General features: G+C 34.8%; 38 protein-coding genes and 6 long non-coding RNA genes across 58 annotated transcripts; 15 read left to right on the top strand and 29 right to left on the bottom strand.

Annotated features, from left to right (window-relative positions):
• The first annotated feature begins 54,674 nt into the window (after positions 1-54,674).
• On the top strand, positions 54,675-62,916 carry LOC135838954 (uncharacterized). The gene is made up of 3 exons (XM_065354786.1): positions 54,675-54,807; positions 61,588-61,715; positions 61,867-62,916. Exons 1-3 carry the CDS (start codon positions 54,735-54,737, stop codon positions 62,413-62,415), a joined length of 750 nt encoding a protein of 249 aa, XP_065210858.1. The 5' UTR covers positions 54,675-54,734; the 3' UTR covers positions 62,416-62,916.
• A 3,114-nt stretch (positions 62,917-66,030) lies between these two features.
• LOC135838947 (uncharacterized) lies at positions 66,031-70,797 on the bottom strand. The gene is made up of 3 exons (XR_010557501.1): positions 70,594-70,797; positions 70,361-70,464; positions 66,031-66,955 (listed from the first exon to the last, which is right to left on the bottom strand). It is a non-coding gene; the product is annotated as an uncharacterized LOC135838947 (long non-coding RNA).
• Positions 70,798-73,666: 2,869 nt separating this feature from the next.
• Positions 73,667-75,412, top strand: LOC135838941 (uncharacterized). Its single transcript, XR_010557500.1, has 3 exons — positions 73,667-73,819; positions 73,924-74,051; positions 74,203-75,412. It is a non-coding gene; the product is annotated as an uncharacterized LOC135838941 (long non-coding RNA).
• A 3,244-nt stretch (positions 75,413-78,656) lies between these two features.
• LOC135838934 (uncharacterized) lies at positions 78,657-80,600 on the bottom strand. The gene is made up of 3 exons (XR_010557498.1): positions 80,320-80,600; positions 80,072-80,175; positions 78,657-79,753 (listed from the first exon to the last, which is right to left on the bottom strand). It is a non-coding gene; the product is annotated as an uncharacterized LOC135838934 (long non-coding RNA).
• A 4,391-nt stretch (positions 80,601-84,991) lies between these two features.
• Positions 84,992-93,706, top strand: LOC135838926 (uncharacterized). Its single transcript, XM_065354754.1, has 3 exons — positions 84,992-85,153; positions 85,398-85,444; positions 92,942-93,706. Exons 1-3 carry the CDS (start codon positions 85,099-85,101, stop codon positions 93,473-93,475), a joined length of 636 nt encoding a protein of 211 aa, XP_065210826.1. The 5' UTR covers positions 84,992-85,098; the 3' UTR covers positions 93,476-93,706.
• Positions 93,707-93,762: 56 nt separating this feature from the next.
• Positions 93,763-99,712, bottom strand: LOC135836938 (uncharacterized). Its single transcript, XM_065352025.1, has 4 exons — positions 98,965-99,712; positions 98,395-98,923; positions 94,190-94,479; positions 93,763-93,776 (listed from the first exon to the last, which is right to left on the bottom strand). The coding sequence occupies exons 1-4, from the start codon at positions 99,641-99,643 to the stop codon at positions 93,763-93,765; spliced, it is 1,512 nt and encodes a 503-aa protein (XP_065208097.1). The 5' UTR covers positions 99,644-99,712.
• Positions 99,713-103,207: 3,495 nt separating this feature from the next.
• Etfb (Electron transfer flavoprotein beta subunit) lies at positions 103,208-105,065 on the bottom strand. Its single transcript, XM_065354742.1, has 7 exons — positions 104,867-105,065; positions 104,637-104,795; positions 104,397-104,555; positions 104,235-104,315; positions 104,022-104,162; positions 103,743-103,929; positions 103,208-103,656 (listed from the first exon to the last, which is right to left on the bottom strand). Exons 1-6 carry the CDS (start codon positions 104,915-104,917, stop codon positions 103,759-103,761), a joined length of 762 nt encoding a protein of 253 aa, XP_065210814.1. The 5' UTR covers positions 104,918-105,065; the 3' UTR covers positions 103,208-103,656; positions 103,743-103,758.
• Positions 105,066-106,142: 1,077 nt separating this feature from the next.
• On the bottom strand, positions 106,143-107,219 carry LOC135838905 (uncharacterized). The gene is made up of 4 exons (XM_065354732.1): positions 106,945-107,219; positions 106,667-106,857; positions 106,522-106,594; positions 106,143-106,449 (listed from the first exon to the last, which is right to left on the bottom strand). The coding sequence occupies exons 2-4, from the start codon at positions 106,838-106,840 to the stop codon at positions 106,277-106,279; spliced, it is 420 nt and encodes a 139-aa protein (XP_065210804.1). The 5' UTR covers positions 106,841-106,857; positions 106,945-107,219; the 3' UTR covers positions 106,143-106,276.
• Positions 107,220-112,705: 5,486 nt separating this feature from the next.
• uex (metal transporter uex) lies at positions 112,706-218,023 on the top strand. Of its 2 annotated transcripts, XM_065354698.1 has the most exons (13): positions 112,706-113,408; positions 120,442-120,688; positions 139,466-140,143; positions 166,185-166,356; positions 180,601-180,792; positions 186,056-186,202; positions 192,574-192,714; positions 198,999-199,135; positions 199,452-199,587; positions 199,669-199,904; positions 205,914-206,000; positions 206,626-206,719; positions 212,895-213,031. In XM_065354698.1, the coding sequence occupies exons 1-12, from the start codon at positions 112,858-112,860 to the stop codon at positions 206,713-206,715; spliced, it is 2,814 nt and encodes a 937-aa protein (XP_065210770.1). In that variant the 5' UTR covers positions 112,706-112,857; the 3' UTR covers positions 206,716-206,719; positions 212,895-213,031. The 2 variants fall into 2 exon arrangements, with proteins under 2 accessions (XP_065210770.1, XP_065210762.1); XM_065354690.1 differs by lacking the exon at positions 206,626-206,719 and having other exon boundaries at positions 112,707-113,408; positions 212,895-218,023.
• LOC135838890 (uncharacterized) lies at positions 124,763-132,908 on the bottom strand. The gene is made up of 2 exons (XM_065354713.1): positions 132,015-132,908; positions 124,763-126,154 (listed from the first exon to the last, which is right to left on the bottom strand). The coding sequence occupies exons 1-2, from the start codon at positions 132,166-132,168 to the stop codon at positions 125,268-125,270; spliced, it is 1,041 nt and encodes a 346-aa protein (XP_065210785.1). The 5' UTR covers positions 132,169-132,908; the 3' UTR covers positions 124,763-125,267.
• Positions 204,448-205,863, bottom strand: LOC135838898 (uncharacterized). The gene is made up of 2 exons (XR_010557492.1): positions 205,129-205,863; positions 204,448-204,748 (listed from the first exon to the last, which is right to left on the bottom strand). It is a non-coding gene; the product is annotated as an uncharacterized LOC135838898 (long non-coding RNA).
• Positions 218,024-228,189: 10,166 nt separating the features above from the next.
• Positions 228,190-394,604, top strand: LOC135838864 (uncharacterized). Its single transcript, XR_010557487.1, has 6 exons — positions 228,190-228,806; positions 326,120-326,280; positions 390,151-390,297; positions 392,450-393,010; positions 393,158-393,260; positions 394,372-394,604. It is a non-coding gene; the product is annotated as an uncharacterized LOC135838864 (long non-coding RNA).
• On the bottom strand, positions 237,632-239,970 carry LOC135838798 (serine protease inhibitor dipetalogastin-like). Its single transcript, XM_065354563.1, has 7 exons — positions 239,689-239,970; positions 239,396-239,575; positions 239,014-239,193; positions 238,740-238,922; positions 238,387-238,569; positions 238,077-238,259; positions 237,632-237,994 (listed from the first exon to the last, which is right to left on the bottom strand). Exons 1-7 carry the CDS (start codon positions 239,714-239,716, stop codon positions 237,960-237,962), a joined length of 972 nt encoding a protein of 323 aa, XP_065210635.1. The 5' UTR covers positions 239,717-239,970; the 3' UTR covers positions 237,632-237,959.
• Positions 243,272-248,064, bottom strand: LOC135838790 (uncharacterized). The gene is made up of 3 exons (XM_065354551.1): positions 247,888-248,064; positions 247,571-247,762; positions 243,272-243,492 (listed from the first exon to the last, which is right to left on the bottom strand). The coding sequence occupies exons 1-3, from the start codon at positions 247,910-247,912 to the stop codon at positions 243,386-243,388; spliced, it is 324 nt and encodes a 107-aa protein (XP_065210623.1). The 5' UTR covers positions 247,913-248,064; the 3' UTR covers positions 243,272-243,385.
• Positions 251,273-252,399, bottom strand: LOC135838805 (turripeptide Ici9.1-like). The gene is made up of 3 exons (XM_065354577.1): positions 252,238-252,399; positions 251,893-252,075; positions 251,273-251,528 (listed from the first exon to the last, which is right to left on the bottom strand). Exons 1-3 carry the CDS (start codon positions 252,260-252,262, stop codon positions 251,491-251,493), a joined length of 246 nt encoding a protein of 81 aa, XP_065210649.1. The 5' UTR covers positions 252,263-252,399; the 3' UTR covers positions 251,273-251,490.
• LOC135842853 (serine protease inhibitor dipetalogastin-like) lies at positions 253,499-255,188 on the bottom strand. 2 transcript variants are annotated; one of them, XR_010558204.1, is made up of 5 exons: positions 255,033-255,188; positions 254,491-254,673; positions 254,065-254,346; positions 253,895-253,997; positions 253,499-253,760 (listed from the first exon to the last, which is right to left on the bottom strand). XR_010558204.1 is itself a non-coding variant. In XM_065360519.1 (4 exons), exons 1-4 carry the CDS (start codon positions 255,055-255,057, stop codon positions 253,948-253,950), a joined length of 540 nt encoding a protein of 179 aa, XP_065216591.1. In that variant the 5' UTR covers positions 255,058-255,188; the 3' UTR covers positions 253,894-253,947. The 2 variants fall into 2 exon arrangements, 1 of the variants encoding a protein (XP_065216591.1); XM_065360519.1 differs by lacking the exon at positions 253,499-253,760 and having other exon boundaries at positions 253,894-253,997.
• Positions 259,288-262,232, bottom strand: LOC135842845 (serine protease inhibitor dipetalogastin-like). Its single transcript, XM_065360506.1, has 5 exons — positions 262,075-262,232; positions 260,964-261,146; positions 260,584-260,814; positions 259,659-259,761; positions 259,288-259,554 (listed from the first exon to the last, which is right to left on the bottom strand). Exons 1-4 carry the CDS (start codon positions 262,217-262,219, stop codon positions 259,712-259,714), a joined length of 609 nt encoding a protein of 202 aa, XP_065216578.1. The 5' UTR covers positions 262,220-262,232; the 3' UTR covers positions 259,288-259,554; positions 259,659-259,711.
• On the bottom strand, positions 267,861-272,068 carry LOC135838781 (putative uncharacterized protein DDB_G0283051). Its single transcript, XM_065354541.1, has 3 exons — positions 271,806-272,068; positions 271,180-271,659; positions 267,861-268,068 (listed from the first exon to the last, which is right to left on the bottom strand). Exons 1-3 carry the CDS (start codon positions 271,831-271,833, stop codon positions 267,998-268,000), a joined length of 579 nt encoding a protein of 192 aa, XP_065210613.1. The 5' UTR covers positions 271,834-272,068; the 3' UTR covers positions 267,861-267,997.
• Positions 284,027-285,262, top strand: LOC135838771 (uncharacterized). Its single transcript, XM_065354531.1, has 3 exons — positions 284,027-284,185; positions 284,321-284,848; positions 284,936-285,262. Exons 1-3 carry the CDS (start codon positions 284,173-284,175, stop codon positions 284,995-284,997), a joined length of 603 nt encoding a protein of 200 aa, XP_065210603.1. The 5' UTR covers positions 284,027-284,172; the 3' UTR covers positions 284,998-285,262.
• On the top strand, positions 291,522-294,721 carry LOC135838764 (uncharacterized). Its single transcript, XR_010557475.1, has 3 exons — positions 291,522-291,747; positions 291,864-294,290; positions 294,400-294,721. It is a non-coding gene; the product is annotated as an uncharacterized LOC135838764 (long non-coding RNA).
• On the top strand, positions 307,190-312,618 carry LOC135838745 (uncharacterized). The gene is made up of 2 exons (XM_065354500.1): positions 307,190-307,836; positions 312,350-312,618. Exons 1-2 carry the CDS (start codon positions 307,518-307,520, stop codon positions 312,412-312,414), a joined length of 384 nt encoding a protein of 127 aa, XP_065210572.1. The 5' UTR covers positions 307,190-307,517; the 3' UTR covers positions 312,415-312,618.
• Positions 312,751-317,310, top strand: LOC135838753 (uncharacterized). The gene is made up of 3 exons (XM_065354512.1): positions 312,751-313,044; positions 313,176-313,469; positions 316,983-317,310. Exons 1-3 carry the CDS (start codon positions 313,020-313,022, stop codon positions 317,039-317,041), a joined length of 378 nt encoding a protein of 125 aa, XP_065210584.1. The 5' UTR covers positions 312,751-313,019; the 3' UTR covers positions 317,042-317,310.
• LOC135838730 (probable WRKY transcription factor protein 1) lies at positions 317,814-321,444 on the top strand. 2 transcript variants are annotated; one of them, XM_065354489.1, is made up of 4 exons: positions 317,814-318,146; positions 318,284-318,496; positions 320,640-320,972; positions 321,075-321,444. In XM_065354489.1, exons 1-4 carry the CDS (start codon positions 318,134-318,136, stop codon positions 321,125-321,127), a joined length of 612 nt encoding a protein of 203 aa, XP_065210561.1. In that variant the 5' UTR covers positions 317,814-318,133; the 3' UTR covers positions 321,128-321,444. The 2 variants fall into 2 exon arrangements, with proteins under 2 accessions (XP_065210561.1, XP_065210553.1); XM_065354481.1 differs by having other exon boundaries at positions 317,817-318,146; positions 318,284-318,538.
• LOC135838834 (uncharacterized) lies at positions 326,550-331,892 on the top strand. 2 transcript variants are annotated; one of them, XM_065354634.1, is made up of 3 exons: positions 326,550-326,876; positions 327,040-327,345; positions 331,569-331,892. In XM_065354634.1, exons 1-3 carry the CDS (start codon positions 326,852-326,854, stop codon positions 331,658-331,660), a joined length of 423 nt encoding a protein of 140 aa, XP_065210706.1. In that variant the 5' UTR covers positions 326,550-326,851; the 3' UTR covers positions 331,661-331,892. The 2 variants fall into 2 exon arrangements, with proteins under 2 accessions (XP_065210706.1, XP_065210698.1); XM_065354626.1 differs by having other exon boundaries at positions 326,563-326,876; positions 327,001-327,345.
• Positions 332,092-350,401, top strand: LOC135838821 (uncharacterized). The gene is made up of 7 exons (XM_065354601.1): positions 332,092-332,377; positions 332,535-332,792; positions 337,045-337,098; positions 337,224-337,454; positions 337,562-337,651; positions 349,774-349,947; positions 350,095-350,401. Exons 1-7 carry the CDS (start codon positions 332,305-332,307, stop codon positions 350,139-350,141), a joined length of 927 nt encoding a protein of 308 aa, XP_065210673.1. The 5' UTR covers positions 332,092-332,304; the 3' UTR covers positions 350,142-350,401.
• Positions 350,930-352,118, top strand: peg (pegasus). Its single transcript, XM_065354658.1, has 3 exons — positions 350,930-351,093; positions 351,202-351,393; positions 351,947-352,118. The coding sequence occupies exons 1-3, from the start codon at positions 351,066-351,068 to the stop codon at positions 352,003-352,005; spliced, it is 279 nt and encodes a 92-aa protein (XP_065210730.1). The 5' UTR covers positions 350,930-351,065; the 3' UTR covers positions 352,006-352,118.
• RpS20 (ribosomal protein S20) lies at positions 359,167-359,967 on the bottom strand. The gene is made up of 3 exons (XM_065354646.1): positions 359,820-359,967; positions 359,537-359,630; positions 359,167-359,452 (listed from the first exon to the last, which is right to left on the bottom strand). Exons 1-3 carry the CDS (start codon positions 359,820-359,822, stop codon positions 359,196-359,198), a joined length of 354 nt encoding a protein of 117 aa, XP_065210718.1. The 5' UTR covers positions 359,823-359,967; the 3' UTR covers positions 359,167-359,195.
• Positions 360,139-361,871, top strand: Enoph (Enolase-phosphatase). Its single transcript, XM_065354614.1, has 6 exons — positions 360,139-360,505; positions 360,588-360,689; positions 360,798-360,982; positions 361,068-361,200; positions 361,287-361,410; positions 361,495-361,871. Exons 1-6 carry the CDS (start codon positions 360,422-360,424, stop codon positions 361,623-361,625), a joined length of 759 nt encoding a protein of 252 aa, XP_065210686.1. The 5' UTR covers positions 360,139-360,421; the 3' UTR covers positions 361,626-361,871.
• LOC135842837 (uncharacterized) lies at positions 366,254-367,554 on the bottom strand. The gene is made up of 4 exons (XM_065360495.1): positions 367,414-367,554; positions 367,124-367,322; positions 366,747-367,016; positions 366,254-366,633 (listed from the first exon to the last, which is right to left on the bottom strand). The coding sequence occupies exons 1-4, from the start codon at positions 367,474-367,476 to the stop codon at positions 366,542-366,544; spliced, it is 624 nt and encodes a 207-aa protein (XP_065216567.1). The 5' UTR covers positions 367,477-367,554; the 3' UTR covers positions 366,254-366,541.
• LOC135842829 (uncharacterized) lies at positions 373,098-374,235 on the bottom strand. The gene is made up of 4 exons (XM_065360485.1): positions 374,113-374,235; positions 373,817-374,018; positions 373,420-373,704; positions 373,098-373,294 (listed from the first exon to the last, which is right to left on the bottom strand). The coding sequence occupies exons 1-4, from the start codon at positions 374,173-374,175 to the stop codon at positions 373,203-373,205; spliced, it is 642 nt and encodes a 213-aa protein (XP_065216557.1). The 5' UTR covers positions 374,176-374,235; the 3' UTR covers positions 373,098-373,202.
• Positions 379,045-389,019, top strand: LOC135838811 (exocyst complex component 3-like). The gene is made up of 2 exons (XM_065354587.1): positions 379,045-381,230; positions 388,418-389,019. The coding sequence occupies exons 1-2, from the start codon at positions 379,227-379,229 to the stop codon at positions 388,883-388,885; spliced, it is 2,472 nt and encodes an 823-aa protein (XP_065210659.1). The 5' UTR covers positions 379,045-379,226; the 3' UTR covers positions 388,886-389,019.
• A 5,768-nt stretch (positions 394,605-400,372) lies between the features above and the next one.
• LOC135838709 (phosphoglycerate mutase 1-like) lies at positions 400,373-481,878 on the bottom strand. 2 transcript variants are annotated; one of them, XM_065354462.1, is made up of 7 exons: positions 481,853-481,878; positions 481,674-481,769; positions 408,517-408,588; positions 408,185-408,290; positions 401,284-401,522; positions 400,946-401,210; positions 400,373-400,862 (listed from the first exon to the last, which is right to left on the bottom strand). In XM_065354462.1, the coding sequence occupies exons 2-7, from the start codon at positions 481,746-481,748 to the stop codon at positions 400,624-400,626; spliced, it is 996 nt and encodes a 331-aa protein (XP_065210534.1). In that variant the 5' UTR covers positions 481,749-481,769; positions 481,853-481,878; the 3' UTR covers positions 400,373-400,623. The 2 variants fall into 2 exon arrangements, with proteins under 2 accessions (XP_065210534.1, XP_065210524.1); XM_065354452.1 differs by lacking the exons at positions 481,674-481,769; positions 481,853-481,878 and adding an exon at positions 408,964-409,177.
• Positions 428,492-448,010, bottom strand: LOC135838721 (aminoacyl tRNA synthase complex-interacting multifunctional protein 1-like). Its single transcript, XM_065354472.1, has 3 exons — positions 447,664-448,010; positions 447,427-447,593; positions 428,492-447,303 (listed from the first exon to the last, which is right to left on the bottom strand). The coding sequence occupies exons 1-3, from the start codon at positions 447,725-447,727 to the stop codon at positions 446,815-446,817; spliced, it is 720 nt and encodes a 239-aa protein (XP_065210544.1). The 5' UTR covers positions 447,728-448,010; the 3' UTR covers positions 428,492-446,814.
• Positions 464,737-492,342, bottom strand: LOC135838675 (heterogeneous nuclear ribonucleoprotein 87F-like). Of its 3 annotated transcripts, XR_010557464.1 has the most exons (11): positions 492,136-492,342; positions 491,606-491,742; positions 491,395-491,515; positions 491,091-491,301; positions 490,740-490,979; positions 485,489-485,716; positions 485,257-485,407; positions 481,853-481,960; positions 481,674-481,769; positions 465,047-465,223; positions 464,737-464,961 (listed from the first exon to the last, which is right to left on the bottom strand). XR_010557464.1 is itself a non-coding variant. In XM_065354410.1 (8 exons), the coding sequence occupies exons 1-7, from the start codon at positions 492,154-492,156 to the stop codon at positions 485,304-485,306; spliced, it is 1,062 nt and encodes a 353-aa protein (XP_065210482.1). In that variant the 5' UTR covers positions 492,157-492,342; the 3' UTR covers positions 482,802-483,623; positions 485,257-485,303. The 3 variants fall into 3 exon arrangements, 2 of the variants coding, with proteins under 2 accessions (XP_065210482.1, XP_065210492.1); XM_065354410.1 differs by lacking the exons at positions 464,737-464,961; positions 465,047-465,223; positions 481,674-481,769; positions 481,853-481,960 and adding an exon at positions 482,802-483,623; XM_065354420.1 differs by lacking the exons at positions 464,737-464,961; positions 465,047-465,223; positions 481,674-481,769; positions 481,853-481,960 and adding an exon at positions 482,802-483,623 and having other exon boundaries at positions 492,154-492,342.
• A 450-nt stretch (positions 492,343-492,792) lies between these two features.
• On the bottom strand, positions 492,793-495,800 carry LOC135838695 (heterogeneous nuclear ribonucleoprotein A1, A2/B1 homolog). Of its 2 annotated transcripts, none has more exons than XM_065354440.1 (8): positions 495,520-495,800; positions 495,236-495,372; positions 495,036-495,156; positions 494,744-494,954; positions 494,533-494,664; positions 494,213-494,464; positions 493,968-494,121; positions 492,793-493,215 (listed from the first exon to the last, which is right to left on the bottom strand). In XM_065354440.1, exons 1-7 carry the CDS (start codon positions 495,562-495,564, stop codon positions 493,997-493,999), a joined length of 1,023 nt encoding a protein of 340 aa, XP_065210512.1. In that variant the 5' UTR covers positions 495,565-495,800; the 3' UTR covers positions 492,793-493,215; positions 493,968-493,996. The 2 variants fall into 2 exon arrangements, with proteins under 2 accessions (XP_065210512.1, XP_065210502.1); XM_065354430.1 differs by lacking the exon at positions 492,793-493,215 and adding an exon at positions 493,261-493,627.
• A 401-nt stretch (positions 495,801-496,201) lies between these two features.
• On the bottom strand, positions 496,202-520,485 carry raptor. 4 transcript variants are annotated; one of them, XM_065354375.1, is made up of 25 exons: positions 520,316-520,485; positions 520,062-520,219; positions 519,870-519,972; positions 519,498-519,739; positions 519,104-519,250; positions 518,855-519,018; positions 514,992-515,051; positions 514,806-514,906; positions 508,920-509,242; positions 508,607-508,801; positions 508,436-508,510; positions 504,507-504,764; positions 504,281-504,427; positions 504,106-504,208; positions 503,191-503,418; positions 502,789-502,925; positions 502,545-502,613; positions 500,019-500,116; positions 499,686-499,797; positions 499,457-499,605; positions 499,189-499,359; positions 498,153-498,565; positions 497,891-498,053; positions 497,692-497,808; positions 496,202-497,592 (listed from the first exon to the last, which is right to left on the bottom strand). In XM_065354375.1, the coding sequence occupies exons 2-25, from the start codon at positions 520,209-520,211 to the stop codon at positions 497,376-497,378; spliced, it is 3,942 nt and encodes a 1,313-aa protein (XP_065210447.1). In that variant the 5' UTR covers positions 520,212-520,219; positions 520,316-520,485; the 3' UTR covers positions 496,202-497,375. The 4 variants fall into 4 exon arrangements, with proteins under 4 accessions (XP_065210447.1, XP_065210456.1, XP_065210471.1 ...); XM_065354384.1 differs by having other exon boundaries at positions 503,224-503,418; positions 520,062-520,485; XM_065354399.1 differs by lacking the exon at positions 503,191-503,418 and having other exon boundaries at positions 520,062-520,485.
• A 4,703-nt stretch (positions 520,486-525,188) lies between these two features.
• On the bottom strand, positions 525,189-526,589 carry LOC135838644 (histone H2A.V-like). The gene is made up of 5 exons (XM_065354365.1): positions 526,428-526,589; positions 526,236-526,313; positions 525,886-525,999; positions 525,672-525,801; positions 525,189-525,579 (listed from the first exon to the last, which is right to left on the bottom strand). Exons 1-5 carry the CDS (start codon positions 526,428-526,430, stop codon positions 525,518-525,520), a joined length of 387 nt encoding a protein of 128 aa, XP_065210437.1. The 5' UTR covers positions 526,431-526,589; the 3' UTR covers positions 525,189-525,517.
• A 134-nt stretch (positions 526,590-526,723) lies between these two features.
• Positions 526,724-529,723, bottom strand: LOC135838639 (uncharacterized). The gene is made up of 3 exons (XM_065354355.1): positions 529,476-529,723; positions 529,273-529,378; positions 526,724-529,157 (listed from the first exon to the last, which is right to left on the bottom strand). The coding sequence occupies exon 3, from the start codon at positions 529,104-529,106 to the stop codon at positions 527,184-527,186; it is 1,923 nt and encodes a 640-aa protein (XP_065210427.1). The 5' UTR covers positions 529,107-529,157; positions 529,273-529,378; positions 529,476-529,723; the 3' UTR covers positions 526,724-527,183.
• A 7,968-nt stretch (positions 529,724-537,691) lies between these two features.
• Positions 537,692-540,382, bottom strand: LOC135838626 (uncharacterized). Of its 2 annotated transcripts, XM_065354342.1 has the most exons (3): positions 540,083-540,382; positions 538,757-539,983; positions 538,574-538,680 (listed from the first exon to the last, which is right to left on the bottom strand). In XM_065354342.1, the coding sequence occupies exons 2-3, from the start codon at positions 539,923-539,925 to the stop codon at positions 538,665-538,667; spliced, it is 1,185 nt and encodes a 394-aa protein (XP_065210414.1). In that variant the 5' UTR covers positions 539,926-539,983; positions 540,083-540,382; the 3' UTR covers positions 538,574-538,664. The 2 variants fall into 2 exon arrangements, with proteins under 2 accessions (XP_065210406.1, XP_065210414.1); XM_065354334.1 differs by having other exon boundaries at positions 537,692-539,983; positions 540,083-540,373.
• Positions 540,383-547,196: 6,814 nt separating this feature from the next.
• On the bottom strand, positions 547,197-549,713 carry LOC135838620 (uncharacterized). The gene is made up of 3 exons (XM_065354320.1): positions 549,391-549,713; positions 549,181-549,287; positions 547,197-549,089 (listed from the first exon to the last, which is right to left on the bottom strand). Exon 3 carries the CDS (start codon positions 549,026-549,028, stop codon positions 547,397-547,399), a length of 1,632 nt encoding a protein of 543 aa, XP_065210392.1. The 5' UTR covers positions 549,029-549,089; positions 549,181-549,287; positions 549,391-549,713; the 3' UTR covers positions 547,197-547,396.
• Positions 549,714-550,457: 744 nt separating this feature from the next.
• Positions 550,458-553,143, bottom strand: LOC135838611 (uncharacterized). The gene is made up of 2 exons (XM_065354310.1): positions 552,788-553,143; positions 550,458-552,628 (listed from the first exon to the last, which is right to left on the bottom strand). Exon 2 carries the CDS (start codon positions 552,571-552,573, stop codon positions 550,654-550,656), a length of 1,920 nt encoding a protein of 639 aa, XP_065210382.1. The 5' UTR covers positions 552,574-552,628; positions 552,788-553,143; the 3' UTR covers positions 550,458-550,653.
• A 2,533-nt stretch (positions 553,144-555,676) lies between these two features.
• On the bottom strand, positions 555,677-559,299 carry LOC135838588 (uncharacterized). The gene is made up of 2 exons (XM_065354279.1): positions 558,072-559,299; positions 555,677-557,989 (listed from the first exon to the last, which is right to left on the bottom strand). The coding sequence occupies exon 2, from the start codon at positions 557,938-557,940 to the stop codon at positions 555,919-555,921; it is 2,022 nt and encodes a 673-aa protein (XP_065210351.1). The 5' UTR covers positions 557,941-557,989; positions 558,072-559,299; the 3' UTR covers positions 555,677-555,918.
• LOC135838598 (uncharacterized) lies at positions 558,126-563,595 on the bottom strand. 2 transcript variants are annotated; one of them, XM_065354299.1, is made up of 4 exons: positions 563,368-563,595; positions 563,158-563,272; positions 561,692-563,062; positions 561,422-561,560 (listed from the first exon to the last, which is right to left on the bottom strand). In XM_065354299.1, exons 3-4 carry the CDS (start codon positions 563,001-563,003, stop codon positions 561,532-561,534), a joined length of 1,341 nt encoding a protein of 446 aa, XP_065210371.1. In that variant the 5' UTR covers positions 563,004-563,062; positions 563,158-563,272; positions 563,368-563,595; the 3' UTR covers positions 561,422-561,531. The 2 variants fall into 2 exon arrangements, with proteins under 2 accessions (XP_065210361.1, XP_065210371.1); XM_065354289.1 differs by having other exon boundaries at positions 558,126-563,062.
• A 2,997-nt stretch (positions 563,596-566,592) lies between these two features.
• LOC135838575 (uncharacterized) lies at positions 566,593-569,055 on the bottom strand. 2 transcript variants are annotated; one of them, XM_065354266.1, is made up of 2 exons: positions 568,771-569,055; positions 566,593-568,706 (listed from the first exon to the last, which is right to left on the bottom strand). In XM_065354266.1, exon 2 carries the CDS (start codon positions 567,950-567,952, stop codon positions 566,969-566,971), a length of 984 nt encoding a protein of 327 aa, XP_065210338.1. In that variant the 5' UTR covers positions 567,953-568,706; positions 568,771-569,055; the 3' UTR covers positions 566,593-566,968. The 2 variants fall into 2 exon arrangements, with proteins under 2 accessions (XP_065210338.1, XP_065210330.1); XM_065354258.1 differs by having other exon boundaries at positions 568,803-569,055.
• Between the last annotated feature and the right edge of the window lie 7,661 nt (positions 569,056-576,716).

The following is a 576,716-nucleotide window of genomic DNA, read 5'->3' as shown; positions in this document are numbered from 1 at the left end:
CTGTTTCTTACAAAAAATGTGGCAGAAACGTAGTCAGAAATTTGGTTTATAGGAATTCAATCAGTAGCTATATTTTTTTCAGTGGAAGAGTTCATATTTTTATCCATTTAATGGCATACCTATGCAGTATGCACTAATTTGATACCAAGTTGTGGAAATAGTTTTGATCAGAGGTTTCTTGCTGTTGGTCACATGCATGATGCAACGCAAATTTTCCTTTTAAAACTAAAAATCACGTACATAGAATATGAAAGCTGCTTTCAAATATCACTTGAGAATTACTCACTTGAAGAACCACGAATTCGAACACTTCATCAAGAACTTTTCTACATGAATAAGACCATTTTAGAAATGATTCGTAGACCCATTACTATAAAAAAATGCTAAAGATAAGATCATTGAGAATGCAGACGTTTGAAAGACTTCTCAAAAATACTTCTACTCTAAGCAAAGTCGTGATAACAGAAGTAAGGAACTAGACCCAAGGTCTGGAAATACACCATTTTTAGTTGTAATATAGGAAGGAATTTTATAGGACTACATTTATTAATAATACCACCAATTTACTCTACATACGTATTTTTTTTACCTCATACTTATCTTAATACGTAAAGTGAACATATTCACACGAATCTTTTGAATTCCACCTCATTATAAGACTGAAATGAAAAAATCACATCACCGTCAAAACTACAAAATCTGTAACCAAAAGTGGCGTATTTCTATACCGGGGTCTAGTTCCATAACAGAAGATATGGCAAATAATGGGTAGGTAATCGACCCTCGCAAAAGCGTATTTTCAACATTATTGAAGTAGGAATAGGTACCATAATATCGCCGGCAGTTAGGCACCTTCTCGTATATTTCATGTTCTTCATACATACCATTTTCCGCTGATAATGTTTCGAGAAATAAAAAACTCGTTTTTTTTCAAAATTTAGATTTACATAGATTTTAAGAAACAGGAAGGAGGGAAGGAGGAGGAAGCTTTGGGGTCAAACTTTGTAGACGAAGGATAGTGATCATTATTTCATAGCTACGAGTACCTATCTTGCTATGAAAAATTTCAGTATATGGAAGAAAGTTAAAACCATTGAAAATACAACCAAAAATGGGTACCAAATTTTGAAGAGATGGAAGGGAGGGGATGAAACAGGGGTACAAAGGATGCGGTAAGTGGTTTTTTTACATTGCAAGTTCAACTTGAAGGTTAGCAGTGAAAACCGCATAAAAATACCTGAATTACAGCCAAAGTTGTGTGTTCCTAATTATTTGAGTAAATAGTTGAGACGTGAGTGTGAGGCGAGGGTGAGTGGAAAAAATGTTTCTTAAATTCCAGGCATTAATTGCTACCTAACAAAAAAAATTGCACTCAAATAAGTGCATTACGTTAGGAAATATACGTATTTCAAATTTTGAGGGGGGTGGACCCTCTTCAAGGGTGGGGGAGGGAGGGGGTATTGATTGTTTTTCAACTATAACAATACGACAATACATATTAAACTCAAAAATTACAAAAATACACACCACAAGACGGGGTTTCACACCCCCTCTAGGGGGGTGGTACCTCACCCCACGGCCGGAGGGGTGGGAACATTTTCTTTTTTTAATCAGTGGTATATGCCCTTTTCAAAAATACAATGTTCCTATAGTCCCCGAAAAGTACTTACGGGCCACTTTTAGGAGCCCCCCAAGGGGAGAGCCACCGACTTAAGGTTGGGAACATTGCATTTTTGGAACGAGGGTGGTCGTAAGTACCCATAAAATATAAAACTTTTCAGTCCCCAAGTGGTTTAAAAAAAAGTCGAGTTCTAGAGCACTTTTTCGGGTATAGAATATAGACTATAAGTATATGAATGTAATATATATATTACTTTAGTAGTATATTTAAAACGTCCAATTTCACGGTATAACTTTTCAACTGTTCTGATTTTATTGATGATTCGTTCGTTCGCGAACGATCGTCATTTTTTGAACGAATCGTTCGCAAACGAATAATTCACAAATTTAATAATTGCGTTGGCAGGTTTATAAACAACAACAAATGAATTTTTCATTTACCTGGCTTAATTTCCAAATTATTCAGTCGTTCACGAATGATTCATAATTTCTAAGCGAATCGTTCGCGAACGAATTATCTTCTCCTTTATTGGCGGATTTCAACTTTCAAGTTTTACGGTATCTATAACGACTATAACTTTTGATTTGTTCTGATTTATTAGCGATTCATTCGTTCACGATCGATCAGCCTTTTTGGAATGAATCGTTCACGAACGAATCATTCAACATTTTAAATTCTGAATTTTAGAGTGTTTCAGTTTTAGTTTTGTTTCATGTTCTCGTGCGTTAGGTACATGACTTTATTTCCAAATGATTCAGTTTTCAGTTGTTCGCGAATGATTCGAAATTTCGGAACGAATCGTTCGCAAACGAAACATTTTCAATTTTTGTTGATTAATTTTCAATTTCGAGTTGCAAGTTAGGTGCATGTAATGTTTCATTGCTTATAATCAATTGATGGTGATTCATTCGTTCGCGAACGAGTTTTCTTTTTCGAGCGAATCGTTCGCGAACGAATTACTCACGATTCTTATTGATTTAATGTTTCGCCAAGAATAATTCATTTTGTCTTGGCGTGCCTTATGTGGTTAGATTTCCAAATGATTCAGTCGTTCGCGAATGATTCGAAATTTCTGAACGAATCGTTCGCAAACGAATCATTTTTCATTTTTGTTGGTAGATTTTTAATTTCGCGTTTCATTTAAGGTACTTTACCCGTAATCTTTCATTTCTTCTAATTAATTCGCGATTCATTCGTTCGCGAACGAGTTTTCTTTTTCGAGCGAATCGTTCGCGAACGAATTACTCGCGATTCTTATTTCTTTGATGTTTCGCCAAAAATGTTTCATTTTGTCTTGATGTGCCTTACGTGGTTTGATTTCCAAATGATTCAGTCGTTCATGAATGATTCGTAATTGTTGAGCTAATTCGTTCGCAAATCAATCGTCCGTCACTTCTTTAAATTATCGATATGTTCTGGCTTTGTTGGTGATTCTTTTGTTCGTAAACGATTTTCCTTGTTTGAGCAAATCGTTCGCGAACGATGCGCAAATTTAGTTGATCTTTAATTTTTTGGAATTTTTGGCATGTATCATAATGATAAGGTACCAATGTTATACACGTAGGCGTAGTAATGTTATAAGTACAATTTTGACTATATTTTATCAACTCTCTTTTACTGTGATATACAATTATACATATTCCTTTAACCTATTACCTACCAGTTTTTGTTATTTTGATGATTGATCATGATGAATTCGGTCACTTACTCACATTTTCTTCAATTTTCAACCTTTCCCAACATTTTTTAGTTTGGTGGACAGTTTCAAGTGAGAATCTATGACGAATAATGAGCGAACACATTGTCTAAAATTGATTCAAATAAGTACATACTTATAACGTGAACAAAACGCTTTCCCTATAATTTTCTATAGATATAGCCCACGCGTAAATCAGATTGCTCGTAATTCGCACTCTGTAGTGACAAAATAGCAGATTTTAGACAGATACATTTTTTCTACACTCGCTCATTCAATGTTACAGGTACAAATTGTAACGATGTAGACATTAGGTAGGTAGTTCATATTTTTTGTACCTGACAGCGACAGATCGAAATGCAGCGGGTCGCGTTGATATTCATATTGATTATTCTGAGTATCAGACATAGTTGTGAACGGCGATCAAATGTATCCATGGCGGTAAGATATTGTTGAGTAAAAAGTAAATTTATTTATCAATATGCATTACAACTTACCTATTAAAACAAATTGTATTTATTGTTGAATGCTTTAATAGGAAACCAATTACGTTGTGAGAGTGTTCAATTTCTCCACCGTGGATTTCACCGGACAACCATATGTGACCAATTTGAAATGGACGGTACGGGATATGAAGCAATGCCTTTCTTTAGATGCAATAGCGAAGAGAACTTACGTGATGCGTAGGGTACGTTGTTCCTTGTTACACCTTCCAATATTTTTGCAATAGCATCTTCGTGCATTAAGATGGTTCGCGAAAAAAAATTTCAAAGGATTTTGATCCAATTCATTGAAGGACTTCATTTTGGGTTGGTTAGTCATTCAGAAAAATTGTATCCACGGAGGTAACCCTGGAAGGAATCACGTATTTTAGGGAAAATTCTTGTTTTGAAATTATTATTTTTTCTAGCCTACCAATTTTAAAACACCGAAAAAATTGAAAGTTTAGGCCATTTTTCTCGATTGTATGAGATATGTAATAAAGGTCTCCACAGAATTCAAGATCAGCAATCTGGTGTGTTACGATTAAAAAATGTAATTAATTTTGGACACAAGGTTGTCAGCTTCAATTCCGAGCAAGTATCAAAAGTTGGTAGGTAAGAAAATAGGTATTATAAGGAGAATTTCTACACAGGTAGGTGGGATCCATTTACGTAGGAAAATATATCTAAATGATAAACCCCAACACACCACACACATAAGCTTCTCGATAATAGCAAAATTCATTCTCGAATAAGAAACTAGAAACATTCTTCTCCTTAAGATAATTTAGAGTAAAGCCAAGAAGGGGATGAGATAGAAGATCTCATCTAAATAAATTTGTTCACAAAATCAAATATTCAAACTCAAAAGAAAAACGAATTTATCTCAGACAAACCAATCATATTGGTAATTCGAAGATAGGTAAAAGGTAAAATCTCATATGAGTACCTTAGAGACAAACCCAGCATTCTCCAAATTTTTCAAAAATGAGGTTATGATCGTTTTGAGTACAGTTAGTAGGTACGCATTGATTGCCATTCTCCGTTTTTACCTATCTGACATAATGACGCAGTCAGGGGGAGTCCAAAGTACTGGGTTCGAGTCAAACTCTAAAAAAAGTTCAACATTTTCAACAATGAAATTATGGTCGTTTTGGGTACAGTTAGTAGGTACGCATCAGTTGCCATTCTACATTTTACTCCATTCGATACCATGATGGTTAGGGGGTCCAAAAAGTACAGGGTTTGAGTCAAACTTTGAAAAAAATACTTCAAACATTTTTTTTTTCATTCTAGTCAATTGTAAACAACCTTGAGATACTTTCAACAGACTTGACTCTAGAATTACACCTCATTTTATGATGTATTTTTGGTGATTTTCAACATTTTTTACGGACTTGGAGTCTTTTTTTTTTTTTTTTTTTTTTTGGCATTCCTATCATACTGCACTTTAAAACTGCTCATTTCTCCTAAACACCAACCTCACCTACCGCTCAGACCACCTCGCGCTTACTCCACCCTACATGGCCGAAAAGTCCCAAGCCCAAAAACCTGAAACCCACAACTCACGCAGGACAACTCACACAAGGGATCCATGGCCCCGGAAGAAGGTGCCAAGAATTTTCATTTATTATTATTTGTTTATTTTAATTCTGTCTAGACATGTGCGCCGCCGATTTCACGCTGGCGCGCCGCCGCCAATAATTCGAATTTTGACGCGCCGAAGTCTTATCGGCGTGAAACGGCGCGGAAAATGGTCTTTAAAAATGATCTTGGAGCCCTTGAAACCCCACATTTTGGTACTAATGTCGAATTTTTAAAAAATTTTCAATTCTCTCCTTTTAGGTTTTTAGATTTTTGGTCAAATAGTGATCAAAAGCTTCAAAGTTGAAAGTGGGGCCCTCAAAAACCTCCTTTACCAAATTTTTTCTTTTTTCTGGGAAAAACTAAAACTATGGTGTACGCCGTACGCCATGTTCACGCCGCCGCGCTGATAAAAATTGACCTCACGCCGCCGCCGTGCAATTTCCTAACGGCGCACATGTCTAATTCTGTCCCTTGGTAGAGGCACCCAGCAGCGGGCCAAACTCTGTGGCTACTGACAAACAGTGTCTTGCCTCCGGATAGCAAGGTTTGCAGCAGAGTGTGGTTCTATCTGGAACAGTTTAGCAGCAGATCACATATCATTAAGTACATATCACATAGAACATAACGCATAAACATATATAAAAACGACAAGAGACTTCGTACATGGGAAAGCTTCCCTAGGGCACCGGACTGTGCCTTGGACAGTGACTACTCCCACTGCACAGATGACCCCTGTCACAGATCAGCATGCCGGAATAGGAACGCAGGAAAAGCAACACAAAACCCGAAATTGGACCCAAGGCCCACTAACTGCTGCGAAGACTTGACCAACGTGACCCCAAACAGCCAAGGGCTCCATCACTGTAGGTCATTGACTGGACCAATAACAAGAGAATGAAAGGGAAGCCCTGCCAACTGGAGTAAATGGACTGTCACGTGCCTAGCCAAGGACCACTGACCAAGAGTGACTCCACTACAGAGATCTCTTCCCGGTCTCCCCCTCAGGATAAAAAGAACGCGTATTCTTTTGTGCAACGATCCAAGGCGCCAACCCGCAAGATGACTGGATGATAAATCACACTGGGGAAAAAAGTAAGGAACTCAGGAGAAACCACAGGCGACACACGTGGCCAGACCTACAAGGGGGTTTACTCGTCATTACTGGCAATGAGGCGGAGGCGAGCTTTGTACTGCATGTTGAATCGTTTTAGCCATTCAATCAGCTCCTTGGCAAACGTGTCAAATTCTTTGCTGATGGCTATCTTCCTATTTGTACGGTCAATGAAATCGTACTTAGAAGTGATGAACAAGGATTCCAGACAGTCGTACACGATGTGTTCATTTTTCTGTTCTAGACCCCCACATGGACATTCTCTACTGAATGTGCGATTAATGGTGTGTAGATAATACCTAAACTCGCCATGCCCTGTCAGGATTTGGGAGGACCAATAGTGAATGCAACGTCTGGTGCTTGTAGCCTATCCGAGATATTAGGAAACATAGTCTTCATAAAAGCGTTGTATTTGTCCCAGTCCTTCTGCCACAACCTAATTGTATGCTTTCTCAGCCTGTCCTTAACCTACCTATATGTAAGCCTCACCATTGGTGACATGACATATGTATACTTCTTTGGCTCTACCTTATATAACTCCGGATAGTTGAATGGATACTTCCTAGTCTGGATACCTTTCTTAGCAAAGTATGTTACACCATTTTCTATGACTTCCAAGTAGAGCGGAGGAATACCTGCGACAACCAAGACTTTGTCGGTAGCAGCAGTGCAATAGGCCCTAGCTATCCTGAGCACCAAACCCCTTTGAGCCGAAAGTAGTTTCTTTTGGGTACCTTTCTGAGCAATTTTTTTCAGATAAACAGAAGCACAATAACTGAAGAAGACCACAACCAGTCCCCTGTACATTATGCGCCTCAGTGTATTTGAATACCCTTAGACATTTCTCATAATAACCTCAAGAGAATTAGACACTGCTTTTGCTTTTGACACCATGTTGTCAATATGGGAATCCCAACTCAATTTATCATCTATAATTACACCTAAATATTTAATCTGCTTGGAAACCACCAAGTGAGTCCCTTGGTGTGTAAAGAAGTGGTCAAGACTTGGGTCTGCTTTTTTGTAGAAAACCATAATCTGTGTCTAGGCAGCATTCAGCTTGACAAAACCCTCTCCAAGCATTGTTGCTATCTCTTCCATTACCTCGCTCACTCTGCTATCCAACTCTACCTGGGAGTTTGCACCCACAATATAGACTGTGTCATCAGCAAATGCTTGTATATAGAGATACTCCCTCGCTATAGTAAGTATCAGGTTGTAAAAAAGTAACCAAATAGTTGGCCCAGAGATAGAGCCCTGGGGACACCCCAGCAACCCCAGCATTACCAATAGATCCTCCAAAGCTCCCTCTAAACCAGCCTTGACTACCCTATCTTGACAACAACTATGGAACAGATTGATAATTACCAGGGGAAAACCAAGCACTCTAATATAGACATGGTACCTGTGCCCTCCGGGTAAGACGCCAAACTGCAGGCAACGGGGAAAAGGGATAGTAGTAAAATCTTGTGTCATGCCAATTTCTCCCACTGGGTGATTTTAGCTGCACTGTACGCCAGTTTGCAGGCACCAGGAAGAGGGATGGTAGTGATGCTCTTGGCTGCGCGCGCTGTACTTCGCAGTTCGCATGGTACTTCGTTCAAGAATTCGACACCAGCGCAGCCAAAAGCACCCAGCAGGATAAATTGGCATGACACACATAATTTAGCCAATATGGCAGCTAGTTCGTTGTCTTCCCCCAGGTACAGTGTCTATACACTCTAAAAACCATCATTGTCATTGGCCACCAGACTGTGTCAAATGCTGCCTGGACGTCTAACGAAACAATCGCAACAAAGGGAAACCTGTTCCTCAGCACTGCCAAGTTATGTAAAAGAGCATGGATTGCATCCTCACATGATTTACCCTTGCGAAAGCCAAATTGAAACTCGCTTATCAAGCCTTTTTGTTCAATTGTCTCCCAGTATTGGTAGTTGATTACCTTCTCAAACACTTTCCCCAGAATAGGAAGCAAGGTTATGGGTCTGTACCCATCGGCCTCATTCCTTAGCTTACTATGCTTCAGAATGAACACCACTTTACCCACTTTCCACGCCTTCGGAAAGTACTGACGAGAAATACAACAATCAAACAACCGCATAAGAAGTAACGAGTGATTATAGAAGAGTAACCTGACGGTAGTTGTAGTAATTCCATCTACTCCCGCTGCTTTTTTCCTTTTCAACTTACGAATTATACCATTTAACGAATCATAGGTAACATACTCGTTATACTCCACTGGTGTCCTAATATGGTTTACAAATTCTTCATAGAGCCTGTTCTGATCTTCCATAATTCGACCTGGTTCATTAGGAAACTTTGGTTCGAGGAGATGTTTGTATTTTAAACTACCAGAGTACGTGTTTCCTAAGCTATCAACTAATTGGGGGATCTCAGAAGAAGAACGCCTTGCTCGGGCCCAGTTATACACTGGTCCCCACAGGTGGGTTGGACTACAAAAGTTCCTCCAAGAATTTTCCCTAGTCTTGTCAAGAGTATAGCGGTAGTGCTTATTCAAACATTTATACAGAACCAAAATGACTTGCTTGGTATCCCTGTTACGTTTTCGACAGAGTATGCTGCGCAGATTGCCCAGAGCTGTCCTCATTTTTTCCTTTCATAGCAGTAATTCACAATACCAATACCAGAATTCTCCAAAATGGTATTGTGAATTACTGCTATGAAAAGACGAAACATTTTTTTCTTTTGTCAATTTGATTGCTACCTGAAGCACTATATATAGGCAAGATCAGAAACCTGCTACTACTGATACCCACCTTCTATCAGTTTTTTGCATTTTTCTCAAAACGGTGAAAAGTGGAGAATTCTGGGTTTGACTCTTAAGGTATTCATATGTTGAGATACATCAATAAGTAAATTTAGGTAAAATAAACTCGATTCGTAATTGAACCACTTCAATTTATGCAATTAAAAAGCTAGTGTCAAGTTGTATTTGACTATATTATACTGGTACAAAATATACATTAAAACAATATAATCATGGTACATCTTAAGGGATGTTTGTTTGCTCACCTACTAGGTCATCGCAGATCCATGCCTACACCAGCACCCTCGGTGCAACGACTTAGGCCTCCATAGTTAGCCTGATGAACACTTGGAATAATATTTAAAAATCACAAAACTCCGAACACAATTAATATTCGCGATTCAAATCGTAATAGTTTACTTCTTTTCAAAACACAACATAAAAAACATTACAAAATAGGAAAAATTCAAACACATATAAAAACACACGTCTGTCTCGAAACATGGTCAAAATACAAGTTATCGACAGCATAGAAGTTTTTCTTGAACACTACATATTTCTCCCTTTATCTTCTCATTTTATCTCATCCAAAGAAAATAATCTTCTATCAGTAAAATACGAAATTACGAGGTAATACGCATTTCACGACAGCAAGCTCATAAACACTCATTTTCAGCTTGTGATTCGCTTCGAAAGATGCCGTGATTTGGAAATTGCTTGCGAAGATTTTCAAACTTGGAGTGCGAGCAAAGAAATTTGTTCATTTTTCAAAATGAAAAACCAAGTCTGGAGTATATTACACAATACCATGAACTTACATCGTTTTCCAGAAACCTGTCCTCGAATTGAGAAAGTAACTGATGAAAATTTTTATGGATACTTTTAATTGTACTTGTTCAGGTCCCATGCGAGTATTAATTATACCTACTTACTTATACTTACCGGTGTTGATAAAGTTATTTTAATATTTGAATAACTTTCATTTTTTGCAGGGAATTTATGAAATGAGAAATTTGTGTTTAGATGATGCCATCAACTGGATGTTGCTGTTTTATAACGAAATACCTAAATATTATTGGAAAGTACATTCGTACTTTTATGATCAGAAAAATGAACTAGAATACGAGAATCATATGCATTTTCGTATTTTATCGTACACTAAACGCAAACGAACTGCAATTTCACTTCCTTGATGGAATAATTTCTCATCATGTACCTACCTACTTACTTGCATTCCTGTTTCTGAAATAATATTTTACCTATAAAATTACAGTACGTACCTACTTGATCAGTTTATTTATTTATTAATTTTTGGCATTTCAATCGCCTGATTTGCTTTAGAATAATAGAAAAGTCGGGCTAGTATTTCGCTTAACCCTTAAACACCCAGGCTGATCCTGAGATGTTGTGTGAAAATGCTTTCAATTTCCTGAATTAGATCATCACAAGCATCACTTTAACCCACAGTTCACCCTTTACCTACTGACAACCACTTTTTGTTATTTTGATGATTAATCAATGAATTTGGTCATCTTTATCACATTTTTCTCAATTTTCAACCTTTCCCAACATTTTTAATTGGTGGGCAGTTTCAAGTACCTATTAAGAATCTATGACGAATAATGAGCGACTATATTGTCTAAAATTGATTCAAATAAGTACTTATAGGTATCGTGAACAAAACGACTTCCCCGTAATTTTCTACAGATACATGCGTCAATCAAATTGCTCGTACCTAATTTGCACTCTGTAGTGACAAAATCGCAGATTTTAGACAGATAAATTTTTCCTACACTCGCTCATTCAATGTTAATAGGTACAAATTGTAACGATGTAAAAGTTAGATAGGTACCTAGTTCATATTTTTTTTTGTACCTGACAGCGACAGATTGAAATGCAGCACGTTACGTTGATATTCGTGTTGATTATTCTGAGTATCAAACATAGTTGTGAACGGCGATTAAATGTACCTAAGGCGGTAAGCATTGAATAAAATAGATTTATTTATCAATAGGTATTCATAACCATTTTTATATGCACCTAAATGATTACATTATTATAAAAAATGTACCAAAGTAATTACTATTAAATGCTTTAACAGGAAACTAATTACGTTGTAAGAGTGCTCAATTTTACTACTCTGGATTACACGGGACAACCTTACATGGTCAACATAAAATGGACGGGACAGGATAATATGAAGCAATGTCTTTCTTTAGATGCGATAACAAGGAGAACTTACGTGATGCATAGGGTATAGTCAGGTCTCAATTGGTAATCCGCTCGCTAATTCTGTCGAAAGCAATTTTATGATTGATTATTGTTCTTTAGGTCAATACAAACAAATTTAGCCCAGATGCCCTTTTTTTTTCCTCCCCCTCTTCCGAGGGTCCACCCCCCTAACTTTAAAATTTGTCTATCTCTTCACCTATTGGTCGTACGAAAAAAAAGTTGGAATGAAAATTGTTCCTTGAAGTCTCCTCTACAACGTGGTCATCTTTAATTTTCGTTCGGAACAACCGTTGAGCTTAAAAGCTCAAAAAAGCGTTGTCAAAATCAGTTTTTTTGATTTTCTGCAAAAATTTACAAAGATATTCAAAATGTGTAATAACGAAAAGTGTTCAGAATTAAAATTCCTGTCAAATGTCCCGTATCACATTCAATTCCTTCAGCTCCCCCTCGATTTCATGGGGTCCACCCCCCTCTTCCCAAGTTTCCGGTATTTGATTTCTGGTAAAATTAAAAATACCCTTGACAAAAATTGTTTGTTTTAATTCAGTAATGCTGAAATGCGCAATTTTCTCACCTCCCCTTCAATTTCACGTGGGGTAGGATCCCCCCCCCCCCATTGCTATATCTACAACTTGAATTTTTTTCTCTATAAAATGACATTTTATGTTTTCTAATGTTCACCACACGACCAATTTCTTCACACTTTATAATGTGCATCAAACGATCAGAACTGATGAAGTAGTATCATAAGTCGACGTCATGACGTCATGAGACAAGTTGCAACCTGCAAGAAAAGCGCACATGACACGAGATACCCCCGACGCGATGTTTCGTATCATTTTCACATGAGTTACGTTTGTTGTGCGTAAATGCGAATGACAAGAGACTTTTTGACGTGATTTTTCGCAAATTTTGTCTAATTTTGTGGTGTTGTGTCATTGAATGTGAAATTTTTGACGTTATTTGTTCTTATTATCGTTATGGCAAAAAATTGTGTGCTTTGCTTAAAGGAGTTATCGTTATCGCGAAAAAAAGACTGTGTATATTCTTTGAATTCTAAAAGGTATGACTGCATAGTTCAAAATGTGGTCGAAAGATCCAAGTACGGCGAAGTTTACCACGATCTAGTGTCATCAAATTCGATCACTGATTTATCTGAATATGGGTACCATAAATCGTGTTATTTTAACCTGGTAAGTGAAGATAAAATACGTAAATTGAAGCATAAATTTGAAAATTTGAATTCCTCTTGCGATGCAAAAAGAAGAAAAGGACGTTCTTCATCATCCTCTTCTCTAGCTGATGCAAACGAAGGCAGTAAAACTAAGCGAAAAGGCAATTTTGATGATTTAAAATGTGTAATTTGTCAAAATGACCGAGATGAAAATGTTCACGAAGTCCAAACCAAAACTATGGGCAAACGATTACGTGATATTGCTTTAAAAACCACTGAGGCTGCTTTAAAGGTTCGTTTAACTGACCTTATTGCCTCCGAAGATTATCTGACAGCACAAGCCCTAGATATGAAGTATCATCGAAATTGTGTAGTTGAGGTTGAAAGAGAAATTTTTAAAGAGTCGTCTCAGAATGACAATCAGCAGTTCCTTTTCAAAATTTCAGAAATGGAATTAATCGAAACAGTTCGTCAAAGTTTGCTAGCTGAGGGTAGTGTTTTAACGATGAATGAAATTAATGATGCTTTTTTATCGATTTTGAACAAAAATGATTATAATTTATCAGCGATTACCGATCATAAGAAACATTTGAAAGAAGCATTGTTGAAAAATGTTCCTGATATTCAGTTTCATAAGAACATGTGTACCAATAAACCGGAGCTTGTGACATCTAAACATACGAAAGATGTTGCAATGAACCAATTTGTTGATTTTTCCCAGAAATCTGAAGATTATTTGATACTTCAAAAAGCATCAACAATTTTACGTAGTGCCATTTGTAACAGTTCCTGCATGCAGTGGTCCTTTGATGGAAATTTTGCCAACTACGAAATTCCTTTTTTTCTACAAAAATTTTGCGAACTCTTGATTTATGGGTTTCAACAAATTGACCATGAAAAATCTGATTCAGTAGATAATCATTTGATTTCTGTTTTAAGCCAATATATTATCAGATGCGTTAAAAAAGATCGCCAGGTTCAAAGACCTCAGTGTAGTGATTCTCCGAGAGGTTTTTATAACAGAGAAACACCTGTGTCTGTTGGTTTAGCATTAAAAATACACGCAGAAACTCGCTCGAAGAAAATATTAGACGATTTGAATGATATTAATTTAACATCAAATTACCAAAAAGTGTTAAAAATTGAGACTCAGCTAGCTAATGCGATCAAACAACGAAGTGTTGAAACTGACGGCGTTTGCATACCAACTTGTATTCAGAAAGACGAATTTGTCTGGTTTGCTGCAGACAACATTGATTTTCAAGAAAATACGCCTAGTGGATCTGGTACTTTGCATGGAACAGTTCTCGCAGCATTTCAAAACCAAAAAGACATGTTATCTACTCCTGAAATCATACCTATACCTAGAGAATGTAAAACTTACTCAACAGATACTACCCTTAAAATCGATATATTAAATTGTGATAAGCCTAATCCAGCGCGAATTAAAACACCACTAATTGTTGATAATTTGAAAGCTGAGGAGCAAGTTAGAAAATCCATCCAAATTGATTTGCTGTGGGCATTATCGTTATCTAAAGATAAAATGACATTTGGTACCTGGTCAGCTTTTCATTCAATACTGAGTTTTCCCAATGCACTCACAAATGTTTCGTTGATTGCGCCAATTTTGAGATACCCACCAACGAATTATGATATTTTATTCACAGCTATGATGCGTGCAAAAACTGTAACTCAAGTGATAAATTCTGGTAGCCTGACGGTAATGTCTTTTGATATGCAGTTATATGATATGGCGATGCGTTTATGGGTGGCTAGAGAAGATATTAGAACTGATTTTTTTTTCAGACCAGGAGAATTACACATCGTATTTTGGGCTCTTTCAGCTCTAGGTAGTTACATTGAATGTAGTGGCATTGACCAAGCCTGGAAAGAAGCAGGTTTATATTCTTCTCGAGTTGTTGATCAAATACTAGATGGGAAGAATATGTATCGTAGTTTGGAAGCCCATTTCATCACTTTTATAACCTTCTATAGGTTGTTCATAGAAAGTATTCCAACAAATTTAGTGAAACTTGTATCCGATTTAACTGCTAAAATGAACTCGTATTTATTGAAAACTGATGTAGAAGGAAAAGAATGTTTCCGAAATTTTATTGAGAATGAGTCCAAGTTACTGGATAATCTTTTCGACGAAATGTTTTCATCCAATTTAGAAAGTAAAAAACCTGCAATTCAGCGTTTCATTTTCAATTATATGAAGCAGTTTTTAATTTTGTTGCAATTTATTAAATCTACTCGAACAAACAACTTTTTGTTGCATTTAACCACAACAGAATTGCTGTGCAAGTACTTTTTTGCACATGACCATTTAAATTACAGTCGATTACTACCGCTATATCTTTCAACTATTAAAGAACTCGAAACGAAAAATCCATCTTTGTGGAATGCTTTTCTAAATGGAAAATTTGCAGTCACTAAAAATCCGGTTCCATTCACAACAATAGGTTGCGATCATGCCCTTGAACATGAAAACCGAAAACTGAAGGTGCAAGGTGGCATAGTAGGCATCACCCAAGATGTGAAAGCACTGGATCGATTTTTTTTGATAGCTCCTGAAATGCTGAATATCATTGAAAGGTTTGACAGTTTCTTTGGTATAGAGAATAATCAAACAGCTGAGTCAATTCATCATGAGAAAAGTGGTGGAAAAATGGTACGAATTTTGAAACAAACTTCCAATTTGTATGATGCTTTGAAAATGCACGGTAATCCTTTCAAAACTTATCAATCGGATGAAATTTTGTACAACTTAATTACTAATGAAGTTATGCCAAACGAGATTCAAATTGATATGATCCAAAGAGATGTTATTGGGCAAGAACTTTTCGAAAATTTTGTCAAAGAACGCTTGAATGAAGGCACACTGTCAATTTGGGATCCTATTAAAAAATGTAAATTGAACACATTTTCCAAGAAAAATGTTTCACAAAAAGTTGCTGTCAATGATACCATCGTAAAGATTAAGGAAGAAAGAAACCTCCTTCAAAAGTTTATTGTAGCAGCCAGAAGTCGTCCTGAACTAGATATAAAAGAGGCTATAATGCATCATGAGTTCAGTGTCATACCTCGATCTTTATTTGCTAGCGATGGATCCTTACTTTTAGCTTCTGACAAATCTAAAATGGTGCATAAACTCGAAGAAGTAATGAAGAAAAAACAAACTGAAACACCTACTCAAGATTCTGTGACTGTTGAATGTACCCCTAAAAGAGTCATTATAATCGATGGTATGGCCTTGGTTCATACTATTACAAAATCCGACGACATGACAACAGTGGAGCATTTTTTATCTGCTTTTCTAAAAAAATTTATCAGAATCACAGAAAATTTTGACGAAGTGAGGCTTGTTTTTGATAAATATATTCCGAATTCATTAAAAAACCTCACAAGAAAAAAACGATCTGGCGGAACTTCCACGTATTTCAACTTAACACCAGCAACTAGCATCAAAAATACCTCTTTAAAAGATTTATTCAGTCATTTTAAAACAAAAAAAGAACTTGTACAGTTGATTGCTTCTCATGTGATGGAGCACGCAAAGAGTATTTTGTCCGAGGAGTTTTCAAAAAAAATAATGGTTACTTATGAAGATGAGACTCAAGCAAATTGTGAAATGCCTGAAAAACTGAGAACACATGGTCATGAAGAAGCGGACACCCTCATCGTTCTCCATGCATCCACCATTGAAAAAGACTCGAGCCTTACCATCATGTCACCAGATACTGATGTTTTGATATTACTGATTCATTTTTACGCGAACTACCTGCCTAAAAATACGTTCTTATTGTTTGGTTCTGGGAAATATCAAAGAACCATTTCTTTGAATTTGGCATGTGAAAGCCTAGGCCAGATTCGATGCCAAACTTTGCTGGCTTTCCATGCCTTTACTGGGACTGACGTGAATGGGAAATTTTCTGGAAAAACTAAAGAGTGGTGTTTTAATTTTTTTCTGCATATCGACGATTCTGAATTATCCTGTTTAAACGAACTGTACAACGCACCTTTAAAACCCAGTTCTTATGTTGACTTTCAAAAATTGGTGTGTCGCATCTATAAAAATCAAAAACTTGACACAGTGGCACAGCTAAGGTGGTTTCTCTATTCAAATAAGGGCCACAAAGCCGACGATTTGCCACCTACTCCCAGCGCATTAAAACAACATCTTCAACGAGCAAATTACATGTCGTACCTGTGGAGCCACTCGATTGACAGTTTTGTATCCTTGGACCCAAACGAGTATGGTTGGAGTTCAGATTCTACTGGGTATAATGCAATAATGACAACTGAAAACCCCGCGCCAGTTTCCATCATTGAACTAATTAAATGTGGTTGCAAGAAACAGTGTTCCGGGAGGTGCGGGTGTTTCAAAAATGGCATAAATTGCTCGGAATTATGCACTTGCAATGCAGAATGCGAAAACATGAATAATGAAAGAGAAGACGAATACGAAATCGACGAACCTGAAGAATCTCATGATGACGAATCCGAAATCCAGGAATTTTAGGGGTAAGTGTGATATATTTTGTTAATAAACTTTTCATTGTCACAGAATCGACTATTTTTATGCCTTAAGGTATAAGTACGTACATATAATTATGAATCAAAAACTGCGCATTTCAGCATTACTGAATTAAAACAAACAATTTTTGTCAAGGGTATTTTTAATTTTACCAGAAATCAGATACCGGAAACTTGGGAAGGGGGGTGAACCCCATGGAATCGAGGGGGAGGTGAAGGAATTGAATGTGATACGGGACATCTGACAGGAATTTTAATTCTGAGCACTTTTCGTTATTACACATTTTGAATATCTTTGTAAATTTTTGCAGAAAATCAAAAAAACTGATTTTGACAACGCTTTTTTGAGCTTTTAAGCTCAACGGTTGTTCCGAACGAAAATTAAAGATGACCACGTTGTAGAGGAGACTTCAAGGAACAATTTTCATTCCAACTTTTTTTTCGTACGACCAATAGGTGAAGAGATAGACGAATTTTAAAGTTAGGGGGGTGGACCCTCGGAAGAGGGGGAGGAAAAAAAAAGGGCATCTGGGCTAAATTTGTTTGTATTGACCTAAAGAACAATAATCAATCATAAAATTGCTTTCGACAGAATACGCGAGCGGACGGCGTTTTTTGTCAAATTGAGACCTGACTAGTCAGGTCTCAATTGGTAATCCGCTCGCTAATTCTGTCGAAAGCAATTTTATGATTGATTATTGTTCTTTAGGTCAATACAAACAAATTTAGCCCAGATGCCCTTTTTTTTTCCTCCCCCTCTTCCGAGGGTCCACCCCCCTAACTTTAAAATTTGTCTATCTCTTCACCTATTGGTCGTACGAAAAAAAAGTTGGAATGAAAATTGTTCCTTGAAGTCTCCTCTACAACGTGGTCATCTTTAATTTTCGTTCGGAACAACCGTTGAGCTTAAAAGCTCAAAAAAGCGTTGTCAAAATCAGTTTTTTTGATTTTCTGCAAAAATTTACAAAGATATTCAAAATGTGTAATAACGAAAAGTGTTCAGAATTAAAATTCCTGTCAAATGTCCCGTATCACATTCAATTCCTTCAGCTCCCCCTCGATTTCATGGGGTCCACCCCCCTCTTCCCAAGTTTCCGGTATTTGATTTCTGGTAAAATTAAAAATACCCTTGACAAAAATTGTTTGTTTTAATTCAGTAATGCTGAAATGCGCAATTTTCTCACCTCCCCTTCAATTTCACGTGGGGTAGGATCCCCCCCCCCATTGCTATATCTACAACTTGAATTTTTTTCTCTATAAAATGACATTTTATGTTTTCTAATGTTCACCACACGACCAATTTCTTCACACTTTATAATGTGCATCAAACGATCAGAACTGATGAAGTAGTATCATAAGTCGACGTCATGACGTCATGAGACAAGTTGCAACCTGCAAGAAAAGCGCACATGACACGAGATACCCCCGACGCGATGTTTCGTATCATTTTCACATGAGTTACGTTTGTTGTGCGTAAATGCGAATGACAAGAGACTTTTTGACGTGATTTTTCGCAAATTTTGTCTAATTTTGTGGTGTTGTGTCATTGAATGTGAAATTTTTGACGTTATTTGTTCTTATTATCGTTATGGCAAAAAATTGTGTGCTTTGCTTAAAGGAGTTATCGTTATCGCGAAAAAAAGACTGTGTATATTCTTTGAATTCTAAAAGGTATGACTGCATAGTTCAAAATGTGGTCGAAAGATCCAAGTACGGCGAAGTTTACCACGATCTAGTGTCATCAAATTCGATCACTGATTTATCTGAATATGGGTACCATAAATCGTGTTATTTTAACCTGGTAAGTGAAGATAAAATACGTAAATTGAAGCATAAATTTGAAAATTTGAATTCCTCTTGCGATGCAAAAAGAAGAAAAGGACGTTCTTCATCATCCTCTTCTCTAGCTGATGCAAACGAAGGCAGTAAAACTAAGCGAAAAGGCAATTTTGATGATTTAAAATGTGTAATTTGTCAAAATGACCGAGATGAAAATGTTCACGAAGTCCAAACCAAAACTATGGGCAAACGATTACGTGATATTGCTTTAAAAACCACTGAGGCTGCTTTAAAGGTTCGTTTAACTGACCTTATTGCCTCCGAAGATTATCTGACAGCACAAGCCCTAGATATGAAGTATCATCGAAATTGTGTAGTTGAGGTTGAAAGAGAAATTTTTAAAGAGTCGTCTCAGAATGACAATCAGCAGTTCCTTTTCAAAATTTCAGAAATGGAATTAATCGAAACAGTTCGTCAAAGTTTGCTAGCTGAGGGTAGTGTTTTAACGATGAATGAAATTAATGATGCTTTTTTATCGATTTTGAACAAAAATGATTATAATTTATCAGCGATTACCGATCATAAGAAACATTTGAAAGAAGCATTGTTGAAAAATGTTCCTGATATTCAGTTTCATAAGAACATGTGTACCAATAAACCGGAGCTTGTGACATCTAAACATACGAAAGATGTTGCAATGAACCAATTTGTTGATTTTTCCCAGAAATCTGAAGATTATTTGATACTTCAAAAAGCATCAACAATTTTACGTAGTGCCATTTGTAACAGTTCCTGCATGCAGTGGTCCTTTGATGGAAATTTTGCCAACTACGAAATTCCTTTTTTTCTACAAAAATTTTGCGAACTCTTGATTTATGGGTTTCAACAAATTGACCATGAAAAATCTGATTCAGTAGATAATCATTTGATTTCTGTTTTAAGCCAATATATTATCAGATGCGTTAAAAAAGATCGCCAGGTTCAAAGACCTCAGTGTAGTGATTCTCCGAGAGGTTTTTATAACAGAGAAACACCTGTGTCTGTTGGTTTAGCATTAAAAATACACGCAGAAACTCGCTCGAAGAAAATATTAGACGATTTGAATGATATTAATTTAACATCAAATTACCAAAAAGTGTTAAAAATTGAGACTCAGCTAGCTAATGCGATCAAACAACGAAGTGTTGAAACTGACGGCGTTTGCATACCAACTTGTATTCAGAAAGACGAATTTGTCTGGTTTGCTGCAGACAACATTGATTTTCAAGAAAATACGCCTAGTGGATCTGGTACTTTGCATGGAACAGTTCTCGCAGCATTTCAAAACCAAAAAGACATGTTATCTACTCCTGAAATCATACCTATACCTAGAGAATGTAAAACTTACTCAACAGATACTACCCTTAAAATCGATATATTAAATTGTGATAAGCCTAATCCAGCGCGAATTAAAACACCACTAATTGTTGATAATTTGAAAGCTGAGGAGCAAGTTAGAAAATCCATCCAAATTGATTTGCTGTGGGCATTATCGTTATCTAAAGATAAAATGACATTTGGTACCTGGTCAGCTTTTCATTCAATACTGAGTTTTCCCAATGCACTCACAAATGTTTCGTTGATTGCGCCAATTTTGAGATACCCACCAACGAATTATGATATTTTATTCACAGCTATGATGCGTGCAAAAACTGTAACTCAAGTGATAAATTCTGGTAGCCTGACGGTAATGTCTTTTGATATGCAGTTATATGATATGGCGATGCGTTTATGGGTGGCTAGAGAAGATATTAGAACTGATTTTTTTTTCAGACCAGGAGAATTACACATCGTATTTTGGGCTCTTTCAGCTCTAGGTAGTTACATTGAATGTAGTGGCATTGACCAAGCCTGGAAAGAAGCAGGTTTATATTCTTCTCGAGTTGTTGATCAAATACTAGATGGGAAGAATATGTATCGTAGTTTGGAAGCCCATTTCATCACTTTTATAACCTTCTATAGGTTGTTCATAGAAAGTATTCCAACAAATTTAGTGAAACTTGTATCCGATTTAACTGCTAAAATGAACTCGTATTTATTGAAAACTGATGTAGAAGGAAAAGAATGTTTCCGAAATTTTATTGAGAATGAGTCCAAGTTACTGGATAATCTTTTCGACGAAATGTTTTCATCCAATTTAGAAAGTAAAAAACCTGCAATTCAGCGTTTCATTTTCAATTATATGAAGCAGTTTTTAATTTTGTTGCAATTTATTAAATCTACTCGAACAAACAACTTTTTGTTGCATTTAACCACAACAGAATTGCTGTGCAAGTACTTTTTTGCACATGACCATTTAAATTACAGTCGATTACTACCGCTATATCTTTCAACTATTAAAGAACTCGAAACGAAAAATCCATCTTTGTGGAATGCTTTTCTAAATGGAAAATTTGCAGTCACTAAAAATCCGGTTCCATTCACAACAATAGGTTGCGATCATGCCCTTGAACATGAAAACCGAAAACTGAAGGTGCAAGGTGGCATAGTAGGCATCACCCAAGATGTGAAAGCACTGGATCGATTTTTTTTGATAGCTCCTGAAATGCTGAATATCATTGAAAGGTTTGACAGTTTCTTTGGTATAGAGAATAATCAAACAGCTGAGTCAATTCATCATGAGAAAAGTGGTGGAAAAATGGTACGAATTTTGAAACAAACTTCCAATTTGTATGATGCTTTGAAAATGCACGGTAATCCTTTCAAAACTTATCAATCGGATGAAATTTTGTACAACTTAATTACTAATGAAGTTATGCCAAACGAGATTCAAATTGATATGATCCAAAGAGATGTTATTGGGCAAGAACTTTTCGAAAATTTTGTCAAAGAACGCTTGAATGAAGGCACACTGTCAATTTGGGATCCTATTAAAAAATGTAAATTGAACACATTTTCCAAGAAAAATGTTTCACAAAAAGTTGCTGTCAATGATACCATCGTAAAGATTAAGGAAGAAAGAAACCTCCTTCAAAAGTTTATTGTAGCAGCCAGAAGTCGTCCTGAACTAGATATAAAAGAGGCTATAATGCATCATGAGTTCAGTGTCATACCTCGATCTTTATTTGCTAGCGATGGATCCTTACTTTTAGCTTCTGACAAATCTAAAATGGTGCATAAACTCGAAGAAGTAATGAAGAAAAAACAAACTGAAACACCTACTCAAGATTCTGTGACTGTTGAATGTACCCCTAAAAGAGTCATTATAATCGATGGTATGGCCTTGGTTCATACTATTACAAAATCCGACGACATGACAACAGTGGAGCATTTTTTATCTGCTTTTCTAAAAAAATTTATCAGAATCACAGAAAATTTTGACGAAGTGAGGCTTGTTTTTGATAAATATATTCCGAATTCATTAAAAAACCTCACAAGAAAAAAACGATCTGGCGGAACTTCCACGTATTTCAACTTAACACCAGCAACTAGCATCAAAAATACCTCTTTAAAAGATTTATTCAGTCATTTTAAAACAAAAAAAGAACTTGTACAGTTGATTGCTTCTCATGTGATGGAGCACGCAAAGAGTATTTTGTCCGAGGAGTTTTCAAAAAAAATAATGGTTACTTATGAAGATGAGACTCAAGCAAATTGTGAAATGCCTGAAAAACTGAGAACACATGGTCATGAAGAAGCGGACACCCTCATCGTTCTCCATGCATCCACCATTGAAAAAGACTCGAGCCTTACCATCATGTCACCAGATACTGATGTTTTGATATTACTGATTCATTTTTACGCGAACTACCTGCCTAAAAATACGTTCTTATTGTTTGGTTCTGGGAAATATCAAAGAACCATTTCTTTGAATTTGGCATGTGAAAGCCTAGGCCAGATTCGATGCCAAACTTTGCTGGCTTTCCATGCCTTTACTGGGACTGACGTGAATGGGAAATTTTCTGGAAAAACTAAAGAGTGGTGTTTTAATTTTTTTCTGCATATCGACGATTCTGAATTATCCTGTTTAAACGAACTGTACAACGCACCTTTAAAACCCAGTTCTTATGTTGACTTTCAAAAATTGGTGTGTCGCATCTATAAAAATCAAAAACTTGACACAGTGGCACAGCTAAGGTGGTTTCTCTATTCAAATAAGGGCCACAAAGCCGACGATTTGCCACCTACTCCCAGCGCATTAAAACAACATCTTCAACGAGCAAATTACATGTCGTACCTGTGGAGCCACTCGATTGACAGTTTTGTATCCTTGGACCCAAACGAGTATGGTTGGAGTTCAGATTCTACTGGGTATAATGCAATAATGACAACTGAAAACCCCGCGCCAGTTTCCATCATTGAACTAATTAAATGTGGTTGCAAGAAACAGTGTTCCGGGAGGTGCGGGTGTTTCAAAAATGGCATAAATTGCTCGGAATTATGCACTTGCAATGCAGAATGCGAAAACATGAATAATGAAAGAGAAGACGAATACGAAATCGACGAACCTGAAGAATCTCATGATGACGAATCCGAAATCCAGGAATTTTAGGGGTAAGTGTGATATATTTTGTTAATAAACTTTTCATTGTCACAGAATCGACTATTTTTATGCCTTAAGGTATAAGTACGTACATATAATTATGAATCAAAAACTGCGCATTTCAGCATTACTGAATTAAAACAAACAATTTTTGTCAAGGGTATTTTTAATTTTACCAGAAATCAGATACCGGAAACTTGGGAAGGGGGGTGAACCCCATGGAATCGAGGGGGAGGTGAAGGAATTGAATGTGATACGGGACATCTGACAGGAATTTTAATTCTGAGCACTTTTCGTTATTACACATTTTGAATATCTTTGTAAATTTTTGCAGAAAATCAAAAAAACTGATTTTGACAACGCTTTTTTGAGCTTTTAAGCTCAACGGTTGTTCCGAACGAAAATTAAAGATGACCACGTTGTAGAGGAGACTTCAAGGAACAATTTTCATTCCAACTTTTTTTTCGTACGACCAATAGGTGAAGAGATAGACGAATTTTAAAGTTAGGGGGGTGGACCCTCGGAAGAGGGGGAGGAAAAAAAGAGGGCATCTGGGCTAAATTTGTTTGTATTGACCTAAAGAACAATAATCAATCATAAAATTGCTTTCGACAGAATACGCGAGCGGACGGCGTTTTTTGTCAAATTGAGACCTGACTAGTAGGTATTAGGTACGTTGTGCATATATTTTTGCTATTGGCTGTTTTTCTTACGTTAAGGTATGATCGCGAAAAAGAAAAGGTCGGAACTGTCGGAAGATTTTGACCATATTCATTGGGAGCCTTCACTTCGAGTTGAAAGTCACTCGGAAAAAATTTTATCTACGGAGGAACCCCTTGAGGTGAGATATTAGTCGCCAAATTGTGGAAATTTTTGAAAAAAAAATCGTGATTCATTCGCACTAGCTTGTACCCAACCTGTTTTGGGAAAAACGGATTATTTTTAAAAGATACGTAAGTACCTATTTGTTGAGGGACGATTATCATCAAGTTCCAAACCCCCTGTTACTATATAAGTAGTGCCAATTTTTTGTTTATAAATTGGCGCGGGCGATTTCAGAAATGCAAAAAAAATTGGAAGTTCTGGCCATTTTTCTTGATTGTTTTAGATGAGGACTTCCACTGAATTCAGGTTTTGCACGCTCATGAACTCATTTTCAGATTTTTGTTCGCTTTGAAAGATGCCGTGATTTGGAAATTGCTTGCGAAGATTTTCAAACTTGGCATGCGAGCAAAGAAATTTGTTTGTTTTTCAAAATGAGAAATCAAGTCTGGAGCGAATTGCCCAATGTCATGAACTTACATCGTTTTCCACAAACCTGTCCTGTAGTTGAAAAAGTAAATAATGAAAATTTTATACGGATGCTTTTAATTTATTGTACCTACTTGCCTGTTCATGTTCGCATGTGAGCATTAAGCATGTTAATGAAGAGATTTTACATGCTTATGAATAACATTTTATTTGTTTATTCCTTGCAGGGAATTTACGAATTGAGAAATTTGTGTTTTAATAATTACATCAACTGGGCGTTGCTGTTTTATAACGAAACGCCTAAATATTATTGGAAACTACATACGTACCATTATAACCAGAAAAATGAACTAGAATATGAGTATCATGGACATGCTCATGTTTTATCTTACATTAAACGAAACAGAACTTCAATACCGCTTCCTTGATGGAATAATTTATTATTATGTATAGGTACTTGCATTCCTGTTTCTAGAATATTCTACAGATAAAAGTACATACTTATCTATCTATTGAATTCATTTGTTTGTTAATTTTTGACATTTCAATCGCCTGATTTCGTTTAGAACAAAAGGAATGCTGGGCTATTTCGCTTCATCAATATTCCAAGAGTCTTAGAGTCGATTCGCTGTGTCAAAAATAGAGCATAAATTGAATTTCAACTTCATAACTTTATATTAATGAATGATAAAAGGTCAAAGTTTGACGAGTCCCTTTCAACTTGATTCAATTTCAGTCAAGTACCTAGTGATTCATTCGTTCTCGAATGATCTGTTTTTTTGAGTGAATTGTTGGCGAACGAATTACGTCCAGTTTTTGATCATCGGATTGAAACTGTCAACTTTCGTAATCTCATAATTATATTTTTAGTGATTTGAATTTTCAGTGATTCATTCGTTCGCGAACGATTTTCTCTACTGAGCAAATCGTTCGCATACGATTTGTTTTATATTTTTATTGGTAGATTATAGAATGTTTCATTCTGTCATTCGATTTATAATCTGAATTTGCTTTCAAGTGATTCAGTCGTTCACCAATGATTCATAATTTCTGAGTAAATCGTTCGCAAATGAATCATTTTATGTGTTTGATGGTAGCCAGCTTGAAGAAGAAACTCCCTCGAGTTATATTTAATTAATACCACATATACATAGATATTAGATACCTATGCAATTGTACTGTAATCGTGAATAGTGCCAATGGTCGAAGGGGAAAAGTTGATGGTTGAAAGTTGTTGGGGATTTGACGTAGAACAAAAAAGTACTCAGCTATTTTCGACGTAAAATCAACCCCTGAGGAAGGAACTGTAAAAACCCCATTTTGGAGAGTTGAGCCCCCCTCCCATAAAAAAATTAACCAGAGGGGTATGGGGTGATAACTCTCAGGAATTATTCAGGGGGTCACCCTCAACAATTTCCCGCAAAAAATCTTTGCTAAATAAAAAATATATACAGTATGTAGGTTGTAGGTACCTATTTTTTTTGTGATTTTTCACCAAATTTGCCTATGTACGACCCCTATTTGAGATGATATTTTGAGGAACCTCAACTCGAAGGGGAAGGGGGGTTGCAGCGATATGAGTTGAAGCACAAACAAGCACACACGAAATACAAACGATTTCATCAATTTCTTCCCCTTAATTTCCATTTCTAATCCATTTTCCAAAAACAATTTCTCCAGCCCCCCCCACAAGTTATCCTCATTTTCTTGGGAAGGGGTGAAGCACAAACGCAGGAATTTAAGCACAAACAATTGACAACATTTTCAATCCGATTTGCAGTGGTGGGAGGGCTCACGTTTCTCCAGCCCCCCGACAAACTTTTCTCAATAAGTATATCCGAAAGGGTTAAAGCACAAACGACCAGACTAGAAGCTCAATCAAAGCACAAACGAACGACCTTACTTAGACCCTTATTGGCGATGGAGGGGGGCCCTGGGGGCCGGAGAAATGCACCTATTTCATACTGTCTTGGCGTGCCTTACCTGGTTTGATTATCAAAATGATTCATTCGTTCACGAATGATTCATAATTACTGAGCAAACTGTTCGTAAAAGAATCATTTTCAATTCCTCTTAAATTTTGATGGCTTTTTCATTTCAAGTTTTAAGGACGCTATAATGTTTCATTTCATTTAATTTATTGCTGATTCATTCGTTCATGAACGAGTTTCCTTTTTTGAGCGAATCGTTCGCGAACGAATTACTCGCGATTCTTATTGATTTGACGATTTGCAAAAAATGTTTCATTTTATTGTCTTAGTGTGCCTTACATGAGTTGATTTCCAAATGATTCAATCTTTCACAAATGATTCATAATTTCTAAGCAAAATCATTTGCAAACCAATCACATAGGTACATGTTATGATTCTATTGGTGATTCTTTCGCTCGTAAACTAGTTTTCTTGTACGAGGAAATCATTTGCAAACAATTTCTAATAGGTAGATATCCTTACCCATGTGTAATTGTTTAAAATTATGTATGTATGTCTTATTCTTCTTCTTCTCGTGTCCGGGACATTTGGATCTCTTTAAATTCTCCCCTTCCATCTCTGCACCAGGCCTTCTGTGCAATTGTTCATTTCTCTCCCCCCCAGCTCCTCTCTAGTGTATGCAGTGCCTGTGCCACATACAAGGAGGTGGTCATCAGTCTGTTTTTGGTCCGCAATCTGAACACTTCACATCATCCTGAATGCCCCATCTGGTAAGGTTTACTGCTGTCCAGGCGCATCCGGTTCAGTGTGAGGCACTCGACATATGGCAGTTTGTGTCCATTTGCCAGGTTCTTGTTACATCGCATCTCGGGAGTAATAAGGTTACATCATCTGATGATCAAGCAGTACTAGCTGAAACAGAAGATGACCTACAGAGATCAATGTATAATTTAACAAAGACATCAGAAAAGTATGATATGAGAATATCATCAGAGAAAAACAAAAACAATGGCCTTCAAAGGAAAGGAGCCAGTAAGAAGCAAGATTGTAATAAATGGAAAAATCATCGAACAGGTCAATAATTTCAAATACCTGGGAAACACGATATCATACCAGGGAGAAGTAGATGTTGGTGGAAAGATTGCAAAGTTCCTGAGAGTCACAGGACTGATAAATAGGACCCTGAGAAGCAGTAAGGTGCGAAAAGAAACAAGATTGAAGGTGTACAATACCCTAGCAATACCAATGATGACTTATGGAAGCGAGGTTTGGGCACTGAAGAAATCTGATAAAAGAAGAATAACGGCAGCAGAGATGAAGTTCATGAGGAGAACGGCAGGGGTGACTCTCAGAGACAGAGTCCCATCTGAGAAAATAACAGCAGATCTCGGAGTGAAGCCAGTCATGAAGAAGATAAAACAGTATAGGAAAGATTGGAGAAATCATGTCAAAAGGATGGAGGAAACAAGATCTCCAAAACAGGTCCTCCAATATACACCAATGGGGAAGAGAAGCAGAGGGAGACCAAGGAGGAAACTCACGGATACCTCAGGCTCATCCTCAACAGGTTCCACACTGCAGCAGACAGGCCAACAGGCCTTACTGCTTATAAGGAAACGACGACGACGACTCAAAAAAAATTGATTTTGACGTTTTTGCATTTTTGGGGTTTGTATGACCTCCCTCAACCAAAAATAACACTTTGAGTTGGGTTCATTATCTAGATCTTGTAAAGAACACGAATGGCATAACTCAAAATCCCAACAACATTGCAAGTTGTTTGGAGTTATAAGGGTACATCTCAAAAAACTCCACCTTTTTTGAGCAAATTTTGTACATACAAAGTGTTAACAAACAGTTTTGATGGTTTTGAATGTTTGTCAGTTAGAAATAGTCACAAGGAGTGCATTTTTCATTGGTTTGTACCAAATGGAAAATTTTTTTTAATTGACCACTTTTTGAGCAAATTTTGTACATACAAAGTGTTAACAAACAGTTTTGATTGTTTTGAATGTTTGTCAGTTGGAAATAGTCACAAAGAGTGCATTTTTTATTGGTTTGTACCAAATGGAAAATTTTTTTTAATTGACCACTTTTTGAGCAAATTTTGTACATACAAAGTGTTAACAAACAGTTTTGATTGTTTTGAATGTTTGTCAGTTAGAAATAGTCACAAGGAGTGCATTTTTTTATTGGTTTGTACCAAATGGAAAATTTTTTTTAAATTGACCACTTTTCAGAAAAATGAATTTGCACTTAATAAAATTTCAGTTTATTGAGAAAAACTCAAAAACTAAGCACTCTAGAAAAAAACTAATGACATTATGTCGATTGGAAATTCAATTCTCTACAACTTTATTGACATGAAATTTTTTTGGACGCTTCCTTTCGCCTCCAAGTCAACCTTAATGAAAGGTTATAACTCAAAATGTTTTCCAAACATTGAAATATTTCCTCTTTAAGATTTTACTAGATGACCCGTTTTTCGCGCATACTGCGCTCCTGTTCTAGACGTGAATTGTTCATTTTGAAAATTTTGAAAGTATCTTTTTTCGCCTATAATTCCCAAAAAGTCTTGCTTTTTGCTAACATTGTTATTGTTGCTTTTTGTCGGAAATTGTGAAAGTTTATGGCTGTTTTAATAATTGACAGAAAAAAAATTGTTTCAAAGCAAAAATTCCAATAATTGTTACTTTTTCATCAAAAATAACCCAAAGCGTAAATTGTTCTCTAAAATATTCTGAAAACCATCACTCTGTCATCGCTTTATCATTCATTAAAATAATGTCCTACTTTTCTACAAAAATTGAAAAAAAGTATCAGCTTTCTTATAACAATTGCCTGAAAAGTCATGGTTTCATGTAAAGTTGGCAAAAATTTCAAGTTTTAGGCAAAATTGCGAATTAGGCTACCGACTTATCACTTTTTTAGCAGAAGTTGCTGAAAAATTCCAAAAATACTTGTTTTTTTTTTCCTACAGTTGAAATGAAACTAACACATCGGATTGGATCTAATACTACATAACTGAAAATTTCAAAGTTTCACTTAACTTTGACCTGGAACTTTTTGAAGCTTTCTTCAAAACTGTGAATGTGTCAAAATGTATTTTATGGCAAGCTTTTTCTAAGAAAACTATGAGTACTCTAAATATTGGTTCGGTACTGGAGAATACTTCAATAAAATACTTACTTGACACAATTTTAGAAATATTCCAAGATTTCCAAGTCAAAAATGCAATTAGGAATTTCCTTAAAACGTGATTCTAATTTTGTCAAGGACTCACAAAAAAAATTCAACCCCTCAGTTGAAAAATCTAAACTCCTACATATAACAGTAGAGATTTTCCCAAATAGTCTGAAACTTGCATAAGTTGATGAAAAAGTGAGATGCTACGTAGATATATCCACTCTAGAACTCAAAAAAATGAAACCATGGTTCCAGGATTAATTTTGATACCCAATGTGCTAAAAATAGCACTTTTTCATGTGTACATCAACACCGTTGTTTTTCTGTTTTGAGCTATTTAAAAACTTTTTAAAGATCCCTTCAGAAACTTTTCAACTTTTGATAAAAACCATCACAACTAAAGTTTAAAAGCTATTTTCAAATTAAAATATTATTGAGTAGTAGAGAATACTGATTGTATGAAGCTTTTTCATGTTTTTTAAGCTTTAGGATTTCATTTAAGCTTTCTTCAAAACTGCGAATGTGTCAAAATGTATTTTATGGCAAGCTTTTTCTAAGTAGACTATGAGTACTCTAAATTGGTTCGGTACTGGAGAATACTAATTTTTTATGTCATATCTGAAGCTTTCTAAAAAATTTTTAGCTTTAAGCTTTCTTCAAAATTTTACGAATATGGTCAAAAAGTATTTTTTGGCAAGCTCGATATAGGTAGACTATACATACTTTAAAATATTCATTGGGCACTGGAGTATTCTAATTTTTACATTATATCTGAAGCTTTTTGAACTTTTTTCAGCTTTAAGCTTCCTTCAGAATTTTGCGAATATGGTCAAAAAGTATTTTTTGGGGAGCTCTTTTTAGGGAGACTATACATACTTAAAATATTCATTGGACACGGGAGAATTTTAATTGTTCTTATGAAGTATGACGCTTTTTGAACTTTTTAAAGCTATAAGCTCCTCCATTACTCACCCCACAACCTCACCAAAAAAATGACTCCAGTTTCTAACTCTACGACCTCGAAAACATATCAATCGACATATCACACGATAATATAAGGAACATTTGACATTTGAGCTTTTTTGAACTTTAAGCTTTTTTCAAAACTTTACGAATATGGTCAAAAAGTATTTTTGGCAAGCACATTCTAGGTAGACCATACATACATTAAAATAGTTATTCGGTACAGAAAAATTCTAATTGTTTATGTCATGTATAACGTTTTGAACTTTTTCGAGCTTTGAACTTTTTCCAAAATTTTACAAATATGGTCAAAAAACATTTTTTGGCAAGCACTTTCTAGGTAGACTATACGTACTCGCGCGTATACATCGACACAGTCATTTATACTGCATTGAACTTTTTGAGCTTTTTAAAGCTTTTCAAAGCTTTAATCAGAACTTTCCGAAGTTTTGATACCAAAACCACACCAAAAAAAATGACTCCAGATTCGAACTGTACGACCTCGAAAACATATCAATCGACATATTTCACAATAATATAAGGAAAATTTGACATTTGAGCTTTTTTGAGCTTTTAGCTTTTTTCAAAACTTTACGAATATGGCCAAAAAATATTTTTTGGCAAGCACTTTCTAAGGTAATTTGAAATGTTTATGGGATATTGAAGAATTCTAATTGTTTATGTCATGTACAAAGCTTTTTCAACTTTTTCGAGCTTTAGGCTTTCTATAAAACTTAACAAAATATGGTCAAAAAGTATTTTTTGGCAAGCTCTATCTAGGTGGACCTTAAGTACTTTCGCGTATACATCGTCACGCTTGTTTATACTGTATCAATTTTTGAGCTTTTTGAAGCTTTTGAAAGCTTTTTTCAAAACTTTTTGGACTTTTGACCAAAACCTGCACATCTACGGGTCAAAAGCTTTTTTTTTGAGACATCGTCGAACAAAATCGGTTCGGCGGTTCTTCCAAACGAACGATCACAAAAAAAACACCTTGCTATTAATATACAGTAAGTCCCGCTTATTAGAATCGCGGATAATAGAATAATTCGGTTAATGGAATGGAATGTACTGGGACAGAACATTTGTATCTTCTTACATACAAAATTTTCCGTTTATTGGAATAAAAAGAGCATTTCATTCGGTTAATAGAATTGAAAAATCTTCAAAAATGGGAAAAAATCATGAATTTTGGCAAAATTTAACAAAAATCAAATAAAATCATGTGAAAATGGCATAAAAATGCGAAAATAAATATTTTAAATTTGTGAAAATTGGTAGAAGATGATAGAATTTTTTTTTAACTTTATAAAAATCGTACAAAAAAGTGTTCAAAACATATTAAAAGGCTAAATGTAACTAGAAAACTGAAAAAGTATTAGAATTAACTGCAAAAAACATCAAAAAATGATAAAATCTCAACATAATTTGGAATTTTGCAATTTTTATGCTTCCGCTTTATGGAATACTTCGGTTTATAGAATCAAACATACCTGGTCCCAAATCAATTCTAATAAGCGGGACTTACTGTATAGATTATTGAGCTTTTTTGAGCTTTAAGGCATACTTTTTTGTAAACTTTTTTTTGACATTGGACTTCTTTCAATGCTCTTTCAAGGTACATATAATAGACGCACTTCTCTGTATTTATGTCAAATGCTGTATGTATAGGCTAAAATCAATGGTTAAAATCAATTATTGAGCTTTTTTGAGCTTTAAGGCACAACTTTTTTGTAAACTTATTTCTTCGACATTAGACTTCTTTCGATGCTCTTTCAAGGTATAATATACGTACTTCTCTGTATACATTAAATGCGCTAGATACAGGCTAAAATTAATTATTGAGCTTTTTTCAGCTTTAAGGCGCAACTTTTTGTAAACTTTTTTCTTCGACATTAGACTTCTTTCGATGCTCTTTCAAGGTATAATATACGTACTACTATGTATACGTCGAATGCGCTACGTAAAAGCTAAAATCAATTAATGAGCTTTTTTGAGCTTTCCGGCGCAACTTTTCGAACTTTCAATGAAAACCTGCACATGTACGGGTCAAAAGCTTTTTTTTTGAGACATCACCCAGCGAAATCGGTTCAGACGTTCTTGAGATCTCAGAGTCAAAAGAATTATTGAGCTTTTTTGAGCTTTAAGGCGCAGCTTTTTTGTAAACTTTTTTCTTCGACATTAGACTTCTTTCGATGCTCTTTCAAGGTATAATATACGTACTACTATGTATACGTCAAATGCGCTACGTAAAGGCTAAAATCAATTATTGAGCTTTTTTGAGCTTTTCGGCGAAACTTTTCGAACTTTCAATGAAAACCTGCACATCTACGGGTCAAAAGCTTTTTTTTGAGACATCACCCAGCAAAATCGGTTCAGCCGTTCCTGAGATCTCAGAGTCAAAAGAATCTGGTCATAATTTTAATATATAGATTTTTCAAAGTGTTCTTATGCTAAATGAAGGTAGGATACCAGATCATTAAAATGAGATGCTATTCATTCCTCACAATTGATTAAAAGTCGATAAAAATAATGAATCAAATTTAAAAGAAAAAAAAATAGCTCTCCTGTTAAATTTCACTTTTTTGAGATGTAACCTTATTACTCCCTAGGTGCGACATGTGGCCTTTTCCAGATCCAACCATCTTTTCTCTCTCCTCTAGTGGATCCACTTTCATCACATGGGTCTCCTTCATAAAACTCCTCCTGGACTTCAGCCTTAGGGTCACCTCCTTTTGGTTGAACATAACATGGTGGGGATCTTGTTCTTTTTTTGTTCTCTCTACATCCACCGCCACACACCGTCTTATCCCAGGGCGTGCTATGCCGCATATTCTTGGTAGGAGTTTAACACTGGTTGGTCTTAGGCAGCCAGACACAATTCTCATGGTGTTGTTTAGAGCAACATCAATCTTCATAACATGTGCTGATCACCCCCAGGTGGCACATCCATATTCTGATGTAGAGTAGCACAGAGTGATGGCTGTTGTCCTCAGTGTCTTTGGCTTTGCTCCCCATCTAGTTGATACCAGTTTCCGCAGTAAGTGGTTTCTTGCTTCCACGTTCATTTTTGTGTTCTCACAGTGTCTCTTATATGTGAGGGTTCAATCTAGTGTGATTCCTAGTACTTGGGATTTTCACAGTTCTCCAGCTACACTCCTCCCCACACCAGCCTCAATGTGTATTTCACCATTGCATTCTTCAGGTGGAAGCTGCACACCTGAGTTTTGGATGGATTTGGTCTGAGGGCATTATCCACAATCCGCATAGTAGGTCTGTAGTCTGTTCAGGGTTTCCTGCAACATTTCTTGTACCTCTATGTGTGTATCCCTCTAAGCTGTTGCTGCTAGGTCATCTGCATACAGGAAGTGTCTGGTCTGGTCTCCGATTGGCTGGTCATTTGTGTATATATTGAACAGAATTGGGGCAAGAACACTCCCCAGTGGCAGTCCATTTTTTTGCCTTCTCCATCTACTGGACTTTCCCATATGGGTTACATAGAACATCCTATTACTGAGCATAGGTTTAATGATGTGGTGAAATTGTGATGCTGGGTGACTTCATATATTTTCTTGCACAGTAGGTAATGGTTCACAGTATCATATGTATGCAGCAGTTAGATCAACAAACACTGCACCTGTGATTTTCTTCTTCTCAAAACCATCTCCAATGTGTTGTATGAGCTTGGTGGCCTGGCTTGTACAGCTTTTCCCCTAGCAGAAACCAGCTTGTTTAGACGATTTCTAGTGAGTGTCCAACTATCCATCTATTTCCGTGTGTATAGATGTTTTACAATTTTGAATGTCATTTTAAATTTAAATTCAAGTATATTTCTGTGCCCATTCTTCTTTACTTAATTTTTTGGAATTTTTTGCATGCATCATGTGATATGGTGCCTATGTTATATAAGTACAATTTTGACCATATTTTATCATTTCTCTTTAACTGTAGGTACTATACATACATATATGTACCTTTACCTACTGACAACCAGTTTTTGTTATTTTGATGATTAATCAATGAATTTAGTCACTTTATCACATTTTTCTCAATTTTCAACCTTTCCCAACATTTTTTAATTGTTGGACAGTTTCAAGTATACCTAAGAATCTATGACGAATAATGAACGACCACATTGTCTAAAATTGATTCAAATAAGTAGGTACTTATAGCGTGAACAAAACGCCTTCCCCGTAATTTTCTATAGATACACTCGTCAATCAGATTGCTCGTACCTAATTTGCACTCTGTAGTGACAAAATGCAGATTTTAGACAGATAAATTTTTAAGTACAAATTGTAACGATGTAAAAGTTAGATAGGTACCAGGTACCTAGTTCAAATTTTTTGTACCTGACAGCGACAGATTGAAATGCAGCACGTTACATTGATATTCGTGTTGATTATTCTGAGTATCAAACATAGTTGTGAACGGCGATTAAATGTACCTAAGGCGGTAAGCATTGAATCAAGTAGATTTATTTATCAATAGGTATTCATAACCATTTTTATATGCACCTAAATGATTACATTATTACAAAAAATGTACCAAAGTAATTATTATTAAATGCTTCAATAGGAAACTAATTACGTTGCAAGAGTGCTGAATCTCACTACTCGGGATTACACGGGACAACCTTTCATGGTCAACATAAAATGGACGGTACAGGATAATATGAAGCAATGTCTTTCTTTAGATGCAATAACAAGGAGAACTTTCGTGATGCACAGGGTACGTTGTGCGTATATTTTTGCTATTGGCTGTTCTTCTTACATCGCGAAAGAGAAAAGGTCGGAGGATTTTGACCAAATTCATTGGGAGCCTTCACTTCGAGTTGAAAGTCACTCGGAAAAAATTGTATCTACGGAGGAACCCCTATTAGTCGCCAAATTGGGGAAATTTTTGAAAAAAATTGTGATTCATTTGCTCTAGCTTGTACCCAAACCTGTTTTGGGAAAAACGTTTAATTTTTAAAAGATAAGTACCTATTTGTTGAAGGACGATTATCATCAATTTTTTGTTTATAAATTGGTGTGGGCGATTTCAGAAATGCAAAAAAATTCCAAGTTTTGGCCATTTTTCTCGATTGTTTTAGATGAGGACTTCCACTGAATTCAGGTTTTGCACGCTCATGAACTCATTTTCAGATTTTTATTCGCTTCGAAAGATGCCGTGATTTGGAAATTGCTTGCGAAGATTTTCAAACTTGGAAAGCGAGCCAAGAAATTTGTTTCTTTTTCAAAATGAAAAATCAACCCTGGAGTATATTACACAATTCCCTGAACTTACATCGTTTTCCACAAACCTGTCCTGTAGTTGAAAAAGTAACTAATGAAAATTTTTACATGGATGCTTTAAATTTATTGTACCTACTTGCCTGTTCATGTCGCATGTGAGCATTAAGCATGTTAATGAAGAGATTTTACATGCCTATGAATAACATTTCTTTATTTATGTATTTCTTGCAGGGAATTTATGAATTGAGAAATTTGTGTCTTAATAATTATATCAATTGGTTGTTGCTGTTTTATATCGAAGCACCTAAATATTATTGGAAACTACATACGTACCAGTATAACCAGAAAAATGAACTAGAATATGAGTATCATGTGCATTTTTATATTTTATCTTACATTAAACGCAACAGAACTTCAATCCCGCTTCCTTGATGGAATAATTTATTCTTATGTACTTGCATTCCCGTTTGTGGAATAATATTCTACTGATAAAAGTACTTACCTATTCAATTTATTTATTTGTTAATTTTTGACAATTCAATCGCCTGATTTTGTTTAGAACAAAAAGAAAGCTGGGATATTTCGCTTCATCAATATTCCAGGGGTCCTGGAGTCGATTCGCTGCGTCAAAAGTAGAGCATAAATTGAATTTCATCTTCATATCAATGAATGAGAAAAGGTCAAAGTTCAACGAGTTCCTTGAAGTTTAAACTTGGCTCAATTTCAGTCAAGTGTTTTTTTTTTAAAAAAAAAAAAAAGGGTTTATTTTGAATATTATTTACATCTTATAATTACTTATCCCTGCGGCGAGGGCCCCTTCCGCAGGAATAATACCAGTACAATCTTAAGTTTAAGGGGAGGGTGATGTAGATTCTAATACTAAATGACAAACTTAATACTAAAATTTAGCTATAACAACTACGAGTATGTACAACTTAAACTAAGCCAAGATTGAGAGTGTTTCAATTTTGCTTAAAACTAGGAGGGGGAGGGGACGGTTCGGCCACCCAGTGGTCCTGGAGCCGCGGTGAATGGGGGCCCCCAGTTTTGGTTGGGGCTGCTGACCCCTGCCCGCACCGGGCCAAAGGTCCGCAGCTCCTAGGCAGTATCCCACAATCGCTCCCACCACTTCAGGGTTGAGGGAGTGGTCACCCTAGGATGTACCCCATTCCCCCCTTCCGCGGATTTGGAGCAACCCCCGACCCATCTCCCATTTAGGGATAGGCCTAGGAGGTCTCCGGGCACCACTGTACCCTTAATTACCTCAGAAAGAGATCGCCTAGAGTAGGATTGTCCAAAAGGATAATATTATTTCTTATGTGTGAAAGTGGGAACACTCGGTCCCACCTTACATAGTGGATAAAGTTGCAGTAATTTTGAATGCTGAGGATGGACACATACCATAGGTTTCTTCCATCCTTCAGCTTAGGGTAAGGCTACAATGTACATACATTGTACTACATAGATTAAATTAAAGAAGTTATATTTGGGGAGAATATTTGCTAATTTATTACACTGTTATATGGTCTATTTAGAAGTTTGTTTTAGAGTGGGTGTTGGGGGAGGTCCAGTTACATACCTTGATGTTGATAGGTATCTCCCTGAACTCTCTTACAATGATTGGCCATACCTGGCCCCAGTCAAGCTGGTCCAGCCCACATCCAATCCGTGGGATAGCGAGTTTTTTTATTGTTCTTCTAGTACATTCCCTGGCAAGATTTTGGATGCCAAAGGAGAAGTCCTTATATGTTGGTTTGTCGTAGTAATGGATTTTTGTGATGATGCAGAATATCGCACCTTGGGAGTAATAAGGTCACATCTCAAAAAAGTGAAATTTTACAGGAGAGTGATTTTCTTTTTTTTAAAAAACTTGATTCATTATTTTTATCAACTTATAATTAATATTTAATTGTGAGGAATGAATAGCACCTCATTTTAAAGACCTGGTATCCTACCTTCATTTAGCATAAGAACACTTTGAAAAATAAAATCTTAAAGAGGAAATATTTCAATGTTTGGAAAACATTTTGAGTTAAAACCTTTCATTAAAGTTGATGTGGAGATGGAAGGAAGCGTCCAAAAAAAATTTCATGTTTCCAAAGTTGTAGAGAATTAAATTTCCAATCGACATAATGTTGTTAGTTTTTTTCTAGAGTGCTTAGTTTTTGAGTTTTTCTCAAAAAACTAAAATTTCATGATAAGTATGTGAAAATTCATTTTTCTGAAAAGTGATCGATTTAAAATTTTTTTCCATTTGGTACAACCCAATAAAAAATGCACTCCTTGTGACTATTTCTAACTGACAAACATTCAAAACAATCAAAACTGTTTGTTAACACTTTGTAAGTACGAAATTTGCTCAAAAAAGGTGGAGGTTTTTGAGATGTCACCTTATAACTCCGAACAACTTGCAATGTTGTTGGGATTTTGAGTTAGGCCATTTGGGTTTTTTACATGATCTAGATAATGTACCCAACTCAAAGTGTTATTTTTAGTTGAGGGGGGTCATACAAGCTCCAAAAATGCAAAAACATCAAAATCAATTTTTTTTAGATGTCACCTTATTACTCCCGAGGTGCGATATTATATAGTGACCCTGGCTCACTATTCCTTTGATTTTACGCTTTAGAGTTGCCATTTCCCCCACATTGTGTGGTTGGGTCAGCACCATCTCTCTACCTCCAAAGTGGCAGATGAAGTCCCTCGCTATCCCTGGAGACATTCTGAGGTCTTGGCTGACACAGTGTGTCAGTGCAAAGGAGGGTCCTTGTAGAAATATGTCTTTGTTGGCTTCCTCCAGCGTGAGTAGGCCATTGGACTTGACCGCTGTTAAAGCCATATTTCCCAAGATTCTTCTCCTCATTACTTCTGCAGCAGAGGCAATGAGTCTGGTTTCAACATCACGAGGTGTTGGTTTGTGGATTTCAAGATATTGTTTGTATGGGAGAAGATCCCCCACACTGGCAGCACTGACTGGGGCATAGAAGCGCTCATGGATTCCTCGAAGCACCAGGTATTGCATAGCAGGTATGTAGACATGGTCACTGAATATCAGGGAGTATGGATGATCCAGGCCTCCTTGAGTGAGCAACTGTCTCTGGGCTGTTGAGATTATCCTCCTGGGTTCAGCCTCCTTTGAGGCCTCTTCCCAATGCTGGTATGCCACAGAAGTGGAGAGCTCAGTACTACTCTTTCTGGGAGTTGGGGGGAAGGTGGTCCTTAGGAATATTATTCGTCGGTTCACATCCTCCAAGATGTGTGTTTACATATGGTCCCATTGGTATGTAGTTTGATAGAGGTTTTTTGATGCCCAGCTTCTCCCCAATCAAGAAGGTTGAATGATCTTGTTTTGGTGTTTCCTCAGCTACAGAGCTTGGAGTCACACCTCCATGGATGAACTGTATTCTGTTTTTGTGACTCTCGAAGGCGTCTGCTACCTGCTTAGCTTTCAGCGATGTTTTATTAAAGTTGATTGGTGGATACACCTTGCTGATAGGTAGTCAAGTAGTGATTCACTCGTTCTCGAATGATGTGTTGAGTTCGAGCGAATCGTTCGCGAACGAATCACATCTAGTTTTTGATCATAAGATTGAAGCTGTCAACTTTTGTAATGTCGCATACACACCTAATTTGAATAATTTGATGTCTCAGTGATTCATTCGTTCGCGAATGATTCATTTCAAATTTTTATTGGTAGGTTAATGAATGCTTCGTTATGTCGATCTTTTGATATATGATTCCAAGTGATCCAGTCGTTTAGGTATAGGTACCAATGATTCATAATTTCTGAGTGAATCTTTAGCGAACTAATCTCATCCAGTTTTCGGTCATAAGATTAAAATAAAACTGTCGCTGTCAATTTTCGTAATGTCGCATATGCGAGGGCGCATATGGAAAGGGTCCATTCGACCAAAAAAAAGTTCTCTGAAATTGCTGTAGGAACTCTGTAAAGGGTTCCTACGACAATTTCAGAGAACCTTTTTTTTTTTTTTTTTTTTGGTCATAAGGACCCTTTCCGTATGCGCCCTCACATATACATACATATCTCCATAATTTAATTTTTCAGTGATTCATTCGTTCGCGAACGATTCATTTCAAATGTTTATTGGTAGATCAATGAATGCTTCGTTTGTCAATCTTTGGAATTTTGATATACAATCTGATTTAATTTCCAAGTGACTCAGTCGTTCGTATCACCAATGATTCATATTTTCTGGGCGAGTCATTCTCAAATGAATCATTTCATGTGTTTAATTAAGGGTAGCTTTGTAATGCCAAGTTTCACGGTTCACGGTATAATTTTTCATCTGTACAGATTTATTAGTGATTCATTCGTTCGCGAACGACTATTATTTTTTGAGCGAATCGTTCGCGAACGAATCATGTTCTTTTTTCATTAATGGATTCAAAGAACGTTCAATTTTGTTGCGCCCAACTTCAATGTATCTAGGTATATTATTTAGCTGAGATTCAGTTATTCTGGTTCAGTGGTTCTGGAATGATTAGTTGATTCTATTCTGAGCGAATCGTTCGCGAACGATTCTTCTTCTGTGAACGACTCCTTCGCGAACGATTCTTCTTCTGTGAACGACTCCTTCGCGAACGAATCAGGTGATCCATTCGTTCGCGAACGATCTTGTTCTGTGAACGAATCGTTCGCAAACGAATCATTCACAATTTTTAATTGACGTTGGCGAGTAAGAATTTTTCATTTTGTACAGACTTCATTTTCAACTTTCAAGTGATTCAGTCGTTCACAAATGATTCATAAATTTATCAAACGAATCATTTCATGTTTTATTGGTGGATTTGTAATGTCAAGTTTCGCGGTTCAATTTTTAATCTGCTCCGATCTGTTGGTGATTCATTTCGTTGGTGAACGACCATTGTATTTTGAGCAAATCGTTCGCGAACGAATAATTCACGATTCCAATTGGCGTTGGCGGCCGGTTTGAGAATTTTTCATTTACCTACCTGACTTGATTTCCATGAGATTTTTAGTTTCTGAACGAATCGTTCGCAAAGGAATCATTTCATGTTTTTAATGATAGATTAATTTGTAATTCCAAGTTTCACGGTATAAGTTTTCATTTGTTCAGATTTATCGGTGATTCATTCGTTCGCGAATGATAATCATTTTTTGAACGAATCATTCACAATTCTTATTGATGTATCACAAAAAATGTTATCGTTGATTCGTCTGTTCGTGAACGATTTTTATTGTTTGAGCAAATCGTTCGCGAACGATTTCTAGTGAGCATCTAAGTATGAGTCTATGAGTTGACTGGATGAGGAGGTTTCAAGCCTTCGATCTAGCTTGTACTAGGCTATACCATAAAATTTTGTATAATTCCCATGGACAGGAGTGAATATAAAACATGAACTACCTACTTAGCAATCCTATCAGATCCGTCCTTGCTTTTAATAATTTTGGTGAATGAAATTGTATTTTGCTATAGCCATATACATAAATCAGATGCCTCGTAATTCGCACTCTGTTGCGATAAAATTGCAGATTTTAGGTAGATAAATTTTTCCTACACTCGCAATAGAGTAATAGGAAGTACAAATTGGAATCCTTCATTCGATGTAGGCTAATAATTATAACGATGTACAAATTTGTTCATATTTGTACCCGACGGCGACAGATTGGAAAATGCATCACGTTGTGTTGATATTCGTAGGCCTGTTGATTGCTCTGAGTATCAGACATAGTTGTGAACGGCGAATAAATGTGCCGACGGGGCCGGGGGTAAGAAATAATTGAGTACCTATTTTAAAATAAATTTATTTATCATTATCAATATCCATTAGGTATCATTAGACAAAAAAAATGTAATTATATCAATTGTTAATAATGCTCTAATAGGAAACTACATACCATGTAAGAGTGCTTAATTACACCAATATGGACTTCACAGGGCAATCTAACTTTGTGAACGTGAAATGGACGGTACAGGACATGAAGCAATGTCTTTCTGTAGATGTAATAGCAAGGAGAACTTACGTGATGCGTAGAGTACGTTGTTATATGTACTTACGTAACTTATGCCGATATTTTAGGTTTAGTAGCTCGTTAGCTCATTTTCAGATTTTTGTTCGCTTCGAAAGATGCCGTGATTTTGAAATTGCTTGCGAAGATTTTCAAACTTGGAATGCAAGCAAAGAAATTTGTTTGTTTCTCAAAATGGAAAATCAAATCTGGAGTCTAGTACACGATGCCATGAACTTACATCGCATTCCAGTAACATGTCCTCGAGTTGAGAAAGTAACTGATAAAGATTCTTTACGGATGCTTCGCTTTCAATATTGCATACCTACATGTTCATGTACCATGAGCATTGAAGTATGTTAATGAAGTGATTTTACACATATTTTTGAAAAATTTTAATTTTTTGCAGAGAGTTTATGAAGTGAGAAATTTGTGTTTTGATGATAGCGTCAACTGGGTGCTGCTGTTTTATAACGAGGCGCCTAAATATTATTGGAAAGTACACTCGTACTTTTATAATCAGAATAATGAAATAGAAATCGAGAATTATGCGCATGCTCGTATTATATCGTACACTAAACGCAACAGAACTTCAATACTGCTTCCTTGATGGAATGATTTTTTATTATTATGTTTATGTACCTAATTTCATTCCTATTTCTAGAATAATTGTGTCAAAAAATAGCATTGCTTGAATTTCAACTTCATTTTAACTTTGATTTAAATCATGTATGTAGTGATTCAGTCGTTCTCGAATGATTTGGTTTTTTGAGCGAATCGTTCGTGAACGAATCACGTCCTGAATTTCATTTATGCGTATATTGATTTGATTTTTCAGTGATACATTCGTTCGCGAACGATTTTCTCCTCTGACCAAATCGTTTGCAAACGAGTTATTGTAAATTTATATTGGTAGATTAAAGATTGCTTCGTTTTGTCTTTTGATGTACAATCTTTATTTTTCTTTGAGTGATTCAGACGTTCACCAACGATTTATAATTTCTGAGCGAATCGTTCGCAAACGAATCATTTCATGTGTTTAATAGTAAATTTGTAATGCTGATTTATTAGTGATTCATTCGTTCGCGAACGACTATTTGAAGAAAGTTCAATTTTTTTGCTTCCAACTTTAATGTAGATATTTTATTTAGCAGAGATTCAGTCGTTCTGGAATGATTTGTTGATTATACCTATTGTGAGCGAATCGTTCGCGAACGAATCGAGCCCAATTTTGTTGATTAGATTATAACTGTCATCATTAGTTGTGTCATCCACTCCTGGTTAGATTTTTTAGTGATTCGGTCGTTCGCGAACGATTCTTGTTCTGTGAACGAATCGTTCGCGAACGAATTATTCACGATTTTAATTGGAGTTGGCGAAATTGAGAATTTTTCATTTTGTACTGACTTGATTTCCAAGTAATTCAACTGATTTTACGGTGATTCATTCGGTCGCGAACGATTCTTCTTCTGTGAACGAATCGTTCGCGAACGAAATCATTCACAATGTTAATTGAAGTCGGCGAGTAAGAATTTTTCATTTTGTACAGACTTCAATTTCAAGCGATTCAGTCGTTCGCGAACGATTCTTGTTCTGTGAACGGATCATTCACAATTTTAATAAGAGTTTGCAAAATTAAGAATTTTTCATTTTGTACTGACTTGATTTCCAAGTGATTCATTTGATTTTACAGTGATTCACTCGTTCGCGAACGATTCTTCTTCTGTGAACGAATCGTTCGCAAACGAATCATTCACAATTTTTAATTGACGTTGGCGAGTAAGAATTTTTCATTTTGTACAGATTTCATTTTCAACTTTCAAGTGATTCAGTCGTTCACAAATGATTCATAAATTTATCAAACAAATTATTTCACGTTTTATAGATGGATTTTGTAATGTCAAGTTTCACGGTTCAATTTTTCAACTGCTCTGACGTTACCTTAATGCCAAATCCGAGTATGTCCGTCCAAAAAAACATCGTCGTTTTGCGTCACTGATAAGGCTCTGGGAAGCCCTGAATTGAAAAATTTGCATCGGAGTACAGTTAAAATGCACCACCGAAGATGCACGAAGCTGACCGATGTTCAATCAGAACTCAACGAACCCTTCCGAGCATATCCGAGCCTTATCAGTGATGCGTAAAATCGTACTTTTTTTGTATGGACATACTCGGATTTGGCATTAAGGTAACGCTGATCTGTTGGTGATTCATTTCGTTCGTGATGAACGACTATTGTTTTTTGAGCAAATCGTTCGCGAACGAATAATTCACGATTCTAATTGGCGTTGGCAGTTTGAGAATTTTTCATTTACCTGGCTTGATTTCCATGAGATTTTTAGTTTCTGAACGAATCGTTCGCAAAGGAATCATTCGAATTGTCCACGATTTTTATTGATGTATCGCAGTACGTGAGTTTCATTTTGTCTTGGTTTTGGCATGCCTTAAGAGCTTGGTTTGATTTCCGAGTGATTCAGTCGTTCACGAATGATTCATAATTTCTGAGGGAATTAATTGTATCATCTCTATTTTTTGTGATTAAGGTAGATTTTCAATTTCACCTTTCAAGGTACCTTACCTACCTACGTATAATGTTTCATTTCTTCTAATTAATTGGCGATTCATTCGTTCGCGAACGAGTTCTCTTTTTTGAGCAAATCGTTCACGAACGAATTACTCACAATTCTTATTGATGTATCACAATATCACAAAAAATGTTATCGTTGATTCTTTTGTTCGTAAACGATTTTTCTTGTATGAGCAAATCATTCGCGAACGATTTATAGTGAGTATCTATGTGTACCTATCTTTTTACAATTTTGAATTCTAATTTTTTTCCTAATTTTTTTCAGTTCTAGTTTTTGATAATTTTTTGGTGTGAATTTAGGTTGATCTTTGATTTTTTGAATTTTTTTATCAATATTGTCTTCTTTCGCTGCACTAAGTAACTAACACCTACCTAAGTACCAATTTTTATAATTTCGTTGATTTTTTGTACCTATCACTTATGTCAGTTTATCACAATTTTCTCGATCTTCAATCTTTTCCAACATTTTTTAGTGGGTAGGGGAGTTTCAAGAAAGAATCTACGACAGATAATGAGTGATCATGAACCTATAACAACGAGAAGTACTCAAATCCAATTTCAGTTGAGAGAATTTTGTGTAAAATTGATTCAAATTAGTAGGTAGGTATAGGTACCTGCATGTACGTAGGGCCTACTTTCCCTATATAATTTACTGTAGATGAATCAGATGGGTGTCTCATTATATTTTGCACTTTACTGTATTTTGCTATAGATAAATCAGATGGCTCGTAATTCGCACTCTGTCGTGATAAAATTGCAGATTTTAGGCTGATAAATTTGTCCTGCACTCGCAACAGAGCTTAATAGGAAGTATATATTTACAAATGGGAATCCCTCATTTATTGTACCTATACCTAATAATTATAACGATGTAGGTATGAATTTGTTCATATTTGTACCCGACAGCGACAGATTGAAATGCAACACGTTGTGTTGATATTCGTAGGCCTGTTGATTGTTCTAAGTATCAGACGTAGTTGTGAACGGAGGTTATATGTACCTGTGGCGGTAAGATATCATTGAGTAAAGTATATTGATTTATCAGTATCCATTACCACCTTTATAATAAATGATTACCTACATTATTAGAAAAAAATGTTATTACCTATTTTTAAATGCTTTAATAGGAAACTAAATACCATATAAGAGTGCTTAATTTCTCCACTATGGACTTCACTGGGCAACCTTACATGGTGAACATGAAATGGACGGTACAGGATATGAAGCAATGCCTTTCCTTAAATTCAATAGCAAGGAGAACTCACATAATGCGTAGAGTACGTTGTCATATATAACTTAGGTATACCTATATTTTTGCAATTTAATGCCCATAGTGCCCTACTATCAAATATGTATTTTGGGAAACAGTGGTGCCAATTTTTTGTTTGTAATTGAAGATTTCAAAAAATCCAAAAAATTGCGAGTTCTGGCCATCTTTTCTGATTGTTTTAGATGAGGGCTTCCACTGATTTTACCTACGGTTAGCAAACTTATCAGCTCATTTTCAGATTTTTATTCGCTTCGAAAGATGTCGTGATTTGGAAATCGCTTGCGAAGATTTTCAAACTTGGAGTGCAATGAGCAAAGAAATCTGTTTATTTTTCAAAATGAGAAATCAAGTCTGGAGTGGACTATTACACGATGCCATGAACTTACAGCGAGTTGCAGAAACCTGTCCTCGAGTTGATAAAGTAATTGATAAAAATGTCTTATACTTATGGATGCTTCTAATTGTAGATATCTGTTCATGTACCATGTGAGCATTAAGTACATTTATGTAAATGTTAATGAAGTGATTTTACTGATTTTACATATTATGTGCCATAAATATTTTGAAGAACTTTTATTTTTTGCAGGGAATTTATGAAGTGAGGGACTTGTGTTTTGATGACAGCGTCAACTGGCTGCTGCTATTTTATAACGAAGTGCCTAAATATTATTGGAAAGTACATACGTACTTTTATAATCACAAAAATGAAATAGAATTCGAGAATCATGTGCATGCTCGTCTGTTAACTTACACTAAACGCAACAAAACTTCAATACCGCTTCCTTGATGGTGATGGAATAATTGTTTATTACATACGTACTTGCATTCTTATTTCTGGAATAATAATATTCTACAGATTAAAGCACATACCTACTTACTAATTCAGTTTATTTATTTGTCAATTTTTGAGATTTCAATCGTCTGGTTTTGGTTTAGGGGTCTTGAAGTGGACTCGATGGGTCAAAAATAGGACACAAAATTGAATGTCAACTAAATATCGACGAATGAGAAATTGAGAAAAAATCAAAGTTCGCCGAGTCTTTTTCAACATGATTCAATTTCAACCAAGTAAGGATTCAGTCGTTCTCGATCTCGAATGATGTGTTGATTTTGAGGGAATCGTTCGCGAACGAATCACGTCAAGTTTTTGATAATAAAATGGAAGCTGTTATCTTTCGTAATGTCGTATAGGTATACATACATAAATAACTAATTTGATTTTTCAGTGATTCATTCGTTCGCGAACGATTTATTTCAAATTTTTATTGGTAGATTTAAAAATGCTTCGTTTTTTTTTTGTCATTTGATACACAATCTGATTTTATTTCCAAACTTTTCAAGTGATTCAGTCGTTCACCAACGGTTCATAATTTCTTAGCGAATCGTTCGCGAACGAACCACATCCAGTTTTTGATCATCAGATTGTAGCTGTCGCTGTCAATTTTCGTAATGTCGCCATCGATATTACACTAAATGGATACCCAGCAAGTCCATTTACCCCGCGTCAACGAACAACGACGAAGCTTAGGGGCTTATTTGGTTATTGATGCGACTTTTTTCTGCGCATGGTATCTGATTGGTTAATTTTGATTTTGAATTCAAATTTGGTGGCCGCGTAGATCCGCGTAAATTTGAAGTTGATCGCCTCTTCCCCCTTGCAAAACGTTTCGATGGGCATCACTTGCGCCGAACGGATGCGCCTCAATAACCTCACCTTTCCCCTGTGAACTTCGTGAGCACTGCATTTCCCACCCGCCTCTCTATATGCTGTGTATCCATTTAGTGTAATATCGATGAATGTCGCATACATAGCTAATTCGATTATTCAATGATTCATTCGTTCGCGAACGATTTGCTCAGAGGAGTAAATCGTTCGCGAACGATTCATTTCAAATTTTTATTGATAGATAAATGAATGCTTCGTTATGTCGATCTATTGATATACAATCTGATTTCATGTCCAAGTGATTCAGTCGTTCACCAATGATTCATAATTTCTGAGCAAATTTTTTATCCATCACCTACACTGGGAGAAATTTACATACGAAAAGTTCAGTCACCTTAATGGGAGAAAATTTTCCTGTCTCCTAATTGGGAGGAGAATTCTCATTCACCATAGCAACAAAATATTTTTCTACCCCCTAAGCGACAGATTTTCGATCATTTTAGTGACCAATTATGACGTCAGTGACCAAGCCGCGACAATTTAAACTTCCTACTCAGTGGTGGTGGCGCTTACTTCCAATTATAATCAAGAAATTATCCAACATAGCCGATTATACTCGATTACATCATCGTTTTTTAGGTGGTGGCGCCAAGCTGTCCACCACTCTCGCGATAATAACAAATAGAAAACCAGTTCAACACGAATATCGCCGAGTATAATCGAACATGACATAATTCTAGCGCCAGCTGCGAAAGATAGCGCCGCTAGAAGCGTTGAGCGCGTGCGCCACTGACTGCATACGTTCCCCCGCTCGATTTCTCGTAAAAAGCGCAGTTATAAAAGCTCTGATCCGAGACAATTTAGGTAGGACTGTAGACATTGACAACGCCAAGTATAGTTCCAACTTTACTTCCATCTCCACGAATGGGCTGGAGCCCATTTGCCAGAAGAGACCAATAAATCCATCTTTAACTCAATATTTCCAACTGTAGTTCCTACTGTTTCCAGCTTTAGCTACCTTCAGTTCGTGATTTATTGGACTTTGATGAATTTTGGCATCTGCAGCCTCAGACTTTGTCATCATCTGCGATGACATCGTTTCTCAAGTTAAGTCCCTATGGGTCAATTAGTGAATCTTCAGCTGTCTCGGATCACTCTTTGAAATGCACAGAGATATGTTTTAATAACAAGTTGCCTTGGTTCACATTCCAACTTTAGATTAAAGTTTCAAGACCTTGGCTCGCATTGTCTTTCTTTATTTTCTTTTTTGTTTGAAAATGACGTATAGCTCAGGACGTGCATTTTAGTTTTAAGTTCACACACATCGCTCAAGGTGTCTTCCTTTCGTTTTTCTTTTTTTAATATTTATTTTCCTTTTTGTTGCTCCTAGTTTAAGTATTCCCAAAATTCACCAGGGTTGCGATCCTTATTTTTATTTGTCTTTGTTTTATCCCTCAAGTATAAGAATAAATGTCATAAATGTGAATTTGTCTTGGACTTTTATTCAACTTTTGTGACTTTGAGAATTCAATGAATATTTCCAACTTTACCAATATATTATTCCGTCGAAAGTTCAATCACATCTTAGCTCAAGCTTCAATTAATCCAACTTTAACCCCACGTATTATAAATATGTAAATATTGGGGAGGGAACCCATTTTACATCTGCGATTCGTCTGATCCTAAGATCTCAATGAGCTAGTTATAGAATCGCGAGAGATATCATTTTGACATCACCAATATTTCCATCACTATTTTTCCAACAGAACGAGAGTGCATGAATCAGATATCCAGATGGCCAAAGAGGATTTGAATTAGGCTATATTTTCTTATCTTCAAAGAAATCAAGATTCAAAAATTTCCATTTTTGAACTCTTGGTGAAAAATCAAAAACTTCAAAATCAAAAATTTATTTTTTTATTTTATGGTGGTTTTTGGGTTTTTCCAAATATTTCTCCCTCCAAATAGTGAGGTTGGAAATTATCATTATAAGTGGGAATGAACTTTACTCGTAATGACTCCTAAAATGTTTTTATTATCGATTAGTTACATTTAAGAAGGTATGTATAAGTCGTAAGGTGCATAACAAATTACACAATTGATCATTATTCAAATGGTCAGGCGAATTACCTGCCACTGTGCCTTCAATTATTTACAAATTAACTTGGTAGGTGTCATCGATGTAATTATCCTACTTCAGCTAACTCCATTAATTAAACTAAAACTATAATTCATTGGGTAGACAACTAGGCCCAAATAAGTATTTCTTAATACTTACCAAAGACACTGTACACTTTACCTATCCTTTCTGTAGTACTCACTCAAACTAGGTACGATGATAGGTACGTAATACATAAAGTCCGATATATTTGTGAGAAATGCTTTTGATGCCCGGGTTGATCAAATTGCATCCAATCAAACCATGATGATGAAGCAGAATTAATCATCATGTTGAAGGAAACACAAATCACCACGCTAAAAGTGGATTAAATACGAAAAGAAGGACATTGACTTTAAGGCCAATATTGTGCTTATACATTTTCTTGTGCCAAAATAGTTAACACATCTACATTTTGACTTCGCCCCAGAGAGCTCAAGATTCCGATGCTAAGTGAAAAGCTTAGCTTGTGGTCTTTTGGTCGATGCCTTTAGATCCACAAGCAGAAAATCCCCCACATTACCATACTTTCAGTAGAAGGAGACAGAGCGATGAACTTTAATAAGAGCAAGTAACAAAGCTTCTCTCTAGAATAGATCAAATAATATTTCGTATAAGGGGAGCTACAATAGTAACTTCTAGGCGGTTAAAGCCATCTTGCTACTCACATTATAATTTATTGAGAGGAATAAATAGCACCTAATTTTAAAGATCTGGTATCCTACCTTCATTTAGCATTAGAACACTTGAAAAAATAAAATCTTAAAGGGGAAATATTTCAATGTTTAGAAAACATTTTGAGTTATAACCTTTCACTAAAATTAATCTGGAGGAGAAAGGAAGCCTCCAAAAGAAATTTCATGCCAACAAAGTTGTAGAGAATTAAATTTCCAATTGACCTAATGTTGTTAGTTTTTTTCTAGAGTGCTTAGTTTTTGAGTTTTTCTAAAAAAAAAAAACTAAAATTCATTGTATGTGCAAATTCATTTTTCTGAAAAGTGATCAATTAAAATTTTTTTTCCATTTGGTGCAAACCAATAAAAAATGCATCGGAGTCGGACACCTCAAGAGGTTCCCTTGTAGGTTTCTTGACCAATTTTTTTTTTTTTGCTAGTTGGGAATTTGCCATTTATTTGGAATACCTTAACTCTCTTATGATTGAACATAAACCTTGAACTAGTAGTCCTACCTTGTCTGTCGTTGCTTTTAATAATATTTCAGTACAGAAAATTTCGACTGAAATTGATTGAAATAAGTACCCACCTATCCATACAGAAAACAAAACCCTCCCTGTAATTTGCAATAAGTACGTAGATAAATCAGATGGCTCGTAATTTGCACTTTGTCGTGATATAAATTGCAGATTTTGGGTAGATAAAATATGTTTCCTACAATATTGCAACACGGTATAAAAAGTGCAAATTAGAGTCCCTCATCCGATGTAATAATTATAACGATGTACAAATTTGTTCATTTGTACCTGGACAGCGACACATTGAAATGCAACACATTGTGTTGATATTCGTGTTGATTGTTCTGAGTATCAGACATAGTTGTGAACGGCGATTAAATGTATCCATGATGGTAAGATATTATTGAGTAAAGTAACTTTAATTAATAATTATCAATAGGTATCCATTACCTACCACCTTTATTGTACGTAGGTATAAATGATTGCATTAACTATTAGAAAAAATGTATTTATTGTTGAATGCTTTATAGGAGACTAATAGTAATAACGTTATTAGAGTGTTCAATTACACTACCGTGGATTTCACAGGACAACCTTATGTGACCAATTTGAAATGGAAGGTGCGGGATATGAATCAATGCATTTCTGTAGATTTAATAGCAAGGAGAACTTACGTGATGCGTAGAGTACGTTGTTATACCTACTTACTTATATTTTTGCAATTACCTATTCGTACATAAGGATGGGATCGCGAAAAAAAAGGTCAAAGGATTTTGATCGAATTCATTGAAGACCTTAATTTTGAGTTGAAGTACCTTACCTAATCAATTTTCGAAAAAATATTGATTCTTTCGCTCTAGCCTGTACCCAACCTGTTTTGGTAAAGATTGCTCATTTCCAAAAGATATGCATTGTTTAAGATTCTCCGTCAATTTGGACCATGCCATCAAAATCTAAAACCCTTTTCAGGATTCTACTGAGCGATCGAAAATTCGCAAGTCACGTAGGTACATATTTTAGGGTAAATTCTTGTTTTGAAATTACAATTTTCTGCCAATTTCAAAACACCGAAAAAATTGAAAGTTCGGGCCATTTTTCTCGATCATTCGAGATAAAAGTCTACATATAATTAATTTAGGTTCAGCAAGTTCATATTAAACTCTTTTTCAGGCCTTGATTCGCTTCGAAAGATGTCGTGATTTGGAAATTGGCTGCGAAGATTTTCAAACTTGGAATGTGAGCAAAGAAATTTGTTCGTTTTTCAAAATGAAAAATCAACCCTGGAGTATATTACACGATACCATGAACTTACATCGTTTTCTAGAAACCTGTCCTCGAGTAGAGAAAGTAGGTAACTGATAAAAATTTTGATGAGTGCTTTTAATATTGTACCTACCTGTTCATGTCCCATGAGAGCATTAATGTACCTGTTTGATAAAGTTATTGTAAGTATATTGAATAACTTTTATTGTTTGCAGGGAATTTATGAAGTTAGAGATTTGTGTTTTGATGATGCCATCAAATGGTTGTTGCTGTTTTATAACGAAGTGCCTAAATATTATTGGAAAGTGCACTCGTACTTTTATAATCAGAAAAATGAACTAGAATACGAGAATCATGTGCATGGTCGTATTTTATCGTACACTAAACGCAACCGAACTCCTATTTCGCTTCCTTGAGGCTTGATGGAATAATTGTTGATTATGTATACGTACCTACTTACTTACTTACGTTCCTGTTCCTGGAATAATATTTTACCTATATAATTACTTACCTACCTATTCAGTTTATCTAATTGTTAATTTTTGACATTTCATTCGCTTGATTTCTTTTCAAAACAAAAGAAAAGCCGGGCAATTTAGTTTATTCCGGAGTTTTGGAGTCGATTTGATGTGTCGAGGAAAATGGAGCATAAAATTGAATTTCAATTTCGTATCGATGAAGGAGAAAAGGTCAAAGTTTGCCGAGTCCTTTTCAATCTGTTTCGATTCAGCAGTGATTCAGTCGTTCTCGAATGATCTGTTGATTTTGAGCGAATCGTTCGCAAACGAATCACGTTAACATTTTGATCATAACATTGAAACTGTCAACTTTCGTAATATCATAGTATAAATACCTGATATGATTTTTAAGTGATTCATTCGTTCGCGAACAATTTTCTCCTCTGGGCAAGTCAACTCGTTCGCAAACAAATCACGTGCAATTTTTGATAACGAGATTGAAATGTAATGTCTTTTATACATATTATGTAGGTATACCTAATTTGATTTTTCGATGATCCATTCGTTCGCGAACGATTTTCTCTTCAGAGCAAATCGTTCGCGAACGAATTACTTATTTACAAATTTTGTATTGGTGGATTAAAGAATGTTTCGTTATATTTTTTAGTGTATGTGCAATCTGATTTTATTTCGAAGTGATTCGGTCGTATTCGAACGATTCAACAGTTCTGAGCGAATCGTTCGCGAACGAATCAATTCCAAGTTTTGTGGATACAAAATACAAATAGATTTTGTAAGTAGGTAATCAAACGTGTAATGTTTTTGTCTGGTTCGAGTTTTGGGCGGTTCATTCATTCGGGAGTCATGTATCGCTTGTTACCAAGTCGTTCGCGAACGAATCATCTTCAATTTTTATCAATGGATTTGGAAAAAGTTCTATTTTTCTACGTTCAACTTCAATATGGATTTTATTTAGAAGAGATTCAGTCGTTCTGGAATAATTTGTTGATTCTGAGCGAATCGTTCGCGAACGAATCGAGCCAAGTTTTTTATGATTGAATTACAACTGTCCACTGTAGTCGTGTCATCCACACCTTATTTAATTTTTCAGTGATTCATTCGTTCACGAACGATTTCTATTCTGTTAGCGAATCGTTCGTGAACGAATCATTCACAAAGTACATTGATGAGTATGATACAATTTTCATGTGACTGAGTCGTACTCGAATGATTAATCGTCCTTTTGAACGAATCTTTCGCAAACGAATCATTTTCAATTTTTAGCAATAGATTCGAAAAAAGTCTGATCTTTATTCTTTGCTCGTCAAACACTAGAACTGGTTGTAGGATTCACGATTCAGTTCAGTAGCGATTGAATGGTTTTCGAATGTTTTGATTCCGAGCTTAATCGTTCTCGAACGAATTGAGTCTAGTTTTTGATGCAGGTATAAAGTATTATGCGAGATTTGGATTTTTTCAGTGATTCATTCGTTCGCGAATGATTTTTCTTCTGTGAGCGAATCGTTCGCGAACGAATTAATCGCACTTTACGTTGATACATTGAAGAATATTGTTTCGCTTTATGTTCTAGTGTGAAATTTGATTTCGTTCTGGAATGATTCATCGTATTTGAACGAATCGTTCGCAAACGAATCTACTCTAATCTTTGTTGATATTATGTAGAAAAATATTTGTGAATCAATCTTTACTTACTCAATATTTTGTTACTAGGTAATGAGTTTTTAATGTTTCATCTGGTTCAATTAACTAAGTAGTGATGTTGTCGATTCATTCATAGAATTTCGAATCTACAGTAATATGTATTTATCATGATGAAAGTCAATAAATAAATACGCTTATAAATAGATATAAAACTGCAATCTAGGTTGGTAGGCTACCAATACCATGTATATACTGAGTACTTCTCGGTATAGATTACCACACTATCAGATTCTACGATAGCAATATTAATTTCTTTATGAGATACTTATCAACAGTTTCAAAGATTCAAAACACGTGTTAAGAAATCTGTTCGGTAGGTACCTAGTTAATGAGATAACGTAAAAGATGGAAATTATGCTGCGTCTCATGTTCGTTTTGATGTTTTTAGCTATGAATTCTCTGCTCTTCAAACTGCATGGTAATTATCTTTGAATCTACGTAGGTATTTTATTTGTAAGTCATCGTCGTCGTTTCCTTATAAGCGGTAGGCCTATTGGCCTGTCTGCTGTGGTGTGGAACTTGTTGAGGATGATCCTGAGGTATCAGTGAGTTTCCTCCTTGGTCTCCCTCTGCTTCTTTTCCCTGTTGGTGTATATTGGAGGACCTGTTTTGGTGATCTTGTTTCCTCCATCCTTTTGACATGATTTCTCCAATCTTTCCTATTCTTTTTTATCTTTTTCATGACTGGCATCACTCCGAGATCTGCTGTTATTTTCTCAGATGGGACTCTGTCTCTGAGAGTCACCCCTGCCGTTTTCCTCATGAACTTCATCTCAGCTGCCGTTATTCTTCTTTTATCAGATTTCTTCAGTGCCCAAACCTTGCTTCCATAAGTCATCATTGGTATTGCTAGGGTATTGTACACCTTCAATCTTGTTTCTTTTCGCACCTTACTGCTTCTCAGGGTCCTATTTATTAGTCCTGTGACTCTCAGGAACTTTGCAATCTTTCCACCAACATCTACTTCTCCCTGGTATGATATCAAGTTTCCCAAGTATTTGAAATTATTGACCTGTTCAATGATTTTTCCATTTATTACAATCTTGCTTCTTACTGGTTCATTTCCTTTGAAGGCCATTGTTTTTGTTTTCTCTGATGATATTCTCATATCATACTTTTCTGATGTCTTTGTTAGATTGTACATTGATCTCTGTAGGTCATCTTCTGTTTCGGCTAGTACTGCTTGATCATCTGCGAAAAGTACTGTTGATATTTCCTGCCTTCTGTCTGTCTTGATTCCTTTTGGTTTCATTTTCTGCCATTCATTCACCATGTGATCCATGTACATGTTGAATAAAACACAAGACAGTGGGCATCCCTGGCAAACTCCCCTGTTTATTTCTGCTTGTTCTGAGAGTTTATTTCCAATTCGTACTCTTATTCTGGTGTTCTTATAATGCTGTTTATTACCTTTCACATTTTATATGTTATCTCTTCATCTTTTAGCACTTCAAACAGTTTTTTTCTATTAACCCTATCATATGCTTTTTCCAGGTCTATAAAGCACATGTGTGTTTCTAGGTTGTATTCGATCCTTTTTTCCATCAGTAGTTTTACTGTAAAACTTGCATTAGTGCATGATCTTCCTTTTCTGAATCCGTTTTGACTTTCTGACATCTTTTCTTCTGCATGGTCTGCCAGTTGTTTTGCCAGTATTTTTGCATATACAGTGGCGTCGCGATAAATGAAAATTCAAGGGAAGAAAATTTTTGTTTCACTTATCGAGTTTTTCACATACAAAGGTTTCAGATAGAGAGTTTTTTTTTGGTCAATTTTCACTTATCGAAGTTCAGATAAAAAAACGAAAAACATGAATTGAACAATAAAATTTTCTGATTTTCATTGATCACTTTCGAATTTAGTTTGATCAGCCAGTCTTAAAACAGCTCACAGGTCATCCATGCCTTCTTGTTCAACACATAATCCAATGGAAACGATTTGACTTTAGCAAAACATCGAGGCTCTGTTTCACTTATACAGGCTGAATGAGTCAGTACCTTTCAGTTAAAGAGGTATTTTCACTTATTGAGGTAAAACGCAGACAACATTTCACTTATAGAGGTAAACACGATAATTTTGGGATAAATCCTAGTTTCAGTTAACGAGTTAGCCTTTTTTCACTTATTGAGGTTGATTTACACGTAAAATTGGTCCAAGGTGAAGGGAAGGAGGTTTTTATTTCACTTATTGACTTTTTTCACATATCGAGGTTTCACTTATCGCGACGCCACTGTATCTTGTAGCAGGTATTGAGTAGACTTATTCCTTGGTAGTTTTTCAGGGTTGACATATCACCTTTCTTGAACAGTGGTATTACAATTGCTGTTTTGAATTCTTCAGGTACCTTTTCTTCTTGGTACATCCTATTTAGGAATTCCAGCAGTCTTCTTTTGAATTCACCACTTGCGTATTTGTACAATTCTGTTGGTATGCCATCTTCTCCTGGAGCTTTTGCATTTTTTGCTGTTTTCAAAGCCTCTTGTAGCTCTCTAAATGAAATTCTGTCTTCTGGTTCTCCAATTTCTTCTTCTATCTTTATGTCTTGTGCGTTTTCATCACTCCAGAGTTCTTCAAAATATTCCTTTGCATCATTGATTTTTATTTTTGGCAAACCTACTCTTTCACCCTATGGGCATTTAGTAGTCCGTTTTTTAAAACGCCTGTAAACGGATGACTATCTGGCAGTATAAAATTGGGTGCTGACGGCAGTAAAATTTTGACGCTAATCTGGCCGCTTTAGCGTCAAAATTTTACGGCCGTCAGCACGCAATTTTATACTGCCAGATAGTCGTCCGTTTACGGCAGTGTTGTCATAACGAAATTTTTTTTTCGTTACGTTATATCGTTTCGTTTCAGATTTGTGAAATTTTTTGTTACGTTATTTTTCCGTTATTTCGTTGCACAGATAATTCTGTTACGTTATGTTTTTCGTTTAACGTTATTACATCATTTTGTTTTTCCGTTATTTCGTTATTTCATTTTGTTTTTCGTTATAGCACAAAAATGCCCAAATTGGGGGTTTCTCTGAAAAAAAAAACTGAAAAAAGTACAAGGTTGGTCAGTATACCTAAAGTGTACCTTCATTTCTCAGTAACTTTATGCAATTTCATTCCAACTTTTAAGCACTTTTCTCTATTTTTGTAACATTTTTTTAATAGGTGAACTTTTATGTCAATTGAGCCACTTTATGCAAAGTCAAAAATGAGCCCTTTCTGTCCCCTTTTCTACAAAGTTTGTTCAAAATTCCGTTAAAAGGAGGAAAAATTTAAAAATTTGAAAAAAAGTCTTACCTATAAAAAAAAAAGTAGGAGTTCAATAGGAGAATAGGACTAATGGGGCCAGTATAGGACCTGTTAGACACCTTGATTTTTCGATACATGTGTATATTTCTGCTCATAAATTTTTACATCAATTTCATTTTCAAGTACAGTATTTTTCAATTTTCAAACCAACTTTTTCAATTTTTTATTGATTAATCATTTTTTAATCATTTTTCTGATTTTTCCCAAAAAATTGAAGAAAAAAGCGAAAAAAAAACGGAAAAAAAACGAAAAAATAACGGAATTTTTTTCGTTTTCCGTTTCATTATAGCATTAAGATTTTTTGTAACGTTATAATTTTGTTACGGTTTCTTCTGCAACAAATTTCGTTTTCGTTTATTGTTACATTATTATAACGGAAAAAATTCCGTTTTTTTCCGTTTTTTCGTTACGTTATGAATAACGTTATGACAACACTGGTTTACGGGCATTTACTGTAAACGCGCAGTCTGCCGTTCACTTTCAATACGTTTGACGGTTGAAATTTGAATTGTTTGAAGTGTGATGAGTTCAGTGATAGAGCTCAGTGAATTTGATTTTCATCTTCTCAGTATTTGAAATTTACTGGTTGAAGATGAAAATTAACTTCACCACCAGTTTTCTTATCACACAACACACATCACATCTCAAATAATTCAATTTCACCGGACATAACGAGTTGAAAGCGAGACCAAACAATAGGTAATTTTGGGTGAACTGCAATAGTTTTGTCTGAAACATAATAAGAGCAAACTCACAAACTGCACACTTCACACAGTGTGTAACTTGAGCAACTTACCTATGCAGTTCACCCAAAATCAGTAAAAGAACACTTGAATAAACAGGCACTACATAGAAACACATTACATTTGAATGATTTGAACTAAAAAACAACAACAATACATTATGCCAAATGAATTTCCGAACCCAAGCACTATACTTGTACTTTGCACTTTGAATAATTCGCGAATTACGCAATTTTTGAACTAAAAACACCAAAAGATTACGCGGGAAACAAATCTCTGAACGTAACATGTGACGATCAACAAAAAAAGCGTTCATAAAAATTGAATCATAAGACATTTTAAAAAATCTACTATCTACTCATAGCAGTACTTATATTAGCAGTAAAAAAACATCACCATTAAACAAATGATAGAAACGAACTGACCAAAAAAAACCATTGACGAAAACTTATCATGTAAACCAGACGCAAATCTCCACATTAAGAGTGTGCTTTATCTGTAGATAACTGAGGAGCTGGATATCAAAACGCCGTAAGTCCATTTTGCAAAATTTTCAGAAATGAGGAAAAACTGTGGGGGGGTCGGGGGGAGTCGAAGGGGGTCAAATGTAGTATCAGAGGAAAGGGGAAGTCACCATGACCTCAAAACATGAAAGTGCCCAAATTTTTGAGAACCGGGGGGAACGTGGGAAGGGGGAGAAAAAAAGTTACTGCATTTTGATCTGAAAAAAGACAGTTACTGCGTTTTGATCTGAAACTTGCAACAAAAATCACGCACATTTTATATCAAAACGCAGTAAATACACCGGCACTCTCTTACTGAAATAAAAACACATGGGTAGAGAACCATTTTAATGATTATTATCTATTAAATAGTAAAAAAAATATTCAAAATTAAAGCGCCATTTGCCATAGTGACTGAGTCATGACACAAGATTTTGTTTTTTATGTTCAGGCCAAGTGTGATTATGATTGAACAATATGTTGGAAATTTTTTAAAAGTCTGTAGTTTCATTACCAACAGTAACCACCTTCTGAAATCAATGTTTACCAACCTTAAAACACAAAAAACGCTAAAAATAGTGTAGTTACTGCGTTTTGAAGTAAAATTGCTGGTTTTTACTGCGTTTTGAAGTAAATCTCAACTTTGAGTGGGATTTTCGAGGTGAAGCATGGCAGATGGATTTACGACGATAGCTGCAATCGATTCCCCGTTGAATTTTACATAGGAAAACACTCTTATCTCAATTTTCATAAAAATGGACTTACGGCGTTTTGATATCCAGCTCCTCAACTACTGACTAGCTTCATTCCTGGAAATCACATGGTATACATGCAGATTGTTATATTGATAAGTTTTGAACAGCGGTATACCCGTAGAAGAGTTTCCAAGAAATTTGATACTACAGACGTCTTTATCAGAAACGCCAAACAAATATGCGGCATTGCGGCTGATAATTGCAAAGACGGCAGTTTTTTAGAAATCAGTTGTAGGAGCGCAACATTATGAGACCGCTTTTTCAATTGAACTGCCGCGTTGACGTTTTCGTCCATGATGCCACATAATTTGTTGGCGCTTCTGAAATAACGGCCTTATATCCGATTTATTTTGCCCATAGGGCATTAAAATTTGTGTCAATTCTCCTTATGATCTTATACACCTTTGGCTGTAACTTGTATGTGTCATGCTCCAGGAATGTGATGAAATTTTCCCAGCTCTCTCTCTGTAATTTCCTGGACTTTCTCTTGACTTTTGCCGACTGTTTTCGATATTCTTCACAATCAACCTCACTTTTTGAGCTCATGAATTTTCTAAATGCCTGTCTTTTCTTTTGAATGAGTTCTTGGATTTCGTTGTCCCAATTCTTTATTCGCTTTGCCCAGATTCTGCATAGAACCATTCCTAAGCTTTCTTTTGCCGCTTTTGTCACAATGGATTTGATATTTTTCCATTCTTCTTCTATGTCCTGGCTTTTTGGTATTTCTTCACTTATGATGTTCATCAGTCTCTGGTACAGCCATTGGTTGGTTGGGTCATCCAGGGCTCTTGTGTTGATTTTCTTTTCATTTTTCCTGGCTGGTATTTTTGTTGTTTCCATTCTCATTACTCCTTGAACAAAATGATGGTCAGTGCCTATTTCTAGACCCCTGTATGTTCTTACATCCAAGAATTTCTTAGCGGCGTTTTCATTGGCTATAAAATGGTCAATCATTGAGCTTTGTCCTCTTGTATTGCTCCATGTCATCTTGTGATCTTTTTTGTGTTGGTAGAATGTATTCATGATTCTCAGTCCGTTGAAAGTGCAAAAATCTATCAGTCTCTTCCCATTTGTATTCATTCCTTCTGTTCCATACATACCAGTTACTGTCTTTACCCGCTTATCTCCTACCTGAGCATTCAAGTCTCCTGCTGTTATCAATTTATCTTCTGGATTTACTGCTTGTACTGCCTTCTGTAGTTGCTTGTAGAACTCTTCGCTTTGTTCCTCTCTTCCCTCTTCTGGTGCATATACTCCGATTATTGTAAGAAAGTCTTTTTTCAATCTCATCCTTGCTGATACAATTCTTTCATGTCATATGTTGTATGAGTCGATGTTTTCGCGGTGTTTATTATGTATGTGTAACATCACTCCGCCTGCAGCTCTGGTTTTCTTATCAACTCTACTGTAGATAATGATGTAATTTCCAGATTCGATTGTTCCACTTCCTTTCTTCTTTGTTTCAGACATCACCGCAAAGTCTATATTTCTGCTGCTTAGAATTTCGTTTATTTCTGCTTCCTTGGCTGCATATCCTCTTACATTCCAGTTTCCGAGTTTGTATTTTTTTTCATTTGCGGGTGTTTTTATTTTAACCAGGGGTTCACCTCCGCCTGGGATCCCATAGTTCCATCCGTTTCTTGTTGTTTGTGTATTTTGAGTAAGGTTAATTTTCGTCTGACTTGGTTACCAGCCATGCCAGATATATCACGGTGATAGGGCTGCTATCTAGGCCTCCGTGCTTGCCTGGTCCTCTTTTAGTCGCCTTTAACGACAGGCAGAGGGTACCATAAGGATATTCTTAACCCGTCCCTACACGGAGTTTTATTTGTAAGTGCCTACATTAAATTATTTTTTGTTACAATCCATTCTTAATTGCCTCGGCTTGATTTTAGGGAGCAATATGTATGTGGCAGGAGTTTCAAATGATGTCACTACTAAAGATTATCTATCCATAGAATATGATCAAATGTTGAAAGAAGACTCTCTCAAAAACTACTTGAAAGATTCCTTGCGTGTACATGTAAGTACCTATTTCAAAAAAGAAGAAAAAACACTAATAATAAACCCAAGCCTATTTTTTAGGTGTACTAGTTAGTTGGGAATTATAAATAAAAATTATACATCCTATGCTGTCAAAATAACGCTAACATAACTTGAAATATTTTTTACAGCAAATTTCAGACTTTATTTGCGCATGCGGTTTTATACGAGATATGTACATGGAACGTCACGACTCGGCCAAGTGTTTTTTCAGACAAACATTTGGTTTTCTGAAACCATGTCGAGAAGTATGGAAATTTTACGCCAACACGACCAAAGAAGATTTCGGTTTGATGCTTAGAGGACACGTCGATTACCCGGAATACACCACAATTCTGCAACCAGACGAGTACAATGATTTTGCTCATGCAGTCTGTAAATCGTATAGGATGTGTACCTATCATATCTACAACAATCCCAGAACAGTTCAAGTTATTGAAAAATTACAAAATGGTACTCCACTTACAATTATTCAAATGCTTCGACGTGAAAAAAGAAATTTTCTATTTACTACTGCTCAAATGAACCATATTAATAGTTTTATGATCGCATCGGGGTTTGGATCTTTTCCATTTTTGACGTTTATCAGGAATGATGTGGAATACGCAGTTCCTCAGTTGCAGAATGCTACCGATCGGTTAATGTGTCTCATTCGTGAAAAGAAAACAACGAGAGTCTAAATCTAAAAATAAACTATACGCTGCAATGACTACACCAGTTTCTCCAAAAAAACTACCAGGTTCTTTTGATAGGAGTGGAAGTCGGTCATATTCGTGGCAATTATTTCAACACTTTCTTACGCAGACCCTCGATGTATCAAATTTTACGATTGTGGTCCTCAGCGAAATTGCGTAACATTTTTCACAGCATGCTCACGCAGAGTTGACTGGTCAATATGCCAAGAATCGTTCTTTACAAATCATTTGTGTGCATAGAGTGAATATTCCGATGACGATAATTTCCTTCAAGTATACCTAAATGCGTAGATACCTATAATTATTCAAACTGAATTGATTAGATACACACTGATGAGTGTAGGTTATTTTTCTCTAAGAGATACTCGATTTCGTATAGGTAAGTATGTAATTATTTTACGAGTATTGATAATTCCAAACCTTTTTTTACGTTCTTGCATGTGGAATAAAATGCAAATAAAATTATTCGATGTGGTGTTCATTCTATTTTTGACATTTTATTTTCAAGGTCAAGCTACAAGATTACATATAAATAGTAATCGTGGTACTGATCTGGTAAGTAGGTATATACCTACAGGGTGGCCAGAAATATCGGGTACCCCTAAGAAAGTTTTTCATTAAAAATATAGGTTGGCAACGTGAAATAGATGCATATGATTGGTGGAATGTTATCTCTCCAGTCCAACAACCAATCATGTGTTATCATTATTATCATTCACTGTGACCAACCGAATGATTTAGTCAGAAAACTTTTTTAGGGGTACCCGATATTTCTGGCCACCCTGTACTTACCAGATAGGAACATGGGTATTTTCACTCATTTTTTTCATTTTATTACAACAAGGTACGTGAGTACCTAAGCTACAGTATGATCATCTGAAATCGATTGCGAATGATTCACTAAAAATTATTCGATTCGTTCGCGAACGAATCACTTATACAAATCAATTCATGAGTGAGTGATTCATCAAAAATTGATTAAATGAATCGATTCGTTGGCGAACGAGTCATACATATAAAAAATAATCAATTCGTACGTGAATGATTCATCAGAAATTGAATAAATGAATCAATTCGTTCGTGAACGAGTCACTTATACGAATCAATTCGTTCCCGAATGAGTCACTTATGCGAATCGATTTGATCACGAATGATTCACCAAAAATATTCCAATTCGTCGTGAATGATTCATCAAAAATTGAGTGAATGAATCGATTCGTTCGGAAACGAATCACTTATAAGAATCAATTCGTTCGCGAATGATTCATCGAAAATATTTCAATTCGTTCGTGAATGATTCACCAAAAATTGAGTAAATGAATCAATTCGTTCGTGAATGATTCACTGAACATTGAGTGACTGAATCGATTCGTTCGCGAACGATTCACATATACGAATCAATTCGTGAACGAGTCACTTATACGAATCAATTCGTTCGCGAAAGAGTCACTTATACGAATCAATTTGTTCGCGAATGATTCACTAAAAATTGAGTAAATGAATCGATTCGTCCGCAAACGAGTCACTTACAAATCAATTTGTTCACGAATGATTCACCAAAAATTGAGCAAAAGAATCAATTCGTTCGCGAATGATTCATCAAAGATATTTCGAACCGTTCGTGAATGATTCACCGAAATTTGAGTAAATGAATCGATTCGTTCGCAAACGAGTCACTTACAGGACTCAATTATTCAATTCGTTCGTAAATAATTCATCAAAGATATTTCGAATCGTTCGAGAATGATTCACCGAAATTTGAGTAAATGAATCGATTCGTTCGCGAACGATTCACATATACAAATCAATTCGCTTGTGAATAATTCACCAAAAATTGAGTAAATGAATCGATTCGTCCGCAAACGAGTCACTTACAATTACAAATCAATTTGTTCACGAATGATTCACCAAAAGTTGAGTAAATGAATCAATTCGTTCCCGAATGATTCATCAAAGATACTTCGAATCGTCCGGGAATGATTCACCCAAAATTTGAGTAAATGAATCGATTCGTTCGCAAACGAGTCACATACAGGAATAAATTATTCAATTCGTTCGCGAATGGTTCATCAAAGATATTTCGAATCGTTCGTGAATGATTCACTGAAAATTGAGTAAATGAATTGATTCGTTCGCAAACGATTCACTTATACGAATCGGTTCGTTTGCGAATGAGTCACTTGAACGAATCGATTTGTTAACGAATGATTCATCAAAGATATCTCGAACTATTCGTGAATGATTCACCAAAATTTGAGTAAATGAATCGATTCGTTCGCAAACGAGTCACTTATACGAATCAATTCGTTCGCGAATGATTCATCAAAGATATTTCGAATCGTTCGTGAATGATTCACTGAAAATTGAGTAAATGAATCGATTCGTTCGCAAACGAATTGATTCGTATTTCAATTCGTTCGCGAATGATTCACCAAAAATTGATTAAATGAATCAATTTGTTCGCGAATGATTCATCAAAGATATTTCGAATCGTTCGTGAATGATTCACCGAAATTTGAGTAAATGAATCGATTCGTTCGCAAACGAGTCACTGATAGGAATCAATTATTCAATTCGTTCGCGAATGAGTAACTTATCCGAATCAATTCGTTTGTGAATGATTCATCAAAAGTATTTTAATTCGTTCGTGAATGATTCATCGAAAATTGAGCAAATGAATCAATTCGCTCGTGAACGAGTCACTTATACGAATCAATTCTTTCGCGAATGATACACCAAAAATTGAGTGGTTGAATCAATTCGTTTGTGAATGATTCATCGAAGATATTTCGAATCGTTCGCGAATGATTCACCCAAAATTTTAGTAAATGAATCGATTCGTTCGCAAACAAGTCACATATAGGAATGAATTATTCAACTCGTTCACGAATGAATCACCAAAAATATTTCAATTCATTCGTGAATGATTCGTCAAAAATTGAGCAAATGAATCGATTCGTTCGTGAACGAGTAATTATACAAATCAATTCATTCGCGAATGGTTCACCAAAAATTGAGTAAATGAATCGATTCGTACGCAAACCAGTCACTTATAGGAATCAATTATCAATTCGTTCGCGAACGATTCACTCATACGAATCGATTCGTTCGCGAACGAGTCACTTGAACGAATCGATTTGTTCGCGAATGATTCGCCAAAAATTGAGAAAATGAATTGTTTCGTTCGCGAACGTGTCACTTACATGAATCGATTCGTTCGCGAACGAGTCACTTATACAAATGATATCGTTCTCGAACAAGTCACTTGTACGAAACCATTCGTTGACGAATGATTCAGTAACTATTGAATAATCTTTTCGCGAATGATTCATCTACAAATCAATCAATTTGTTCAATCGCCAATCGGTTGTCAATGATTCGATTCCATTCGATTCATTTCGCTTGTAAACAAATCAATTCCTATACAATATACTTAGTTTCAAAAAAAAAAACGACTGAATTGTGAATTAATTGATCCATTCGCGAATGATTCACCAACAAATCAATCAATTTATTTAATCACCAATTGTTCGTAAATGATTCCGTTGTTAACAGGACAATTGCTGTACAAATGTTTCACAATAAATGAATCAATTCATTCGTAAAAGATTTTTATTTGAAGAAAGGTACTTCCTAAAAAATAAATACTCAAAACATCATTCAAATTCTAAAATTTTAGAATCCGAAAAATAAACTCCCATAAGAAACGTCGTTCTTATGCTTCTCGTAATACGTACGATTTTTCAAAAAATTTTGCCATCAATTCGTTGTTTGTTTTAAAATGTTGAAAATCATATTTGAGACCTCCAAAAATCCAAAAATGAGAATAAGAATTTTTACACTTATAGTCCGGCATATGGCATACATGGATTAATTGCACCCCCCCCCCTCCCTCCCTCCCGATCATCCGAGTCCAGATGAAAAATTCAAAACTATGTAGGTAGCTAGGTACCTCGATTTCTAACTTTCATAAGTTTGCCCAGAATCCGGACATGCATACTGTAAAATTAGGCCGCTTGAAGTACTTCGGACATTGCAACCGATCAGAAAAATTTCGTACTTGTGGAATCGCATATTCTTTGTCAAATTTAACAAACTTTAGAAATGGGAACGGTGCAATTCCAGAAGCATTTAGAAATATGTTAACATATCTCATGTCATCAACGGTGATTACAAACCCTAGCTTTCGAAATATTTCAGTGATTGTCAATGGTGTTCCATCTTTCAACTGTTTAAGAACTTGCACAGTTTTGGAGTCGGAATGTATATGTTTAGAGCATTTGTCATAGGAACCGCAAAGAGCTGAAGCGAACCGTGGATACTCCGTAAATTGCAATAGTCCGGGCATATCAGCATCCCGTCCTCGAAGATTAAAACATGTTGGATTTTTATGATTTTCAACGTAGTACTCAAATGCATCCAAACAACGACCAGCACGACGGAGATCAAAATTCGAAGCTATTTGGTAATGCACATTGATCGTCTGTCTGATAAGCGCGCAGGAACAAATAAATCCTGTAATTTGCTGTAAAAATATTGAAACTAGCATTACTTCGCAGCAATGAATACCATCTGTATAGGTACATACCTTCTTACAAGGTCTAGATAAAAGTGTCATGGACCCAATGTTGGATTGTACCGGGTGTCCAGGAATGAGGGAGTTTAATGTTATCAAAAAGGAGAGAATCCCTGCTTGCAAATTAGAAAATTGAATAATCACGTAAAAATGGGCGTTTCAGTGATTGTTTCAATGAAACACGAAAGAATTTTCCATTTTGCATCGAAACAAAAATTCAAAAGCACATTTTTTTTATGGTTATTATATTTTTCAATTTTTACTTGGGGAAATTTTTTTTCCTGTTTTGGCTGATAAAATTCCTTATTCTTGGACACCCGGGAAGTCCCTGTTTGTATCTAATAGGTAGGTACATTCTCTGAATTACAAGGATGTGTGATAAAACTCAAAACGCTATTGTAAGAGTTACGTTTTTTTTTTCGAACAATCCACCAGTTTTTGTTTTATTATAAGTCGATGCTGATATACTTTTCAAATTACCTATACAGTATACACCTATAGATGCGTACAGAGAAATTGCAGGAATGATAGAGAAGCTTACCTGAGGAACAGATGTTGTGAGGAAATTCAAGAACATGCTGACCACAACGAATCAAGTGTAGGTACTATTTAAGAAGATTAAAACAGATCACCAGAGATTTTAAACCACAATCACATGAAATCACAGCCAAGGATGGCACAGTCGCATGGGACTCTAATAAGATTCTAGAGAGCTGGAGATTGTATTGTAGCAAGCTACATATATTGGAGTGAACCACAGAACCCAAACAACAATGAAGTGCTAGGAATTGAAGTAGGTGATGGTATTGAGGCTGAGATTGTAGCAAGCTACATATATTGGAGTGAACCACAGAACCCAAACAACAATGAAGTGCTAGGAATTGAAGTAGGTGATGGTATTGAGGCTGAGATACTACAGTCCATGAGTAAGAAAGCAGAGAACATGATCTGGAAGATATGCAACAACATAGGGCACAAAAGAGAATGGCCAGAAGATTGGTGCAAATCAGTGTTGATCCCGCTATGCAAGAGAGGTGATACGAAAAATTGTGCCAACTATCCCACAATAGCCATAATTCCACATGCCAGTAAAGTGATGCTCCAAATAATCAACAACAGAGTCAAGGCATACTTACATAGGCAGATTCCACCTGAACAGGCAGGTTTTATGCCTGGAAGAGGTATAAGAGAGCAGATCTGGAACATCAAACAAATAATTGAAAAGTTCCGCAAATTCAACATCCCTGTGGGCTGTGGTCAGGTTTGGTTCTCTACGCATAGACTATCTTTGTCTACATAGTCTACATTTGTCGTGTAATCTATGTAAACTTCATGTAAAGTAGACTTCCTGTAGACTATGTGTAATGTATGTCAACTTTGAAGTTGTGTATTCCCAAATAATCTCCCTTCTTGCTAAAAATTGTCGTTTATTTTGTAAAAATTTACCCTCACTTATTACGTGAAAAATTGAAGAAAAAAATCTTGTATTTTCGACAAAGATTGTGAAAAAGTATAATTTTCTCACTAATAATTGACGATATCTACTTCTGCTAGAATTGTCAGTTTTGCTTTTTTCAAGTTTTTTCCCTTCCAAAATTTGTCAAAAATAAAGTACTCGCTTTTTTTTCAAAAATTGATGAAAATTTCAATTTTTTCAGCCAAATTGCTGAAAATTTTCATTTTTTGCAAACACATTAAAAAGCCTTTTTTTTCTACAAATTCTTCAAAAGTTTCATTTTTTTACCCAAGAAATGCAAAAAATCTCATTTTTTGAGAAAAAAATTGGAAAAATGCTGTGTTTTGCTAAAATTGTCAAATTCTCGCTTTTCAGCTTGACAATATTGCTAAACATTATCACTTTTTTTCAAGAATTAGATGGGCTAAAAATTGCCAAAAATGAAAAGTATAGGTAGCTTTTTTGCCAAGTAAGTATGTCTTGTTTTTGAACACTTTTTGGATTTTAATCACAAATTTTTAAAATCTTCTGCCAAAATCCATGTAACAAAGGCTTTATTCTGAAACATAAAACAGTTTTACTTTGTAGTTTACATAGTTCACATAGTCTATAATGCCTACATGTAAGCTATCGTTGTCTATAGTAACGTTGTTTACACCTAGACAAAGCGTGTAAAGTAGACTATAGAGTCTACTTGCCAACCCTGGCTGTGGTACTATGCTTTATTCATTATGCAAAGACCTTTGACTATGTCAACTGGATAAAGCTACATGAGATACTACGCAAGATGCGAGTTCCAGAGCACCTAATTGAGCTGATCAAATCGCTGTATGACAAGAACAAGATGATGGTGAGAGTAGGTGGAGAAGAGTCAAACCCATTTCAGTCAGAACGAGAAGTACCTAAGGCAGGGCCGCATACTCTTGCCTCTGCTGTTCAACATCTATGGCGAGTACATCATGCGGAAAGCCATGGAGAACTGGGAAGGCGGCATCAAGATAGGAAGAAGAAGAATCTCCAATCTCTGTTACACTGATGATACCACCTTAATAGCCGCAATTGAAGAGGAACTGGCAGAAGTGATCAAGCTAGTCAGGATGGTCAGTGAGGCATGGGACTCCTCATAAATGTGGGGAAAACCAAGGTCATGGTAGTTGATAGAGCTGGACATTTACCAGAATCTGAATCCTTGAATGAATTTGAAAAAGTGAACTCATTTATTTACTTGGGTTCACTGGTGGATGGATGCTGATGGAGGATCAGCCAAGGAAGTTGAAAGAGAAATAGCTCTTGAGAGAGCAGCGATGTCTCAGTCGGTTGAGAAAAGTCACCACCAACCAGAAAATCTCCATAAAAACAAGGAAGAGACTAATCAGGACGCTAGTTTTCCCAGTTTTCTTGTATGGAGTGGAGACCTGAACATTGAAGCAAGATGATTGAAGAAGAACTGATGCTTTTGAAATGTGGGTATGGCGCAGGATGTTGATATCATACACTGCGCACCAAACAAATGCATCAATTGTGGAACAACTGTAAGAACCAACCAGGCCAAATAAAGTATGTGAAACCAGAATAATTAGTTATTTTAGACACATAGCCAGAAGAGGATGGGAAAACATAGAAAAAGGAATTCTCTTTGGCAAGGTCCCCGGAACATGATGGAGAGGAAGATCTCCAACGTGGTGGACTGATATAGGTAGTCCGGAAAATAGTTGGTTCAGTTGCGAATGCGACCACGCTAGCTCAAGACAGAGAGGAGTGGCGGTTGTTGTTGGGGGCACATGACGTTGATGATGATGATGATGATGATGATGATGATGATGACACACCTATAGATATACCTACCTAACTGTAAAATATTTGTTAGTAAGTACATAATGACTAATATCATTACTTACGTCAACACGTTTCATATATTTGAAATAATTTTTGAACAGACTCCGATTTAACATATAACGATACTCTGCAGATGAAAATGACGAATCCTCAGCGTTCCCGCTACCTGAATTTCGTATAATGTACATGAGTATATTAGATCCCTATTTTTTTACATCAATCCTACATATTCATTTAATCGCCCACTAATTACATAAAATACTCAAGTATACTCTAAACTAAGTAGCCTACTCACCATGTCCTCTTGAAAGCATGAAAATCACAGATAACAATGCTAACACAAATCTAATGAATAATTCCATTTCGTTCAGTTCGCAATAGATACCTACCAAATCACTTTACCGAGTCTAAATGTTTCATTTTTTCTCAGAAAAAAATTTGACATCCAATAAACACGTGTTATCATAGAAGCTCATAGATTATAGTGAGCTGATACTACTTAGAAAGTAGGATTGTAGATTATGGTGATTAGTAGTAGGAACGATTTTATTTGAAAATATCCACTCTGCACGTGAAGTTCTGGCACACAATCTCGGCAAAATTTCGGATAAGGGTCTGATGTGAAACACAAATTTTCAAAAGCATCTGCCCTCGCTTAACTCCAGCTTGTTTTCTTTACTTTTTCAGTGCCAAGAAGTCCAAGATGAACATTTTTATGAAAAAATCAAGTTTTAAAAACAAAAAATAAACTTCTAAAAAAAAATTCGTTTTCATTCCTCACCGAAATACAAATTTTTAAGAGGTTGTGCCCTCGTTTGGGCCTGTTCTGGCTGTTCTGTTTTCTTTTTCAAAATCAATTTCCTTCAAAAAAACCTTCATTCAAATTCTAATTTTAAAAGCCAATAAATAATGAACTCTTCGTCTTCACAATAAAAAAACATCGTTTTTACGCCTCTCAAAAATAAACTCCTCGCATTAAAACAACTATCGTTTTTAGGAATTTCAAAATAACATTTCGCGGAAGCTCTCGCCCTCGCTTCGCTCGAGCAAATTGTTTCTTGTTTTAAAACAGACAAATTTCACATAATATGAGGCCTCCAAAAATCCCCCCTCCCCCCAAAATAAATAATAATAATAAAAATTTTTCATTAGTCATAAATGAGAAAAGGTCAAAGTTCGCCAAGTCCTTCCTAACTTCATTCAATTCAATGGTGATTCAGACGTTCTTGAATGTTGAATGATTTGTTGATTTTGAACCCTACGCTCGCCGTTCGCGAACGAACTACCGTCCAGTTTTTGATCGCAAAAATTAGAAACTGTCAACTCTGTCAGCTCTCGTACTGTCATGTCATATTATGTACCTAGCTAATTTGATTTTTCAGTGATTCATTCGTTCGCGAACGATTTTTTCCACTGAGCTAGTTGTTCGAGAATAAATCACATGCAGTTTTTGATCAGGAGGCTGAAATGTTTGCCATTTATACCTAATTTGATGTTTTGGTGATTCATTCGTTCGCAAATGATTTTCTCTTCCAAGCCAATCATTCGCGAATGAATTATTCACAATTTTTATTAATGGATTAAGGAATGTTTTGTTTTGTCTTTTCGAGTAAATGCAATCTGATTTTATTTCCAAGCGGTTCAGTCGTTCTCGAACGATTCATAATTTTTGAGCGAATCGTCCGCGAACGGTTCAATTTTAATTTTTGTTGATACAAAATACAAAATATATAGATTTTGCAAGTAGGTAATCAAAGGTAATGTTTTGTCTGGTTCGAGTTTTGGGCGGTTCATTCAATCTGGATTAATTTTTCGCTTTTGACCAAATCGATCGCGAACGAATCATCTTGAATTTGTATTATTGGACTTGGAAAAAGTTCAATTTTTCTGCGTTAAATTTCAACATGGATTTTATTTAGTAGAAATTCAGTCGTTCTGGAATAATTTGTTGATTCTGAGCGAATCGTTCGCGAACGAATCAAGCCCAGTTTTTATGATTAGATTAAACCTATTAACTTTCAATTGTGCCATTCATGCTTAATTTGATTTTTTCAGTGATTCATTCGTTCGCGAACGAATCACTTATACGAATCAATTTATTCGCGAGTGATTCACCAAAAATATTTCAATTCGTTCGTGAAGGATTCACCAAAAATTGAGTAAATGAATCGATTCGTTCGCGAACGAGTCACTTATACGAATCATTTTGTTCGCGAATGATTCATCAAAAATTTAGTAAATGAATCGATTCGTTCGCGAATGATTCACCATAATTTGAGTAAATGAAGCGATTTGTTCGCGAATGAGTCACTTATACAAATTAATTCATTCGCGAACAAGTCACATATACGAATCGATTCGTTCACGAATGATTCACCAAAGATATTTCAATTCGTTCGTGAATGATTCGCCAAAAATTGAGTAAATGAATCGATTCGTTCGGAAACGAATCACTTATACGAATCGATTCGTTCGTGAAAGAGTCACTTATATGAATCAACTTGTTCGCGAACGAGTCACTAATACAAATTACTTCGTTTGCGAACGAGTCACTTATACGAATCGATTCGTTCACAAATGATTCTCCAAAAATGTTTCAATTCGTTCGTGAATGATTCACCAAAAATTGAGTAAATGTATTGATTCGTTCGCGAACGAGTCACTTACACGAATCAATTCGTTCGTCAATGATTCGCCAAAAATTGAGCAAATGAATCGATTCGTTCGCAAACGAGTCACTTATACGAAATTATCAACTCGTTGACATCGGCGATTTATGCATTCGAGTTCGATTTTTCATTTCTTAATAAAATCGTTCGCGAACGAATCATCTTCAATTGTCAATAAGTAATGAATTAGAAAATACAAAGATTCGTCGTGAGAATAGGGGAAAAAATCGCGAAAAGCTCGATTTACGTCTGATTACACGACTCTTTTTTCAACATGGTCTGAAACCGCGTTTTCATTCTTTGATTTATTATTGAAAAGTAGGTACCTACCTAATCAAATCATTCTTGAATTGGGTAAGTTTTCGTTAGTTTTACGAATTTTTGAGCCGCAGCCGCTTCAATTGTTTCCAAATCAAGCCTGAAAAACTCTTTGACGGAGGAGGGGGATTTTTCCCGCTTTCGAAAATTGATGCTTGAACTGAACCTCATACGGAAGGTTAGAATTTCGAATCTAAAGTAATAATATGTATTTATCATGATGAAAATCAATAAATAAATACGCTTATAAATAGATATAAAACTGCAATCTAGGTTGGTAGGCTTCCAATACCATGTATATATATTGAGTACTTCTTGGTACGGATTACCACACTATCAGATTCTACGATAGCAATATTAATTTCTTTATGAGATACTTATCAGGAGTTTTAAAGGTTCAAAACACGTGTTGAGAAAACTGTTCGGTAGGTAGGTACCTAGTTAATGAGATATCGTAAAAGATGGAAATTATGCTACGTCTCGTGTTCGTTTTGATGTTTTTAGCTATGAATTCTCTGCTCTTTAAACTGAATGGTAATTATCTTTGAATCTACGTAGGTACCTATTTTATTTGTAAGTGCCTACTTTAAATTATTTTTTGTTACAATCCATTCTTAATTGCCTCGATTTAATTTTAGGGAGCAATATGTATGTGGCAGGAGTTTCAAATGATGTCACTACTAAAGATTATCTATCCATAGAATATGATCAAATGTTGAAAGAAGACTCTCTCAAAAACTACTTAAAAGATTCCTTGCGTGTACATGTAAGTACCTATTTCAAAAAAGAAGAAAAAACACTAATAATAAACCCAAGCCTATTTTTTAGGTGTACTAGTTAGTTGGGAATTATAAATAAAAATTATACATCCTGTGCTGTCAAAATAACGCTAACGTGACTTGAAATATTTTTGACAGCAAATTTCAGACTTTATTTGCGCATGCGGTTTTATACGAGATATGTACCTGGAATATTACGACTTGGCCAAGTGTTTTTTCAGTCAAAAATTAGGTTTTCTCAAACCATGTCGAGAAGTATGGCAATTTTACGCCAACACGAGCAACGGAGTTTTTGGTCTGAAGCTTAGAGGACACGTCGATTACCCGGAATACACCACAATGCTGCAACCAGACGAGTACGATGATTTTGCTCATGCAGTCTGTAAATCGTATAGGATGTGTACCTATCATATCTACAACAATCCCAGAACAGTTCAAGTTGTTGAAAAATTACAAAATGGTACTCCACTTACAATTATTCAAATGCTTCGACGTGAGAAACGAAATTTTCTATTTACTACTGCTCAAATGAACCACATTAATAGTTTTATGATCGCATCGGGGTTTGGATCTTTTCCATTTTTGACGTTTGTCAGGAATGATGTGGAATACGCAGTTCCACAGTTGCAGAATGCTACCGAACGGTTAATGTGTCCCATTCGTAAAAATAAAACAAAAAAAAATTAAAGAATAAAGGCATAAGAGCGAAGACTGTGATGACCGATGAGAGACTGAATCTAAAAATAAACTATGCTGATGACTACACCTTTTTTTCCAAAAAAACAGAACATGACATCAGTTTTATACACCACTGCTCAACGCCGACGCTGATCTACTATCATCCGCACTCAGAGTTGAATGAAATAGAAGTTGAAACGAACGCAGGTACTTACCTAAAGTTCTTCTCATAGGAGTAGGAGACAGTCATACGTATTCGTGGCAATCATTTCGACACTTTCTTACGCTGACCTTCGGTAGCTCAAATTTTACAATTGTGGTCCTCACGTCAGCAAAAATGTTCCATTTTTCACACCATGCTCACGCAGAGTTGACTATTGCAATCTACGTAATAAGAAACACCATTTTACTTATGTTGAATTGAAAGGCTCTCGGCTACGGGTGATCAAAACTTTTGCCTTATTCCATGGTCAATTTGCCAAGAATCGATAATTTCCTTCAAGTATTGGAATGCGTAGGTGTATACTTATTATTCAAACAGAATTAATTACCTAGGTTCCTACTGATGAGTGCATGATATTTCTCTCTAAGAGATACTCAATTTTGTATAGGTTTTTACGTTCTTGCATGTGAAATAAGATACAAATAAAATTATTTGATGAGGTACCTATTCATTCCATTTTTGACATTTTATTTTATTCGTAAGGTCAAGCTACAAGATTACATACATAGGTAATCGTGGTACTTATAAGTACCCGTTGTTTTACCAATTTTTAAACATACAAGTAGGTCCATACTTACTAGATGTAGGAACATGCGTATTATCACTTTTTTTTCATTTTATTACATTAAGGTGAGTACACAAGCTACAGTATAATCATCTGAAATCGTTCGCAAATGATTCACCAAAAATCATTCAATTCGTTCGCGGACGAGTCAATTCGTACGTGATAGATTCATCAAAAATTGAGTAAATGAATATATTCGTTCGAGAACGAGTCACTTATACGAATTAATTCGTTCGCGAATGATTCATCAAAAGTATCTCAATTTGTTCGTGAATCATAGTGATTCAACAAAAATTGAGTAAATGAATCGATTTGTTCGCGAACGAGTCACTCATACGAATCAATTCGTTCGCAAATTATTCACCAAAAATATTTCAATTCGTTCGTGAATGGTTCACCAAAAAATTGAGTAAATGAATCGATTCGTTCGCGAACGAGTCAATTATACAAAATAATCAATTCGTTCGTGAATGATTCATCCAAAATTGAGTAAATGAACCGATTCGTTCGCGAACGAGTCACTTATACAAATCAATTGAGGAGTCGGCCTGCAAAGTGACCTAACTGCAAAAAAATGATTTTTGAGATAGCAACGCTATCTGATAGTTTAGGACATGCCCTACAAAAGGAATATATCACCTTCATCCAGTTTCACTCGTAACACCCCTTCCCCCTCCCTTGAAAATGATAAAATTAAAAGCAAGGCCTGCAAAGTGACCTTATTTTTACGATTTTCCGAAAATATGTTTCATAGGGTACTGTTTGTTGAAATCAAAATTAATTTTAACCCCTTCTGAGGAAATTTAAAAATTTTGGAGACATCGAAAATCGAACTGGAGGCTCCAGAGTGATTCGAAATGGTAAAATTGTAAGTTGAGAATAAGCCACAACTCCAGTTTTAGCTACCCAGCTTCCTGTACATAAAAAAATCTCGAATGAATGAATAAATCTTTGCTTTCATAAAAAATAACATACGCAATGAAAAACTGGAGAAAATTGCGTACATATCACTAAAAAACAAAAAAAAACGTATGTGCGGCCTGCAAAGTGACCTAACTGCAGCATTTTTCATTTTTGTTGCACCCTGTAGCGAACCCATGTTCATATTTTTCAGAAACGAAAAGGTGATTTAGTGAGTGAGGGTTGACCCTTTCGATTCCCGAAAACAAATTTCGAAAATGTGACTTCATTTTCCTAGGACACGTTTTTCTCATTTATCTCGAAATCAATTTTTTGCTGTTAGGTCACTTTGCAGGCCGACTCCTCAATTCATTCGCGAATGATTCACCAAAAATATTTCAATTCGTTCATGAATGATTAACCAAAAATTGAGTAAATGAATCGATTCGTTTGTGAACGAGTCACTCATACGAATCAATTTGTTCGCGAATAATTCATCAAAATTTAGTAAATGAATCAATTCGTTCGCGGACGAGTCACTAAGAATTATTCAATTCATTCGTGAATGATTCACCATAATTTGAGTAAATGAACCGATTCGTTCGCGAACGAATCACTTATACGAATCGATTCGTTCGTGAACGAGTCACTTATACGAATCAATTCGTTCGTGAACGAGTAACTTACACAAATTAATTCGTTCGCGAATGAGTCACTTATACGAATCGATTCGTTCACGAATGATTCACCAAAGATATTTCAATTCGTTCATGAATGATTCACCGAAAATTAGGTAAGTGAATCGATTCGTTCGCGAACGAGTCACTTATATGAATCAATTCGTTCGCGAACGAGTCATTTATATGAATTAATTTGTTCGCGAATGATTCACCAAAAATATTTCAATTCGTTCGTAAATAATTCGCCAAAAATTGAGTAAATGAATCGATTCGTTCGCAAACGAGTCACTTATACTAAATAATAAATTCGATCATGAATGATTAACCAAAAATTGAGTAAATGAATCGATTCGTTCGTGAACGAGTCACTCATACGAATCAATTTGTTCGCGAATGATTCATCAAAAATTTAGTAAATTAATCGATTCACTCGCGAACGAGTCACTTATACAAATCTAAGTGTTTCCGAATGATTCACCAAATATATTTCAATTCGTTCGTGATTGATTCATCAAAAAATGAGTAAATGAATCGATTCGTTCGCGAACGAGTCAATTATACAAAATAATCAATTCGTTCGTGAATGACTCGTCAAAAATTGAGTAAATCAATCGATTCGCTCACGAACGAGTCACTTATACAAATCAATGTGTTCCCGAATGATTCACCAAAAATATTTCAATTCGTTCATGATTGATTCATCAAAAATTGAGTAAATGAATCGATTTGTTCGCGAACGAGTCACTTATACAAAACGATTCGTTAACGACCGAGTTACTTATACGAATCAATTCGTTCGCGAATGATTTACCAAAAATATTTCAATTCGTTTGTGAATGATTCTCCAAAGTAATTGAATTGATTCGTTCGCCAACGAATCACTCATACGAATCGATTCGTTAATGACTGAGTTACTTATACGAATCAATTCGTTCGCGAATGATTTACCAATAATATTTCAATTCGTTTGTGAATGATTCACCAAAAATTGAGTAAATGAACCGATTTGTTCGCGAACGAGTCACTTATACAAATTAATTCGTTCGCGAACGAGTCACTTATACGAATCGATTCGTTCACGAATGATTCACCAAAGATATTTCAATTCATTCGTGAATGATTCTCCAAAAATTCAGTAAATGAATCGATTCGTTCGCGAACGAATCACTCATACAAAATAATCAATTAGTTCGTGAATGATTCATCAAGAATTAAGTAAATGAATCCATTCGTTCGCGAATGAGTCACTTATACGAAACAACTCGTTCGCGAATGATTCATCTAGAAATCAATCAATTTGTTCAATCGCCAATCGCTTGTGAATGATTCGATTCGTTTCGATTCACTTTCCTTGAAAACAGATCAATTCCTATACAATAGTTTCACAAAAGACTGAATCAATATTGTAAATTAATTGATCTGTTTGCGAATAATTCACCAACAAATCAATCAATTTAGTATTATCTGCATCGATCGTTCGTAAATGATTCGATTCCATTGTAAACAGATCAATTGCTGTACAAATGTTTCAAAATAAATAAATGAATTAATTTATTCGTAAAGGATTTTTATTTGAACAAAAGCGGTCTTCTCACGCTAAATCCGTGAGTGTTTTTTTTCTTTGCCGAAATTAAAATTTTAAAAAAAGTACTCGAAATGCAAATTTTTGTTAGTTTTTGCTCTCACTTCGATCGAGCCTGTTCTCTTTTCTTTTTCATTCAAAATTCATCTTCCTAAAAAAAATACCTACAACATCATTTGAATTCAAAAATTTGAAAAACCAAAAAATAAACTTGCATAAGAAACGTCGTTCGTATGCCTCTCGTAATAAGTACCTAGGATTTTTCAAAAAATTTGGCCTTCAATTCGTTGCTTGTTTTAAAATGTTAAAAATCATATTTGAGACCTCAGACCTCCAAAAATCCAAAAATGAGAATACGAATTTTTAATTATTATACATAATATAATATAGTCCGGCATATGGCATATATGGATTAATTGCACCCGCCCTCCCGGCTCCCCTCCCGATCATCCGATTCCAGATAAAAATTTCAAAACATGATCGTGTACCTCAATTTTTAACTTCCATATGGCTACTCAGAATCCGTACATGTATACTGTAAAATTAGGACGCTTGAAGTACTTCGGACATTGTAACCGATCGGAAAAATTTCGTACTTGTGGAATCGCAAATTCTTTGTCAAATTTAACAAACTTGAGAAATGGGAATGGTGCAATTCCAGAAGCATTTAGAAATATGTTAACATATCTCATTTCATCAACGGTGATTAAATACCTTTCCCTTCGAAGTATTTCAGTGATTGTCAATGGTGTTCCATCTCTCAACTGTTTAAGAACTTGCACGGTTTTGGAATCGGAATGTATATGTTTAGAGCATACGTCATAGGAACCGCAAAGAGCTGAAACGAACCGTAGATATTCCGTTGATTGCAATAGTCCAGGCATATTACCACCCCGTCCTCGAAGATTAAAACATGTTGGATTTTTATCATTTTCAACATAGTACTCAAATGCACGTTCACAGTCAGTAGTTCCATGGAGATCGAAATTGAAAGATTTTTGGTAATGTATATTGATCGTTTGTCTGATGAGCGCGCAGGAACAAATATATCCTGTAATTTCCTATAAAAATATATAAAATTGCATTAGCTCGCAGCAATGATTACGATCTGTCATGGACCCCGACGTTGGGTGGTGGGTAAGTCTAAGTCGCTGTTTATCGTACCTATACATTTTCTTAATTGTATGTATTACGAGGAGATGATGAAACTTAAAACGCCATTGTAAGGGTGACGGATTTTGTTTGTGAACCATCGCCAAGTTTTTGCTCTATTATAAATCGGTGCCTAACATATATGTACTTTTCAAAATACCTAGGTAGGTACTAGGTACCTAACTGTAAAATATTTGTACGTACCATACCTAATAATAATTACTTACATCAATACGTTTCATATATTTGAAATAATTTTTGAACAGACTCCGATTCAACGTATTATGATACTCCGCAGATGAAAATGATGAATCCTCAGCGTTCCCGCCACCTGAATTTCGTACAATACGAGTAATTAGATACCTGCCTTGTCATATCAATCCCACATATGTACTTACTGATGATCATTGATTATTGATCACGTATCCACTAATTATAATACTCAAGTATAAGGTAGGTACTCTAAACTACTCACCATATTCTATTGAAAGCATGAAAATCACAGATAACAATGCTAAAATGAATCTAATGAATAATTCCATTTCCTCAGTTCACAAATAGATAGGTTTATCTAATGACTCTACCAGTCTAAATGTTTCATTTTTTCTGCGAAAAAAATTTGAAATCCCATACAGACGTGTTATCATACTCGTAGAAGCTCATAGAGCATGGTGGGCTGATATCAAGATGTAGGATTGTAGATTATGGTGATTGGTAGTAGGTATGATTTTATTTCAGAATTTTCACTTGCACATAAAGTTTCGACACACACGCGAGCTTTTATCAAATGTATATTGCCCATTTTACATCCGATTACAAAAGAATGAGCAATTCGTTCGCGAACGAATTATTTACTAATTTTTCTTTTAATATAATTATATTAAATAAATTAAATAAGTATATTATAATAATTATAATAATAATTATATTTACAATTATTTAAATAAATATATCTATAATCTTTTTAAACAAATTTAAAAAATAAAATACCTATTAATTGAAAATAATTTAATTGAAATTATTTGAACATTCCATGCCAAATCAGCGAATTTTTTCACGAGGGGTCTTCGATTTTTTTCAAAATCAGATCATGAGTAGAGGTCATCGAACGATGGCGAATGACGCAAACCGGACATTGTGGTATGGGGTTTCCGCAAGTTCTCCAAAATGACCGAAAACAGAAAATTTCAGTTTCAAATCGCTCCTTGTACGTGCATGGTATAGAATTTTGAACTTTTTTTCAAATTTATTGTAGTATGTACTTTGAGAGGGTTTATTGTTATTCCGTCGCAATCTAGGGAAGGCAACAACACAAAGTCTACCTTATCGGTCTACCCAGGAGAAAAATGTCGCCTACTACAAAAACCGGTATTTTCACGGCCTGTACTATTTGTATTTCTTTTCAACGCGTAATTTTGCGAGGAGGTGCCGAATAATTTCAAGATTCAAAGTAGAGAATTGCAGAAATTTGAGTTTTACTCGAAATCAGTCTCGAGGAGCCCTTAATTTTATTATACCATTTTAAAGCAATTTTTATCCTCTTTTCAACGGTATAATTTTTTTCGAAATCCTCAAACGCGATCGTGCTTAAAAACGTGAAAAACTGCCTAATTTTGAGAAAAAAAAGTGGTTTGAGATTAATTAAACAATTTTTTCTCAAAATTCACCTCGACGAGCCCAACATTTCTTTGTACCATATTAAAGCAATTTTTATTCTCTTTCCAATGGTTTAATTTTTTTTAACATCCATGACAGTGAACTCGCTTAAAAAAGCGAACTTGGAGCAGAAAACTGCTTAGGAGAAAAATGTCACCAATCCAGTAGACCACAGGTAGACACAGAAATAGATTTGAGTTTAACTCGAAATCCATCTCGAAAAGACCGCAATTTTTTTACGTCATATTAAAGCAATTTTTCTCCTCTTTCCAGTGGTATCATTTTTTTCAAAATCCTCACAATTTTTCATCGAGTAAATTGCATATTTACGAGAAGAAAAAGGATGAAAAGAGGCCAAATGGCCATTATTTTGAATAAAATTCACCAAAATTCATTTTTGAGCATAAGGGTGGTAGAAAAAATTCAGCACCACACAACGATACCAAAATAATAAAAATCCACGGAATGATTCGTTGAAAACTGCAATATTCCTACTTGAGCTCTTCAATTTCTAGCTAAAACCTTTTACATCTCGAAAAATTGCAAATTTCTCGATGAAAAATTTCGAGGATTTTAAAAACTTTTATATCATTGGAAAGCTGATAAAATTCTGCACAAAATGGCGTCATAAAACAAGGGGGTCGTCCATCTGGTTCAAAAGTTCTGACGAGTCGAAGTATAAAGTTGATAAAAAGTGACCTAAAGTAAGCTACCTATTTCAAGTTGAATTTTTTCATGGAAAATGCAGCGCTCAGATAGAAAAATTGCAGTTTTGAGCGAACTATTTGGTGGATTTTTTTCATCTTGATACCATTGCGTGGTGCTAAAAATTTCCTACCAAGCAGTACCCTTAAAAATGAATTTTGGTGAATTTTATTCAAAATAATGGCCAGTTGGCCTCTTTTCATCCTTTTTCATCTCGTAAATATGCAATTTACTCGATGAAAAATTGTGAGGATTTTGAAAAAAATGATATCACTGGAAAGAGGAGAAAAAATGCTTTAATATGACGTAAAAAATTGAGGGCTCCTCGAGATGGTTTTCGAATAAAACTCAAATCTATTCTCAGTCTACCTATTATTGGTCTACCGGATTGGTGACATTTTTCTCCTAAGCAGTTTTCTGTCGTCGAGGTGAATTTTGAGAAAAAATTGTTTAATTAATCTCAAACCACTTTTTTTTCTCAAAATTAGGCAGTTTTTCGCGTTTTTAAGCACGATCGCGTTTGAGGATTTCGAAAAAAATTATACCGTTGAAAAGAGGATAAAAATTGCTTTAAAATGGTATAATAAAATTAAGGGCTCCTCGAGACTGATTTCGAGTAAAACTCAAATTTCTGCAATTCTCTACTTTGAATCTTGAAATTATTCGGCACCTCCTCGCAAAATTACGCATTGAAAAGAAATACAAATAGTACAGGCCGTGAAAATACCGGTTTTTGTAGTAGGCGACATTTTTCTCCTGGGTAGACCGATAAGGTAGACTTTGTGTTGTTGCCTTCCCTAGATTGCGACGGAATAACAATTAAACCTCTCAAAGTACTACAATAAATTTGAAAAAAAGTTCAAAATTCTATACCATGCACGTACAAGGAGCGATTTGAAACTGAAATTTTTTGTTTTCGGTCATTTTAAAGAACTTTGAAGCCTCCAAAAAAATCGAAAAAATGTCCGGTTTGGGTCATTCGCCATCGTTTGATGACCTCTACACATGACCTGATTTTGAAAAAAATCGAAAACCCCTCGCCCCTCGTGCAAAAATCCGCCGATTTGGCATGGAATGACTAAGTACAATTTTTATTGGTAGGTAGGAAGATTAAAGAATGTTTCATTGTTTCGTTTTGTCTTCTTGTGTGCGATCTGATTCTAATTCTAAAAGTGATTCAGTCCTTCTTGAACGATTCATCGTTTCCGAGCGAATCGTTCGTGAACGAATCAACTCCAGTTCTTGTCGATACAAAATGCATACAAATATATTTTGTGCCTAAGTTGGTAATTAAACGTAATGTTTTGTCTGGGCTGATTTTCTGGCTGGTAATTTCATTCTGGATTTATTTAAAATCAAAAATTGGCGAAAGTTGTTTACTTAAGAAAGTGCGTAGAATCCAAAAATGACCTTGTTTTTTTTTTTTGAAAAACAATACTGATGTCGGTATACAAACTCGTGAAGTAGGGCAAAAACAGTCATTTTTTGCAACTTAGACAGTCTCTTGCTGACCACATAAACAACTCAAATTGAAAAACCCCACTCTGTTTTTTGTTTTAGGGTCTAGAGTATCGATTAAGCCCATTTTCAACGCAAACAGAAAAAAAAGGTCAAAAAAAGTTGCCTAGTGTTATCAAACTAAGCTTTAATGCTACACTTATCTAGTCCTCTTCGGCGCCTCAGTACTTCACCTCAATTACCTCTACTTTTTTTTTTTAGCCAGCTCGAAAATATTATAAAGGTGAAATCTAGCCCCGGAAGAGGAAGCCGTCGAATTAGCGTCAGATAAATATTCTTAAAAAAAAAGAAATTGCGAAATGGGAACGCAGTTTTAGTGAGAGTATAGGTGCGTGCACTGTGCAGCACCTCATTCAATGTCATATAAGAATGGGGGGGGGGGTCAAAGTAGTCTTAATGCTTTGAACAAAACCGTCACTAATTCTACATACATACTGTTTATTTATGATCACTAGTTCATTGATACTCAGGTATACTGTAAACTACTCACCACCTTCTCTTGAAAACACAAAAATCACAGATAACAATGATAAAATTAATTGAATGAATAATTCCATTTTTTAAGTTCACAATATTGATAGGTAGTTAGGCACCTAATCACTCTATCAGTCTGAATGTTTCATTTTTTTCTCAGAAAAAATAAAAAGAAATCCAATAAACACCTGTTATCATAGAAGCGCGCAGATTACGGCGAACTGATACTCAAAAGTAGGATCGTAGTTATGGTGATTAGTAAGATAGGAACAATTATGAAAATATCCATTCTGCACGTGAAGTTTCGGCACATGAGCTTTTATCAGATTATGATATTAATACCCATCTCTATTTGACTTACGATTACAAAGGAACGAGCATAATAAATTGCATTGCTTAAGCGATGATTGAACCAGTGGCGGATTTATCATACGGCCAGTGGGCAGTAGCCTCCTGAGCCCCAAGCGGAAATGGGACCCAAAGGTACATTTGTACCTCAGAAGATGAATTTTAATCATAGTTTTTGATTTGCTAATTTAATAAAACAGAAATGATCCAATAAGTACATGTATTCTTTCATGTGATAGATAAAGATCTGCAAGTATGTAGAATAAGTCCAATTTATTTATATCGTGGTACCTATACCAAAGTGAGTCTCACTGCTTTTCAAGGACGAAGGTGGGTGGGGGAGCTTGGGGTCCATCACTCCATAATTATGATTTTTTTTCAAGTTTTTCCCAGAATCCCTTGTATCGTACCCTCTTATCTGTAATACCTATCATTAGGATTAAATCAGTTATCGATTTCGTTTGAATCTGAGATCGTTGCTAATGTGGAAGTTGTTTTGATATAGTCGTACCATTCTACCATTGTGAATCGTTTTTATAAGTACTATTGTAAGATGTTCGTGTTAGGAATTCTTTTTTTTATGATTGTGCCCATTTTGGGAAAAGATGGTGAGTTATTTTTATACTTAGTTACCTACCTACCTAATTATCAAGGACAAATTGTTTGGAAAAATTAAATTTTTAGTAATAACACACGTAGAAAGACACGGAAATGACAATTTTCCATTTTTAAGCCTTACACGTAATTGCACATTTCTAGAAAAAATTCGATTTTAATTCCATTTTTAAGCCTTACACGTAATAATTGCAAATTTTTAGAAAAATTTCGATTTTAATTTTTGACAATCCACAGATGACAAATCCCTGACAATGCACGTAAGGAACGCCATAAATACCATCGTAAGTATTCACATCGCACTAATAATATATCTTAACAGAGGGAGCTACGGGAGTCTAAAGTGTACCAAATGAACAAAAAATGAAGGTGCATGACCGCGCCCCCCCACCCCACCGATTGACATCAAACACATGCCATTTTGCCCAGCTGCTCCTGAAGGTTTGAGCTTGAGCAGATGACTCGATTTTTTCGACCTCAAAATTCAAATTTAGTACCCCCAAATGAACCCCCCCCCCCCATTGTTTCGACATCCCACCAGGTTCACATTAAAGAACCCTTCTATTTAAACCTCGAGGGATGCTCCTCGTACCAATTTTCAGACTTTTTGCACAATTTTTTGAAATTTTGTACTTGCTCAAATATAGTCTAAAATCTCTCCAACTCAGAATCGATTTTTTTGAAAATTTGAAAAAACCTAAATTTGATCTACGCATCCTAGAGGGCTGAAATTTTGCACCGCTGTTCTTGAGGGTCTGAGCAGACAACTCAATTTTTTTCCATCTCAAAGTTAAAATTCAGCACCTCCAAATGGACCCCCCCCCCATTGCTTCGGACCCCCTACAGGTACCTTACTAATGCCCCCCTCCAGGTTCACATTAAAGATCCCTTCTATCTAAACCTCAAGGGACACTTCCTCGTACCAATTTTCAGATTTGTTGCACAATTTTTTGAAATTTTGTACTTGGTCAAATATAGTCTGAAATCTCTCCAACTCAGAATCGATTTTTTTGAAAATTTGAAAAAACCTAAATTTGATCTACGTATCCTAGAGGGCAGAAACTTTGCACCGCTGTTCTTGAGGGTCTGAGCAGACGACTCGATTTTTTTCGACCTCAAAATTAAAATTTAGCACCCCCAAATGGACCCCCCCATTGTTTCGGACCCCCTACAGGTATCTTACTAATGCCCTCCCCCCCCAGGTTCACATTAAAGATCCCATCTATCTAAACCTCGAGGGACACTTCCTCGTACCAATTTTCAGATTTTTTGCACAATTTTTTGAAATTTTGTACTTGGTCAAATATAGTCTGAGAAAATTTGAAAAAACCTAAAGGCTATAGGTGGATAAGTATGGCGAATTTGCCCCCGAGAGCTTCAAGGTTGATATTTGCATGGAAGGTGGGTACCCTTGAGCACCTTCCGTCACGAAAGTTTCAGACCCCCAGACCCCCCCCCCCCGTTTTTGAGAAACCCCCCCCCTTTTATGAAATTACAATAGAAATTTTTTTCTCAGTCCCATGTGAACCGATTTTTTTGATTTTTTGGTATGTTGTAAACATTCATAAGAAGTATCTCCACAAAAATTTTCACCCCCCTCCCCCCATATTTACCCCCCCCCCAAATGACGTTTTTTAGCTTTATTTGCCCGTTTTAGCAATGATCATGATTCTGCACAAAAATGGGAATAGCATTTTTAAATGTGTTTTCGACCCCCAAAAAACATAAATATTTTTTTCAAAAAAAAATTTTTGGTGGGTCGTGGTCAAAAATTGAAAAAACCAACAGAGGGGGTAAAAATGAATTCTGGTGTAAATTATTGTTTTTGGTAAATGAGGTGTCGTTTCCATATGAATCGAACCCCCCTCAACACGAATATGACGTCCAATTTAATGCTACCCTCAACCACACCCCTCCAGTGCCCCTGCCCCCTCCTCAATTTTTACTATATCAAGAATTGAGCTATTTTCACAATGTTGGTGTCGTTCTCATATGAATCAAACACCCCGAACACGAATATGACGTCCAATTTAATGCTACCCTCAACCACACCCCTCCAGTGCCTCTGCCCCCACTTCAATTTATACTATTTTAAAAGTTTTGATATTTTCATAATGTTGGTGTCGTTTTCATATGAATCAAACCCTCCGAACACGAATATGACATCCAATTTTACTCTACCCTCATTCTCATCCCTCCGGTGCCTCTACCCCCCTCAATTTTTACTCTATTAAAAGTTGATCTATTTTCATAATGTTGGTGTCATTTTCATATGACTCGAATACCCCGAACACGAATATGACGTCCCATTTAATGTTAACCTCAACCACACCCCTCCAGTGCCTCTGCCCCCGCCGCAATTTGTACTATTATATTAAAAATTGAGCTGTATAATACTATTGATGTCGTTTTCATATAAATCAAACACCCCTAACATGAATTTATGAAGTCCAATTTAGGTCTACCCGCATCTATGCCCTTCCAGGCTACAGCCAGCTCCTCGAATATGTTGAAGTTTGACCCTTGCGATGTCGTTGAGTTTTCAACCTTCGTGAAACACACCTTTAATAGTAATTGATTTGATTTGAAATAATTATTGGTCGAGGATTGATCAGAGTTGGCTAAAAATTGTATTGTTTAGGTGGGGGAAGAGGCACTGTAGGGGTGTGAATGAGGGTAGAGTAAAATTGAATGTTATATTCGTGTTCGGAGGGTTTGATTTATATGAAAACGACACCAACATTATGAAAATATCAAAACTTTTAAAATAGTATAAATTGAAGTGGAGGCAGAGGCACTGGAGGGGTGTGAATGAGGGTAGCATTAAATTGGACGTCATATTCGTGTTCGGGGTGTTTGATTCATATGAGAACGACACCAACATCGTGAAAATAGCTCAATTCTTGATATGTATAAGGTGCACCGGGGGAAGTCAGAACGTTTTTTCACAATTTCAACTTTGATCATCTGTTACTCTCGTACTAATGAACCAATATGGCTGAAATTTGGTATGTAGGTTCCCATAAGGGTTCTTAACCTATGGTAAAAATTTCAGCGCGATTGTCGCAGTAGCTTTCGCACAATCGAATAAAATGTAACTTGTTCTGACTTACCCCACTTTGGGGTAAGTCAGAAAATCTACAAAATTAATTGGTATTATTAGGATTCGACCCTGATCGATGCGCAATATGTCGAATAACATGTTTTCGAGGTCGTAGAATTCAAATCTGGAGTTATTTTTTTTGTAGGAGTGGGGGGTGAGGCGTGGGGAGGGGGCAATTCCAAATTTTTCGTACATTATTGTGTAATATGTCGATTGATATGTTTTCAAGGTCGCAGAATCCGAATCTGCAGTTATTTTTTTTGTAGGAGTGGGGAGTGAGGCGTGGGGAGGGGGAAAATTTCGAATTTTTCCTACATTATTGTGTAATATGTCGAATAATATGTTTTCGAAATCGTAGAATCCGAATTTGGAGTAATTTTTTTGTAGGATTGGGGGGTGAGGTGTGGGGAAAGGGAAAATTTCAAATTTCTCCTACATTATTGTGTTATATGTCGAATAATATATTTTCCAGGTCGTAGAATTCGAATCTGGAGTTATTTTTATTGTAGGAGAGGGAAGTGAGGCGTGGGGAGAGGTAATATATCAAATTTTTCCTACACTATCGTGTAATATGTTGAATAATATGTTCTCGAGGTCGTAGAATTCGAATCTGGAGATATTTTTTCTGTAGTGGTGGGAGGTGAGTCAAGGGGAGAGAGAGTAAATTACCAATTTTGCCTATATTAATGTGTAATATGTCGATTGATATGTTTTTGAGGTCGTATAATTCGAATCTGGGGTTATTTTTCGCAGGGGTATGAGGCGAGGCAAGAGGAGAGGAGAAATTTCAAATTTTGCCTATAATATTGTGTAACATGTTGGTTGATATGCGTTCAATTCAAGGTCGCAGAATTCGAATCTTGAGCTAGTTTTCAGGGTCTAGTGCTATTCAAGTATCACCGTTTGGGGAGAGGGCCCCACCCATGCGAACCTACGACTCACTTTCCACCTTCACCATAAAAAATGACTCCGGATTCGAATTCTACGACCTCGAAAATATATTATTCGACATATAACACGATAATGTAGGAGAAATTTGAAATTTTCCCCCTCCCCACGCCTCACCACCCACTTCTACAAAAAAAAATAACTGCAGATTCGGATTCTACGACCTCGAAAACATATCAATCGACATATTACACAATAATGTACGAAAAATTTAGAATTGCCCCCTCCCCACGCCTCACCCTCCACTCCTACAAAAAAAAATAACTCAAGATTTGGATTCTACGACCTCGAAAACATATTATTCTACGTATTACACATCGATGAAGTCGAATCCTAATTATCAATGTTCACTTTTCTGACTTACCCCATAGCACTAATTTAGGGGGTAAGTCAGAAAAAGCGATATAAATAATGAACAATTGAAAATTAACAAAAATTGAATACTTGGGGTTTTACATTATTGTTTTAGGAATACTTTCACTTATAATATCACTTTTACTGATCATTTCTTCTGAGGTAAAAAGCAGTTTGAAAAATACTGATTACAATTTGAAATCAAATTCAAAACAGCAACTAAAAATGAACCAATGAAAAGCCTGTAAAATGAAACTGGGTCGCGAAATTTTTTATGCTGTGATGAAGTAGGGGTAGTACCCTCAAGTTATCCCTGGGTAGCGCTTCGGCAGATATAAGCCTCTAAGAGCTAGAGCAGTTTTTCTGACTTACCCCGAATTCGGACTTCCCCTGGTGCACCTTAGTAAAAATTGAGGAGGGGGCAGGGGCACTGGAGGGGTGTGGTTGACGGTGGCATTAAATTGAACGTCATATTCGTGTTGAGGGGGTTCGATTCATATGAGAACGACACCAACATTGTGAAAATAGCTCAATTCTTGATATAGTAAAAATTGAGGTGGGGGCAGGGGCACTGGAGGGGTGTGGTTGAGGGTAGCATTAAATTGGACGTCATATTCGTGTTGAGGGGGTTCGATTCATATGGAAACGACACCTCATTTACCAAAAACAATAATTTACACCAGAATTCATTTTTACCCCCTCTGTTAGTTTTTTCAATTTTTGACCACGACCCATCAAAAATTTTTTTTTGAAAAAATATATGTTTTTTGGGGGTCGAAAACACATTAAAAAATGCTATTCCCATTTTTGTGCAGAATCATGATCATTGCTAAAACGGGCAAATAAAGCTAAAAAACGTCATTTTGGGGGGTACATATGGGGGGAGGGGGGTGAAAATTTTTGTGGAGATAATTCTTATGAATGTTTACAACATACCAAAAAATCGAAAAAATCGGTTCACATGGGACTGAGAAAAAAATGTCTATTGTAATTTCATAAAAGGGGGGGTTTCTCAAAAACGGGGGGGTCTGAGGGTCTGAAACTTTCGTGACGGAAGGTGCTCAAGGGTACCCACCTTCCATGCAAATATCAACCCTGAAGCTCTCGGGGGCAAATTCGCCATACTTATCCACCTATAGCCTTTGATCTACGCATCCTAGAGGGCTGAAATTTTGCACCGCTGTTCTTGAGGGTCTGAGCAGACGACTCGATTTTTTTCGAACTCAAAATTAAAATTTAGCACCCCCAAATGGACCCCCCCCATTGTTTCGGACCCCCTACAGGTACCTTACTAATGCCCCCCTCAGGTTCACATTAAAGATCCCTTCTATCTAAACCTCGACGGACACTTCCTCGTACCAATTTTCAGATTTTTTGCACAATTTTTTGAAATTTTGTACTTGCTCAAATATAGTCTGAAATATCTCCAACTCAGAATCGATTTTTTTGAAAATTCGAAATAACATAAATTTGATCTACGTATCCTAGAGGGCTGAAATTTTGCACCGCTATTCTTGAGGGTCTGAGCCGACGACTCGATTTTTTTCGACCTAAAAATTCAAATTTTACCCCTCTATCAGGGATACTAAAAATTTGGACCCCCTCCTCCATTCAGGAGTCCGCTCGTGGTTGAAATTTAGCGGGGGCTAAATATGATTGAAAAATGAGCTCTGGAGAAAAAGCTAGATCGTATTAACGAATACACTAATCAATTTTCGATATTTTGTGGCATTGAGCCCTCCCCCCCCCTTCTGTTTTATGTTCGTCTCGAGTATCTCGTATTCGAAATACATTTACAATCCGAGTATTTATTTAAATTCAGTCAACAAATCCTCAAATGCAGAAGATTTTCATAATTAAAAAAAAATGAGGCACATGAACCCCTTTCCTCTAAAAAAAGGGTCACACGAGGTCAGATTTATTCTGCGGTACTCGTATCTCTTAATTATAGGGTCTAAGAAATCAATGCGATGACAAAACGTACTAAACACACAAAAAAAACGATTTTCAAAATTTTGAAGCACCTATAACACCGCTTTTTCTTCTCCCGCTCGTTAGTCTGTGATTAGTGTATTCGTTAATACGACCTTTTGTCCTCGCGCATATTTCCCGCGCATTTATTCAAAAACGGTAGGAGCATATGCTCATAGCATCACTACGGGTGGGGGAGAAGGTTGTATGCTCCCAAATTTCGAAATTGGGTGTATTCGTAATTTATGTACGACATTGACTTCATAGATCTTGTGAGTAAGAAATGCGAGAATCAAAGAACAGTTCTGACCTCCGTGGTTCCCATGTAACTCCCTATCATGGGTATCACTTAGGTCGAAATTATTCTCCAGAGCTAATTTTTCATTCATATTTTAGCCCCGCTCAATTTCAACCACGAGCGGACTCCTAGAGGGGGGAGGGGGTTCAAGGGGTAAAATTTGAATTTTGAAGTCGAAAAAAATCGAGTCGGCTGCTCAGACCCTCAAGAATAGCTGTGCGAAAATTCAGCCCTTTAGGATGCGTAGATCAAATTTAGGTTTTTTCAAATTTTCAAAAAAATCGATTCTGAGTTGGAGAGATTTCAGACTATATTTGAACAAGTACAAAATTTCAAAAAATTGTGCAAAAAATCTGAAAATTGGTACGAGGAAGTGTCCCTCGAGGTTTAAATAGAAGGGTTCTTTATTGTGAAACTGGGGGGGGGGGAATTAGTAAGGTACCAGTAGGAGGTCCGAAACAATGTGGGGGGGTCCATTTGGGGGTACTAAATTTTAATTTTGAGGTCGATAAAAATCGAGTCGTCTGCTCAAACCTTCAGGAGCAGCTGGGCAAAATTTCAGCCCTCTAGGAGGCGTAGATCAAATTTCGATTTTTTTGAAAATCTTGATAATAATTGTGAAAAGCCCTATTTCTGCGAGGGAAGGGGTTAGAGGGTTACGGGTGGCAGCACAAACCAGCACAAACGAAGCACAATAGATACATCCAATTTTCTCTTCTCAAACTTTCGTCTAACCCCTTTTTTTAAAATTCATGTCTACGGCCCCCCACGAGTAACCCCTCGACACCACAAGAAGGGGAGCAGCACAAACGAAAAGCTTTTCAGCACAAACCAGCACAAACGATTGACACCATTTTGGATCTCTTTGCTAAAAGTGGGGGGGGCTCCCGTGTCTTCGCCTCCCTCCCACAAGTTTTTTGAAATGCCTCGGGAAGGGAGGCTGCACAAACGAAAAACTTTTCAGCACAAACGTAGCACAAACGAATGGCATGTGTTTGAAGTCGATCGGTGGGGGTGGGGGGGCGGTGGACATGAACCTAAAAAATGATTTCTTCTTTCGTTTTTTTTCTAATGGGTAAATTGTAAATATTTTCTTCGTTTTTACAGAGTAAAGCGGGATTTATATGCGCTTGCGCAAAAATGCGCGAAGACAATAATCGGTATTATGTTCGTGCTACTAAATTCTACAAAGATAACCACAATGGTGAAGAGAGTAAAGTATGCGTAGAAACTTGGCATTACTACATCTTGAATAGTAAGGATGAAATTTGTGTCAAAGTGAGAGAGTTTTATAAGAACGAGCATGATGAACAGAACCATTATCTGCGATTATCAAAGGCGCTTTGCCGTTCTTACGTCAAATGTTCCGCGCACCTTCATTGCGACAAAAACACCGTAAAAGTGATAGAAAAAATCACGACTACGACTGCTGGTATCCGAGAAGTATTAAGATTTGAACAGGATAACTATCTGTTAACGTCTTCGGAACTTTCTTACATCAACTTGTTTTTATTGTTGCTTAAAGAGAAGCCCTATCGATTTAAAACATTTCGTAGAGAAGGTCATGAGTATGCTATACCGCAAATAGGAAATGTTGCGACACTCGTGGAGTCCCTAAAGAGATATCGATGTGAGACTTAGGGAAGTGAAATTCGCTTACTACTAACCATTGCATGTAAGAGTGTGTTTTCAAAGTGTGTGAAAAGGTATACCAATACCAATTACAAAGTGGGTGTAAATATTTTCCCATGTGGTACTTTTTGAAATTTTGATAAAATGTTAGTGTGTTTGTGTTTGTTTTTTAAATTACGTACTTGTGCAGATATTTTTAAAATGTTAATTTTGTAATATAAATGTTCATTTTTCTTTTAATTACGTTTTCAGTGTTTTCAGAGCAAGCATAAAAATAATATCACCGTCAGTTTAGATTATTTTGATAGTTCTATGACACAAAAAACGCATTTGTGAGTGTTTTTCGAAAAAAAACGGTATTTTTTTTAACGAAAATTCGTCAACACCCCCCCCCCCCAACAGGAGGGCACCAAAAAATGTTGAAAAATTCGTGGTCAAGAAGGGTGGGGATGGGAAAGTTTTTTGGTCCAACAATTTCACCTACTTTACCCGAGAGTACTCCTATTCAACAAATTAAAATTCGCCTTCACCATAACGTGTCAGTAGTTGCTCATTTATTTTGCAATTTCGTCGCGATTTTAAGCTTTATTTTACCTAAGTATGTAATTCGCCTTCGCTATAACGTGTCAGTAGTTGCTCATTTGCAATTTTGTCGCGATTTTAAGCTTTATTTTACCTAAGTATGTATCTCATAAACAAAGCTTAAAATCGCGATAAAATTACCAACGACCAGTATAGCGAATGCCAATTTCAGTTGTTGAAGACTTAGTGGAAATATCTCCGCAAGAGTTCTGATAATCTTGGGAGTGGAATACTTGAACCAAAAATTCGTCAAACCGGATTCAACAGCTGATGATATAATGTTATCAATCGGCTTAATGAAAGGTGATCCTTTTTTATGCAGAAATGGTGAGGCGTGTGCTTGAATAACGCATTTAGGCAGCAAGTAGATGTCATCTCGATTGCTGCCGTTCAGTTCGTTGCTGATGTAAAATTGTACGAATCTGAAATAATTAAATACAAATTTTAAAAAAAATTAACTTTACAAACTTTTTATTTTTTTATTACCATAACTCAGAGACTAATCATTCTTCAAAATTTTTGGGAACTTTTGGTTGAACGCCCCCCTCCCTCTTCACTTCCTATGGTCTACTCTCGGGTCAAAATTAGTCCTATAGAGACTCAGCTCTCGACAGCAATACCTGGATTTTTAGCAGAAAAAACCAACGTGGCAACAAACACGTCTTCAAGGTGAATGACAGATTTGCCAAAAAATGTTGAGCCATTTCAAACTCATTTCCTCCCAATATTCACCTTTGATGTTTCATGCTCCAATTGTCCCTAAATTACTCTCTCTTCAATTTGAAATTTTTTTAAATCCAAAAACTCTCAGATTAGGTGGATTTTTAGAAAAATTTGTACATCTCAACACATTGCCTCCCTCGTACCACATCTCATATTCATTTGTCCACTGTCTTTAAATCATTCACTTCAATTTTTAGCCAAAGAAATTCTCCAATTAATATTGAAATTTTGCCCATTTTTCGACTCTCTCTCCTCTTAACATCTTAAGTACAATCGATGGGGCTGTACAAACTTGAAAAGTTTTATCAGAAATTCACTTTTTATGAGTTATTCCCTTTTTTTAGAGGGCCAAGGACATAAATTCAAGATGAAAATTTGCAAAAATGATTGAAATATTGATTTTAAACATTTTTAAACCATAAAAGATTGAAGTATATACATTATGACACAAAAGTAATGCCCCGTGGCTTTTATTTCTAAGTGGAAAGAGCTATTGAGATGAATGAAGCGGTGTTGAGTAGAGAAAAGTAAAGGCTTTCAAAACCGACTTTGAAAATTTCAGACTCATAATTAAAAAACCGGTTTGGTCAAAAAATTCAAACTGGTTTTTACTAGGACAATGTATTCTACACACTAAGGTGACAAAAACGTGATATGAATTTTTTGAAACCGGTTCGTTAATTTGCAACTGGTTAACAAAAAATACCTAAAAATTGGAGACCGAGAAAAAAGCTTGCAACAAAAGTTGTAGAGCGTAAAAAATCACACAATTCTGTCCAATCACATTTTGAAACCAGTTCATTGGTTCGCATTTAGCAACCGGTTTTTGACATTCGCTCAAAAGTTGGTAATAGAGAAAAAGGCGTGAAGCAAAAGTTGTAGAGCGTGAAAAATTGAACCATATCCGCAGATCAGATTTTGAAACCGGTTCATTAATTTGCAACCAGTTATCAAAAATCACCTAAAAATTGGAGATTGAGAAAAAAGCTTAAACAAAAGTTGTGGGGCATGAAAAATTATACAATTCTGTTTAATCACATTTTGTAACCGGTTCATTGGTTTGCATTTAGCAACCAGTTTTTGATTATCCCCTAAAAATTGAAGATAGAGAAAAAAGCTTGAAACAAAAGTTGTAGAGCGTGAAAAATTCAACCTTTTTCGCTGATCGGATGTTGAAACCGGTTCATTAATTTGCAACCAGTTATCAAAAATTACCTAAAAATTGGAGATCGAGAAAACAGCTTGAAACAGAAGTTGTAGGGCATGAAAAATTATACAATTCTGTTCAATCACGTTTCGAAACCGGTTCATTGATTTGCATTTAGCAGCCAGTTTTTGACCATCACCTACAAATTGAAAATAGAAAAAACAAGCTTGAAACAAAAATTGTAGAGCGTGAAAAATTCAACCATTTTTGATGATTGAATTTTGAAATCAGTTCATTAATTCGCAGCAAGCCATCAAAAGTTACCTGGGTGCAAGTTAAGTAGTGTTGGCGGGATTGAAGACTTTCCCTCCCTGAGTTCCCTCTACGTCTTAATCTCCAACAGGCTACCACTAGAATCGGGGACTTAGGGAGGGAAAAGTCTTCAATCCACCCAACATTGGCGCCCCACGTTGGGCGCCAATGTTGGGGGGTTGACTACTTTACCCTCCCTGGGTTCCCTCTACATCTTAACCTCCAAGAGGGTACCACTAGATTCGTGGCCCCACTACAGTAGCCATTTTTAAAATACAATCAGCAAAAATGATTCAATTTTTCACGTTCAACAACTTTTGTTTCAAGCTTTTTTCTCCCTATCTTCAATTTTTAGGGTACAGTCAAAAACTGATTGCTAAATGCAAACCAATGAACCGGTTTCAAAATGTGATTACACAGAATTGTGTAATTTTTCACGTTCTACAACTTTTGCTTCAAGCTTTTTTCTCTATCTAACAAGTACAATTTCTAGGAATTTTTTTCTAACTGGTTGCAAATTAATGAACCGGTTTCAAAAAATTTATATCACGTTTTTGTCGCATTAGTGTATAGAATACATTGCACCAGTCAAAACCAGACTCGTTGATTGGATGAATTTTTAAAATTGTGGGGCAATTCACCCCCCTCCCCCGCCTCATCACCACTCTTTCTATTAACCACAGTTTCCAACCTTTTCACTTCAAATTTCTTATCAAAAGAACTATTTTTTTATTATTATTTTATTGCTTGAAAAATTTTCCTGATTTTCAAAAATTCTACGGCACATTACCCCCCCTCCCTCCCTCCACCTTCTTCTCTGTGACCAATGAGACCTTACGAATTCAAAATTATTCTCTGATGGTTCGCTTTTCACGTATTTTTTCTAGTTTATTTTTATTTTTTTTTTTTGCCAAAGACGTCAGTGTGATTTATCAACATTTTTTAAAACGTTCCTCTCCCTCCCCTTACCTTTTGTCTTTCCCCATCGCAGCATTTCGAGGCGCTCGAAGTCCAAATATTATTGAAGTAAGTAGGTAGTAGCTATTACTTTAAATTTTCAGTCAAAAATTGTTCAAATAATTTCAACCCCCTTCCTCCTTTTGAATACCCCCTCCTCGCAACTAATGGGGTCTTATGCGGTCTAAAATTGTTCGAGGATTGCTCTTTGCGTACTTTTTCTGTTTTTTGGGTCAAGGACGTCGATGACAGTATTTTCAAAATATCCGAAACATTTAACCTCTTTTTATCCAACCCTCAACCTTGCCCCCCCCCCAATGAATAGTCTGGCGTTGACTCGATTTTTCGTTCAAAAGATTCTTCAATTGGACATATTCTCAAACTTTTGAAACATTTCAACTGCCCCCTCCCCCCACCTACGAGAGATCTTTATTTTCATGTTCCGCAACTGTGTCCACAAATCGTCTCCTCAATTTTTTAGTCAAAAAATTCTTTAATTTAGGCCGAATTTTCCTGTTTTCAAAAATTTTGGAGCACATAACCTTTCTCCCTTGCGTTCTATGGGATCCTTGAGAAATCAAAATTATTCTCTAAGATTCGCTTTCCAAGGAGTTTTCTAGGTTTTGGAGCCAAAGATGCCAATCCGATGTCAAAATATGTCAAGGTCATAGTTTTTGATTTTCGTATAAATTTTCACAATATTAAAAAATTTCTGAGGCTCATGCACACCTCCCTCCGGCTTCCAAATAGACATTTTTATGAGGTCAAAATCCTCTCCTTATAATGTTCATCTCATTTAAATTTTCTAGTACTCTGGTAAAAAAATAGGCACAAAATTTATGCATAAAAGATTTTTTCTATTTTTAGCTCATTTTTGGGGGGAGGGGAGGGTAAGGTTTTCTCCTTCTGTAACTCAAAATTGAGAGCACTAGAATTTTTAGAAAATTGAAACGTGAAATTTGAGGGGCTAAATTTTTAAAATATGTACTTCAGAGACTTCAATTTTGAGAATAGTCATTCTTTTCGTGAAAAGTGAACTGGACTTGAATATTTTCAAAAATTCACCAAAAATCCAAAAATGAAATTCAGTTTTTGGAATTTTGCCCGATCGAATGTTCCTCTGATTTTTCTCGGCTTCGTTCCAAAAAATTTTCAGCCAATTGAGACATCCTACACTTATTGAAAATCAAAAAAATAAACTACTCACCTCTGAGCTCCAAAAGTAGCCGTATCCTTCTTCCGATGTATCCGCAAAACCACCGAATCGAAATGTTCGCGATGAACTTGAAAATAATTAGATAACGTCTTCAGGACGTAATTATCGGCAGAAAACCGTTGCAAGATTCGTTTGCCTTGAGGAACTCCTATAATATTATAATTCGCCGAGAGAATCTCCTGAAATGTCTTGATATTCTCACGTTGCCAAGGCACAGTTAAAAAGCTCCCCAGAGAGGACTGGTAAGCCGACGAGATGATCAACGAGTACAGTATGATGGCTGAAATCCAAATCCTTATTTTCAAGAATTTAATCTTGGGCGATGCTGAAATGCCTAGATGGAGCGAGATCACGTATAAGAATACGTAATCTATAGTCTGTAGAACCGGAGATGATACGAAGTATATCTTGATCATGAGATGGAACACGACGACTGTGCTGCTGAACACTAGCAAGATCAAAATCCAGACTACGAAGCTGAATTCATTAGTGTAATACATCCAGACTGGTATTATTCTGCCTGTTGACAAATCATAAGGCTTAATTTTGGTAATTAGGTACTTGCCTGATTAGATAGGTAAATAATTTCAAATTGATGGCAATAAAACCTACCACTATGAGCAGGAACAGCCCATCCATAACACTCGGACACAGCAATCGTGGAAAATTCCACTCTCGGATTATCGTAAATAATATGCGAATAAATCCCAAACCCTAAATCCACGGTGAAATTATTCAACAACTCGGTGATCAGCTCCGGATACCCGTAGGATATATCGTAACCATATTTATCCACCGATACGTTCAACTTGGGCACCTGGATCACTGGCGTAAAGTTGATTCGTTTTCTCACCTCTTCCATAAGCTGGCCACCTATTCCATCTAGCTCCCAGGTATTATTACCTATTTCTTTGACAATTGCATCGGGAGGCCTTGTCTTCGCGAAGCATACCAACTCGCAACCGTGTAAGTTTTTCAGCTTCTTGGTCAATGGAAATAAATCGCTGTTGAGGCGAAAGTATCGATGGGTCGAGTTCCAAGTATCCAGTAAGTCCAGGGGTCCTGGTCGATTGCAGTTTGATTCGGTGTAAGGATCGTAGGTGTAGATATCGAACGATGTGTTTGGGTTTTTCTTCAGGATGGCGATGTTCATTAATTTGAATTCCCAGAATTGGAAGACGAATGAGTGCATTCGTGATTCGTCTGGGTCATCGAGCCAGAAAATTAGGAACCTGTGCATGAAAAATATGAAAATACCACCATTAGTGTTTTTGTTTTTCCTGTCTCGGAGGGGGCCGAGGGGGAGATGTTTTAGGTCATCCCATCGATTCAAACCATATTCAAACAAGGTTTCAAAGTCATGACGTCAAACAGAATCATTTCCAGATTTCGGGTAAATCAGGTAATTTTTGGTAAATTACTGAAGATTATTGTAAAATTACTGGTAATTCTTGGTAAATTATCTGTAATTTCTGGTAAATTGCTTGTGATTTCTGGTAAATCACTTGTAATTTTTGGTAATTTACTGAAGATTTTTGTAAAATTACTGGTGATCTCTGGTAAATTAGAATCACCTGTAATTAACCAATTTCTGGTAAATTACTGGCAATTTTTGGTAAATCACCAGTAATTTCTGGTAATTTACCAAAGATTTTTGTAAAATTACTGATGAATTCTGATAAATTAGAAAATATAGAATTACCTGTAATTAAACAATTTCTGGAAAATTTTGTCTTGTAATTTTTGGAAAATTACTGGTAATTTCTGGTGAATTGTAATTTTTGCTTTCTGGTAAATTACTGGTAATTTCTATTTTCTGGTAAATTACTGGCAATTTCTATTTTCTGGTAAATTACTGGTAATTTCTATTTTCTGGTGAATTACTGGTAATTTCTGGTCAATTACTGGTAAATTTTCTGTAATTTCTGGGAAATTTTCTGTAATTTCTGGGAAATTACCTGTAATTTATCTGGGAAATTACCTGTAATTTCTGGGAAATTTTCTGTAATTTCTGGGAAATTACCTGTAATTTATCTGGGAAATTACCTGTAATTTCTGGGAAATTACCTGTAATTTCTGGGAAATTACCTGTAATTTCTGGGAAATTACTGGCAGGGCAAGAAAGTAATTTATGTCGGTAAATTACGGCGGTATTTTACCATATTTTACAGTATTTTACCAAAAGTTTATTACCATATTTTATCATAATTTGCCAAAAAGAAAAATTGAACACTTCTGGAAAATTTCTTATGATCCCAAACTGATGAAAATTTACTTCAGAGGCATGTTCGAAGTATAATTCTTCATTTATCCAAATTGGTAAAATACTGTAAACTACTGTAATCTGTAATTTACCATATTTCACTGCCGTATTTTACCAGCGAATGAATTATGGTATTTTAACAGCCCTGATCACTGGTAATTTCTGGAAAATTGAAGGTAATTACTGGTAAATTAAATTATTGGTAATTTGTTGTTTAGGTAAATTACTTGTAATTTTTGGTACATTACTGGTAATTTCTAGTAAATTGAAGGTAATTTCTAGTAATTTCTGGGAAAATAAATTATTGGCAATTTGCTGTTTTGGGTAAAATAAATTATTGGCAATTTGCTGTTTTGGGTAAATTACTGGTAATTTAGGGTCAATTGCTGGTAACTTTTGGTAATTTTTTTGTAATTTCTGGTAAATGACTGGTAAGTGGTAATTTTTAGTATATTGAAAGTAATTTCTGGTAAATTGATGGTAATTTCTAGTAAATTAAATTATTGATAATTTGCTGATTTCTGGTAAATTACAGGTAATTTTTGGGATGTAATTTCAATTTTTGGTAAATTTATAGTCAAATGGTTTTTGGTAAATTATCGGTAATTTCTGGTCTAGTAAATCACTGGTAACTTTTGATAAATTACTGATAATTTCTGGTAAATTACAGGTAATTTTTGGTAAATTACAGGTGATTTTTGGTAAATTACAGGTAACTTTTGGTAAATAACAGGTAATGTTTGGTAAATTACAGGTAATTTTTGGTAAATTACAAGTAATTTTTAATTTTTGGTAAACTGCTGGCAATTTTTAGTGAATTGATGGGTAATTTCTGGAAAGTGAAAGAACTGGTAATTTTTGGCAAATTACAAGATGCAATTAATCAATTTTTTGGTAAATTACTGGTACTGATTATTTCGGATAGATTCCTGGTAATTTTTGGTAAATTAATGGTAAATACTGGTAATTTTTTGTAAATTGCTGGTAATTTCTGGTAAATTGCTGGTAATTTCTGGTAAATTGCTGGTAATTTATGGTAAAGTACTGGTAATTTATGGTAAATTACTGATGATTTCTAGTAAATTTCTGGTAATTTTAGGATAATTATTACCTACTTACTGGTAATGTTTGGTCAATAACTCAAAAGTTTGACTATCTATTTTTTTTAAAAATTACCATCATCAGCCAATGAGCCAAATGGTGTAAATGACTAAATTTAGCAATGGTCAACTCCCAAACCGAAATTTACAGCCCCCTTCTCTTCCCTCAGAGTGTTGGAACCTCAAAATTTTTAAAAATGGAATAGGTACCTACATATAATAATTATGGGAACTATGCGTAAGTATCGAAAATTGAATTGTGCATTTTTCAGAGCAAAAACTCTGATTTTAAGATCTCAAAATTGAACTTTTTATAGCTTCAGAGAGGAGCTTGGAGCGAAAAATTTTGAAAAATCAAGTATTGCAAACAAATTTAGGTTTTTAAATGGTCTGATTAATCTGAAATCAGTTTGACTCAACGCAACAGATGAGTTTGATGCTCAAAATTTGAAAAACCATCTCGAAAATTAAAATGGAGTCTCCTGGAGGAGGGCGAGGGCCGGAAATTCCGCTAGATTCGATCAATTTTTATGTTTCTCTCGTTCCTTCCTCCGTCCTTTTCTCAATCTCCTCCATTATACGGTCAAATTATGAGAATTTCATTGAAGTCTATCGATATGGTATATTTCTAAAGGTTTTGAACTCGAATATGACCGTATTTTTTCAATCTGATACTCTTCAAGCTGCCTTCATTCCCTTTCATTCGGGTTGCCGATAAAAAAAAAATATGAAAAAATCGAACGATTCATCTAAAAGCATTTCGTGTTCAACTTTCAAAACTAAGGAAACCAGAAAATCTCTCTAGCCTTCTGATCCCATATTTTCAAGATCAAATACACAAAAAAATTATAAATTTACCTGTTATACGTAAAAGGTGTGATGTTCTTGAGAATATTCCTGTACGATTTGGCGGTGTTCTGAGGAAAAAATATGAAAAATCCGAATTGCCCGACGAACCTGTCTTCGTCGTGGATTTCAACAGTACCTGGCATATTTTTAAGGAACAGAGAAAAATTATCGATGGATTCTATTTCTTGAGAAATGAATAAAAAATTCGTGCTTTTGAAATATCGTCCGGTAATATTCGTAAACAATGGTAACGTTTCCGTCGTATTGAAAGTTGAGTTACTGAATGTTCGAGGTACTCGTAGCCCTAAAATTACACCAAAATTCACGATGAAACAAATCCGACGCATTTTCAACATGATTCTCAAGTTTTACTCGAACTAAATATTCGTTCGCTTTTGAAAATACTGAACGAAAGTTCGTATTTACTTTCGAATATTTACTTCCATCTGACAAAAAAAAAGAAATGCAACGTTGTCAACCTTACAAAGAAATTCCATTTGGGTAATTTTGTTTGATTTACCAATTGTAAACTATTTCTACGTTAGTATTTTATGCAAAGAAAAAAAAAATGATAGAAAAATAACTAAGTACATTTACGTTTCAAAAAAATGATGTATTTCAAGGAGATTAAAATATCATAAAGGTAATAAATTTACACGGAAGTAGAAAAGTACGGTACTGGCAAATAAGTATATGAAAAAAATATGTATGGATAAAGAAATATAATGTTCATAAATAATAATTGAATTCCCCCATATAACGATTAATAATTAACGATCTATTACGTATCACAGAATCATCATTTAAATGTAATTTATCATCCCAAATGCCCACCCAATCAACCAGCGAAACAGAAATAAAACTTCATGAACCATTAAAAATATTCAGAAAAAAAATACATATGTAACATTAGATTTCTGGGAAAGGATAATAATCAATACATAACAAAAAACCAATTTATCTAAACTGCTAAATACAACTTGACATCATACATGATTCCGATATTAATAATTCAGACATGGATGGCTCCAAACTAAGCTCCTGTAATCAAAAATAAACATCTTGGGTTAATTATTTCGATGAATTTTTAGAACAGGATGCATATAAGTGATCTTGAGTCAGTATACCGATTCAATTAGATGATCATATGTGTCCTTTTTCTTTCAATTTGATTAATAAAGTATCCACATCTGGGACAATGGCACCAGCTTGTCTGACAGGAGGTTCTTCGACACTGAGGATTTGAATTCTAGGCGTAGTATCAACGTTGACGTCTTTCGGAGTTAATTTTTTGATTGGTTTTTTCTTCGCTTTCTAGAATCGAATTAAAAATTGAATTAAATTCAGTAAAATAATATGTTGAAATTTACACGATCAAAAACACATTATTTAAATCAGAAACAAACCATGATATTAGGTAACGTAGCATAACGAGGTTCGTTTAGACGTAAATCAGCACTGATAACCGCCGGGAGTTTCACCTTGACTGTTTCTAAACCACCGTCGATTTCTCTAGTCACTTGTAACTCGTCGCCTGTTTTTTCAACCTGAGGAAGTGAAATAAAACGAATAAATACTCCGATAAAGTTACGAGTTGGTTATCGAAGCATTATCAATACTTTTGAGGCGAACACAGCTTGAGGCCAGTTCAATAATCCAGCTGTCATTTGAGCAGTTTGTGCGGAATCATCGTCGATAGCCTGAAAATTATTCGGTTTAAAGAAAAATCATCGATACCGAAGGAGTATTTCAATTTGTGAATCGATAGTTCACGAATATACCTGTTTGCCTAAAATAACGATATCAGCTTTTTCATCTTGGGCCAACTTGGCTAATATTTTCGATACGTGGATTGGTTGTAGAGTATCATATTCGGGTCCACTGACTTCTACGTGTATACCTCGATCAGCTCCCATAGCCAAAGCTGTTCGTAACACTTCCTATAATATTGAAAGGAAGAAATACATCGATTTTAGAATCACGTATTCGTGTAAAAGCCTGTATTTTTCAAGGTGTTTTACCTGACTTTGTGCTGGACCACAAGATACAGCTATGATTTCCGAAGCTATCTTCTTCTCTTTTAATCTGACCGCTTCTTCGACAGCAATCTCGTCGAATGGGTTCATCGAGTGTTTGACTCCATCGGTAACAACGCCTGTTTTATCAGGCTTGACTCGAATCTATGTAAGAGAATGAGAATTTTGAAGTAATAATAGAATGAAAATCCTTGAAGGAGATGAGATGTTCTTACCTTTACTGCGTAATCGATTACTCGTTTAACTCCAACTAGGACTCGGGCCATTGCTTGATCTTATTGTATAACTTATTTGAACAAAGAACACGTATTAATATTTCAGAAATTGCTTAAAATATGATCAAAATATTTACTGCAATTGAAAAAAATTGATAAAGAAGTTGATGTCATTGGTGCTCTTTGACCGGACCGTTGCCTTTGAACGTGATGCTACTTTGTAAATTTGAGAAGGTGTTTTTTCGTGGTGAGGTGCGCATCAGGTGATCGATTGCACCTCATCATGAATTTAAGGCTATACATATTTGCAAAATAGATTTTCGTGGTTTGAATTGTCGTTTCGGTTTCGGATTCTCGGAAAGATTTTTGATTTTGTTTTTTTTTTTTAAATAAATTAATATAAAATAAATTAAATTTTAATTTTTAAGCCATTAAAATTTCAAACTAAGAATTAATATTTAATAATTTAAAGCAGGTAAGTATTTTTAAATTAGATTTTCAAAGTCCAAGTGAAATGAAATGATTCATTCATGGTGAATTGAGATAGGACTTATTCAGTTGTTCACTTGTTCTTGTTCCTTACATATTTTATATGAAATATCTCGATTGAGAGATGAAAATTTGATTTTTTATTAGAGATTATTAGAGATTTACAAATTATGTAAAGAAATAGACATTCGAGATATTTATTTATTCATTTATTCATGTTCAAAGTAAATTCTGGAACTCAGAATAATACATAGATGAGATTTCATCTCATCCCTTGGCCTTTTGGCTTTACCTACTAAAACTTTGCTTAGAAGAAGGTATATTTAGTTTTTATTTTATTTTTTTTCATTTTTGTTGTGATGAAATTTGAATTAAAAATAGGTATGTGTTATCATAAGGTTTAATCTTTTCCTACAGTTATGAACCCTATCATTTTTCATCACGTTACCTATCTTCTTTATCCTACCTATTTGGAAAAATCTCCTGTGAAAATTGTCAATTGCTTGATTGCTTGCTAAAAATTCCCCAATTTTTCTTACCTAGATAACACATGGTTATCTCACTTTATGGAATTTTTGAAATTTGTTGGAGAAATACTAATTTAAAAAGATATCACACAAAAATAATAAAGAATCATTAATTTATTTTTGGCGAAAAAAAGGCAAATCACGAATTGAAAACTTGAATTGAAAAAGCTGTTATTTTCAACAAAATAAACGACTCAAACTATGAAACATACAGAAATATAACCTGAAACAATAGAACTTGAGAAATTGAGAATCACAACTTCGATATAGACAATATTGAATATAATGTTGAAAAACCACAAATTCGAATACAATATACATCAATTCAATTTACATATATCTACAGTGTTTTTAACATGTTTTGGGAAATTTTTATAAACTTTCGAAATACCTATCATAAATTCGCGAAACTATGTATAACAGATGAAACATTAGTCATAAATTCCGTAATATTTCCTCTGATTTCATCGAATCGTTTTCGGTCATTGAAATATAAACATAGCATTACACAAACGTTTATTGCGCTACATATCAAGATCAATTTCGTGATGAACTCCAAAAACAGACCTAAAAAACAACCATACATGTAAGTATAAAAAAAAGAAAAATCTAATCATTGAGAATTAATATCCTGCTTACTTTTGTTCATTAGTATATCCACAAACGTGATGTCTTCGTCTTCTTTCGGATCACGAATATCACTGCTGGACATCTACATACAAAGTAGTGAATGATAAAACACTTTTTGGAATTTATTACTTAATTATGGTGCTATTTCACTTACATTGACTTTATAATCAGCTGATTTCGACAACGAACTTTCAACTTCTCCATTATGTTGGATTCTTTCGAGTTTTTCGTTGGCCTCTTTCTTAGGAGATTTCTTGTTTATAATGTTTTCCAAGGCTTCAATTCTATCTTCTAGAGCTTTGACTTTCTTCTCGAGTTTTTTGGTCATTGTTATGATTGTGGTTTCTGCAGATAAGGTCAAAAGTTCTGTGGTAATTCAAATATTCTAGTAATATTTTAAAAAATAAAACAACAAATACTTTCAGATATTACCATCAAATGACTCTGCTGAGTTGCTGACTCAAGCAGCTTTCGAAAATGTTAATAAGAAGGACTAAAGATGCATACGATGAGGTCAGCTGGACACACAAAACTCTCCTGGAAAGTTGGAAAAAAACTTATAATGGTATTATTGTAATAAACAGGCGCAAGCAATTAAAAAGTCTATTAAAATTTTCAAAATGATGAAAATTGCGCTCAAAATTGCTCATTTGTTTACCAATCCTTGTTTTTGAAAAATATTGATAACTAATAAGTAGTGATAACTACTTTGATGCACGTGATGCTACTTTGTAAATATGAGAAGGTATTTTTTCGTGGTAAGGTGCGTTTCAGGTGATCGATTGCACCTCATCATGTATTTAAGGCTATCCATATTTGCAAAATAGATTTTTCCTGTTTCGAATTGTCCTTTCAGTTTTTGATCCTGTTTTGGATTTTCATTTCTCTGAAGGATTTTTGATTTTTTTTTTTTTTCAATAAAATAAATTGAATTATTAAAATTTTTAAACCTTTCAAATTTAAACTAAAAATAATTTAAAGCAACTATTTTTAAAATTTTTCAACGAATTCATTCTTTATTTTTTATCTCAGGTTCTTTTGTTCTTGGTTCCTCCAAGTCCAAGAAATCATGGTCTTTGATGAACTACTTCTTCCATTTGTCCCATTCTACAGTTCTGAACACTTACAAATTCCAATACCTATCTACATAAATACTGAGAGAATTTCATGCACATTCACCTTCTTCAGCTCCCAAAGGTCTTCAGTCTTTTCGGATCGAATCAAGAAGGTAACCTGAAAAAATGACAGTGATGGTAAAACTTTTACATTTTAGTTTCAATAATTTTGCTCATTTCAGTTTCAGTTTTAGTTTTTCAATTTCAGTTCCATTTTTAGGCAAATTTTTGTAAAAAATGATGGCTATTGCGGTAGGCCCAAGGCCCAAGGCCCAACTTTGGATAAAAAGGTCAGGGGTCAAAAATTTTGATAGTTCTCGACGTTTTGAACTCAAACTAGACGATTCCCGGTGTGTCAGATTTTATATATGTAGATATTTATTTAGGTATTTATTTATTTATTTATTGTTAGAAGTTTCACCAAAACTTGAATTTTTACATTTCATGACCTGGAACCTGTTCTAATTTATCAAATCAACACAAGCTTGGCAAATGGGGTTCTTTTAGCACCTAAAATTGACCCCCTATAGTTTCAAGGGTCAAAGTTGATAATTACAGAAAGGTCATTTTTTTGGAGGGGCATCATATGATCCCACATAGATGAAAAGGGTCCAACCCTCATTGTGATCAACATATTCAAATTTCAGCTTCCTACGGCATCCCCACCCCGTTTAAGGTGGGAAAAACCACATTTGACCCCGATTTTTGACTCCCCTCACCCCCAAAATTGATCTACAAGGTCCAAATTTTCAGCATACAATGGGAGGATGTCCCATGAGTGATTATTGCAAATTTCAAACTTCCAACCCTATTTGACCTCTATCCAGACTCCAGAGTCAAAAAGTGGGTTTTTGGTCTATTTTATGGGTTTTTCAATTTTTCAGACAGCCTACAGCTCTTCCAAATTAACCTAGAGGGTCCAAATTCTCACAGTACAATGAGAGGATGTACCCAATGTGCCTTTTGCATGTTTCAACCTTCCAATTCCATTTTTACAGAAAAGTCATTTTTTTGGAGGGGCATAGTCTGACTCCAAATAGATGAAAAGGGTCAAAAATCATACCATTGATCAGTACCCTCATTATGATCAACATACCCAAATTTCAGCTTCCTAGGTCATCCTCACCCTAATTAAGGTGGGAAAAACCACATTTGACCACAGTTTTTGACCCCCTCGCCCCTAAAATGGATCTAGAAGGTCCAAATTTTCAGAATACAATGGGAGGGTGCCTCATGGGTGATTTTGCGGGTTTCAACCTTCCAACCCTATTTGACCTCTCTCCAGGGTCAAAACAATGGATTTTTTTGCTATTTTATGGGTTTTTCAATTTTTCAGACGGCCTGTAGCCCCTCCAAATTGACCTAGGGTCCAAATTCACACAGTACAATGACAGGATGTACCCAAAATGCCTTTTGCTTGTTTCAACCTTCCGATTCCATTTTTACAGAAAGGCCATTTTTTTGGAGGGGCATAATATGGCCCCAAATGGATGAAAAGTGTCAAAAATCATACCATTGATCAGTACTTTTATTGTGATCAACATATCCAAATTTCAGCTTCCTAGGTTATCCCCACCCAGATTGAGGTGCGAAAAACCACATTTGACCCCAGTTTTTGACCCCCTCACCTCTAAAATGGATCTAGAAGGTCCAAATTTTCAGCACACAATGGGAGGGTGCCCCATGAGTGATTATTGTAGGTTTCATCCTTCCAACCCTATTTGACCTCTCTCCAGGGGTCAATGGGTGGATTTTTGGTCTATTTTACACGTTTTTCAATTTTTTAGACAACCTGTAGCACCTCCAAATTGACCTAGAGGGTCCAAATTTTCACAGTACAATGGGAGGATGTACACCAAAGTGCCTTTTGCATGTTTCAAACTTCCAATTCCGTTTTTACAGAAGGGTCATTTTTTTGGAGGGGCATAATATGACCCCAAATGGATGAAAAGGGTCAAAAATCATACCATTGATCAGTATCCTCATTGTGATCAACATATCCAAATTTCAGCTTCCTGGGTCATCCCCATCCTAATTAAGGTGGGAAAAACCACATTTGACTCTAGTTTTTGACCCCCTCACCTCTAAAATGGATCTAGATCTAGATGGTCCAAATTTTCAGAATACAATGGGAGGGTGTCCCATGGGTGATTATTGCAGGTTTCAACCTTCCAACCGTATTTGACCTCTCTCCAAGGTCAAAAAGTGTTTTTTTTTTTTGCTATTTTACGCATTTTCAAATGTTTTAGACAGCCTGTAGCCCCTCCAAATTCACCTAGAGGGTCCAAATTTTCGCAGTGCAATGAAAGGATGTACCTGAAGTGCCTTTTGCAGGTTTCAACCTTCCAACCCTATTTGACCTTTATCCAGGGTCAATGGGTGGATTTTTGGTCTATTTTACATGTTTTTCAATTTTTTAGACAGCCTGTAGCCCCTCCAAATTCACCTAGAGGGTCCAAATTTTCACAGTACAATGGGAGGATGTACCCAAAGTGCCTTTCCCATGTTTCAACCTTCCAATTCCGTTTTTACAGAAAGGTCATTTTTTTGGAGAGGCATAATATGACCCCAAATGGATGAAAAGGGTCAAAAATCATACCATTGATCAGTAGTTCAGTACCCTCATTGTAATCAACATATCCAAATTTCAGCTTCCTAGGTCATCCCCACCCTGATTAAGGTGGGAAAAACAACATTTGACCCCAGTTTTTGACCCCCTCATCCCCAAAATTGATCTAAAAGGTCCAAATTTTCAGCATACAATGGAAGGGTGTCCCATGAGTGATTATTGCAGGTTTCAACCTTCCAACCCTATTTGACCACTCTCCAGGGTCAAAAAGTGTATTTTTGGTCTATTTTACTGGTTTTTCAATTTTTCAGACAGCCTGTAGCCCCTCCAAATTCACCTAGCGGGTCCAAATTCTCACAGTACAATGGGAGGATGTACCCAAAGTGCCTTTTGCATTTTTCAACCTTCCAACTCTATTTTTACAGAAAGATCATTTTTTTGGAAGGGCATAATATGACTCCAAATGGATGAAAAGGGTCAAAAATCATACCATTGATCAGTACTTTCATTGTGATCAACATATCCAAATTTTAGCTTCCTAGGTCATCCCCACCCCCATTGAGGTGGGAAAAACCACATTTGACCACAGTTTTTGACCCCCCTCACCCCTAAAATTGATCTAGAAGGTCCAAATTTTCAGAATACAATGGGAGGGTGCCCCATGGGTGATAATTGCAGGTTTCAACCTTCCAACCCTATTTGACCTCTCTCCAGGGTCAAAAAAGTGGATTTTTGGTCCATTTTATGCGTTTTCAAATTTTTCAGACAGCCTGTAGCCCCTCCAAGTTGACCTAGAGGGTCCAAATTCTCACAGTACAATGGGAGGATGTACCCAAAGTGCCTTTTGCATTTTTCAACCTTCCAACCCCATTTTTACAGAAAGGTCCTTTTTTTCAAGGGGCATAATATGACCCCAAGTAAATGAAATGGGTCCAAAATTATACCATTGGTTAGTATCCCCATTGTGATCAACATATTCAAATTTCAGCGTCCTAGGTCATCCCCACCTCCATTAAGGTGGGAAGAACCACATTTGACCCCAGTTTTTGACCCCATCACCCCTAAAATGGATCTAGAAGGTCCAAATTTTCAGCATACAATGAGTGGGTGCTCCATGTGTTATTATTGTAGGTTTCAACTTTCCAACCCGATTTGACCTCTCTCCAGGGTCAAAAAAGTGGATTTTTGTTGCTGTTTTACAGGTTTTTCAATTTTTCAGACAGCCTACAGCCCCTCCAAATTGACCTAGAGGGTCCAAATTTTCACAGTACATTGGGAGGATGTACCCGAAGTGCCTTTTGCATTTTTCAACCTTCCAACTCTATTTGACCCCTTTCCATGGTCAAATCTGTTTTTCGACGTTTAGGAAAGCCTACAGCACCTCCAAATTGACCTAGAGGCTTCAAATTTCACGTTCAAGAGCCCTCAATGTTTCTCTCACAAAAATTTGGATCTTACGTAACGGCAGACTGCTACGACTTTTTTTTCAGTTTGAGTGTTAGTTCCACTTATTTTTTTTTCATCAAATTCGTAATATTTTGAACTTTTCTTTTGGAGATTTATTGAAAAATTGACTACCTACTTAAATTTCCGTTTTGCTTTTTTTAGTTTCAGTTTTGTTGTATTCAGTTCAAGTTTTACTCATTTTAGTTTCAGTTTCACTGGTTTCAGTTTTAGTTTCAATTATTTCTTCATTTCAGTTTCAGTTTCTTATCACTGAAAAATGACTCCTCCAGTAGGTACCTGTAGGCTGTATTTCCTCAATTCTGTTTTCTCTGAACTCAAAAAAGGAGCACGAATCCTTGTCCCCTTCCTGTCTTACTCTCATACTTAAAAAAATACTGCTGACTAGGTCAGTTCTTGAAACTTTTACAATTTCTGAAGAGTATACATTGAACAATGAGACTGGTAACATTATTAATATTGTATTTTTTTTTCAATTAGGCAGAAATCTGAAATTCTTGCTTCTTCCAACTTGAAAATTTTGATATTATATATTAATATTTAATATTACAAATTATGAGCTAGGTACCCATCAAGAGAAATTTCACAACTTGAGAGAACCAAAATCGTTAAAATTCGCGAAAAAATTACTCTCCGAAGCACCAAACTGTTCATCTCTTCACTCTCTTCCCACCTTTTACTCGTTGCAATAAACTTACATCATTATTATATCCGAAATCCGGTTTTCTTCCATAGTGCTGTCCTAGATACCTTGCAACGCAACGTGCAACGTGCAACCTGCAACCGAAAACAAAAGATTTTGATTTTGGTTGTGCAACTTCAGCCAATAACCGAGCGACTTCTTATCAAAAATAAGAAGTTGCGAGTTGCAAGTTGCACGTTGCAAGTTATGAAGGACTGCACATAAAAAAACCCATCATAAAATCAAACAAAAACCACTTTCGCTGAAACAGCGAAAATTTCACGCCGCGCCGTTGGCAACACTGCTTGGATTATCTTTTGTTGTTGTAGTAAGAGTAGGACGAGGAAAACACCACATTTCACATGCCTTCAGTCATATTCTTTACGCGCGGCGCGCGTGTTGCGCCGTTTTTAATCGTTGTGCTCGAGTTCGAATATAAAGTGTTTGGTGTACGTTTTTTTTTCTCTCGAAAATTGATCTGTTAATTTAAATAATAATTTTTCTATTTATTTAATATGGCATTACGTTTATGCAATAGTCACGTGTTGAAAATCGTATTACTTTGTTCGATATGGCCTTTGGTGTTTTGTAACGACGATTCGGATATCGTTGTCAAGTCAGTGCGAGTTGTAAATGAGAATTCTTCGACTACTGATAAGAATTGGACGTACGTTCGAGCTACCCTACTCGTAGATGGGGATAATTTTCCTACAAATATGAAAATCAAATTAACACCCGAAGTGGAGCAGGATGATGATGATGATGATGAGGTGAATCGTTGCAACGATCATCGACGAGATTCGGAGAGCCATATTATTCACGAATTTGCATCGTCGAATAGTACATTTTTGTCGGTTAATGTTTCGTTTTCTTCTTATAATTTCGATATCCCTGTTACGAATTTTTCGTTATGTGTGTTAATTAATTTACCAAATAGTGATAACGAATCGTATTTCGATAAATGGTTATATTCTGGTAAAAGTGTTCAGTTTAGGACTAGACGGTTACTAAGTGAGCAAGGTGTCGGTGTCGATGACTTGGATAATCATATTTTACCAGCTAAATCGTAAGTATTTAGTATTCGAGTAATATTTAATGTATTATTAGTAGTTGATTGGATGTTAAATTGGAAAGAAAATGCTTCAATATGAACGTCGTAATCGCTGAAATTTAATCACGTGTTGTACGAACGAGTATTCGTATCAGCAGGGGTTCGAAACACGTTCGAAAATACCCGAGATAATTTTCCGAAAATTAAGCATCATCGACTCATCATTCGTGGATCGGAAAATAGATCAAAAGTGTTTCAAAAGCTCAGTCAGGGGTACCAACTCACACGTTGATTAGTGTAATTTTTATTGCTTGAGAAAGGATCATCGACTCATCGTTCGTGGATGGGAAAATAGATCAGAAGTGTTTCAAAAGCTCAGTCAGGGGTGCCACCACACACATTGATTAGTGTTTTTTTAATTTAAAAAAAAAATATTCTAATGAATTATTTAGGTGTCATCGACTCATCGTTCGTGGATCGGAAAATAGATCAGAAGTGTTTCAAAAGCTCAGTCAGGGGTGCCACCACACACATTGATTATTGTTTTTTAAATTTTTTTTAATTCTCTAAAAATGAAGTACCATCGACTCATCGTTCATGGATCGGAAAATAGATCAAAAGTGTTTCAAAAGCTGTATCAGGGGTACCACCACACACGTTGATTATTGTTTTTTTTTTAAATTTTATTAATTCTCTAAAAAATAAAAATGAAGTATCATCGACTCATCGTTCATGGATCGGAAAATATATCAAAAGTGTTTCAAAAGCTGTATCAGGGGTACCACCACACACGTTGATTATTGTTTTTTTTTTAAATTTTATTAATTCTCTAAAAAATAAAAATGAAGTATCATCGACTCATCGTTCATGGATCGGAAAATATATCAAAAGTGTTTCAAAAGCTGCATCAGGGGTACCACCACACACGTTGATTACCTTTTTTTATTTTTTTTTATCAAGGTTCTATTTTCCTCGTAGAAGTTGTCGATATCTTAAATAATTACGAACACAGCACGTTGAATGATTAATGATTATGAATATGTATTGTCGAATGTCGACTACACATACTCTGTAAAAAAAAATCCATATCAACTAATTATTCTTCGGAACAATTGTCGTGTGTTCGATTTTCCCTCTTGAATGAGACCAATAATAAAGGAGTCGACGATCGATTGAGAAAAATTATTTATTAGAGTTGAACCGTGTCCATCATCGAGATCGATCACGATGATTTTCCACGAAAGAATGATTTTTTTTACTCCTCACACAACTACGAGTACATATAACGATGACCAGATTTAATTGTAATTATACTATAAAAAAGCAAACTCGTTTGGGTATTTAATTATCGATTATTGATATGGCTAATCTCGAAACGATGTGGATTGTGGATTCGCGAATCAAAACCGTCGCACCGGTTCCCCCTCCCCCTCTCGTTCTGAATGATATGCACGTGTACTCGAGACGAGTGAGTGTTAATGTCATTTTTAATTCGAACGATTTATGAATGAGGCCAATTTAAAATGATAAAATCGCGTGCGTGACGTTCGGTTACATTATTTATTAAACCGAATTGTATGTATGTCTGTGATTGTGAGTAATATTATTTCTTGGCAAGCTCTTTGGTTCGGCTCTAAATTGTTTTGATTAATTGGAGCTTTTGATTGGTTTACGCGAATATCGAGGGGTTTAACTTGCCAGATGCGAATACCACCTTGGTTGGAATGTATTAATTATAAATGGGAAGAATGTCTGGGTTGGGGACTATAGAATGAAGTGAAATAAAAGTCGAAGGCGGAGAAAATATGCTGAGTTTTCTTTTCGTTATACACTACGAGACAAGTGAGGGAAAAAATCGAAGAAGTGTACAAATTGTGCAATCAGTTCCTTGTTCTAGTGGTTGAGTATGATGAGTCCATAGGTAAAAAAAAAAGTACCTGTATTTGTGGCACCTAGTCAGAGTTTTAAAATAAAATTATGAATATTTGTTTTCGACGATGTGTAATTATTCGTGAAATTTTATCTGCGTGGTTTATGTAGTTATAATGATTCATGGTTCGTTGAGAATTTTTCTATTTGGTTATCTTAATTTCATACATGCCAATTGCCAGTGCCTTTATCAAATCAATTGCCACCTATCTATCAGTTTTATACATGTTATCTAAGTGTTCTGGGAGTTGATTTTGCTATATATTTTTTTTTCGAGAACCAAAAAAACGTGATGTCAAAACGAAGGTACCATCACCTGCCTTATTCAGAAAAGTGTAATTTCAAAATTTTTACCCTGCTGAACGGGGGAGGGGAGCGATAGACGCTCATAAATGTGATTTCAGGTACATGCTCGGAACCACAAAACCTCGACGGGGTTGGGTTGGGCCCTGGAGGACTTCATTGAAGCCCAACTACGCTAAAACGGCAAAAAAGTATCATCACAGCGCGAAGTTACTACGGTGGATAAGCTTATCAACTACACCCCCCCCCACCCACCGGGGCTCAGAATTCAGCCCTGCTTTGCTTGTCCGATGATATCGATGCGACACGCTGAACTCGAAAATTGCCATGATTTTTCATTTTTACCCCTCCCCCTCCCTTGATGGAATTTTGCCCGCCAAACCGAATCCCAAATTTTACATACTCCACATCGACATTGAAGATTCATGTGCACCTAATCCGAATATGTAATGTAATTCTCATATTCGTTCCATGAACGTGTTTTTTTTTTTTACAAAATTGTTCATCAAATCTCCCCCCCTCCCTCCCCCTTTCAAAATAACGTTAGAGCATGGATTTAAAAATTTTTTTAAAATTGAACGTGACTCATCGAAATGTTATAAAATTTCGCGCTGAGCTCGGTAATTCCAACCATTTCTTATTTTGACTCCCCCCTCCCTCCCTCCCTCCATCCTTACCTCCCAACTAAATTTAACTCTGAAATCGCGTAAATTTTCTATATTATACCTACCTACCCATCGATACTTTGGATACAATAGTCCGGCATATGATAACAGGAGTAATTACACCCCCCCCCGGCCGATCCTTCGGGACAACTTTTTTCTTAAAGGGGACATCCTAAGGAACATTTTAAAGCAAACTTGCCCAAAAAAAAGTTGACCTTACTTACAAAATGGCGGCCATTTTGATTGAAAGGTCAGCCGAAATCGCAGATTTTGCGTTTTAACATAGGACTTGCACGAACTTTTTCAAACTTTACAAAGGTAGATCGAAAGATCATGCAAAAATTTATCATCTGTCGAAATTTCAAGTGCTAAAGTGCGTTTTTCGATTTTTGGTGAATTTTTGAAAATCGAATTTAGGCCAAAAATGAGAGAAAAAATCAAAATTTTACCAAATTGACCAAGAAAGCTGAAATTTTGTATACATATACCCTATTTTCGACATGCCAAATCGATTGGAAACGGTTTCAATCCGTTTTGAGCAGTTCTGGAGCCTCCAGCAGATTTTTGAAACTCGAAATTCCCACAAAATTCCATCAAATTGGAGTTGTAAAGCTCAAATTTATTCTAAAAACTAATTTCAATACGCTACGAAGTACTGCAGGTGAATTTCAAGTCGTTTTGGATTCTCCAGCGACTTTTTGAAAATTCCTGAAGCCTCCAGCAGATTTTTGAAACTTTAAATTCTCACAACATTTCATCAAATAGGGATGGAAAGTTGAAATTTACTCTACACTCCAATTTTAACACCCTCTGAAAACAACTTCTGGTGGATTTCAAGTCATTTTAGAGCCTCCAACGACTTTTTTGAACGTTACTGGAGCCTCCAGTTGATTTTTGAAACTGGAAATTTCTCCAAAATTTTATCAAACCAAAATGGAGAGTCGAAATTCATTCTGCGAACGAATTTCAATACGCTACGAAGTTGACTGCTCGTGAATTTCAAGTCGTTTTGGAGCCTCCAGCGAATTTTTGAAAGGTTGTATGGTGTTTTTTTTGGAAAATTGAAATTTCCTAAAAGTAGCTGGAAGCTTCAAAACCATTTGAAACCACCATGTAGTCTGCGAAGTAAATTTCAGCTTGCCAACTCCATTTGATAAATTAATGTTGGGGAAATTTCAAGTTTCAAAAATCTACTGGAGGCTCCAATAATTTTCAAAAAAGTCGCTGGAGGCTTTAAAATGACTTGAACCCACCTGAAGTCGTCTTCAGAGGGTGTTAAACTTGGAGTGCAGAGTAAATTTCAGCTTTCCATCTCCATTTGATGAAATTTTGTGAAAATTTAAAGTTTCAAAAATCTGCTAGAGGCTCCAGTAATTTTCAAAAAAGTCGCTGGAGGCCCTAAAATGACTTGAACCCACCTGAAGTCGTCTTCAGATGTTGTTAACATTGGAGTGTAGAGTAAATTTCAGCTTTCCATCTCCATTTTCATGAAATTTTGTGAAAATTCAAAGTTTCAGAAATCTGCTGGAGGCTTCAGGAATTTTCAAAAAGTCGCTGGAGGCTCCAAAACGACTTGAAATTCACCTGCAGTACTTCGTAGCGTATTGAAATTAGTTTATAGAATAAATTTCAACTTTACAACTCCAATTTGATGGAATTTTGTGGGAATATTTCGAGTTTCAAAAATCTGCTCGAGGCTCCAGAACTGCTCAAAACGGGTTGAACCCGTTTCCAATCGATTTGGCATGTCGAAAATAGGGTACATCCCAAATTTCAGCTTCTTGGTCAATTTGGTAAAATTTTGATTTTTTTCTCTCATTTTTGGCCTAAATTAGATTTTCAAAAATTCACCAAAAATCGAAAAACGCACTTTAGCACTTGAAATTTTGAAAGGTGATGAATTTTTGGATGCTCTTCCGATCTACCTTTGTAAAGTTTGAAAAATGTCGTGCAAGTCCTATGTTGAAACGCAAAATCTGCGATTTCGGCTGACCTGTCAATCAAAATGGCCGCCGTTTTGTAAGTAAGGCCAACTTTTTTTTGGGCAAGTTTGCTTTAAAGTGTTCCTTAGGAGTTAGGATGTCCCCTTTAAGAAAAAAGTTGTCCCGGAGGATCGGCCGGGGGGGGGGTGCAATTACTCCTATTGTCATATGCCGGACTACAATGCTTGTTTTTTGTCAAAAAAACTTTGAAGTGAATTCAATATTTTTGAATACGTAGAACTTGGGAAAAATTTTTGATGAATTTTTTATTTTATGTCAGACTTGAAAAAACTTGAAAAAAATGTGACCAATTGGTAACAATTAAACATTATATTGTTGAATACTTATGGTGATTAAAATTGAAAATTACTTGTTTCCTAAATTTAATCCAGTTTTGGGGAACAAGATTCCACCGAGGATGGGAAGAGGGAGGGTCAAAGTGAAAAACGATTGAAATTTTTGAGAATAGCGCGAACCAGTTCGATGAGTCGCGTCCAAGTTTTCAAATCCACTTTTCAACACTTGACAGCGATTTGTAAAGTGAGTTGAGAAGAGGGGGACGAGATTAGATGGCAATTTTGATACGTGAACATGTCCAGATAACGAATATAAGAATTATTATCAAAAATCTGCGTCAATCGGACACTAAGCCCTACTAACCAGGGAGATCGCCCAAGTGGTTGAAAAATTTTCAAACCGTCCGAAGCTGAATCAAAAAAGTATGCAAGAATCGAGAGTGGTTTTTTGACCAGCTTTTTTTCATAAAATAAAAATATCCAAAAACCAAAAATTCCTCGTTTGTGAGAAAATTTTTGAAATTTGCGCGAATCGCTGTATTTTGTCATTGATTAACCACACGAGAGCAAATTTCGCCATTTCTAGCCTTTCTTGGGTCTCCCTTTAATTTTTGGATATTTTTATTATGAGAAAAGCTGGTCAAAAACCCACTCTTGAAGTGTCCCTCCCAAAATCGACTCAAATGTGGATAAACTCGTTAAACAGATCGAGTATAGCACACAACTTGATTTTTAGCTGCCCAACTTCATATTCACGCCTTCTGGAGCAAATTCAAAGTTCTGGAGAAATTGAAAAATAGCGCTGGAGGCTCCAGAATGGCTGGAAATGGCGAAATTTGGATTTGGGGGGTTAATATCAGTTTTAGGACTTATTCTGAACATTTTTACTGATCAAGTACGTACTTTTTTTAAAAAAAGCATAAATCACCAAAATAGTCAATTTTGGATTTTCAAAAATTCGCCAAAAATCGAAAAATGAACTTGGGCAGCTGAAAATTTGGATTTGGGGGTTTTAGAACATGCTCTTTTCAAAAATCGCGGTCCCGTTCAAATCGGAGGCGGACACCTCAAGAGGTTCCCTTGTAAGATAACTGATGGAAAAATGTATATATTTTTTTTCACGAGCTGAAATTCTCACATTTGAAATTTTTTTCAATTCGTTCACTTCTGCAGAGAATCGCTCGAATTCTGCCCTCTCAGTTGTGTGTGGAGGAGGAGGGGAGGTATTATTGCGAGTGGTTAGGAATTACTGAATCGATTTCGAGGGATCGAATGCAGTTGTTTTGAACAGCTGCAGCGTGTGTCGCTGATTTGTGCTCTTGAGAAGTCTTGTGTTTAGGTCGACAGGGTGCGAACTGCGAACATAATGAAATCTCTTTCTTACCCCTCGCAAATAGGTAGGTACAAAATTAATAGTCTGAAATGAACGAAATTGGTGTCAAGGGAACATAGTTTGTACTAAAGAGAGATGGGGTTAAGAGCTCGAAATGAAATAATGGGCTTTAAATACAAATTTGCATTTATTGGCCTAAATTTCTTGTGAAAAGAAAAGGTCTCGAATTACCAATACGTCATTTGGGACCATTTAGTAACCAGCTAGTAATGAGCTGCGTTAAATTTTAAGTAGCGAAATTAGTGTTCTTTTTTACATAATACTTGTCAATTTTAAAATTGAGGACCAGGTCTGTGTATCGATTACTTACTATCGTATTTATCATTCGAAGTAATGTCCTAATGTTTATGATATTTTACCACGAAATACAATCGCAAAACGATACACGTATATATTAAGATCATAACTTCATAAGAATACATTATTGTATCTACTTGTGAGCTAAACGTAAATAATAATGTATGTTTATTTGTTGCTTAGGGAACGAATTCGACGTGATGTTGACGCCAGTTCGAACGTGACGATTTATGGAGTGTTATTGGAATCTTCGACGCCGCCTGCTCTGTACGATGATGATGGAGGCGGTGAGCCAACCTTATTGGTCGGCTCTGAAGCCACTTATCGATTATTCGGATCAGGTTGGACTGAAGATACGATATTCGTTTGGACCGAACAGAAAGGCGAATATGGATCCGAGTGCGAATACATTACCGGCGATAAAACCAAGGTATGATGAGTCGATTTTGAAAATTGAACCGACAAATAATTTAGCTCTATATAATATATTAAATTTGCAAACGTTTGTGAGAACTGAACTAGTCTTGAGAAAGTGTTGCTTTGACTCATCATCTCTTTAGAATAATCAACTTTTGACCAAATTAAGGTCATGGTTTATTCAAAAAGAATGTAAAAATTGTAATTTTTCAATGAATTTTGTAAGTTTAGCACATCTATCAATTGATAGTTCGTTATTTATCTCAGGTCCTATTTTTTGGGACCATTTAGGAAATAAAAGTCCAAGGCCAATTGCCTCATTTGCCTGTTTTCTTGGGAGGGGGGGAATCTAAAAATTGCTGAAAACCTACCAAAAATATGATAAAATTTCAGTAAAATTCGACATCTTAAATAAATTTAATAAAAATACAGAAAAGCAACAAAAACTGGTGAAATTTTAGTAAAATTTGGCAATAATTGCACAAATAAAAATGTTGAAAACAAAAAAAAAAAAAAAAAAAAAAACAGTGAAATTTCAGTAACATCTGAGGTGGAATTTGATAAAACTTGCGAAAAACATTGCTAAAATTGTGTTGAAGCTATTAAAAAAACACAAAAGAAGCATTCAAGTCCCTGAAAATTATCAAAAAATGATTTAAATATTAGTGAAAAGGGACACATTGTTGCAAAAATTATGTAAGACATTGTTAATTATCCCTTTAAAGTACGAATGTAGCATTAAAATCTCTGCGATTCAACAAAACATGATGAAATTTCAATAAAATTTGACAACGTTTACCAAAAACTGCATTTTTTTTAGAAAAGTTGAAACCTCTTTAAACAGAATATTGAAGCATTAAAATACTGAAAATATCCAAAAACAGAAAAAATGTCTATCAAATTTGGCGAAAATCGCGTAGAGCTAAAAACATAGGTATCTCAAAAAGATTAAAAAAAACACGTGAAAAAATAGGGTTAATGAAAATGACCTCATTTTAAAGAAATGGACAATCGCATAAAAAAAGTTGAAAACGAGTCAAAATGATGAAAAAAACAGCCACCATAATCATTGAAAATCACCTAAAAAAAAAAAAAAAACTGTAAAAACTTCAGTCTTAAGCAGAATTTAGAGGAACTTGCATACAAATATTGTCAAAAACCTGTTGAAAGACTTTAAAACCATAAACGAAACATTGAAATCATTGAAAATCATCGACATTTGATGGAATTTCAGCAGAATTAGAGAAAATGTAGCAGAAATTGCATAAAAAGTCGTTGGAATCTGTTGAAAGCACAAAAACATTACAAATCTGAAATCACCAAAAACTTATGAAATTTCTCAAAATTTTCATTTTTGAAACAAACTTTTGAATTTTTTATGCATCTTTTTTTTCGTTCAGAATTTTAAAATTGAATTTTTCAATATTCTTGTCGCTTTTTAGAAAAACAAACCTTTTTTTGACTCAAAAAATTTTGATCCTCCTCCCCCCCCCACCCCCTTCAATGGAAAAGTCAATGATTGAAGAGATAATCTGCTGAGCGTCGTTTTCCAAAGTTATTAAAAACCCTGTTTTTTTTTTTTGATAATTTTTTGATAAAATTTCTGATTTTTTCATTCATCTTTTCCTTTGTTGTTAGAATTTCACATTTTTTTCACCTTTCATTAAAAATAATTTTGTAAAATGATCCGAAAAATGATTGACTGTGACTCCTTTTAAAAATTGAGCCCTGCACTTTGCAAAAAATTGTTAAAAAGTCATGTTATTTTTCTGTTTTTTTTTTACTCAATTTTGGAATATTTCATAAATCATGACCTCTTATTTTTTTCATATTTTGAATTATATTTTGATTCGTAAAAATTTCAACTTCCTCTCAAAATCAAGTTCTGCTTTCGACAAAAATTTCCTTGAAGTAAGTACTACTCTTTTTCACTTTTCAGTCAAACTAGGAAATTTTTCTGAGTTGTGAAATAATTTTTTGAATGTTTTTCAGCTCTTGAAAATGAACAATTACATAAGAATTTTTAATACACATTTTCTCTATTCAAAATTTTTGGAAAAATTTTCTGTTGAAATTTTGATGGCTGATTTTTTTTGTTTTTTGTTTTCAATATTCTTCCAGCTTTGTTTAAAAACAGAACTTTTTTTGATTCGAAAAATTTTGACCCCCCCCCCCCCTTCCTCCCTTCAATGGAAAAGTCGATGTTTGAAGAGATGATCTGCTGAAAGTTGTTTGCCAAAATTATTGAAAACCTTGTTGCTTTTTTTTTGGTAATTTTTTGATAACATTTCAGAATTTTTCATTCATCTTTCACTTTGTTGTTAGAATTTCACATTTTTTCACCTTTTATTAAAAATAATTTTTAAGAAACTATCCGAAAAAAATTTGACTTTGACTCTTTTTAAAAATTGAGCCCTTCATATTTTGCAAACATTTTTTTTTTTGTTGGGTGCTTTTAATTGTCAAAAGGAATGTTATTTTTCATTTTTTTTTATCCAATTTTGGAATTTTTCATTAATATGACACTTTTTTTGAAATTTTTTTTCAGATTTTCTAAAAAATTGATCAACTTTTGATCCGTAAAAATTTCAACATTCCCTCATTTCAAAAATCAAGTTCTACTTTCGACAAAAATTTCCTTGAAGTCTTACTCTTTTTCATTTTTTAGCCAAACTATGAAATTTTTCTGATTTTTAAAATGATTTTTTGAATATTTTTCAGCTCTTAAAAATGAAAAATTGAAAATTTTGAATATGCATTTTTCCTATTCAAAATTATTGAAAAAATTTTCTGTTGAAATCCTGGCGGCTGACTTTTTTGTTTTTTTTTTCAAATTTAATTTTTACCCAATTTTGGAATATTTTATTAATCATGATGACCTTTTTTTTGAATTTTTTTTTTCAGATTTTCTAAAAAATAAATCAACTTTGATCTGTAAAAATTTCAACTTCCTCTCAAATTCAAGTTCTGATTTCGACAAAAATTTCCTTGAAGCCTTACTCTTTTTCAATTTTTAGCCAGACTATGAAATTTTTCTGAGTTTTAAAATACATGTAACTTTTTTGAATCTTTTTAAGCTCTTAAAAATGAAAAAGTGAAAATTTTGAATATGCATTTTTCCTATTCAAAATTATTGAACAAATTTTCTGTTGAAATCCTGACGGCTGATTTTTTTTTGTTTTTTTTCGCATTTCATTTTTTTATTCAATTTTGGAATATTTCATTAATCATGATGACCTTTTTTTTGAATTTTTTTTTCAGATTTTCTAAAAAATAAATCAATTTTGATCTGTAAAAATTTCAACTTCCTCTAAAAATCAAGTTCTGCTTTCGACAAAAATTGCCTTGAAGTCTTACTCTTTTTCAATTTTTAGCCAAACTATGAAATTTTTCTGAGTTTTAAAAGAACTTTTTTGAATTTTTTTCAGCTCTTAAAAATTAAAAATTGAAAATTTTCTGCCTCCTTTATTTCAGAATTTTGAAATTTTTTTAAACGAATATTTTTATTTTTGGTGTAGAATAATTTTTGATTGAAAATTTTAAAAATTTTTTATCTGAAGACGTTTTCCCTTCTCTCTCTTCTCCAGAAATTGATACTTAAAAACAGATTCTGCCAAAGATAGTTTTTTTTTTTTTTTTTTTTTTTTTTTGGTCAAAATTGTTAAAGTAATGATTTTTTATTTTTCATTCAAACTTTAAAATGTTCCATTCATTATCCTCTCCCTGTCTTTGAAATTATTATTTTTTTTAAATTTACTTATTGATTCGAGATATTTTTGAGCCCACTTCCACAATCCACATTAATAATTTTCAGAAACCTTTTCTGTTTCCTGAAGATGATTTTTCGACCTGTCTTACTCTTCAAAAAATGCACTTGAGATTCAGGAGTAATCTGAACAGTTGAGAGTGTTTCTGTCCGGTGTCCAATTCGTTTTGAACAATAAATCAGGACGAAATGAACTTTTAATAATTTTTCAACTAATAATGCTGGATTTTTTTAGCCAAATTTTCAATATTATAATGTCAGTGATTTAATAAAATTGCGGTTTGCTCGCAGAATAAAAATAAAACAACGTAGAAATCAACGTACGTCAAATAAATCGTCAATTTATTGTATTATTTCTCATAAAACACATAGTAATATGTAACCCAAACGACACACTTACAATAATAATAATTAAACCTATATTTAAAGAAAAAAACTCGATAGGAAATAAACTCAAAGGTAGCGTAATGGCCACATCGTGAAAATTATCACAGAAATTTTATACCTAATTTACGAAAACAGAAAAAAAATCAATATTTACAAAACAAAAACTCGATCAATTAAAAGGAAAAAATTCTCCTTCTTCTTACATTAGTATCTTAATCTTAATCGTCAATTTGGAAAGTCGTATCACTAAAAAAAATTCATCGTTAAAATTCAACGCTACGGAATAAAGACGCGGAGAAAATTAAAGAGGTAGGAAACTTAACATATACTCGTAAAGAACTAAAAAATAAAAAAAAAAGGAAACACGAAACGATTAACTTACGTAAGTACTATAAAAAAGGAAACACAGCTCTTGCAAAGGTCATCGTCGCTTCGATTTCTAAGCGTTTAATCCGACGCTAACGTGTTCCAAAGGAATTACGGTATGATTAGAACTACACTCGGTCATAATTTCCCTCAATACCAAGTTATGAATTTCAGACCTCAAGCATAACTTTCTCGTAGCCGGTAAAGCTTTAACGTAAGGAATAAGACTCTTGAAGAAATACAGATCGTCGTCGGAATCGTCTTGAGGAGTTAATCCATTATGTATTTTTGGACTGGAAACTGTCGCAGTAGTCGATGAGATCCCGTTGTGTATCACTTTGGTGCCTTTTTTACGTAACTTGGACCGAAAACGAACCTCTTTGGCTGGTCTTTTGTTAGCTTTGGATACGCAGGGTGCCTTTTTGGATGGATTTTTCGGCGTTCTGGTATCGTCGTTATCTTGCACTTCGTTATTATTGCAAACTGGCGACGACGACGGAGATAAATGCGGTTTTTCATCGACAATTACCGAAGAAGGATGAGGATGAGGTGCAGGTGGTGGTGGTGGAGAAGATCTGGGTTCAGATTTCACCTGTTCGGATTGATCGGCTTCGTCGTCTGTGATGGATGATTCGCCCGATTCAATGGGTTCTTTGCTGTTGATGATTACGTCCATTATGTTCGCCGACGATACGAACGAATTAAAGGCTTCTTCGGTGGGTGAGATTTCTTCGTTGACGGTGTCGTCGGTAGTCCAGCCCGGGAATTGGAGAATATCGCTGTGGTTGTTGTTGTTGCTGCCCATGTACTCGCGTAGGAAATTCATCGAGCTGTAGTGTGTCCAAGATGGGTCTTTGGCGTTATCGGTGCCTCCGTTTGTGATGGCCAGGCTGCGTTGTTTTTTCAGCTCGCGACGATACGTGTCTCGTAGTCCTTTCCATTTCACTTTGACTGTTTCTTCTGTGGAAATAAAATACGAAAATTGGGTTAGTCAGGTTTTGGGAAGAGTGAAATGGAGAAATGGAAGCAAACGAGATAAGTTAAAAATTTAATTCGCTGAAAGTTGTTGATCATGCAACATCAACAGCGTCTGTTTTTAGAGGGGGGGGGGGCTTTGATCGATCAGTGGCTTCATTTATTGAAACATGAAAATTAAAAATTATGGGACTTGGATTTTTTAATGGTTGTGATGATTTAGGCTCTGAATAAGTTAAGAAATATGAATGGTAATAGCTATAGTCAAATAAGTTTTCTCGGTTGACGAGTATTTTCAAAGCAACAGAACCACTCCCAGTCATTTCAACTCGGGCTTCGGTTTCGTTTAGGTTTTTTTAATGCTGTTTAACCACCTAGAAATTTAAAAAACCACTAATTGTTGACAGCGAACTCGTAATATCGACGATTTCGTAACCATTGCGGTTTAAAATATCGAGAAAATGTATGTAGATATATGTCGTATATCAACTCGTAAAAAGTTTTTGAAGAGAATAAATTCAGGTTTTGGCCTTATTTTTTTCTACCCAACTCTGTCCTGAAATGGTTTCCTAATTCACCCCCCCCCCTCCTCCAAATGAAGGTCAACATTCTGAAAAAATAAACAATTTTCAGTGGAGAGGCGTAAGTAAAGGAAAAAAAACTCAAGATACGTGCTTGGGAAAGGTGATCAACTGATCATAATCTCGATAACAAAAAAAAAATAGAGTGTAAATATCTAAATATTTTTTTTGGGGGGCTTATCTAAATTCTCAAGTTTTCTGGTCCTCACTGCGAGTGCGAGAAGTAAATTGACAAAACTGACCACAAAATTTGTCCCTGTCTTGGAAATAAAACTCGTGGGGAACAAGGATTAGCCTTTTTAATCATTTCATTACAATACTAAACATACTCCACAAAAATATTTAGTAAGTTAAATGTTAATTTTTTTCAATTCAGTTATTTAATTTTTATTCAGTGATCAAGGAATTTGAGTGAGTAATGATTGCAATCAAGATATCAGAAAATCAGAATCGCCAGTCTTGAACGAGGAAATCAAAATTGAAAAATGAATTCATTTTTTTTTTCAACTCTGCAGAAGGAATTGTTGCTCAAAAATAGACTTTGTATAGAAAAAAGTAATAGAAGTCACGAAGTCACTACAAATATGCAATACTTAGTTATGAAAAAAAAAAAAATAATGTGGTTTGATTTTTGACTTCTGAAATTGGTTTGTTCGGCGACAAAGAGTTGTAAATATATTATGAAAAATGAAAAAAAAAAATTTACAACAGTAAATTGACTTTGAGGAAATATTAATTTCAAAATTTGTACAAAACGATAAATAACACTCAAATTTAAGAGAGAGGTTGGGGGGGGGGGAGAAATTCTAAAAAATTTCAATCAAGCTAAAAATTGAAAAAATTGTTAAGTAATCAGAAAAATTTTGCAAACTTTTTAGTACATATTTTCGATTTGGGTGGAACTCTGATTTTCAAGTTTCTCCTTATTGCTCCTCAACAGCATTGTTGGATTTCATGTAGAAATAATTTTTTCCTGATTTTCCCTAAGTCCAAAAAAGTCTTGACGGAAGACCCCCCCCCCCTCCTTCAATTATAATTTTAAAAAACTCAATTTATTCAACAATTTTCCATTTCTGTCTTAAAAAACCAAACAAGCAAACAACAACAACAAACAAAGAATGTTGGCCCTCTTATATGGAGCCTTCCTCCCAACCTGTTTAAAAAAAATTGAATCAAGTCTGCGAAGAGTTTTCCAAAAATTTTCATTTCTGGTCATGATTATTTCAAAGTAGCTAATCATCTTTTCAAGAAAAAACCTCCCTCGATAGTCCCCAAATGTTCGAACAAATTGACAAAAATCAAAAATTGAAATCTCCGAAAAACTTTAAAATTCCATAATACTTAGAGGCCCCTAAAAGTTTGAAAAAATAGAGTAACTAAATAAAAATTTGAAATTTTTAGAAAATTTTTGTAAATTTCCCATTTACTTATGTGTCAGAATTCTTCTAGGTAACCTCCCACTTTTCAATAAAAACCTCTCTCGGTCCTTGAGACAACTTTTTTGAATGTTTCATTTCCGGGAAAATCTCATTAAAAATGCTCCCCTCACTTACCCTCCCCTTCCCTCCCCTCCTCGTTCCTTCAAAAAAATCTTCACTAGACCTTCAAGAAATATCAACTCTGGGCTCCAAAAGTTCCACAAAAAAAAAGATCAAAAAAATCAGAATCTCTGAAAATTTGTCATTTTTAGTCAAAACTTTTCTGTTTTAAAAACAACATTTCTCAAGAACCTTGCTTGGTCTCTTGCAATGTTTGTACTTTTACACAAGAACCCTCAACATAAAAAAATTGAAACAAGTTGGAATCAGTAAAAAATTGGTTTAATTTTCAATTTCTATGTCAGAATTCTAAAACTCCCAATATTGTTTTCAGAAATTCAGGAGGGTTCTAGCTTCACTTTTTTATCATCAAAAGGGAAAAGGAAAACAGAACTGTTACCCACAGATTGTTGTTCTGAGGAAAATAGACCAAATTCCAGGATTAGAATTTAGAATGAAAAACAATGAAAATTTCAACTTTGTCGCATCTTCTTTTAACCGACGTTCGGTTTCAATTTTTTTTTATCATGCGTGGTGTTGGCGGTGGGGGGGGGGAGAAGGGGTATCAAAACTATTGAAAATCATTTTCTATGGTAAAAATTGGACAAATCAAGAAATTAAAATGTCAATAGGTAAAAATGTCAATTTTTCAGATTTTTTTGTTCCTTGAGAGTGTCTAAGTTGAGTATATTTTTTCAGTACATTGTGTAAGAAACGGGGGGGGGGTTAAACCTAGATACTTTAAAAGTGCTTTTCTGATGAAAATGTCCCAAATCCAACATTTTAATTTTGGAGATTCATTTTTTTGAGAATTTTTTACAGAAAGGCTTCTCGGGACGACTTGAAAAATTGAGTTGAGCTTAAATTTTTCGGAGCCTCCCCCTCCTCCTCCCCCCCCCCATAAAATTAACAACTTTAGGTGGTGCGATTTGAAAATCTGGCTGTTGATTTTGGGGCTTAGAAAACAGGTTGTCCAACAGTCATGAAAGTCGCGAATTTTGCTCGAAACACACTTTTGAAAATTTTCAAAAAATCCCATAAAATGAGAAATATAATGAAAAAATAAAAATTTTGTTCAAAAATCAGAGAAATGAAAAAAATAGAAAATTTGTTCAAAAAATCAGAAAAATGAATAAACTGAAATACCTGCTTGCCTGCAAATTAAAAAAAAATTCATCGCAGTTTCAATTTAATTTTTTCTTGGGGGGGGGGTATTTTCATGCGGTAAAAATGTGGAAATTGGGTCATGAGAAAGGTCTTGATTTTTTTGTCTGGGAGTCTGGGAGTTTTGTCAAGACACCCTGGAGAAGTGCGCTAGAGGACTGAAACAAGTACACGAAACCCTTTTTATCTCCCACCCCCCCCCCCCCGCTACGTGGACCAGTTTTCAAGTACAGAAGGAGCCAGAAATGAAAAAATGCCAGTGACTTGTTTTCATGCAAGAAAATTGACCAAAATTGAAAACCGTATGGTCAAAAGAAGCCAACCTGATACAGAGTGACAGGACTACTATTCGATTACTCGAAAAACCCTGCCTGAACATTTGAGCACCCTCGCCCTGAACCCTGTACAGCCAGGACACAATCTCACAATAATGGAAACCACCTCCTACACCTCTGATAACAAAATCACCACCAGCTGGATTTTGGGGCTCAGAAAACAGGGCGTCCAACAGTCATGAAAGTCATGAATTTTGCTCGAAACACACTTGAAAATTTTCTAAAAAGCCCATAAAATGAAAAATGAAAAATTTGTTCAAAATTCAAAGAAATGAAAAAATGGAAAATTTGTTCAAAAATCAGAAAAATGAAAAAACTGAAATATCAATTCGCCTGCAAATTAAAAGAAAATTTCCTCGCAGTTTCAAGTTGATTTTTTTTGGAAGGGGGCGGGGGGGGGGGGTAATTTTCATGCGATAAAAGTGTGAAAATAGGTCATGAAAAAGTCTTGATTTTTTTGTCTGGGAGTTTTGTTATTGTTAGAGGGTTAGACATCCTTGAGAAATGCGCTAGAGGGCTGAAACAAATACGAAACCCTTTAACACCCCTCCCTCCCTCTCATCACCACCACGTGGACCAATTTTCAACAACAGAAAGAAGAAAAATTTTGATGACTTGTTTTTATGGAAGATGATTGACCGAAATTGAAAAACGTAAGGTCAAAAAAAGTCAAACTGACACAGAGTGAAGGGACCACTGTTTGATTTCTCGGAAACCCCCGCCTGAGCAACCTCATCCTGAACCCTGCACAGCCAGATCACAATCCCACAATAGAGGAAGCCACCTCCTACATCTCTGATAGCAAAATCACCACCAGCAGGACACCGGCTGGTAACTGCTGACAAGCCAGACAAGTTGGATCATGCGAGCATATCGTTCATCGTACACACATGATACCGTAGGTATCTGTTTCTGAATGAACGCCTGGCTGCTCATTAGTGTGGCCGGATCCTCCTGCCTCCTGCCCATCTACTAACGTTGAAACATTAGGTCTTTTCGGGCGACCTGCACACGCTGCACACTCTGCAAACTGTGCAGCTGAAACCGGTTAAGCGACGCCCCTTGCACACTTCACTGCGAGAAAAACCCGCAGCAGAGTGTGCAGGTTGCTCCGATTCTGCGTTTTAGTCAAACTGTGCAGCGTGTGCAGTAGTGTGCAGGTCGCCCGAAAAGACCTATTACTGTCGACTGTCGTCACGATGACGACTGGGACTGGTGTATCGCCGCTTTCGGTGCACTTATCGTAATGTACATACATACATTTGTGGTTGTGCTGCTGTGTAGCGCATAGTATAGTACGTCTTGTACCTGACTATGTATAACTTTGTGTGTACGTAGAACCTGCCCACACGATACGATATTCCTAACGCTAACACCACGAATACACTCATATATATACGGTCATACCTAGGTAGTGGTACCTTCAGCATGCTGCGATATCAGTCAGTCAGCCACTCGTTACTTGTACGCATTAACGTCGTATAGCGAGCCCGAGCCCGAGCCGCGAGCGACGAAGCGAGCAAGCTAATAAACGTTCGTGCGTGTGCGCACGCCACGCCATCGCCAGCTACGTATACGCTACAGGCTTCGAGCGAGCAGCAATACGAATACGAATAAATGCGAGTACCTATGTCGTATGCGAGCTTTGAAATAACCAGCTGACATGGGTGACTGATAGTCGTGTTGTTGTTGTTGTGACTCCGTTTACAATACCAGCTTCACGTTGCAGATTTAAAATACCCCACCGATTTAGCCAGCGACACGATAAGGAGGAGATACGTACAGACAGATATAGCGACAGAAGATGGAAGAAAGATCAAAGATCATCGTGTAAAATCGTTGTCTGCTATACACGATGAGTCGATGAATCATGACAACGATATACATGTATAGGTACATATAGCGAAGCAAGGTTACACGTGCAGATGGGTAAACGCTGACGGTGACGCTAAACGAAGAAGAGCAAGAGCAGCCGAGCGACGTGAAATTATACAGGAAAAATCTATGCTACGTAGTATACGAAAATGAGCCATACAACATGTGGTTTTTGCGGCGCACCTCACAATCATCACACAAGCACAACCCAACGCCTGAACACTTTGGATGCGATGATAACACCACGCGGCAGATGCTAGCGCGCGCATTATTTACGCGCCGAAAAAAACACCAACAGCCAACTGTCGCATAGATAATATGGAAAAATTGTCGAATGACGTGCGATACGTACTGTTTACTTTGAGCGAATCGGCGATATCTTGCCATAGAGCGTTGACTACGATACGATTATGGTAGTTGAGGTTCCTCTGATCCCATAGCGGAGGTCTGGCTCGTACTTCTTGGATGAGACGTTCGGTGGTATTCGGATTGTTGATGGTTATCATGGTCGAAGGTGCAACAGGACACTGCACAACGAATCACACCGGAAAGATAAAGCTCGGATGGCAACTTGGGCGATGAAAATATGTATTCGTAAGCTACCACGCACAGAACAGCTATCGGTAGCTGACGAAGGATTAACGTAGTAAATGCGTTGACGAATGGCACGAAAAGCGAGTAGCGAGCACCGAGAAGCAAGCGAGACGACTGACGAATGGTTCAGTGGTTCACGCACGATACTGCGAATGCGATAGCTTTTTAGCTTGGAAGAACGTCGCTCGCACTACACACACACTGACACGTGTATATGGTCGCATACACACACACACGCGCACGCGAGGAACAATACATACACAGAACTGAGGACTCACACTATCACAACATGTAATGCGGCAGGCAGAACGCAGCGACGTAGCGACGACCACACGACGAGGACAATACACACAATAATGCTCCGAAAGTCTGTCTGTAGTACTGTACTGTGTATAGTATACCTACAACAAGTACACACTACACACCACCAAGTCGTAGTCGAGTATGTACACAGAACACGGGGCGCTGCTGCTGGTCGTACTACACGATACCACTGCGACTGTGGTACCTACAAAAGCGCTGTGTAGACTGTACCGAAGTCGAAGCTCTAGCTTCGTAGCGGCGACGACGACGACGACGAATACCGCTTGCACTCGCCGTCGCCGGTGCCGGTGCGACGGCGACGTTCAGAGAGAGAGTACGAGCGACGAGAGTCGAGATGGGACGTGTACTGTGTAATGCATCGTGATTGGTAGCCTTAGCAGCTAGTGTAGCGTTAGTTGCTCGGTTCGCTCGCTGAGCGGCGCCCCGCCGCTCCCCGTCGTCCCACCGGAACAAGTCGCGGGCTCGGTCTAATCGATCGGTGGTGTTCCACGTTGCGTGTGGTACGGCCTGGCCGCCGCCGCACCGTCGACTGTCGAGCGTCGGCGACGATATCGTGTCAGAGGGGCGCCACGCCATCGTAGTAGCTGAAAAAACGGTTAGGTTCGTCGATGCCGATGCGACGGTGCTATTGCTACCGTCGGTCGTCGCTTAACCTATAGAATACACCCTGCTCGACTCTCCGGATGCCGTGGTCCGCATACCCCCGCTGGCCGCGATGGTCATCCAGCGCTAGCAGCGTCCACCCTCGCGTAGTTCACCTTTGTTCTCCTCTTTGGTTTACGTACTCGGTACTACTGGTGCTGGTTGAGGTGACGGACTGAATGACGGCGACGGCGACGACGACGATGACTGGCTGACCAACCTACCGAGTACCGACTAGCTCGAATGTACGAGTACATTACGACGTCATATACGCCGTGTACGCGGATAGTTTCTGTTTCCGAATCAGCGCAGCGAGGATCGAGGAGAGGTGGTTGATAACGTGCTCAGCTGTGATAATGACACTGATAAGCATTCAATAGCTGTAGCGAGCGATCCATGGCATGTGCTGATAGTCGCTGGTAAAGCGAATGGCGAACTGTTTCGAAGAACTGTTCTAATATGGACTATGGTATAATGACTAACGTTAGAAATCCTCGAAATGCATTTGCCATCATGTAAATATGATAGGGGATGGGATTTCCTGTCAATACCCAGAGATATATTGTATGTACCTAGACCTTTGAGTTTAACTTCTCTATGAAATGTTCTTTTGGAACTTGATACCTAACCTATGGCCCAGTTTTGTTTGTAAAACTCACCTAATATCGTTCTTCGAGAAAGCTTTTTTGTCGAGCTTTCCATTTCCAATGAGTCATATTTGTTTAACTAATTAAGATAACGGTTCGTTACCTTATATACCTTACTTGTAGGTATAGGTATTCTGGCAACTGCGCTTGTCGAGTACTTATTTGTGTTGAGATAACGTGTATATGTAAATTTTGCTGGTATTGGTGTAGGAGAAAAAGAGCGTTGTTTAGTGCAGGTATCGTGAATTGTGATGTGATCTGATGTACAGCGAGGCTTGTGTGTAAAAATTATGCCAAACTTGTCAATAGGCACATATGTACTGTAGATAGGTAGAGCTGGTATTTTGGTTTTGAAATGGAGAACTCTTCGAGCCAGATACTTGCAAATTTCAGTTGTGTAAAGAATATTCAACCTTCCTCTCTCTTTCCTCCCTCACTTCCTGCTTTGGTTCCTTCCTTTGTAGTCCTTTCAGCCGACAATAAAGCTTACAAACAGGATGTCCATTGTGAAAATAGCCACAGTCACCATCAATCATTGTTATACAATTGGAGCTACTTGCTATCATTATGTCTGGAGGGAAAATTCTCTTCAGAAGAAGCCAACAAAGACAAACTTGAAATTCTGAATATTTTATAGTAGCCTTCCAGACTGAGTTTACCAAGCCAAGCGTGAAATATTCATTTAGCAAAGTGCAGAGTTTTGCATTTCGGCCCATGGTGTGCTCTTTGCTGAGTGAATTTTGTACGACATCTTGTTATGGTGATCGGTAAGACCCGGGAGGGGGGGAGAGATTACCCTTCTGGACCATATTCCAATAATTCACCGGTCACTCGTAGATTCGGAATTGCCGTAAAATAACTCTTAATTACTACAGTATTGATCATTCATACCTAAACCTGAGAACTACTAATGGTCTTCGGAGAATAACTTCTGATTACAAGTACATCAATTAAGTAGTACTCGTTATTTGATTACCGCAAAAAGACTCGTAAAGTCATAATTACACGAAAATTATTTGACATATTCTCTTTGCCACAAAATTACTGTTCAGTGTTATCAAAACATTGCTTGTAATTTCTGAAAGAAAACTTACTCTGATTATCTAAACTTACTCAAATTACCAAAAAAGTACCCTAAGTATCAAAAATTACCCATAATTGCCAGAAATTACCTGCAGTTCACACATATTGCTAAAAATGAAAAACTATCCAATTGCCAAAAAATATTTGTAATTACCAAAAATTAACGAAAGTTGCCCATAATTACCAGAAATTACCTGCAGTTGCGAAAAATTACCGAAAATTACACTCAATCACAGCAATTGCTAAAAATGAAAAACCATCAAATTGCCAGAAAATATTTGTAATTACCAAAAATTACCAAAAGTTACCCATAATTACCAAAAATTACCTGCAGTTGCGAAAAATTACCAAAAAATTACACTCAACCACAGTGATTGCCAAAAATGAAAAATTACCCATAATTACCATAAAATATTTGTAATTACCAAAAATAAAATTCACTCGTTATTACCAAAAGTTACCTGTAATACCAATACCAAAAATGACCAAAAGTTACCAATAATTACAAAACATTACCCATAATTATCAAAAATTACCAAAATTACTTTTAATTACCATAGTTGTCCAAAATGAAAAAATACTTGTAATTACCAAAAATTACCTGTTATTACCAAAATTTACCTGTAATACCAAAAATGACCAAAAGTTATGTATAATCACAAATCATTACCCATAATTATCAAAAATTATCAAAAGTTACCAAAAATTATCAAAAAAATGACTCTTCATCACAATAGTTGCCAAAAATTGAAAAAAAAGTAAAAAAACTCCAAATTACTAGAAAATACTAAACTTGTAATTATCAAAAATTACTCGTTATTACCAAAAGTTACCCATAATTACCAAACATTACCCATCATCATTATTGAACTTTGACTCAGTGAGCTGTTCGGCCATCTGGGAAAATGTGGAAGAATTACTCGCCGATGTATCGTCAAGTCTTTTCTTCAGTCTTCCTCTACTCCTCCTGCCAGTTGGAGTGTACTCTTTGACTTTTCGAGGGGACTGTTCATCAGGCATTCTGTCAACGTGTTTTTGCCATTTCTTTCTGTGAACGTTCACTTGGTTAATAATCATCGTTGCCACTGCCCTTTTTCTTGGTTTCCGTGATAACAACTATGTCGATGTTTCTCTGCATCCATAGTGTGGGCTCTTTTGCCTGCTGCCCAACAGGGCTCCCTGATGTTCCAGCCGGTTTCTTCTTACTTTTGTTTTCATGAGAAATTGTTTTTTTTCACTTCTATTGGTTTCTAGCCCAAGGAAGCATAGCTTGATGAGGGGGCTGCCCTTTACCCTGTCAAGGCAACTTTCCCAAAGTTTGGTTATAGCGCCGAATTCTCGCTTTTGTACAGGATTTGTGTCTAGCACTAGCAGTATATTACTTTAACTAGCAGTATTTATGACTCTTGAGTATCGGGGTTTGCAAGCTTCAGGGATATTTTCCAATTGTTTTCTCCTCTCCTCTACTTCCTGAGATGGCTTGATGTTGTAGCCCATTCAGGTTGCAGCTTTGACGCTGGGCACACGCCAAGGTGCTAGGTTTGGTCTTAGCCTCATCCTCTCAGCTTCCAGCCTGCCAAAAATGAGTTACCGGCCTCTGCGATGATGTGGACGCTCCGAACCTCTCTTAAGGTTTGTCTTCTCTACTCCTGGGACTGGCAGTTGTAGCGTAGATTGTACTTACCTCAAGCTGGTCAAAGAGGCCAACATTACCCATAATTGGCAAAAATTACCTGCAGTTAACAAAAACCAAAAGTACCAGAAATTGCCAGACATTACTCTTGATCACGGTAGTTGCCAAAAATAAAAAATTACTCTAAATTACCAAAAAATACTTGCAATTACCAAAAATTACCTGTCATTAGTCATTACCAAAAGTTGCCCGATACCCGTAATTACCAAACATTACCTATAATTACTAGAAATTACCTGCAGTTACCAAAAATGACCAAAAATTACTCTTGATTACCATAATTGCCAAAATTGCAAAATTACTCTAAATTACCAGAAAAGTACTTGTAATTACCAAACATTACCCGTAATTACCAATAACCACCCGTTATTACAAAAAATTGTCCGTAATTACTCAAAATCACTTGTATTTACCAAAAATTTACTGGTAATTACGGCAGAACTACAGTTATCAAAGAATCGCTTGTAATTACCAGAGGATTACTTGTAGGCAATTATTACCAAAAAATTACCCATAATCATCAGAAAATTACTTGTAATTACTACAGAATTACTCGTTATCACAATTTTTCATAAAATCGGGAAAACTACAGGGTGCTCAGAAATATCAAGCACCCCCAAGAAAGTTTTTCATTAAAAATATAGGTTGGCAACGTGAAATAGATGCATATGATTGGTGGAATGTTATCTCTCTAGTCCAACAACCAATCGTGTGCTATCATTATTATCATTCACTGTGACCAACCAAAGTATTTCAGTAGAAAACTTTTTTAGGGGTGCTCGATATTTCCGGGCACCCTGTACGTCTTGTGATTGCGAAACATCAAGTATAAAAATATTATCTACTATATGTACTTGCAATTGCCAATTAATTTCTCGTAAAAATTGGAAAATTACATGAATTACTGGAAAATACTACTTGTAATGACAACAGAAAGAATCACTCGTTATTGTAGTCGGATATTTTTTTGGTGGCTCGCTAATTCTCAAAAGTTGCAAAGCTCGTAATTTTTTGCACCCCCCCCCCTCATCTTTCAAAAAGAATCGATTTCCGCCTTAAGTATCTGTTTTAAAAGTCGTTTTTTGTTTCACAATTACCATTTTCTTTGCCAAACTTGCTTACCTCCTAAGGTTCTGCGTTCTGCGTGTTGTTTTTTTCTTGGCTAAATTAGTCCAAATCAAAAGGTGTCAAAAATGTCGAAAAGCGTCAACTTTTTGGCAAAATAATCAAGAATTGTCCATTTTCTGCACAATGGTCAAAAAGTGCCAATTTTCGGTTAAATTGTCAAAAATGGTCAATTTTTGCTAAAATGTTCAATTGTTCAAACAGTCATATTCTTACCAAAAGTGCACAAAAATACTGCTTTTGCCAAAAATTTTCAAAAAATTTCCTTTTTATTCAATTCAAATGGTCGTCATTTTTGCCAAAATTGCTGTGGTTTTCTGTTGCTAAACGTCCAAAATAAAAAGCATTGATTTTAGCCTTGATTGCGTAAAGAGTCCTCGTTTTGTTTCATGGTTTGCCAAAAAAAGCCCCGTTGAAAAAGAAATAATTGAAGCAACTACTAGAATAATCGAAAAGGTTACAGTTCAAACTGAAAATTCCACCTCTAAATTCAAAAAATGCTCAAATGCCTGAAATTCTTACTGATTGATTATTTTGCGGAATCTGCCTGTTAATCCAACTTACATTTTTAATGATTCAGTGTCTCATCTTTTTTTGGCATTTTTTGCATTTTTTGGCTTGTTTCTGAACTTTTTGGCCAAGTTGATAAATTAGGTACCACTATAAAAAAAATTATATCTGATCTCATTTTTACCAACATGTTCAGCTTCAAAAATTTTTTTCAAATTTTTCAATTCCCAAACTCTTTTTTCTGCTTTTTGTTGAGGTGTAAGTAACCAGCTGAAATGCTAATAAAAATTCGCATCAACGCTCCCCCCCCCCGGATTAGGAAAATACGCAACATCCCATGCAAACGCGATTCTTTCTCCTCTTCATCAATACTTCATCATCTTTAATACGTTCAAAAAATAAATGACGAATTTCCGAACGACCTGTCAAAAAAATCGATTTTAAGTGAAAAAAGAATTAGAAATTGTGACATTGGCTGTCGTCATTGTCGTTGAAAAAGAAACAGCGATTACACAGCGTATCCTTGGGTGTGGGTAATACAGTAGCACGTATGTAGACGAGAATGTCGTGTATGAGTATGACGTGTACACGGTGTGAGTGTACATGTACATATTACAATTGTACACACGATTAATTTACCCAACCCAGGTTTCTGTATGGCTTCTTTGGTTGCGGCTAATTGATCCTGAAAATATTTGAGAAATGTTTGTTCGTTTTTTTATTTTTTGTAATTCTGACTAACATACAAGTACAAGTTCATATTTGTAGGAAATTTAGGTGTGAAATTGATTTATAGATCCTTTTTCAACAAATTATAAAATGCTTGAAATTTTTTGAGCGAATTTACCAATTTTTTTATTCATTTGCAACACCAACCATTTTACGAACTCCTTTTCCAAACCCAAGAATTGGTTTGATTCTTTTTGTGATATTTTTCAGTTTGTCACAAAGTTTGTTCAAATATGAGGCTAAGAGCTAAATATTGACCACCCTCTTTTATTGATCCCAACGTTTCTTGAAACCATCGAGAAGGTGATCAAAATTTGCACCCTCCCTCCCCCCCCCCCTTGGCACTTTATCTCATGAAACATTATTTCATTAGTCTGTTTTATTACTTTAGCTTCTCGAATTCGTAAACCTGCATTTCTAATATTTTACCCCTTTGTTCTTTTTTTTTTTTTGCAGCCGATACTAGAGACCGGATCAGAGCACACAGCAACGCTGAAAATGACCGTACCGGGTCCTCAAAAAGGCAAATCAGGCGCGACGCTGTACTTTTGCTACAAAAGCTCGAACTCGTCGGATAAGAAATTCTTGCATTTAGGAGACAAGCCATTCGGTCGAATCGTGATTCGCGAACGTATCATTCCGTTATGGCTTCAAGTCATCATTATCGTGGTGTGTTTGAGTTTCTCGTGTTTATTTTCGGGTTTAAATTTAGGTCTATTGTCGTTGAATCGGACAGATTTGAAAATCATTTCGAATACGGGCACCGAAAACGAACGTAAATACGCCAAAGCCATTTACCCGGTTCGAATCCACGGCAATTATCTGCTCTGTAGTATTCTGTTGGGCAACGTGTTGGTCAACAGCATATTCACCATTTTATTAGATGATCTGTCTTCCGGAATGGTAGCCATTGTCGTTTCAACTCTGGCTATCGTGATTTGCGGCGAAATCTGCCCGCAAGCTGTATGCTCCAGACACGGATTGGCCATCGGTGCCAGGACCATTTACATCACGAAAACGGTCATGTTTTTGACCGCTCCGCTGTCTTGGCCGCTGAGCCGGCTGCTCGACTGGGTCCTAGGTGAAGAAATCGCCACTACTTATACCAGAGAACGTCTGAAGGAATTGGTCAAGGTGAGTTGAATCGTAATTTTTTTGAAATTTTTTTCTTTATCGCTAATTGAAAAGTTATGTCACGAGAGGTTCCTCTGTCCCTCCCCCCACTTTCGTGCTCTGTGGTTAGAATATGTTTATGGATCTGCGATCGTGTAGAGGTGCGTTTATGATTGTCCGTAACTCTTACGGCCTGTTACAGAAAAGTAAAAAATTTTTTACTTTTCTGTAATTTTCTTTGTTCTTTTCTGTAAAACAAAAAGTTACGGTTACGGACAACGTGAGCTACGCCATAAGAATTCTTGTACTTTACTTTTCTGTAACAGACCGTAACTTTTATTACGGTTAGTTACAGACAATCATGAACGCACCTTAGGTCTAGGTACCTGAAGTACATTGTGGTATCTGCCAAAATGCCACGTGATGTGACGTAGATGCGAGTACCTATACATGGGTATACTTTATTGAAATGAGTACATATTTGTACGTTCACTCGTATAATAGAAGGTGTAAATTAGTACCGCATTGTTCGACTAAGTATCTGGTTGCTATTGTTTTAACAATCATGCGATATACCTGTACTTGGTTTTATGAGTCGCGTCGGGTTACGCGTCGTTTAACATCGCAGACCGATTCGATGTGCGAGAAGTCCATGCTTTGTCGTATTCAAATTGTTGTGTCTAGAGTCTTTTTTACGAGTACTTACTGGTTGATTAAGATTGGCTGAGATTAGAGATTTCGGTGCCGAAGGGAAGGGTGATAGTTTTCTTTATGGAATTGGAAGTCAAATGTATCAGATTTTTATCTTTCTGCACGTCCTAGTTCCTGTCTGGGTGAGCTGAGATTTTTTCTCGAATAATTACGGAGAGCGAGGGCCATATAAGAAAGTTGTCTGCTTACTTTTGGAAAAATGTATATCCACCCCTCCCCTCTCCCCCTCCCATAATCGTGAAAACTATCATTATTTAGTCAATTGTCACTATCTTAGTACTAAACTTCAAAAGGGTCCAACATCTCCGCTATGATTATTATGTAGATGTACTAAGCTCAAAACTGCAGATTTCACCGTTCAAAAGTACGTTGAAATCTGATTCAAAAAATATTCATTCAAATTTTGAAAAGCTGAAACGCTACTGGTAATTTACCAATAACCAAAATTACGATTTGATTTACAAAAAAAAAAAAAATACCAAAGTTACCAGAAATTTACCAAAAAATAAAAATTTGTAGTAATGATTTACCAGCACTTACTAGTAATCTATAAGAATTACTGGCATTCACTAAAATCTTCCAAAATCCACAATTACCAAAGATATTGTTGATGATTCAACAAAAGTTTCTGGTTCTTAATTTCCAGAAAATTACGTTTAGGTAATTTAGCAAAAATCAACTGGTAATTTACCAAAAATTACCAAATTACATGTAATTTACCAGAAATGACCTGATTTTTTGCAATTTACCAAAAATTACCAAATCAAGTGTATTTTTCCAAAAATTTTCAAAAAAATTACCAAATTATGTGTAATTACCAAAAATTACCAAATTGAGTGTGATTTGCTTAAAATTACCCAAACATTTGTAATTTACCAAAAAATGACCAAATTAAGTGCAATTTATTACAAATTACCAGAAAACTTGTAATTTACCAAAAATTACCAAATCAAGTGTAATTTGTCAAAAATGGTCAAAAAAATTACCAAATAACGTGTAATTACCATAAATTACCAAATTGAGTGTCATTTGCTTAAAACTACCCAAACATTTGTAATTTACCAAAAAATGACCAAATTACTTTCAATTTACCAAAAATTACCAAATTATTTGTAATTTACGAAAAATTGCCAAAAAAAAATTACTAATTTACGTGCAATTTAGTCATTTACCAAATATTACCAAATTACATATAATGCACCAAAAATTACCAAATTGAGTGCAATTCACCACAAACTACCAAATTACTTGTAGTTTACCAAAAATTTCCAAATTACGGGTAATTTACCAAAAATTACGGGTAATTTACCAAAAATTACCAAATTACATGTAATTACCAAAATTTACCAAATTGAGTGTAATTTAGCTAAAGTCACAACATTATTTGTAATTTACCAAAATTTGCCAAATCTAGTGTAAAATTTCCAAATTACAGGTAATTTACCAAAGATTACCAAATCGAGTGTAATTTTTCAAGTGTGTCCAAAAAATTATTAAATTACATGTAATTACCAAAATTTACCAAATTGAGTGTAATTTAGCTAAAGCTACAACATTGCTTGTAATTTACCAAAATTTACCAAATTTAGTGTAACTTGCCTAAAATTTTCAAAACATTTGTAATTTACCAAAAATGACCAAGTTACTTGCAATTTACCAAAAATTACCAAATCACTTGTAATATACATAAAATCTTAAAATTACGAGTAATTCACCAAAAATTACTGAATTACTGGTAATTTACCAAAAATTATCAAATTGAGTGTACTTAATTCTCCAAAAATTTCCAAAAAATTGCCAAAAATTACCAAATTATTTGTAGTTTACCAACAATTTTTAAATTATGGGTAGTTTACTAAAAATTACCGAATTGAGTGTAATATAGCAAAAGTTACAAAATTACTTGTAATTTACCATAATTTACCAAATTATGTACTTACAGTTTACCAAAAGTTGCTGAAAAAAAAAATACCAATTTACGTGCAATTTAGATAATCTATCAAATACCTATCACCAAATCACCAAATTACGGGTAATTTACCAAAAATAACCAAATAGAGTGCACTTTTTCAAAAATTTCCTAAACATTATCAAATTTTGTACCTACCTATTATTACCAAAAATTACCAAATAGAGTGTAATTGACCAAAAATTACCAAATTACTTGTAATTTAATTTCCAAATTTGTGCAATTGCCAAAATTCTTGTAATTCACTAAAAATGTTCATAAAATTACCAAATTACTAGTAATTTTTCCAAAAATTACTGGTAATTTACCAAAAATTACTGGTAATTTGCCGAAAATTTCTGGTTATTTACCAAAAATTACTGGTTATTTACCAAAAATTACTGGTTATTTACCAAAAATTACTGGTTATTTACCGAAAATTACTGGTAATTTACCAAAAATTACTGGTAATTTACCAAAAATTACTGGTAATTTACCAAAAACTGCCAGTGATTTACCAAGAAAATCTCGTAATTTACCAGGAATCACCGAAGTTGCCAGTAAATACCAGAAGTTGATTATCAAAGACGGTTAGTAATTCACAAAAAATTATTGGCGATTTACCGAAAATAGCCGCTGTATTTTAGCAGAAATTTTCAACAATTTAAAATAAAATTTAATAGGTATTATTTGTTGCATTTTTTAAAAATTTAAAAAAAATTCTGTCAAGCTCTTCTACGTAATTATTTTATAGGTTCGTTTTTTTGGGGGTGTTTATAATTTAAAATTATTCATTTTGAGTAACGTTTCATGATTCTTTCCGTTTTTAAAAAGTTTCCAAATTACCTCCTTTTTTAAAAAGTCTTTCTCAGCTCTCCCCTCTCACAACGTTTTATTGATCCTCTTGTTGAAAAAATTGTCAAATATGAGCCAAAATCTGAAGTCTTAAAATATTTTGAAAATTTTTCATTCCTGTCAGAATCTTTTGAAATAAACCATTTTTCAAAAAGAACCCTCCCTTGTCCCCAAGCAATATGATCTCCTTGTATAAAGCACTCTTTTATAAGTAAAAATCTCATCAGAAGGAAAAATTTGTCAAATGAAATGTGTTGGTGGGGGGGGGGGAGGTGAAGCGTCTGCATGCAAGAAGACCAACTTTGTTTGGAGTTGGAGACCAATGAAGATTTTCTAGTGTTGAAAGAGAAGGCTATTTGAGAACATCTTAACTCACAAAATGGGAATATTTTAGTTTTTTTGTCCTGGTCATGATAAGTTGAGCTTTTGGTGTGAAATTCATATTTTGAGCTTTTCAAATTACATATTGCTAATTTGCTATTATGAAAAAAATCGAGTATTCCGCTTTTTGAGATTTAGTATATTTAGTGAAACAAAAGAATTGCTATTTTTTATTATTTTCGTTTGCACTTTGTCATTTCATTTTTCAACGATTTGAAAAATGATCATCGCTGGTGTAATTTTTGACATTTTAAAACTTGAAGAGGGGAGGAGGGGTGATGAACTGAAGAAAATAATGCAACACTGAAATTTTGTAAGACGCAGTTATATCGTTCAATTTCTCAAATCTCTTCTTTAAAATTCGCCAAGCTGTATTTTTCCTGTGATTTATGACTGCAGGCTGATAGCGAAAAACCGTTTTGTTTTTTTCTCTCGAGAGACGATTAGATAAACTTATCGAATACATAATTTTTTTTCCTTATGTGGGAGTTCATAGGAAGTGATATTGATGCTGGGTATATCCATTCGATAAAAACGATGTCGAAGAGTATAAAGTAATACTAAAACGATGGCAGTGTTTCTTCGTTAAACTAAAACCTACCCGGCTACCTTTGCATTTTTCTATCGATATAAATTGCCCATAGACGTTCTGAGCCGTTGTTTAATCAAGACTCGTCCTTGTACTGTTGAAAATTTTCTCCAAGGTTAATTCTCTCGATAACGAAAACGTTTGCCCTTAAAGAAAGAAAATTGGAAAAAAAGAAAAAGAGATACAACGACGATGACGCAGTCTACCTTTATAATTTTGAGATGTGAGAGTAAAAAAGCTTATATGAAAAACGGAACGAAGACTCTCGTAATGTAAAATGAAATATCGCTATAAAGTAAATTTTTATAAAATTCATCGTGTCGTAATTTGAGCTATAAATCTGCATGTTTGTTCCGCACTCGAAAGTTTGAAATTTTTATATGTAGGTATATTGCCAGATGGGCTCGTAAAATGTAGAGTTCTTTTTTTTCACCTCTTGGGCACTCGATACGATTGTGAAATTGTTTCAGAACTAGATTACGAGTTGAAAAAAAGAGGTACAGCTTGCACAACAGTGTTGTAGAGTCGGTGGAGAGCATTACTCGTGTTTAGAGAGAGACGACGATGATGATGATGAGGAAAAAATATTGCGATGTAATTGTCTTCTAAAACGATCGGCGTTGGAATTTTTTCAAAATGTCATTAATGTGTCTGGTGTGCATACGAAATGTCAAAATGCAACAGTGAAACGCGAGTGGGAGTATGAGTTTGGCTACAAGTTGGGTACTGCTATCGAGCTGCGAAAAGATCAGGGTCAAGAAAAAATACGAGTACACTCTGCACATACACGCGATTAGATGTTGAATATAATTTTTAAATGTCCACTTTATGACCTTATAGACTATAACTTTGTAGCGAGTTATTCACGTTGTCTGGTCGGTCTCGTTATTTCGAGTATTTATTCTCTGTTGTAGTTGGTGTACTTTTTTATTTATCTATCGCGAAGATATGAACAAATCGAATCACCGGATACGAACTGCGGAAATCTGAGAAGTGCACATAATATCTTCGAATGATTCATTTATTCTGCATCGAGCTTGAAATTACTTTCTTGTTTATTAAACTTCGGGTACTTGATTGCTGAAGAGAGAGGTTAGAGTTGTGAAATCTCAACTTCTTCTTTCTGTATGAAAAATTCACACTGTTGCGATTATTTTGGCGAAGTTTGCTAGAATGAGAAATTTGGACGTTTGAGTTGACAGTGAGCTAGGGTTTTTTTCCCCGATGTAATTTCAGTTTAAATATTGATAAAATGATAATCCGTGGACGAGATTTTCGAAATGAATTATTTTCGTTGTATAAATATTAATTTCTCAAAAATGTTGCTTCAAATTGAAATTTTTCAGGTTCCCTAGCTCCTCCCTTCCCCCCCCCACCCATTTAAGTAGGTTACAAATACGGACTGTTGAATTCAAAAATTGAAAAAATGACTTGATTTTTCTTCAAAAAAAAAAGACTCCTTGGGTAGCCTCAACAAAATTTATAGCTGTCCAATCTCAATATCAAAACCATGGATCTCACCGGGGTCCTAAAGTCACAACATTTTCATTTTTGATCAATTCCGTTAATAAAAAATGAAAAAATGTGTCTAAAATGGTAAAATAGTGATTCCTAAAATGAGGTCCACAAATTCGAAAAGTTCTCCAAAAGTAGTCGAACAATGCGATCGGACAGCTACAACTTTGAGATTTATCTTTTCTAGTGGAAAGTCGAGATTCAGACGATTTCAAACGTTTAAGTAGACCAATCGCGTTTTTTCACCATTTTTGGAAATTTTTTTGAAAATTTTGGGCCCTAAAAATACCATTTTGGATGCGTAGACTCGAAATCGCGTGCCCAAACTTCAGGAAACTCGACTTGTTACCAGAAATGATGTTTCTCAAAAGTGTAGCTGTCTAATCGCATTTTTTTATCATTTTAGGAAATTTTTTTGAAAGTTTTGGGCCCTAAAAATGCCATTTTGGATGCGTAGACTCGAAATCGGGTTCAAACTTCAGGAAACTCGACTTGCTACCGGAAATAATGTTTCTCAAAGTTGTAGCTGCCCAATCGCATTTTTTGACCATTTTTGGAAAACTTTTTGAGAATTTTGGGCCCTAAAAATACCATTTTAGATGCGTGGACTCAAAATCGCATTCATACCTCAGAAAAGTCGACTGCCTACAAGAAAAGACAATTCCGAAGGTTGTAGCAGCAAAATCGAATTTTTTGATCATTTTTGGAAAAATTTTTGAAAATTTTGGGCCCTAAAAATACCATTTTGGATGCGTATACTCGAAATCATGCCCAAACTCCAAAATACTGCACTTGTGACTGAAAAATACGATTCCCAAAGTTGTAGCTGCCCAATCGAATTTTTCGACCATTTTTGGAAAATTTTTTAAAAATTTTAGGCCCTAAAAATACCATTTTAGATGCGTGGACTCAAAATCGCGTTCAAACCTCAGAAAACTCGGAAAAGACAATTCCGAAAGTTGTAGCAGCCCAATCGCATTTTTTGACCATTTTAGGAAAATTTTTTGAAAATTTTGGGACCTAAAAATACCATTTTGGATGCCCAGATTTGAAATCGCGCCCAAATCCCAATAAACAGCTGCCTAATTGCATTTTTCGATTATTTTTGAACAATTTTTCGAATATTTGGGGCTTGAAAAATACCTCACACTCCCTGTCAAAATGTCGACCCTTTTTGGGGGCATTTGAGAGCTTTGCGTGGTTGGGTTCAAAAAATAAGGTCATATTCTTACTCAGTGATGACGTCGAAAACATACCATTCGTCACGATTTTTCAAAATTTTGGCCCCCTTTTTGGTGAACAGAGGGTAATTGAGGGACTGCACCCAAAAAATAAGATCATATTCGTTCTCAGCGATCTCGAAAACATTCCATTCGATATATCATTCGACTTTTCAGGATTTTTCAAATTTTTGACCCTTTTTTGGGGCACAGAGGGGCTTTGAAGGGTTGGACCCAGAAAATAAGTTCATATTCGTATTCAGCGATTTCGAAAACATACTATTCGATATATCGCACGTCCAGATTCGTTTTTCGAATTTATGATTCAGTTGTACGTGTTACTTGAAAAATCAAGCACCCTTCACCAACCCCCCCCCCCGGGGAGAGGGTTGAAGACCAATCAATGGTGGTTTGATGAGTAGTTGGATGTGCAGACTTTGTAAACAAAAAAATAGAGTGGAAACGAATGATATTAAGTTGTAACTACCTATATGATCAATTTATTGGACTGACCTTTCTTGAAACACCTAAACTACTCTTTCCACCCCTTTTTTTAGACACCCCCTTTGAGGGATGGATATCGAGCGTAGTATCAAATTGTTGAGAATTTGAAGGGGAACATTTTTTGTCATGGTACTTTTTAACGTAAACCTAATATTTGTGGAGTAAACCCCAAAAACGTGAATCGCAACCGGTTTAAGCCCCCTAAAAAAATTAGTTCCAAGAGAGGAGGGTCGGTTTTTTTTTGGTAGTTCAAGGGGTCCATCTGAACACATTCCAGAAGAAAAAATTTTTCATGTGCCAATTTTTTCCTTTTTAAAACTGCTATTTGTCTGCTGTTACTTACTTTCAATTTATTTCAATAGCAATATGCTATTGCTATCACTAGCGTGTTAGTTTCCATCAAAATCATTTTTTTAAACTTATTTTTATTCTTTTTTTTTTTTTTTTTTTTTTGAAGAAAAAGATTAAAACTTGGAGGATTTATTATTATTTATTTATTTTATGAGCTATAAAATAATACTAAAACTTAGGCTAGAGTCTCACTGATTCGCAGTTGTACAAAGGAGAACTAAAACTAATATAAACTACATACTTTATGAAACTTAAGATTAGGGTGCATATTCTGAATACTTGAAAATAGTGTTGTGTTACAATCAATATATGTAGTGAGGTGAGCAACTGAGCTACCTGGGTTTTAATTTTTTTTTTTTATCTACTAATTTTATGGATTGTAAAAATTTAATGACATCATCTTTCTGTACGAGTAGGGTCATCAGAAAGGAGGACCTCTACTTGGTTGGATTCGGGATTAAGGAGTATGGAGCGTTCATTTTGGTAGGAAGGAGAATCTATTAGTAAATGGGGAATGTTTAGGGGAATGTTGCATTCCGAGCATAATGGGGGAGGCTGTTTAAGGAATCTGAATTGGTGAGTGAGAAGGGGAAATTTCTAAATCCCTAAATTTCCGTGGGAATGTACGAAGAAAAAATGTTGTAAATGATGAAAAAATATTATAGTAAAAAAAAGGCTTTAATTTCTGCAAAATAAATGCATAAAATTGAAATTGTATGAATTCAAAGGGCTTCAAGTGCCAATAAGTAGTTTTCGAGTTATTCACGTTTAAAGTTTTATTTTAAAGATGGACTTGGAAGAGGGAACATCATGAGAGCACAATTTGAACTACTTAAAAGTAGATATGTATCTGGCAAATGGGTAAGTTCACTGGGTGCTGGCCTATACCAAGTAGCCAATAACTCATTTTCGACCAAGGTGGCATGGCACTTGGAGCCCTTTGAATTCTACGGTTTCGATTGTTTAAAATAACAGAAAATTTCAAAAATTTGAAAATACATAATTGGAAATTTATTATCTAGTATTATTATAAGTAACAATTTTAAAATAACGAATTAATCCAATACAAACTGATCAGGTAAGATGATCTGATCTGAAACGAAATTTTTCTTCATCAACATACCGAAACTCGGAATTGTATTCAAAACGATTACTTAGCCACTTTAGATGAGGACGGATCGTCTAGTAGTGCATAGTTTTTCCAGACTATCTATGAATGCAAATCTTTCCTCCAAAGTTATCCTACTGAATGTCTCGATGACTTTGATGAACGTGTCGCGTCCCATTACCCGATAGAACCTTCTAACCTTAGATAAATCCTCTTGTTCGCGTCGTTTTAGGATGCATTGATCGGTTGTGTCACCTCCGAGTAACTCATGCAAATGCCTAATTCTACGTAAATCCTCTTGGTCTTGTTGTGATACAGGTGGGAGTTCATGACATGAACACAAGCAGTGAAATTTCCGGGCATCATGGTTCAGTTTCGCAAACAGCCGGCTGATGCACATTTTGGCGTCGGTTCGTAGACTGGTTGAAATAATATGTATAGTCTGTAATATCACTACAACTTCACTACTTTTTTTTCCTTCTAATTTTTGATCAACTCGACTTCACTGTATTTTACAACACAACTACTGATCCCTAATTTCACCCTACGTGGAACACGATGCCCATTGATATTAGTACTAATGCATCTGTTCATCAGCTTGGCAACGAGTATCGCTTGGCAACGCAACAATCGCAACATGTTACTGGGAATGTGGAAAGTTGTAGAGGATAGAAAAATCACCAAGTGGAAGTACAAATGATCAAAAGCTAACTTATTTCAGATACTTTTACAGGGGTTCCTCAAATTCTCAAAAAGTCTGTCATACTTCATATCTGCTTGGAAGTACTATAATGATCAGTATCATGTATCGAAACTTCTCTCCGATTTTTTTCACCCAAACTAAGATCTAACAAGGGAACCTCTTGAAGTGTCCGCCTCCGATTTGAACGGGACTGCGATTTTTGGAAAGAGCATGTTCTAAAACCCCCAAATCCAAATTTTCAGCTGCCCAAGTTCATTTTTCGATTTTTGGCGAATTTTTGAAAATCCAAAATTGACTATTTTGGTGATTTATGCTTTTTTTTAAAAAGTACGTACTTGATCAGTAAAAATGTTCAAAATAAGTCCTAAAACTGATATTAACCCCCCCCTAATCCAAATTTCGCCATTTCCAGCCATTCTGGAGGCTCCAGTGCGATTTTTCAATTTCTCCAGAATCTTCAATTTGCTCCAAATGGCGAGAATATGAAGTTGGGCAGCTAGAAATCAGGTTGTGTGTTATACTCGACCTGTTTAACGAATTTATCCACATTTGAGCGGATTCTGGAGCGGACACCTGAAGAGTTGTTTTTTGACCAGCTTTTTTCATAATAAGAAATCCAAAAAAATCAAAATTTTACCGTTTGCGAGGAAATTTTTAAAATTTGCGCGAATCGCTGTATTTTGAACACAAGAAATCCCCTGAGGCCGAGTTCCGTCATTTACAGCCATTCTGGAGGCTCCAGCGCGATTGTTCAATTTCTCCAGAATTTTCAATTTGCTCCTGAAGGCGTGAAAATGAAGTTGGGCAGCTAAAAATCGAGTTGTGTGTTATACTCGACATGTTTAACGAATTTATCCACATTTGAGCCGATTCTGGAGCGGACTTCTCAACACTTGTTTTTTGACCAGTTTTTTTTCCAAATTGAAAATATTCAAAAATCAAAAATTTCCAGTTTGCGAGAAAATTTTTGAAATTTGCGCGAATCGCAGTATTTCGTCATGAACTAACCCTACGAGGGCGAATTTCGCCATTTCCAGCTATTCTGGAGGTTCCAGCGCGATTTTTCAATTTCTCCAGAATTTTCAATTTGCTCCTGAAGGCGTGAAAATGAAGTTGGGCAGCTAAAAATCGAGTTGTGTGTTGCACTCGAACTGTTCAACGAATTTATTCACATTTAAGCCGATTCTGGGGGGGACACCTCAAGAGTGGGTTTTTGACCAGCTTTTTTCATAGGTAATAAAAATATCCAAAAATTGAAGGGAGGCCCAAGAAAGGCTGGAAATGGCGAAATTCGTTCTCGTGTGGTTAATTAACGACGAAATACAGCGATTCGCGCAAATTTCGAAAATTTTCTCACAAATGAGGAATTTTTGGTTTTTGGATAGGTATATTTTCATTCTGAAAAAAAGCTGGTCAAAAAACCACTCTTGAGGTATCCCCTCCAGAATCGCCTCAAATGTGGATAAACTCGTTAAACAGATCGAGTATAACACACAACAAGATTTTTAGCTGCCCAACTTCATATTCACGCCTTCTGGAGCAAATTAAAAATTCTGGAGAAATTGAAAAATCGCGCTGGAGCCTCCAGAATAGCTGGAAATTGCAAAATTTGCCCTCGTAGGGTTAGTTCATGACAAAATACTGCAATTCGCGCAAATTTCAAAAATTTCCTCGCAAACGGTAAAATTTAGATTTACTTGGATTCTTATTAAGTATGAAAAAAGCTGGACAAAAAACCACTCTCGAGGTGTCCGCTCCAGAACCGGCTCAAATTGGATAAATTTGTTAAACAGATCGAGTATAACACACTACTCGATTTTTAGCTGCCCAACTTCATATTCACGCCTTCTGGAGCAAATTGAAAAATCTGGAAAAATTGAAAAATCGTGCTGGAGCCTCCAGAATAGCTGGAAATGGCAAAATTCGCCTTCGTGGGCTTAGTTCATGACAAAATACTGCGATTCGCGCAAATTTCTAAAAAATTTTCTTTGATTTTTGAATATTTTTATTTTGAAAAAAAGCTGGTCAAAAAACCACTCTCGAGGTGTCTCTCCAGAATCGGCTCAAATGTGAATAAATTCGTTAAACAGGTTGAGTATAACACACAACTCGATTTTTAGCTGCCCAACTTCATATTCACGCCTTCTGGAGCAAATTAAAAATTCTGGAGAAATTGAAAAATCGCGCTGGAGCCTCCATAATATCTGGAAATGGCGAAATTTGCCCTCGTAGGGTTAGTTCATGACGAAATACTGCGATTCGCAAAAAATTTCAAAAATTTCTTCGCAAACTGTAAAATTTTGATTTTTTGGATTTCTTATCAAGTAGATATGAAAAACCGGGTCAAAAAACCACTCTCGAGGTGTCCCCTCCAGAATCGCCTCAAATGTGAATAAATTCGTTAAACAGGTCGAGTTTAACACACAACTCGATTTTTAGCTGCCCAACTTCATATTCACGCCTTCTGGAGCAAATTAAAAATTCTGGAGAAATTGAAAAATCACACTGGAGCCTCCAGAAAAGCTGGAAATGGCGAACTTTTCCCTCGTAGGGTTAATTCATGACGAAATACTGCGATTCGCGCAAATTTCGAAAATTTCCTCGCAAACGGTAAAATTTAGATTTTTTTGGATTTCTTATTACGATATGAAAAAAAGGTGGTCAAAAAACCACTCTTGAGGTGTCCCCTCCAGAATCGGCTCAAATGTGAATAAATTCGTAGAACAGTTCGAGTGTAACACACAACTCGATTTTTAGCTGCCCAACTTCATATTCACACCTTCTGGAGCAAATGAAGGGTTCCTTTCCAAGTCGGCCTAAGTCCATTTTTTTCGTTTCGAGAAAAACACAAATAAGTGTTTTTCTCGCCCTTCCGCTTCAATAATAAATGATGTGATTATATGGTTGTGAAGCTTGATCTTTCTGCTTTAAAGTACCGTATTGGTATTTTTTTAATTTTGCGTATTTTCAGCTCCAGAGCGCGTCAAACAGTCAGAAAAAGTGGACTTAGGCCCATTTGGAATTATCTGATGTTAAAAATTTCGAAAAAGAGCTGAAAAACGCGTTTTTTCAAAAAAAAATTCACGAATCATTAATTTAATACATTTCTGAAACAATTTCATTCGAAGCACCTTCAAATTTCGTCTCTCGAAAATCGTTGAAAAACTTGAAAAAAAACCGGCACAACCGCACTTGTATACAAATTCTTAAAAAATGTATGATTTAGGCCACTTTGGAATAATCAGCTGTTTTTTCGAGCCGGCAAAACAGCGCTCCTGAGCGAAAAAAGTAACGCCAGGTGTTGGGACAAGGTGATAAAGGTGTTAACCGACCTGTACCAGCAGATGGCGCTGCTAACTCAAAAATGATAAAAATGGACTTAGGCCGACTTGGAAAGGAACCCTTCAAATTCAAAATTCTGGAGAAATTGAAAAATATCGTTGGAGGCTCCAGAATGGCTGGAAATGGCAAAATTTGGATTTGGGGGGGGTTAAAATCAGTTTTAGGACTTATTTTGAACATTTTTACTGATCAAGTACGTACTTTTTTTAAAAAAGCATGAATGACAAAAATAATCAATTTTGGATTTTCAAAAATTCGCTAAAAATCGAAAAATGTACTTGGGCAGCTGAAAATTTGAATTTGGGTGGTTTTAGAACATGCTCTTTCCAAAAATCGCGGTCCCGTTCAAATCGGAGGCGGACACCTCAAAAGGTTCCCTTGTAAGTAATATATGTGTGAATATCTCTAAAGTCAAAATTGTACCCAAACTTGACAAAAAAAATTCTCAAATTCGCGGACTTTCTCACAAGGGTGGAAAATTTCCAAAATCTTGAAAGAAATTTGACGCAAATTGAAACATTAAAACTTTCATTTGTATCATATGCGCATTATTATTCTAAATAAACGACCAAGTATGCCAGAAATGAAGCGCCGAAAAATCCAGAAGGAACTACGAATACGACGAAAACTGAAAAACTTTTCGCAATTGAATTTAAATTCCACAACGCGTGTCGCCATTTTTACTTTCCCGCATGTGCCGATCGTTGAACAGAAAAAAAACTCGTGGAGTTTATTTTCTCACGGATTTGCGGCGGTATAACTCAGGACCAAGGGGAGCAGAAAAGTTTTTCATTTAGTTTTCTAACGAGGAAAAAATGCTACCGGACAAGCGCGTGACGAAATAGCGACACAAAAAAAAATTCGAATGGAAAAAGAAAACTGCGTCTTACGTACATTATTTATTATTGTATAGTAGAGCTGTATACGAGTTTAATCTACCATCGGTGTAGGAAAAAAAAAAGGTGCTAAGTCCATCAGGTAAAAATACTTGTATTCGAACGACCTTTCCTGGCAACCTTTTTCGTCATCGCACCTCGGTGTCGCAGGTCGCGTCAAGTCCTATCCTGCTCTATCGTGTATACGATGATTCATCCTCATCCCTTATGAAAAGGCCACTGTAGTTTAGCCCGAATGAAACTATAGGGCAGGCAGGTACAGTTAGACAATTCGACACACAATATCACTTTACTCGCAGGTATCTTTCGGATGAATTGACATGCCCATCGGGGCACGTAGAAACGTAGGACGGAAATTAAAACTAGCGAGAAAATTAGAAAAGGGACAGGGAAGAGGGTTTTAAATTAAATGCACAACGAAATGTTTATATAAGCGATGGGCAACGAATACCAGGAAGGCACTAGAGAGATCTCGTCCTATTACAGAAATTGTGTGCCTGAAATAGGGGGGAAAATATACAATTAGGCAATAATACGTGGAATAGGGGAAAGTATGGACGGTTTAAGCGATCCTTCTCAGTTGAAAAAGCACACATTTATAATACTTTTCACACCAGGTAACTTTTTAAAACAGTCTGAATGAAACGAAGAAACCATTTTCCAACTAATCATGTTCGACAAGTTGATGATCTAGGTATTCTTTTAGTCCGGTGTAATTACAATAGGAATAATTGCACCCCCCTCCCCCAATGATCCTCTGAGGCAACTCTTGTCTTAAGGGGACATCCTAAGGAACATTTTAAAGCAAACTTACCAAAAAAAAGTTGGCCCTACTAACAAAATGGTGGCCATTTTTACTAACAAGTCAGCCGAAATCGCAGATTTAGCTTTTCGACCAGTGGCGTAAATACGGAGGGGGGACAACCCCCCTCTCCAGACACCCTGAAAAAATGAATTTTTCGCTTTCGCGTAAAAATACACCTTTTTTGTAGATATAATATCGTGTATCTTGATTTCAACCCCCCCCCCACCCCCCGAAGGAGTGTCGAGTTAGGCTACTGTTTTCGACATAGGACTCTGCGATTTTTTAAACTAGCCAAAGCTAGATCGAAAGAGCATACATTCAGCTGTTCTGGAGGCTCCAGCAGATTTTTGAAACTTGAAATTTCCACAAAATTTCATCAAATGATGTTGGAAATCCGAAATTTACGCTGCAGTTCAACTTAAATACGTTACTAAGCCTACTGCTAGAGAGTTCAAGTCATTTTAGAGCCTCCAGCGAATTTTTGAAAATTTGTGGCGGTTCCAGTAAATTTTTGAGACTTGAATTTTCAACAAAATTTCATCAATGAAGAGTGATATTCCAAAACTCGCTTTGTCCATTTTCACAACTTTTCAGGAAAGAGGAAAAACAGTTTCCCTTCAAACGGGTAAATTGACTTTTTAGGCGAGTTTAGCACTTTATTTGGGTGGATTTATGATGTAGGAGTGTAGGTATACACTTCATCCACTAAATACTGCTAAAAAAAATTTCAATAAAAATGGACAAAGCACATTTTGGAACATAATTTTTTTTTTAAATTTTAGTGAATTGGATATTTAGGTGAGTTAAACACCTCATTTTGGTAGGTTGATGATGTAGTAATGTGAGTTAATACTTGATCTACCAGGTACCGCTGAAAACCCAACTTTGATAAAAATGGACAAAGCGAGTTTTGGAATATCACTCTTCAAATGTTCTTGGAAAGCAGAAATTTTTTCTGTAAAATGATTTCAATATGCTAGGAAGTCGACTGCAGGTATATTTTGAGTCGTTTTGGAGCCTCCAGCAAATTTTTCAATGCTCAAAATTTTCATAAAATTTTACCAAATGGAGCAGGAAATTCAAAATTTACTTTCCACTCAAATTTGAACACCCTAAAAAGTTCTGCAGGCGAGTTCAAGTAATTTTGATGCCTCCAGCGACGTTTTGAAAATTCTTGGAGGCTCCATCAGATTTTGAAAACCTAAAAATTTCCATAAAATTTCATCAAATGGAGTTAAAAAACTAAAATTTACTCAACAAACTAATTTCAATACGTCATGAAGTCGTTTACAGGTAGATTTCGAGTCGTTTCGGAGCCTCCAGGCACTTTTTGGAAACTACTGGAGCCTCCAGGAAATTTTTTAATGCTCGAAATTTCCATAAAATTTGCACAACGGAGCTGGAAATCCAAATTTTACTCTGTAGTCCAAATTCAGCACCTCATCAAGTTCTGCAAGCGAATTCAAGTAATTGTGATGCCTCCAGCGACCTTTTGAAAATTCCTGGAGGCTCCAGCAAATTTTTGAAACTTAAAATTTTATCAAATTGAGTTAAAACAACAGAAATTCACTCAACAAACTAATTTCAATACGCCATGAAGTCGTTTGCAGGTAGATTTCACGTCGTTTTGGAGCCTCCAAAAAATTTCAATGCTCGAAATTTTCATAAACTTTTACCAAACGGAGCTGGAAATCCAAATTTCACTCTGTACTCCAATTTCAACACCCTATCAAGTTCTACAAGTGAGTTCAAGTAATTTTGGCGTCTCCAGCGACGTTTTGAAAATTCCTGGAGGCTCCAGCAGATTATTGAAACTTGGAATTTCATCAAATGGAGTTAAAACAACAGAATTTCACTCAACAAACTAATTTCAATGCGCCATGAAGTCGTTTGCAGATAGATTACAACTAGTTTTGGAGCCTTCAGGGACTTTTTGGAAACTGCTGGAGCCTCCAGCAAATTTTTCAATGCTTGCAATGTCCATAAAATTTTACTAAACGGAGCTGGAAATCAAATTTTTTGCTGCTTTCCAATTTCAACACTCCATCAAGTTCTGCAGGCGAGTTTAAGTAATTTTGATGCCTCCAGTACCCTTTTGAAATTTCCTTGAGGCTCCAGCAGATTTTTTAAACTTGAAATTTCATCAAAATGGAATTGAAAAAACAGAAATTCACTCAGCAAACCAATTTTAATACGCCATGAAGTCGTTTTGGAGCCTCCAGGGATCTTTTGGGAACTACTGGAGCCTCCAGAAAGTTTTTCAATGCTTTAAATGTCCATAAAATTTTACTAAACGGAGCTGTAAATTCAAAATTCACTCTGCACTCAAATTTCAACACCCTACCAAGTTCTGCAGGCGAGTTCATTCACGTAATTTTGGTGCCTCCAGGGACCTTTAGAATATTCTTGGAGGCTCCAGAAGATTTTTGAAACTTGAAATTTCCACAAAATTTCATCTAATGGCGTTGAAACACAGAAATTCACTCAGCAAACTAATTTCAATACGCCATGAAGTTGTTTGCTGGTAGATTTCAAGTCGTTTTGGAGCCCCCGGGGATTTTTTGGGAACAACTGGAGCCTCCAGAAAATTTTTCAATGCTTGAAATGCGCATAAAATTTTACTAAACGGAGCTGGAAATCTAAAATTCACTCTGCACTCCAATTTCAACACCCTACCAAGTTCTGGAAGGCAAGTTCAAGTAATTTTGATGCCTCCAGCAACCTTTTGAAAATTCCTGGAGGCTCCAGCAGATTTTTGAAACTTGGAATTTTCACAAAATTTCATCAAATGGAATTAAAAAACGGAAATTTACTCAGCAAACTAATTTCAATACGCCATGAAGTTGTTTGCAGGTAGATTTCTAGTCGTTTTGGAGCCTCCAGCAAATTTTTCAATGTTTGAAAAATGCGTGGACAATTCGGTCATGTGTACCATTTCTTTTCATCATTTGAAATGTCCATAAAATTTTACATAACGGAGCTGGAAATCCAAATTTTTCTCTACATTCCAATTTAAACACTCTATCGAGGTCTGCAGGCGAGTTCAAGTAATTTTGACGCTTCCAGCGACCTTTTGAAAATTCCTGGAGGCTCCAGAAGATTTTTGAAACCTAAAATTTCTCCAAATGGAGTTTAAAAATCAGAAATTCACTCAGCAAACTAATTTCAATACGCCATGAAGTCGTTTGCAGGTAGATTTCAAGTCATTTTGGAGCCTCCAGGGACGTTTTCGAAACTACTGGAGCCTCCAGCAAATTTTTCAATGCTTGAAATGTCTGTATAAAATTTTACTTAATGGTGCTGGAATTAAATCCAAAATTCACTCTGCATTCCAATTTCAACACCCTATCAAGTTCTGCAGGCGAGTTCATGTCATTTTGACGCTTCCAGCGACCTTTTAAAAATTCCGGGAGGCTCCAGCAGATTTTTGAAACTTTATAGCGTATTAAAATTAGTTTTCAGAGTGAATTTGGGCTTTTAACTGCATTTGATGGGGAAATTTCAAGCTTTAAAAATCTACTGGAGGCTCCAGAATTTTTCAGAAATTTGCTGGAGGCTCCAAAAAGACTTAAACTCACAAGCAGTCCACTTAATAGCGTGTTTAAGTCGACGTGCAACGTAAATTTCGGATTTTCCAACTCCATTTGATAAAATTTTCTCAATGCCAGACCTTGAGCACGACATTTTCTAAATTGTCCTCCTCCCTTCCTTCAAGAAATTTAGATATTTTTTTTAGAATTCTCCTACCTCACCACCTTTATTTTTTTTATGAATAATTTGTCTAGTCGAAAAATACATTCATTTCAAGTAATTTCACTACACTTTTCCTGCAGTTTTTTAGTTACGGTTTTCAAAATTTCAAGCTGTCCCCACCAGTTTTTCCAAACTCACTCTACTCACTCCTAATACCTGCTAAATTACTCGGAAAATGTCACTTCTTTTTAAATGACTCACTCCGCGCAGTGATTCACGAGTCTAGTTCAAGGACGATTGAAAAACCCAGCCACCTTGTACACATAAACGATAATAATTTATCCCGTTAAGGAATCTAGAAAGGCTCGTCGCGTCGATGAAAAAGCACACAAGCATAGAACTACAACACATACACATTATTATACAAGTTACATGGCAACATAGCGCACTTCATCAATGCGACAATGTCACGAACGACCTTTCACCTCCACCTCGTCTTGCCCCTTCACCCCCTCGTCCCACCTTTATCGTGGCAATCTCGCGATATATACGAGTACTACTCGTATACATCCTTGAATATGCAAAACACCTCTGCTGTGTAAACGTTCTCTATACTACAGCTACATACAGCAGAACCTTGAAAAAAAGTCAACTTAAAAAAAATCCCTTCGGAAAAAAATCCGCATTGTAACTTGTTGTCGTCGTGTATACTCGTAGTATATCGCATAATCGCGTACCAAGCAGAGATAAGTGGTTGCAAGAAAGCGAGAAAAAAAAAGGGAAAGAGTGAGACAAAAAGGAGAGAAAATATTACGCCATCGCAAAGGCTCGCGTATATAGTACTACTCGACTCGAGGTTCAAGCTCGAGGTAGGTAATCGATAACGTGTTGTAAATGATTACGAAAAAGCTTGTTTTCATGTTCATTAATCGCGCTTTTACTACGCGAATCCGCGTCTTAAGCCTTTATCTTAACTTGGTGGTGAACGTTTACGTTTTACACGGAATGGCGAATTCATCGAGTTGCATTTTTTCCCTCGCTCCTCGAACCCCGGTCTGTGGGGTTGCTTTTTTACGAGTACGTTGTGACTGTTGTAGCTGATCGACCAAATTATACCGTTCGAGAAGATGGAATTTCCGTTTTGGTGCCACGTGTACTACAGTGCGTTTTAGGAAGAGCCTTTGCAAAAGAGCAGGGAGAGAAGGAACGCGGTCGTCGCACGCATCGTACCTACAATTCGTATTTTACATGTTGTGTACCTTTATCGGAGTGTATAAAACTTGAAAGGGAAGGCGGAAAATAAAGCGAGAAATCGCGACTTTTAATATTGGTTTGCATTGTTTGCATACAACTTCAGGAATCTTATTGTATAAGAAGAAACTGAGTGTAGGAGGAGGGGGGGAGGAGCTCAAAAATTCTGTCTTAACGAGTTGATTTTCAAATTTTTTCGAAATTTGACAAAAAAGTAGGCCAAAAATTACTGTCGAATAATTTCAAAAATGCTATCAATCCTCACCTTTTTGGACAAAAATTCATCAGATGTCATAGTACAATTCCTTTCACAATTTCATTTTTTTTTTTTCAATTTTTAAAGGTTGTACAGAAACCGCAATTTGTGTATGAGAGTGCAGAGTGTTGGGGAAGTGAGTATCTTTTTTTTTGAAAAGGGGATAAGGGTATCGTTTAGAAGAATTTTTCTGCAGTATCTACCTAATTATAAAATGGAATAGGTAGATAGAAACTTTACAGAATTCTTGTCAAGTTTTCGAAAGTCTGAGCGAAAATGTCAAAGATCCAATTTCTGAAGGTCTGACAAAGAAATTTATTGATTTTTCAAAGGTACGAGTAATTTACCAAACGTTTCCAATGTTTTATCTAAAATTACCAAATTACCGGTCATTTAGGTATCTTGAATTACTTCCAATACATCACAAATTATCAATTTCACTGGAAATTTACCGGAAATTACGCATTTACAGGTAATTTACCAAAAATTACCAATAAAACCAGTAATTTACAAAAAATTACAAATTTACTAATAATTTACCAAAAAATACCAAAGTACCACTTTATTGGCGATTTAGAAAAATTTCCATAAATGAGCTGCAAATTGCCAAGAACTACTAGTAATTTACAAAAATTGAGAATAATTTTCTGAACAACCAAAAATTTACTATAAAATTTCAAAAATTACTGTAATTTACCACAAATGACTCAGAGTTTGCCCACAAGTACATACATAAACTTATAAATAATTACCAGTGTTTTACCATGAATTACCAGTGATTTACACAACTAACCGAGAATTACCAGTAATTTACCGAAAATAGCCAGTGATTTTTAAAAAATAATCAGTAATTTACCAAAAATTACCAATTTACTAAACTTAACCTGTTTACGGGTAACTGCCCAAAAAAATTGAATATTACCATAAATAATGACTGGCAAATTGCCAAAAATTACCAGTAATTTACAAAAAAAATTGGTGCTGATTTTCAAAACTACCAAAAATTTACTAGAAAATTGGAAAAGTTACTGCAGTTTACCTAAAGTGACTCAACGTTTACCAATAGTACACCAAAATTACCAGTATATTACCAAAAGCAAAAATTACCAATTTTACGGATGATTTTACCAAAAATCACCAATTGACTGATGATTTTACTAAGAATTACTTATTACTAATTCAACAATAATTTATTAAAAATTAGGTACGTATTTTTTGTTTCATGGTAACTTATCTAAAATCAACAATTTTATTAATGAGTTACCAAAATTCACCAATTTACTGGTAATTTACCTAAAATTGTCACTTTACTGATAATTTACCTTAAATTTCTAATATATTAGTAATTTTTACAAAAACTCACCAGCTTGTGAATAATTTACTTGAAAGTCAAGTAGTTTACCATAAATGACCAGTTAATTGCCAAAAATTACCATGGTCTACAAAACTATCTACAGTGGAACCTTGATAAGTCGAAATCCAAGGAGAATGGCCATTCATTCTGCTTATCCCTTAAAGGCCTGAACCAAACTGGAAGTGATCAGAAAAAATGCTTTCAATTTGTTGAATGGGACTTACATGAATATCACTTTAATGTGTAGTATGCCCCCTACCCCTCAAAACTATTTCGTAAATGAGGGGTCAATTTTTTCAAATTTTTGTAAATTACGAAAGAGCAAAATGCCTAATTGGCCCAAATTTGAGGTTATCTTATATAATCACATTCCACCCACCTAATTATTGAAAGCAAATCCTTGATGAGCCCCATCCCATTTTTGGTGGGGCATATATATGAAAAAGTTGAGGTAAAATATGGGCCAACTTCCTCCATTTTTAATTTTATGAATTTGTTAATATGCTTTCACAAAGTATAATCACAAAGGGTATACACAGTAGGGTACAGAGCGATGTTAGGTATTTTGCTCTTTCGTAATTTACAAAAATTTGAAAAAATTGGCCCCTCATTTACAAAATAGTTTTGAGGGGCAGGGGGGTATATACTACACATTAAAGTGATATTCATGTATGTCCCATTCAACAAATTGAAAGCATTTTTTCTGATCACTTCCAGTTTGGTTCAGGCATTCAAGAGTTATAGAGGTTTTGAGATAATCAGTTTCGAGTTATGCAGGTGAGATTTTGAGAGGGTTTGAGTTATAGAGGTCTTACAAAATGAATGAATTGAGAGATATGTAAGTGCATAAAAGATAGAAATATAAATTGAAATATTTGAGTTATAGAGGTAAACGCCGGACAACATACAACTTATAGAGGCTTCCTCGCTATTTTTGGCAAAATTTTAGCTTTGAGTTACAACTGGTTTGTGTAGTCAATTTTGACTTACTTGAGTAAAGTTAACATTGTGTGTTACTGTACAAGATGTTGTTGTCTGGCAGATACATCACTGTAGATCTTGTACTCGACATCAACTATCTGGTTAATATTGATGAGGAAGTTGATGTCGATTACAAGATCCATAAAGTATCTTTAGAAATTTCGAGATGTTACCAACACATTTGTCGATGTCTGAGTTGGCAACACACTAAGAAAAATTTTCCACATCCAGAATAAAATGTACCTACTGAATATTCTTTCAAGGCCTCTCTAGTCAACAGGGGCAATGGTCTAGCAGTTGGAGAATGTGACAGAAGTGAGCAGGACAGAGGCAACTCGGGTTCAATCCCTACCCAGAGCAATTTTTTTTCTTTAAAAAAAATTTTAAGGCGAAATATTTTTGAGATTAATTTTACTTGAATCAAAAAAAGAGTTTTGGGCACATTTCACACATTTTCAAACAAAATTTGCCTCTTTTACACTTGCAAAAATGGGCCGTAACTCGTTTGCGCACAGATGGGGGAAAGTGACCGCAGCGGGTAGAGGTGGTTTGCGCACAGGGTAGCTGTAGTGACCACAACTCGTTTGCGCACATGTATGCAATTGTACATAGTTCGTAGCTTTTTAGATTCATCGAATGGGTCACTACATTACATATGTAACCATGTGGAACAAGGTTAGTGCTTCGTGCCATCAGTACTTGGGAAAGACCTTGAACATTCGTACTTTCTGCGCTGATTTTGAAAAAGCTGCTCATAATGCTGTCAAGTCGTTGTTTCCGGAGTGTAAAATAAGAGCTTGTAAGTTCCATTTAGGCTAATCCTGGTTCAGGCACATTCAAAACAACCGTATATTGCTGCAGGAGTACCGAAACAAAGAATTAGAGGTTGGAAAATGGTTGAAAAATTTTTTTGGACTTTCGTATTTAAATGCTGATGAAGTATCAGATGGTTTCACCGAACTTATATCCGCAGCTCCAACAATGGAAATGGCTTTTCCCGATTACCGTTCGACAACTACATTACAGAATCATCGATTTTTCCACTTGATATTTGGGCAGCGGAACCAGACGCGTCTCCTCGATCAACAAAGTGCGGTTGAAAGTTTTCACTCCCATTTCAAAGGTCAATTCTACCACCCACATCCAAATATTCATGCTGTTACTGACGTTATTATACTGCAAGTACAGCAAGAGACTGATCTGAAAATCAATTCCATTCGACAAGGTGCTAAAGCAGACAGTCCTAAGCCTGTGAAAGTGAGAAGGAAAATATGTGCGCAAACAAGTCGTATTGTCCTTATATGTCCCTAAGTTTCCTGTGCGCAAACAAGTTCTAATTTTGTGCGCAAACGAGTTATGTTTTCCCCCCATTTGTGCGCAAACCACTTGCAGCCCAAAAATGACACCAATGTTGAGACTTTGTTGAGACAAAAATGAAGGGAGACAACAGTTGATTTTGATATCAACTTGTCAACAAGTGATGGTTTAGAAATCTCGTCTTTTCCATCGACTTTGGCATTGTTTGTGCTACATGGGTAATTTACCAGTAATTTACCAAGAGTTTCCAGTAATTTGCCAAGAATTACCAGTAATTTACCAAAAATTACCAGTAATTTCCCAAAAAATTACCAGTAATTTTCCAAAAAATTACCAGTAACCTACTGTAAAGAGTTACGCAAATTTTTCGTGATCTACCCCTCCCTCCTCGCACTAAAAACATACTTACCTCATTTTAAAAAATTACATCACTTTTTTTAAATTGTTGTTTCCAACTTTTTAGCACTTTTTTTCGAGTTTTAGGAAAAATTACAATACATAGGTATAATCCCATAAAATCCAACAATTTCAGGGGGAGAATTAAAAACCAAAATTCAAATCTAGAGATCATTTTCGATATGATTTTTTAATCATGAAAGTGAGCGTCTGTGGTTTGTTGAAGGGGTGGTGAGGTAAACATCAATTCTATCTGTACAGTACACAATTCTATTGCAATTTTGTCTCAGGTTTCCTAAAATTTCAAAGAAAATATTGAAAGTAGTCTCATCGCAGAAAATAGAAATTTTCCAATATAAAAATTTGTCATTTCATTTACTCGAATTGTTCAAAAAAGAATTTGTCAAGGAAGAAGAGACGAACAAGGAAAACAACCCGATATCTGTCGCTATCGAAATGAAAAGACGACTGGAAATTAAATTTTTAGCTGTCACTAAAGTTACACGACGACGACGAAAAATACACCGAATATAGTGAAATTCGAGTTTTCACTCCAGTTAGTTCGCGGGCGGCACAGCAATGACGTCATGGAAACTCGACGCATACTATAACCGTGTGCGGTGTGGTACATATTTGGAGTATTTTCGAAAAAAGTACACGCTTAGACTACGTAACAACGTATAGCCCAAAAGCAAGGCTTTTCTCGTTCCATATACCTATACAGTGAGGTTATTTTAGCGCAGAGTGTGTTATTGTTTGAACTGTGCGTCGCTCGTCGTCGTCGTCGCGTAAACCAGCACACTGGGTCATATAGTATGTTGATAGAGCGAAAGGGAAAGCCAGCAGGCTTTTAAAAGCGAAAGGAAAATTCACCATGAAAATGATATAGATGTTTGGCTCGAGTTCAAAGGCGCGCAGGCTGGGATGGCGGCGGGCAAAAGGCCGCGTTATAGTTTTGCGGTTAAAATTTGTCGATAATTTGTATATAGGTACCTAGAAGAGCAATTAGAATGGATGGGTTAATGCTCTATTTTCATCAGTCAAAAATTTTGGTGCATGGTGTGGGATAGGAAGCTCGTGTCTGTTAATTTTTTCTTTCTTTCTATCGCTCGATATATAAATGGTGATGTGATGTGTGCGTAAGTGTGTATGGTAATCTTGTTAATGAATGGAACAAAATACACACGAGTATACGAGCGAGCGACGTACGAATTGATTATTTATCAAGTTAAAAGGTAATTTGAACAAACACGCCCATTTTGACTTTGATTTATGGCCGATGATAAATAACTATAAGGTAAGTGAACCTGCGAGGTGGGACGAGCATCTGGTCGGGTCGGTATAGTAATTTGTAGTACTCGTAAGTCTACGTACACTACGTACGTAAATACAATGTAAACATTATGCAGGTACACGATACTGGTATAGCTCGATACACGATGGTTCGTCTTCTTTTTTCCTCCCTCATCTCACCCTTATACCTCTTTCGAACACACTTTAATGTCTGCCCTGCCAGGCTGCCATGCCATGCCACGTCGTATATACATGTATAATTTAACCCATTGGGTTTTTGGCATATTGCTAAAGGCAAAGTTCTAAAGGTACATGGTACTGTAACATTTCGTGTTCGAATTTAATCCAATTTAAAGGGTTGAAAGAAAACGAGTTTTGTAATATTCGGCGGTATGTAAATTATTATATCGTGTTTAGCGCGTGTACGTCGCAGCGCATACCCAAGGCCCTCTGCAAAAGGTTTCTTTCGTATACGATTTTGCATTTGCACAGCCTTCAGTTTTTTTTTTTGTTCGTAGGATGGTGCTGTAATATTTAGTACATAGAACAAGGTTTCGTAAATGAGATTTTACCACATTTTCGTATGTTTTCAGATTACCAACGAGTATAACGATTTGGAAAAGGATGAGGTGAACATCATCTCGGGAGCTTTGGAATTACGCAAGAAGACCGTGGGCGAGGTTATGACCAAAATCGAAGACGTCTACATGTTGTCCTACGATACGATCCTGGATTTCGAGACTGTTTCGGAGATTATGAAATCAGGTAGGATGTTGTTTTTTGATGGGTTGAGGTGGAGGTGGAGGGTTCGATTGAATGTTGATCTCGTCGTCTTACACAAAGCAACAACAACAAAGGAGGTATATGGATTAGATCCGATAATCAGGGATCGAAAAAGGTACCCAAAATGCTCCCAAGTGCCAATTTCAGCTGCTGAAATTTACGATTCGATTTTTTGGTGAATTTTTAGGAACTGAAATTTAGCTCGTTTCCCATAAAAGAAAATTGAAATTTGGTCAAATTGAGGTGAAAAGCTGAAATTTGGTTTATGTCACATTTTTGACCCCTCGAGCCCACCTGTCAAGTGCTAAAGTGTATTTTTCGATTTTTGGTGTCTTTTTTAAAAATCAAATTTTGGCCAAAAATTAGAAAAAAAATGAAAATTTTACCAAATTGACCTAGAAAGCTGAAATATGAAATATGCCCTACTTTCGATCTGCCAAATCGATTGAAAACGGTTTCAAACTATTTTGAGCAGTTCTGAAGCCTTCAGCAGATTTTTGAAATTTGAAATTTCCACAAACTTTCATCAAATGGAGTTGGAAATCCGTAATTCACGCTGCACTCCAACTAAAACACGTCGTTACGTCGACTAGTGATGAGTTTAAGTCATTTTGAAGCCTCCAGAGACTTTTTGAAAAGTCTTAGACCCTCCAGTAGATTTTTAAAGCTTGAAATTTCCACAAAATTTCATTAAATAGAGTTACAATGCAGAAATTCAATCTGAAAACTGATTTCAATGCGCTATGAAGTCGACTGCAGGTGAATTTTAAATGCTTCCAGCGACAGTTTGGAAACTACTGGAGCCTCCAGTAGATTATTACTTCAGCACGTTCTGTGTCGAGTAAATTTTGACTTTCCAACTCCATTTGATGAAATTTTGTAGTAATTCCGATTTACAAAAATCTACTGGAGGCTCCAGTAATTTCTAAAAAGTCGCTGGAGGCTCCAAAACGACTTGAAAGACTTCATAGCACATTGAAATTAATTTACAGAATAAATTTTGGCTTTCCAACTCCATTTGATGAAATTTTGTAGAAATTTCAAGTTACAAAAATTTACTGGAGGCTCCAGTAATTTCTGAAAAGTCGCTGGAGGCTCCGAAACGACTTGAAATCCACCTGCAGTTGACTTCATAGCACATTGAAATTAATTTACAGAATGAATTTTCGCTTTCCAACTACATTTGATGATATTTTATGGAAATTTCAAGTTTCAAAAATCTGCTGGAGGCTCCAGAACTGCTCAAAACGGTTTGAAACCGTTTCCAAACGACTGTGCTGATCGAAAGTAGAGTATATCTCAAATTTCAGCTTTCTAGGTCAATTTGGAAAAAAATTTGTGTTTTTTTTTCTTGAATTCGCCAAAAATCGAAAAATTCACTTCAGCACTGAGAAAGGCGTGATTTTTTAATGAGAAATGGGCCAAATTTCAGGTCTTTGAAGTTTACCAAAAATGGAGTCATGAATTTCTGCAGGATTTTTCAAATGTTCATTGGAACTGAATCAGAAGTCAGAAAGTTCTCGAGTTGTTCAATTTCGTTTTTATCCCCCCCCCTCCTTCCAAGAACCCCTTCGCGAAGTCACCAATGTCCTTCTGTGAAATCTTTCAGTGTTCACGTTTTGTTCTTTTCGGAGAAAGTCGGAAAATTCGATGCCCTCACTTTTCTCGAAATAATTTCCCAACTGTTGCGAGATCGTTGAAATATGTCATGAATTTTTTTCAGTTGGCCACCAGTCGGAGGGAACCAGAGGGGGGGGGGTACGTAAATTTTTTCAAATGAAAAGTGGTATGATTTGACTTGGTAAATTTTTTTGCAAAGGTAGTTTAAAATAATATAAAAGTTGATAAAAGTGCTAAAATTTAATAAAAATCGAAAAAAAAACATTGCAAATATTTGAAAAATAATAATTAAAATACTCGCAGAATTTTGTGGAATACTTACATAATTATTAAAAATTAAATCAATGTTCTCGATAAATTTCTGTGGAGGTTAAAAAAGGAAAAAATTGCTTTAGCTTGAACGAATTCCAGCAAAATTATAGCAAAAAAGATAACTAAGAAAAGAGTAAAAATAATAGTTAAAGTACATATATGTACATTGTCAACATTTTTTTTTTTTTTTTTTTTTTTTGAATAAGTACCCCTACCTACTTACTTGGTAAAAAACTGTCCAAAAATTTTACAAAATTTTTAAATTGATGAAAAAGTTGCAGAAATGGCAGTACCTATATTTTTGTTCAAACCGAAACAAAATTGAGGCAATGTAATCAAAATAGTGTAAAATAACGTAAAATAGGTTGGAAAATGGAAAAAAATCTACCCATAAGTAGGTAAAAAATTATTTAAATTCGTGAAAAATCTTTAAAATATTCACAAAATGGATTGAAGTTAGCAGAAAACGAGCAAAAATTACGATATTGTCAAATTATTGCAAAATCGTAGAAATATTTTGAAAATCAAAGATTTAAAGTAAAATATTAGCAACCCCTTTTATCATTTTTCCCTTCATAAAGTCGACTAATAATCTCGGATTTGCATTCGAAAACCTTTTTTGGAGAGGGGGTGGGGGGGATGCTCGTAATTGCAGTAAACTTTTTCAAAGTTCGATTTTTTTACCAGATTTGAAAAATTGCAGACTTTATTAGGGTGCAAAAAATTATAAAAGTTCAAAGGCCAAAAACTTGAAAAAAAATAAAAAAATTAGAAAAATTTCAAAGCATTTGTGCGAAGAATTTTTTTGATCGAAAAAGTCCATGGTGGAGCTGAAATACAAACGTAAAAATCTTTTTTTTTCATGTCACCTTTCCTTTCTTCGGAGTATGGTGCGATTTACTACTCTAAAATTATATTTTCCTGGAAGAGGAGACCTTACTCCTCATTTTTGAAATTTTGGGCGAATTTTTAAAAACTCAAATTTGGACTAAAATAAATTGGAAAAAAATCGAAATCCCAGCAAATTGACCAAGAAATCTGAAATTTGGCTTATACCACAAAATCACATTTTCAACTTGCCGCGTCGTCGATTGGTGACACTTTCGAACCGTTCTGGAGCCTCCAGCGGACACGCAATTTTTGAGGGGGAAAACGCTGTAAATATAGGTAGATGACAATGAGATTCAGCACCTATAAAATTGATGCACGATTATCAAAATCGTTTTGTTCCGGTTCAAATCCAAAATTTTTTTCACAGATTATTTTTGAAAAAAAAAATGCAAAAATTATCGTTTGCGAATGCGTTTACCAAAAAATCTGAAATTTGCATTGTACTCTATTTTTGCCCACCTGAGTCAATTGGTGATGGTTTCGAACCGTTGTGAAGCTTACAGCGGATTTTTATTTTTTCATTTCTTCAAAAATAATCGCTGGAGAAAATTTTTGATTTGAATCGACACAAAAAGAGTTTGATAATTCCACCAAAAGGGTCGCAAATATGGCCCACTCGAGTTCATAGGTGCTAAATATCATTTTTGGCTTATTTACTCGTACAGCGTTTTTTCGGAATCTGGAGAAACTGAAAATTCACCGAAGGCTCCAGAACGGTTTTAAATCGTCACCAATCGACTCGGAAGGTAAAAAATAGGGTCGTCGTCGTCGTTTCCTTATAAGCGGTAGGCCTGTTGGCCTGTCTGCTGCGGTGTGGAACCTGTTGAGGATGAGCCTGAGGTATCCGTGAGTTTCCTCCTTGGTCTCCCTCTGCTTCTCTTCCCCGTTGGTGTATATTGAAGGACCTGTTTTGGTGATCTTGTTTCCTCCATCCTTTTGACATGATTTCTCCAATCTTTCCTATACTGTTTTATCTTCTTCATGACTGGCTTCCCTCCGAGATCTGCTGTTATTTTCTCAGATGGGACTCTGTCTCTGAGAGTCACCCCTGCCATTCTCCTCATGAACTTCATCTCTGCTGCCGTTATTCTTCTTTTATCAGATTTCTTCAGTGCCCATACCTCGCTTCCATAAGTCATCATTGGTATTGCTAGGGTATTGTACACCTTCAATCTTGTTTCTTTTCGCACCTTACTGCTTCTCAGGGTCCTATTTATCAGTCCTGTGACTCTCAGGAACTTTGCAATCTTTCCACCAACATCTACTTCTCCCTGGTATGATATCGTGTTTCCCAGGTATTTGAAATTGTTAACCTGTTCAATGATTTTTCCATTTATTACAATCTTGCTTCTTACTGGCTCCTTTCCTTTGAAGGCCATTGTTTTTGTTTTCTCTGAAGATATTCTCATATCATACTTTTCTGATGTCTTTGTTAAATTATACATTGATCTCTGTAGGTCATCTTCTGTTTTGGCTAGTACTGCTTGATCATCTGCGAATAATACTGTTGATATTTCTTGCCTTCTGTCTGTCTTGATTCCTTTTGGCTTCATTTTCTGCCATTCTTTTACCATGTTATCCATGTACATGTTGAATAAAACACAAGACAGTGGGCATCCCTGGCGAACTCCTCTGTTTATTTCTGCTTGTTCTGAGAGTTTATTTCCAATTTGTACTCTTATTCTAGTGTTCTTATATATGCTGTTTATCACCTTTCGCATTTTATATGTTATCTCTTCATCTTTTAGGACTTCGAACAGTTTTTTTCTATTAACCCTATCATATGCTTTTTCCAGGTCTATAAAGCACATGTGTGTTTCTAGGTTGTATTCGATCCTTTTTTCCATCAGTAGTTTTACTGTATAACTTACGTCAGTGTATGATCTTCCTTTTCTAAATCCATTTTGACTTTCTGACAGATTTTCTTCTGCATGCTCTGCCAGTCGTTTTGCCAGTATTTTCGCATATATCTTGTAGCAGGTGTTGAGTAGACTTATTCCTCGGTAGTTTTTCAGGTTTGACATATCGCCTTTCTTGAACAGTGGTATTACAATTGCTGTTTTGAAATCTTCAGGTACCTTTTCTTCTTGGTACATCCTATTTAGGAATTCCAGTAGTCTTCTTTTAAATTCGCCACTTGCATATTTGTACATTTCTGTTGGTATGCCATCTTCTCCTGGAGCTTTTGCATTTTTTGCCATTTTCAAAGCTTCTTGTAGCTCTTTAAATGAAATTCTGTCCACTGTTTCTCCAATTTTATCCTCTATCTTTGTAGCTTGTGCATTTTCATCACTCCAGAGTTCTTCAAAATATTCCTTTGCATCATTGATTTTAATCTTTGGCAAACCCACTCTTTCATTAAAATTTGTGTCAATTCTCCTTATGATCTTGTACACCTTTGGCCATAACTTATATGTGTCATGCTCCAGGAATGTGATGAAATTTTCCCAGCTCTCTCTCTGTAATTTCCTGGACTTTCTCTTGACTTTTGCGGATTGTTTTCGATATTCTTCACCATCAACCTCGCTTTTTGTGCTCATGAATTTTCTAAATGCCTGTCTTTTCTTTTGTATGAGTTCTTGGATTTTGTTGTCCCAATTCTTTATTCTTTTCGCCCCAATTCTGCAAGGAACCATTCCTAAGCTTTCTTTTGCAGCCTTTGTCACGATGGATTTGATATTTTTCCATTCTTCTTCTATGTCCTGGCTTTTTGGTATCTCTTGACTAATGATGTTCATCCGTCTTTGGTACAGCCATTGGTTGGTTGGGTCATCCAGGGCTCTTGTGTTGATCTTCTTTTCATTTTTCCTGGCTGGTATTCTTGTTGTTTCCATTCTTATTACTCCTTGAACAAAATGATGGTCAGTGCCTATTTCTAGACCTCTGTATGTTCTTACATCCAAGAATTTCTTTGCGGCATTTTCATTGGCTATAAAATGGTCGATCATTGAGCTTTGTCCTCTTGTATTGCTCCATGTCATCTTGTGATCTTTCTTGTGTTGGTAGAATGTATTCATGATTCTTAGTCCGTTGAAAGTGCAAAAATCTACCAGTCTCAAAAATAGGGTAGAAACCAAATTTCAGCTTTCTAGGTCGATATGCTAAAATTTTGATTTTATCCAATTCTGACCCTTTGAATTTTCAAAAATTCGCCAAAAATGGAAAAATGAATTTCACTGCGTGGAATTTTGGCTGAAGGTGTATTTCGAGGTCCTATTCAATTCCTCTTTGTCCGGTTCAAAAATTTAGGCACCAGTTGGAATAGGTACATACATTCGTTGTGAAAAGAAATTCACTCAAAACAGAAGTTGGTAAATATTTTTTCAAATATCGTTTCAAACTGCTTAATTTTTTCGCGTCTAAATGTTTAATTAATAGCGATGACATCGTCATTGAAATACACCAAAGGTGAAATTCCTGTAGGCGACTGCGAGTGCCATTTAGTCAACGACCTGCGAATAATTTGAAATTGGCATTTGCCTACGCGTGTGACTGAGTTATTATGGTCGTATGTAGTTATGTACATTCATTTTACTCGTAAATGTCTATCAGTAACCGAAATACAAAGTTGTCGAGACAATTTGCATGTATATTATGTACACATCATAAATGTACCCAATATACACATAAACATTTTGGTGCCATTGGGTTGGTCAGCGGGGCAGGGGGGTGAGACGACCGGGGTCCCATATGGTTGCACTCGAATAAGTAGACTAATTAGCATAATTTTTCGTGGTATTACTCGTTCAGTTTGGAAAAAAATTACTATAGCGAAGAGAAGGGATCCATATTTCCATCCGGCCAAACGATCAAATCGCGTAGGAAGGTTAAAAGGCGACCGACACGATACGTCATTTTTACGTTAGAGATGAAAATTTCAATGTACGAGTGTAATAATATTTTCTCAGAGTCAGTCATATTCGTATTATATTGTCGCTCGGTTTATAACAGTGTAAAACTCGCGAAGAGAAGTTGAATCACATTAGCGATGCCAACTAGCACAGGCTTCGGTTTTTTTTTCTCATAGTAAAATGGCTGCCATCCAAGGTACATAGAGAAATTTTTACCACTACGGGAAGAAATTATAAATATCTCAATGTTATTAAAATGCCACGTATGCTAAATATTTGCTCAAGTTCGAAAATTTCCTAATATCTTTGGGCTTTACGCCTGGCTGCCTGAAATTTATGATTAATGGGCTAAAAAATATAATTTATTCGGGTATGGCAATAACCCATCGACACCTTAATGAATTGATTCGTTTCATCGCTAAAGTAATCCGTTTGTTTTTTTTTTTATATAATCAGAAGTCTCGATATCGAATGAAAATTAATTTTTAAAAAGCTACGTTAAGAGTATTAAGTGCGCGAGATGAGTAGAAAACGATTTTTGCAAAATATTCGTCCGTTTTGGCCAATTTCACGATGACCTAGATTTTACACGCGAACGTAGCTTACTAGTAGAACTCGTAGCAGTGTTTTTTGGGTAGTTTTGCTGGTTTTCACGAGTATAAGACCGACGCAGCACTACGATGATTAGAACACCGCTCTATGTGCTGCGATTCTGATTGACGCAAATGTCGCTCGTTTGAATTTTGGCACGTGCTGTTAATCGACTCTCGATTTTTTCCCTCATCGTAAGAGTATCCGATAGCTCGTCGTTCTCCTCGTTGAAATAAAATAAAAAACTCCGAAGTGGAGAATACATTGCTCATAAAAGTAAGCTCCGTATAGTTGGAAAGTACCTACCTACGTATAAAACTTCGCTTAGTTTTAACGTTGGGTCGTTTTTCATTTCGAGAATTGAAATGTGCATATTGTGTTATCAAAATTACGAAAACGAGTTCCTCTCGTGCAAAAATGTATGTGAGTTTTGAAATTCCTTATCCAAAACTTGTTTGGTCGACTGATTTTGAAAATAACCTACTACTTGAATTATAAGTAAAGAGGTTGAACTTTGAAATTTCACCCTTTTTTGGTTACTTACTTACGTTAAATTTGAAGAGCTTACAATTACCTATATCAGATTTCCTTCTTCGCAAAAAAAAATTTCTAGGTAGAAAATTATTCAATGCCATCTCAAGATTCTGCGAAAGAGTGAATAAAAACGAAATTATAAAATTCCCTATCAATATAGATTAATTTGGTTTCGTCTGGGAAGCTCAACTTTGAAGAAATTTTTATCGAATGTTCGGAAGGTCAGTCAGTCAGTCATTATCTTTTATCGCAAATACTAAAAAAAAATTAAGCTACGCAGAACCAAATAATCTAACTTTAGTGCTGAGAAATTGTAAATGTAAACTTTATAATATCGTTTATTAGAGCGAATCAAAAAAAAAACTGGTTCAAATTCCGAGTAAATTCACAGAGGTAATTTTATATTAAATTCGCGATGAAGAAGATACCAAAATTTTTAGACCCCTAGGTCAACGAGTGGAGGAGCTATGGGTCTTTAAAGTATAGTCATTTTCAACAGGGGGGAGAATACAATTTCGTGCAATTACTCCAAACCAACCCCCTCCCTTTCTTCAGACCAATCTTTCATTTTTTCAAAAATAATCGCCAGAGAAAACTTTGGATTTGAATCAGCACCAACGGATAGTCAAAATAAGTACCTACCTAATTCGATGAAGAACGCCACAAAGGCACTAAATTCCAATTCATACACGCTGAATTTTCATTTTTGAATAAATTTATGGCATTTTTCAAAAAAAAACTGGAGAATTAAAAAATCTGCGAAGTATCGTCCAGAACTCGAAACCAACACGTGATCTGGAATCGAAAGAAGTCCCAAAAATACTCCATAATGCCCATTTCACCTGCTGAAATTCACGACTCGATTTTTGGTAAACCTTTAAGAACTGAAATTCGCCCCATTTCCCATAAAAAAAAATCAAAAACCGAAAAGGTATGGAAACGTTCATCACCAGCCAAAATTTCAAGTGCCAAAGTGTATTTTTCGATTTTTGGTGAATTTGAGGAAAAAAACAAAATTGTACCAAGTTGATCTAGAAAGCTGAAATTTGAGATACACCCGAGTTTCGATCTGCAAAATCGATTGGAAACGATTTCAAACCATTTTGAGCAGTTGTGGGACCTTCAGCAGACTTTTGAAACTTGGAATTTCACAAAATATCATGAAAATGTAGTTGGAAAGCAAAAATTCATTCTGTAAACTAATTTCAATGCGATATGAAGTCGACTGCAGGTGGATTTCAAGTAGTTTTGGAGCATCCAGTAGATTTTTGAAGCTTGAAATTTCTAGAAAATTTCATCAAAAATGGAGTTGGAAACCAATATTTACTCGACACAGATCGTGCTGAAATAAAAATCTACTGGAGGCCACAGTAGTTTCCAAAAAGTAGCTGGAAGCTTTAAAACAACTTGAAATTCACCTGCAGTCGACTTCATGGCACATTGAAATTGGTTTTCAAAGAGAGAGAGAGAGGAAAAAAGTTGATTACGGATTTCTAATCTCATTTTGCATTTTTCTCTAAAATAATCACCGAAGAAAATTTCGGATTTGAACCGGAACAAAAAGATTAATTTTAAAGGTGCTGAATTTCATTGTCACCCTATTTAAAGAGTTTTTTTCCCTCAGAAATTGGAGAAACCAAAGTCCGCTGGAGAGTCATTCCAAAAGTGCGATTTTGAAAGTCATGTCTTTCGATTTCGCTCAAATTTTTTTTACAATTTGATGTGTCGCACGAAAAACCCCCATTTTGAACTTTTTCCCCATTTGGGGAGGTCCTGGGGGCCGTGGATGGGGCCCAATCAAAAATCTAACGTCATATTCATGTTCAGCGTTACCAAAAACATACAATTCAATATATCACATGCTTCAGATTTTTTTTTGAAAGTTTTGCCCAAAATTGGGGTGGGAGTGCTCCCCTTCCATCACGAGATCCCATCTCGAAACTTGAATATTTCAAAAAAGCATTAAAAGGTGCATATATGGAAATTTTTTCAGAATTTTAAATGGTAGCTTCCCCTTACGGCGCCATTTTGAAATTTAAACTTTCAATTTGAAAGTGCAACTTTCAAATTTTGAAAATTTCAAAATGCTTGAAAAGTTCAAAATTCAATACCCTTTTGTACTGTGAAATCAGTTTTGATCAAAGTATCATAGTTTTGGAGGAATGCGCTGCTGAAGTTGAGTACCTCAAGACAATTCGGACCCGACACTCACTTAGAGGGCGCTAGTGAGCTGGCAAATGTTTACATTTTTTAGACTGGGATTTTCTTATCAGCGTTTACAAAAACATTAATTTTTACGATTATTATTGCATATTAATCATGACTGAATCATATTTTCATTTTTTTTTAAACTCGTAAATCCAACGTTTTGGTAAAATATGAGAATATGACTGATAAGAGCAGGATAAGAAAAAAACCCTGTCTGAACTCTAGAACAATGGGCATGCTAGCACCATCTACGTGAGAGCATAGACTGGTCCAAATGTGAAAATAATGGAAGCCCCCCCCCCCGCCTGCTGAGGGGTCTGGGACCAAACTGATTGCGGTTTTCTTAGTTACTGGGTGGGTAGGTATTGTAAAAAAAAATTGAGCGAAATCGAAAGACATGACTCAAAAACGTTGGTCAAATTGACATGGAATGACCCTGGAGGCTCCAGAATGGTTCAAAATTGACATCAATCGACTCAGCAAGTTGAAAATGGGGTATAAACCAAATTTCAGATTTCTAGGTTAATTTGCTAGAATTTTGATTTTTTCCCAAAAATTTTTTTTTTTTTTTTAGATAGATAGCTTTTATTATTCACTTAAAAAATAACTTAAGAAAGAAAAGAGTTAGGGCTAAAAACCTAAAAGAAATTTTGAGGAAGTTTTGGTTTGAGTCTTGAAGGGTGAATTTGCCCGATATTGAAACAGCAAGTAAGGGTGTTATCAGATAATTTGTTCAGGTATTTTTCAGTTACAGTTTTCAGAAAGTCGTCGATCGTTTCAATTTTGAGTTCGCGTTGTATTTGAGTATTCCGGCAAAACCATGGAGCGTTAGTGGCGATTCGACAAAACTTATTTTGGAATATTTGAAGTTTTTTCTTGTTTGTTTTGGAGGTACCATACCACACTGGAGCCGCATATGTAAAAGTAGGATGAAGAATAGTCTTGTAGATTAGTAATGCTGTTTTGATTTTCAAATGTGAACTTCTGTTGATTAGTGGGAAAAGTGTTTTGAGTTTGAAGTAGGTAGCTTTCATTTTCTGTGAGATGTGATATGTGAAAGTGAGTCGTTTGTCAAGGAATACTCCAAGATATTTAAAGGCTTCATCACTCCATTCTATTGTAGAGTTTTCAATATTAATGTTTCTGGTAGGGTTGCAGTGGTGTCTCAGTGTGAAGATTTTTGTAACTGTTTTGTTTGGATTGAGTTCAAGTTTCCAGGATTTTAGCCAGGAGTTGGTGGTGATGATACTTTGTTCGAGATTGCCGATTGCACTGGAGAGATTATTACTTTGGGTGCATGCATAAGCAGGTATCATCTGCAAATTGAAGAATTTCAGCATTTGATGAAGTTGTGATGTCGTTGCAGTAGATGTTGAAAAGCATAGGGCTTAGAACAGCTCCTTGAGGTATGCCTCTGAAGATAGGTTTAGGATCTGAAAGTGAATCATTTATGCGAATCTGGAAGTAGCGGTCTGATAAGAACGATTTGATGATATCAAATAAGTAACAAGGTACTTGAGAATTCTCCAATTTTTGTAGCAGACTGGAATGCTATATAGAGTCGTAAGCTTGTTTAATGTCGAGAAACGCTGTGGCAGTGTATTGTTTATTTTCAAAACCGCGGTGGATAATTTCGGTAAGATGATGTAGTTGGTGTGTTGTTGCTGTATGTTTTTGAATGCCAAACTGAAACTGTGGCAATATTTTGTGTCTGTTGGTGTGATCAGTTAAGCGCTTCAAGATGATACGTTCTAGTAATTTGGAAAGTGAAGTCAATAGGCTGATTGGTCTATAGCTAGCAGGAGAAGTTGGATCAGGACTTTTTTTTGGGATTAAAACAATGATTGCTTTTTTCGATTCTTGAGGGAAATAGCCATGTTTCAGGCAAGCGTTGAAGATATCCCGGATTATTCGAATATCGCAGATTGGCCCCAAAAATTTGAGTTTTTAAAAATTTGCCAAAATTTGAAAAATTGGTGTTAAGTCTCCTCTCCTAGGAAAATATAATTTTAGAGTCTAAATTGTAGGTACCATACTCTAAAAAAAAAGGAAAGGTGACATGAAAAAAAAAAGATATTTCATTTTGTATTTCAGCTTCACCATCATCGACTTTTTTGATCAAAAAAAATCTTGGCACTAATGCTTTGAAATTTTTTTATTATTTTTTTTCAGTTTTTGGCTTTTAAACTTTGATAATTTTTTGTACCCTAATAAAGTCTGCAATTTCTAGTTGAAAAATTTAGCAAAACAATACATACGCTTCAGGAGAGAGATCTGTTTCAAAATGTTTTCAAAAATATTATCGCATCGAGTTCCAAAATCTCGTGTTTCACTTTTCTGTGTTCTTCTATGAGCTTCAATGTTTCTTCAGACATCCATGGTTGATGTTTTCTCAGTTCTTCTTTCCTATTCTTGATCACCAAATCGTGTTTCTTTTGGATTTCTGCCTTCATATTTTCCCATAAGGTATTTGGGTCCTGTTCATCCATGTGATCAATATTTATTTGGATAGCAAGTTTTTTCCTTTCTTGGTCAGTAAGGTGTATGTGATTTTTCTTTGTTGTGGTTTCTTCCCACTGCGAAGACGCAATGTAAACAACGTCACCAGCAATTGGTGATCTGATGCTACATCTGCTTCAGGATAAGTCTTGGATTGTGTTATTGCCGACTTCCACCTCTTCTGTACTAGGATGTAATTGATTTGGTTTTTGATACCACCACTGGATTTCCATGTGTACAGTCATCGATTATGATGCTGAAAGAGTGTATTTGTAATGACCATTGATGTATAAATAGGACTAATTGAAAATAACTACTCCAATTTAAAGCGTGAAAAACTCTAAATTGGCTTGGCGGGGGTGGGGGGAACCTCTTCAATTTTGCCAGTATGTATTTTTGAGGGGTTGCACATTTCTTGAGGAGTTGGAAGAAACAACGTGGCTACATAATGTTTAAAAATGAATAAAATATTAATTTTTTGAAAAATTTTGAATCCCTTTCCTGGTCCTTTGAGCTCATCGTGGTTCCAATATGACCTTAGAGCCTCCAAATTCTTCATTTCAATTTTCTATTCAAAAATGTTTTCAAATTTAGGTGATTTTTTGATATCTATTTTTAAAAAATTTAATGCTAGTAAATCCTCTCATATTGGGTCGATAGAATAATGTCGATGCCAAAATATTCAGAAAATACTGAAATAAGCCACAGATTTTCACAATTTTTGGGGTACAAACCCCTCTCCCTCCCCCTGCTCCTCCACATCACATAATATAAGTATGGTGCTGACTTCAGTTCAATTTCCATGCAACCCAAACAATTCGTAAAATGAAACATTTTCATGATCAACTGCTTAATGAAATTCTCAGCTTCGTTCACAGGGTGTTCAAAAAATTGACACCTTAATTTTTTTCTCGAGAAACGCAAATATGAGGGAACGAAATTCCGATTCAATTCTTATGCACTAAATAACAACACACTTGTTTCATCATTCAACTACGCACCTCTCCTCCCCCCTCCCCCTCCCCACATCACATAATATGATTATGGTGCTGACTTCAATTCAATTTCCAAGCCTAACAATTCCTAAAATGAAACATTTTCATGATAAACTGCTCAATGAAATTCTCAGCTCCGTTCACAGGGTGTTCAAGAAATTAGCACCTCATAATTTTTTTCTCGAGAAACGCAAATGAGGGAACGAAATTCTGATTCAATTCTTATGTACTAAATAAAAACACACTCGTTTCATTCAAACCTGTCGGCTAAAATCTTTGTGACATTTTGAGACACCCTATGAACAAAACTGAATACCCGAAAGGATCCATTCCACAGCAATATGTATTTTTTCGCGCAATATTCATTCATTCAGAAGTGATTGACACTGGTATGTGTGTAATGGTAACATGCTGTAAATACATTGTAACGACTTGTGAAATACAAAAATTGACTCGGGCGAAACGGTGGCCTGACCTTACGAATTTTTTCACATGTCTGATAATTGTGCAGCTGGCAGACGAGATGTCGAGTGGTGCCAATTTTTTATATTCCAGTTTTTTTCCTTCGATTTAATGAATTACATAGGAAAAATACTCTACGTATACTCTCGGTATACTCTCGACGACGACGTTGAAATAAAAATGTACATACTCGTAAATTATACATTATTAGCGAATATTTTGCTCGAATAATATGTTGACGCAATTTTATTTTTTATTCGCAGGATTCTCAAGAATACCAGTTTACGAAAGCACTAGAAGAAATATCGTATCTTTGCTTTATATCAAAGATTTAGCTCTCATTGATCCCGATGACTGCACACCGCTCAAAACACTGTCGCAGTTTTATCAAAATAGTTGCTATTATGTGTTCGAAGATACCACCTTGGACGTGGTGTTCAAACAATTCAAAGACGGTGAGTCTACATATACTGATGATGTGTTTATTTTGACATATCTTTAAGTCTATATTTAATTGTATTTTACGAAGTGCGAATTTTATTATACGGGTGTAGGACGTAGGTGAGCGCGAAGAAACCGTCGATAATCGATAATAACGGTGATTATACTATAACTACTTTCTCGAAGAACACCGCTTGGGTGTGTCGGTCTATCTTGGTCTCTGTATCGTTTTGAAAACGTGAGTAGGAGAGCAAAGCAGTGGGAATATTACGCACAGGAAGATGGAAATGGCATGGGCATATAGTACGTCGGTCGTCTATACGACTACCACTCTGCGTACGCGCCAAGACGCCAAGGTGTGGAAAGTGAGAGTGAGAGTACGAGACGTTTAAAGAGAATAGAGTGGGTGTTGAATGACGCGTGTGAGTGGTAGTTGGTAAAATATTGGTCGAATTGTATGGAGAGGTTAACCCTTTAACGACTCAGAATGATTCGGTGGATAGATTTGAAAAATGTTCGTGTGAGAAGTTTGACTAAAGAATTGATTGGGAAATATTTGAAAAAAGAATTGGAATTTTTTGAGCTATCACTCATCTCTTAATTCCCTGAAAACGATCAATTTGAAAATTCAGACAGAAACAGTAGTCCACGTAGATTAAAATTGGCTGTGAAGTTTCATCAGCAGAAAATTTATTCGAATTTCTTCGTCTTCAATTTTTTAGACAACTCACAAAAAATCATGAAAAAATTGAATAAAAACTGGAAATTTTTGTCATTTTTGACAATCAAGGAAACTGTAATGTTTGTGAATTTGAAAAAATTTCAATTTTGGACAAAATGAAAAATTTTGTAGATAATGTAAGTTGAAAGATTTTTGAACATTTTTGTTGAAATTTCATTTTGGAATTCGAAATGAATGTAAAAATTGATGAATTACCTGGTTTTCAAAATTAGATTCCAAAAATAATTTTTTTAAAAGCTCATTATGCCAAACAAGAAAGCCAATTTTTCTGGTGGCCATGGGAAGATTTTCCGTAAAACGGGGTTGTTTATAAAAAATTCTGACAGAGAAGTGAAAACTTTCAAAGTTCATTGGGTTCTTTCATTTTTTTATTTTTCTCAACGAGAGGAGGGGGGGGGTTATTTCTCGGCATGATCGCATTTTACAAATAGTTTGAGGGTCTGAAATTTTTTTGAAGTGTTTCAAAATAAAAATCAACACCTTCGAAAGAAGTGGGAGCAAACATAATCTTCCCTCGGATGAAATTCCTTTCTTATTGAAAAATGACCAAAGTACCTACGTATTTTTCCAAAATTGTTTTTAAAAAATGACAACTTTTCGAATGCTGTGGTCTTTTTTTTTATCCTTTACGATGTGTGATAATGATAATACAGATTCATCGAATAGCAACGTCGCATCAAAATTCTTCACCGATTATAAATATCTACATCTTATGCGTCGTTCCATTGAGGAAAAAACATCAGCAAATGTTGCTTATCTAAACACAAACAATAAATATTACGAATTAATGACTCTTCAACTTTTTATTATAGAACAAAATATTCGCTGAGTCTTGAAGTTGAAATACCGAACGTTTTTTTTTACGTCTTACCATTAATACAAAATAATATGACGACTATTGAAATACCATACCACTTTTTACGATAGCTCGAGAGTTTCGTTATGTTACTTATTTCGGTGTTTATTTTCGTTTTCGATTTCTGAAGTGATCAGATCTGATTAAATGCATTTGATCGGATCGATTTAGATGCGATTAAATTTGTTTGAAGTGTTTGATTTGATTCCTGTCGGATCAGATCTAATCAGATCCGGTACTAAAAATTAGCAAACCCAATCCAATTTGATCTTATAATCACATTTGCATGGATTGGTTTAATCGGATGATTCAGATTCCGACTTGTTTGATCAGGCCAGATCAGATTTTAACATTTGTTGCTAAATCCAATTTGATCTGGATCAGATACATTTGATCCAGTTTGATCGGATCGGATCAGATCCTAATATTGTTGTTTTATACAACTTCATCTGATCACATCCGATCAGATCCTGGCATTTGTTGCTGGATCAAATTTTACCTCAACATATCAGTTTGAACCTGCTTGATCAGATCACATCAGATCAGATCCTAACATTTGTTGTTAAATCCAATTTGACCGATCATTTCAATTTGAATCTGTTTGATCAAATCAGATCAAACCCTGACATTTGTTGTTTCATCCAATTTGATCTGATCAGAAACATTTGAATCCGTTTGATCAGATCGGACCAGATCCTGATATTGTTGATTTTATCCAACTTTATTTGATCAGAGATCTGTTTGGACCTATTTGATCAGATCCTGACATTTGTTGCTGGAACAAATTTTATCTTAACATATCAGTTTGAACTTGCTTGATCAGATCACATCAGATCAGATCCCGACCTTTGCCATTTTATCCAATTTGATCTGATCAGATTAAATTCTGACATTTGTTGTTTTTTTCAATTTGATCTGCTTGGATCAGTTTGATCTCATCATATCAAATCCTAACATTTGTTGCTGAATTCAATTTGATCTGATCATATCTGCTTGATCAGATCAGATCAGATCCTGACCTTTGTTGCTTCATCCAATTTGATCTGATCTGATCAGATCAACTGGCTTGATCAGATTACATCAGATCAGAACCTGACCTTTGCCATGTCATTCTATTGATCTGATTAGATCTGTTTATACCTACTTGGTTGGATCATATTAAATTCTGACATTTTTTGTTTCATTCAATTTGATCTGATCGGATCTGTTTTGACCAGTAAGATCTCATCAGATCAGATCAGTTTGAACCGGCTTGATCAGATTACATCAGATCAGAACCTGACCTTTGTCATTTCATCCAGTTTGATCTGATTAGATCTGTTTGTACCTACTTGGTTAGATCAGATTAAATTCTGACATTTTTTGTTTCATTCAATTTGATCTGATCGGATCTGTTTTTGACCAGTTAGATCTCATCAGATCAGCTAGATCCTAACATTTGTTGCTGAATTAAGTTTGTTCTGATCATATCTGTTTGATCAGATCACATCTGATCAGATCCTGACCTTTGTCGTTTCATCCAGTATCAGATCATCAGATCTATTTGCCTGTATTTGGACCTGATTGATCACATCACATCACATCACATCAAATCCTTACAATTGTTGCTGAATCCAATTTGACCTGATCAGATCAGATCAGTTTGAACCTGTTTGATCAGATCAGATCTTTTGGACATGTCTGATCCCATCACATTAGATCAGATCCTAATATTTGTTGCTGAAATTCAGTTTGATCAGATCACATCAGATCAGAAATTGTAACCTTTGTTGTTTCATCCAGTTTGATCTGATCTGATCTGATCTGATCTGATTTGTATGTGGCTGTTTGATCAGATAAGATCAAATCCTCACATTTGTCGTTTCATCCAAATCAGATCATCAGATCTATTTGGACCTGATTGATCAGATTACATCACATCAAATCCTTACAATTGTTGCTGAATCCAATTCGACCTGATTAGATCAGATCAGTTTGAACCTGTTTGATCAGATCAGATCTTTTTGATGAAATCCTTACAATTGTTGCTGAATCCAATTTGACCTGATCAGATCAGATCTTTTGGACATGTCTGATCCCATCACATTAGATCAGATCCTAACATTTGTTGCTGAAATTCAGTTTGATCAGATCACATCAGATCAGAAATTGTAACCTTTGTTGTTTCATCCAGTTTGATCTGATCTGATCTGATCTGATTTGTATGTGGCTGTTCGTTTCATCCAAATCAGATCATCAGATCTATTTGGACCTGATTGATCAGATTACATCACATCAAATCCTTACAATTGTTGCTGAATCCAATTCGACCTGATCAGATCAGATCACTTCAAATTCTGATAATTGTCGCTAAATCGGCTTTGACTGATTGGATCAGATCAGATCAGATCCTTTCCTTTGTTGTTTCATCCAATTTGATCTGATCAGATCAGATCTTTTTTGACCGGTTTGATCCCATCACGTTAGATCAGATCCTAACATTTGTTGCTGAATTCAATTTGATCAGATCACATCAGATCAGAGATCCAAACCTTTGTTGTTTCATCCAGTTTGATCTGATCAGATTTGTATGTACCTGTTTGATCAGATAAGATCAAATGCTGACATTTGTAACTGAATCCAACTTGACCTGATTATATCAGTTTGAACCCATTTGATCAGATCAGATCAGACCAGATCCTAATTATTTGTTGCTGAATTCAATTTGATCTCATCATATCTGTTTGATTAAATTATATATTCATTTAGACCAGTTCGATCAATTCTGATCCCACCAAATCCAATTTGATCTTATCGTATCAGTTTCAACAAATTGGATATCTTTGACTAGTGTAAAAAATACCATGGGAAGGAATTAAAATCATCACAGCAGATCGCAGGACAAAATGAGTATAAAAGTGGAACATTTATGGTCGCAGTTATGCATCATCGTGTAATTTATTTGAAAACAGATCTGCACTGCTAATTGCTATAAATTTTGATAGAACGAAGCCTTTTCTGAGTAATTCTTTAAAAATAAAAATTTTATCTACCTATGGAAGTAAAAAGTTGCTAATTGTAAGTCGGAAGAAAGAGTAAGTTTCTCGTTTCACGGGCAATTAATTACGCAAATTGGACTAGGAAGTGGTCTCGCCTGTCTATTGACATCAACATTCGCTGTGTTTGCTTTGATGTACGATAGCTTACGATTTATTCACGTAAACTTATTCTCTCAAGTTGGTGAATGAAGTTTAGGCATAAGTAATGTAAAATGTAATGTACACAGCAAAAACATGTACTCGTTTGGTACAACCACTAACCAGCCGCGAAGCCACTTGCGCGATGGCGATAATAATTTGCACAGCTCGAAATGGCATTTATTTTTAGACTCTTGTCTCAGAGTACGAGTATGTCCTTGTAAAGATGCACATCGCCGTTGTTAACCGGTTCTACAGCGAGAATAATTTTTCCCTATCCACAATCACATTGACCGGTTACCTATCTATACCTACCATATGTGTGTAATGTCATACCTTTTGTGTTACATGACGTACTGTAGTAATCGACTGCAAACGGTGACGAATTAATTGTCTAGAAATTACACTCGACTGCGGTACTTTTACGAGTACATAGAAGTACCTACTACCTATGTATATCTAATTTATGTAATAATCACGTTGTTATGTTTGGTTACTTACAGGTTGCAAAGGCCATATGGCATTTGTACACAGAGTCAATAACGAAGGCGAAGGAGATCCGTTTTACGAAACTGTTGGTATCGTTACCTTGGAAGATGTAATCGAAGAGTTGATCCAGGCTGAAATTATGGATGAAACCGATGTTTACAGTAAGTATTAATTTTTGTTCAGAGACTAGACTGTGTTTTATTGATATTGAGTAAATATTCAACTCACCAGAGCACCACTTGAGGTAACCGCCTCCTATTTGAACGGGACCGCAATTTTTGGAAAGAGCATGTTCTAAAGCGCCCAAATCCAAATTTTCAGCTGCCCAAGTTCATTTTTCGATTTTTGGCGAATTTTTGAAAATCCAAAATTGACTATTTTGGTGATTTATGCTTTTTTTAAAAAAACTACGTACTTGATCAGTAAAAATGTTCAAAATAAGTCCTAAAACTGATATTAACCCCCCCCCCCCCAATCCAAATTTCGCCATTTCCAGCCATTCTGGAGCCTCCAGCGCGATTTTTCAATTTCTCCAGAATTTTGAAATTGCTCCAGAAGGCGTGAATATGAAGTTAGGCAGCTAAAAATCGAGTTGTGTGTTATACTCGATCTGTTTAACGAGTTTATCCACATTTGAGCCGATTCTGGAGCGGAAACCTCAAGAGTGGTTTTTTGACTAGCTTTTTTTCAAAATAAAAATACTCAAAAATCAAAAATTTCCCGTTTGCGAGAAAATTTTTGAAATTTGCGCGAATTACAGTACTACGTCATGAACAAACCCCCTGAGGCCGAGTTCCGCGATTTCCAGCCATTCTGGAGCCTCCAGTGCGATTTTTCAATTTCTCCAGAATTTTCAATTTGCTCCAGAAGGCGTGAATATGAAGTTGGGCAGCTAAATATCGAGTTGTATGTTATACTCGACCTGTTTAACGAATTTATCCACATTTGAGCCGATTCTGGAGCGGACACCTCAAGAGTGGTTTTTTGACCAGCTTTTTTGCAAAATGAAAATATCCAAAAACCAAAAATTCCTCGTTTGTGAGAAAATTTTCGAAATTTGCGCGAATCGCTGTGTTTCGTCGTTAATTAACCACACGAGAACGAATTTCGCCATTTCCAGCCTTTCTTGGGCCTCCCTTTAATTTTTGGATATTTTTATTATGAAAAAAGCTGGTCAAAAAACCACTCTTGAGGTGTCCGCTCCAGAATCGGCTCAAATGTGGATAATTTCGTTAAACAGGTCGAGCATAACACACAACTCGATTTTTAGCTGCCCAACTTCATATTCACGCCTTCTGGAGCAAATTGAAAATTCTGGAGAAATTGAAAAATCGCACTGGAGGCTCCAGAATGGCTGGAAATGGCGAAATTTGAATTTGGGGGGTTAATATCAGTTTTAGGACTTATTTTGATCATTTTTACTGATCAAGTACGTAGTTTTTTTTAAAAAAGCATAAATCACCAAAATAGTTAATTTTGGATTTTCAAAAATTCGCCAAAAATCGAAAAATGAACTTGGGCAGCTGAAAATTTGGATTTGGGGGCTTTAGAACATGCCCTTTTCAAAAATCGCGGTCCCGTTCAAATCGGAGGCGGACACCTCAAGAGGTTCCCTTGTCAGCAGAGCAGCGAGCAGGGCCAGTGATGATTATTTGACAAGAGTTGCTCAAAGCTACTTTTTTTTTCAATTTCTTGAAAAAAAAACTTTTTTTCAATCCTCAATCCTTTCTATTTCTATGATGCGAAATTTTGCTCTCGAATTTTTTGGATTAGGTCCTCGGAAATTTTAGCTGAATTTTGGTAACTTGAAACAATAGCGTGTGATTTGGCAAATTCTTGTGAATTTTGGCTCAATTTAGTCTTAATTTTTTCGGCGATTTATGATTTTTTCGAAGTACAGAGTTTTCCTTTTCAATGCTCGTCATCAGTTTAGAGTAGAAGGGTGAGTGACTGAGTGTTCCTCAAAATTGGAATTACATGTATAAAATTACCTATTTTTAAGACAAAATGTTCTTTCATCCTTTGTCACTTTGTAATAGAAATGAAACTTAAACGGTTGTAAGTTAATCGTATATAACTACGTTAAACTTGGAGCCCAATACCCAAGATACCTACTGAAATGTTAACACAAATTGAATTCCACATCGTATTCCGCTCCATTAAAAACGTTTCGCGAGTACAAAAATATTCTCGTGGGAAATTCGACTCTTCTGTTCAGAACGATATTTCGACTCAGTCTGTAGGTACTTTTTTGCTCTTCGTTTCAATTTTATTCGTCAACCGTGTGAGCAAAAGAACGATCTTTCTCAAGGGTACACTGCTAGTGCTCCAGCTACATACAAAAAAAGGAAAACGTGTTGAACGTGTTGCTAGTACATTTTTTTTCTGTCATCTTTTTCGTTTTTCAAAAGAGATGTCTCTGCGGTTACCTTACCTTACCCATTTCTGGTATAAAGAATTCATTTCACTTTACCTGATAATTACTCGAATTGCGAATAAAAGACTAGAATTTTCCTCTGCCAAGAGATAACAAATTAGCTTCATTTTAGCTATGTTGATAGAGAGTGTGTGAGGAGCAGGGGCTGGCTGGCGTTACTTATTCAGCTAAGCGTAAAATTCCAAGTGGAATTTTGTCATGAGCGACTCAGCGAGTCGAGTGCTGTTCTATAGAAATGTACTTAGAGGTATTGCAAATGTGTTTATATTCGTCGTTTGTCGTTTGTCGTTGGTTTAATTAATTAAATAGTTACGTTTGGCTGCGATGGTGAAGTAAGGCAGGCTTTTGATGTGCTCGTGTAATGAACATTTTACGATTACGAGAAGCGAGAAGCGCGAGTAATACAAAAACCCTTCATGGAGCGAACGACATTTATTGTATGTATTTTGAGTACTCGTGTTTGTTTGTAGTATGTTCACTCGAGAAAATATAAACCATATGATTCGATTCGAGACTCGAGGATGAGCGAACGGATGAACGAAATTATTAATTATTTCCCTCTTATTCCGGCATATGACATTGGGAATAATTGCCCCCCACCCCGCTCATCCTCTGGGACAACTTTTTTCTCAAATGGGACATCATAAGAAACATTTTAAAGCCAACTTGCCAAAAAAAAAGTTGGCCTTACAAATAAAATGGCTGCTATATGATTGACAGGTCAGCCGAAATCGCAGTGAAATTTTTGAACTGGACAAAGCTAGATCGAAAGAGCATTCAAAAATTTATCACCAAACAAAATTTCAAGTGCTAAAGTGTATTTTTCGATTTTTGGTGAATTTTTGAAAATCAAATTCTGGCTAAAAATGAGGGGAAAAAATCAAAATTTTTCCAAATTGACCTAGAAAGCTGAAATTTAGAATATACTCTAGTTTCGACCAGTCAAATCGATTGGAAACTGTTTCAAACCGTTTTGAGTAATTCTGGAGCCTCCAGCAGATTTTTGAAACTTGAAATTTCCGCAAAATTTCATCAAATGAAGTTGGAAATCCGAAATTTACGCTGCAATCCAACTTGAATACGTTAATGGATCGACTGCTGAAGGTTTTAAGGCATTTTAGAGCCTCCAGCGACTTTTTGAAAATTTTTAGACTCTCCAGTAGATTTTCGAAATTTGAAATTTCCACAAAATTTCATCAAAATGAAGTTGGAAAGCTGAATTTTATTCTGTAAACTAATTTCAATAAGCTGAAGTCGACTGCAGATTGATTTTAATTCGTTTTGAAGCTTCCAGCTACTTTTTGGACCTTCATGACCGATCAGGTACACAGTTCAGGTACCTACTCGTTGAAAAAGTTGCTGTAGGCTCCAGAACGACTTTTGCTGAGTAAATTTTGGATTTCCAGCTCTGTTTGGTAAAATTTTATGGGAATTTCAAGCATTTAAAAATTTGCTGGAGGCTCCAGTAATTTCCGAAAAGTCGGTGGAACCTTCACAAATGACTTGAAATCGACCTGCAGTCGACTTCATAGCATATTGAAATTAGTTTACACTACATTTCAAGTTTCAAAAAACTACTGGAGGCTCCAAGTGTTTTCTAGAAGTCGCTGGAGGTTCCAGAACGACTTTTGCTGAGTAAGTTTTGGATTTCCAGTTCTGTTTGGTAAAATTTAATGGGAATTTCGAGCATTTAAAAATCTGCTGGAAGCTCCAGTAATTTTCGAAAAGTCGCTGGAACCTACAAAATGACTTGAAATCCACCTGCAGTGGACTTCATATGTAGCATATTGAAATTAGTTTACATAATATTTCAAGTTTCAAAAAACTACTGGAGGCTCCAAGTGTTTTCTAAAAGTCGCTGGAGGCTCCAGAACGACTTTTGCTGAGTAAGTTTTGGATTTCCAGTTCTGTTTGGTAAAATTTAATGGGAATTTCGAGGATTAAAAAATCTGCTGGAGGCTCCAATAATTTTCAAAAAGTCGCTGGAACCTACAAAATGACTTGAAATCCACCTGCAGTCGACTTCATGCATATTGAAATTAATTTCCACAAAATTTCAAGTTTCGTAAATCTACTGCAGCCTCTGAAAATTTTCAAAAGGTCGCTGGAGGCATCAAAATTACTTGAACTTACTTGTAAAACTTGATAGCGTGTTGAAAATTGGGGTGCTGAGTGAATTTTGGATTTCCAGCTCCGTTTAGTAAAATTTGATGCACATGTCAAGGATTGAAAAATCTGCTGGAGGCTCCAGTAGTTCCCTAAAAGTCCCTGGAGGCTCCAAAACGACTTGAAATATACCATGCATACGACTTCATGGCGTATTTAAATTCGTTAGTTGAGTGAATTTCTGTTATATAACTCAAATTGATGAAATGTTGTGGAAATTTTAGGTTTCAAAAATCTGCTGGAGCCTCCAGGGATTTTCAAAATGTGGCTGGCGGCATCAAAATTACTTGAACTCGCCTGTAGAACTTGACAGGGTGTTAAAATTGGAGTGCAGAGTAAAATTTGGATTTCCGGTTCCGTTTGGTAAAATTTTATGGAAATTTCGACCATTGAAAAATTTTCTGGAGGCTCCAAAACGACTTGAAATCTACCTGCATACGACTTCATGGCGTATTGAAATTAGTTTGTTGAGTGAATTTTTGTTACTTAACTCCATTTAATGAAATGTTGTGGAAATTATGTTTCAAAAATCTGTTGGAGCCTCCGAGAATTTTCAAAAGGTCGCTGGAGGCACCAAAATTGCTTGAACTCGTCTGCAGAACTTGATAGGGTGTTGAAATTGGAGTGCAGAGTAAAATTTGGATTTCCAGCTCCGTTTGGTAAAATTTTATGAAAATTTCGACCATTGAAAATATTTTCTGGAGGCTCCAAAACAACTTGAAATTCACCTGCAGTCGACTTCATGGCGTATTGAAATTAGTTAACAGAATAAAATTTGGCTTTTCAACTTCATTTGATAAAATTTTATGCAAATATGAAGTTTCAAAAATCTACTGGAGGCTCCAAAAATTTTCGAAAGATCGCTGGAGCCTCCAAAATGATTTAAAATTCATTTGCAGTCGACTTCATAGCATATTGAAATAAGTTAATACAAAATTTCAAGTTTCAAAAATCTACTGGAGGTTCCAAGTATTTCCAGAAAGTCGCTGGAGGCTCCAAAATGACTTGAACTCACCAAAAGTCGACTTGATAGCGTGTTCAAGTTGGAGTGCACCGTCAGTTTTGAGTTGACAACTTCGTTTGATGAAATTCTGTGGAAATTTCAAGTTTCAAAAATCTGCTGGAGGCTCCAGAACTGCCCAAAACGGGTTGAAACCGTTTCCAATCAATTTTGACAGGTCGAAAAACGAGTATATGCCCAATTTCAGCTTTCTAGGTCAATTTGGTAACATTTTGATTTTTTTTCTCTCATTCTTGGCCAAAATTTGATTTTCAAAAATTCACAAAAAATCGAAAAATACGCTTGAGCTCTTGAAATTTTGGCTGCTGCATGCTCTTTCGATCTAGCTTTGTCTAGTTAAGAAAATTTCGTACGAGTTAAATGTTGGAAACAAAAATCTTCTATTTTGGCTGACCTGTCAATCAAAGAGGCCGCCATTTTGTTTCTGGGATCAACTTTTTTTGGAAAGTTTACTTTTAAATGTTCTTTAGGATGTCCCCTTTGAAAAAAACTTGTTCCAGAGGATTGACGGGGGGGGGGGGTGCAATATTCTTATTGTCAGATGCCAGACTATCTGGTAGAAGCTGGAGAAGCATTGTTTTTTGGTACCTCCCCTTCATCACCAGTTCAATGTCAAGAAAAACGTAGTTAACTTCAGCCATGGAATAGATTTTGGAAACGAAAATAGTAAATTGAGGAATTTTATCGTCTCTTATCGTGTTATTACAATACAAAGATTAGCCTATTAAACAGATTATCACACGACTGCTCATTATGCCTCTGGCCAAACGCTTGTGGTATTTGTATATTTGGCCCTCTCTTACTATTATAGTGCTACTTATTTGTATCGCATATTTGGAGTTTTTTTCTCTCTGTGACCTTCAGCAACTAATGAAGTAATGATATGTAATCGTTTTTTAATCTTGCAGCCGATAACCGAAGCAAGCAAAGGAGATCCGAACGAATGCACCATAATGCTGATTTCTCACTATTTTCCGAAAGAAATATGAATCAACGAGTTCACATTTCGCCTCAATTGAACTACGCAGCGTTCCAGTTCTTGCATACAAGTTGGTATTTTTCGTCTGTATCTGTTTAGTTGGTAGTGGTGGATGAGATAATTAGGTTTGTAAATATGGAAATGGAAAAATAGAGAGACAAAAGAATTGAAAAAATATTTTTTCACCTTTTTTTAGGGTGGGGGGAGGGGGAGATTATTGAACTAGGAGTGCTTAAAATGAGAGAGGAAGTTGCCAAACGTGTGTAAGTTGAAAGAAAATTCATTTTGTTTGAACAATTCGGGTTTAATTATACGTTATTTGCCTCCTCCAGTAAATGTACGAGTAAGTGCGAGGAAGTGTGTAATTTGGCACGAGTATTCCAAGGTCGCGACGATTAAGGTGTTAAAATAGCGAAACAATGCGTTTTAATGGGTGTTATATACGCTGGATTGTATTAATTAGTGCAATATCTTCTACCAGCGAGACGCGACGAAGAAATGGAATATTTCCCTGTAAATTTTTTTCAAGTATGCGGTGTTTGCGAAGCGTCAACACTGATTTTTTTTACCGGAAGTGATAATTGTGATTATGATTCATATGTATGTGTTAGCGGTGTCATAAATATTATCCGAATGTCGTGTGGTGTTGAAATACGTGGATACGAGTAATTTTTTATTCACACGATTTAGCTAATTTTTGGTGCCAGATGTTGGTGAATGAGGGAATATGTTTAAATAACCTTTAATTGTAGGGAAAGCCTTTGAAAAAATTACCGGAAGGGTTGAAAGGCGAGTTGGGAAAAATAATTCGAGTGAAACATGGTCAAATGTTCAAAGGGATAGGGTTGATTTTTAAGAAATCCGATGTTGGAATTTTTGGAATTCGATTTCAATTTTAAACATTTTATAATTGTCAAAAATTTCTGTTTTTTATGGAAATTTTTTCCAAATCTTGAAATAATTTAAGAAAAATTGAAAATCAAACCTTCAAAATTGCGTTGTTTAGCAATTTTTAATTTTAGCCTCAGTAATCAACTTCGTAATCAAAAATCATTCATTATCGAATCTTGAAATCGATTCATTTTTAATTTTTTGATCGCAAATGATCGATCACGTTCGAAATAAAAACCAGTTTTGGAGTCAAAATTATTACAGTTACACCTTTTGATGGTAATCGAAAATTGAAAATCGAATAATCGAACCTTAAAATCGATATATTTGCAAGTTTTGTTCTCTTTTGGTCGATGATGTCTGGGATGAATGATCAATTGATCAATTTTAACCCTAAAAAATATACTTCTCGATCAAAAATTGATCATGATTAAAAATCAATTCATTCAGCGATTTTTGATCCCATCTAATCGATCATATGCGAGAAGGAAATAAATTTTAGTTTCAAATTTCAATGATAGATAGATGAACGTCTAAATTGAAAATCGATCATGATTAGAAATCGATTAATGAAACTTTGAAATTGATTTTTGTTTCATTTTTTTGATCCTTAATGATCGATTACAGTCTGTATAAAGAGTCAATTTCAGCATCGCAGTTCTAGACTCTCTGTCTCATGTTGAAAATCGATCATGATCGATAATCGATTTATGATTTTTTTTAATTTTAAAAGATTGATTACGCTCAAATTTAAAAATCGATTTCAACGTCCAAGTTAACCTCTAGATCAAAAATCGATAATGATCGATAATCGATTAATCGAACCTTGAAATCGATTTATGAATTTTTTCATTTTAAATGATCGACAACGCTCGAATTTAAAAATCGATTTCAACGTCCAAATCAACCTCTTGATCAAAAATCGATCATGATCGATAATCGATTAATCGAACTTTGATATCGATTTATGAATTTTTTTGATTTTGAATGATGCTCAAGTTCGGCGTCTAAATAATCCTCTGGATAAAAAAATCGATCACAAATCGATCATGATCGATAGTCGATTAATCGAAACTTGAAATCGATTTATGAATTTTTTTGATTTTAAATGATCGACCACGCTCAAATTTAAAAATCGATTTCAACGTCTAAATTAACCTCCAGGTCAAAAAATCGATCATGATCGATAATCGATTAATTGAACCTTGAAATCGATTTATGAATTTTTTTATTTTAAATAATCGACAACGCTCGAATTTAAAAATCGATTTCAACGTCTAAATTAACCGCTTGATCAAAAATCGATCATGATCGATAATCGATTAATCGAACTTTGATATCGATTCATGAATTTTTTTGACTTTGAATGAGCGATCGCGCTCAAATTTGAAAATCAAGTTCAGCGTCTAAATAAACTTGTAGATCAAAAATCGATCATGATCGATAATCGATTGATCGAACCTTGAAATCGATTCATGAATTTTTTCAATTTTACTGATCGATTACGCTCGAATTTAAAAATTGATTTCAACGTTCAAATAGACATCTAGATCAATAATCGACCATGATCGATAGTCGATTAATCGAACCTTGAAATCGATTAATGAATTTTTTCAAATTTTGAATGATCGATTACGCTTGAATTTAAAAATCAATTTCAACGTCTTAATAAACCTCTACCTCTAGATCAAAAATCGATCATGATCGATAGTGGATTAATTTTATTTCAAATGATTGACAACGCTCGAATTTAAAAATCGATTTCAACGTCTAAATTAACCGCTTGATCAAAAATCGATCATGATCGATAATCGATTAATCGAACTTTGAAATAAATTTATGATTTTTTTTGACTTTGAATCATCCATCACGCTCAAATTTGAAAATAAAGTTCAGCGTCTAAATACACTTCTAGATCAAATATCGATCATGATCGAACCTTTAAATCGATTTATGAATTTTTTTGATTTTAAATGATCGATTACGCTCGAATTTAAAAATCAATTTCAACGTCTTAATAAACCTCTCGATCAAAAATCGATCGAAATTGATAATCGATTAATCGAACCTTGAAATCGATTTATGAAAAAAGAAACATAAATTCAAGTCTTTTTAAACTTGGATTCTCGATCATAAATTCTATCATGATCGAAACTCGATTAATTAAACCTCGAAATCGATCATTTTTTTTCATAATCGATAATCAAATCATCAAACCTTAAAATCGAATCATTTGCGGTTCTTAGATCCTAATATTGAGTCGATTACGTTCGAATTCGAAGTACTTAAAGGATCAATTTTTTAGTCTTGAAAATACACAGTTTTCTTTTCTCGATCTGAAATTGATCATGGTTAAAAATTAAACCCTAAAAATTCACTCAAAAATCAATTTTACACTCAACCCCCCTCCCCTCAATCAAAAATCGATATTGAGCTTGATCTATGCTCGAAATACGATCTCAATTCCAACATTAAAAAATATTACTGATCTCCGAATCGAAAATCGCAGAATTGAATCTCAAAATCGATTTATTTTTTGATCCTATTATTTGATCGACTATATCATTTATGTCCAAATAAAAGATCAATTTTAGCCTGAAAAATACGATTTTCGATTAAAAATCGATCACGATTGCAAAAATCGAATTCCAAAATTCGATTAATTTTCGATTTTCGATCTCATTTTGATCGATTACTTTTACTTGTTGAATGAAAAATATATTCTTCATCCAAGAAAGGATCTCCTGATGAAAAAATCGATCATGATCGTAAATCGAATCATCGAACCTTAAAATCGATTTAATTTGCGATTTTTGATCTCTTTCACGACTGATTATGATTAAAAATCCAATTATTCGTGATTTCCGATCTCTTCTTGATCAATCACATTTGAAATGAAAAATCAACTTTAGTCTTAGCAGAAATTGAAAACCTGATCGAAAATCGATTCATTTGCGATTTTTCATCTCGAATGATCGATTTTGTTCAAAATCACAATTTATTTCGTATTTTATCGTTTCGTCTATGTTTTCTCAAAAAATGTGATTTTTTTTTCAAATCGATATTTTCGATGAATCGATTTTTTGATTTTTAGATTTTATTCACGAGAAGTGATCCTCTTTTTCAAATTTGTTTTTGTTTTTGTTCAAAAAAAACTGCAATTTTTTTTTTAATTTGAAAAATCGATGACTTTGGTCGACTGATTTTGAACTTCGATCACAAGGAGTGATTGATCTTTTCAAAGATCATCGTGAGATGTAGGATGTGTTCAAATTTTCTCCCTCGAGGATCATAAAAAATTAGATTCGGAGGGAATTGGATTGATTGAATATTCACGTTGAAAGATTTTCGTGATATCTTTCTGTTTTTATTTTGAATTTAAAATAATTTTTGTACCTGGGTAATTCTCAGAAAAAGGTAAAATTCGTGTACATGGCAAATTTCTCAACGGTTTTGGCATGAATTTTTTTTTTTTGTTTTTGGTCCATTCAAGAATGACCCCGCACACATTTCACACATGGTATTGAGGTTTTTAGACCCTCCTTTCATTGGTGTACATTTGATTTGATACCCCAAATGTCCTTCGACTTGGCTGTCACACACCATGTTTTTGAAAATGAATGTTATAAAGTGTCATGAACTTCATTTTTTTGGGGAAAAATTGACACATTCTCATTATCATAGAACACGAAGGTCCATTATTGTGCACATTGCAATTGGAATAAGTCCATAGGAAGCTCACATTTCACATTTGAAAACTGTCACACACTTTTTGCGCAAATTTTAGACCAATTTTCAATAATTTTTGGTAGCTTCCCAATCCAACATTTTTTTCTGGCGAGTGGCTGCACTGGTTCACTGTCCTCATAAAAATGTTACCCCGCAATGTTTTTTTCAAAACCTACACAATGGCTCGTTCTGATCGTATTTGTCTCTGAAAATATGATATTTCGCAAAATCGGTGTCCTTCGGCTTGCCTTTTTATTTACCCTGATGAACCCGCCAAAAACGATAATTGAGAAAGGGAAGTTATTCTACATGATAAGTACACATTTATTACGTGTTAAAAATCGAATAATGTCCAGTAGGTAAGGCTAGAAACGAAAAAACGTTGAGATTGTCCTTCGGCTTGTCCAGCGCCCATTTGTCCTTCGACTTGGCCAAATTTCAGATAGCTGTACTTTTATCGCGCTAGTCGGCATATTACACGATAATACAAGCAAAATTTTACATTTTCTCTCTCCCCACACTTCACCTCTACCCCTACCAAAAAAATAAGTCCAGATTCGAACTCTGCGGCCTGAAAAACATGAATCGACATATTACACGATAATATAAGCAAAATTTGACATTTTCCCCCTCCCCACGCCTCACCCTCCACCTCTACAAAAAATAACTCCAGATTCGAATTCTACGACCTTGAAAACATGTCAATCGACATATTACGCATCGATGAGGGTCGAATTCTAATTATCGCCGTTTTAGGGGGGCCGGGGTCCACAGTGGGGGGGATTGAATTGAGGCCAACACTAGAAAAGGGATCTGGGACACATATACAAATGATTCCCACTTGAAATTTTCCAAAAAAATGATTTTCGTTTTTCAAAATTATGCATATCAAAATCGACCCTTTTTCTGAGAATTACCCACCTACCTACTGTGATGACAGATTCTCCGATTAATTAAAAAAATTAAAAGTTCGAAAAGTTCATTTAAAAAAAGTATATTGTTGATGAAACACACAAAACGTTAATCGCGAACAAGTAGGTATAACTTGATACACAAACTTTGATAAAAGTAACACTAGGTAGGTACTAGTAAAGTACATAAGTCAGCAAAGAAAGAGCTGAAGTTGAACTGATGATTTGGTGAGCTGAGAGCTGAGTATTTATTGGGAAAAGGTTGCATTGAAAAATATGGAATTTTACATTTGGAAGCCACTGCACTTTTTATGAAGTGGATTTCAAAGGAGAACTTTATTGTTTGATTGTTTTTTAGTATAGGAAGGTATAGGATGGATTTAAGAAGCCACTGACGTTTTTATAGAGAACAATGGGTGTACATTTTTAACAAGCAGCTCAATAAAACTTTGCGTTATAGGGAAAGGTGAGGAAAAGGTATGGAATGGTTTTATAAGAGGCCGCTCTTTCTTATACATAGTTTAAAAGTATTGAAAAGAAGTGATAAAACCGAAACGAAGTAATACATATTTTACAGATGGGGTAAAAGTATGAAGAGGTAAATATGGACGATTTTTTCGTCATTACACTACTTAGTACTTATTACTTCTTCATCTTGATTTAAAAAAAAAAAAAAAATGAGATTGATAAAGCACGTAAATTTAATTAATTATTTTGGAATTGTAGATATTATTGTTAGTATATAATTCAAGTTTTCATTATGTAGTTTAAATATTTACACAATCAATTCATGATTTTTAACACAAATAAAAAATATTTTCAGGTGTGGACGCCTTCAAACCAGAAAACATATCGGAATCGGTGCTGTTGCGTTTATTAAAACAAGATATAATTTTCCATATCAAAGTGAAAGATAAAGAGAAAATGAAAGACGATCCTAGTTGCGTTATTTATCAGCAGGTATGTGTAATTCATAGGGCCAAACATGGCATCTGGCTGCCAATTTGACGAATATTTACAAACCCAAATAAATTAATATACCTATTCAGCTAAGACTTTGGAATTTCCTCTTTTGAAACACATGTCAAAAATGATTCATATTAATACAAATGTGTCGATTAATTATTACCTCGTACATGTTGGCTTTGTGATTTTTTTTTATGGAAACTAAATAGGTATTATTGAAATTATCAAATCTATCAATGTTTCCTGTAATTATGTACGTATTTTGATTTACTAAATGATTGAACATTTTTTTTGAATTTTATTTTCACAGGGCAAACAGACGGATTATTTTGTGCTGATTTTAGAAGGTCGTGTCGAAGTTACGGTCGGTCGTGAAAATTTAATGTTCGAAAGTGGTCCATTCACCTACTTCGGTTCGCAAGCTTTAATACCAAACATAGGAGTTGGTAAGTAATAAGTATTCCCTCAAATACGAAGCCCTCTTCTTTTTTAATGAATCACTAATTCACGTGTTTCTAATTCGACAGCCGAATCACCTACGAATACAAACGTCGCTCAGCCCTTGGGAAGCCTGCAATCGGTAAATTTGGAATCGATGCTGCGTTACACGTTTATACCGGATTATACAGTACGAGCGGTCTCCGAAGTGTTCTATTTACGTATAAAGCGTTCGTTTTACTTGGCAGCCAAAAAAGCTACGCTAATGGAGCGTTCGAAAAAAGTCTCGAATGCTGGCGAACATTTTGACGATGAAGTTGAAAAGGTAAACGTTTCAACATCTCGACTCGGACTCGGTCACACAATCGTGTATTGGCAAAATAAGTTGAGGGGATTTTGAAAACCGAGTGGAAAATTTTGAGCCAACGAAGGTAGAATTTTTTTTAGACGTGGATCTTTCATCATCGAGATCTGATGATGAAGCAGATGGAGAATGAGGATGAGGAATGCTTTTGTTTTGGTGAATAAGACGTATTAACCTTGAACCTATAGTGTAACAGTTGTCGAAATATTACGCTATTGCTGGTATTCGTTTTAGCATTTTACCATTCTTCTATGCGATGCCATGGGCCATAGGGCATACCTTATGCTCGCTTATACGGTTCGCTTTTGTCCTCGTGGCATCCGTAGCATTAGCATCGGTGCAGTTCGACAGAGACGCGCGCGCCGATAATCTATTTATAAAGTTGCTATTTTTACTAGACCCAGGCTAAATACTCGTAATCGTAATGGGAATGACTCACCTCCTGATGTGAAAAATGTGAATGTGACGATAATATTGTATCGTTATCAATACTTACCTACTCGTACTCTGTGACGTATAATGTGGAAATGAGCATTTTTTGGTACATGATTTTACTTTACGTAATTTGTAGAATAGTGCTGATAACGATTGCTAATAATGGAATCCACGTAATTGATTAAAAGAGCTTACGTTTTAGGAGTTAGGGGTTCGTAGATTTTGTAGGAGAGAATCTCGATTGTGGAAGTTGAGTAATATTTCAATTTTTTTTCAGCGATTTTACATCTCAGAATAGAAGATTGAAGTTTTAGATTATCATGGGGTCATTCCATACCAAATCGGTGGATTTTTGCACGAGGGGTCTTCGATTTTTTTCAAAATCAGATCGTGTTTAGAGGTCATCAAACGATGACGAATAAAGCAAACCGGGCATTTTTTCGATTTTTTTTGGCCGAGCTGTGTGGCTTGAAAATTTTCGAAAATGGCCGAAAATGAAAAATTTCAGTTGCAAATAACTCCGGATGTACGTGGTATAGGATTTTGAACTTTTTTTTCAAATTGTAATACTTTGAGAGGGTAATCGACGAATGATGTCAAAATCAGTGTTGCCACTTTCAAAAACCTAAAAAAATCGATTTAAAAACTTATAATTTAAATATAACCACGATCTCGGCGAGTAAAAATTCTGAAAAAATTCTCAGTTTTAGTCCTTTTCGTGTAGAATAACATATCGAAAAATTGGACTGGCAGTTTTTTATAATTTTCGAGAAAAAAAATTAAAAGTTTGGCACTTATTGCTAAAATACCATCAGAAACCTAAAAAATGAAATTTTTTGAATTTTTGAGATATTTTACCAATGTGTAGACTAACATGTGAAAAAATCCCCCTCCATCCCCTCCTCCTTTCAACGAATCGACGAGAAATGTCATTTTTCGTGCTATTATTTTAAGAGTGAAACATCTTGAAAAAATCTCGCTGCCGTTTTAAACCAAAGCAGAATCTAAAAAATTAATATTTTTGCATTTTTGAAATATTTCACCCCCCCCCCTCTCCTCCCCGATTTGGTCAATTGATCTGATTTTTTAAAAAATCGAATACCCCTCGTGCAAAAAATGTGGGTTATTATATTATCGTAATTTTCGCCTCAGCTGTCTAAAAAGTACTTTTTTTTAGAGTTTTTTCTTTTCCAATTATTGGACTCCTTAGTTTTGGTTCATCCTTTACCTTTTTAGAAATAGTCTAATGAAAGCCATTTTTTCTTGACAAAAACAACTTTTCACCTGAATTTCCTGCCAAAAAAAGAGTCCAATGTTCAACAATCGTTGCCAAAAATTCATGTTTTTTGTCAAAATTGTCGAAGAAAATCTCAGTTTTTGTCAACATTTTGAAAAGGTTTTAATTTCTGTCAAAAAGTCCTGTTTTTTCCAAAATGGCCAGAAAGGGCTGAATCCAAAATTTTCCTTGGTGATTATTTTTGAAAAAAAAAAAAAAAAATTAAAAAATAACAAAGATGACAAATTTTTGTTCATAATGTAGCTGACTTTAATCCCACCCCCCTGAAGGATCCAAAACGGTTCGAAATTATCACCTACCAAACAAATTGGGAGGTCAAAGATAAAGGTGTTAACTAAATTTCAGCCTTTGAGGCCAATTTGATCAAATTTTTATTCTGTTCCATGAGAAATGAGCCAAATTTGAATTTTTAGAAATTCTCCAAAAATCGAAAAATGAATTCTAGCTCCTGAAATTGTCGCTGTATCGGTTCGTTTTTCAATCCATTCCCCTCCCCCCCTCCGTTCCATAATGATCTCCAAGTACATGGTTTAAATGCACGAGAATTGAACATGTGGAGGAGGAGGAGGAGGAGGAGGTGGTGGAGGAGGGGTAATTTTTACTCATTTTCTGGGTACAAAAGAAATAAAAATCGGTTTCTAACCTGCCAAAAAATAAAATCAACCAAACAATTTTTAAAAAACTGCAAAATTTCTGTTTTTGTGTAATTAGTTTTTTTTTATTTTTGGCTCTTTTTTAAATTTTTGAAAGCTTGAGAGTAGTTTTTATTCATTTTAACAGTTGGAAAAAAATTGTAAAATACTCAATTGTTAGTTTTATTTTCAAGAGGTTCATTTGAGCCCATTTGATAACTTACTTATTGAAATCGTTACTCTTTCAAACATAGAAAAAAAAATTTAGAAACGAGCACCCTTAGACCATTTTTAGCGACCCATTTCTTAAAGTCTAGACTACGAGTACCGGAGAAAAAAATGGAGGAGTCAATCTAAAAAAAGACAAATTTCTATACTTGACTGATTTTTCCCAATAGAAAAAAATGACCGAAAAATGGGAGCTACGTACTACCTGGAAATGTTTCTTTTTACCAAATTTTGATGAACAAGAAAACAAATTTTGGAAAAGTTTGAGAATATTCAAAGTCCAGGCTTTTTATTTTTTGGGAGAGATGGAGAGGGGTAATAAACCTTCTTCGTAGTTCCAGCTCATGCCAATATCCTTGAATGATTTTAATTGAATGAATTCTCTCTGTTTTAAAAAATTTCTTAGCATAATGCCCCACTGTAAAATGAAAATTATTCCCACAAGGGAACCTCTCTTGAGGTGGCACACTCCGATTTGAACGGGACCGCGATTTTTGGAAAGAGCATAGTCTAAAACCCCCAAAACCAAATCTTCAGCTACCCAAGTTCATTTTTCGATTTTTGGCGAATTTTTGAAAATTCAAAATTGACTGTTTTTGGCGATTTATGCTTTTTTTTAAAAAGTACGTACTTGTCGTGCTTGATCAATAAAAATGGTCAAAATAAGTCCCAAGACTAATATTAATTACCCAAATCCACATTTCACCATTTCCAGTCATTCTGGAGCCTCCAGCGTAATTTTTCGATTTCTCCAGAATTTTGAATTTGCTCCAGAAGGCGTGAATATGAAGTTGGGAAGCTAAAAATCGAGTTCTATATTATACTCGACCTGTTTAACGAGTTTATCCACATTTGAGCCAATTTTGGGAGTGACACCTCAAGAGTGGTTTTTTGACCATCTTTTTTCAAAATTAAAAAATCAAAAAAATCAAGTTTCCTGTTTGTGTGGAAATTTTTGAAATTCACGCGAATCGCTGTATTTTGTCCAAAACTAACCCCTCAAATCCAAATTTCTTAATTTCCAGCCACTCTGGAGCCTCCAGCGCGATTTTTCAATTTTTCCAGAATTTTGAATTTGCTCCAGAAGTCGCGAATATGCAGTTGGGCAGCTAAAAATCGAGTTGTGTGTTATACTCGACCTGTTCAACGAGTTTATCTACATTTTAGCCGATTTTGGGAGTGACACCTCAAGAGTGGTTTTTTGACCAGCTTTTTTCAAAATTAAAAAATCCAAAAAATCAAAAGATAAACGTTTGTGAGGAAATTTTTGAAATTTGCGCGAATCGCTGTATTTCTTCAAGAACTAACCCCCGGAGCGCAAATTCTACCATTTCCAGCCGTTTTGGAGCTAGAGTGACACCTTTATTCACGCCTCCTGGAGCAAATTCAAAATTCTGGAGAAGTCGAAAAATTGCGCTGGAGGCTCCAGAATGGCTGGAAATGATGAAATTTGGATTTTGGTAATTAATATTAGTTTTGGGACTTATCTTGACCATTTTTATTGATCAAGTACGTACTTTTTTTTTTAAAAAGCATAAATCGCCAAAAACAGTCAATTTTGAATTTTCAAAAATTCCCCAAAAATCGAAAAATGAACTTAGGCAGCTGAAAATTTGGTTTTGGGGGTTTTGGACTATGCTCTTTCCGAAAATCGCGGTCCCGTTGGACCTCAAGAGGTTTTCTTGTCAGGTACCTATTTTTCAACTTTTGAGTCAACAAAGTCAAAGTCGACTCAATGACAAAATGTGCAAAAGTGACTGAAAATACTTATCTAGGTACCAATTGTAATTTTAAGCAGTTTGGGAAATTTAAATCCACCCCTTTTCCCCTTCCTCTCGTTCTGGTACGTCTCAAGAACACCCCCCCCCCTTCCACTCCTCTCATAATCTAAAATTACGAAGAAAAAAATGCATTATTTAGCGAAATAGATTTTATTTAAAGAAAAAATATATGTAACTTTGCCACTTCCTTTTTATAATCACAAAAAACGAACAGAAAATATACTTATGGGCCCTCCTTGAATGAAAATTGTTGATCAAGCTTTTTTTCTCTATATACTCCGCAGCAATTTAAAATTGTGCTTCTCGATAAGCATTTTCTATTATTTCCTGCTTTTTCTTTTCAATTCGTGTCGTCAAATCATTCCATTGTTGCTGCAGATTTTTCAGCGTTTCGTTTTCTATCTCTTCGCTCTGATAATCTTTTGCCAATTTCTGAAATGTACAATATCAAAAAATTAAAAAATTACATCATTTTTTTCTCTTTTCAATAATTTTATTAAAATGTTAAAAACGTAAAAGTTTGTTTTAATTTTTTTTTTAAATTTCAAGAACTGAGGATGAGAGATTTTTGGCACGATGTAATTTTTCAAATTTGAGGTTTGATGCAGGGAATTTTTTTCATGAAAACTAACAACTTTAAGGGAGGATTGGAGTGAAAAAAATTCACCCAAAAATATGCAGCAGTAGGTACGTATAAAAAAGCTACCCTAACACTCCCCCTCCTTCCCTTTACATATCATTTTACGAGAGTTGAATGAAATATTTAGTTGCTAGGTACTTATTTTATTATTGAAATTTGAAAATCAACTTACCGAATTTATATGATTACAGCAGCAAATTCCGATCTTAGAAGTATTTGAGGTGAGCGGAGACCATTCCGTATACGCGATTAAAGCCTGTTTCAGTAACAATTTGCACTTATTCATTTTCTTGCGATCACGTTTCAAATTTAAACGAATGCTTATTTACTTATTTGAAAAATATGAACCAAATTTTAATAGAAAAGTCGACATCTGTTCAGTTGCATTTGTAGATTCATACTGAACTGAACATGTGAGTAGGAGGTCTCGATGGATGTCTATTGCAAAGGACCTTTTTAGTTGCATCATTCGTCTGCTTCGTGAACGATTTGTTGTGAAGTTGGAATTCGTTTGTCACGAAATTGCTCGGTTTCTTCAATTGAGTATTGAATAATTTTTTTTCTTCAATTTTTCTTATTTTTGGGTTCAAAAATAATTCGTTGTTTGCAAAAGCAAATAATTTCATATTAACAAAAAAAAAAAAAAACTGAAATTCGAATGATTGAATGATTTTATTTAAATTGACGTATGTACTTTCGTAGGAGCGTTCTACTTTTTTTGAGATTATTTTTGGGGTATACTGTGTTCGTAAAGTGTCGTTTTCTGTCTATTTTATTTATAATTATCAACTCGTTGATAAGAAGCAAACGTACATTTTGAAGCCACTTGGCCTCATTTTGTTATATCTAATTTCTGATTAGCCAATACCGATTGTCACTTTCCTGTTTTTTTTTTTGTTTTTTTTTCTTTCAGTAATTTACTTTGCGATAACTTTATTTTTCTGTTTATATTTCCAGCTATTGCATAATTTCGGAAAAGGTGGCAGTGGAGACGACGATTCAAAAAGTCAAGAATCACGTGACGGCTCGTTCCCCAATACACAAGTATGTGATGATGACCAATTGACCAATGATCCTTCTTCCCTCTGTATTACCGATAATTTGTAAATTCTTCGAAATGCTTTATTTTCTTTTTCACCTTTTTTCATCATTCATTTCTAAATAATGTAAAATTTCATTGCGATGAACTGATGCTATTTTGCTTTATCGAGGGAAAAAATTACTTCGAGCGGGCTCGCAAATTAGAATAAGACTATATTTATCACGCTTTTTATTTTTATTCCATCTTTAAAATTGGTTCTTACTTAATTTCACTCAGTGATTTGTTGAATGGGTATTTTTTTTTTTCAAGTTGAATGTTCGTTTTTTTGTTTTGTTTTTTTGGTTCTGTTTCATCGTTAATTTGTTTTAATGACTCGTTTTGCCATTTTAAAATTATTTTTTTGCTTGTATTTAGCGAATTATTATGTTATATAGATATATATTTTTACTGCTTTTATTCTGCTTATATATCGTTGCTACTTGTATTTTGTTATTGTTAATGGAAATACTCGTAATTTTAATTAAGAATTTTTATCTACCTATAGTCGTGTTTTGCGATTTGCGTTCGTTTTAAGTATCTACTCGTATTAGTATTTATGTGCTTATAGAACTGGCGATTATTTTACAGATGAGTATGAGTAAAAAAAATGGAAGATATAAACCGAATAACTTAGAAGTAGCCCCGTTTAAAGGCTCTAGTACGGAATTATTCATTTAAAAAGGTATTATTTGGTTTGAAAAAGAGAACAAAAAAAAAATCACCGAAATAACCGTTTTGGATTTGAATCTGAATTTGCGTTACTAAAATGCCTTTTTACAACATAATTTTCCTGTACAATATTTTTTTATTTTTTTTTATTTTTTTATGCGTTGATTTTGAATGTTTTGAAATTAATCAACTTAATTCGTGTTTAGTGTGGCGATTCGTTTTTTGTTACTCATCGTAGTATCGTCGTAATTATTTTATGAGCAATATTTTAGAATTTTGTCTTGTTTTAGCCATTGTTTGTTTGTTGAGTGTATTTTGATCTAATTTTTTTTTTTTTTTTTTTTGTAAACTTGATTGATTATTTTTTGGGAAAGGTGTTGAAATGATTCGAAGAATTTATGGCCCATTTTTTATCGTTCCTGGATGTTAAGAGTCAGATTTTGGGGATTTTTTTAGTGAATTTTCATTTAGGGGCCATTTAGGTGGAAGAAGATAAAATCCTTGCGAAGTCGTTTGCTCAAAATATTAATTTTTTAAAAATTTTCTTCCTTTTTATATTCAAAGTGAGGATTTTAAGATCTGATAAGTTTTTTCTTCTTCACATTTTTTTCAAAAGTAGGTATCGAATTTCAAAAATAAACACTTGAAAAAATTCAAAACGTGTTGTCTAAAAGAAAGTGTTGCCCAATCGAACTGCTAAAATGTTTATTCGAGACCTCTTACTTGGAAAAAAAGTTCAAATTGTAATAATGTCCATCTCTTGTGGTCCAACTTGAGAAAAACCTCTCTTGAAAAGAGGGATAGGTGAGATGTTTTAAAACTTTCATGAATTCTTTTTCGAAATAATAATTTTTTTAAAACTCACAATTTTTTAAATGAACCTTGAAAGAAATAAGTTAGTTGTGATATTTCAAATTTGAATCAATTTTTGCAATCATGTTGCTTTTTTACTTGCATTTTTTTTTAAATGCGTATATTTTACAATTTTTTATGGGGGGGGGAGGGGGAGGGGGAGTCATAATAATTTCCGAATGCTCTTGCTGAATGAACCTCGCGAAAAACTTTAGGATCATAAAATTGTTCGCAAAATTTTATTGGAATCAAAGTTCATCTCCAGTGATTTGTTTTTTACTTTTTAAATCGTTATAAAATGGCTTACTTAATGCAAAATTTAACTGTCTTGAACTCAAAAATTATAATGTTTGAAAATTTGTAGAGCATTAGGTGGTTCTTATTTGTGAACATTTCTGAGTTTTTGTTCATTTTTTGCTGCCATCTTCTGAAGTTTTTGGTTTCCAATTTTGAAAAAAAATTGAAAATTTCAGCCTCCTCTGGCCTCCCCCCACCTCATTGAATCTAAGTGATGCTAAGAGTCCTCTGTACTTGTAAAAAAAAAAAAATTGAAAATGAGTGAAAAATTCTTCAAAACATAGAAAAATGAAAAAATGAAATTGAAAAAATAGGTACTCAATTTTGGTCACAGAATTTTTCCGAATAAAAGATGAAACCTCCCTGGACCCCTACCCCCTTCCCCCACAGTAATTTTGGTCCCCTCACCCCGAGAATGATAATAATTTAAAAATATAACAAATAATGAAACATTTTAATTTGAAAATCCATCAAAATAAAAATTGAATCAAACCGAAATTTATTAAAAATTCTCAATGTTTACGTTTAAATTCCTTCGAAAAGGTAACCTCTTTTTGTTAAAAAAAAAAAAAAAAAAAAAAAAACTCCAGTTTCAGTTTTTTAAGTCATTTTAATTCCTCTGTACAAAGCTACCTCCCCCCCTCGCCAACTTGATTAAAAATAAAAACAAAACCAAAAAAATTGATAAAAAATTTCTTAGTGTAAAAAAATCAAGAAAATTAATATTTAAATTACTGACATTTTTCAAAAATTCTCAATTTTTGTGTGAAAATTTCTCCAAACAACCTTTTTTATTTTTTCCTCCTGGAAAAATCCTCCTCCAGCCCTCCAAATAATTTCGGTTCCTTTGTAAAGGCACATCCTCTCCCCCCCCCTCACCCAAAAAATGAAAATAAAATTTAAAAATATACCCAATGAAAAGCTTTAATTTAAAAATCCATCAAAATTAACAAAAAAAATTCAAAAATGAATCAAAACAAAATTTATTGAAAATCCTCAGTGTAAAAAAAAACAAACTCCAGTTCCAGTTTCTCAAGTCTTTTTAATTCCTCTGTACAAAGCTACTTCCCCCCCTCGCGAACTTGATTAAAAATAAAAACGAAACCAAAAAAATTGATAAAAAATTTCTTAATGTAAAAAAATCAAAAAAAAAAAATTGAATGTTGAAATTACTGACAGTTTTTAAAACTTCTCAATTTTTGTGTGAAAATTTCTCCAAACAACCTTTGTTATTTTTTCCTCCAGGAAAAATCCTCCTCCAGTCCTCCAAATAATTTCAGTTCCTTTGTAAAGGCACATCCCCCCCCCCTCGCCCAAAAAATGAAAGTAATTAAAAAATATACCCAATGAAAAGTTTTAATTTAAAAAACCATCAAAATGAACAAAAACAATTCAGAAATGAATCAAAACGAAATTTATTGAAAATCCTCAGTGTAAAAAAAAAAAAACAAAAAAAAACTCCAGTTCCAGTTTCTTAGGTCATTTTAATTTCTCTGTACAAAGCTACCTTCCCCCCTCGCCAACTTGATTGAAAATGAAAACGAAACCAAAAAAATGTCTTAATGTAAAAAAATCAAAAAAATAAATATTGAAATGACTGACATTTTTCAAAAATTCTCAATTTTTATGTGAAAATTTCTCCAAACAACATTTTTAATTTTTTCCTTCAGGGAAAATCCTCCTCCAGTCCTCCAAATAATTTCGGTTCCTTTGTGAGGACCCGTCCGTCCTCCCCCCCCCGCCCAAAAAATGAAAATAATTAAAAAATGTACCCAACGAAAAGTTTTAATTTAAAAATCCATCAAAATGAAGAAAAAAAAATTCAAAAATGAATCAAAACGAAATTTATTGAAAATCCTCAGTGTAACAAAATAAAAAAAAAACTCCAGTTCCAGTTTCTCAAGTCATTTTAATTCCTCTGTACAAAGCTACCTCCCCCCCTCGCCAACCTGATTAAAAATAAAAACAAAACCAAAAAAATTGATGAAAAATTTCTTAATGTAAAAAAATTAAAAAAATGAATATTGAAATGACTCACATTTTTCAAAAATTCTCAATTTTTGTGCGAAAATTTCTCCAAACAACATTTTTTATTTTTTCCTCCAGGAAAATCCTCCTCTAGTCCTCCAAATAATTTCGGTTCCTTTGTAAAGGCACATCCTCCCCCCCCCCTCACCCTAAGTATGAAAATAATTGAAAAATATGCCCAATGAAAAGTTTCAATTTAAAAATCCATCAAAATGAACAAAAAAAAATTCAAAATTGAATCAAAACGAAATTTATTGAAAATCCTCAGTGTAAAAAACAAAAAAAAACTCCAGTTCCAGTTTCTCAAATCATTTTAATCCCTCTGTACAAAGCTACCTCCCCCCCTCACCAACTTGATTAAAAATAAAAACGAAACCAAAAAAATTGATGAAAAATTTCCTAATGTAAAAAAATCAAGAAAATGAATATTGAAATTACTGACATTTTTCAAAAATTCTTAATTTTTGTGTGAAAATTTCTCCAAACAACATTTTTTATTTTTTCCTCCAGGAAAAATCCTCCTCCAGTCCTCCAAATAATTTCGGTTCCTTTGTAAATGCACATCCTCCCACCCCCCTCACCCAAAAAATGAAAATAATAAAAATTATACCCAATGAAAAGTTTTAATTTAAAAATCCATCAAAATGAACAAACAAAATTCAGAAATTAATCAAAACGAAATCTATTGAAAATCCTCACTGTAAAAAAAAAAAAAAAAAAAAAAAACTCCAGTTCCAGTTTCTCAAGTCATTTTAATTCCTCTGTACAAAGCTACCTTCCCCCCTCGCTAACTTGATAAAAAAATTAGAACTAAACCAAAAAAATTGATGAAAAATTTCTTACTTAATGTAAAAAAATCAAGAAAATGAATACATATTGAAATTACTGACAGTTTTCAAAAATTCTTCAATTTTTGTGTGAAAATGTCTCCAAACAACCTTTGTTATTTTGTCCTCCAAATAATTTCGGTTCCTTTGTAAATGCACATCCTCCCCCCCCCTCACCCAAAAAATAAAAATAATAAAAATTATACTTACCCAATGAAAAGTTTTAATTTAAAAATCCATCAAGATGAACAAAAACAATTCAGAAATAAATCAAAACGAAATTTATTGAAAATCCTCTGTGTAAAGAAAAAAAAATTCCAGTTCCAGTTTCAAGTCATTTTAATTCCTCTGTACAAAGCTACCCCCCCCCCCCCCCCGCCAACTTGATTAAAAATAAAACCAAACCCAAAAAAATTGATGAAAAATTTCTTAATGTAAAAAAATCAAGAAAATGAATATTGAAATGACTGACATTTTTCAAAAATTCTCAATTTTTGTGTGAAAATTTCTCCAAACAACATTTTTTATTTTTGCCCCCAGGAAAAATCCTCCTCCAGCCCTCCAAATAATTTCGGTTCCTTTGTGAAGACCCGTCCGTCCTCCCCCCCCTCTCGCCCAAAAAATAAAAATAATTGAAAAATATACCCAACGAAAAGTTTCAATTTAAAAATCCATCAAAATGAACCAAAAATACATTCAAAAATGAATCAAAACGAAATTTATTGAAAATCCTCATTGTAAAAAAAAAAAAACTCCAGTTCCAGTTTCTCAAGTCTTTTTAGTTCCTCTGTACGAAGCCACCTTCCCCTCCTCCTCCCCCCCGCCAACTCCGTTCAAAAAAATAAAAACAAGACCAAAAAATAATGAAATAGTACTTGAATGTAAAAAAATTTTAAAATCAATATTGAAATAATTGAAATTTTTCAAAAATCCTCAATTTTTATGTGTGAATTTCTTCAAATAACCTTCTTTTTTTTCTTTTTTTTTCTTAAGTAAAAAACCTCTTCCAGTCGTTCAAATGATTCCGGTTCCTTTGTGAGTGTCCATCCCCCCCCCCCCGAATCCGACCAATATAGTAAAAATAAACAAAACTTGAAATATTTTTATTTTTACAATTTTTTTTTACAATTTTTGGGACTTTTCGTACAAGAGGATTGACGTTGTTTGAGAGGGGGAAGGATGAGGAGGAGGAGGGGGAAAATTTTTTTACTCGAAAAAATAGACTTTTGACGTAGGAATGGAAAATTTTCAAAATGCTCTACAGACTTCAATTTTTTTCTGTTTTGGCCAATTTAAGGAGGGCTCCAGGTAAAGGTTTGCAATATATTGTTTGAGAAAGTGAAGTTGAATGGCTGGTCATTTGGAACTTTGACTCAGAAATGGGAAATTTTTAATGATAACAAAAATCAGACTGATTTATTTTTTTTTCTTGATTTTTTTTCAACTTGAGGAGCTTCTATGTGAGGGGACCTTTATTTTTTGGAGTATTGAGAGATTTAAGAAAGGTTTTTTCTTGGAAAATGGCAATTAAAAATATTTTAATAAAAAATGAGAAATAGGGTTTATTTAGAAGAATTTTGATGTAAAAATTGAATCTTTTTGCATGAGTTGGATTTTTTCAACAGGGAGGGGGGAACTTTTGGCTCAAATTCTAAACTTGAGGGAGGAAAAATTTAAAAAAAAATAATTTTCTTACAAAATCCAACAATTTAATTAGCGAAATGGGGACACATAAAAGCGAAATTTTAAAATAAGAGCCACTCTTGTGATCTCTAAGACGCTCTGGTAAAAATAAAATTGAGCAAAATTAGTAACTGATCTACCTAAATGTTCCCTTACCGGAATCTAATCAAAATCTACTACGATGCCTTTGCTAACTCGAGAGTTATTGCACCTCAAAGAACTTTTTAGGACTGTATTTACGTATTTTCTAAATAGTATACTTATAGACCTACCTATTGTATTGTATTTTCACGCACATTTCGCTTTTGTTTGTATATAAATTAATCTTAGTACATATTAATCGCTTGTGGCTTGATCTTGCTCTACGATACGATTCACTGCTTTCGCTTCGAACCTCACCAAAGACCTGGGCAACTTACACATTTTCTGCAACTGCAAACGTATCACAAACCTGTTGACGTTTCGGTATTCTAGACCAAAGACGATCTAATAATGTTACAGAACCTGCAATACATCGAAGATAGTAACCGTAGCAGTCCGGTAAACCAAGACAGTCTGAACAACGGTTACATGTCCGGTACAGTTTCACCATCTCGAACTCCTCGCCATACCAGTGATCTTACAGGCGAAGAGAAGACCAACCTTTTAAGCGTGCAAGCTTCAACCAACAACGAAGACGCTCAAGGCACCTCGTAGGAATTCCAAAAAAACTAAAAAAAATTTCCAGGGCTTCTGTATACTATTTTTTTCCTTCAAATTCACACCGATCAATCGAAGCGTTCAGATATTGAGTCGACTCGTGATGATCCGGACCGGACGTTGACGAGTTTTCACGAGTACTCGCATCTTTTTACATTTTAGCACTCGAACCTCTTATGAATTATGTAAGTAAGATTTTGTCATGTTGCTTGTTTCTGTTTCATGTCCCCCCCAATATACTATTGTAGTTGGTAGTATTATGTGTACTATGTATTTGTGATTTTTTTTTCTCTTCTCCTGTTTGTTATCATTACTACGTATTATTTTATGTACCCAGTGTACTTAATTGTTATCTAGAAAAGGCATCGTTTCGAACAGATGCACGAACCTAATAAACCTATGCAGATTTCTCGACAATCTCTCCTCTTCTCCCTCCATCCATTTACCAGTTTATTTTTCCCAATATTGATGTACTTATGTAAGTACTTACCTACCTAGATCTTGTGTATCCTAATTTACCACTATATCAAAGTATTATTATGAATATTGTATGGTTTTATTATTTTGTATTATTTTAACCGAATTTTATCATGTGTCGTGTTTAGACGCGGATCTCGACTCAACGTATGTATTATTACGTTTAAAAATTACTTTCTTTATCCAGGTACCTATATCTAATCTATCCAAATCGTTGATATTTTTACAAAATTACTTACGAATCTTCGGGTTACATTTTTGCACTGTATCATTGTTGTTATTGTTTTCCCCCTCGATCCAGATCCCCGGTTTGTATTTTTCTCTCTTCTGTCTATGTTTTGTTGCGAGTTTTTAATTTTAGTATTTTTTTTTCGTTGACTTGTAAGCTTGATTCGATGGAATCGTCGAGTAATTTGATGGATTGTTTGATGAGTGGGGATTTTATCGTGATTCGGGAGGTATTTTGGTTTGAAAATTGAATAAGTTATCGATGGGATGTTGATTTTACCAAATTTGAATGTTTTCCTCGCTTCTTTTTTCAATTTTTGGGTGAATTTTTGGTTTAAAATTGGGAATAGCTTCGAAAGTTTAGAATTCCGTGTTGTTCTAGTCAACTTTATTTACGATGTTTTCAGTTTTTAGGAAATGATTTATGCAATTTTTCGTTTTTTTTTTTTTGTTTTTTCTTTTAAATACCTACTTAATTTAAATTTTGTCGATGGGTATTTTTTTCTTCTTTTCGAATTTCCCACCGGAGTCTGAGTAGAGATTGATTTTAATGATGAAAGAAAACGTGTGCAAAGCTAACTTTTATGAACTTTTTGTATTTTTTTTTTTATTTTTTTTATGGGAGCTTTTGAAATCCAACTTGAACCAAAGGTGCCAAGAGGTATCAAAATATTACCTAATTGAGCTATAAAACGCTGAAATAGTGACATTTGAAATAATAAACCAAACTTCATCACTAAAAATATCCCCTTGTCTTTCTAGATCGATTGGAAAAGGTTTCGAGCCGTTTTGAGTGGTTCTAGAGCCTCCAGAAAAATTTTTAAAATTATAATTTTCACGCTGGAATTCGTACTGGTTAATTTAGAACACTGAAACTTTGGTTGGTATCCCTGCTTTGACCTGCTGAATGAACTGAAGAGACTCCGAGACGTTCTGGAGCCTCCAGGGATATTTTGAAAATTCCAGAAATGAGTCATTCGTATCAACAGCTCGCATTTATCGACGATGGAAGTTTATTGGACAATTCTTAAAGTATTTTTTGGATAGACTGGAATTTTCGAAGTGTTCCTGGAGGCTCCAGAACAGTCTAAAACCACATTCAATTGATTCAGTATTTATTTGAATAACTTATTGAAATTTTTTCAAAGGAGACCAAATGTTCAAAGGACATGTTTGATATTTCAAGTTTTGAAATTGGCTTTTGCACACGTTTTGCTTTTTATGAAGTTGAGAATCTGAAAAAAAAACTCATAATATTTTCCGACGTAATTTTAAGAGTGTGGAAGGAGGGGAAAAGGGAGGGGTCGGAATTATTTAGGGCCATTTATGAAAAATTGTTGAGTTTTTTTTCATTTTTTGCTTCCATTGTTCCAAAGTTGTCTGTTTCAAATTTCGAAAATACCTGAAAATTTTAGCCAAAAAAAATTTAAAAAAAAACAGGAACATAAATTTTTTCAAGAATTCTCAATTTCTGTCTCAGAATTCCTCCAAATTACCTCCTTTCAAGTAAACCCCACCTCTGAACTACCCCAGCAACTTTGGTTTCTCTCCCCTCCCCTCCCCTCCCCACCAAAAACTTAAATAATGTACCTAATGAAAGTTTTTTTTATTCAAAAATCCTCCAAAATGATAAAAATTTGAAAATGAATCAATATTAAAATTTTTTTCAAATTCTCGATATTTGTATCTAATTCAGAATTCCTTTAAATAACTTCTTTTTGAGAAAAACCCTTCTCCAGTCTCTCAAGTAATTTTGATTTTTCTCCCCTCTCCTCGAAAATTGAAAACGTGTATACCTAATGAGAAGTTTTTTTTTCAAAAAATCCTCCAAAATGATGAAAATTCAAAAACAAATCAAATTGATTTTTTTTTTTTTAAATTTTCAACATTTGTGTCTAACTCTGAATTCCTTCAAATAACCCATTTTTGAGGAAAAAACCTCCTCCAGTGTCCCAGGTAATTTTTGTTGCTCCGTACAAAGCTCCTCCTTCCCCCTTCTCCCTCCAAAAAAAACAATAAAATATGAGTTATGAAAATTTTTCGTTCAAAAGTCATTTAAAATGAAAAAAAATTGTGAAACAAGAGTTTTTCAATTTCTGCCTCAGAATTCCTTCATCTGGACCCCGCTCCAGGTATTTTGTCTCTCCCCCCCTCCCCTAAAAAAAACTAAGGAAATTTACCTATAATAAAACGTTTTTTATTGAAAAATCCTTCAAAATGAAAAAAAAATCTGAAAATTAATCAAAATGAAATCTTTTAAAAATTCTCAATATTCGTATTTGACTTTGAATTTCTCCAAATTACCTCTTTTTGAAGAAGAAAAAAAAAACATGCCATCTTCCAAGTAATTTGGGTTCTTCTGTACGAACCCCTCCTCCCCCCTCCATTAAAAAAATGAAAAAACAAAAAAAATCGTTTAAAAATTAAATAAATAGGTATTGAAATACATGAAATTTTCAATTTTCTTTAAAATTCTCAGATTTCTGAGTGAGAGTCTCTCCAAATAATCTTTTTTTCAAGAAAAACCCCTCCAGTCCTCCAAATGATTCTGATTCTTGTGCGGAGCCACCTTCCTCCCTCCTACCTTACTCGACCCCTAAAAAAAATAAAAAATAAAAAACGTTAAAAAATTGAAAAATCTTTTAAAAATTTCATTTTTTTCAATTTTTTTATTTTTTTGGAGGTTTTTATACAAGAAGACTTACATTGTAGAGTGACAGAGGAAGATTTTATCTTGAAAAAGTAGGTACTTAGAATTTTAACGCAGAAATTGAAAATATTTAAAGCTCTTACAGACTTATTTTTTGTTCTCAATTTGGGTATGGGAGGAAAGGAGGGGGGAGGGGGCACAGTGGTCCCTCGGAATTTCTAGGACGCCAAAAATCTGAAAGTTGGTGTACGGGGGGTTTTCGAAGGTGCTGATTTCATTTTTGACAATATTTTGACTCCAGTCCCCAACCCCAACCCCAACCCCACCCCCTTCCAGGAAGGGGGCAAAACTCAAAATTTTGTAAATATGCGTGTGACGTGTCAAAATGTAGGTTTTTCGGGCTCCCAAATTCATTTCTGGTATCATTTTTCAAAAATTCGCAATATTGACCCCATGGGGAGGGGGGAAACTCAAAATTTTGGAAATTTTCGTGTGACATATCAAAGTGTAGGTTTTTTTGGCTCCCAAATTCATTTCTGGTATCATTTTTCAAAAATGTGCAATATTGACCTCAAGAGGAGGGGGGGGGGACTCAAAATTTTGGAAATTTTCGTGTGACGTGTCAAAGTGTAGGTTTTTTGGGCTCCCAAATTCATTTCTGGTATCATTTCTCAAAAATTCGCAATATTGACCCCCCAGAGGGAGGGGGGAAGAACTCAAAATTTTGGAAATTTTCGTGTGACGTGTCAAAGTGTAGGTTTTTTGGGCTCCCGAATTCATTTCTGGTATCATTTCTCAAAAATTCGCAATATTGAGCCCCGGGGGGGGGGGGGGGTACTGGAAACATACAATATTGTTTGAGAGACCGAGGTTGAATGGCGAATTATTTATAAAAACTTTGGTTCAGAAATGGGAAATTTACTGATTTATTACTATTTTTTTTTATATTTTTTTTTCAACTTTGAGTACCTAGTTTTTTCATAAAAAGTGAATTTTTCAGTAGAATTCTGACTCAGAAATAATTATTTCAGATGAATAAGATTTTTTTACGGGGAAGAAGGGGGGGGTGCTTTTTACACTATTTTTTTTCAATTTGGGGGAAATTCAAGTGAAGGGTAGATATTTTTTTCTCATAAAATCCAACAGCTTCAATGAACAGGAGTTCAAAAAAATCCAAACTTCAATCAGTTGAAAAATTCGTCTTTTTCTATCCCTCTCTCCCCTCCTCCGTCCTCTACAATTCGAAATTATTTTTTTCGTTTCTTCCTCTCTTCCCCCTTTAAAGTCGATCGTAATTATTTTCTGAATCCAAACGTACTTATTTTCATCAACGTCACATACGATTTGATTTTAAGAAAACCCGAATTTTTTTCACGTTTAATTTCTCGCTTCCCACCAAAAATTACCTAACTTGAGAAATTTAATCAGTTCCTCAAAAATGCAATACTAATTGATAAGTTTGCACGTTTCGAAACATACCTACTATAACTATAAGCTTCTGTAGCTAAATTGCCTGTATTTCCATCCCCGATCGTAGATCTGGTCCGAGAACTTGTACGAGTTGATTTTATTTTTTTTTTAATATTTTAACCTGTTTCAATTTTTGTTCGTTCGTGTTTTACGAATTTATTATTTTATCTGCATTCTTCTTCTTTCTGCTATCTTTCTGTTACCCTTGAAAATTGTACTATATGACCTGAAATTTTACGCTATCGTTCTTCTTATACATAGTAGTACGTAATTTCAATAATATCATGTGCCTTATCATGCATTTTAATATTAAGTGCCACTCAATCGATACAAAAAATAAAACAACAATAATATTAAATTATACGTCACAGTACATAATACAAAAATACCAATGAACACCAATACACGATGTGAATTCCTCCATATATTTGAATTTATACTACATAAATGAAAAATCCTCGAGCTGGAATACTATACATAAAATTGTACTTAAATAATGCGTTTTTGCTATACGAGAACACATCATCATTCCATTAGGATGTGAACATAAATAGTACCATCTTCGATGTATGAATTAAAAAAAAACGCATCTATGTCACTCAATTTATTAGAGAAATTGCAATCGGTCACCGCGAGCTGGCTCTAATACATTGTATATTTTTGTTTTTTGTTTACCTGTATGTTTGTTTGATTTATTATTATTATATTTTTCCTAGCATACGTATAAATGTATAAAAATGATTAAAGCATCGATTAAAAAAAGAATCTCCGACAAGAGTACACCACATGCAGTATACGTATTATTGGGAGAGATTTCAAGGTGCATTTATGTATTCGTTTATTGTATTTATTTTTTTTTTTTGTTATCGTGTACTTTAGAACACTTTCTTTTGTAGGGGAAGTGTTTCAGGACGCTTTTTTTATTCGCGTAGAAACGATTTTTAAGTTAAATGACATTGTTGTTTAGTACTTATGTAAGTTTAAATGAGTTTTATTGTGATAGAACTGTTATCTCTTATGTACTTAATAATGCTTTAATTTCGTGTATTTAATACCTAATACAGTCAAAAGAGAGAGAATTGCTTTTTGCATAATTTTTTTTTCGTTTGGTAGTAAAGGAAAAGTTGAATAAATATATGTTATATCGTTTTCTAGTGATTTATTTTTACAGGTTGGAGTACCTACGTATTTTGATCGAAGACGAGTAGTTTTTTGAAGGAATTTAGGGTGAAGATGCGAAACGATGGTGGTAATATGATAGTTGTATTGATGATCCGGTATTTAGTGTTGATAATTTGATATTTTGCTGGAGATTTTGTTCTAAATTGAAGTTCATTTTGCAGGTTTAAAGATTCGCGATTCGCGTGATTTCGAAGATTTATACGTCGGTATTTTGAGAAAAATTTGAGAAAATGAAGATGATTATTCGTAGATTTTGCTTGAATGAGTAACGTCGACGGCGCGGCGATTGACAGGTTAGAGAAGAAATTTTTTGACTGGATCGTAATCTAGGACGTAGGTGCTAAGAATGAATGAATTGGAGATTATCAGAATTGTGCAAAATTGAATCTCATTTCAGGGGGCAAAAGTTATTCTGGTTTGAAAAAGAACCGTATATTATACCTTTAGTTTACCGTTACCCCCTCCCTATATTTTTAAATGATCCACTCTTCGTCCTTACCCCCAAAAAAAAATGCCTCCAGGTCTCGGAGACATTCTTATTGATCAATTTTGCCCATTGACACGTGGAAAATATTTTCAATTATTTTTAAAATATTCATCCGACTCCCACCTCCCCTCCCTCCCTCCCTCCCTCTTTTCAATTTCAGAAATGGTCCGAGTACCTGATTCATGATTAGGTAAATTCAATTTTTGAGTTTTAGTAAAACATCAACAATGGTGTGAAATTGAATTCTTTTTAAGAAAAAAGAGCGAAAGTTCAAATAACCGTCGACTTCTGGACTTTTGGATCGAGGCAGAAAAAAATCAAAAATACTCTACGATGCAAAATTTTTGGAGTCGAGAACCAAGGAAGAAAGTGGAAACAAACCTCAAGTTGATCTTCCCTTCCAAACAGTAGGTAATATCTTTCCTTCATTTATTTAAAAAAAAAAAAAAAAAAATCGAAAAAAATAGGTTTTTGTTCTCTTATTTTGAGAAATTCCTTAAAAACGAATGAAAAGAATAAAATTTTAGAATTGAAAAAAAAATTATTTGGGGATGTTTTCGCTTATTTTTGAAACTTGCTCTCTAAATGAGGGAATAAGGATGACCAAAAAATTTCGTTCTCAAAAACACTGCTAGAAAAAAATACCTTTAGTAATTAAAACGATTCTGATTAGATCAGTGCACTTCTCTTTCTACAATTTCAAAAATAAGTTACCAACTCGAAAAGCCTTCAGATTCACTTTTGTCTGATTCTCATCAGAATTCAGAAGTACCTATTCAAAATCGATCGCTTACTGACCAATTTTCTAGTGATTTATCGCTTATGTCTAATGTACTGGGCAGATTTGTTTTAGGTGATTTTTTTACTGGTTTTTTTTTACCTGTGAATTTTCACAAATTTTTCAGTGATCAATTCACTCACTGATTTTCTGATGATTTTTACAAATTTCTCAGTGAATTTTCTAGAATTTTTTTAATGATTTTCCACTAAATTTTCCCCAATTTTCTACAGTGATTTGCATATTAATTATTTATTCAATAATTTTTCAGTGATTTTCTAGTGATTATGAATCAATTTCCCAGCGATTTTTCACAGATTTTCTAGTGCCTTTTTTCACCGATTTTCGCCGATGATTTTTTTTGGTGATTTTTCACCAATTTCTCAGTGAATTTTCTTCAATATTGTAGTGATTTTCATCATTTTTTCCACGCATTTATTACTGATTTTCTAGCGATTTCTTGCCAATTTTTTAGTGATAAATTCGCTAATTTTTTGATAATTTTGACAATTCCCTGATAATTAATTTTTAAATTTTTCATCATCTTTTTAACAATTTTCCAGTTCCAACTTCCAGCTAATTTCCCTAGCAATTTTCATTTTTATTTCAAATTTTCTACATTTTCTTTGAAAACCAATTTTTTTGTGATTTTTATCCCATGATTTTTCACTAGGTAATTTTCCAGTACTTTTTCACTACTTTTCTGGTAATGTTTCGCTTATTTTACAGTGAATTTTCACTTAACATCCAGTGATTTTTTTTTAGTGATATCTTGTCAATTTTCTAGTGATTTTATACCAATGTTTCAGTGATTTTCCAAGTGAGTTTTCACTCATTTTTGTGATTTTTCACCAATTTTCTATGTGATTTTTCACTAATTTTCCAGTCATTTGTCACCAAGTTTTCAGTGATTGTCCAAGTGATTTTTCACCAATTTTCCAGTGATTCGTCACCAAGTTTTCAGTGATCTTCACTAATTTTCTAATGATTTTATATCGATTTTTCAGTGATTCTCCAAGTGATTTTTCACACATTTTTCACCTATTTTCTTGGTGATTTTTCACTCAATTTTTTTTGTAATTTTTCACTAATTTTCTAGTGATTTGTCACCAAGTTTTCAATGATTTTCCAAGTGATTTTTCACTCATTTATATGTGATTTTTCACTACTAATTTTCCAGTAATTTGTCACCAAGTTTTCAGTGATTTTCCAAGTGATTTTTCAGCAATTTTCCAGTGATTTGTCACCAAGTTTTCAGTGATCTTCACTAATTTTCTAGTGATTTTATACCGATTTTTCAGTGATTCTCCGAGTGATTTTTCACTCTTCTTTTTGTGATTTTTCACCAATTTTCTTTGTGATTTTTCACTCAATTTTTTTTCTAATTTTTCAATAATTTTCTAGTGACTGGTCACCACGTTTTCAATGAATTTCCAAGTGATTTTTCACTCATTTATATGTGATTTTTCACTACTAATTTTCCAGTAATTTGTCACCAAGTTTTCAGTGATCTCAACTAATTTTCAAGTAATTTTATACCAATTTCTCAGTGATTTTCTGAGTGATTTTTCACTCAATTTTTTTTTGTAATTTTTCACTAATTTTCTAGTAACTTGTCACCAAGTTTTCAGTGATTTTCCTAGTGATTTTTCACTCATTTTTATGTGATTTTTCACTAATTTTCCAGTAATTTGTCACCAAGTTTTCAGTGATCTTCGCTAATTTTCTAGTGATTTTATACCAATTTCTCAGTGATTTTCTTAGTGTTTTCACCCTTTTTTTTTTGTGATTTTTCACTAATTTTCTAGTGATTTATTAACAAGTTTTCAGTGATTTTCACTAATTTTCAAGTGATATCTTGTCAATTTTCTAGTGATTTTATACCATGTTTTCAGTGATTTTTCACTCTTCTTTTTGTGGTTTTTCATCAATTTTCTAGTATTTGTCACTGAGTTTTCACTAATTTAAATTTTCTAGTGATTTTCACTAATTTTCTAGTAATTTTCACTAATTTTCTAGTAATTTCTTGCCAATTTTCTTATGATTTTTACTCATTTTTCCAGCGATTTTTCACTAATTTTCCAGTAATTTGTCACCGATCTTCACTAATTTTCTAGTGATTTCATACCAATTTTTCGGTGATTTTCTGTGTGATTTTTCACTAATTTTCACTAATTTTCTCTAGTGATTTTATAACATTTTTTCAGTGATTTTCCAAGTGATTTTCACTAATTTTCAAGTGATATCTTGTCAATTTTCTAGTGATTTTATACCCTGTTTTCAGTGATTTTTCACTGATTTTCTAGTATTTGTCACCAAGTTTTCAGTGTTTTACACTAATTTTCTGGTGATTTTTACTAATTATGTAGTGATTTTTCACTGATTTTCTACGTAGTTATTTTTTTTTACCAGGTATTCACTAATTTTCTCGTGATTTCTCATCGAGTTTCCTGTGAATGTTCATATTTTATTTTCTATACTTAGCCATTTTCAAACAAATTTTCTGCTGATTTTTCTATATTATTCATTATTTACCTGTTTTTACTGATTTTTTACAATTTTAATTTTTAAAACTGTTTTCTACGTTTTATTGATTCATTTTCAAATTCATCAAATTTTTATTAATTTTTTCGTGATTTGGGCCACCTCTGATTTTCAAGTCATTTTTTTCAAGTAGCTATCTGGTACCTACCTAGTACCTACCTACAGGGTGCCCAGAAATATCGGGTACCCCTAAGAAAGTTTTTCATTAAAAATATAGGTTGGCAACGTGAAATAGATGCATATGATTGGTGGAATGTTATCTCTCCAGTCCAACAACCAATCATGTGCTATCATTATTATCATTCACTGTGATCAACCAAAGTATTTTAGCAGAAAACTTTTTTAGGGGTACTCGATATTTCTGGGCACCCTGTACCTACCTACCTACCTATGTACCTACCAATGTTCCCCCATGATTATGGCTATTTCCCCTAAATTTTTTCATTCAAAGTACTGAAATTCTGTTGTCATTATTTCGGTAGGTACCTACTTTATATTTTGTAATGACTTTTTTTTTTTTTGGATAATAATTTTCTGGTCATTTTTTTTTGAATTGATTGTCTGCAGATTTCAAGACAATTTTTTAGTGATCTCCTTCTGTTATGTACATATACGCTAATTTCTTTCATGTATCGCTGTATTTTCAGTGACTTTTTTCAAACATTAATTTCTTATAGGTAGTCGTTTGTTTTTCTCGATCACTAATTTTCCTGTGATTTTTGAGCTAATTTCGTGGTGATCCATTTCTTTTATAATCTTTTCATGATTTAATTTATTCATCATTCACCAATTTTGTAATGATTTCTTTTCGATTTCTCGGTGATTCTGGCAAGATATCAAACAAAATACATAAGTTGATATACGTACTTACTATTTACCTATACCTACCTATCAATGATCCAAAAGTTTCCTTTCAGAGAAAATTTTGCCTGCCTTTTTGGAATTTGAGGCAGAAGGTCTTCTGAAAATGGAAGAAGAACATGAACTCGAATATTTATATGCTATTTTTTTAATTCATTTTGAAGAAATTTTTACATCCTCGGAAGAATAGGATTCTATTTTGCAAAATTTTGCTAAAAATCACAAAAAAGTGTACTTAATTTTGAAATCAGGAGGGAGGACTCGGATCGAAATTTTCCTAATGAATATGAACGCTCATCTCTTGTTCCCTATGCACTCTAATTTTCACGCTAGGTACATGATTTTTTTGATTCTAAATTTCGATTATTCTCCATTTTCACTAACATTAGGAAGTAGAGGTCATGACTGATGTCTCACCTATACACTAAAATTCGTTGCTAGGTCCCAGCTGGATGCCTGATGCAGGTAGAGGGTAGGGGATACCTGTGTAAATCAGCTTCCATTCCACGTCTATTTTTACATACTATGTTGTATGATTTCCTGTGTAAATTAAACTGGTTCCCCTTGCTACTGTGTGTGTCTATACTGTCTATGTCTTCCCCGACCTTCGAATTATCTCGTATTAATCAGTTCGGTATACTGTAGCTGTAAACAATTAACCGTGCAACTGCAAACATCTTTGTTAAAATTAAATTATCATTGTTTTCGATCAAGTTGTTAGCTATAGTGGTGTTCGATTTTGGTGCATAGACGTTAATTAACCTATTTATATAGTACAGTTATTCAATTCGTGATCATGAAATTCGCGATTTTCGTTTTATTTGGTAAGTGGATTGGATATTTTTTTGTTCATTTTTTAATTTATTATAAGTTGTAATTTGAAAAAGGTACATAAAAATGAGGTGTTTTTGTTCTAGCATTGGTAGTGATCGTTGCGAGTACGCCTATTGATAAAAAGAAAATAAATCCGGCTTTTGGTAAATGCAACTTGTGTCAAGATGATACGAATAAACCACTTTGTGCCTCCGATGGTGGTAAAGTACAGCTGAGTTTCCTCAACGATTGTGCTCTCAAGAAATATAACTGCGAACACGAACAACAAAGTGAGTAATTCAATTTCATTTTTCTGTATCTAATTAATTAGGTACTTATGCGAATAAATGGGTTGATTTCACGAATCCTATTTATTATTTGCAGTCATTTAGAGTCAATTTTGGTCCCAGAAAAAAGCTACATTTTGTGGTTGTGTGATTTGTTTTTCAATTCCTTCAAAAAAAAAAATCCGAAGTCTGAAAAAAAAGAAAAAAAATTTAAATTTAAATCAGGAAATGAAATCATTGTCATTCGAGTTGAAAAAAAATTTATGTCACTTATGTTGTGAATAATTTTAAATAAAAATCGTGCGAGTGAAGTTGTCTTCGATTCGTTAATTTCTCATTTTATTTATTTTCCAAAGATTAAGTGTTATCAATCATCAGTTTTTTATTTCGTTTAATTTTACGAATGTTCAACGTTTATTTTTCAGAATTGACCAAGAAAGCAGACAAAGAATGCCCAGGAAGTACCGGAATACGTCTATCTTGAATAAATTATGTTTCTTTTTAATCATATGCAAACGATAGGTACCTAACTTATTTCGATTTTTTTTTTAAATAAATTTTTCATTTGAAATAAACTTTTAATTTTTACTTCGTGTTGAGTTTTATTGATATATTTTGTGAGTTGGAATCAACTCGAAACCAACGATCATAGCTCTACCAAGACGAGAACACTGCTTACAGATTTATAGATAGATACACTCAAGTATTGTTAAAACGACAGGAACTCAGCATCTTTTTAAAATACCACGTTGTAGAAACAATACAGATTCGAGTGTCTTCTCGAATTTCTGAGCGATATAATTTTCCATACCTGCCTGCACAAAATATCAAGTCAAGTTGTATAAATACAATTCTTGTTTGAGCCGGTTTCTTCGTGTTTACCAATCTTTTGCTTTATTCAAATTTCCTCCTAATTTATCTCAATGACCATACCATTAAGAGTAAACATCTTTATAAAAAAATTATACCTACGTAGCATTGTTTATTCAATTGAGTCGCAGTCAGTGAATCGTTTCTTTACTAAAAATACAGTCCATTGTTGTTTAGTTTACTTTGTACCTATAAAGATGAAATTCTCAATAGTTGTTCTATTCGGTACGTAATATTTTTTATAGTTTTTTTTCACTTTTAGATTGGTTCTCTTTCTTATTGTTTCAAAGTGATGGTTTGAAAAATTAATCCGAGTGTGTATTTTTTTTGTAGCTTTAGTCGTTGTAATTACTGCCACAGATTACGAAGAAGATACGTTTGCGTTATGTAATGATCACTGTAAGGATGACTCTTATAATCCGGTATGTGCTGTCGATGATGCTGGACATCGTAAAACTTTCAATAATGATTGCCATCTAGCGCAAGTTAACTGCAAATCTGCCACTAGTGAGTACTCAGATTATTTGCAAATATATATGGTAGATACTTTAATATGTACACGTTTTTTACGATAAGCATTTTAATACTTGAATCACCTTAATAAGTTGTTTTTTTTTTTTTTTTTTTTTTAAATTAAATGTTTATTTGAGCTTTTTATCTCGATGTAACGTAACATCATAATAATAAATTAGGTACTCCTTTAATCATCTTATTCTTATATTATGACCCACTCAGAAATGTTCAAAGTACGAAATTTTTACCAACTCACTGTTATCATCTAACGTTATAACTTTTGTTTTTCAAATTTAATTTTCAGAATGGAGAAAGAAATTGGATAAAAAATGTGGATAAAGCGATCGATACCTACCTACACGAATCTTTCACCTGCGATTTCATTTTAAATTATTCCATTGTAAAAATAATCATCGAATAAATTAATTTATTGCAATTCGATCGTATTTTTATACCATTCTCGTTTTCTTATGTTTGTTTGTGTTTCGTAGAAAAGAATTGGAGAATTTTTGGCATTAAAATTTAATAATTTGGTAAGCTTTTCAAATGAGCTTGTCATGATTACATTGATTGGTAGGATGATTTTATTTCAATGACCAGAAATGTATTTGAAATGATAGGCTACCAATGGGATAAATTTGTTGATGAATGATGATTTGGGAGACTTACAGTGACTGGAAAATTATCTTTATAGTTGAATTTGAGGTACTGTACTTTAAATTAATTTGCGAAGCTTCGTAGAATTTTGGTTTCAATCGTAAAACAGTTCGGTTTATCTACGTTTGAAGTAACTCTAAACTATAATCAAATTCGATTAGGTTACTTACTGTTTGAAAGTTCGAAGCTTGTTGCCATGATTAGTACAACCTTGATCTATATTCTTGAGTTGAATTTTAGGTTAATCGTTCGGTCTTAGTTTCATTATAGGACCATAGCTATATATTTTCACATCTAGAATTGTTGTTAAGTACCTACATATTTTCATAAGTTAACTTGATTTACTTTTGCTAATCAAGTTGATTCATTTAGAACTATCTGCAATTTAAAGATGTACGAGTAGATCATGATTGTGATTTTTTCACCAATGATCAACGAAGGAGAACTTATCAGTTTGTGAAATGAATTGTCAAACTGAATGCTGCAATCTTAATTAATTACTAATTGCAGGTGATTGAATACTCGTATCTTCATAACTCAGAACGATCAATTCGATGATGTAGACTGTATACTTAGTCAACCTTTTACGATAAGTAGCTGTTTTGCTTTACCTATTGATATTGTTAACTCAGTTCTTTGAAAGTTTATAGAACTAACGACGAGTCTTAATTATTATATCTATAGTGAAGAAACTTCAATAGATGAAAATGCAATTAATAATGAGCTTCGTTGTTCATTTCAGTCTTCGGGTCTACCAAAAGGTTATTCTGGTGGTTAATCGTTCGTTGATCATTTTGGGGAACTTGATTCTGAGTTGATTCGAATTAGAATCTACCTACGTAATTAATAATACTCAATTAGTTGACCATTTTCTTTTGTAATAAAATCAAGAGCTTGACTTGATATTATTCTGATGAATGTGATGATTAGGGGTAGGGATTAGGTTTCTAATTTCAATTTACTTTTTGAATTTTGATTAGTTAATTGAAAGTTTGATCGAATCCGAGTTGTAGATTTACTGTTACGAAGAGTTCAGCTGTCTTGCTTTCTGCAGTTATAAATTTTCATGTAAAAAATGAATTTATTAAAAATAAAAATAATGATAATAATAGGTCGATGGGGGTTGAGGACTGAGGAGGGCAAAGTAGGTCAAGGTCAATCGAGCAAATTAATTGCAGATTTTTTTGTTGCTTTTACAACACCACCTGCGTCATCCCCACCGCCGAGTTCAACGTTCAACAAAGGAATAAGGAAGTATCAGCTAGTTCCGCTTCCGCACCGGTTTTGTGCCCACTTCTCGTCTATCATCTTTATAGTTTTTTTTTATCGGTTATCGGAAATGTGTTGAAAGAAGATAAATGCATTGTACTTTTGCAGACTGCAGACAAAATGAGTATGAGTATGAGTAATACATAGATAGATAGATAAGAAATTGTCAACGTTGATCAGTTGATGTCATCGGTTTGATCGGTTAGTGTTTTGTTTGTGTAATAGTTGAGCAATATTCTACTAGAATGGTGGCTTGAAATATTCGGTCTTAGATGATGTTTTATATTCTGTTGTATTCGTTCGATCGTTTACTTATTGGATTAGCTACCAACTTAGTCAACTTGAGTATATACAAAACTGTAGATGAAGTTCTGGTAATTGATGAATGGCTGAATTGTTCTGTGTTTGTAGATTTATTCATGAGTGTTCGATCGAAATTCGAATTCGCCTTCGTCCGGTGATCGTTTCAGTGTTCGTTGATGCTTTTCTTTTTTCCGGTTACTTCGGTGTTACGATTCAGTGTTCGGTTTCATTTGTGTCAAGTGTCAACTGTTTATTTCTCCAGTAAAATGTGCAGATGATTCGGCGATTGGGCGGTCACAATATTCAGAAAACAATTTTGCAGTTGGTAAGTTATACATGTACATAACTCATTGTTAGTCTATTACATAATGTACAAGTTGAATAAGTTACTTATTGTTGACGATCAATGCTGAGAAACAGCTCCAAATGTAAAATTCTTGGTTGAGTTGCCTGGTCCCTGGCTCGTCGATATACTTTATTGTAAAGTTGATATCAAATTACCAGTACATATCACAAATGGAATTTCTGCAACTGCAATAATAATACCAACTCAACGTCCAAGCAATTTTTAAAATTAATTAGAAGGGAAAAGTTTTTTGCTAAACATTTAGGCTGGCCACACTGTCACAGTGAATGATTTATGGCGCATGATTGGTTGTTGGACTGATGAGGTGATAACATTCCACCAATCATACGCATCTAGTTCACGTTTGACACGTTGCCAACGCCAACCTGAACCTATATTTTTAATTTAAAAGTAGCAGTCTGCCGCTATGTAAGAGCCTAATTTTTGTGCCAGAAACAGTGAGGGCTCTTGAACTATACTCGCACCCTCGCTTCACTCCTGTCCTTCGTCTGTGTTTGGGGGACTCCCCTACACCCCCTTGGGCTTCGTCCAACTCTCTTCTTCCTCCTTCACAAAATATGGTAACAAACCTGTCTTGACCCTGGAACAGGTCAAATAGGGTTGGAAGGTTGACTGGTTGAAACCTTCAAAAGGCAATTCGGGTTCATCCTTCCATCATACTGTGAAAATTTGAACCCTCTAGGTCAATTTAGATGGGCTGTAGGCTTTCCTAAATGTCAAAAAACATCAAATAGCTCAAAAATCCACTTCCACTTTTTGACCCCCTGGAGAGGGGTCAAATGGGGTTGAAAGGTTGAAACCTGCAAAAGGCACTTCGGGTACATCCTCCCATTGTACTGTGACAATTTGGACCTTCTGGGCCTCTAGGTCAATTTGGAGGGGCTGTAGGCTTAGCTAAACGTCAAAATTTTCAAAAAACACATAAGGTGAAGTACTAGTTTTGGATCACCTTTTTAAAAAAATTCTGTAGGGCGTAAATTTCAACAGTTTTCAAATTTTATCATCTGTGCTTTTAAAGGAAAACTTCCTCCACAAAATATTGGAAAAAAATTTTTCGTTTGAAACTGGAGTGGGGGGGCTGTTTTCACAACCCTCTGAAATAACTGTAACCGGTTTGTAAAATTGTACTCATACATCGATAAAAGGTAGCTTCCATAACAACCTATCACTGGGAAAAATTTCAATGTTTCACGGATAAAAAGTTACAGGGGAAAAATCTAAGGCCCAAAAAGTACCAATTGTGGATCAAAAATTTCCGATCCACAACCCGCGTAGCAACATGATTGTTGATTGAAAAAAGTCGGAACATTATCCACAAAGGGGTTAATCTAACTATGTTTAAGATGATTGATTAAAAATTGACACTTTTTTCAAAAACTACAATGAAAATGCTGATTGTCGTCATTGCTGTCTACATTTGTATCTACAGTCATGTGCAAGATTTCGATATATTGTAGATACCTTTGTAGACCCATGATCGATATCGAAATTCAGGTTGTCTTGTCGATCCGAAGTTGATGTCAACTATAAGATCGACAAAAGCATCTACAAAATTTTGATCTTGTATAGTTACTTTTGTCGATCTAATAATTGTCATCAACTTTGGCATCGGCAAGACGACGTGAATTTCGATATTGATTATGGGGTCTACAAAAGTATCTACAAAATGTCGTCATTGAGTAGATACTTCAGGTAGATCTTGTAATTGACATCAATCATCTGTCTAATATTGATGAGGACGTTGATGTCGATTACAAGATCTATAAAATATTTTTAGAAATTTCAAAGTGTTGCCGACTAATTTGTTGATGTCTGAGTCAACAATACAATAAGAAAAATTTTCCAAGTCCAGAATAAGATGGACTGAATATTCTTCTAATGCCTCTCCACACAACAGCAGCAATGGTCTAGTGGTTAGAGAATGTGATAGAAGTGAATGGCAACCTAGGTTTAATCCCTACCCAGGACAACTTTTTTCTTTCAAAAAAATTTTTTAGGGTGAAATACTTTTGAGAATAATTTTACTTGAATCAAAAAAGAGTTTTGGGCACATTTCGCACATTTTTCAATCAAAATTTGCTTCTTTTAGACTCAAAAAAAGGACACCAATGTCAAGACCTTGGCGAGACAAAAAATGAAGGAAGATGACATTCGATTTTGATATCAACTTCTCACTGGTCATTTATCAACATTTGTTTATCGACATTGGTGTCAACAAATGTCGTGTTGACTAGTGACAGATTTGAGATCTCGTCTTTTCCATCGACTTTGGCATCACTTGTGCTATGCGGGAAGCGGGCCCTTATAAATTAAGGATGCATTTTAATTTTTAATAGCAATTTTTTTGAAATTTTTCAAACTCTAGGTTATATTTGTCCAAACTTACATTTAGCTTCACCGATTTTTATATTCTTACCTATTGTATTTTAATTGGAATTTGAGAGAGTTGCTAAAAACTTAATGAAAAAAATGGGTACCACTTGCAAATCAAAAATTTAAGGGCCTGATTGCAGATCAAAAATTTTAGGCCCGCTTCCAGATCAAAAATGAATTTACAAAATTCCAATCAAATGCAAATGATTATCATTGCACATCATCAAACAATAAGTTATAGCCTGGGTTTGATATGCATTGACATAAATCTGGTGAATTATTCATGAATTTGATCGTGTTGGAACAAATGCCTATCAAATTGCTCACTCACATTCTCCACTCTTGAAACATCAAAATTTTCAAAGAAAGAACTGCTCAGCTCCCATTAAATTACTTTTTCAGAAAAAAATAGCACATTTTCTATTTTTTTTGAATTTTTGAAATTACACATCAAAATTTTTCATACAATTATCAATTATTATTTTTTCCGCGCCTAAATAACTTTTTTTGTTGAACTTGTTGTTTTTGTGCTGTACCTACAGATGTCACAGAAAAAGATATCACTTTGTATTTTCATTCTTCACAATTTGGAAGGACACAAAACGAAGATCCATAACTGGGTACGGGATCCGCAACTGGTACATTACCTTAAAATAGATGAAAAATCCACTTTTTTGATCCTGAAGAGAGTTCAAATGGGGTTGGAAGGTTGAAACATGCAAAAGGCACTTCGGGTACATCCTCTCATTATACTGTGAAAATTTGGACCCTCTAGGTCAATTTGGAAGGGCTGTAGGTTTGGCTGAACGTCAAAAAGCATGCAAAAACATGCTAAAATCCACTTTTTTGATCCTGGAGAAGGGTCAAATGGGGTTGGAAGGTTGAATCCTACAAAAAGCACTCAAGGGACACCCTCTCATTGTATGATAAAAATTTGGACCCCTCAGATCAATTTTAGGGGTTAAGGGATCAAAAATAAGGGTAAAATATGGGTTTTCCCATCTAAAATAAGGTGGGGATGATCTAGGAAGCTGAAATTTAGATATGTTGATCACAATGAAGATACTGACCAATGGTGTGAATTTGGACTCTTTTTGTTGATTTGGGGCCATGTTATGCCCCTCCAAAAAAATGACCTTTTTGTAATTTTCAACTTTGACCCTTGAAACTTCGGGGGTCAATTCCAGGTTCTAAATGAACCTCATTTCTCAAGTTTGAGTTGAGTTGATGAATTAGAACAGGTTCCAGGTCATAAAATGTAAAAATCACCGTCAAAATTTTTGACCCCTGACCTTTTTATCCAAAGTTGGGCCTACCGCAATAGCCATCATTTTTTACAAAAATTTGGCTAAAAAGACAGAAGGATTCAAATTGATCTATGTACCTACTTAGGTACCTTAATTTTTATTTATTATGTTTCTAAAATCGAACAGTTGACATTACATTATCATTAAATTAAACACTAGCAACAGTAGTAAGTGATGAAACGTTTCTTATTTTTCTTCGGACCAATTACTTGGTTAGTCTAGTGGAACTGGATGATTCACTGTTGGGCGTAGTAGTGTTGATTTGTTGTGACGATCTTTCAATGTGGTTGAGGTTGAAGTTGAGGTTGAGGTTGAGGTTGTTTTGTTGGTACACGGCCCATCATACTTCTTCACTATAGCTGTTTTTGCGAGAGAATAAGAAAATAATATATCAGCATTAATAAATGTTGTGATTAAGAAATTCTAAACTGGACTTGAAATTAGTTGATAGGTAGATGGGTTTGTGAGATTTCAATCACAGAATTTGAGTGTATTTTTTTCTAAATTTCTGTTACCTACTTAGGTACCTACTGTCATTTTAATTGCCAAAATTGTCTGCTGGAGAAAAAGACTAAAGTAGGTTTTGGTTCGGTTAAAGGTTTCAGTCAGGTTTCTCCATAGCCTTCAGCCTGCCTTTATGCTCAAAGATTTAGAAAAAAGTACCCCAAGTCGCCCCAAGTACTAAAAATAAATAAGTTGGCGTGTTTCTGTCTGGATTTCTGTACGTACTTGAGTTACATTTGCGAAAACAATTCACAAAATTTTGAGTGGGATACGTGAAACCATCGCTGCCGCAAAAAGGTGTCGAATCGTAGATCATGTGCGCGTTGCATTCTTGCATACATACGTGCTTACAAAATACTTCTGAGTCGTTTTTTTCAGAAGCCACATGAGCCAATATTGATATCAGTATCAGTGCTTGAATAATTTATAAATACATATTTCATTAGAAAATGCAAAGTCATACATATGTATGTATTATGTAATGATTACTCAAGTGTGTCCATCTACTCATCTACTCACCTATATTTCCTAATGTAACCTTATGATACAACTTGATGTGGATTTTTAAATCGTAGAACATCTTTTCTGGTAAGATACACCGCACGTAGCTATGTAGCAATATCTACTTAAATAAATCTGTCCATCTCAGGAATGCAAAATAAAACACAATTACCTACAGGATTTATGTCACAAGGTGTACAAATTTTGACAGTTCGTTATCTTTTGTGAGAACGAACTAAAAATGATAACCATTATTTTATTTTATTCTTAGCATAATATGATCATAAAGTAGCCATGTATTTCCACATTTCAGATCCTGCATTCGTTTTTTGCATGATCGAGGTAAAAAAAATTTGAAAATTTTTGGAATTCGAAGTGGAAAAATGGGATGTTATAAATTGAGAAATTACTTGCCAAATTTTCGAAATCAAATTCCAAAAGTAAATGTTGAAAGTGATCAAAATTGAGATTTTTTAAAAATATTTTCCATTCAAGTTCAGTAATCTAAAATGAAAATTTTTTCTGTAACGAAATTTTCAGGTCTACAGAAAAGGTATGAGTTGTTGTAGGTGTAGGTAAGTATTTCAATCAAAATTTCACTATTAAATTGTTTCAAAATTCAAAACACTTTTTGACGTTTTTTCAAAATTCAAGTATACTTATGAGTTGTTCAAATTGTCAAAAAAAAGCAGTGAATTGCTGTGTTTTGGAACGTCTTCTCAAGAACCTTCGGGAGGTTTTTGAGAACAAAACAATTTTAGCCCGTTATTTTATTTAAATCTTTGATTTTTCTCAATTTTGAGACTTCTTTATAAGAGGGCTTACAAATTACAATGCTATGAGTGCTGAGAGCAGGGTATGTATTTTTGAGAAAATTATTTTGGAAATTGAGTTTTTTGTAAAAATTGAGTTCCATAAATTTATTTTTGAAAATTTTTTACAGAAACTGAAAGCTGAAATATAAAAGTTCAGTGAATTTATAATGGGAAAGTTCGCTCTTTGAGCTCAAATTCAAATTTCATTTTGGGATTTTGAGTCTTCTTCTTCTCTAAAATTACCAAAAGTTGTCGTTCTACTTTAAAAATGCAAAAAGTCTCACTTCTCAAAAAAAATTGATAAAAAATTTAATTTCTTTATCAATAATTTCCTAAACTTACTGATTTTTCCATATACTTAATTGTCAAATTTTCGGTTCTAGAAAAAATAATCGCAATCGCTAAAGATTTTCACTTCTGTTTTCAAAAATCATCCAAATATGTAAGCCTCATTTTTTGACAAAAATTTGCCAAAAAAGTATCTTTTTTTTGCCAATGATTTCCAAATTCCAAAATTGTCTTTGCCAGAAATCGCCAAAAAAAAAAACAGAACTCTTTCTTTTGTTGTCAATTGTGAAAATGTCACTTTATTTTATCAAAATTCAAAAATTGTCTTTTTTTGTCAAAAATCTCAAAAATGTTATCTGATTATTAAATTTAGCTTTTTTGAAGGGGGGGGGGGGGAATTGAATGAAAGTATCGATTTGGAAAATGTTGAGGAAAGTCATCATCATCAATGAACTTTGGCCCAGTGAGCTGTTCAGCCCATCTGGAATACTTACTGTAGAAGAATTGCTTACTGATGTATCATCAAGTTTTTTCTTTGGTCTTGTTCTGCTCCGATATTTAAAGCTTCTGACTTGTTCCACTGGCAGTCCATTTACAACAATTTTTGCTGCGGATTGGCTCTTTCCCCTCAATGGCCTTCACCTTTGTTTTTGATGACGAGATTCTCATTCCATATTCATCTGCTACTTTCTGAAGCTTGTACATCGCTCTCTGCGAGTCATCTTCATTGTCAACAAAGTCCACCTGATCATCAGCAAATAACAGGGTATTGACATGGGTGTCACTGATGTCTAGCCCTTTTGGCTTGGTTTTCAGCCATTCTTTAATCATGTCGTCAAAGTAGATGTTGAACAGGCTACACAACATTGGGGATCTCTGTCTTACTCATTGACTTTTTATGTATGGACTGCTAGTGGTACATAAGCCAATAGTCTTGAACATAGTTCATCCGTTAGTCGAGGTTTGGCTTCTGCACATGCCAGACTCTGAGAAAAATGACGTTGTACCAGGTGACAATGTTATACCTCCCGCACCCCCGTGTAACCTTACCAGGGTGGTATAACGTCATAACAAAGCTGGCGCATGCACAGATTGCAACCCTTGACATATACTATGTTCAAGACAATGGCTGTATGTTAAGCTGATGGGCAGTGTTGCGGAGCGGAATGAATTTCATTCCAGGTTCAGGGTTCCGCTCCAGCATAAAAAATAATTCTGTTGAGGTTTCTTATATCATTCCACTCCGCTTAAAAATACTGTTCTGTTCCAGTTTAACGTTCTGTTCCGACTTTTCTTTTTTGTTTTAGAGAAATTTGCATTCAAAGTATGTCAGAATTTTTGTGTCCGGAGCAAAAATTGAAGTTTTAAATACTTATCCAAAATTTTGAAAAATGGCTGAATTCAGAGTGTTTTAATGAAATTTAAAGTCCATCTCACATAAAAGAAGCACCAAAAACACCCAATGAAATTTGGAAGGTTTTACTTGGTGTTTTGACTGTTCAGGATTTGAATTTTTATGAGCTGAAAATGGTCTATTTCATTTCATGTTAATTGTCATTTACCATGTCTTGTTATAATTTTCTGGTTTATTGAGGTAAAATTTCAGCAAAAACACGTGTTGTTCACACTACAGTATTGCAAAATGTTCATTAAAGGTCAAAAAATTTTGTGGGGTCAGAGCGTTAAAAACCCATATTTTTATTCCGGTTTGGTTCCGGTTTTGCTCCAGTTAATTTTTTGTAAGTTGCTCCAGATTCCGTTCCACTCCGCAAAAATTCTCCCAAAAGTTAAGGGGTTTAGCATTCCGGTTCGTTCCAGTTTGGTTCTGCTCTGCAACACTGCTGATGGGCCGCTAGCAGTCCTTATGTAAAAAAAATCAATGATCTTACTCCTTTTCTTATCTTCTTTGCTTCCAACATGTTTCCGGATCTCACTCTCTTATTACATTATCTGTGTATATTTCTTCAATTAAGCGTACTATTTGTTTGTTCACTTCAATTTTCCTCAGAATTTCGAACAGTTTCTCCCTTTGTACTCGATCATACACCTTCTCCAGATCAACGAAGCACATTGTGTGTTTCTAGGTTATAATCTAATCTCTTCTCTATCAGCAGCTTTGTTGTGTATTGTATGTATACCAGGCTTGTCAGACCAAACCAAAAAACTGGACCAATGACCGCAACCAGACCCAAAAATGCACACAAGACTAAGTGGACCAGACTGGACCTTAGGCCTCTAAAACAAATTTATGTAAATATTAACCGAACTGATGACCCTCTTCAGAAAAAATACCACAGACAGCCCGAGAATGAAGACCTTTCTAAAAATTCAGACCAATGACGTCAGTTTGGACCTCAGTTATGTACAATTTTTTAAATTTATAATGCTGTTTTAGATGCCTATTTCAAATGAATTTCCATTGTGATTCAAATTCTTTTGAAGTTTCAATGTTTTGAAAGTAAAAATCCCATTTTTCAACTCATCTAATGTGTTAGGAAGCTTTTTTCTTTCTGAAAAATGAAGACCAGTTTTTGGACCTGGGCTGACGCATGATTAGGATAAAAATTTCTGGTCAGGACCGGACCAGACTGACCTACAAAGACAAAAAATGTAAAACAGAATGACTATGACTGGACCGTTTGAAAGCTCCAAACAAAGACCTTGATTTTGGAGCAACCACAAAACCTGAGTGGTCCTACAAGCCTGGTGTATACTCCATCAATGCATGATCTTCTCTATCGAAACCCATTTTGGTATTCCAATATAATTGGCTCCGCATGGCTCTTCATTCTTCTCATTAGGTTAGCATCTTTGTAAGTATTTTGTTAGCAGCATTTAGTAAGCTTATTCCACGGTAGTTTTCTGGATCATTTCGGTCTCCTTTTTTAAAAATGGGTATTAACAATTGCTGTTCGAGGAAAGCGATTTTCAAAATGAGATTTCAGGGGGGAAGATGTTTGCATGATTTAACATTAAATTCTTTGAGAATGCTATAAATAATCAAGCAGAAAAAAAAACGATTTTATTTTTGTATTTAACCTGTTGATCTCTAAATTTGACTTTGGATATCCACAATACCACATACTCGTTTGAAGAATCCTCAATTTCCAATTGAACTATTCATTATAGGTATGATATTCTTTTAGGTTTTATTGCTACCTTGTAAAATATATTTAAAAGTCAATTTTTCAAATACACAATCATTTTGAAAATTAAAATAACCAACGATCAAAATTAGGAGTGAAAATTTAATAGTCTAATCCTGAACTCCACGATAAAGTGAGATTGTTGCATAAACGTAGATGAGATTGAAAACGATGTATTTAATGACATTTTCCTTCATGGGCCAACGTGATCGCTATTAAAAACAAAAAACAAATTGCAGTTACTGAATACTAATTATTGCCGAAGGGAAAAAAAGGTACTGTACTGATACTTACGTTTTTTGCAGTTGGTGAAGCAATTCAAGTAACTCTTGGTTGGGTAGTCTTGATTGTCACTTCCACAAAAAGGAGATAAATCATCCGTAATGGGACATTTCTGTACACATGGGTCTTTGAAAATTGGATTTTGTTCAATTGGAGCTGATTTTCGACATTTTCCATCATAAGCTTTTGTAATCTCTGCAAAATAGTCAATTTATTTCTTAAGTTTCATCCTGCTCAAATGATCAAAACATTTTATTTATCTATTCTTCATTCCGTATTAATCACCAAAAATAAAAAAATTAATGATAAGTAGCCTACGTACGTTTATGACATGTTTGAAAACAACCTAAGTAGCTCTTGGTAGGATATTCTTGATTATCGCTTCCACAAAAAGGAGAATAATCCTGCGTTATTGCGCAGTTCTTCACACATGGGTCGTTGAAAATTGGATTTTGTTGAACAGGAGCTGATTGCTGACATAGTCCATCATGAACCTTCGTAATCTCTGCAAAATAGTTACGTATTTTTTTTCATATACACTTCAAAAAAAAATATCCTGCTCGAATGATCCAAACACTCGAGGATATAGCATTTCAAACACATTATTAAATCATTTTCCAAGTTCTGTAATCACCGCAAAAATATGAAAAAAAAAACAATGATGAGTCTACGTACGTTTTTGACATCTTTGAAAACAACCTAGATAACTCTTGGTAGGGTAATCTTGATTATCGCTTCCGCAAAAAGGAGTAAAATCGTCTGTTATTGGACAAGTCTTTACACATTGGTCGTTGAAAATTGGATTTTCTGTGACAATAACAAGTTCTTGACATTTTCCTTCATGAGCCATTGTAATTGCTGCCAGAAAAAGGAACAAATTGCAGTTACTTTGATGAAAGGAATAGTTCACGAAAGGGAAAAAGATCAACAAATACGAGTAGGTACTTACGTTTTTTACAGTTGGTAAAACAAGTCAAGTAACCCTTGGTTGGGTAGTCTTGGTTATCACTTCCGCAAAAAGGAGTATAATCGGCAGTGATTTGGCATTTTTTTACACATGGGTCGTCGAAAATTGGGTTTTTCTGACTGGCTTTGGCTTTGCATTCTCCGTCGTAAGCTTTCGTGATTTCTGTAACAAAGGAATGAAATTGTTAGCTATTAGAATTGGGAATTTTTTTGTGGCTGGGTCTATGATGAAAAGAAAAATGGAAAAATGAAATGAAAACAATATTCTTGCTTTACGATAACGATCGAAGGGTTTACGTAAATAGATAGGTACCCTATTATAATTATAAATAGATTTCATCGTTGAAGAAAATATAATAACTTACGTATTCTGCAGTCCTGAAAACATCCTAAGATATCATTTGTAGGATAGGTTTGATTATCACTGCCACAAAAAGGGGTGTAATCTGAGGTTACGACGCACTTCTTTACACATTCGTTATTATAAATTGGATTGGATTCGGTACAAGAAGCAATGTGAACCGAAAATGCCATCATTGCCAAGGCTATTATCCATACAGAACATTAATTAAGTCAACATTTACTTATTAGGTATAAACCAAAAACTAAATTTGAAAAAATGCAGCATAAATGTTGGTAAAATTGAATTAATACTCACCAAGGACTTTTATGCTGTTGAAAACCATCTTCAATATTGAGCATATAGATGCACTAATACCTGAGGAATATTCAGTCTACGTTGAAACAAAAGAAATGAAACCAATGACGAGAGCTTATTTGAAAGGACTAATCAGTAATAAGTCATATTGAAGTTTTAAAACCGTTTTATATATGTACCTACTTGCGAGTGCTCGTTTAATTAGAGCTAGTGTAGGTAAATCATCCTAATGTCTCGAAAATTGGCAAATCTTATCCCAAAAAAAGTCAAAAAGGTTATCTCGAATCTCGAAAAAATAACTTACGAAATTGGTAAAATTTTCATGTACCAAACAACAATATCATAACTTGCACTATTAATGAAGCGTATCGTTCGTTAAAAATGATAAAAATGAAAGGGAAAAAAAATCTGAAAATTATCAACAGTGCATTAATCAGCTTCCTATTTCTGCAAGCAATCAAATAGGTACCTACCTACCGAATTCAGTGAAATCGTATATTCATTTATGTTTCAGAATCGAGCCCTCAAAGTGATCCACTCAGCCAGTCACTCTTTTAGAAATTGGAGAGGGGCCACTGACTTTTTTTGACAGGAGAGGGGGGAGGGGGATTTGCCAACAAAATGACGACCATTTCGAATTTCGATTGACAGGTCAACCGAAATCGCAGAGTTTGCTTTCCAACATTGAACTCGCACCTAATTTTTTGAATCATCTCCAGCCAAAATTTCAACTGCTAAGCTGGATTTTTCGATTTTTGGTGAATTTTTGAAAATCAAATTTAGGTAGGTAGGTCAAAAATGAAAAAAAATCAAAATTTTACCAAATTGACTGAGAACGCTGAAATTTGGGATGTACCCTTTTTTCGACCTGCCAAATTGATTGGAAATGGTTTCAAACCGTTTTGAGCGGTTCTGGAGCCTCCAGCGAATTTTTGAAACTTGGAATTTCCACAAAATTTCATCAAATGAAGTTGGAAATCCAAAATTCACACTGCACACCAACTTGAACACGTTATTAGGGTTGACTGGTGACGGGGTTATGCCATTTTGGAGCCTTCAGCAACTTTTTAAAAACTTTTGGAGCCTCTGGTAGATTTTCGAAGTTTGAAATTTCCACAAAATTTCATCAAATGCAGATGGAAGGCGTAAATTCATTCTGTAAACTGATTTTCAGGCGTTATAAAGTCGACTGCAGGTAAATTTCAAATCGTTTTGGAGGCTCCAGCGACTTTTTGGGAATTCTGGAGCCTCCAGCAGATTTTTTTAATGCTCGAAATTCCCATAAAATGTTACCAAATAAAGCTGGAAATCCGAAATTTACCCAGCAAAAGTCGTTCTGGAGCCTCCAGCAACTTTTTGAAAATATTTGGAGCCTCCAGTAGATTTTTGAAACTTGAAATTTCGTGTGAACTAATTTCAATATGCTACGAAGTCGACTACAGGTGGATTTCAAATCGTTTTGGAGCCTCCAGCAACTTTTTGGGAACTACTGGAGCCTCCAGCAGATTTTCAGTGCTAAAAATTTCCGTAAATATTTACCGAACAGTGTTGAAAATCCGAAAATCACCTTGCACTTATATTTAAACACTATCAAGTCGACTGCTGGTGAATTTCAAATCGTTTTGGAGGCTCCAGCGACTTTTGGAGAATTACTGGAGCCTCCAGCAGATTTTTTAATGCTCGAAATTTCCATAAAATGTTACCAAATAAAGCTGGAAATCCGAAATTTACCCAGCAATAGTCGTTCTGGAGCCTCCAGCGACTTTTTGAAAATATTTGGAGCCTCCAGTAGATTTTTGAAACTTGAAATTTCGTGTGAACTAATTTCAATATGCTACGAAGTCGACTACAGGTGGATTTAAAATCGTTTTGGAGCCTCCAGCTACTTTTTGGAAACTGCTGGAGCCTCCAGTGAAAATTTTCAGTGCTGGAAATTTCCGTAAAACTTTACCCAACAGAGTTGGAAATCTGAAATTCACCTTGCACTTCAATTTAAACACTCTATCAAGTCGACTGCTGATGGGTTTAGGTTATTTTGGAGCCTCCAGCGACTTTTTGGGAATTACTGGAGCCTCCAGCAGATTTTTGTAATGCTCGAAATTCCCATAAAATGTTACCAAACACAGCTGGAAATCCAGAATTTACTCAGCAAAAGTCGTCCTGGAGCCTCCAGCGACTTTTTGAAAATATTTGGAGCCTCCAGTAGATTTTTGAAACTTGAAATTATGTGTGAACTAATTTCAATGTGCTATGAAGTCGACTACAGGTGGATTTCAAGTCGTTTTGGAGCCTCCAGCTACTTTTTGGAAACTACTGGAGCCTCCAGCAGATTTTCAGTGCTAAAAATGTCTGTAAAACATTACCCAACAGAGTTGTAAATCCGAAATTCACCTTGCACTTCAATTTAAACACCCCCATCAAGTCGACTACTGCTGGTGGGTTTAGGTTACTGTGAAGCCTCCAGCGATTTTTTGAAAATTCCTATACAGCCTCCAGCAGATTTTGAGAGTTATAATTTCCACAAAATTTCATCAAATGGAGTAAGAAACCTGAAATTCATTCTGCAAATTGACGTCAATACGCTATGAAGTCGACTGCAGGCGGTTTCAAGTCGTTTTGAAGCTTCCAGCAGCTTTTTAGAAACTTCTGTTTCTCAAAAAATGCCATAAAATCTCTCCGAATTAACTTTAGTGGGTACGTACCTATTGTGCAGAGTGAATTTCTCGGCTTTCCTAACTATGAAATTTTTCATGTTTCGAAAATCTACTGCAGGCTTCGGTGGCAATTTTCAAAAATTGCTGGACACTCCAAAACGACTTGAAATCCACCTGCAATCACCTTCATAGCGAATTGAAATTAGTTTTGCAGAGTAAATTTCCGCTTTCCAACTACATTTTGATGATATTTTGAAGATTCAAAAATTTACTGTGACTTCAACCCACCAGAAAATGGGGTAATACCGTAATGAAGTTGGAGTGCAGCCTAAATTTCGGATCTCCAACTTCCTTTGATAAAATTGTGAAGAAATTTCAAGTTTCAAAAATCTGCTGGAGGCTTCAGAACTGCTCGAAACGGGTTGAAAACATTTTCAATCAATTTGGCAGGTCGAAAATAGGGCATATCCAAAATTTCAGCTTTCTTGGTCAATTTGGTAAAATTTTGATTTTTTTCCCTCAATTGTTGGCTTAGATTTGATTTTCAAAAATTCACCAAAAATCGAAAAATGCACTTTAGCACTTGAAATTTTGGCTGGTGATAAATTTTTGTACTTTGGGCGCCACCTGGAATGTGTCTGATTTTTTTCAACAATTTTTATCGCTGTGGTGGGGGTACATTCGACCAAAGTAATGAAAACCCTCCTAAAAAGCCTGTTTTTTGCAATATTTTTTTGACAAAAAGTTGCAAAATACGTGAAAATGTGTAGCACAAAAATTTTTCTACATGCAACATTTTAACCCCAGCGGGCTTAGAGGCGAAGCGAACAGGGGCGTCTTGTCCCCTATAAGCACCCCGAGAAAGTTGGCTCTCGAAAATCTTCAATTGTGGGCTGTAGACCTCGTGAAAGAATTTTAGCGTCCTAACATAGTTGTTGAAAATTTATTTACAAATATAATAAAAATGAACAATAAAGCATGTTACTGTATCAAAAAATAAAATAACCTACACGATTCAAGTGTCACGATAAACGCTCAAAATTTTATGCAACGGGAGTTTTGATTGTACTCGTAGAATCTGCTACGGGAATTCTGATTGTTGGATCGGGAGTATCCCAGCTGCATCTTCCTTCATAAGCCACCGTAATCGCTGCAAATGAAAAACAAATTGTTGCTTGTACATAGTCTCAAGAGTACTGTAAAAACTACGAGCTAGCAAAAACAATTTTTCATCGGATTAATGTGGAGTCCAACTTGCAAATAGTGGTCTGTTTGCTGGCATGTTTTCATCACGAAAAATTCGGCTGGCCTTTGGACATTTTAAAATTTATTTTCCGCTTACTCAGCCTGTTGTTAAAAATGCCAAAAAGTTTAATTTCATGTTTAAAAATGATGAAAATTATCGCGTTTTGCGAAAGAATTTCGAGTTTATTTGTCCAAAAATTAATACCAAGAAGAGTCGTTTTTCGCTAAAAATTGCCTCTAATTTTCGCTCATTTGCTAAAAATTTCCTCAAATCTCACTTTTTTCCAAAAGTTAGCCAAAAAGTCTCGCTTTTTTACCGGAATTAAATTTCACTCTCGCGTTTTCGAAAACCGCCAAAAATAGCTAAAAATCGTACCAATTTTGTCAAAACTGTCAAATAGTCTCGTTTCTTGCTGAAAAATTGTTGCCTTTGTGCCAAAAATTTCAAAAAATATTATTCGTATTTTTTTCCAAAAATTATTTTCTTTGACTTTTTTTTTATCAAAAATTGAAAATAAAGTCTCGCTGTTTCAACTAAAATTGTGAAAAAGTTTCATTTTTTTGGCAGTAGGTAATTGCCAAAAAGTCCTGCTTTCTGCTAAGGGTCATTCCATGTCAACTCAACCAAAAAAAGGCGATTTTGAAAGTCATGTCTTTCGATTTCGCTCAAATTTTTTTTACAATATGTACCCACCCAGTAAGTAAGAAAGCCGCAATCAGTCTAATCCCAGCCCCCTCAGGGGGCGGGTGGGGGGGCTTCCATTATTTGCACATTGTCTCGAGGTACTCAACTTCAGCAGCCCATTTCTCCAAAACTATGATACTTTGATCAAAACTGATTTCACAGTTCGAAAGGGCATTGAATTTTGAATTTTTTAAGTATTCTGAAATTTTCAAAAATTGAAAGTTGAACTTTCAATTTGAAAGTTCAAATTTCAAAATGGCGCTGTAAGTGGGAGCTACCATTTAAAATTTTGAAAAAATTTCCATAGATGTACATTTTAATACTTTTTCGAAATATTTAGGTTTCGAGATGGAACTCTTTGACGGAGGGGGAGCACCCCCACCCCCAATTTTGGGCGAAATTTTCGAGAGAAAATCTGGGGCATGTGATACATCAAATTCTATGTTTTTGGGGACGCTGAACACGAATATGACGTCAGATTTTTGATAGGACCCCATCCACGGCCCCCAGCACCTCCCCAAAGGGGGTAAAAGTTTAAAAAAGCGTTTTGTTTGTGTGACACATGGAATAGTATGTTTTTGGTGACGCTGAACACGAATATGACGTCAGATTTTGGATTTGACCCTTCCACGGCCCCCAGCACCTCCCCAAAGGGGATGACCCCCCCAGGAAAATGGTCACAATCGTGTGACACATGAAATAGTATGTTTTCGATATCGCTGAACACGAATATTGCCTTGGTTTTTCGAATCGACTTCACCCAGGGCCCCCAGAACCTCCACCAATAGGTAAAAGTCCAAAAAAAATGTTGGGGCCCCGTGGATGGGGTCCAATCACAAATTAAAAGAAGACTTCTGGAATTCCTAAATAGGATGTACCAAGAAGAAAGGGTACCTGAAGATTTCAAAACAGCAATTGTAATACCACTGTTCAAGAAAGGCGATATGTCAAACCTGAAAAACTACCGAGGAATAAGTCTACTCAACACCTGCTACAAGATATATGCGAAAATACTGGCAAAACGACTGGCAGAGCATGCAGAAGAAAAGCTGTCAGAAAGTCAAAACGGATTTAGAAAAGGAAGATCATGCACTGATGCAAGTTATACAGTAAAACTACTGATGGAAAAACGGATCGAATTCAACCTAGAAACACACATGTGCTTTATAGACCTGGAAAAAGCATATGATAGGGTCAATAGAAAAAAACTGTTTGAGGTCCTAAAAGATGAAGAAATAACATATAAAATGCGAAAGGTGATAAACAGCATATATACGAACACTAGAATAAGAGTACGAATCGGAAATAAACTCTCAGAACAAGCAGAAATAAACAGAGGAGTTCGCCAGGGATGCCCACTGTCTTGTGTTTTATTCAACATGTACATGGATCACATGGTAAAAGAATGGCAGAAAATGAAGCCAAAAGGAATCAAGACAGACAGAAGACAAGAAATATCAACAGTATTATTCGCAGATGATCAAGCAGTACTAGCCGAAACAGAAGATGACCTACAGAGATCAATGTATAATTTAACAAAGACATCAGAAAAGTATGATATGAGAATATCTTCAGAGAAAACAAAAACAATGGCCTTCAAAGGAAAGGAGCCAGTAAGAAGCAAGATTGTAATAAATGGAAAAATCATTGAACAGGTCAACAATTTCAAATACCTGGGAAACACGATATCATACCAGGGAGAAGTAGATGTTGGTGGAAAGATTGCAAAGTTCCTGAGAGTCACAGGACTGATAAATAGGACCCTGAGAAGCAGTAAGGTGCGAAAAGAAACAAGATTGAAGGTGTACAATACCCTAGCAATACCAATGATGACGTATGGAAGCGAGGTATGGGCACTGAAGAAATCTGATAAAAGAAGAATAACGGCAGCAGAGATGAAGTTCATGAGGAGAACGGCAGGGGTGACTCTCAGAGACAGAGTCCCATCCGAGAAAATAACAGCAGATCTCGGAGTGAAGCCAGTCATGAAGAAGATAAAACAGTATAGGAAAGATTGGAGAAATCATGTCAAAAGGATGGAGGAAACAAGATCACCAAAACAGGTCCTCCAATATACACCAACGGGGAAGAGAAGCAGAGGGAGACCAAGGAGGAAACTCACGGATACCTCAGGCTCATCCTCAACAGGTTCCACACCGCAGCAGACAGGCCAATAGGCCTACCGCTTATAAGGAAACGACGACGACGAAAATTTCAGAATGCTTAAAAAATTCAAAATTCAATGTCCTTTCGAACTGTGAAATCAGTTTTGATCAAAGTATCATAGTTTTGGAGAAATGGGCTGCTGAAGTTGAGTACCTCGAGACAATGTGCAAATAATGGAAGCCCCCCCACCCGCCCCCTGAGGGGGCTGGGACCAAACTGATTGCGGCTTTCTTACTTACTGGGTGGGTACATATTGCAAAAAAAAATTGAGCGAAATCGAAAGACATGACCCAAAAACGTTGGTTGAGTTGACATGGAATGACCCCTAAACTAAAAGCAAATTGATATAATTTTTTTGCCAACAATAATTTCCAATTCAAATATTATCCTGTTTTTTGGTGAAATTGTCAGTCTTACGTCTTTTTGCCAATAAAATGTCAAAAATTTTCGCTTTCCACCTAAGTAAATTACTAAAAATTGTCGGTTTTTTTGCTAAAAATCCAACAGTCCAACTTTTTTTCCAAAAATTGTACAAGAGTCTCACTTTTTTGCTAGAAATTGCCAAAAAGCTCTTCCTTTAATAAAAATTGCCAGTCTCGTTTTTTTGCCAGAAATTGCAAACATTTTCACTTTATTATCAAAAATGATCTCAGAAATATCGCTTTCTTATCAACAATTTTCACAATAGTTCAATTTTTTGAAATTAAAAATCAAAACTACTCAATTATTTGTAATGTTTTGGTTTTTTTCGATGATTTTATTCAATATTAAAATGTTTTGCTCACGTTTTGTCACTTTTTTGGTTACTTTTTCGAGCCCTTTTGGTTACCGCAAAGTTACATTTTTTTGTGGAAAAAGTTGAATGCGTGCATTGTGGATTTTTAAAAATTATCATTAATTTACCCTAACATTGACTCAATTTTGATTTTTTTTTCAAGAATTCCAAATATCATGACCTAATTTTGAGCTCAAAAATCTTCTAAAATTGTTCAAATAAATCATTTTCCCAAAACTACTTGTATTAGAATTTTTCGCGAAATTTTAACTCATTTTTATAGATTGCAAGGTACCGTTTCAAAAAATTCGATAATCATAATGTAATATTGAAAGAGAAAAAAACTGCAATACTCACGTATATTGCACCGTTGGTAACAGGTTAGGAGGCCATGAGTAACATGAGTTTGATTATCACTACCACAAAAAGGAGTATAATCTGCTGTTACGGGACAATTTTTCAAACACGATTCATTAGACGTTGGATGATGTGATACTGCTGGAGGAGGACAAATAACACTGCCAACGAAAAGTACCATTATCGCCAAAGCTACACATAAAATACACAATCACGATTAAATGTATAGATATTGGGAAAAAATCATTCAGAATAACTTTAAAATTAGGGTCACAAAATTAAAAAAAAAAAAAAAACAAATGAAAATTAACACTCACCAAAAACTTTCAAGTCGAGAAACATTTTTTTTATTTAATATGAGATACTGCGTATAAAAAACTACTACAAAAATATTACGAGTAGATGAAAAATATGTACTTTCTGTTCAACAAAAGGAATAAAACAAATCACAAGAGCTTCTAAAGAGTAGATAGGTCGTTTCACTTTTTCGAAAATGCACTTTGATTTATATACCTACTCGCGAGAATATGATCACTCGTGCGTCATCTCAAGGTCTCGAAAATTGGCTAATTCTTATCCAAAAAGAGTTTGAAAGGTTATCACGAAAAAATTACAGAATTGGCGAATCCCTCAGAGAAAAGCAACGATTTTCATGCACTATTAACGACATATGTAGGTATTTAAAATAATAAGATGATTTTGGGGGGGGGAGGGATACTGAAAATTATCTATACTTACTGCATTTAAATTACCCATTGAAATATACCGAAGTACATATTTTATGAAACAAAATACAAAAATATCAAATTTAAGGTAATAATGAAGATTAAATTTACGATGATTTTCTCCTCATAAATTTGATCTCTCCCCTCGAAAACTTGACGAAACAAAACATTTAAAGTGTTAGATATTCGAAAAAGTCAATTGGTTATCAACAAAAGCATTTAAAATTGATGAATTTCTAAGAAAATTCAAATTTATAAAATACGGCGCAATAATGATGCGGTCAATATTATTTTAATTGCGATTAAAACGACCAAAAATCAACGTAATTTTACATGAAAAATAAAATTGTACTTAGATTACATTTTTCTGTCATCATTACCAATTTATAAAATCCGAAAAAAACTGATGAGTTTTTGACTGCTTCTCTCAATTTTTTGAAAAAAAAAAATGATATTTCTCAACGCTTCAAACTTGAATTGGACTAAATTTTCTCTTTTTTGACCTTGAAACCATTCTAATGGATCAAATAAAGTCAAACTCGGGAATTGAGGTACTTTTGGGAGCTGGAGTTGACCCTTGGAATGGGGAGGGTCAAAGTTGAAAAATACAGAAAAAAAGTCGTTTTTTTGGAGGGGCCTAATATGACCCCAAATTAATGAAAAAGGGTCCAAAATGGTACCATGGATAAGTTAGGTACTTTTACTGTGACCAACATATTCAAATTTCAGTTTCGTAGGTCATCCCCACCTCATTTAAGATGGGATACTCCTTATTTTACCCCCAGTTTTGACCGCCTCCTACCCCTCAAATTGACCCAAGGGGCTCAAATTTTCGACATATAATGAGAGGGTGCCACTCGAGTGCCTTTTACAGGTTTCACTTTTCTAACCCCATTTGACAGATTGACACCTTTCTAAGCTCAAAAAGTGGATTTTTGGGTTATTTCACGTGTGTTTTCACTTTTAAGGAAAACCTGAAGACTTTCCAAATTGACCTAGAGGGTTTAAATTTTGACAGTACGATGGGAGGATGTACCCGAAGTGATTTTTTGCGTGTTTCCACCCTCCAACCTTATTTGACCCCTCACCAAGATTCAAAAGTCGATTTATTGGGTAATTTTTCACAGATTTTGAATAAAATAGCGAGTCTTGAAAATCGTAGTATTTTTTGGTCATTTATCGGAGCAGCATAAAGAATTTATACCTGTTTACTAAAATTTTCATTTATTTTTTAATTACACAACAATACTTATTACATCTATAGGAAAGAAATTAATGAAATGCTCAGTTAGATCAGTCCTGTTTGATTGTGATATGTATGTCTATTGTCTGGTTGTTTCATGAAATGATGAGAAAGTAGGCTGGTCTAAATATCATGGAAAGAACGGGCAAACTTTTATCTGTCTTTTATAGTCCTATAGTTGTAATTTTGGTGGTCCATTTGGTTCGCATGATCCATCATGAACTTTCGTAACCGCTGAAATGAAAAAAATCAAATTATTGTTGCCAATGATTTGAAAACGCGTATCTTGATATTATTTAGTATAGTTGAACAAAATTTAGAGAAAAGTACATGTTCTAAGATCGCCAGAATCAGTGACAGAAAGCAAAGGTTTCATGTAATACGAACTATATTGTCGAAAAAAACAAGACAATACTCATGTCAGTAGTATGTACTCACGTTTATTACACTTTTTGAAACAGGATAGCTGATCTTTGCTGGGGTAGGTGACACCATCGCTTCCACAGAAAGGAGAATCGTTTGTTATAGGAGGGCAATTATTCAAGCAGGAATCAATATTGCCTGATTGGGAACCAGCCCCAATACCAAGCAAAGATACCATCAGTACCATCACCATAAAAGCTGTGCATAAAACGTTGCATTTTAATTAAACAAATTTAATATGTCAAAAAATATGCAACTTATTTATACTTAGATCAATATTTATGGACTTCGTATCTTTTGTATGCAAACAAAAAGTGACACTAGAAATGAAAATTTGAAATAACGACAACTAAAATTGGACTCGAGTGAATTGAAATTTACACTTACCTAAAAATTTCACGTTGAGAAGCATCTTTGAAATATGTGCCTATAATATTGGATACAAATTCCTCTCTCGAAATCTCGATGCAAAGAACTAAAGAAGAGATTTTCTACGAATGAGAATTTTTTTCAATGCAAGCATTCGAAAAAGTCAAATCGTTATAATTATATCGATGAAATGAAAACATGAAAAAGTACATAATAAACTTCCAACGTAAGATAATTATAAAGTAATTACAATACGTCAATAATTAACGACGCGATCTGTATTTTTAATTATGATGAAACCGTAACACTGAAAATCGTCAAATGTTTATTATGCAGATTGTTTTGTTAGGTATTTTAATCCGGTTATTCTGGCAGGAGGGCTGAGGAGGTAATCTTTTTTACAATACTCGTAATTATCGTAAATTTAAAACAGGTTGATGTGTTAAAAATTAGTTTGCAGAGTGAATTTTAGCTTCATAACTCCATTTTTGATGAAATTTTGTGAAAATTTCAAGTTTCAAAAATCTACTGGAGGGTCCAAAAATTGTCAAAAAGTCGCTGGAGGCTCCAAAATTACTCAAACTTGCCAGCAGTCGACTTGATAGCGTGTTGAAGTTGGAGTGCAGCGTAATTTGATGAAATTTTGTGGAAATGTCCAGTTTGAAAAATCTGCTGGAGCCTCCAGAACTGCTCAAAACGGCTCGAAACCGTTCCCAATCGATTTTCCAGGTCGAAAATAGGATAAATCCCAAATTTCAGCTTTCTATGTCAATTTGGTGAAATTTTGATTTTTTTTCTCATTTCTGGCATAAATTTGATTTTTAAAAATTCACCAGAAATCAAAAAATGCACTTTGGCACTTGCAATTTTACATATCTGCAAAACTGAAAGTACAGTCACATTTCACTTGGATGTTGTTTTTTCAATTAGGTAATAATGAAATTATTGAAATTTTCATTTATTTTTTTCAATACACAACAATTTTTATAAGTTAAAATAACAGAATGATTAAAAGTAAGTAACTCTTAGGATAGAAAAAAAAACATTTAATTAACAGAATAGCTTGCAGTAAGGTACGAAAATCCAAGTGCAAGTACCACTGAGAGTGAAAAGCACGAACTTTGTCCTGTTAGTGACACATTTTGTTGAAGAATACAGCTTCACTGTTTACATTGTCCATCATAAGCCTTCGTAATCTCTGTATAAAATAAATAAATTAGGAATTGCAACTCAATTACATAAAATCACGAGAAAAAATTGTTTTTGCGGGGGAACAGATTGCGAATCTTTAATTTCAAAAATTGTATTCTCCAATGGATTTTGAAAAAAAAAATCGAGTTCGATAAGTTTAATCATACCTATCTAATGTCGAAAAAAAATGTGATTTTATAAAATGACAGATTCGATTGAAGAGAAAAGCTCTATGTAAATTGCTGAAAAATTACTGTTCAGCGTTTGAAATTGGCCTAGGTATCGTGAAGGAGTAAAAACAAGAAGAAGAAAAACTTATTTTACAGAATAGGTACAAATAGGCATTGTAGAATTTAAAAAAAAATACTCACGTTTATTACACCTTTGAAAACAACGAAGGTAACTTCTAGTAGGATAAGTTTGACCATCGCTGCCACAAAAAGGACTATAATCGTATGTCACGCTGCATCCCTTCACGCAGGGGTCATTGTAAATAGGATTGCTGGGTTCGGTACAAACGGCGACACCAATCAAAAATACCATTGCCACGAAAACTGTGCAAAAATATTAATTTAACGTGAAAAAACGTAACAAAAAATAACGTACCTAACCTATTACCTAAACTTGAAATGTTTTACGAATCCGAACGAAAAAAATAAAATTTAAAAAATAAGAAAGAGTATTTTGGACTTAGATGAAATGAAATTTACACTTACCGAAAACTTTTACGTTGAAAGACATTTTTAATGCTTGTAATATTTCGTACACTGTGGGTAAAAAATACAAACACCAGCACAATTATTAAATTTAGTGAATAAAATTAGTAACGAGAGCTTCGGAAGACTCGATAAATAGTTTTAAATTATTTAGCATGCATGCTACTTTATTTATATTATAAGCACTTGCAAGAATGTATAGGTATCGTAAATTGGCAAACATTTCCCAAAAAAATTGAATATGTATAATTAAAAACCTGTACAATTGGCAAACTTCTTGAGAGAATTAACATTTCCCCTGGATTTTTACCATCAAGTAGTGACGTATGGTTTATTTAAATATTATGGAAATGAATTAATAAAATCAGCAATATTTGCATTTAAATTACGTGAGTGAGTAAATAAAAATATTTTTACCTAAGACGAGTATTTATCCGGAAAAAATTAAGTCGATAAAAAAATAAAAATGTAAAACGGATGTACCTACCTAGTCGAGTACCTACCTAAAAATTTACAAAATTATCGGAAACATTTCCAAAGTGTTACTAAAAACATCATTTATCTCAAAATCATAATTTTTGACCTATTGCTTTTTGGAAAACCTCCCTTCAATGTATATGTAGTGCACTTGGGGAAGGAGCTCGATAGTTTGAATGCATATTTGACTTCAGGGAACCACTCCCTCCATAGGTAACCTTATTTATTTATTTTTGCCCTCATCAACTTGAGATAATGGTTTCTTTCGACCCCCAACCCTCTTCCCTCAATGTGCAACCCAGGATTTGAAAAACCATCATTTTCAGTCTTTCGCAATCCTGATAAGTAGGTACCTACATCGAAATCCGGCACAAATGTTTTGCCCCAACAAGGTACGGTATATTTGAAAAACAAATACTTCATTTGATCTATCAAAACAGAGTTGAAATTTTCACAGGGTATATCAAAAATTCCTACCAATTTTTTTTTGCACAATTTTACAAAACTTTCAGCTTAAAATTGAGTCATGACTATGGGGATTTTACTAAAGGATGTCATGTGACCTATCAAAATATGTAGGCTAGATTTTGGCAGAAAATATTTCAAAAAATTTAATCAAAACTTTTTTTTGAGTATCTTTGATTTTGAAGGGTGAGGCCAAAATTATGGGTCATGGTGTCACAAGTTTTTGAAAAAATGCCATGTGAACTAAACTGTAATTAACTGCTAAACCCCTGGATCAGAAACAGTGGAACAATGGCATACAATGCCAGTGAAAATACAAGTTAGGTGATGAACATTTCGAATGCTGAAAATGTTTATTTATTACATTTTTTCAAATACTCGCAATACAATCTTAAATGATAAACCAAATGTGTATAAACTATAATATCTATAAAAAGTGGAATATTACAACTCATTAAACTAAATAACAGTCCATTTAAGCAATCCTAAGTGACTGCAATGTATGCTTCTTTTACAAGATTGTTGAAAAAAGTGCAGGTAGTGCATGTATTGTCAAACAGTAGTAGACTATTGACTTTTTCCTTCATGAGTGATTGTGATGTTTGCAAGAAAAAATTACAAATTTCAGGTACTTGAGTTACATACTTATAACAACTACATAGGTAGGTTTAAATAATCCCCAAAGCAAAAAAAATACGCTTTTACACATACATACTTATGATAGAAGTGTCCATTGTGGCTCCTGTAGAAATGCATTTTACACGTCAATCATTGTATGGGTATGCGTTTGCATGGTCCATCATAGGCCATTGTAACAGCTGAGAAAATTATACACAAATTATGTATAACAAAAACTCATAATTGGTATAAGAGGACTATACTTACGTATATTGCACTTTTTGAAGCAGCCTAAGTAACTCCTGTTGACATAGGTGTAATTATCGCTACCACAGAAAGGACGTACATCCTTCATTTTTGAGCACATCTTTACACAAGGATGCTCTTCAAGTGGACTACGCCTATCTGATTCAGAAGCTTTATCAGCTCCAGCCGTAGTGACATCTTCATTATAGCCTTCAATGTTTTCTTCATCGTCTTCCTCGTTTTCATTTTCTTCGACATTTTCAAGTTCCTGTTCGCATGGTCCGTCATAGGCTTTGGTAACAGCTACATAAAAAAGTACAAATTATTAAATGTGGAACAATTTGTGCTAAATTTGGATATGATTGATGAAGAACTGATGCAAAAAGTTTTGGAAATGTCCAATCCTACTTATATGAAATAGTATTGATGGAAGATGATGATACTTACATACGTTACACTTTTTGAAGCAATTTAAGATACTGCTTGTGCCATACGTGTAATTATCACTGCCACAAAAAGGAATATATTCTTTTGTTGTGGGACACACCTTCATACAGGGGTTATCAAAAACTGGATTACCAGATTCAGAACCAATTGCATCTCCAACCAAGAATACTACTGCCATAGCACCTATTTATAGAAAATGAAGTACATACATGAACATTAAGAGATGTTGATATTTATTATTTCAAGTTGGAGGTTCCTGGTGTAGAATTTTGGCCCAGGATGTGTTCCTGGAGGGGAACATATTAGCTTGGTACAAAAAAAAGAAGTTTACAAAAAAGCCTTGGTTTCATTTTGGAATTTGGTTGTGCTAATATGTAGTTAGGCCAGGGAGTGATTATTCTTCACAATTTGAGGGTCTGGGACTGGGATCACAATTATGCTCATTCCTGCAAATTCAGGTTTCCTTGTACATATAAGGTTTATATTTTATATAAGTATATGAATACAGCGTATTGAAAATGTAAAATAAAATCAACACTTACCAAGAACTTTCACATTGAGAAACATCTTCACAAACTCAAAAAACACCAGTAAGATGCAAAATAGAGTGATCAAACTTGAAACAAGTGTATGTATTTCGAATAAGTTGGCTAGTTGTAGGTGGTGTAATCGTTTTATATATGCATACCACTTTATATACTTGCAATTTGCACTAGGAAATTCATTTGCGTATCATCTCTATTTACTTATCTGAAACATTTTCAAAATTTTCAGAAAAAATGCAATCGTTAGTCGTTACCTTGAATTATTAACGTATCAGTCTCTAACTTTCTGTGGAATGAGAATGAATCATTGACAATTATTTAGAAAAATTGCGGATGCATCTATAAAATAACAATTGCTAAATTAGTTATTTATCAAAAAAAAAAAAATGTTCAAAGATTGATAATGTTTTACTGAATAGTCAGCTCCAAAGATCACTTATCAAATCATTATTCATTACTTAGGTACTCATCCACAACTTTCAGTGGTTGGCCCCTGACATGGCTTTTCATGGCACTTTGTTTGCAAATTTTAGCCAAATAATGTTGCATGTATGAGTACATATTATCTCATTCATCTACACCTTTTCTCTTCTGCATTTGTTAATAAAAAATGAAAACTTCTAGAATTCAATTTGATTTTATTGAGAATAGAGGAACCAGACAGAAGGTATAATCTTCATGTTCACTTATCACTTTGTGGCCTATTACAAAACATGAGAACAAAATGGCTTAGCTCAGAGAATGAAACAAAATGGAACAAAACATTTTTGTAAGGGGTTTTTATCAAGGAATTTATTATTTTTGTCATTTTCAGCAATCTTTAAAAAACATCCCTTGATCCTTGATGAATTCCAATGTTTGATTTTCATCAGGTAGAATAGTGATTGTAGAGGAAAACATTGCATAAGAGCTCTGATGATCATAGATCCCTTCTATTTTCTGAAGAAAAATTGTAGTCATAATATATTCATCTGAAAATATAGGTGCCTAGATTTTGATATTTGTGGAGATAGATTCTGCACATTACAATATACTTTACAAGCACATCTCCATGTATAAGATCGTCACATGCGCTAGCTACCAACAAGAGGCCTAGCAGTACCTAGCTTCTGAGAGCTTCCTGGGTACCTGGCGACTTACTGCCTCGTTACCTACTTTTCTGACACTGAATGTATTTACGTATTACCACACAGACATTTACCTTAATGATATATCTTACGAAATAAGAAACATCTTCAGTTGTTATTTGTATTGTTTATTCATCAAGTACAAAGTAACAACTTGCTCAAGCTAATTATTATACTGGCCTGTACAGTATTACAAAAAGAGAGATGGCGTTTCATGCCTAAGAAAGTGCATAGCACATCACCACAGGGAATGGGAACGATACACGGATGTGGGAAGGTCCATATACATATGTCACTCTTTAAGAAGAGATTTCCAATAAGGATCAACAGTCGTTTTATGTAATAACTCCTGGACCCGAGTGCATCTGCACGACTCTTATCAGTATAACTGGAACCGAGATCATATTATGAAATAGATCTTTTGATCGCAAGCTTCACCAGTTCATATTTCGATATATGACTGGACTTGTGCTACTAATTTGACTATTAGATTTATGCAAATGTATGATGTAGGAACAAGCCTATACCATCTCCGGAACACTGATAACCAATGTTATATCACTGGGAGTCGCCAAATGACTGGTTTCTCTAGTGTAATTCTTCCAACACGAAGTTGTGAGGGAATTAATCCGCTAGATGTCATATTACGGAACTATTTCTAATGTTGACTAGAGGCAGAATGAATTTCTCTCGCTTACACGACCCAAAATGCTGTACAATCTGTCTCTACATATTCATTGATCATTTGCTTAAAATCAACAATAAACCTGTCTGGATCAAAATTACAGCAAAAACCGCGCCTAACAAATCAATTATGAAGGTCCACCATGTCTTGAATTCTCCCAGATCCATAATTTTGTGATCCAGTTAACAAGGTACCTGGTTCAAATCCAGGTACAGGGGCAAGCTTGAGCGTGTAATTGAAAAAATCCCAGGTGCACTTATCAACATTACATGTCAAGTACCTAGAGGACTGTCAGTCATTAGCCAAATTAACAGATTGTGCACACCATCTGTTAGCAGAATCAAAAAGCTAAAACTGGTTTGAGCATCTATAGAAGTCCACACTGAGGAGCTCAGGGTCTCTAAACAACCCATCTAGCTCCAAGGTATGTACTTGTGTAGATGTCATTGGTAAGCAAGCAGGAAACTACTGGTGGAAGCTTGAAAATACATTTCTATGAGATACATAATCAACGTGAAGAGGCAACACCAACATAATGGGTGTTAGCCTAAGCACCCAATTTGGCATAAAAATACGTGTTGATTTGTATGCTATACTACCTTAAAAAGTAGTACATCACAATGGTGGTACCCATACAATTATCATATGCAGTATTTAAATCATGAAGTCTGGCTGCAACAGGCCTTGATACAGTCATGGTAATATACTGCATAGCGGAGCTGAAAATGGTACTCGCTGACTGCAGGTAACTACTATACCTGTACTGTAAATTCTCGCTTCTCGCTAGTAGCTTGTAGCAAGTTGAAAAAATTTCACACCAGTTCACATTATAACTTGTAGCATGTTGAATGCATAGCCGGTGTACTGGCATGACTTCATCATTGCCATCAAGCACTGTCAAACATCAATCACATATACGAATGACAGGTGTTGAAGCATAACTCCTCCTACTTATACATTATCAAGTTTTGAGGTGCGTGTGCAGACTAAGTGCGAAAACAATCGGAGTGTGCTCGCTATACGCTACTATTACAGACACTGGACCTGTGGAATAAGACAACCAACTGCAGGCTGAGGGGAATGGAAATGGTAAAGAAAAGTTGAGTAACACCAATTTATCCCGCTGGGTGCTCTTGGCAGCGCTGTACTTCAATTTTGCAGGCAACAGGGAAAAGGGAGGGTTGTGTAGTCTGTGAGGTACTCCTGACTGCGCGCGCAGCCAGGCGAGTTCCTTCCGAATCCGGACTACACAACCCTCCCTTTTCCCTGTTGCCTGCAAAATAGAAGTACAGCACTGCCAAGAGCACCCAGCGGGATAAATTGGCGTTACTCAGGTTATTTTGCCAAGGAGAATTATGCGATGCTACGTATGGACCGTTCTGAAGTATTCCTGCGAAACATGGACCATGAGTGCAGAATGCGAGAAGAAAGTATCCGCTTTTGAGATGTGGTGCTATCGAAGGCTACTACGGATCTCATGGAAGGACTTCATTACCAACAAGGAAGTACTAGCAAGAATAGGAGAGGAGCGGAAAGTCGTAGTTGAAGACATCAAAAACAGAAAGCTAAAGTATTTAGCTCATAAAATACGAGAAAACGGTATTTTCATGCTAGTGGTACAGGGGAAAATCCAAGGAAGATCGACAAGAGGGAGGAAACGATCAGAACTGTTAACAACAAACTCACCGGCCAACTCCCCCTGCAAGACCCTGAAAGAAACAATTAGATACGCTAGATACCGGCTAATATAGATGGACATATACGCTATCTCCTGTAAAGGAGCGCGACTACGACGACGACGGCCGCGAGTTGGTTGTCTTGTATGCAGGTTCAGTGTCTATAGCTACTATCTATACCCAAATCAACTCGATACCCCCAGAGCTCAAACCAGTCCGAATACCAAATATACCCGGTCCCGGGTCAGGCAAAACTGGGACTGAGTACTACTGGGTATCCGCATTAACATAGTACAATACCATACTCGTATTAGGTTCAATTTTCACCAACCGAGTATCCTGGGTAGTGTATTACATCATGCATAAGAATGGGTGCGGGTGGTACGATGCATTCATTCATTTCTTATCATGCAAGTAACACAAACACTTTGATGACACACACAATAGCTGATGAGAAGGCGAATACATAGCGTTCCATTTCATCAAAGGCCAACCTGGGACAGGATACTACTGGTCCTGGGTGTCTTCGTCAAACCAGTAACCCGGTATACTCGGTATTCAGTTCAACCAAATATGGTAACAAGTATACCTGGGTACTACTTTGTCCCAGTTTGAGCTCTGATACCCACCACTAGTGGGTTTAGCCAGTATTTTAACCAGATACAAGTAAGGGGGTAGTGTAACTGTTTTCAGCTCTGGTAGATATGTAAGAGAACTATGTAGTTGTATTTTCATGGTTAAATAACACTGCTAAAGAAACACTATTGATGCTAATAAGATTTTTATTTATATTTTTTCAAATGCGATACAATTTTGAATGATTAACTAACTAAATACATAGGTTCATATGAACTATAAACAGTAGAATATTACTAGGTACTTATTAAACTAAATAACAGCCCATTTAAGCAATCTTAAGTGACTGTGATGTATGTTTCTTTCACAAGGTTGTGTGAAAAAGTGCAGGTAGTTCACATATTGTCAACCAATAGTGGACTATTGACAGTTTCTTTCATGAGTGATTGTAGACTCTGCAAGAAAAAATTACAAATTTAAGGTACTTTAGTTACATACATACACCAACTAGGTAGGTTTAAATAATTCCCAAAGCAAAAAAATACACTATCACACGTACGTATGAAAGAAGTGTCCATTGTGGCTCTTGTAGAAACACGCTTTACGCATCGATCATTGTTTGGGTGTACCTTTGCATGGTCCATCATAGGCCATTGTAACAGCTGAGAAAATGATAACAGAAATTAAGTATAAGAACAATTAAAAACTACAAATTTATGAACTATATTTAGGTAAATGAATGGTGCTTTTCAAGAAGGTCCTATCGACAAAAAACTGGTTTTGAGAAAAACGCATTTTTATATTTCAGTGTTTTGCCATTTTGGTTTAAAATGATATAGCGAGCTCCGGTTTTTTTTTGTTGAATAGAAGCATCTTTCCACTATTTATTTCCTGCGTAGTAATTTTTTTTCCACCACCAACATTTCCATGGGAGCGCTTTACAAAAGAGACCTCGATAGGACCTTCTTGAAACGACAGGACCTTCTTGCGGTTATTCGCCTAAAAATCGATTTTATTCCTTCTCAAACCCACCAAAAACATGAAATAGTCATTCTTGAGGAGTAATTTTCAACGCAGAATTCAAATTTTGAGTCAATTTTGCCCCTCGACCCCCAGGGGGGTGGTACCAAATGAAAATTTGGGGAAAATGTGAAAAAATCGAGTATAGTGTCAAAATCTTGATACTTTGAGTTGAAAACCACGATTTTTGAGTCAATTTCCCTCGTAGCCCCCCAGGGGGGTGGTACCAAATGAAAATTTTTGGGAAAATGTGAAAAAATCGAGTATAGTGTCGAAATCTTGATACTTTGGGTTAAAAACAACGATTTTTGAGTCAATTTCCCTCGTAGCCCTCCAGGGGGGGGTGGTACCAAATAAAAATGCGAAAAAATCGAGTATAGTGTCGAAATCTTGGTACATTTGGGCTGAAAACCCGATTTTCGAGTCAATTTTGTCCCTCGGCTTCCGGAGATGACTATACTTACATATGTTACACTTTTTGAAGCAGCCCAAGTAACTCTTGTTGCCATAGGTGTGATTATCGCTGCCACAGAAAGGACGTAAGTCCTGTGTTTTTGGACACTTCTTTACACAGGGGTGCTCTTCAAGTGAGTCATGCTTGTCTGATTCAGAAGCCTTAGCAGCCACAACTGCAGGGACGTCTGTGACGTTTTCAAGTTTCTGTTTGCAAGGTCCATCGTAGGCTTTGGTAATCGCTACAAAAAAAAATATACAAATTAACTATTAAAACTGGATCAAGCTTTGGCCAAATTTGAATGATTGAAAAATCACCTATGAGAAAAATTTTCCAAATGCACGACTCTACTTTTATAGAATGGTATTGACTGAATACGATAATACTTACATATGTTACACGATTTGAAGCAACTCAAGTAACTGGGTGTAGGATACGTGTAATTATCGCTGCCACAAAAAGGTCTATAATCAAATGTTACGTGACACTTTTTTACACACGGGTCATTGAGAGTAGGGTTAACAGATTCTGAACCAATAGCATCTCCAACCAGAAATACTACCACCAGGGCACCTAGGAATAGGAAATTAAATTACCATTAAGAGATTTTAGTATCTATTCATTATAATTATGATTATGATTGATCACAAAATGAAAATTTTGGGATATTAGCATTGTAAAAAATAAATTATCAAAAAAGCCTTGGTTTTATGTTGGAATTTGGTTGTGATAATTTTTTGATCATTTCTGCCATTCCAAAAAATTGTCCTAGTTTCACAAAAGATATCTTTCGTTGTTTTGGCATAAATTAAGAGGTACATATAATAATACATATTTGAGAAGAAAATTGTGAAACCTCGCTTCCTGTCAAATTTGCCAGAAGGTTAGTTTTTTGTCAAATTCAGAATTGTTTTTTTAAGCCACCAAAAATTCCAAAAATGATCACGTTGTTACCAAAAATTGATCAAAAGTTTCGTTTTTTTTTCTTTCTTTACAAAAGTTGCCAAAACAGCTTACTTTTAGAGACAAAAAATTGCATAAAAAAAGTCAGTTGATTTTGACCAAAAATTATAAAAATTCTCATTTTTTATAAAATTTGCTAAGAACTCTCGCATTGTCACATTTTTTTGTCAAAAACTCTCGAGAATTTTTTTTTTTGTCAAAAATTGCCAAAAAGAGTTACTTTTTTGCAAAAAAAAATCGTGAAAATGTATCACGTACGCTTTTCGCCAGTAAAATTACCCCCAAAAAGTCTTGCTTCTTGCTTAAATTGCCGAAGTCTCAATCGAGTTCTATTAACTACGAAATTTTAATTGGAATGTTTGGAAAAAATTGATTCTTTTCAATTCAAAATATAAATCCGCTCAATTTGGTCTCAATGTTCTTTTATTTTTTTTAATTTTTTTTTTTGAAATCTATTCTTGTAATAAAATAATGCAAGCAGAAAACAAAATCTTACAAATAGGGCATATTAAAAATGTAAAATAAAAGCAACACTCACCGAGAACTTTCACGTTGAGAAACATTTTCACGAACTCAAAAAACACCAGTAAGATACAAAATAAAAGGGATTCAAACTTGAAACAAATACTTCGATTGAGTCGACCAGGTATAGTCGTAGTGTTATGGTTATTTTGAAAGTGCATACCACTTTATATACTTGCAATTTGCATAGAGACAGTCATTTTTGCATCATCTCTATTTATACTTACCTGAAACATTTTCAAAATTTTCAGAAAAAAATTCAATCGTTACCTTGAATTATTAATGTATCAGCCTCAAACTTTCAATTGAATTAGAGTGAATCATTGACAATTATTTTGAAAAATTGCAGATGCATTTAAGTATAAAATAACAAGCGCTAAATTACTAATTTATATCGGAAAAAAATGTTCATAGATTGATTTAATGTTTTACTGAATAGTCAGCTCCAAAGATCACTTATTCAATCATTATTCATCATCATTACTCACCCTCAAGTTTCAGTGTATTTTGAAAGTGCATTCCACTTTATAAAATTATATAATTAAGTACTTGCATAGATATGTTCGATTGTGCATCATCCCTATTTACCTACTTATTTGAAAAATTTTCATAAAAAATGAAACAGTTTAGGTACTCGAATTATTTACGTCTTGTGTTCGAGAGATTTTGTTGATCGGAATTAAAATGATATCAGCCTCAAAATTTCAATGGAATGAGAGAGACTCATTGGCGATTTTTTCGAAAAATTACAAACGCATCTGTAAAACAATTGATCTAAATTAGTAATTCGTCGAGAAATGTTCATGAGTTGGTGATATTTTCCTGAGTAATCAGTTCCGCCGAAGAATGCTCATCTGATCGTTATTCATTACCTACTCGTTCAATCAATCTGCAATTCTTGGCAGTTGGCAAAGAGCATGAAAAATGAAAAAAATCTCCTCTGACGTGAGCAAGTAAGGGTGGGTTTTGATTTACTTTAAGTATACGATATATTTTGAAAAAACTTGTTCATACAAATGTCTGAAAAAACAATAACTGAACTAATTCGCTTCGTATTTATGTTTTTGTTTCAGGTGAGTAGGATTTCTCGGTGTAAGAATATCGTATAATAAGAATGTATAACAGGATAATGAGTAAGTTTTCTTATACTCGTATTATCAATTGGGGAATCTCATAAGAGAATATTGTAACTAAAATACCTACTTCAATTTGAGTGAAACATATACCAAGTAAGATCGAAAGGGCATGCCCTAAAATAATTTACTCTAGCCCTTGTACTACAAAAAAGTGTCCCTACCTCCAAAATGGCGGCCGTTTTGAATGACAGGTCAGCCGAAATCGCAGATTTTGCGTTCCAACATAGGACTTGCACAAAAATTTTCAAACTGTACAAAGGTAGATCGAAAGATCAAGCAAAAATTTATCACCTGTCAAAATTTCAAGCGCTGAAGGGCGTTTTTCGATTTTTGGTGAATTTTTGAAAATCGATTTTAGGCCAAAAATGAGGGAGAAAATCAAAATTTTACCAAATCGAACAAGAAAGCTGAAATTTGGAATATACTCTATTTTCGACATGCCAAATCGATTGGAAACGGTTTCAACCCGTTTTGAGCAGTTCTGGAGCCTCCAGCAGATTTTTGAAACTCGAAATTCCCACAAAATTCCATCAAATTGGAGTTGTAAAGCTAACATTTTTTCTAAAAACTAATTTCAATACGCTACGAAGTACTGCAGGTGAATTTCAAGTCGTTTTGGATCCTTCAGCGACTTTTTGAAAATTCCTAAAGCCTCCAGCAGATTTTTGAAACTTTAAATTTTCACAAAATTTCATCAAATGGAGATGGAAAGCTGAAATTTACTCTACACTCCAATTTTAACACCCTCTAAAGACGATTTCAGGTGGGTTCAAGTAATTATAGGGCCTAGAGCGACTTTTTTTGAAAATTATTGGAGCCTCCAGCAGATTTTTGAAACTTTCTATTTTCACAAAATTTCATCAAATTGAGATGGAAAGCTGAAATTTACTCTACACTCCAATCTTAACACCCTCTGAAGACGACTTCAGGTGGGTTCAAGTCATTTGAGGGCCTCCCGTGGCTTTTTTGAAAATTACTGGAGCCTCCAGCAGATTTTCGAAAGTTTAAATTTTCACAAAATTTCATCAAATTGAGATGGAAAGCTGAAATTTACTCTACACTCCAATTTTAACACCCTCTGAAGACGACTCCAGGTGGGTTCAAGTCATTTTAGGGCCTCAAGAGACTTTTTTGAAAATTACTGGAGCCTCCAGCAGATTTTTGAAACTTCAAATTTCCCTAACATTAATTTTTCAAATAGAGTTGGCAAGCTGAAATTTACTTCGCAGGCTACAAGGTAGTTTCAAATGGTTTTGAAGCTTCCAGCTACTTTTAGGAAATTTCAATTTTACAAAAAAAACGTCATACAACCTTTCAAAAAGTTGCTGGAGGCTCCCAAACGACTTGAAATTCACCAGCAGGCAACTTCGTAGCGTATTGAAATTAGTTTGCAGAATGAATTTCGACTCTCCATCTCAGTTTGATGAAATTTTGTGAGAATTTAAAGTTTCAAAAATCTGCTGGAGGCTCCAATAATTTTCAAAAAAAGTCGCTGTAGGCCCTAAAATTACTCGAACCCACCTGAAGTCGTCTTCAGAGTGTGTTAAAATTGAAGTGTAGAGTAAATTTCAGCTTTCCATCTCCATTTTGATGAAATTTTGTGAAAATTTAAAGTTTCCAAAATCTGCTAGAGGCTTCAGGAATTTTCAAAAAGTCGCTGGAAGCTCCAAAACGACTTGAAATTCACCTGCCGTACTTCGTAGCGTATTGAAATTAGTTTTTAGAATAAATTTTAGCTTTACAACTCCAATTTGATGGAATTTTGTGGGAATTTCGAGTTTCAAAAATCTGCTGGAGGCTCCAGAACTGCTCAAAACGGGTTGAAACCGTTTCCAATCGATTTGGCATGTCGAAAATAGGGTGTATCCCAAATTTCAGCTTTTTTGGTCGATTTGGTAAAATTTTGATTTTTTCCCTCATTTTTGGCCTAAATTGGATTTTCAAAAATCCACCAAAAATCGAAAAACGCACTTTAGCACTTGAAATGTTGACAGGTGATAAATTTTTGCATGATCTTTCGATCTACCTTTGTAAAGTTTGAAAAAGTTCGTACAAGTCCTATGTTAAAACGCAAAATCTGCGATTTCGGCTGACCTGTCAATCAAAATGGCCGCCATTTTGTAAGTAAGGCCAACTTTTTTGTTGGCAAGTTTGCTTTAAAATGTTTCTTAGGATGTCCCCATTTAAGAAAAAAGTTGTCCCGGAAGATCTGGGGGGGGGGGTGCAATTACTCCTATTCTCATATGCCGGACTATTAGAAAATATTTGAATTAGAATACTTCAATTTGAGTAAAAGTGTGAAACCATACCAAGTCAGATCGAAAGAGCATGTCCTAAAAGAATTTCAAAACAACGTCGGTGAAGTTATACAAAAACAATGTGAAAAGAAAAAACAATTTATTCTAGATACACAATAAAACATTGTGAACAACTTTGGATATTTTTTACTGTCGATATATGTGTAAAATTATTGTAAAATTGTCCCCATCTGTCATCTGTGACTTGTTGATGTAATGATGAATTCATCCTATGAACTGATTACCTACGTCTGATGATGATCATCTCTCTCTCTCTCTCTCTAGATAACCTTCTAGCACTGTCCATCGTGTTTCTTTTTCACCGCTGAAAAACAAAGAATGGAACACTTGTAAAATTTACAGTTATTGGTAAAAAGGAGGAGTATGAGAGGATGCGAGGAAAAGTTTTCAAGTTGAAAAAAAGTACGCAATTTTAGCTTTTCCTAAACATTTTCAAAATTCAAGAAATGGAAATGTGTTTTCAAAACTTTGAAATTTTGGTTCCTTTTACGCTTTCAAGAGCTGAAATTCCTGGAAATCGGAGAAACCGTGTGACATGTGATTTGTTATTAGATTTCGGAAACGCTGAATACGAATATAAATTTTATTCTTGAGTAGGCCTCACCTATGTCCCTCACTGAACCCCAAAATTTTCTGAAAGTTTGAGAAATTGTTTTGGAAGGGGTGGGGGGCGTGAACGCAGCGATTCGTGAATATGCAATAGAATGAACCTAGTTGAAATTTTCCACCTTAAACCCCCAAATTTGTTATCTCGGATGAGAAAATAATTCTATACCTATTTTTCATTTTCCCCCTATCTGCAAAAAAGTGGTGCCAGAGCACCCCTCCCCCTCCTCACTTGAAAAAATGAACAAAAAATTAAAGAATCAAGTTTATCAAAATTCTTTGCTTGTGCGTTAGAATTTTTCTAAACAATCTCTTTTTCAAGAAAACATTTTCCCCGGTGTTTCAAAAGATAAGTATTGGTTCCCTAAGAAAGAGCTCCCCAATGTTGAAAAAATAGAAAAAAAAAATAAAAAAATGAGAATAAGTAAATCAAAATTGGAGGAAATGAAAAAATTATAGCAATAGATTACGTACGTATTCCACATTTTTGAAAACATTCGAGTAGACCCGGATTCGAATACGTTTTATTATCGGTACCACAAAATGGTTGATAGATCATTGTGGTCACGCAATTATTCATGCATTTGTTGCTGTTGGACTGATTCTGCGGTTGTCTTTTGAACCTTGAATTCAATCGATGGATTGCCGGATCAGAAGATGAATCGTCTGGTGTTTCTGTTTCTACAGAAGCAGCAAGTACAGCAGCACACAGCAGGAGCAATGCTGATAAACGTGTATTTTCTGTAGCAATACGAGTGCCTATATAGTTATTAAATTGTCATAGCTCAAGTTGGTCTGTAGGTACAAAGTTTATGTTCAATTTTCTAAAGATCAGTGATACTGTTAATAAAGTCATTAGTCATTAGATTTGCAAAAAAGATCTATAGGTCAAAATTTTATAAAATATTTTTTTCAAAAATATGCCACTTTATCATCTGAATTCCTTTGGCAGTTTTGCGAGTCTTTTTGGTAATTTCTACGAATTTATAACTTCAAAAGGTTACATAATATTACTTAAAACTATAGGTCATGCTTGCTTTTGAAACCGTATCCAAATTCACCAATGCACCAATATTTTCTTTTTAAAAATACAAAACAAACTTACTATGCATTTTCAAATCCCAAAATAAAACAGATACCTAATAAATTGAATGAAAAATGTTAACCGAAGACTGACGAATATTTTATGTATTAACAAAACGAACTCACCGCAACACTAAAAAACTTGTCTCATCCGACACCAAAATAATTCAACACTCTTTCATCGGAAAACCCTCTATTAAAATTTGCTAATTTTAATGTGTTTAACGATGCACATCGTCCATTAAAGCGTATTTACTAACAATTACTCGTACCATCAAGGTTCGCGTTATCATTAGCGAGAATTACGGACTTGGGTTTTTTTTTCTTCGTATTTTGATGAAATTCTGCGAAATGAAAATGCGACTGCGACATTGTTGCAGCGTTAAATTGCAAGATCCTTGAGCTGGTTTTCGAGTTCATGTTTGATTTGAAAAAAGAAGACTTTTTGAATACCTTAATATAAAAATCTTCGTGAATTATTTTCATCTCGAGTGCACTTTTTACCAGATTTTGGAAGTTCATACGTAAAATTAAGCTATTAAAAAAAATCTGCACCATCATCGCAGCGTGAAAATTACAAATTACTCGTGTATGAAATGCATCGAAATTCAATGCATCAAATCACGTACGTTTGTACCGCTCTCTCAAAATTATATCAATTTATAACAATATAAACAGGTTTATTTCCAAATTGACAGTTTTTTTTATCGGAATACAACCAACATATCGACTGGACATTTTAAAAATCGACGACAGGACTACTGGAACAGAGGATTCTGGATCATGATAGGAAAACTTAGCCAGTGCTCAATGCATTAGGTGCACCTCTGGTGGTAAAGCAATCTCCGTAATGTTGAACATCGATTCCTACAAACGATTAAAAAGAATAATATTAATGAAACGAATTGAAAAATTATCAATAATGAGTGAGTGAGCCTTTTTATTTTTGGGGTGCTTTCGATTATTATAAACTGCTCATCAAAAATTAGAGAAACCCTTCCAAATCGGAACCCTTCGGTAATTTTCAAGTGAAAAGGGATTATAGTCCGGCATATGACTATAGGAATAATTGCACCCCCCCTCCCCAGTCGATCATCTGAGACAATTTTTTCTTGAAGGAGCCATCCTAAAGAACATTTTTTAAGGCCATCTTACCCAAAAAAATCGGCTTTATTTCAAAACAGCGGCCATTTTGATTGACTGGTCAGCCGAAAACGTAGAAAAGCTAGATCGAAAGAGCATGCAAAAATTTCAAGAGTCAAAGTGCATTTTTTTTGATTTTTGGTGAATTTTTAAAAATTAAATTTACGCCAAAAAATAAAAATAAAGGCAAAAAAATCAAAATTTTACCAAATTGACCTAGAAAGCTGAAATTTTACATATGTCCTATTTTCGACCTGCCAAATCGATTGAGAACGGTTTCAAACCGCTTGGAGCAGTTCTGGAGCCTCCAGCAGATTTCCATAAAATTTCATCAAATGAAGTTGAAAATCCAAAATTCACGCTGCTCTCCCGCTTAAAAACTTTATTTGTCTATTTCTGGTGAATATAAAGTCATTTTGGAGGCTCCAGCGACTTTTGATGATTCTTGGAGCCTCCATGGTACATTTTTGAACCTCGAAATTACCACAAAATTTAATCAAATGCGTATAACGCTGAAATTCACTCTGGAGCCTCAAGTAGATTTTTGAAACTTGAAATTTCCACCAAATTTCATAAAATGGGGTAAGAAAGCCAAAACTGAAAGCTTCAGCGGTTTGCAAAAAACCGATGGAGGCTTCAGAATGACTCAAAATCCATCTGCGGCCGACTCCACTGTGTATTGAAAATCGTTTGCAGAGTGAACTTCTTCTTTATAACTCCTCCATTTGATGAAATTTTGTGGAAATTCCATGTTTCAAAAATCAACTGGAGGCGCCAAGACTTTTCGAAAAGTCTCCAAAGGCTCCAAAATGACTTGAAATCCACCAGCAGTCGACTTAATAACGTGTTTAAATTGGAGTGTTCCAAAAATCAACTGGAGGGTCCGAAAATTTTCAAAGAGTCACTGCTTATTCAAGTTATCTTGGAGCCTCCAGCGGTTTTTTTTGGAAATTACTGGAACCTCTGGTGAATTTTTTAAAAAACCTAGAGTCTCTAGCGGATGGTTGAAACTTGAAATTTTCACAATATTTCAAGTTTCAAACATTTACTGGGGCCTCCAGAAATTTCCAAAAAGTTGCTGGAGGCTCCAAAACGACTTGATATCTACCTGTAGTCGACCTCACAGTGTACTGAAATTAGTTTGCGGAGTGAATTTCAGCTTTATAACACCATTTTGATGGAATTTTGTGAAAATTTCAAGTTTCATGGATCTACTGGAGGCTCCAAAAATTTTCAAAAAGTCGCTGGAGGCTCCAGACTGACTTGCGAAATCCACCAGCAGCCGACTCGGGGTATCTAACTGGCAGTGAAAGTAGTGAAAAAGTAGTGATTTTAAAAATGGATAGTGAAAGTAGTGAATTTTGTCAAAAAGGTAGTGAAAAAATGAAAAATTCATCAATGTGTTCATCTCTATTGTTTTTTCTTCATAATTTTGATTGAAAATGAAAAATACTTTCTACCAACACAATTTTTCTTCCAATTTCATTTTTTTTTTTTTTTGAAAATTTTCCAGTGAAAAATTTGACTTTGTTAATCAAGTTGCCCATTCTCCTGGAAAGCCTGGAAAGGTCAGGAGATTTTGTAATTTTCACGAAAAATCCCTGGAATTTTGAAAAAACAATCAATTGCAAATTTCGATTATGGACCTGTGATGAAAGAAACCAGTTATTTTTGACTTGTCTCGATACACAAATTTTCGAAGACTTTTGCCCTTGCTTCGTTCGGGCTTGTTTTCTTTTTCGAAATCTAGATAGAAATGTATTTAAAAAAATTTCTCAAGTCTTAAACCCAAAAAATAAACTTCTCATAAATAAACATCGTTTTTATGCCTCTCGAACTTGGGCATGTTTTGTTTTGTTTTTCAAAATCAACTTCCTTAAAAAAAAAAAAAAAAAACATTATTCCAATTCTGAAATTTTAGAAACTAAAAAATAAACTCGTTTTCAGGCATCTTGAAACATACATTTTCAAAAGCTCTCGATTCAGTTTGAAGAGAACTTGGAAAAAATATTATTCCACCCCCCCCCCCCCACCGACAAATTCTTCTTCAAATCAATGTATTGGGTTAAGTAACGTTTAGAAAAAAATTAGAATAAATGATCTGAGAAACCTGGAAACGTCATCAGGGAAAATGACTTGCCAACAATAAGGACACCCTGTTAATTTTGTGTGTGTGGAAGGGGGGGTGGAGAGATTTCCGAAAATTTGGTTAAAAAAGGTACCTAGTGAGAAAATAGTGATTTTTTTCAACAACAAAAATCCGAGCAGTGTAAATTTCGGATTTCCAACTTCATTTGATGAAAAATGTTGTGGAAATTTCAAGTTTTAAGAATTTATTGAAGCCTCCAGAACTGCTCAAAATAGCTTAGAACTGTTTTACATCGATTTAGCAGATCGAAAATAAGTCATATCCCAAATTTCAACTTTCTAGGCCAATTTGGTAAAGTTTTGATTTTTTTTCTCATTTTTTTGGGCTCAAATTTGATTTTTAAAAATTATCGAAAAATGCACTTCACCTCTTGAAATTTTGGCTGGTGATGAATTTTTGCATGCTCTTTTGATCTAGCTTTGTCCAGTTGGAAAAATTTCGTGAGAGTCCTATGTTGGAAAGCAAAATATGCGATTTCGGCTGACCTATCAATCAAAATGGCCGCCATTTTGTTGGTAAGGCCAACTTTTCTTGTGGCAAGTTTGCTTTAAAATGTTCCTTAGGATGTCTCCTTTAAGAAAAAAGTTGTCTCAGAAGATCGATGACCAGGGAGGGGGGATGCAATCATTCCTATCGACATACTATCGACTTATGCCAGACTATTAGCAAATATAACAAAGTCTTACTTCTTCCGCAATCTCTGACGCAATTGAAGTATGGCCGATTTTTATAAGACACATTGTCAGTTCCACATAAAGAAGCGAGCTGTACTCCTTGACGACAATTTCTCTGAATACAGTCGTTTACTCTTTGCGTTTCAGCGTCGGTTGTAGTCGATCCTTGATTACTATTGGTATTCGATCCTTGGTTATTGTTATTAGTATTCGTATTTTGCGATTGCGAATTTCCATTGTTTCCATTATTTCCATTATTTCCAGTTTGCCAAAAGTCTGAAGGCTGTTGACCAGATTGTTGTCCATTTTGATTTTGATTTTGATTTTGTTGGCCATTTTGGTTCTGTAAAGTTTGGACCTGTTGTCCTAGGGTGAATCCGTTTTGTTGCCTTTTAAATCTGGGATTCAGACGATGAATCAAAGTGTTCTGGTTCCCGTCGTCATCGTGGGCAGAAATACTACCGATAGCCAACGAAACGATCAGTAGAATACCTATTTATAAACAATAAAACGTAAAAGTTAACTTACAATTGGAAATGCAAATTGAACAAAATTGTATCATTCGATACCTATCTACGTTTTATTTTTTTAAATTATCTCTAGAAATCAATATACTCATTTTAAAACTGGCTACATACCAAAAGCTCCCATCGATGCAATTTTCATGCTTATAGTGTAAAATAAACCTGAATTTGGCACACAAATCGAACTGCGAGTGCAAAATTACGAGTACTAGCAAAGTTTAAAAACCACTATTCACGCCGAATAATTTATATTTGAGCAACTTTATGCGATTTACTCGTAGTTATATCGAAGAATGATGCAAAGTACAATTTTTTCAGTTGGGCATTTCTTATAAATACCAATTTAATCTCCTTATGTACAAGTAATAAGTTACCTATACATGTACATGATTAAATAAAAACAATTCGGTAGATAAAATTAATCGAAGAAAATAATATTGATGTGTTATAAAAGTTAGATGTTTTCTCACATATTTAATAATTGGCGGACTTTCCCATCTCTTAATTATCGAATTATTGTTATGTTAGAGAAGAAAATTAACATTGTACCTCATATATGGTTCGTTTACCCTATCGTGATAAGAACCTATATACTTGAATCGCATTAGACTGACAAGAAAACCTCTCAAGGTGTCCGATTTCGATTTGAACGAGAAAATGATTTCTGAAAAAAAGCATTCTCCGACCCCCCCCCCCCTCTTAATTGAAATTTCAACTGCACACATTAATTTTTCGAGTATTGATAACTCAAAATTACTGCCCATTTTTGATGATTTTGATTTTTTTTGAAAAACTATATTCTGATTCAGTAAAAGTGATAAAAATTACTCCTGACGCTGATATCATCTCCCCCGAACCAAATTTCACAATTTCTGGCCATTCTGGAGCCTCCAGCGTGATTTTCGATTTCTCCAGAGTTTCCAAATTTTTCCAGAAGGTGTGAAAATCAATTTGAGCAGCTAAAAATCGAGTTGTGGGGTATTCTCGAGCTGTTTGAAAATCGATTTTTCAATTTTTGGCAAATTTATGAAGATTTAATAAAATTGACCATTTTTAAAGATTTATAAGGTTTCTTCAAAAAAATGTGTAAGCCTACTGATTCAGTAAAAATAATGAAAATTAGTCCTGACGCTAATTTATTATCTCCTCTCGAACCAAATTCTACCATTTTTGGCCATTCTGGAGCCTCCAGCGCGATTTTCGATTTCTTCAGAGTTTTCAAATTCCTCCAGAACACGTGAAAATTAATTTTAAAGTAGCTAAAAATCGAGTTGTGGATTATTCTTGACCTTTTTAAAGAGTTTTTCCACATTCGAGACGACTTCCAGGAGGCCACTTCAAATTTGTTTTTCCTCCACCAGCTTGGGTATTTATAAGGGGGGGGGGGATCAAAAAATTGCTTTTTGAAATTTTTACGAATGACTATAGCTTGTCTAAAACTAACCAGTTGGATCCAAAATTTCACAACTTTCGAGCCATCTTGGCGTCTCCAGCGTGATTTTAGATTTCCTCCGGAGTTTTCAAATTTCTCCAGCGCAAAAGGCGTGAAAATCAATTAGGTCGGTTTGAAATCGATCTGTGGCCTGTTTTTAACCTGTTTAAAGGGATTATCCACATTTTGAGCCAATTTTCGAAAATCAAGGTGAGGCTATACCTAAAATACATAATGACTGAAGTATTCGATTTTGTGGTCGAAAAATATTCTTCGATTAACTTAGTGAATTTTTCTAGCTTTGAAATATTTTCAGGGTTATTACCCTCTCTCTATCTCAAATGCACCCTCTGAGTCAAAATTATTCTCTGAAGGTCGATTTTTATGTATTTTCTGATTAATTTAGGGCCACAAAGATTGGGGTGATTGAACCCCTTCTCATCATCGAACTCGTCTCAAAATTGGGGGAGACCTCAAGTACCTACCTACCTATTTGCTGCAATATATTTATTTCAAAGATTTTTGGAACATATAATCCCCCCCCCCCCCCCACTTGACAATAAAATTCAAGAGTTAAAAATTTGAAGAGTCCATCTGAACCAGAATTTATACATAAATATCTAGCTGTTTTTTTCCTAGTTTACTCGTATCTCATTTTTTGATTCCAGCTGTCCCTTTTACCATCCCTCTTCTCCACACAAGTAGTATAACCTTCCGTAAGGAGGACGAGAACATCGATTTTATAATGTAATTTTTTTGTTTTTTCACGTATCATTTTACATACATATTTTTGGCATTTTTTAATATCTATAATTTTTGTTAAATTTTACTAAAATTTTATTACCTACTTTTTGGCAATTTTCACTGATTTTAATGATTTTTTTTTGTAAGTTATTATAGCATTTTAACAATTTTTTTGCACTTTTTCATATAATTTTGGACAAGTTCTCATAAAACTTTTGCTAACAAAATGTTTTCAACACTTTCATACAATTTTTGTCAAATTTTACTGAAATTTCGTCAGTTCTCGGTAATTTAGATAAGTAAATTAGTACATATATAGTGTGTTTTTAATGCTTTTAGTATTTACCTATGTTCAGAATGATTTTTTATTCAATTTTTGCTAAAATTTCATATTTTTTTTCTTGACTTGTAGGAATTTTATTACTTTATTTACTTATGTTTTTAAATCATTTTAACAATGCCTTATGGCAATTTTAGCTTGTGTTTGCAAAAATTTCTACAGTTTTTGCCACATTTACGTTGATTATAATTAGGGTAGAAGAACAATATATTCTTTAGCATATTTTTTTCTGTGCCATTAGGTAGGGAATATCAAACAGATCTTTGCGAATCAAGAGATTTCAAGTCGATTGCGCCAATGTTATTTTGCATATTTTAGCATATTTCGACTAAAAATGGTCAATTTAGCATATTTTCACCTGTTTTAGCGCATATCTTGGCATATTTAGCCAATTTTCTCAGTTTGTTTACGTATTCGTAGGTATTCGTAGTATTTTTTTGTAGTTTTTCTGTTTGTTTTTAGTTGGTAGGTATTTTCCGCTATCCGGTTCTGCAGTGGTGGTATGAGATTTTACTCCCTGCAATCTGATTGGTTGAGGGTGGAAATACGTCTCTATGTGTCTAGTTTAGTTTTTAATGTACAGTATCGAATGTTTTTGTAAATGTTGTGAAATACAGTCCACTTGTAAATCTGTGTACAGAAAAGTCGTGTTGCTTTTTTCGTCTTCGTTGTCGTCGTAATTTTCGAATCAATGCGTTGAATTTTTCGTCTTACATGTATGAGAACATTTTGGTCCTCGCGAGCCGGATACATTATTCCGGCATGGATTCGTGAATTTTATGAATTTTTAATGAATTATTGCGATGTCTTTTTGAATTTTTTTATCGATTATTCGTTGTGTGCGCCTAATTTTTAGGCAAAGTGCGATGTTTTTCTCGTATTTTTTTGAAATATGATGCTGTTTCGTATTTATAAAGTTGCGCCTATCTGTTCGTAGTACCTATGTCGCCTATGATGTCTTTGTTTTCGTCTGATTATGCAATGCTTCGTTGTGTGGGAATTATCTCCCATTAAGTTTAATGATTTTCGATTTTCGTTTCGTGAATGATGTTCGTTTTCGATTTTGTATGTTAATAAATTCGTAATGGGTGAAACTTCCGAGCAACGCCTAGCGCGCGAGCAAGAGGCACGCGAGGCGAAGGCAAAGGCTGCGCGTGAAGCGCGTAAGGAAAATTTAAATCGTGATGTACGTACGTTTTCGCGTAATTGCGCTAATGATCAAGCCGCGGTGCAAGTGCTCTTAGAAAAGCATCAATCGGTGGAAAATAATCACCAAATCGCGGCCCATCTTGATTCGTGGAAAGAAGCTCTGAAAGAATTGGCGAAAGCTAATAATGGTTTAATGGACTATATTGATGCGTCGTTGGATGCTGCCATAATTGCCGAGCAGGAAAAGGAAATCGCCAAGGATCATGACGCCTCCAAAGCGATGTTCAACCGTTACACTGGTACCTATAAAATGCTTGTTGAAAGTTTGCGTCCTACTGAATCGTCTAAAAGTGGATCTAGAAATGGGCATTCGTTGGTTGATTCGTTTGATGGGCCATTATTAGATCCCTTTGTTCGTTTGAAAGATGTTCCCCTACCCATATTTGATGGCACTTTTAAAAATTTTCCGGATTGGTATAGTGAATTTTGCGGTATGGTGGATAAAAGTGCGAGATACAATACTCACCAAAAGATGTATCTACTAAAAAGAGCTATGGGCAAAGGTGCCGAGCACCTTGTTGAAGATATTGAGGATGATGAAGATGGTTGCGCCTATAAACTGACGTTGGAAAGTTTATATGATTCGTTTTTTAATCGCCGTAGAATTATTGTCGAACACTTCATAACAATAGCAGATCTTCCTACCATTAAGAATACGTCAATTCGTGAGAGTGTCCATAAGGTTAAACGCGCCCTTCGAGGTTTAAAGGTTTCGGGCATAAATGTTGAAGAAATGTCGCCATTCGTGTCGTTTTTGATTTCGAGAAAATTGCCTGATAAATTACGTGGAGATTGGGATGATAGTCATAGGGACAACAGTGTATATCCGTCATTCGAGTCATTGGCTTCGTTTTTGATCAATAAATGCTTCACCTATGAAACTGCGTCGATAAAAGGAGCTCCGTCATCTAATGAAAAGTCAAATGCGTCGGCAGCTCCAAATAAAGGCCAAGTAAAGCAGTCCAGGCAAATAATTGAGAAAAAATCACTCGTTGCTGCTACTGATACTCCGAGAACACCACAATCCTCGTCGTCCTTCCCGCTGTGCTGTGTAGTTTGTCAACAAAGCCACTACCTGGATCAATGCCCAACGTTTCTGTCCAAAACCCCGAAGCAGAGGTTCGATGTGGTAAAAAGTAATCGATTATGTATTAAATGTTTTAAAAATAATCATACTGTTTCGAAATGTACGAATAAGTATAATTGTGCTACTTGTCATGGACCTCATCATAAATTACTTCATATTAATCGTGAAGAGGTTCCCCTTACGAATACTAACAATATTAATGAGCCGCCAGTTTCGCCTGTCTTGCCAGATGTTAAAAATGTCAATTTTGTTAATGATAGTTCAAATGCTAATCGTTTTTGTGCCCTGTCTTCGCATAAAACTGTGTTTTTATCTACGGCAGTGGTTAAGGTACAAGGAAGCGCGAATACGGAACTAGGTAGAGTTTTATTTGATCAAGGGTCAGAGAGTACTTTGATTACGCGTGAATTTTGCGAAAGATTAAAGTTGAAAATGTATGAGGCCAATAACCCCACTGTGTTAGTAGGTATTAATGACAAATCAGTGGAATTGAAAAAGTTCGTTCGTTGCATTTTAAAGTCTAGGTATACTGATTTTCAAATTGCTATTGAGGCTGTTGTTATTGATCGAATCCCTTATCGAGTATGTAGAAATGAGTTGAAAGAAATTGCAACGAATTTTAATCATAATTTGGCCGAATATTTTGATTTACCTTATGATCATGTCGATCTGTTGTTGGGTAATGAATTTGTCGAATTTTGCTTGTTGGAAAAACGTTATTTTTTGGAAGGCATTTGTCTTAGGGATTCGCATTTTGGGTTTGTAATTTCAGGATCGAGAAAATCGCCATATGTAATTCAAACAACCGAATTTTGCGGTTTATCCAATCTTGAATTATCGAATCAATTTCACAAGTTTTATGCTCTCGATGATATACCCGAAAATAAGCTTGAAAAATCATTGCAGCATGAATTAATTGAAGGTCATTTCGAAAGTACTTACCATATTGATGAAAATACTGGTAAATTTGTCATTCGCCTTCCTACAAAGGAGTCTATTTTGTCTTTAAAAGGGTCGTTTGAAAAGGCGCGAGCTTTGTTGGTTAATAGTGAACGTCGTAGGTCTGAAAGGAAGCATGAATCGTATGTGAGAATTTTTGATGAATATTTAAAACTTGGTCATATGAGTGAGATTAATTCGACGCCTGATCCTTCAGCCTATTATATTCCGCATCACATCGTTTCTAAAGAGACCCCCAGTGGTCCCAGTGATCGAATAGTGTTTAATGCGTCATTTGTAGATAACTCAGGTACCTCCTTAAATGACCATTTATTAGAAGGTCCTGTTTTGCAGCCAAATTTGGCTCAAAATATCGTGAGGTTTCGCCAACATCTCGTTGCTTTTGTAGCGGACATTTATCGAATGTACCGTTGCATATTAATTGATAAAAAGGATCGCAAATATCAAAGGATTTTATTTCGATTCATTTTGAATTCCTTGATAAAAATATTTGAGCTCAATACTTTGACTAATGGTGTCGGCCCTGCATCTTATCTGGCTACAAAATGTCTTGAAATAATCGGTAAAGCGTTGTTGGTTGATGATCCAGAGGTCGCCAGGGCAATTTTAGAAGATTTCTACATGGATAACTTAATGAGCGGTGCTGCAAATATTGACGATGCGGTTCGCCTACAAAAATCAATACACGCAGCACTTGCAAAATATGGTTTTCCACTTCTAAAATACCAAAGTAATTCGTTGGAATTTTTATCGAATATTGAACCCTCGTTGATTGAACCCTTAAATAATCGTTGTTTAGGTGGTAATGAATTCGTCATGTTATTAGGGTTAATTTGGTACCCACAGTCAGACACCTTGAGTGTCAAAATTTGTCTAGATTCATTGCCAGAAGTAATAACTAAGCGAGTTGTACTTTCTGAAGTTTCAAAAATATTTGATGTCCTCGGAATGTTAGCACCTACCACAGTTATTGCTAAAATTATGCTTCAAGAACTTTGGAAAGAGGGAAGAGGCTGGGACGAACCAGTTTCAAATGAATTATCAACTTCGTTTCAAGAATATCGTAATGATTTAGTTCAATTGTCCTCGTTTTCGATTAAAAGGTGTTATTTTACCTCGAATAAGATCGCTTCTCGTCAGCTAATTGGTTATTGTGACGCCTCAACGCGCGCATATTGTGCTGTGGTATATTTGCGTTCTGTAGATTGTGATGGTAATGTGAATGTGTCGTTTATTTGTGCAAAAAATCGAATTGCGCCAATCAAAACTGTTCACATTCATAGATTAGAATTGATGTCCGCGGAGTTATTATCGCGCATGATAGCTGAATTACGTAAAGATTTAGGGATAATGGAATATTTTTGCTTTTCAGATTCGATGGTAGGCCTGAGTTGGATCAACCTCGATCCTCTCAAGCTAAAGGTATTCGTTTCAAACACAGTTACAAATATTTTAGCTGTAACATGTAAAGAAAGGTGGTTTCATATAGATGGTAAAATGAATCCCGCAGACCTCGGTACAAGAGGAATTTCTTCGAATTCTCTTTTAAAATCTGATTTATGGTTGGCTGGTCCACCCTGGCTGCAGGATAATTTTGTATCTTTTGTTTCCTCCAAGTTTAAACCCTCTATTGATGTACCCGAAATGAAAGAAGAAAGTACCGTTTTGTCTATTTTAGCAGAGACTCGAAAACCTTTCTCAGAAATTGTCTTTCGAAGCTCGTCGATTTTTAAAATGGTATCTGTTGCTGCTCTTTGTCTTCGGTTTGTAACGATTTTACGATGGCGAGTATGGATGCGTCGAGCTATTGCCGAGGGTGAGCAAGTGACAATGGAAACATTTCATTCTGTTAAACCTTGTGCAATCGTTTCATCACTGTCCATACAGGAACGTGATTATGCATACTGGTCCTTAATGCGTTTTGTACAGATGGAATTTTTTGAAAAAGAATATCTTTGTTTGTTAAAAGGACATCCGATTCCAAGAAAAAGTCGTTTGTTGTCGTTAAATGTTTTTATTGCTCATGATGGACTGATGCGCGCAGGGGGTCGTCTTGCCGCTTCTAACTTCTCCTACGATACCAAGTTTCCGGTTATAATAGCCGCCAAGTCATTATACCTAGAAAGGTTCATCGAATATACTCATCGAAAATACTACCATTGTACAAAATCGTTTATTTATAATTTTGTTCGAGCTCGTTTTTTTGTCATTGGTAACTTGGCGGCAATCATTAAGAAAGTTGTCCGTCGATGTATTGTGTGTACACGATTCGATGCGCATTTCGTTGAACAATTGATGGGTGATTTACCCAAAGAGAGAGTGACGATATCGCGGCCTTTTGCCACAGCTGGTGTGGACTTAACAGGCGCGATAAGTATTAAATGCACGAACCATCGAGTAGGTAAAGTTGTAAAGGTCTATGCTTGTTTTTTTGTATGTTTTTTGACTCGTGCGGTTCACATTGAAATCGTAGAGGATCTCACGAGCGAAGCGTTTTTAAATGCGCTTGAAAGGTTTGTAAGTCGTCGTGGATTTCCCAGCCTAATTTATTCCGATAACGGGACTAATTTTGTTGGTGCTCGGAATATTTTAATGCAAAGCAAACTTGATAAATATTTAATCGAAAATCGTGTTGTATGGAAAATGATCGCGCCTCGTAGCCCGCACCAAGGCGGACTGTGGGAGTCCGCGGTAAAGGCTGGAAAATCGTTATTAATGAAGTCCATTGGGACTCAAATACTTTCGTTGATGGAATTATCGACCATCTTATGCAAAATTGAAGCGATACTTAATTCGCGTCCGTTGTCATATAGATTGACTAATGAATTCGTTGAACCTGTTACTCCAGGTCATTTCCTAGTTGGGTCGGCATTGTTGGAAACGCCAGTGCTGGACAATGGCTCAGTCACCTTAAAGCAACGTTATATGCTGTGGCGAAGGATTGTAGATTCTTTCTGGGTGTCCTGGAGACACGATTATCTAAACCAGCTACAGCAGCGTGGTAAATGGAAAGAGCGTATGGAAAATGTGTCGAAAGGTGACATTGTGTTGGTGTCTAGTCCGAATGATAGCGTGATGAATTGGCCACTGGGTAGAATCGTTGATATTTTTCCTGATAAAAAGGGTATTGTTCGAAACGTGAGCGTGAGGTTAGGGAATGGTACAGTGCGTCGTACATCTGTACAAAAATTGGTAGCTTTGCCGGTAGATGTTTCAAAGGACGATTAGTCGTTTATTTTGACACCCTGACTTCCGTTTCGATAATGTAATTAAAATTTCTCGAATTTGTGATGTATAGTTTGTAGAATAAGTTACCTACATTTTGTTATTTTTGGGTTGTTGATTTTATTCTAGATTATTTGTACATAAATTATGAAAATTTTGCCGTGCTATTGGATGGTGATTGTTTGTGTTATTGAATAGGCCTAGAAAGTAGAATGTATGTACTTAAATTTAATTGATTATGTAATTTTTTACGTATTTTTTCGTCGATCTTCTTTGGAAGGAGGGATGTACCCTCCTTCGGGGGGAGTTTGTTTACGTATTCGTAGGTATTCGTAGTATTTTTTTGTAGTTTTTCTGTTTGTTTTTAGTTGGTAGGTATTTTCCGCTATCCGGTTCTGCAGTGGTGGTATGAGATTTTACTCCCTGCAATCTGATTGGTTGAGGGTGGAAATACGTCTCTATGTGTCTAGTTTAGTTTTTAATGTACAGTATCGAATGTTTTTGTAAATGTTGTGAAATACAGTCCACTTGTAAATCTGTGTACAGAAAAGTCGTGTTGCTTTTTTCGTCTTCGTTGTCGTCGTAATTTTCGAATCAATGCGTTGAATTTTTCGTCTTACATGTATGAGAACACAGTTTTTCCCTATTTCTAGGGAATATTTTGAAAAATCTTTAAAATCCACCTTTTTTCTAATTTTTTGAAAACAAACTTTTTAAAAACGAAATTTTTTGAACACAAATTTTTTTTTCTCGTAATTTTTTGAACACACATTTTTCTGAATGGAAAATGTCAACACTGTATAAAAAGCTGCTTCGAAATTAAAATGTTTTGTTTCTGAACTTATTATTTTCATCAATTTGAAAATTTGATATTTTTTCTCATAAAACTTTGAATTCCTTATCCTTTCCTTGCAAATATCTCCTTGAATTTTCACTTTAACAAACTATCGAGGTTACCATTGAATTCGGTTTGTTTTTCCCTGTAAAATGATACCCATATTGTGCAGAAAATGATGGGAATATTTTGGCATATTTTGACTTTTTAGGGAATTTTTTTGCATATTTTCGACAAAATTAGCGCATAAAATATGTGTATATTTTCAGTTTTTTGGAGCATATATTCTTCTACCCTAATTATAATACACTTCTTTCGTGGATTTTTATAATTTTACTTTCTGTTGCACTTTTTTTTGCAATTTTTATGAAATTTTACTAAAAGTGAATTGGGTTTTGGTGATTTCCGTTATTTTCAGTGTTTAGAAAAGAAAAGAGTACGCTTTAAATGATTTTTTTCCCCAACAATTATTGCTAAATTTTTCTAACATTTCCCTGAAATTCGATTTTTGATTTTTGGGGGTGGGCGGGCGTGGGGGGTGTGGTTTGCAGTGGTTGTAATTTGTTAGGTACCTAAGTAAGTATTCGTGTTTTTATTTGTTCGTGAACGAGTCACTTATACAAATCAATTCGTTCGCGAACGATTCACCAAGAATTATTCAATTCGTTCGTGAATGATTCATCTTGAATCGAGGAAATGAATCGACTCGTTCGGGAACGAGTCACTTATACGAATGAATTCGTTCGCGAATGATTCACCAATAATTATTTAATTCATTCGTGAATGATTCACCATAAATTGAGTAAATGAATCGATTCGTTCGTGAACGAGTCACTTATACGAGTCAATTCGTTCGCGGATAATTCATCAAAAATTGAGTGAATGGATCGGTTCGTTCGCAAATGAGACACTTGTACGAATCAATTCGTTCGCGAATGATTCACTATAAAATTCAATTCGTTTGTGAATGATTCACCTTAAGTCGAGGAAATGAATCGACTCGTTCGTGAACGAGTCACTTACACGAATAAATTCGTTCGCAAATGATTCACTGATAATTATTTAATTCGTTCGTGAATGATTCGCCATAAATTGAGTAAATGAATCGATTCGTTCGTGAACGAGTCACTTATACGAGTCAATTCGTTCGCGGATAATTCATCAAAAATTGAGTGAATGGATCGATTCGTTCGCAAATGAGTCACTTGTACGAATCAATTCGTTCGCGAATGATTCACTATAAAATTCAATTCGTTCGTGAATGATTCATCATAAATTGGGTAAATGAATCGATTCGTTCGCGAACCAGTTTGTTCGCAAATGATTCACTAAAAATTATATTCAATTCGTTCGTGAATTATGCACCTAAAATTGAGTAAATGAATCGATTCGTTCGCGAATGATTCTTCAAAAATTGAGCACATGAATCGATTCGTTCGTGAACGAGTCACTTATACAAATCACTTCTGTTCGCGAATGATTCACAAAAAATGATTTAATTCGTTCGTGAATGATTCACCAAAAATTGAGTAAATGAATCGATTCGTTCGCGAACGAGTCACTAATACGAATCAATTCGTTCGCGAATGATTCACTAAAAAATTCAATTCGTTCGCGGATGATTCATCAAAAATTGACTGAATTAATCGATTCGTTCGCGAACGAGTCACTTAAAGGAATCAATTCGTTCGCGAATGATTCAGTAACTATTGATCAACTTGTTCGCGAATGATTCACCTAGAAATCAATCAATTTGTTCAATCGCCAATCGGTTGTGAATGATTCGATTCGATTCACTTCGCTTGAAAACAGATCAATGCCACAATAATTTCACAGAAACCGAATCAATCGTAAATTAATTGACCCGTTTGCGAATGATTCGCAAAGAAATCAATCAATTTATTTAATCACCAATCGTTTGTAAATGATTCGATTCGATTGTAAACAGGTCAATGGCTGTACAGATATTTCAAAAAAAGTGAATCAATTCTTTTGTAAAAGATTTTATTTGATGAAAAGACGGTCTCCTCACACTAAAGGCGTGAGTTTTAAAAAAGAAATTATTTTAAGGATTTTCAATAGAATCAAACTTTGGTTTCAGTTCAATTTCAAATCTAGCTAAAGCTCTAAGCTATTCTTTCATTTGATTTGAATAATATGATACGAGTATATCTATATGTACATTATTTCACGGGGAAAAAATATGAATTTTGTTAGGGACACGATCAAAGTTCCTTTAGATATGATGTTTATCGTATTTAAGGATGAAGACTGGTAGTTTTTATTAAATATTTCAAAATTGATAAAATGGTAGGTACATATCTATTAAGTACTCTATGATTTCAAACCTGTGGGGAAATACACACACAACCTGATCTAAAATATCCACGCAGCTGATTCGATGACGTATTAGATACCTACACTTAATTATCATCATATCTACTGTATAAGAACTGGTTCAGGTGGGGGTAGGTGTACGTTTTTTGTTGTTTTAATGCATTATCGTATTCTGACATTTCCCCATCCTACCTCCTACTTGTCTATTTGTAGAGTTTATTGTCAAGATGTTCGCGGTTTGAATCGACTGATAATTTTTAAGTAATAAGGTAGTTCATATTATTTTTTACGTGGTAAAAATAGAAGGCTGGTATGAATATGCGTGGTAAGTCAACTTGTGGATTTCCTATCTTGTATTTACGTGTACCTATGTTAAACGATATTTTTTTCGATGTGAAATGTCTCTAGAAAATTGAAAAAATCATTGCCTATTTACGAGTTTATTGTTGATGGTTTTTAGTTATCTTCTTTCTGGTATCGTTGAGCTACGTCTTCGCACTAGAGGATGCGCCCGAATCGAATCCTTCCATTCTAGAACCTGCAGCCAATCATCTGAGAAATAAAAGACAATTTTATCCCGGCGGCTTCCCACCACCAAATCCGCCGCAAAACTTTCCACCACCACCGCAACAACAACCACCAGGTGCAGGTTTTTGGGGTGCCCAGAATCAAAACTCGAATGGTTTCGCTGGCCAGCAACTGTCTCAAAATGGCCAAGGCCAGGGTCAGGGCCAAAGTTCATCGAATCAGCTCGGTAATAATCTGCAACAGCAATCGTCCGGTAACAACCAGCAAACTGGATCGGCGTCATCTTCATCGTCATCGAATAGTAATCAACCGGTGTTATGGAACTCGAATCAAAATGATTACCAATGCGTGATAAATAATTGTAGAGGTCAGAATCTGCAGTGGAATCCAATTTGTGGGACCGATAATCTGGTGTATGATAATGTGGCGGTATTACGATGCGCTCAACAATGTGGAAGAAGTAAGAATTAAAATAGGTATATTACAAACACCCAAGAACAATTTTTTTTCAACACCTAATTCATTTCCTTTTCTGTTTAATTTGCAGGAATTTCGTTCAGCTATTCCGGAACGTGCGTCGTTACAACCACTGCAGCGTCGAGAAAATGATTCCAATTCCATATTTTTCAATTTCTTTTTTTTTCAACTTGCTACTTGCTGCCGTATAATTTGTACCTACCTTCCTAATATTATTATCATGTATCAAAAATTACATATTTCGTGTTTTTCTGGTTTTAAAAATATTGTGCGTTTTTCTGTAGTTTTTTTTCTTTTTTTTTAATGGATTCCTAATTTTTGTATAAGTACGTTTTTTTTTTGGCAAAATTTGTAAAATTGTGATAATAAAATTAAATAAACTACTAAAATAGTGAGATTTTCCGGAGTATTTCCAATTTAATTTCAAAAATAGAATAAGGGTATAAATCGACTTTCAGAAATGTGATTTTTTGAATTTTTTCACATTTAAAGTCAAATTGTTGGATATCCCACTTACCTCTTCGTGCCTTTTTTTTTTTTTTTTTGGATAATTTGTTTAATAGAGAGTGAGATGTGTAGAACTTGTGTTGATTATCGAGTGATTTATTGTGCAACAAACTTGGTATCAAGTGATTAACTATTATATGTTTTGTTTTTTGTTTCAGGTGAGTACGAATTTCCATCTCGAGAAAGTAGCATACTTCACCTGTGTAAAAGTGCGTGAGTGATTCGTTTCTTATTATTTCAATGAATACGTGGATTCAATCAGAATTCAATTCCTGTATAAAAATCGGTCTAATGTACGAGTTCATCATTCGCTGTGAATTTAATTAATGGAGCTTAAAATAGCTCACAAACGAATTCATTTGATGTGAATTCATTCTTGAACATTTTTATCTCAATATAGCTGAGAATCATTTTGAAAAAAATTCATTTCTCAGCTAGTTAGTGAGTGAATTTTTCGTCAACAGGTTAACCCTTCAACACCCGGAAGTAGTTTCAACAGATATTTGAAAAAAAGGAGAGGAATCGTGAGTCCTCACTCAAATTGGAAATTGAGGATTTATCAAAACAAGTGTATTTGAAAATTATATCGCTTCTTCAGGTGTGGACGGGGTCGATTTGGTGTCTCTGGCGAGTGCATTTATTGCCCCCCCCCCCACCCAAAATTGTATCCCTCTATCTTCAGAATCTTCCTTTTTCTGTGTTTTCTCAAATTTAGGCAGGTACTTAAATGCTAGTTGTGCAATTGATTTTTGTTTTTCCCTTTTACCGACTTTGCCGGAAACGGAAAAGTAAGGTATTGTATTTGTCATGATGGTTGAGGAATTGGGTGGGGGTGGGTTTTCTTGAGGTTTTGGAGTGTGCTGATCACGATAAGACATATGGCGCAAAACGAGATAAGTTTATATATATATTTATTTATTTATATATTTATATATAAGTTTATATATCAATTTATGTATAAATTTGTGTCACGCTGAACTCAAAAGCTCCGAACTTTAAGTGGAAACTGATGCTGGCAAAATATTGCTTTGATACTGAACTAGAGAAATTTTTAATTTGGTCGAAATCGATTCAGCCGTTTACGAGATATGAACGTTTAAGTGTGTTTCAACGTTATGGATAAGCAGAAATTTGTGTAAACCCTTATATCTCGCAAACGGCTCACCCCCAACAAACAGATGGGGTGGTTAGGGTGTGTAGGTTGCAGATTGGTACGCCGAAGGTCGGGTGTTCGAATCCCGCGCGAGTCAAGAGGAGAAAATTTTTTGTTGATTTTTTTGTTAATTTTTTTGTTAATTTTATCCGTCCAAAATTTTTTTGCCATAAAAAATCAAAATTTTTCAAAAATTTCTAGTGTAATTTTTGTTTTAACCAAAAACATTAAGTTTTTGGTAAATAGCCAGTAAATTTTGATAATTTTTTTTTTTTTTTTGTTAATTAATAGTAATTTTTAGTAAATAAAATGATTAGTTATTTTTGGTGAATTACTCGTAATTAAAGTTGGTCGAAAATTTTGGTAAATTGCTTGGGTAATTTTTGGTAAATTGGTAAAAACCTTTGACAGTAAATTACTGGGGTAATTAAAATTCGGTAAAAAATTGGTAAATTAGTGAGGAAATGTCTCGTAAATTACTGAGGTGAATGTTGGTAAATTGCTGGGGTAATTTTTGGTAAAATGGAAAATTGGTAAATTAGTGGGTAATGTCTGGTAAATTACTGAGGTAAATGTTAGTAAATTGCTGGGGTAATTTTTGGTAAATTCGTAAATTTTGGTAAAGTCGTAAATTTTGGTAAATTAATAAATTTGGGTAAATTCGTAAATTTTGGTAAATTCGTAAATTTTGGTAAATCGGTAAATTTGGGTAAATCGGTAAATTTGGGTAAATCGGCAAATTTGGGTAAATAGGTAAATTTAGGTAAATTTTGGTAAATAGGTAAATTTTGGTAAATTGGTAAATTTTAGTAAATTGGTAAATTTTGGTAAATTGATAAATTTTGGTAAATTGGTAAATTTTGGTAAAATGGTAAATTTTGGTAAAATGGTAAATTTTGGTAAATTGATCAATTTTGATAAATTCGTAAATTTTAGTGAATTGGTAAATTTTGGTAAATCGGTAAATTTTGGTAAATTGGTAAATTTTGGTAAATTGGTAAATTTTGGTAAATTGGTAAATTTTGGTAAATTGGTGAATTTTGGTAAATTGGTAAATGTTGGTAAATTGGTAAATTTCAGTAAATAGCTAAATTTCAATTCTGGATAAAAATTAAGCCATTAAAAACCTCTAAATTTTGGTAAATCGGTAAATTTAGGTAAATTGGTAAATTTAGGTAAATTGGTAAATTTTGGTAAATAGGTAAATTTTGGTAAATAGGTAAATTTTGGTAAATTGGTAAATTTTGGTAAATCGGTAAATTTTGGTAAATTGGTAAATTTTGGTAAATTGGTAAATTGGTAAATTTCGGTACATAGGTAAATTTTGGTAAATAGGTAAATTTCAGTAAATACGTAAATTTCGGTAAATAGGTAAATTGGTAAATTTTGGTAAATTGGTAAATTTTGGTAAATAGCTAAATTTCGGTAAATTGGTAAATTTCGGTAATAATTTTGTTTTTTGTCAACAATTTTCCTGATATATTATTCCACTTGTAATATGACGGTTACGTCTTCATGAGTACGCTAATTATTATTTGAAAATCAATTTCAAAAAGTGTAATATGATGGCTACTTATGATTGACTATTTTATTTTGTCGCTGTTTTCGACTTTTCGTATTCATTAAATCGGTAAATTTGGGTACTTCCGCGCATTTTGAAAAATTGGTAAATTTTTAAGTAATGTCTGGTAAATTACTGAGATAAATGTTGGTAAATTACTGGTGTATATTTAGAGCAAAGTCGGTTGATCTTGCGAACTGCGCAAGATGTTTTTTTTTAAAATTCAATTTCTCAGAAAATACGAGTCGAACTGACAGAAATAAAACTGGATTTGGGGGGAGGGGGGAGGCTGAAAGTTTGCCGATCAATATGAAAAAAAACACCAATTTTTCCGAGCAAATTGACGAGCTTCTAAAATGAAATAGGAGATGAAGTGACAATTTTACCAATTTGTTATAAAATACTCGCATTACTTAAGCCTTATTAAAAATTGTTATTTTCACTTATGAGTTTTTGGAAGTTCGAAGTCGGGGGGCCCGCATAAGGATCACCTGCACCCCCCCCCCCCCCCCGCCGATTCTCCGGGACAACTTTTTTCTTAAAGGGGAAGTCCTAAGGAACATTTCTAGCCCTTGTCCTCAAAAAAAAAGTGGCCCTACTTACAAAATGGCGGCCATTTTGATTGACAGGTCAGCCGAAATCGCAGGTTTTGCGTTCCAACATAGGACTTTCACGGAATTTTTTAAACCGTACAGAGGTAAATCGAAAGAGCAGGCAAAAATTCATCACCTGACAAAATTTCAAGTGCTAAAGTGCCTTTTTCGATTTTTGGTGAATTTTCAAAAATTAAATTTTGGCTAAAATGTGAGAAAAAAAATCAAAATTTTACCAAATTGAACTATAAATCTGAAATTTGGGATATATCCTATTTTCGACCTGCCAAATCTATTGGAAACTGTTTCAAACCGTTTTGAGTAGTTCTGGAGTCTCCAGCAGATTTTTGAAACTCGAAATCTCACAAAATTTCATCAAATGGAGTTGGAAAGCCGAAATTTATTCTGCAAACTAATTTCAATACGCTATGAAGTCGACTGCAGGTAATTTTCAAGTCGTTTTGGAGCCTCCAGCGATTTTTTGAAAATTTCTGGAGCCTCCAGCAGATTTTTGAAACTCGAAATCTCACAAAATTCATCAAATGGAGTTGGAAAACCGAAATTCATTCTGCAAACTAATTTCAATACGCTATGAAGTCGACTGCAGGTGATTTTCAAGTCGTTTTGGAGCCTACAGCGATTTTTTGAAAATTACTGGAGCCTCCAGTAAATTTTTGAAACTTGAAATTTCCCCAAAATTTCATCAAATGGGGTTAGCAAGCCGAAATTTACTCTGAAAACTAATTTTAATACAATATGAAGTCGACTGAATGGCGGTTTCAAGTGGTTTTGAAACTTCCAGCTACTTTTTCAAAATTTCAATTCTCCTAAAAACGCGATGAAACTTTTCAAAAAGTCACTGGTGGCTCCAAAATTACTTGAACTCGCCTGAAGTCGTCTTCAGAAGGTGTTAAAATTGAAGTGCAGAGTTAATTTCAGCTTGCTAACCCCATTTGATGAAATTTTGAGGAAATATCAAGTTTCAAAAATCTACTGGAGGCTCCAGTAATTTTCAAAGAATTGCCGGAGGCTCCAAAACGACTTGAAAATCACCTGCAGTCGACTTCATAGCGCATTGAAATTAGTTTTCAGAATAAATTTCGGCTTTCCAACTCCATTTGATGAAATTTTGTGAGATTTCGAGTTTCAAAAATTTGCTGGAGGCTCCAGAACTGCTCAAAACGGTTTGAAACAGTTTCCAATCGGTTTGGCAGGTCGAAAATAGGATATATCCCAAATTTCAGATTTCTAGGTCAATTTGGTAAAATTTTGATTTTTTTCTCGCATTATGGCCAAAATTTGATTTTTGAAAATTCACCAAAAATCGAAAAAGGCACTTTAGCACTTGAAATTTAGACAGGTGATGAATTTTTGCCTGCTCTTTCGATCTACCTTCGAGGGCAAAAACGTTAAAAACTTTGTATTTAAAGAGGTGAAAAACACTGTATTTTTTAAAAAATTTGTTCATTTTTTTGCCTCCAAAATTCTACGTAGGATTTGAATGCTGAGTTTATTAAAAATGTTTAGAAAAAAAATTCAAAGAAGTCTCAATTTTTTCCTAAAATTATCCAAAAGTTTCGCTTTTTGCCAAAAATGGCAAAAATTGCTGAAATTTGTTGCTTTTCAAGTATCGAAAAGTTTTGCTTTTTTAGTTAAAATTGCCAAACACATTATTATTAATCACCAGAAGTCTTCTTTTTTTCAACTAAAAATAAATGCAAAAATGAAAAACCTTGATTTTTGAAGAAAATTGCGAAAAAAATTTAATTTCTTTGCCTGCAGTAATTTTGAAAAATTGCTCTTTTTTGATAAAATTGTCCAATTTTGGATTTTGCTAATGATTTTTACTTTTTTCCTAAAATCCGAAAGTATCGCTTTTTTACCAAAAAAAAAGCAATTAAAGCACGTCTTCTTTCGGTCAAAATAAAATTGACCAAATTCTCGCTTTTTTACCAAAATGTTTCAAAATAAGTACATATGTATGTCATAAAATTGAAAACAAAAACACATTTTTCAATTTGTAACGTTAATGTTATGTTTTGTTTCCTCGGCGGTTTTTTCACTTCTTTTGAGTATTTTTCTCGCGATTTGCCTTTTTTTAAAAATGCCTTTTGGTTAATTTTTTGAGTTTTTTCTTGCTTGTGGCATTTTTTAATGCCACTTTAGAGATAGAGTCACTATTTCTTCACATAATAAGAATAACGCTTAATTCATCCTGAAATAGGTATTCCTCGTAAAAATTTTATTTCACCATTTAAAAAGTTTGTGGAAAATACCCTGCCTCTCTTTTCCAATGAACTCCTTATAGGAGTTTTCTTGTTAATCATGAATTTTTTCCATGCCTCTTGAGAAAAAAGGCATTGGCATTGAAAATTTCTCAAGTGGGTTTCAATTTTTTTTAAACTTGGAAGTAGGAGTAAGAAATTATTGAGGAATTTGTTTGAAAAAATCAAAAATGGTCAGTTTTGCATCAATTTTTTTCTAAATCGCCCCTCCCCCTACATTTTAACATCTAACCCAGTTTGACCTGATGTAAAAAATTTTCGGTTTTGGAAACCAACATAGGCCTTATCGTTTTGAGGAAATTGGGTGAATACCTATGGGCGTTGAATGCTTTATGATCACGAGGCCTATTTCTCGGTTTCAATCAGTGAAATTAAAATCTTATCGAGCGTATAATTTGCTAATATAAAATTATTTGTTATTAGAGAAATATGTATTGTGTCATAGTTTATGAACAATTGGCTTTTTAAAAACAAACTATTCGCAACACTTGAGAAAAATTTCAGGATAAACAATTGATCGTATACGTAACCTTGTTGAAATATGTATACATAAGTTATGTACTTATTAGTTACTGGTGCGAGTAATTTTTTCAATTTGCTTGAGAGATTCCAGTAGGTATACTCAGTGGCAAAGAAAGTTGTTCTGGTGAAGTGTAATTGTGACTTGCGGAGTTAAAATTTTTAATATCAAATATTCTTTAATTAATACTTATATTTTCTTTGTCGAAAAAATAATCAAAGAAATTCAACCGATAATGTTTTTCAATAATATGACGATTTTTGGTAAGTGGCATACTGTACATTTACCTACCTACTTGTTGGTGATTTAATGGAAAATTCATTTCTGTTGTAATGTATTTATGTAATTGCACAAATTCGTGTTTATCTTGTGGTATTAGGTATTGTAGGATTGTTGTTTGTTGTCACGTTGACCTTGGTTGTGGCGATGGAACAGTCAAATGATGATATACCTGCAGCTGAGTTGATCACCCACCCAGTGAATCCTCGATTCAAAAGGGATGCTAATGAGAGTACCGAGCCTCTTGCGCGAAGAAATGCTGTTAGTTTAAATACCGCTTGTACAAATTCCGGAGAACTTCACTTGGGTGTGATTTTGACCACAGCTTGGGTGATGTATCGTGCTATGGTTTAGAAAAATGCATAGCTCTATCTTGAAGCGAGAATAAACGCAGCGATAATTTAGAAATTTTACGTAGAATTCAAGTTTATAGGTCTCACATAACTTATCGTTCATGTTCTTTGGTAAAGCTTTAAACAAATTTTTTTTAATATATTTTTATTGACAGGTTTTGTTTTGTTTTGTTTTGTTTTGTGGTTTTTTTATAAGTTGATCGTACATACAATGTATTAAAATTGATACGTGCTTTTTCTCTTCATATTATTTCAAAAACTTCTATCATTTTAAGCCCAAAATCAGGTCATAATTTTTTGAATTTTTGTCATTTTTGGAATTTTTGAAAAAGTGTCATGTGACCTATCAAAATGGGTTAAAATTTCGCGAGAAATTCGAATATTTCGACGAAAATGTTTTTTGGACATTTTTAAAGAATTTTGAGGTAGGTTGATGAATTTTGAGATTTTTCAAAACATGTCGTGTGACCTATCAAAATGGATTGAAATTTCGCGAGGAAATCGAATATTTCGACGAAAATGTTTTTTGAGCATTTTTGAAGAATTTTGAGCCCAAAATAGATAGGTTGATGAATTTTGGGATTTGTCAAAACATGTCATGTGACCTATCAAAATGAGTTGAAATTTTGCGAGGAAATCGAATATTTTGACGGATATGTTTTTTGAGCATTTTTGAAGAATTTTGAGCCCAAAATAGTTAGGTTGATGAATTTTGGCTTTTTTCAAAACATGTCATGTGACCTATCTAAATGAGTTGAAATTTCGTGAGGAAATCGAATATTTCGACGGAAATGTCTTTTGAGCATTTTTGAAGAATTTTGAGTCTAAAATAGTTAGGTTGATGAATTTTGGGATTTTTCAAAACATGTCATGTGACCTATCAAAATGTATTAAAACTTTGCGAGGAATTCAAATACTTCGATAAAAATGTTTCTTAGGCATTTTTGAAGAATTTTGAGCCCAAAATAGGTTGATGAATTTTGGAATTTTTGAAAACATGTCATGTGACCTATCAAAATGAGTTGAAATTTCGCGAGGAAATCGAATACTTTGACGAAAACATTTTTTGAATATTTTTGAAGAATTTTGAGCTCAAAATAGGATGATGACTTTTGGTATTTTTCAAGATATGTCATGCGACCTATCAAGATGGGTTAGAATTTCGAGAAAAATTCCAATATTTACTTGAACGAAAATATTTTTTGAGCATTTTTTTAAAAAATATCTAAACCCCAAGTTGGCTCGTGATTTTTGACATTTTTGAAAAAATGTTTTACGCGATTTTTCAAGAAAATTGAGTTGAAATTTCCAGCAAATTTTCCTAAGCACTCAAGAATCATTTTTATGGCAAAATTTGGTCATGATTTTTGGCATGTAACCCATCGAAATGCGTTAAAATTTTGTAATAAATTCGAATATTTTCACAGGATCTATTTTGAGTGTTTGCGTTTGCCAAAAATGGAGTGGATTTTTATTGGGTGATTGTTAAATAACTTTTTTTTTAGCATTTCTGAAGAATTTCGAGCCTAAAATTACTCACGATTTTCAAAGCCAAAATTTTGTCTAAAAATTGAAAATTTCTAATAAATCTTTTTTAAAATTCATTTTTGAAGAAAAAAATGCAGGTACTCGTAGCTTACCTAGAAGGTTCGTTCATCTTGAAAATTACTCGTATATCACAACTCTATCCGAAAAATTAAGCTAATTTGGTGTCAAAATTGTTGAAAATTTTAATCGAGTTGCGTTGGTGAATTTTATTTTTACGAATTGATCGTATTGATAATGAATGAATCATTCGTCTTTACTTTTCTTTGTTCTAATTAACCTATTCTTATCGGTACGTAGGTAAGTACCTAATTTGTTCATAATCTTCTTAGCTAATTGCAAAATAAAATTGTCATGACCTATGGACTTCTTAAAATCAAATAGTTCGCAGAAACAACAAATTGATCCACCGATAACCTTACTGTACATAATGGCAATTTAGGTACGGAAATTTTTTTATGTGTTTGAAATCTCAATTAATGTTCGGTGGTCTATCAAGTTGTTTTACTGAAGTACCTATACTGTTGGAAACTTTTCATAAGGAATATTTTTACTCAAAAACTGATCCGTATTTTGAACGTTTGTGAAAAAAACCGAATCGAGAATGTTTTTCAATATGAAGATTTTTGGTAAGTGGTAAAATTTAAGTAATCGTTTTGCGGAAAATTCGCTTTTTTCCTAATGTTGTACTTGGCAAATTTGCACGAATTCGTTTTAATTTTGTGGCTTTTATTGTAGTGTTACTCTTTGTCGTTTTGCTGGCTTTCGTGGTGGCTCAAGAGCCAGAGCAGTCGAACAATACCAAAAGTGGATCCATAATAGCTAGTGCTGGTACTACGTGGTGCAATTCTAAAGAATTCAACTTCGGTGTGATTTTAACCACAGCTTGGATAATGTATCGTGCATTTGTGTAAACATACTTTCGCCTTGCTGCCTTCTAATAGATGCGAGTAAACGTATAGAGATTATTTTATAGAAATTCTAGAATTTTAGTGTTTATTGCGGTAATATTTGTGATAAAAATTGAATTGAAAATTATATTTTAGTATACCTCTACCTACCTCAGTGTGTAGTTTGTTATTTACTTACCTGCCAAAGCGCCAATACCTTTCTGTTCGTGGATCTTGAAATTGATATGCCTCTTGCCTCATCTTTTCATGATCAGCAATTCTAGCCGTGAATGAATTTTGATTTCGAAAAGTTTCGCTTTAGGCTCACAAGAGAACTAACTTTTAGCTGCTGAAGCTGATTTTTGACGAATTTTTGAAAATGGCTGAAATATTTATAGTCTTGGTATAATGATTTTTCTTCAATAAGAGCAAACATAGAAATAAAAATCTGGAACTCGGATATGCTAAAATCGACCGACCTCCAACGAAAGTTGACTTTTCTCCAGTAATTTCAAATCGTTCCAGGAAGTGTTGTAATAAACTTCGGGAGGAGATGAAAATTATTGATCGTGGTGTAAGTTCGACACTTGGAATCGATTAAGGTAGGTGAATCAATCATAAATTGGAAGTGACGAGTTGAAAAGTGTATTTTTTTTGCAAGTTGCAAAATCTCAAAGCTTCAAAAAATACCAAAATCGTGAAAAGTTGATCCATCGAATCTTTCAGCAGAATTCGTCTTTTCTCCAGAAGTTTCAAATTGCTCACAATACTTACTGACCAAAAAACGACAAGGTAATTGTATCCATTCGACGTTCATTTTTTCAATCCTGAGAAAATGTGCCCCTGAGTCATATCCTGATTACTTTTAACTTTCAAAAATTCCAAATGTGGAGAATGTGACTTTTTGTAAAAAAAACATACTCAATATTTTACTTCTTGAATTGAAAATTTTTGAAAACTTCAGCGCTTGCTTGGCTCAGGCTTGTTCGTTTTTGTTTTTCTTATTCAACCTTTATAAAAATCTATTATTCACACTGAAAAAAAATGTTTAATTGTTTAAATCTAAAAATAAACTCCTCACATGAAACCAAAAAAATCAAACTCTCACACTATTAGAAGAGATTACAGTTCTCACTTATTGAAATTTGAAATACGAATTTTCAAAAGCTTTTGCCCTCAATTTGTTCGAGTCTGTTTTTTTTTCAAACTCGAAATTTCTAAAAAAAATCATTATTCAAATTCTAAAATTTTGAAACCAAAAAAAAACAAAATATCGTTTACAAAATTAAAAATGCCATGTTTTAGGCTTCTGAAAATTGAACATGAAAACAAAATATTTTTCTCATATCAGTTGGCAAATTTTTGGTTGCACAGTTACACTACCCCCCCCCCCCCCACTACAAACAAAACGTTTAGTTTTGTACCTGCCAAAAAGTCAAGATAAAGTTTCACTTTTCTGGCAAAAATATGGAATAGATTGATATAGTTGAAATTGGATAGACTACTGAAGGGAGAGAAGGAAATAAATGATTTTGTACTCAGTGAAGATAAGAATTATTCCCTATGTGGGGAATAATTGCTCATTGCCTAGCTAGCTCAGAACGCTGTAACCTATCTATTTAACTACACACATTCAATGTTTATAGTCATAAATAAAAATGCTGTTTTACTTATACTATATATTTACACTATTTACACATATTCTTCAATATGGTATGGAACTGAATGAAACTTAGACACGTAAATGACTTAACTTTTCTGTTGAAAGAGGAAGCCTGCAGAGAAACGTATAATGTTCGAGTATTATTACTTCATCCATGCCACTCGCAGGTAGAATAGGATGTGCGAATTAGATACCTATTAGGCTATTAGACACCTGATAATATAACTAGGTATTCATCTAATTAAGGTCATAGCAGTGGACACCTTGGTTGTACATACTATGACGAAAAACTTAATAATTAAATAGCAAATGTATTTCACTACTTACAGAACACTACACGCTTTTTTCCATCTCTATCGGTGGCCACCCCAATACTAAAGGCATCGATGGAACTTAACTAAACGAGATAGCGCGTAAGACTTTGCATAATCCGATAACGCCATGGTATGATCCAAACTACCGAAACAGATACTATTTATTGATCATGGGATCAATTAATATAAAAATCGAATTAAATTACCTCACTAGAAGAAGGTACAAATAACACAGCTCGACCGTGGCCTCCCCTGGGGGTGCATCCACAGTCCATTATATTAATAGGCAACAAGGACCAGCTAACACGTATTTGCAGAACCAAGTGAGGATTTTCTGCAAGAGATCTCTATTATAAAGACGTACATAGCAGCTAAATCCCTACCCCTAAAGAGTGGTGGTATATGCGCAAATGCGTGATTGCTATGTACAAGTACAGAGCTTATTGTCGAAAAATCGACTTCAAGTGGCTGCACTGACGATCCACTTAAAATTTACCAAATTCAGAGGTGGTAAATTATGTAGTAATTACCTGTAATTTCTCCCCCTCGATTTCAGAAGGATAGTGACCTCTTTGGAAGGGTGACTCACCCTCTGAGTTGGTCAACTATTAAAATGGTCACCAAAAATCCTCTTTGGCAATGACTCAGACCCCCACAATAAACTTCTATTCCTCTTAGCTAAAACTCTGCCATTTGCCCTTTGCACATTAAACTGCTAACATTGTTCATTTTCAAGTTTGACCCCCTGTGGGTAATTTAAAGTTCAAATTATTCTAAATGTCCTCAAAATATGCCGGAAACCACTGGAGACTCTGCCATGGACTAGGAATCCCCGATAAAACCAACAGTGAGTTATTTATTTGTATTTTTAGTGAAAATGTTAGACTTGTCAGTAGTGCACATGGTGCACTCAAATTTACTCGAGGTCTTTTCCGGCTTCCTGGGTTAAGATCCCCCTTCTGACCATTTCTAGAAATTGCTTAAGACCCCCAAAAACGCTTCCACTAAATTCCTCTGCCTTTTTTAGTCTAAATTACACTCACTTAGTTTCAATGAAACTAATTGGGCCCTGTGTTCTTTTTCTGCCTGCCTCCCCTTTAGGTTCCGGATGTCGTAATTGATTTATCAATTACTACAATTATTTAGAAGAAACGATTATTATTTAGAAGAACAATTTATTATTTTTCCAGAAGAATTAATTTATTTGAACCAGAAGATCTTATTATTTGAAAAGCAGGCAGAACATATATTTATTTAAACTACAGGTAAATTACTTGGTAATTTCTAGAATACTATGTTCATATCGTGAATCAAATTTCCCTTGCTTAATTTCCTTTAAATTTCCCACACTTGTAAATAATAAAATTTACGTATCTTAAACCCTATCTTCGATCATAAATGTCATCACGAAGCGAGCCGCAAGATCATTAATTAACTGACCTGTCACAGGGGGTGGATCTCGCCACATACATTGCTATATAGATATAGAGATCTCATAAATCTGGGCATTCCATTGTCCATTGTCCTTGTCGCGAACTCTCTAATAAGGAGGGTTCGGACAATGCGAGATTTTTATACTTCTTAATAATTTCACACGTTCTCAATATTTTCAATATAAGGAGTTCATAAAATAAGCACTACCTTCAGCATCAGCAGTGGGGCCAATCTGCACTATGTCAAGATATCATTTATTTGGTCATTAATTATCAAAAAAAGTCATTTTGAGAAAGCTTATTCCAAACCACCAATAAAATTCAGATTTTGTTTGAAACACAATACTATTCAACAAGTACATCGTCTTGTTGAAAAAATTAACAACTCTCTTGAAGACAGAAAAATTTGCACTGCAGCTTTTATTGATGTAAGCCAAGCTTTCGATCACGTGTGGCATGCATAGCCTCTTAATAAAACTTGAAAAACATCTTCCAGACTCACTATACTTACAATCTTCTGACTCATTATTTGAGTGATAGAAAATTTAGAGTAAAATACAACAATGCTTTCTCCAACTTCAGAACAATCCGAGCAGGAGTACCACAAGGAAGCGTATTGCGCCCCATATTATATCATCTCTACACAGGTGACATCCCTTTGATAAGCGACATCACAATAGCAACATTTGCTGACGACACTGCAATTTGTTACCTTAATGCCAAATCCGAGTATGTCCATCCAAAAAAAAATCGTCGTTTTGCGTCACTGATAAGACTCTGGGAAGCCCTGAATTAAAAAATTTGCATCTGAGTACAGTTAAAATGCACCACCGAAGATGCACAAAGCTGACCGATGTTCAATCAGAACTCAACAAACCCTTCCGAGCATATCCCAACCTTATCAGTGTTGCGTAAAATCGTACTTTTTTAGTATGGACATACTCGGATTTGGCATTAAGGTAAATTACCACTCAAGATTTTGACCCAGATTATTAGACACTGGACCTGGGTATAAGACAACCAAATGGCAGCCACCTTGGCAAAATATCCTGAGTAATGTCAATTTGTCCACTGGGTTCTCTTGGCTGCGCGCGCTGTTGTCAAATTCTTGAACAAAATATACTACAAAATATAGCACGCCGAGTGCAGCCAAGAGCACCCAGCAAGAGAAATTGGCTCTACACAAAATATCACTACCATTCCTTTTCTCCGTTGCCTGCAGATTGAAGTACAGCTCAGCCAAGAGCACCCAGTGGGATCAATTGGCAACTGGTGTTACTCAATTTTTCTTTACCATTTCTGTTCCCCTTGGCCTGCAGTTGGTTATCTTATTCCACAGGTCCAGTGTCTATAATCCACATGTTGCAATGGACAAATTACAAAACAACTTAAACACCATAAACAAATGGTGTCTAACTTGGAGAATCAAACATCAATAGTGAAAAATCAAGCTACGTCTTTTTTACCAGAAGAAAAGCATCGACCTTTTAGTTATCTAGACAGCTACTCTAATTCAAAATTATCCCAATGCTTTTGTCACCAACTCAGTCGATTTCAAATTGGAAACAAGTGTGTGAAGTACAGTATACGCGATTTTTTCAAATTGACACTCTAATATCATTGCTGCGAGTGCGAATCATCGAAGTACTGATCTCAGATTGGTATCGATTAAAACAAATTTCATTTCTTCGCAATCTGCGGTATAGAGCAAGACAAAATGATTGCAATAGGGTATTTGCCAGTGTTCACTATTTACATGTGAAGTGTTTACACGCATCAATTCCTGAGATATGCGCAGATGTGTTTGTTTCCAATTTGAAATCAACCTAGTTGGCGACATAACCAGTGGGATAATTTCACATATGAGTAGCTGTCTATACTTATAACTAAAAGGTCGATGAAGAAAAGTTGAAACAACTTGCTCACCAATGTTTAATAATGATGAAATACTCCGAACAAACATTGTCAAATATTAGGGATTACACCTTGGTAACCATCTCACATGGAGAGACCGTGTTCTGAAGAAGAGAACTCAACTCTACAAAAAACTCAAATTGTTTCATTAGCTTCTTGGAACTAATATGCTGAACCATACAAAACAAGATCTTAATATACAAAAATGTTTATTCAAACCAATTTGGTCATATGGTATTGAACTATAGGGTTTGGCTAGTGAATCCAATAGGTATCCTGATTATCAAAAAATTCCAGAACAAAATTCTAAGAAAACTTATAAATGCGCCATGGTATGTGAAGAACAACACAATTCTTGAAGATTTGGAAATATCTAGTGTGAAATCAACAATATCCATAAGAAGTACCTAACGAAAGAATTTCTAACCACAACAATGTATTAGTAAAAAATCTTTTGAATTGAGATGAAGAAATATACTGTCTGCATAGATGTCACGTGTTGGACCTACCAGTGAGATTTCAATCTTAATTGCGTGCAAGCTAAAAATGTTACTATTTTGTAACAGATTGCTTTTCTTTTTATTCCTTCAAAATAAATAAATTTCTTATAATTTTTCAAGTTAGGCTGCTTACTTGTTGCTTTTTTGAACTTTTTTGGACTTTTCAACTCGTGTGCTCAGATTTGCCATACTCTTATACCCGTCTCAATCAATCTGAACTGTGGAAGACCAGATTGAACTTTCTGTTAAAAAATGAGCAAATTCGCGTAATTATTGTAACTGTTTATTTTCGTTGTAATTACCTGTAATTCGAGCGTTATCGAGATACATTGTATCGTTTTCGTTTCCGAGAAGTCAACAAAATCATCCGATGACTTTTGATATTTTTCTACTCGAGTATTCGTTTTTCCATTCGAGTTTATTACATTTTTCGATCGTTATTATGGCGATTTTATTTCGTTTTAATTAATGTACATATTTATTTATTATGTATTCGAGTAAATACATCTTTATCTTGAATGTGCGACTCGAATTTCATTAGGTTATGGGCCCAGCACGCTTCCACTGCGCCTATTCGAGATAAAAACGCTAATCGTGATGTATTTCGTTCGGTTCGTTATCTAGAAACGATTACGGTGGTTCGAGTGCATATTCGCGTTATCTTCAACGTTAGAAAATAGATCGCAGTCGTTAGCTGTTGATATCTAATTTCACCATGGATTATATCAAGGGTATAAAGCCTCTGTCCTGTTCCAGTGATTGGCCGTCATGGAAAGATAAAGTGCTCGACGTACTCGCCTTGTTTAATGCCGTAGACATTGTTGAAGGTAAATCAAAATGCCCAGACGAACCTAAAACGACCGATACCGCCGCCGACGCCGCCGAAACACGTAAGTCGATTGCAGCTTGGCAAAAAGCATCTCATCAAGCGAAGATAATCATTTCCCAAACGATTTCTCAAGACCTACACAGTCGCATCGCTGGTAGGCTATCCGCACGTGAAGCATGGGTAGTGCTCACGAAAGAATTCGACGATAAAGCAGAAGATCAATTGTTCCGCGAATGTCTCAATTTCTTCAGCACGGAATGGAATGATATCGAAGATGCGCCATCTGTTGTTTCGCGAATCAAAAATCAACATCGTGACTTTCGAGCAGGCTTGGAAAATCGAAAAATTGAGACAGTCGATCAGCTGTTAGAATTATTGTTCGTTTCAAAAGTTTTGCATATTCTACCGAATCGATTCGAATCTTTTAAAGCAAGTTATCTTCTTCTCAAGTCTCAGGCTAGTAAGTCGCTCAACGATCTATCCGATGCACTTATTATGCATGAGCGAAACGTCAGTCCGGTGCATAGCTCGTCAACGTCGTCATCCGAAGCTATGTTCGCTAAATCCGGCAAGAAGAATAACTCGAGATTCGTCGCTAAAACGTCCGGTGATCAACGTACTTCTGGAAATAATTCGAATAATTCTGGAAATCACCAGCAAAACGACGTCATTTGCAAGTATTGTTCAGGGAAAGGGCACTGGCTCAAAAAGTGCTCTAGGTGGATAAACGACGGTAGACCACCCTTTCCAGCTCGAGCTAACGGTACTGCAAATTATTCGCCAAAAGTCAACGCTTCCAGTAGTTCGCCGAAAGTGAACGAAACGATAGCCGATTCAGAAACGAAAAGTGCTCTACTCGCCGATTGTGAGCAGCAAATGAATACGGTTATTTCCTCGAACGATACTCAAGCTTGGTGGATCGATAACGGCGCCACCAAACATATCACACCGCATCGAGAATGGTTCCAAACGTACGAACCGTTTCCGTCAAATTACTTTGTCAAAGCTGCTGGTTGTCGAGTTGCAGCTGTTGGTCATGGATCGATCGAAGTAGCTAGCTTCGTTAATGGCCAGCTTATCAAATTCGATTTGACGGACGTGTGGCATGTACCGAGTATTTCGAAAAATCTAGTATCTGTGCTTGCCGCTCACGATAAAAAGCCAGATAGTAAATTCATCTCAAATCAAGTCTCCTGCAGTTTCGAAACAGGAGATCGCGTAATGTTCACCGGCTCGAGAAACAAACATGGTACGCTTTACAAAGCATCGTTCGACACCGTGTTACCAGAGCCGCAGGTGAATGCTGTTGAGAGCAGCGAACTAGTCCAACTCTATCACGAACGATGGGGTCACATCGATAAAAATCTTGTTCGATCCAAATTCGCAGCATTGGGGCTACAAACGAAAGCCAACGCTAATACCGATGTCTGTGAACCGTGTCAGTTTGGAAAAGCGCACCGTCAGACGTTCGGCACACGTCTACCAACCAAATCAGTTGGTGAGCTGATTTCTGGTGATGTTTGCGGACCATTCGATCGTTCCTTCAGTGGTCGCAGATATCTGATCGTTATCAAAGATCACCATTCCCATTATCGACATGTGTTTGTCGAGAAGGAGAAAACAGCAGCCGTAGTATCTCGTTGTATTCGAGAGGTACTTTCCGAAGCTCGTACTCAAGGTCATCGTGTGTTGGAATTTTTATCTGACAACGGAGGCGAGTTTGATAACGAGGCAGTACGTTCGGTGTTACGAGATGTCGGTGTTCGACAACGACTAACTGCGCCATACACGCCAGAGCAAAACGGTTCTGTTGAACGCGAAAACAGAACGATTGTTGAAATGGCTCGAACATTGAAATATTCGAATCCAGATTACGCATTTCCGGTATCAATCTGGGCCGAACTCGTTACCACCGCTGCTTATTTGCTGAATTGAGTAGGCAAATCATCGATCGACGGCTCAACTCCTTACGAATTATGGTTCGGTAAACCAGCTCGAATAAAACATCTTCGAATTGTTAGTTTGAAGTGTTACGTCCATGTACCTATCCAGCTACGCAAAAAGATGGATAAAAAGGTACTCGTCGGTTACCTCGTCGGATACGATGGTGATGAGCGATATCGAGTCTACGTTCCCGAGAAACGTGACGTTGTTTGTTCGAGAGACGTCACTTTCAACGAAAGACTTCGAGATTGCGAAGAACGTGTTACATTACCGATCAACGACGATTTGCTCGATCCAGTTGATTACGAAAGTAGCAGTGATTCTAAAACGAAGGAAACTAAAAGCACTGCAAAAAAGAGTGCACCTTCTACTCCGAAGAATTCACCGTCTACTACGAAAATTTCTCCAAAATCATCGAAATCAGCGTTCGACAACGAAGATTCGGATATCGATGATAATTTTCAAAATGCTAACGACGCGAAGCTCGTACTCAAGGTCATCGTGTGTTGGAATTTTTATCTGACAACGGAGGCGAGTTTGATAACGAGGCAGTACGTTCGGTGTTACGAGATGTCGGTGTTCGACAACGACTAACTGCGCCATACACGCCAGAGCAAAACGGTTCTGTTGAACGCGAAAACAGAACGATTGTTGAAATGGCTCGAACATTGAAATATTCGAATCCAGATTACGCATTTCCGGTATCAATCTGGGCCGAACTCGTTACCACCGCTGCTTATTTGCTGAATTGAGTAGGCAAATCATCGATCGACGGCTCAACTCCTTACGAATTATGGTTCGGTAAACCAGCTCGAATAAAACATCTTCGAATTGTTAGTTTGAAGTGTTACGTCCATGTACCTATCCAGCTACGCAAAAAGATGGATAAAAAGGTACTCGTCGGTTACCTCGTCGGATACGATGGTGATGAGCGATATCGAGTCTACGTTCCCGAGAAACGTGACGTTGTTTGTTCGAGAGACGTCACTTTCAACGAAAGACTTCGAGATTGCGAAGAACGTGTTACATTACCGATCAACGACGATTTGCTCGATCCAGTTGATTACGAAAGTAGCAGTGATTCTAAAACGAAGGAAACTAAAAGCACTGCGAAAAAGAGTGCACCTTCTACTCCGAAGAATTCACCGTCTACTACGAAAATTTCTCCAAAATCATCGAAATCAGCGTTCGACAACGAAGATTCGGATATCGATGATAATTTTCAAAATGCTAACGACGATCTAGAAGAAACCGAGCTTCTGTCTAGATGGAGAAATTTACGCGACAACAAACGTTCGAAATCTGCGATTCTCAACAATCACCCTAATTGTGTTGAAATCGAGATTTTCTTGGCCGAATTAGATTCGTTACCTACCTCGTACGACGAAGCTGTTCGAAGTCAAGAACGTTCCGAATGGAAAGCAGCGATGGACACCGAAATGCAGTCCATGGCTACTAACGACGCGTGGGATTTAGTTCCTAAACCTCCGGGAAAACCTGTATTACGCAATCGATGGGTTTTCCGCGTAAAGACGAATTCTAACGGTACTATCGAGAAATATCGCGCTCAATTAGTTGTAAAAGGTTGCAGTCAACGACCTGGAGTTGATTACGATGAAACGTTCTCACCTGTAACTCGCCTCGATACGACACGATCGTTGTTAGCAATCTCAGCGGCTGAAAATATGATTGTACATCAATTTGACGTCTCTGCAGCGTTCCTGTATGGAAAGGTCGAGGAAGAAGTCTACATGTGGCAACCTGACGGTTATAACGACGGGACGAATCGAGTTTGTCGATTGAAAAGCAGCTTGTACGGTTTAAAACAAGCACCATGGTGTTGGAATGCTCGATTCCATGCTTTCCTGCTAAAACTCGGATTCGTTCAAAGTAAAGAAGATCCCTGCGTTTACATCTTCTACGTAAAGCGAAATGGGAAAATTCGTAAACTCATTCTCGCTTTATACGTCGACGGCGGACTAGCATCATCAGATGACGAAGAACTGATGGATGCATTTATCAACGCGTTACAGTCCGAATTTAAGATCGTTTTGAGAACAGCAGACCAGTTCCTTGGTATTCGAATATCTCGATCATCGAACGGAGATATTTCCCTGGACCAATCGCTGTATATCGAAAAACTTACGAAGCGGTTCGGAATGGCTGGCTGTAAGTCAGTTGATACTCCGATAGTAAAACGATCTACGACATCAGACATCGAGAAAACGTCTGATTTTCCCTACCGATCAGCAGTTGGTGCGCTGCTGTACGTCGCCAGAGGTACTCGATTCGATATTTCATACGCAGTTGGCGTATTATCGAGATCCCTGGAAAATCCATCACCCGAAGACGTTAGCTGTTTGAAACGTGTTATTCGATACTTGAACGGTACAATAAACTTCAAGTTGGTGTACAAATCCGATCCAACTATCAAACAGCTAGAATGTTACAGTGACTCAGATTTCGCTGGCTGTCCTACAACATCTCGATCGACAACCGGCGTTCTGATCAAGTATGCTGACGCGGCGATTTCCTGGATCAGCAAACGACAGCAGTTGGTAGCTGACTCGAGTTGTGAAGCCGAATTAATCGCCGCTAACGAAGCATCGAAGGAGACTATCTGGATTTCGAGATTATTTCGAGAATTAATCGATCTGTCCGACGTTCCTGTGTTATTGGTGGATAACGAAAATGCCATTCGAATAGCTGAGAACGTCGAATTTCATAGCAGAACGAAGCATATCCAGAGAAAATACTTCTTCATCCGTGACCGAATTCGAGCAAATATGATCGATGTTCAGCATATTCGAACTGAGCAGCAATTGGCTGATATACTGACGAAGCCGTTGCCATGTCCAAGATTGTCAATCTTGCGAGAACAATCTGGATTAACATCATCGATTGTTTAGATCATTGGTTCGATAATTCTCGAATTAGGGAAAGTGTTAAAAAATGAGCAAATTCGCGTAATTATTGTAACTGTTTATTTTCGTTGTAATTACCTGTAATTCGAGCGTTATCGAGATACATTGTATCGTTTTCGTTTCCGAGAAGTCAACAAAATCATCCGATGACTTTTGATATTTTTCTACTCGAGTATTCGTTTTTCCATTCGAGTTTATTACGTTTTTCGATCGTTATTATGGCGATTTTATTTCGTTTTAATTAATGTACATATTTATTTATTATGTATTCGAGTAAATACATCTTTATCTTGAATGTGCGACTCGAATTTCATTACTTTCAACTGTCCAGTTGTTTACAACGCCTTCTGCTACCATCTGAACTTGCTGGATAAAAGTCAACTTTTGCTGGAGGCTCCAGATTGGCTGAAAAATGGTGGGAATCGATTGGGATGGTCTACTTTAGCTAGCATATAAACTGAGTTTCAGATTTTTATCTCCATGTTTGCTCTTTTTGTAGAAAATTAGATAATGTTTCAATAAGCCATTTTCACCATTTTCAAAAATTCGCTAAAAATCTGAAAAATCAATTTTGGTAGCTGAATTTGGTTCTGAGGTCTGGATGACATTCTCTTCCAGTGAGCCAAGTTTCAGCTCGTCAGAGTGGAGGAGTTGCAGAAGTTCCCGTGTAAAAAGTAGATTTAAATGACAATCGAGGGTCTCTGATTCATGTCACTTATTAAAGTTAATCAACTCGAATCGAATCGTGAAATAAAAATGTAAACCTTCTGCCTACTTAATATCTACCATTTGAGAAAGTAATGCTCAACATTAATTCTCTTGAAAGCTGGCAGCTTAACTTTACTATAGCATTTATCCAGATTAGTCGAGTATAACATCCAAGTACCCAAATATCGGCACGTATCTTTTTTTTGAAATCCGAAATTGTAAACATGATTAATTTAAATTCCAATATCCACCATTTCCAGAAAGAACTAGTTCCATGTAAACACCAGCTTATGGCAGATACTCGTACATATGAATGTAAAAGGAAGTCGAAATTTAGTCAATAATCATCGTATGTAGGCCTATACAACACATCAGTAATAAGTACATAGGAGACAGTCACCACTTGGATGGACGACGATACGTGAATACTTAATTAGACAATAAACATAGAGAGACGTCTCAATGTACTTATCTACAGATTAGGTCACCGAGTACGTACCTAGACCTACTATATAATAAATAAATTATCGAGGCGAATTTCTAACTCGATTCCGTATTGCTCGTTGCGATGGTCGTACATTGTTGTACCTACATTACGCTATAACGTAGGTAGGTCTACTCCTACAGGTGCTGAATTAAATAATTAAGCTTAACGTTTCGTACGCGATTTCGGATCTCATCTTTCGCGAATTTCAACCCATACCTACGTACGAGTAGTATTGCTGCGGTGTTTTAAAATGTACCTGGATGTTGTATGGGTGGTATTATTGATCTGTCTGTGTTCCACCGCCGTGGTACGCGTAACTGCAGATGCTGCAGACGAAGACAGAGCCGGTCCAAGTTTCCAGCAGAAATTATCGCAGAATAGGCAGTCGTTGAATGCGGGAAATTCGCTGACTCGTACCAGATCCAAGTATGCGAATCGAGATCCCATCGATAAATGCGTCTACATCAATTGCCCGATACCGATGGGTATACCGAATCCTATATGTGGTACCAATGGAAGAGTGTACTGGAGCATGGAGCATTTGCAGTGCGCCGAAAAATGTGGACGAAGTATATAATTTTGTTGATATTTTCTTGAATTTTTTTTGCTTACGTACTTATCTTTCATTCAAAGTCGAAGTCAAACCATTGCTGTCTGATCAAATTTTCGAATGTGTCTTCCCAACAGAGGTGTGATGAAGTGATGTGGAGGAGGAGGGTGAGACTAAAATTTTCTCAGTTTTTTTTCGCCATATTTTCTCAACTTTTTACCCCCAGACACCTACTCCAGGTTTTTTTAGTGGGAATTAGCCAGATGAAGTTTGAACAAATTTTAAAAGGGAGAGTTGGAATCAAAAATGTTGACAAAAAATTTGAATTTTTCTATCGCGAGGTTGGTACTGAAATCAAAAATCAAAAATAGACTATTTTTTTGTGTTTTTTTTTTTTTTAAATTTAAAAAGGGAACAGAACATTTTTGATTTTGGTTGAACGTAGCGAGGGCGAAAGCTTCAGAAAATTTACAATTTGCGAGGTACAAAAAAATAATTTCCAATCTAAGAAGTTTCAAGCCAAAATGTTGTGCTTTTTTGAATTTTTTCGTTATAATAATATTTTTAAAATATCCAGAGCGAAGGGGGGGGGCAGAAGCTTTCAAAAATTAATAACTTTTCAAATTCTTGAATTTTTGATGATGCAAAAAGTTGGTTTTCAGTAAATTATATTACATATTTTAAATCGTGTTTTTTTTGGTAGCGAGGGAGTGAGGAAGGGGGGTTGACAATTACAAGATTATTACACCCGGGGGGGGGGATAGATTTGGTTTGTGAGGTTGGTGTTTTTTATTAGGAAGATGAATTTTTGTATTTCAGGAGGTTCGTCAGGTATCATGGGGGGGGGGGGGTTCTTTTATCTTTTTGTTGTGAGTTCGTTTCTGAAAAATTGGTATGGAGGTTTTGGTTCTTTTTGGTATCGGTGGTTATGTGTTCAAATATTTGACCCGCGCGAGGTGATGGTAAAAGCTCTCGAAAATTCACGTTTTTATATCATTTTTCAAAAATAACCAAACTTGGCAAAAATAAGAAATTATGGTTTCCAAATTTTCGGTTAAAAAATAGGAAATTTTTTGATATTTGAGCAGAAGTTCAAGTTGGGACTTTCTGGTAATAGTTTTGACTGGAATGTAACGATTGGAAACACCTTTTGGGGGGAGGATTTCAAGTAAAACGACATTATTTTTGATGTGAGAAGAGAATTTTTTTGAAAATTTATAATTATTCAAGAAGTAGAAACCCTCAGTCAGTTTTTTTTTAAATTCACAACTTTTCGTCCATGAGAAAATCCCAACACCCTCCCCCTTCCATTCATCATGCCTCTGCTTCCCAAATCAGCAAAATTGAAATTGTCATTGTAGAGTCCTTTTGTAAAAAAGACTCAAATTCAAAAATATAGGTTCACTTGTCGAGATGTCAAACGCTTTATTCCAATTTTTCTTATCCCCCTCCCCCCTCGGTTGCAAGGTGTCTAACAGGTCCTACTGGTCCTATTAGTCCTACTAAAGTCCTACTTTTTCTCAAAAGTCCTTTTAGTCCTATTAAAGTCCTACTTTTCAACAATTTTATCCAAAAGTCCTACTTTTTTTCAATAAGACTTTCAAATTTTCAATTTTTCCCCTTTTTCCAAAATTTTGAATAAATGTAGAAAAAGGCTCATTTGTCGACTTATTCAGATTTTGAAATCTTTTGTCCTCGCTTCGCTCGGGCTATTTACATCTTATTTTCCCACGTGAAAAACTTTTTGTTCAAATTCAAGATATGTTCCAAGTTTGAATCAGAAAATTAAACTCCTCTCTTCGTAAATAAACTTTTTATTTTTACTTCTCAAAACATGATTAAATGTTTGAAATCTTTTAGCCTCGCTTCATTCAGGATTGTCTGCTTTTTTTTTTTAAGTTTGATTTTTTTTTTAAATACCTAATCATTTGGATTTTAAAAATTTTTGAAACAAAAATAATGAACTTCTTCATGTCATATCGTACAAGAAAACATCGTTTTCATACCCTTCAAGATACTAATTTTCGGGATTTGCCCTCGCTTCACTCGGGTTCGTTTGCTTTTATTTTTTCAATTTTGAATTTTTCAAAAAAAAATAACCCTTTAAATTTTAAAATTTTGAAACAAAAAAATAATAAACTTTTTGTATGTAACTAACTCATCACTCTAAAAAAGTTGTTTTTATACCTCTTGAAGTACTGATTTTCGATTCTAATTTCAAAATTTTGAAGCAAATAATTATACGAAATATTTACAATCGAAATAGAAGAATTCGAGTTTTTGATTTCAGTCGAACATGATGTGATATTCATCAAATTTTTAAAATCGATAAGAAGAAAATAAAACGAAAAATTGAAGCGAAACGTTATATTTTTGGCATCTACTTGTTTAAATAACATCATAAGGTGTTTAAAATCATCAAAAAAGCAAACATTTTTTTACAAATTTTGGCTAAAAACTTGAATGTACATTTTGACCCCCCCCCTCCCCACCATAAAAAATTCCATAAGTGCTCGAAAAATGACCTGCTGAAAGTCCTGCTAAAAGTCCTACGTTCAAAAAAAAATGCTGATAATTTTGAGTACTTTTCAAGTGACTTGTCAAAATATCAATACGTCCTCAAAAAATGAACGTAAGCTGAGGATAAAGTGGATATTTGTCCACTTGGTTTTATTCTCCTTTCCTTTCTCCAATCTAGTCACTCGACAGGTTTAAGCCCCTTCCTCCATTTTTTAACATTAATTTTTCTGGATTATTTCATGCCAGATCAGTTTTGGGTTTGGATCTTTCGATTTTGCCAAACAAATTTTTCTAGATTCCTCACATTGAAAAAATAGTCCTTCAACTCTCCTTGGGGCAGATTTTTTCAGCAGATGAAATTTTTTGTCAATGCTCAAAAATATGGGGTCTGATTGCTCGAGACTGCTGAAATTTGGAGAAAATCCATTTGCAGTATTTTAAAGGTGATTGAGATTAGTTTCAAAAATATTTGCAAAAAAAAATCGAGAAGTTCAAAGTTGGTTTTTTTGGAATTTCAATTCTTGAAATCTTTTGAAATTTTGGAGCTTTAAAACGGTTGGAAATTTGAAGAAAAAAAACCTAAAAAGCTCGAACGTTTTGGGATTTGCAAAATCATGGGAAGGGGAGTAGGGAGGGGATACAGAGCCCCAAAATTTTGGTCAAAATGTAGAAAAATGTGAAATATATCGTGTGACATGTCGCTTCATACGTTTTCGAGAGAGCTGAATACGAATATAGACTCGTTTTTTTGATTTGACCCTTCCAGCCCTCCATTTCTTTCCCCTCCCCATTCTTAAAAACTGAAAAAGTCGTGTGGCGTATGTTTTATCGACTTTTTTGGGAGCCCTGAATACAAACATTGACTTATTTTTTTTGATTTGTCTTCCGCAAGGCTTTCATTGGTTTCCAGAATTTTTCTGAAAATTCAAAAAATCGGGAAATGGTATTTTAGGTGGATGTGGATTTTGGATGTTCGCTTATTTGAACTGATTGAATCATAATGAGCTCAAAGAAAAAATATCTGGTCTAATTACATCTGACCAGATCCGATTAGACCTGAACTGACCTTCTAATTAGATCAGATGTTGATTTTTCAAAAAAAATTCATCAAATTTTGTGATCCAATGGGAGCGTTAGATAGTTCAAATCCAAAAAATAAGTTGATATTCGCATTCAGCACTTCCGAAAACCTAATAAATCATATATCACATGATTTTATCAATTTTCAGGAAACGGGATGGGGGCAAAGGGGGACGTTGAAGGGGTCAAATCGAAAAAATGAGTTTATATTTGTACTCAGCACTTTCGACAACGTGAGAAACGACATGTCACACGATATTTGACTTTTTTTTACATTTTGCCCAAAATTTTGGAGCTCTGAACCCCCCTCCCCATTCCCCTGCAAAGGTTTTACGAATCCCCTGGTGAAAAGTTCGTAGTTTACAAAAATTCATGCTTCCTGTTCCTGGATTTTTTCCAAATTTTTAAATCGCAGTTCTCCGAAATTTGAGGTGCTTTTGATAATTGAGCTTTCAAAAAAAGCTCGATTTTGAACTTTTGGAATTTTCGTTGAATATTTTTTGAAACTATTTTGAATTGCCTTCAGAACCAGGCGAAATGATCTTCTGAACGTTGCACCAGTCCTGAGCAGTTGACTTTAATATTGGACATAATTATGAGAAATTTCAACTGCTGACAAAAAACGATCGATCTATTTCTAGAAATGAGGAGGGGGGTTGAAGACCAATGATAGCGATTTTTCTTCTTTTTTAGTGTGAAAAGTCTGGTGGGAAAATGAGCCAAATTGAAGGACCGAAGTCCAAAATTGGGCTATTTTTTCTCACGCCCTTTCATCTCGCTATTTATATGACCTTATCCCCACTCCTCATTCAGTGTTCATTTGCTTCACTTTGAATGGCTGATCATTTTCTCTTTTTTTTCGCTTATGGTATTTTTCCATCGATTTTACGTATCTTCATTCTGATTAAATTCTGATCATTTTGATTCCACAGAAGTTCAATTCGCACATTACGGATTCTGCGCCAATAAGAACACAGTTAGACCTCTCACTGATTGATGCAATCGATGACGGAGCACCTTCGAATGCAAATGCTTCAAGCACTAAAGTCACCTCAGCAATAACGCGACGAAGCACCTTTGAAATGTGCCAATCAAACGTACTCGTCGTATTCGCTCCTGATCATTGTATCAAATGTACACGTATATTTTTCTACTATAAGAAAATCACAAATATAATTTTTAGTTTTCTTCGAGAAGCTTATTTACTATGTTCGACTTATTAATGGGAAAACATACCTACCTATCTACAATTTAGATGTCTAGTATTTTTTATTAGTTCTAGGTAAATATCTACATGTGTTGTATGTACCTAACCTATGAGTAGTTTAGAGTTGTCCTAATGGTGATAATTCTGGTTCTTCTGGTTGATTCCGTATGTAAAATGTTGTTTTCCTTCAAAATTATAGGAAAGTGTCTCTTGTTGATAACAAAATTGCCACATTTACGAGGAACTGTTCGAAATCTGGCTTGATGTTGTTGTGATTGAAAAATATTTGTACTAAACGATCACTTGGAAATTACCTTATATTATTGAAGTTTGGTTTGCTTGTGCGAGTAATTGTTGTATTTATCCGAGGAAGACGAGACGTCGAAGCATTCGAGATGATTTTTGATACGAAAATTTACGGTGAGCTTTTTCAATCTTGTATAATTATGCTATTTTTCTTAATTCAAGACTTTTTTATCAGTCAGATTGATCATTTTTGCACTCGAGAATGAGTATTTGTTTGATTAGAATTTGTGTTTTGATATTTTCAGCCATTTTATTGGTATCAATATTGGCATATGCTGCTGCATTCGAGCCCTTGATTATTGCCGATTCTGCGATTCCAGTGGCTTATCAATTGAATGCTAGATTCAAAAGGCAAGGATTGGGATTTACCACTCAGAGGCCTACTGTTAACCTCATCGCTAATCAGAATACCGTCGCCGAAGGCCCTTGTATTAATCAGTGTTCTCCTGTATCCAATTGGAGGCCTGTTTGTGGAACTGATAACATAACGTACTCGAGTATCGAAAGATTACGTTGTGCTCAACAATCCTGTGGAAGACGTAAGAATGATTTCTCATAATTATTGTTGATGAAATTTTCGAATGAGTGAAGAATTTTTCGAGTAGAATTGAATTGTAGATGTTTGAATTTTCTAATTGTTTTCAATTTGCTTTGGCTGAAAAATCGTGTAAGATTTTAAATGGACCTGAAAAATGAGATTGTGATATTTGGGGGGAAAAAATGAATTTGAGTCATCGAACTGTTTTTGGAAGTTGAGCATTTGAAAATGCAAATATTAACAAAAATGGTCAAGTTGAAGTTGGAGGAAATTAGTAACTACTAAATTTTCATCACTGACCTATCTAAAAAATCTTCCACTGTTTTCTCAATCAATTTTTTCAAGTAACACCAAAAAGAATTAGAAGTATTTCATTTCCTCTTGCGCTTTATTTTGAAAAAACATTTCGTTTCAAAATATGAGATTCAGAAAAAATGTAGTCAAAATTGAAACTTGATCATTCGTGAGAATCAGCATAATTTCACATGACGTTTTTGAATTTTGAAATTTTTTTATTTCGAATGAAATAATAATGTAGCCACTAATAAGTAGTGTGAAAATTTTGAAAATTTGTTGAAGTTTTCTCATAAAATATGAAGGTAAAAATGGCCCAAAATCTTAAAACAATTGAGAAATCAAGAGTCCAAAAAAATGTCAAAGAATGGGATTCAACTTGGAGGGGAGGGGGAATTTTTGACCCATGGGTCCAAGTTGGTTCAAGTTTTGGATTTAAGGTTGAAATACCATTTGGAAAACAAAAACATTTTTCCGAAAATTTTCTGTTGATTTTAGGACCCTATTCGCCAAATTCGGGGCCCCCTAAAATCAAAATTGGGCCTCCACCATATTTTTAGGAGCAAGTAGGTTCTTGTCTACAGCTTTCGATTTTTTTAAAAATGGCCTTCTTGAGGAAAAAAATAAAATACTCTGATGAAAAATCAAGGGTCCAAAGATCTCCAAAAATTGTGTTTTTTTTCAGGATTTTGATCCGATTTGGACCCATAGGAACAGAGACATCATGCTCCAAAAATTTTTGGGGATTTTTGGACCCTTAATTTTTTATCTATTTTATTTTTTCGCGCCAAGAAGGCCATTTTTTAAAGGCCCGATTATGATTTTAGATTTAGAGGCCCTAATTCGGCGAATAAGGTCCTAAAATCAACAGAAAATTTTTGGAAAAATGGTTTTTAATATTTTTCTTAACATTTTCTATGTTGATTTTGAGATCTCTTCGCCAAATTTGGGGCCCTTGAAATCAGAATTGGGCCTTCGTCATATTTTTAGGAGCAACTAAGCTCTCGTCTATAGCTTTCGATTAAAAAATTTGGCCTTCTTGGGTCTAAAATTTGAAACAAGTGAAAAATCAAGGGTCTCAATGTTCCAAATAAATTGGTTTTGGGGCAATTCCTGGTCCCTATGGGTCCAAATTGGTTCGAGTTTTGGATTTGAGGTTAAAATACCATTAAGAATTTGAAAAATCAAAAATTTTTTATGTTCAATTTTAGGACCCTCTTCGCCAAATTCGAGGCCCCTAAAATCAAAATCGGGCCTCCGCTATAGCTTTAGAAGCAAATGGGTTCTCGTCTAAAGCTTTCGATTAAAAAATGTGGCTTTCTTGGGGCAAAAATTTGAGACAAGTGAAAAATCAAGGGTCCAAAAATCCAAGTCAAATTTGAGGCCCTTAAAATCAGAATTGGGCCCCTGGTATTTTTTGGGGAGCAAGTAGGTTCTCGTCTAGAGCTTTCGATTTAATAATTTGGCTTTCTTGGTGCAAAAATTTGAAACTAGTGAAAAATCAAGGGTCCAAAATGTCAAAAAAATTGTTTTTTTGGAAAATATCTCGATTTCTATGGGTCCAAATTGGTTCAAGTTTTGGATTTAAAGTTGGAATACCATTTGGGAGAAAAAATGTTTCGCCAAATTTGAGACCCTAAAACTCAAAATTAGGCCTCCACTATATTTTTTGTTGCAAGTAGGTTCTCGTCTACAGCTTTCGATTAAGAAAATTGGCTTTCTTAGGGCAAACATTTGAAACAAGTGAAAAATCAATGGTCCAAAAATTCAAAAAATTGAGTTTTGGGGCATATTTCGATTTCTGTGGGTCCAAATCGGTTCCAGTTTTGGATATAAAGTTGAAATACTATTTGGAAGAAAACGATTTTTCGGTTGATTTTAGGACCCTGTTCGCCAAATTCGGGGCCCTTCAACTCAAAATTGGACTTCTGCCTCGTCTAGAGCTTTCGATTTAAAAAATTGGCTTTCTTGGGGCAAACATTTAAAACGAGTGAAAAATCAAGGGTCCAAGAATTCCAAAAAACAGGTTTTTTGGGGCATATCTCGTTCCCTATGGGTCCAAATCGGTTCAGATTTTGGATTAGAGGTTAAAATGAGATTGAGGAAAAATATTTTTCCACAAATTTCTCTGTTGATTTTAAGATTATTTTCGCCAGTTTGGGGCCCTTGAAATTAAAATCGGGCCTCTGGTATTTTTTTGGGGCAAGTAGGTTCTCGTCTAGAGCTTTCGATTTAGAAAATTGGCTTTCTTAGGGAAAACTTTTAAAACAAGTGAAAAATCAATGGTTCAAAAATTCAAAAAAATTGGGGTTTTGGGCATATCTCGATTCCTATGGGTCCAAATTGGTTCCAGTTTTGGATATAAAGTTGAAATACTGTTTGGAAGAATACGTTTTTCCGAAAATTTTCTGTTCATTTTAGGACCCTGTTCGCCAAATTCGGGGCCCTTCAACTCAAAATTGGACCTCTGCCTCGTCTAGAGCTATCGATTTAAAAAATTGGCCTTCTTGGGGCTAACATTTAAAACGAGTGAAAAATCAAGGGTCTAAAAATTCCAAAAAACATGTTTTTGGGGCATATCTCGGTCCCTATGGGTGCAAATCGGTTCAGATTTTGGATTATGTAGATGTCAATATGCAATTGAGAAAAAATATTTTTCCACAAATTTTCTGTCTATTTTAAGACTATTTTCGCCAAATTTGGGACCCTTAAAAATAAAATTGAGTCTCTGCTATATTTTATTGGGGCAAGTAGTTCTGATTAAAAAAAAAACTGGCCTTCTAGTTTAGATCCTAAATTTGGCAAGCTTTCAAAAGCTGAATTCTTCAAAAAGAGCTCAGGTTTGAATCTTACAGATTTTTGACCGATTTTTTGGAAAATATTTTCTACAAGGTGGGTACCTTCGAATCGGTGCGAAGAGATGTTTTCCAAGGACCCAAGGTTCAGTAGTCTCGTAAAATTGGACTCCAAAGTTGGGCATTTTGATTTAAAAAAATTACAACTGGTGGCGATAAACAAATCTCACTGCACCAGCTCATGAGGGGGAGAGTTGGGGGCCATTGGTCAATGCTGTTGGTTCTCCAACGATCTCAATAAATACTTGAGTCTGATAATTCTACTCGAAATTTTTTTACAAATGCGTGATAAATGTTTTTTTCTACGTAACACGTTCAATCGTTCATGATTTAATATGATGCTTTTTTGTTCGTCAATCTTACAGAGGTTCAACTTCTTCACCAAGGAACCTGTCAAACCAACCAACGTCCTCAGAGTGGATAATAATTAGTCAATGTTCTGATAATAAAAGTGCAAACTGTTTCCATATTTATCATTTCTGTGTCGTTTTCAAGCATTTCGAGTATTTCGTTCGGTTCCTGATAAAAAATTATGATATAAGAATACTTTTTTAAAAATAATATTTTGGCTTAACAAGGTACCTACTTTGTGAAAAAAAATTTCAAAATAAATAATTTTTTTAGCATAACTTATAGGTAAATAAGCTTGTACTTTAATGAAGAGTTAACAAAATATATGTCCGGATACAAGAATTCGATTTTTATTTCAATATTAATTATCTATCATTCTATAAAATAAACCAATAAACCTTAAATATTTTTGTATACTTTATTATCACAATACGTATCAAAATCATAATAAACAGCGGTAGGTATTTCTTCTAAGAAGCTTGCATATTAAACCAACAGTAATATCTCCAATCTCAGATAGTTATAACCTTGCTAAGGTGCAAACTACGACGACCACGTTCAAGTGATTAAACTATTAGAAGAGAAAAATGTATCTACCTATCTCTAAATATTGTCAACACGCTACCTAATTGGTTAACTGGTAGAATAATTTGCAAACGTTACCAAATGTAAATTTTCATCTACGTCATAGTCGTAATTTTCAAGACGAGAACTAGTTCCAGTATAGGTACCCGATGGCCGATACCTACTTGTACCTATTTAATACATTAACTCTAATTAAGAAAAAAAAAAAACAGCAGCGATTCCCCATCAAATAGAGTACCTAAAGTGTATTTTTACGAAGAAATATACACGGTAGTGTTGTTGTCTAATCTGTGTAATGTCTAACTAATCGGAATACTGAACCGGTTTGCCCTTCGTTAAAGTAATTAAGATCTATTTGCGGTGACGCGTTTAACTTGGAAGATTATGCTTATGGAGTAGGTAAAGGTATGATGGGGTATAGGTAATATTGTGGATTTTGTGTCACATGCTCAAAGTATTAAATTGTTGAAATATTATTATTTACAATCGTACAGTGTTGTTGTTGCATAGAAAAATCAATTTCGATCGTTGTTTTAATTAATTCGTTCGTGAGTCGAGAATTGAATAGAATTTCTTAGAAATGAAACTCTGCGGTGAGTGAGTAATTCATTTATTACGATCCTATATGAGAGTTTTTTTTAATCCAAATTTCCCAATAGCACCGACATGAACACGTGTATGGTTTTAATGTACTCGTAGATTGAATAATTTATTGAATGTATTCGCGTAGGTGTTTTATTTACCACTTTGTTGGCTTGTTGCGTGGCTGTGGAAAATTTCAATCCTGCGGTTCCGTTGGTTCATCGTTTGAGCTCTAGAGTAAAAAGACAGAGTAGCGGAGGCGATCCGAATCTCGAAGGGATATTTGGTGGCCAGAATAATAATAATAATAATAATGGTGGTAATAATGGACAATTTGGACAATCTTCATCGTCTGGATCTGGTACGAGTAACGAACAACCTCAATTTGGATTTGGATTTTCAGGTGTTGAATATTTTTGTCAATATCTTTATTAGGGTGCATCTTATTTTGCAAAGTTGGAATTTACCATCTTTCACCCACCAAAGTTGTTAGCTCTGGTGAGAAAATAATTCCCTTTATTTTATTTTTCCCCTGTTTACAAAAAAGGGGGCCCCTTTCGTTGGAAAAATGAAAAAAAATGTCAATTCATCGAAATTTTTTGTTTTTGAGTCAAAGTCTTCCAAGTGCCAAATCCCCTTTTTGGAGAAAATTTTTTTTCTAGCCCTTCAAACCATGGCCCTTTAGTAAGCAGTTCCTCAAAGTTTAAAAAATCAAAAAAAGTAAAAATAAATCAAAATTAGGGAAACTTGGGTTAAAAATTGGTAAAATTGCAGCAATTAGTTCTAAATATTCAATTTATCACTTTTTCGCACGCTGTTGAAAATTTAAAAAAAAAACAAAGTACAAAAACTGAAAACTAGAAATTTCAGTTTTTAGTTTTCAATTTTCAGTTATTTTCTTTTTTTTCCATTTTTTTCTTTTAGTTCATTTTGGTTCAAATGTTCAAGTTGTATTGGGTTTGAACATACCTGATGGGATTTCAGATTTGATGGCCTTTTTTAAAATGATAATTTATGAATCAATTCGTTCGCGAAGGTGTCACTTATACGAATCAATTCGCTCACAAAGGAGTCACTTATACAAATCAATTCGTTCAGTGTTGATACACCAAAAATTATTCAATTCGTTCTCAAATGATTCGCCAACAATTATTCAGTTCGTTCGTGAATGATTCAACAAAATCGCGAATTACTTACCAAAAATTATTCGATTTGTTCGCGAACGAGCCACTTCTACAAAACAATTCGTTCGCGAATGATTTACCAAAAATTATTCAATTTTTCGCGAACGAATCAATTATACAAATCAATTTGTTCGAAAATGATTCACTGAAAATTTATCAATTCGTTCGCGAATGATTCACCCAAAAATTATTCAATTCGTTCACTATTGATTCTCCAAAAATTCCAAAAATAATTCAATTCGTTCGCGAACGAATCAATCATACGAATTGGTTCATGATTCGTTCGCAAATGATTCATCCAAAAATTATACAATTCGTTCGCGAATAATTTGCCAAAAATTATTCAATTCGTTCACTAATGATTCTTTAAAATTCCAAAAATTATTCAATTCGTTCGCGAACGAATCAATCATACGAATTGGTTCATGATTCGTTTGCAAATGATTCATCCAAAAATTATACAATTCGTTCGCGAACGAATCAATTATACGAATCAAACCGTTCAAAAGTGATTCACAAAAAAATTTTCCAATCGTTCGCGAACGAATCAATTATACGAATCAATTTGTTCGCGAATGATTCGCTCAAATGTTATTCAATTCGTTCGTGAATGATTCGCCAAAAATTGATTGAATGAATCGATTCGTCGCGAATGATTCACCAACAATTATTCAATTTGTTCGTAAATGATTCAACAAAAATTAATCAATTCGTTCGTGAATGATTCATCAACAAATTTTTCATTTCGTTTGTGAATGTTTCGCCAAAAACTATTCAATTTGTTCGCGAACGAATCAACTATACAAATCAATTCGTTCGCGAATGATTCACCAAAAATTATTCAATTCGTTCGCGAACGAATCAACTATACAAATCAATTCGTTCGCGAATGATTCGCCAAAAATTATTGAATTTGTTCGCGAACGAATCTACAATTATACGAATCAATTCGTTCGCAAATGATTCATCCAAAAATTATACAGTTCGTTCGCGAATGATTTGTACAAAAATTATACGATTCGTTCATGAATGATTCACTAAAAATCAATTGAATTAATCGATTCGTTCGCGAACGAGTCACTTATATACAAATTAATTCGTTCGCGAATGATTCACTAAAAAATTATTCAATTCGTTCGCGAATGATTCACCAACAATTAATCAATTCGTTCACGAATGATTCACTAAAAATTAATTGTTCCGTTTGCGAACGATTCGCCAACCTTAATCTTCATACCTACGCCTACTTAAAGAAATAAGTACCTACGAGTAAATTATAAGCTCGAGTTAGCGGAATGTTTTAAAAAAAATATTTTATAGAACTTGGAGGAACGCAATCAAACAACAACAACAACGGTGGATTCAACAACCAAGGATCATTCGGAAATAACGGCGGCGGCGGCGGAGGCGGATTTGGTGGCAATCAAGGATCATTCGGCAGTGGTTCAAATGCTCAGAGTGTACAAAGACCTCAAACTACCCAGCGAACCCCTCTTAATCAGATCGCCTTGCAAACTACCATCAGTAGTACCGACTGTTTGAGAAACTGCAGGAATCGACTTCCTCAGCAATACGCTCCTGTTTGCGGAAGCGATAATATTTCGTACTCGAATAGACAAGTTTTTGATTGCTATACACGAGAATGTGGACAAGGTAATGCTAAAACGGATTGTAGACCTACATATTTATTTATGAATTTAGGTAGTTTGCTTTTGTTTCTGTTGGTGTTGAATGTTGATAATGTGAAATTTTCAGATGTTAGAGTTGTGTATGCTGGATCTTGCGTCACTACTCGTGCTCCTCAATAAGTATGTTTAAGATGAAAAGCACCAACTGTGGATGGTTCAGTGTTGAAATGGATGATTTTTAATTTTCGTGTACTTATCTGTTGATTTTTTTACCTGCCTCATGAAGATGATTTATTCCACATTATTATTAAGTACTTATAATGCGTACCTATACTATCGTATTTAGATCTATGTACCTACCCAACCCAAATGTACCTACTGCATCTTATTCAAGTGTAAATATTTTTTTATACTGCATTTCTAAATTTTTTCAAGTTAATAAATTTTATTACCTGAGAAAAACATATTTTGCTACAATAAATCGACTATATTTTCAATTAGTAGAACTGATGACCTTTTTTTTTTCAAACCAGAACTGAATATCCAAAATCAAAATGGTATCATTTTTAGCCAATTTGAAGCCTCCAACTTGCTTTTTGTGATCTAAAATCAACAATGAAATAATCAGAAATTCATTTATGATTTGAATTATTTCAACAAAATTGATTCTCACTAAATAGGATCTTCTAAGTTCAAAAATTTGATTATTTTTGGATTTGATCCTTTAAGTGACTAAGGACATTGAAGAATCGAATCCAAAAAATGGTGGCGCTGACTAAATATTTCTTTAAGGTAGGATTTCTTTCGCTATCTCAGAACTTTTCAATGTTCTTTGCTAAACTAGAGGGTGTTTCTCGCTTTCTTTCATCAAATCAAACTAATTAGTGAGAGTAAAATGGTTGAATTTGGAAATCCATCGGTGAATTTGGCCATTCTCAATAGGTACGCAATTTGGAGTTTTTTTGAACATTCGTAGTTTAGTGAAAAACTCCAGATGATCGATGATAATTCAAAGCCATACTGATGGGTCAATGACCTTAAAAGGCAAGACAGGTAGACAATACGCCCTTGACAGGCCATACTGACGGGTCAATGACCTTATCGAAAGACCAAACAGGCGAACAGACAACCTTGATGTCTGATTTTTTAGTCTTTTGTCTGACTTTCAAGAAATTGTAGAAAATCCATAATATTATGAATTCTCGAAATTTACAATTGTTTGAGATTCTTCGTCGTCCTCTAGGCTATTACCATCAGAATCCAATATCACATTTAAGTCTCTATTTGGCAGTGTTGCAGATTGCTCGTTTTTGAATAAATTCGTTTTTAAAAAATCTTTCTTCTCAAATAGGTACTCGTAAGTATTTCGCATTAATTAATCTAAAACATCGAAAGATATTGAGTACTTTAGAGTCAAACCCAGAATTCTCCACTTTTCACCATTTTGAGAAAAACGCAAAAAACTGATGAAAGGTGGGAATCAGTAGTAGCAGGTTTCTGATCTCGCCTATATATAGTGCTTCGGGTAACAATCGAATTGACAAAAAAAAAAAAATTTCAAGTCTTTCCATAGCAGTAATTCACGATACCATTTTGGAGAATTCTGGTTTTGACTCCAAGTCTGTAAAAAATATCGAAAATACACGAAAATGCATGATAAAATGAGGGATAATTGATTCAAGTCTGTTGAAAGTATCTCAAGGTTGTTTATAGTCGACTAGAATGAAAAAAAAAATTTTCAAAAGTATTTTTTTCAAAGTTTGACTTGAACCCGGTACTTTGGACCCCCTAACCATCATGGTATCGAATGGGGTAAAATGTTGAATGGCAATTGATGCGTACCTACTAACTGTACCCAAAACGACCATAATCTCATTTTTGAAAATTTTGGACATTTTTCGGAATTTGACTCTGACCCAGTACTTTGGACACCCCTGACTGCGTCATTGTGTCAGATAGGTAAAAACGGTGAATGGCAATCGATGCGTACCTACTAACTGTACCCAAAACGATCATAACCTCATTTTTGAAAAATTTGGAGAATTCTGGGTTTGACTTTAAAGTACTCATATTATCTTTTCGTTTTCTGAAACTGTGGAAATGTTTTGGAATAAACCGTCTTGACCTCTTGAAAGCTTTTTTGGTCGTTATTGCTAATTTCAACAAATCGAGAAGATTTCTCATCGTAGCCAAAAACTTGGCAAATTTTTTAATTTTTTTGTGACATTTCTTCAAATAAAAATCTTTTACGAACGAATTGATTCACTTTATTTGAAACATTTGTACAGCAATTGATCAGTCTGTTTACAATCGAATCGAATCATTTACGATCGAATCGAGTCATTCACAACCGATTGGTGATTGAACAAACTGATTGGTTTCTAGGTGAATCATTCGCGAACGAGTTGATCAATAGTTACTGAATCATTCGCGAACGAATTGATTCGTATAAATGACTCGTTCACGATCGAATCGACTCGTATAAATGACTCGTTCGCGAACGAATCGATTCATTTACTCAATTTTTGATGAATCATTCGCGAACGATATGATTCGTATAAGTGACTCGTTCGCGAACGAATCGATTTATTTACTAAACTTTTGAAGAATCATTCGCGAACGAAATGATTCGTATAAGTGACACATTCGCGAACGAATCGATTCATTTACTCAATTTTAGGTGAATCATCCACAAACGAATTGAATACATAATTTTTAGTGAATCATTCGCGAACGAATCGATTCATTTACTCAATTTTAGGTGAATCATCCACAAACGAATTGAATATAATTTTTAGTGAATCATTCGCGATCGAATTGATTCGTATAAATGACTCGTTTGCGAACGAATCGATTTATTTACTCAATTTTAGGTGAATCATCCACAAACGAATTGAATATAATTTTTAGTGAATCATTCGCGAACGAATCGATTCATTTACTCAATTTTAGGTGAATCATCCACAAACGAATTGAATATAATTTTTAGTGAATCATTCGCGATCGAATTGATTCGTATAAATGACTCGTTTGCGAACGAATCGATTTATTTACCAATTTTTGAAGAATCATTCGCGAACGATTTGATTCGTATAAGTGACTCGTTCACGAACAAATCAATTCATTTACTCAATTTTAGGTGAATCATTCACAAAGGAATTGAATTTGAATATAATTTTTAGTGAATCATTCGCGAACGAATTGATTCGTATAAGTGACTCGTTCGCGAATGAATCGATTCGTTTACTCAATTTTAGGTGAATCATTCACAAACGAATTGAATATAATTTTCAGTGAATCATTCGCGAACGAATTGATTCGTATAAATGACTCGTTCCACTCGTTCACGGACGAATCAATTCATCTGATCAATTTTTGATGAATCATTCGCGAACGAATTGATTCGTATAAATGACTCGTTTGTGAAAAAATCGATTCATTTACTCAATTTTGGATGAATCATTCGCGAACGAATTGATTCGTATTAGTGACTCATTCGCGAACGAATCGATGCATTTACTCAATTTTAGGTGAATCATTCGCGAACGAATTTATTATAATTTTTAGTGAATCATTCGCGAACGAATCGATTCATTTACTCAATTTTAGGTGAATCATCCACAAACGAATTGAATATAATTTTTAGTGAATCATTCGCGAACGAATCGATTCATTTACCCAATTTTAGGTGAATCATTCACAAACGAATTGAATATAATTTTTAGTGAATCATTCGCGAACGAATTGATTCGTATAAATGACTCGTTCACGAACGAATCGATTTACCTGATCAATTTTTGATGAATATCATTCGCGAACGATTTGATTCGTATAAGTGACTCGTTCGCGAACGAATCGATTCATTTACTCAATTTTAGGTGAATCATTCACAAACGAATTGAATATAATAATTAGTGAATCATTCGCGAACGAATTGATTCGTATAAGTGACTCGTTCGCGAACGAATCGATTTATTTACTCAAGTTCAGGTGAATCATTCGCTATCGAATTGATTCGTATAAGTGACTCGTTCGCAAACGAATCGATTTATTTACTCAATTTTTGATGAATCATTCATTCATTCGCGAACGATTTGATTAATTGTGTAAGTGACTCGTTCGCGAACGAATCGATTTATTTACCAATTTTTGAAGAATCATTCGCGAACGAATCGATTTATTTACTCAATTTTTCATTGGTGAATCATTCACGAACGAATTGAATCATTTTTTTTTTTTTTTTGAAGAATTCGCGATCGAATTTATTTGTATAAGTGACTCATTCGCGAACGAATCGATTCATTTACTTAATTCTTGATGAATCATTCGCGAACGAATTGATTCGCATAAATGACTCATTCGCGAACGAATCGATTTATTTTCTTACACAATTTTAGGTGAATCATTCACGAACGAATTGAGTCGTATAAGTGACTCATTCGTGGACGAATCGATTCATTTATTCAATTTTAGGTGAATAATCCACGAATGAATTGAATAATATTTTGTGAATCTTTCGCGAACGAATTGATTCATAAATGGAAGAACTGATCGATTCGTTGGCGAATGGTTCTTTCAAAAAATTGATGAATGATTCACTAGTAGGTACATACGATAGGACTTAGGTGGTGGAAAATTATTGGTTTAGGTTTTCCAAATGAAAGCCCCTTCAAATGTTGATATGATAACCATATTACGAGAGGAGAATAACGTTTCGTATACTTTCATCGTGTACAGGCGGTCGTGGTTTCATTACGATGTCTTTCTGCCTTCTCACCTCCTCCCTGCATTCAATGTCCTCAAATGTGATTACGTTTTGGTGAATTTTTAGCCACGTAGGTATCTATCTACTCCTCCAGCTTTCAAGGACTCGCATTCCAACGAAATAGTCGAAATTTCCATGAGTGGTCTTCTCACTTCCACCCTTTCCCATTCATTCAGTATTATGGATTAGAATTACCCAGCGATGTTTTATTCAAAAACAAATTTAATATGCAGATACGAAAAAAATTCTCAATCGCTTGTTTATCATCTGACTGAATTATGAGAATTAATATTTTCATTGTGTATTTTTTAAATTGATATGTAGCTATGTTAATTAACAATTAATTATGTGCCTATACGTTTTTAATGATTGATCCATTTTTCTTTTCTTTTTTTTCTCATTTTCAGTTTGCTAGATCGTTCCTAGAAATTGGTTGTATTTGCAAGCATATTTCGATAACCGCCGAGCTGAAATTGATTCGATATCGATTGGCAATACCACAATGCGAAAACTAGACAGCCATACTCACCTAACATCTATCTGGACTATCAACTCCATCAACCCACAGGTATGTTTCTTTCGTATTCGTAGAATAAGTGCGAGGGAATCTCTCGGGGGTTCCCCGTTCTTAAATATTTTCCTAGTAATTGCTATCTCGATCGTGAATCCGACTAATTGAACGTGTACCATCTCTAAAGAGTTTTAATTCCAAGAGACTAAGCGAAAAAAAAGAGAATAGAAATCATGCTCACTTTTTTTGCGAATGTTATAAGCTTGTTACTTACCTGAGGGCATAACTGACTGTTATACATATTATGGGTATAATTAGTCGTGAGAGACTCATTCTAAACTAGTTTTTGATCGACGTGATCACGTGAATTTGACGTCATTTTTCTTAAATACATAGGTACAGAGTAGTTACAAAAATCCAACGTGGGTATTCGGTAATTTCCCAACGTGTGATTAGTTATATAGTTACGATTTTTCAAATACTGTGCTTATAAATAGCAAAATTTCTCTCTTGATTGGTTCATAACTCTTTGAACGTTTCGTGAAACTAGTGAAAAAGTGGTTGATGTGATTTTTTTTCCTTTAAATTTTCAATTTTTGATTAGTGTTTGTAATATAATCTAACAGATATGTTGCAGTTGATGAAAATTTACAGTGAGTATTTTCAGCATCTATTCGTATTCATTCGTTTAAATTTTCGTAAAGATTTTAAAAATTATTTCAATATTATTCGATATAAGATATTTTTTTTTAAAAAAAAACGACTCTGATTTCGCAGGCGTTTTACTAATCGCTTTTTTGGCATTGGCCGAAGCAGTGGAAGAAGCACCAGCCCCAGCCCCAGCACGTGCCACTTTATCAGATCAATCTGCTGATTTACCGCCTTCGATTCCATTAGCATTAGCTTTAAAGATGAACGCTCGAATTAAAAGACAACCTCAGCGATTATCTTGGACTACTCAGAGACCAATTGTGAACCGTATCTCGAACCATAATTGGGCAGATGAATCCGAATGTATAAGAAATTGTCCAGCTACTAACCAGTGGAAACCTGTTTGCGGCACTGATAATTTATCGTACGCGAATATGAATAAATTGAGATGCGCTCAAATGTGCGGAAAACGTACGTATCGTGTCATTTAGAATTGCCCTAATAATTTATTTATCGTATTATAAAAATATTCGTTGGTACTTTTTATGTATGTAGTTGTAGTTCGAGTAGATGGGTATTAGAATCACGTAGGTAGGTCTGGATACACTTTTTTTAGGGTATTTTGTGCCCAGTTTTGGTGGGTTTGTGGTTTCGAGGGTGGTTCTTTTCTCAGAGTTGGGGGAGATGGGGTTTCAAAGTATTTGAAAAAGCTGTCAATGAAAAGAAGAAGTCACCACTGAAAAATTGCGGGATTTTTTTTTGCGTCAAGGTGAGTCTGGGAACCTAGAGAAGTGAAAAAATTTCACCTTTGAAGGAAAAATCAGGGAAATTTTGGGAAATTTGGCAATTTTTGATCTAAAATTGATTAGGTATATAATTTGTGAGGTATTGGAGTCTTGAAAGGGACTGGGAAAGGGGGCAGTTTAATGCCCCAAAATTTTGAAAGTAGGAATTTCCTCCATTTTCAAACATTTCGTTGCAGTGTGAATTTTTCCAAAATTTTAAAAAATTACTAAAATTTTCCTGATTCAAGAATCGTTAATTAATGAATTGAAATAACTCTGGATTTGGAACTGGTAGTTTTGGATGTCTCTTGTTTATGCTGATGAAAATTGTTTTTTGCAATTTTTACCCCCCCCCCCCTTTTGAATTTTTTTTTAATTTTTCAGGGGAAAAATCCCTGATAATATCAACTCTTTCCTCATCAACTTGAAATTGAGGGTTGCAGAGACCCTCCCTCCCCCTCATGTTATAAAATTTTAAAAGTCAAAAAAATTGAAATTTTTACATTTTTACTTTGTTTGTACCTCCTACCTAATCCTCAGATTTCGTCTTTTCTCGTCGAAAATTCTCAATGATCTTTAATCACTCAATTTGATGAAACAGTAGAATTTTGGCCACCACCAAAAAAAAAATAAGAAAGATCCAAGTGATTAAAAATGTTTACGTTGATTGTTTTCTTTCCTTGGATTTTTTGGTTCATTTTCATTAGAAAATCACTATTTATTTGGTAGTTTTTACCACTTCCCTCCACCCTTAAGTAGTGAAAAAAAATTGAATTTGAGTCCCCTCCAAAAAATAAGAGAAAAATTTAAAAAGTTGAAATATTTCCGTTCTTACATTTGGCATTTTAATCCCGGAATTATTAGGACATTTTCACCAGAAAATAATTATTCAACGGCGTGGACTCTCCCTCCCTTTCCCCCTCCCTCCCCCTTCCGAATGAACGTTGAGTCATTTAGAAAAATTTTGACGCAAAAATATTGCAATTTCGCTGGAAAAAAATCCAAATTGATTTTGTGTAAATTTTTGAATTTTTTACAACTCTGGGCTCAAAGAGGTGATCCACCTCCCCCCTCCTTCTTCCTCGAAAATCTGTCCACAAAATCGGTAAATTCTAAACAATTCATCATAATATTAAGTATTTTGTTTAAACTTGACAAATTTTACGAATTGGGTGAAATTTATAAAAAAAAATTGGAAAAATTTATCTCAAAAAATCGGTGAATTTTGAGAATAATTGTCCGAACGTTGGCGATACATTTGAGACAAAAAATTTTCAGAAGTCAGCGAATTTATGAATTTTGATATGTGAATTTGTTAATTCGGAAGTCGAGAAAAATTCGGTTAATATTTTTAAAAAAGGTATCATTTTGAAAAGTTCTGATGTAGAAATGGGAAATTTTCAAAAATTTACCTACTAAAATTTTTATACAATGAGAGGGGGAGGAGGCTTCATTACAGGAGACTAACTTTGTAGCTTTGACGCAGGGAATGGGAAATTTCCTGTTCAATTGAGTGGTTTTGTTGGGAGGGGGAGGGGAAGGGGGGGATTCCTAGCATGGCTTTTTTTGAACTCGAGAGAAAATTTTAAAAAAATAATAATAAAGAATTATTTTTTCATAGAATTCAACGTGATTGAAAATAAGATTATTTAGAAAATTGCTGACTCAGAAATATGAAATTTTCTATTGAATTGATTTTTTGGGTGGGGGGGGGGAGATGATTTCAGCCATGGCTTTTTTTGAACTTTGGAAAAAATTGAAAAAAAAGAGAATTATTTTTGTTCACAAGAATCCAAGTTCTTGAAAATTGGGGTTGTTTTTGAAAAAAACTATGGGAAATTTTCTATTGAATTGTTTTTTTTCATTGGGGGGGGGGAGGAGGGAGGAGGATTTCTGTTATAACTTTTTTAAAACTTGGGAGAAAATTTAAAAAAATTGAATTATTTTCTTACTGAATCCAACGTTCTTGAAAATGGAGTTATTTAGAAAAACTCTGAAGCAGAAATGGGAAATTTTCTATTGAATTGAATTTTGGGGGGGGGGTTCTAGCATGACCATTTTTAAACTTGGGAGAAAATCCAAAATGTATAGAATTACTTTTTCATAGAATCCAACGACTTTGGTGATGGTAAGAGGGGGGGGGGGGTGTTGGTTGACATTTGAAAGATCCAAATTGACCTGGAAATTGAAAACCATTTTTTTGAAACACTGTTCACCTGGTGATTTTCTAATTGAAATCTCAACGCTCCTGGAAGAGGCTTAAGAGTGATCAAAATTTTTTTTTAATGAAGTAAAAAAATGAAATTTTGGTTTGCATTATATTTTTGACCTCTAGAGTTGATTTAGCGATGGTTTTGAACCGTTCTGGAGCCTCCAGCGAATTTTCAAACTCTCCAGTTTCCGAAAAAATTCTGTAAAAATGGTGTGAAGATGAAATTTAGCATCAATAATGTTGGATTTCGTATTTTTGTGACTCTTTCGATCGATTTGGGCGAATATTTGCAAATTTTTTTTATTCTGGTTCAAATTAAAAATTTTCTCCAGCAATATTTTTCAAAAAAATACCTAATAAAAAATCCATGGTTTGCGAACGCGTTAACGAAAAAAGCTGAAACTCGGAATGAATCCCATTTTCGATCTCTTGAGTTGATTCGTGCTGGTTTCGAACTGTTCTGGAGCCTCCAGCAAATTTTCAAATTCTCCAGTTTTCGAATAAATTCTGAAAAAATTGTACGAAGATGAAATTCAACACCAATAATGTTGGATTTAGTATTTTTGTGACTGTTTCGATCTAATTTTGGCAAAAATTTTCAAAACCTTTTTGTTCTGGTTAAGATTAGAAGTTTTCTCCAGGGATGTTTAGAAAAAAAATCAAAAATCCATCATTCGTGAACTCGTCAACGAAAAAAGCTGAAACTTGGTGTTAATTCCATTTTCAATCTTCTGAGTTTATTCGTGATGGTTTCTAACCATTCTGGAGCCTCCAGCAAATTTTCAAATTTTCCAGTTTTCGAAAAAATTCTGTAAAAATTGTACGAAGATGAAATTCAGCACCAATAATGTTGGATTTAGTATTTTTGTGACTGTTTCGGTCTAATTTTGGCAAAAAATTTCAAAATCTTTTTGTTCTGGTTAAAATTCAAAGTTTTCTCCAGCGATGTTTAGAAAAAAAAAAAAAAAAACCAAAAAAAAATCAAAAATTCATCATTCATGAACTCGTTCACGAAAAAAGCTGAAACTCGGTGTGCATTCCATTTTCAATCTTCTGAGTTGATTCGTGATGGTTTCGAACCGTTCTGGAGCCTCCAGCAAATTTTCAAATTCTCCAGTTTTCGAAAAAATTCTGTAAAAATTGTACGAAGATGAAATTCAGCGCCAATAATGTTGGATTTAGTTTTTTTTGTGACTGTTTCAATCTGATTTTGGCAAAAATTTTCAAAATCGTTTTGTTCTGGTTCAAATTCAAAATTCTTTCCAGCAATATTTAAAAAAAAAAAAAAAAAAATGAAAAATAATTCATCGTTTACGAACGTGTTAACGAAAAAAAAGCTGCAACTTGGTATTCATCCCATTTTTAATCTCCTGAGTTGATTCCTGATGGTTTCGAACTGTTCTGGAGCCTCCAGCAAATTTTCGAATTCTCCAGTTTTCGAAAAACAATACTGTAAATAGGGTGAACATGAAATTCATCTCCTATAAATTCGGATTTACCATCTTTATGCTCCTTTCGATCGATTTAGACCCAGATTTTCAAAATCTTCTGGTTCCAGTTCAATTCCAAAACTTTTCATTTTAATTTTTTTTTTTTTTTTCAAAGAAACAAAATATTTTCGATTTTTTTATTTTATTGAAAAAAATAATATTTAATCTATTGTTTAATCATGTGACTTTTTAATTTAAATTTTACAGAGGTTGCATACGTGTACAACGGATCCTGTTACACCACCGAACCTCCTACAAATACATCACCAATTTATAGTGCGAATGGCTCGCTTCAATAGATCTATAGGTATACGTGTGAAAGAAGATGATTAATTGATGGCATTCTGTGATAAATACCTACCTATTGAATTATAGCACCGCGACATTGTTAACCTACTAAATAATACCTACCTATTTTATAATATTATTATTAGTGTTAAGTCAGTTATGTTATACCAATCAACTCGCTTGTTTGTGATTTTTTTTTTTTACTTATTAATATTAAGGACCCGATTAAAAATTTTCCTATTACACGTATCAGTTCTCTATGTCTATGTATGTCGAATCGAAGTTCTAAATTTAAAACAAATACTAGGTACCTACGATAAAGAAGTACTGGAAACCTTCAACTCGAGTTTAATCGTATCAAATGATGCCAATATATTGGTAAAATAAATTTATTGATGGTACACATACATACATACGTTGATCTAAACCAGTGTTACGGATTTTCAGATTACGGTATTTAAAACGTGACCGTAACAATGTTAAGATTTTCAAGGTAGCCTACTATTATCCTATCGCGATGAACACCGGTATAGGTACTCGTATAGGTAAGGTACAGATGGGGAAAAAAATATGCGACATTTTTGCATAAAAATTCATTACTACTCTAAACTCTATATTGTGGAGTACTTGGTGCAGTGATACCGTTCGGGAGATTATGAAGTACTTGGATTTTAATTGGACCAAGATAAACGGTCTCGTTATTTTCGTCGCCATACATTTGATCAAAAGTAAGTACCTAATACTATTATTTACACCAAGACAGTTTATGTTAAGGAAGTACATACTTACGAGTATTTGTTTGTAGGATTTACACTGAATTATTTTTGTGTGTAGTGGGGCCAAGTATCTATTATCTATTATTATATGTATTTCCTTCCCTTGTAGGTTTAAAATGCGACGAACAAGAAAGTGTAAAAAATGAGACCAAACTCGAGAAAGAAATCGGAAGTAATACCGACGACGATGGACTGACCCAAGAAATAACCACGTTTATCAATATGCTCCACGAACAGCAAAAATGTCAATGCCCTTGTAAGAATGTACCCAAGAGTTCTGTCTGCGGTAAAGCCACCAATGGCCAGCTGAAGACGTTCGATTCGCAATGCCATTTAATTTGCCATAATCAATGCGGTTCTGCTGAAAGTAATTATTATTGCGAATTTAATGCATTATTTTCGTTTTAGGTTCGAAATTGATATTGATATTCGTGTTTTTATGGTTTGAACCTGTGTAGTCAGGGTCATGAAAAATGATGAGGTCCTAAATAGTAAATCTTTTTAACTGGAACTCTCTAATGGGTGGGCACATTTCCCCGTACCCCCCCCCCCATTTTGGGAGGGGCGGTAAAAACCACCTAGAAGGATAGTGCTAGGTTAGTGCTGGTTAGTGCACGTATCGCCGACGTTAGTGCACGCCCCCTTCACCCTCATTTTTTAAAAATTTGTGGGGGGGTACAGGGAAACGTGGTACCCCCCCATTCGCGGAAGGGGGTTAAAAACCACCTAGAAGGATAGTGCTAGGTTAGTGCTGGATAGTGCACGCATTCCCGACGTTAGTGCACGCCCCCTCCAACCCAATTTTTTAAAAAATTGGTGGGGGGTACAGGGAAATGCTGTACCCCCCCCCCCATTCACGGAAGGAGGTTAAAAACCACGTAGAAGGATAGTGCTAGGTTAGTGCTGGATAGTGCACCCATCCCCAACGTTAGTGCACACTTTCTTCACCCCTTCACCCCCTTTTTTAAAAAAAATTTGTGGGGGGGTACGGAGAAATGATTTACAAAAAAGGGGAAGAACGTTGTTGAAAGGGTTAAAACCCACATAGTTCGATTCAGTTTCGTTAGTGCTGGTTAGTGCACACACTTATACAATTATTCCCCCTCCCCCTCCCTCAATATTAATTAAATGAATAATTTTACACCCTATAGTCCAGTAAAATGAGCATCGAATAGGGAAAATCAAAGTGGCAAGCTGATTTTCGGTATGTTGGTCCATTTTGATGTCCTGAAAACGAATCCGAGGTGTCCCGAACTGTACCGAGTGAGCTCCCTCCCCCCCCCCCCAAATCGGGTGTTTGGCCAAAATCTCGAATAGTACATATTGACTCTAGCGTAAAAATGGTTTTACAAAATGTTCTTCTACTTGTACGTCAAATTTTCCATCACATGAGCCATTGATCAATTTTCCAGTCCCAAGGGGGGTGGACTTACGGCGCATCGAACATAGGGGGGTTTGGGATAGCTTCATAACGTTGATAGTTAATCATCATTAAATCGATTATATTGTTGTTTTACCAGGCGAATTATTTGACTCCTGTTACGAGATGTATTTTTTAAGTGTTTCAATGACTTTTCAATCCCTCTCCAAACGGATTTTCACACACTTTTTCGCAATATGTGATTTTGTGTCTTCGCTGAAGACTCATCTCCTCCCCTCACACTTCCTCAAATTTTTCTAAAAGTCCCGATTCTGTAACATTAAACTAAAAATTCCCTTTAGTTACATTTTTTTTAAAGGCGTTCCCATAGCAGTCTTGCTAAAAAAAAAAAGAATTTTCCTCACAAACTTCTAAAAGTTTGGAGGGGAGGAGTGGGATAGGAAATCACTGTAATCCTAATCTGCACACTTCATACTTTCGGTTTTATGTGAAACAAACAAACTTTGGAGACTCTCATTTCTCAATACTTGAGTGAACTTGAACTTTGAAGCAAATCTGATTGTGGAATCTTAGAAGAATTACATAAGGGATTCCAAATCAATGATAAAATTTGAAAACTTCAACTTGAAATTGGACTTTCAGGCAAACATATTGAAGTTGAAATCTAAAACTGAAAAAAAAAAAATATTGCGAATACTTTTTTTTAGATTTTGTGAGTTTATAATTTATAATTACCTAATTTCACAGTTTTGCGCTGCCTATTACGATTGAATTGGAAATTTCATTGTGAGAACGAGAAGGTAGGTAGGTAATAGGTATTCAATGATTTAGGTTCGCCCCCCCCCGCCCCTTCAGGGGTGAGAAATATGAAGGAAGGTCCATTTTATGGCAAATTACATGAATTAGAACAGAACAATTGCACAATTTTTCCAATTTGACCCATATTAAAGAAGATGAATAGGAAAAAGTTGCAGGGGGCTTGGGACCCACAAAGGGGGAGAATTCATTACTCTACGTTAAAATGGGTGTTTGCTGTTTGAAACTGGTATTAACATTCCATTGGACATTTTTACATTTTTTCGTACATTTCAATTCACTTCACGTACGTTATATGGGCAAATACCTAACTAAATGGTGAGGGGCAGGTGGGAGGGGTGACACTGGTAGTCCGCTCTGTACCTCAAAAAAAAACCAAAGTGAATCACCATCATGCCATTTTTGAATGATTAAAAATATTACGATCAATATTAACTATCAACGTTATGAAGCTATCCCAAACCCCCCTATGTTCGATGCGCCGTAAGTCCACCCCCCTTGGGACTGGAAAATTGATCAATGGCTCATGTGATGGAAAATTTGACGTACAAGTAGAAGAACATTTTGTAAAACCATTTTTACGCTAGAGTCAATATGTACTATTCGAGATTTTGGCCAAACACCCGATTTGGGGGGGGGGGAGGGAGCTCACTCGGTACAGTTCGGGACACCTCGGATTCGTTTTCAGGACATCAAAATGGACCAACATACCGAAAATCAGCTTGCCACTTTGATTTTCCCTATTCGATGCTCATTTTACTGGACTATAGGGTGTAAAATTATTCATTTAATTAATATTGAGGGAGGGGGAGGGGGAATAATTGTATAAGTGTGTGCACTAACCAGCACTAACGAAACTGAATCGAACTATGTGGGTTTTAACCCTTTCAACAACGTTCTTCCCCTTTTTTGTAAATCATTTCTCCGTACCCCCCCACAAATTTTTTTTAAAAAAGGGGGTGAAGGGGTGAAGAAAGTGTGCACTAACGTTGGGGATGGGTGCACTATCCAGCACTAACCTAGCACTATCCTTCTACGTGGTTTTTAACCTCCTTCCGTGAATGGGGGGGTACAGCATTTCCCTGTACCCCCCCCACCAATTTTTTAAAAAATTGGGTTGGAGGGGGCGTGCACTAACGTCGGGAATGCGTGCACTATCCAGCACTAACCTAGCACTATCCTTCTAGGTGGTTTTTAACCCCCTTCCGCGAATGGAGGGGGTACCACGTTTCCCTGTACCCCCCCACAAATTTTTAAAAAATGAGGGTGAAGGGGGCGTGCACTAACGTCGGCGATACGTGCACTAACCAGCACTAACCTAGCACTATCCTTCTAGGTGGGTTTCACCGCCCCTCCCAAAATGGGGGGGGGTACGGGGAAATGTACCCCTAATGGGTGACGAAGTGATGTGTCGTAGGATAGGGGGGGGGAGACAGACTGAATTTTTTTCAATTTTTGGGCCAATTAGCCAGATGTGGTTCAAACAAATTTCGGAGAGAGGAGTTGGAAACAGAAATGTTTTATCATTTTAATTGTTCAAAATTGATGCTGGGTCATTCCATGACAAATGAGCGGATTTTTGCACGATGGGTCTTCGATTTTTTTTTTTTAAATTATTAAAGGTCATCAAAGGATGACGAATGACGCAAACCGGACATTTTTTCGATTTTTTTTGGCCGAGCTATGGGGCTTCGAAGTTTTTGAAAATGGCCGAAAATGGAAAATTTCAGTTGCAAATAACTCCGGTTGCAAGAGGTATAGAATTTTGAACTTTTTTTGCAAATTATAGTACGTTGAAAGGGTAATCGACGAATGATGTCAAAATCAGTGTTGCTACTTTCAGAAACCTAAAAAAATGGATTTCAAAACTTATAATTTAAATATAACCACGATGTCGGCGAGTAAAAATTCTGAAAAAATTCTTAGTTTTAGTCCTTTTTATGTAGAATAACATATCAAAAAATTGGACTGATATTTTTTTTCATTTTCGAAAAAAAAAATTACAAGTTTGGCACTCATTGCAAAAATACCATCAGAAATCTGAAAAATGAAAATTTTTACATTTCTGAGATATTTTACCAATGTGTAGACGAACGTGTGAAAAAAATCTCTCCGCCCCCCATTTCACCTAAATTTACAACAAAAAATAATTTAAAATGATCAAAAAAAGTTGCTAATTTTCTCATCGTTGAACAAGTTATTTTAAATCACCATTAAAAATTCAGTTGACAAAAGAAGAGTAAGACCCCCCCCCACGCACTAATTTCAATCCACTTTGGAAAGGGCAAAAATAAACTTTGGTTCCTAGAGCGTTTATTGGTCCTTATTTAGACGCCCTCTCGACTGATATAGAAAGTCACCGCAAAGTTCCTGGAATATAACCGTTTGAAAGTAGAGTAATTTGTACATTTTATACTTTCAGGATACGCCATAATCTATCATCACGAGTGTCCTATACTTCCAATGACCAACCGAAGTACGTTCGATTATTCGATAAACTTTTCCCTTCAACTTGGAAAGCTACAATTTCTTTAGTTCATTTCTATCATGTGGCTATTTGTAGTACATATTTCTTGTAGATAATTTCTTTTTGAATTCCAGAAAATGTATTTAATTACATCGACGATAATCGTCGCACAGATCACCTCTCATCGGGTGCGTATTCGTCCATAATTATACCAGTGGAATGGCAGTGCGATTGTGCCTATTGTCCTGAAACCAGATGGATTAGATTCGATTATTATCCAATTTGCGCCGAAAGAGGAGGTCAAAAGATAACCTTTGAAAGCTGGTGTCATTTCGATTGCGAAAACAAATGCGTTAAGCATACAGGTGAATTATTTACGACTAGGTAGTTAGGTACCTCTACCTATCATGTATCGTAGACTAGCATTCTGAATTCGGTGAAGTGTTGGGCTAATTCTATTTTGTTTCAATAGGGTATGCTTACATGTATTTGTATAAAGGAGCTTGTGAGCAAGATCTGCAACAGCAAGAGTACTCGTATACCGAAGAAGCCAATAAGTTTTGTAAGTATCCATTGTCTTGTTTTCTCACAGAGGAACGTTTTGAAATAGCAGACTAGACTGGCACTCTCCGATTTGAACGAAACCATGCGGCTTTCCTCGCCCTCCTTAATTTTTTTAAGACTCAGGAAAGAAAAATTTAAACACAGCATTTCGTTCCTTATTCTTTTTTTTTTTTTTTGAACTGAGATTTGGGCCAAGTAAGTATTGCTGAAGCTTTCGATTTCGAAAAAATTAATTTTGAAATTTTTGAAATTCGAAAAAAAATAATATTTTTGGAAATTTTTGGCTGAATTTAGAAAAATTGTCATTCGATTTTTTGCTATAATTGCTCACCTTTAATGCGGAAATTTGCCAAAAAGCCTTGCTGTATTCTCTCGTTTTTGACAAAAATTTGGAAAAAGTAGGTAATAAGATCTATTTTTTTGTCAGTAATTCTCGAGAAGTCCTTGTTTTACATTTTTTATAATGAAATGTTTCGGTTTTTTTTTGTACATTTTTTTCTGCATCAATTTTTTGCTCACGTCTTGTAACTTTTTTGAACTTTTTTGGTTAATTAGTTACTTTTTTTCAACAACAAAAAAAAAATTTGACTACAAGCCCTCCTCTGGGCTGAAAATTTAGGTACAAATCGCTTATTTTTGATTTGAAAAACTTATGCTTTGAAAATACGTACCTATAGGTGCATTTTCTTCTCAAAATTTTGCATCAATTATGCCAACACATCGAAGAATGTCTTTTCTGAAACTGGGAGAATATTTTGGAAAAAGGTGATACTCATTTTTTAGTCAATGTTGCCAATTTTAAAAAATCGAGAAAAATAATTGAGCTTATCAATTTTTTAGTTTTTTTTGTAATTGGCAATAATGATTAAAAAATTGGCACTACTTTACTCCAAGAGATTTCCTTAAACCCAGAAATGATATTTTTCGATATTTTGACATTTAATGCAAAGTTTTTTGCGGATGATAATATTTTCAAAACGCAAATTTCTCCAAAAATAAGATGAACATTTTTGCAATTTCTGGGGAAAAAGGTAATTTTAGGTAAAGAGCGACATTAACAATTTTACCAAAACAAAGTTTGGTTTTTATCAGTAGGTATTTGGCCACAAAGCGAGACTTTTGGACAATTTTTGGAAAAAATGAGACTTTGAAATTTTTTGCAAAAAACAACTTGTTGATTTTTCCGAAAAGCTGATTTTTTTTCAATTTTTGAAAAAGCGAGAATTGTTGGCAATTTTTAAAAAGAAGGCAAAACTTTGACAATTTTTGACAATTTATTATTGGCAAAAACGTGATATTTTTTGAATATTTCTGGCAAACACAAGACTTCTGGGTGGTTTTTGAAAAAAAAGAAACTTTTTCGCAGTTTTTCTGGAAAACTAGATTTTTTTGTTGTTAAAAAGCTAAACTTGGACAATTTTAGCTAATAGAAGCACTTATTTGTAGGCCAAAAAAAGTTGTTTTTTTGCAATTTAGGTCGAAAAAGCAAATCTTTTTATAACTTTTTATTTTTATAAAAAGAAACAAGAATTCTAGTGATTTTTTTTCAGGGAGGAGGGGGGGCGATTTTAGCTGTCCTCGTCATGGTCGTCGTTTCCTTGTAAGCGGTAGGCCTGTTGGCCTGTCTGCTACAGTGTGGAACCTGTTGAGGATGAGCCTGAGGTATCAGTGAGTTTCCTCCTTGGTCTGCCTCTGCTTCTCTTCCCTGCTGGTGTATATTGGAGGACCTGTTTTGGTGATTTCGTTTCGTCCATCCTCTTGACATGATTTCTCCAATCTTTCCTATACTGTTTTGTTTATCCTCTTCATGACTGGCTTCACTCCAAGATCTGCTGTTATTTTCTCAGATGGGACTCTGTCTCTGAGAGTCATCCCTGCCGTTCTCCTCATGAACTTCATCTCCGCTGCCGTTATTCTTCTTTTATCAGATTTCTTCAGTGCCCATACCTCGCTTCCATAAGTCATCATTGGTAATTTGTATTGCTAGGGTATTGTACACCTTCAATCTTGTTTCTTTTCGCACCTTACTGCTTCTCAGGGTCCTGTTTATCAGTCCTGTGACTCTCAGGAACTTTGCAATCTTTCCACCAACATCTACTTCTCCCTGGTATGATATCGAGTTTCCCAGGTATTTGAAATTATTGACCTGTTCAATGATTTTTCCATTAATTGAAGCATACGTTTCCAAAACGCACCAAGTCCAAAAAAATATTGATAAGAAATTCATGGTACTTAGTGCAATTCGGAAACGTAGAAATGGCACAAATTAGCTGATTTTTTGATTGGGCACAACATATCAAAAAATCAGCCATTTTGGGCCACAACTTTATGCTAGATGGCCTTGCAACCTCAGAATCCTTGAAAATGGACTTAGTGCGTTTTGGAAACGTATGCTTCAATTATAATCTTGCTTATTCTCATATCATATTTTTCTGATGTCTTTGTTAGATTGTACATTGATCTCTATTAGTCATCTTCTGTTTCAGCTAGTACTGCTTGATCATCCGCGAACAGTTATCTTCTGAATTTGCTGCTTGTACTGCCCTCTGTAGTTGCTCGTAGAACTCTTCGCTTTGTTCCTCTGTTCCCTCTTCTGGTGCATATAATCCGATTATTGTAAGGAAGTCTTTTTTCAATCTCATCCTTGCTGATACAATTGTTTCATGCCATATATGTTGTATTGTATGAGTCAATATTTTCGCAGTGTTTATTATGTATGTGTAACATCACTCCGCCTACAGCTCTAGTTTTCTTATCAACTCCGCTGTAGATAAGGATGTAACTAATTTCCAGATTTGATCGTTCCACTTCCTCTCTTCTTTGTTTCAGACATCACGACAAAGTCTATATTTCTGCTGCTTAGAATTTTGTTTATTTCTGCTTCCTTTGCTGCATATCCTCTCACATTCCAGTTTCTGATTTGTATTTTCTTTCGTTTGTGTGCGTCGGTGCGTTTTTATTTTAACCAGGGGTTCACCTCTGCCCATAGATATAAAATATATAAACAGGATCGGAAACTTGTAAAGCGAAAATTCTTCACCTCTGGAGAAATTCGACCAATCAGAGTTTTCACCTCCAGGCAACTGACCAATCAGAGCCTTCACCCCCGGAGAAACACGTGGTCTACGCGATTCGGGATTGGTTGATTTTTTTGCTTCACTTTTTCCTGTACATTTTAAATGTAAGTGTCCGATCCAGTTTAATATCCATATCTATGCCTCTGCCTGGGATCCCATTGTTCCATCCGTTTCCTGTTGTTTGTGTATTTTGAGTAAGGTAGATTTTCGTCTGACTTGGTTTTCAGCCATGCCAGATATATCACGGTGATATCAGATATGGGCTGCTATCTAGGCCTCCGCGCTTGCCTGGTCCTCTTTTAGTCGTCTTTTATGACAGGCAGAGGGTACCATGAGGATATTCTTAACCCATCCCCACACAGGGCTTAATTTTTTGTGATGAGTTTATTTCACCGAGTGAAAGGGATTCTTCGACTTTTTCAACGGATACATAAAAATAGGAGTCAAATGGGTCAACTTTACCAATGAAAAGTTTTTTCCATGTTTTAAATCAAAAAATTACATTTTTTCGCAAACTTCAAATTTTTTTAAATTGACTTTGCGACATGGTGCCATCCCAATTCCCAATTTTTTAATATAAGTATTCAGCATGAAAAGTCGTCCATAATAATATTTTTTTCAGAATTTTTGAGAGTCGGAACGATATGAAAACTACGTTTTGAAACTTTTCAGGCTCATTTTTTGTACAAAAAATAGTGGCAACACAAAACCCCTAACTATGGGAAAAGTTACATTTTAGGACTGATAAATAGGACCCTGAGAAGCAGTAAGGTGCGAAAAGAAACAAGATTGAATGGTGTACAATACCCTAGCAATACCAATGATGACTTATGGAAGCGAGGTATGGGCACTGAAGAAATCTGATAAAAGAAGAATAACGGCAGCGGAGATGAAGTTCATGAGGAGAATGGCAGGGGTGACTCTCAGAGACAGAGTCCCATCTGAGAAAATAACAGCAGATCTCGGAGTGAAGCCAGTCATGAAGAAGATGAAACAGTATAGGAAAGATTGGAGAAATCAAATCAAAAAGATGGAGGAAACAAGATCACCAAAACAGGTCCTCCAATATACACCAACAGGGAAGAGAAGCAGAGGCAGACCAAGGAGGAAACTCACTGATACCTCACGCTCATTCTCAACAGGTTCCACACTGTAGCAGACAGGCCAACAGGCCTGCCCCTTACAAGGAAAAGACGATGACAAAAAAAATCAAAATTTGAAAAAATTCAATTTTCAATTCCAAACATCAAAAAAAGTTTAAATACATTCTGTTGTCTTATTTTGACCTCTTTCTGACGTATTTCATGAAAAAGTTGATAAAAATCACACTCAAAGCAAAAAACTTAGGATTCGCTTATTTTTTGAATTTTGATTTTTTTATGATGAGTTTATTTCATCGAGTGAAAGGTTTTTTTCAACTATTTCGACGAATACGTAAAAATAGGGGTCAAATAAGTCAACTTTACCAATCAAAACTTTTTTTCATGTTTTAAATCAAAAAACTGAATTTTTTCGCAAACTTAAAATTTTTTAAATCTACTTTGCGACATAATATTACCATCCCAATTTTTAATATGTTGTTCAGCATGAAAAGTCGTCCATAATAATATTTTTTTTAGAATTTTTGAGAGTCGGAACGATATGAAAACTACGTTTTGAAACTTTTCGAGCTAATTTTTCGTATGAAAAAAAGTGGCAACACTGATTTTTATGATATCACCAAAACGCCTTTCAAAACCCTTAACTATGGGAAAAAGTTACATTTTGGTGGGTATCGCGGTTATCGAGTAGGTAATCCACAACTGAAATGGATGATATGTATTTCAGGTTCACTGAAAACTTTGACACCTCCTGGCTGCCTTTAAAAATGGACTAGAGGGCTGCGATTTGCGCCATTGGTCATCCCTTTGGAAAGTCCTTCCACAGAAAAAATTTCAAAAAAATCGCCGACTCACCCCCTCCCCTATCACTCCTTGGTCGAATTTACGTGGCATAATGACTTACCTGCAAAATTTGGCCAACATGTAGTTTTAAGATATGCTCTTTCGATATTAGTCCGGCATATGACAATAGGAGTAATTGCACCCCCACCCCACGCCGATCCTCCGGGACAACTTTATTCTTGAAGGGGACATCCTAAAGAACATTTTAAAGCAAACTTTCCAAAAAAAAGTTGGCCTTACTTACAAAATGGCGGCCATTTTGACAGGTCAGCCGAAATCGCAGATTTTGCGTTTTAACACAGGACTTGCACGAACTTTTTCAAACTTTACAAAAATAGATCGAAAGATCATGCAAAAATTTATCACCTGTCAAAATTTCAAGCGCTAAAGTGGGTTTTTCGATTTTTGGTGAATTTTTGAAAATCCAATTTAGGCCAAAAATGAGGAAAAAAAACAAAATTTTACCAAATTGACCAAGAAAGCTGAAATTTGGGATATACCCTCTTTTGGACATGCCAAATCGATTAGAAACAGTTTCAACCCGTTTTGAGCAGTTGTGGAGCCTCCAGCAGATTTTTGAAACTCGAAATTCTCACAAAATTCCATCAAATTGGAGTTGTAAAGCTGAAATTTATTCTAAAAACTAATTTAAATACGCTACAAAGTACTGCAGGTGAATTTCAAGTCGTTTTGCATCCTTCAACGACTTCTTAAAAATTCCTGAAGCCTCCAGCAGATTTTTGAAACATTAAATTTTCACAAAATTTCATCAAATGGAGATGGAAAGCTGAAATTTACGCTACATTCCAATTTTAACACCCTCTAAAAACGACTTCTGGTAGATTTCAAGTCATTTTAGAGCCTCCAACAACTTTTTTGAAAATTACTGGAGCCTCCAATAGATTTTTGAAACTTGAAATTTCCCTAAAATTTCATCAAACTAAGATGGAGAGTCGAAATTCATTCTGCAAACTAATTTCAATACGCTACGAAGTTGACTGCTGGTGAATTTCAAGTCGTTTTGGAGCCTCCAGCAACGTTTTGAAAGGTTGTATGACGTTTTTTTTGGAAAATTGAAATTTCCTAAAAGTAGCTGGAAGCTTCAAAACCATTTGAAATCACCACGTAGTCTGCGAAATAAATTTTAGCTTGCTAACTTCATTTGATAAATTAATGTTGGGGAAATTTCAAGTTTCAAAAATCTACTGGAGGCTCCAGTAATTTTCAAAAAAGTCGCTGGAGCCTCCAAAACGACTTGAAATTCACCTGCAGTACTTCGTAGCGTATTGAAATTAGTTTTTAGAATGAATTTTAGCTTTACAACTCCAATTTGATGGAATTTTGTGGGAATTTCGAGTTTCAAAAATCTGCTGCAGGCTCCAGAACTGCTCAAAACGGGTTGAAACCGTTTCCAATCGATTTGGCATGTCGAAAATAGGGTATATCCCAAATTTCAGCTTTCTTGGTCAATTTGGTAAAATTTTGATTTTTTCCCTCATTTTTGTACTAAATTCGATTTTCAAAAATTCACCAAAAATCGAAAAACGCACTTTAGCACTTGAAATTTGGACAGGTGATAAATTTTTGCATGATCCTTCGATCTACCTATGTAAAGTTTGAAAAAGTTTGTGCAAGTCCTATGTTGAAACGCCAAATCTGCGATTTCGGCTGACCTGTCAATCAAAATGGCCGCCATTTTGTAAGTAAGGCCAACTTTTTTTTGGGCAAGTTTGCTTTAAAATGTTCCTTAGAATGTCCCCTTTGAGAAAAAAGTTGTCCCGGAGGATCGGCGGGGGGGGGGTGCAATTACTCCTATTATCATATGCCGGACTATAAAATATTGGAACCACTGCGTTCCAAAATATTTCCTCAATTTAAGGAATAATATCTTTCAATATTTTGTCGTCATTAATGCGAAACATTTGCGAAGAAAAAATTTTCCAAACACCAACTAACCAAAAAGGAACCCTAAAAGTGGTCTTGGATTTTGACTTTCATTTGGGACTGGGCTATTTTCTCAAAACAAATTGGATAAGAGCTGCAGCGAAAAAAACACGATTTTTTCAAAAAATGCCTATGGCGTAAGTTTTCCCGAAAAAAAAGCGTTTTTTCACCATTGTTGGTAAGGGGGTGAGGTGGAGGAAATTTTTTCGGCTCCCAGCAGTTTCTTCAAAGGCACCCAACAATGTTTCATCAAAATTTCAAAAATCCGAGGCCAGCGGAATTTCACCTATTTTACCCGGGAATACCGCCCTTTTCGGTAGAAATTCGAAAAATCGCTTGAGACTCCAGAATGGTCAAAACGCTAATTTTTGTGGGTTGAAATTGACGGAATTATTCTCATTTAGTTTAAAAATCGTTCTTAGAACAGCTTTTTTGAATTTTTAAAATTTTCAAAAATTCGCCAAAAATTCAAAAACGAACTTCAGCGTTTGAAATTTTAGCTGCGAAGCGTTTAGGACATATCCTTTCGATCTAGCTTAGTTTCGTTCAAATCGGAGACTGCCAGTTCAAAAGATTCTCTTGGCTCTTGAGTTTTGTTAATTATAGTTACCTAATTTGTTAAACGTGAAAAGTACATAGGTAGATATATGAATTTTTTTTTTGGGGTGTTTATAATTACAAGATTATTACACCCGTAAGGGGGGGGGGGTTAGATTTGGTTTGTGAGGTTGATGTTTTTTATTAGGGAGATGAATTTTTGAATTTCTGAGGGTTCGTCAGGGATAGTAGGTGGGTTTTCTTTTATCTGTAGTGTAAGTCTGTTTTGTTTTATTTGGGGACAGTTGACAAGTATGTGTTGGATGGATGTGGGTTCGTTTCTGCAAAATTGGCATGAGGGTTTTGGTTCTTTTTGGTATAAGTGGTTGTGAGTAATTTTTGTGTGGCCTATTCTTAGTCTAGTAATCAGGATTTCTTCTTTTCTGTTCAGGTGGCCTAGATTTTTCCAGGGGAGGGTAGTTTTTTTATGTTGGAAGAGTTTGTTTGAAGTTTGTTGTGACCAAAAGTTCTGCCAGTTAGTAAATGTGTTGTGAGTGATTAGAGATTTAATGTCATCAGGAGGGAGAGAGGTAATAGGGGAGGGGGCAGCGGCTGTTTTTGCTAATCTATCAACAGTTTCGTTTCCAGTGATACCTATGTGGCTGGGAACATACATGAAGCTAATTGAGTAATCATAATATTGGAGGTTAAAAAGGGACTTATGTATGTCTTGGACTATGGGATGGTCAGAAAAAATATTTTGAATGGATAGTAGTGAACTTAGTGAGTCGCTTTGGATTAAGAATTTTTCATTTTCCGATTGAATGGAAATTATATCTATTAAGCAATGTTTTATGGCAGTGAGTTCAGCAGTAAAAATTGAGGCACAGTTGTGAATTTTGAAACTGAGAACTTTGTCATTAATTGAGTAAGCATAACCAGTATGAATGTTAGAAATTTTTGAACCATCTGTGAAGCATAAGTTATATTCAGTATAGTTTGATAACAGTTCTAAGTAATGGCTCTTGATTAATAATGGAGAGTGATCATGTTTTGGGTAGTTTCTTAAGTAAAATTCCATCTGTATAGGTTTGAGAGACCAAGGGGGATAAGATATTGGTTTATGTATATTAGGTTTTTTAGGTCAATTTGTAGGTTGTTCATATTTTTGATAAATTCTGGGATCGGACCTGAAGTATGGAGGAAATGCTGAGAGCTGTAGACATTGAGTGACCTTTGAAGAGGGTGAGATGGATTATTTGCAACAGTTGTTAAGAATTTGTTTGTCATGAGAATTTTCTTAAAATCAGGAGGAAGCTCTGCAGCTTCACAATAAATGCTATCAATTGGAGATGAATTAGTGGAGTGGCAAACAGCTGAAATACAGGAGAAAACTGCATTTGATGAAAGAAGCGTGAATTTTGGTATGATGGTATGTTTGTAATCATTGTGAGATGAAGGCAGGGGTGGCCATTTGTCAAAAATTCAACGTTTGCTTCTTGCTTGAACCAAACGCCCCCAGAGCTTCATTCACTATATTGAACACAGGTTCGCTTGCTTTCATCTCACAATGATTACAAACTCGTTGGAAAACTGATAAAATTCTCTATCGATCGAGTATAAAACAACTTCTGTAATGTAACGTTCCTCTGAAGCGCGACACAAAGTAGGAGATAGAAAATTCAAAAATTGCTTTCGAATGGACTGACAACCCAAAACTTCATATTTTGCTTTAATGGACGCAGGTTCGCTTGTTTTCATCTCACAATGATCACAAACATACCGCTGGAACAAGGGCGTATTCAGGGGGGGTGGTTTGGGGTACAATCACCTCCCAGGGCCAAAAAAATCTTTGTGTTAATATAATTTCCTACGATTTCTTGCATTGAATCACAGAAAAAAAATCATGTTGTGTTATGTTTCTATGGGAGATAATTTGCTACAAACTTCAAAATTCATTGAAAATCACATTATCTCCTTAGGTAGTTGCATAATCTATGTACTAATTATTATTTTTTTTGAATTATGAATTTCCAATGCTTTTGTTTGCTTTCCTTTTTTGAAATTGAAATTTCTGGAAGCATATTTTTTGTTATTAAGTATAAGGGAGAAAAAGTGCTCCTTTTGCTCCAGCTTACTGATCATTATTGGAATTGAATAGGTAGTTAGTTAATGGGATTTTTCTCCCTCATAACGAAAAATATGTTATCCAACTCAGGAGTAGAAATGATTTTCGACAATTTTGAATTATTTTCCTCGCGACGCTTGGGCAATAAACCTCGAAAATCGTCAAAAATCATTATCACTCCCTAGTTGAACAAACTACTAATTCAAGTCTGAGGACGTGAGGAGTGTCAAGTTAAAACCAGAAAAATCAATTTCACAATCAGAAATGTAGTATTTTTAACTCTTTGGATTGACAAATTTCCAAAATTTTGCCCTCGATTCGCTCGTGCTTATCTAAATTTCACTCGTAAACAATTTACTGGATAAATTTCAAAAACCTTGTTCTGATCAACACGTTTTTCAAGCTGAAATTCAGCATGAAAATGACTGAAATGTGCCTACTATTGAAATTTTTATACATATGAGCCCTTTGGGAATTTTGTGATTTTTGTCCCCTACTTATGTGTCATTCATCACCCCCCAGGAGGAAATCAAGGATACGGGCTTGCGCTGGAAAGCTGATAAAATTCTCTATCGATCGAGTATAAAACAACTTCTGTAATGTAACGTTCCTCTGTAGCGCGACACAAAGTAGGAGATGGAAAATTCAAAAATTGGTTTCGCATGGACCAACAACCCAAACCTTCATTCACTTTATTGGACACAGGTTCGCTTGTTTTCATCTCACAATGATCACAAACATACGGTTGAAAAGCTGATGAAATTCTCTATCCATTAAGTGTACAACGACTTCTGTAACTTTTCTATGGAGCGCGCCACAAAGCAGGAGGGGTTACTTTTTGATGAAATTTTGTATAATAGTATATAAAGGGGGAGGGGTGGGGGCGGGGTGAGAAATGTAATCGATGAAATGGACCATTATATATATTCACATGACCAGAGAAGTACATATTTACAGAATTTCAGTTCCATAAGTGGGTTTTTCATCGACTCCACATTTTAGGGGTCTGCCCCCATGAGGGGGTGGGAGGTATGCGATGATTCCGACACTTTTAGAGGAACATATCGATCAATATTGAACAGTAACTGGCGTAATATTTCAATTCTGATGGAATTTTGACCAGTAGAGTATTTTTTGCAATCAGGGGTTGATGGGGGCGCGTAAAGGGGGGAGTCATCATTTTTCGAGTTACGTACTGCTTTCAATAAATATTTCTTACCAGTTTCAAGAAGAATTAGCATTTAACTCACCGTTTCCACCATGTTTTGGCATTAAAGTGGCAATTTTGCGCGTTTTTCAAGTTTTGAGGTGCCACAGGGGGCAGAGGGGGGAGGGAGCCAAAAAACGAACCACCAAAATTATTTGTACACTTTACTTAGTATATTTTCACGTAATTACATTTCCGAGTTTCAACGTCTTCCAGATCCACAATTTGGGGGGCTGAGCCCCACGCAAGGGGGAGAGGGGGGACGATGGTTTCAATGGTGAAAATAGAAAGTTCTGATCAATATCTAACAGCAGACACCATAATATTGAATTTCTGATTGAAACTCTATCCACAGGAAAATTTTGAAAATTTCAAGCCTCACACCCCTCGAAGGGGAGGGGAGCTCGAGTGGCTCCCGGTCTTAAAAACTTCATTTTGGTTCAAAAATTCATCATACCAAAATTCACGCTTCTTTCATCAAATGCAGTTTTTTTTTCATTTGCCACTCCACTAAATAGAGAGCACCTATGCAGATGCGCAAGGAGGAATTTTGAACAGTTTTGAGAATGTTAGTAGGTAGTTTTATTTGACAGGTTTGTAAAGCATGGACTTCCATATTCAATTTTACTACGTATTAGAGCTTTGTACAAGTGAAGTAATAGTTGGCGTGATGGGTTATACTTTGGATTTTTAACAATTTTTAGTAAATTTAGACGTTTGTTAAGTTGAGCTTTTATGTTGAGAAAATGAGGTGTCCAAGTAAGTTTTTTTATCAAAAGTAAGTCCAAGGAATTTGGTAGTTGGTTTAAAAACTAAAGGATGTCCTTTGAATTCGAGGATAGGTTCTGGGTAGGTTTTATTTCTCTTGGTAAAAAGTATACAGTGAGTTTTAGATTCAGAAAATGTTAGTCCATTTGTTTCAGCCCATTTTTCGATACAATTTAGAGTTTTTTGGATCATTCCTGAGGCTAGTTTGATGTTATTTGAACGTAGTGAAATGTTTATATCATCTGCAAAAATTCTTAAGGAAAGAGGTTGAGGAATAATACTACAGATATCATCAATTAGGAGTATAAATAGTATGGTGCTAAGCACAGAGCCTTGAGGGACTCCATTTTCAATATCTAAAAGTTCAGAGTATGTATTTTCAATTCTGACTCTAAAGGTACGATTTGATAGAAAGTTTTGAATAAAGTGAGCTAAATGCCCTCGAATCCCTATAGAATGTATTTGTTGAAGTATTTTGTATTTAAATTAATCACATATCGGTTTTGCAATTTCCAGTCGTGCCTAAAGATTACACTACAGGAAATACGCCCCAATGCGACGCTTGCAGTGTTCGTTGCAAGGATTACTACGAACCGGTATGCGCGAAAAATGGTAAAAATGAGCATTTATCGTTCAAAAGCCGGTGTCATATGCGTTGTCATATTCAATGTTATCACGAAAAAAGTGACAGTAAGTTCAGTTCAGTTTAGTTTAGTTTAGTTTAGGTTAGTCAGCAAGTTTTTTTTTAAATGAAAAGTAGTTAGGTAGGTAAATTTACAGTTTTGAGTAGGTACCTATTGCCTAATTCTGTACATTTTTTTCTCTTCAAATTTCCAGGTTACGTTGAAGTATACGAAGGACATTGTCCATGGCTTTCAAGTTAGAACATAATATCAAACGTCCTGATGATACAGAAACCTACTTACTCGTACAATAAGAGTATAGTACACGATGGCAGGAGGAGAAACGAAAACAATAATGCATTTATATAACTACCTACGTGTGTTAAGCTTACGACGATGATGCTAGACTATGACACTTTAGTTTATACTACATTAACATTAAGTATACTCGTAGTACATATAATCTGTAAGCGGATATAACAATTTCACGATGAAATACACAACTCGATAAAATATATAAACCACTCTTAAATGGTTTCATGTTAGGAAGCTGCACTGTATTTCTAAGATCATCGTATATGAGCGCCCATCATCTCGCGAATCCAATTACTCCGAATTATCTGTCGAGTGTCGAGATTGTCGAGTCGCAAAACACCGACAACATTATTGAGTTACCTATTTCCTGATCCCATTTTTGAGTCGGATCTTACGAAAATCTTGCGAAAACCGGTTCGGTTTTCGTATTTTCTAGTTTCTTCCCCTATTGTTGGTCGTTTAACCGAATTTTTCCATAAATTCGACGACGTCAAGTGTCAACTCTGCTAGAGATAAACAAAATAATTAAATGTAAACTAAACCGTGTACTGTTGTATCTGTACTGTACCTACTGAGAAAACACAACGTCGAATTATACTCTGCTCGTCCCCCGTCGTACTCGTTTCCTGCTTAAAACGGTTTCCTTTTTGATTGCGAGTCTTTTCCGACCTTGAAAAATTACCTCTCATTAATATCAATATGACCACACAGAGCCTTAGTCGAGTCGCGATACCTTTATAAAGGCTGAAATGCCAGAAGCATTATTGAGTCGTCGTTTGTGCTGATCGTGTTTGCGGTTTGGTTTCGTGTGTTTGTTGCTGTTGCTGTTGTGTTGAACGAATCGTCGTCGTCGCCTATCAATCAATAATTATGAAATTCGCAATTTTCGTACTTTTCGGTATAAATTTTTGAAAATTTTTCAAATTTTTTTTTTTTTGGAATGGTTATACAAGAACGAGATGTACGTTTAATAACGAGATTTTTTTTGTTTTGTTGCGAATTCTAGCTGTATTAGCGGTCGTCGCCAGTTCTCCGGTCGAACAGAAAAAAGATACTAAAACTACTGCTTTTGGAAAATGCGCCAATATTTGCCAAGATGATTCGAATAAACCCCTGTGCGCTTCGGACGGTGGTAAATTGATGTTGAGTTTCATGAACGAATGCGCCCTCAAGAAATACAACTGCGAACAAAATAAAAGTGAGTGGTTTTTTTTTTCGAGTTTAGTTCAATTTTCGTTTTCATTTTTTCAATTTTTTAGAAGCCTCGAACGTATTGAAAAGCTTTTGAAAAGTCTTATTTTGATAAGTGAAAGAATAATATTTTTTATGGGAGGAGGTTGATTTTTTTTGGCTTGAAAATTTCAGAATTTGAATGATTTTTTTTTTAGAAATTTCAGTTCCGAAAAAGAAAGGTCAAAATGTCCGAAAGAAATGAGGGCAAAAGCCCCCCAAAATTTTGTTTTTCGAGAAATAAAAAAAAACACTTTTTTCTATGTATGTGAGAAGTTTATTTTTGGATTTAAACATTTTTTTTGAGTTTGAATTATTGATTTTTAGGAAATTTTCATTTTGAAAAATAAAAACCAAAAAAATAACCTATTACTAGTTTTTGAAATTTTTAAAATTTGAAATTATTCTCCGAATGAAATTGGTTCGTCCAACGCTGGTCGTAAGCTAGACTAATGAGATTATAGAATATTGTTTTGAATTTTACCTACTCGATATTAATCCAAATGTGACTTACGTTTCAGTCTTGACCAAGAAACACGACAAAGAATGCCCAGGAACCACCGGAATCCGTCTATCTTAAACAAGTATTGCATCTCTCTGTCTCTTTCTCTCTACCGAATAATTATTTCATCGTAAATTATTACAAACGTTGACTTATACCTGTAATAAAATAAAGTATTTATTTGAAGTTTATTTTGTGTTCTAATTTCAATTTGATATTACTATTTATTTTATATTCGTGCTTGAGAGCTAATTTGAGTATTTTTATTGAGTACTATTTGACGGAATGTGGTAGCCTGGAGACGTGTAGGTTATTTGGGTCGACTGTGATGGTTATTGTATCTTATAATTTTAGGGGAAAACGTGGTCTGAAATCACTACGCCAAAATTTCAGCTTCTCGAATTAATTTTTCAATTTTTGGTAAATTTTTGAAAATTCAAAGTTGACTGTTTTTGGCGATTTGTACTTAAAAAAAAAAAAAAAAATACCTACCTATTTACTCATGTCACTGGTCAGGAGGAGAGGGAAGAGCACGTTAAGTAGGTGAATTTGAGTTGGAAAAAACTTGAATTAAAATTTCTGAACTTCTTGCGACAAAACTTCGACCGAAGGAGCCCTTGAAATGATCTAAAAAAAACCTTTTTTTTTCTTTCTTCATTCCAAAAGGTCAATGAGCCCCTAAAAAGTTATTTAGATTTTAGATTTATTATGTAGCTGGAAAAACTTGAGGATCTGAATCGAGTTTGTCGATATATTATGTATGTTCGTGGATTTTAATGTATGAAAAAAATTGCACAACTTTTTGGTGTAGAAATGAAACACCAAAAATGCTAACAAGGGAACCTCTTGAGGTGTCCGCCTCCGATTTGAACGGGACCGCGATTTTTGGAAAGAGCATGTTCTAAACCCCACAAATCCAAATTTTCAGCTGCCCAAGTTCATTTTTCGCTTTTTGGCGAATTTTTGAAAATCCAAAATTGACTATTTTGGTGATTTATGCTTTTTTTTAAAAAAGTAGGTACATGATCAGTAAAAATGTTCAAAATAATTTCTAAAACTGATATTAATCCCCAAAATCCAAATTTCGCCATTTCCAGCCATTCTGGAGCCTCCGGCGCTATTTTTCAATTTCTCCAGAGTTTTGAATTTGCTCCAGAAGGCGTGAATATGAAGTTGGGCAGCTAAAAATCGAGTTGTGTGTTATACTCGACCTGTTTAACGAATTTATCCACATTTGAGCCGATTCTGGAGCGGACACCTCAAGAGTGGTTTTTTGACCTGCTTTTTTCATAATAAGAAATCAAAAAAATAATCAAAATTTTACCGTTTGCAAGGAAATTTTTGAAATTTGTGCGAATTGCTGTATTTTTAACACAACAAACCCTCTGAGGCCGAGTTTCGCCATTTCCAGCCATTCTGGAGCCTCCAGCGCTATTTTTCAATTTCTCCAGAATTTCCAATTTGCTTCAGAAGGCGTGAATATGAAGTTGGGCAGCTAAAAATCGAGTTGTGTATAATACTTGACCTGTTTAACGAGTTTACCTACATTTGAGCCGATTTTGAGAGTGACACCTCAAAAGTGGCTTTTTGAACAGCTTTTTTCAAAATAAAAAATCAAAAGATAACCGTTTGTGTGAAAATTTTTGAAATTTGTGCGAATCGCTGTATTTCGTCATTAATTAACCACACGAGAGCGAATTTCGCCATTTCCAGCCTATCTTGGGCCTCCCTTTATTTTTTGGATATTTTTATTAAGTATGAAAAAAGCTGGCCAATAACCCACTCTTGAGGTGTCCCCTCCAGAATCGGCTCAAATGTGGATAAATTCGTTAAACAGGTCGAGTATAACACACAACTCGATTTTTAGCTGCCCAACTTCATATTCACGCCTTCTGGAGCGAATTGAAAATTCTGGAAAAATTGAAAAATCGCGCTGGAGGCTCCAGAATAGCTGGAAATGGGGAAATTCGCCCTCGTGTGGTTAATCAATGACAAAATACAGCGATTCGTGCCAATTTCAAAAATTTTCTCACAAACAAGGAATTTTTGGTTTTTGGATATTTTTGTTTTGAAAAAAAGCTGGTCAAAAAACCACTCTTGAGGTGTCCGCTCCAGAATCGGCTCAAATGTGAATAAACTCGTTAAACAGGTCGAGTATAACACACAACTCGATTTTTAGCTGCCCAACTTCATATTCACGCCTTCTGGAGCGAATTGAAAATTCTGGAGAAATTGAAAAATCGCGCTGGAGCCTCCAGAATAGCTGGAAATGGCGGAACTCGGCCTCAGGTGGTTTGATGTGTTCGAAATACAGCGAGTCGCGCAAATTTCAAAAATTTCCTCGCAAACGGTAAAATTTTGATTTTTTTGGACTTCTTATTATGAAAAAAGCTGGTCAAAAAACCACTCTTGAGGTGTCCGCTCCAGAATCGGCTCAAATGTGGATAAATTCGTTAAACAGGTCGAGTAAGTATAAAACACAACTCGATTTTTAGCTGCCCAACTTCATATTCACGCCTTCTGGAGCAAATTCAAAATTCTGGAGAAATCGAAAAATTGCGCTGGAGGCTCCAGAATGGTTGGAAATGGGGAAATTTGGATTTTGGGGGTTAATATCAGTTTTAGGACTTATTTTGAACATTTTTACTGATCAAGTACGTACTTTTTTAAAAAAAGCATAAATCACCAAAATAGTCAATTTTGGATTTTCAAAAATTCCCCAAAAATCGAAAAATGAACTTGGACAGGTGAAAATTTGGATTTGGGGGTTTTAGAACATGCTCTTTCCAAAGTTCGTGGTCCCGTTCAAATCGGAGGCGGACACCTCAAGCGGTTCCCTTGTAAGTACGTTTACCTTGTTTTGCGATTTTTTTGCTTTTATTTATTGCAGAGGGGGAGGAGAGGGGGATGAGAAGAAGGTTACTCTAAAAAAAAAAAAAAAAGTACAAAAAAGGAGAAATATAGGTATCGAATAATGTGCATTTTAGGACGCTGATTTCAGTTTCAACGATGTTTTTTTCCAAAGACCGAAAATAACCTCGCTAAGATGGCGCAGAGGGGAGGGAGGGGTGATGAGAAATTCAAAAAATATACTATATTGGTATCGAATAATGGATTTTCGAGGACGCCGATCCCGATTTCATCAACTATTCGCCTCATTGATCAAAAATAATTTCACCGAGCGAGGTGACAAAAAAAGGGTGAGGGAGTGGGGTGGGATACGAATTTTACATTTTTTGAAAAATGCAACACTGGTACCAAATTTGAAGCAGCTGATAGAAATTTCATCGACTATTTGCCCCATTGGCCGAGAATAATTCCATTAAGGAGATGGAAGGAGGATGGAGAAGGGAGGAGGGGGATACGAAATTCAAATTTTTTGACAAACAAAATAGTCGGGGAGCTCGCTTAAGGATGTATTGCACACACCCCCCCCCCCCGGTCGATCCTTCGAGACAACTTTTTTCTTAAGGGGGGAGTCCTGAGCAACATTTCTAGCAATTGTACCAAAAAAAATGTGTCCCTACTTACAAAATGGCGGCCATTTTGATTGATAGGTCAGCCGAAATCGCAGATTTTGCGTTCCAACATAGGACTTGCACAAAATTTTTCAAACTGTACAAAGGTAGATCGAAAGATCAAGCAAAAGTTTATCACCTGTCAAAATTTCAAGTGCTAAAGTGCGTTTTTCGATTTTTGGCGAATTTTTGAAAATTAAATTTAGGCCAAAAATGAGGGAAAAAAATCAAAATTTTACCAAATTGACCAAGAATGCTTAAATTTGGGATACATCCTATTTTCTATATGCCAAATCGATTGGAAACTGTTTCAAACCGGTTTGAGCAGTTCTGGAGCCTCCAGCAGAGTTTTGAAACTCGAAATTCCCTCAAAATTTCACCAAAATAATGGAGTTGGAAAGCTGAAATTTATTCTGCAAACTACTTTCAATACGCTACGAAATCGTCTGCTGGTGGATTTCAAGTCGTTTCGGAGCATCCAGCGATTTTTTGAAAATTACTGGAGCCTCCAGTAGATTTTTGAAACTTTAAATTTCCTAAAAATTTCATCAAACGGAGATGGAAAGTCAAAATTCATTCTGCAAACTAATTTCAATACGCTACGAAGTCGTCTGCTGGTGGATTTCAAGTCGTTTTGGAGCCGCCAGCGACTTTTTGAGAGGTCGTATGATGTTTTTTGGAAAATTGAAATTTCCGAAAAGTAGCTGGAAGGCTTCAAAATCATTTAAAACCATTTGAAACCACCATGTAGTCGATTTCATATCGTATTGAAATTAGTTTGCGAAGTAAATTTCAGCTTGCCAACTGCATTTGGTAAAATGTTGCGGGAATTTCAAGTTTCAAAAATCTACTGGAGGCTCCAGTAATTTTCAAAAAGTCGCTGGAGGCTCCAAAATGATTTCAACCCACCTGAAGTCGTCTTCAGAGGATGTTAAAATTGTAGTATAGAGTAAATTTCAGCTTTCTATCTCCATTTTGACGAAATTTTGTGAAAATTTAAAGTTTCAAAAATCTGATGGAGGTTCCAGGAATTTTCAAAAAGTCGCTGGAGGCTCCAAAATGATTTCAACCCACCTGAAGTCGTCTTCAGAGGATGTTAAAATTGTAGTATAGAGTAAATTTCAGCTTTCTATCTCCATTTTGACGAAATTTTGTGAAAATTTAAAGTTTCAAAAATCTGATGGAGGTTCCAGGAATTTTCAAAAAGTCGCCGGAGGTTCCAAAACGACTTGAAATTCGCCTGCAGTACTTCGTAGCGCATTGAAATTAGTTTGCAGAATAAATTTCAGCTTTACAACTCCATATTGGTGAAATTTTGTGGGAATTTTGAGTTTCAAGAATCTGCTGGAGGCTCCAGAACTGCTCAAAACGGCTTGAAACAGTGTCCAATCGGTTTGGCATGTCGAAAATAGGGCGCATTCCAAATTTCAGCTTTCTTCGTCAATTTGGTAATTTTTTTTAAAATTTAGCTCTCGTAAAGGTATCACTTTTTTTTGAAAGAATTCGTCAAAAAACTGGAAAAAAAATCTCGCGTTTTCAACAAAACTGACACAAGGATCATATTTTATTTGTTAAAAATTTACTAAAATGCTCGTTTTACAAAATTTCTGAAAAATTTTACCTCCCACTTCCCCCCTAAAAAATTCCGGAATTTTCGTTTTTTTTTTTTACAAAAATAAAGAAGTACAGTCTCGCTTTTTTGACAAAAATTTCGAAGAAAAAAAAAACATTTTTTAGCCCATAAATACAGTTTGGCTTTTTGAAAAAAAATTTAGGTTTTCAGTATAAAACTGCGAAAAAGTCTCACTTTTTTTTCAAAACCACCAGTCTGGTTTTTTGGCAGAAATTTTCAGAAAGTACGACGTTTTTGCCCATAATTCCCAAAAAGTATTGCTTTTTGCTAAAATTGTCAAAGTATTGATTTTTTCCCCAAAAACTATCAGAAATTCTCGCTTTTTCAAAAATTAAAAAAAAATTCGCTGTTTAGAAAAATCGCTGAAATGGTAGTTTTTTGGAATAAAATTTTTAAAAATCTCACTTTTTCCAAAAATTGTCTGAAAGTTTCGCTTTGTTGCTAAAAATTACTGAAAACTGAAATTTCTTTTGGTAAAACTGTTAAAGTCTCGCTTTTTGCATAAATCGCTTTTTTTTTGCTCGAAATTTCAAAAATGTTCACTCGACTTCGTTGCACAAAAATTGTCAAAAAATTCCAACTTTTTTTCAAAAAAAAAAAAAAAAAATTGAAACGTTTCAATTTTAGGCTAATTTTTTCCTGAATGTTTTTGGTTGCTTTTTTGGCTATGAAAAGTAATTTTATTCTGAAAAAATTCTGTACGAACCCTGCAATCTTGATTTGACTTTAGTGGTGCCCCAGGCGAGTTTTTCAAATTTCGCCAAAAATTTCAATTCGCTTTAGAAGGTCTAAAAATGTACCTCATCGCACGATCTTTTCAATTTTCAGGAAATCTGGTGGAGCTAATGGAGGCGTTATAGAGACCGAATTAAAAAAATGAGTCGATATTCGAACTCAGCACTCTTGAAAATGAAAACACATGAAACGATATTTCAATTATGTAAATCTCATCGCGATGTATTATAAAAATTCATTCCTCCTGAATTGTTTTCAAGTTTCTTTAGAAACGTCAAATCGCTTCGAAAGAGTCTAAAATTAATTTTAACATCTTTACCCATAGCTTGTTAGGAAATTCGATTTTTTTCACTGTTTCTGAAGGTGCCGAAAGCTGAAGTTCATTTTTACACTTTCCACAGCGATTTGAAATTTCTGAAGTGTAATTAAGAATTCTCTGAAAGCTCCAGAATGCCCCAAAGTTATTATTTGTAGATCGGTTCGCGTTGAATTGAAGGAATTATCATAACTTCGCTTAAAAAATCCATATCTGATGATAAAGTTTGAAAATTGTGCTTAAAACAGCCTATTTGTCTTTTTAAAATTTGAATTACGAGTACAATATGACCCACGTTTCATCAATTGTATCAATAATTTGTAACTAGCTTTAGATACATATTTCGTAGGAAAAATGGTACACTCAAGAAGAACCAATCAATATGGTCTGATTTTGTTGAAGTTTCGTCTCGTCAACTTCAAAAGCAATTCTACCTTTCTACCATCTTCACATACTCTTCGAGTCTTCGATCATTTTGTCAATCTGCGTTACATGATTTAGAGTACCTTATACCGGTTCATCGTTTTCATCTGAATTCGAAGTATTAAAATACACTGTGGCGATGATGAAGATTCAACATTCGAGATGATTCGATTTATTCACATCCATGATTTTATTCGTTCGCCTTTCTTCGGTAGTGAAACTAGGTTCTTAAGTAGGTACGCAACGAATCATATCCGGTGATGATTTTCGAAAATGAAAAAATCAATGCACATCGTACGATACTTCAACATAAACTCCATTAAAATATCAATCTAAAAGCAAAATCAATTTAGAATTTTCGGTACCGAATTTCTCTCCTCAATAACGAATCGAGTTCTGTGCTGATACGTTCGTCTCAACTTTCGAAACTCTACCAATTTAGATCTCTCTCTCGAGTTAAACTCAAACTCAATTTCACCGGAACATCATACCGAACACCTCGTACGAAAGCAAAATTCCGAACTCCAAACACTCGATTTCGTTTCGCAGCACGAAACCAAACCATCGTAACTCAAAATACACCATTACTTTGGAAAAATAAAAACACAATTAAAAATAGTAATAATAAGGTTTATTCAACACATTACGAATCAGCGATAGTAACTTCAACTTCTACACCCGGTTCGATACTAATCGATGTAATCTGTCTTACAACTTCGGAAGGGCTATGTAAATCGATAACTCTCTTGTGGATTCTCATTTGGAAACGATCCCAGGTTTTCGAACCTTCACCGCAGGGTGTTTTACGGGTAGTAATTCGTAAGATTTTCGTCGGCATTCTCACCGGTCCGGAGATTTTCAGCTTCTTCTTCCTGGCACCGTCGATTAAATCCGAGCATACTGCGAAACATCACACACAGTGATTAGCGTATACCTCGCTGGGGTGATTTCGAACGTAATAAATGCTCGGTTGAGAGATCTTACCTTTTTCTAAACTCTTCATGTTCTTCGAAGTTAGAGTGATTCTGATTTTATGAATATCTGACGCTACGGCCGGTTTTTCATCTTTAAAGGTTGCCTGCGGAAATGAAACGATGTAAATTAGAGATTTACGAGTAAATAGAGTAAAAATACGAGTTATGAAGTTGATATTATGGAAATAGTTGCGAGATAAGGCCATTTACCGCGGATACGAGGTACCATTCGGTGGCATTTTTCTCCAACAGGAGAGATCTTACGATAGATTAATATGATTCGATGTACTCACCATAATGAGGTTTAGTTATTTTACAGCTCCGATTGATAAATATTATTATAACTATTTATTTTAAATGAAAAATTCAACGTACACGTTTACGACATCCCTAGTGAAAGAAATTCAGTAATCACACATTGAAACGTTTGCCCGAAAGTTGTTGGCTTTTGGCTTAGAAAATCAATCGATGGGGGCAGCTTCAAAGCAGTTTGAGCGGTTCACGTAATTTCTTGGTAATTACGGTAATTTGAGTAATGTGTTTTTTTTCGGTTTCCTTGGGGGGCCTTTGTGAACCTTTTTATGGAAACTGGCGAATTAATAATTGAAAAGTGTTGTTTTAACGTTGAATTTTAGTATTTTAGATGATTTTTAATACCGTTAATTGACCGCTTTGTCATTTAAACGATAGTATTCGTGTAACTAGAGCTGTTGAACGATGCTGTGTTACTGTAAGTCAAAGTCCAGTGGTTTTATCGCTTATATCAAATCAATTAATCGTCCATCTCTTGATACCGTCTTTGATGTCATCTCTAACATTATACAAACTACGGCTAATTTGCTGAGAATTATTGCGGTGCTGCAAGGAAGACCGATTGGTCCAAATCATTGTCCAAATGGAAACATTAACTGTTGAATTTACTCAACCGATCGTTCTACTCGACATAGAAGGAACAACAACATCCATTAGTTTTGTCAAGGTACAGTATTATTATCATCGAATCGCCATTGATAGCTTACTTCATCGATAACACTATTCAAACACGTTGTAATTAATTGCAGGATACTTTGTTCCCCTTCGCTAGAAAAAACCTCAAGGATTACATCGAACGAAATTGGTCTAAAGAAGAGCTTCAAGATGTCGTTAAATTGCTCAAGCAACAAGTAATGTTTATTTTTTCGATGGAGATACGTTCGTTTGATTGTTTTACTCAACGAACAGTGAACAGATGATGTATTGTTTGTGTATTTTCACCGGAAATGTATTTGTAGTGCGAAGAAGATAAATCGAACGAACTAACTGGACTGATTCCGATCACCGATGGCGAAGGAGAAATCCAAAGCATCGTTGAGAATGTCAACTGGCAAATGGATAATGATAGGAAAACGTTCGCTTTGAAGAAATTACAAGGATTTATTTGGAAAGATGGATATCATAGTGGTCAGTTAAAGAGTCAGTGAGTATCATTTCAACGCTACTTTTGGGATGTTTATTTTATATTCATGTGCTCAGATGAGTAATTCATTCTGTTATTTTGTTAGTTTATACGAAGACGTAGTACCGGCTCTGAAATCGTGGCAAGATAAAGGTAGAAAATTGAATATATACTCGTCCGGCAGCGTCGAAGCTCAAAAGCTCCTGTTTGGGTTTTCTATTTTTGGAAATTTATTAGACGTGAGTAATAATTCGATGAAATAGCTCATACCGGTTTCGTTTCCAATTCCAATTCGTTATTCTGTTATTTTGTTTCGTTTATTTAGTTATTTTCGAATTATTTCGATACAACCGTTGGTGCCAAAGTGAATAAAGAGAGTTATTCGAATATTGCGAACGAGCTGAATTGTAACTGCAGTGATATTTTATTCATTACTGATGTCGTGAAAGGTATGATTTGCTGGGTTTTTATTTCACTTTTGTGTGTTTGCATCTAGGTTATTTTATTCGATTTATTTTTATTGATTTTTTTAGAAGCAGATGCAGCTTCGGAAGCTGGTTGCAATGTGATTATATCCGATAGGCCAGGTAATGCTCCCCTTTCACCGGAGGATAGAAAGAAATATAAATGTGTGCGATCTTTTTCACAACTCCATCCGAAGTGATTGATGGTCGTTTCATATCCGTGTTTTAATGATTTTATGACGATCGAGTCGTGATAATTTTTGAATTTTGATTTGCTACGATTGCCATCATTGAGAATCAACGAGCCATGAGTGGAATCTGGAATCTTATGTGATAAAAGTCTAGTAAAAATGATATTCGTAATGAATGTTTTGCATAAATATAAGTTTCGTAGTTTTTATATCGACTGATTTATAAGTAATAAGAAATGTTATCGCTGAACGAGAGATGTATTTTGATTTTTTTTATCTCTGATCGAGAGATGTATTTTTTTATTTTATTTTTGATTTTTTTTGAATAATTGCATAATAAGTATTGAAACGTGAAACAACACAATATGATACATTAATAGAAGTTTTTTCTGTTCTATTTACTTGCAGATGGAGTTATATTTCTTGCAAAAATGTGTATTATACGTTCTGCAATCATGAGATTTATCAGCGAATGATGTAAGCCTTTTCTAGTCGATGTTGAGTCGCGTCGTTGGTTTTGTTGAAACTCAGTTGAAAGGTACTTTTAAAAATCATGTTTACTTATCTGTTTGATCTCAAAATGTACTCCTCGAGTGTTCGGTTCTTTTTTCTAAGCAGTCTGAACTTGGATCATTAATTCATTATGAGTAGTGACATGTGACATCCATAGCCTTCGGAGGTCTGCGAATTCGAAGCTCTTTTGTCTCTGCAAAAGGTACTTCAAGTTTACGTGAAGGTGGGGGGGCTAAATAAAATCAAGTCTCGCTTTTTTACCAAAGAATGTCAAAAATTGCCAAGAAGTCTCACTTTTTTGCTGAAAAAAAAATGCTACGAAGTTCCATTTTTTTAGCTATAGATTGTTACTGAAAACTATTGCCTTTCTTGAAAAAAAATTCCTGACACCCCTCCTTCCCCTTCCCCTTCCATTCATTTTAAAAATTGGATTCTGGGGTAAATTATGGCCAAATTTGGCAAAAAAAAATAAATGATTTTGAAGGTAATTTAACAAGAAAGCATTTTCCAGGGATTGTACTAGTAACTTATGGTTACTTTTTAATAATGTTGGTTACTAAAAGTTACTTTTTCCTAGATCTTTCACCAATTTCCTTTTTTTTTTTCAAAATTTTATTTTGATGGTTTTTCTTTTGAAATGTACCTACAGGGGGCTGGGGGGGGGTTAATTTCAACAGGTACATATTATTATTTTTGAATTTCTCGATGGTTTTTAGTAGGTTTTCTCCTGTTTTGATTGATTTTCACATCTTGAATTTTTGTGGTGATTTTTTTCTAAAATAATTTTTCCATGATTTTGCTCTGAATTTTGATGAAGATTTTCGCCTGAATTTTTCCCAATTTTATTACCTTGAATTCTCGTGATTTTTTCATAAAAATTTTCCCTCTAGATTGTGTGATTTTATTGCTCAAATAGTTGGGATTTCTCCTTATTTTGATTCTATGGTTTTTTTTGAATTTTGTGAATTTTTTTCTTCGCTGATTTGGTGAGTTTTCTTTTGAAATTTTTGTTGATTTTTCCCTATTCTAACGGGTATGATTTTTCTGAATTTTCGCGAGTTCTGTTTTTTCGAGTTTTTCAACGATTTTCTCAGAATTTCCTTTTTTTCTATTTTCAAATTTTGGCAAAGTTTCTACAGTTTTGACTCAGCTTTTCAACTTTGAATTTTCACACGATTCTGTGGTTTTTGTTCTAAATTGTGGTCATTTTTTTGCCTGAATTTTGACCGCATTTTTTTTATTTCGACAGTTTTTTTTGAGTTTCGTGCTTTAAAAAAACAAGTGATTTTTTTTGGCTCACTTTTTTGTAGAATTGTGATTTTTCTTCTTCCAAAAATCATAATTTCCTTAAAATTTTGATCTTTTTTTTCGAGAAAGGTCAACTTTGAATTTTCACACGATTCTGTGGTTTTTGTTCTAAATTGTGGTCATTTTTTTGCCTGAATTTTGACCGCATTTTTTTTATTTCGACAGTTTTTTTTGAGTTTCGTGCTTTAAAAAAACAAGTGATTTTTTTTGGCTCACTTTTTTGTAGAATTGTGATTTTTCTTCTTCCAAAAATCATAATTTCCTTAAAATTTTGATCTTTTTTTTCGAGAAAGGAGGGAAGCTTCTTCGAGATTTGATGAAATTATTATTTTTTATTTTCACCTTTTGTGGTGGATTTTTCTGTATCTTGATATGTTTCATGCGTTGATCCCTCTCTCTCTTTTCCTCTTCCCTTCCAGTTATGAGGGAAGGTCCTCCGGATTTCCTTTCTCTTTGAACAGTTTTTTGTTCAAGTTCGAATTATTTTTCTCTTCAATTTTGCTACAAAATTTTGCTCAAAAATTTATCCATTCATTTCCGAATTTACACCTAATTTTAATTCTCGCGAGTTCTCTGTTCTGAATTCTCACCTAATGATTTTTGCTGAACTGTATTTTCGAGAATTTTCTATTTCCATAATTTTTCATTATTTTGTTTTGAATTTTATGGATTCGTTTTTCTGTCCAAATTTTTGTTGGTCATTTTGGCAAAACCTTTTTTCTTGAATTTTTTAATAAAATTTTCTCCTAATTTAGCCCCAAAGTTTGGTAATTTTTTCTGCTCAAACTTTTGCGGAATTCTCCTGTTTACAGATTTTTTTCGAGTTTTTGAGAGTGTTTTGGACTTTGAGACTCGATGATTTTATTTATAATTTTTTGAGGATTTCTTGATTTTTTTTTCAAATCTTATTCTGTTGAATTCTCGTGGATTTAATTTTTCAATTTTTTGACGATTTTCCCCGAATTTCGTGTTTTTGTCTTGTGTATAAATTTTTATCCATCTTTCGCAATTTTATCGTTGAATTTCGTAAATTTTGTTTTCAATTGTTGCGATGTTTTTTCTTGAATTTTAATGCTTTTTACCCTAATTTTTTTGGTGGAGTTTTTCTACTTCTAATCGAATTTTTATTCTGGAATCGTCGTGATTTTTTTCAACTTTTTAAATTTTCACAAAACTCTGTTTTTTGGTTATTTTGAATTTCGCGATTTTGATTTATTAAGAGAAGATCACGAAGAGGTTTTTCAACGTTATTTTTCGATTAATTTTCTTTCTTTCCAGATCTCGATCTTCGCTCTGTTTCCTGTTTTGGTCATTTTCTCTCAATTTCAATAATTTTGTCACCTTTTTTCCATTTTTTTTTGAATCGTGTCAATTTTCGACAGTTTTGATGGAGTTTTTTTTCATTTTGAAAGCACGTACACTTTTTTGTATTCAAATTTTTAAAATGATTTTTTTTTTCAAATTTGGATTGCTATCTCTCCCCTCCTCTCCTCCACCGTTCCCTTTTTTCTTGTCAGTTTTAATAAGTTTCCCGATCTAAACTGATTCGCTTCTTTCTTATGGAATTTTTTTCAAAAATTATTGTCTTATTATTTCTTAACACTAGAATAATTTTTTTCCCCTCAAATCCTCGCTCATGTCAACATTTCTGCCTTTTTACGATTGGTATTTTTGTGTTTGATTTTTTGAAATGATTTTGATTAAAAGATTAAATTTCGTTCCTCCCTGTTTCGGTAGACTCCCCCCCTCTTCTTTCAATTTGTTCTGTAGTTCAACACATTTTTCGATTATGTTTCCGGAATCCAAAATTTTTCTTCTACGTTCTTTTTGTATTTTGATCTACGAGTAGTTTGCTTTCGAAATTTTGGTAAATTAGGTATCGGGTTTGAGCTTTTGCTAGTTTTTTTTTTCTTTTTCAAAAATGGTTTGTATTCGAATTTCGATATTTTTTCTGTGTTTTTTGAAAAAACTGCTATCAAAATTTTTGTTATATAGGTACGTTTTTTTTTGTTTTTTTTTTATAATCTGAAATAGAATGTAATGTTTTGTAAGGAATTGAAGTTTTTTGGTTGCCACTTTTTTTTTACATCAACATTTTTTTTTGGTTACTTTTTGGTTACTTTTTCCGGCTTTTTTGGTTACTAAAGTTACATTTTTTGAGAAAGATTTGAGTACAATTCCTGATTTTTTTGAAAAACAATTTGTCCAAAAAACTGGTCTTTTTCACAATTTTTACGAGAGAGTCTGATTTTTTGAAAATTTGGACTAAAAGAGCAAGATTTATTGATCTAGAGAATTTTTTGATTGCGAATTCGACAAAAAAAATTGTTGTCACAAAAAACCGGTCTTTCTGGAAATTTTGACTAAAAAGAATGGGTTTTAAGCAGTTTTGGCAAAAAAACATTTCTATCAATTTTCATGAATAAAACAAAACTTTTTTTTGGCAATTTTTGACCAAAAATAGCTATTTTGCAATTTTTCCAAACATGTGATATTTTTTTTGGTAGTTTTGGTACAATAATAATTTTTTTGCAGTTTTTAAAATGTTTTTTAACGCAATTTTGGCAACCAAACAAAATGTGATATTTTAGCAATTTAGATATTTTTTATAAAACAGGTTTTTTGTCAAAATGTGGGTCCACTTTTACAGTATTTACAAAAAAATTTGGATTTTCAAGATTTTGGCTAAAAGATAAGATTTTTTAATACCAAAATTTTGAAAAAAAAAACAGATTTTTTGGTAAATTTTTGACAAAACTAGAAGAACGTTCTGGTAATTTTTGATGAAAAACGAACTTTTTTTGACAATTTTGACAAAAAATTGATCCTTTTTACAAAAGTTTGCAATCTGGACAAAAAAAAAGGAAGATTTAAGGCTACCGGTACATATTTGAACGATTTTTGTTTACAATTCTGATAAATAGAAATTTTTTGCAACAAGGAAGCAAAATTTTCTTGAAATTGTGACATTTTTGATTAAAGAGAGGCGTGTTTTATCTAGGTATAATAATATTGGTTTATTGGAGGAAAAAACAATAACAACAATAGTACACATAATGAATACCTACCAGCTATCGATACACATTTCTATATTAAAGATACATTTACGCTTTAGGATTACGGTTACGGATGTAATTTTCCTCCAATTCTTGTAGTTTTTTCTTTATCGCAGCTCTCTGGTCGTCGTCGAATTTGGCTGCAAAAAATACGAAAGAGAAATTCATACGATACAATAATTGAAGTCTGTTATAATGTTCAACTTAACCACAGCTACGAGCTATAAGTATGATTCATGGTTCTCAATCTTACGGTTGTTTCCAAATAACTGGTTGTATACAGTCTCTGCCTCGGCTTTGGCTACTTCAGCATCGGCTTGGGCAAGTTTCGCATCAGCTTTGGCTCGTTCTTCATTGGCTCTGGCCACTTCTAGCTCTCTAGTCAATGAGGCAACTTTTTTTAAGATAGACTTTGTATCTGTGGAAGTATTGGATGACTGTGAAGTGCTGGAATTATCGTATTTTTTATCCAGTTCTTGTAGCGTTTTCTTTACAGCAGCTCTCTCGTCATCGTCGATTTCGTCTGCAAAAAATACGACAAAGAAGTTCATACGATACAATTAAAGTCTGTTATATTTAACTTGACCACAGCTACGAGCTATAAGTATCATTCATGCTTCTCAATCTTACCGTCGTTTCCGAAGAGCTGGTTGTATACAAAATCTGACTCGGCTTTGGCCTTTTCTGCATCGGTTTCAGTTAGTATTTCTTTCACTTTGGCTAGTATTACACCAGCTTTGATTAGTTCCGGATCGACTTTGGCCTCCAGCTGTTTAGTCAATAAGTCAACTTGACTTAGAAGAAACTTTCTATCAGCGGAATTATTGGACTGTAAAGTGTTGAAGAAACTAACATTAACATCGTAAAAACATAAATACACAAAAATGTCAAGTGGAATCAAAATAAATGCATTCACCAACCTGGAAACGAACTCGGCTGTTCAACACAGCACGTTGTATTTTCGGCACAACACATCTAAACATGATGATCAGTCAGACGATGCGAATGAAATCAGAAATGAATGCAAATACAACAGAACACCTGATGATGAAACAAACTGAGTATTTTAGTCATTCGAGCTGCAATCTGGACAAAAAAATTAGAAAAGCTACAGGGTGCCCAAAAATATCGAGTACCCCAAAGAAAGTTTTTCATTGAAAATATAGGTTGGCAAGGTGAATAATGCATATGATTGGTGGAATGTTATCTCTTCAGTCCAACAACCAATCATGTGCTATCATTATTATCATTCACTGTGACCAACAGAACTTTAATCAACCAAAGTAGCCTATTTTAGTAGAAAACTTTTTTAGGGGTACTCGATATTTCTGGGCACCCTGTATTTTAACTATTTTTGTTTACAATTTTCATAAATAGACATTTTTTGCAACAAAGAAGCAAAACTTACTGGAAATTGTGACATTAAAGAGAAGGAGTTCAGCGATTGTGACAAAAAAAAAAAATGATTTTCTAGATATTTTGATTTTTTTATTTTCAAGCCATTTATTACAGTTTGTACTGTACAAAGAAGGAACATTTTTTGTGGTTTTGATAAAATAAGATGAGATTTCTTGGTAGTTTTGGTGAAAGTTTTTTCCTTTCTTCAATTTTAACAAAGTGCTGTCTGGAAATTTTGACCATAAACAGTTTTTTCTGCAATGTTGAAAGAAAAAACTTGTTGGAAATTTAGATAAAAAATATACAGTAAGACACAAAATTAGCGCCTTGGTGGCTTTTATTTTCAAGTGTGGAATAGTGAGATGAATAAAGCAGCGTTGTGTATGGAAAAATAAAGGCTTTCAAAAGCGACATTGAAAATTTCAGGCCCATGCACAGGGTGTCCAAAAAATTGAAAAACCGGTTTGGTCAAAAAATTCAAACTGGTTTCTGTTGGCGCAATGTATTCTACACACTAAGGCGACAAAAACGTGATATGAATTTTTTGAAACCGGTTCATTGATTTGCAACCAGTTAACAAAAAATACCCAAAAATTGTAGACAGAGAAGAAAGCTTGAAACAAAAGTTGTAGAGCGTAAAAAATTGAACCATTTTCGCTGATCACATTTTGAAACCGGTTCATCAATTTGCAACCAGTTCTGTATTAAAAATTACCTAAAAATTGGAGATTTACAAAAAAGCTTGAAACAAAAGTTGTAGGGTGTGAAAAATAACACAATGAAAAACCAGTTTGGTCAAAAAATTCAAACCGGTTTTTATTGGCGCAATGTATTCTAACGTGATATGAATTTTTTTAAACCGGTTCATTAATTCACAATAAGTTGACAAAATATACCCAAAAATTGTAGATAAAGAAAAAAGCTTTAAACAAAAAGTTGTAGATGTAGTGTGTGAAAAATTACACAACTGTCAAATCACATTTTGAAACCAGTTTATTTGGTTTGCATTTAGCGACCCGTTTTTGACAATCACCTAAAAATTTAAGATAGCTGAGAAAAAAGCTTGAAACAAAAGTTGTAGTGAGTGAAAAATTTTAAAACTGGCTTATTACGAGTAATTTGTCACCAAGTAACTTTCAATGACTTGCTGTGAATTAATGAACTGGTTTCAAAATCTGATTACCTAGCAAAAATATGTAGTTCTAAGTCCAATTTTTCACGCGCTTTTTTTCTCTTTCTTCAATTTTTATGTGCCTGTCAAAAACTGGTTGCCAAGTACCTACAAACTTATGAACCGGTTTCAAAATGTGATTGAGTTGAATAGAATTGTGTTATTTTTCACACCTTACAACTTTTGTTTCAAGTTTTTTTCTGAATCTCCAATTTTTAGGTAATTTTTAATACATAACTGGTTGCAAATTGATGAACCAGTTTCAAAATCTGATCAGCGAAAATGGTTCGATTTTTCACGCTCTACAACTTTTATTCCAAACTTTTTTCTCTATCTACAATTTTTGGGTATTTTTTGTAAACTGGTTGCAAATTAGTGAACCGGTTTCAAAAAATTCATATCACGTTTTTGTCGCCTTAGTGTGTAGAATACATTGCGCCAATAAAAACCGGTTTGAATTTTTTTGACCAAACCTGTTTTTCAATTTTTGGACACCTTGTGCATTTTCCTGAAATTTTCAAGGTTGCTTTTAAAAGCCCTTATTTTTCCCTACTCAACGCCGCTTCATTCATCTCGCTAGCTTTTTCCAGTTTCCACTTAGAAACAAAAGCCACCTGGCACTATACTACTTTTGTGTCGTACTGTTGATATAGTTAATTCTAGCATAACTGTGTTAGAGAGAGAGAGAAGAATCCCTTCCTATAGTGGTTAGTTTTGTCCATTTATTCCCTAAGGATAGAATAAATGTCCTATTGCCTGGATAGCTCAATTGAAGAGGCTTTTTAGATGTTATGCTGAACTGGTAATAGGTATGCAAAGTTATCTTGTAACATAGGAAATAATTTCAAACATTACAACAAATTAAAATCATTTTATTAAAACGTAATTTACATAGACAACGTTTATTCTTATGACTAACAATACAGGTTGCCTAAGGACCGTTTTAAGGCAGAATTTAACATTTTTACATCTTAGTACAATTTCACAGCAATTGTTTTATCGTAACTATAAAAGCCAGAGAATAGTAACGATGAGTAAAATAAGTTATTTTCCAAAAGAAACAAGATGTAATTTTGCCTAACTCCATTCGAATAAATTTAAATAACATAAGTTATATTGATCAAGTCTACTGCCCTCAGAGATAGTAAACTAGACCAGTAACATTAATTAATCGCTAGGATTAGATTAATGAAAAATGACTAAGTTCATCGAACTTACTTACCAAACTGTACACTTTTTCCATCGCTTGCCTGGGCTTCACTAATACTAGAAGCTGTGATGGAACTTAACTAAATGAGGCACATTTTAATTCTTTGCATAGTCCGTACCTGACCGGTTCAGGGTGGACTACCAAAAAGACACAATTTATTGATCATCGGATCCATGATCAAATTAAAAACGAATCAACCACACGCGATGGTGGTCAGGGGTGCGGTGAAGGCATATTCTTGAGGAGCGATTCCTCGTTGACGATTTTGGGGGGGCCGATTTTTTTTTTTTTAGTTATATTGTTTTGCTAAAAAAATGTGTTTAATAGTTCTCAGAACTTTTACTCAAAATCATTGGGTATAATTATTACTTGTAACAAAAATGTAAGGCTCGCCCTAATCAAAATGAGGCCTCCATAGTCCATTTCATGCCCATCTGAATGAAACCCCCTCCACCATTTTATGAATTAGGTATATCGCTTTGAATTTTTAAAAAACTTCAACTTCAGAACTTGGAACTTTTCCTTAAAATTATTGGGTTTATTTGGTATGTATTTGCGTTAGAAGTGTAAGGCTCCATCGATCAGAATAAGACCCCCAATGAAAATAAACCCTCCACCCCTCAATTTTTTTTACATACCTACCATATTGGCAACTAGTAATATGTGAGTAAGACGAAGTGGGCCATTGCCCCCCTTGTGAGCGATTTAAAATAAAACATGCAAAAATGGACGTTTTTCTCATTTTTTGAGCCTATTTTTCGAAAATTTTCACTCTCGCTTCGCTCGAGTAGTTATATCATTTTCATTTTCATAAAATTATCACACATCACGAAAGGTTCTCAAAAAAACACCTCTAATTCCGATTTTTCATGTCTAAAAATCTGAGTTTTCCCCCTCTTTGAGAAAACCTCACTGCATCCCTGGTTATCTCTTCCATTTAGCTGAATGTTCAAGTCGCAGAAAATGATAGTCAGCAATATTTTTTTATTTGAAAAAAAAATAACTATTTTTTTAAAAAATCTATGAAATTAAAATTCTGTTGGGCAAAAATGTTGTTATAGTGAATGAGAAAAAATATGCGAGGTGGGGGGGGGGGTAACTGTACATTAGGGGGGCCGTCCAAGTGAACCCGGGGGGCGCTCCTCGTAGACGTTGGGGGTTCACCGCACCCCTGATGGTGGTGAAGCCGAAAGGGGTAGACCACAAATAAAATTATCATTTAATGAAATATTTCTGCTCGTAAGGATAGAAATATTATAATAAAAAACGCGACTGTACGGACATTGCGACGAGGTTACCATTTACTGCAGGTTCAGGAGCCAAGTGATTTTTGGCGCTAAAACGATTGTTTATATAGAAAAAGGGATGAAATAGGTACCTCCCTCGTGGTCACATGGTGTAAAAGGGATAGAAATGCTCGCAGTGTCGGCAAATCTCAAAGAGATGCCGCGACCTGTCAATAAGCGAGCATTCTTTGCAATAAATTTACATAATTAATTGCCTATTTTCCCTATTTATGATAATAAACGTCATAGGGGTAGCAGAACCCTGTCAAATAAATTATATTGAAAATAAGAAGGGTTCTTCCACCTCTGACTTCAAATGTACAAATAATCGAGGATTTGTACATTTCTAGCTCTTTAAGATAAATACACACGTTTCCATATTATAAGGCGTAAATAAAGTAGGCATCCTTCTAAGGGGTACTTAACATAAGAACCACCTTAGCAGGTGCGGGCCAACCACACTATGTCACTGTATAGACAGTTTTCGCAATTATCATTTTGACAGAAAAAAAGTAAAATTTTGTGGTTTTGATAGAATAAGAATAAGGTAAGATTTTTTGGTAGTTTCGGTAAAAACTATTTTTCCTTTCTTCAATTTTAACAAAGCACTGTTGCGCTGCCTAAAAATTTTGACAAAAACAGTTTTTTCTGCAATTTAAAAAAAAAATTCTTGGGAATTTAGATTAAAAAATAGACATTTTTCGCAATTATGATTTTGACACAAAAAAAGTAGAATAAGGTTTTTTTGGGTTTTGATAAAATAAGATTTTTATTTTTTTGTTAGTTTTGGTGAAAACTTTTTCCTTTTTTCAATTTTAACAAAGGGCTGTCTGAAAATTTTGACCAAAAACTGTTTTTTCTGCAATTTTGAAAAAAAATGTTAGAATTGATAAAAAAAATAAGACATTTTTTTCAATTATGATTTTGACACAAAAAAAGTAAAATAAACATTTTTTGTGGTTTTGATAAGATAAGATGAGATCTTTTGATAATTTTGGTAAGTGAGAAAACTTTTTCCTTTTTCCAATTTCAACAAATGGCTGCCTGGAAAGACCAAAAACAGTTTTTTCTGTAATTTTGAAGAATGAAAAAACAAAACATGTTAAGAATTTAGATAAAAATAGACATTCTTTTCAATTTTGATTTTGACAGAAAAAAAGTAAAACTTTTTGGTAATTTTGATTAGAGAACACTGATTTTTTTTTGGCAATTTTGACTGCAAAAGGGTTTTTTTGGCGACTTTGGCATAAAACAAGAGAATCTGGTAATTTTAAGAAAAAGTATGAGCTTTTTTTGGCAATCATGACAATACAGTGACTTTTTTTTACCGTTTTTATTAAAAAAGTAGAATTTTTTGCGATGTTGACAAAAAAGTAAGATTTTTTTCAATGAATAATTTTGATGAAAATAATATAAATTTTTTTTGTTTTTTTGTTTTGCAATTTTGACAAATAGAAAAACTGATTTCTTAATTCTTTGCGACAAAAAAGCAAGATTTTTTGAAAATTTGATCCAAATGAAAGTGAAAACGTGTTTTATTTATAATATTGGTTTATTGGAGGAAAAAACAACAACAACAACAATAGTGCACATAATGAAATGAATACCAGCTATCCATACACATTCTATATTGTAAGATACACTTTACGCTTTAGTATTATGGTTACGGATGTAATTTTCCTCCAAATCTTGTAGTTTTTTCTTTATCGCAGCTCTCTCGTCGTCGTCGAATTCGTCTGCGAAAAATACAAAAAATAAATTCATACAGTACCATATTGAAGTCTGTTATAAATTATAATTATAATATTCAACTTAACCACAGCTACGAGCTATAAGTAACATTCATGGTTCTCAATCTTACCGTTGTTTCCGAATAACTGGTTGTATACAGTCTCTGTCTCGGCTCTGGCTACTTTAGCATCGGCTTGGGCAAGTATCGCATCAGCTTTGGCTCGTTCTGCATAGGCTCTGGCCGCTTTTAGTTGATTAGTCAATAATTCAAGAAACTTTTTTCTATCTGGGGAAAGAAACTCTTTCCTATCTGGGGAAGTATCGGACGACTGTAGAGTGCCGGAATTATAGTATTTTTCATCCACTTCTTGTAGCATTTTCTTTACGGCAGCTCTCTCGTCGTCGTCGATTTGGTCTGCACAAAAAATACGACAAAGAAATTCATACAATACAATTGAAGTCTGTTATGATATTCAACTTGACCACAGCTACGAGCTATAATTAACATTCATGGTTCTCAATGTTACCGTTGTTTCCGAAAAGCTGGTCGTATACAAAATCTGACTCGGCTTTGGCTGCTTTAGCATCGGCTACGGTTATTATTTCTCTCACTTTGGCTAGTATTGCGCCAATTTTGGCTAGTTCCGCATTGGCTTCGGCCGCTTCTACCTGTTTAGTCAATAAGTCAATTTGACTTAAAAGAGAGTTTCTATCAGCGGAATTATTGGACTGTAAAGTGTTAAAGAAACTAACATTAACATCGTAAAAACATAAATACACAAGAATTTCAAGTGGAATCAAAATAAAAAATGCATTCACCAACCTGGAAACGAACTCGGCTGTTCAACACAGCACGTTGTATTTTCGGCACAACGCATCTAAACATGATGATCAGTCGGATGCGAATGCGATAGAAATGAATGTTTTGCAAAGGAACACCATACCAGCTGATGATGAAACAAACTGAGCATTTTAGTCATTCAAACACGTGTTATCGAATAGTAAACGTCATGCAAGAAAAAATATATTGCTCGAATTTCTACGAGCATTTTTTTTTTAAATCAAATTTTAATTTTTTTTTTAAAACTGATTTCAATTTTAATTTTGCAATTTTGACGAAACTGGAAACTGGCAGATTTTTTGCAATACAATGCCAAACTTTTTTTCGCAATAAAATAATGAGCATTGTATAGAAATGACTGAAAAACGAATTTTACTGCAATTAGGCAAAAGATATAACTTTCTGGCAATTTTTGATGTCATTTGATGTGAAACGGAGGTTTTTTTTGACAATTTGAAGAAAAATGGGTGTTTTTTACAATTTTTACAAAAAATGGATCTTTCTATAATATTCTTACAAAAAATGAGTCTTTTTACAATTCTTACAAAAAATTGGTCTTTTTAAAAATTTTTTACAAAAAAGTATGATTTTTTTGAAGATTTGGACCAAAAAAAAATAAAATTTAGGCTGTTGGCTGTCTAATTCGACTTAATTTTTGTTTGAAATTTTGACACTAATGGCAAATTTTTCTGTCACAAAAAGAGATTATTTTTGGAAATTTTGACTGAAAAAAATGTTTTTTTTTCCAGCAATTTTTGCAAGAAAAAAATATATTTGGGCAATTTTAAGAAAAAAAAACTAGTCTTTTAAGGTGTTTACAAAAAAGTAGGATTTTTTGCGATCTTGACCAAAAAAAATGATATTTTTTCGGTAATTTTGATAAAATAAAATGATTTTTTTGCAATTTTGACAATTGACAAATAGAAAAAAAAATTTTTTGGGACAAAAAGCAAGATTTTTCTGAAAAGTTGGCCTAAGGAGAGGGGAGGGGAGGGGGTGGGTCGAGTATAAGCTCTGTTCCTTCTTAAAATTGCGATGATAAAAAACTTTCCACGGATTTATAAAGGAAATTCCTGGCAACTTTCCAATTCATAAGTTTATTGTTGTAAATTTTGTGGAAAAATCGTAAGAAAACTGTTAATTTTTTGAAAATCAAAAATTTGTGAATAAAGGTAAATTTAGAAGACTAGCGTTGATAAATGACATTTTTAAAATGACAATTTTTCAAAATATATCGGGACTACCTCATATTTTGAAGAAATAGAAATTTCCAAAAACTTTCCGGAAAGTTTCCGCAAGTTTCCGAAATATAGGTACTCAAATTAATTCTGGAAATTTATCATCTCTAAAAAATTGTCGCTTGTCGATAACATTTTTTAAATGTGTTACTTTTTTCAAAAAATGGACAAAAAGTCTCGCTTTGTTACCAAAAATCTTCGGTTTTTTTTTCGGAAATTGTCAAAAACTGGCTTTTTGCCAACATTTTTACAAAAATTCGATCACTTTATTTGCAAAAAAGTTGCAAAAAAGGCACAAATTTTCTGCCCAAGCCCAAGAGTAATAATGCGTTGACAAAAATCTTGTTTTTTTTTCTAAAAATATCAAAAACTTTCAAAAAGTCTTACTGTTCTTCACTAAAAATATTACTAAAAAAAAAAATTGCCAAAAATTTTCGCTTTTAAACCCAGAATTTTGAATTTGTGAAAACCTATACTTTTGTTTACCATTTTTAGTAAAATGTTTTGACTTTTTTGTGATTTTTTTCCACAATGAAAAGCCTTGCTTGCGTCTTATTATAATCTTTTTGGTTACTTTTTTGGACTTTTTTGATTACCTACCTACTAAAATTATGAGCTATGTTTTTTCTTAAAATTGCTAAAAATTGTAACTTTTTCGCAACAAAGTTCAAATGCCTTTTTTTATTTTCAAAAATCGTCAACGAAAGTCACTTTTTCGACAAAACTTTCGCCAGTACTCAATTTCTTAAAATTACTGCTTTCTAATGTGATTTCTATCAAAACTTGAATGCTAAAAAAATGTTGATTTCTAGCTTTTTACCTAAAAATTTCCAAGAAATCTCAAATAAAGGAGTTTTTCTGCTAGTTTGGCAAAAACCACACTTTTAGACTCTTTAGATAAGAAAGAACCAATCAATTTAATAATTATTCTGACAACTAATAGATCGTTTTTGGCAAAATTTCAACATTTTTTGGTCACTTTAGAGTCGTTTTGATTTTTTTAAGCCACATTTTTGTAAAAAATAATGGCTATTGAGGTAGGCCCAACTTTGGATAAAAAGGACAGGGGTAAAAAATTATGATAGTGCTCAACGTTTTGAGCTCAAACTAGACGATTTCCGGTGTGTTAGATTCTATTTTATAAGTAATATACTATTTTATAAGTTTTAGCACAATGGTCATTTTTACATTTTATGACCTGGAATCTGCTCTAATTGATCAAATCAACTCAAACTTGGGGAATGGGGTTCTTTTAGGACCTAGAATTGACCACCGCAGTTTGAAGGGTCAAAGTTGAAAATTACAGAAAGGTCATTTTTTTGGAGGGGCATAATATGACCCCAAATTGATGAAAAGGGTCCAAAATCATACCATTGGTCAGTACCCCCATTGTGATCAACATATCCAAATTTCAGCTTCCTAGGTCATCCCCACCCCATTTAAGGTAAGAAAAACCACATTCGACCCCAATTTTTTACCCCTTTACCCTTAAAATTGATCTAAAAGGTCCATATTTTCAGCATATAATGGGAGGATGCCCCATGAGTGATTATTGCAGGTTTCAACCTTCCAACTCTATTTGACCTCTCTCCAGGGTCAATAAGTGGATTTTTGGTCTATTTTACATGTTTTTCCATTTTTCAAACAGCCTGCAGGTCTTCCAAATTGACGTAGAGGGTCCAAATTCTCACAGCACAATGGGAGGATGTACCCGAAGTGACTTTTGCCTGTTTCAACCTTTCAACCCCATTTTTACAAAAAGGTCATTTTTTTGGAGGCGCATAATATGACCCCAAATGCATGAAAAGGATCCAAAATCATACCATGGTTCAGTATCCCCATTGTGATCAACATATCCAAATTTCAGCTTCCTAGGTCATCGCCGCCCCATTTAAGATAGGAAAAACCACATTTGACCCTAGTTTTTGACCCCCTCACCCCTAAAATTGATCTAGAAGGTCCAAATTCTCAGCATACAATGGGAGTGTGCCCCATGAGTGATTATTGCAGGTTTCGACCTTCCAACTCTATTTGACCTCTCTCCAGGGTCAAAAAAGTGGATTTTTTTTGCTATTTTACGTGTTTTTCAATTTTTCAGACAGCCTGTAGCACCTCCAAATTGACGTAGAGGGTCCAAATTTTCACAGTACAATGGGGGGGAGGTGTACCCCAAGTGCCTTTTGCATGTTTCAACCTTCCAACCCCATTCGACCCCTTTTCAGTGAAAAAAAAGTTAAGTATGGCCCCTTTTTCATGAAGCCATGAAGCCCCTCAATTGCCGAAAGGGTTTACTTTTTTGCTACAAAGTCTTGTAAAAAAGTTTCATTTTTTTGGCAAGAATTGCTAAAAATTGTCGCACCTTTGAAAAAAATGTCAACTGTTCCACTATTTTTCAAAAATTGCCCAGAAATCTCACTTTTTTTCAAAAATGACCCGAGTCTCGCTTTGTTGCTAAAAATTGCCAAAAATCCTTGATTTAAAAATGGTTATAACGAAAGTCACTTTTTCTTCACATAAACATTGCCAAAAAGTTGTACTTTTTCGACAAAAGTTTCACTGAACTTTCGCCATTACTCAATTTCCAAGAATTGATGTTTTCTGATATTGTGCTTCCCATCAGAAATAAACTGCTAAAAAACGTTGCTTTTTTACCTAAAAATTTCCAAGGAATTTCAATCTTTTGCTACAGTAAATTAAATGGAAAATAGTAAAAAAGTCGCTCTTTTGTAAAAGAAATTTTCAAAAAATCTCAATAGTTTTCAAAAATGGTGTAAGATGCTCCGCTTTTTTGTAGAATTATTGTCAACGTCTTACCTTTTTGCGAGAAATCACGAAAAATTCTCACTTTTCTGATGGTAATCTGAAAATATGTACCTACATCGTTTTCACTTTTCTGCCAGTAATTGCCAAACAAGTCTTTTTCTAACATTTCTTAATGAAATATTCTGCCTTTTTTTTATTTTTTACTTTGAAGTGTTTTGCTCCAGTCTTGTAACTGGTTTGATTACTGTTTTCACCTATTTTGGTTGCCCAAAGTTGCCCTATTTTTTTTTTTTGGAAAAAGATGGATACGAGTTCTGTTTGTGAATCGAATTCGAGATTCTAATTTCATTTTCTGGTTATGATTGTGATCATTTGTTTCCATTCCACTCGAGTAGGTATTTGTTGCAGAGTTGAGCTGAATCAAGCTCGATGAATTATTATCTCGTCGGTTTGAATAATTCATCATGATTTACAGTGCAAAATGTATCGAGTTTGACTGAAGTTGAGGTAAATTTTTGGTTCGTGAATCATTTCGTATTCGTGAATTTTTTTTTTAAATATATTTTTTAAACAGTCACAATGTATTAGATACATATAAGTGACTTGGTTTGGCGTTGGCATGTTTTTATAAAAGTATTTTTTCTTTTTTCCCAACGAGTAAATTCTTCCTTCGCTCTTTACGAAAATACAAATAGTTTTGGAAACAGCTCCAAAAATGAGCAAGTTGTGTCAGAAAAAAATAAAATTAAAAAAAAAATAAAAATTTGTTGAAACACTAATGCACTGTTGCCAAGTTCATCCTTTTTCTAATTGGTCGAATCACCGACCACGACCAATCAAATAACAGAATCGAGTTTCAATTTCGTGAATTTGAAATCTGGCAACACTGCATAGAATGAAAACAAAACTTTTTATTTTTTTTTCGTTATCAATGAGTGTTCGTTTGAATTAATAATTTTTTCTCTACATTTGAATCATTTCTCGATCAACAGTCGTCTCCGATCACCGAACATGCACTCTAGTTGATCTCCAACACTGTCGAGCTCTCGTTCATGGCACAATAATCTCACACCAACTACTCAACGAACGCCGGAAATGGATACAGTAGATAGAGATGCATCGGAGAAAACGCCTCCAAAACACGACATCCTCGTCCCATCAACCACAACCAGCCAGTTGGAGAAAATGGACCAATTCAAGCACCGAACCATCTCTAATGCTGTACGAGCAGATCTAGATCGGCCAAAAAAACCCAACGAACCGGCCAGTATGAAACGTCTCGTACAAGCTCACTTGCTAAAAAAATCCGAGCTTTCTAAAACCGATCTATTATCTACATCAAATGGGACCGAAAAGCAAACCATGGACGATATGAAACGCGAAGCAGAGCTAGCTGCGATGAAACGAGCCGCTAACATGTTCCAGAAAACCGGCCATCTCGAGAAAGTCGAACAATATAAACGTAGAATAAGCAGAAAGTTCGCTTCGACCGAAGCTATGTTGAAAACAACGATGCAAGCTCAACTGGATAACGTTACAGTAGCTATAAATCAACTTCAATCTTTCCTCCAGTGCGTTCCTCAAGTTCGAACTTCTATTCGATCCATTCAAGACGAGTTATCCGAACTGCCCAAGCTGGGTAACGCTTTGCAAGAGGTTAAGAATAAGAACATGCGTCATTCGCAATACGTCACTGCTATCGAGAACCTTAAACATCTGTTCACCGTACCCGAAAGCGTAGAAAAAACCAAGCAATGGATCAGCGACGGTAAACTACTGCATGCTCATCAGTGTCTAATCGATTTGGAGAATTCTCGAGATGATTTACTCTACGAACTGCACAAGTTACCCAATCAATCGGTAGCTGATAAGATGCTGCTGAAGGCGTACTTCGAAGACGTCGAAGCTCTCAGTTCCTTACTAGAGAAACAACTCAAGCTCGTGCTCGGTCGAACTCTAACCATCGTTCGAAAAGAACCTACGGTAATCGTGACAGCATTAAGGATCATCGAACGAGAAGAGAAATCCGACGCTGTAGCTCTCCAAAGACAACGTCAGAGCGGTTTCCTTCCTCCAGGGAGGCCGAAGAAATGGCGCGAGATGGCGTTCAAAGAGCTGGAGAAATCGGTCTCTCAACGTATCGAAGGTATTCAAGTAGACGAACGATCTGGTAACAAGATGTGGCTCGTTACGTACCTGGAACTGAGCAGGCAATTCGTGCTGGAAGATTTACGAGTCGTTAAGACCTTATGCGGACCTTGTTTTCCTCCTTCGTACGATATCGTGAATAAATTCGTCCACATGTATCATCAAAGCTTATCCGCGCATTTGGAAGAAATCATCTCGAACGGATTAGAAGGTAACGAATACGTTAGCATATTATCGTGGATTAAAAACACCTACTTCGGTCCCGAACTAATGAAGCATCCTGATCTGAACATCGACATATCATCCGTCGGTCCACTTCTCAAACCTCACGTCGTCAATAAACTGCAACAAAACTATCTCGACGGAATGGAAACAAACTACAAAGAATGGATGCAAAAAACCCTCGAAACCGAGAAACAAGACTGGCATTCCGAAATACACCCCGAAGAAAGCCCCGACGGATGTTATCAAACCGCAACTCCGGTTATTATATTCCAAATGATAGATCAGAATCTCCAAGTGGCTAAAACCATCGGTCCCGATTTAGTCCAGAAAGCTTTGGTTCTAGGTATGGATCAAGTTAACTATTTCGGTAAACTGTACCGAGAAGCTATAATCAAACTGAAGAAGAAACACTTCGAAGATCGTAGCCTGATACCGTATTTTACTCATCATATGATCACCATCACAAATAACTGTCTGCAGTTCCAGCAACTAGCCGAAGAAATGAGGAAACATTACTGGAATTTGGACGGACACGTGTTGGCGATACCGAATTACGACTCGTTGTTGCAGACGTTCCAAAATCTGAGGAACGAGGCGGCTCTGTATTTATTAGAAGAGGCTTTCTTGGACTTGGATAGTCATTTTCAAGATTTGATCACCACCAAGTGGGTGTCCAGTTCGATACCGATTGATACGATATGCGTTACGTTGGAGGATTATTTTCAAGTAATTATTCTAGTCTTTTTTGAGATTGTTTTAGTACACGGTTCAGTCGGCAAAAAGAGTAAAGTTGGATTGTATTTTTAAGGTCCAAAAATGTCGCGAGAAAATCTGATATTTTTGAAAAATTTTGAGCCCAGAATTGAGTCAGATTTTTTAAATTTTTGAAAAAGTACAATTCGACCCATCAAAATAGGTTGAAATTTCACTAAAAAGTTAGATATTACACATTTTCGTTTTTAAAGCATTTTTGAAGAATTTCGAGTTCGAAACTGGATCATGATTTGAAGAATTTGGAGCTGAAAATTGGATCATGATTTTTGGGATTTTTGAAAAAGTGTAATGTGACCGATCAAACTAGTTTAAAATTTAGCAAGAAAAATAAATATTTTTGTAACTACGTTTTTCGAGAATTTTTTAAAAATGTTGAGCTCAAAACTTGGTCATGATTTTTGAGATACATATGAAGAGTGATATTCCAAAACTCGCTTTGTCCATTTTCACAACTTTTCAGGAAAGAGGAAAAACAGTTCCCCTTTAAACGGGTAAATTGGCTTTTTAGGCGAGTTTAGCACTTTATTTGGGTGGATTTATGATGTAGGAGTGTAGGTATACACTTCATCCACTAAATACTGCTGAAAAAAATTCAATAAATATGGACAAAGCGCGTTTTGGAACATTATTTTTTTTTTAATTTTTAGTGAATTGGCTATTTAGGTGAGTTTAACACCTCATTTTGGTAGGTTGATGATGTAGGAATGTGAGTTAATACCTACTTCATCTACTAGGTACTGCTGAAAACCCAACTTTGATAAAAATGGACAAAGCGAGTTTTGGAATATCACTCTTCATATTTAAAAATAATTTGATCCATCGAAGTAGGTTGAAATTTCACGAGAACGTCAGAATTTTTGAAGAATTTTGAGCCCAAAATTGGATGAGAATTTTTGGAATTTTTGAAAAAATGTAACCTACGACCCATCAAAATTGATTAAAATTTTGCGAAAAATTCAATTATTTCTACAAATGAAGAGTGATATTCCAAAACTCGCTTTGTCCATTTTTATCAAAGTTGGGTTTTCAGTGGTACCTGGTCGATGAAGTATTAACTCACATTCCTATATCATCAACCTACCAAAATGAGGTTGTAAACTCACCTAAATAGCCAATTCACTAAAAAATTAAAAAAAATAATGTTCCAAAACGCGCTTTGTCCATTTTTATTGAAATTTTTTTCAGCAGTATTTAGTGGATGAAATGTATACCTACACTCCTACATCATAAATCCACCCAAATAAAGTGCTAAACTCGCCTAAAAAGCCAATTTACCCGTTTAAAGGGAAACTATTTTTCCTCTCTCCTGAAAAGTTGTGAAAATGGACAAAGCGAGTTTTGGAATATCACTCTTCAAATATTTTTTTTGAACATTTTTGATGAATTTTAAGTAATAAATAATCGGGTCATGATTTTGTTTTTTTGGACATTTTTGAAGAATTTTTGGCTCAAAATTGGGTCGTGATTTTTTTAATTTCTGAAAAAGTATTACATTCGACCCATCAAATTCGATTAAAATTTCGCAAAGAAATCAAGTGTGGAAACAAATACGTATTTTGAGAATTTTTTTGAAAAATTTTGAGCTTGAAATTGGATTGAAATTTTGCAATAGTATATTACAATACAAGGAGCGAAAGTGAAGTATGTTTGGTCGAGTGCAATTTTACTCGCCGAGCCGAAGGCGAGGTGAGTTAAAGCACGAGACCAAACATTCTTCACGTCGCTTCTTGCATTGTAAGATATTTTTCATTATTCATGCTACGAAAATAAGTTTTACGCCTGTTTTTGGTTAAAGTGATGAGTATGACTCCTTTTTTTCATAGTAAATATATCGAATACTGAGCCTCCTAGAAAAAAACTGAAGACATTATGTCGATTGGAAATTTAATTCTCTACAATTTTCCTCGACTTCATTTTTCCGTAGAATGCTTTTTTCCGCCTCCAGAGCGCTTTAAAAGTTAAAAGATGTTCATTTTCGACCTGGGTAAACATGGAGCATTTTCGTAGCATGCACGGAGGGCGGAAAACTTATACTTTCGTAGCATGTATAATGAAAAAAATTTTAATATTTCCACAAATACATTTTTTGAGCATTTTTGAAGAATTTTGAGCTCCGAATACGGTCATGATTTTTGAAATTTTTTGAAAAAGTATTACATTCAACCGATCAAATGGGTTAAAATTTTCCCCCAAAAAATCAAATATTCCTACAAATACGTATTTTGAGAATTTTTGAGGAATTTGAGCTCAAAATTGGGTCTGAATTTCTAAGATTTTTGAAAATGTGTAGTGCGACCCATCAAAACCGATTAAAATTTCGCAAAAAAAAGCAAATATTCCCACAAATACGTATTTTGAAAATTTTTTTGAAGATTTAGAGCCCAAAATTGGGGGTGTATTTCTGAGATTTTTGAAAAAGTTTCAAATTCAACCCATCAAAATGGACTAGAATTTCACAAAAAAATCAAATATTCCCACAAATAGGTATTTTGAGAATTTTTGAAGAATTTTGAGCTCAAAATTGAGTCAGGATTTTTTGGATTTTTGAAAAAGTGTTACATTCGACTAATCAAATTGGATTGAAATTTCGCAAAGAAATCAAATTATTTCCACAAATACGTATTTTGAGAACTTTTTTGAAGAATTTTGAGCTCAAAATTGAATTGAAATTTCGCGAAAAATTTTCAAATTTCCACAAATACATTTTTTGAGCATATTTGAAAAATTTTGAGCTCAATATTGGACCGTGATTTTTCAAATTTCTTGAAAAGTATCACATTCGATCCATCTAAATGGGTTAAAATTTCCCAAAAAAATCAAATATTCCCACAAATACGTATTTTGAGAATTTTTTGAAGAATTTTGAGGTCAAAATTGGATTGAAATTTCGCGAAAAATTTTAATATGTATTTCCACAAATACATTTTTTGAGCATATTTGAAAAATTTTGAGCTCAAAATTGGGCCGTGATTTTTCAAATTTCTTGAAAAGTATTATATTCGACCCATCAAAATGGGTTAAAATTTCTCAAAAAAATCAAATATTCCCAAAAATACGTATTTGTGACGCGGCCAGCGATACCATACCATATGTCGGCAAAAATTTTTTTCGTTTTATTGTGGTTTCTGGTAGTGTTTTTCTTCCTCTTTTCAATGGTGCAAACAGATTTTCAAAATATTAAAATCTGACAAATTTTCAAAATTTCAATGTTGCGTATTTTTTGAAATTCAAAAACCAAAATTCTGAGAAAAACGTGTTTGAAAATTTGGGTTATTTTTGTAACATTTTTAATTTTTTTTTTTTTTTTTTTTTTGGACATTTTTTTATGAAAAGCACTTTTGTAAAACCGGTTTTTCACCACTAAAACGACGTGTTTGAGATCGGTGGGACACTCATTCCAAAGTATAGGCTTCATAGTATATGAATCGACAAAAAAATTTTTTTTGATATTTTCTGACTTTTTCCATGAAAACGCGATTATCTCAAAAAAAAGTTTTCCGACATATGGTATGGTATCGCTGGCCGCGTCACATTTTGAGAATTTTTGAAGAATTTTGAGCTCAAAATTGAGTCATGATTTTTGAAATTTCTGAAAAAGTAATACATTCGACCCATCAAAATGGGTTAAAATTTTCCGAAAAAATCAAATATTCCCACAAATACGTATTTTGAGAATTTTTGAAGAATTTTGAGCTCAACACTGGTTCATGATTTTTGAGATTTTTGAAAAAGTGTTACATCAACCCATCAGAATTGGTTAAAATTTCGCGAAAAATTCAAAAATTTCCACAAATACGTTTTTGAGCATTTTTGAAGAATTTTGTGCTCAAAATTGGATTATAATGTCAGAATTTTTGAAGAATTTTGAGCACAAAATTGGGTTAGGATTTTTGGGATCACCTATCAAAACTGGTTAAAATTTCGCAAAAAAATCAAATATTTCCACAAATGCATTTTTTGAACATTTTTGTAGAATTTTGAGCTCAAAATTGGGTCGTGATTTTTGAAACTTCTTAAAAACTCAGAGAAAGTACTGCATTTGATGATTTTACCCATCAAAATGTGTTGAAATTTTGGGATAAAATCAAATATTTCCACAAAATTACGTTTTTGGAGCATTTTTGAAGAATTTTGAGCTCAAATTTGGATCATGATTTTTGAAATTTCTGAAAAAGCATTACATTCAACCCATCAAAATAGGTTAGAATTTCGCGAAAAATTCAAATGTTTCCGCAAAAACGTTTTTTGAGCATTTTGAAAGAATTTTGAGCTCAAATTGGGTCATAATTTTTGAAATTTTTGAAAAAGTATTACATCAACCCATCGGAATTGGTTATAATTTCGCGAAAAATTCAAAAATTTCCACAAATGCGTTTTTGAGCATTTCTGAAAAATTTTGAGCTCAAAATTGGCTCGTGACTTTTGTTTCTGAAAAACTCAGAAAAATTACTGCATTTGATGATTTGACCCATAAAAAAGAGTTGAAATTTTGAGAAAAAATCAAACATTTCCACAAAATTACGTTTTTGGAACATTTTTGAAGAATTTTCAGCTCAAAATTGGATCATGATTTTTGCAATTTCTGAAAAAGGATTGCATTCGACCCATCAAAATAGGTTAGAATTTCGTGAAAAATTCAAATATTTCCACAAATATCTATTTTAAGAATTTTTGAAGAATTTTGAGCTCAAAATTGGGTTTGGATTTTTGAAAAAAGTATTGCACTCGACCCATCAAATTGGATTAAAATTTCGCAAAGAAGTCGAGTACTCCCACAAATACGTATTTTGAGAATTTTTGAAGAATTTACAGCCCAAAATTCGGTCCGGATTTCTGAGATTGGGTTAGAATTTTGCGAGAAAATCAAATATTTCCACAAATACCTATTTTGAGAATTTTTTGAAAAATTTCAAGCTCAAAATTGGGTCTGGATTTTTGAGATTTTTGAAAAGATGTAAAGCGAACCATCAAAACCGATTACAATTCTGCGAAAAATTCAAATATTTCCACAAATACATTTTTTGAACATTTTTGAAAAATTTTGAGCTCAAAATTGGGTCGTGATTTTTAAAATTTCTAAAAAAGTATTTCATTCGACCCATCAAATTGGATTAAAATTTCGCAAAAAAATCAAATATTTTTACAATTACCTATTTTGAGGATTTTTGAAGAATTTTGAACCCAAAATTTAGTCTGGATTTTTGAGATTTTTGAAAAGGTGTAATGCAACCTATCAAAATCGACTAAAATTTCGCTAAAAATTCAAATATTTCCACAAATACGTTTTTTGAGCAGTTTTAAAGAATTTTGAGCTCAAAATTGGGTCATGATTTTCAAAATTTCTGAAAAAGTATCTATAATTCGACCTATCAATATGGGTTAAATTTCGCAAAAAAATCAAATATTTCTACGCATTTTTGACATTTTTGAAAAATGTTGAGCTCAAAATTGGTTCACGATTTTTGAGATTTCTGAAAAAGTATAATTCAATCTATCAAAATGTGTTAAAATTTCGCGAAAGATTTTAATATTTCCGCAAATTCGTTTTTTGGGGCATTTTCAATTAATTTTGAGCTCAAAATTGGGTATTATTTTACAAATTTCTTGTAAAATTGTAATGCGACCTAACAAAGTGAGTTGAAATTTTTTTTAAAATTTAATTACTGTCGAAAAATTTTTATTGAGCATTTTTTGAACAATTTTGAGCTCAAAATAGGTTGTTGAATTTTGGAATTTTTGACAATATGCCACACGACTTACCAAAATTGGTTGAAATTTTATGAGAAATTCAAATATGTACTTTGACAAAAATGTTTTTTGGGCATTATTTGAAAAATTTCACAACCTAAAATTGACTCACGATTTTTTATGTTTTGTAAAGAAGATTTTTCAAGAAATGGGATAAAATTTCCATAAATTTTTCTCGAGCAATTTTGAATAATTTTTTGGCCAAGGTTCGGTCATAATTTTTTGGGATGCGACCAAGCAAAAAGCGTTGAAATTTCACGATGAATTTGAATATTTTGACGTATTTTTTTTAGCTCTTTTGAAGAATTTTCAGCCTCCGCGTTTGCAAAAAAGTAAGTCTTTTTTATGATGGGGGGGGGGGGGGTGAATATTAAAAAGTGCTATGCGACCATCAAAATGGGCCACACAGAGATGACGTCCATGTTGTAATCTTATAGGCAAAATTTTAACCTATTTTCATAGGTAGTAATAGTCGAAAATGATGACCAGTTTTAAGCTTGAAATTCTTTTAAAACATCTCGAAAAAAATGTTGAAGGAAATTTTTGATTTTCTGCAAAATTTTTAACCTATTTTGGTAGCCTAGGTCATGTGACACTTTTTCAAAAATCCATAAAATCATATCCCAAAATCAAAATTTAATGAAGTTCAAGTCCAAATGAGGGTCATAATTTTTGATATTTTTGAAAAAATATAATTTGACTCATCAAAATGCATTAAATTTCTGCAAAAAATATATATATATATATTTCCGCAAATGTAGTTTTTCAGCATTTTTGATGAAGTTTGAGTCCAAACTAGGATCATGATTTTTGGAATTTCTGAAAATTAAAATAGGTTAAAATTTAGCAAAAAGATCAAATCTTCTCATAAAAACGTTTTTTGAGAATTTTTGAATAATTTTAAGCCCAAAATTGAGTAATGGAAAATTGTAATACGACCCATCAATGTGGGTTGAAATTTCACGAGAAAATCAAATTTTTCTACGAAAATGTTTTTTTGATCATTTTTGAAGAATTCTGAACCAAAAATCAGATAAGAATCTGTATATTTGATTTTCTCGCGAAATTTCAGCCCATTTTGATAAGTTGAATCGATAATTTCAAAAAACATAACCCAATTTTGGGTTCAAAATTCTTCAAAAATGCTTTTAAAACGTTTTTGTAAAAATATTCAAATTTCTCGCGAAATTTCAACTCATTTTGACAGGTCTTAGATTTACAACAGTTCATTTCTATTTGATATTTGAGGGGGAGGGACCGACTTCAACCCAAATTTTTGAGTCGTAAAAATTCAAACCAAATTCAGTTTCTGAAGCACTTTTTGCCAGTTGGACTGTAGACTACTTTTTTTTTCAATTCGCGATATTAATTTATATTTTTTTTTGCGTTAGGATTACATTCATCTGAAAGGAAAGAATCTCGAATACATTATATTCGAAGCCGAAGACTTGGTAGCCAAAAGATACATAATCGCCATGTTACAGAAAAAGATCACCTTTCGTACCCTGGAAGAACGTAGACAAGCCGCCTCGAAGATTGTTCGAGAAGTAGAGCAATTGAGAGCATTTTTTGTAAAAGTCGCTCCCGATGTAACGACTCGAGTTAATTCTCCTTTAGACGCGATTACAGCTCTGGCTGAAGTATTGAAGAGCGAAGATCTGGATATTTTGTCTTTAGATCTGCATACGTTAGTCGATAAGTTCCCAGATATCACCGAAGATCATCTGTCTCGATTATTAATGTTACGCGGTGATATGTCACGTTCGGAGATAAGAGAGAAAGTGACGTTTTTAAGACAATCGAACTCGAATAGAGCTAAAGTTGCTCAGCAAAGGAGTATTTTTCAACAAATACCGTGATTTTTTTTCCTCATACTCATACGAGACTCATGTTTATACCTGAAGTATTATTTATCATGTATTATTTGTTTGTTATGAATTTTATTTATTGGTATTATGTGTTATTCGTTTATAAAGAAATTGTTTATTTTGTATTTTTTTTGTATTTTTTTTTTTCAAAATAGTAAATGAACGAACTAAATTACGAAAGCGTTCGAAATGAAGACAAACATACAGACAAAATAAATAAAAATTATGATAATTGATGATGAAGAAAAATAGTAGCTTTCTAGGTCAATTTGCTAAAATTTTGATTTTTTCCATTTTTAGCCCCACTTTGAATTTTCTAAAATTAGCAAGAAATTCGAAAAATGAATTTTTGTGCCTCATTTTGAAAATGTATACCTACATCTTAAATCTAAGATTTAATTCAAAAATATAAATTATGTCTAATTACAACCTTAATCCTATATTTTGGAGGAGGGAGAATGAGACGATTGTCCAGCATGACCCATACCCCCTAGGCAGATGTTGAAGGCCTGGCCACAGGTTCAAAGCCTCAAGGTATGTTGCTCGACACTTGCCCAAGCCCAATGTATTGCACCTATCACCTGAATAAACAAGGCCCTTAACCCGTCTCTAGGATGAGGAAGTTGGAAAGGGGAGAATTTTGTGCTTAAGCGGGGGGGGGGGGGTCTTGACCAAAGTTGTTCCCCTTGGCATTTTTACAACCCTTGACTTTTTAGATATGGACTGCTAGCGGTGCATAAGCCAATGGCTTTGAACATAGTTCATCAGTTGGTCGAGGTTTGATAAGGTCATGACTAGTGATGGGATATTATCGATATTTTGAGGTATTGATATCGTCAAAATATCAAAGGTCTCATATCGATATACCATGGAAGTTTTTGACATTCATAAAAAATAGACCATTAAACAGCTGATTTTTGATAAAAAGAGAAACTAAATCAACTCAAAGCTGTTTCTATTCCTTATTCTTTGCTTTTTCAGTATCTAGCTACCTATTTGACGCTTTAGAGTACCTAATAATGACAATGTCAACATGGCACCATTCTACAGATATGATTCATGGCTACCATGAATAGCTGTAATAATAGGTAAATATTTTACCCTAAGAGAGTCTGAAAATGCTCAAAAGGAGCAAAAAAACACTGGGTCCAATTTATTTTACAGGATTTTTGCATAATTTTCAAAAATTTTCTGAGATTCGTAGTTTGGATTGAAAATTTGAAAACTAAATGCAAATATTTTATTTTGTTTTCTAGGATGTGTTCGAGTATTGGTCCAGATTTACTATTTTGAGAGATTTGATTTGACAGCTTGAGTAGTGCAGTTGTAGTAGAGGAGTCGTTTATCTCCATCAATGATCAAAGGAAACAGTCAAATGATGTGGACATTGGATGATGCCACAGGTAAGTCTTGCTTTTTGCACTGGTTTAGCGACCTTTTTTTCTTCATTGTTCACAAGATTGCTGGAGTGCCTGATTCACTGTCTAAGGCTGTCAGCTGTATTCCTGTTTGGTTGGTCAAGGTCATTGACACTAGTCTGACTGGCCGCTGAAGCTAACCTCTCCCAATTGTCTGTTTCATTTCATACCTAGCTGACTTCTTACTATTAGATCATTGATCCCTCTGTCTAGTATCCCATGTTTGATGTTTGTTTGCCTTTCTGCCTTGAAATTTGGAACTTTTTCATGCATAACCAAAATTAGATTAGATCAGAGGATTGTTAGATAACAAGGAATAAAAATATAACTTTTAGAGGTAGACTGTATTGATTTTGAAAACATGATGATGAGATTTTACAAATACCTACATCTTATACCTACATTTTTGCCTAGAAATACAATATGTAGGTTGTATTTTACCACAAACTTGCTAACAGATTCATCGATATCTTTTCAGTTTTCGGATTCATCGGAGTTAGGTACACCTGGTGTAATGGTTTTTAACACATTCTTATTGCAGTGTATCAAGGTGTTCTGATAATGATGGCAGATTCTGCATGTAAACTTCTTGCATGACTCATTTCATTTTCATTTCTCACATACCTATGTTTTCACACAACAGGTTCTAACTTCAGGAATATGGACATTATGTATGCATAAAATGATTGGTGGTAGGGTGGTACATTTGCAATATCGGGATCGGCAGAACATTGTAGTGGACAATTGTTGCAATACAGCTGACATACTGATGCTGCTTTTTAGAATCTGTCTAGATAATTGCGGATTTGCTCGTTTGAGTGCATTTGCTTGAGTTTCCATATATTTCAAGAACTCGTTGAATGTACAGAATTTGTTTTTCAAAGACAGCTCTTTCTCCTAGTTGGTTCTTACTTCTTTCTATGTTTTTGTAAGAAATAGCAATATCATAACTTGAGAAACTGGGTCAAGTTCATTTTCTTGTACAATACTTTGGAATGCAGTGAAATTCTGTTGGAAGACTGAGATCAGTTGGCAAAGAGTAGCTTCAAGTCCCATTAAAGGTTGATTATGTAGTATTGACAAGTGAAAAGCCAATTGTTGAAACGGATCATTGTAATGCTTAGGCTGCTGACACGACATGAGTGTTGAGCATTAGCGAGAGTGTTGGTGAAAATATTAAAAACGTAATTTTAACGTTAGATGGTTTTGACAAGAATATTTCTGAGTGCTGACACTCAATGCTCCAGAAATATCAAACAATTTTGATGTTTGAGCATCAGCGAGAGAGTCAAGCCAGCTTTGAAAATTTGAAAATGCTCACGCTGACGCTCAATGCTCATGTCATGTCCATAGCCTTATTGATAATGTGCTATGCACTGAGATACAGTGGAATCTCAATAACTTGAAGCCGAAGGGAGAAAGAGTTGACTTCGAGTTATCGGAGTTTTTGAATTATCTGAGTTTGAGTTATGGAAGTTCGTTTTTGGTATATTTTGAGTTAACGAAGTTTGAATTAGATGAATGTTTTTTTTTTGCCATGGAATGAAATGAAAACACGTGTTATACCAGTGTATTTGAGTGAAACATACATTTTTCAAAAATGTTACTTCGAGTTATCGGAGGTTCTGGACTTTTTACTTTGAGTTAAAGAAGTGAATTTTACATTGAGTCTTATGGAGAGTTGAAGGGAAACAGACTTTGCTTCAAGTTAATGGAGTTTCAGTTATTGAGACTCCACTGTAGTTGTTTTCAGCTATATCAATGTTTTCTATAAGATCTTTCTCATCACCTTCAAGGTAATTGTGCAGAGAAATATTCTTCTCAAGATTGGTCAATTTTCATTTTTATAAACGATTGTCGTGAAGATGTTTTGGAAGTTAATTCATCTGCCTCATACACTGTTGAACTTTGGTAGATCAGATTGTGGAAGTTGAATCAACAAAGTCTGTTGATTTTGATTCTTTTTTAAGCAAAGTGGGATGTGTAATTAGTTGATTACAAAGATATTTGTATATTTGCAGAAATTCATTTAGTTCTTCTAGGTTAACATTGTTATCCAATTTGCAGTCAATTGATTTCACTTGGTACTTCTCTTTTAAATTCCGCAGTTCTTTCAATTCTGTGTCAATAATTTCAGGTAGTTCAGAGAGCGACTCGTCATTAGTTTTCATCTTTTTCAACCCATCAAATATTCTTATAGTGGGGCCAATTATCATCTGAACTCTTTGTCAAACTGGTATTGGCATCATCGTTGCTATTGTTGCTGAATTCATTTGCTTGGAGATGTGATCTCCATTTTCAGACTGTGGTGGTAAAGACACCAGGCCAGTATCACGATCTAAATAATTGAAATTAGTGCGCATTTCTTATTTCTATATCAGTGCATCAGCTGCATCTCTAATTTGTTTTAATGTTCATTCTGTTTAGGCAATATCACTAACGGAACATATTTTTGAGGATCCTGAATTTTGCATACTGCTGATGACTGCATGTGAATCATGAGACTCAGTGTAACAAAAATGATGGCCCGAAGCTCAAGAGTTCTTATAATAAAGCCAATAATTAATTACCAGCTCAGCATAATGTCATCCAGCATGGCATGGTGCAGATGGCTTGCAGAATACCTGTTCTGTTAGATGTGCTGAAGAATACACCACTCACACAAAAGGAGTGCCATGCAGCAGCAGCAGTTTGATGGGTGAGTGGTATTTTTACGTTTGGTAAATGCATCTACATTTAATTTTCTTAATATATAGTGTTTTGCAGTGTGCTTCTGTTGCTTATTTTCATGTATTAATTTTATACAACGTTTGCAGTGACCTAATTTTTGTGTGCTTTTTTTTAGGAATCAAGAGATTTTTTAGGCTCTGGAATATGTCCCAGGTTTAGTTAAATGATAGATGCCTTGGAAAAGAGAACTAATTACTAATTCTTCAATTCTTGATTAGGTGAGTTATTTTATTGAAAATTTTTCTATCATTACTTAAGTTAAGTGAAAGCCGCTTATTATTACATATAATGGTTAATGTTATCAAAAGTATCTCATTGCTTTATTAGAGCATCAGATAATGTTTCATCTGATTTTCATGAGTTTTTTTTTTCGTGTTTTTATATAATTTTAAAACATTTTTTTTTCAAATTATTTATTTACGGAACGATACAAGAATCAACAACCTAAAATTATCAAAGCTATTTACAACACTATTTGAAAATTATTTTTAATTCACAGTAATTTGCATAGTGCACTTAGTGGTTGATAAGGTCCAACGTGTGGAGTCTACTCAGCCTCCTTGTGTCATCACTTTGGTCTAAAAGAACTACAGCCTCACAAATCAGGTATTCATGGAGCCAGTTCACATATGCGTTTGCTTTTCGGTGTATAATTACGCCCACTGGTTCAAGCTGGAGGTCACTTTGAAGTCGCTCATTTGAGACAAACCAAGGAGCCTTAGTTATGGCTCTCATGAACTTATTTTGAAAACGCTCAATGACAAGGCGATTTGACTTTTTCATGACACCCCAAATTTCACATCCATATGACCATGCAGGAAGAAATATGGTTTTGTAAATTAACCTCTTGTTGGCTAAGCTCAATTTTGAGTGACTTCCAATCAACCATTGAAATTTTTGAAATTGTAGGTTCATATGGTCGCGTTTTTTCCTAACATGTTCTTGCCAATTCAGCTTACAATCTATTAAAACATTTTGAACATTTTTTTCATCATGTTTTTGCTTACCTAAATTTTCTGGAATTTCAAGTGTTTTCTGATACACATCATTTTAAATACTTTTCATAATTTTTGCGTCGCAGACGCTTCCTTTTGTTTAAAATTCCCGTTTTTGGCTTCAAAAATGACCATTCCCCCCCCCCCCTCGAAAAAGACCAAATTTTGCACTTCTGATTAAACTTTTTTTGACCAATTCGAGTTCGCTATACTTGTAGAAAGTCCGAATCTGTTGTCCATTTGGAGCTTGAATTGTTGCTGCAATGAGAAATTTCGACAATTCAATAAACTATGTTTTCAATAATAATATGGCTTTTGTTTTGCTTTGTTGCAGATTTTATTGCGCATTCACACATGTGAAGCTGGAAGATCCCATAATTTCAAAAATGCTCGGATACCTACAACATGCAAGCTGGAAGATTCTATGACCCTAATCAATATTCAATAATTAATGGATCGCAGTCATAAGCCTATACGCTGATTAAATTCTAAAAATAAAATCATTAAAATAATTAATAACCATTAATAAATTGTAATTTTACAACCAATAAAAACCATTTATAAACACTTGTTTTTTGTTGCTATTTTTACTGATTACTTATATACTTACTCGATAATGACCGTAAAGCAGCAAGTATGAACTTTCTCAAATTTGAGCTTTTCAGCCAAATGAAAGTCAAACAGCGTGTACGAATAGTAGATAAGTAAGAATTAAGCATCGCTGATCACGTCAGGCTCCTTACTTTCAGTCGATCGAACTTTTTTTGTACCTGAAAGTTCAACTTTTATGAAAAAAAGCTTCGTTTCAGAGGAAACTATAAGCTTTTTGCAAGAACCATCACCGGAAACGAATTCGCCGTACCCCAAAACCCCCCTATTCGTCCAGTTCGTATAGCTTAAAAAGCTCTCTAAAGCTCGCAAAATTGATCCAAAAGTTGAAGTATTAGGAGTATCGAACCTCCTAATATTCTATATTCTCCTAATAAAAGTGGTCTCATTTAGCATCTTTTATTACCAAAAATGATCAAAATTGGAAAATTTGTGTTTTTTCAAAGTTGAGCTGTTTAGTTGAATGAACGTCAGTTAGGGCGTACGAATAGTCGATTATCACTAATCGAGCATCGCTGATCACGTCAAACTCGTTAGTTTCAATCGATCGAGCTTTTTTGTACCTAAAAGTTCAACTTTTATGAAAAAAAGCTTCGTTTCGAAGGAAACTTTGAGCTTTCTGCAAGAACCAACACCGGAAACAGATTCGCATTACCAGAAAACCCCCCTATTCGTACAGTTCGTACAGCCTAAAAAGCTCTCTAAAGCTCGCAAAATCGATTCAAAAGTTCAAGTATTAGGAGTATCGAACCTCCTAATATCCCATATTCTCCTAATGAAATTAGTCTCTTTTAGCATCATTTGTACTCTAAAAGGACCAAAATTTGAAAAATTGAGCTTTTTAAAAATTGAGCTTTTCTGCCAAATTAAAGCCGAATAGACTGTACGAATAGTCGATTATTACTAATTCAACATCGCTGATCACGTCAAGCTTGTTTATTTTAGTCAATCAAGCTTTTTTTACCTAAAAGTTCAACTTTTATGAAAAAAAGCTTCATTTCAGAGGGAACTTTGAGCTTTTTGCAAGAACCAACACCGGAAACTAATTCGCCGTACCCAAAAACCCCCCTATTCGTTCAGTTCGTACAGCCTAAAAAGCTCCCTAAAGCTCACAAAATTGATTCGAAAGTTCAAGTATTAGGAGTATCGAACCTCCTAATACTCCATATTCTCCTGATGAAATTGGTCTCATTTAGCATCTTTTATTACCAGAAATGGTGAAAATTGAAAAATTTTGATTTTTTCAAAATTGAGCTTTTTGACCAAATGAACGTCAATTAAGGTGTACGAATAGTCGATTATTACTAATTGAGCATCGCTGATTACGTCAAGCACGTTAGTTTCGATCTATCGAGCTTTCTTCTAACTGAAAGTTCAACTTTAATGAAGAAAAGCTCTGTTTCAGAGTAAACTTTGAGCTATTTGCACGAACCAAGACCAGAAACGAATTCGCCGTACCCAAAAACCCCCATATTCGTACGGTTCGTATAGCCTAAAAAGCTCTCTAAAGCTCTCAAAATTGATTCATAAGTTCAAGTATTAGGAGTATCGAACCTCCTAATACTCTATATTCTCCTGATGAAATTGGTCTCATTTAGCATCTTTTATACTCGAAGATGATCAAAATTTGAAAAATTGTGTTTTTTCAAAATTGAGTTTTTCAGCCAAATGAAAGCCAAATGCCCTGTACGAATTGTCGATTATCACTAATTAAGCATCGCTGATCACGTCAAGCTCGTTAGTTTCGATCGATCGAGCTTTTTTGTACCTAAAAGTTCAACTTTTATGAAAAAAAGCTTCATTTCGAAGGTAACGTTGAGCTTTTTGGCCATACCAACACCAGAAACGAATTCGCCGTACCCAAAAACCCCCATATTCGTACGGTTCGTACAGCATAAAAAGCTCTCCAAAGTTTGTAAAATTGATTCGAAAATTCAAGTATTTGGAGTATCGAACCTCCTAATACTCTATATTCTCCTAATGAAATTGGTCTAATTTAGCATCTTTTATACTTAAAAATGATCAAAATTGGAAATTTTTCGATTTTTCAAAGTTGAGCTTTTCAACCAAATGAAAGCGAAATAGCGTGTACGAATAGTCAATTATCACCAATTCAGCATCGCTGATCACGTCAAGCTCGTTAATTTTAGTCGATCAAACTTTCTTCCACCTGAAAGCTCAACTTTTATGAAAAAAAGCTTCATTTTGGAGGAAACTTTGAGCTTTTTGCAAGAACTAACACCAGAAACGAATTCGCCGTACCCAAAAACCCCCATATTCGTGCGGTTCGTACAGCCTGAAAAGCTCTCTAAAGCTCGCAAAGTTGATTCGAAAGTTCAAGTATTAGGAGTATCGAACCTCCTAATACTCTATATTCTCCTAATGAAATTGGTCTCTTTTAGCATCTTTTATACTCAAAAATGATAAAAATTTGAAAAATTGTGCTTTTTAAAAATTGAGCTTTTTGGCCAAATGATAGTCAATTAAGGGGTACGAACAGTCGATTATTACTAATTCGACATCGCTGATCACGTCAAGCTCGTTAGATTCCGTCGATCGATCTTTTTTCCAACTGAAAGCTCCACTTTTATGAAAAAAAGCTTCATTTTGGAGGAAATATTGAGCTCTTTTACAGAACCAACACCGGAATCGGATTCTCCGAGTGCGAAAAACCCCCTATTCGTACAATTCGTACAGCCTAAAAAGCTCTCTAAAGCTCGCAAAATTTCTTTAGAAAGTTCATGTATTAGGAGTATCGAACCTCCTAATATCCCATATTCTCCTAATGAAATTGGTCTCATTTATCATCTATTATACTCAAAAATGGTCAAAATAGGAAAATTTGGGCTTTTTCTAAATTGAGCTTTTCAGCCAAATTAAAGCCAAATAGACTGTACGAATAGTCGATCATCACTAATTCAGCATCGCTGATCACGTCAAGCTAGTTTATTTTACGCGTCGAAGCTTTTTTCCACCTGAAAGTTCAGCTTTTATGAAAAAGAGCTTCATTTCGAAGGAAACTTTGAGCTTTTCGCAACAACCAACACCGGAAACGAATTCACTGACCCCAAAAACCTCCCTAGTCGTACAATTTGTACAGCCTAAAAAGCTCTCTAAAGCTCGCAAAATTGATTCAAAAGTTCAAGTATTAGGAGTATCGAACCTCCTAATACTCTATATTCTCCTAATGAAATTGGTCTCAAGTCTCATTTCGCATCTTTTATACTCCAAAATGATCAAAATTAGAAAAATTTGTGCATTTTCAAAGTTGAGCTTTTTCAGCCGAATGAAAGCCAAATAGCCTGTACGAATAGTCGATTATCACTAATTCAGCATCGCTGATCACGTCAAGCTCGTTAGTTTCGATCGATAGAGCTTTTTTCACCCGAAAGCTCAACTTTAGCGAAAAAAAGCTTCATTTCGGAGGAAACTTTGAGCTTTTTGCATGAACCAACACCGGAAACGAATTCACTGACCCCAAAAACCCCCTTATTCGTACAATTTGTACAGCCTAAAAAGCTCTCTAAAGCTCGCAAAATTGATTCAAAAGTTCAAGTATTATGAGTATCGAACCTCCTAATACTCTATATTCTCCTAATGAAATTGGTCTCATTTCGCATCTTTTATACTCCAAAATGATCAAAATTAGAAAAATTTGTGCATTTTCAAAGTTGAGCTTTTTCAGCCAAATTAAAGCCAAATAGGGTGTACGAATATTCGATTATTACTAATTGAGCATTGCTGATCACGTGAAGCTCGTTTATTTTAGTCGATCGAGCTATCTTCCAACTGAAAGCTCAACTTTTATGAAAAAAAGCTTCGTTTCCGAGGGAACTTTGAGCTTTTTGCAACAACAACACCGGAAACGAATTCGCCGTACCCAAAAACCCCCTTATTCGTATGGTTCGTACAGCCTAAAAAGCTCGCTAAATCGACTCAAAAGTTCGAGTAGGTATTAGGTGCATCGAACCTCCTAATACTCTATATTCTCCTAATGAAGTTGGTCTCTTATTACCAAAAAATACTTAATGGTCAAAATTGAAAAATTTTTATTTTTTCAAAATTGAGTTTTTTGACCAAATGAACGTCAATTAAGATGTACGATTAGTCGATTATCACTAATTTACTATCGCTGATCACGTCAAGCTCGTTTATTTTAGTCGATCGAGCTTTCTTCCAACTGAAAGCTCAACTTTTATGAAAAAAAGCTTCGTTTCCGAGGGAACTTTGAGCTTTTTGCAACAACCAACACCGGAAACGAATTCGCCGTACCCAAAACCCCCCCTTTTCATCCAGTTCGTACAACCTAAAAAGCTCTCCAAAGCTCGCAAAATCGACTCAAAAGTTGGAGTATTAGGAGCATCGAACCTCCTAATACTCTAGGTATATTCTCCTAATGAAATTGGTCTCATTTAGCATCAAATAAACTCAAAAATAATCAAAATTGGAAAATTTGTGCTTTTTCAAAGTTGAGCTTTTCAGCCGAATAAAAGCCAAATAGCCTGTACGAATAGTCGATTATCACTAATTAGTAATTAGGCATCGTCGATCACGTCAAGCTCGTTTATTTTAGTCGATTGAGCTTTTTTCTACCTGAATGTTCAATTTTTTTCAAAGAAAGCTCAATTATTCAAGATACTTTGAGCTTTTTGTAAGAATCAAAATGCTTTGTTGAACCATAAGAGTAATTTTTCTATTTTTCCAGTGGTTTTAATGATGGTCGATTGAAAAATAATTTTTTGAGCTCATTTCTTTTTATTAATTCATTCAATTCAACTCCCATTTAAAATTGTTTTGTGTTTTTTTGTTGCAGATTTCATTGTAGGTACTCATTTATTCACACAATACGTGAAGCTGGAAGTCCCCATTTCTGTCAAAGATATTTGCATACCTACCACATGCAGACTACAAGATTCTGTGCTTGATGTTGATCGTAAAAAACCACATTCAAGATGTGCCCCTTTTGAATTATTTAATGGATTATGGTAGTCATAAGCTTAAGTACACTGGTTTAATTCTAAAAAATAATACCATTTAAAAAAATTGTTAACTATTTGTGACATACCGATTATTACATTTTTGACGACGACGTAGGTACATTTCGAATTTGGCATCTATTTTTCGAATTAAGTGGGGGGCATGAGACTGGTGGTGGGAAGACTTTGAAATTCAACCAATATAGGGGTACAATACGTATCGATTGTAGTGTTTTCGATGTCGCAGATTTCGAATTTGGCATTCATCATATCGATTGGAGTGGGGGTAAGGCTTGGGGAGGGGAGGATTACAAATTTTATAATAAATCTTGTCATGTGACATATCGATTATTACATTTTTGAGCCCGTAGATTTCGAATTTGGCATCCATTTTTCGATTGGAGCGGGGGATGAAGCTTGGAGAGGGGAGGATTTTAACTTTCTTCAATATAGATGTGTGACGTATCGATTATTACATTTTGGATTCCATAGATTTCAAATTTTTTATCCATTCTTGGATTAGAGTGGGAGGTGAAGCTGATAGAGGGGCATGATTTTAAATTAAATTTTCAAAGTCTGCTGAGGTCCCAACCTCCTAACCCCCATGATGTAAATGTGCAGCTAGCAGTTGGAGCAGAAAGTAGACCCTACCCCATTCCAGGGGACATTACAATGATAGGTATACATACCTACAGCATTTTTTTTTTACAATTTACACTTTACAGCAAGGATAAGGAAAGTATCTTTAAATTTAAATGTAACATGCACAAACATAATTTATTTTTTTGAATATATGTACATGAAAGTTCAAAATTTAAATAATGATAGAATTATAAACCTTACATAAATTGTGTAATTACACTTGGAACAAATTGATTATTTACAATTTCAGCTCTTATAACTATTTATATACTTCAAGGAATAAAATAATACGTTTGAACCCCCCCCCCCCCATCAAGCCACAATATAACTTTAATTTTTTCACTTGATAAACATAGTGTTTAAAAAGCATTCACAGATTGTGGTTTTTGTACAAATATTTGGTTCTCATGTAGCGGCTCACTGATATAACTTTTCTTAGCCTTGCCTTGGGCGGCAATAGCATCCTGTTCCTTTTTAACGGTTTCTTCGTCGGCTAAGAATTTCAAAGATACGACCGTGTTCATTTCTTCGTCAAATTCGTAAACGATTGGAATACCGTTGGGTATATTTAAATCCATGATCTCGTCTTCAGGCACGTCTATAATAGTAAAAAATAAATCGAAGATAGATCAGTCAAGTTGTACAACTGCATTTTGCCCCAAAAAAAAGAGAATTACTTACTGCTCAAGTGTTTGACAAGTGCTCGTACACTGGTACCATGAGCAACGATTAATACACGTTTTCCATTTTTAATCTGCGGTACAATATTGTTATTCCAATAAGGCACGACACGTTCCATGGTCGTTTTCAGTGTTTCAACTTTAGGGAATTCGGCCGCTGATGGACCATCTTTGTAACGAGGATCTTCGACGATTTCTTTGTAATATTGGTTAGCTGGTGTTATCGCTGGAGGAGGATTGTCATAGCCACGTCTCCATTTTCGCACCTATTAAACGAATATTTCCACAGTAAAAATGATCAAGTGCTGATATGAACTTCGAACGCAACAATATTCTTACCTTCTCTTCATCATTATTATTCTCCTTTAGAACTTTTTCCTTACTTTTTCCAGTCAAGTCCCCGTAGTGACGTTCGTTTAAGCGCCAACTCACTTGAACTGGTAACCTTTCCTGATGAATTTCCTGCAAAATAGACCACAGGGTTTTCTGAGCTCTGGTCAAGACTGAAGTGTGTGCTACGTCGAATTCATATCCGGCTTGTTTTAAATTCACGCCAGCATCATGAGCTTGTTCTAAGCCTAAATCATAATAATAAAAAGCAATATTAGTTATGTGATTGGTAGATAGGTAGATAAGAATGTACAGGGTGTTTCATAGGTGACCCACCTCCTTCCACCTGGTGCATAGGCAACTTATGCTTAGCACAACTATGTACGTTTGCTGACCTTTTAGATTGAAAGGACAAACTAATGTTTGCTTAAAACTTTTTTTTTTCAACGTTGGTTAGATATTTCACACACCTGAACTACCTGATGTTACCTCCCAAGATAATCTTTACCTTCAGAAATAGGAAGGCGAACTAGCTGACAGTAAAGCAAGCTCTAACAGAGTGCCTTATTCATTATCAGAAGATAGAGATATGAGTCTGTGTCTATGTGCCATGAAGGAGCAATAGCATGATGACCCAAAACTATAACATCCAAACCCGGCCTGACAATGGAACCAAGATTGGACATCAAAAACTGCACTGGAACTAATCATAACCTGATTCATAGAAAATGGCAATTTATTTTGCCACTGACAAAAGGCGAACAAATGGCAAAAAAAACTAGTGAAATGGCAAAGATCCAGCCAACGAGCGATGAGCATTTGAAATTTGCCAACTTTTCAAATGTCTGACAGTGTCAGTGCAATGGCAACATCTTGCCACTCATTGGGAAATTCCACGAGGTAATATTTTTGCCCAGGGCTTCCAACCCATACCATACCCGTACCGAGAGCTGCTGTGGGTCAGAAACGATTTTAGGATTGGATCTTGGTTTCAGGATCACGATTTATTCATTTCGGGATTGGATTTGTTTCAGGATTCGTTCTTCTAATTTTTTCTAATTTTAATTTTGGTTTCGGGATTTGTTTTGGGATTGAAAAAATTGTTTTGGTTCCAGGATGAATCAGTTTCGGGATTTTTAAGCCCAAATTGACTAATGGATCTGCAAGGGGTCTAAAAAATGGGAGGTTCTGATGTGAAGAATCTGATGGTGTAATTAGTTTAATGTTTTAAATGCATATTTCGTTCAATTTGTCGAGTAATTTTTATTATAATCCGAATGAATGATGATAAATGATATAAAATGACAATTTATCGCAATCAAATCGGGGAAAAAATCAAAAATTTTAAATCCTGAAACCAAAATGATTTTGTTTCAGTTCTGGGATTATGTTGGGTTCAAAATACCCTATTGACAAGAAATACACATTTTAGTCTCACTTTTCAGCCATTACGCCCACGTTTTTTCAAATCTGCTGTTGCTCTGTTCTACCTGAAACTGGTTTTGTTGAAGTAGACCACGTTTTTTTTACTGCATCCCCACTGCTTTTATGCCATCTCACACTCCAGGGAGTCTTTCATAAAAGCAATTACTTACACACTGCGTTCACATGATTACACCGGGTGTAAATGCACCAAAAAATGTGGTCTCAGTTTTATGCATCTAACCACATGTTTCTTGTCAATAGGGAGGATTTGTTGAAGTAGACCATGTTTCTGTTTGTCTACTCCAAACTGTGCTTATGCCATCTCACACTCCAGGGGGTCTTTCAAAAATACAATTCCACACTGCGTTTAGGTGATTACGCCGGGTGTAAACTCACCAAAAAATGCAGTCTTATTTTTACGCGATTGACCGAGTATTTCTTGTCAATAGGGTAATATCAGTTCTGGAATTTTTTTGGCTTTGGGATCAAGAAAGAAAAATAATGATTTCATTTTTCGGATTTGAATTTGAAATCGGGATTTAATCGGTTACAGTTTTGGGATCCTTTCAGAACCACAGCTCTGCCCATACCTGAAACAATGAAACAATGAATACCTGTACCCATACCTGATACAATTATTTTGAACCCAAATACCCAATAGATTGAGTAGCAAATTTAGGTATTCCACCAATATTTTGTTCAAAATGAAAAAGAATGAAGAAAATTCAAAATAGATGGAATACCCATACCCAAAAAATTTGGAATAGCAATACCCAATATACCTGTACCTGATTCTAGGCCAAAACCCATACCCAAAAACGTTTGGGTAGAAAGCCCTGTTTTTGCCAATTATACACATTTTCAAGTGACAGTCACATTTTTAAATTTTGAATTTCATTTTTACTGTTTTTCTTCAGTTGAGTACAGGGTTGTTATCCCAGTATTACCAGATACCAAAATACCGGGGATTTGTCCCGGTATTGGGGCGGTATTCCCAATACTGTATACCTACCAGGAACAATTTGGATTTTTCCCAGTTTACCAATACCGCATACCAAGTTCTGTAATGAGTGTACCAAAAACCAAGTACCAATACCAATGCCAAAATCATAGAAACCAAATACCAAATACCAATACCAATGCCAATGCAGGGAACATGAATACCAAGTACCCAATACCACATACCAATACCAGAAACTCAATATGGGATACCCATTACCAAATACTGGTATCAGAAATTAATAAGGTACTATAACCCAGGTATGCTAGACTCCCATTTTGTTCCTCACCTTCAAAAATTATTGTTTTTCAATTCAAGGTTTTTACTATGGAATTTCTGGCATAGAATGAAAGTAATCATTGAATTAGAGCACATGCTGTGAATTTCACACAATTTCAAACTATTTTCAACCTGAAAATGAAGTACTGAAAAATGACTGAAATTCAAAAAAACTAAATGTACTTCAATTGATACATGTAGCGTACCATTGGAAAGCTCGTTCAATTCTCTTTCAAAGATGTTATTGTGAAAAAGTTGTAAAGTGCACAGTTTTGAAGATAAACACGGTTAAAGTTGACCAAAATCCCATATACTGCAATGCTAAGTTCGTCTAACCAGGAACAAAATGGCCATCTGACATACCTGGTTTGTAGTACTAGTACCCTAATATTAACTGCTGCATGCCAATACCATGTAATTTACCAGTATTATACCGGTATCTATAACATAATACTTATTCAAAAAATTTTTTTTTTGATATTTTGGAATCTGTAAAGGGTTTATGGTGTTGGTGGAGCTTGTATTTCACTGAGGAGAGGATAAAAGACAATACAAGATTTTAAGGTAGATTTTGTACCGATTATTTCATAAAAATGCAGGTAAAATTATTGCTAGAGATGGCTAGAGTGACAATTTAAAAAAAAAAATTGATTTGCAAACAAAAGATGCCTCTATTTCTATGTTTTTATTGAATTTTTGTCACCTACAGGATCCCTCCCTCAGGGATGGAAACCATACCTAAAATTTTTAACCGAAACGAATTTTAACCGCTAAAATGATGCAAAAACTGTAACTGTAACTGTAACTGTAACCATAACCAAAATAATTGATTTGAAATTTTTTAACCATAAACCATAACTTTGACAGATTTATTTTTTTGTTTTGGTTAAATACATAACAGTTATTTTTTTGAGTAAAAATCTCATTTTTTTGGTGTAAAAGATGACATTTAACCTTATTATGATTTTTGATTTAAAAAAAGGGCTCAATTTGTCTAAAATTTTCTTCAAACTCAAAAAAATGGCTGTAAAATGCGTTTTTCCATTTTTTTGGTAGCAGGCGCACTTTTTTGACATAGCAGTGCAATTAATTTTTGATAAATGAAACTTGAAAGAAAACTGTAACCTTTATTTTCAACTGTAACCTTTATTTTTTTTGGGTCATAACCATAACCCTTAACTGTAACCATAAAAAATAATTTTGAAAAAAATAACCGCTAATAAAATGACAGATATTTTTTTTTATTTTGGTTTCCATTCCTGGTTATTCCCAATAGCAGGAGATACCAGTAAAAAAATGGTTCATCTTCCCGGTTCTTCCCGGTACACCAATACTATGTACTGGGAAAAATTGGATGTTTCCCAGTGTACCAATACCACATACCAAGTTTTATAATGAGGGTACCAAATACCAAATACCAATACCAATACTGAACTTATAGATACCGAATACCAAATATGTACCAATACCACTATTTATCTATACTGATAGCATAATTATACCAATCCCCAATACCACAATTCAACAATACCAATACCATACACCGACCCTAATACCACAATTAAATTTTACCGACACCGTGTACCAATCCCATTACCACAATTTTTTTAGTATACCAGGTTACCATGGTACATACTGTGGTACGGTATAACAACCCCGGTTAAGTATAATACCTTCTAACAATTTCAAATTTTTCCTACCTTCAATATTAGTCTCTAAAATTCCCATACTTATTGGGGGGGGGGGGGGGGGGGCTCAAACCTGGGACCTTCAGACCATAACATCCTATACCTGACCCTACAGCTACCAGTACCACGTGGAGTAATGGACATAAAATGAATTCTTATAATTTGCTTGCAAGCGTATGTTGCTAATTGCTCTGATTCAGGCTGTCAAAAAAATTTACACATTGTTTTTTATTGGAAAAAATTCACTTGAGAGAATTTATTTTAATTGCAGCAAAACTATAAATTTTAAAGCTACCTACATTTAGAATGTTTAAAAATTTTTCTATATAGGTATAAATAAAAATGAAAAAAACTTGGTCGAAAAAAATTATTTCAATTAAATTGAATTTACTTAGCTTCATAATTTTAGGATTTACTGGAATTTTTAAAAAATGTATTCAAAATTTATTTACTTACTCATTGTTTTTTTTTTTTTTTTTTTTTTTTTGCCAACACAGGTTAACAGGTACACTATTTCTAAATTTCTTTATTTAACTATATTATTTTTTCAAAAGTTAATTTAATGTATATGATAAACAGTTTTAGATTCATTATTTTTTTAATGAAAATTGGTTATAAGATCAGAATAAAAAATTTAAAAAACAAAAACAAAATCGAGCTTGTTAACCGAAAAAAAATTATTCAGGTTAAGGTTATTCATTTCTTAAAATTACAGTCAAGGTTTGGGTGACAGTTATTGGTGATCATTTTTTTTTTTTGATCAGCAGTTATAAGGTTAAGGTTACTGTTTTTGGTGGAAATTTTTCCAGTTGAGGTCAGAATTTTGCTTAATAGTTGAAATCACAGTTCAAAATTTGAAAATTTCCAAAACTTTTCTCTGAGTTTGAAATTTAACAATTTTTTACTATTCTAACAATAAGATGATGCCAATTGCCAATTATATTCAAATTACACTTCAAGTTTGAAAATTGAACCACAAGTAAAATTTAAATTCAAAATTTAACAATATTTTCAAGAAACAATTCTGTATTACCTCTTATCACTAAAATATCATTCAAGATTGAGCTTTAATAGTTTAATGAGTTTTTTTTGAACTTTCTATTCACATTTTTTCATTTCATCTTTTGATCATTATTTTTTCATTAAAGTTTCAAATCACATTGAATAAAACTGTACTTTGAATTTTTTTAAAATTTCCAACCAGTTTTGTTCAAAAAAATTGTTATACTTAGTTAACATTATGGTTCATTTTGATTTCAGAAAACAATTGTTACAGTTGTTGGTGATATTTCTAAAAAAATTTTCTTGGTCAAAGTTAATTTTTTTTGTTTTTGTTGATTTACTGGTCAATTTGCAGTTATGCTGGTAATGATTAAAAACCAGTTAACAATCCTGGCATATTTTTTGAAAATATTGAATTCAAATTATTAATTGAATTAAATTTTTAGGGGTGAGATTGAAATTCAAAGAATGGCTTATAGTGATTTTTTAAAGAATTGAGAATTTTCAGATTCAGTTTCAAAATGTTTGCTTTTCAAAAGTATTCTGCTTAGATTTTTTTTTGATAATTTGGTTTGAAATATTTCAAAACACATTCCGACTACATATAACAGTTTTAAAAATTATTTTGCATGCATAAAATTTTACCTTTTTGAAATTGGAGATAACTGAGAATAATTTTTTTAGAAAGTGTGAAAATGAAGCACACCTTTTTTTTTGTTAAAAAATAGGTATTTAAAATCGTTCCTATAACTTTTATTTCTCATTGTTTTTTTTTTGTTTTTTTATAATTTGAACAATTGCGGTGAATTAGAATATTTTCAAATGAGTACCTACATATGTAAATACCTCATAAATTAAGATGTAAATAGAAGCTGTGAATTTGTTAAATACCAGTCTAAATAAACCAAAGATGTATGAATAAAATCCAAACATACCCAAGTAAATAAAAACATCCCAGATAACAAATTTTTTTACCTTAATCAAACAAAGTAGTTATATAATACTTATTGTATTCAAAACCATTGTAAGTAAACCGTATCAGCTAGCCAAATTCTTATCTCCCAATCTCTTGAATTTCTCCTACGTTTTCTCTAAACGTAAAGATAAATTACTTATTCTATACTGAAACACTATCAAAATTTGTACAATTTGCACCTAAATATTTTGGCAATGTCTCATGAACAGCCAGCCAGTGTGAAGTCCTCAGCAAGTATACTGGCCACCCCACAAAATTTAAACGTATTACCCCGTTTAGGAGACAGGTATTTTACCCCAATAATACCAGAACCCATATCAGAAAAATTTTGCAACACCCTACCACCTGAAACCCGTACTCGATTCTCTGAGGGGAAAAAAACGTTCGGTTTGGAAGCCTCAAGTTTTTTCCTTCAAATCCAAAAGGTCGACAAACATACATAGTTGTGCTCAGCATAAGTTGCCTACTTACCCAGTTGAAGGAGTGAAGCCACCTATGAAACACCCTGTATGTAAATATATGCTATATGTATGTACCTACCTTTGATACTCAGATCGGCATCGTACCATCCGCAGAATATATCGTTCCATTCGCTTTGGCCATGTCTTACTATTACCACTGTATACTTGGCTTTGTCGGAGAATCTCTTTAATAAAAGAATAATTTCAAGTGAAATATTAGTACTTTGGCTGCACTTTGAAACTAATCAATTTTTCAAATTAAAAAAAAATATTGATCCTCGCAACACAAACCCAAAATATTATGATTTTTATTTCGAGTTCAGTCGCAGGGGTGTCAAAAAATATTCAAATACACCTGACAGAAGCTGGGAATTTAATGTTATAATTATTGTCAAGTTTACAGCTACTCACCGTTTTATAAGTTTGAGGAGTCTCGTCCAATGGTATATCTTTTACTATGTTCAATGGACATTGCCAATCAACCTGAAAAAAATAAAATGTTTCGTAGGTGAAATTCGATGCCATCTTTATAAATGGCCTCAGATAATGTATTTATGGGAAAGATGCTGCATTTTTTTTCAAACCCGAATTATTTTTTTCTAATTCAACTCAGGCAATGGAATTGCATCAATCGAAAGGTATCCATGAGTACTTTGGCTAACGATAGAGGCATATTTTTTGGTTACATGATTTTTCAAAAAAAAAAAATTCTCATTGAAGAAGTGACGAGGCAAAAAATTAATTTCCCAAAAAATATAATTTTTTTTTTCAAGTTTTTAAAATGAAAATCGCAAATTTATCGATACTACATGATATATTACCCACATTGAAGAAGTATTGTGATTTATGTATACTTACAACAGCTAGTACGGTTGTTAAAAATAATAAATACGTTGAAAAATATAAAAACAACTTCGAAATTAAAGTTTTCCTCGACATTGCGTGCGTTTTTTGATTTCGCAGAAAATTCAGGTAGGTAGAGGTACACGACTTTGGGGTACCTACAATGTTAAAGAAACGTCTGTGCTTTAGAGATTCTAGATTAATACTGAAGGTACCGATACGAGCGCGAGCGTTATTTAAAATTGAAAATTAATTACTTTCGAGGTTTCGACGAATACGTCGAGTGATTTTGATATTCGAGAGCAAGCGCAAGCGTCAAACAAGCCATGTTTTCGTGAAAACCTCGAAGACGCTTGCGCTTGGGCTCATCTCATGTCCCTACCTACTTCGTTAGTCCATTTGCATGATCATCGTTACGCCCCATTTTATTCAATTGGTGAATGAGGCATAGTCGTAGATTCTACACGTGAAATATTCGATTAATTTTTCAACAAATAAAATGAAATATCTAACGAGTTTCACGATGTAATATACTACTACTTGGCAACTATGTGTTTTTTGAGTCATACTCATTAGTCCGGCATATGACAATAGGAGTAATTGCACCCCCCCCCCCGCCGATCCACCGGGACAACTTTTTTCTTAAAGGGGACACCCTAAGGAACATTTTAAAGCAAACTTGCCTAAAAAAAAGTTGGCCTTACTTACAAAATGGCGGCCATTTTGATTGTCAGGTCAGCCAAAATCGCAAATTTCGCGTTTCAACATAGGACTTGCACGAAATTTTTCAAACTTTACAAAGGTAGATCGAAAGATCATGCAAAAAGTTATCACCTGTCAAAATTTCAATTGCTAAAGTGCGTTTTTTGATTTTTAGTGAATTTTTGAAAATCAAATTTGGGCCAAGAATGAGGGAAAAAATCAAAATTTTACACAATTGACCAAGAAAGCTGAAATTTGGGATGTACCCTATTTTCGACATGCCAAATCGATTAGAAACGGTTTCAACCCGTTTTGAGCAGTTCTAGAGCCTCCAGCAGATTTTTGAAACTCGAAATTCCCACAAAATTGCATCAAACTGGAGTTGTAAAGCTGAAATTTATTCTAAAAACTAATTTCAATACGCTACGAAGTACCGCAGGTAAATTTCAAGTCGTTTTGGAGCCTCCAGCAACTTTTTTGAATTTGAAACCACCATGTAGTCTGCGAAGTAAATTTTAGCTTGCCAACTCCATTTGATGAATTAATGTTGAGATTATTCCAAGTTTCAAAAAAGTCGCTAGAGGCTCTGAATTGACTTGAACCTACCTGAACTTGTCTTCAAAGGGTGTTAAAATTGGAGTGTAGAGTAAATTTCACCTTTCCATCTCCATTTGATGAAATCTTGTGAAAATTTAAAGTTTCAAAAATCTGCTGGAGGCTCCAGCAATTTTCGAAATAGTCGCTGAAGGCTCTAAAATGACTTGAACCCACCTGAAATCGTCTTCAGAGGGTGTCAAAATTAGTTTGCAGAATGAATTTCGACTCTCCATCTCCATTTGATGAAATTTTGTGAAAATATAAAGTTTCAAAAATCTGCTGGAGACTCCAGTAATTTTCAAAACAGTTGCTGGAGGCTCTAAAATGACTTGAACCCACCTGAACTTGTCTTCAAAGAGTGTTAAAATTGGAGTGTAGAGTAAATTTTAGCTTTCCATCTCCATTTGATGAAATTTTGTGAAAATTTAAAGCTTCAAAAATCTGCTGGAGGCTCCAGCAATTTTCGAAATAGTCGCTGGAGGCTCTAAAATGACTTGAACCCACCTGAAATCGTCTTCAGAGGGTGTCAAAATTAGTTTGCAGAATGAATTTCGACTCTCGATCTCAGTTTGATGAATTTTTGGGGAAATTTCAAGTTTCAAAAATCTACTGGAGGCTCCAGTAATTTTCAAAAAAGTCGCTGGAGGCTCCAAAATGACTTGAAATCCACCAGCAGTCAACTTCGTAGCGTAATGAAATTAGTTTGCAGAATGAATTTCGACTCTCTATCTCGGTTTGATGAAATTTTGGGGAAATTTCCAGTTTCAAAAATCTACTGAAGGCTCTAAAATGACTTGAACCCACCTGATCTTGTCTTCAAAGGGTGTTAAAATTGGACTGTAGAGTAAATTTCAGCGTTCCATCTCCATTTGATGAAATTTTGTGAAAATTTAAAGTTTCAAACATCTGCTGGAGGTTTCAGGAATTTTCAAAAAGTCGCTGGAGGCTCAAAAAACGACTTGAAATTCACCTGCGGTACTTCGTAGCGTATTGAAATTAGTTTTTAGAATAAATTACAGCTTTACAACTCCAATTTGATGGAATTTTGTGGGAATTTCAAGTTTCAAAAATCTGCTGGAGGCTCCAGAACTGCTCAAAACGGGTCGAAACCGTTTCTAATCGATTTGGTATGTCGAAAATAGGGTATATCCCAAATTTCAGCTTTCTTGGTCAATTGTGTAAAATTTTGATTTTTTCCCTCATTTTTGGCCTAAATTTGATTTTCAAAAATTCACTAAAAATCGAAAAACGCACTTCAGCACTTGAAATTTTGACAGGTGATAGATTTTTGCATGATCTTTCGATCTACCTTTGTGAAGTTTGAAAAATTTCGTGCAAGTCCTATGTTGAAACGCGAAATTTGCGATTTTGGCTGACCTGTCAATCAAAATAGCCGCCATTTTGTAAGTAAGGCCAACTTTTTTTTTGGCAAGTTTGCTTTAAAATGTTCCTTAGGGTGTCCCCTTTAAGAAAAAAGTTGTCCCGGAGGATCGGCGGGGGGGGGGGGTGCAATTACTCCCATTGTCATATGCCGGACTACATAGCATCGCTAAAAAAAAAAAAAAAGAACCACTCATCACGACGAAGTATTGAAATTTTACACATGAACCATAGAAAGAAAACCGTAGAAAATGTAAAAATTCCTCAGAAAACTCATTTTGGGTCCCACGAGCACCTCCCCACCCAATTTCGGGTATGGAAAAGGTTGATAATATGGGTGTCGTTCTCGTATGAATCGAACCTCCTGGGCCCCTGAACTCGAATGCAGATTTTTCTATGCTCGAAATTTCCATAAAATTTTTGCCAACGTTGCTGGAAATACAAAAGATTTACTCTGTACACCAATATTTCAACACACTATCGAGTCAGTCGACTTAATGACGTGTTCAAGTTAGAATGCAGCGTAAATTTCGCATTTCCAACTTCGTTTTATGAAATTTTGTACAGAAATTTCAAGTTTCAAATATCTACTGGAGGCTCCAGAACTGCTCGAAAGGGTTGAAACCGTGTCTAATCGATTTTGCAGGTCGAAAATAGGTTATTTGACAAATTTCAGCATTCTATGTCAATTTGGTGAAATTTTGATTTTTTTAAAAAATAATTTGACTTGAATTTGATTTTTAAAAATTCACCAAAAATCGAAAACTGCACTTTAGCACTTGAAATTTCGGCTAGTGGTAAATTTTTTCATGCTCTTTCAATCCAGATTCGTTTTTCAAAAAATTCCGTGCGAGTCTTATGTTGGATAGCAAAATCTACGATTTCGGCTGACAGCTGTCAATCTGAAGAGCCGCCATTTTGTAAGAGCGACCTTTTTTTATTGGTGGGGGGGGGCAAGTTCGCTTTAAAATCTTCCTTAGAACGTCGCTTTTATTTTAAGAAAAAAGTTTGTCCTGGAGAATCCGGAGAGAGTAATTGAAGAGCTCTATTCCAAAGTGGGTTAAGTCATTTTTTCCACTGAAAAATGCGTTTAAAGTTTTTTTTGATGCTGAAAGGTGTCCTGTTTCCAAAGGTTGGTGCACCTTTCCTTTCTTTGGACATGAAAGAATTGCTTGTTGAAAAATTTACTTTGAAAAATTGATGACTGAACCCACTTTTGAAGTATAAATCTCCGTAAAACGGGCTTTTTTTTAAAATGACTTAACCCACTTTGGAATAGAGCTCTTCAATTACTCCATATTATGTGCCCGACTATCTGACATAATTTCGGCTGTAAAATACATTGAAATATGAAACGACATGTTTTTCGTAGCGAAGTACTTGGTAGGTAGGTAGGTAAAGTACTAGGCATCTGAAATCATTCGTGTTTACGTAATGAATCATTACGAATGATGAATACGTACTTTGGAACTAACACTGCAGCTGGGAAGTTACATTCGTATAAGCTACACGTTCTAGGGCATTGTACAAAATAAATCGAAAAATTTCGTACAAATCATTCGTCTCTATGAAGAGGTGAAGGGATTGGGATTCAACATCGCATATTTTTCGTTGAATTTCTTACGCTGTAACTTGTTTTTCGATTGAAAACACGAAAAGCCTTCGAAGATAATCATGGTCAAGTAGGTGGAGGGAGGTGTACGTACTCGTATTAGTCCGGCATATGACAATAGGAGTAATTGCATCCCGCCCCCCGCCGATCCTCCGGGACAACTTTTTTCTTGAAGGGGACATCCTAAGGAACATTTTAAAGCAAACTTGCCAAAAAAAAAAGTTGGCCTTACTTACAAAATGGCGGCCATTTTGATTGACAGGTCAGCCGAAATCGCAGATTTTGCGTTTCAACATAGGACATGCACGAAATTTTTCAAACTTTACAAAGGTAGATCGAAAGATCATGCAAAAATTTATCACCTGTCAAAATTTCAAGTGCTAAAGTGCATTTTTCGATTTTTGGTGAATTTTTGAAAATCCAATTTAGGCCAAAAATGAGGGGAAAAATCAAAATTTTACCAAATAGACCAAGAAAGCTGAAATTTTGAATATACCCTATTCTCGACATGCCACATGGATTGGAAACGGTTTCAACCCGTTTTGAGCAGTTCTGGAGCCTCCAGCAGATTTTTGGAACTCGAAATTCCCACAAAATTCCATCAAATTGGAGTTGTAAAGCTAAAATTTATTCTAAAAACTCATTTAAATACGCTACGAAGTACCGCAGGTGAATTTCAAGTCGTTTTGGATCCTCCAGCGACTTTTTGAAAATTCCTAAAGCCTCCAGCAGATTTTCGAAACTTTAAATTTTCACAAAATTTCATCAAAAATGGAGATGGAAAGCTAGGAAATTTACTCTACACTCCAATTTTAACACACTCTGAAGACGACTTCAGGTGGGTTCAAGTAATTGTAGGGCCTCCAGCGACTTTTTGTGAAAATTACTGGAGCCTCCAGCAGATTTTTGAAAGTTTAAATCTTCACAAAATTTCATCAAATGGAGATGGAAAGCTGAAATTTACTCCACACTCCAATTTTAACACCCTCTGAAGACGACTTCAGGTGGGTTCAAGTCATTTTAGGGCCTCCAGGGCTCCAGTGACTTTTTTGAAAATTACATGGTGGTTTCAAATGATTTCAAAGCTTCCAGCTACTTTTAGGACGTTTCAATTTTACAAAAAAACGTCATACAACCTTTCAAAAAGTTGCTGGAGGCTCCAAAACGACTTGAAATTCACCAGCAGTCAACTTCGTAGCGTATTGAAATTAGTTTGCAGAATAAATTTTGACTCTCCATCTTAGTTTGATGAAATTTTGGGGAAATTTCAAGTTTCAAAAATGTACTGGAGGCTCCAGTAATTTTCAAAAAAGTCGTTGGGGGCTCTAAAATGACTTGAAATCCACCAGAAGTCGTCTTCAGAGTGTGTTAAAATTGGAGTGTAGAGTAAATTTCCTAGCTTTCCATCTCCATTTGATGAAATTTTGTGAAAATTTAAAGTTTCGAAAATCTGCTGGAGGCTTCAGGAATTTTCAAAAAGTCGCTGGAGGATCCAAAACGACTTGAAATTCACCTGCAGTACTTCGTAGCATATTTAAATCAGTTTTTAGAATAAATTTTAGCTTCACAACTCCAATTTGATGGAATTTTGTGGGAATTTCGAGTTTCAAAAATCTGCTGGAGGCTCCAGGACTGCTCAAAACGGGTTGAAACCGTTTCCAATCGATGTGGCATGTCGAGAATAGGGCATATTCAAAATTTCAGCTTTCTTGGTCAATTTGGTAAAATTTTAATTTTTTCCCCCATTTTTGGCCTAAATTCGATTTTCAAAAATTCACCAAAAATCGAAAAATGCACTTTAGCACTTGAAATTTTAACAGGTGATAAATTTTTGCATGATCTTTCGATCTACCTTTGTAAAGTTTGAAAAAGTTCGTGCAAGTCCTATATTAAAACGCAAAATCTGCGATTTCGGCTGACCTGTCAATCAAAATGGCCGCCATTTTGCTTAGGATGTCCCCTTCAAGAAAAATGTTGTCCCGGAGGCTCGGCGGGGGGGGGGGTGCAATTACTCCTATTGTCATATGCCGGACTATTAAGGAAGTTTCAGGGCTTACAAGGGAACCTCTTGAGGTGTCACACACCGATTTGAACGGGACCGCGATTTTAGGAAAGAGCATTGTCTAAAACACCCAAAAACCAAATTTTCGGCTGCCCAAGTTCATTTTTCGATTTTTGGCGAATTTTTGACAATTCGAAATTGACTGTTTTTGGCGATTTATGATTTTTTTTTAAAGGTACGTACTTGATCAGTAAAAATGGTAAAAATAAGTCCCAAAGCTAATATTAATTACCCAAATCCAAATTTACCAATTTCCAGCCATTCTGGAGCCTCCAGCGCGATTTTTCAATTTCTCTAGAATTTTGAATTTGCTCCAGAAGGCGTGAATATGAAGTTGAGCAGCTAAAAATCGAGTTGTATATTACAATCGACCAGTTTAACGAGTTTATCCACATTTGAGCCGATTTTGAGAGTGACACCTCAAAAGTGGCTTTTTGACCAGCTTTTTTAAAAATTTAAAAATCCAAAAAATCAAAAGTTTCCCGTTTGTGTGGAAATTTTTGAAATTCAAGCGAATCGCTGAATTTTGTCCAAAACTAACCCCCCAAATCCAAATTTCACAATTTCCAGCCTTTCTGGAGCCTCCAGCGCGATATTCCAATTTCACCAGAATTTTGAATTTGCTCCAGAAGGCGTGAATATGCAATTGGGCAGCTAAAAATCGAGTTGTGTGTAATACTCGACCTGTTCAACGAGTTTATCTACATTTGAGCCGATTTTGAGAGTGATATCTCAAAATTGGTTTTTTGACCAGCTGTTTTCAAAATTAAAAAAATCCAAAAAATCAAACGATACCGGTTTGTGGGGAAATCTTTGAAATTTGTGTGAATCGCTGTATTTCTTCAATAACTAACCCCCGGAGCTCAAATTTTTCCATTTCCAGCCGTTTTGAAGCATGAGTGACACCGCAAAAAACCACTCTTAAAACCGGCTCCATATGTGGATAAACTCGTTAAACATGTCGAATTGTCGAGTGTATACAACTCGATTTTTAGCTGCTCAGTTTCGTATTCACGCCTTCTGGAGCCAATTCAAAATTCTGGAGAAATTGGAAAATCGCGCTGGAGGCTCTAGAATGGCTGGAAATTGTGAAATTTGGATTTGGGAGGTTAGTATTGGACAAAATTCAGCGATTCGCGTGAATTTCAAAAATTTCCACACAAACGAGAAACTTTTGATTTTTTGGATGTTTTAATTTTGAAAAAAGCTGGTCAAAAATCCACTTTTGAGGTGACACTCTCAAAATCGGCTCAAATGTGGATGAACTCGTTAGACAGGTCGAGTATTATGCACAACTCGATTTTTAGCTGCCCAATTGCATATTCACGCCTTCTGGAGCAAATTCAAAATTCTGGAGAAATTGGAAATTCACGCTGGAGGCTCCAGAAAAGCTGGAAATTGTGAAATTTGGATTTGGGGGGTTAGTTTTGGACAAAATACAGCGATTCGCGTGAATTTCAAAAATTTCCACGCAAACGGGAAACTTTTGGTTTTTTGGATTTTTTAATTTTGAAAATAGCTGGTCAAAAAGCCAGTTTTGAGGTGTCACTCTCAAAATCGGATCAAATGTTGATAAACTCGTTAAACAAGTCGAGTATAATATAGAACTCGATTTTTAGCTGCCCAACTTCATATTCGCGCCTTCTGGAGCAAATTCAAAATTCTGGAGAAATTAAAAAATCGCTCTGAAGGCTCCAGAACTGCTGGAAATTCTGAAATTTGAATTTGGGTAATTAATATTACATTTGGAACTTATTCTTACCGTTTTTACTGATCAAGTAGGTACTTAAAAAATAAGCATAAATCGCCAAAAACAGTCCATTTTGAATTTTCAAAAATTCGCCAAAAATCGAAAAATTAACTTGAGCAGCTGAAAATTTGGTTTTGGGGGTTTTAGACTATGCTCTTTCCAAAAATCGGGGTCCCCGTTCAAATCGAAGTGTTACACCTCAAGAGGTTCCCTTGTAAGCCCTAAAACTTCCTTGATCAAGATTGATCCTAATACATCATACGAGTAGGTATGTAGGTACACCTTTCTCCACCTATATACTAGATCATATCTTCGAAGACTTTTCGTGTTTTTAATCAAAAAACAAGTTACAGCGTCAGAAATCCAACGAAAAATATACGATGTTGAATCCCAATCTCTTCACCTCTTCATAGAGACGAATGATTGTACGAAATTTTTCGAGTTATATTGTACAATGCCCTAGAACGTGTAGCTTATACGATTATGTAACTTCCCAGCTGTGTTAGTTCAAAAGTACGTATTCGTCATTCGTAATGATTCATTAAGTAAACCCGAATGATTTCAGATGCTTAGTACTTTACCTATACCTACCTACCTACCCACCAAGTACTTCGCTACGAAAAACATGTCATTTCATACAATTTCAATGTATTTTACAGCCGAACTTACGTCAGATATAGTCAGGCATGGCATACCTATACATTATGGAGTAATTGCTCCCCCTCCCGATTCTCCATGGGCAAACTTTTTTCTAAAAATAAAAGCGACGTTCTAAGGAAGATTTTAAAGCGAACTTCCCCCCCCCCCACCACTAAAAAAAAGGTCGCCCTTACAAAATGGCGGCTCTTTAGATTGACAGGTCAGCCAAAATCGTAGATTTTGTCTTTCCAACATAAGACTCGCACGGAATTTTTTGAATTAAACGAATCTGAATTGAAAGAGCATGAAAAAATTTACCACCAGCCAAAATTTCAAGCGCCAAAGTGCAGTTTTCAATTTTTGGTAAATTTTTAAAAATCAAATGTAAGCCAAATTTTAAAAAAAAAAATCAAAATTTCACCAAATTGACATAGAATGCTGAAATTTGGCAAATAACCTATTTTCGACCTGCCAAATCGATTGGACACGGTTTCAACCCGTTTTGAGCAGTTCTGTAGCCTCCAGCAGATTTTTGAAACTTGAAATTTCTATGCAAAATTTCATAAAACGAAGTTGGAAGTTCCGAATTTACGCTGCATTCTAAAATGAACACGTAATCAAGTCAACTGACTCGATAGTGCGTTGAAATTGGAGTACAGAGTGAATTTCTCGGATACTCAGCAACGTTGGCAAAAATTTTATGGAAATTTCGAGCATAGAAAAATCTGTTGGAGGATCAAGTGATTTTCCAAAAAATCGTTGGAGGCTAAAGTCGCCTTTCATAGCATACTGAAATTAGGTTACAGAATAAATTTCGGCTTTCCAACTGCATTTGATTAAAGGGTACCCCCGGATAAGATAGGCAAAATGCCCTTAACCTCAGATTTCGATGAAACTCACAGGGTATGTTTAGTACCCCCAAAAAATAATGTTGGGCCCATAGCCCGCTTCCCACCCCACCCCCCTCAGCCAGGGCTGCCAAAAACCGCGTTTTTCAGGGGAAAAATTCTGTATCGGCGCTTAATTAAGATAAATTGATTCTGTAAACGAATATAGTTAGAGGATACATGGGCATACCTTCCTGAATTTTTTCAGAATTTTTCATCGCATGGGGGGAGAAGGGGGGACAAAAGAAAACTTTAAATCGACATTACTCCGGAACGAAAAAACATACCAAAACGATTTTTTCATCAAATATGTATCTTTAGGTCTACTTTCTGAAGAAGTCATCACCCGGCCATTTGGAGAGGTGGGTCAAGCTCAAAAGCTCAAAAAACTCTCAAAAAACCACGTTTTTTGCGTTTTTCTCCAAAAATATGGACAAATGGCGGAAATCGAAGAGAACCAAGTTGTTCAGCGTGAAATTTTACCTCAGAATTGTGTATTTGAAAATTCATTTACACCACGTGATCGTAAAACTACACGCGCAGAAGTATTTGTGCTTACATCAAGATAGCTGAAAGGGTATTCCTGGGTAAAATAGATGAGATGCCCCTGTCCTCGGATTTCTGAAATTTTGATGAAACATTGTTGGGTACCATCAAAAAAAATGGTCGGAGGCAAAAAATTCTCCCCCTACCCCCTCCCTTGCTCATAATAGCGAAAAAAAGGGCCTTTTTCGGGGAGAAAAAATCCATGCTTCAACGAGTTTTGAAAAAAATCTGTATTCACTCAACATACTTGAAGGAGATATGACTCTAGCAAACTTGAATTTTTTTCAAAAATTGTTGGCCCCCTTTGGGAAGAGATATTGACAAAACAAAATTTGAAACCGCCGTATCTCCGAACATAATTCAAGCACATGCAATTTTTTTTCTAAACTCGTTGAAGCATGGATTTTTTCTCCCCGAAAAAGGCCCTTTTTTCGCTATCATGAGCAAGGGAGGGGGGTAGGGGGAGAATTTTTTGCCTCCGACCATTTTTTTTTATGGTACCCAACAATGTTTCATCAAAATTTCAGAAATCCGAGGACAGGGGCATTTCACCTATTTTACCCAGGAATACCCTTTCAGCTATCTTGATGTAAGCACAAATACTTCTGCGCATATTGTTAGCCCAGTCAAATTACGATTTGACCCGAACATAATTGGGATCAAAGGTTTTTTTTGCGAATATTGTCTAGGATGGTGTAGTGAACAACATACTAAAAGCCCCCGCCCCTACCACTGGAGCTAATCCCCCCACAGTGGATCAAAGCCCCCCAAAATCCGTTTTTTTGTCAAAAAATTACTTTTGAGTAAAATGAGCACTGATTATTTAATCTCTCCTCAAATACCTATCAAATGAGCTATCAACCAACTCCCTAGCCCCAAGGGGGGCGCTACGACCCCTCAAAGTGATGTGATTTCAATTTCATGACTTCCATATTTTTGGAGAAAAACGCAAAAAACGTGGTTTTTGAGAGTTTTTTGAGCTTTTGAGCTTGACCCACCACTCCAAATGGCCGGGTGATGACTTCTATAGAAAGTAGACCTAAAGATACATATTTGACGAAAAAATCGTTTTGGTATGTTGTTTCGTTCCGGAGTAATGTCGATTTAAAGTTTTCTTTTGTCCCCCCTTCTCCCCCCATGCGATGAAAAATTCTGAAAAAATTCAGGGAGGTATGTCCATGTATCCTCTAACTATATTCGTTTACAGAATCAATTTATCTTAATTACGCGCTGATACAGAATTTTTCCCCTGAAAAACGCGGTTTTTAGCCCCCCTGGCTGAGGGGGGTGGGGTGGGGAGCGGGCTATGGGCCCAACATTATTTTTTGGGGGTACTAAACATACCCTGTGAGTTTCATCGAAATCTGGGGTTAAGGGCATTTTGCCTATCTTATCCGGGTGGTCTTTTGTGAAAATTTCAAGTTTTAAAATCTACTGAAAAAGCTTCCAGAATTCCCAAAACGCTGCTGGAGACTCCAAAATGGCTTACAATCGTCGGCAGCCATTTTAATATGGCGTGTTTAATTTGGAGTGCAGCGAGCTTTGACAGCATTTTCGGTCTTGGAGACGGTATAATTTACTTAGTAGTAGATTGTAGTCATTTTAGGAGGATTAAGTTCATGTTCAAATATTTTTTTTCACTCTGAAATTTCCAAGTTTTTTGTAAAAAATCTACGCAGAAAATCTAATTTTTTTAAATTCACTTTTCCCCTCAAACATATAGTAGGTCTAGGTACATATAATATGAACCTTGAATTCGTATTCAGCAAACTGAACTATCCTAAAATGCATTTTTTTGCGGTGATTTTCTGAACCACTGAATATATTTTTCATGAAGAATGATGAGTACCCAATAAGAAAAAAATTCAAGAAGCAGTTACTGCGTAACGAAAACGTAGGTACAGCTTACAACTTCCCAGCTGTGTTTGTTTAGAAGTACGTTTTCGTACATAAAAAACAGCGATTTTACGTGCCCATTATTTGTAAGTACATACTTCTATACTACACGTTATCTACCTTACGTACCTACGAAAAACATTCAGTTTAATACATATTTTAAGTCGTTTCACAGCTGAACTTACATTACACATACATCTACGTATACTCTGGCATACGGCATATTATATGGAATAATAAAATTGCACCTCCCTGCCGATCCTCCATGGCAATTTTTTCAAACCGTTTTGAGAAGTTCTAAAGCCTGCAGCAGATTTTTGAAAATTGCGATTTTTTCGAAATACTTGGAGGCTCTAGTAGGTTTTTAAAACTTAAAATGCAGTTGAAAAGCCGAAATTCATTCTGTAAACTGATTTCAATACGTTATGGAGGTGACTAGAGCCCCCAGCAACTTTTTAGAAATTACTGGATCCTTCTTGCCAAATTTCAGCTTTCTATGCCAATTTGGTAAAATTTTGATTTTTTTTCTCATTTTTGGCAATTTGATTTTCTAGACCAAAAAGTGGTAGAGGGGTTCGGCGATTTTTTTGAAATTTTTCCTGTGGAAAGACCTTCCGAAGGAAGACCAATGGCGCAAATCGTATCCCTCTAGCCCATTTTTAAAGGCACCCAAGGGGTGTCAAAGTTTTTAGTAATCCTAAAATATCATCCATTTCAGTAGTGGATTACTCGATAACCGAGATACCTACCAAAATAGAACGTTTTCCCATAGTTAGAGATTTTGGAAGGCTTTTTGACAATATCATAAAAATCAGTGTTGCCACTTTTTTTCGTACAAAAAATTAGCTCAAAAAGTTTCGAAACGTAGTTTTCATTATCGTTCTGACTCTCAAAAATCTTGAAAAAAATATATTACGTACAACTTTTCATGCTCAACAACATATTACAAAATTGGGATGGTAACATGTTGCAAAGTTGATTCAAAAAAAATTTAATTTTGCGAAAAAATGCTATTTTTTGATTAAAAACTTGAAAAAAAGTTTTGATAGGTGAAGTTGACCCATTTGACACCTATTTTTACGTATGTGTCGAAAAAGTTGAAAACCCCCTTTCACTCCATGAAATGAACTCTTCACAAGAAAATCAAAATTGGAAAAAATTCAATTTTCAATTTCAATCATCGAAAAAAGTTGAAATTTATTCAGTTGTCTTATTTTGACCTCTTTCTGGCGTATTTCATGAAAAAGTTGATAAAAATTACACTCGCAACAAAAAAATAAAAATTTGTTCATTTTTTGAATCTTTTCGAATTTTGATTTTTTTGTGAAGAAGTCATTTCATCGAGTGAAAGGGGGTTTTTCAACTTTTTCGACAAATACCTACGTAAAAATAGGGGTCAAATGGGTCAACTTCACCTATCAAAACTTTTTTTCAAGTTTTTAATCAAAAAATAGCATTTTTTTAGTCCGGCATATGACAATAGGAGTAATTGCATCCCACCACCGATCCCCCGGGATAACTTTTTTCTTAAAGGGGACATCCTAAGGAACATTTTAAAGCAAACTTGCCAAAAAAAAAGTCGGCCTTACATACAAAATGGCGGCCATTTTGATTGACAGGTCAGCCGAATTCGCAGATTTTGCGTTTCAACATAGGACTTGCACGAACTTTTTCAAATTTTACAAAGGTAGATCGAAAGATCATGTAAAAATTTATCACCTGTCAAAATTTCAAGTGCTAAAGTGCGTTTTTCGATTTTTGGTGAATTTTTGAAAATCGAATTTAGGCCAAAAATGAGGGAAAAAATCAAAATTTTACCAAATTGACCAAGAAAGCTGAAATTTGGGATATACCCTATTATCGACATGCCAAATCGATTGGAAACGGTTTTAACTCGTTTTGAGCAGTTCTGGAAGCCTCCAGCAGATTTTCGAAACTTGAAATTTCCGTAAAATTCCATCAAATTGGAGTTGTAAAGCTAAAATTTATTCTAAAAACTAATTTCAATACGCTACGAAGTACTGCAGGTGAATTTCAAGTCGTTTTGGAGCCTCCAGCGACTTTTTGAAAATTCCTGATGCCTCCAGCAGATTTTTGAAACTTTTAATTTTCACAAAATTTCATCAAATGGAGATGGAAAGCTGAAATTTACTCTACACTCCAATTTTAACACCCTCTGAAGACGACTTCAGGTGAGTTCAAGTCATTTTAGGGCCTCCAGTGACTTTTTTGAAAATTACTGGAGCCTCCAACAGATTTTTGAAACTTTAAATTTTCACAAAATTTCATCAAATGGAGATGGAAAGCTGAAATTTACTCTACACTCCAATTTTAACACCCTCTGAAGACGACTTCAGGTGGGTTCAAGTCATTTTAGGGCCTCCAGTGACTTTTTTGAAAAACTGGAGCCTCCAGTAGATTTTTGAAACTTGAAATTTCCCCAAAATTAATTTATCAAATGGAGTTGGCAAGCTGGAATTTACTTCGCAGACTACATGGTGGTTTCAAATGGTTTTGAAGCGTCCAGCTACTATACTTTTAGGAAATTTCAATTTTCCAAAAAAAAACGTCCTACAATCTTTCAAAAAGTTGCTGGAGGCTCCAAAACGACTTGAAATTCAGCAGCAGTCAACATCGTAGCGTATTGAAATTAGTTTGCAGAAGTAATTTCAACTCTCCATCTTGGTTTGATGAAATTTTGGGGAAATTTAAAGTTTCAAAAATCTGCTGAAGGCATCAGGAATTTTCAAAAAGTCGCTGGAGGCTCCAAAACGACTTGAAATTCACCTGCAGTACTTCGTAGCGTTTTGAAATTAGTTTTTAGAATAAATTCTAGCTTTACAACTCCAATTTGATGGAATTTTACGGGAATTTCAAGTTTCGAAAATCTGCTGGAGGCTCCAGAACTGGTCAAAACGAGTTGAAACCGTTTCCAATCGATTTGGCATGTCGAAAATAGGGTATATCCCAAATTTCAGCTTTCTAGGTCAATTTGGTAAAATTTTGATTTTTTCCCTCATTTTTGGCCTAAATTCGATTTTCAAAAATTCACCAAAAATCGAAAAACGCACTTTAGCACTTGAAATTTTGACAGGTGATAAATTTTTACATGATCTTTCGATCTACCTTTGTAAAATTTGAAAAAGTTCGTGCAAGTCCTATGTTAAAACGCAAAATCTGCGAATTCGGCTGACCTGTCAATCAAAATGGCCGCCATTTTGTAAGTAAGGCCAACTTTTTTTTGGCAAGTTTGCTTTAAAATGTTCCTTAGGATGTCCCTTTTAAGAAAAAAGTTGTCCTGGAGGATGGGGGGGGGGGATGCAATTACTCCTATTGTCATATGCCGGACTATTTCGCAAAATTAAAATTTTTTTTGAATCGACTTTACAACATGTTACCATTCCAATTTTTTAATATGTTGTTCAGCATGAAAAGTTGTACCTACGTAATATATTTTTTTCAGAATTTTTGAGAGTCGGAACGATATGAAAACTACGTTTCAAAACTTTTTGAGCTAATTTTTTGTACGAAAAAAAGTGGCAACACTGATTTTTATGATATCACCAAAAAGCCTTTCAAAACCCCTAACTATGAAAAAAAGTTCCATTTTGGTAGGTATCGCAGTTATTGAGTAATACACTGCTGAAATGTATGATATTTTAGGATCACTGAAAACTTTGACACCCCCTGGCTGCCTTTAAAAATGGACTAGAGGGCTGAGATTTGCGTCATTGGTCATCCCTTGAGACGGTCTTTCCACAGTTGAACTTTCAAAAAAATCGCCGAACCCCCCTACCACTTCTTGGTCCAATAGACGTGGAATGACCCACCTGAAATTTTGGCTAGTGGTAAATTTTTGCATGCTCTTTCGATCCAGATCTGTCCAATTCAAAAATTTCGTGCGAGACGCATGTGGGAATGCAAAATCTGTGATTTTGGCACACCTGTCAATGAAAATGGCCGTCATTTAGTCGATAATGCCAACTTTTTTATTGGTGGGAGGGGGGCGGGAGGAGTTCATTTTAAAATGTTCCATAGAATGTGATGTCACCTGTAGGAAAAAAGTTGCCTCGGGGAATTAATTACTCCATTATATGCCATATGCCTGAATACATCTAACGTAAGTTCAGCTGTAAAATGAATTGAAATATTTAGCGACATGTTTTTCGTAGCTGAGTACTCAGTATAGGTAGGTAAAGTACATACTAAGCATGAGGAATTGAGGAATCATTCGGTTTTATGTAATGATAAGAACGTATGTACCAGGTACCTATGTACTATTAAACCAACGCAGCTGGGAAGTTATATGTATAAGCTGTAACTTCTTGGGTATCGTCTCCAAGAAGAGGCGAAGGAATGAAATGTCGAATGTTTTTCGTTGGATTTATTACGCTATAACTGCTTTTTGAATTGAAAACCCATTAGATATCTACGCGTAATTTTTCGTGAAAAATATTTTCAGTGGTTCGAAAAATCACTGCAAAAAATTGCATATCGAGATAGTTCAGTTTGCTGATTAGAACGAATTCAAGGTTTAATAGGTCTAGTAGGTATGTTTGAGTGGAAAAGTGAATTTTTCAAAATTTGATTTCCTGTATAGTGTACCTAGATTTTTTACACGAACACTTTCAAAATTTCAGAGTGAAAAAAGGATACTTCAACGAGTATTGAATAAAAAATTTTGAATTCACGCAAAAAAAAAGAGACGTGGCTCTAGCAACGTGAATTTTTTCAAAAATCCCCCCTTCCCCGGGAGAGATATTGACGAAAATTTGAAACCACCGCATCCCCGAACCAAACCTAGTTCTGGTACACAAACTTTTTGTTTCTTTTTTTAAATTTATCTGCATAAGTACAATGATTGGCAAGGATTTTTTTCAAATTTTTCCCCCAGGTGGGTCATCTTCAAAAAACTCGTGTTAGGACACCACCAAAAAAAGAGATACTGCCAGTGATATAATTCTACAATTTTGCATGCGGGCCTCCCAAAACAATAGAAAACCAACCAACATGTTGGAACCCCAATTTTGGGGCCATAGACACCCTCTCACCCAATTTTGGGGCAAAACTTGATTGACAATATGGGTATCGTTAACATATGAATCGAACTCGCTGAACACGAATATGAAGTTAGATTTGCAGTTGGACCCTCTTAAAGTTCACATTAAGGGAGGGAGGGGGGGTTTCCCCAAAAATTAGATTTCAAAACATCCCCACACCAACCTTAACATCTACTTAAATGACTACAAAGCGATGGTAAAGGGTCATTCCATGTCAACTCGACCAACATTTTTGGGTCATGTCCTTCGATTTCGCTCAAATTTTTTTTACAATATCTACCCACCCAGTAAGTAAGAAAGCCGCAATCAGTTTGGTCCCAGCTCCCTCAGGGGGCGGGTGGGGGGCTTCCATTATTTTCACATGACTCGAGGTACTCAACTTCAGCAGCCCATTCCCCCAAAACTATGATACTTTGATCAAAACTGATTTCACAGTTCGAAAAGGAATTGAATTTTGAACTTTTTAAGTATTTTGAGATTTTCAAAAGTTGAGAGTTTTGAAAGTTCTGATTTCAAAATGACGCTGTAAGTGGGAGCTACCATTTAAAATTTTGAAAAAATTTCCATAGATGAACCTTTTGATGCTTTTTCGAAATATTCAAGTTTCGAGATGAGATCTCTTAATGGAGGGGGAGCACCTCCATCCCCAATTTTGGGCGAAACTTTCGGAAGAAAATCTGGGGCATGTGACATATCGAATTCTATGTTTTTGGTGACGCTGAACACGAATATGACGTCAGATTTTTGATAGGACCCCATCCATGGCCCCAGCACCTCCCCCAAAGGGGTAAAAGTTCAAAAAAGTGTTCTGTACGTGCGACACATGGAATAGTATGTTTTTGGTGACGCTAAACACGAATATGACGTCAGATTTTTGATTGGACCCGTCCACAGCTCCCAGTACCTCCCCAAAGGGGCAACCTCCCAAAAAAAGGATTACATTCGTGTGACACATGGAATAGTATGTTTTCGATATCGCTGAACACGAATATGGCCATAGTTTCCTAAATCGACCTCACCCATGAACCCCCAGAACCTCCCCCAATACGTAAAAGTCCAAAACAATTGTTGGGGGCAGTGGACGGAGTCCAATCAAAAATCTGTCGTCAAATTCGTGTTCAGCGTCACCAAAAACATACAATTCCATGTGTCGCACGAACAAAAACACTTTTTTGAACTTTTACACTCTTTAGGGAGGTGCTGGGGCCATGGATGGGGTCCTATCAAAAATCTGACGTCATATTCGTGTTCAGCGTCACCAAAAACATAGAATTCGATATGTCACATGCCCCAGATTTTCTTTCGAAAGTTTCGCCCAAAATTGGGGGTGGAGGTGCTCCCCCTCCATTAAGAGATCCCATCTCGAAACTTGAATACTTCGAAAAAGCATCAAAAGGTTCATCTATGGAAATTTTTTCAAATCTTTAAATGGTAGCTCCCACTTACAGCGCCATTTTTAAATTTGAACTTTCAATGTGAAAGTTCAACTTTCAACTTTTGAAAATTTCAAAATGCTTAATAAAAAGTTCTAAATGCAATGCTCTTTCAAACTGTGAAATCAGTGTTGATCAAAGTATCATAGTTTTGGAGGAATGGGCTGCTGAAGTTGAGTACCTCGAGACGATGTGAAAATAATGGAAGCCCTCCCCCCCCACCAACTTCCTTAGGAGGCTGGAACCAAACTGATTGCGGGGTTCTTACTCACTGGATGGGTACATATTGTAAAAAAAATTTGAGCAAAATCAAAAGACATGACTTTAAAATCGCCTTTTTTTGGTTGAGTTGACATGAAATGATCCTTGTGTCAATTCCACCGGCATTCTCACTGAAGAACAACTAAGGAATTACTGAGAATACTTCGTCAACTTATTGCAAACGACTTGTTTCGGACTATAGTTCTCTTAAGGAATTTGTATAAAAATTATTCTAGGAATCTGAGAGGGATGATTTTAGGTGAATGCAAATTCTGACCACTATATTACAGACAAAAGTTGTTTTTTGAATGAAAAAAATAATGCAAAATTCAGATTTACATGTACAGGTAGTAGACTATTAATCACATAATCACCTTTATGTATACTGCCAAAGATATAATTCTACAATTTTGCATGCCGGCCTCCCAAAACAATAGAAAACCAACCAACTTGTTGAAAACCCAATTTTGGGGCAAAAGATGACTGACAGTATGGGTGTTGTTATGATATGAATCAAACTCGCTGAACACAAATATGAAGTTAGATTTGCAGTCAGACCCTCCTCAAGTTCAAATTAGGGGAGGGAGGGAGGGAGGGAGGTTGCCCAAAAATTAGATTTCAAAGTGTCCCCACACCTACCTTAACATCTAAATGACTACAAAGCGATGGTAAAAACTTGATTGAAAAATAATACGAACAGAATCGATGACTACAAAAATTAGTGATGTTGAATAATGAATAATATGTATTTTACATTTAAAATGGATACAAACAAACATGCCAACAAGTAGATCATAATATTAAAACACAAAATAGTAGGTAGGCCTGGCTGGCACAAATTTTGCTACTACATTTACAAAAATTACATGTAAATTGCATAGGTGTATGATAAATATTACAACAGATTTATTATCATAGTAATAAGCACTACAGTTTACTAAAAATGATACATAATCCATACTCAATTTAAATTTTTAACATTATACTTTCCTCGAGTATCAAGTACAATAGCAAGAATTCAATGAAGATTTTCATTTTGACAACATAAATCAAGTACTGATTGAAGATGAAACAAAAATAGATCATCACAGCTCTTCTAAACAGAGTAATATCTTTCAGAGAGATGTCTACTCTCAATGTTTCAAATCTGAGATTGTCTAATTTTTATTTGTAGGTATTAAATAACTATAATATTATTATCTATAATAATTTTTTATTACAGGTAGTCTTACACTTGATACAGTGAAACCATTTATCATTTTATCTATAAATACATATTTTGATGAATAGTGTTATAATATTTACTTTATTTTAAAGCTTGAAGTTTCCACTTATCATTAATTATATTTATTTCATAATAATTATGTCCTAGAACTAGAAGTAGGAGTACATCAAATTTAAAAATGCGAACTTATAAGAAAAAAGTTGATCTTATATTACTTGTTTCTGAGCTATCTACCCTATTGTGTTACATATAGTCTATGTAGAGTTTCCCATGAGTAGTTTGAAGGCCCTCTCATACCCTGAGGCCTTTGTAATTTTTCCAATTTTCTGTTTTTAATGTTCGATAAGTTATTTTTCAAGAATATAATGTATCAATCAAGTTCAATAGAACTTCAAGTGTTTTAGTTCAAGATAACTTGCATTTTCTGAATGAAATATTTGAAATATGACAGTAGAGTAAAAACGGGCAACCTGGCCCAGTTCACAGCACTTCATAATAATGTATCATCAAACCAAAGGAGATGCTACACTTAGTAAGGTAATCATCAAATCTATATTCTTTAAAATAAAATAAATTCATAATCAAACTAGTTTTGTAAAATATTTGGCTTGAACCTTGTCACACCTATCTAATGGTTCAAAGTACAAGTAATTTTCAAGGTAAAAATATAATTCAGATAGGAGTTTATAAGACTTGAACATGTAGTTTATCATCAAGTATAAATAATTATGATCAATCGATTGATCTACTTTTGATGACTAGCCATAGAATGGCACAGTGGCTACAAGTACGGGAATATATCCCTCCTAAACACACATTCTGTGGTGAAATTGTTTCTTAAGTAAGTAATTTAGAAATTAAATTTGATTCATTTTTATTCCTATATTATTTCAATTATTGATCTAAAAAGCATTCTTATGCTAGGGACACATCAAATCTATATTTTTTAAAAATTGAATAAATTTATAATCAAACTAGTTTTATTAAATGTTTGGCTCGAACCTCGTCACACCTATCTAATGGTTCAAAGTACAAGTAATTTTCAATGTAAAAATATAATTCAGATAGGAGTTTATAAAACTTGAACGTGTAGTTTATCATCAAGTATAAATAATTATGATCAATCGATTGATCTACATTTGATGACTAGCCATAGAATGGCACAGTGGCTACAAGTACGGAAATATATCCCTCCTAAATAATACACGTTCTGTGGTGAAATTGCTTATTGTTTCTTAAGTAAGTAATTTAGAAATTAAATTTGATTCATTTTTATTCCTAAGTTATTTCAATTATTGATCTAAAAAGCATTCTTATACTAGGGACAAGTCCCTCTTGGTTAAAATTTTAGATCATTCACATTCCTATTTATTATAGAACAATTAAATTTCTGTTTTTGATTTAGAAAGTAATGTTTCTGAATCAAGAATTTTAAATATTAGTGGTATAGTAGGTTACCTATTTTTCCTACCTACCAACGATCCCATCCCTGTTCTCTTTTTCTATGCCTATCCATATTTCCAATCCTACCCATCTTTCTCACATCTATTTTTTCTCAAAGAGAATTGCCAATCCTTCCAAGTGAAACTCCCCACAGAAATTTATTTTTTTCCCAAACCTATACCAAAATCTGTGGTGTAAAAATGCAATCTTGTATGATCCATTTAACGCTAAATTTTCATAATAATTATTTTTGATTTTTACTAAGGTAAAGTGGGGTAATTCCGATAACAAGCCCTAGCTGTGTTGCAAAACACATTTTGGCACAAATGATGAAGAAAGTAGGTAGTTTTAGTGCTAACCTACACCCATTAATGATCAGATGGTTCATCTGCTCTGTTTTGTCAAGTCTGTGCAGTGTTCAAAATCTGAATGCCCAAATCCTTTGCCGCAAAAAACAGTGCACTTTTGAAATTCGTTTTTATCGTTCAAAACTTGTTGAAAAATTCTGTTTAGAAGCTGATATTTGATGAATACGTGTTAAAGTGTCAGTACCTCTTTTGATTTTGCTTTTATAATTATTTGTTTGGTGGCATTGAATTATTAAACATGTCGATCATTTTTCATGCTGAGGGGTAATTCCGATAGCCCCAGCAAAATTGTCCTGCAATGTTTTTTCCGCTGTTTTGATGCATTATAGTTTTAGGGGGTCGAAATTATCAAAGAAAATCCTCAAAACGGGGCATTTTTCTCTAGTTGGTCTAGTTTTCAAAAATTATGCCTCAAAAATGCATATTTGTAAAAAAAATTTAATTTTTGTTCTAATGATTCAATTTACATGAAATAAAAACCTAAATATGCAATAAATGGTATATTTCAACATTACTGGCTCGGAATTACCCTGGGAGAATTCCGTTCCTTATAAAACTCATTATCGGAATTACCCCATTTTTAGGGTAATTCTGATAACTCAACCTTCCAAAATGTTTTTTCAATTATATGTATGAAGCCTTCACACAAATCACTCTTCAATATAGTCAATGTGTAGCTGAAGGACGCAGGAATAAAGTTGTTACATCATTTTTGCCCCAAAATGTACAGGAAATCCAAAAAATGAGAAATTGCTAAAATTTTGAATTTTGCCATCGGAATTACCCCACTTTACCTTAATAAAAAGTCAATTGAATTTTTTTCAATTTTAATTAAAATTCAATTGTAAGAAAAAAACTTGGATAAGTTTCATAAACATCCATGGTTTAATATCACATGGTCATCTACAGAAATAATAATGTTGAATTCTGCTCTAATTTTCATAATTGAATAATATATGTATTTGAATGATTGTTTTTATGTGTAGGTTCAAGAATGAGTGCCCCTCTCTTCACTGCAGACAAGAGTTCGTTGCCTTAGTTGCAAAGTAGCGTATGTCCATCTGTTCACTTGATACTTCGTGTAAAAGTGCTTTCAATCTGGAGCGCCATCTATTGGGTTTTAGTGGTAGCCAATGGGTAAGTATGCTGGCGGGACATGTCTCCGACATACCTACCTATTGGCTACCACTAAAACCCAATAGATGGTGCTCCAGATTGAAAGCACTTTTACACGAAGTATCAAGTTAACAGATGGACATACGCTACTTTGCAACTAAGGCAACGAGTTTACAGATGCTCTTGAAACTGTTCCTGGACTAAATGGGGTAATTTCCTAGAGTTGAAATGCAGAGAGATGAGACTGTTATGAGATTTATATAATGTGCTTTCTGTTCCATACACATTGTATGGTTATGCTGGATATTCATGAATCCAATATTTTAAACAATAAGCCTATGTACAGATCTTTTCATAAATTAATTGTTTATTCCAGGTCTCAACTAATGAAGTGAAAATGCCTGATAATATCAAACCTAACGCATAGGATTTGATACTCCTACATCATCATTTTGTTAATTTTTTTTTATAGTTTGCACTTAATCAAATCACGTCATATTATAATCATTCTTCATCTATGTCTTTCAATTTTTCTACTTCCTAAAAAAAAATGAGTTGAATTCAATTTCAAGACAGAAGCAAAGTGCATACAAATTATTCCCATTTTTCATGTCTTTAAAGTAGATATCATGTTGGAAGGGCATGAAAAAATGTAGGATTTATCTTGTAAAAGTAGTATCCAGCAAAGTTGTTGGAAAATTTGGGATTTTGTTGTTTGCATTTTCAAGATCTTTGCTTCCCTCCCCAAATAAAAATTAGTCTGCTTTGCCCCAGGACCAAAGAAACATTAAGAGCCAATCAAATTGGAGTTTCAGTATGTCATTTAAATAGGTATATCGGACCAATCGCAGATGAGGTGCGCTATCACATCCTGTTGACAAAGACGCTAAGGAGAGAAACAGAAGTCAAAACCAATTTCGTCAGATTGTGTTACGTAAAGAAATACTGATCCAAGTTGAAGACCGATGTGAGATTAATTTGAAATTAATATCACACAACATAACACGTTGCAGTATCCATTCAAGTAAGTCGATTTAAGATTCACGTTACAAGAACCTCTATCCAGTCGCACGTTAGTTCAAGAGAATCAAGTATGGAATACTTACCTGGAAACACAATTTGGCAGTGATTAACAACAGTCAAGCCAGACCAGTGGCGGCCACAATGAAAGCGGACTTGGAGTCGAAAAGATCGACAATATTTATACCCAAGGTGACAAATCAACAACACACAGTCGTAATTACAACAAATCTAAATATGTTGATGAAGATATGTACTCCGGAGGAGAATGACAAGATAAGGGAAATACTGAAAAGAATGAAGTCAATAACGACCCAGAAAATTGGATTTAGGAAAACCCAGCAATACCCAGTTGCAATCCATAAGTATAAATACAAAAGCTCTGTTTATGTTAATAAGTATAAAGGTAAAGGATCAATAAGCATAGGCCGAAAACCTTACTACCTATACCTTACATTAAAATAAAATTTCCCCGAATTTCATGTGTATTTTACATAATTTGGGAGATTTTACTGAGAAAAATATAGAAGTGGGGATCTTGGGGATTTTTCATTGGTTTTCAAAACACTCAGAGGGGATTTCACAAATTTTGACCTGGCAGCACTGTGTACAATATATCTTTTCATAAATCAATTAATTTTTTATTCTGAGCCTCAACTAATGCTCACTATAAATAATTTTCTTTTGTTTTGCAGAATACTTGTGAAATGTGTCTTGTGATTGGACAAACCCAAATCTGCTATAAATGTAATCATATCAGCACTTTCACTATTATCAGTGAAAAAATTGTGCCCTACAGTTGGAGCAATGGTTCTGCAATCATACATGTAGCAATGTTGAATTATCACATTACTAGGGACTTTGTTCAACAAGGCAAAACAGTTTTAAAATTTGTTAGATCAATCGATCAGCCAGCTGATGCCTTAACAAGTGCTTTAGCCGCCAGCTGATTTGTAGAGCACAGAGATAAGTTGCTCAACTGTAAATAATAATAACACACGCTGCCAAGTTATGAAGAAGTTATGCAAAATAACTAATTGTAAGGATCCTGGATCAAGATTGGTTCGCTGGTGTCTAAAATTAGAAGAATATGATTATGAGATTGTATATAAACCAGGAAGAGCAAACTCCAATGCAGATGCTCTTTCTCAAATTCAAAAAGTAGCTCATATAAGTTCAAATTCTACATATAATGAATTTTTAAAAGCCAGATCTCTATTGATTGTACATTTCCTTTTCTTCAGGAAAATTAAGACCAGACAAATTACATAAGGTAATATCAGAATCAATTTACGGGTACAATACCTTGATTTTCAAGCAAAAAACGACTAGAATTATCATCTACGTGATTTTTCTATTATCTTTTGTCAACTTTTTTTTTATAGTTTGCACTTTGGTGCTTTATTCTCCAACTTTTTCGTGGCTTTATATCTGTTGGATAGATAGAGGTTGCTTGAAATCTGGAGAGTCATTGGACTCCCAGCTTCAATGTCTTTGACTTTCATACAGGTAAGGTACAAAATTCTATTGATTTTGCCTTTATGTGACCTTGAATGTTTTTCAAAAGTACTGACCAGTGTTGCAAGAGTGGAGGAGTAAGAGCAGGGAAGAGCTTAGATTCTGGAACTACAAGATGTGCAAAACTGCTGATCACAGTGGTAAAGGGGAATAATGTAAACATTGTGTAAAAAGTTACCCCAGATGGTCCCTGTAGAGGCACTGCTCATTGAATCTTGAAATGGAATGGTCAACTATTTTTTGGTGAAAGCAAGCAAGACTTTCCAATTGCTACAGTACTTAAAATGGCAGACAAGCATTTATATAGGCAATTCCGCAAACTTTATCCAAAAAATCAATGATTTTGCATCTGATTTTGAAAAAAAAAAGTTACTTAGCTCAAAAGAATTTTTTGTAAATCATGATAATTACTTTTGATAGTTTTGATTTTTGATAATAAAAAGCTGATTGACTTTTCAATTTCAATTAAAATTCAATTGTAAAAAAAAAACAACTCGATAAGTTTCATAAACATCCACGTTTTAGTATCACATGGTCATCTACAGAAATAGTGATGTTTTGATTCTGATCTAATTTTCATTATTGAATAATAGATTTGGATGATTGTTTTCATGTGTAGATTCAAGGATGAGTGTCCCTCTCTTCACTGCAGAAAAGAGTTTACAGATGCTCTTGAAACTGTTCCTGGACTGAATGAGGTAATTCTCAGAATTGAAATGCAGAGAGATGAGACTGTTATGAGAATTATATATGTACTTTCTGTTCTATACACATAGTTTGGTTATACTGGATATTAATGAACCCAATATTATAAATAACAAGGCTATGTGTACATATGTTTTCATAAATTAGTTAATTGTTTATTCAAGGTCCCAAGTGTCCCAACTAATAAGTAAAAATGCCAGATAACATTCGTTGAATTTGTTTTATAGTTTGCACTTTGGTGCTTTTATATATTACTCAATTTTTTTTTGGATTTTTATCTATTGCATCCATATTTTTGAACAGGATGAGTACCAAAGTTCATAAATTAATCAATTGTTTATTCCAGGTCCTAACTAATAAGTAATTAATCGTTTATTCAAGGTCCCAACTAATAAGTAAAAATGCCAGATAACATCAAACCTAATGAACAGGATCATGCAAATACTCCTGCATTATCATTTGTTGAATTATTTTATAGTTTGCACTTTGGTGCTTTTACATATTATTCAATTTTCTTAGGGTGCCAGGTCTGAAGTTTGTTCATTTGAGTGCATTAATTTTATATCACATATTGGCCACCACAGTGTTGGGGCCTATGGTCATATCCTCTTATCCTGTTCCTGTATCCCTAGTTTAGTTTCAGTTTGAATAATTGGTAAATTAGATAATTATATCACAGGTCAGTGTTAGTTTCCCCTAGTACTAACACAAATTTTACGTATACAATAATATATGTATTATACATGCTCTCAATTTTTGGCAATGTGTAGGTACACAGTCAACAATAAATTTATGAATGTATTTTCTTTCAACAGGAAACCAAAAATATGGTAGTGATGCTCAGAACAGCCTGCGTTACATTATGAATCAGACACACAAAAGAGCGCCCTGGCAATTGGCATGATCCCGAAAAACTCAATCTGGGAAAGATTGTATTTAGAACAACTCAATCTGGGAAAGATTGTATTCAGTATAAGTAAGGCATTTTTATTATTACTCGCGTCGCGTATCTTTTATCACCATCTAATTCAAATTATAAGAACTTAACAATCCATCTAATGTTTGCCTATCGCATTACATCATTTTTTTTTGTTTTTGTTTTTGTAGTAACTACTAAAGACATTCTCCTCTGAAATTTATAAAATTGTACATCACTGACCACCCTTCCCATAGCAAACTAATGTGCATCAAACCGTTTGTAATGTGCAATAACTGCAATTACAAACTGGGATCAATTTAATTCAAAATGTGTTTAGCCATACAAACCTATACCCTTTACCTTATGATTTTTTTCTATACTCATGTTAGTCCAGGGTTTGGTCAAATTCCAATTCATGTCTTACAAGACATAGTTCTTTTTACATTTGGCTTAAACTTTTGTGTACAGTATTCATAAAGTTGATATTTTTTTTAAATAAAATGAATTTATAATCAAACTGTCCAGTTTTATTAAATATTTGGCTCGAACCTCAGTCACACTTATCTACCTAATGGTTCAAAGTACAAGTAATTTTCAATGTAAAAATATAATACAGGTAGGAGTTTATAAAACTTGAACATGTGGTTTATCATCAAGTATAAATAATTATCATCAATCAATTGATCTACATTCGATAAAAGTATTGCTTACTGTTCTTAAGTAATTTAGAAATTAAATTTGTTTTATTTTTATTCCTATGTTATTTCAATTATTGATCTAAAGAGCATTGTTATGCTAGGGACAAGTCCCTCTTGGTTGAAATTTTAGATCATTCGCATTTTTATTTATTGTAGTCCAATTAAATTTTTGTTTCTGATTTAGAAAGTAATTTTTTTGAATCAAGAATTTTAAATATTAGTGGTATAGTAGGTTACCTATTTTTCCTACCTACCAACGATCGCATCCCTGTTCTATTTTTGTATACCTATCCATATTTCCAATCCTACCCATCTTTCTCACATCTATTTTTCCTCTACCTAAGAGAATGTCCAATCCTTCCAAGTAAGACTCCCTGTGTAAAATTCTTCTTTTTCCAAACCTAAGCTATATGAAAATCTGCCCTGTAAAAATGCAATCTTATATTATCCATTTAACGCTTAATTTTCTTAATAATTATTTTTGATTGTTACAAATAAAAAGTCAATTGAATAAAAATTTGATTGTAAAAAAAAACTTGATAAGTTTCATAAACATCCATGGTTCAGTATCACATGGTCATCTACAGAAATAGTGATGTTGAATTATTCTGCTCTAATTTTCATTATTGAATAATATATTGGAATGATTGTTTTCATGTGTAGATTTAAGAATGAGTGCCCCTCTCTTTCCTCGCAGACAAGAGTTTACAGATGCTCTTGAAACTGTTCCTGGACTGAATGGGGTAATTCCCAGAATTGAAATCAGGAGAGATGAGGCCATTATGAGAATTATATACTCTCTGTTCCATACACACAATTCAGTTATACTGGGGAAGGCTGTGTAGGTATATATCGTTTCATAAATAAATTAATTGTTTATTCCAGGTCTCAACTAATGACCTAACAAATAGGATCCTGATACTCCTATGTCATTTTGAGGAATTATTTTCATAGTTTGCACTTTGGTGCTATTATTATTCAATTTATTTATGGCTTTTTATCTAATGCATCCAGATTTCTGAACAGAATGAGTACTAAAGTTCATAAATTAATTAATTGTTTATTCTAGGTCCCAACTAGTGAGTAAAATTGCCAGATAACATGGAACCTAATGAACAGGATCGTGCAAATACTCCTGCATTATCATTTGTGGAAATTTTTTTCCTTGTATGCACATTCGTGCTATTACTCTTCAATTTTTTCGTGGCTCTGTATTTATTGCATCCATATTTCTGAACAGGCGAAGGTAAGGTACAAAATTCTATTTATTTTGCCTTGATGTGATCTTGAATGATTTCCAAGAGTATTGACCAGTGTTACAAGAGTGGTGTAGGAGTCAGAGTAAGGAGTGAGCCTTTTTGAGGAGTAATTGCTTGGAGTAGGAACAACGTATGCTAAAATGCAGAGCCATACTTCTATGGTAAGAGTATTCCCACTGCTTCAAAAAGGAGTTTGAGCGGAAGAAAATAGTCTGAAATTAAGGCATTGTGATGAAAGTTCACTACCTGGGGAAAAAGGTTCCAATTTGGCCATACATGATCATGTTTTTTTTTTCAATAAGAAAAAAAAAGAGAAAAAAAAGAAAAAAGAAAAAAAGAAAAAAGGAAAAAAGAAAAAAAAAAAAAGAAAAAAATAAGTGAGACTTTGGAATTTTGCTTTGTTTAAAAAAAAAACGACTATTTTTTGGTAGGAAGCAAGGCTATCAGACAATTTTAGAAATAAAAAAAGAAGACTTTTGACTAGTTTAGGAACTACAGGCAATTCCGCAAACGTAATCCAAAAAATCGATAATTTTGCATCATTTTGGGGGAAAAAGTAGGCTTAAAAGAATTTTTTGTAAATCATGAGCATGACAATTATTTTTGATTTTTAATAATAAAAAGTTGACTGAATTTTTAATTTCAATTAAAATTCAATTGTAAAAAAAAACCAACTCGATAGGTTCCATAAACATCCATGATTTGGTATCATATGGTCATCTACAGAAATACTAATGTTATAATTCTGATTTAATTTTCATTATCGAATAATAGATTTGAATGATTGTTTTTATGTGTAGATTTAAGAATGAGTGTCCCTCTCTTCACTGCAGAAAAGAGTTTACAGATGCTCTTGAAACTGTTCCTGGACTGAATGGGGTAATTCCCAGAATTGAAATGCAGAGAGATGAGACTGTTATGAGAATTATATATGTACTTTCTGTTCTATACACATAGTTTGGTTATACTGGATATTAATGAACCCAATATTACATATAACCAACAAGGCTATTTATGCACAAATGTTTTCAAAAATCCGGGTATTCCTTGTACTCTGATTATTTTATTAATAATTGAAATGAATTACCAATTACATCAATATCCAGTCCTAGTGCTTCATTGTCTAACTTAACTTGTAACGTAAAACGTAATATTAAAGTTAAAACTCAAAAGTAAGTAACTGAGTAGTGACAACCTATTTCTTACAGGTAAGGTACAAAATTCTACTTATTTTGCTTTGATGTGATCTTGAATGATTTCCAAAAGTATTGACCAGTGTTACAAGAGTGGCGTAGGAGTGAGACAATCACATTAACAGTGTTATTTTATTTGGCAATCCGACTTATTTGAGAATATGGAAAAACGAATTACATGTACATAGCTTCATCAACTGTCAAAGCAAAATACATTGCAATGTTTCTTGCATCTAAAGGGTTAGTTTGTTTATATGAAATGTGTAAAAGATTTATCAAATCAGATTCAATTTTTAGATTATGTACAAAGATCTCACTTTGACAATCATTAACACAAAGTCTGAAGAATCTCAATCAGCCAAACATGTAGTAACTTTGTGCAACCACTTAAAAATTGACACAATCAATCAATCAAATTTTTCTCTTATACAGGTATAAAGATGGAATTTTTCAAAAAATGTTCGGTGTCAACTTGAAACAAAAACTAACTAGAGCTAATTTTTTTTTTTTGGTTTTAGGATTTTTATATTTTTTCAGTGCAAATCAAAGTCTTCCTGCTCATGAGGACCCCTCAAACATTTTCCAAGCGTTGGTATGTTCATTCATAGATTCATAGAAGTGTAGGCAACAGCCATGCAAACGTTTTTTTAGTTTCAATGTCTTTCTACTGTTTCCAAAGAATTTTATTGAACTATTTGTGATTTTCTGACTAATGTCACCAAAAAATTTAAACAAAGAAATAGTTCACAAACAAGAAAAGGCAGAACACAAAAGTTCAACAATTATGAGAAGTTTTTCAGTGTAAGAGATTTTTTTTTTAGTCATTTTGCAATTTTTAACAAAAAAGCCAATTCAGCCAAATAAAACATGACTAGAACAACTTCAACAAGATAAGGGTATTTTTGGCAACTCCTGGCGAACAAGCAAAACTTTGCAACAAATTTTGAAAAAGCAAAACTAAGTACGTAATTTTTTGCAAAAAAAAAAAATCTGCGTTGAAAAGCAAACATTTTCAATAAGTAGGGTAAGGTTGCCGAAATCGTACCACCTACTACTTTACATAGAAGGTAGCACTCCTATAATTTTTTGGGGTATCAACTGAAATGTGTCAGTGTTGCCACCTACTATACAAAAATAATCAGCCAGATTGACTAATGGTTGTGTAACTTATCATGATTTAAAGAAGATATGTGGTTGTAATCTATATTTTTTTTGATGTATGTTAGGTATTGTGAGGTGTTGGAGCCCTGATAGGATTAATCAAGTGGAATTTTTTTCAATGGATCACATGAAACACATATTTATACTTATTGCATCGCGCACAGATGTCAGTTACAAGTATATTTTATGACAGTGCTGCCAGTTATTCCAAAAAAAATGCCCAAGTTGCCCAAATCATACCACAACCACATTGAGGTTTCCTAAATCATACCATTACATTTGTATTACATGCAATGAGTTCCCTAGATCGTACCAGGTAAAAACTACAAGAAAACTGAATAGAAAGCTTCAAGACAAACACGTAGTCCTTTTTTCATTTTACAAATCTAAATATGTGTTATAATGGATACAAATGAAAACCTTATGCTTTTTCTTGAATTTTTTTACCTCATTTCATCTATTTCCTTCAAAATAATATAACTAAAATGACTGGGTAGTATAACTTTGGGAACTGATGGTACGATTTAGGAGACTAGTTTCCCAAATTGTACCACTTGAAGACCTTCGCAGAAACTGAAATATCTCCTCTCACTGAAGAATAAATTACTCTATTGATACGTTATTCGATAGACAAGGTTTCAAGCTACAATTTAAAAAAAAAAAATCAGTAAAAAAGAATTAAAATTGGGCTCTCTAGGTCCTAAAAACCAAGCAGTGGTACGATTTAGGCAACCTTACCCTATTGGTGAAAACCAAAAATCAAGATTTTTTTAGGAATTAATGGAGAAAAAGTGTTACTGTTGGCAATTTTTTTCACCAAAAAAAAGCTCTAAGATAATTTTTTTTTTTTTGAAAAAGTGGAAACCTTTTACAATTTTGCTAAAAAATTGCGGAAACGTTTGAAAAAGCCATTTGACAATTTCAGCAAAAATCAGCATTTCTTGGGAATTAGAGTCAACATTTTTTTCAATATTCAAGTGAGACTTCATAATTTTGCTTTGTTCGAGAAAAAACTATTATTTTTTGGTGAAAACAAGCTGGTGGAGACTTTTCAAATTGCCAAGAAAAATAGCATGAATTTTCGGCACAAAGCAAGACTATCAGACAATTTTAGAAAAAAAGCAAGACTCGACAATTTTAGCAATATTGTTGGTAATTTTGCAAATTTTATCCAAAAAATCAAAAATTTTGCATCATTTTGGATAAAAAGTAGGTTTTCAAGAATTTTTTGTAAATTTCTAAACGAGGAAACATTTTTGACCAATTTTAGCAAAAAGCATGATCTTTCGTTAGGTGATTAGAAGCCAAAAAATTATACCTCGTATTTGTTTGATTTTCTTCATTGTCCAAGAAATGAGACTTTTGAACACAGAAAAACTACGAGACTTTTGGGAATTTTCTGAATAAAGACGTCAATTTTTAGCCATTTCACTACTTCTTAAGAACAATTTTATGATCATTTTTGAAAAAGGAAGAGTTTTAGTCAATTTTGAAGAGATCATACTTTTTTGCAATAATAGTTGAGAATGAGAGAATTATATTGAATTTTTTTTGGAAGGAGGGGGGACCAAAAAAGGTGACATTAATAAGGTTACATTTTTAAAAAATTAACCATGTCACAAGATAGGATGCTAGTTAAATTAGTATCATACGGAGTAATCTTTCGCACATTAGTTTATTTACATCTGTTTTAGGTTGAGTAATTCGATGTGGTATTCGTTAATATACTCTTTTCATTATTTAGGCTGCAGATGGAATCGACAAGTTGTAAAGCCTACCCATACATATAACTCACACTCACATTTGATGATTTGTGTTAATGCACCTTCTTATTTTATTTTTCCAACATGTAGGGATATATCTTCTGATTAATTTTGGAACCTACAATTCCGAAAATTCCGTACAGTGTACAATAGTCTGAGCTCACGAAACAACCAAATTTCAAACACCATCCATCCATCTGTTTCTTTTTCACCACTCTTTCGCCGTCATTTTGACCTACATTCTCAAAACATTCCCACACCAACTCGACATCCAAATAACTACAACGTGATGGTAAAAAGGCAGCAAAGGATAATGCAATACTCGCAGCAGGGTGTAGTAAACACCCAAAAGTTCAATTACGCGCACGCGATTTCCAAAAAGGAGGGGTTACCGTTAAAGACGTCCTGTCTGCTTTTCCATTGGTTATCAAAAGTTCCCAATAAGATTAGAGACATCACCCTCGCCGACAATTCGCACCAACCAAACGATACAATCACATGCGGCAATAATACATATAAAATAATACTCGATCATTTTCTCACAGCTTTCGAAAAACTTTACAGTACTTCGCGTCGCGAATCTACGAATAAATCTCGAGTGCGGAAATAGTGTCCAAAAAAAAAAAAATGTGCCATCGCTCATCATGAAAACAACAGAGAAGAAAAAACTCGACAACAACGATCCGGCGAATAAACTCTACCAAAAATCCAAGCCAGTTTCATCGCATCGCGAATTCTTCCAACGTTTGTACGGTAATTTGGAAACATCTTACGATATATCATCTCGAGAAAGTGAAACTGAAACTGCAACCGCAACCAAAACAGATGATCGACCAACCAAAGATACAAATGTCATCAAACCAATGGGAAAAGTGATCTCTACTTCGGAAAAACTCAATTTTCAACCCTTGTCGTCGGATCACTGTGAGAAGCCACACAATAATGGCAGAGGTAATAATTGCTATCCAGCTTCGTTGGAAACTGAACATACGAGTAATAAAGTGAGGAAAAATGATCCGCAAACTGAAAGGAGTCTTAGTACGTCGCCTTATTATAATTTACAATTTTGTCAGCAAACTTTGCAAGTTTCGATGAGACCTTTCTACTCGGCTATTCAAATAGATCCGATGTCGGTTGGATTTTCCGCATTTTGTGAGTATTTTTTGCTGTTCTAAGTACCTACTTATTTTAGAATCATTAGTCCTAGCATAAGTAACGTTTATTTAGAAAAAATTGATAGAATAAATAAATAGAAATGAATACAAGAGATAAAGAACTTGACTAAACAAATAATGGATATCTGAACTCAAGAACATCTTATTGTCAGCTCTAGGGTGTACCTTATTTTGCAAAGTTGGAATTTTCCACCTCCTGCCCAACAAAGTTGTAATCTCGGTTACGAAAATAATTCCTTTTTCATTTTCCTCCTATCTACAAAAAAGTAATGCCGGGAGCCCTCCTCCCAAGGTTGAAAAAATCAAAAGAATAAAAAAAATTTTATCTATCAAAATTTGTTTGTTTATGCATCAGAATTTTTCTAAACAACCCCCTTTTCAGAGAAAACTTTAACCGGTCCTTCAAATCATATTGACTCCCTAGCAAAAAATCCCTCAAAATGGAAAAAAATCACAAAAAAATGAGAAAAAATTGAAATCAGGGAATTTTTTTTTGAAAATGCTCAATTTCTACATTAGAATTTATTCTACATGACCCCCTTTTCAAAAAAAAACCTTCGTTGGACCCCCAAGTGATGTTGGATTTCTTGTACATATAAAGCCCTCCAAATTTCGAAAAAAAAAATATAAAAAAATGAAAAATTGATGCTTATAGAAATTTTTTGAAAATTTTTCAAACATAGAATCTTTCTGAATAAGCATATTTTCAAGAAAACCCGTCATTTGGTCCTCAAAATGATGTTGGTCCCTTTCTATAAAGCCCCCCAAAATTGAAAAATATCAAAACAGATGCAAAATTGATGTCTGCACTTCTGCAGGTATAAATTATCTGAAAATTTTTCATCTCTCAGCAGAATACTTTCAAACAGTTTTTTTTTCACCGGGAGGGGGGAGTGGTGTGGGCACGCTAATTCTCGAAAGTTGAAAGTCCATAATTTTTTGTACCCCCTCCTCGCCTAAAACTACCAAACAGAATTGATTTTTTCCTGGTCTTCTCTTTTTGTTCAAAAAGTGCTATTTTAGCCAACCTTGTTCAAAGGATCTGGTTTTTTGCCGCGAAATTTGACCAAGTCAAAAAAGTATCAAAAATTGTCATTTTTTGGCAAAATAATCGAGAATTGTCCCTTTCTGTCAAAATTGAATTGTCAAGAAATGTCCATTTCTGGTAAAATTGTCAAAAGGTTTAATTTTTGTCAAAATTTTCAAACAGTCTTGTTCTTACTCAAATCTCCCAAAAAACCAATGCTTTGACCAAAATTTTCAAAAAATTCCCAAAAAGAGTCAATTTTTGGCTAATTGACAAAAAGTTGTAATGCTTTTTTGTCAAAATTTTCAGGAAGTAATTTTTTGATAAAATAGTCAAATGGTCGTAATTTTTGCCAAAATTGATCAGAAATTTTTGCTTTTTTGCCAAAACATCTATAGAAAGCATTAATTTTTGCCTTACCTGCCTAAAAAGCTCTATTTTTGTTTCAAAGTTTGTCAAACAAAAGTCCTGTTTTTTTTTTCTACAAAATTGCTTTAAAATGCTTCTTACTTTCGCCAAATTTCATTCCCCCTCAATTCATCATTTTTTTCCCAGGTTTTGCTTCTATAGTTGATTCTTCTTTCGAGAACACCCCCAACAATGTTGGCGTCCAAAGTTGAAAAAAATCAAAAAAAATGAACAAATCAGGTTTTTTTTTCGAAATTCAATATCTCAGATTTCTTTTAAATGACTTTTTCAGGGTGTCCAACAAAATTTCGAAATAAAAAAGCAGGACTTTAGCAGGTTATTTTTCAAACACTTCAGATCTTTTAGAAGGGTGAGAGGAGGCGGGGGGGGGGGGGTTTGCTTCTCCAATGTCTTCAAACATCTTAAAATTTTTCTCAAGCAAGCGGATGTCGAAAATTTATACCATTTCAATTTTTGATTTTATTTTCACCTTTAAGAGGTTCTTGGAAATTTGGCGAATAAAAAACTTTTTCAACGTAATTTTTTTTTCAATGTAAAAAAAAAAATTCAATGAAAAATGTTAAGGACATTTTGAAAAATATTCGAAATAAAACGGACAGTTTTAAAGTAAAATAGGTAGGTAAAAAAAATAATGAAAATTTTTCTTGTGTAAAGAATTAAGAATTTAAGATTTATTATTTTGCATTAAAATTTTAAAATTTGAATGACTGAAAAAAAAAATTCAAAATTGAAAAAGAAAAGCAAACGAGCCTGAGTGAAGCGAGGTCAAAAGCTCTCAAAAATTCATGTTTTGAAAAGTAAAAAAAAAGTTTCTTTAGGCAAGTGGGAGTTTATTTTTCTGATTCAAACTTTGAACATTTCTTGCGAATTTGAACATAAAAGTTTTTATTTGGAAAGGAAGAGCAAAAAGAAGGGAGGGTAAATAAATACTCTCAAAAATGTGTGCTTCAAGTTGTAAAAGACAAAAGTCAGCGAAATGAGCCTTTTTCAAAAACATTTTTTTCAAAATTTCAGAAAAACATGGTGTTTAACATAATTTTTAGACAATTTTTCATGACCTATTTTTCACATTTTTACACCATGAAAATCCCCCCCCCCCAAAATATATGATTAAATAGCTTAAAACTGCGAAGAAATCGAACAGGGTTGCCATTTTTTACAGCATAAAAAATTAGGTATTTCAATTTTTTCATTTTTCTGATTTTTCATTTTTTTTTTCATTTTATGGGCTTTTTAAAAAATTTTCAAGCGTGTTTCGAGCAAAATTCTTGACCTGGCTTTCATGATTTTTATGACGACCTACCCAAATTCACGACTTTTTCGTGACTGTCAAGACTTTAATGACCATTAGATACCCTCAAAAAGTAGAAATAAATTAAAAATTTGAAGTCTGATTGAAAAAAAAAAAAAAAAAAAAAAAAAAAAAACAGGACTGTTGATCAAAAATTATAAAAAGCAGGACAACTGCAGGACTTGCAGAACCGTTAGACACCCTGCTTAATATTTCTAATGAAAATGTACCAAATTCAAAGATTCGAAGGTGAAAAAAAGGTGAAAGTTTTGATTTTTCACATATTTAGATATTATGGGGGGGGGAGGGGGGAGGAGAGAAGTTCCTGGACGTAAGCAATTATAAATTAGGGGCAAATCAAAAACATTATTTTTAAATAGTGTTTTTCTGACAAAGATAATCCAAGGATAAGAATTTAAAAAAAAAAAGTGAAAATATATTTTTTTTAATTGTTTGATGTTTGAGGATGGAGACAAGTTTTACATTTTTATCATGTAGAGTGATGAAAAATATTCATCAATATTATTTTCCAATGAAAATGGGCAAAATTCAAGGATTAGAAAGTAAAAAAAAAAAAAAAAAAAAAACGTGAAAATATCAATTTTTGTGATTTCTCATATATTTTGATGATGGGGGGGGGGGCTTCCTGGCACGACTTATTTTCACTGGGTGGGAGGGAAAAAAAATCAAGGTACACCCTACTCCGCTGAATTGGATGTTCAAATTTTTTTTTACGAAACAAAAACAACAGTACTCGTATTATTCATTTGAGGATCACTAGTAGTACTCGTATTAGCCCCTGCTGCAGTACTCAAAGTACAATTAGCAGAACTTTGCGTAGGCTTGGCTGCTTTCGACTCGAATGAAATATTCCTAAGGGTCTTGACAGTAACCACTCCTTTACCGCTGATATTCCAAGGTACATCGTGAAAAGTAACCACTCCATCGTTATCAACTCTCAAATAAGGCTCCACTTTATCGTACAGTTTTGACGCGATATTCTTCTCCGGTTTATAATCGTAACCTTGCACGAGAACCACATCGCCTGGTTCGCTGCCTTCAGGAGGTATCAGAAGTTCAACTTTTTCACCTTGGCTGACGCATAGAATCATACCTTCGGAAACAACTCCTCTTAATTTGGCTCGTTTGAAGTTCACAACGAATAGGGTTAGTTTGTTCTCCAAATCTTCGCGTTTTAAAAAATGCACCAAACTGCTGACCTGGGAAAAATAATACGTATAGACCAAGGTGGTTTTTCAAAGACTCGATGAGATAAGGTAACGAATGATGACTAAAAATCTAAATCCCTGGGTTTGGTAGGTCTAGCTAGGTACTAAACTTACAATGGTTTTGGGTTCCAATTCGCCTATATCTACTGTCTCTACGTATAAGGAATCGGCATTTGGGTGATCTTCCACTGATAGAATTTTGCCCACTCTGATATCGAGTAATCCGAAATTAGGGATCTCATCGACAGGTTTTTCGGTAGTGGTGACATTCGCATCGAGACCTTGAATAATGAGAAATTGAAAAAATACAACCGATGATTTTGATTATCAGTATATTAGAGGACTACCCACCTATAGACGAATAAATCGAACACAACAGAATCGAAAAACAACCCACGAATCTTACGAAAAACATCACTTCGAATGGGCACAAACAACTCGCATGATGAAAAATGCTTCTCTAGTGTTTTAAGGAAACCGAAAAAAAAACCAACTGCACAAAAAATGATTTTGTAACGTGTTATTTCCAAATTTCGTAACTTGAAATTAATATGATTAGTACTCTTATGAGTTATGATAAGGAAGAGGAGTAATTTTAAATCATTATCAGTTCGAACTTATCGATTCGAACACGATTACGTAATTTTTTTTATCCATTTCGATAATCACGATCAGCTGAGGATTCGTAGAAAGAAATGCTAATAATTGAAGCAGAGAAAAAATGTTGATAAAAATAGTAAGATTTTTTGGATATAAATTCTCGATGCTTTCGTCCTTGAATGTGAAAGACTAAACAATAAATAAATTGAATAAATATAATTTTTTTTTCAAAATGCATTTGCACTCCTTTTAATTGGGGGGGGGGGGCTCGCATTCTCTCACTTGATTTTAAAGGACAACAAAGTTTTCAAAAAATGACTAAACTGAAGCTAAAAATTGGTTTAGTTTTGGATTTTTTTTTCAGGTTTTATTTGCTTTGGTCCTCACTTCTTCAGCTTTGATTTATAGTTTTTAATTTAGTTTTCAGTTTTCATTTTTATTATAACCTATGGGCTCAATGTGCATCAAATGGATGTAGTTACAGCTTTTTTAAACAGTGATATTAAATCAGAAGTGTATGTAAATCAGCCTGAAGGTTTTAATGATGGAACTGGGAGAGTACTTTCGTTTGAAAAAAATCATTGTATGGTTTAAAAGAATTGCCTAGAAATTGGTATGAGTGTTTTGATGAGTATATGAGGTCAATAGGTTTTGAAAGGTGCTCAGTTGATATGTGCTTGTATAAGAGAAAAGATGGTACAATTTGCTTATTATTTGTTGATTTTTTCGAAAGATTTGAAAATATTGAATGAATTGAAAGAAAAGCTCAAAAAGAGATTTTGTATGAAGGATTTTGGAAAATTAACTACTTATTTAGGTATTGATGTGGAGTATGAAGGAAGTAAAATGGAATTGAGTCAAGAAAAGTATATTTCTCAAATTGCTAAAAAGTTTGGAGTAATTAATTCAAATGTTAAACACACACCTATGGAAGAAAGCTTGAAAATTGAGATAGGTGAAGAAAATGATGATACAAATTACAGGAGTTTGATTGGAGCTTTATTGTATATTTGTACTGCTACTAGACCTGATGTTTCATATGCTGTAGGTTACTTGAGTCGTTTTCAGAATTATTGCACAGGAGAGATTTTTAAATATGCACTTGTGTTGATTTATTTATATCACACTAGGTCAAAATAGTTGACATTTATTAGGTCTTCAGAATCGTCTTATTTGAGTGGATATGTATGTAGATGCTGATTGGGCTGCAGTTGTGAATGATTCGAAATCGACAACTGGTTATGTAATTTTTGTCAATAAATGTCCTGTAACTTGGCGAAGTGTAAAACAGAAGTGTGTTTCAAGATCTTCAACTTTTGCTGAATATTATGCTCTAGCAGATTGTGTGGATGAGGTGTTATTTGTAAATGAAATTTTAATGTTCATAGGTATGAGTAAAGGTGAAGAAATCCCTATAATTTTCGAGGATAATTCAGGAGCTATACATATAGCCCAAAAAGGTACATTTACAAAACGAAGCAGACACATTCGTGTTGCTGTGGATTATGTTAGGGATCTCATCTTAAGCAATGAACTGGTCATAAAAAAGGTAGAGTCGGCAAGGAATGTAGCCGACATTTTTACAAAGCCTTTGGGAAGGACCAAGTTCGAACTATTTCGTACTATGTTATGTTTAGTTTAACAAACATTAATTTTAATGATAATTATAACCTCGTGTCAAATGTTATGCCTAGTTGTATTTTCTTAGAAGATTTAAGAGTCATAAAAAGTAAGCTGTCATTCAGAGAGGGGTTTTGGTTTTAAAATTATTGGTAGAATTATTGCATTATTTTAGTATTTTATATTTACGCTAAGTAATTCTTTGAAATAAGAGAGGGTGTTGGAATATAGGTACCTATTCGTTGGTATTTCAAAGAAGTGCCGCCAGTGCAGTGTGTAGTTAGAAGGGACTGTGTGGTATTTGAGTGTGACGAATTGAAGTGTAATAATAATATAACACAATATGTGTAGTTTTTAAGTTTAAGATTTGGTTAGGTACATGGACAAATATTTGTACTATGAATCTCAGTATTGTAAAATATAGAGACCTGACAAGATGTAGTTGTTTTTCTCTCATTTTGCCGAACAATAATTCGTATTATAATTGAAAAATTAATTCAACGGAATAATTAGTAGATAAGCAATTTCTTATTGTAATTGAAATCAAGTTATAATGATCAACTTTAGGTATATTTGTCTGTTGTGATTTGAGATTAATTTTTTTGTCCGTTCACCCTCAACTTTTTCTCAAAATTGCATCTGATTGATGATTTAAAAAAAAAATCACAATTCAAAAATTCAGTCATTTTTGTGGAAAATAAAAGGGTCGAAAATTAATTTTCTAACCAGAGGCGCGGCGTTAGCGATCAAATTGAAATGAATACTTTCAAAATTTTAATCTTCGACTTTAAAATGTGAACACTCCCCAGGTGAAGAAATTCAGTAACAGAAAAAAATTTCGTGAGAAAAATTGATATGAGGAAATATACCTTCATCGCCTTAGCGATGATTAAATTAATCACCACCTTGTTAAGTTGCCAATACTATGTAATAGCAACTACGTACCATTAAGTTGCGTATGCATTTTAGTGCATTACTATTGATTGATACAAATGTACCAAGGTATCATCCCCTTTGTCATATAAATATAGATATGGCGAGCATATCTATACCTCTCTTGTCAATCTCCTTAATAACCACCATTTTTCTGTTTTCACATACGTTTACATTTTTTCTCTTCAAGTAAGTTAAATCGGGTACATTTTATAGGCTATAAAATGGTACAATACTTTTGATTTAACCTTTTCCTATCTCTTCTGTCCATTTTTTCTCTCCTTTCACCCCTGTACTTTTACTTCTCTCTTTACCCTTCGGATGTAATTTTTTTTACTTAAATTATTAATCAGGGGAAAGAGGAAGGTATTGTTGCCGTCTATAATTGAAGAGTGAAGGGAGACTTCACTCAAGATAACCAGAGAGAATTGTCCGATTACAGTTCATCAGTTCTCATATAACTCTTGTACATACAGTTGTCTTAAGAAAAGCTCTCCGAGCTTATTCTCTCTTATAATTTTTGTATAGTAAACTGGTGAAACTTAACATCTCTCTTTCTTCTAATATTTTAAATCTTACTAATTTTATTAAATTTATTTTCAATTAATATTAATAATAATTTTTGTGTGTTGTGCGAATCAATTTCTTATATTTTTCTTAATAATTTACATAATTTAGTAAATTCATTTTTGTAATTTTTTATATAACTTTAAATTGGTGTTGTTTCAGAAGTGAATTTAGTCGATTGTTACAATTTATCCAAGGTAAATTATTATAAATACGTAACAATAATTATTTCAATAAAGAGCTTAACTTATTCGAATCAATTTATTTTGAGAACATAACAATTCAATCAATTAAGTAAAATTAAAAATGAGTTCTAATTCGGTTCCAATTCCACCTACAAATGTGGAGATCATGAAGGATGAAAGCGTACGTAGTTCTTTAATTGAACTCGTGCATCCTATCCCAATTTTATGGGATATGTCAAGTGACTTATATGGAGCAACTAAAAGGAAAGTGAAGGATGAGAAGTGGGCTGCAATTGGTAGAGAACTTGACTGCCGAAGACAGCACCTCCACAGATTACAGTATATATTCGCAATACGCAAAAAATTTCAAAACTTTTCAGTTAAATGAAGAATTGCGGGATGATTTGGTGTGCACCACAACATTAATTCAATTAATTAAGTAAAATTAAAAATGAGTTCTAATTCGGTTCCAATTCCACCTACAAATGTGGAGATCATGAAGGATGAAAGCGTACGTAGTTCTTTAATTGAACTCGTGCATCCTATCCCAATTTTATGGGATGTGTCAAGTGACTTATATGGAGCAACTAAAAGGAAAGTGAAGGATGAGAAGTGGGCTGCAATTGGTAGAGAACTCGACTGCCGAAGACGGCACCTCCACAGATTACGGTATATATTCGCAATACGCAAACGATTTTAAAACTTTTCGGTTAAATGAAGAATTGCGGGATGATTTGGTGTGCACCACAACGTTAATTCAATTAATTAAGTGATGCTCTCAAATTAATTGATAGATACAACGTAACAGATGCAAACTACAAACGCGCCTTGGACAAACTAGATGAAGCATTTAAGAGTAAAGAAGATACCATCAGTGCTCTTTATGCAAAGTTGAAGGCACTCCCAACAGCCACCAACAGTGACGCAAGTTTACTAGCAAATTTCTATGAATTTGACAGTTTGCTCGGAGATTTAGAGGCTCATGGACAAGATCTTGACGCTTTTCCACTGTTATGTGACGAAGTACTATATTACAAATATCTGCTGTGGTTAATTCATCAAGCATGCGGGAAAGAACAATTACCAGTTTGACAGTTTCAAAAGGAAGTCGGCGAACATATGTATTAAAATACGCATGGGCATTCATGCTAACGTGCCAAAGACGTCAAATACGCCAAAAGAAAAAAATGTAGCAACGATGTCCGCTGTAACATTAACAAAAAACTGTCAAGGTATTGGTATCTACAAACCTCACTCGACATACCTACCCACTACTACTGGAAGAAATGGTTAAGAGATCTCAAATTATACTTTGCCGCGGAGAAAATCACTACAGTTACAGTAAAAAAAAAGCAAAGTTACTATTCTACTGTACATTTGTTGAAAATATTTTTAATAGTTATCTGTGTCGTATCTTCGATACTGATGAGTTAGTATCGAAATTATTGTTACATATACCGTTTTTTTTTGTCTGAAGTTGATGGAATAATTACTCGCTTCAACAATTTGCGTGCAGCCGATCAGATACCGTGGTGCATGGAACAAGTGTTGGAGAACTGTTTGTTAAACATCATAAGACATGATAGGTAAGTTTTTTTTTAGTTTTTTTCCAAATAATCATTATTTTGATCGCATTTTTTCTTTAAAATTTTTCACCTAAAAAAAAAACGTTTATTTTGATTAATTAGTCATTTTTTTAAAATTGATATTGACGATTAATTTACGATTTTTTTTTTAAGATGACGATCATGGGATCGAATTTCAGCTTAATCAAACCTCTGAAGTTTTAATGTGTCAAGAAAACCGGACAGCATCGTTAGAAAACGATCATCAATACGAAATGGGTTGATCTCTTTAATACATTCGAGCTTCCTGAATTAGATACAACAGCAAATGAGAACAAATATACTCAAGCTGTTGTTTTACTTACAAAGCACATGAACCCTACACACAATGACTTATATGAACGTTGTATGCTTTGTAAAGTGAAGCAAGATAAAAGTGAATCGTTTTCACAATTCCTCACTCGTGTGCGTACACAAAGCAAACGATGTGGCTTAGAGAATTTAACAGTTGACCACTACTTACTTGAACAGGCCATTGATGGCTGTTCCTTTGAAGAAATTTGTAAGGAACTACTTAAAAAGGGCTTACAATCTCTAGCTGAGGCAGAGAAGCTTGCGAACACCATTGAAGCTGTTAATGATCAATACTCTCAGTGTAAGGAAGACGTGAAACCTTCTACTACCACTGAACCTGATACAATTAAACGAGTACCTGATAATAAAAAGAGGCCAGAGTACAAACGCCAAGTTACAAAACATCCCATCCTCGTCGCCATTTGTAACGATCGGATAATTAAGTCATATTTTACCGAACAATAATCATTCAAACACGCACGTAGAAACGTAGTATATTAGACTAACTATACAAAATAGCGTGCTTAGGCTAAGAACAATAAGAAAATCATGAAGCCTAAACTTTATAGGCTTTATGGTGGTTCGTACTGATACCATACGTACATAACCCCTAACTTCACAGTGAGACAGTTTCATAGCCACAAACTTTTAAAAGGTAGTCAAAACTTCAAAGATTGGGATAATATGGTATGCCTGGAACTGAGAGCTGCGAACCTCTACCCTTTTATTCAATCGGAATGCGGTATGTATATCAATATATCCCCATCTAGGAGAGTAATGTGTGATGCTCAGGTCGTACAATACTTACATGCATCCATAACCTTTCCAATCAGCAAATGAATAAATCACATACCTAATGTCTTCCAAACTTACACAGAACTCAAGAAACTTTTGCTCGGAATGATTTTCACAACTACGTTGATTTGCATAACAGAATGCAATACTTGAAGTTCCAAATTAATTACAATGTAGATTGTTTCATCGCGGAGTTTGATCGTCTTATAGAAGATAATAAATAGGTCTATAGGTACTAACTTCCCTGAGAAGCATGTTTGCTCCTTGTTTCTCAGTAAGATCGAGGGATGCAAAGAGCCAAGATCTCAGTTTTTTTCGTTTTATTTGGCAATCACATCTTTACCTGCCAACACAGCTATGCTCCATTATATCAAACAAAAGTTTCAAAACACTGCTAAAACTTTAACAGCTTCCATGGCATTTAAAAACAACACAAATACAAATACAGCCAAATGTAAACAAGATGAACTGAAACCAGAGGAGAATGCAGTGACAAGATGTGTGAAAAGAGCTAAACCCATTCCAGAAAAAAACGTTATCAACAGTACTTCCAATGGCAAGCCTTCAAAACCCCTACACAAAAAATACACACAAACTCAGCTGGAGCAGCTAGCTAAAATGTTCAAGGAGGAAAAAAAGAAGGTACAGAGTAGGAAGTGCAGTGACTACTTCCACACTCACACAGAATGCCCCAATCCTGGACACTTGTGCTTCAAGTGTTGCTTTATTTTTTGATTGTTTTTGTATTTTGCTTGATTTTCAGTTTTCAATTTTCATGTTCAAAATCTCAAATTCGACCTCATACTTTGAAATTATCATTAAGTATTCCATTTAAAAAATAAAACATGAAAATATTTAATTATTAATAATTAATATATTATAGATAATTATTTTATAAATAATATTGTTATTAAAAAAATTTAAATTTGAAAATGAAAAACGTAATTTTCAGAATCAATGCTGCCTCTGTTGCTGTTCTCACTATTCCAATTCCATTTGACCAAATTTTTCATTTTTTTATTTTTCCCTCTGAATTTTTGGAAGTCAATTATGAATTTTTTCAACTTTCATACTTTTGAGTTCAAAAATCTCAAGCTTCAGTTTTTTTAAATTTCCATTTTCCAATACAATATACTAATTTTAATTACCTTATTCTACTCTAGGGATCAAAGTCATCAAATACACCTCGAAACAAAACACCCCAAGGAGTATGAAAAACGAGAAGTTGGAGATCGCCAATTTTGAAACAAAAATGTGTTGAAAACTATGAAGAGGCAAGCAAAAAAGAGGAAGACTGATCCAGAACAAAGTGAAAATCCAACGAATGCCTCAAGCTTGCCATCAACAAGTAGGATGTCTATTGTCTAACCAACAAACTGACAAAAATACTACTTCAGCTACTTCAAAACCCAGTTCATCTGAGAACCAGTCTCATAAGTTGAAATTGAATCAAAAAGCTATGATTGATTTTTATGAAAAATCAAGCAGCAATGTTTGTCTCAAGAAAGAAGATATTTAAAATGAAATAGTAGAATGGGTAACTAGAAATGGTCGTCCATTTACATTTTACACTGCTTGAAGATGCTGGGTTTAGAAATTCATGTATCCAATATTTGAAAACTTATGCATAGATGTACAGTTTACATGTGCAGTAAATGCTGGTTATGTTGTTATACATTATAGCGGAAAAATTAGTAAATAATTTTTCATTGTAATTGAAATTAAGTTTATGCCTAATTTTTTTTAATAGAAACTAACTAAGAAGTTTGCACGCCTTCTTTCAGACAAGAAACCAGAAAACATAGCCAGGTTTGAGTTCTATTCTTAAAAAAGCATACAATACATAGACATAATCCATTTCATCATCCTTGTTATGTGAACAGAGGGCAGGAAAGACTGTTCACATACATAGAATCATGCAGTTGGCCATGCCATAGCAAGCATCATCAAAACTACTCAAAGTACCTTACAGATCTGTTAGATAAAAAGTTTGACCAAAATCAACTTCCCCCATGGATAAATTTTGATAAATCATCTGTGACAATACTGTTATTTATGGATAAAATGGGCACAGTCTGGTATTATCCAAGATCATTCCCAGTCCTACTAAATTCAGATAGGGAATTACTGAAAAAAGAGGCGACAAAGATACTAGAATCAAGAAACTTGACTTGGGAAGAATTTGAGAAGTATCTTCAGAATGCATTTGGAACCATATAAGGAGTCAGTAATAGGATATTCAGCTTAAGGCCGACTTCACAGTAGCCTGAACTATGCTGAGAAGAGAATGATCATGAGAGACCTGTTAGATATGGGATCATTTTTGGGAGAAGGCCCTAATGAATTTTTCAAAAATCTTAGAAATGAATTAGCAAAAGACATTATTGATAGGTTAGTTAACCAAACAATTACCAACCTACACAGATATAGACCATATTTTGAGAAACTTACATTCTTTTTTGCCAACTTTTGGATAAATAAGAAACCTGACATATGTGGGAGATCAGGTTTTTGGACTCTCAAAAATGCATATACCACACAAGGAACAATTGAAGCATACATTTCCAAAACGCACTAAGTCCATTTTCAAAGATTCTGAGGTTGCAAAGCCATCTAGCATAAACTTGCGGCCCAAAATGGCTGATTTTTTGATATGTTGTGCCCATGGGTCTTTGCTACAACATTGTACCAAGTACCATGAATTTCTTATCAATATTTTTTTGGACTTAGTGCGTTTTGGAAACGTATGCTTCAATTATGTCATGTAGGGTATATTATATTGTACACAAGAAAAGTTGTGGTAGTTAGATTTAAAGATGATGAAATGTTAAGAGAACTAGAGTTGTCAAAAACTGAAGAAGGACATTTCACTATTATGAAATAGGGTTTCTAAAAATGCAAATCCTAAAATAGATGTATTGTAAAATATTGCATAGATTTAAGTTGAATGAATTATGAATTTGTAAGATATAATATTCCTTAAAATAGACTTTTTCATAAACAATTTGTCATGTAAAACAGTATATTAGATAAGAAATTATTTTCAGATGAAAACCCATCTCATCCTGTTAATTACATCCATAATCAAAGTCCAGGCCCAGAAAACTGAGGTCATAAATAGGAGATACTTCAAAGTTATTCCCTTAATACCTACTGTTTTACCAATACCAATCAGCAGACAGACGAAGTACCAATTTACAAAATACTGATAAATTTGTTGAAACGGTATTACTTAATACCAAAATACCAATACTGAAATAATTTTCAATGGTATTATTTTGGTACCTATTTTGAATTTTCATATTGAAAAACTTGTAATATAACTCCAAAATCGAGCCAATCAAGATGTTTAAAAATAAAAAAAATTTCAAGTCCCAAAAAATTTTTAAAAATATTGAAGTTTTTGATTTTTTTATTATTTTGTCTTGAATTTTCATCCTTAACTTCCTTAAGTATTGAACCTAGGTAGGAGATATGGTCAATTTTGGCCTAAGAACACACTTTTCAATTCGGTATTATATTGGTACAATACCAATACCAATACCAGATACCAAAAAAAAATCCAAATACCAATACCTAAATAACATTTGTATTGGAAAATACCGAAATACCAATACCATCTTGGGTACTGTATGCTAAATACCAATACCGTTCATGTTTATCCGTATACAGCCCTGGTGGAACTTATGCCAGAGTAATGGAAATATCAAGGGTGGAATGTGCCGGAAAGTGATTAATTTTTACTGGAATATTGGTAAAATTTCATTGTGTTGTTTTTTTTAATCTTTCTTGCTGGAATTATAGAAGTAAGATTTGTGTTTTGTTTTTTTTTTACTTTTTTTTTATCAAATTTTGTACATTAGAATTCAGGAATCGAAGTCATTGAATTTAAAAACACACCTCAAAACAAAACACCCCAAGGAGTATGAAAAACTCATTAACGTGGAAAATGAGAAGTTGGAGATCACCAATTTTGTGTTGAAAACTATGTAGAGGCAAACAAAGAAAGGAAGACAACTGATCCAGAACAAAGTGAAAATCCAACTTGCCATCAACAAGTAGGATGTCTAACCAACAAACTGATACAAATACTACTTCAGCTACTTCCAAATCCAGTTCACCTGAGAACCAGTCTCATAAGTTGAATCAAAAAGCTATGATTAGTAATGTTTGTCTCAAGAAAGAAGATGTAATTGAAATTAAGTTTATGCCTATGATTAATTTTAGGTATTCAATAATGATTGAAACTTTTATTTTAGGTATATTTTCATATTTTGTCTATGTCAAATTGTCAATTGAGATTAATTTTTCTGTCTGTTCCACCCAACTTGCATCTGATGATTTCAAAATTCAGTCATAGTAGGTAATTTTTGGTTAATTTTTATTGAAAATTACAAATAACTTGACAATCTCAGTCAGTATGACTACCATCCCTACCACTACAACCTCAAGCATGATATTTAACATTAACACAGTCCATTACCCATTTTCAACACATTTTACGTAAGTAGGTACTGTCAACATCATTATATTTTTCCTCCCTACATAAACGTGTTAAATTCGTTAAAATAAAACAAAACCGTATCAAAACCATTCCACTCGTAATAAGCATTAGGTTTTTACCACAACGATGATTTTCAATGTCCACAAATACATACATAGTTAGAAAATCGCAAAATAGAAATACCTTCGTACACAGATGGCACCATGATAATAAAAGACGGATAATATACACTATAAAATGGAGCCATTCGAATATTATTATTATAATATGACGGATTAAGTATTACTTCCACTCGAGCAAATTCTTTCATCGGACTATCGTTTGGGTGATAATAACAACAGTGATTCTTACCACCGAGTATGATTTCCATGCTTTTCCCCTTTCTCTATCTCATTCGTATTCGAGCTTTTCTCTCACTTTCTCTCGCGTCTTTGTTCGCAGCAGCATCGCAGCTTCTCTTTCTCGACATTTTCATCACGCTACAAATTTTCGTATACCGTGAAAACTTTAACCGTACAATTTGAATAAAAGCTGCGATGTTTTACGCTTTTGTGATTCTCAATGGCGAGATTTCACGATGAAATAATTTTCAGTATCTTTAATTTGTTAGTATTATTTATATTATTGTTGTTCCATATGCGATACCTACCTATACTTTATTATATAGTGATGGTATTTTTCCTCGTAATATTGGAATTACATAAATACACCCAATGAAACGCGATAGGTACTCTTCATCGCTTGTGTGAGAGATACGTAAGGTTAAGTAGGTACCTATCTACACAACTTGATTGTTGTACACGTTCTCGTAGTTCCTTTTTTCCGAACTTAGTCAACGAGATATTGAAAAATGAGAATTGTAATCGTAACATTAGGTATTTACAAGTGTGTGTGGAGTATTTTACATACGGATACGTGTATTGGATTTATTCTCACAGATTATTATTATGTTTTTTCTACGTGTAAGTACTATTCAAAGCACGAGAGAGCGATCTTCCCAACCCCCTTTTTTTTGGGATGCGTGTCGTCGTTGGAGAAGGATTTAACAAAACGTGCCCCCCACACCCTTTTCGTGTTTTCTCTCGTTATACATATAAAAGGGTAATCAAATTATACGATTGATTGCGTCGATAATAAACAGACATTCTCATTAAGCTTCGACGATCATTCACAACCCAGCAAGTTCCTCTCCCTTCGTCCCTGTTCTATTCGAAATTTACGCATCTATCGAGTCGGAATTACCTTCGCAGATTGAATAAGATTGAGAGCGAGGTAGGATGGAAATGAAAACGTTGGCTATATTAATTCATACAGCTCACTAGAGAACTGTACGTTTGAGAGGGAGGAAGGACGAGCTGTAAGCTACGTCTGAAAACTTCTTCAAAATTAAATATTTCAGATTTTCAATGTTACGCAGCATGATCGAGAAAATTTAGGACAAAATGTGTTGTAGCCAAACCCTCGAAAAATCATGAGAAAATGTGCTAGGTACTTTTTTTCGAAAAATGGAGATCAGATTATTATGAAACATGAAGAGGAAGGAGAGAAAATGAGTTGATGAAAAAAATCAAGTCCGAATTGGTAAATGAGCACTTTTGGAAAACAATAAAATTTCATTATTTTAACCAAAGTTTGAATAAAGCCAGTGAGAGGGAAAAGCATTGGAGAGGGTCAGATTGGGAAAAACCGGTCCAATAAGAACCTCTTCGAACAAAAATAAAAAGAATCTTCCCAAAAAGTTTCATTCATTCGCGAACGATTCGATGAATTTATTTAAATCGTTCGTGAACGAACCATTCAAGAACGACGTTCGACGTTCATAATTTTATTACAACAGTGCCATTTAGAAAAATGCCCAAGAAATGATTCATTCGTTCGTTATTGATTGATCTTGAAATCAAATCAGTCGTTCGCGAAATAATATAATTTTTACGATGATTCTAAAAAAAAAAAAAAAAAAGTAATCTAAAATGATTTGTAATTTGAACGAACTGAGATTCGAATCAGTCGTTCGCGAACGATTCGATGAATTTATGTATATCGTTCGTGAACGAATCATTCAAAAACGACGTTTACAATTTTATTATAACAGTGATATTTAGAAAAATACCTAAGAAATGATTCATTCGTTCGTTAGTGATCGATCTTGAAATCAAATCAGTCGTTCGCGAACGACTTACATAATTTTTTTGATGATTATTCTAAAAAAAAAAAACAAAAAAAAAACAGGCACATCTGAAATGATTCGTAATTTGAACGAACTAAGATTCGATTCAGTCGTTCGTGAACGCCAATATTTCTTAGAATGAATCAATCATGAACAACTTTGTGATTTCAAGAATTTTTCCCACAATAACGATAGCAAAAGAATCTTTCAAAAAAATGTATTATTCGTTCGCGAACAATTCGAGAAACTTATTTAATCGTTCGTAAACGAATCATTCAAGAACGACGTTTATACCTTAACTACAAAATTCGATGATAATTAGAAAAATTCCTAAGAAATGATTCATTCGTTCGCGAACGACTATATAATTTTTTACGATGACGATTCTAGAAAAAAATACACATAAAATGATTCGTAATTTTGAACGAATTGAGATTCAATTCAGTCGTTCATGAACGACAATTTTTCTTGGAATGAATCATTCATGAACGACTCTTTGATTCAAAGAATTTTTCCCACATGAATAATATACATATAAAAGCGAAATAATATTTTTTTAAAATGTTTCATTCGTTCGCGAACGATTCGAAGAATTTATTTACCCGTTTGTGAACGAATCATTCAAGAACGAAGTTTATAATTTACTTACTTTATTACGACGACGGTGATATTTGAAAAAATGCCGAAATGATTCATTCGTTCGTTCGTGATCGATCTTCAAATCGAATCAGTTGGATGTGAACGACTTCAAAATTTTTTTACGATAATGATTCCAAATAAAAATTCACCTAAAATGATTTGTAATAATTTAAAACGAACTGAGATTCGATTCAGTCGTTCGTGAACGAAAATAGTCCACAAAATAAATCGTTCATGAACGACTCTGTGGCTCTGAAAATTTTTCTCACAACAAAAGAATCTTTTTTAAAAAAGCTTCATTTGTTCACGAACGATTCGAGAAATTTATTCAATCGTTCGTGAACGAATCATTCAAAAATGACGCTTATACTCTTATTACAACAGTGTGGTACCTATTCAGAAAAATGCTTTAGAAATGATTCATTCGTTCGTCTGTGAACGATGTTGAAATCGAATCATTCCTCAGTCGTTCGTGAACGACTTTCATAATTTTTTTACGATGATGATTCTGAAGAAAAATACACCTAGAATGATTTGTAATTTAGAAAGAACTAAGATTCGATTCAGTCGTTCGTGAACGACAATTGTTTTTCAAAATGAATCATTTACGGACGACGTTTATAACGTTTCACTACAATTCGATGATGATTGTAAAAATGCCTAAGAAATGATTCATCATTCGTTCGTTATTGATCGATCTTAAAATCGAATGATGTACTCGTATGTATGTGAAAAACTGTTCATTCGTTCGTTTGTGAATGATCATAAAATCGAATCAGTGACTTTCTAAATTCCAGTTACGTTGATAATTCTAAAAAAAAATAAAAATCCACAAGAAATGAATCATAATCCATTCGTATTTCGTTCCATCAAGAATAAATTCGAACTGAATCACGTTCGCGAACGATGTTATCCTCAAAACGAATCGTTTGCGAACGACTTTAAGAATTTATTTCAGAACAAAGATAGTATGTATGCAGATAGTTGATTACAAACAAAATCTTCCTAAAATGCTCAAGTCGTTCGCTAAACGATTCGAGAATTCAATAATTCGTTTGTGAACGATTCCAGAATCGATTCAGTGAACAATATTCCTCACCGTCACCTTAAATCACTCGTGATCGTGAAACTTCACAATTTGTTAAACGTTGATTATTCAGAAAATATTCATCCAATCGAATCATTTCGTTCATTACTCATTAGAGAACGATTTGAGATCAGATTTTTAGAAATGCTCATGATATGATACTCGTACCTGAGAATGAATCATTCACGAACGATTTCAAAAACTCCCCTCCCTAAAACGATACGATACCCTACCCACTACTAGAGAAATCTGCCAACAAGAATTTATTCATTCGTTTGAGAACGATTTTAGATTTGAATTCAGTCGTTTGTTAATGACGTTGTTCCTTAATGTTGATGAATCATTCTCGAACAACTTTCATAATTTAAATTCAACGATCGATTCTTAAAAAAAAAAAAATGAATTAAGATTAAATTCAGTTGTTTGTGAAGTACAATATTTTTTAGAACGAATCATTCACGAACGAATCCTAAAATTTTTCCGCTACAGCAATACTACGAAAATCTGTTCAAAATAATTCATTCGTTCGTTCGCGAACGATTTGAGAATTGATTCAGTCATCTGTGAACGACTTCGTCCTCGAAAGTCGAATCTAACCTAAATCTAACCACAATTCATTTTCGAACAAACGAACGAATCATTCCAGGTGTCTTCTTCTTACTCCTAATCATGAATCGTTCACAAACGACTTTCACGATTTTTTATAAGGATAGATCGCATAGTGGGCTGTGAGCACCCTCAACACAGGCGTAATTCAAAAACTTGCAATAAACCCAAAAACAATTGTAAAATGGTATCCTCCCTTATGTTTTAGGGGTCGCAGAATACGAATTTGACAATATCTTCTTTGAAGGGGTGAGGGTGGGGAGGGGTCAGAGGGGTCAAAAATTCAAAATTTTACCATAATGACGTGTGATATGTCGAAATGTATGTTTTCGAGGGTGCAGATCACGAATCTGATAATATTTTTTTCGTAGGAGTGAATAGGGGGGGATGAAGGGGGTGAAAACTCTGAGAAATTCAAAATTCGATTTTAATGACGTGTGATATGTCGAAATGTATGTTTTCGAGGGTGTGGATCACGAATCTGATAATATTTTCTTCGTAGGGGTGAATGGTGGGGGATGAAGGGGGTGAAAAATTCAAAATTTGACCATAATAATGTGTGATATGTCGAAATGTATGTTTTCGAGGGTGTAGATCACGAATCTGATAATATTTTTTTCGTAGGGGTGAGTATTGGGTGATGAAGGGGGTGAAAACGGCGAAAAATTCGAAATTTGACCATAATGATCTTTCTCAAAAGTCAAAAGTTTCCCATAAAATCCACATACCTATTAGGCAATTTTCAAACCATCGACCTCTTCTCAAGCTGATCAATTGATACTAATTCGCCATGTTTTTTTTTGTTTTTCACTTTACAGTGGCTCGAAAACGTCGCAAAGAAGGCAAAATCCGACGACAGCGGACCACGTTCACCAATGAGCAAACACTAAACCTAGAAAACGAATTCCGTATCAACGAGTACATTTCGCGAAACCGCAGATACGAGCTGGCCGAATGTTTGAGATTGACTGAGACGCAGATCAAAATATGGTTCCAGAATAGACGTGCTAAAGATAAACGAATCGAGAAAGCTCAACTGGACCAACAATACAGGTACCTAACCTACATATAACCTCACGTCAGATTGGTTCCCAAATTCTTCCAATTTCGAATCGATTCACATTGAACTGTTTGGTTGTTTCTGTTGTTTAGGAATTTATTGCTGAATCAGCGTTATTTCACATCGCCAATTGCATATCACAATAATTCGACGTCCTGTGCCACAGAATTTACGTGAATGAACGATCTCCGAAGTTGCGAGAAGAGAAAATTTTTCGGACACTCTGTACGTGAACATCGATGGCTCGCGCCCTTATATCTATCTATTCGTATTATTGTACAAATACAATTGTATCATATTTGTTTCCATTCGCTGTTGTTATACATTTCTTCTACGAACGAAGCCAACTAAATCGCATCGTCAATTTCACGAACGTTTAGTTCGTGTACAAATTCATTAATTACGGATCGCACAATCCTCCAACTCCATCCTTTTCGAAAAACCGAATAAACAATATAAATAAAGGTACACGGTCCTATACAATGCGTGACGCTAAACGCTCCCTTTTTCATTTCTTCCAAATTACAACCGCAATTCCAATTCCCCCCTTTTTTTTCCACCCAACAACCACTATATCTCTTAATCCACTCGTAATAAGTGGTAATCACTCTCTCTCTCGCAGCAATGATGACGATGTAATCTGTGAAACGTTCCATATGTTTAAACAAAGATGAATCCGCAATGCTTTTTCTCTCTTTCCTTTCTCCACAACAACAACAACAAGTAAAAATCTTCGCGTGAATGAAATATCGTAAGTATCGTTTATTAAAGAACGAAAAATAAAGTAAGGTAGGTGTAGCGTTATCATCGTCGTCGTTAGAAATGTAATTCCAATTTAGTTGGCCAAGTAAGTATAGGTAACTCCTTCGGCGATTTGGTAGTTCCCAGGATGACGGGGGAGGTAGGCTTTAATCCCACGTTCATGGTGATTCATTACACAGTAAGCACGCTCACAAAGAATCGTTATCTACGAAACGAAAATATGATCATAAAATAAGAGCAGCGACATCGTTGATTGATTTTTATCTCGCTGTCGTCGTTCAAATACTCACATGATGCAGATTTCATTGTAGATTACAGGAGCCAGGGTGGAATGGATAAAAAAAAAGGAGTTAGAACGGTAATTAGGCAGGTAACCGTAATATCTGGTCCACAACCACAGAATGGAATGAGCAGAGAAATTCACATAAATACGAGATCGAACAACTGTTTGTCTCTGGAGGAATTTCCTAAAAATTGAAAAACGAAAAAAAATTGAAATCAAGCTTCAAGTGCAGGTAAATAATATTGCAGTGAGGGTAAAAGCAAAGCAATTTCGCGATAATGTTGAATCATTTTGTTCAGAGCATTATATCGTTCTGTTCAGGTAATGTTCAGAAAATTTGAAAATTTTTGTGTTTATCATTCTGTTCATAGTGTTCTGTTCTGTTCACCTGCCCTGGTATTTCTCACAAATTTCCTGTACCCAGTAATTTTTACTATGCATATTTATTTTTTACAGAGAGCTGCAAAAATTTTCGGGCCGTCATGCGTCTAATTCTCCGCCAGTTGCATTAGGCGTTGATAATACTAATCTGTCTCATCAAGTAAACATTGGGGTTCAACCTCCAGTAATAGGTGCAGTTCAGGAAGAAGGGGTTCAACCTTCAGTAACAATTGAAGTTCAGAAAGAAAATAATCTCGAACAAGCTCTGTTAATTTCCTCTCCATTATCAAATTTGTCAACCTCAACTCAACAACCATGCGACACAATCACAGTTGGAGATACCCTAGTCCACAGGAAAAGATGGTGTTATAATCGACAATAAACTGTGGTGGAAAACACATCTACTGCACAGCATACAGAAAGCGAAGAAGTACCTGCCAATCAAGGAGCTGCTATCAGCATAACAGAGAGTCTAAAAAGAAATTAGATGGCACGGAGATGTGCCTATCTTTGAGCGGAAAGCTATAGATATATGTACACACTATTTCCTATGTGTGGAAATTCAACTTGCTTTCCTTGTACCACCTTACCTAAATCATGTAATTCACTGAAAAGACAAGGCGATTGAGATTGAGGTCAATGGACCGCCTATAGCACCTGCATTGGACAATACCAAACCAACAAGTCCATTAGAGGATACATGGTCAGCTCCAGAGAATTCTGCATATCCAGAGCCTATACAGCAGCTTGATGGTGAGAAAGGTTGTCCAAAGTGCACTGTGCATTTTAAAGGCATCTACATACATGAGATGATAATTCTTTCATTTTTTTTTTTCATTTTAAAGATGTGTTGTTCTAGTCATTTTTTTTGTACATAATGTTTATTTTAGTCCTGTTTTATAACATTTTTTTCAACAATTTTTTTACCATTGAGTTTTTTAAAAAATTCTATTGACCCATTTAGGATATTTTATCATGTGCTAATTTATTTTGTTGAATAATTATTATTTTCTTCAACTATATGTGCAGGTACAGAGGTAGGAAAACTCCATAGGAGAACAGTTGAAGACGGTAATCCACTGGAAAAATTTTTAATAGGTCGTGGGGGACATTTTTGCATGTCTCATATCCACCAATAAAATTGTTGACTACTTATTAGACCCCCCCCCCCCCACTTTATTATGTATGCTACTGCGAAAGAAGCAGTACATATACAAGACGATATAATCAAACTGGAGACTACAGAGAAAATCTCCATTAAATACAATAAATGTCGATATATTAGTACGATTGGAGAGGAGGGTGTGCAACTCGCCCTCCAAAATGTAGGTACATGTATCAGATACAATATGTTCACATGCAATTGTGAACATTTGGTCATGTACTGGATGGAGGGAGGTCCATCCAATGCTTTTAGTAAGCAAACACGGAAATTCTCAAACTCTGAGTGTTTTCAACCTGTGCCATGCACCGGAAAAACAGATAACATAATAAAACAATTGATAAATATGTAGTAAGTGATCTTTTATTTTCTTGCGGAGTGTGTAGTTTTAAAAAACTAGCCCAGAAGCTGAAGAGGCCACAGTGGCCAGCGTGTTGAAATGTGCCCAAAAGCACATGGCTTTGCGTATGGCGGCTGGAGAAAATCTAGAGGCTGAAGGGTGCTCCCACTGGGGGAGAATAGGATAACAACCAAACCAGGAGCTGAAGGCGCCACAGCGGCCAGCGTGTTGAAATGTGCCCAAAAACACATGGCTTTGCGTATGGCGGCTGGAGAAAATCCTGAGGCTAAAGAGTGCTCTCACTCGAAGAGAACAGATTCTTGGTTGTACACACTCTGCAGGGACTATACAAAGTCACCCAAACCATCTCAAAAGCATATCTATTTAACAAACAACAATCTTGCAAAATCTCTGTACATGAAGACCATCAAAGAAATTACTGCAGAACAAACAAAAATTCTTCACAATTACGATACTTGGTGCACCAACTTCCATAAGAATCTTGGAAAAATTAGAACATTTGAGGAGAAACTTCCTCCAAATCTACTCAAGTAACTGTTTGAGCACAACCTGCGTAAATGAGGTTAGCATGGCAATGTAAACAGCAACCTAACAACTCCGCAAAAACCGATAACTCAACTAGTACCTAAAACACCGAACATTGGAAACCTAACCCTAATGGAGGATGGAATTCAGAGCACTTACAAAGATATGGCTTGGGCCTCTGCATTTGACCGAGATACCAGCCTGGAACCCAGCGGCGCCATGACAACCCCCGTGTTGAGTAGTGCCAAAAGGCATGAGGCTTTGCAACTGGTGGTCAGAGAAAATCCGTTGGAGGAAGGGAGTTCCCCCTGGGGGGGAGCAGGTTGCCGGATTAATATACATGCCACAAGGACAGTATGAAAACAATGGTATGCTGGAGGACATCAACCAAATGGTTACAGTAGTCCGCAATACGTCAAATTACATACACTTACATAATGATCATGCCAACAAATCATTTACTTCATTTTGAATTTTGTAAAGGGTCGTTTTTGGATCACTGGAAATTTGATATTATTGGTCAAAAAAGTAGAGAGATGTTGTGTCGATTGTTGTAGGTATAACTCCAAATTGGTTCAACAAAATTCATGGGTGATTTATCTATGGGCTATGTACATACCTAATGACATAATATTGATCCATTGTATTTTTTTTTGTAATTATTGATGTATTATAATTGGTAAGGTAATAAGCTGTTAATTTAATTTAATTTTGTATTTTTTTTCCTCAAATTTTTTAGAGGTTCGTTGTAGGATGACCAAGTATTCCTCTGGATGTAGCCATACCATCACATTTGGAGTATATGAGAATCACAATACAAAAGCTTTGGGAAGAAGAAAGAAGCGAGACATAGTAGGAAGATGAAACCTTGAAGGCCCCATCTCAGGGGTGAAGAAGCCTCCAAGGCTGAGGCATACCAGGGATCAAGAGGGCAGAAGAGCCCACCCCCAACTATAACACATGAAGGCCTCGTCACAGGAGTGAAGAAGCCTCCAAGGCTGGGGCACTTCCATAGACCAAGAGGGTAGAAGAGCCCACCCCCAACAATTCTCCTGATGTTCCAGAAAGGTGAGTATTGGTAGGGTGTATATATATATAACTATGAAATTACTATATTTCTGTAAGATGTGTAGTATAACTATATAATAAGATATGCATTTAGTTCTAAGTTTTATTTAGTGTTAGTTCTAATGTCTATTTGCTTAAAGTCCAGTTTATTTTGTTTTTGTGCATCTTATTTTAAAAACCTACGTGTAAAAAATTTTGATGTGATATTCGCTCAATAAACTAGCCTCACCCTGCCAGCAGGTTGGGGACTGGGGAACCCATGAAAAAAAAAAACTTCTCAATACTTAAGTAACTTCACTGTCAACAGTTATACCAAGTCCATCTTCTCAGCAGGTTCAATTGACAGTAAGTGGAAGTATGTACCTCAATGCTTACCACTCCACAAACACAGATTACTGTGCAAAGGTGAAAAATGTTTCATAAAATCATAATTCATTCAATGTTTAAGTTTAATCTATCATAAATTAAATACCGTTGCAATTCCACAGTTTGAAGAGGGGTCACAAGCAACAAGAGAAAGGGTAAATCTTGTATTGATGAAATGAACAAAATGAGAGAGATGAAGGAGAAGTATTATGAAGAGTTCTTGTTTTGCCATCACCGCGTTAACACGTGTCGTCAGCCACTCCGAGTTCTTTTCTCAGTTTATTGCGTTAAAAGCGTGATTTCTTTTACTTTCTGTTTGTATTACTATATTACAACACGAACGTGTTAGAAATAATATAACTTACAACGCGAAACGTGATATAATCGCGTAAAAAACAGTTACGTGTGATAATGTGGTCTCCGGCATGTCCGGGCCACTAGGTGAGAAACCTGTATTAATGGACTTTCAACCTTCGTTTCAACCTTCGTTTCAACCTCCGTCTACTTCTGGTAATCCGCCCATCTATACGAATCCATTCTACGATTCTGATTATAATGATAATTCCGATGACTCAGTTTTTTCAAACTCTGTAAAACGACACGCTGAATCACCAACCATCGAAGTAACATCCAAAAAACTTACCATGACCAAAGTAAGCGATCAAACGACCATACCTAAAGATCTAGCTGACACCACTGGTGTTAAAAGCATTACCGACCGAATTAGTGGTGTGCAGAAGTATATAAATGACCTCGGCCTTGCTCCGGACATCACGTCCGCTATTATCAACGAACTTTCTAGCATTGCAAATGACATCAACGAACTCGTTTTGCACCTCGATCAAAGAATAGACGAAAAAATTGAATCTATTTACGACTCCACCGCCTTTGAACTTAAAGTTGATGGATTCATTAATAAGAAAATTTTCGAAATCAAACGAAAAATGGAGTTAAAAGCAAATAATCGAATACTCAAGCAGGCCAAGCGTGGCGCTTCTTCCGCTATCACTCAACCGTTATCCCACACCTCGACCTCGAATATAGTGCAGTCTACCTCAAATGCATTCATCTTTCCGACACCTCCGTCATACTCTTCTGCAGCCCAAGGATTAATCACGGCTCCCAGACACGTACCGAAAAACCTTCACAAAGTAATCGTCACTAGTCAGGTTGATGAACACGGTGGAAATAAAATTCGACCAAGCTGGCAATTCGAAAAATTAAACCTCAACAGCACAACATTAATTACACTAATAAGTTTGTCAACAAAGATGGTTCGATCTCAATTCAATTTGCGTCAAAACAAGACATTGATAAATTCAAAACTGCTATTCAATCCGAACCTCTCGTCGTGAAAGAATTAAAACCTCTGATGCCATCGTTAATAATTGCAAACATCGACACACAAACTACCGCCGACGAACTCGAAGCTATTGTACAGGAGTACACCGGGGAGAAACCCTTACATACATACATATTTCCACCCAAAGCTCTGTCTGAAGTTACGTCCGCGTCCGTTCAATTGCATCCATGGCAATGGCGTACGCTCACCACTGCAGAAACGATCAAAGTAGGATGGAACCGCTGTTGAGTGTACGATTCGGTGCGTCCACTAAAATGCCAAAACTGCCGCCTATACTGGCACAAGGCAGCCGAATGTAAACAGCCCAAATTTGAGGAGGAGAACACTTGCAACGCCTGCGGGCACTGGAATGCGGCGAACTCAGGAAAACAGCTTCGTGACTTGGTCCATAAACACAACAATAGAAATTGTCCTTCGTTCATTGAACAAGTGGAAGCCACAAAACGAAAAATCGACTACGTTTCGCAATGACCACCGTTCTGAACTCCTGTGAAAACTACCTGATAACTGTTAAATAAATACGATAAATATTGCGAGAATCTATGGAACGTAACCTAGTCGCTTTTTAAACCTAATTACTCGTACTAAAATACCTAAAAAGTCTCTAAATATCTTCACCTATTTTATTCACATATCGAATAACTTCGATTCTCCACAAATCGTAATCTATCTCAACGAAATACTTGTGTATTTCGTAAATTTCCACGTTAAAATTTGGTTTAATCTCGTTCAAAACGGAGTATTTTCTTATCGTAAAAAATAAGCTCATCGTGAATTCAACGTCATTTTTTAAAAACCTAAGGAAATTGAAGAATCAAGACGAGAAATTGGAAATTTACAAGACTGTAATGGCTGCTCAGTTAAGAGTTGATTCAGAAATTAGGTTCCCAAGAGGCTGATCACTAATCAGTAATGCCTAATGCCCTTGCTGGGTTATTGTTTTTTGGTTTACTTTACTCGTGTATAAAATTGGAAGAAAATTCAACTGCGAAAAATCTTTCAAGTTATTCAGTTGACTAATTTACATTCTAATGAACTCAAAATGTTATCTCATAAATTAGACCAATATGATGAAATTTTACAAAAAACAATCACCCACAAAACTTTTAATGATCATTTTTCTTGGATTCACATCCTACCTATAACTTTTGATTTTATCTTTAGAATTTTAGTAATTTTTGTAATTCTTAAATATGAATCAGTTGTAATAAAAATCACTGCCTTTGTAATAGAAATCCTTTACCTATAGGTACGTGATACTACATACTATTGTTGATGAACCTAGAAATATGAATTGCTCATGTTGGAGTGTAAAACCACAGAGTTAAAAAGCAAACGTGCTGGAAATAGAGAATTGGCTCTTGAGATTGAGAAACCAAAAAACGAATTACACAACAACACTACTGTTCGGAGACAGTTTGAGATTCCTGATTCTTCCAGATCCCTTCCTAGTACCCCTAACCCTACTTACATCCGTGATTCAAGATCTCATTCAAAAAAAGTGAAGTCACATCTGAATAATAAATTTTCTTTCATAATTAATTTATATCTATCAATTTTCTTTTCATAGCACAAAATTATGTTTAGACTAAGAAACTTATCTGAAAGTTATGGAAATTACCTGAGTTACCACCTTCTTCATCCTAAAATTGAGAAAAGTGAAGTCCGGAGACAGCGAAGAGGCAATCAACGTCGGAGTCTTCAAAATTCTTACCAAAGAAGAAATCATCCACATGTATCAACATAAAGACAAATACATCCAAAATATCGATGCAAATGATGAGCATTTCATTCGTTTGGATGGTATTATATATTACGATGAAACCAAACGGGTAATAAATTATTTGTAGTTCCAAAATCGATGAGTAAATCGTTATGCATCCAATTCCACAATCAAATTGGACATTTTAGCGCAGAGAAAATACTAGTTTCCTAGAATGTGCAAATATATTTGAGTTCATGTCTGAAATTGTGTAGTGTGCATTTTAGCCAAAGATCCATCAGGCAAAGCACAAGGCCTACTATTTGAATCTAATACAAAATTTTTATAGACCAGCTTCATCACTCAAACAGAAAGTGACTAATATGATGAGAAAAGCTGCTGACAAAAACATTAAATTGAAGAATATGAGGGATAGACTGTGTCCCCATTGGGACAGAGAGAATTTTGACCAAATTTCCATTCAGCGAGTCGCTACGCTACGAGGGATGCTATGGGGTTTGAGGGGTTACAGCAGGCGGGGGAGTATAAAAATTACGCCGATCTCGTGCTGCATACCATCACAGTCAGTTTATGAGACTACAATTCCAATCAGGATTTGAACCAAATAGGTTCATAGCAGATTACGAAAATCTGATATCCAAATATGAGAAAATAAGCACAATTTTCTCAGATGAACATGTAAATAGTGTCTTTTTATCAAAAATTGATGGGGTTGATGACCCTAAATCTGTTTTCTGCTCGTTTTTCTCTACATTAATTTTGTATTTAATATGTTTAGATTCAGAAACTTAGTGCCAAAGGTGCACACCAAGTATATTGTACTACAGAGTTCAATTCCATGTAGGTGACACATAATTGGATCACCTATTCATTTATTCTACTTATAAGTATATTTATAATGCTAATGTTACATTTTTAGGGTAATTTTATGACCATTCAGTATGACCCAGATCATAAATTGACAAAGGCGTTGATGTACAATTTTTTGTGAAATTAAAAAAAAAGATGTAAGTAACCTGTTATTCTTTCAATTTAGTAGTACCTAAAGCTTAAAATGAAACATTTTATCAGTATATGTAAAAAATGAATAAAATATTCATTATCAATGTTGATTAATTTTATTTCATTTTTCTCATCACTGGAATAAAAAAGGAAGCAACTTTGAATGATTCATAGGTACAATCTGCAAGGACATGAAAAGGAGGGTAACCAGAAATCACGCCAATGTTAATTTGATTCATTTTTCATGTTTTCAGGTGTGTTTTTTTTGAAAGGAATTGTTTTGAGTGTTGCATCAACCTTATAAATAATATTGATGTCTTCTCTAATAAACTACCTGCATATATGAAATCCAAAGTAACAAAATGGCACCAACATCTAACACAAAGTGTAATGTACTGGGTTTTGGGAATTGAAATGCGCATGCGTGCCTTAGATTTCAAATTTTTATTAACTCGGGGTAGCTATTACAATTGATTGTTAAGAGGATTGGTTATTTAACACCATGGTTAATACCTAACACTGTGTTACTGTGAATTCACTATTACAAACATATTCCATGTAATTGCTAGCAAACCAGACTTTTCCGCGATTTTGCTTGTGCTGTAATCTGGTTTGTGCCTAATGTCAACAAAGTTTTTTGCGATTTGGCGGTATGTTTTTATGATGAAAAAGGAAGTTGATTAAATTTTTTTATGATTTCCATTTTGATATTACATTTGCTGGTGTTATTTGTTGAATCGTCGTTTAAATTCTCCAAAAATGAATAATAACAATAAACGTGATCGAGGATCAGATTAAATGGATAGTGAAAAGCAGAAGTTATGGGATCTAGCAATGAAGCACTGGAGTGTAATCCAGTGCAAGTAAACGGATCACGAAAATAATTTGCATGCATATAATTATTTAATTATTCATTTTAAGAATGTACCATTACACATTCTTTGTGATAATAAATGTATTCATTAGTCTGTGTTTTTCTTGCTGTTGTAGAAAGAAAGAAGAAATGTGGGAGCTAATTGAATCGGAATTCGATTCAAATCCAATACAAAATTTTTATAGACCAGCTTCATCACTCAAGCAGAAAGTGACTAATATGATGAGAAAAGCAGCCTACAAAAACATTAAATTGAAGAATATGAAGCATTATGGGGCCAGACCATTAAAAACACAAAATTTGCGTCAGAAAACCTCGCCTATAGCTAGACCCCTAATACTATCAACCACCTAGATGGAAGTGTTGAATGAGATAGTAAATGAGTACCTAGAAGCAGCTGCAGATAACAAAGTGATGTAAGTAGACTGTCTCATGTGGCGCGTAATAATTACACATTACACATCATTAGTTTTGGTTTTAAAAAATTAATAATATTGTGACCATTATATTATGTATTAAGGCAATCAATTATTTGTGATAAAAAATATAAATAAATATGTCTCATTTGACAGTGTCACCTGGAAACAGTAGTGAACAGAAACCAGCCATTAGTGGATCAAAAAACCTGAGGAGGTCTGTACAAAGCTTCCCCTGATTGTACAGTATGTCCCATTTCAAACGCAACCCAGGGTAAAAATGTTGGCATGTCGGGAAGGATCGCTCAAAGATGACTTCCCAGTAGGTCTACGTGATCGTCAGACTCTGCTCGTCACAACGCGACCGCGTTCATCTCTCCAACTCCAGTAGTTCTCATTTTGTGGTTGAATGTGCGCGTCAAGGTCGCTTACACAAAAAGTACGTTTTATACATTATCGAATTTCCGAAGTTTTTTCGGTTCTAAACTTGTTTCAAAGCCGTGTTGGCCACCCGGGAGTCCGAATATGAATCCCTGTGACTTTTTTTAGTGGGGCCACCTCAAAAATAAAATTTACGAACTCGCTGTGAGGTACTGAAGCAAATGATTACTGAAAAAAGTAACAAAATTCCGCAAAAAAAGCTGAAAAATGTATTTTTTCATCAGCCTAAAAAAATGCGCGATGTTGTACAAACCCGAATCTGGCGGTCATTTTCAACACGTTTTATGACGTAATTTTACGTACTAAAAAAAAAATTGTAGCTTTTATAATAAAAGATTTTAGAATTTTTGGGTCGCGTTTGAAAACGTACTTTTTGTATAAGCGATCTTGACGCGCACATTCGACCATAAAACGAGAACTACTGGAGTTGGAGAGATGAACGCGGTCGCGTTGTGACGAGCATAGTCTGACGATCACGTAGACCTACTGGGAAGCCATTTTTGAGCGATCCTTCCCGACATGCCAACATTTTTACCCTGGGTTGCGTTTGAAATGGGACATACTGTATTAAAGTCTGCCAAGCTACAGAACTGGTATTTAAAAAAAAACAAACACTTCATTATGAGGCCAAATTTTGCTGATTTTATTGCAAGGAAACCATATCTGAAAATTTTTCATACTGTTTTCCAGACATGCGCGTCTGTACAAAGCTTCCCCAGATTGCAATAAAGTCTGCCAAGCTACAGAACTGGTATTTAAAGAAAACAAACTCTTCATTATGAGGCCAAATGTTGCTGATTTCATTGCGAGGAAAACATTTCTGAAAATTTTTTATACTGTTTTCCAAACAAATGTGATGAATAGACAGACCAGTTCTCAACCAATATTTGAGGGACATCACAAACAGCTTGTTAAAATCATTTCAAAAATTTAAGCTAAAATTTGAAGCAATGAGGAAATGTGAACGTGAAATGAAAAAGATAAATATGTTGGCCAACAATTGACAAAATACCTGTTAACAAATAGAATCGACACATACTCAGATTCAGATTTCAAATTTGCTTTAGTTTATTTCATTATAATCAATTTAATATTCCATACCAATTGTATTTTTAATTTTGTAACTGTGAGCTGTGGATCCCTACAGATTTCCATTGAGATACTCCTACTTAAGACCCAATGGAGTTTCACTTGGGTTTTTAACCCTACAATGATCCAGAAACCATGTTTGTTGATCGTGAGTTGGGATTCAACAGCACCTGTTCATCAACTAATAAAATATGAACCATCCTATGAAGAGAGCTAATTATGGCTACCTGCCAGGTCTCTGGCAACATCAGCACTGGTATTTATTTATTATTTTTTTCTGACGTTTTTAGGGTGTTATGTTGTTTGTTTATCACAGGTTCCAAAAAAAATTGAATTAATCATTTTTCGTTTCATCTATTTTTGAGTATAATTATGGTTGAGGAAAATCTATCCTCAACTCAAGTTAAATTGTATTTATTCACAATTGTACACATAAAGGTAACATTGACATCAACCATTAATTGTTATTTCAGTCACATAAAACTGTGTAATTAAAAATGATTTTTCAATTTTTTGTTTCACCTACCAATTTGTATAAATATTTGTGAATAAATTTGTAAAATAAAATAAAAACCAACAATTTTTTTCTTGCTATTTGTGAGTGAATTCCTTTCATTTGTGTTTTAGTGAAATAATTATGGAGAAACATTTCTGTCTCCAAATAGAGATGCATTGTAATGGATGCTAAGTGTCTACAATATTTAAAAGCATCGGTTACAAAATCCATTGCTGGCAGAATGCAGGATACTATAACTGCTATTCAAAGCTATGGAATACCTATCTAACACGTTTGGAAACAATAGCTTGATAGACACAGTGTACCTACACAATTGGTTTATCAGACTACAATTCCAATCAGGATTGGAACCAAATAGGTTCATAGCAGATTATGAAAATCTGATATCCGAATAATAGAAAATAGGCACAATTTTCTCAGATGAACACGTGAATAGTGTATTTTTATCAAAAATTGACAGGGTTGATGACCCTAAATCTGTTTTCTTCTCATTTTTTTCTACATCAATTTTGTATTTAATATGTTTATGTTCAGAAACTTGGTGCCAAAGGTGTACACCAAGTACAATCTACTTCAGAGTTCAATACAATGTAGGTAACACTTAATTGGACCACCTATTTATTTATTCTACTTATAAGTATATTTATAATGCTAATGTTACATTTTTAGTGTAATTTTATGGCCATCCAGTGGCAGTGTTCCTCTCTAGAAGAGAATTTTTCCAAAGTTTATCAAAACTGCCATACCTTTATTTTGATGTGTTTGGTTATATGACGATGTTTTTGCTGCATTTCTATATATTTTAACAATACACAACCCTAATATGTTAGCTTTAAATTCGTATTTCTCCCAAAAACTTCTCAAACAACAATCAGATTTAAATTTTCTTAGAAATGGTGTTTCAACAGTATTTATTCCTTGTAATCCTGATAGAAACCACTAGATTTTGATACTGTTGGAAGTTCCAGAAAAGAAAATTTTTATTTTCGATTCGTTGAATTCCCAGCCTTACTCCTATGCCTCTAAAGAAACGAATACTTGTATTCCTCCCCAGAATAGGAATTTTCAAGTAAGTAACCTTTTATTCTTTCAACTTAGTAGTACCTAATGCTTGAATTGAAATGCACTTGCACAACTTGAAAGATTTCAAATTTTTATCAACTCACAGTATTGAATTTCCGGAGTGGCGCGTATTAATTATACATTGTTAGTTTTGGTTTTAAAAAAGTTAATAATTGTGACCATTAAGTATATTAAATCAATTAATTATTCGTGATAAAAAATGCAAATAAATGTATCTCATTTGGCGGTGTCACCTGGAAATAGTAGTGAACAGAAAGCAGCCATTAGTGGATCAAAAAACCTGAGGTCTGTACAAAGCTTCCCCAGATTGTATTAAAGCCTGCCAAGCTACAGAATTGGTATTTAAAGAAAACAAACGTTTCATTATGAGGCCAAATTTTACTGATTTTATTGTGAGGAAAACATATCTGAAAATGTTTGATACTGTTTTCCAAACATATGTGATGAATAGACACACCAGTTTTCAACCAATATTTGAGGGACATCGTCAACAGCTTGTTAAAATCATTTCAAAAATTCATGCTAAAATTCGAATCAACGAGGAAATGCAAATATGAAAAGAAAAAGATAAATATGTTCCCCAACAATTGACAAAATATATTCACTTTATTACCAAATAGAATCGACGCATATTCAAATTCAGATTTGTTTCTGTTTATTTTATTATATTCAATTCATTGACATGCCTCAAAACAGCGCTAGTATTCACACATGATTTCAATGTGTAAAATAAATATAATAGGCAAAAAAAACAAAGGATTTCTGAGTAAGTAAATCAACTTTTTCTCTCTGATTTGTTGTTGTTGTTGTTTAGTTCATAATGTTAGATTCATAATAGTATTGTGGCGATGGGAGTAGTTCTTTCAATTTTGAGTCTCTCCAATGTTTCTGAGGAGACTAGTGTGATGACATGTCAATAACTGCAATTACAAACTGGGAGCAATCTAAGTTGAAATGTTTTTTAGCCAAACAATCCTATACCCTTCATCTTATGATTTTTCCTACCAATACTCATGTGAGTCTAGGGTTTGCATTATTCCAATTTTGAATCTCAGGAATTTCCACCAGTAGACCTCATCCAGGAGGCTAAAAACACTGGACAGCCAAGTGAAGTATAATGTATTATTATTTATTATTTTTGGTTTAAAATTTTCATTTTATTTTATTTTTTTTGAAAGGATGTTTCAGGTGATGTCAGTCTTTATTTTAGTTTTGATTTTTCATAATTTTAAAATTTTTTATTCATTTTTTTTGGTTTGTGTTTAGATGAGTATGAGTGCTACAATTACTGAATTAGAAACCTCTGGAAATTGGTGGTGCCCCAGATGGAGCCCCTGGCATGACAATCAACATCAGCTGAAAATTTTGTAGTGGAACCTCAGGTGGCTGGAACTCCCATTACCAATTTTGTTGAGATAATCAAAAAAAATTTTTTTGAAGAGTTTTGAATCCAAAATTTGACCTATTTCCTGAAAATTATTGAATTTTGATGAAAAATTGTTGGAAATATCAAAATTTGGTATCTTGTGTTTTTTTGTTTACCCTTTTTTAAATTACCTATTTAGTTATTTTAATCATTCATTATTTTTTGAATTAATGTTTTCAGTCTCCCAGGTTGGACAGAGTAGTGGATCCGTGCAGATTTCCATTGAGACACTCCTACTCAAGACTAGATGGAGTTTCACTTGGGTTTTCAACCCACAATGATCCAAAAGCCAATATTGCCAATTGTGTTTTGAAGGGTGAATGGTGAATTTAAATCCCATTCCTGTACATCCAGAATTTAAAACAATATTTCTGTTCACATATTAAAATTATGTGGATATCAAACGTAATATTATAATAAAATATGCACCATCCTATGAAGAGAGCTAGTTATGGCTACCTGCTAGGTCTCTGGCAACATTAGCACTAGTATTTATTATTTTTTTAATGAAGTTTTTATGGTGTTTTTATGTTGTTTAATTTATTACAGGTTCAAAAAAAATTCAATTATTACTTTTTGTTTTATTTATAATTTACTTAATCAATTAGTTTTTGTTTATCAAGATTTGTTGTTTTTTTAATTTTTTTTTTTTTTGGTATTTTTCAGAGGCATCGATCAAGCAAGTAAATTGGAAGAATGAGCGAAAGAAACAAAAAAAAACAACAGAAATAATCTTGACAATCATGTAAAAAAAATAAAAGTATTAATTTTTTGTACAGTTTTAAATATTTAAACTAATTTTTTTTTTTTTTGTATAAGTGTAATTAAATAAACGGACCTTTCATTTTGATCATTTATTCAATTAAATTCGCGACAAAAATCACGATTACTACTTTACTCGAATACAGAATCTTAATATCTGATGAAAAGTAGTAATCGTGATTTTTGTCGCGAATTTAATTGAATAAATGATCAAAATGAAAGGTCCGTTTATTTAATTACCATTATGGTGACCCGTCCGACATGATTATAGCTTTCGCGAGTTCGTGAACGTTATTTTCTGTCATCTTAGTGTCGTTTTACACATCGCTATGTGTACCAGTAATACTCATGTATTGGGTAAACTTTTTAGTTCGTTTCGCATTCGTTATTCGTTTGTTTCGTGTTTGTAAGCATTAATTCGTTCGTTATAACCCACATTTTGGTAGTATCCATATGTTGGGTATTATTTCAGTTCTGTTTGTTTTATAGTTCGTTTCATCGTCTGTTATCAGTACCAGTAATATCCATACCATGTTGGGTAATCGTTCAATTCAGTTTGTATTCTTTTTGTATTCGTTCGTTTTCGTTTCGTGATCCTTTAGTTCGTTTGTATACTTCGTTCTCGTCAGTATCCTCAACCAGAGGGTAATCTTTCGTTCGTAATATCCTTGATCTGGAGGATAATCTTTGTAATGGCGAACCGCCGTACCATGGACCAGCTTAGAAAGCTCCGTGACAACGTTCTCATTGTATTTAATTATCATAGGTAACTAGTAAGTCATCAACATCACATATAAAATGACAGCATAGGCAGATACTCGGATGACACAACTCTGTGTTACTAAAGTAGGTAACTAGTAAGTCATCAACATACCTTACACTGGTGAGTAAATGAATTTTTTTTTTTCAAATTGAGCACATGCAACCCAAACTACACTCTACAATTAAATTTTCCTAATTTCAAATCGTTCTAGTGTTTTCACTTTTCAGGGGTATTTTAGAAAATTTCACATATCCAAAAAATATGGCACAAAACCGGTTCACTTGAACAATTACACTCAGTTTTTCCCATATTCAGTATTCTGCTGGTTCAAGACCATAATTTTTTCAATGGTCTATTATTCTCAAATATCCGAATATTATGATTTAACATCTTCAACGTTTCTGGTTATTGAAGTAAGGGCAAAAGTTGACCATAATTTCTCAATATTGTTACCCTCGAATATTAATTACCTATATTGGATCATTATAACATTAGTAGTTTTAAACTTTTGAAATAAAATTTGGTTTAGATTCAATAGAATATCTGTAGACTTTTACAAAATTCATTTTGTTTTAGTGTTGAGGAAAAGTGTTGCACACTGGCACCACTGCCACTCACTAACTTTATGGTACAGAGTTTAATCTATTACATCACCATGTAATCATTTTTGTTCGATTTTTATTCTGTTCACAATACCAGTATTCTGATTTAAAATACGAAGTTCAAATGTAATGCGACTCGAAAAGTAAGTAAGCTTATTTCGTTCTGTAAAATCCATTCAAATTACAGATAAGTATTTCTAGTCTGTTGATTTCTAAAATCAGACAGTTCGTTGGATGTTTTTTTTTTTTTTTAAATTAGACTTGAAACTCAATACAATGTACATCTCCCCTCCTCCTACCCATTACTCCTGAATACATAAAGATCAATTATCTAAAGCAACGCAGAACTTCCACTCGAAGGAAATTCAACAACTACACAAAATCAACAATGTCACATTTACAGTAAACTTACTACCCTCTCAAATCTCTAGACTCAGATAGAGCAAAATTTTCTCAACTCTCAGCAACAGGAAATTTTCATCAACGTGGTAACAACTTTATAATCGTATATCTAGTGTTCCCTCTCCAAGCATCAATTCGTTTAAACAGCTAACATTTGTGCCATCAATACACCAGGCCTGCCAATTTTCCTCGAATTATACCATCACTTTTTTCGGTAACAGAAATGGAAAAAATTCGACATTTCTTCACTGAACATAAAAATAACCGCAAACTTGAATCGACAGGAAAAAATAAGGTAAAATACTAACGAACTGCAGACGGTGAAATCCATTCGAATAAACTGCTACAAGTCCAAAAATCCATCTTCGTTTGACCAGCTGCATCAATACACCATTTCAACAACTCTGAAACAAAATTAAGCACAAAATTAGCATCATTATTATCCAATACTCCCATCATCTCTACCATCGAAACACTCGCAAATTACCTTATTCAAAGTATCCCCAACATTCCACACCATCATCCAATCAACCCCACAGGACAAGGTTTTCAACACACCCTCGAAGCATCATCGCTCGTACGCAAGCAAAATCCGCTAAAAAAAAACAACAAAATCCAAATTATACAAAAAAATCAACACCAAATTAAGACTGTGAAAGAATATAACAAAAATCATTCATAAAGAGAACATCGATGATGCAAAAAATGTAAAAAAAAAGAAAAGAAAAAAGAAAACAAGGAAAACTCAAAAAAAATGATTCGCTTTACCTGCATTTCGAACGAAGAAAAATAGACCGCCTATTCAAAAAGTGTAGATAGCAGTGTGACATATTTCTACTATATTGGAATAGTTAATTCGCTATTTTTGTGGTCATACGATACAGGCCTTCGTAAGAACTGACGCCTATAATAGGCCTGGCCTACCAATCTAATCAGGCATCCTGAATGATCAATCTAACTCGTTAAGACGACGATCGATTGCTTTCTTCATAGTATGAGCTTCTACCATTGAACCTGGTCTAGTTGAATCGACTTCGCAAGTACCTCTTGTCATGTCACCGATGTGATGATGCTCTATCAAGTTGACAATATTGATATTCCTTTCAAGACGAGCAGAAGACACTGCCGGGCAGCCACGTACGATTAGTGAGTGATTTTTCACTATATTCAACTCTGAAGAAGAAGAAATCAACGCTGTCCAAGTCGACGTTTAGTTCACTTAAAAGTACGAGTATCTCGTATCTCGTCTAATTTTTTCGTTTCTATAAATTACCAACATGTAGTGTAGCCTACCTTTCTACCTGCCTGGCTAATCTTGCCTCTTAGGGTGTGTACTCGACTCGGCCAGCCTCCAATTGCAGTTTACCTAGGCTATTCGTAGCCTTTAAAGTAAAGTATTCGTAATAAGACAACTCAGAAAAAACTCTAACTCGACATCGTACACAGAAATTTCTTTAATGAAGAAACGTATACACAATTCTTTTCTTTAAAAAATAATAACTACCTAACGCGGTGCCTTTAAAAAAACGGGTTTTCTTTTTTCATCGTCATCATCATTAGTAATCATCACCATCATCATGATCATCTTAACAGGACAATTAATTATTTAAAAAGGAAACAAAAAACATATCGGCAAAGCTTAACCTCGCAGACTATACCAACACATTCACATACAATACTTTTTTTTTTTTGTTTAAAAAAATTTCCAGAATTTCTTTCTTTCTTTTAAAAATTAATACGTAGGTACAGTAGTAATAGTATGCAATAATTTCAAAAAAAGATTACGTAGCTACACGTTTAATAACATCGAAGGAAAAAACCTAACTAATAAAATGTACACATTATCTCATTATAAGAAAAATACACAGTGGTCAACTAACGAGTTATTTTTAAAATATTAAATGTAGAAAAAATTAAGAATTAAAAAATCAAAAAAAAAGGAAAAAAAAAGGCTAATGCTAAGACACATGAAAATAAAATGGAAAAAGACCAAAGAAAAAAAAATAAAAGAAAACAGAAAAAAAACACAATAATTATAATAGTGTGTCAATCGAAATATGTATTGTCTCCCTGACTGTGGCTTACTCTCTTAGATATAGGCGGACACCTAGTAGAGCTCCTAGAGTACACATAGCTTCACCACAGCAATGAATCGACCCCTGTGTGTGTGGTGTGTGGCGCTTACAGTATATCCAATGCATAGACACTATACACCCTATTCGATTTTTTCTCTCTACACAAAAATTGCAACACTGAACCTGTCATCATAATATAGAAAGCCAATCAGTTACACTCCTAAATAATTACGCTAACTTAACCTAGGTGTAATGGTAGTAAAAAAAAAGGTAGAGGAAAACAACATAATAAATCGTGTATTGGTTATAATTTTTTTTTTTTTCGTTGGCAGAAACGTGAATAATTGGGTGTACCTTATTTTACATATGATGGGATTATTTTTTCGCACCCACCCCCCCCCCCCCCACAGCTGAAATTACACCATGAAATTTTCAGTCTCCTCGGTGATAAATAATTGATGTCGGCGAGCCCTCCAATTTTAACTATGAAAATGTCGAAAATTGGAACAAAATTTTCAAAAAGTGAAATCCAAAAAAAAAAAAACGAATATTTTCACCAAAAAATCACTTTCACTTCCTTTGAATTTTTATTTTTAAAAATTACGACTTTTGTGGAAAATCTGAGCAAGAGCAGGACAATTTGAAAATTTTGGCAAAAAATGACCCTTTGACAAATTTATCAAAATTGAACGCTTTTAGAAAATTTCGCCAAAAATTGACGCTTTTTGAAACTTTTTGACGAGGGAAAATTGGTGGAAAAAAACCAGAAAGAACCCCATAAGCGAGTTTGGCAAAAAAAAACAATAATTTTGGATCAAAAAGAGGACTTTGGGTGGGTGGGGGGGAGGGTCAACACTAATTTAAAGACCAATAGAGGGGTTTCCTTGAAAAAGTACTCATTTAGAAAGATTCTGTCCATTGAAAAATTTTCAAAAAATTTCAACAGACAACAATTTCTTCATCTTTTTCAATTTTGTCCAAATTGAAGGGGCTTCAACTGGCGGGGGGGGGGCTACCGGTACCACTTTTTCCCCAGATAAGGGGAAAATATAAACCTTCAGTGGATGGGAGGTGGAAAATTCCAACTTTGCAAAATAAGGTACACCCTCCCCTACTGAATACTGTTCATTTTTTCAATCATACTCAGAAAAGGGTGCGATACAGTGTGTTCAATAAGTCGTCACGAGGTTTCGGATGAATAATTGTCAATCGTTGAGAGCACAAAAATGTTTCTATCTTCTCCTTCATTCGAAAACCCTAGTACGACTATCTCTTGGATCACTTCATATAATATTAAGTTGAGAATCACTGAAAAATTGCCTTACCCACCCGAAGAAGCAAACCTTTCGGAATTCAAATGAAACCCTTCACGAATCGCTCAATGAGACCGGAAGACTAGGAAGAAATTCTCCAAAAAATATATGATTTAAAACCTCACATAAAATCAACATCAACCACTACCAGTGAAGACTCAATGAACAAACTGTAGACTCATATTACTTTAGAAACGAGATCTGCTCTAGACTATTTTCATCTTTATCGAGCTCCAATTCATTTGATTTTTTTTCTCAATTTTCAAACTATACGAAGTCATCCCTTCCTTTTTTTTTCTAGTTATAAAAACCTTTAGAAAGCATCTGATCCTCGAATACAGTGCAAAAAATTATTCGAACTATCGTTTCGTCTAAATTTAGAAAAATAAAACCTCAGCTCATCTGATCGAGTACTACACGAATCCGAAAAAAAGGAGGAGAGGAAACAAAAATACGTAAAAAAAAAAAAAAAAACGATTAATAAACAGCGTAAAAATATTTACTTCGAAGAGGAGAATCCACAGTCAGAAGAAGGCGCGTCGATAGTAACTTAGAATCGTCGGAAACCGCCGCCGCCACCGCCGCCGCCGCCTCCTCCTCCGCCACCGCCGCCTCCTCTACCGCCACTTCTGAATCCGCCGCCGCCGCCACCGCCTGCAGAACATGACAAAATGCGAATTAATTTCATCGAAGTCGAGTGTTTGCACTACTGATTGTTGAAAAAATTCCACTTACCACGAGTGTTACCACCGGCGTTGTAAGGAGCTGACCGAGGACCACCGGCTCCGGGGCCTCCGCCGCCACCGCCTCCTCTCATCGGGCCGCCGCCGAAACTATCTTCGTATCCGCTACCGAAACCGCCGCCAGCGTTACCGCCGCCGCCGCCTCCGCCGCCACCACCGCCCCAGCGGTCGTTGCTTCCCCAATTGTCGGGACCGCCGTTATTCCAAGCGGCTCCTCCTCCTGATGACATACAAAAATCGTACGTAAGAAATTAGGAAGAAAATCAATATAAATTCATTATTATAGTGTTCAAGTGGTCTACAATGTTTTCTTTTTGACGACGAAAATTACTACGAGTACCTATTTTCTTCATTCAATTTATTGCAACTTGCCATTTTTTTAAAACCTAGTTCTGCGATCCAAATCTTACACTGGAGACCAACAATAGACATGGTTCAACGTTGGACCCTCTTCATACTTTCGAAAATCCTCAACATACCGAGCAGAGGGAGCGAGACAAGAAAATGAACGTCATTTTTGATCCAAGCGGCGTTCAATTCAAACCAGGCCTTCTTTTGTATTTCTTTTCTGGGGGGGGGGGAGCTAAATTGAAGTTGCAAGCCCCTAATTTTCATACCCCCCCCCCCCCGGCCAATGGAGATGGAAAGCTGAAAATTATTCTGCGAACTAATTTCAATACGCTACGAAGTCAACTGCAGGGAGATTTCAAGTCATTTTGGGAGCCTCCGGCGATTTTTTGAAATTTACTGGAGCCACCAGCAAATTTTTTAAACTTGAAATTGACCCAAAAATTTCATCATTCTGCACTTTTTGAAAGGTCGTATCGTATGGCGTTTTTTGGAAAATTGAAATTACCAAAAAGTAGCTGGAAGCTTCAAAACCATTTTGAAACCACAATGTAGTCGACTTCATATCGCATTGAAATTAGTCTGCAAAATAAATTTCAGCTTTCCATCTCCATTGATGAAATTTATTAACAAATTCAAAGTTTAAAAAATCTGCTGGAGCCTCCAGTAATTTTTGAAAAGTCGCTGGAGGCTCCACAATGACTTGAACCCACCTGAAGTTGTCTTCAGATTGTGTTAAAATTGGAGTGTAGAGTAAATTTCAGCTTTCCATCTCCATTTGATGAAATTTTGTAAAAATTTAAAGTTTGAAAAATCTGCTGGAGGCTCCGGAATTTTTAAAAAAATCGTTGGAGGCTCTAAAACGACTTGAAATTTACCTTCAATACTTTGTAGCGCATTGAAATTAGTTTGCAGAATAAATTTCAGCTTTCCAACTTCATTTTGATGAAATTTTGTGAAAATTTCGAGTTTCAAAAACTTTCTGGAGGTTCCAAAACTGCTCAAAACGGTTTGAAACGGTTTCCAATCGATTTGGCATGTCGAAAATAGGGTATATCCCAAATTGCAGCTTTTTTGGTCAATTAGGTAAAATTTTGATTTTTTCCTTTATTTATGGCCTGAATTTGATTTTCAAAAATTTACCAAAAATCGAAAAATGCACTTTGGAACTTGAAATTTTGACAGGTGAAAAATGTTTGCCTGATCTTTTGATCTACCTTTGTAAGGTTTAAAAAATTTCGTGCAAGGCCTATATTTTAACGCAAAATCAGCGATTTCGTCTGATCTGCGAATCAAAATGGCCGCCATTTTGTAAGTAGGGCCATTTTATTTTCGAGTACAAGGGCTAGAAATGTTCCTCAGGACTACCCCTTGCAAGGAAAAAAGTTGTCCCAGAGGATCACCAGGGGGGGGGGGTGTGCAATAATTCTTGAGCGGGCTCCCCGACGTGCAAGATAAGTACTGAGGTACAAACTCGAATTCTGATCTCGTTTTCGCACTTTACTATTCCAATAATTTAACATTTTTTTCTAAAAGTTACCAAAATTTATTCATTTTTTCATTTTTTCAGTTTTTATGGAAATTTTTCGATAATTTCAAACTTTTCTTTGGGTGGGGGGAGGGGATGGCGTCCCCCTGCGTCCCCTCACAAAAAAAGCTCTGATTCAAACTCATTTCTCGGGGCGTTAAATGGGGTAGTTGAAAAAAAAAAATACGAAGCCTGATATGGAAAGAGGGAGAGAAGCAAGAGGCTAAAACAAGAAAACTGTTGCCATTTTTGCCCTCTACGTAAAATTAGAAAAAAAATTGATAAAAAAAGTGAAGCCAGGTTAGAGGGGAGGAAGCAGGGGGGCTGATACAAATAAGGCTGGTGCTCAACGTTTTCTAAAAAAAAAAAAATAAAGACTTCAAAAACCAAAAAAAAAAAAAAAAAAAATGTTACAAAACGTGAGAAAACACTTCAATGTAAAAAAAATAACCAAAAAAAAACCTCGATCAAGACTTAAACAATTTTAGCTAAAAGCATGATTTCAAACAGATTATTCAGGGTGTCTAACAGAATTCCTCCTAAGAAATGCAGTACTTTTACAGTACCTTTTGCAGTACCTTATATTTTTTTTTATCCAGCTTACCCCTCCCCCCCAAGAAAAAAATTATATTTTTGAACCAGTTGGAATTTGTCGATAAAATTATAAGTATTTCAATCGAAACAATTTCTGGAAATGATTTTCCCTGGCTTTTCCAGGTTTTCCAGACCAATTTTTCCATTTTTTCAGACCATTTTTTTCAATTTTCTATGCTTACCGCATACTTTGGTTAGAGAAAATTTTTTTTTTTTGGGGGGGGGGGTGTATTTTTTTTATAAGCTTCTCTTTGAACTGGATACTTCTTCGGATATAAAAAACAGCTCAACTTTGATTATTAACTTTTTTAATTAAAAATAAGTAAATAAATGAATAAAACATGCATCAAGTTTGGCCAATTGACTACAATATTCATAATAACTTTTGAAAATGTTTCGATCTTTTCTTTTATGGTTTTTTGGAGGCATCAAAATGTGAAATTTGTTCATCTCAAAATTGAGAAACAAATTGGTCCGAGCGAAGCGAGAACTTTTGAAAATTTTCATTTCTAGGTGCTTAAAAACGAGGGTTTTTTAAATGGGAAGAGTTTATTTTTTGACTTTTCAAATTTTAATATTGGAATGATGTTTTTTTGAAGGAAGTTAACTACTTTTGAAAAAAAAAGAGAACAAGGTCGAGCGAAGCGAGGGCGAAAGCTTCCGAAAATTTGCATTTCGAAAGGCATAAAAACAAGGTTTTTTTTATGTGAGAACGAGTAGGTTTTTTTTGGCTTTTAAAATTTTAGAATTTGAATAATGCTTTTTTAAAGGAAGTTAATTTTGAAAAAGAAAACAGAACAGGCCCAAGTGAGGGCGAAAGCTCTTGTAAATTTGTATTTCGAGTTGCATAAAAACGATGTTTTTTTTTCGTGAGTTCATTTTTTAGCTTTAAAACTTTGATTTTTATTATCTAGAAATGTCCATCTGGTCCTTTAAAAAGAAAAGAAAACAAGCCCGAGCGAAGCGAGGGCAAAAGCTTTTGAAAATTTGTGGTTCGAGAGTTAAAAAATAATGGTTTCCTTTCATAACAGGTCCTTATCACTGAAATTTGCAATTGATCGTTTTTACAAAATTCCAGGGGTTTTGCGTGAAAATTACGAAATTCCCGGACTTTTCCAGGTTTTCCAGGCTTGTGGACATCCTGCATCTTTTGAGGTACAAAATGAACATTTTTTAAAAAAATTTTCACCAATTAATTCATTTTGAGGTTTTTGAAAAAATTTTAAATCAATGATTTTGAGAAAAAATACAGTACTTTTCAGGCAAAATGCAGTACTTTACAGTACTTGCAGTACCGAGGATTTCAATGCAGTACTTTTACAGTACTTGCAGTACCTGCAGTACCTGTTAGACACCCTGTTATTTCGTAGCTTTTCGATCATTTTCAGAACAAAAAAAACTCTCAGAAAACAGGTGAAACTTCTAAACATTTTCAGCAGAAAACTGAGATTTATCTGTAAATTTCTGGTAAAAAAAAGAGAAAGCTATAGTGGGGTAAAAAAAAAACTAGATATTCAGAATTATTAAGCAAAACACACTTTTTGAGTAAAAAATGAAAATTTTTTTTTGCAGTTCTTGAAAAAAATGCAAAATCTTGATAATTTTGCGACAAAAGGCACACCTGAGAGTAAAAAACAAGACTTGGATAATTTTTGAAAAAAAAAAAAAAAAATCAAAAAAAAACTGTATGAAATTTTGATTACAGATCGACTTTGTAGTGAGGCTTTTAAAAATTTCCAACAATTTTTTTTTTGTAGAATTGAAAAAGATTGTGTCCAACACTTCCTTTATTTTTGTATTAAGTAAAAAACTAGGCCAAGATTTGAAAAAATCAAAAAAAAAACTCAAATAACTAAGTTTGTGAAAAAAGACCAAGAATTTGGCAAAACATTTACCAAACAGAACATTCACATCAAAATTCAACGAAAACACAAAGTCAGGTATGGTTTGGGGAGGGGGAGGGGAGGGGAATATAATCGGGAACTGAGTATTCACATGTGATGTTTGGTTTCAGAGAAAAATTCTACCCTGTCTTGAAGGTCCTCACTCTCAACCCTGATTTCGAGACGAAAATTGTGAAACTAGGGTGATGACTAATGAGGTTGTCTAATACAAAGGGAGAGGTACACCAGAGAAACTGTCACGATTTTTAGCATCATCGTAAGATGCTGGCACACATCAATGAGGCACAGGGGTTTTGAGAGGGGGAGGGGATAGATGCAACATGGAAACGTCTTCAATCAAGTCAAGACTTAGGACAGAAAGAAAGAAGGGCAAAGGGGTGCAACTGAAAATTTCTACATTTTTCGTCCAAATGTGGAACTCTGCACTAGAGAAGGTACCACAAAAAAACCGTCACCATTCAAGTCTAGTCTTAAAATTCTAGCCCACACTCACATAAGTCACATATGGTCACCTCCTGGAAAAAAAGATTACGCAACGTTTCGAGAGAGGGAGGGAGAGAGGGAGGGAGGGAGGGAGGGAGAAGTGAAAAAATTCTAACAGTAATGGCACCAATTAACTCATCCACTTGGTCTTTTTCAAATGCTCACAGTACTAAAGAGTCATCGTCGTTTAATTTACACTCCATTATCTCGACTACTTCACAACAGAATTTCGGTGAATTTCGCACTAATTACTCTACACTCGTTACCCGGATTCATACAGAACCTCACACAAGTCTATTACTCGTAAATAACTTTACATTTCGTTACCAAAAAAAAACTCTCACGAATACACCACCACCGTTATTTGTATAACTTGCTCAACGTACCATATCCGCCGCTTCCGCCACCAGGGCCGCCGCCGCCGCCCCACGATCCACCGCCACCTCCTCGCGGTCCACCACCGCCACCGCCGCCGCCTCCCCAGGCGTCTCTTCTTCCAGCTCCTCCGCCACCGCCGGCACCACCACCGCCGCCGCCTCCAGGTCCACCTTTACCGCCGGTATCACTTCGGCCGATGGCTTTCTTAACGTCGACGCGTTTACCGTTCAGCGAATGCGAGGCTTGCACTAAAGTAAAGAAGAAAAAAACAAACAAACGAACTCAGTACATTACATACTTCAGATACGACGACGATAATAAAATCGAGTACATAATTCGATAGGTAGTATGGTACTTACGACAAGCTTTATCGACTGGATCGTAATCGTCGAATTCGACAAAACCGAATCCTCGTTTTTTACCGGTGGCTTTATCGCTAACTATTGTTACGTTGGTAACGGTACCGTACTCGGAGAAATAATCTTTCAATTGGTCTTCCGTGACGTCATCTTTAATACCGGCTATGAATAATTTCTTAACAGTGGCGTTGGTTTCAGGACTATGGATTTCCTGTTGTGTACATAAACATGTGTGCATGAGAAGAATGAGAATAGTACGTTCAAACTTCGTTCTATGCTGATTAACAAATAAAGACGAACTTACGTTTCTAGGAATTGCACGTTTCGGTTCAACCGTTCTACCGTCGATAACGTGAGGTCGGTTGGATTGAGCTTCGTCGACCATACTCGATGACGAATACGTCACGAAACCGAAACCACGAGATCTACGTATAAAATACATGAAAATATTAGCGCCATGTTTCAATACCTAACAATAGGCAAACGTTTACAGCGTTTCGCATTACAAAACATACCTTTTCGTGTTCGGATCTTTCATGACAACAACGTCGACTAATTCGCCCCATTTCTCGTAGTAAGTCTTCAGCGTATCATCGGTGGTTCTGAAATCTAATCCGCCGATAAACAGCTTCCGAAGATACTCAGGCTCGCGCTGCAACGTAATAAAACTAGCATAATTTAGCAATCAGATTTTACGTGGGAGAATCCACCATGAATCGTTTCACAATAATTAAAATACATGTAAATAAGAGAAAATGACTCGACGAATAATTTCACATGCTTATTCGATCAAACATCTACCACATATTTGAAATTTTGAAAGTGAGCGTCAACATATTGTTAGAATAGAACGCAAGTGTTTCATCATCACCGAACATAATAAAACGTTTCGAGTTCGAGTACAGAATGAAAATTTAATCGTAACTCGATCGAAACAGAATCAAATATCAAATAAAACAAGAAACACGCCGGTAGCGTTTTGAAAAAGGATTTTCTCTTATTTAACGCCATTAAACGTTAGCGTGACGCTAAAAACTAAAATTACCTTAGAATCGTTCTTTACCATTTTTATAAGCAATACTCTGCTGACATAAAGCAACAATCGAATAAATTACTAGACACTTATCGAAGATTAATCGTACTTCGAATATAATTAATAAAAAACACCCAATTCACTCGTAATGTCAGGCACTTTTCGAAAAGAGTTTCACAACTAGCAACCCAGAAAATAAGAAAATGGCGACCTCAGAAATTAAACTCGTTGGCAGCACAGATAAAAAGTACGAGAAGCGAAACAAAAACCCACGTGACTGCAAATTCGATAAAATATTTTGGGCTTTCGGACGTATTACCGTGATTGAAAACAAAATGATGCGACGACGACAATCGATCGAATCGACGTCATTTTTGACATTAAATAGGAATATTCGGTAGGCAAATTATTTCGGCTGGAATTTCCAGTTCCACAGATCATAACGACACGAAAAGGTCAATGAACTCATACTCAACCCAGCTTTCCGGTGAATTTTTTTCCAACCAAATCCTCGAACGTACGAGCCCACCAGATCCAACGTCTACTAAGTACTAAGTTCAACACTCTTCCTTTTTCTTAGCGTCTTTTTATTCATTTCAATATACTTGATCATAACACTAATCAAACTTTGAAATATTCCAGAGTAAAATACCAACCAAGAACAGTAGCAACAATATGAATACGAGGTGTTTCAAAACTTCGCCATTTCTATTCAATCAATAGCACATACATTTAAATCAATCAAAAGCAATAAAACACAATAATGCAATTCCCATTCTACCCCTTGACCAAGCCAGTGATTTCAGATTCGAACCACTCGATAATAATTTTTCAGCATCAACAATCAATTCAACTACGACAATTCAGTATCTTTAGCTTTCCAGTTGCTTCCCATAAAGGAGTAAATAAGTAGAACCGCAGGCAATTACAAACTAACTCTCGAATAACCACATTACAAGAGTACTTGTCATCAAGAAAATAAAAATTCGTAACACATGAACGAATAATAACGTACAAATTATGATCGGTTCTGATCGGAATACTTGACTTTGTACATTCACAAATCAGCGCCATCTTACCTGAGTGTAAAATCTGTAATGAAAAAAATATACACACGTGAAAATAAAATAAAACCAATACATATAGTAGTTTTTTCTTATTACTGAGGGAAAAGAAAAAAAAAAGTATAAACATTCTAAACACACACAAAGTAGCTGCCAGCAGCTTAGTAGCTGGCGTTGAACTTATAAAATGATTTTTTTTTTTTTTTCAAAAGACAGCAGATTACACTTGAACAGAGAAAAGGAACATAGTTTAAGTATGTACACAAAAATGCGAAGATTTTTTGAGCGAATTAAGGAGTAAGACTTCACGCTATGATTCCTGAAAGCTTGTAAGATTACTCAATGTACAAAGGCACTGCCTATACGCCATGTATTCTGTTAAGAGCCTGAGTTTTTCGTTTGAATTCCTGACTAAAACCTACCGCGACCACTACCTGAACCTGTTATCATAGAAACAATAATTCGTAAGAACAAGAAACAAACCTATATAGATTATATAGATCAATTAAATGAATACTTAACATAGTAAAATAAGTAGAAAACAAAACGTAAATAAAAAAATATCGATATTTCGAGAGAAAAAAAAGTAATTTCGATAACACAACGAAGGAGATTAGAAAATTAAAACCTATCTCATCGTTTCATTAATCGGGAATATACTCTCATAACAATGAGATAGTCGTCTAAAAATGATACGACCGAAATTTAAAAAAAAAACACAAACACAAAAAAAACCAAAAACTAGCTTAATTCAAGAAGCAAACAACGAAGCTAAATTACCTTGGCACGGTTCAAGTAACCGTGTACGTTTAATATTTGCCACCTCGTCGAGGGGGACCGCCACCCCTACCACGACCCGAACCCATTCCTCGAGGACCGCCAATTCCACCGCGAGGACCACCTCTACCACCTCTACCACCCATAGGTGCACCACCTACATCACACAACCCAAATTAAAACACATAAATTCCAGTGCAAAATACACCATCAAATCGAGTGAGAAACAAAACAATTGCTCAACTAACCACCATTATTGTAAGGTCCTGATCTAGCTCCAAAGTTGGGTCCTTTTCTCATAGGGCCACCGCCAGCATTAGCTCCACCGCCGGGACCGCCGAAGGATTGATATCCTCCGCCGCCACCGCCGTAATCTTGCGATTGGAAATCGTTATCTATCCAGTTACTTCTAGGACCGCCGCCGAAGTCATTACCGGGGCCACCTCGGAAATCATTGTTACCCGGACCTCCTCTGAAATCATTGCCACCGGCTCCACCGCCTGAGCGAGAGAAACAGAAATGAATAAAATAAATTACGTGAAGGGTTACGAACTTGTGAAAAGCTTACCCCAGCTTCTGTTTCCGTTCCAGTTATCGCGAGGTGCGTTTGGTTTAGGAGCAATTACACGTCCGGCGGAATCTCTACTCAGAGCTTTCTTCACATCGACTCGTTTACCATTCAAAGTATGCGAACCTTCCACTGAAATCATCATTCGATCGTATTAATTAATAATAATACCCTCTGTCGTAAGTTTCGCATCGAAAACTTGGCTACTCACAGCATATTTTATCAACTGGATCGTAGTCGTCGAATTCGACAAAACCGAAGCCTCGTTTTTTACCGGTGTCTTTTTCGGTCACGATTACAACAGATACAACGTTACCGTATTGGGTAAAATATTCTCTCATGTTGTCTTCGCTCACATCGTCTTTAATACCAGCGACGAATAACTTCTTAACGGTGCTGTTGGCTTCGGGATTATGGATTTCCTGTTGAAATAAACACACGTATAAATAATAAAATAACGTCGAACTGATTTCAATTCAACGTACAAAGATGATGCAACTTACATTACGAGGAACTGCTCTTTTCGGTTCGACGGTTCGGCCATTTATTTCATGAGGTCTGTTAGTCTGAGCATCATCGAGCATACTCATCTTCGAATAAGTCACGAAACCGAAACCACGCGATCTGTAAATATCGTCCAATTAGTTTCACGAATATAACTACATTATTCATTTCAAACCAAAGCCTATTCTAAGCTATTTACTTCTTAGATTTTGGATCTTTCATAACAACCACGTCTACGATTTCGCCAAATTTCTCGAAATACGCTTTCAGATCTTCGGCACTGGTTTTCAGATCTAATCCGCCGATAAACAGCTTCCTCATGTACTCCGGCTCCATCTGAAATTTGAGTAAATTATTAACCAAGCCTCGAATCGATTCACCCCATCGAACATCAACATACTACTACAGTTTTCATTTTTCAAATACTCAGAATGTCGTAAGATGAGCAATAATAGAATTAAGGATATTTCTACACAAACTCACCGCGTTATTCTGATTCTCATTCAAGCCCGGTTCAGTCTTCACCATTTTCTAGCAGTCGAGTTGAAATTTAAAATAAGTAAACAACAAAATGTAGATTACGAATGGCCGGTGAATTTAAAACATTATTAAACTAACGTAGCCGCGTTCAATCTTCTTAAATCTATCGAGTATTGATGAAAAGCACGCGATATTAATTAATTATAGCAAAAAAAGCGAAGTAAAACAATAAAATTATGAGTCAAACTGTAAACTACCGGATGAAAATGGTGGATGAAAAACATGTATTGCAGTTTGCAGAGTTCACAACCAATCCGGCTGTTTCCACTGATGTCAACGTGAAACTGGATCGAAAACTGCCACAGCTTAGGACAGCAGCGGGGTGGAGGATGCTAAACGCTACCTTCCAGTTCCAGAACTAATAATTCATGATTCCATCCATTTTATTTTTATATTCGTTTGAAAATTGAGAAATAATTATTATTTTACGATAAAAACTTTCAGGAATTCATCAGAGTTTGTTAAATTAAAATTCTTTCATTACGTTTCACCCAAAATCTCAAAGGTCAAAACACAGACTCATGAGTCATGACTGAGTGACCGAAGATTATTTCATTTCCTCCGATGGTTTCCTTCGTAAAATGATAAACCTCGAAAATATTTCGGCTTATTTTAATATGAGAAATTATTTTCCAACATAATTCATCGTTTTTATTGCTTAAAAAAATTATAACAAAACTCGATCGATTACGGGGAGAAAACGAAGAGAAATTCAATAGACTTAAGTTTAAAAACGGTATCTCGTTGCGTACAATATTATTATTAATATCAGTTATCTCAAGCTCAACCACATATGCACGTACAGATAATGATTCCATTATAAGTACACATTTACAGTTACGCTTAATATGCTTAAACCATACAATACACACTTAGAAAAAACAGACACAACCTAAATTAAAAAAATGGTTATCATACAAAGGAAGAGAGAGAAAAACAAGTACAACTACAAATCCCTAACACTATTTACACTAATTCATCATCATCAACAATTCGACTAAAAATATTCATGTCAAAATTGTAGGTATCGAAATCGTTCGTTAGTTACGATAACGTACGAATCTTGTTCAACGTAGAAAACGAACTCGGAAAAATATTATTGTAGGAGTTGAATCTACGATGACATTATTCGCTTTACGAATGAAATAGTTCAAAAAAGAACCAAAATTCTACATCTACCCATCTACTCGCGTAGATCAAGGACTTCATCGTCGTACCTCATTGTGAACTATAAAAATAAAAAATCACAATTCGAACAGAGCGATTGATTCGATTAAAAATTCTCAAGTCGTCCGTCACAAAATGACAAAGGGAGGAAATACGTATACAAAAAATTAATTCAATCGTTGGGCAAAAAATCCTCCTATTTTCAAATCACACAAATAAGCATTCTTCGTAGAAGTTTTTTCAGTACAAATATGGCAAAAAGTACAAAAAAAAGATCGTTTGACCGAGGTACAGGAAGAAATTAGAAAACGCACCAATTTTTGCGAAAAATTTCACACAAGAGCAGTATTATTGAAAATTTTAAAACCGAATAGAAAAAATGTTAAAAAGTTACGATTATGGCTTAGCTGTCATTCCTTCTTTTTGAACTTTACATTACAATATTAGTTTACCTATTTGAAACAACTGCGAGTTTCAGAGGGATTCTACCTTCAACTTTTCGCATCGAGGGGGAAAAAATGCTCCAATTTTCACAACAACGTTTCGTAAAAATATCAAAAAGGAGCAGAGTTTTCCCTCGATGCGAAATACGACAGCCAGCGAAAGGTTCACATATCGAGAACGTGCTCTGGCTAAGCTGAATTTGACGGCCATTTTTTAGAATCTAAACTAGATATAACGATACTACAATCGATCGACGAATACCCGAGCATGACTCGATTCGGATGAAAGCTGATGTACGACACGGTGGAGGCAATTTTAGGGGTCATGAACCAATCGTAGTTTTTAACGCTGTTCAATACGTTACCGCCACTAAGTTCATAAGCAGTTAATTGATTGATACCGCCACTGAAACGTAATTAAAATTATTCGATTAGTAACTACGAACCGAATAAATAAATACATATTTTAGTGAAAAAGACAAACGAACAATATCATCGATCTTACCATGCGAATAAATCGGCGCTTTTGTGTACGTCAAAAGCAGTAGTACGAGTATCTGTTCGGCACGTCAATATAGATGATTTCGTTCGAATATCGTACGTTTTAACATCACCGTTCATACTGAAAGTTGAGAGAAAAGGTTGAAAATTAATATCTCTACGTATATCTTTCAGCAAAGAAATGGAAACCAGTATTAACATACCAGCCAGCCACAAGTAAATCAGAACATCTGCGAATCTTCGCATTAATTATAACACCAGTATGTTCGCGATACGTTATCGTTCGACAATTATTAGCAGCCAGTCTGCGATCAAAAATACGAACAGATCCGTCACTACATCCAGCAGCGAAAATATTTCCACCTCCTGAAGAAAAAAAAACCACATCGAACAATTATTCGATAAAATCACACATCGATGACTAGTAAACAATCCTACATCCATTACAAAATACAAATTACTAACCATCTGAATCGACCGAAAGACTATTAACCCAAGCTTCGGTCCCAATCGACACATCGGTCAATTTCAATTCACTTTCGGCATCCCATACTCGAACAACTCGAGCATCTCCGCCAGCCAATAATGTTTGACTTCGTTGATCCCAAGCCATCCTTAACCCGGAGGCTGTTCTGTTCGAAGATGATAATTCGGAGAGCGCTTGCCAAGCAGTTACCAGCACAGGCTCTCTGTTAGGTAAATTGTTTGTGTAATTCGACCATAACCGAACAGCTCCGTCTTCGGAACCGACTAGAAGCATTGTGTTATCGTGAGCGTTGACTAAATCTAGGGCCGTGATTCGCGATATGTTTCTATTCCAGATGCCTCGATCCGGATTCCAGTGGGTCAACTTCGAATTCGTGTTGTAATCCCAAACTCTGTACAATCGTAAAAAAAGATGAAAATTTGATTAAAAACGTGTAAATTATGTAATATGTACCTATGAATTATGATAATGTAATTAGTTATTGAAGCTTATGATTTTTTTTCAAAATTTGGTAGCCTTTTAACCCCCCCCCCCTCCTAAGTGTGAATTTTCGAAAAATTCTACTTTCATTCGCTCAAAATATTTTCAACTCCTCACGAAAATGGGACTCCACTTTGGTGAAAAATAGACATGCTAAACATCACCAAAAGTGCAACCTTATTCTAAGTGGAGGTGCCAAAATTTTTTTTTTGCAATTTCAGCAATAATGCAAATTTTAATTTTTTTGCAAACTTGGTAACTCCTCACGAAAATGGAGCATCACTTTAGTGAAAAATAGACATGCTAAATATCACCAAAAGTGCAACCTTATTTCAAGAGGAGGTGCCAAAGCAAAAATTGGAATTTTATGAATTTTCAGCAATAGAGGATCAAATAGTTAGACTGCAGAAAGAATTGCATAATTCTTCGTGTAAATGCCGACATGTAACCAATGTATTATAAATTATTATTTAAATTAATATCTTATTCGTAGAGTAATTCGGGTTTAGTTCATTTGTAAAAATTATTACATACATGAAAGCATCCTTAGCCGTCGTAATAAAATGATTCTCGTACGGATGGAATAATAACACAGCCGGAGCTTGGGCACACCTCGTCGAAAAAATTACGTTCTCGACTCTAAACTGATACGATCTGGAACACTCGTCCCTGGATACTTTTTCTTGTACATGATTCCGAGCATACCTTATTCCGAAAAAAGTACACACAAGTATTATTCAAGCTAGCAATCGTACAGATACATATTTAAAGGTACGTTGAATCGCAGTCTGAAAATTCTCACCTCCATTCACGTTCGAAATGTGCCCTACTTTCGATATCACAGCGGTCAGAATGTGGTTTTTTACACTCGGAAAAGTATTTCCCGCACCAGTCTACGAACTTGGTTGAAACCAATCGTTTTTGTTCGTCGTCTGAAGCGTTTTCGGAAATCTGCGATTAAATAAAGACGTATTGAAATTTAAATCGTTACAGTAGGTTTGATGTACATACATATTAGTATCAATTCTAACCATATTCGGCATCGTTCGGCGACACTGGAGGCTGTACCGTACTCTGGCACCTAATCTATTCAAATCCATCGATGATCCGGTGGAAGATAAGTTTTTAGGAGGCGAGTCGACCCTGAAACAATAATCTAAATTAGTAAAATACGACGATAGTCAATTTCAACAGAGTTTAAAGTAACGACATCAGTGAGTGATGAATATTTTTAGCCCTCTAGGGTCGTTTGAGGAAACTTCAAAGTTTACAATGGTTATCAAAAATGAAATAGTGATCAGAATATATTTCTGGTGTCGTTACTTCGAGTGTTGAAATAGATTATTATAAACCATGCAACGTACGATAAATATGATCTATTCGACGGCGACGGTGGTAACGAAAAGAAAGACTGGTTCTTCGATGGATCGATCCATTCTTTTCCCATCACAGAATCACGTACCTGTTTCGCAACATAAATGAAATATTAATATTTCTGTTTCATTATCGATAAACATTAGCTAGATAATGTTGATAAATAATATTTCGAAGGAAAAAAATTATAATGTTTGATTTGCTTATTACTAGACATACAGGGTGTCCGATAAATGGATGGAGACACGTACTTTAGATGTAGAAACCCACGATGAAAGTTTTGAGCAGTTTTTGTGACACTTTTTGAAAATCTGAAATTTCCAAAATATGTCTGGAGCCTCCAAAATGATTTAAATCCACTTCCAGTCGACTCAGTACGTTGAAATTAAAATATACAGAACAATTTTTAGATTTCAAACCTCTTTGAGTAAAATTTTATGGAATTTTCTATTTTCAAAAATCTGCTGGAGGCTCCAGCACTGGTCAAAAGAAAATAAGACACATACCAAATTTTATCTTTCTGGTTCAATTTTGTAAAATTTCAATTTTTGCTCATTTTTGGCCCAAAATCCCAGCTTTGATTTTCAAAAATCCGCCAAAACTCAAAAAGTGCACTTCAACACTTAGTTGTATCATATTCGCCATCCACTTTCTGAACACCCTGTTTATTTCGGACACCACTGAAAATAAATTAAGCTAGGTAAACGGCTAAAAACCTACCAAGTAAACAAAAGTACCCATCTACGTGTAAGATACGAATACGATATATTCGAAAATCGTATATATAGGGTGAAAATAGGTGTATTCTCGAACCTCCACCAATATTGTGCCACGTGTTTTATTTTTAGAAGTGCATGATTTCGTTTTTAGTAGGCAGGCGTTTACATTTAATACTACAATCCACCACATTTGTGATTTTTATACAATATTATTACGCTGAAGAGTTCAGGTAGACTGCGTGAGAGTGAGATAATATGTCATTAATAAATTGGACCAACATCAAAACTTGAACGAGAAAGGGATCTGGGGTTACTCAGTCTGTCAGTCATAATTTCCTCCCAAAAAATCCAGTAGTAAAATATTTTTTTTTTCAAATTCGTCCCCAAATTCAGATGTTGAGAATGAGATGCGACCTCTCTCACTGAGATCTTTCATTTTGAAAATGACAAGTTTCAAATCCACATCTAAAAGTTACGTCGATGGTCATTTACAAGTAATTTTTAAATTAATATTTCTGAATCAGATTTCCATTTTTCACCAGCTGAAATAAGTTTCGAGTTCGAGTATCATTAATTCATTTCAACTCCTCACGAAAATGGAGCTTCACTTTGGTGAAAAATAGACATGCTAAACATCACCAAAAGTGCAACCTCACTCTAAGTGGAGGTGCCAAAAAATTTTATGCAATTTGCAAAATTTTTAAAAATTTGGTAACTCCTCACGAAACTGGGGCGTCACTTCGGTGAAAAATAGACACGCTAAATATCACCAAGAGAGTCACCTTATTTCAAGAGGAGGTGCCAAAGCAAAAACCGCATTTTCCCAAAAGTTGAGTTTCTCAAGATACCTATACCAACCCCCTTCCCTCAGAAACTGCATTCTTCGATCGAGTTGATACAGAATGCCCTCGAGATCATACTCTCATTACACTTTCTAGATCGCTTGAATCCGAACCAAAAAATTATTTCAAACTAAACTTACACTTGTGATATTAATATTAAGAAAATAAATAAGGAAAAAAAATCAAGCGTAAGTACACGAAAAAAAGAAAGAAACGATAAAAAGCTAAAAATGCGACTAAAAGCTCGACGTACAAGTCGATTTGGACCTCCAAAGATGAAGAAATTTTCCATAAACTGATTACACTTCAGATTACTCGTATTTAATAAGATCGCTGGAGGTCCTTTACAAGGGTGGGTTATCTCAAACTTTTTTTTTTTGAAATGTGAGGAGGGGAGGGGAATTCAAAACAAATTGTCTGGTATTGAAATATTTAAAATTTACAATAAAGTATGACTTAAAAAAATTTTTTTGAAACGTTTTTGCTATTTTTTTCATTTTTAAAATTTTTTTTCAGAAATTTTTTAAATCATTCGAGACATATTTTCCCTGAAAAATTGCAAAAGCTATTCTTTTCCACTGAAAAATCGATAATACGACCAAATTATCATCGAAACGAATTTTTTTCTCAATTTTCATCAGTCATATAAATTTGAAAAATTTGCGAAACCCTTGTAATTAAACGAAGACTCGAATCAAAAACTTCAAATTTCTTCCAAAATTTTTCCTAATCATCTCGCAATTTTTTTTCAAATTTTTTCTCTCCCCTCACTCTGAAAAAATGTCGAAAACGACCCACCCTATCCTAATAACACCTACGTGTGACAATTCAACGAAGGAAAATCGGAACAGAAGATAAGAGATAAGAGAATCATGCGATCAAAAATATAAATAAGAAGCGATCTAGAGATACATGCGTTTTTTTAGATCGATTTGTGCTCAGTTTCATCTCTTACGTTATAGAGAGCTCCTAAAGAAGACGGACCGTCAATAACATCTTCTTTATGTCTCGGCCATTCGAAAACCTACACGAAAAATGATCATTTTTCAACATTCATAAAAATCAGACGCGACGACGCTCAGCCCTCAGCTTCGTATTCCTTTTTCACCCCTTCCATTTAGTCGAAAAATAACGTCTCGAATGTACGTACGAATATAAATACGATTAAAAGAAACTCGATAAAAATAAGGCTCGTTTACTTGATCTCTGATGTAATCCATCGAAGCGTGGGCCATTTTGGCCACCTTGAGAAAAGGATCGGTTTCCAGCGAAGCTAAACCTTGCCATATTTTCGTATAAAAACTACCATAACTGATGGTTGGAAGACTGCTGTTACCTGCGAACATTCGAATAAGAATTACTTATTTTAATGTTAAGTTGTGAAGAATTGATGCAAGTTTTCTACTCGTATTATTAGATATAAGTATTTTAATCGCATTCGAACACAACTCAAGCATAACCACCACATTATCAAAAAAATTATTAGCTGTAAATTAGGCATAGGTAATCATTATTCATTCATTTAGCAAAACAGATACGAAGAAATTCAACCCTTTTGTCCAGTTTCCGCAGGCCTATAAAAAAAACATTGATATTCTTACCATATGAATAAATTAATTTAGCTATCAGCTTACTGCCTGAACTAATCGAAGACGAAGAAGAAACACGTTTTAATCTTTCAGGATACGTATCACGGTCCAGCTGATTATTAGTACCGTCGACTTGGTTAATATTCTCGATCCCGTATCCTGTAAACGTGATTTTGATTCGTTCTCTGGATAGGTTACGTTTTAAGGCACTCATTACCGATGGTATTGGGATGATTTGTTCTGTAAAGATATTATTTCAAAAACAAAAATTTTAATAGCGTGATTTCGCCAGTTTAAAGTGTTTGAAGAGTTTACAACCGGTTTTGCATCAATTTATTTGCAACTTTATTTAATAAAAAAGGAGAAATTATGGCGAAGGAGGCTTCCCAATGGCCTTACAATTTTTCTGGACCAAAAAACATGCAAAAATACTCCTGATGAAATTTTACTAGTTCGAGTTCATTTTTAAGCTTTGGTGAATTTTTTAAAATCTTTTGAGACGAAACAAATTTTTAAAAAAAATACCTATTTCAAGTTGGAATTCTGAAATTTAGTAAACACCCTATTTTTATCTCTCAAACCGAAAAAAATTGTTTGGATTCACTTTGAGAAATTCTATTGCCTCCAACAGATTTTCGTCAGAATTGAATAAGCCTGCTCAGTGCTCAAACACGTATTTCCCACTTGGATAAAATTCGTCGTTAAAATCACATGGTCTTGATTTTTTTCAGGAAAACGTCGTTAGAAAAATAGGTTGTTAATCAAATTGTTAAAAATTCACAACAACGAATATCACAACATAACACCCCAAAAAACATCCACGATCAAAAATACATAATTCGAGTTAGAGCAAGACAAACAGAATTAGAAACACATATGCTCGCCTATCATGAATCACCGGCCAGTCCACAAAAACGAATCACATACCTTGAGGACTAATTGGCAACGTAGCTTTCATTTCTTGCGTGGCAACCGACAAGAAAGAATTCTCAAAAGCCAATATGACCCATTGCAACGCGTTCACCAATTCCTGCGAGTAAATTTCCAAAATTAACAATCAATTTAGACGATTATTCATCAGCTGATGCATCTGAACGCTTACTTTTCTCACTAAAGTACTCATATCTTGAGATACGACGTTGATCAACATCATGGCAACACTTTGGTCGATATTGGTGGCGTGTTTGGTGCGTTCTAATTCGTCGGTATTCATAAACGTTCCCAAGGCGTACACAGCTGCAGCTCGAACCTGCGAATGAATTTAATTAAATAGATCAAATTTAAATCTAGGAAACTTTCCAGTTGCTGAATTGCGAATTGCGACGTACTTCGGGTTCTTTATCTTTCAACAATACGAATAATTTTTCATGAGCTGAGTCCCGTACACCGCACCATCTGGCTTTGTCGTATCGTTCCCACAGTTTAGCTAAGCATATGATTGTCCATAGTTTCAATTGGATATTAGCGTCGTTTATTTGTTCCAAACAAATCGATACCAGATTCTCTTGCAGGGCTAATTCTTGTCCCGGTGGGTAATCTTGTACTATTACAGCCATCGCAAACGCGGCTATTGTTCTGTGGTCACTCTGTAAAATTGAAAGTCGTTCCAAAATTAAAATTCATCTTCGATAATTTAGAAAAAAAAAATCATTCGCTAAAAATCCGGCATTATGACAACAATAGGAATAATTGCACCTCACCCCTCTCCCCAACGAGTATCTGGGACAACTTTTTTCTTAAAGGAAGCATTTTACAGAACATTTGATAGCAAATTTTCCAAAGAAAAGTTGGCAATAGAAACAAAATGGCGGTCATTTTGACTGACAGGTCAGCCGAAATCGCAGATTTTGCCTTCCAACACAGCACTCGCACGAAATTCATTCAACTGGACAAAACTAGATTGAAAGAAGCATGCAAAAATTTATAACCAGTCAAAATTTCAAATTTTCGATTTTTGGTGAATTTTTGAAAATCAACTAAATCAAGTTTTAACCCAAAAATGAGGGGGAAAAAATCAAAATTTTATTAAATGGACCTAGAAATCTGAAATTTGGAATATACCATATTTTTGACCTGGCAAAACGATTGGAACTAGTTCAACCCGTTTTGAGCAGTTCTGGAGCCTCCAGCAGATTTTTGAAACTTGAAATTCCCACAAAATGTTATCAAATGAGGTTGGAAATCCAAAATTTACGCTGCACTGCAACTTAAATACGCTATAAAGTAGACTGCTAGTGAGTTCCGAGTCATTCTGGAGCCTCCAGCGATTTTTTTGTGAATTACTGGAGCCTCCAGCAGATTTTTCAATACTCATTTTCGGCTTCCATTCGCATTTGATGAAATTTTGTGGAAATTTCAAGTTCCAAAAATCTGCTAGAAACGGTTTGAAACTGTTGTGAGCAGTTCTGGAGCCTCCAGCAGATTTTTGAAAGTTGAATGAAGTTGGAAATCCGAAATTCACGCTGCACTGCAACTTAAATACGCTATAAAGTAGACTGCAAGTGAGTTCGAGTCATTCTGAATCTGGAGCCTCCAGCAACTTTTTGGAAATTACTGGAATCTCCAGTATTTTTTTTCAATGCTCATTTTCTGCTTTCCATTTCCATTTGATAAAATTTTGTGGAAATTTCAAGTTCCAAAAATCTGCGAGAAACGGTTTGAAACTATTGTGAGTAGTTCTGTAGCCTCCAGCAGTTTTTTGAAACTTGAAATTTCCACAATATTCTATCAAATGAAGTTGGAAATCTTACGCTGCACTGCAACTTAAATACGCTATTAAGTCGACTGCCGGTGAGTTCAAGTCATTCTGGAGCCTCCAGCGATTTTTTCGTAAATTACTGGAGCTTCCAGTAGATTTTTCAGTGCTCATTTTCGGCTTTCATTCACATTTGATAAAATTTTGTGGAAATTTCAAGTTCCAAAAATCTGCAAGAAACGATTTGAAACTGTTGTGAGCAGTTCTGGAGCCTCCAGCAGATTTTGGAAAGTTGAATGAAGTTGGAAATCCGAAATTCACGCTGCACTGCAACTTAAATACGCTATAAAGTAGACTGCAAGTGAGTTCGAGTCATTCTGGAGCCTCCAGCGACTTTTTGGAAAGTACTGGAGTCTCCAGTATATTTTTCAATGCTTATTTTCGGTTTTCCATTTGTATTTGATGAAATTTTGTGGAAATTTCAAGTTTCAAAAGTTTGCTAAAAACGGTTTGAAACTATTGTGAGCAATTCTGGAGCCTCCAGCAGTTTTTTGGAACTTGAAATTCCCACAACATTTCAACAAATGAAGTTGGAAATCGGAAATTCACGGTTCACTCCAACTTGAACTCGCTATTAAGTCGACTGCCGGCGAGTTTAAGTAATTTTGGAGCCTCCAGCGACTTTTTGATAATTCTTGGAGCTTCTAGTAAATTTTTGAAACTTGAACCTAGACAGCTGAAATTTGGGAAATACGCTACTTTCGACCTGCTAATAATCAATTAAAAACAGTTTTGACCTATTTTGAATGATTTTGAACCCTCCAGCGGCAGCAGATTTTGAAATTATTTTGTAATTTTCACAGTACTTCACCAAATGAAATTTCGAGAACCGAAATTCTTTCCCTCCCTCAATTTCGACATGCTGAGTCGACTGGAGAAGGTTTCAAAGACGTTTTGAGCATTTTTGGAGCCTTCAGCGACTTTTTGAAAATTCTTGGAGCCTCCAGTAAATTTTTGAAACTTGAACCTAGAAAGCTGAAATTTGTGAAATACCCTTTGTCGACCTGACAAATCAATTTAAAACAGTTTTGAGCAATTTTGAGTCATTTTGGACCCTCCAGCAAATTTTTGAATTTTAAAATTTTCATACCATTTTACCAAATATGTAGAATTTGAGAGCCGAAATTATTTCTTTCCCTCAATTTCAACATGCTGAGTCGACTGGAGAAGGTTTCAAAGTCGTTTTGAGCAGTTTTGGAGTCTCCAGCGGCCTTTTGAAAACTCTTGGAGCCTCCAGTAAATTTTTTAAGCTTATCAAATGTAGTTGGAAATTGAAATAAGTTTACAGAATAAATTTTAAACTTTCCAACTGCATTTGATAAAATTTTGTGGAAATTTCAAGTTCCAAAAATCGACTGGAGGTTTTAAAAAGTCGCTGGAGGCTCCAAAATGACTTCAATTCACCAGCAGTCGGCTTATAGTAGCGTGTTCAAGTTGGTGTGGCCTAAATTTGGGATTTACAACTTCATTTGATGAGATTTTGTGGAAATTTCAAATTTCAAAAATCTACTGGCGACTTCCATGAATTTTCAAAAAGTTACTGGAGGCTCCAAAATCACACAAATTCGCCAGCAGTCGACTTAATAGCGTGTTTAAGTTGGAGTGAACCGTGAATTTCCGATTTCCAAATTCATTTGATGAAATTTAGTGGGAATTTCAAGTTCCAAAAAACCGCCGGAGGCTCCAGAACTGCTCACAACAATTTCAAACCGTTTCTAGCAGATTTTTGGAACTACAAAATTTCATCAAATGCAGAGGGAAAGCCAAAAATGAGCACTGAAAAATCTACTGGAGGCTCCAGTTATTTCCAAAAAGTCACTGGAGGCTCCAAAATGACTTATAATCACCAGCAGTCTACTTAATAGCTTATTCAAGTTATAGTGCATCGTGAATTTTGGATTTCCAACTTCATTTGATAAAATGTTGTGGAAATTTCAAGTTTCAAAAATCTGCTGGAGGCTCCAGAACTGCTCAAAACGGCTTGAAACCGTTTCCAATCGATCTGGCGGGTCGCAAATGTGGTATATCTCAAATTTCAGCTTTCTAGGTCCACTTGGTAAAATTTTGATTTTTTTTGCTCATTTTTGCCTCAAATTTTGATTTTTATAAATTCACTAAAAATCGAAAAATGCACTTTGGCACTTGAAATTTTGACTGGTGATAAATTTTTGCATGCTCTTCCAATCTAGCTTTGTTCAGTTCAAAAAATTTAGTCCGATTTCTACTATTTAAAGCAAAATCTACGATTTCATCTGACCAGTCAATCAAAATGGCCGCCATTGTTAATAAGGTCAACTTTTTTCAGACAAGCTTGCTTCAAAATGTTCCTTAGGATATCCTGTTCAAGAAAAAAGTTGTCCCAGAAGATCAGTGGAGTGCGGGGGGGGGGGGGGGGTGGAATTATTCGTATTGCTATTATGCTGGACTATATTTGTAAATTCTAGAAAAAGAAGTATATTAATCGATCTATTCATGTAGGTAAGTACTTTCAATTCAACTCACCGCAACCGAATAATCTTGAAGAATTTGTAAAAAATACCTATAACCGTTATCTCGCACCAAATCCACTTGACAAGACTGCAAACACACATCAAAAATCATATTAATTCTCTAACCATAATATTTAAACCCAAAAAAAATTTTTTTATAAATCATTCAAAAACCGATACTAACGCTATCAACGGCCAATATCTTAGCCCAAATGAACACCAACAAGTATCGCAATTCGCGAGCCGAGCTTTGTAAAAGTTTCAACATGTAGGGGAAAATACCAACTGATAAGGCTAAATTAACAGCCCACGCTCCGAGATCTAAAAATCTACTAAGCAACTCTAAAGCTCTGAGTCTATGCACTTGACTGAGTAAAACCTGTAACAGAAAAAACAAAAAAACGCCCATCGTGAATTATTTCCAATTCCTCTCGTTCTCGTCCTCGTCCCTTTTCCTTCTAAACATGATCATAATTTCATAATCAAGAGATACGAACTTGCAAAACAATTGGCAGTTGTTCGGGCGGGTTACGTTGATCGGATCCCATATCCAACCAGACTTGAAAAGCAGTAAGTTGCTCTTCGAAGAAAGGCGAATGCTTGTAGTTATCTTCGCATTCCAACACAGCCGGTAACTGAGAAAGGCATAGGTCCAACGACAGATCCCACGCTTGCCACATGGGATGCTGAAACGTTGACGGTAACTTCGGACACGAAACCGGAGTGCAGTCGTAAGAACGCATTATCCGTTCCGCCAAAAGGTAGTTTCGAAATAAGCTCGCGACCAGAAGATCTTGACGGAAAAGCTTCTGAAACAAGTCTATATAAAAGACGGAAAAAAAAAAAAAAAAAAGAAATCGGTTTAATTAATCTGTTCATAATGTATGTGAGGTTTTAGAAAAATTTGCCTAAAACAGAGGTATGAAGAAAGTACAGTATACATAATATGCTAGAGAGGTTCAAGTAGTTGTGCTATAAAACTGCTGCTCGTGTACAAGGTGTTCGGAAAATTATTCGTCTGAAGTTTTGAATTTCGCCCACACCTCTTCTGGGTCGATTGCTCCTGCTCGACTGATCGTGATGTAAAATCGAAAATTGAAATATCACGTAGAATTGGAAAAATGGAATAGCTGACTCTTCGGTCCAAAAAGTGGGGGGGGGGGAGGGAGGAATTTTGATTCGAGCTGAAAATAACAAATAATGTCGTGTGACGTATCGTTTTCTAGGTTTTTTGAGGTGCCAAGTTCAAATATCTAGGTACTTTCTTGATTCGATCCTCCTCTCCCTTCCCCTGGTACCCTAATTTAATCAGAAAATGAAAAAAAAATGGATAATGTCGTGTGACATATCGTTTGCTAGGTTTTTGGGCATGCTGAGTCCAAATATCGTCTTATTTTTCTGATCCGACCCTTCTGACCCCCACCACCGATACGTTCTGAAGATGAAAAAAATCTTAATTCTGGGTGACATATCTTTTGTTAGGTTTTTAGGGGCGATGAGTTCGAAATTGAACTTATTTTTATAATCTGACCACCCCTAACTACATTTTTAGAGTAATCATGAACTGAAAATTTCAGTAAAGTTGACTTTTGTAATAAAAAAAAAAAAAAACTTGAAAAAGTAACCCAAGAATTGACAAAACTTTCTAATGCAGAAAAAATCACTAGAAAAAAAAAACAGAACAAAACATAACAATAGAAAATGAAATGTTTTTGATTTTAATTTTTTAATTTAAAAAAGTTCAATTATTATGGACTTATTTGACGAAAAACCGAGACTTTCTGGCAATTTTTGCAGTATCTCTCTCTTCCTCAAAAAAAAAAAAAAAAAAAAAAAAAAAAAAACTTGAAAAAGTAACCTAAGAATTGACAAAATTTTCTAATGCAGAAAAAATCACTAAAAAAAAAAAAACAAAAAAAAAAACAGAACAAAACATAACATTAAAAAATGAAATGTTTTTGATTTTAATTTTTTAATTTAAGAAAGCTCAATTATTATGGACTTATTTGACGAAAAATTGAGACTTTCTGGTAATTTTTTGCAGTATCTCTCTCTTTCTCAAAAACAAAAAGAAAAAAAAACTTGAAAAAGCAACCCAAGTATTGGCAAAACTTTCTAATGCCAAAAAAATCACTAAAAAAAAACAGAACAAAACATAATAACAATAGAAAATAAAATGTTTTTGATTTTAATTTTTTAATTTAAGAAGGTTCAATTATTTTGGAATTATTTGACAAAAAACCGAGACTTTTTGCAGTCTCTCTCTCTCTCTCTCTCTCTCAAAAAAAAAAAAAAAAAAAATAGACAAAAACGATACTTTTGGATGATTTTTGGGAAAAATGAGAAAATCTTCAGCAAAACTTTACAATTTAAACAATAAACAGTAACTTTCAAAAAAAAGTAAGACTTCTCGGAATTTTCTGCACATTGCTAAAAAAAACAACGAGATTATTTGTCAATTTTTGAAAAGTGAGAATTTTTGACAATTTCACCAAAAAGCTAGACCTTTTTTGACAATTATCAAAAAATAATACTTTTGAGCAATCTTTGTCAAAGAAACGACTTTTTAAAATTTTTTGTTAAAAAAAAGAGAATTTTTTACCTTTTTTTTTTTAGCAAATAAAGACTTTTGATTGATTTTCAGGAAAAAATTATGCATTTTTAGAACTTTTAGCGCAAAACCGACAATTTTTAGGTAGAAACAAGAATATTTGACAATTTTGACACACAGTGAGATTTTTTCCTATTTTTGGCAGAAAGCAAGACCTTGAAAAAAATGAGACTTTTGGATGATTTTTAGAAAAAAAAAAAAAAAAAATGTAAATCTTCAGCAGTTTTGCAGAAAAGCGAGAGTTTAGGTCAAAAAGCAAAAATTTGACAAAAAAAAAAAAAAACAAGAATTATTGGCAAAGAAATCACATTTTTTGCAATTTCTTTTCAAAAAACGAGATTTTCAAGTTTTTAGGTTAAAAAAATGAGACTTCTCGGTAATTTTTGACAATTTTAAGCAAAAAACATGACTTGAGGACAATTTTTGAAAAAAAGTAGGATAAAAATAATAAACACAATAAAATTTGATAGACATTTTTCAAAAATTTACAATTTCTTGGTCCAAAAATCTTTCAATTAGTCTACTTTTCAAGAAAAACCGTCTCATTCGCTCTTACTTTTCAAAAAGAAAACTCCTTTCATTTCATTTTCAAGATTTAAACCTCTAAAAAAACACAAATCACTCGCTCCAAAAACGAATTTTTTAGTCTTCAAGCCCAAGGAAAAAAATTTAAAAGTGCAGGGCTTCTACTCCATTTTTTTCAAAAAAAAAGTTGACTTTTGTAATAAAAAAAAAAAAAAAAAAAATGTAAAAAAAACTTGAAAAAGTAACCAAGAATTGGCAAAACTTTCTAATGCAGAAATAATCACTAAAAAAAAAAAAAATAATAAAGACTTTCGGACAATTTTTGGCAATAAGGTGAGTATTTTTGCAGTTTCTTTCTCTCTCAAAAAAAAAAAAAAAAAAATTTGTCAAAAGCGAGACTTTTTGATGTTTTTTGTGAAAAATGAGAAAATCTTTAGCAAAATTTGACAATTCTAACAAAAAGCAGCAATTTTTGGAAAAAAAGTACGACTTTTTGGAATTTTCTACAAATTATTTAAAAAAAACGAGATTGTTTGTCAATTTTTGAAAAAGCGAGAATTTTTGACAACTTTAGCAAAAAGCAAGTTCTTTTGACAATTGTTGAAAAAAAAAGTAAGTTTTTTGAAATTTTAGACAAGAAAGCGACTTTTTTCAATTTTTCTGTTAAAAAACAAGAACTCAAATAATAAAGATAATTTTCACTTTTGGATAATTTTTAGGGGGAAAAAAATATACATAATTATATCTTCAGCAGTTTTGCTAAAAAACGAGAATTTATGTCAGAAAAAAAAAATTTTGGACAATTTTAATTTTAACAAAAAAACAACAATTTTCTGGAATTATTGGCAAAAAAAATCATATTTCTCGCAATTTTTTCAGCAAACGAGATTTTTAGCAGTTTTTAGGATAAAAAGTTGGACTTTTTGGTCATTTTTGGCAATTTTAGGTAAAAAGCAAGGCTCGTGGACAATTTTTGGAAGAAAAAGTTGGATAAAAATAATAAATACAATAAAATTAGATAAATATTTTCAAAAATATTCAATTTCTTGGTCCAAAATTATTCTTTCAATTAGTCCACGTCTCAAAAAAAACGTCCCATTTGCTCTTACTTCTCAAAAAAAAAAAAAAAAAAAAAGTTCTTTCATTATTTTCATCTTCAAGATTTTTTTTCAAACTGTAGGGAGAGGAGGCTCCGAATGCAAAAGGGATCAAACTTGCTTTTTGGTATGCTCTGTTGGGCGGGAGAAGTGAGCCAGGGAGGGAGAGGGGGGGGGGGGGTCAACATTTCTCGGAAATTAGAGGCCGATTTTTCTTCATCAACAAAAGAAGACTATTTCGAAGAATTTTGAAACAAAAATCCAAGAATTTTTTGAACAAGTTGTATTATTTTCGTTTTTGATTTTCTTCAACAATGGACCAAAATTACTCGGAATACCGAAGAAATTTTCCTTTTCTGAATTAGAAGTTATTTGGGAGAATTGTGATGCAGAAAAACCATCTTGAAAAATTGTTACAGAGTTATTTTATTTGATTTTTTAACATTTTTGAGAGGTGGGGGGAGGGGTTGAACAAGAAGATAAACATTTCTTGAAAATTCAGGTTTTTTCCCTCTTGAGGGTCATTTTAAAAAAATTCTAAAATGAAACAATAAATTGAGAATTATTTTTAAAAAATTTCTCAAGTTAAAATTTTTTTGGTTTTTTAAAAAATTAAAGATGAAGGGGAGGGGCTCCGTGCAGAGGGAGCAAAATTATTCGAGGCACCGGAGAACGACTTAGAAAAATTCTGATGCAAAAATTTCAAAGTTTTGAAACATTTTCACCGATTTCTCTTTTTATGGCTTATTTTTTTGAATTTTATAAGGAAGAGGGGGGAGGGAGGGAGGAGTGTTTTTTTCATAGGGGGCTACGAAAAGATTTTTTAATCAATTTATTCATAAACGAAGCATTTTTCACGAAAAAACTCAATTTTTGGGCATTCTCCCTCCTTTAATGTGCTCTTAATTTGTGTTCAAGCACATTTGAGACTCAAACGGAGTCAAAAAATGGCGCGAAAATCAAGGTTTCTTCAGCTATAATTTTTTTTTCAAACTCCAAATAAGACCCTCCCCCCCCCCCCATATTGACCGAAAATATTTTTTTTTTTTGGTTGCTGCACGACTTTTCTTCGGACATTTTTTTTCATATCTCCGAAATTTAAAAAAATTATAGATCTTTTCGACCCTTCAAAAAATAACATAAAAATTGGGGAAAAAATTCACCATCGTAACTATGTAAATCTCGTAACGTATCGACGATATTTCTTTCAGAACACCCTGTAGACCAGGCCATCTACAAAACAACAAGTTGATTTGTTTAAACGCTCGATCGATTTTTTTCTACGCCTCGAATTTCATAAGTATATTGTAGGTACACCTCGATTCGAGTTGTTATAATTAAAAATACGCAAATAATCCGCGTATTTTAATTATTAGAAGGCAGGAAGCGATACTCGAGTATAGTAGGTACTTGAGAGCATTATGATCATGGCGCATCACAGCGCCTAATTTCATACATAATTCGATAATCTAACACGATAATATTCGATTAAGGAAAAAAAAAATTAGTCGTATAAAGATCTATGTAGGTAAATATTAAAGCACCTCGGTCACATTATATTGTAGCGTATAGCAACATGCAATATACGATATTCGATATATTGCAGGCGGCGTCATCATCGAACAAAATCGACTCGCTGGCCAATTAGATGTAGTAGAAAAATCGAGAGACGACAAAAAACAACAACAATAAAAAGACACGCACGAAACATACGTAGTAAAAATGTACACAGATGCTCGGAAAAATGTTTCGTATAAAATAACATTTTACCTGTATGATACGAGCATAGTACTATATCGGTCGTTCGTTATACGTATCGATTACCCATTACGTTCTGAAAAATGAAGGGTTTTTCAAATTAATAGACCTTTGAGGTCTCGTCAATATAAATCAAAAACAAAAGAACAACGGAAAATAATAACAGGTACGAATAAAACTAAAGACGATAAGAGCTTCAAGCCTTCGACGCAACACACATATAAGCCTGAAATTACACACACACAAAAGATTAAAAAATCCAACTACAACATCGAAGCCATAGATCAACTTTATATAGCGCTTAAGTAGTGTTGCGTAGGGTTATTTTTTGGTTTTTTATAGGTGGATTGAGTGTGGTGGATTTCTTTGCATCTTAATCCATATGAGTGTACCTCGAGGTAAAACATTCCAAGCTATTGTATCGGTAATGGCAGTAAATATCCAGTTCAATTCGCCCAGCATCGTTCTTCGGTCGTTTAATTGGCCGGGAATTCTGCGAATAAATCATCGTTATAGTAATTACGTAATTCGTCGATGCGAAATTCGATTTAGATATCAAATCTGCAGTACGAACTTACTTGTCGATTAGGTCTAAAGATATGTTAGGAACCAGTTTCGACGAATCTTGCATTACGAACCTAGAAGAGGCAAAATATATAAATTCAAACTGTACGATCTGTATTCGATACGATCGGATTTCGGTCACTCAGTGCCAATTTAATCGAATCATAGATGAAGGTTATAAATTTCTCAACGATAGTTTTATGACTTTTAACAATTTTGAGCCAGGTGTCATCTTCATGGGTGTCATTTTGACCCCCCCCCCCACTGCTGTCATCCTCATCAAAAAGATGAAAAATATGCAACTCTTAATCTCATTTTCCACCCTCCTCGCTCCCCCTCCCCCTCCCCCAAAAATTCGAATACTTGGGCTTTTTGAGTCAAAGTCAAATGACTTTTTTGGAGATTTTGGCAAAGAGCAGGATTTTTTTGGAAAAAAAGAACGATTTTTTGAAAATTATGGCAAACAGCACAAATTTTGCCAAGACATCAATTTTTTTTTGCAATTGTTTAGCAAAAACAGGGCTTTCTCATAAAAATTGGCAAAAAAAGTATAATTTAAAATTTTTTTGTTACTTGACAGATTTTTTTGGCATTTTTTTCTACAACAGGACTTACATTGGCAACAGTGACAAAAACAAGACTTTTTCAAGATTGAGCCAAAAAAATGAAAATTTTTGAAGAGTTGGAAAAGACGAAGCAAAAACTTTCCAAATGAGTACCAACCAGTTTATTTTTGGTAATTATGGCAAAAACTTGGCAAACTAATAGAATTTTTGGTATTATCGCCCAAAAAAATGAAAATTTCTTGCAAATTTGGCAAAAAGCAAAACTCTGTTCATAAATAAAAAAAATATTTTGGCCAATTTTGACAAATATTTTTTTTTGCAATCGAAAAAATCAGATTTTTTACAATTTTAGAAATAACAGGACTTTTTTACGAACTTCTTTTTAAATGCTGGCTTACTGACAGAATTTTCAAAAAATATTCTCATTTTTTCAAGTGTGTAAAAACTAAAAAGATCCTGATTCTTCCTGATTTTTTAGCTGAAATTGCAACAAAAAATAGGACTATTTTACAAAATTGGCTAAAAAAGTACAAATTTTTGAAGCAAAACTCCAAAACTTTTCTTTTCAAGGTTGACCAATTTATTCAACAATTTTTCCACAAAATAGCCATCTTTGAGCAATTTGTCAAAAACCAGGATTTTTTTGGGGATTTTGAAATAAACAGGACCTTCTTTTTGGTAATTTAGGGAAAGGCAATTTTTGTTTTTTTTTGCGGGGGGGGGGGAGATTTATTGTCAAATGAGGATTTTTTTGAAATTTACACAAAAAATAGTGTTTTTAACCATTTTGGCACAAAACAGGACTGCCTTTTCCGATTTTGGCAAAAAAACGAAATCTTTTTTTCAATCATGTCAAAAAAGGACTTTTTTGCAATTTCAACAAAAAAGGCATTTTTTTTAGGAATTTTGGCAAAAAAACATAATATTTTTTTCAATTACGTCAAAAAAGGACTTTTTTTGGTAATTTTGTTTTAAACTTTTAAAAAACAGGTTTTTTCAATCTGTTAAAAAAGGCCTTTTTTTTAGGAATTTTGGCAAAAAAACATATCTAATATATTTTTTAATCATGTCAAAAAAGTACTTTTTTGGTAATTTTGCTTTAAAGAGCAGGAATCTGTCAAAAAACAGGACTTTTTTTCAATTTCAACCAAAAAAAGTTTTTTTTTTTTTAAAACTTTGGCAGTTTTGGCAAAAAAACATATTTTTTTTCAAATCATGTCAAAAAAATACTTTTTTGGTCATTTTGCTTTAAAAAGTAGGTTTTTTCAATCAGTCAAAAAACATGACTTTTTTGCAATTTCAACCAAAAAAAGGTTTTTTTTAGGAACTTTGGCAATTTTGGCAAAAAAAACATGATATTTTTTTCAATCATGTCGCAGGTATTTCAATCTGTCAAAAAACAGGACTTTTTTTTTGCAATTTCAACAAAAAAAAGACATTTTTTTTTAGGAATTTTGGCAAAAAAACAAGATATTTTTTCAAATCATGTCAAAAAAATACTTTTTTGGCCATTTTGCTTAAAAAAGTAGGTTTTTTTCAATCAGTCAAAAAACAGGACTTTTTTGCAATTTCAATCAAAAAAAGGCTTTTTTTTAGGAATTTTGGCAATTTTGGAAAAAAAAACATGATATTTTTTTCAATCATGTCAAAAAAATACTTTTTTGGTCATTTTGTTTTAAAAAGCAGGTATATCAATCTGTCAAAAAACAGGACTTTTTTGCAATTTCAACCAAAAAAGGCTGTTTTTTAGGAATTTTGGCAAAAAAACATGATATTTTTTTCAATCATGTCAAAAAAGGACTTTTTTGATAATTTTGTTTTAAAAAGCAGGTCTTTTCAATTTGTCAAAAAAATGGACTTTTTTTTGCAATTTCAACCAAAAAAAGGCCCTTTTTTTAGAAATTTTGGCAAAAAAACATGATATATTTTTCAATCATGTCAAAAAAGGACTTTTTTGGTAACTTTGTTTAAAAAGCAGGTTTTTTTGCAATCTGCCAAAAAACAGGATTTGTTCCGTAATTTTGAAAAAAATACAGGACTTTTTTTTTGCAATTTCAACAAAAAATGCATTTTTTTTTTAGGAATTTTGAAAAAAAAGAACGGAACGTTTTTTACAATTTTGACACAAAACATCATTTTTTTTCTGAGAACATTTTTTAAAATTTAGACATAACACAGCACTTTTTTTTTACAAATTCCACAAAAAACGGTTGTTTTTTTAAAAATTTTGCCTAAGTAAGAAAATTATCTTTTTTTCAATTACCTGGCTACATGTGTCAAAAAGCAACTTTTTTGGTAATTTTGTTTTGAAAGGCACAATTTTTTTATACTATCCTCGCCTTTGTTTTGTAATTTTGTCAAAAATTGGGCTTTTTGCAATCAATTTTGTAAAAATAGAACTTAATTGAAAATTTGAGATTTTTAACAATTTCTACACAATTTCCTTTCACAATTTAAACAAAAAAAGCAATTTTTCTTTGAAATTTTGTGAAAAAAGTAAGATTTTTTTGCAAACGTTTTCGAAAAACAAGACCATACGCAATACGTATTGTGAGAGATTTTTTTCTCGCAATTTTGGCGAAAAAACGGATTTTTTGTCACTGTTGGAAAAAAAATAGGACATTTGGTTAGTTTCAGCAAAAAAAAGACCTTTTCTAATGTTAAAAAACTGTCTTTTTATTGCAATTTTGTCAAAAACCTGTTTTTTTTGCAGTTTTGTCCAAAACAGAACTTTTTATCAATTTTGGAAAAATTAGGACTTTTTTTGAGCAAATTTTGGAAAAAGAAACTTCTTTTTTACAATTTGATCAAAACAGAACTTTTTTGGAATTTCGGCCAAAAACAAGAGTGTTTTCAAGAATTTTAACACAAAGCCGGGCTTCTTTTAACAATTTTAACAAAACACAGGATTTTTTCTAGGAAATGTTGACAGAAAACAGAACTTTTTACACTATTTTGTTAAAAATGTAGCATTTTTTGTAAACTTTTTCGAAAAACAAGACTTAGGTATTTATGCAATACTTGTCTTACTGTAGGAAATTTTTATAGCAATTTTTGCTACAAAATACTGAAATCTTTCGTAATGTAATCAAAAAACTGAGTTTTTCTACAATTATGGCGAAAAACAGGATTTTTGTGTAATTTAGGAAAAACTAGACACACTGTTTTGTCAAAATAGGACTTTCTTTTTGGAATTTTGGCAAAAAACGCTTTTTTTTTACAATTTCGACACAAAACAATACCAATTTTTTTCAAGTTGAATTTTTCCGATCAAATTGACACTCGAGCTCCACTTCTAAACCAATTCTTACCATCTGAGAGCGATTTTAATCGGCGTAGTTAAACACGAGGTAAAAATATCGGCAGGCAGATCAGGATTCATTGGTAATATCTGATCAGCGCTACACGCTGCTAACTGAATACAATTCTTAAAACTAGGAGTGGATCCGGAATGAGAATTCTGACCAGATGATTGCTACGCAAAACAGAGCAAAATTCCAGATTAGTTGTCATTTTCAAATTCGAATAAACTTCTAAAAAATACTCAAACGCTTCAATACTTCGAATTCTTTCTCATGCTGGTCGGCGAATTGCTTGAAGAGATCAACGATAACACCAGCATTTGAACAGTCGTATACGTAAATGGACGGAGCACCCATCCAAGTTTGCAAATCGTATATTGATAAAGGGATATACTGCGTGTACGTCTGCGAACAACAAATTTCAAAACATCGTTATACGTACAACAAAATTCACCAAGAATAACTACTACTTTTTTTTTAAAACACCATATGTGAAGTGAAGATAAGATAAGACCAATAATGTTGAACTCTAATGCATCAAGATCGATAAGCTAATCAGTAGAAAGCAAAGTGGAAACGCTTGTTTATCTTTGGATTTAGGTTTTCGAGTCGAGTTTCAATTTCGCCAACAACGCTAACTCCAACAACTCACCCGATTAAACACCCATATTTCTCCGTTAGATGTAGGTTTCGGTACTCCGTGACCGTTATAGTGAAATAGGACCCTTTCTTCTTTAGCATTTCGACGTAACGACGTGCACAATTTTTTGATTTCATCGACAGTCGGGTCCAAGCTCTGCTTGTAGCGTGCACGAGGCTGCCATCGTTCGTATTGTTTTTGTAAATTCTGGCCGACCATTTCCAGCGCTTTCTGCGGACTCATTGATAAAGGATCTGTAGGATGGAAAAGATCATCAGGTGGTTACAAATTGATCAGGAATGTACAAATACTATTCGAACACGATGAAATTATCATTTTCAAAGCTAAATTCATCGACCAATTCAAACGGGGGAAGGAACGTACCTATCCAGCATTCTAATCTGGCGCAAGGTTGAGTTTTCACGATATCCGGAGGATCGACTCCGACATTCAGACATACAACCAAAGCTACGCTGACGGTTTTCATCTAGAAAAATCATTCGTTATTAATGAGATGACCGCTAAAAGTTACGTGAAACTGAAACGAAATCGTTTAGACATCCAGGAAACACTTACTCGTTCTTTCATGCGCCATGACTGAGCAACGACTTTGGTTCCTTCGATAGGTTCTGTATGGCGTTTCTTTACAAACGATACTGGTAAATTCCAATCTTCGTAGGATGAATGCTCGTTCAGCGTACAGTCGTAATGAGGCGTTATAGCCATTTTCTACACTGATAAGCGTATTTCACCGAGCGCATGTTAACATCCTAATTTCAAAATGATCACACCAAGTACAGATAAATACGAAGTTCGGGTAGACTTCTTACTTGAGAAATGTTCGGGTGTTTTTTTCTTCTGAAGATACATCGAAGTTTTATTCGCGATTCATAACGTTGAAAGATTCGATTAAATGCGTCTCAAATTATTCTATTATTGGACAACCAAGATCATGATCATTCTTCATGCGATGCGATTTTATGTCCAAGAAATGTTTGTTTTGTTTATATATGTATATATGGGTGGTGGGGTTGGCTATTTTCACAACGCATTCGGTTGGCCAGCCTATGACGTGTGACGAAACAGCCTCTGATTGGCTAATCGCGAAAGCCACGTCAGTGACGTCACTAGTCAGAATTTATTTATTTTATATTTTTTTTACAAATTTGAAATTTTTGTTTTGATTTTTAAAACAGAAAGGAAATTTTCAAATTTTTTATATTTTTTTCATTACGATTATGAAAAGAATGGACAGTTTTATTTTTTGCAATATTTTTTTCAAGAATAGACCATTTTTTTACATTTTTTTTTCTTCAAAAAATAGACCAACAAAACAAAAAAATCAGGGCTTGCAAACCGAAACCAAAACCGAAACCGAAACCCCCAAAAACCGATTAAAATTGCTCAAAACCGAAACCAAAACCGAAACCAGGAGCGTTATTTTCCCACAACTAAAACCAAAACCGAAACCGGGAGCGTTATTTTCTCAAATTCAAAACCGAAACCAAGAGCGTAACCGATTGAAAACTGAATTGGTTTTGGTTTTGCAATTTTTCAGGTAATTAGCCTAATTAATACTGCATTTTTGGTAAAAATAAAGTAAAAACTGATGCTAAATGTGAAAAGGCCTGAAAACTAGAAAAGTTGACAAATTTGGCACTGCCAAAGTGCCACTTTCTAGTCACATACACAAAGTATTTGATAAAATGATCACTTTCTTGGCCTTCTTCCCTCTAAAAAATGGAGAAAAAAGGAAAAAACCGAAACCAAAACCGAAACCGAAACCGATTCCTTTGAAATGAAACCCTTTAAGCAAAACCGGAACGAGAGAGATAAGATTTTAAAAAACCCAAACCAAAACCGAAACCAAAACCTTTACTTTTTCAAAAAACAGAAAACCGAAACCAAAACTGAGAGTGATATCTATCCGGTTTTCAAGCCCTGAAAAAAATAGATTTTTTTGCCATTTTAAATTTTTCATCATTTTCTTAAAAATAACTAAAATAAGAACAGACCTTCCCCCCCCAAAAAAAAACAGGAATCCTTAATCATTCCTTATCATAATTCTGGCAACAAAAATTTTTGCAGTTTTGTTTTTGTTTGTCAATAAAGTAAAAACATGAATTTGGGTTTTTACTTTTTACTCGCAATTTGCATTTTCGCAATTTTGTCAAAAACACGACACTAATGACACATTGACATGACTTTTTTTAGTTTTTTTTTTGGCAATTATGGCTTTTCCTTTTTTCAAGGTTTTCTACTTTTCTTTGCTGTTTTTGGTCAAAAAGGATTTTATTTTGAATTTTGATTTTTGAGAAAAACAGAAATTTTATTAAAATGTTGAGACAAAACAGAATTTCTTTACATTTAACCCTTTAAAAAAGTCTTTTCTTGTTTTCTTGCAATTTTGGTAAAAACTGGACTTTTTTTTGACAATCCAAAACATGAGCATTATTGTTTGGTCATTTCATTTCATCAAAAATTAGATTTTTTGGCAATAGTAATCCAATTGAAGAGTGATATTCCAAAGCTCGCTTTGTCCATTTTTATCAAAGTTGGGTTTTCAGTGGTACCTGGTAGATGAAGTATTAACTCACATTCCTACATCATCAACCTACCAAAATGAGGTGTTAAACTCACCTAAATAGCCAATTCACTAAAAATTAAAAAAAAAATAATGTTCCAAAACGCGTTTTGTCCATTTTTATTGAAATTTTATTTAGCAGTATTTAGTGGATGAAATGTATACCTACACTCCTACATCATAAATCCACCCAAATAAAGTGCTAAACTCGCCTAAAAAACCAATTTACCCGTTTAAAGGGAAACTGTTTTTCCTCTCTCCTGAAAAGTTGTGAAAATGGACAAAGCTAGTTTTGGAATATCACTCTTCAATTTTATCTTTGTTTCATTGTTCCCAAAAAGTCATTTGTTTAAAATATTTTAAAATGTTTTTTGTAAAAACAATACTTTTTTTGCACTTTTGCAGTTTTAGCAAAAAAACTGTTTTTTTTGGGGCAATTTTACCAAAACACAGAATATTATGTTTGGAATTTTGTCAAAAATTGGCAGTTTAAATAAAAAAAGGAACTTCCACCTAATTTTGAAAAGAAAAAAAAAAACACTGGCTTTTTCTAAAAACATTGGCAGTTGGCTATGATAAAAAAATTAAAATCGAGTTTTGCAAGGTTTTTTTTTTACAATTTCATAAAATAGAAAAAAATTGTTTAGGCAAGAACAGAAATTTAATTACAATTTTAGGTACAAAACAGGACTTGTTCGCAAATACATACGTCGAAAAAAATTTTTATTTTCAAGAATAGGTAGATCATTTTTTTACAATTTTTTTTTTTCAAAAAGTAGGCTAACGAAATAGACTTTATTTGCCATTTTCAATTTTTCATCATTTTCTTAAAAATAAGAATAGACTTTTTTTTGCAAAAAAAAAAAAAAAAAGGAATCCTTAATTATTCCTTTTCACAATTCTGGCAAAAAAATTTTTTGCAGTTTTTTTTTTGTCAATAAAGTAAAAACTTGGAGTTTTACTTTTTACTCGCAATTTTGTCAAAAAGCACGACACATTGACAATTGACATGACTTTTTTTTTGGCAATTATGGCTTTTCATTTTTCAAGTTTTTCTTTGCTGTTTTTGGTCAAAAAGGATTTTATTTTGAATTTTGAGAAAAACAGAAATTTTATTAACATGTTGACACAAAACAGAACTTCTTTATATTTACCGGTTAAAAAAAGTCTTTTCTTGCAAATTTGGTAAAAACTGAACTTTTTTTTTGACAATCCAAAACATGGAATGATGGAACATATTTTTTGTTTGGTCATTTCATTCATTTCATTTCATCAAAAATTGGATTTTTTGGCAATAGTAATCTAATTTTATCTTTGTTTCATTGCTACCAAAAATCATTTGTTTACATTTAAAAATGTTTTTGCAAAAACAATATCTACTTTTTTTGCAGTTCTAGCAAAAAAACTGTTTTTTTGGGCAATTTCACCAAAACACAGAATATTTTGTTTGGAATTTTGTAAAAAAATTGGCAGTAAAAACAAAAAAGGGAACTTCCAACGAATTTTGAAAAAAAAACACTGACTTTTTCTAAAAGCATTGGCAGTTGGCTATGATAAAAAAATTAAAATTAATACAAGGTTTTTTTTTGCAATTTCATAAAATAAAAAAAAATTGTTTAGGCAAAAACAGAAATTTAATTACAATTTTAGGTACAAAACAGGACTTGTTTGCAAATACGTCGAAAAAAAAGTATTTTTTCAGGAATTTTGGTCAAGAACTGAATTATTTCTGCAAAATTTGAATTTTTCACAAAAGGCTGTCATAAAATTCTAACCAAAAACAAGTTTTTCAATATCGGAAATTTTGATGAAAAATTGGTAGGTATTTTTTGCTATTTCAAGTTTGACAAAAAAAGATAATTTGTTTTTCAAATTTGAGACAAAAGGCAAATTTTACAGCGACAAAAAAGCAAGAATTTCTGGTAATTTCGACTGAAAAAAATGAAAAAAAAATGGTTTTGACAATTTATAGGCAAAAAACAAGTTGACAAAAAATAAGATTTTTCAATTTTTTTCTCTCGCAATTTTGACAAAAAGAAAAAAAGCAAGATTTTCTGGAAATTTGACCAAAAAAGAGGATTTTTCTGTAATTTTCTCAAAAACGACCCTTTTATTATTTTTTGCAATTGAAAAAAACGACTTTTTGGCAATTTTGAAAAAAAATTAATTCTTTGCAATTTTGTCAAAAAAATATTTTTTTTTGAATTTTTTGCAAACGCCAATTTTTAGTTTCTCGGTTTAATTTGGTGAGATTCTACGACTCTGCGATCTAAAAAAAGGTCACTTTTTCCAACTGTGAAAGGATGACGAAGGGTTGGAACCTCGAGGGGCTTCAAAGGGGCTCAGTCATGGGTCAAAATCAGAAAAAATGTGAAAATGATAAAGCTCAAACAAGAACACAAGACTTTTTTGCAGCTGGAAAAGGATGGGAAAAGGTTAAATAGAAAGTCAAAACTACCAAATGTCTCTATACAGGCCAAATTTCAGGGGAGTCGCATCAAAAGATTTTTCAAAGTCAAAAAACAAAACAAAAAACAGAATTCCCTCTCCGAAATTTCTCCAGGATGACGATTATTCAAGAAAAAAAACTTTCAAATTCAATGGTCTGGCTTTTCCTTCATTTTAAAGAAAAGCCTCGTAAAAAAAACTGATGAAAAAGTTGAAAAACTTTGCAGAAAATCAAACCTAGATGCGCCATACTTCACTTGAAAATTTGCAAATTGCGGTAGGCCTATTGGATGGAATTTCTCACCAATTTTATAATTCAAATTCATAGCTTCATAAGTAAGCTTCGCGTTCACAAACCATTGTTTTTACATTTTTTTCGAAGAGGGAGGAGGAGATATTCTAAGATGCAAACACTTCAAACTTTGCTGTTTGTTATTCTGTTCGCAGGATTTTGAAAATAGATGGAAAAAATAATCTATAAAGGACATAATTTTAAATACCATTTATAAACCCTTCAGTCACTTCACATAAATGCATATCAGCAGGAAAAAAAATTGAAAAAGGGTATTTATGGAGCAACAATATTATCAATACTTAAACATTTAGGCCTAGGTTTCATTCTTCGTTCAGCTGCTCACACGTGTATCCACATGACAAAATACTCTAGTACATTTCATCAGTACAAAATTATATATTTTATAATTCAATCATCAACAATTGGAGAAAAATTTTCGTACCAGATAATTAATAGAGAAAAAAACACATCTTAGTCATTGTTCCAACTTACATAAAGTCGTTAAATTTACGAAGAGATAATTAATACTCTTATTATATTAATAGAAAAAACATCGCCGCCTAAATAATTCACACACAACTTAAAATTTGACAAATAAAATCTTACGTACTAAAAACACACTAGCTTAATTAAACGTGAAACACTATTTTAAGAAATATAAGAAAAATACACTTACGTAAATAATACACCATTTTTGGAAAACACTTATGCCAGTTTCTGATTACCTTTCTTTCCTATGAGCGATTTATGAATATGGGGAATGACTCCTGAAAATTGATATCACACAGCGTAGTAAAAATTAAAATACAAGTGCTGAGCGAAGAAGCACACCGGAGTAGTGTTCTTATCATGTGCTTACCTCCTCCGGCAATGGTGGCTTTGATCAAACTGTCCAATTCTTCGTCTCCTCTGATAGCCAGTTGTAAATGTCTGGGGGTGATACGTTTTACTTTCAGATCTTTGGACGCGTTTCCTGCTAATTCCAACACCTGTACAAGATAAATTAACACGTTAGTACAAAACGTGGTAATATTTCGATTACGATATAAGTTGAACGTTGGGTGATTTTATACTTCGGCAGTCAGGTATTCCAAAATTGCAGCGCTGTATACAGCTGAGGTAGCTCCTACACGACCATGGCTCGTTGTACGGTTCTTCAAATGTCTGTGTATTCTACCAACAGGGAACTGTAACGTATTAAAATTCAAACTACATTAGCCTAAGTTGACCGAAGAATGATGAAATGTAACTGAAATACAACATCATGATGAAATCGTAAGATGATGCAAGTTTACAAAGCATTGATCGAGTTTACACTCGAATATATGGTACAGAAAGTGGTATGTGAGAGAAATACGACGAGAGAGAATCAAACAATGCTGTGAAAAACATCTTAGGCGTAAGGTTTGAAACATTCTCATACCTGTAATCCGGCTCGGGCAGATCGCGATACAGCTTTTGCTTTAGATTTTCCGGTATCTTTGCCAGCTTTACCTCCAGCCTAAACATCAATAAATCGATTCGATTATACCAAACAACGATAGATTTTTCATGTATTATGTACTTAAGAGTTATTAGTTTAGAATTCTTAATGAAATATCAACGAAGTACGTACCATGGTTCTATTTGATATTTAGATGATTCGAGAATATAGTAAGCTAATGAAACGTTGACTTTAAGAGCACGAATTGACGTTATTAGTCGATTTTCACGAATTAAAGTTGTAGAAAAATGAAAAATTATCGCAAAAAGAAGATAAACGCGCCAAAAAATCTCAAGAAAAGATAACTCAACGAGTTTGAGGAGAAGTATGGCTGCGCTCTGGAAAATCACAGTCAAATTATTGCAGAATGGAAGGTATGTTCGAAATGATCACTACGACACCTGGCGGTCAATAAATAAACTACGTAATAAATTTTTTAAGTTTTTATTTTTTTAACTTTTACAGAAAAAATTTATAAAATTGTTTTAAAAAATTGAAATGATGGAAAATTGATATTTTAAAAATAAAAATTTTATTAGCAATTTATTGGAAAGTCAGTCGAGTTGACTAGCAATAACTCCACTGCACAAACACAAGAATTAATTGTGATGAAAGAACGTCCGATTAGAACGGTCAATTCAATAACTCAACAGGTTTAATACCTTACGAATGATGAAATAAAACAAGTTAATAAAATCATTTACAACTTTATAAAAAGTAAAAACAAAATGAATAACACTACTGAATATCAATATCAATTAAAAACATATTTTTAAAAAAAGCAGTCGTTCACGAAAGATCACAATCACAGTGATAAAATTTCCAACTTGGTGATTTGAATTTTGAAATTTGAAAACGAAAAAGTTCCAAAAAACAATATTATCAATTTCAATGGACAAACACCTGTAACTCATCAGAGTACCGTTCCTTAAATTTTCGAATCTTTTCAGCATTATTATTAAAATACCAGTTCAAAAAATAATCCAGTCTATCAGGGTATTCCAAAGAATCACCCCACTCTAGATCCGCACGCTCTATCTCAATCTGTACCATTTTACAAAAAATATCACCCACTGCTAACGACTGTTTGAATTCGTCAATCTCATCTTCACTATCGAACAACCAGGCGAGAAATTTTTGTAAATTATCACCCTCCATCATCCAAATAACACCAGAGACCAGACGCTCGTTGAAATCATCAAAAAAACGTTGCTTTAAAACACGAACAGCTGGTTCTTCCGGTACAAATGTTTCAACGAATTGTGTCAGATAATGGAAGTCGCCGACTAGAATACATTTGGATAAGTGCTCCTCAGTTACAGTCGATGAAACGAATTGATTTCTGAATTCAGCACGAAGATCGACGTCATCAAAAGCATCTTCGACGAACGAATTCAACTCTTCATGATACGAACAGAAAACATCGAAACTTAGAATAGAATCTCCACCGAGAAAATTAGACCTCAACAGTTGCTGTTTCAACTGTTTTACGTTTTGCTTGTCAGAATAACAAAAATACAAAAACTTGCTCAATTCTTCGAAACATCCGTCTTTTAGCGCTTTGACGCAATATGGGCCGATATTTTCGTATTTAGACATATATTGCTCTTTAAATGAGCTTATATCGTTTTCGTACCGGAAACATAACTTCATTACTTCCAGTAGATCTTCCACAGGAGCACCAAAGATCAAATTACGCCAATTTTCGCACCAAAATTTGTGCCTTTGTTCGAAACTGGCATCCAACAGAACTGTGATTAGGAATCTCATTTGTCTAGGGTCATTTGGTCCTATACTCATTCTTATGAACAATTCTTCATTCGATAATACAGCATTTAATGCCCATTGCTTGAAATTGTCTGGAGAATTTTCCCATACTTCGCAGCATGCATAAACTTCATCTTTGGAATCCTCAGTGAATACGTTTGTCTCTTCAACTAGCAATCTCTCGATTAATTGGATGAACTGACTTCTGCTCATTTTGTTTCTAATGTACATCCAAGCAGGAAGAACGGTGATTTTGTCCACGTGTATGTTATCGATCAGCAAAGAACACATGAAATCAACACCTTGTTCATCGAGGAACGTTTCCAGTTGGACATCATCCAATTTTGGTAAAATGAACCTAGCGAATAAACCACAATGGTAATCAGACTCAGACACAAAGATGGTGGCTTGCAATCGGCTTTCGTAGGGTATACGATTCCAGAAGTACGCAATAGAAGAAAAGCTCTCGCGTTCGCATTCATAAAGCATCATCTCATCGATTGATAGATCATAAGAATTCGGTAGATTATGTAGTTCGTTTCTAAGACAGCAAATCCAGTAGTACAGTAAAGAATTATCATCGTAATGAATTTCAATCGAATGGATGTCCGAGCTGACAAATGGCCAAAGTCGTCTAATATCATCTTCCAAACAGTATTTGCAAGCGATTCTAAACTTCTCATCAGCGGTGAGCTGATCACACAGCATCATTCGTTTAGCTGTTCGATCATTATGAATAAAACCATCCCAGTCCCATACAAAATCATGGAAACATCTCGCATACGGTAACCAAGGAGTAATTGATGATCTAGACTTGGCGATGTATTCGACTAGTAAATCGTAAATCGCCGATGGAACATAAGGGATTATCTTTTTCAGCAGAACATCCTCCTTTGCTGAATCTAATTCAGTCGAAGTTTCAATTCCGTTACGTGCGATTTCTTCACGCCATAATTCAGCAACGAGTGAGATAGCAGAGATTTCTTTCAGTGTCACCGGACTCGGATAAATCAGATCGTAAACTCGAGAGGTGGTTTCGGTCATATTCTATTCTTGACTGTTGTCGGTATAAAGCAAAGATTTTGATTGGAAAATCTGGAAATGCAATGTCCGAAATAATATTACATAATTAGAATCAAGAGTTGGAATAATGCAGCTACAATGTTGCTTACGAGTAATCAATTTAATTACATATGTTAATTCTACATACCATCAAAATGATTCATAGAGAGTGGATTTCATTCAAAATTATGCTGGAAAGCCAGTCGTTGATAAAATGTTACGATGAAATAAGTCAAACTTTCGACACTCAAGACCTAAAATTAATGAAAATGCAAATTCTAGAAGTGTTTCTATTCATGTGAGTGATACGATTTGTATAATTTCTAAAAATTATCTCGATTAAATACGTACTTCGGACCATTGCTTCAGTGGTTCTTGTCACTGGGTGTTGAAAAGTTCCAATATCAGGGGGAAAGTAGTCACCAACGAACACTAGAGTTATTGGTAAATATAGAAGGTATTTTATTTTCTATACTTAATAAATCATAAATGAAGCACTCATCGAACAATTTTTAGAATCGTTTTCGTTCCAAGGAATATTTTACATGAAGAAGACAATCGCTGATAAAAAATAAAAACCAAAACATTTCTTTATCAGTGGTACACCCCCTCCACAACCTCCACCACGTGTACCTACTTGTCTAACTTGTCAACATGTACGGACAGGTCTGGAATCTGGACTGTGGACTCCAATTTCAACTCAAAATGTTTCAAAATAGTCCGGCATATGACAATAGGAGTAATTATTTTAAAGGCTAAAGCAAACTTGCCAAAAAAAAGTTGGCCTTACTTACAAAATGGCGGCCATTTTGATTGACAGGTCAGCCGAAATCGCAGATTTTGCGTTTTAACATAGGACTTACACGAACTTTTTCAAACTTTACAAAGGTAGATCGAAAGATCATGCAAAAATTTATCACCTGTCAAAATTTCAAGTGCTAAAGTGCGTTTTTCGATTTTTGGTGAATTTTTGAAAATCTAATAAAAATGAGGGGAAAAATCAAAATTTCACCAAATTGACCAAGAAAGCTGAAATTTGGGTTATACCCTATTTTCGGCATGCCAAATCGATTGGAAACGGTTTCAACCAGTTTTGAGCAGTTCTAAAGCCTCCAGCAGATTTTTGAAAATTTAAATTTTCACAAAAGAAGGAGGGTCATTATGGGCATTTTCGTGCCCCTCGCTACTTCGAGACTTGAATGGCCTTTTCTTATAGGGGATGGTCCCTAGTATTAATATTAGGCGATATTTTCCCAGAAAAGCCCATAGGGGGGCTGTGGGGTGGCCCCAAAGTCGAAAATTTCAAAAATTTTTAGAACCACTGCTCGAAAATGTAAAAAATTAAAAGTAGCGAATATATGTTGCTTTAAGGGTAAGCAATGCAGCACGTAACGCTTTTTTCATTTTTGACCTTTTTGGGGGTTGTGGTGGGGGTATTTCTATTTTTGAAAATTTTGAAACCCCCTTTTTTGACCCTTCCCGTCGAGCCCCGCTAATGCCCTTTTCATGGTTTATTGCTACTAGTAGTAAGTTCAATTGATATCATTTGCAACCCCCTCACCAACTTGGCTCATATCGAAAAATTCAATTTTTGACTTTTTTTTGAAGTCCATATTTTGGGAAACCATGAAAAGCTATCGAGGTCCGGTTTGCGGCAAATATGTTGAATTTTACTTCTTAATCGACTGGCATGCTTGAATTTTTATTTCAAGTCAATTTTTGACCTCATTGTTGCAGATCACTTTTGGGGGTGGCGAACTTTGAGAACCCCTGAAAAAAGTTCTAAAGTGAATTTTTTCAAACTTTGAGCTGAAATGGTCTTAAATACATGTGTTTAATCAAGATAATATGCGAATGCGATATTTTAATACAATTTAGTCATTTTGGGTGATTTTATCAAAAAAAGTAGTGTTTTAATAACAGGCATAGCATTTCCGGCAAAAGTTCTGAAACTTCAATAACACTTCTCTCAGCCTCATTCCAACCGATTTTGAAAATTTTTCAGTATGTTATGTATATCCTTATTAGGTATCCCCACAAAAATTTTCAATCCCCTCCCCTTATATTTACCCTTCAAAATGGCGTATTTCAACTAATATTATGCTTTTTAACAATAATAAAAATAAAAATTGAGGCGGCCAAGTGTTCTGTAGAGGGCTAGATGAGTGTAGCAAAAAATCTGACGTTATATTCGTGCTCAGCGGTATCGAATCATAAGAAAACTATACCCTACTCATTAATTCTTAGTTATTTTCCCTAAAATTCCCATTTTACCCCCAACCGTCCCTATGACACATTTTTACACCATTTTGAATGGTAAATATGAGAGGAGAGGGTTAAAATTTTTTGTAGGGATACCTAATAAGGATATACATAACATACTGAAAAATTTTCAAAATCGGTTGGAATGGGGCTGAGAAAAGTGTTATTGAAGTTTCAGAAAAGGGGGGCTCTCCAAAAAGGGGAGGGGTGTGGATCTGAAACTTTCCACGCGGAAGTTTCTCAATGGTACCTATCTCCCATGCTAATATCAACTCGAACGATTTCGGTGACCATTTCACCCCTCTTAGGCGTCTATAGCCTTTATGTATTTTTCAGAGAACCCCTTCATTTGAATGGTTGCAGTTTCGCCCCTCTTGAACATACAAGGGAAGTTGATACATCATTACATCGGAAATTCGACATAGATTCTTTTATCTAGCCACATATTTTTCGCTAAAATGCAATGCGGGGGAGAAAATGGCGAAAAACTGATTTCGGGGGAGGTTCCACCCCCTTTGAGGGGGTTCCGGACCCCGTAGGGGCCAGGACTTTTAGTAGGTTGTTGAGGGGACCTCTGTGAACAATATCTGCGAAAGATCGGTTTGATATTAATTTTTCCTGCAAAAATGTCTTTAATGACTGGACTACACCACGAATACACGTAGCTTAACTTTTGCCGGAAATGCTATGCCTGTTGTTAAAACACTACTTTTTTTGATAAAATCACCCAAAATGACTAAATTGTATTAAAATATCGCATTCGCATATTATCTTGATTAAACACATGTATTTAAGACCATTTCAGCTCAAAGTTTGAAAAAATTCACTTTAGAACTTTTTTCAGGGGTTCTCAAAGTTCGCCACCCCCAAAAGTGATCTGCAACAATGAGGTCAAAAATTGACTTGAAATAAAAATTCAAGCATGCCAGTCGATTAAGAAGTAAAATTCAACATATTTGCCGCAAACCGGACCTCGATAGCTTTTCATGGTTTCCCAAAATATGGACTTCAAAAAAAAGTCAAAAATTGAATTTTTCGATATGAGCCAAGTTGGTGAGGGGGTTGCAAATGATATCAATTGAACTTACTACTAGTAGCAATAAACCATGAAAAGGGCATTAGCGGGGCTCGACGGGAAGGGTCAAAAAAGGGGGTTTCAAAATTTTCAAAAATAGAAATACCCCCACCACAACCCCCAAAAAGGTCAAAAATGAAAAAAGCGTTACGTGCTGCATTGCTTACCCTTAAAGCAACATATATTCGCTACTTTTAATTTTTTACATTTTCGAGCAGTGGTTCTAAAAATTTTTGAAATTTTCGACTTTGGGGCCACCCCACAGCCCCCCTATGGGCTTTTCTGGGAAAATATCGCCTAATATTAATACTAGGGACCATCCCCTATAAGAAAAGGCCATTCAAGTCTCGAAGTAGCGAGGGGCACGAAAATGCCCATAATGACCCTCCTTCATTTCATCAAATGGAGATGGAAAACTTAAAGAAGGAGGGTCATTTTGGCCATTTTCGTGCCCCTCGCTACTTCGAGACTTGGATGGCCTTTTCTTATAGGGGATGGTCCCTATTATTAATATCAGGTGATATTTTCCCAGGGGAACCCATAGGGGGGCTGTGGGGTGGCCCCAAAGTCAAAAATTTCAAAAATTTTTAGAACCACTGCTCGAAAATGTAAAAAATTAAAAGTAGCGAATATATGTTGCTTTAAGGGTAAGCAATGCAGCACGTAACGCTTTTTTCATTTTTGACCTTTTTGGGGGTTGTGGTGGGGGTATTTCTATTTTTGAAAATTTTGGAACCCCCTTTTTTGACCCTTCCCGTCGAGCCACCCTAATGCCCTTTTCATGGTTTATTGCTACTAGTAGTAAGTTCAATTAATATAATTTGCAACCCCCTCATCAACTTGGCTCATATCGAAAAATTCAATTTTTGACTTTTTTTTGAGGTCCATATTTTGGGAAACCATGAAAAGCTATCGAGGTCCGGTTTGCGGCAAATATGTTGCATTTTACTTCTTAATCGACTGGCATGCTTGAATTTTTATTTCAAATCAATTTTTGACCTCATTGTTGCAGATTACTTTTGGGGGTGGCAAACTTTGAGAACCCCTGAAAAAAGTTCTAAAGTGAATTTTTTCAAACTTTCAGCTGAAATGGTCTTAAATACATGTGTTTAACCAATATAATATGCGAATGCGATATTTTAATACAATTTAGTCATTTTGGCTATTTTTATCAAAAAAAGTAGTGTTTTAGCAACAGGCATAGCATTTCCGGCAAAAGTTAAGGACATTTTTACAGGAAAAATTAATATCAAACCGATCTTTCGCACATATTGTTCACAGAGGTCCCCTCAACAACCTACTAAAAGTCCTGGCCCCTACGGGGTCCGGAGCCCCCTCAAAGAGGGGGTGGAACCTCCCCCGAAATCAGTTTTTCGCCATTTTCTCCCCCGCATTGCATTTTAGCGAAAAATATGTGGCTAGATAAAAGAATCTACGTCGAATTTCCGATATAATGATGTATCAACTTCCCTTGTATGTTCAAGGGGGGCGGAACTGCAACCATTCAAATCAGGGGGGGGGTTCTCTGAAAAATACATAAAGGCTATAGGCGCCTAAGAGGGGTGAAATGGCCACCGAAATCGTTCGAGTTGATATTAGCATGGAAGGTAGGTACCATTGAGAAACTTCCGCGTGGAAAGTTTCAAATCCACACCCCCTCCCCTTTTTGGAGAGCCCTCCTTTTCTGAAACTTCAATAACACTTTTCTCAGCCCCATTCCAACCAATTTTGAAAATTTTTCAGTAGGTATGTTATGTATATCCTTATTAGGTATCACCACAAAAATTTTCAACCCCCTCCCCTCATATCGCACCTCGGGAGTTATAAGGTCACATCTCAAAAAAGTGAAATTTTACAGGAGAGTGATTTTCTTTTTTTTTAAAACTTGATTCATTATTTTCATCAACTTATAATCAATTGTGAGGAATGAATAGCATGTCATTTTGAAGATTGGGTATCCTACCTTCATTTAGCATAAGAATATTTTGAAAAATGAAATCTTAAAGAGGAAATATTTCAATGTTTGGAAAACATTTTGAGTTATAACCTTTCATAAAAAGTGATCTGGAGGCGAAAAAAAGCGTCCAAAAAAATTTTCATGATAACAAAGTTGTAGAGAATTAAATTTCCAATCGACATAATGGCGTTAGTTTTTTTCTAGAGTGCTTAGTTTTTGAGTTTTTCCCAAAAAACTAAAATTTTAATATATATGCAAATTAATTTTTCTGAAAAATGTTCTATTTTAAAAATTTTTTGTTTTGGAACAAACATACAAAAAATACACTCCTTGTGATTATTTTACATCTTAGAAACGTTCAACACTATCGAAACTGGTTTCTGACACTTTGTATGTGCAAATTTTACTCAAAGAAAGAGGAGTTTTTTGAGATGTGACCTTATAACTCCAAACAACTTGCAATGTTGTAGAAATTTTGAGTTAGGCCCTTTGCATTTTTTACATGATCTAAGCAGCATACCCGACTCAAAGTGTTATTTTTGGTTGCAGGGGGTCATGCAAACCCCAAAAATGCAAAAACATCAAAATCGATTTTTTTTGAGATGTGACCTTATAACTCCCGAGGTGCGATATTTACCCTTCAAAATGGTGTAAAAATGTGTCGTAGGGAGGGTTGGGGGTAAAATGGGAATTTTAGGGGAAATAACTAAGAATTAATAAGTAGGGTATAGTTTTCTTATGATTCGATACCGCTGAGCACGAATATGACGTCAGATTTTTTGCTACACTCATCTACAGAGCACTTGGCTGCCTCAATTTTTATTATTGTTAAAAAGCATAACATAAGTTGAAATACGCCATTTTGAAGGGTAAATATAAGGGGAGGGGGTTGAAAATTTTTGTGGGGATACCTAATAAGGATATACATAACATACTGAAAAATTTTCAAAATCGGTTGGAATAGGGCTGAGAAAAGTGTTATTAAAGTTTCAGAACTTTTGCCAGAAATGCTATGCCTGTTGTTAAAACACTACTTTTTTTGATAAAATTAGCCAAAATGACTAAATTGTATTAAAATATCGCATTCGCATATTATATTGGTTAAACACATGTATTTAGGACCATTTCAGCTGAAAGTTTGAAAAAATTCACTTTAGAACTTTTTTCAGGGGTTCTCAAAGTTTGCCACCCCCAAAAGTAATCTGCAACAATGAGGTCAAAAATTGATTTGAAATAAAAATTCAAGCATGCCAGTCGATTAAGAAGTAAAATGCAACATATTTGCCGCAAACCGGACCTCGATAGCTTTTCATGGTTTCCCAAAATATGACCTCAAAAAAAAGTCAAAAATTGAATTTTTCGATATGAGCCAAGTTGATGAGGGGGTTGCAAATTATATTAATTGAACTTACTACTAGTAGCAATAAACCATGAAAAGGGCATTAGGGTGGCTCGACGGGAAGGGTCAAAAAAAGGGGTTCCAAAATTTTCAAAAATAGAAATACCCCCACCACAACCCCCAAATAGGTTAAAAATGAAAAAAGCGTTACGTGCTGCATTGCTTACCCTTAAAGCAACATATATTCGCTACTTTTAATTTTTTACATTTTCGAGCAGTGGTTCTAAAAATTTTTGAAATTTTTGACTTTGGGGCCACCCCACAGCCCCCCTATGGGTTCCCCTGGGAAAATATCACCTGATATTAATAATAGGGACCATCCCCTATAAGAAAAGGCCATCCAAGTCTCGAAGTAGCGAGGGGCACGAAAATGGCCAAAATGACCCTCCTTCTTTACTCTACACTCCAATTTTAACACCCACTGAAGACGACTTCAGGTGAGTTCAAGTCATTTTAGGGCCTCTAGAGACTTTTTGAAAGTTACTGGAGCCTCCAGTAGATTTTTGAAACTTGAAATTTCCCCTACTTTAATTTATGAAATGGAGTTGGCAAGCTGAAATTTACTTCTCAGACTACATGGTGGTTTCAAATGGTTTTGAAGCTTCCAGCTACTTTTAGGAAAACTCAATTTTTCAAAAAAACGTCATACAACCTTTCAAAAAGTTGCTGGAGGCTCCAAAACGACTTGAAATTCACCAGCAGTCAACTTCGTAGCGTATTGAAATTAGTTTGCAGAATGAATTTCGACTCTCCATCTTGGTTTGATAAAATTTGGGGGAAATTTCAAGTTTCAAAAATCTACTGGAGGCTCCAGTAATGTTCAAAAAAGTCGTTGGAGGCTCTAAAATGACTTGAAATCCACCAGAAGTCGTTTTCAGAGGGTGTTAAAATTGGAGTGTAGCGTAAATTTCAGCTTTCCATCTCCATTTGATGAAATTTTGTAAAAATTTAACGTTTCAAAAATCTGCTGGAGGCTTCAGGAATTTTCAAAAAGTCGCTGGAGGCTCCAAAACGACTTGAAATTCACCTGCAGTACTTCGTAGCGTATTGAAATTAGTTTTTAGAATAAATTTCAGCTTTACAACTCCAATTCGATGGAATTTTGTGGGAATTTCGAGTTTCAAAAATCTGCTGGAGGCTCCAGAACTGCCCAAAACGGGTCGAAACTGTTTCCAATCGATTTGGCATGTCGAAAATAGGGTATATCCCAAATTTCAGCTTTCTTGGTCAATTTGGTAAAATTTTGATTTTTTCCCTCATTTTTGGCCTAAATTCAATTTTCAAAAATTCACCAAAAATCGAAAAACGCACTTTAACACATGAAATTTTGACAGGTGATAAATTTTTGCATGATCTTTCGATCTAGCTTTGTAAAGTTTGAAAAAGTTCGTGCGAGTCCTATGTTGAAACGCAAAATCTGCGATTTCGTCTGACCTGTCAATCAAAATGGCCGCCATTTTGTAAGTAAGGCCAACTTTTTTTCGGCAGGTTTGCTTTAAAAATGTTCCTTAGGATGTCCCCTTTAAGAAAAAAGTTGTCCCGGAGGATCGTCGAGGGGGGGTGCAATTACTCCTATTGTCATATGCCGGACTATTAGACCATTTAGAAATTCCTATTATAATTTTTTTGAAGAATGTTCTATCCTTGAGAATTGGAGATACGAATAGTATAAACTCTCCATTTTTCAAGTTCAGCTGTTTCTCAACTCAAGTAATCAATCACTAGACCATCAAAGGGAACTCTTGGGTAAAAATAGAGCAAAATCAGATATTTAACCTTAAACCAAAAAATAAGGCTGATTAATGATTGTTGGCAAGGAATAAGCCAACCACACAAACACGATTATTAATAATGAATCAAACAACAATTAGCAGTCAATAAAACTCAACGTATTTTATTAGATGTAGGTACCTCACGAATAATAAAATAAAATAGGTACTAAGTAAAATCGTCATTACAACTTCAATAATAAATAATACATGCTTCGTACTGAATATCAATAATAATAAAATTTTTTTAAAAGTACTTCAATCTTTTATGAAAGATCACACATAATTACTTTCAATCTTGTCGGTAATTTGAACACGAAAAAGTTTCAAGAAACAAAAGGGTACTATTTTCAATCACCAAACACCTTCAACTTATCAGAGTACCGTTCCTTAATTTTTCGAATCTCTTCGGCATTATTATCGAAATACCAGTTCAAAAAATCATCCAGCTTATCAGGGTATTTCATAGAACCATCACTCGAATGTTTCCCACGTTTCAACGTTACCTGTATCATTTTACAAAAAACATCACTCACTGATAAGGACTGTTTGAATTTACCGATCTCATCTTCACTACCCAACAACCAGGCGAGAAATTTTTGTAATTCACCATCCTCCACTTGACAGATACTACCAGAGACCAATCGCTCCTTGAAATAATCCAATAAACGTTGCTTCACACCAACAGCTCGTTCTTCCGGCACAAATGTTCCAACAAATTGTATCAGACAATCGAAGTAACCATCGCGAACACATTCGAATAAGACGTCTTCATTCACAGGGGATGAAAGGAATTGATTTTTGAATTCAAGACGAAGATCGAAGTCCTCAAAAGCATCTTCGACGAACGCATTCAACTCCCGAGTGTAATCAAATAAAATACTGAAGCTAAGAATAGATTTTTTAGCGAGAAAGTTTGACCTCAACAGTTGCTGTTTCAACACTTTGACGTTTTGCTTGTCAGAATAACAAAAATATAAAAACTTGCTCAATTCCTCGAAACATCCGTGTTCTAGCGACTGGACGCAAAATAGGCGGATATTTTCGTATTTAGACATGTGCTGCTCTTTAAACGAGCTTACATCGTTTTCGTCCTGAAAACATAACTTCATTACTACTTGTAGGTCTTCCACAGGAGCACCGAAGATCAAATTACGCCAATTTTCGCACCAGAATTTGTGTCTCTGTTCAAAATTCGCATCCAACAGAATTGTGATTAGGAATCTCATTTCTCTAGGTTCAGATGGCTCAGCTTTTATTCTTCTGAACACATCTTTATTCGAAAATATTCTATTATTTTTTAAAGCCGATAGTTTCAAATTCTCGGGAGAACTTTTCCATATTTCGCAGCATAAATTAACTTTAGCCTTGGAATTCGATCGTTCCTCAATGATGAAATAGTTAGTCTCGTGACTCAGCAGGATCTGGATTAATTGAATGAACTGACTAACGTTCATTTGGTTTCTAATGTACATCCAAGCAGGAAGAGCGTTAGCGTAGTTTTTTCCAACATTTTCCATCAAAGAAGTCATAAAAGCAGCACCCCTTTCAGCGAGAAGTGATCTTAGCTCGAAATCGTTCAATCTTGGTAAAATGAATCTAGCGAATAAACCGGGATCGAAGCTAGACATAGCGATCGTTGCTTGCGATCGCCTTTCGTAGGGTGTACGATTCCAAAAGTACTCGACTGAATAAAAGCCTCCACCGCTGCAATTAGAAAGCATAAACTCGTCGATTGGTACATCACGAGGATTCGGTATACTGTGTAGTTCGTTTATAATACGACAAATCCAATAGTACAGTAGTGGAGTATCTTGAAAATTTATTCCAGTCATGCGCCAGCGAACAGATGGCCAAATTCGTCTAATATCGTCTTCTAAACAGTACATATACGCGATTCTGAATTTCTCATAGGCAGGGAGTCGATCACTGAGCATCATTCGTTTGGCAGTTCGAACATAATGAATGGTACCATTCTGATCCCATACAAAATCATGGAAATTGTTCAAAGACCCGATATAACCATCGTAATCAGAATCGAATACTACATTGATGAAATGGTGCTGTAGCCAAAGAACAATTGATAATTCGAACTTGTGATGGTATTCGTCGAGTAAATCGTAAAGCTTCGATGGAACAAGGGGCATCATCTTTTCCAGCGGAATATTCCATGCTAAATCAAGTATAGGTATTTTCCGGCTTTTCACAGTTTTAATTTCGGTACGGTGTGCGATTTCTTCACGCCATAGTTCGGCAACGAGTGCGATAGCTGAAATTTCTTTCAGTGTCACAGGACTTGGGAAAGTAAGATCGTAAACTCGTGAGGTGGTATCGTCCATTTTCTATTCTTGACTCGGTATATTAGGCAAAGATAGAGATTCTAGTTGACTGGAAAATCTGTAAATAAAATGTTTGAAATGATATTATCACTGAATTAGAATCAGGAGTTGGAAATCCGCTGCAATAATTAATTATGTTAATTCTACATAGACATACCATTAAAATTATTCATACAGAAGGGTTTTCATTCGTGCTAGAAAGCCAGGGGAGAATATCAACGAACAGTAGAGTTATTGGTAAATATAAAAGATATTTTTAACTTCAATAAATGAAGCACTTATCGAACAATTTTCAGAATCATTTTGTTCTAACGAATATTTTACACGAGGAAGATCCAAAGACCTATTTGGGAAGATCACTACATCGCTGTATCGCTGATAAAAATAAAAACCAAAACATTTCTTTATCAATATCAATGGAGGTACAGGGTGCCCAGATGAAATGTCGCGAACCCCTCGTAAAGTCGTTTTTTAGGTTGGCAACGTGAGTTAGATACGAACATATGATTGGTGGAATGGTGGAATGTTATCATCTCTGTCTAACCTCTAACAACCAATCATGTGCTATCATTATTTTATTTTATTATCATTCACTGTGACCAACTGAAATATTTAGTAGAAAACTTTGTTAGGGGTTCACGATATTTCTGGGCACCCTGTACACCACCACCAGAGCTTATAGTCCGGCATATGACAATAGGAGTAATTGCACCCCCCCCCCCCGCCGATCCTACGGGACAACTTTTTTCTTGAAGGGGACATCCTAAGGAACATTTTAAAGCAAACTTGCGCAAAAAAAAGTTGGCCTCACTTACAAAATGGCGGCCATTTTGATTGACAGGTCAGCCGAAATCGCAGATTTTGCGTTTCAACATAGAACTTGCACGCAATTTTTCAAACTTTACAAAGGTAGATCGAAAAATCATGCAAAAATTCATCACCTGTCAAAATTTCAAGAGCTAAAGTGCGTTTTTCGATTTTTGGTGAATTTTTGAAAATTGAATTTTGGCCAAAAATGAGGGAAAAAATCACAATTTTACCAAATTGACCAAGAAAGCTAAAATTTGGGATATACCCTATTTTCGACATTCCAAATCGATTGGAAACGGTTTCAACCCGTTTTGAGGAGTTCTGGAGCCTCCAGCAGATTTTTGAAACTCGAAATTCTCCCACAAAATTCCATCAAATTGGAGTTGTAAAGCTAAAATGTATTCTAAAAACTAATTTCAATATGCTACGAAGTACTGCAGGTGAATTTCAAGTCGTTTTGGATCCTCCAGTCACTTTTTGAAAATTCCTGAAGCCTCCAGCAGATTTTTGAAACTTTAAATTTTCACAAAATTTTATCAAATGGAGATGGAAAAAAGCTGAAATTTACTCTACACTCCAATTTTAACACTCTCTGAAGACGACTTCAGGTGGGTTACAGTCATTTTAGGGCCTCCAGCGACTTTTTTTGAAAATTACTGGAGCCTCCAGCAAATTTTTGAAACTTTAAATTTTCATAAAATTTCATCAAATGGAGATGGAAATCTGAAATTTACTCTTCACTCCAATTTTAACACCCTCTGAAGACGACTTCAGGTGGGCACAAGTAATTTTAGGGCCTCCAGCGACTTTTTTTGAAAATTACTGGAGCCTCCAGTAGATTTTTGAAACTTGAAATTTTCCCAAAATATCATCAAACTAAGGTGGAGACTGGAGAGTCGAAATTCATTCAGCAAACTAATTTCAATACGCTACGAAGTTGACTGCTGGAGAATTGCAAGTCGTTTTGGAGCCTCCAGCAACTTTTTGAAAGGTTGTATGACGTTTTGTTGGAAAATTGAAATTTCCTAAAAGTAGCTGGAAGCTTCAAAACCATTTGAAACCACCATGCAGTCTGCGAAGTAAATTTCAGCTTGCCAACTCCATTTGATAAATTAATGTTGGGGAATTTCAAGTTTCAAAAATCTACTGGAGGCTCCAGTAATTTTCAAAAAAGTTGCTGGAGACCCTAAAATGACTTGAACCCACCTAATGGCGTCTTCAGAGGGTGTTAAAATTGGAGCGTGGAGTAAATTCCAGATTTCCATCTCCATTTGATGAAATTTTGTGAAAATTTAAAGTTTCAAAAATCTGCTGGAGGATTCAGGAATTTTCAAAAAGTGGTTGGAGGATCCAAAACGACTTGAAATTCACCTGCAGTACTTCGTAGCGTATTAAAATTAGTTTTTAGAATAAATTTCAACTCCAATTTGATGGAATTTTGTGGGAATTTCAATTTTCAAAAATCTGCTGGAGGTTCCAGAACTCCTCAAAACGGGTTGAAACCGTTTCCAATCGATTTGGCATGTCTAAAATAGAGTATAATCCCAAATTTCAGCTTTACTGGTCAATTTCGTAAAATTTTGATTTTTTCTCTCATTTTTGGCCTAAATTCGATTTTCAAAAATTCACCAAAAATCGAAAAACGCACTTTAGCACTTGAAATTTTGACAGGTGATGAATTTTTGCATGATCTTTCGATCTAGCTTTGTAAAGTTTGAAAAAGTTCGTGCGAGTCCTATGTTAAAACGCAAAATCTGCGATTTCGTCTGACCTGTCAATCAAAATGGCCGCCATTTTGTAAGTAAGGCCAACTTTTTTAGTTTGCTTTAAAATGTTCCTTAGGATGTCCCTTTAAGAAAAAAGTTGTCCCGGAAGATCGGCGGGGGGGGGGGTGCAATTACTCCTATTGTCATATGCCGGACTATTCTATCTACTTGTCAACAATCAACATGTACATTGTACAGGGCGCCCAGAAATATCGAGCACCTCAAAGAAAGTTTTTCATTAAAAATATAGGTTGGCAACGTGAAATATATGCATATGATTGGTGGAATGTTTTCTCTCCAGTCCAACAACCAATCATGTGCTATCATTATTATCATTCTCTGTGACCAACAACTAAAGTATTTTAGTAGAAAACTTTTTTAGGGGTGCTCGATATTTCTGGGCACCCTGTAGATAGTATACTGGACTGGATATACTGGGAATTGGGATTGCGTTCAAACTTCAAAGCTCAAGGCGCAGGAGTCAGGCTCAGGACTCAGGGAGTCAGGAGTTAAGGACACCTTCGAGTAGGAAACTGGCCCTTGGGAAATTCTTCAAAAAAAATTTAATAGGAATTTCTATTCTAATTTCTAATTCTGGACTTCTGGTCAAGTCAAAGTCAAACAGAACTTGCAAGTTTAACCCATTTTGATAGGAAGTACAATTTCAATTCTGAAATTTCGAAAATCATAATAATCCATTCAAGTAAAAAATTCTTCAAAGTGCTTCAAAAAATTTGGATAAAAATTTTCAAATTCCAGTCAACATTTCAAGTCAAGAAGGGTCATTCGGGCTCATTCCATGCCAACTCAACCAACGTTTTTGAGTCATGTCTTTCGATTTCGCTCAATTTTTTTTACAATACAGGGTGTCCGGTGAGTGGTGGTACAAACTTCAGATTTGGATGTAACCGGGTACGACTAAGAAAAAACGTTAGATGAACAAGTTGCCTATTTTGAAAATTGCAGGGGCAAAATTACATTTTAATAATAAAAATAAACAAATGAAATGAAAATTTTGATGGTGGGAACTGGTAGTACTTTGAAAACGGAGCAAATTTTGTCCTTACAAATTTTTGCCTAACTTGAAAATTGAAGGGGCTATGACCACATTTAGAATAAAAAAAGACTCTAAGAAAAAATCAATAGCGAAAATGGATTCTACATTCAAAATTGATCAAATTTTATTCTCTTCAATTTTTGGCCCAGATCAAAATTGGAGGATCTACGCGACATTTGAAGCAAAAGAAATTTCAAAAAAATTGAGCAACCCTTGAAATTTCTCATACTTTGAATGTCACGTAGCTCCTCTAATTTTGATCTGGGCCAAAAATTGAAGAGGATAAAATTTGATCAATTTTGAATGTAGAATCCATTTTCGCTATTTATTTTTTCTTCGAGTCTTTTTTTATTCTAAATGTGGTCATAGCCCCTTCAATTTTCAAGTTAGGCAAAAATTTGTAAGGACAAAATTTGCTCAGTTTTCAAAGTACTACCAGTTCCCACCATCAAAATTTTCATTTGATCTGTTTGTTATCAAAATGTCATTTTGCCCCTTCAATTATCAAGATAGGCAACTTGTTTATCTAACGTTTTTTCTTAGTCATGTCATACCCGGTTATATCCAAATCTGAAGTTTTGACCACCACTCCCCGGACACAGTGTATATACCCACCCAGTAAGTAATAACCCCGCAATCAGTTTGGTCCCAGTGGGGGGGGGGCTTCCATTATTTTCACATTGTCTTTGTCTCGAGGTACTCAACTTCAGCAGTCCATTCCTCCAAAAATATGATACCTGGATCAAAGCTGATTTCACAGTTCGAAAGGGCATTGCATTTAGAACTTTTTAAGCATTTTGAAATTTTCAAAAGTTGAAAGTTGAACTTTCAAATTTAAAGTTTAAATTTCAAAATGGCGCTGTAAGTGGGAGCTACCATTTAAAATTTTGAAAACATTTCCAGAGATGAACCTTTTGCTGGTTTTTCGAAATATTCAAGTTCCGAGATGGGATCTCTTAATGGAGAGGGAGCACCCCCACCCCCAATTTTGGGCGAAACTTTTGAAAGAAAATCTGGGGCATGTGACATATCGAATTCCATGTTTTTGGTAACGCTGAACATGAATATGACGTCAGATTTTTGATAGGACTCCATCCAAGGCCCCCAGCACCTCCCCAAAAGGGGTAAAAGTTCAAAAAAGTGTTTTTGTTCGTGTGACACATGGAATAGTATGTTTTTGGTGACGCTGAACACGAATATGACGTCAGATTTTTGATAGGACTCCATCCAAGGCCCCCAGAACCTCCCCAAAAGGGGTGACCCCCAAAAACATGGTTACATTCGTGTGACACATGAAATAGTATGTTTTCGATATCGCTGAACACGAATATTGCCATAGTTTTTTAAATCGACCTCACCTATGGCCCCCAGAATCTCCCCCAATAGGTAAAAGTCCAAAAAAATGCTGGGGTCCATAGATGGAGTCCAATCAAAAATCTGACGTCAAATTCGTGTTCAGCGTCACCAAAAACATACTATTCCATGTGTCGCACGAACAAAACACTTTTTTGAACTTTTACCCCTTTTGGGGAGGTGCTGGGGCCATGGATGGGGTCCTATCAAAAATCTGACGTCATATTCGTGTTCAACGTCACCAAAAACATAGAATTCGATATGTCACATGCTCCAGATTTTCTTTCGAAAGTTTCGCCCAAAATTGGGCGAGGGGGTGCTACCCCTCCATTAGGAGATCCCATCTCGAAACTTGAATATTTCGAAAAAGCATCAAAAGGTACATCTATGGAAATTTTTTAAAAATTTTAAATGGTAGCTCCCACTTACAGCGCCATTTTGAAATTTGAACTTTAAATTTGAAAGTTCAACTTTCAACTTTTGAAAATTGCAAAATGCTTAAAAAGTTCTAAATGCAATGCCCTTTCGGACTGTGAAATCAGCTTGATCTAAGGATCATAGTTTTGGAGGAATGGGCTGCTGAAGTTGAGTACCTCGAGACAATGTGAAAATAATGGAAGCCCCCCCCCTGAGGGGGCTGGGACCAAACTGATTGCGGGGTCATTACTTACTGGGTGGGTATATACTGTAAAAAAAATTTGAGCGAAATCGAAAGACATGACTTTCAAAATCGCCTTTTTTTGGTTGAGTTGACATGGAATGACCCTCCAAGTCAAAGTAACGCAACTGACAACGCGACGTCTTTTTCAAAAATCCCAAAAATCATGACCGAATTTTAGAGTTGGGAGTTGTTCAAATGGACTCAAAATTTTTGGATTTTGTGCCACAATTTGATCTGGAGCTTGACCGAGTTTTAGATCTGAAAGTTCTTCAAAGGTGCTTGAAAGAAATATTCTAATAGAAAGTTCGACATTTTAATTCGTGTCGAATTTTTATCTCATTTTGACAGGTCGCACGATGTTTTAAAAATCTTGAAACTCGACGACATGAATAATCCAATTTATTAAGAGCCTGAAATTCTTCAAAACCGTTCAAAAAAATCGGTAGAAATTTTTGAATTTATGCCACAGTAGGTATTAATTCAATCTTTTATCCAATTCCGGAGGTAAAAATTGAAAATTCTTCAAACTTGCTAAAAAAAAAATTCATAGAAATTTTAAATTCCTGTCGAAATTTTAACCATTTTGACAGGTCACGTATCACCTGCACCCTTCTCAAAAAAAATATCTAGAAAATCATAATTTGATTTCCAGGCTCAAAATTCTTCAACTGTTTTAAAAAAAATTGATTAAAATTTTCGATTTTGCGTTGAAATCACTCGAAAAAGTATCCCTATGCTGCCTTTATACTAAGATGGATTAAAATTCGTCAATAAACTTAAATAGGTATTTCAACAAAAATGTTTTTTTTTTAGCATTTTCAAAGAATTTTGAATTTTTAAATTGGAACATGATTCTCGAGATCGATGAAAAATACTTTTATCCACTCCACCGAACCGAATTTCACAATGTCTGGCAATTCTGGATCCTTCAGTGCGATTTTCGGATTCTCCAGAATTTTAAAATTCCTGCAAAGGCGTGAAAATCAATTTGGGCATGCTGTAACTCCAGTAAAGGTTTATTTTATTCTGGATTTATTTAATGATTTTCAATCCACACTTGAGCAAACTTCCAGACGGGACACTCGGGTGTTTTTTTAACCATCATTTTCCGGTAGGTAATCATTAAAAAGGTATCGATCAAAAAAACAAACTCGCGATGATCGCCTGAAACCCCATACATCGAGAATAAGTCACTTTGCAAGTTGGTAAGTAAGTACTTTGATACCTTCAATAAAATGATATATGTAGGTAGGTGAGGTACCTATGGTGTTGAAATTAAACCTGGAATTCGATTCTAGAATTTTTCAAAAATTGGATCGACAACGCTTCATTTTGATCGATATTCAGAGCCCTTTCTGTCCTCGGAAGGTGCGGGTAAAATCCCATTTTCAAAATATTTAATCTCTTGAAAAGAACATCAATTTTTTCAAATTTCCAAATATAATCGCTTTCACCTTGAAAGTTCACTGAATATCTAGACCACCAAAGGGAACTCTTACGGAAAAAAATCGAGCAAAATCAGAAAACCTTGAACCAAGAACCAGAAAATAAGTAAGGTTGATTTGATAAGGATAAGGAAAGGAATAACTCCACTGCACGAACACAAGAATTAATGAAATAGTAGTCAAAAACTGAACGGGTTTAATACCTTACGAATAATAAACTAAAATAATAAAATCATCATTACAAACTTGATAAAAACAAAATAAATAGTAGTACTGCACGTCAATAATAATATTAATTTTTAATAAGATACTTCATGTAATTTATGAAAGATCACACGTAATTTCTATATAACGAGTATTGAAACTGGTAGGTACCAGTTCAAAGTATTTCCTGCCACCGTGGTGAGCACGCTTTAGTGAGCAGTTCTTCCGGTAAGAATGCTTCAACTAACTGTTTCAGACAACTAAAGTCGTTTGAACGAATACACGTCAATAAACACTCTTTAGTTGCAGGCGATGAAACGAATTGATTTTTGAATTCAGCACAAAGATCGACATCCTCAAAAGCATCTTCGATGAACGCATTCAACTGTTTATGATAAGAATGGATAATATCAGAACGCAGAATAGAATTTTCTCCGAGAAAATTTGACCTCAACAATTGTTGTTTCAGCTCTCTTGCTTTTTGCTTGTCAGAATAACAAAAATACAAAAACTTGCTCAATTCCTCGAAACATCCTTTTTTTAGCGCTCTGACGCAATATGGACCGATATTTTCGTATTTAGACATGTATTGCTCTTTGAATGAGCTTATATCGTTTTCGTCACAGAAACATAACTTCATTACTTTCCTTAGGTCTTCGACACGAGCACCGGTGATCAAATTACGCCAATTTTCGCACCAGAATTTGTGCCTTTGTTCAAAACTGGCATCCAACAGAAGTGTGAATAGGAATCTCATTTGTCTAGGGTCATCTGGCCGCGTACTCATTCTTATGAACAATTCTTTATTAAATAATACAGCATTTAATGCCCATTGCTTGAAATTCTCTGGAGATTTTTCCCATACTTCGCAGCAAGTATAAACTTCGTCTTCGTAACTCTCGCTGAATATGTTCATGTCTTCATCCAGCAATTTCTGAATTAATTCGATGAACTGACTTTTGCTAATTTTGGTTCTAATGTACATCCAAGCAGGAAGAACGTGGATTTTGTCTACGCGTATGGGTACTATGCGAAAGTTATCGATCAGCAAAGAAAACATGAAATCAACACCTTTTTCAGCGAGAAATGTTTCCAATTGGAAATCGTCTAATCTAGGTAAAATGAACCTAGCGAATAAACCGGGATCGTACATAGACATCGTGATGGTTGCATACGATCGCCATTCGTAGGATATACGATTCCAAAAATACTCGAGAGAAGAAAAGCCCTCATGTCGAATTTCGCAACTGTAAAACATCCTCTCATCGATTGGTTCATCACGAGGATTGGGTACATTGTGTAGTTCGTTTTTGAGACAGCAAATCCAGTAGTACAGTAGCGGAGTACTATCAAAATCCATATGGGTTATATCGAAGTTGGAGCTCACACGTGGCCAAAGTCGTCTAATATCATCTTCTAAGCAGTAGGAACAAGCAATTCCGAATTTCTGATCAGCAGTGAGCTGATCACACAGTATCATTCGTTTGGCCGTTCGAACATCATGAACAGCACCATTCCAGTCCCATACAAAATCGTGAAAATGAGTCGTTAGACGGTACCCAATTGATGATATGAACTTGTCGATGTATTTGACTAGGAAATCGTAAACCGTCGATGGAACATTGGGGATTTTCTTTTTCAGCAGAATATCCTTCGCTGAAGCAAATTCTTTCCGAGCAGTCTTGATATCAGTATGTGCGATTTCTTCACGCCATAATTCTGCAACGACTGCGATAGCTGAAATTTCTTTCAGTGTCACAGGACTCGGATAAGTAAGATCGTAAACGCGAGAACTGGTTTTGGCCATTTTCTATTCCTGATTCGGTATGCAAAATATTAGATCTAATAATTCAATTTAATTGGAAAATCTGGAAATTAAATCACAGAATTAGAATCAATGGTTTGGTATGCAGCTACAATGTTGCTTACGAGGAATTAATTGATGATGGTACTACACACCATCAAAATGATTCATAGAGAAGGGATTTCATTCAAAATAACGCTAGAAAGCCAGTCGTTGAAAAGATGTTTCGGTAGAATAAGTCAAAACTTTTGAAACTTGAGACCTAAAATGAATGAAAACGCAAGTTCTATTAGTGTTTCTATTTACGTGAGTGATATGAAATATGTAGATGATTTCTATTTTCTATATCTCGATTAAATACGTACTTCGAAGCATTTGTTTCAGTGGTTCCTGCGCCGAGGTGTGATAAAAGTTCTAATATCAGGGGAAATAGTTACCAACGAACACTAAAGTTATTGGTGAATATGGAAGGTATTTTCTAAACTTAATAAACGAAGCACTTATCGAACAATAGGTAATTTTCAGAATCATTTTTGCTCTAGGAATATTCATGAAAAAGACTGTACATCACTGATAAAAATAAAAACCAAAACATTTCTTTATCAGTGGTATGGTACTGGTACTTACATAGTGGCACACCCCCGCCGCCACAACTACATGCATAGATAACCTATCTATAAGTCAACATATTGTAATTTGTATGGACAGATCTGGACTCAAGACTCCTTCAACTTCAACTCAAAATGTTTCAAAATCAAAAATAATCTACAAATTTTTCGATAGAAATTTTGATAGGTTGCACAATGCTTCTTTCAGAATTCAATTCAGAAATCTCAAAAACCATCATCCAATTTTAGAGTTGAAAATTCTTCAAAAGCACGACGTTTCAAAAATCTCGAAACTCGACACGATCCACAATTAATTAGAGCTCAAAATTATTCAAAACTGTTCAAAATGATCCGGAGAAAATTTTGATTTTATGTCACAATTCAATCTCTGACCAAATTTTGGAACTCAAAATTTTTCAAACGTGCTAAAAAAAAATTGATAGAAATTTCGAATTCCTGTCGACATTTTAACCATTTTGACAGGTCACACAACAGCCGCGGTCTTCTCAAAAAAAAAATCTAAAAAATCAGAATTCAATTTCAGAGCTCAAAATTCTTCAACTACCTATTTCAAAAAAAAAAATTGATGGGAATTCTTGTTTCTTGAGAATTGAGATACCTACGAAAGTAATCTCTCCATTTTGCATAGTTCAGCTATTTCTCAGGTAGGTAATAAATCACTAGACCATCGAAGAAAACTCTTGAGGGAAAAAATTGAGCAAAAATGCAAAATCATAAAACCTTTGAAACAATAAAATAAGGCCGATTCAACAAGGAATAACCTCACCTCACGAACACAAGAATTAATGAAATAGTAGTCAATTAACTCAACTGGTTTAATACCTTACGATTAATAAAATAACAAAATCATATTACATCTTCATAAAAACAAAATAAATACCAGTACTGAATATCAATAATAAAAACAAAAAAATTGAAAAAATACTGCAGTCATACAAGAAAAATCACACGTAAACTTTTATCTCCGTAATTTGAACATGAAAGTTTCAAGAAACAATACTACTCACGATGGCCAAACACTTTCAACTTATCAGAGTACCGTTCCTTAATTTTCCGAATCTCTTCAGCATCATTATTAAAATACCAGTTCAAAAAATCATCTAGCTTATCGCGGTATTCCTTATAACCACCCCAACGATGCCTACGTTCCAACGCAACCTGCACCACATTACACAAAATATCATCTACTGGTAACGACTGTTTGAATTTACCGATCTCATCTTCACTATCCAAAAACCACACGAGAAATTTTTGTAAATTATCACCCTTCATTTCACAAATATCACCGGAGACCAATTGCTCCTTGAAATTATGCAACAAACGTTGCTTCAAAACACGAACATCTTGTTCTTCGGGTACAAATGCTTCAACTAATTCTATCAGACAACCGAAGTTACCTACACGAATACACTTGAACAAGTAGTTTTGAGTTGCAGGCGATGAAACGAATTGATTTTTGAATTCAACACGAAGATCGACATCGTCAAAAGCATCTTCGACGAACGCATTCAACTCTTTATTATAAGACTTGCTTATACTGTAACGCAGAACAGAATTTTCTCCGAGAAAATTAGACCTCAACACTTGTTGTTTCAACTCTCTTGCTTTTTGCTGGTCCGAATGACAAAAAGACAAAAATTCGTTCACTTCCTTGAACCATCTGTCCTTTAGCGAATCGACGCAATATGGGCCGATATTTTCGTATTTAGACATATATTGTTCTTTAAATGAGCTTATATCGTTTTCGTTCCGGAAACATAACTTCATTACTGCTTGTAGATCTTCGACACGAGCACCGGTGATCAAATTACGCCAATTTTCGCACCAAAATTTGTGCCTCTGTTCAAAACTGGCATCCAACAGAACTGTGATCAGGAATCTCATTTCTCTAGGGTGATATGGCCCAGTACTCATTCTCTCGAACAATTCTTCATTCAATAAAACAGCATTTAATGCCCACTTCTTTAAACTGTCAGGAGAATTTTCCCATACTTCGCAGCATGCATGAATTTCATGTTTGTAACTCGCGCTGAATATGTTCGTCTCTTCATCCAGCAATTTTTCGATTAATTCGATGAACTGACTTTTGCTAATTTTGTTTTTAATGTACATCCAAGCAGGAAAAACGTGGATTTTGTCTTCGTGTATGCTATAATTGATCAGCAAAGAATACATGAAATCAACACCTCTTTCAGCGAGAAATGTTTCCAATTGGAAATCGTCCAATCTAGGTAAAATGAACCTAGCGAATAGACCGCAATTGTACCTATACATAGCGAAGGTTGCATGCGATCGTTTATCGTAGGGTATACGATTCCAAAAATACTCGAGAGAACAAAAGCCCTCACCTCGAAGTTCGCAATTATCAAACATCACCTCATCGATTGATTCATCACCCGGATTCGGTATATTATGTAGTTCGTTTTTAAGACAGCAAATCCAGTAGTAATTAAGTGGAGAATAATCAAAATCCATACGGGTCAAATCGATGTTCGAGCTTACACATGGCCAAAGTCGTCTAATGTCATCTTCCAAACAGTACCGACAAGCAATTTGGAATTTCTTCTCAGCAGTGAGTCGATCACATAGCATCTTTCGTTTGGCCGTTCGAACATCATGAACAGCACCATCCCAGTCCCGAACGACATAATGGAAATCGCTCGACGCTAGTTGGAGAGAAACTGATGAACTGAATTTGGCGCTGTATGCGACCAATAAATCGTAAATCGCCGATGGGACATCGGGGATCTTTTTCAGCAGAATATCTTGCGCTAATTTTAATTCATCCCGAGTTGTAATTTCCTTGGGTGCGATTTCTTTACGCCATAATTCCGCAACTAGCGCGATAGCAGAGATTTCTTTCAGTGTCACAGGACTCGGATAAGTAAGATCGTAAACGCGAGAACTGGTTTCGGCCATCTTCTATTCTTGATTCGGTATATGCGAAGATCTAAATTCAATTTGATTAGAGAATCTGAAAATGAAATGATCGAAATAAGTAATATCACAGAATTTAGAATAGAATCAGGAGTTACTTAGTATAGGCAGCTACAATGTTGCTTACGAGTATTGATGGTGAAATTAAAGGTGTGACACGAAGGACGAAATATAACTATAAGTAATGTATACATACCTATGGTACGAAAAAGTAGCGAAAAAATAATGAACGATAAATCCACCAAGAATTAACAACGTAATTATAAACGAATAATTTGGTAAATCCAAAGCACGCAGCTCACAATTCACGACATGATCACAGCTACCTACGCTGAAAATGCATCTGAATACAATGGAATGAGAGCTCATGCGAATGCGAAGCCTCGTAAGTCGACGTAACACGTAAGTCGTAGGCCTGGTTAGAACAGAACGAGATTAGCTAATTTGATAAGCGTCGGTCAGAAAGAACTTCAAAGAAGCGTAGTCTAGACCATGTCTAGACAGTATGGACGGGCGTATGAGAGAAACAGAAACAGCTAATGCTAAAGTTGAGTTGAGTTAATTGAGCTGGCGACTAGTTTACTTAATAGCAGTTTTGTAGCTTAGAAATAAGCTATACTTTTTCTCTGTTTACAGTTCACACTGGAATAAATCCAATCCAAAATCGTTGATTCGTTGATGTTGATAGATTTTGTCAGAAATTCAAAAGCAAAAAATTAAATTTCAATTGTATTTGTAAGGTAAGGTAAGGGAACCGAAAAGAGCAGATTCTTGAACACGGTTTTGAGTTTGACTTTCAAAGTTTTGATGGTTCTTTTAGGTATCTCCTGATTGAAATTTCGTTCTGGTTGTGGTTATCTAGTTCTTCCACATGGAAATGGCAAAGGTCCAAATTCTAAAATCTGGGAGCTCTCAAGCGCCAAGCGGTTTGACTTCATGTCAAATTTTTACTTCATTTTGACAGGTCGCACGATGTTTCAAAAATCTTGAAACTCGACATGAATGATCCAATTTATTAGAGCCTAAAATTCTTCAAAACCGTTCAAAACAATCGGTAGAAATTTTTAATTTTATGCCACAGTGTAATAATTCAATCTTTTACCCAATTTCGGAGCTCAGTCAAGAGCTTTGTTCTTTTCGCACAAATTTACTGCACTAGTGTACACTGGTGTAGAAAGTGTAGGATTTTTGTTCTTTTCATTTTTTTTTTACACTAGTGCAGGCAAGTTTGTGTTCTATTCAATCGGGTGTACTCTGGTGTAATGCATTGGTGTAGTTGGTGCATACACCATCTACTCCTGCTCTGGAGGAGGAGTAGATGGTGTACACCATGCACACTGAAATTGAATTGATTGTTGATGATAATTGTTTGCGTTTGCGTTCAAATGTGAATTAATTTATTGAAGAAAAGTTGTAAATGGAGAGTGAAATTGTAAAAAAGCTTATTTCATTCTATTTACAAACTATCGGAAGTGATGATGATAACAAAAATGGGATGAAAAAAACATCACCAAATAAATGTTACACCACCACATACACTGGTGTGAGTGGTGCATGAGTCGAGTACACCACCTACTCCAGTGTAATACACCAAGCTACACTAGGGTAAAAAATAAATGCGAAAAGAACAAAGCTAAGATTCTTCAAACTTGCTAAAAAAAAAAATTTATAGAAATTTTCAATTCCTGCCAAAAGTTCAACCATTTTGAATTTGACAGGTCACGTAACACACGCCTTTCTCAAAAAAAATCTAATAATAATTCAATTTCCAGGCTCAAAATTCTTCTACTGTTTCAAAAAAAAAAAAATCGATTGTTTAATCATGATTTATGATTATGACCCAAGTTTGGGGCTCGAAATTCTTCAAATACGTTTAAAAAAAATTTGACAGAAATTATTAATTCTAACCGAAAGTTTAATCCATTTTATAGATCACACTAGGTAGGTAGGTATGCTTATTTCGAAAATTTTTTGGGATTTTTGAAAAAGTGTCATGCTTTCTATTACACGGAGTAATATTTTGAAAAAATTCAAATATTTCAACGAAAATGGTTTTTGATCTTTTTTAAATTTCAAAGAGTTTTTTGAACCCAAAAATAAGACCTATGGGGACCTGTTTTGGTGGTTTTTGAAGAACGTAACCGCCAACATATCGAAACGCGGGTTAAAATTTCGATATAAAATCAAAATCTCAATCAATACTCTTTTTTGGGCACTTTATGTTTATGGATTAAAATTTTAAGTAAAATTCAAATATTCAAAAAACAAAAAAAATGTTTCATCGAACTTTTTTGAAAAAAATTTTAGCTCATAATTTGGAGTTGGACCTGATTTCGGTTACTCAATTTTGAAAAAGGAGTCCTGAGACTCATCAAATCAAGTTGAAACTTTGACAGAAAATCAAAAATCTATCGAAACACTTTTTTTTAAGCAATTATAAAAAATTAAGTGAGTAAGTAAAAGTCTAAGTAGCTATGAACTTGAAATTGAGACTCGTGATGACCACCTGAAAAGCAGGGTTAAATTGGAAAAATTCATCAAAATAGATCGAGGATAAGTTCATCTGTAAGCTGGTAAATATTTTGATTCAGTGATGTAGTGTTGAATCTGGGATTAGATTTCGATATTTTTTAAAAATTGGGTTGACAATCGCTGCATTTTGATCGATATTTAGGACCTTTTCTCTTCAGGGAGGGGGGGACTCCATTTTCAAAATTGCTTTGTTGAAAAGAGCACTCCAATTTTTTCAAATTTTTAGATATTACTTATTGCTTTTACCTCGAAAGTTTATTTTTGAACTTTTCAAATTAGAATTTCCAAAGTATTCTTTCGATCTCGAAGACCCCTACGAAAAATTTGCTCAACGACCAAAGTTGAACTACTTAGTCTTGAGAATTGAGATACCAAAGTCAAATGTGAACTTTCCATTTTACAAGTTCGGCCATTTCTCAAATATAATCACTAGACCATCGAAGAAAACTGTTGGGAAAAAATCGAGCTAAATACGAAAACCTAAACCAAAAAAACCACGCTGATTGGACAAGGAATAACCCCACCGAACGAACACAAGAATTAATTAAACGTGTACTAGTCAATAACTCAACTGGTTTAATAGGTAGGTAGTAGGTGCTATACGATTAATGAAATAATAAAATCATTATTACAACTTCATAAAAACAAAGTGAATAATAGTAAGTATGTACATACTAAAATATCAGTATTATAAAAACAAAAAAATTTAAAAAATGCTGTATTCATATAAGAAAATCGCACGTAAAAATAATTCTATTCTAGTAATTTGAAAATTAAAAGTTTCAAGAAATAGCATTATTTCCTAGAACGGCTAGGACCGAACACCTCCAACCGATCGGAGAACCGTTCCTTGATTTTTCGAATCTCTTCAGCATTATTATTAAAATACCAATTAATAAAATTATCCAGCCTATCAGGGTATGGCACATATCTCATATAACCATCATCACTACCATCCGACTCCTCATCCGAAAACTCATCACACTCATTCTGAATTACGTTACAAAAAATATCATCTACTTTTAACGACTGCTTGAATTTACTGATCTCATCTTCACTATCCAACAACCAGACGAGAAATTTTTGTAATTTATCACCTTTCATTTCATATATAACACCAGAGACCAGGTGCTCGTTGAAAAAATCCAATAAACGTTGCTTCAAAACATGAACAGCTTCCTCGGGTGCGAATGTTTCAACGAATTGTATCAGACGATCGAACTCGCCGCTGTCAATATAATCGCAAAAATAATGTTCAGTAACAGGTGATGAAACGAATTGATTTTTGAATTCAACACGAAGACCGACGTCCTCAAAAGCATCTTCGACCAACGCATTCAACTCTTTATAAGAACGGCATATGGTATAACTAAGAATAGAATTTTCACCGAGAAAATTAGACCTCAGCAATTGCTGTTTCAGCTCCCTTAGTTTTTGCTCGTCGGAACAACAAAAAGATAAAAGCACACGCAATTCTTTGAAATAACAGAGTCTTAGCAGTTCGACGCAATATGGGCCAATATTTTCGTATTTAGACATATGTTGCTCTTTAAATAAGCTCACGTCGTTTTCGTTTCGGAAACACAACTTCATTACTGCCAATAGATCTTTGACACGCGCACCATTGATCAAATTACGCCAATTTTTGCACCAAAATTTGTGCCTTTGTTCAAAAGTGGCTTCCAACAAAACTGTGATTAAGAATCTCATTTCTCTAGGTTTAGTGTCAGATGACCTCATACGTGGACTCTTGAACAATGTTTCATTCAATAATACATCATTTAATACACATTGCTTCAAATTCTCTGGAGAATTTTTCCATATTTCGCAACATAAATATACATCATTGGAATTCATTCGTTCCTTAGCGGTGAGCACACGAGTCTCTGCCTCCAACAGTTTCTCGATTAATAGGATGAACTGACTTCTATTCAATTTGTTTCTAATGTACATCCAAGCAGGAAGAACGTGCACTTTTTCTATGGCAAAGTTCAACAGAGAATACATGAAATTAACACCGTTTTCAGCGAGAAATTCTTCTAGTTCGAAATCGTTTAATCTTGGTAAAGTGAACCTAGCGAATAAGCTGGAATGGAACGATGAAGACATCATTACTGTTGGTTGTGATCGCCTTTCGTGGGGTATACGATTCCAAAAGTACTCACGGGCAAAAAAGTCCTGACTTAGATGATAATTAAACATCACCTCATCGATTGGTTCATCCTCAGGATTGGGTAGATTGTGTAGTTCGTTTCGAAGACAGCAAATCCAGTAGTACGGCAATGGGCGATCGTAAAAATCAATTTGAGCCAAATTGATGTCCAAGCTGGCAAATGGCCAAATTTGTTCAATATCATCTTCAAAGCAGTACCAACAAGCAATTTTGAATTTCTCAACAGCAGTGAACTGATCACACAGCATCATTCGTTTCGCCGTTCGGACATAATGAATAGCACCATTCCAGTCCCATACAAAATCATGGAAATTGTTCAACAGCTGCTCGATGTGACTATTGTAATCAGTATCAAATAAAACATCTTTGGAATGGTACTTAATCCAATCAGCAATTGATACGCGGAACTTGGCGACGTATTCGACCAGTATATCGTAGATCGTCGATGGAATATTGAGGGTTACACTTTTCAGGAGAATGTTATCCTTTACTAAATGTAATTCATCCAAAGACTTAATTTCAGCACGAGCGATTTCTTCACGCCATAATTCCGCAACGATTGCGATAGCTGAAATTTCTTTCAGTGTCACAGGACTCGGATAAGTAAGATCATAAACTTGATCGGTGCTTTCGGTCATTTTCATTTTCTATTCTTGACTCAGTATATGTTGAATTTTACGTTGACTGGAAAATCTGAAAATAAAATGTTCGAAATTATCACAGAATTACGAGAATCAGGAGTTAGTAAGCACTAAGCAGCTACAATGTTGCTTACGATTACGAGTGTTGTCGGTGAAATATTATATTAGATGACACGAAACATACGAAAAACAATTCAAAGAATATTATATTAAATAAACGGTAAATTCACAAAGAATGAACAACGCTAAATATAAACAATAATAATTCGGTAAATAGATCCAAATACAATCTAAAAGGACAAAGGAGAAAGGAGAAAGACGCAGGAGACGCAGGCAGAACACCCTGAACACCCCATATGAGTGGAAGGCGGCCGGGTTACTTTAGTAATTAGTTAGTAATTAGTAGAACAGTAGAACCGGACAAACCGGTTGCGTCACTGACGCCAGAACTCAAGAGAGGCGCTCTGTTCTCAGTTCTTTTTCCTTTCCTATGTTTTAAAAACTTAAAATCCATTTTCAAAAGCTGCTACCCAAGCAGATTCTTGTGGATTTATAAATCTGCCAAAATCCAGATTCTCGAAAATCTGCCAAAGCCAAAATCCGCGCAAAAAGAACACATCTTTAGTGACCATAAAAACCTTCAGCTATTGACGCTATTGTACAGTACAGGGAACAGGCCTTTATAGTTTATTTTGTCAGTTTTGTCACTTTGTGCCACAAAGGCCACAATTCGATCTTGAGCTTGACCTAGTTAGTTTTAGTTTTAAATCTGAAAGTAGTTCTTCAAAGGTGCTAGGTGCTTCAAAGATGAAAGAAATTCTAATAGAAGGTTTGATATTTCATTTTTGATTAATGATTTTACTTCATGTCAAATTTTTACCCAACATGAATGATCCAATTTATTAGATAGGTTGGAGCCTAAAAAGTAAAATTTCTTCAAAATCAAACCCGTTCAAAAAAAGTAAAAAACTAGTACCCAGATTTAATCTTTTACTCATTTTTGGAGCTCCAAATTCTTCAAACTTGCTAAAAAAAATGTACAGAAATGTTTACCATTTTGACAGGTCTGACGTCTGAGGTCACACGACACCCGTGCCCTGTGCCCTTCTCAAAAAATCTAAAAAAAAATCAGAATTCAATAATTATTTCACAGCTCAAAATTATTCAAATGATTCAAAAACAAAAAAATTGATAGAAATTTGTTGATTTTGCGTTGAAATTCAATCATTAATTACCCACTCAATTTTGGGGCTCAAAAGTCAAAATTCTTCAAATACGCTCAAAGAAAATTCAACCGAAATTATGAATTCTAATCAAAAGTTGAACGTTGAATCCATTTGATAAGTCACACTATGCATAGTTATTTCATATTTGGATTTTTTTGGGGGAATTTTGAAAAAAGGCCATGCTATATCTATGTACCTATTAGGTATACCTACTCCCTACTACAAGGTACAACGAAGTGAAATTTTGAAAAAAAATCTCAATATTTCAACGAAAATGTTTTTTGATCTTTTTTAAATTTTAAAGAATTTTATGAACCCAAAAATAGGACGTCTATGGGCCATGGGCCATGGGGACCTGATTTGGCGGTTTTTGAAAAAACGTGACCTCGGACTCACGAAAATGGGACATGGGTTGAAATTTTTGAATTTTGACAGAAAATCAAAATCTCAATCAATACTTCTTTTTGTGTACCTACTTCATGGATTGGAATTTTGAGTAAAATTCAAATATGTATTTTTAAAAAAATGTTTTATTGGGCTTCTTTGAAAACTTTGAGCTCATATTTGGGGCCTGATTTCAGTTCGTTTTGAAAACGGGAGGTATCCAGAGACACGATCAAATCAAGTTGAAATTTCGACAGAAAATCAAAGTCTCTACCTATCGATAGGTATTTTTTCTGAGCATTTATAAAAAATTAAGCGAGTAAGTAGGTATGAACTTGAAATTGACTCACAATTCTGGGAATACGTACTGGAAAAAGTATCATGCAACATTGCAACCTATACTAAGATGGAATTTAAATATCGACAATATATCCAAATATTTCAACACAAATGTTTTTTTGAGCATCTTTGAAGAATTTAAAGTTTGAATTTGGATCATATTTTCCGAAATCGATGGAAAATAGTAATTACTTTTAATCCACTCCACCAAACCGAATTTTACCATGTTTGGTCATTAGAGGATCCTCCAGCGTGATATTCGATTTTTCCACATTTTAAAATTCCCGAGGATAAGTTTGTTTTAAAATTAGTATGTAAATATTTTGATCCAGTGATACATTAAAATGTTGAATCTGGGATTAGATTTTGGAGTTTTTCAAAAATTGGGTTGACAATCTCTGCATTTTGATCGATATTTAGAGACCTTTCCCTCCTGGGAGGGAGCGGGTTAAATCACATTCTCTTGAAAACAGCGATTCAATTTTTTCTAAGTAATTTTTAAATATCAAATATCGCTTTTACCTTGAAAGTTCATTTTTGAACTTTTCAAATTTTTAATTATTTACTCGTATTTTGAATTTCTGAAGTATTCGCTCGAAGACACCGACGAGAAATTTGCTCAAAGTTGAACTATTCTTGAAAATCGAGATACGAATGTGAACTCTCCATTTTATAAGTTCGGCTATTTCTCGAGTAATCAATATCAAATTACTAGACTATCGAAGAGAAACCCTTGAGGGAAAAATCGAACTAAATCAGAAAACCTTGACCAAAAAAATATGGCTGATTGGACAAGGAATAACCCCACCGCACGAACACAAGAATTGATGAACTAATACCTAGTCATCAATAACTCAACTGGTTTAATACCTCACAATTAATAAAATAATAAAATCAGCTTTACAATTTCATAAAGACAAAATGAATAATAGTACTAAATAATATCAGTAATAAAAGCAAAAAAAAAATAAATGCTTCATGAAATAGTATCTACCTATAACTGGTTTAATCAACTTCATAAAAACAAAATGAATAATAATAAAAAAACAAAAAATTGAAAAAATCAAAAATGCTGCAGTCATAAAAGAAAAATCACACGTAAGTTAGGTAAATTTTATCTTGGTGCCTAATTTGAACATAAAAAAGTTTCAAGAAACAATGCCCTTTTCAATGATGGAACACCTTCAACTTATCAGAGTACCGTTCCTTAATTTTCCGAATTTCATCAGCATCATTATCAAAATACCAGTTCAAAAAATCATCTACCTTATCGGGGCATTTCAAAAAACGAACGAGAGGCCCACGTACCAACTCAACCTGTAATACCACATTACACAAAATATCACCTACTGATAAAGATTGCTTGAATTTTCCGATCTCATCTTCACTATCCAACAACCAGACGAGAAATTTTTGTAAATTATCACCCTTCATGTTATAAATATCACCAGAGACCAGACTCTCCTTAAAATTATCGAACAAACGTTGCTTCAAAACACGAAATGCTTGTTCTTCGGGTACAAATGCTTCAACAAATTCCATCAGATAACCGAAGTCACCTACACGAATATACTCGAATAAGCAGTTTTGATTTGCAGGCGATGAAACGAATTGATTTTTGAATTCAACACGAAGACCGACGTCCTCAAAAGCATCTTCGATGAACGCATTCAACTGTTTATGATAAGAACGGATAATATCACAACACAGAATAGAATTTTCTCCGAGAAAATTAGACCTCAACAATTGTTGTTTCAGCTCTCTTGCTTTTTGCTTGTCAGAATAACAAAAATACAAAAACTTACTCAATCCCTCGAAACATCCGCCTTTTAGCGCTTTGACGCAATATGGACCGATATTTTCGTATTTAGACATGTATTGCTCTTTAAATGAGCTTATATCGTTTTCGTCACAGAAACATAACTTCATTACTACTTGTAGATCTTCGACACGAGCACCGGTGATCAAATTACGCCAATTTCTGCACCAAAATGTGTGCCTTTGTTCAAAACTGGCATCCAACAGAACTGTGATCAGGAATCTCATTTGTCTAGGGTTGTATGGCCCTGTACTCGTCAGTCTGTCGAACGATCTTTCATTCAATAAAACATCATTCAATGCCGATCGCTTCAAATTCTCCGGAGAATTTTTCCATACTTCGCAGCATAAATCAACTTCATCTTTGGACTTCTCGGAGAACATATTCGACTCTTCACCCAGCAATTTCTCGATTAATTCGATGAACTGACTTCTGCTAATTTTGTTTCTAATGTACATCCAAGTAGGAAGAACGGAGATTCTGTCTGAGCGTACGAATGTGCGCACAACTGTGCGCGTGTTATCGGCCAGCAGAGAAATCATGAAATTAGCACCTTCTTCAGCGAGAAATGTTTCCAATTGGAAATCATCCAATCTAGGTAAAATGAACCTAGCGAATGAACTGGGATCGTACCGAGACATCATGATGGTTGCATGCGATCGCCTTTCGTAGGATATACGATTCCAAAAATACTCGAGGGAACAAAAGCCCTCATGTCGAAATTCGCACCTATAAAACACCAACTCATCGATTGGTTTATCATCAGGATTGGGTATATTGTGTAGTTCGTTTCTAATACAGCAAATCCAGTAGTACAGTATCGGAGTACTATCAAAATCCATATGGGTTAAATCGAAGTTCGAGCTCACACGTGGCCAAAGTCGTCTAATATCATCTTCCAAACAGTACCGACAAGCAATTACGAATTTCTCATTAGCAGAGAGCTGATCGCACAGCATCTTTCGTTTGGCCGTTCGAACATCATGAACAGCACCATTCCAGTCCCATACAAAATCATGGAAATGAGTATCTAGAGCGGCTAGACGATAGCCAATTGATGATATGAACTTGTCGATGTATTTGACCAGTACATCGTAAACTGTCGATGGAACATTGGGGATTTTCTTTTTCAGCAGAATATCCTTCGCTGAATAAAATTTAATCCGAGCAGTCTTGATATCAGTATGTGCGATTTCTTCACGCCATAATTCTGCAACGACTGCGATAGCTGAAATTTCTTTCAGTGTCACAGGACTCGGATAAGTAAGATCGTAAACGCGAGAACTGGTTTTGGCCATTTTCTATTCTTGATTCGGTATATGCAATTAGATCTAATAATTCAATTTAATTGGAAAATCTGGAAATTAAATCACAGAATTAGAATCAATGGTTGGTATATGCAGCTACAATGTTGCTTACGAGTAATTAATAAATTATGTTAATCCTACGTACCATCAAAATGATTTATAGAGAAGAGATTTCATTCAAAATAACGCTAGAAACTTAGAAAGCCAGTCCTTGAAAAAATGTTTCGGTAGAATAAGTCAAAACTTTTGAAACTTGAGACCTAAAATTAATGAAAACGCAAGTTCTATTAGTGTTTCTATTTACGTGAGTGATATGAAATGGATAATTTCTATACCTCGATTAAATAATACGTACTTTGAACCATTGTTTCGATGGTTTCTGTCACAGGGTGTTTAAAAGTTCCAATATCAGGGGGAAAATAGTTACCAACGAACAACACTCAAGTTATTGGTGATTATAGAAAGTATTTTCTAAACTTGATAAACGAAGCACTACTTATCGAACAATAATTTTCAGAATCATTTTTGCTCTAGGAATATTCATGAAAAAGACTACATCGCACTGATAAGAATAAAAACCAAAACATTCCTTTATCAGTGGTACACCCCCCACCCCCGTCACCGCTTGTACCAACTTGTCAACATGTACGGACAGATCTGGACTCAAAGACTCCTTCAACTTCAACTCAAAATGTTTCAAAATCAAAAATAATCTACAAATTTTTCGATAGAAATTTTGATAGGTTGCACAATGCTTCTTTCAGAATTCAGAATTCAGAATTCAATTCAGAAATATCAAATAAGCTTAAAATTATTCAAAACTGTTCAAAATGATCGGAAGATGACCAAGAAAGCTGAAATTTGGGATATACCTACCCTATTTTCGACATGCCAAATCGATTGGAAACGGTTTCAACCCGTTTTTAGCAGTTCTGGAGCCTCCGGCAGATTTTTGAAACTCGAAATTCCCACAAAATTCCATCAAATTGCAGTTGTAAAGCTAAAATTTATTCTAAAAACTAATTTCAATACGCTACGAAGTACTGCAGGTAAATTTCAAGTCGTTTTGGATCCTCCAACAACTTTTTGAAAATTCCTGAAGCCTCCAGCAGATATTTGAACTTTAAATTTTCACAAAATTTCATCAAATAGAGATGGAAAGCTGAAATTTACTTTACACTCCAATTTTAACTCCCTCTGAAAACAACTTCTGGTGGATTTCAAGTCATTTTAGAGCCTCCAACGACTTTTTTGAACATTACTGGAGCCTCCAGTAGATTTTTGAAACTTGATTCTGCAAACTAATTTCAATACGCTACGAAGTTGACTGCTGGTGAATTTCAAGTCGTTTTGGAGCCTCCAGCAATTTTTTGAAAGGTTGTACCTATGGTGTTTTTTTGAAAAATTGAAATTTCTTAAAAGTAGCTATGGATGAAGCTTCAAAACCATTTGAAACCACCATGTAGTCTGCGAAGTAAATTTCAGCTTGCCAACTCCATTTGATAAATTAATGTTGGGGAAATTTCAAGTTTCAAAAATCTACTGGAGGCTCCAGTAATTTTCAAAAAAGTCGCTGAAGGCCCTAAAATGACTTGAACCCACCTGAAGTCGTCTTCAGAGGGTGTTAAAATTGGAGTGTAAAGTAAATTTCAGCTTTCCATCTCTATTTGATGAAATTTTGTGAAAATTCAAAGTTTCAAAAATCTGCTGGAGGCTCCAGTAATTTTCAAAAAAAGTCGCTGGAGCCGCTGGAGGCCCTAAAATTACTCGAACCCACCTGAAGTCGTCTTTAGAGGGTGTTAAAATTGGAGTGTTGAGTAAATTTTGGCTTTCCATCTCCATTTGAATTTTGATGAAATTTTTTGAAAATTCAAAGTTTAAAAAATCTGCTGGAGGCTCCAGAACCGCTCAAAACGGGTTGAAACCGTTTCCAATCGATTTGGCATGTTGAAAATAGGGTATATCTCAAATTTCAGCTTTCTTGGTCAATTTAGTAAAATTTTGATTTTTTCCCTCATTTTTGGCCTAAAATTCGATTTTCAAAAATTCACCAAAAATCGAAAAACGCACTTTAGCACTTGAAATTTTGACAGGTGATAAATTTTTGAATAATCTTTCTACCTAAGTACCTTTGTGATTGTGAAGTTTGAAAAAGTTCGTGCAAGTCCTGTGTTAAAACGCAAAATCTGCGATTTCGGCTGACCTGTCAATCAAAATGGCCGCCATTTTGTTCATAATGCCAACCTTTTTTTTGGCAAGTTTGCTTTAAAATGTTCCTTAGGATGTCCCCTTTAAGAAAAAAGTTGTCCCGGAGAATTTGCGTGGAGGGGGGTGTGAAATTACTCCTATTGTCATATGCCGGACTATTTGGTTAGTTTTGAAAAAGGTGCCCTGAGAAGCCCACCAAATCAAGTTAAAATGTTGACAGAAAATCAAGATCTCTATCAAAACTTTTTTTGAGCATTAATAAAAAATTGGGTAGGTAGGGTAAGTATGTATGAACTTTTGAACATTTTTGAGCAAATTTCGAGTTCAAAATTGGATCATGATTTTCCAGATCGATGAAAAATATAAAATATGTACCTACTCGATCTTATCCACTCTGCCGAACCGAATTTTACCAAGTCTTTTTACCAAGTCTTAGCCATTCCGAATCATCCAGCGCGATTTTCAATTTCTCCGTATTTTAAATTTTAAAATTCCTGCAAAGGCGTGAAAATCAATTCGGGCAGCCAGGGCAGCCTACATTTTGAACTAATTTCCAGACGGGACACTTCGAGTGTTTTTTTAAAACTAGCATTCTCCGGTTATTAAGTATCACTAAAAAAGGTACCGATCAACCCGATGTGCAAATCCGTCGACACAAGTCACAATGTGTCTGCTTTTACTGACACAATATCGTGTCCGTTTTTCATGTATTTCCTACTACAAACGTATAGGCAAACTATTTTACACGAGAATCCTGAAATTGCATAGCCTCATGATATTAGGCATACCTACACCAATGACCATTAAAATGGTGATTTTGTTTATTTAAATAAACAATCTCACAATGACCACTTGAAAAACCAGTTTAAATATGGATACATTCATTAAATAGATCGAAAAGTGCCTCAGCAAATCACTTAGTAAGTATCCTGATTCATTTTTAATAAAATAATATACTTAGGTACCTATAATGTTGAATTAATCTGGCATTACATTCTGGAATTTTTCAAAAATTGGACAACGCTGCATTTTGATCAATATTCAGAGCCATTTTCCTCCAGTGAGAGGGTATGGACGGGTGAAATCCTATTTTCAACACTCCCTTTCACATTGAAACTTTATTTTTGAACATTTCAAAGTTTAATTATATTGTTGTTGTTGATTTTGAATTTCCAAAGTTCAAGTATTTTCTCGAAGACCGCGACGAAAAATTTGCTCCCAGTTTAAATATTCTTGAGAATTAAAATATGTACAAATAGGGAAAAAATCGAGCAAAATCAAAAAACCTTGATACAGAAAAATAAGGTTGATTTGACAAGGAATAGCTCCCGTCACCATACGTACAGAAAAATTATCTAATGAGTAACAATAATCAATAACTCAACGGGTTTAATACCTTACGAATAATAAAATAAAATAATAAAATCATCATTACAACTTCATATGTAAAAACAAAATTAATAGTACATACTGAATATCATAATAATAAAAACAAAAAACTAATAAAATGCTGCAGTCATTCAAAAAAGGTCACACGTAAATTGGTATCTGAACACGAAATAGTTTCAAGAAATAATATATAGGTAATTATCAGTAACCGAACACCTTCAACCTATCGGAGTACCACTACTTATAATTAATTCTTCGTATCTCTTCAGCATTATAATTACAATACAAATTCAAAAATCAGCTTATCAGGGTATTGTATAACCGCCCCAATGATCCCCATCGCTCCAACTCAATATCACCTACTGAGAAAGACTGTTTGAATTTACCAATAAACGTTGCTTCAAAAAAGGATAAACTCGTTCTTCGGGTACAAATGTTTCAACGAATCCTATCAGACAACCAAAGTCGCCGTCACGAATGCATTTGGATAAGTGATTTTCAGTTACAGGCGATGAAACGAATTGATTTTTGAATTCAGCACGAAGATCGACGTCCTCAAAAGCATCTTCGACGAACGCGTTCAACTCTTTATAATAAGAAAGGAAAACATGGAAACGCAGAATAGAATTTTCACCGAGAAAATTTGACTCCAACAGTTGCTGTTTCAACTCTTTCACGTTTTGCTTGTCAGAATAACAAAAATACAAAAACTCGCTCAATTCTTCGAAACATCCTTCTTTTAGCGCTTCGACGCAATACGGGCCGATATTTTCGTATTTAGACATACATTGCTCTTTAAACGAGCTTATATCGTTTTCGTCACAAAAACATAACTTCATTACTACTTGTAGATCTTCGACACGAGCACCTGCGATCAAATTACGCCAATTTTTGCACCAAAATATCTGCCTTTGTTCGAAACTGGCATCCAATAGAACTGTGATTAGGAATCTCATTTGTCTAGGGTTGTGTGGCCCTGTACTCATTCTGTTGAACAATCTTTCATTCAATAACAAATCATTCAATGCCGATCGCTTCAAATTCTCCGGAGAATTTTTCCATACTTCGCAGCATAAATAAACTTCATCTTTGGACTTCTCGGTGAAAATATTCGACTCATCAATCAGCAAATTCTGGATTAATTCGATGAACTGACTACTGCTAATTTTGTTTCTGATGCACATCCAAGCAGGAAGAACGTAGATTTTGTGTACGTGTACGTACTCGATCATCAAAGAAAACATGAAATCAACACCTCTTTCAGCGAGAAATTCTTCCAATTGGAAATCGTCCAATCTTGGTAAAATGAACCTAACGAATGAACCGGATTGGCAAATAGACATAGAGATGGTTGCTTGCGATCGACTTTCGTAGGGTATACGATTCCAAAGTACTCGAGAGAAGAAAAGCTCCCACGTTCACAATTGTCAAGCATCAACTCATCGATTGGTTCAACGTGAGGATTCGGTATATTGTGTAGTTCGTTTCGAAGACAGCAAATCCAGTAGTACGGCAATGGGCGATCGTAAAAATCAATTTGAGCCAAATTGATGTCCAAGCTGGCAAATGGCCAAATTTGTTCAATATCATCTTCAAAGCAGTACCAACAAGCAATTTTGAATTTCTCAACAGCAGTGAACTGATCACACAGCATCATTCGTTTCGCCGTCCGGATATAATGAATATCACTATTCCAGTCCCATACAAAATCATGGAACTTGTTCAACAGCTCAATGTAACTATTGTAATCGTTATCGAATAATACATTGATCGAATGGTACTCTATCCAATGAGTTATTGATACGCGGAACTTGGTGATGAATTTGACCAGTAAATCGCAAATCGTTGATGGAATATTGGGGGTTATCTTGTTCAGCACCATATCATTCGCTAATTTTAATTCATCCCAAGTTGGAATTTCATTGGATGCGATTTCTTTACGCCATAATTCCGCAACGAGCGCGATAGCAGAGATTTCTTTCAGTCTCACAGGACTCGGATAAGTAAGATCGTAAACTCGAGAACTGGTTTCGGCCATTTTCTAATCTTGATTCGGTAACATGCAAAGAAGATCTCAATTCAATCTGATTGGAATATCTGGAAATAAAATGTCCGAAATAATATCACAGCATTTAGAATAGAATCAGGAGTTATCTAGTACCTAGGCAGCTGCAAATGTTGCTTCTCGCTTACCTACGAGCGTTGTTACAGTGAAATTAAAGGCGACAGGAATGACGAAATGTACGAAAAAGTTATCAAAAAATAATTAAATATAAATCCACAAACAATTAACAACGTGATAAAACGAATAATTTGCAGAATCTAAGGTAAATCCAAAGGACCCAGTTCACATGAACACAGCTACGCAGATGAGGCTGAATACAATGAATCATGAATGATTGAATGAGCATGACGCATGAGCGAAGCCTCGTAGGCCTGGTTACGAGATAAGCTAAGTTGATAAACTAATTGAATCGGTTAATTAAGAAACTGCATAAGTCCCAAAAACCAACTTTTCAGGAGAGACAAAAAACTTAATTACTTCGGTTCCTCGAAATATTGAATTGTACCACTACAGTATGTTTAATACTGTCACATTACACACCTTTTCCACCTATTAGCCGAATTCGCCGATGAAGGCTGTGGCAGTGAGTGCGCATCAAAGTTTTTGGAATTATGTTGTTTCATGAATAACTCGACGAAATTTGGTCAGAAAATCGTAGTTGGTGAATGAAATCGTAATTTTCGAATATTTTTCAACGTATTTTAAGGTGTTTATCACTTTTGGAACATTTGGACTTCCATTTTCAAACCATAAGATGTCCAAAAAACGTATACTCGTGGAGAATTCTGTTTTGATAAAATGCGTGGAGTTATGTAGTTTCATGAAAAACTGAGGTGGAGTTATGTTGTTTCATGAAAAACTGAGGTGGAGTTATGTTGTTTCATGAAAAACCGGTATCAAAATCTCCATGTTCTGCCGCGAGATGGCGCGTTTCGGCACCACCAGTCGACGCGGCCGGGCCGAATTAGTAATAAACGACAATAAAGTGAAAAGTGCCAAAACTGGACTTATGCAGTTTCTTGATGTACTGATTCAATTACTAGAGACTAAGGATACTTTTCGGCATCGTGTGCTGTCGAGTGCTTTCGGCTACGCTCCTGTGACTTTATTCTTTGTAATGATTCAAGTTCCCTGTTCCTGTTGATGAGATTTTTAATTTTAATTAAAAATTAATTATAATATTCGAATATTATATTGTCTTTTACGTATTCTTCATTGTATTTCTTGTAGAATGCAATTTTTTGTTGCTCAATAATATACTTTGGGTTAAATGCCTTGTGAGCAGTTGGAAATCTGATAAGATTTTTTCGATTTTGACTTTGACTGATGTGATATCAATATTCTTTTGAAAAACGTCCAAGTTCCAAATGTTTGTTCAACAACGTCACTTCTGTTAAAGTTTTACATTTTCTTCAAATTGAATTCGAAAGTGTCTATAGACTAGTGTTGGCCTGAGAATATTCTCAATGCGCATAATCTGAGAATATTCGCGAATATTCTCAAACGCTTGGAGAATATTCTCTCAAAAAAATAAAAATCTGGACTTTTTTCAAAAAATTTGAAGATTTTTCTACAATTTTCCACAATTTACAAGTTTTACAACTACTTTTCTTTATAAATATCCACTTTTCCTTAATAATTTGAAAGTTACCAAAACCTTTTCCCTATTATCTCTAAACGAAGCAATAATTTTCTAATTTTTTTGAAAAGAATCTGCGGAATATGCGCAAGAATGTGCGCATATTCTTGCGCATGCGCAAGCAAAAAAAGAATATTCGCGAATTTGCCCAACACTACTATAGACTAGTATCATCACAGCTGTTTTTTCTTTATATTTGCCATTTGGTAATGTTCGGATCGGAAACGAAGTTGTCTAACAAATTATGAAACAGATTAAAATTCAAAAGAAACAGGACTAACACGAGTTTTATCATTAAAATACGTGCAATATTCGTATGAAATAATATGATTATGAAAAAGAAAGATTTGAACAAAAAGGAAACAGGAGTTTCATCTTTGATAAGGAGAATATTTCATTTTCATGGAAACAAGTCAAACGAGCGTAGCCGAAAGCACTCGACAGCACACGATGCCGAAAAGTATCCTTAGTCTCTAGTAATTAGTATCTGATAAGCGCCAGAAGCGTTGTCTGGATGAGCGATTGGGAAACAGCAGTTCGATTTGAAGTTGAACGGGGCCGCGATTTTTGAAAAGAGCATAGTCTGAAAACCTCAAAACCAAATTTTCAGCTGCCCAACTTCATTTTTCGATTTTAGGCGAATTGAGGGTCTTGGTGGAATAAGGGCGTTCGGCGCCTAAAGCCCTTTTTCCGCAAATGATCTTAAAATGATCTCCGAAGTCTTGTGAATCTACCCACCAACTTTCAGTACACAAAACACTTCCTTCGTAGAGCTACAGGTTTTTAAAGACGACAGGGTCGCGTTTTCGCATGCCCACATATCTGGGTTTCTTCGTTTCTTCACAAAAATACGCGATTCCGGATTGAAAATCAATGAATTTTGAAACTTTTAGTGAATGACAACGACAACGATGATGATTAGAGATATGTGACGCGGCACAACAAAATCGACCTTCGGACTGAAAAAATTATTTTTCACTTTTTGACAGATTTTTGGTCCTCGGACATTCAAAAATCATTTAAAACCACCCAGAAGTCCCTATGATTTGCATAGCTCCATATACATGGTAATCCAGTCAGAAGTGTGCTCATTTTTTTGATTTTTTTGAGTTTTTAAAAATTGTTTCATTATTTTAACTTTTAAATCGACCTGGAGGCGAAACAAAGCGTTCTACGAGAAAAATACTTCAAGCAAAGTTGTAGAGAATCAAATTTCCAAAAACCTATAAGAGGTTTATTTTTCTCCAAAATGCATAGTTTTTCCGTTTTTCTCAAAAAACAAAAACCTCATGATGATTACCATAAAATTTCTGTTTTTTGAGAAAAACGGAAAAACTATGCATTTTGGAGAAAAATAAACCTCTTATAGGTTTTTGGAAATTTAATTCTCTACAACTTTGCTTGATATATTTTTCTCACAGAACGCTTTGTTTCGCCTCCAGATTGATTTCAAAATTGAAAATAATGAAAAAATTTTTAAAAAATTGAAAAAATGAGCGCAATCATGACTGAGAGCCCCCTGTATCAATGTAAATAACCATTTTACCCAGTGATATTCACACAAAACAGGCAAGAAACGTTATCCAAGACTATGTTTAGCTCAGTTTAGCGGGAGAACGTGATTAGAACGCAAGCGCTTCCGCTAAAGGAGCAGAACTGGACTGAAAACTTTAACCCCCCATAACTCAAAAACTTGTTTTCAGTTCGAAGGTCGATTTTGTCGTGCCGCGTCACATATATGTATTGTGTCTTTATATTGTGCTATTTGTATCATTACCTATTACGATTTTGACTATGAAACTTCTATAGTTCTGTAAAATTCATTTTTTAAAAACTTTTATAGCTCTATGTTCGGTGTTTTTCATTCATAAAGTTGATAATTACTCTTTTCAGCAATCAGCATCTCAGAAATCGTCACTTAAGATGATTAAAATCATGTTAAATTTTCTAGAAAGTGCATTTATGGAATAAGGGCGTTAAAAACAATTTCGAAAATCGCTTTTTTGAAAGGGTTAATGTAACCGAGTGCCAAAGTTGAGTAAGGGAAATGAAAGGTAACACTTCGAGCTTTAAAAAAAACGTAACCGCGAAGCTCTAAGTTAGGTATTGCCTAAGCCACATAGGTTTAAAAACTTCAATCGTGTTTTTCTCAAATCGTCATTTTTTTCTGACGCCCATATTCCACCAAGACCCTCAATTTTTGAAAATTCAAAATTGACTGTTTTTCATTTTAGCGATTTATGTTTTTTTTTTTAAAAATACATACTTCAGCAATAAAATGGTCAAACTAAGTTCCAGAACTAATAAGTATTAATTACCCAAATCCAAATTTCACAATTTCCAGCCATTCAGGAGCTTCCGGCGCGATTTTTAAATTTCTCCAGAATTTTGAATTTGCTCCAGAAGGCGTGAATATGAAGTTGGGCAGCTAAAAATCGAGTTGTGTATTACACTCGACCTGTTTAACGAGTTTACCTTCATTTGAGCCGATTTTGGAAGTGACACCTCAAGAGTTGTTTTTGACAGCTTTTTTCAAAATTAAAAAATCAAAAAAATCAAAATTTCCCGTTTGTGAACGAAAAACTCAACAAAATTGAATATTTCTTACTGGAAACGTCGTCGTCGAATTCGTCAAAACGAATTATAAAAACATCAACACGAAAAAGATGTTTAACATTTACGTTGAAATAATTTATTTATTAACGCAAAAATACGTATACTCGAGTTCAATGAACTCGGGACAATAACAACGAGCTGAAATGCTCAGAAAAAACGTAGAACGTACTTTACTTAAAGAATACCAAAAATCGAATGACGAGCCGAAAGCTCTTCACAAAACTATATACTTTAACAGTAGAACAATTTTTAAACAGCCGATTAATTCTAATTTCACCAACACGATGTTTTGGCGCAACCAGCTATTTTTATTATTTACAAAATTCGTACTCGATAAATAAAATTCATTTTTTTTTTTTTTTCGAATTAAATTAAAAAACTTCGTACAGTTTTCCAACAGTTTGTGTGGAAATTTTTGAAATTTACGCGAATTGCTGTATTTTGTCCAAAACTAACGCCCCAAATCCAAATTTCACAATTTCCAGTCATTCTGGGGCCTCCAGCGCGTTTTTTAAATTTCTCCAGAATTTTGAATTTGCTCCAGAAGGCCTGAATATGAAGTTGGGCAGCTAAAAATCGAGTTGTGTATTATACACGACCTGTTTAACAAGTTTATCTACATTTGAGCCGATTTTGGGAGTGACACCTAAAAAGTGGCTTTTTGACCAGCTTTTTTCAAAATTAAAAAATCAAAAAAATCAAAAGTTTCCCGTTTGTGTGAAAGTTTTTGAAATTCACGCGAATCGCTGTATTTTGTCCAAAACTAACCCCCCACCCCACCCGATCAAAATTTCACAATTTCCAGCCATTCTGGAGCCTCCAGCGCGATTTTTCAATTTCTCCAGAATTTTGAATTTGCTCCAGAAGGCGTGAATATGCAGTTAGGCAGCTGAAAATCGACTTGTGTATTATACTCGACCTGTTTAACTAGTTTATCAACATTTGAGCTGATTTTGGGAGTGACATCTCAAGAGTGGGTTTTTGAGGTCTCACTCTCGCTCCAAAACGGCTGAAAATGGTAGAATTTGAGCTCCCCGTGGGTTAGTTCTTGAAGAAATACAGCGATTCGCGCAAATTTCAAAAATTTCCACACAAACGGGAAATTTTTGATTTTTTTTGATTTTTTAATTTTGAAAAAAGCTGGCCAAAAAGCCACTTTTGAGGTGTCACTCCCAAAATCGGCTCGAATGTAGATAAACTCATTAAACAGGTCGAGTATAATACGCAACTCGATTTTTAGCTGCCCAACTGCATATTCACGCCTTCTGGAGCAAATCCAAAATTCTGGAGAAATTGAAAAATCGCGCTGGAGGCTCCAGAATGGCTGAAAATGATGAAATTTGGATTTGGGGGGTTAAATTTGGACAAAATACAGTGATTCGCGTGAATTTCAAAAAATTTCCTCACAAATTTATCTTTTGATTTTTTGGATTTTTCAATTTTGAAAAAAGCTGGTAAAAAAACCACTCTTGAGGTGTCACTCCCAAAATCGGCTCAAATGTAGATAAACTCGTTAAACAGGTCGAATATAATACACAACTCGATTTTTGTAGCTGCGCAACTGCATATTCACGCCTGCTGGAGCAAATTTATAAATTCTTGAGAAATTGAAAAATCGCGCTGGAGGCTCCAGAATGGCTGGAGATGGTGAATTTTGGATTTGGGTAATTAATATTAGTTTTGGGACCTATTTTGATCATTTTTATTGATCAAGTACGTACTTTAAAAAAAAAAAACATAAATCGCTAAAAACAGTCAATTTTGAATTTTCAAAAATTCGCCTAAAATCGAAAAATGAACTTGGGCAGCTGAAAATTTGATTTTGGGGGTTTTAGACTATGCTCTTTCCAAAAATCGCGGTCCCGTTCAAATCGGAGTGTGACACTTCATGAGGTTCCCTTATTAGCTCTTAGCTATTTCTCATTTTCTCTGTTTACACTGGAATAAATCCAGTCCAAAATCGTTGATTCGTTGATAGATTTTTTTCAAAAATTCAATAGCAAAAAATGAAATTTCAATGGTAAGGTAAGGGAACCGAAAAGAACCCATTCTTGAATACGGTTTTGACTTTTGAAGTTTTGATGGTTCTACTATCTTCTGATTAGAATTTTGTTCTGGTTGTGGTTATCTGGATTCTGGTTCTTGCACATGGGAATGGTAAAAGTCTAAATTCTAAAATCTAGGAGCTCCCAAGCGGTTTGACTTTACGTCAAATTTTTACTTCGACACGAATGATCCAATTTATTAGAGCTTAAAATTCTTCAAACCCGTTCAAAAAAATTGATAGATATTTTTGATTTTATGCCACAGTACGAGGTCTGATCAAAATGTTCTTGGACAATCGCTATATATCGGGTTAGAATAATGTTAGAGAGTTCGGTGACATACCATTGTAAAGAGCAAACCTTCCTCTACAAAACAAGCGTACACCGGAGTTTCTAGGTAAAGGGGTTCCCGAACCACAGCGGTTTAAAGGGGGGGTACCTCAGGTGCCTTCTGCGAATTTTTGATTTCGTGAAAAAAAGCACACAAAAAACGCTCAGGAAGGTTGAAATATGCAAAAGGCACTTCGGGTACCTCTTCCCATTGTACTGTGAAAATTTGGACCCTCTAGGTCAATTTGGAGGGGCTGTAGGCTTGGCTAAACGTCGAAATTTTCAACAAAAAAAAACACGTAAAATGGATGAAAAACTCCCACTTTTTTGACCCTGGAGAGGGGTCAAATGGGGTTGGAAGGTTGAAACCTGCAAAAGGCACTTTGGGTACATCCTCCCAATGTACTGTGAAAATTTGGACCCCCTAGGTCAATTTGGAGGGGCTGTAGATTTGGCTAAACGTCAAAAAACACGCAAAAATCCACTTTTTTGACACTGGAGAGGGGTCAAATGGGGTTGGAAGGTTGAATCCTGCAAAAAGCACTCAAGGGGCACCCTCTCATTATATGCTGAAAATTTGGACCCCTCAGGTGAATTTTTGTTAAATAAAATTTTTGACCGTTTTTTGTGTGCTTTTTTTCACGAAATCAAAAATTCGCAGAAGGCACCTGAGGTACCCCCCCTTTAAACCGCTGTGGTTCGGGAACCCCTTTACCTAGAAACTCCGGTGTACGCTTGTTTTGTAGAGGAAGGTTTGCTCTTTACAATGGTATGTCACCGAACTCTCTAACATTATTCTAACCCGATATATAGCGATTGTCCAAGAACATTTTGATCAGACCTCGTATAATAATAACTTAGTAGGTAATTCAATCTTTTACCCAATTTTGGAGCTCAAAATTGAAAATTCTTCAAACTTGCTGAAAAAACATTTATAGAAATTTCCAATTCTTGTCGGAATTTTAACCATTTTGACAGGTTCTCAAAAAAATCTAAAAAATTATAATTCAATTTCCCAGGCTCAAAATTTCTCAACTGTTTAAAAAAAATGATTGGAATTTTCGATTTTGCGTTGAAATTTAATCATGATTCATGACCCAATTTTGAGGCACAAAATTCTTCAAATACGCTCAACGAAAATTTGACAGAAATTATTAATTCTAATCAAAAGTTGAATCCATTTTATTGATCACACTAGGTAGGTTGGGGTACTGAGACTCATAAAATCATTAAATCAAGTTGGAATTTTGACCGAAAATCAAAATCTCTATCAAAACTTTTATTGAGAAATTATAAAAAATTAAGTGAGTAAGTTGGTACTTGGTAGCTATGAACTTGAAATTGAGTCACACAACTCTTGAAATACCGGAGAAAGTATCACGCAACCTACTAATATGGATTAAAATTCGCCA

This window comes from Planococcus citri, chromosome 1 (assembly GCF_950023065.1).
Source record: "Planococcus citri chromosome 1, ihPlaCitr1.1, whole genome shotgun sequence".
Classification (NCBI taxonomy): domain Eukaryota; kingdom Metazoa; phylum Arthropoda; class Insecta; order Hemiptera; family Pseudococcidae; genus Planococcus; species Planococcus citri.
Note: the sequence above shows the minus strand (reverse complement) of the source record. Positions and strands in the feature narration are given on the sequence as shown.

Bases quoted from the DNA above. Each gene is read 5' to 3' on its own strand.
- LOC135838954 (XM_065354786.1), top strand. From the start codon at position 54,735: ATGGAAATTATGCTGCGTCTCATGTTCGTTTTGATGTTTTTAGCTATG. The intron at 54,808-61,587 runs GTAATTATCTTT...GCTTGATTTTAG, and splicing joins TCTGCTCTTCAAACTGCATG to GGAGCAATATGTATGTGGCA. The intron at 61,716-61,866 runs GTAAGTACCTAT...TATTTTTTACAG, and splicing joins AAGATTCCTTGCGTGTACAT to CAAATTTCAGACTTTATTTG.
- LOC135838926 (XM_065354754.1), top strand. From the start codon at position 85,099: ATGTTCGTGTTAGGAATTCTTTTTTTTATGATTGTGCCCATTTTGGGA. The intron at 85,154-85,397 runs GTGAGTTATTTT...GACAATCCACAG, and splicing joins GCCCATTTTGGGAAAAGATG to ATGACAAATCCCTGACAATG. The intron at 85,445-92,941 runs GTAAGTATTCAC...TCGTTTTTACAG, and splicing joins GGAACGCCATAAATACCATC to AGTAAAGCGGGATTTATATG.
- LOC135836938 (XM_065352025.1), bottom strand. From the start codon at position 99,643: ATGCACAGGTTCCTAATTTTCTGGCTCGATGACCCAGACGAATCACGA. The intron at 98,924-98,964 runs GTACCTAATTAC...ATTTGTCAACAG, and splicing joins TTACCTATCTAATCAGGCAA to GCAGAATAATACCAGTCTGG. The intron at 94,480-98,394 runs GTGAGTAGTTTA...ATTTGTATTTAA, and splicing joins GCTACTTTTGGAGCTCAGAG to TTATTTCAGATTCGTACAAT.
- Etfb (XM_065354742.1), bottom strand. From the start codon at position 104,917: ATGGCCCGAGTCCTAGTTGGAGTTAAACGAGTAATCGATTACGCAGTA. The intron at 104,796-104,866 runs GTAAGAACATCT...TCTCTTACATAG, and splicing joins TAATCGATTACGCAGTAAAG to ATTCGAGTCAAGCCTGATAA. The intron at 104,556-104,636 runs GTAAAACACCTT...TCAATATTATAG, and splicing joins GTGGTCCAGCACAAAGTCAG to GAAGTGTTACGAACAGCTTT.
- LOC135838905 (XM_065354732.1), bottom strand. From the start codon at position 106,840: ATGACCAAAAAACTCGAGAAGAAAGTCAAAGCTCTAGAAGATAGAATT. The intron at 106,595-106,666 runs GTAAGTGAAATA...CTTTGTATGTAG, and splicing joins CAGCTGATTATAAAGTCAAT to ATGTCCAGCAGTGATATTCG. The intron at 106,450-106,521 runs GTAAGCAGGATA...GTTGTTTTTTAG, and splicing joins GGATATACTAATGAACAAAA to GTCTGTTTTTGGAGTTCATC.
- uex (XM_065354690.1), top strand. From the start codon at position 112,858: ATGGCATTACGTTTATGCAATAGTCACGTGTTGAAAATCGTATTACTT. The intron at 113,409-120,441 runs GTAAGTATTTAG...TTTGTTGCTTAG, and splicing joins CATATTTTACCAGCTAAATC to GGAACGAATTCGACGTGATG. The intron at 192,715-198,998 runs GTTGGTATTTTT...AAATATTTTCAG, and splicing joins GTTCCAGTTCTTGCATACAA to GTGTGGACGCCTTCAAACCA.
- LOC135838890 (XM_065354713.1), bottom strand. From the start codon at position 132,168: ATGATAACCATCAACAATCCGAATACCACCGAACGTCTCATCCAAGAA. The intron at 126,155-132,014 runs GTACGTATCGCA...TTATTTCCACAG, and splicing joins CGATTCGCTCAAAGTAAACA to AAGAAACAGTCAAAGTGAAA.
- LOC135838798 (XM_065354563.1), bottom strand. From the start codon at position 239,716: ATGGTTTTCAACAGCATAAAAGTCCTTG. The intron at 239,576-239,688 runs GTGAGTATTAAT...TATGGATAATAG, and splicing joins CAACAGCATAAAAGTCCTTG to CCTTGGCAATGATGGCATTT. The intron at 238,570-238,739 runs GTACGTAGACTC...ACTATTTTGCAG, and splicing joins TTTTCAAAGATGTCAAAAAC to AGATTACGAAGGTTCATGAT.
- LOC135838790 (XM_065354551.1), bottom strand. From the start codon at position 247,912: ATGTTTCTCGACTTGAAAGTTTTTG. The intron at 247,763-247,887 runs GTGAGTGTTAAT...TTTTATGTGTAG, and splicing joins TCTCGACTTGAAAGTTTTTG to CTTTGGCGATAATGGTACTT. The intron at 243,493-247,570 runs GTGAGTATTGCA...TTTCATTTGCAG, and splicing joins TTACCAACGGTGCAATATAC to CGATTACGGTGGCTTATGAA.
- LOC135838805 (XM_065354577.1), bottom strand. From the start codon at position 252,262: ATGTCTTTCAACGTAAAAGTTTTCG. The intron at 252,076-252,237 runs GTAAGTGTAAAT...ATTTTTGCACAG, and splicing joins TTTCAACGTAAAAGTTTTCG to TTTTCGTGGCAATGGTATTT. The intron at 251,529-251,892 runs GTGAGTATTTTT...TATTTTATACAG, and splicing joins TTTTCAAAGGTGTAATAAAC to AGATTACGAAGGCTTATGAT.
- LOC135842853 (XM_065360519.1), bottom strand. From the start codon at position 255,057: ATGTTTCTCAATGTGAAAGTTCTTG. The intron at 254,674-255,032 runs GTAAGTGTTGAT...TTCTATAAATAG, and splicing joins TCTCAATGTGAAAGTTCTTG to GTGCTATGGCAGTAGTATTC. The intron at 254,347-254,490 runs GTAAGTATCATC...TTTTTTATGTAG, and splicing joins CTTCAAAAAGTGTAACGTAT to CTGTTACCAAAGCCTATGAC.
- LOC135842845 (XM_065360506.1), bottom strand. From the start codon at position 262,219: ATGCACTTTCAAAATAACCATAACACTACGACTATACCTGGTCGACTC. The intron at 261,147-262,074 runs GTGAGTGTTGCT...TCCTATTCCTAG, and splicing joins TCTCAACGTGAAAGTTCTCG to GTGCCCTGGTGGTAGTATTT. The intron at 260,815-260,963 runs GTAAGTATTATC...TTTTTTTTGTAG, and splicing joins CTTCAAATCGTGTAACATAT to CGATTACCAAAGCCTACGAT.
- LOC135838781 (XM_065354541.1), bottom strand. From the start codon at position 271,833: ATGAAAATTGCATCGATGGGAGCTTTTG. The intron at 271,660-271,805 runs GTATGTAGCCAG...GTTTATAAATAG, and splicing joins TGCATCGATGGGAGCTTTTG to GTATTCTACTGATCGTTTCG. The intron at 268,069-271,179 runs GTAAGACTTTGT...AATCGTTTGTAG, and splicing joins CGTCAGAGATTGCGGAAGAA to GAATCGATGTTCAACATTAC.
- LOC135838771 (XM_065354531.1), top strand. The intron at 284,849-284,935 runs GTAAGAATTAAA...TTTAATTTGCAG, and splicing joins CGCTCAACAATGTGGAAGAA to GAATTTCGTTCAGCTATTCC.
- LOC135838745 (XM_065354500.1), top strand. From the start codon at position 307,518: ATGTACCTGGATGTTGTATGGGTGGTATTATTGATCTGTCTGTGTTCC. The intron at 307,837-312,349 runs GTATATAATTTT...TTGATTCCACAG, and splicing joins CGCCGAAAAATGTGGACGAA to AAGTTCAATTCGCACATTAC.
- LOC135838753 (XM_065354512.1), top strand. From the start codon at position 313,020: ATGATTTTTGATACGAAAATTTACG. The intron at 313,045-313,175 runs GTGAGCTTTTTC...TGATATTTTCAG, and splicing joins TTTTGATACGAAAATTTACG to CCATTTTATTGGTATCAATA. The intron at 313,470-316,982 runs GTAAGAATGATT...TCAATCTTACAG, and splicing joins TCAACAATCCTGTGGAAGAC to AGGTTCAACTTCTTCACCAA.
- LOC135838730 (XM_065354481.1), top strand. The intron at 318,539-320,639 runs GTGTTGAATATT...AATATTTTATAG, and splicing joins ATTTGGATTTGGATTTTCAG to AACTTGGAGGAACGCAATCA. The intron at 320,973-321,074 runs GTAATGCTAAAA...TGAAATTTTCAG, and splicing joins TACACGAGAATGTGGACAAG to ATGTTAGAGTTGTGTATGCT.
- LOC135838834 (XM_065354626.1), top strand. From the start codon at position 326,852: ATGTTGCAGTTGATGAAAATTTACA. The intron at 326,877-327,000 runs GTGAGTATTTTC...CTGATTTCGCAG, and splicing joins GCAGTTGATGAAAATTTACA to GCGTTTTACTAATCGCTTTT. The intron at 327,346-331,568 runs GTACGTATCGTG...TAAATTTTACAG, and splicing joins CGCTCAAATGTGCGGAAAAC to AGGTTGCATACGTGTACAAC.
- LOC135838821 (XM_065354601.1), top strand. From the start codon at position 332,305: ATGAAGTACTTGGATTTTAATTGGACCAAGATAAACGGTCTCGTTATT. The intron at 332,378-332,534 runs GTAAGTACCTAA...CTTCCCTTGTAG, and splicing joins CGCCATACATTTGATCAAAA to GTTTAAAATGCGACGAACAA. The intron at 332,793-337,044 runs GTAATTATTATT...TTATACTTTCAG, and splicing joins TCAATGCGGTTCTGCTGAAA to GATACGCCATAATCTATCAT.
- peg (XM_065354658.1), top strand. From the start codon at position 351,066: ATGAAATTCGCAATTTTCGTACTTTTCG. The intron at 351,094-351,201 runs GTATAAATTTTT...TGCGAATTCTAG, and splicing joins CGCAATTTTCGTACTTTTCG to CTGTATTAGCGGTCGTCGCC. The intron at 351,394-351,946 runs GTGAGTGGTTTT...CTTACGTTTCAG, and splicing joins CAACTGCGAACAAAATAAAA to TCTTGACCAAGAAACACGAC.
- RpS20 (XM_065354646.1), bottom strand. The intron at 359,453-359,536 runs GTAAGATCTCTC...GATGTTTCGCAG, and splicing joins CATGAAGAGTTTAGAAAAAG to TATGCTCGGATTTAATCGAC.
- Enoph (XM_065354614.1), top strand. From the start codon at position 360,422: ATGGAAACATTAACTGTTGAATTTACTCAACCGATCGTTCTACTCGAC. The intron at 360,506-360,587 runs GTACAGTATTAT...AATTAATTGCAG, and splicing joins CATCCATTAGTTTTGTCAAG to GATACTTTGTTCCCCTTCGC. The intron at 360,690-360,797 runs GTAATGTTTATT...ATGTATTTGTAG, and splicing joins TTAAATTGCTCAAGCAACAA to TGCGAAGAAGATAAATCGAA.
- LOC135842837 (XM_065360495.1), bottom strand. From the start codon at position 367,476: ATGTTTAGATGTGTTGTGCCGAAAATACAACGTGCTGTGTTGAACAGC. The intron at 367,017-367,123 runs GTAAGATTGAGA...TATTTTTTGCAG, and splicing joins CCAGCTCTTCGGAAACGACG to ACGAAATCGACGATGACGAG. The intron at 366,634-366,746 runs GTAAGATTGAGA...TATTTTTTGCAG, and splicing joins CCAGTTATTTGGAAACAACC to CCAAATTCGACGACGACCAG.
- LOC135842829 (XM_065360485.1), bottom strand. From the start codon at position 374,175: ATGTTTAGATGCGTTGTGCCGAAAATACAACGTGCTGTGTTGAACAGC. The intron at 373,705-373,816 runs GTAACATTGAGA...TTTTTTGTGCAG, and splicing joins CCAGCTTTTCGGAAACAACG to ACCAAATCGACGACGACGAG. The intron at 373,295-373,419 runs GTAAGATTGAGA...TATTTTTCGCAG, and splicing joins CCAGTTATTCGGAAACAACG to ACGAATTCGACGACGACGAG.
- LOC135838811 (XM_065354587.1), top strand. From the start codon at position 379,227: ATGGATACAGTAGATAGAGATGCATCGGAGAAAACGCCTCCAAAACAC. The intron at 381,231-388,417 runs GTAATTATTCTA...TTTTTGCGTTAG, and splicing joins CGTTGGAGGATTATTTTCAA to GATTACATTCATCTGAAAGG.
- LOC135838709 (XM_065354452.1), bottom strand. From the start codon at position 409,044: ATGTCGAGGAAAACTTTAATTTCGAAGTTGTTTTTATATTTTTCAACG. The intron at 408,589-408,963 runs GTAAGTATACAT...TATTTTTTTCAG, and splicing joins TAACAACCGTACTAGCTGTT to GTTGATTGGCAATGTCCATT. The intron at 401,523-408,184 runs GTAGGTACATAC...ATTATGATTTAG, and splicing joins TGCCGATCTGAGTATCAAAG to GCTTAGAACAAGCTCATGAT.
- LOC135838721 (XM_065354472.1), bottom strand. From the start codon at position 447,727: ATGTTTTTCGTAAGATTCGTGGGTTGTTTTTCGATTCTGTTGTGTTCG. The intron at 447,594-447,663 runs GTGGGTAGTCCT...TCATTATTCAAG, and splicing joins TTCGATTTATTCGTCTATAG to GTCTCGATGCGAATGTCACC. The intron at 447,304-447,426 runs GTAAGTTTAGTA...TATTTTTCCCAG, and splicing joins AATTGGAACCCAAAACCATT to GTCAGCAGTTTGGTGCATTT.
- LOC135838675 (XM_065354410.1), bottom strand. From the start codon at position 492,156: ATGGTAAAGAACGATTCTAAG. The intron at 491,516-491,605 runs GTATGTTTTGTA...TTTTATACGTAG, and splicing joins AAAGATCCGAACACGAAAAG to ATCTCGTGGTTTCGGTTTCG. The intron at 490,980-491,090 runs GTAAGTACCATA...TCTTTACTTTAG, and splicing joins TCCAGTCGATAAAGCTTGTC to TGCAAGCCTCGCATTCGCTG.
- LOC135838695 (XM_065354440.1), bottom strand. From the start codon at position 495,564: ATGGTGAAGACTGAACCGGGCTTGAATGAGAATCAGAATAACGCG. The intron at 495,373-495,519 runs GTGAGTTTGTGT...CTCAAATTTCAG, and splicing joins ATGAGAATCAGAATAACGCG to ATGGAGCCGGAGTACATGAG. The intron at 494,955-495,035 runs GTAAGTTGCATC...TTATTTCAACAG, and splicing joins AAAGAGCAGTTCCTCGTAAT to GAAATCCATAATCCCGAAGC.
- raptor (XM_065354375.1), bottom strand. From the start codon at position 520,211: ATGGCTATAACGCCTCATTACGACTGTACGCTGAACGAGCATTCATCC. The intron at 508,511-508,606 runs GTTAGTATCGGT...GTGTGTTTGCAG, and splicing joins AGATATTGGCCGTTGATAGC to TCTTGTCAAGTGGATTTGGT. The intron at 499,606-499,685 runs GTTAGAATTGAT...ATTTAATCGCAG, and splicing joins GCCGAACGATGCCGAATATG to ATTTCCGAAAACGCTTCAGA.
- LOC135838644 (XM_065354365.1), bottom strand. The intron at 526,000-526,235 runs GTATGAGAATGT...AATACGTTACAG, and splicing joins CTGCCCGAGCCGGATTACAG to TTCCCTGTTGGTAGAATACA. The intron at 525,580-525,671 runs GTAAGCACATGA...ATCAATTTTCAG, and splicing joins AGCCACCATTGCCGGAGGAG to GAGTCATTCCCCATATTCAT.
- LOC135838639 (XM_065354355.1), bottom strand. From the start codon at position 529,106: ATGACCGAAACCACCTCTCGAGTTTACGATCTGATTTATCCGAGTCCG.
- LOC135838626 (XM_065354334.1), bottom strand. From the start codon at position 539,925: ATGGACGATACCACCTCACGAGTTTACGATCTTACTTTCCCAAGTCCT.
- LOC135838620 (XM_065354320.1), bottom strand. From the start codon at position 549,028: ATGGCCAAAACCAGTTCTCGCGTTTACGATCTTACTTATCCGAGTCCT.
- LOC135838611 (XM_065354310.1), bottom strand. From the start codon at position 552,573: ATGGCCGAAACCAGTTCTCGCGTTTACGATCTTACTTATCCGAGTCCT.
- LOC135838588 (XM_065354279.1), bottom strand. From the start codon at position 557,940: ATGAAAATGACCGAAAGCACCGATCAAGTTTATGATCTTACTTATCCG.
- LOC135838598 (XM_065354289.1), bottom strand. From the start codon at position 563,003: ATGGCCAAAACCAGTTCTCGCGTTTACGATCTTACTTATCCGAGTCCT.
- LOC135838575 (XM_065354266.1), bottom strand. From the start codon at position 567,952: ATGTCTATTTGCCAATCCGGTTCATTCGTTAGGTTCATTTTACCAAGA.